General features: G+C 36.6%; 6 protein-coding genes across 22 annotated transcripts in view; 3 read left to right on the plus strand and 3 right to left on the minus strand.

Annotated features, from left to right (window-relative positions):
- The first annotated feature begins 21,363 nt into the window (after window positions 1–21,363).
- VPS13B (vacuolar protein sorting 13 homolog B) lies at window positions 21,364–443,669 on the plus strand. Of its 10 annotated transcripts, none has more exons than XM_015617450.2 (63): window positions 21,364–21,514; window positions 22,267–22,444; window positions 29,962–30,105; window positions 67,087–67,210; window positions 71,380–71,547; window positions 72,707–72,888; window positions 73,610–73,784; window positions 75,013–75,278; window positions 77,866–77,961; window positions 78,293–78,415; window positions 80,534–80,671; window positions 82,064–82,151; window positions 87,112–87,303; window positions 87,879–88,048; window positions 90,890–91,084; window positions 92,676–92,800; window positions 111,982–112,166; window positions 152,955–153,089; window positions 153,929–154,102; window positions 162,551–162,607; window positions 210,803–210,912; window positions 219,420–219,567; window positions 231,879–232,006; window positions 240,321–240,555; window positions 249,269–249,489; window positions 253,156–253,368; window positions 261,177–261,348; window positions 261,778–261,892; window positions 264,479–264,620; window positions 266,353–266,761; window positions 272,051–272,162; window positions 291,461–291,664; window positions 300,309–300,435; window positions 302,096–302,239; window positions 326,887–327,589; window positions 336,844–336,981; window positions 349,171–349,578; window positions 361,523–361,722; window positions 364,286–364,493; window positions 364,860–365,044; window positions 380,073–380,269; window positions 388,179–388,360; window positions 390,157–390,506; window positions 396,810–396,971; window positions 406,639–406,794; window positions 408,118–408,381; window positions 408,533–408,616; window positions 408,784–408,959; window positions 409,438–409,608; window positions 410,272–410,473; window positions 411,451–411,639; window positions 412,054–412,200; window positions 413,416–413,681; window positions 414,884–415,011; window positions 415,613–415,812; window positions 418,311–418,429; window positions 419,548–420,362; window positions 424,655–424,831; window positions 425,817–425,987; window positions 432,556–432,732; window positions 435,167–435,269; window positions 435,935–436,184; window positions 441,694–443,669. In XM_015617450.2, exons 2-63 carry the CDS (start codon window positions 22,298–22,300, stop codon window positions 441,937–441,939), a joined length of 12,138 nt encoding a protein of 4,045 aa, XP_015472936.1. In that variant the 5' UTR covers window positions 21,364–21,514; window positions 22,267–22,297; the 3' UTR covers window positions 441,940–443,669. The 10 variants fall into 10 exon arrangements, with proteins under 10 accessions (XP_015472936.1, XP_015472939.1, XP_015472940.1 ...); XM_015617453.2 differs by having other exon boundaries at window positions 219,423–219,567; XM_015617454.2 differs by having other exon boundaries at window positions 67,090–67,210.
- Window positions 443,670–446,545: 2,876 nt separating this feature from the next.
- LOC107199831 (cytochrome c oxidase subunit 6C) lies at window positions 446,546–451,941 on the minus strand. Of its 3 annotated transcripts, none has more exons than XR_001519321.3 (4): window positions 451,463–451,484; window positions 451,128–451,255; window positions 449,472–449,593; window positions 446,546–446,671 (listed from the first exon to the last, which is right to left on the minus strand). XR_001519321.3 is itself a non-coding variant. In XM_015617460.1 (4 exons), exons 2-3 carry the CDS (start codon window positions 451,239–451,241, stop codon window positions 449,474–449,476), a joined length of 234 nt encoding a protein of 77 aa, XP_015472946.1. In that variant the 5' UTR covers window positions 451,242–451,255; window positions 451,853–451,941; the 3' UTR covers window positions 446,546–446,671; window positions 449,472–449,473. The 3 variants fall into 3 exon arrangements, 2 of the variants coding, with proteins under 2 accessions (XP_015472946.1, XP_015472947.1); XM_015617460.1 differs by lacking the exon at window positions 451,463–451,484 and adding an exon at window positions 451,853–451,941; XM_015617461.2 differs by having other exon boundaries at window positions 451,472–451,494.
- Window positions 451,942–465,355: 13,414 nt separating this feature from the next.
- RGS22 (regulator of G protein signaling 22) lies at window positions 465,356–525,315 on the minus strand. 5 transcript variants are annotated; one of them, XM_033512359.1, is made up of 28 exons: window positions 525,203–525,315; window positions 524,581–524,609; window positions 521,956–522,018; window positions 513,622–513,843; window positions 509,771–509,856; window positions 507,786–507,960; window positions 507,174–507,345; window positions 505,900–506,163; window positions 505,535–505,784; window positions 504,842–505,003; window positions 503,706–503,877; window positions 501,988–502,064; window positions 501,360–501,465; window positions 499,351–499,476; window positions 497,705–497,806; window positions 491,796–491,990; window positions 487,143–487,211; window positions 486,477–486,625; window positions 483,244–483,406; window positions 482,467–482,625; window positions 480,552–480,614; window positions 478,418–478,579; window positions 475,324–475,503; window positions 473,688–473,828; window positions 470,009–470,233; window positions 468,150–468,249; window positions 467,492–467,585; window positions 465,356–465,542 (listed from the first exon to the last, which is right to left on the minus strand). In XM_033512359.1, exons 1-27 carry the CDS (start codon window positions 525,225–525,227, stop codon window positions 467,512–467,514), a joined length of 3,711 nt encoding a protein of 1,236 aa, XP_033368250.1. In that variant the 5' UTR covers window positions 525,228–525,315; the 3' UTR covers window positions 465,356–465,542; window positions 467,492–467,511. The 5 variants fall into 5 exon arrangements, 4 of the variants coding, with proteins under 4 accessions (XP_033368250.1, XP_015475357.1, XP_033368252.1 ...); XM_015619871.1 differs by having other exon boundaries at window positions 487,119–487,211; XR_004496187.1 differs by lacking the exon at window positions 468,150–468,249 and having other exon boundaries at window positions 487,119–487,211.
- Window positions 525,316–538,373: 13,058 nt separating this feature from the next.
- On the minus strand, window positions 538,374–548,512 carry FBXO43 (F-box protein 43). The gene is made up of 6 exons (XM_015650949.3): window positions 547,829–548,512; window positions 547,641–547,717; window positions 540,973–542,498; window positions 540,014–540,116; window positions 539,034–539,213; window positions 538,374–538,943 (listed from the first exon to the last, which is right to left on the minus strand). The coding sequence occupies exons 3-6, from the start codon at window positions 542,448–542,450 to the stop codon at window positions 538,695–538,697; spliced, it is 2,010 nt and encodes a 669-aa protein (XP_015506435.1). The 5' UTR covers window positions 542,451–542,498; window positions 547,641–547,717; window positions 547,829–548,512; the 3' UTR covers window positions 538,374–538,694.
- A 2,931-nt stretch (window positions 548,513–551,443) lies between these two features.
- On the plus strand, window positions 551,444–555,191 carry POLR2K (RNA polymerase II subunit K). The gene is made up of 4 exons (XM_015617600.2): window positions 551,444–551,629; window positions 553,763–553,826; window positions 554,520–554,612; window positions 555,035–555,191. The coding sequence occupies exons 2-4, from the start codon at window positions 553,766–553,768 to the stop codon at window positions 555,055–555,057; spliced, it is 177 nt and encodes a 58-aa protein (XP_015473086.1). The 5' UTR covers window positions 551,444–551,629; window positions 553,763–553,765; the 3' UTR covers window positions 555,058–555,191.
- Window positions 555,192–556,318: 1,127 nt separating this feature from the next.
- Window positions 556,319–576,716, plus strand: part of SPAG1 (sperm associated antigen 1) — a 38,373-nt gene continuing 17,975 nt past the window's right edge. The window contains exons 1-11 of one of the 2 annotated variants that reach the window (XM_015617595.3): window positions 556,319–557,191; window positions 558,423–558,564; window positions 559,121–559,280; window positions 559,596–559,721; window positions 564,345–564,409; window positions 566,308–566,426; window positions 566,897–567,002; window positions 569,234–569,364; window positions 569,984–570,090; window positions 572,513–572,675; window positions 576,571–576,716. The exon at window positions 576,571–576,716 is cut by the window's right edge and continues 277 nt beyond it. In XM_015617595.3, coding sequence (XP_015473081.1) covers window positions 558,425–558,564; window positions 559,121–559,280; window positions 559,596–559,721; window positions 564,345–564,409; window positions 566,308–566,426; window positions 566,897–567,002; window positions 569,234–569,364; window positions 569,984–570,090; window positions 572,513–572,675; window positions 576,571–576,716 — 1,263 coding nt within the window. In that variant the 5' untranslated portion in view covers window positions 556,319–557,191; window positions 558,423–558,424. The remainder of the gene's footprint in view (window positions 557,192–558,422; window positions 558,565–559,120; window positions 559,281–559,595; window positions 559,722–564,344; window positions 564,410–566,307; window positions 566,427–566,896; window positions 567,003–569,233; window positions 569,365–569,983; window positions 570,091–572,512; window positions 572,676–576,570) is intronic. The other variant, XM_015617593.2, reaches the window with a different exon arrangement.

Consider the following 576,716-nt stretch of genomic DNA (forward strand, 5'->3'; position numbering starts at 1 on the left):
TTTTTATTTTCTTCCATAAGTATTTTCAGAAGTGAAGCAAGGTTTCCCTTTCCTCTGTTGAAAGCAGAGAGGGATTCCTCTTTTCCAGCTTTTTTGATAAGTGCTTCACTACACCACTGTCTCTTCTTGCCTGTTACAACAAGAATGTAGAACTCCTGCTGCTTCAGCAGATATTTGAGGGCAATCTATGTGTCAGTCTCTCCAGGGATCCTCCTGCAGCCCGTAATGTCACTTCAGATGGCTCCATTGCACTGCAAGACAACACAGAATGAAATGGTATCCAGAATCCTACCAGAAAGGAGAAGATAAAGTCCACAGACCAGGCATTCCTCAAGGAAGGTTCACACCAGAAAAAAAAAATAAAACAGAGCTACTGTAGGTCAATGGCAGAACTACAACTGTTCACAACTCCACTGTATGTCTATCAGATTATCCCAAAGGATTTGGCAAATGCCCAAAAGGAATGATATGGTTGTCTACTTTTGTAGGAAGAAACAAATGGGATAAAGTTAATTTCTTTCAATGACAGACATCTGTGATTTTTTACTGGGTTTACAAATGAAATGTGTTCCAAAAGGCTAGGGGTAGCAATATATACTGAAGCCCTGTGTCTGAGTGTTAAATATTATTTTATTCTGAATGTATTTTCACTAAATCAGGTGTCTGATATTGTATGAGTTGAATTAGACATCTTAATAGAAAACTCTTTGTGGTACAAGAATTCTCTAAAATAACCTGAAAATAGATGCTCCATATTTCATAATGTCAAAATTTTGCAGGCTGCTACCTCTAGTGCTCTCCCACTCTCTCATTGTTCCCCCCACTCAATCTACCCCAGATACAACACTAAATACCACTTTATCCAAGACCTATGCTTCTTCTACCTCTGAAGAGGAAAGGAAACCCTTATGTGGATATATGCAATTTTGATTGTTTGGTTCTTAATGTGTTTCAAGCTGTTTCACATTAGTCTCAGAGGCCTAGATGGTATACAGAACAGAAGGCAGGTGAGACAGTTCATGATAAATGAAAATTATCTCATGAACATCAGCACCTCATCTGTGTACATGTGTGTTTTCCCCGTTGCCGAGTTAATTATTCTTGGTAATAGTATTGAGTCAGACACATGACTGACTATATTATTGCAGACAAACCCTTGTTATTAATGCATTTTCACTAAAGTAATCCCTGCCACAGGCAAGATTTTAACCTTCTGAGGGGTTATAAGCTGCTCATGCACGTAGTTGCTCTTCCCAAGGAACAGACTGTGAACAAACTTAAACTTGTAGTCCTGGTTTGTGCCTTGCTCTCCCTCATCTCTGGGGAGGAATAAGAGACAGAGACACAACCATTTTAATATCTCTGAAGATTCTTTGATACAAATGAAGTTTGATGTAAAGATCATATAAGAAAAAAAATCCTGGGTTAAAGAACATTTCTTTCTTAAAGTGACTGCAATTTCTTTGTTAGGTACAGGAAGAAAGAAAAACACCACCTCTTGTTCAAGAAGGAGATAATCCCAGCTGTCGCACAGCCGCTCAGGAGAGCTGAGTCCTGTTTGATCCAGTGGCTAATTCCAGCTGAACAGAGCACATCTTGTCTCTGCTGGCATTTCAGTTTGAAGGACCTTACCACCCAAAAGCTGATATCTCCGTTTTTCCTTTTCCCTGCCCTGGTGGCTGGCAGTGCAGCTGCCTGCCTCTGGAGCACAATGCAGCTGCCCCTGCACTGAACACTGGCAGCTTAAAGCAGAGTTATGGGCAGCAGCGTTAAAGAACACGCTCTTACTCAACAGAGCAGTTCCATGCATACCCTGGAATTAGAGCTGCTTAATTTTCTGACCAAAAGCTTGTTTTTACTATTGTTAGCACTGTAGCCAAGGAGCTCTGGGAGGGCAGGCTGGCTTCTATTCTGTTTTGTGCATCATCAACCAAATTGTCTGCTAATTTCCTATTGTGGAATCTTTATTACCAGCAGTGACCTATGAGGCAGAATGAATATTTTTGAATTTCAAATCTCGTGTGGAAGCTGCAGGTTGCCACCTAGAAAAAAAAAATCTGACCTGTAAATTTAGTAAATATGATAGAAAAGTAATTGGAAATGAAAAATAAGGATCTTCATTTTGTCTCTGTTAAAGGGACTAAATTAGAAACTGAACTAATTAAACTGAATTATAATCACATTTTTAAAATTGTCTTTTTCAGTTTTGTGTGTATGTGTGATGTTTCCTTTTTTTCCCTTTTGTGTCTTTTTTTGTCAGACGTTCTTTAAGGCTCTGTTAAGTCCTTTGGTTTCAAATAGTGTTGAAGCATATAGTTTTCTTAACCCTAAAACTGGCATCCTAGAGGTGTCAAAAATGAGATTGGCTTAAAAGTCTTAACTTCCAGAAAAAATAAGATGTAATTTTTAAACTTCTTATCTTTTATCAAATGTATATTTTCAGATGTTACAAATGTGAGGGGTAGAAATGCACACAAAGAAAAAGCAGCTTAAAACGGTCATGGGTTCATTCACGTCCAAGAATGGCAGTTATAAAGGAAGAAGCAAATATTGAAACTCAAGATAAAATCTTGAGACTTTTCAAAACTGAGCACCACCATCCCCCCAACCCAAAGCAGTTCTTGTTCTGGAATTTGGATTGTAAATCTCCATTAAGAAGGTAGAGCAAAAATACAGCACAATGGTGTAATTTCTGTAAAGAAAAACTAACTTGAAAAAAACCCTGAAAGAAAAGCCACTTAAAGCTCAGCAGCTGGTATGAAAAAACCCGAAGCACTGGAAGACTTGCTAGTGCAGATGAAGGTATACTTCTCCTAGCCAATTTTGTCTCCATGTCTCTTTGCTCAGTTCATGTCCTTTCTGAGGTGAAGACAGTTAAATCCAACTATCTCCTTATGCTTTGTTGAGGTCAACAGTAGTTTTAAATGTGAAAGGACTGAAGCACTTAGTCCCTGTCTAAGTAACCATTATAGCAAGCCCTGTTGACCCTATAGTTCTTTACCCTATGCTGATATTTTAGGAAGTCCATAGAACTGTTTAAATTATTCTGAGATTAATAAAATCATAAAGAAGAAAAGCATGTAACTGGAATGCACCAGTCCAAGTTGAGAGTGGACTAAATCAAACTTATGCAGGAAAATAATTCAACAATGCTGTAAATAAAAAAAAAAAAAAAAAAAAAAGAGACATTTTCACAGTTTGTAATCTACAGAACAAAACTCCATCCCAAGCAAGGAAAGGATCCCATGGCAGGAAATACAGTGCAAATAGAATTGAGCAGGAGGAGTAAACAGGGTAATGCTGTAAATAAAAAAAAAAAAAAAAAAAAAAAGAGACATTTTCACAGTTTGTAATCTACAGAACAAAACTCCATCCCAAGCAAGGAAAGGATCCCATGGCAGGAAATACAGTGCAAATAGAATTGAGCAGGAGGAGTAAACAGGGTAATTCAGTTTGTATCAGAAAGCTCATAGTAGCTTTTCAATTGTAGAGAAATGACAGCCGCTCAACACAGAAAACAGCCTACAGGTAGAGATCCCTGTGCTTCAAAAACAACAGGAAAAGGTGAGATAATCTGAATGACCTCTCTACTCTTGCAAAATGAAGCACTGAAAATACATCACAGTTGTACTGAGAAGCAAGAGCTCACTCAAAGAAAGCATGAAAAATGAATACATCTACAGGGTATAAGGTTTTCCTAACTAATGCTTCTTCAAGGTGTAAAGTACCTTTTCAAGAACTACTTATCCTGTTCAAAAATGAGCTACTTTTGCTGATACAGAAGCCCATTTTATCAAAGCTTTGGCTGAAATCCAAATAAATTATTCCATGTGAACTTTTGTATTTTTATCAGCTTTGCAGAACTCTAAGAAGATAAAGTCAAGATAGAAGACTAATCAAACAGAGGGAGCTTTTAACCATCCCTAGATGCAATGAACTAACACAGAGTTAGTAAAACTAATGTGTGGAAGCAGTTCGCATGAAATTATTGTCATCAACTTTGCTCGAAACACAGAGTAAAATTCTTGCAAGAGTTCAAATGCCTGTTACATTTCTGAGAATGATTTTATTCCTTTACTATCCCATTTGCTCCACTTACTTTTGGCTGGAATGCACAGAATGGCTAACTTGTGTGCTGAGTGCAATTGTAAGCCAAAACAGTAATAACCTTTTTTGACAGCTGCTCTGTTGAGCTTTCCTTCCCAGATCTTCATAATCATAAGAATCCAAGAAGCTGGAAAACTTAGGATTGCTGGGTGTTCTTTCAGGTTTAACTCCTGAAAATTATTTCAGGGAAAACAAAATTAACATACTGTGTTCACTTCAGAATATACAGCTTTTCTGTAAAAGGTGAACAGAAAAAAAGTGAACTAGCCCATGTTTGAACACCTTTAAATTTGTGATGCCTTTATGGTATACTCTACTTTTAACTTGATGAGAAATTATCTGATCCCTGAGATAGTGGCCATTTTGTTTGTTGTTGGTGTTAGGTGAGGAAGGTGCACTCTGTTTCCTCCAAGAACAGAATTACTTTTAGTTCTTGGGTTTTCTCTTGAAATTAAAAGAAAAACAACTTAAAGACCAAGAGAAAAGTGGAAAGGTTTTGTGTACATACATGACATGGTACAAAAAACCCAAACCAAAACGTATATATATATATATATATATAAAGTAAATAAACATAATCTATAACCATAGATGGTGTTATAATTTGGTACTTACCTGCATCATTTTCATATATAGTTTGTTGGAGAGAAAATAAAAAGTTTCACTAAGAGATGTTGCAGAGCTGCAGCACAGTGTCCACAACACCCTTCTCCAGAAGCAGTTGAATACACAGCAATTCCAGGCTTGATCCCTTGTCATCACTTTAGTTGTTAATATTAGTTTGCACATCATCAATATACAAAATTTTAGTTTTAATCAAACATCTAGCTATTGATTGTAATAACAAAATTTACTCAAATTTTGAGTAAATATTCCAGAATTTAACTGTCAGTGCAAACCTCCATTTTCTGTGGCAGCTGCCAGTCTCCACAAGGGCAATAAGGAGAACTCCAAAAGGCAGTGGAAGAGCCGTTGCTCAGTATCTCTATCGAGCAAGCCCATTTTGTCCTTTGGAATAATGCATTGTATGGTATTTTCTACCTTGTTTGGTATTTAGAGTTGGAATTTATTGCCAGGCTTCCTGGCAGCAAGCTGTGCAGGTTGCAGGCGGAGGCTGATGGAGGTGAGTGAATTAATGTGGTGGCTGTTTGGAATGTCGTCCAGCTGCCAGGGAGAATTATGTTTGTTTGCCTTTGGCACAAGTGTGAAAGGAACAGCCGTAGATTTCAGAAGTGTGAGTCTACATTTTTATATCTCACACTAATGAATACATTTTTTTGTATCCTATACATTTGGGGAAACAGAATTTATTTGTAGATTTTATTTACCACTTGTGTGGTAGAGAAGGAATGTTTCCTCAGAGACTGAGCTTGTACTTTAGAAAAGAAAAAGAAAAAAGAAAAAGCAAAAGTGGAAAAAAAAAAAGACCTGACTAAGCCAAAACAAGAGCCAAAACAATGTCAGTAAAAGTTATCCTAATTTCACTCTTTTTGCAACTATATCTAATGTCAGATCACAGAATGGGGAATTTCAGCAAGATTTGAAAATTTCTTCATGTAAGATTTTTTTGGTGGTGTAGAAATATCACTGAAAGACTTAACTTTGTATTTGTTTCCTGCTGGAAGTTTATTTCTTCCAGTCAAACCTTTCCTTTACCTATAACCTGTCAGTTATCCCTATTCCAACCTCCTGTGCTATCAACAGAGGGATGATAATGCTATTTGTAATGCGCTCTGATGTGAAAAGTGCTATGGAAGATTGAATTGTTGCTGCTGATAGGACCAGAAATTTCCCCAATTAGATCTGTCAATAGCTGACACTAAAACAACAAGGTACAAAGTGCATTTGAAGACTGTCAGACATCACTGCTTTTTTGTTTTCTCTAGCAAACTATTCCTTAGATAACTGACTTGACTTAGCACTGCTTAAAAAGATCAAGCGCTCAAAAGATCAAGTGTCTCAGAAAGAAAGAAAAGGCTGGAAAGAATAATATTAGTTACTCCATACTATGTAAAGCCTAATGATCTCGTACCATTACAGTAAGTAAATAAAACTGTGACTTATACCTCTTCTGTTGGTCTTAATAATACAGAAAGGAAAACAGCTTTCTACTTTTGGTACAGTAATGAACCAAAAATAATAATTTCCAAAAGTATCTATTTTTAATAATTTGCAAGAAGTCACAGTATAGGACAGATTTTTTAAAAGACAGTAATGAATACCTATACCTAGTACCTTTGTGTCTATGTACAGCTATGTAACAAATATACGGTCAGGAAAATTTTAATTGCAAATAAGCTTTGCAATTTGATTTCATTTATTCTAAATTTATTGTCTATATGTTAATTGCTTGTTGTTAAGAATTATTATGCTATAACATACTTCAATGATTATTTAAGGAAATGTAAATATATTTAAGAGAAAATAATTTGTTGAGTCAATATTCCTCAAATCCTTGTTTCATTCTAACCATTTAAAGACAAACATTTGCAACCTTAATCAGAGCCCTTCAAGGAAGCAAAGATGTTTTAAGTTGCATATCCAGCAGAAGAAAGAAAAATAGATGTAAGCTTGCAAACAAGACTATTTTCTGGTAGGATGAAGATGTGAGATGTCACTTTGGAGATGGGATTAGGAACGAAGAGGCAGAGACAAGAACAAGGAAGAAGGAAAAGGGGGAACAGCAAGAATAAAAAGAACAATAGAAAATAGGGAGTGGAGGGTAAAGAATGTGACAGAGAAGACTGAAAATGAGAGTCAGTGGGGACAGAGAAAGAGCATAAGAAGCCAGCGGGGGGGGAGAGAGACAACTACAAAAATGAGAGTAAGGTGGAAAATGTGTAAAGGGAGGAAAATAATTTCACATGAGTGCTAAACTTAAGGAAGAATGGCAAGTCCCTCTTTGATGAAGTGCTTCCTAATTACCCACATGCAACCCCTCTGAGCCCACCCTATGTTCATGGCTGTGCAGCCTTGATGCCAAGACAACTATTTAGAGTTGTGGTCCAGTGTCAGAGGGAGCAGAAATGAGGGCAGTAAAAGTCCTGTGTCAGGGAAGCCTTACTTCTCCCCAAGCCAAGCGTTCCTGCCAACAGACCCAGCTGCAGCTGGCTATGGCTGGAGTCACTTGGTGCTTGCTCTGCATGCAGGGTGAGCGACCCAAAAGCTGCAGGGGTGCTGCAGGCAGCCAGACCTCCACAGCTTCCCCTCTGCTTTGCAAGTCTGTGCCTGGGGAACTGAGAGTAGAACTATATCTGAAGGACAGAGCAGCAGGAGAAATAAGGAAAAGGAAAACCAAAAGAGGGCAAAAGGAGGAAGAGTGTAAAAGAGGAAAGCAATTATGGTCATGGGCTCTCTGCAGCAAGAAATGACTCGTACTACCTACATAAGTGATCCCTATGTGAACTGTAAGTGGGAGAGGCACAGCAAGGAGCCTGCTGTTGATCTCATGAGCTGAGTAATAAACATGAAAGCACAAGAGTGACACATTTCTGTCTCAAATCCAGCCACTCTTAAACGTGGAAATACTTCTGCTGGGGCAGTTCAATGACATATATACATATCAGTTCCTTTTTGATCAGCTTTGACCTTTTCCAGAAGGTAAGCCCGGATTTATCTTCTTTATTTATATTGCCAACATGGCTGTATTTGTCAGCATAGTAATTAGTTGAGTCGGTAGAGCTCTGGGAATAGACTTCCAGCTGACATGTGCTCCCTCTTCTGGTTGGCATTTGCCTCTACACACTGAGGTCAAAGTAAAGACAAATTGGGATCCTCTAGCTTCTTAGAAAGAAAGAGCCTTAGAACACTCAGTTTACTCTATTTTGATACAACTGTGAGATCTCTGCTGCTCACTGTTCTATTGGACCAAAAGGACATGAACGCTGATGCACTTGTGCCTTTCAGACAAATGTTTTTACTGTCCATGAAGCCCATTCATGGATTTGTTTGTTGAAATAGCATTTCTACTGTTTTAGTGATATGAACATGCATTAGTGCCATTCTTCCCCACAACGACAGGTCACTCATACTCCTTCACACAGCCATTCCCAGCTGAGCTCTTGAACACAAGGCAACCCAAGTTTCATCTGAGAGGGGACTGATACATGATTAGGGGGCTCTACTGCAAGAAGTCTTGCTAGTCCACTTGATTTGAATATACAGATAGTGGGAAAACACAACGCTAAAATATATCTTTGGTGAAAGAGCTCAATCTGAGAATTCCTGTGAAAACCATTTGCTCCTTTCACTGTGGCCTGTTGTGGGATAACCATGTGAGCAAGTACCTACATCTTGTAATGGAGAGGCTCAGTTCAGAAGGCCAAAAGCTGCTGCCTGCAGGAGTGGGATTGTCAGGGCTGGTTCAGCACTGGTTATTGAACTAAACTCGACAGCAATCAACTCTTGAATTTGAATCTTATCTCTAACACTGACTCCTGGTCAAAATCAGTTATGATCTTGCTTATGATTTGTTTCCACATCTACAGAGAGGGAATAACCCTTGCTTATAATATTTACCAGGCACACTGAAGCAGATCTTCAGCATTTACACCTCATATCATCTGTTAAACTGCCTCTGCTTGACTGGGGACTAGGTCATGCCTCTTTGGTGCTACCACATAAATGTAAAAACTTAACCATCATCTGGTCTTCAAAAAAGGCAGCTCCAATTCCCCGCTTTTTTTTTTTCCTTTTGTCAAAAGTAACTCTTTGAAATATTGCTTTAATAAAAAAGAACAGAATAAATGCCTGCTTGGCCAGTTCTTATGTCTAGATCTAGGACAGATTGCTGGATAGTATTTAACATTCAAAGTGGAAGTATTACTTTGGCCCTTAGGCAAAATGTACCAGAAACTTGTCTAGGGTCATGCCAACAACAAATTATGAAGAAAGCAAATTTTTTTTTTTCTTTTAAATAAAGTATTTGAGTTTTTTTCAAATAGTGAGATAAATTTGTACCATTGTCTTGGAAATGAGCGCAGAGAAAATTTAGATTTTTTTTCGTGTTCATCAATTTTCTAAATATTCAACTTTAAAAAAAATCTGTCAATTTTTATTTCCTCTCCTAGATTTTTTTCTGTACTGGTTTTTAACTGTTTCCTACTGTTTTCACAGTTCAGTGCTCGCAAACAGTAAAGCAGCTGAACAAAATAGGCACCCACTAATATTTCCAGATCTTTTTCGACCTAAAGGCAAAGCTATATTCCATTTGTCCATAAGTATTTCACTCAAGATTTTTGACATTTCTTTTAGGTTTCATATTAATGAAATTAATATTCAAATATGTATTTTGTCAAGTTAAGTTATTAGCTAATGCTTGCTAGGGCTTACATCAAATCTGGAAAAGTTAATTTTTATAGTATAATCCAAATGGAAATGTAATTTGTGTGAAATTTCCTTTACCATCATTGTCTACCACATTATTGCAGAACAAAGCACATTGCTAAGACAATATTTGTGTGACAAAAAAGCTCAAGGCACACCAAAACATTTGTTGATTATGTGATACAGACATATCTGAAATACATACGTATCTCAAAGTCTTTTTAGCAACATTGCCTTTTTTCAAAGGAACATTATTTTTTCAAATAATGCTTACTTTCATTTGAGACCAATTAAATAAAACTGAGCTGATGGGGTTCATACTCATTCAGCATTTCTTTTCTGACCAAAAAACATTCATCTAACTGAGTATTTACTCCGTTGGATACCAAATTCTTTGTAAACCAAAGAAAAGCTGATACTTACATCTTAGGCAAATATTTTATAGCTATAACACACAAACAACTCCAGTGACAGGAATTCTTGTGTCACATTATAAAAACCTGAGACATAAAACCACCAAACCCTGCCCTTTTGCTTATATCATTGGTCCCCAAACTCTGCTTGTGAGTGCTTGCTGAGTAGATTGTGGCCTCTCAGGGAACACCACTGGGCACAGGTCTGGAGAGTCCTGAGAGGCAGCAGAGTAGAGCACCATGGGCTGTCACCTGCCTTGTGACCAAGCACACCTCATGGATCCCCTGGCATACAGCGCAGCTCACAATTAGGTGATGGTTCCCCAGGTGAAATGCTTGGCCAGCAGTGCTGCCTGTCCTGCTGAGAAAGGACCAGGGCTGCCTACCTCAACTTTAGAGTGGAATTTCACTCAAAATGAGGAGGAAGGACTTCACTTGTTTATGGAAAACTAATAATGTGGTAACAAGGAAATTCATCTTGCCAAGGGCACACCCAAGTTTAAATCACTGCTCTCAGATTTGAAGCAGTGTCTGAAATGGGGATTCACCATGACAGGTATATACTTAGGCTCAGTTACATGTCTGTTGTCTGTCTCCTTTGCAGACCCTCTTGCTTTCAAAACATGCTGAAAAGTCTTGATTTCACCCTGCATCAGAATGAAACCAAATGCCAAAACCTCAGAATACTTCACGAAACAGAATCCTTGTTTCCTGGCCAGCCTTATTATTGAACCTTAATATGATACAACATGTGTCCATATTTGCACACATGGTCCACAGCCCTTACACATGTGTAAATCCTACTGAAGTCATGTATAAAGGATCAGGCTCTAAGGCTGTTATAGAAAAAGTTCATGTTTCACTGACTTTTTGGTATTCTTTGAAGATATTACATTTAGAGTAAATATAGAGAAGTACATGTTATATGCAAGATTTTCAGAGAACATTTAACTTCCACACCAGAAGGTCACATCTAAGGCAATATGGTCTTGGAACAAGTTCAAAGTTGTCACACTTGATAAAAATAGCTTAAAGGGCACATAACTGTGCTGGAATATGGGAAAACAGTGGAACATGAGAGGGGGAATGATTGAAGGCCCCATTACTAATTATGTACATACTTTGTTGCTATTGAAAGCTAGGTTTCCAAGCATGTACATGGTGCTTAAGTTAAATAAAAGTGCAAGCAATTAAAAAATATAAATGCTTCTGCATTGCTGAATCTAAGGAAAGAAACTTTTACAAATATAATTTTGTAGAATAAGGGAAAATCTTTTAAAAATAAATGAACAGAGGATAAATGTGTCTAGGGTTTTTCTTCTGTTTGTTCTTAGTTTCAAAATTATGTTTATATACTTATATTTTTGCATCATGTGTTAGTATTTTTGTAGTACTTCACTGAAAATCAAAACATATATTGTTAATATAAGAAGCTACATTCACTTTTTTAAAATTTCAGTTCAAACTGCTGCAATTTTGTTAGCTTCTTCTAAACTCCTGAAAGAGGGACAAACATACACAACAAACTGAATTTTAGGGAAAGCTGATTCATACTGGAGGATGGGCTGCTATATATGTATGTGATACATAATAAATACAAGTTTACATTAAACTGCCTCATGAGATACACATCATATTGGCAGTAATTAGCCCTTAGAACTGTGTTCCATGTATTGGATACTGTTTGAACTACAGTGAAATCTCCTGATGATGTTTAAGCCATACATTTAAGTGAGCCTAAAATAAGGCCCTACAGCCCTTCTGAAAATTGATTCACTTGAACCAAAGTTGCACTAAATGGGCAGTTTTCCATGACTGGGACACTCAGTCAGTTATGGGTCATATGTGTCCTTCACAAAAAGCCACACTGTACGTCTTCCAGTTCAATGTTCTGATTTAATGTGCTATCATGTTAATTTTGCCCTTGTAAAGAACATGTCATGCAAAGGAATCTTTTACTTTGTTTTCAGCTGAGAAATTTGCTATATTTTGCACATATTTTTTAATGATTGATGGCATGGTGCAATCTTTGTGACAAAACATGAAAAAAGCTAATGTTCAATGATTTTGTAATGCAAGACTCTTGACTTAGTTCTGTGCAGAATTACTACATACGGGACTCAGTCATGTCCTAATCCTATTTTTCCTAGTGAGCCTCTTGATGATGACAAAGTAAAATTGCTACCTCCCATGTTTGGAAGTAAATTTCTCATTCATCTGTATTCTTCCCTGTAGAAAAACACAGATACAGGTATTTTTTGACCAGATTTGGTCTCTTAGGAGACTTACATACATTACTGTGGAAGGTAACATATTTTATGACAACAGTAAGGTATGTTCTGTGACAGCAACACTTTTTTTTTGGCCATAGTAATGAAGTACTTAAGAACTGAAGATATCTCTTCACCCAGAAAAAGGCGTCTGAAAGCAAGGGTGTCTCAAGCCTCCCCTGATGCAGACAGCTAACAGGAAGATTTTATATCTTTGAAGATTAGGAAGTAAATGATTGGAAAAAGGGCCTGAAAGCTGATCTCCAGGAGGTGCACTGGATACACAGAACTATTTAAAATGCATAACCATGGGGAAAGGTTATATTATATTGCAGCAGAGAAGCAACAATGTAATTTATGCCACTCGGTTTAAAAGCATCACATTTTTATACAATAACAAAAAAGTAGAGAGTCTGAGTCATTAGAAAAATACTTGCACAGCTGGTAAATTGTATTTTTTATGGACCTTATACATGTGATTGTAAGCACTAAGTATACACATTATTAGGGTCAATCTAAATCCAGGCTGATGAAAAATCCAAAGTGTTGGTGGATTTAGAATCTTCCTGTGGATTTTGCTGTAGCCTCCACATCTATGCTTTCATTAAAATAATATCTGTTCTAACTTCCCAGATTTTAAAAGGAGCCTTTACAACATTAACCAGTGTACTGTCTCACAGAGTGTACAGCCAACAGATTGAAACAATACTACCAGGATATGTGGAATAACAACAATATTTATTCTGCATTTTTGTCTTCCTGGAATGGATTGACCACTGATTCAGAAGCAAAGAACTACTGTAATATGGCCCTAGCTTCTCACTCAGTTGGAGATGGCAATGGTTTAATGGTTTTAGTGCTAACCATCTATGAAACAGCACAAAAGGTGGCATGTCCCCCAAGAGCAAGAAGATGAGGGTCTGTGTGGCAGTTACAACCCTGCTAAGAGGATCGTACTGCTCTGCTCTTTCATCTTTGTAAAGTGAGAGTGAAACAGTCCATCACAAAGCTGGGGAAAAAAATGACTCATCTGCTGTCCAATTTTATTTTGTCTCGGTGTCTGGAAAGAAATGCTTAATTTCTTACTGCATCTGGACAAAGACAGACCTCTTGGAGGTCCTCCCAGCTCCCTAAAGATACTAGGATGTTTTGGGTTAAACTCATGATCTATTCAGGCTTGGGTTCACCTACTTTCCCAGTTATATTCACCCACCACATTTCTTTTGGCTGTATTTCTCTATGGTCACAAAATCTCCCTCTTTATGTAGTGTACAATTCTGAGAACTGCAGTGAACAGGAAGGTTTTTAGTCATCTTGCCAGTTCACATTACTTGCTTCTGGAAAGCCTTTGAGCTGGTAAAGATTGGAAGGCATGCAATTCTCCATGAGCTAATGTCCATTGCTTTTATCTCAAATGGTTTTAAAGGGCATCCAAGTAATGTAAACTGGATTTACATTACTCTAGTCCAATGAACTAGATCTCATTGAAAGGATTTTGCTACCAACATTTCTTGTAGTGCAGCAAAACTAAAAGCTGCAGTCAGGAATCGAAGTAATGTCTTACAAGACATTATACAAACCCAGAAGAGAAAGATGATCCTTGCCTGAAAAATACACAGCATAAAGCTGTCACTTGGCTTTATGCTTTCCCCAGATGTTGCAGTTGGCATGTGTTTGTACACCAGCATTGCTACATGAAAAATGATTGCACCTAATTACATCCTAAGGTAACAACATGGAGATAATGACTAATGAATGGGGAGCCCAAGGACATAATCATATGTCAGTGATCCATCAGAGAGGGAGGGTATCAGTTCCTTTGCTCCTAGCTGTTGTCATATTGATAGACATCCTGGTGACAGTGAATTTTATAGAAAGGAGATGACAAAGTGAAGGTTTTCAGAGGTGTTTAAAACATTTCTCCATGTATGAATGACTGCTTAGGTGATAATATGCACAGGGTAAAAACTTGGTGTTGGGATGGTTATTTGCATCTCTGCTAGCACAGAAGGGCCTAAGTATCTGCAAGAGTAAAGGAGAGAGAGTAAGACTAATGTGCTTGAAAGAAGTGCAAAGCATTGAAAATTAAGTCCTTCATCTCTGTTGTGATAAACTCAACTTAATGGACAAATGCAAAGGGGAGGTTGATACATTGTAGAGAAAAGCTATGGATTTGCAATTGTCAAGTGCTTGAAAAGGATGCTGTTGTACCTCAAGACATGAGCTGATAAGAACATGAACTTTGTCTTGCTAATTAATAGCAGCAGCCACACTTTCAGAAGTTTGCCATTTAGGAAAGTTTAGGTCACCTTGAGAATTTTTTTCCAGCTTCCCTAAAAGAAGTATTCATTTCTAAGTATCAAATTTGTTCTGAAAGAAGCAAATACACTCTCCTATGAAACACCACTATTTCTTCCTTTTCACACAGATTTGTTTCTTGAAAAAAAAACTGTGTGAAACATGAGACAAAGCAGAGGTATAAAGAGAAAATAGCCTAATATGACTTAGTTTTTCCACGTTATGACTGGATGATATAAAACACATAACAAGAAGTATAGCAAGAAGTTCTTTGCATCACCTCAATGCATGTGGGATACAGCACACCAGAAATCAATACTAATTGACCGCGTGTTTTATAAAAAATGGGCTGACAAAAAAAAAGTACATCCTCAGAATGAAATGCAAGAAATGCAATCCTGCCTACTCAGTGAATTTAAGATTGAAGGGAGACTTTCTGCAACTTCCAATTCATACTCAGGTTACTGTTGTTAGCAACACTGAATCTAAAATGTGGGTAGAAAATTACATGAACAAAGAGAAAAAATGATGGAAAACAAGCAATTGATAATGGCTGCTGAAACAGCAAGAAGAACTCGCTTAAAAGCAAAAATAAATCCAGAGAATCTCAAAATTTGCAACCAAATCACAAATGTGTCAAAACAGTTGTGTGATGAATGGACTCTACACCTTGTTTTTCAGGGGCAGAGGCAATTCTGAGCAGTCATTCTATCAGAAGTGGGATCCTTGCAGAGCTTTTATAGCTATTGGTTTTTGGGGAGGTGTGAAACAGCTACTTAATTTCCTGACAAAATACATCAGAAAATCACATAATGCTAACATTTATGAGATCTCAGAGGAAAAAATTAGCCTATCTAAGGCTTGCAAGTTATATGCTAGGACAAAGAGCTAAAAAATTACTAAAAAATTACTAAAATTTGTGGAAATGATAAAAGGCCTCCCTTTTATAAAAGATCCATGTATCTCAACTATCTGTTTTTCGTATTTTCTCTTTAGTTCTTTGTACCTTTCATAGTCTGATTTCAATTTATACAGATTGATTTCACTAGTAGGACCCATGTTTATTTATCTATAAAGTTCAAGAAACTCAGGAGATCAGTCCTGAAATATTAAAGATTTTATTCACATTGAGCTGTGTCTGCCATTCAGCTTCCAAGGGTGATTTTGAGGAGCTGACACATTTTCTTGGCTTTGCAGTTCTTGTTGCTGTCCAACATGCCTGATATTCATTAATATCAGCTCTACAATATGTAAATCAAATCATTTTTGTTCACATGATGAAAAAATTTTAGAACAGACTTCAGCTTTTGCAGGAATGTTCCTGGTACAGCTGCAGGACGAGCCAAAGAAAGGGCATCATGGAGTTTTACGGTTTCACTGAAAAACTCACTTTGCCGATAAAGGGAACTGGATTTTAGTGTAGTTCCAGCAAAAAGATTCCTGAGTTTTGCCATTTTATCTTCATCCCCTAAAGAACTAACAAATGACACAGAAAGAAGCTGTTGGTTACTTTCAAACTTTGGTAACATATAAAATTTTTTACTGAGGAAAAATTATAATAGCAGTATATGTAAAATATTTATTTGAAATATATTGATAACATATTTATGCATTTCATATTTACTGAAAATCATTTATAGATACAAGTACATATAAAATCATAGACTTGTAATTTTTTGTAAATGTAAATATGTAAATACTAGAGAAAAGTGATTATTTAACTCCTGAAAAGCAGGACTATTTTAAAAGGCTGTATGCTAGTTGTTGTAATTAGAAATACACATTTTGCATGAACAGTATAGCAATAGTGTAGCAAAACCTGTGTGAAACATTTAGTGCATAAATCTCCTCATACCCAGAGGCGGTAATAAGTTACATGTTTCTCTACATATACAGTTTAAAATTGTCAAACATATATTTCATGTACTGGAACCAGAAATAACATCTTCTTGGCTGACATTTTTGGATGTATTTCATAATTAGGCGCATAAATCAAAGATACCACTTTCTACCCAAAGGACACATAAACCCTTCAAACATATCAGAACAGGTCAAATATCACTACATACCCTAAAATTTCACTATTGCAAGGTGGGTAACTGTTTTCCTTTGTTACCAATTCAACAAAAACTTGAAAAACAGTTTCCAGTTTTAAATTTCCTGGTTAGACAGCCATGCTTGCCTCTCATGATGTATCTGAAAATTATACTCCTGGAAAACTAAACTGTAAATTTCCAGCCGGTTCCATTCAGGATTTTTATCTCGTCTTTCATTCATTCTGGTGTGTGAATAAAATTCAGGACAATGTGTTCTAGAGATGTAATATTACCTCTTTGTTTTAGGTTTAATAACTCGCAAAGCAATCAAATGTACATACAAAGAATTTATGCATGTAGGCTACAATTTAAAACACCAGTTACTGACATTTGAGTGCACCGTCACTGTCTGGACCAAACCAAGTTGGCTGTTAGTCCATTGCTCACCCTTGAGGAGATTGGATAGACATTCACCCGTTAACTCAGAGCGAACACTCACCCTCAGAGGAGACATCAGGTGAGACTTGTGAAGCTTGAGCTAGTTTAGCATCTGAATCTGCATAAATGTGTCCTGCTCCCCACTGCCCTGAGCATTCTGTCCCCAGACTGCTACAGGGATTAGCAACTGGGGAAAGCATTTTCCTAAAAAACCAGATGAGGCAGCAATGAGCTGGGATTATAAAGTTTCCAGAACTTCATGACCTTTGATCACTAAATTAATACTTTTCTGTTTTAATTAGAGTGAATGTAGCAGTTTCAACAGACTCTTTCTCTTAGTCATAATTACAAATAAAAAAAATATTTTGATCTTTCTTGAATACTAATTTTCCATTTTAAAGGTGCCACAATAGATCCATTTTCCTTGACACTTGAAAAAAAAAATTGCTTCAAGGCTACAGCTGAGAGCTCTTTCACTATGATTCTCAGGCACAATTTAGGGAATAGAAGAACATAGAAAACTTATGACAGAGAATTTTTTGTACCTTAAAGTTTAGAATATACCAAAAATTCAGATTACAATGAAAGCATATTAAAATGCACTTTTTAAAGTGCAAATAAAAAAAAAAATTGCTTTCATTGTTTCCAAATTTCAAATCTATGTGCATTGTGGTGAACTCGGAAATAAACCCATAGTAACATGAGGCTATTATACTAATAAAAGTGGCATGGCAATTTTAGTTTCCCTGTTTCTGATTGCTATATATGATTTAATAATTAGGTTACATGATGTCACTAATAATATATTTACTTCCAGTAGTAAAACAGATTGATTTACATTGTTTGTTTTTGTTGATGTAGTTTTTTAATGTTTGAAAAATATTAGAAGATACATATTTTAGTCAATTTCATTTGAGCTCAGGAAATTCCTAGTAAAACAGAGTATATATCTTACTATGTTTATAATAAATTATTACTATAATTTATAAGATATAATTATTATTATATATATAATAATTCTAATAATTTCTAGTAAAAACAGAAAAAGGAACCAACAGGAAATGTTACAAATCAACTAGTCCATGTTATAGCACCATGTTTTCTCCCTATCAGTACCTGAAGAAAGGGTATCAAGATGATGGAGCCAGATACTTCCCAGTGGTGCCAAGAAGTAGGATGAGGGCAACAGGCAGAAAATTATGCACAAAAAGTTCCAAAGGAGGAAGAATTTTAAGGCTGACAGAGAGTCCAGAGAACAGACTGCACAGGAGAGGTTGTGAAGTCCCTTCCTCTGGAGATATAAACCGTCCTTGATGCAATCCTGTGCAGCCTGCTCTAGGTGAGCCTGCTTTAGCAGGAGGGTTGGACTGGGTGATCTCCAGAGGTGCCTTCCAACTCCAACCATTCTGTGATCAAGTAATTCTGTAACAGCCACTTAATCATCTTCTACCTTTTCTAGATTTTCCTAGTTTCTTTAATGGACTCTATTTCTCCCCTTCATTTTGTACTTCATTGATCACAGTTCTTCTGCAGAAAACAGTAAATAGCCTACAGAACAAGACTGAAGCCAGAAACACATTGATAGACTCTTACCAAGAAAAAAAACCTCTGCAGGTAGATATGTTTCCTGAGGACCTCCTTTCATGGCCATGGCTGGTCGCAAGTGATACTGTTTTGTGTACACTTTTTCATTCTCTAGGTAAACTGTATCTACTTTTGTTAGCTTTTCAGGGATTCACAATTGCTCAAGTTATATGATTGAACAAGATTCACATACCACTTGATTTGCAATTTTAATTATATCTGTACTGCATGTTTCACTGAAGTGTCGAAATACAGAATAAATTGGACTAGCTCAAGGAGCTGACATTTCTGGCAGACATGTCCTTGTTGCTGTAGTATGCCCAACTTCATTACTGCACATCACCTGCCTACTACCTCCAAATTCTCCATGTACTCAGCTCACATCCCTCTGTAGATCAGGGACCTTTTTAACCCTCTCCAGCTACCCTTGTTTCATGCCACCCATTTATTTCCTTTCCTTCAAAGATTTACTCCTGTATGATCCCTTCCAATTTTTTTGTTTTTATTCCCTACTGTAGGAAATAAATTATTCAGAGTGTCAACATACTTGAACAAGAACTGAGATGGAGGTAGTTATAATGAAATGCTAATGACTGCCAGGAAAATTACAGAGTTGTTCTCAGCTGCTAGGGCTGCCAGGCAGCTGCCAGGAGCACTATGTTTTTCCCCTACTCTTCTTTTCATTTACTGATTTTTCACCAAAATAGGGCGTTGTCCTTCAATTCTGAACTTTCAGAAAACATTCCAGCACTGATTGGATATGTCATTCAAAAGTAATAACATAATGGACAAAGAAACAGAGGAATGTTTTTCTGTTGAAATAAGGGCTTTTGGTGCAGGCTTAGGATGTGCTTCAACATTATACTTATCAGTTGCCACATCCCTCTGTTGTGTCAATGCAACTCTATGGAGAGGCTATGTTATAAATGAGACTGTTTCCATTAGCATTGATTATTTCTCTGAGCTGGCCTGCAGTGCATACTCTTGGAAAGTGTAACCAGTAAAATTCACCGCTCCCACCACTCTAGCAGAGGGGCAGAAAGGCATAGCAGTTCTGCAAAGGAATTCTGCCTGCTACCACCTCTTAGCTAAGGTTAACATGCCACAGGTACTGACGGATGGTTGAACATACACTCAAGTATCAGCTGTGGGAGTAGTGACCACTGTAAGAAGAAAAACAGTCCAAGCTGCTTTGACTCTTTGTGAGGTGAAATATGGTCTTATGAGCTGTGATTCATGAGTGAAGATGGCACAGCAAGTGAGGCGATGGTGTATGCAAAATGAGGTTTGATTCATGGTTAACTCAGCATGTGTGTACCAGGGGCAGAACAGACAGGTAATCCAGCAGGAGTGAAGCCTCCAGACCTTGATTAGCTCAGTCAGATTTCAATACATGTACTGCTCTAGGGGTAGGCTCCTACCTGAGCACCTGCTGTTTGGGCTTCACATGCAGTCTCTCAGAAGCTGTATAGTGTTGTTTTTTCTGTTTTGAGCCACATAACTCCACTGGAGATTAAATTCACAAGAGTTCAAATATCCAGGAGGAATATGTAACTCAAGAGGCCTATCACAGGCTTTCCTTTAAAACTCAAATCAGAGGCCTTAGTAAAAGATTATTCATTATCTACATCAAAGCCATGCCCACAGGCACTGCTTACTGCACTTTTCCCTGACAAAAACGAGCTCAACTCCTTTGCAGATCACCCATATGCCAACATGTCAGCCTGCAAACATTCTATTAACTCACCTTAACAGGGCATTTTCCACATGCCACAAGCAACCCCAAAAGGACTCAGAGCTGCTGGAGATGGCTTTTCTCAATGATCTGGAGAAGGAAGAAGCACTCTGGGCATGCAGAACATCAACGGTGTTCCTGGATGCCAGGAACTACTCACATCTGAAATGGTGAAATTGAGAACTTAAGCAGAACCTTGCTCTAAACTAAGCCAGAAAATGTGGACCTTTATTAAACAGAGTGGGAACAAGTGTTTGCCAGCACTGGGGTTTGCCCCACACAACCATTGTCAGTTATAACAACACAAACCAAACCTTGGAGCTGGGGCTGGTTGAGGCAGTGGCACATCTCAGGGGTTCACAGTGCTCCGGGCCAGAGCCCGCAATGGCCAAGCTCCTCATGGCAGGGACTCACACACACACCCGGGGAATGGCCGGGCCACTCCGCCCTGGGAGCAGATTGTGTCGAGTGCTGCGTGCAGTTCTGGGCCCCTCAGTTCAGGAAGGACATTGAGGTACTGGAGAGAGTCCAGAGAAAGGCAATGGAGCTGGTGAAAGGTCTGGAGGACAAATCCTATGAGGAACAGCTGAGGGAGCCGGGGGTGTTTAGCCTGGAGAAAAGGAAGCTCAGGGATGACCTTATCGCTCCCTACAGCTGTCTGGAAGGATGCTGTAGCCAGATGGGAATTGGCGCCTCCTCCCAGATAAAAATGGAGAGAACATGAAGATATTGACTCAAGCTGTGACAAAGGATGGTCTGGACGTTAGAAGAAATTTCTTCACGTAAAGGGTGATTAGAAACTGGAATTGACTTCCCAGGGAGGGAGTGCAAGCGTCGTCCCTGGGGGTGTTTAGGTAACTACTGCACGAGGAATTCAGTGCCATGGTATAGTTGACATGCTGCTTGCTGTTCGGTCACAGGCTGGACTGGATGACCGCGGAGGCCTTCTCCAACCCCACCCATCGCGCATCTCTGGGACTCCGTCACACGGCCCCCGCTCCTCCTCCGCCTCACGGGGACACCGGGGAAACCCCGCCCCGCAGGGCACGTGACCTCCACCGCCCTCAGCGCCGCCGCCTGGCCCCGCCCCGCGCTCGCGCCAAACGCTCGCGCATGCGCCGGGGAACCCGGAAGCGCCCGGTGGAGCCGGGGCGGGAGGCGCTGCCGGAGGCGCTGCGTGCGCGGCGCTCCCGCGGCCCGGCCGGCCCGGGGTGGGCGCGGAGCCTCAGGGCGCTGTGCAGGGCCAGGTAAAGGGGCCCTGAGGGGGCGCGGGGCCGCGGGAGGGACGTACGAGGATGTGTCCCGAAGGTACGGGCGCGGGGTTCCCGGGTTTGTGGAGGGGTCCGGGTGAAGCCGCGGCGGTGACGGGACGGGGAAGGGTCTCATCAGGACGAGGGGGGGTCGGGAAAGGATGTGGGAAGGGATGGGAGTGATAGCAGACCTTAACGTAACCTCAGCTCGGTTCACGAAGGATGTTGGTTTCTTAGAGTTCAGGCTGGCACGAAACTGGCTGGGTTGTCTTGTACACGGTGCTGAGACCGATGAGGTGCATCTAAGGCGATATTTTAGTGTGGGCTCTTATCAGTCAGAAATTACCCTTTTCTCATGTTTTCAAAGTTTAGTCTTCTGATGAGGCCAGAAAGGAGTTTTCCTGTCACTTAAGTGCTGTGAAAAGCATGGTGGACTGCTCGATCACCTTTTCTGTCTGTTTCTTCGTTTGTTTGGTTGGCTTTTCTTTTGAAGGAGTCAGTTCAAAATATATGTGTATAACGAGTCAGTTATATATTGTATACATATATATGTATATGAATATGGATGTATATACAGATATGTATGTGAGTATACGTATATATATGTGTAAATATAAAAATTCAAAAATGAAAATAGATGTACTTGCATCTTTCTGTATGTTTTATCTTTATATGTAACTATATGAACCTTTGACTATAAATGATGTTTAGAATTACTTTCATACATTCAAACAACGGGAGTGTTGCATTATTGAAAATGAGACTGGAGATACATAACTAACATCTCAATTTTTTGTTCTCTTTTTCTAGTGCTTGACCTGTAATACAGAGATCTTCCAGAATGCTGGAGTCCTATGTAACTCCTATTTTGATGAGTTATGTGAATCGCTACATAAAGAACTTGAAGCCTTCAGATCTGCAGTTGTCACTCTGGGGAGGAGATGTTGTGCTTAGTAAACTTGAATTGAAGTTGGATGTACTTGAACAGGTATGTTAGGTTTATAGCAGTTACAGCCCATGTCTTTGATTTAAAAGAAGTTGGCTGAATTATTTTAGATTGGTCTGCCCAGCTAAGTAATAGCTTAGTGCTTGCTGGTTTTCCTCTTGTTCAAGTATTTTTTCCCCCTGCATTTAGTTCTTCTTGCTTTAATTTCATGTCATTTGTTTAGCAATGAATGGTAATTCTTTACACATTCTGTAAGTTATGGAGTGTGAAGAGAGGCTTTTTGTGGGCATGTTTCTTCTTTCAGTAACTATTGTTTTACAGTATGAACATTAATTGAATTGCTTTTCCAGTTATATTTACTAATTACATATAGTAACTAAGTTGAAAGGTCACAAAGTAAAGTGGGATCTCTATTTAATTATGCATACTAAACCCACTTGTGCTCTTGGTATTGTTTTCTGACTCCAGATTTCATCATTCCAGTTGTATCTAAACTTAAGAATAACTGAGGAATAGATTTGATCATCTGGTTTGTGTGGATTAAATCAGAGACTCAGTGAAACTTAGCCTTAAAACAAGGAGCTTGACCAATTAAAACACCAGATACAGAATTTGGAGCCTGCTGTCAATATGAACTGGTAAAGCTTTAGCACAGGGATGGTTTCCTTTTATACTTACCTGAGTTGATAAACTTGAGTGTGTGAGACTGATAATGCTGCTTTCTGTTGTGCATGGAGTAGCAGGGCTTAGCTGGAGTCCTGTGGCCAGATGTAGTCCAACCAAGTTAAAGAACTGAGAGAAATGCAGCAAAGAATGGGGAATTTAGACAATACATCCCTTGAAAGAAGAATAAAATATACAGGTTATGTGTTTTTAATATTGACTAAAATAAGGTGAGACAAGAGAGGGAAAGAATTATTTGGATCCGAGAAGAAGCATTGAATAAATTGCATTTTGGGAGACTTAGGTTAAACGTACAATGAAATCTCATTTATATGTTGGATTATGAGGTATTGGAATAGGCTGGAACAACTGCATGTCTCTAATGGAAGTGCCTTTTAAAATGCGAAAGAAATTAACATACAGTTAATTAGGACTCTTGATCCTGTTCTGGAAGAGGAGACAAGTCTTGCAACAGATCTTGTCCTGTTTTCTGTGCTTTTTAAAGAACATTACATGTCTTCTTCAAGTGTTTCACTGTCTCAGTATTTTCTCTCAAGTCTATTAACTGATACATCTTGTCTATACAGCTGATGTTCTGTAGCTGATGTGTTCTCTTGTCAGCCTTTTAAAATGTATATGTACAAAGAAGGGTTGATCAAAAAGGAGTTCTGGAGGTCATCTGGTCCAATCTCCTGTTCTGAGCAGGGCTATTGCCAGCATTATGTCAGACCAACTTGTGTTTTCCTTCATCTGAATCTTGAAATCTACTGTCTTGTGAGAAGCTCCTCTCTGGGTAAGCTCCTTCAGTGCTCTCCTGTGTGGAGAGGAAGTTTGCCCTAATAACAAATGATGATTTGGGATGAATATATCAAACTTGTTATGTTGCCTGACACTGTAAGAATTTTGCTGCTCTCATTGGTGGTGTTCCCTTTCTAGTAGTTGCAGTTTTGCTGATAGGTGACCCCTTGCTTCATCTTTGTCTGCCTATCAACTGTGCTCCTAAATATCCAGCCCAACCTGATAATGTCATCTCTCTTGTAGTGGCAAATATTGCCATATGTACCTGTGCTCATCACTTACCAGTTTGAATGGGAATGTGAATATGTGACGGATGCAAAATTTAGCTCAGATTCATTATTATAACATTATTTGGCTGGGTGTTTGTGAAATGTAGTTATCTTCATTTGGCTCTTATTCTTCCGAACTTGTCTGGACCTACAGACTGTATTTAGAGTGTTTTCCTTTTAGTTTTTTTTTTTTTTTTGTAGAGGAGATGCTGTTTATTTCTGCTCAGCAAAACTCTTTGAGTGAGGAGTATGTAGTAATGCGAAGTCCCAAAGCCCTTGCAGCTGGGAGGAGCTCCCTTGAAAAATTAGTCTCTAAAAATTACCCGTATATATCATTTTAGTTGTGTTCTCTTCCTGGGTGGATTCATGATACCCAAAGTTAGTCCTCTTAACTGCTCTGCTCTTGTAACTCTGTTCTATCCTGGGTTGTGATCCCCATCCTGGTTCCCTGCTCCTTATCTGACATGAACACAGCTTTAATTTCATGCTTCAGGTTCTTAGATACAAATCTACACCTCTCCTGGATCTATTTCTCTAGAGCTTTAAACATTTTCAGAGAATTAGATCTTCTGTGGAGTTATACCTGGCTTTTTGGGAATGTTAGCATTCTAACTACCTGGACAAAGCACTTTATAACAGATTTGGGAACAACTGTGTGCTTCCTGCTCCATGTGCTTTAGCTGATCTTGGTGCTCCCATGTCATGTTGTGCTGTTATGAGCCACCAAACAGAATCCCAAAGAGCAGATGAGAAAAAGCATCAACTGCTGTTTGTTTTATAGAAGATTTTAATTTATTTTTGTGACCAAGTTGGAACCAATACCTCTTGAAATCAGATGAAATACAGTTGTTAACATAGAAAATTTACTGTATGTAAAGGGAATGTTCCAACGAAACCTGAAAATACTTTGCATTTTTTTAAACATATATTTATGTAAGTTTTATGCTCTCATTAAACTAAGCTGTAATGTCACTGTAATAACTCTTAGGCTCTGTCCTTCTCTCTATCCCTTTTTTGTACAAACCAGTTCTGTAGTGGAAGTCAAGTATTAGTTTGTACTTGAATCTTCTAGGTACAGTGTAGTTTTTGCATATAATTGCATATAATTGTGTCACTCTCTGAATAGCCAGTTGATTTTATAATAATTATCTTTAGTTGAAGATTAAATCTAATAAAATTTTGATAATTTTTCCTATCCTGAATGATTCAATAACTAGAAGACTAAACATTCCAAGAAATTTTCCATCTGTAAATAATAAGCACATTGTACAAAAACTAGTTCAAGAAAGTAAATTGTAATAAAATGTTGAAACTAATACTTTGAATTTGTTAAATAATGTTTTTAGGAAAAGCGTTTCAAGCATTTTTGTCAAGGTTTGTGTGAAGTCCCCATAGTACCAGAGGTAACAGAACTACTGCTGAACTTGGTAACTAGCTTGTGTGTAGTTTATCTGTTTACATAGTGGTGCCAAAAAGATAATGTACATCGTGAGCTCTTCTTGCTGCTTGTGTATATTGCCATAATTAGATTTTAGCTGTTTTGCAAATGCAGAAGGGAAAGATTAAGTAGTCTTTGAAAGACAAAGGATACCTTGATCTAAAGATTATTGAATTTTGTTATAGCGTGGATCTTTCCTATCCAGTCTAGGCAAGGAAGTTGTATAGAAAGAAACATGAAAAATTCTAATTAACTTAAAATTATTTTAAGGAAATAGGAGCATTGAAATATCCTTATTTTAAATCTCTGTTACACGCCACTGGGTTACTTATGAAATACAGGCTTGACTGTGAAGAAGAGATATTTGAGTTAAAAATGATGTGGAGAACAACTACTTGCCTATCACCCCAACTTTTAGAGTAGTCTCGTGTTTTAGAGCAAAGAGAGATGTTAGGCAAAGGGGAATTACTATCATCTAGTCTGCAGTCTTACATGTTAGTCAGTTATTTAAGGGTCAAGCCCAGAATTTTGGTTTTAGTCATATATATTTTTGTGAAAGATTTATATGATTAAATGTAAAATCTAAAATGCGAAGTCTAATCAGTTATGGGTATAGAAGAAATATTAAGGATTTTAAGCAGTATTTAATGAAAGGAGAAAGATTGCATAGGAAACGGGGAGGAATAAAAATGTTATGTTGTGTTATGAACAAGTTACTTAATTTGGCACACATTTGTATTGTCTACTGAACAATACAACAGAGTTCTCTGCATTGCTTTATTCTAATTGCCCTAGCTGTAACTAGGACAATGGGTTTCCTTAATGTCAGATGACATTTGTATCTAAATTTTCTTTGAAAAATAACTATCTTCTAAATATGTTGTGCATTTGCTTTTATCACCTTTATTTTGAAATAGTTCCTACTTCTGTTTATTTCAGTATCTTGCAGTTAACTAGACAAAAGTGTCAAATCCATCCAGCAAATAGTAGAAAAACAGCTTTTCTAGAATGCCTTTTGAAGTAAATACAAGTCAGGATCTAAGTAGACATTGTGATATTGATGAGTGACAAAAACTTGCACATCTACAAGTCCAGAATTTATTTCTATTATTGTTAACAGTAGTAGTTTGCTGCCTTGATCTCTGAAGGCATTGTCTCTTACATTTTAATGTATTTTTAGATTGCATGTTTTTTTTATAATTTATTTCTGTGCAACACTTCATGTGTGTCTCAAATCCTCCCCCCCCAAAAAAAAGGCTCTGGGACAAAAGACACTATTTAATTTATTGTATGATTAGTCATGTAGAAAGATCTATAGCTAAACAGCCTGATATTTGCTTTTCAGTGTCTTAACTAAAACTGTCTGGATGAAAATGTTGTTTGTGTCGCTTGTGAGCCTAGGGCTGAATTTTTAGGAGAGGCTTTTGGCTAAAATCCTGAAGTGTAGTAGCAAATGAGATGAAGAAAATACACTTTGTAAAAACAAATTAACAATTTTCTTTAAACTTGTAATGAGAAAGTCTGAAACTGTCAACTCTTAGGATGAGGACTTGAAATTAGATGTGACTTTGTGTAAGCATCGCTGAAGAAGGAGTTGAGATTTTTTAGTATGAGATGGGCGTGGTTTTTTTTAAACTTGATTGATCAGTGCTCATTAAGGCCCAAAAACTAATTTACAAACTGAAAGCTGTACTTGGCAAAAAAAAAAATAGAGCTATAATTTTGTGTAGTTTCCTCTTCTGAAGATTTTTTTCAGAAAATATACAATTTTTTTCAGTGAACATAAAATACTCTTAGCTCCTGGATACAGGATAAACTTTTTATAGTACCAGTAGAAAGATTTAGGAGGTATCAGCTGCAGAATGGGGGAAAGTGTTCCTTAAAATCGCTCCTCTTAGCAGCTGCTGTTGCTGTGATGGTGTAGGTATTGGTAAGAATAGTTGACTTGCCTCTAGGCATCCCAAAGACTGTCAAGATGCAAACCTGTCATAGGTGTAAATGGTGGTTATTTCAACTCTGAACTTAAGATATGGTAACTACTTAAGGAAATAAAACTTTCTGAGGGGGCTTTCAAAACATCTCACTAAGATTTGATTATTTATTAATTATTCATGAATTTATCATGATAAGTATTTATGTATTTATTTCAGTATATGTAGGCAAAAAATTACATGAGCTAACTTCACAGAAATATTGTATAGGCATACTTTAAGACTTTATAATACATATCAAGTAGTAAATTCAAAATGCCTTTGTCCCCAGATTTTATTAATGTAGAAGTTCTGTACAGCAGGGATAGTTCTGGGGTCAAGCAGTGCAGAAAACAAGGCTTTGTGGATCCACTGATAGATGTTTGTCTGAAATTCCCTAGCAACTTGCCTGCTTGATTTCTGAGTTTCATGGACCTTCTCTGTGTAACATCTATTCATTCATGGGAATTCTGAGTTGAATGAAATGTATGTACCAAAGCTGAGCCAAGGGGCAAAGGTGCTTAAGCCCAGGCTTGCCGGGATAATTCTGGAGTCCTGAACAAAGGTTTGTGTTCCTGAGTTTACCGAAATACAGCCAAGAACCTGTGTGTGCTGGTCAGCAGCAGGCTCAGAAGGAGTCAGCAGTGCACCCTGGCAGCCCAGAGGACAAATCCCTTCCTGGGGTGCATCAAACTCAGCATCACCAGCTGGTCACAGAGGTGACTGTCCCACTGCACAGCCTTGGTGTGGCCTCACCTTGAGCTCTGTGTGCTGCTCTGGACCCCACAGCTGAAGAGTGAGGGTAAAGGATGAGAATGTGTCCAGAGGAAGGCAACAAAGGTGGTGAAAGGGCTGGAGGCAATGTCCTGCTTGAAGGGACTGAGAACTTTGGATTTGTTTCATTTGGAGAAAAGGGAGCTGACGGGTGCGTGACCTCACAGCTCTCTACAGCTTCTTGAGGAGGGGACATGGAGAGGGAGGTGCTGAGCTCTTCCTCCTGGTATTCAGGGATAGGATAGGTGGGAATGGTTCAGAACTGTACCAGGGGAGGCTTAGACTGGACATTAGGAAGCATTTCCTTACTGAGAGTGGTCAAACACTGGAACAGGCTTCCTGCAGGAGGTGCATGTCCCAAGCCTGTCAGTGTGTAAGAGACATTTGGAGAATGCCCTTGATAACATATTTTGCCTTCTAGTCAGCCCTGACTTGGTCAGGCAGTTGGACTATGTGGTCACTGTAGGTTGGCCAAAACTGCTTCCCTGCATCTAAGAGACTTAACTTCACTTACTTCTCATCTGAGAACGTACTACACCTGTAGTTCCCAGCATCTAAGATGATGATGAAAGCACCAGGCTATAAACAGCTTGAAGATGGGTTGTTTTTTCTCCATTAAAGCTTAAAAACTTGATAATAAAATATCAAGAATACGAGACTAGAAAGGTGAAAAGATGAAGCATCCCTGAAACCTGAGCATAAGAATACTTAGTATCGAGAATGCTTACTTAAAATTCTAACATGTCAAATATTGCTTCTTTATTTTACAGTAGGCAATTGTTTTCGTTATTCCAAATCTTGACTGCTGGTCCTGAGACTGCTTTCTAGCCTTCTGTTGGTTAAGTGACCCTTCTGTTGGTTAAGTGTTGAACTAATTTTTTGCAGAACACCTGTAGCTACTGGGAAATTGCAACACTTTGTATTGTATGTACACCAATTTACTTAATTGGGTCCTTTTAATCTAAACTTTGGCACCCTATTTCCTTCTGAATTGCTGCAAGCAGCAGCTGGTTCACTGAGGCTGTCCTGCAGAGTTGTAATCTGTGCTGGATGGAGTACTGAGGCATTTGTTAGAAGCTCTGGACTGATTTGTACAAATTTTGAAAACAGTGAGACATCTACATTAGACCTTGCTGTGCAGGAGTCTGGTTTTGCCAATGAAAAATGTAGTAACTTCATATTTACTAAGCAGTTAGATGTGAAAGGGGCAACAATGGGCCAGTCTTAAGAGAACTGATCTCTTAAGACTCTTAAGCACTAAAATATTTTGAAAGAAATTGCCTTGCTGTGGCATTGTCAATGTTTAATTCCAAATTTCTGCTCTTCACAGTAACACTGGTTGCATATCAGTGTAAGTATTTATCTTCACTTTGTTTCTTTCTACTTGTACCTTGAATAGCAAAACATTTTGAAGTACCTTCATGTGTGAGAGAGGTGGTTTTAAACTATGTTTTATTATCAAGGACATGGTAATCCAAATCCTGCAAGTGATTATAAAGGCAAATGCCAAGTCTTGAGGCACACTGCTGGTTAGGGGAGGGAGAATAACTTTTGACTTGTTTTGTGATACAACTTTACAATTTTGAGTAAATGTGTCTGGAATTTTAATGTTTCAGTAGTTAATTCTGTGCTCTTTGTTATTTTTAGGAGCTGAAACTGCCATTTACTTTTTTAAGTGGGCATATTCATGAGCTTCGGATTCATGTGCCATGGACGAAACTGGGATCAGAACCAGTTGTCATCACTATCAATACAATGGAATGCATCTTGAAGTTAAAGGATGGGGCTCAGGTAAGAAAGGTGATGAATGCTTTTCCAACATTGTGAGCTTGAGAATAAGAGCTTCTATAGGTCCCCTTCTTGAAAGTCTTCTGAGGAATCTGGCATGTGAAGTTGGGACTTATTATTCTTTGAGAGGTTAATATTTTTTTTCTTTTAATGGCTAATATCTTCCTTTATGCTTATTTTTAAACTCTTTATTCACTGTAGCTGTGTTCTTGCAGATGTGAAAGCAAGTTAATAGTGCTCTATCCAGTTTTTCCTATGACCAGGGAAGAAATGGATTTCAAGAACCATATAACATGCTTGAGTGTACTTGGAAGAGTTCTTGTATGTAAGGGTCTTCAGGTTTTTTTATTTTAGTTGCATACAAGAATTTGTGCATTAGGCATTTTCATGGGCTCAGGTAAGGTTTCCTTCTGACATAATGAAGCTGAAATATGCAGTGCCTCAATTTTTGTCATATGTCTGACTTAGTTAACCAAAAGTACTTGGTTATGTTAATGTTGAACTTGTGGGATTTTTTTAATCAGCATGGTATTTTAATTCTAGAGGGGCTTACAAGTTTGTTTTACTTGTTGGATTTTTTTAAAGCCTTGTTCATATTTCGATTTCAACAGCGCTTCACTTACAATAAGGATCATGCAAACAAAAATTAGTTTGTGAAAAACTGAAGTGTTTGGTAGGATGCTTGATGAGCTGTTAACTTTTCACATCAATAACTGGACAAGGCAGCAAGGACATGGGAAAACACTTTCCTCTCGTTTGATATTTCTTGCTACATTGATACATTGATACAAGAGCTAAGAGGTTTTTTTGCTGAAGTAGAAATCTTTAGTCCTAGCCACCCACAGAGGACATGCGTGCTTTCTGTAGTTAATCTGTGTGCGTATGTGGATGTGCATATATACACACCAGCAGCCAGATATTAAGTACTTTTCCAATGTTAAGGTAAGCTTTTGAGACCAGATGTTCCATGAGAAGTGTGTTTTTGGAAGCAGCAAATTGCAACTAATTATGAGTTGCAGAAAAAGATTTGCAGCCCATGACTTTGTGCAACCCAGAACTAATATTTGATATTGGACCTTGCAGATGGCTACTGCTGAAATGATCAGGTTTCCTGCTTTCGTGGTATTTGAAACTTAAATTTTGTGGTGCATACATCAAAAGGTCAAGTGTCATGAATGTAAAGCACTCTCAAAACTAGTATTTGTTACAGATGTTTAAGATTCAGAGGCAAGAAAAGAGTTTTGAAAATTGCAACTGACATTTGAACAAATTATTCATTGGTATGTGTGCTCAGGAGGGTAAAATTTGGGTCTGTGCCATAGAAAGATTATCTTTGACTCTCAAGAATGTGGATGAAAACACTTTTATGCTGTTTTCTGAGGATATGATTTAAAAAGTTGACAAGTTGAATTTTATTTTTTGAATTGCGATTTGAAAGTGTTTAAAGCATGGCAGTGTATTTGGCTAAAACCAATTGTCATAAATTTTTTTTTGTAATCAGTGAATAAAAAATATGAACAAAATGAAATATTTCTGAGAAAAATGGTAGTAAAATGAACTTTCAGCAACTTTAGCTCCAGTTGGAACAGTTCTGCCAAGAACTTCATGTCAGTGAAGAGCATAATTAGCAAGAAAGCTTAGTTTAGTACTCAAATTGATTGGCTTGACCCTGTATTTCCTTCCTCAGGTGAGACCTCTAATGAGCACAGGCATAATTTCACCTGAGCAAAAAATAAAGTTCTTGACCTCAACTTAGTGAGATGTGTTTTCTTTGGAAAGGTGCTATTTCAAACAGTGTTTCTATTGAAGGTGTATGAAGATTAAAATACATGGCATTGTTTGAAGCTATTGTCCAGTGAACCCTGCAGATTTTATAAAAAAAGGAAAGACAGGGGTTTGCTTGTTTTTGAAGAGTATTAGTTCCCTGAGGTGCTTTTATATATATGTGTTTTACTGTGATGCTGTGTCATTGTTAGTTCAGCGTCAGTGTTAGTTTAGTTAAGTTTTTTTGTTGCTTATGCTATTGCAGCATCTCCTCAGCTAAGTTTGGATTAGACAGTAATGGCCCAACTAATAGTTTTATGCAAAAATTCTTTTTCTAAGGCAAACTGTTGTATAAGTGGTAAGTTCACTTAATGATATACAAAATCCATAATTCTATAGTATTAGTATTTACATTTTGAAGGTCTTTGCTTTCCCCCTTTTTCTTCTGTGCTGTTTTTCTTTTTCTCCTTTTCTACATCTGATACTATTACTTCTAAAACCCAAATGTTAAATGTGGATACTTGACAAGAAAATTAAACTGAAGTGCATCAACTTTGCAGTGAATAAAGGGGTGTTCTACTGAACCTGCTTTATATGTGCACTTTTGGTTATGACTTTGGTTAGTGTCAATACTTGAAATAGAATTTGTCTGTGAGGTGTTTCACATTGCTTTTTCATGTCTGTCAGCCTAATGCAACTGTGCCTGGCTATTATTTTTTGTTCTTGAATTAATCTTCTGCAGCACTGAGTTTTAAGTAGGAGCATTTTTAATGTTCTCAAATATGTTGGTATGATTTTTAAATCTATTCTTTAACACTTTAATGTGATTCTGAAGTTTGCTTGACTTGTGTTTAAGTTACAGTAATTGACTGTCCTGACACTGTTCTCCATGAGTGCTATATTTTGTTTTAGAAAGTGGTTAAAGTTCCAGCATTTTATATTTTTCTCATTACCTATCTCTATATATTCAATCTCTGGGCTTCATGTGGAGTTGAAGCACTTTTTAAAATCTCTGTTGATTGCTGTTTTTCCTCCAAGAGGTTTCCTCCCTTTGTCCTGTTGGACTGTTGTTAACTCTTTTTTCTTCTACACAAATTTTGTTGTTTTTTTATTTTTTTTTTGTTAATATTTTTGAAATTCTTTGCTCTTTCTCCTCCTCTCTCAGTGTTAAGATATCTCCATGCCCAAACCAGAGGCTTAAAATTCAGGCAGTGCAAATTGGGAAGGACAAGCCTGTAAGCCTGTGTCTGTTTTTTTCACCTTCTGCAATTATAACTAAGGTCAAGACTATTCTTCATGCTCACCCTTTAATTCTGTGGAGTTTTTTTGTCTTGGAGCTGATGTAAATGAGGAGATCAAGGAGAAATGTGCTATTTGTATTACTGCTTCAGATTTGAGTCCTTGCCTTTAAGTGGAACACAGTACACTAGAAATATGCTGATGTATATGAAGGTTCTCTGTGCTCCAAGGGTAATTAATTGTGGAATTGGGGAAGACTGTTATGTTGAAGCACTTAGAGAAGGACGGGGAAACCAAGCAGTTTGGATCCGCATACAAACGACTGAGCATTGCTCCTTTCATGAGGCCTTACAAAGAAAGTTGTGAAGGAATATAACTTTGTGAAGGCAGTGGAGAGCAGCCTACAATCATGACTGTCAGAATACCAGATGTATTCTTACCTGACAGCTGGTAGAGACTGCCACCAAAGAATGCTGGAAGCAGAAATTGGTCTTGACCGAGAGATGACTGAGATGGGAGATAAGGTATGTTGACAGATTATGAACGACTTTGAAGGTGAAGACAGAAGGCTTGTGTTTAATGAGAGTATAGTTATATAAAGTCTTTGCTTAGGTGGTTAAGCTAGCTCCAGATCTGAAGCAGTGCTTCAGAGTGTTTTTTCCTTGCCTGGGTTGTAACAGCTCAGTTGAATGTGGCTATATGGACAAGCAGTGCTGTTTTTTCCATTTGAGTCTGTAAGTCTGTTGTTATGTGACAGCAGAAATATGGTAGAACTTGAAGTCAGAAGACTTAACTAACAGTCTTTAGTGGTTCACCTTTATACTTTTTATTTGCCCATGTGGAAACTCAAGGTCTTTATTTTTAAAATAAATTTCATTTGGTACTTACTTCCATACTAATATATTTAGTTCAGTAAATCTGATACTGAGTTTTAATTTAAGGTGATGATTAGATTGAGAATTGCGCTGTAGGAAGCAAACTATGTTATCAGCTAATGTTGAATCATATGAAGTTAAGGATGAATATGAAATTCCTCTTAAGCAGCCAGTTCATGATACTCTTATTTGTGTTTTAATAAAGTACTGTAACAAAAAAAGAGGATTTCATGTTTCTGTATGTGCATGCATGCAAATTAGTGTATATATGAGTAATGAGAACAATTTTCCATATTATTTTGAATTTAAACAAATTGCTTTGTGCAAATCAGACTGTAATTTAGTGTTTTCCAAAGGTTTAGGAAGGCTTGGCAGAGTCTTTTGTTGGGTTTTGTGCCATTTTCTGTCAAGAACTCCTGTCTGAAGAGTTCTTGGGTTTTCTATGAATTGCTTTATGTGAACAAAAGTGTTCTAGGTAGGAGGTTCTCTTTCAAGGATTTTATCCTTTTAAGGGATAAATGTCATGCCCCACAAATGTCTTGCAAAAACATTTAATAAACTTACTCTTTCAATAGAGGAAGTAGTAGACTGCAACAGGTGCTAAAAAAGGCTTTGCATCATTTGATTCAGGCACTTTGTTGTCTTTCTCCAGTGATTTCAAATGTGAGGCTGAGGAGGAGATGAGCAGCTTTGCTTAAAGCTGGATAAATACTCACATGTACTAGCTGGGCATGCAAGAGTGACTGTGTAATTTGCCTATTTTTGTTCCTACTAACCATTTTAATAGACTTTAAAAGCAAAGCATCCAATGCTTTAGATTGCAGTAATTCTGCAATTCTTAAGTAGTTCTTATGAAAGAAGAAATTGCCTTTGTGAATTTGTTTGATGACTCCTGCAGGTGCATTTCTTAATACTCTTGCTGTAGGAGTGCTGCCACTGCCCTTGTATTGCCTCAGTCATAATACCTTTCTTGTTTACCTGAATGCCTATTAATGTGTTCCTAATTTTGGACAGTTTTCATGTGAATTTGTCAGTATATTTCTATTTGAGTCTTCTTCAGGGCTAAATAATGGTGATTTCAAGTGTCTGAAACTGATTACTGTGAAAGGTATGAGTGATCCTGCTTGATTCTTTCTGTGCTTATTCCTGGCTCTCAGGACATCTTTCAGTGTTGCTGTGCAGCCTATAGGCAAAGACTTCTGACCTAATCCTATTGCTTACTCTAGGGGAATGAACTTTGCTTTTAAGTGTAAGCCTTGCTTTTAGATGTTCCTGGTAAAGAACTTGTAGAGTAAGCACTTCTGGCCTGTGCAGTCCTGGGTGACCTCTTCAACAACTGTGGTGTACCTAACTCCTGAGATCACCCACAGGGACAAGGCATAGAAAGCTGTCTCAGTATCTTGAGAACACATGTAACTTTATGTGAGAAGGAACTGACTGGGAAGATGTTTTTCTCAGCAGCCAGTCAGTGGATGACCAAGGAAGAGAGGGGATGTATGAATGCTCAGTGTCAGGCATATTTACTATGATATCAGGTTCAAGAACAGAAAAAGCAGTCATAAATATAGTTGTGACTGTATTCTTGCAAAGAGCTCAGATTTTGAATGCAGTTCTTGTCAAGAAAATGTTTTGATGTTGTCGAAACAGTTTACAGTCTTGATGATCTTAAAGGCCCTTTCCAACCTAAATGATTCTATAATTCTAAAATCCGGTTGGTCATTATTACGGTGGGTATTAAGACTGTATAACATACATGATTTTCAGATACTTTTTTTGTTCAAATGAATGCACTTTGCATGTTGTGAAGAAGGAGCCAAGGTGAGGATATGGCCTGTGTTGGTATAGGTGTTGCAAGGAAGCTGCCAGGAGCTGTGTGTAGTTACCGTTTTCCCTTCAGTTTCTGTAGCTGCTGAAGCAATAATATCTGGAGAGCAAATGCTGCCTTTTCTCACCTTGTTTTGTGAGCAAGATCTCTGTATACCTCTTTGTGGGGTGTTCAGATCAAGTTTGTGATTTTGAAGAAATCTCTCGGCTGTTCAGGCTTACTGTGCTTTGACCTCTGTTACAGGGTTGTCTCAGAATTAATGGGCTGGATTTCTTTTGGTCAAACTACCATTCGCTTTGAGCACATGAAAAGGAAAATGTGTTGCAGCTGTTAATTGAAATATGAAGAGGTGTCTTGTGTATGTTGGTAATAGAATCAATGGGAGCACAGTAAATCTTATAAGGTTTTTGTTTTGTTTTTTTTTTTCCCCAGAAGCTGTTCTGGCAGTCTAGGTTCAGAAAGTCTATATCTAACCTACGTTTAATGCTTGCTTGTTTGGTTTGCGTAGTTAGTGTGTCTGTGACAGCAGGCATCTCACAAAACCTCTAATTATGGATATGTGCAAGCAGCACTTTTCCCCCTCCACCTTTGTGAAAGCACATCCCTCTAGTGCCTTCTGAAGCTGTAGAAAATTGCATGTTTTTCTTATCGAAGGGTTCAGAAAAGGGATTATATGGTAAGAAACTGGAATCCGAGCTTCCAAAATAATGGATTTCTGTCAGTCTGTTAATTTTTATAATGATTTAAGTAGCAAACCTGCAAACCCTCTGGAATTACTTTCTTAGAATATAATCTCACTCAAACTAGAAGAAAAAGGAAAACTGGCTGTGGTAGTCAAGCAGGTCCCATATTACAGGCCAATACCATTGCTTTATATCTATGTGTTTTGCACTGATAGGAGACAGGAAATGAATACTCACTCATATTCTAGCAGTGTTTTGAACTCTGTATCAACAGTAGAACATTCTGGTATGAGATTATTTTTCAAGAAGACTTCAGTGTAAATTGGAAGAATTTTAGGCATATGAGGAGGCAGTGATACCTTAATAAGGACTGTAATGGACACTGGCACAACCAAGCAGTGCAGTTGTCAGTGAAATTTCTTTCTTAGGCGTTGTAGTAGGTTGACCCTGGATGGCAGTCAGGTGCCTATCAGAGAGCTCTATCACTCCCCTTCTCTAGACAGGAGAGAAAATATAATGAAAGGCTCATGGCTTGAGCTTAAGGTAGCAGCAGATCACTCACCAGTCAAGGGCAAAACAGCCTTGACTTGGGGAAATTAATGAAAATTTTTACCAATCATATCAGAGTAGGATAATGAAAAGTAAACCCAAATCTTAAAAATACCTTCACTTACCACTCCCATCTGCCCTGGCTTTACTTTATTCCTGATTCTCTACCTCCACTTGCCAGTAGACAGTGAATGGGGTTGTGGTTAGTTTAACACACTGCTTGCTCCTTAGTGGAAGGACTTCTCCCCCTGCTCCGTAGTATGTTCCCTCCCATGAGGAACAGTCCTCCACAAAGCTCTCCAATGTGAGTCCTTCCCATGGGTTGCAGTTCTTCATGAATTAATGTCTCAGTTCTTTATATGCAGTGTACATGAACTTTCTTTTAACTTCTAAATCAATGTCCCAGGTTTGGAGTCTGGCATCTTTTTTAAATGCTTTTGAAATGCTGGTACTGTACCTCAATTTTTGACCTTTCTGGCTGTTGAGAAGCCTTGCAGCTGCAGAGACTGCAGCTTCAATTTTCTTCCTTCAGCTGGTAATGTCTGAGGCAGCCAGATTGAAACATGCGTATCCTGTATTCAAGAGAGCTCTTCTGGAATCCACTCTGACTTGCTGTAGTATCCCAAGTATATTTATTTAAATAATTTGTGTCAGATTTATGGTGTTAGCTTAGAACAAGATGCTTCTTTAGAGCATGGCTTTTGAAGTTTGTTGATCTTACATGGAACATCAGTTGGAATTCTGTCTTTCTCAAGTAGCAAGAGGAAAGGATAATGGGGATGGGTGTAGTACGTGAAAGAATGCTGAGGGACCACAATACACAAATGGTTTAGGTGAAAAGAGATTAAAGAAAACTGATGGATATGGAGGGGATTGATGTGAAGTCACCCCGAGACAGGAAGGGTAGGTTTTTTTGGGGTAGTGCTGGTGTTCCTTTAAGCTTTCATGTATTCACAGGTAATTCTAAATAGATTGTTTAATCAGGTGAGGGTAGCACACTTACTTGAAGAATTCCACTTGTTTGCCTTGGAACACCTGTGTAGCTGAGAAATATCTCACTTATTTTGGTGGAAACTTCTTAGGATGCCATATTTTGGAAAAAAGTAATCGTAATTTTAGGTGTGTTGGAGTAGTTTTCCATGTATGTATATTTTTTTGGGAATCCTGCATAGGGTTGAATCTATTGAATCTGTCATAGTATTTCAGACCTAGTAGTTTAATATATTATTATTTTCTCCTATGCTTTGAAGAAAATATTTTCACAGCAGACTACCAAAACACAGTTACTGCATGGGTTTATTCTAAAATAGATGTGGGTATGGGGCTTGTTGTTTTCTGGATCAACTTGTATTCCAACAGAAATCAGTGCTTTATATGACATGTGTTTTGGATTTGTACTTTTTAGAAGCCTTGTTCTTTTGGGCAGACTCTTAAATTAATCTGTGGTTCTCAATACTTTATTTTAATTCCCTTATTTTTTTCTTATCCTATTATTTTATGTGTTTTGGGTTTTTTAAAAATCCTTAAACTGTGGGCACCAACTTTCTATCTGGATTCCTCCTTTCTACTTAGAATTCCCATTTAGCTATAACTGTGCTTTGACTCTTGGCTGTAGAAGTCAATTTCTCTTCTTTCTGGAATCTCTTCACTCATCTATGTGTTGTCAAAGCATAGCCTTGTCTGCTCAGTCTCATTCCACTAAATTATATATTGAGTACTTATCAGCTGATCTGCTGAACTGATCTTTCTGAACTATAGCCAGTGCTTTATTTTCTTCCAAGAATTGTGTTTTGGGATTAGAGAGTGTCCAAGACCTAGTGTCTATATTGCAATGCCATGTCAATGCACTTAGCAATTTTAACATTGGCAACTTGAGACAGAAAGTGAAGCAGCAGAATGGGTTAATTTTCAAAACTGTGTTGTTTGGGAAATAGCATGGTGAATATTCAGAATCTCAAAATTTAGTTTTGAATCAATAAATGTTTATAATCATGCTGGGGTTTTTTTGTTTGTTTGTTTTCTATTGCAGTACTGTCTTTGTTGATGGAAAATATTTATTTTCATTTACTGAAAGTTTGAGTGTTATGAGCTTGTTGCACATGGGCTACTGCTTCTGAAAACAAGAGCTAGATAGCAACCTATGCGACTTTTCCTGGAACTGGAGGTGGAGATTTGTTGGCATATAAGGTGCAAGCTGTGCTTGGGAGTGTGTTCTGACTGAAGCATTTCCTCATGTCTTAGTCGTGGAAACTTATATATTGTTGAAGATATTGTTATCAAATAGGGCAAAAGTAACAGTCAACCTGTGTATCTGTTTCTGTCTCTCTCTGACCCCCTCCTTTTTTTTGTTAAAAAAATTTTTTTCTTCCATAGCATTTGCTAAAACTAAGTCTAGAATTTGACTGTAACTTGTACATACTTAACTGTACATACCCCACTATGCTTGTGAAATAGTTTGAATGTCGACAGTTCCAGTATTGTTGCCCATGTGGAGAAGAACCATTTGTCCCAGCGGAAGCCCATGTTCTTCCTTTTACGTGTATGAAACAGTAATTCCTTATTTTCTACTTTGTAGTTCTCTATTCCTTTGCTTGGGGGATTGTGATGTTACTTAACAAGTGTGAAAGCAGCCACTCCACTTACCTGTTGTACTGCACTGCTATAGGAGCTTGTTCTTGAGACACATGTTTGTGTGGGTATATATATGTGTGTATGTATTTATGCCTATTACAGACAGCTTTCCATCTGACTACTTTATTTTGTTATTGCTTGATGGTAAGAAGGAACAGTTAGGACAGGAAATATGAATTGCACTTAGTACACAGGTAAACAGTTATTTTGCATTGTTTATAATTTCATGTTAATCCAGTTAATGAGGCAGTGAGAGAGGGCAAGAGCTGTTTTCTGGTTGCTTTGTGGGCAGTCACTGTCACGTGTACCCAGCTGAATGGTAGTCAATGTGTATTTAACTGGCTTCCCTCAAACAATTTTTATTTTTTTTAATTTTTTTTTCCTGGAGTTCTTTATTGGACCCATTTTCACATGTTCTGTGATCACTAGAGAACTGCACACCCCAGACTATTTTATACTACACAGGACACCTACATTCTGGAAAGTTCAAGAGTGTGGATATTATGGATGTTTATAAAGCTAATCACAGCAATATGTTGTATGGAGAGAGATTATATGTGAGAGCTTTCTAGGCTGCAAGATGACCTTGGAAGCTGAATGTCAGATTGAACTCCTGGCAAAGCACCAATTAGAAAGTGTATTGTTGAAATGTAAATAATAGGTTTGTTCCGTACCAGCTGTGACAGTACCAGTAATTTTTTGGTGGATTGGCTGTGCTGCTAGGGAATTAAAGGAATTGTGTATAGCAAACGAACATTATAGCAAAGAAGTGGATGGCATAATTAAAATATTAGAGCTACTGCAGCTTGTATTGACTTAATTAACTTGTATTTTAGAAATGTGGAGTATGTTGTAGGTCTCAAAATCATGGATTTGAATGTGAATGCAATAGAACTGCTTTTAGTGTGGCATAAAATGCTATATTTCTGGAAAAAAATCCCAGTCAACAGATTAGTAGGTAAAAAAACATAATACTGCTAACTAATGTAACTAATGCTGGTGATTTGCATATGCTTATATATTTCAGATGAGTTTACCTCTGTTAGAGTATATATTGCCTCTGGGATATGTATGAGTACAAAGAGGGTTTGTGTGTCTAGCTACATGAATTTTCTAAGCTCTACTTTGCTTGTGTTCAAGAGAACTTTATCAAACTCTCACCTTTTGGTACCTCCAAAAGGTGAGAGGGCTGTTGGCTGTTTAGGTCTTCTGGACATTGACTCCTGACATAGGTTCCCCTTGAAAATAATTCTCTGGTTTTGTATATCATGCTTTTATTGTCATCACATCAAAATTAGCAGGGAAAATAGTGTCTTCTTGCCAGAAACTTGTGTGTTAATACATAATTTTTTAAATAGATGAGTAACCTAAAATGCCAACACTTACAAAGCTAATTACAAGTGTAATTAAGTTATTAACAATTAACAATTAATTAATTGTAATTAAAAGTAATTAAGTAATTAACCAGTGTAAGTTTATGTGTTGGGAGACTGTACATGGAGACAGAAAGGAGGATGATACAAGAATTCATCTATTTGAGCAACCGTACTGCAGGATAGTCCTGGACAAGACACTAGCTGGATTGGCCTGTGTTGGATAGCCAGTAGATCTGTTCCTCCCTGTCACAGTCCATTTATTTCCCTTTGGTAAAAGCATTTGGAGAGCAGAAGCTGGTGTATATATCACTGATGAGACTGAATTTGCATTTGCTCTCAAGCAGCTCAGGGTTTAAACCTACATGAACTGCTTTTAGAACAAGGCTGCCAGAGGATGTCTTCATTGTTCATGCTGGTGCACCAGGTAGAAAGGGTTGTTTGGTTTCTTTTTTGTTGTGGTTAATTCGGTATTTGGGAGTGATCACATGCTATGTACTCGTGAATTTTGGAAAGGAACCCATTTACACAGGAATAGAGATTGACAGTGATTTCTGCAATGAGAGAGGGTTGAAACTCAGCTATCACAGAATTGCTGATGTATGTTCCAGAAAATAGGTTTACTAAGACAAATAAAAGTACTAACATGTGGATGGTGTATATGTCTTTATAAAGTACAGGGGACCTGTTCTGATATGTAGAGATGGTTGTATAAAGTAGAAAGATTAAGAGTAATCCCTGTCCATTTACTGATCTTAACTTTCTGTCTGACCTACTTACTGCAAGGAAATGTAATGCCAATAGTCAGTGTCTTTGTTCCCAGGTACAGGGAGAAAGGGTTTATATATCATCCTTGGCATAATTCATAGAAGTTCAGGGTCATAATCTGATTCAGATTTCCCAGTGTAAGTCTGGACTACTTCAGTTGATGTACTTTGGAGTAATTCCAGATTTGTCCCAATCCAGCTGACATCAAATCAGGACCCTACAATCCAGCCTTGTTTCATGTAGTTGGGTGAAGAGTTTGGATTTGTGTGGTTTAATGGGGAATGAGGTGAGGTAATGCTTTTAAAAGTATTTCCTTGGAGAGGAAGTAGTTTTTCCTCATTTGTTGATGATTAAAACATAGATAAATTTGTTGGAATGTATTTTAGCTCCTCATTACAGCAGAACTTACTATTTGAGAATGGGCATGATTACAGATTTTGTAGTGGAAAAATCCTGCAATTTATTCACCTTTGGTCAAAGGATCTTAAAATTCCAAAAGACAAAATACTATTAATTCTTTCAGTACAAGGCATACTTTGTAATTATAGCTTGTTCTTTTTGGAAGGAGTAGTATTTTCTCTAAAAGCATATAATTGAATTATAAATTCTTAGAACTTAAGCAAAAGAATTCCCTTTACTCACCTGTTGCTTGTGACTTACCTTGCAATACCTGCACTTGAAGAGTGTGCCCTGATAAATAATTTTGATGCACGACTGATGTACATTGTTTTATTTTGAACACTTATGGATAAAAGAAATTCAGTCCCAGTGAGCTTCACTTCTTCCAAAAGAGTGGGTAAATATTCAGGTTTAAATGTATGCTTTCTTTTCTAAGCACAATTTTTCTAAGGAGAAGTCATTGTCTTCCGTCTTTACAGGCCACAGAACCTGAGGGAAATTGTACTGTGTTACTGGTAATACTCTAAACCATACAACTGTTATAAAAGCGTGAACTTCAAATATAAATGTTTTTTTTATTTGCCTCTGGAGAAAATTGAACATACTTGATTCCTCTATTTAGGAATATTATTTTTTTTTTTATTTTCTTCCCTCTCCTCTGGCATGTTTCTTTAGTGGCTCTGCCACTGGCTTGCTAAGAAACAATGTTCTGAGGCCCTCACCTTGGCTTGAAAAGATCCACTTGGCTTCCTTTACACGTGCAAAGGTCTGCAGAGCTCAGAATGCTATGAGGTTATCCTTAATTTTCAATTAAAGTCCTTATGTATTGCACCTAATTGGAGGATGAACAATGCAAATCTGCTTTTCCTTTTTTGTTTTATATGTGTGAATCATTCTTCTGAAAGATTTTGTCATGTAAAGGGTCCTATAGATTTATTTAATTTACAAGTATTTTCATTTAAAGCTGAAAACATCTTTTAGTTTCATGAGGTATGGAAGCCTGTTAGGCCTGTTCACATTATTTAATGTTATAAATTAGTTTAGGGTTTCCGGAAATTAATTAACCGCTGCTGTAGGAGCAGTAATATGTGATTACTTAGAATTCAACCTGAAGATCATTGGTCCTGGTATTCTAGAAGTGTGTTGGTAATGTGGGACTACATTTCCAAGAACCACAGTTTCCTTTCCATGCAGTTTCAGGAGGTGAGAGGCCTCCTGATCAATGCAATCAGTGTTGCTCTGCTGTCGGCTATGGGGAGCACAGTCAACAGCGGTATTTCAGTCCTTGGCTGGGTGGGCTGCTCTCAGGTTTGTTTTTTATTCCCTGTGGCAGGAAAGTGTCATATTTCACAGCTTCTGGAACACTTTCTGTAGGTGAGTGTCATCTGGATTGTGTTGTATATGTGTGTAGTTCTGCTGCCTTCTGGAAGTCTCTGCCTTCCTGTATTTCTACTGGATTCCAGGTGTTTAAGCTTTCTACCCTGCAGTTTTTACCCAGCAGGGCCTGGTGAAGACCTGAGAAAGATGGCAGACAGGCTGCTGACGCCATACAAACCATTCAACCTGTTCTTGATAGTCTTCTTCCCATATGTTCCTCAGATGTGGACAGTGATGATGTTGTGGGATAAATGCATTGTTCTGGCAGTGGGAAGTGGACATTTTTCCTGGAAGCTCTTCAACCCGTTTTCCAGCATGCATTTAAAGATGGACTTATTATATGATGGGGGAGAGGCTACAAGCCCCCTAGATAGTATGGTTGTGGGGATTAGACTGCCTGCTTGACTGCAGTCATCTGGTATGCAGCTGAGGTTCTCAGGAGAGGCAGCCAAAGGGAACAAGCTAGATGAATTGTCCTGCCACACTGCATATGGCCTGTGGGTTATAAGTTGTTCATCGTAGATATTTGCTTATGATCCTTAAGAACATTAAGATTTTGCAGTAAAACTTTAGAAAAATACTTAACAGCATGAAAAAAATCTGCTTAAGCCACAATGAACTCTCTAATTCTTTTTACCAGCCTTTCACAAAGAGAGAGCATCTGGTGGACAGAATAGATCAGAGTCCTGAGTGCATATGCTTGTGGTTTCATTGTCATCAACAGACATTACATTTTTGTTGATTTATTTTGTGCAATGACTAAAACTTCATTTCCTGCTCTGTTAAGGATGTTCTACTTTGCTTGACTTGTACAAAAATGAGGTATGGTTGTTGTATCCATATAAAAGTTGAAAGCAATTGTGTGGCATATAGTTAGTGGTGGACATATCTTTTATCTACTTATGAGTATGCACCAGTTCTTTTCATCTGAAATCCTCTAGTTGTTGGTGATGCTAAATCTTCTGCAGTTAACTTTCCCCTCTCAGGACTGTAATCTAAAGGTCAAGATACTGTAATTTATTCCTCATTTATTGCATATCAAAGAGTATTCTTCTCATAAATGTAGCTTATAAAACTGTAGTTTATTACCCATATACCAATTGTTTAAGCACTTCTGTTCTCAGTCAAATAAAACCAAGTGAACTGTGCATATAGTTGCAGGAAAATCAGAGATTCTCTTCTACTGGTGTCTGTATAACCCATCAACTTGAAAAAAGAATAAGCTGCAGCTGCTCAGTCATTTTACTTCTGGCACTTTTGATGCAGACATAATTGCTGCAAAATGTTGTTTTTAGTGCTGCTTCTGTCTTGGGGGGAAAAAAAAACCCAAACAAGATAGTGCGTATAGAATGCCACAGGGCAGTATTTTTTGTGCTTATCAAAGCGGGGCCCTCCCATTTTTTGTCTTATTCAGTATTGAGCTGTCTCTAATTGAACTGCTCCTCTGCTGTGTGTTACGTGTAGATTGGATGCCTGGTTCTCTACTCTAGACTGTGTTTCTGGCTGTTTTTCCTCAGCAGCACTGCTCCTGTTTTCTCTGAGGAACCTAATAAGGTATAATGAATGCTCTTGTTAGAGGGCACTGCTGGGGAGATGTTCTTCTGGGGGAGAGAACTGGCTACACTCAGAGCTTGGGTGTCTTGCAGCCACATTTTTTTTCAGGTGGATGCTTTTTTGTGTGTGAAACAGCAGAGTACTTTCATCAGACAAAATAAAGTTGTGGTGCTTTCAAGAATGTTGGAAAACTTAATTTGAAACAGAAATAAAAAATTATAATTTTTGATAAATCTGAAAGTGAACTTTGATGTTTCCAACTAAATGTTTCTTTTTCTACCACTTTTCATGTTGATCTTGTACTGAAAGCCAGTGTCAAGGTTTTGAAACCTCAAGAGCCTGACTCAGTGAATTGGTCTGTATGTTAGTACCGGGCAAGGGACAGACTTGTCTCACAGTTGCCAGCTCATGAGCACTTATCTTCTCTCTGCCTGTGACAGACCTGGCTAGAGGTTGATGATTCTGGCCCACAGATTCTTAGTTTAGGATGCAGTAATAAAATTCTGACTCTGTTTAGAGGTAAACGGCAGCTAATTTGAAACTAATGCTAAATGTCTTCACACATTGTCAAACCAATCTGATGATTATATTAATACCAGGATCCTATCCTGTCCTTGGCACTTGTGGGACTACTATGAGTTCTGTGGCTATTGCTTGTAGATAGAAGATGGATCCTAGATCATGAAGTATTTTCTATGATCTCCTCACACTGGTATTTCATGATTTCAGATTTAATAGGCTTCTGAGTTCTCCTGAGCAGAGAACAATCTAGAGTGCTCCTTTCTCAGTGTTTGTGGTAAACAGCTGGTAGACAGTTTGATGGTTCCAATACATATGATGGCTTATGCCTCAAGGAGATAGAAAGTTAAGGGAATTGCAGCTAGCAGTTATGAAGAAATCCCTTGCTTGTGAGATTCCCCTCTTAACAGAAGCATTAAGGAAGCATGGTGTGGTAGGATTGAGCTTTTCAAATGGTGGTGTCATTCTTCCAAATTTGTTCTGTCCTACTCTGCTTCAAAACAGCATCACACCCATACCTGTTCCATTATTACCACTTTCTTTCCCCCTCATCTTAAAATGGTTTTAATGGTTAAGTTTGTTGGTTGTTTCCCCCCCCCCCCCCGTCCTAGTGTTTTTGATGCCTGAGCTGTGAGCTTTTCCCATCTAAAAGGTTTGGTGTATGACATTTTACATTTTATGACTGTAATATTCTTGGCTATCTTTACCCAATTAAAATTCCCAACAGTGATAGTTGTGTCTTTAACATGTCACACACTATTATTTTATAGTGTGTTTTTTTTTCTCTCTTTTTTTTTTGTTTGTTTGAAAACAAATTATTGGATTTATGCAAAAGGCTTATGTATAACAATCTTTTATAGGCAGAAAGGAAGGACATATTTGATTGTTCTTTTCAGTTTTTATTCCTGTCTCTAAGGAGACACGTAATGCTTTAAGTGATTTATAAAGTAGCCTTGTAAACACATTCAAGTCATAGTAGCTTTAAAGCTTCCTTTCTACATGATTTTTTTTCATCATTGAACACTCTTGTAATGAATTCAAGTGTGGTATGATCCTGTCATTTGTGCTGACTTGATGTAACTTCTTGCACTCGATATTTATTTCTGTTCTTGAATATGAATTCATGTCAGTTTTACTGCTATTACTGAGTAAGAAATGGTTTTGTTCATGCAAGGTTATCCTCTTTTTCCTGCAATTTAAGTAACACAAATATATTCCTAAACACATAATTTGCCTTTGCTCTGGTTTTGGTTCACTGCAATGTGAAGCCTGTTCAAAATAGCAGGAACTTAATCTGTTCTGGTACTGAAAGGCACTGTGTATGTAAAAGCAAATACTGAAGTGTGGTTCTGCTTGGTTTTGCTATATATTGAGTAATCAGTAAAAATTCTAGATGAGCAACAGGAAAGTCTTGCATGGTGGGGAGATTTTGTTTCTCTTAAATTTATTCTTACACTACTGTTTCAGATCCTGTTTTAGCAGTAGTAGGAGAGCAGGCAGGAAGATGTGAAAGGGAGGAGAACAGGAATGCTTATTGACATGCAGGTCAGCTCATGTATGTAGCAGTTTGGTAGGCTACATTATCAAAATTATTCTCAAGAGATCTCTCAGGCAGTTAAACCTATTTTCAGCTTTCTCTTCACCACGTACTTCAAATCACCACTTGCTATCACACTTGCTGCTTTGTAAGGTGCTTTTCTGCAGCCTGAACTTATTCTTTGCCTTTACAAACTCCCCTTCCTTGCTTCAACCACCTCTTTCATTTAACAAACCCACAGTGCTTCAATTGCTACTTCATTTTGAATATTTATATGAGCTATTGCATAATTTGTTGATTTTGTTTTAATTAAAGGAGTGTGAGACATGAGTAGTATAAGCACGTTCCTCATCAGAAGGTCAGCCCTTAGAAACTTCTGCAGTCCTGAACCAGTTTCTATAAGTATTTGCTCTGTTCAGAATCCTGATCTAAACTAGGCTGAAAATTAGCATAGTGACTGATTAGAAGACAAAGGTAACTTTTCTCAATTCTTACAGTAGTTGGAAATGTTTATTTCCAACTTAATTGTTAATATTATTAATTATTATTTAGATTAATGAGTTTCAAGGATTGAGAAGTATTTATCTGAAAAAATAAGTTATATAGTACTGTCTCTTTGAGCTTAGTTTTATGTGATAATTCAAATTTGGATTCTTTTTGGATGAATATCATAATTGAAACTACCACAAGTAAGTGTGCAAATGTTCAGTTGTTTTAAAAGTACTTTCATTTGGTTTGGTAGCAGAGATAATACGCATCGAGTTTTTTGATGTTGGTATTCTTTTCTGGCAGTAAAAATGCAAGTCTTTATCATACTTCTGTTTATAAATGAAATTGTTTATAAACTCTTACATTAAAAAGTTTTTAATGAATACCATCATATTTTAGGAAAAATATTTGATGTTTTATCCAAAGCTTCTCATATATATTTATAAAACCACTTTGTACCCTCACTAGAATATTAAATATTTAAGAGGTCAATACAGCACTGGAATGTCATGCCATTTATGATCCATTTTATTAAGCCATTGCTTTCCCAAGTCTGTTAATTAAAATCACCCCTTTCATGAGAACATGAGAAAGTTATATACTCCATTTAACATAGAGAATGTTCATTTGTAATATGAATTTAAATAGACATTAAAATGACCATAACAATGTAAAATGCAAACATTTTTCTTCACTACTACTTTTTTTTTTTGCTATAGTCTAAGACTTGGAGAAAAACCCCCCATCTTATTAGCAGTAATGTACCTTGAAATTCTATTGAAAAGAGGATTCACAGTGTGGTTTTGGGTGATTTTTTTGTTGATTTAATTTTGTGGTTGCAGATATTATGTCCCCACACAGTGAGTTACATTATTAGTAAATCGGTTCTTTTACCCCTGTGTAACAGCAGCTGAGAGAATCTTCTAGCTACATTAAGTTGCTGGAAAACATCCCTGATAAAATTGATGAGCTTATCAAATTTTGAAACTATTCTCTAGAGCATATAGAAATTCAGAGACAATGCTCTGGGGCTTAGTCTGTTCTATTGAAACTAGCTTTCTGTCAGTTTTTGCCATGTGGACACCTTATTTTCATGCTTGCTGGGGCAAGGCACTGCCTTTTGTAGCATATGCAGAAGGCTGCTTGTCACTGTAGGAGATGAGTTTGGGGACAGCAGTGTTGCTGCTTCACTGCCCTTACTGTAGCTGTTGAGAAGTCTGCCATGTCCTTGTCTCCCAAGGCTGGTCATCTCACCCCTACTGTCTGTGGCTCATCCCTCACCTTGTCTTTGGCCCCAGTTGTCAGAACTTGTGTAGGTCAGTAGCTTTACCCAGTGTGTTTCATTGCTGTGATATGTATTTCTCTTAATGAAATTCTGAAACCAATAGCTTGCTTGGCCAAAGATTAATTTGAAAGTCCTTAACCATTTAAATTCTGTACTTAGTGGCATTTACACAGAATACTATGTGGGTAGCAGGTAGTTTCATGATTCTCTGGGGGGTATGGTTTGCTGTAGCTGGTTTTGTTGTACTCTTATTCATAAAATGTTTTACTGAATATCTCATAACAAGCTCCTGCTACACACTCCTGGTGGTATTTTGTAATATTGCTACAATAATCCACCTGTATGGATTTCAGCAAAAGGCTTAGTGAATTTATTTTCCCCCCACTGTTTTCCCCCAGTCTGCCACCCTGAGTTGGAGAATGTCCCAAACTCTGCTTGAAAGGTAATACTGGGGCAGAGTAACTCAAACTTAGGCTCCTTTTGCCTTAGAAACAGAGCTCGTTCCTCCAGAAAGAAAGGGCGGGAGGGAGAAAAGGAAAGCCCAAACCTTGCTCTATAGGTAGAGGTAACAAAGATACCTTTCATTGCTTATCTCAAATGCTCTAGCATAGCTTCTTCATTCTACTTATATTGTCTCATGTAATTCTCTTACATCCAGTTATTCTGATGTATCTGAGGTGCACACTGGCACCCACACTGGGTTTCTGAATGTTGTGCTGTGGGATATAAAGATGGTTTAAAAGGCAATCATCTAAGTTACTGTACATTAATGTAGGGAAAAAACATGTTTCCAATAACTTTTATGGGTCTTGCAGTATTTAATACATATCTAGTAATAGCTGTGTATGTAATTGTCTTTATATGATCAAAATATATTATTGGACGTACTTTTACATTAAGATGCCAAATTAAAATTTACAGTCAAATGTGAATGAGGTTTCTTTTTCCATTTAATAATGCTGGAACTAAGATCTACCACTGTGTACAGTTCCACTTAGCATTTTGTAGTTGATTGAAGTATTTCTGCAAGACGTTAATGGGAATTTTCTCATGCTCCTTGGTTTGGCGGTTGTTCAGAGACCAGTTTTCATGACTTCTTCCAAACTATTTCAGCAAACTTACATATCATATGTATCATAAGTGACTTGGTAGATTCTGATCCCTTTAAATCCTTATGGAGAGACAACCACACACTGGAGTTTTACATAGCAAAAGAGATATATCAGAGATTATGGGCACTGTCTACTGCTTTTTCTTCATTCTTAGTTTAAGCCAAGGGATTGCCCTTGCTATGGCTTGTACTCTTTGGAGGCTGTGTATTTTTTATATTAAAGATGCTGATTTTAGAAAATAGTTTGCTTTTTGTTTATACCATTTTGCTTTAATTTTCTTTGTATTTTGTCATCCGTCTGGTATCTCGCTTCTATTTCTGATCATCTGCTAGTTTTGACACTATTTTTTTTTTTTGTCACTATTCAGTAGTCAGTATTGGAATAAATAATTATTGAAAAGATTTCCTACCATCCTGGATGAATAGGATTTTAACACCAACAGGAGCTTTTTGATAATCTCATCTGATTTTCTTACAAGAAGGTGTCTATAAATTGAACTAATTTTCACTAATCTTTAGGGTTATCTAAGTCATGTTTCTTCTGTGGGTTAAAATATAGCACCCATAAAGTTAGTCTGGTGCCTAAAAGCATTTCTTCGATAGACTTAGGAAGAATTTTTAGAAACTTTTTCAGGATATTTGTGGGTTAAGCAGCCTTAGGAAACGGAACATCTCCTTGTATATCTGAAGTATAAGAGAAAACTTCCTCATGTTGATTTCATAATTCTCTTTTATGTATATACTGCCACAGGGCTGGTGCCCCTGGCTAATGGCACTTGCAGCAGAACAGCATGAGATTATAATGTGGAAGGCAAAAATAGTGTACTTCCCACTTTTCCCTCCTGACATTAGGAAAGGGAGAAAGATTTTTGGGTTCTGAGCTTAGCACAGGTTGGAACACCTTAATTTGATAATTTTAACAGTAGTAAAGCTAGGAAAGGACTTAACTGGACTAATGGCATGTGGCTGGTATGTTCTTTGAGATATTAGGTTAAGATGAGTTATGTATCTTTTGGTTGTATGAATATGGGTGGCTGGGTGGACTTAGCATAATGGAGTATTAAATGAAGTGTAATATTTGCGTAGGAGCAGTGAGGGACATAATAAAGGGGGTGGAGACCAGAAAAGAACTGCTGAATATGCTGGTGCTGCTCAAGTCCTCTGGGATGTGATGTGTACCATCTATTGCTGCATATTTGTTTCCTCAGTGCTGTGTGGAACATGCCCAATTTTTAGACTCAAAAAGCAGCTCTTGGAGTTTTTGTTTAATTCAACTGAAACACCCCGCTACTTTTCAGTGCTTTATCTTTCTTTCCTGCAGTTGTGTCCTCTATGCTGCTGATGCAGCAGTCAGCAAGAAGTCCTTTTGGAGGCCCTCAATTTTTGGGACTTGGAAGTTTAGTTTAGAGGTGGTTAAAACATTTTTGTGAGGATTTATTCTTGTTCAAAAAACATAGAACATGCAGGTGTTTTGTGTAAGAGAAATGTTCCCTTCATCTTAGGTCACTTTTGCTTTAGGAGAGAATCCCGAGCTACTGCCAGGATTTACTCTGTGGTTGCTTTCTGGCTCTGTGCATCAGAATTGATAAGGAAAGAGTGATAAGGTGCAGTACCATGAAACTTGGTGATTCCCAGCCTTTTCTAGGTGCCTGCTTTAGCCTTCAAGATATTTTCTGATTTTAGGAATGTGTAAATAATGAAAATGGTTGCTGTCTGTAAATGTCCTGATGCCTTGAAAATTAGTGCTGTGCACCTTATTTCAACATATCAATTAGAGGTAACTAATGTGATGTTATCAGTGATTTATGTTGATCAAAACTCTCTGAAAAACTAGTGTCTATGTTTCTCTTTAGCACCTAATTGCAGTGCAAAGCTTTAATTCTCAAAAAAACCCCACTTTTAGGAGAAACTAAGAAATGTGTTTAGTATTCTTCTATGTCACATCATGCCTGTTAGGTTTGGAGAGATTTTGTGTTTGCAGCATAAGAAGTCTTCAGTCTGATACAAGCAGAATGTATTATTGAAAATCCAAATAAGTTTCTGTTCTGATTGACTTAAAATGATGTAGTCATGAAGATGGTTTGCATTTTAAAAGAAAAATCTAAGCTCTGGTTCGTTTTCTAAATCAAGCAATTCTTATTTAATAAATGTATTTTTAATGGTATATTTTCAGCACTTGTTTGCTAGATAAAAACCTCTCTCTATATATAGCTTCAAAATCTCATCAGGCAGGAAAATGTATCATGTTGAACTGTAAGTTTAAGTTGAGGGGGGAGAAAACCAACACAGGTAAAGATCTTTAATTTACACATTTAATTATGAAAAGTTGTGGATGTTGGTTGCAGAAGTAATAGACCCAATCTTCCTCCCTGACATAAAACATAAACAAGCAAAGTTTTTGATGAAATACAGAATTTTTTCTCTAGGCAAGTAGCAGCTCATCGGCCGGAGCTTATCTGGCTCTACCACTTCGGTCCGCGCCAGGAGTGGGTCACACCCCAGAGCAGGATGACCCGAGGTGCGACTAGAGCACTTGCACTGTGGCTTTTTGGCTGTTGGTCTGCTCTCTGAGGAGACAAGGATGAGAGGGGGGTCTTTTGCATGGGATAATAGAGGATTTATTGCTCTGGGGAGTCTTGCAAGTAAAAGACAGAAAATGCGAGCGTGCAACAGCTGAAATAGGGAGGTGGTTCAAAGGGAGGGTAGAAAGCATCAGCAGTCAGAGATATTGTGGGGAAGATGTAAAAGGAGGGGTTCACAAAATCCTCATCCAGGGAGAGAGGTAGTGGGGGAAACAGGGTCACATGGACTAATCAAACATCAAAATTTAGGGGATTTCCAGAGTGGAATTCCAAACATGTGGTGAGCATAAGATTGGGTTGACAGGAGACTCAGGGTAGATTGACAGTGTAGGGTTGTGAGAGTCTCATTTGGACCAAACCATCAACTTGGGCAATAACAGAACATACCATTAACAAGAAACACACTGCAACAAAGTAGAACACTGTGAACGCCATGGACAAATACCACTTATTTAATACTTCTCACCAAAAACATCCATACAGTATTTTGCAAAGTCGATTATGGGAACACAGATGACTTGTGAAAAATGTGCTGTATTTGGGATCTCTGTCTTTCTTCTCTTAAATCTATTTTGCATACTAGATCTAGGGGAAAAATTGTATGTATGAATTTTGTCCATGGAAATAGTTCTGGCATATTTTGTTCATGGAAGATGTTGTAAAACAATGTCTTAATAGAATGATATTAGATATCTGATACTTTAAGCAAAAGTTTATAAAGATGTAAGTATATATGTAGAAACTCATATGAGTTATATGTATACATGTATGTTAGTTTAGCTGTAAGCATATCTACATGTACTGTGTATAATAATCATATAATTATCAGTGTAGTATAATTTATATACTGCACTGATAAGCATTGCAAAAATACCTTAATGAAATAATCTTTTTTTTAAAGTAATTAAGGACTTTAATATAGAACATTGGCAAATAGGAGCAGAGGGTTTATGATAGGTAAGTGTGCACATAATGTGGTTATAATTCAGCCACAGAAGAAAAGTAGAAGTGGAAGTATCCTTGGGTTTTATGTGGCATATTAAATTTTAATTAGAAAAGACGCTTTGGTAAGCCTGCATCTGGGTAACTAGATGAAGTACTCATAACTTGAGTTATGCAGGTTTGCAGGTAAGTTTGGCTTTATGGCATAAAGGTTTATAAGGAGTTAAACTGATAGTACTGTGGCTAGGATTTTTTTGTCATCTAACTTTTTTATGAAAATTATAGAATTATATATACAACTGATAACTTTAAAATATCCTGTATCATGATTTGCCATGAACCTTGGGCTTCATAATATAATTACTCTTTTTTTTCTTAATCTACATTGTTAGTAATTTATTTTTCAAAGAGCTACTGGACTGCACAGGTTGTCTATCTCCAGTATTGAGTCTCTGATTTTTTAAGCCATCATATTAAAATTGCAACTCTTTAATTATATTTTAAATTAATTTTTATATATTTTTTCTACTTAAATGATATTTTATCATTCTAATGCTTGTTGGAGTGTGGGATAGCTCAAAAAAAGAATACCTGTGGACAAAAAACTGCTTTTCATCATTTGGTACAAGTATTTACCCACATGTAAGTGTGCCTATGTGCTTCCACAGAGGAAACAGGATTAGGATGACAGTCAAAGTGCCACATGATGTTTCCAGAAACACAGAAAGTCACAATGCAGGCAGCACAGTCAGTATATTTAAAAACATGGGTATTTAAAAATCCTTGTGTGACTATGTTAAGACTCATATCAGTTTGATGCACTGCCACAATCATGTCCTGTGGTGACTTCCTTTATATGCAGTATATTATTTCTTTCATCTTTTTATTGCTACTTACACCCTGATTTTGAGACTCACACACACAAAAAGGACTATTTAGGCACTCAATGCTTCAATATTTGTTCAGCGTGAAGTGGAGGTGTGTGGTTCTTTGCATCCTGCCTTCTTTGCCAGGAAATTTGGAAATAAAAATGTGTAGGCCTGTCAACTATGTGAAATCTAGATGCATTTTTTTTCTTATAAAACAAATACTTTGTTCAACGAATCATGAGCTTGTGTTCCTCTCACAACAGTAAGTCTTGAGAACTGACTGTGCTTATATAGCAAGATTTCAGAATAAAGCATGACTTAAAGTGATGCATTTTACAGCCTTACATTTCCAGAGCACTTTAGGAATCTGTATGTGTCAACACTTCTTGTTGAACAAACATAGTTTTTAAAGTGCTATTTGGATATTTATTTTAATGGTATGTAAGACACAGAAGGGATAGTTGCAGTTTCCAACTTTGTTCAGTTTGCTCTGTGAGATACAGGGTAAACATCTGGTGCAAAAGCTGTTTGAGGGAGAAGGAGAAAGAAGAGAGTAGTGAGAAGACCTGCTAGGATAGGATGAATGGAGGGTGTTTGTCTGTGTATGGTGGATTCAGGAGTGAAAGAACCATGGTCTGTGCCACAGGAGGGTGCTAAAGCATGAACATGGTCCCTGGGTGGTTGCCATGGGTGGACCATCCTTGATTGTCCTAGTCCTTACATTATTGGTATTATCTAAAGTTTACAGAAAGACTTATAAAGCAAGGGATTTGCCTTCTGACTAATGAAATCAGGACTGCAGATAAAAAGCATCAGTCAAGAAAAGCTCTCTTGTAGTTTGACATGAATGCAATTGCACTTACATGAATTTATAATATTTTGAATAGTACACCTAAGGTTAGTTTTAGAAGGTGCTACAACTATCCACCTTCAAGTATATCCTGCAATCAGTATATACCATGTAAAATAAGTGTTAGTGAAACTTGAATGAGTGGATTACTTAATGGCATGTTACTTTTGATTACTTTTGTCAAACTTAAATTTATAAAACATCTCACAATGTAAACTAATAGATAAAAATCATGAATAATTAATGATCTAAGAGAACATTTTTGTGAATTTAATTTATTTTTTAACTTTTTATTTCTTGGCTGAAGTTATGCAGTAGTTTTGTTACAGAACTTGTTCCATGTTTTGATTTGAAACAAGATACACTATTTTCTTCTTCTTCACTAAATGCTCCCTGAGCTTATTTTCTTGGCATTATATGAGATTAGAGGATATTTCCAAGCTTTTTTTACTTTCCCACATACATATTTTTTTCCCCAAGTTCTGTTCAATCTTTTTTCTCCATCCTGTTGTCCAGTTTTTAATTTTTTCCTGTTGCACGTGGCTGGAGTCACGGTTGAGCACAAACAGTAACAGTCCTGTCTCCCTAGCTCCTTTCAGAATATTTGTTTTGTTCCATTGGGCACTCAGTTTCATTTCTTCTGACACTCACTTTCCTACCTTGTTTAAAACCTGTCCTTACTCTTTCATTGCAACTTTGACCAAGGATAAAAAAATATTTTCCATCCAAATGATTTGAAAGATGTTTTTTGGTTTGGTTTTTTTTTGTTGTTTTTTTTTTTTTTTTAAATTTGATGTTAAAAGCTATCCCTTTAGTTAGTACCAAGAAAGGTGTATTTGAATTCTGAACATTCAGATTTGTGTAAGAAAGTGACATGAGTGTGGTGTTCACTGGAAAAAATAGCAAATGTTGAATCCTGGTATAGAGTCCATGCTGCCCGAGAGGAGGTACACTGTATTTTAAATTAACCACTGTGATAAAAAATTACATGTTATGTTATAATACAGACATCTTTTGTAAAACTTTGCAACATGTACAGTGTAGTGCTGACAGCTGCACTTGACTTAATATATAGCATTCTGGTGGTTTGGTGTGATAGACTGCTGGCTGTTTTAGAAGATAAATTACTGTTTATTTAGGTTGAAGTTAATGTTTCAAAAGCATTCTTACTTAAAAAGCAGAGCATTATAAATATCAATAACTTCTCTGAAATGGTCTACACATTACAAACTGACAATAGCAAAAGAAAAGACTGATTATCAGTAGAAAACCTGTAATTACGTGTCTTGAGTAAGTTTCTCTTATGTGTGTTTTTTAACATTGATTAACTAGGAAGATCTTGCAACCATTCAGCCAGCTTTGTCATTTAGTCAAATAGTTTTAAAAAATGTTATTTAAATAAAATGTAATTGATAAATTACATTTGGTGCAAATCTGTTCTTCTCCATCATGGTGTCTGAAGTTTAGCTTAAACAGAAAGAATCAAAATAAAGTATAAATTTGCAAAGTGATTTGTTAGAAATACAGGAGAGCTGTTAATGTGCACTTGAAAGTATAAAGATAAGCATTTTGGGAAATTATATGGAAGATTTGCTTGAGACAGCTAAATAATGGTGCTCTCAACTAGGCTTCTGTGTTTAGAATTTGATCAGCTGGAAAGTAAGAAAACTATGTAAGTTAAGAGAAATTGTGTTTCAGACAGATGTATGGAAGTATCTAACATTTGATGTACAGTTATACTCAGTAGATTTTAATTTCTTAAAGCTGTTTGAATATTCATACATAGCTTTAGCACAATTACGTAGTGTTACATGTGGGTTCATAGAACGCATGAAAAGCATACGTGAGAAGAACTACTGGAAATGTTAGAAAATGAAGTTTTGTCTTAACAAAGCACTAAAAAAGCCATTACTATTATTTTTGTAAAGGCTGTGCTTAGCTTTGGGAAAGAAGAATTTTTTATTACTGTTATGTTGGTGTTCCAGTTTCCTTCTGTAGATTGTGTTGCATGCTGAGATGTCACTACTTTTTCAGTGAAATGCCCTGACTTCTGAATTTGCAGAATGCAAGCTGCAGTGTTTCAGTCTTTCTGTGCCTGAGAAATCTTTCTACTTGAACCTTCCTGTAATGGCAAAAATGTCCTGAAGAGTACTACCTTGGGAAAAGGTCCCCATTGTGGGTTCTGTGAAAAATGGCCACAAGCACAAATTTGGCTTTGACCTATCTTGGACTGTAAAAGAGGAAGAAAGGACTTCTAGGCTAAAATCTCTGATCCAAGTGCTTTTCAATTGCATTGGGTTTTAATATTGAAATCTTAAGGAAAGCAGATGTGCATGGCTTTGTCATTCAGTCTTCTCTGCTTCTTCTTTTGCACTTCCCCAAGAAATTTTGAACCTACTGACTAGTTTCATACAATTTTAATGGAGAATTAGTCACTGTAAGCATAACCTAAACACTTGTGAAAATCGATAGCAGCTGGAGGGACCCTAGTGGGTACACTCTTCCATCTGACATTGGCATGTATAATTCATTGCCATTTCATTACATCTTTGCTCTCTTTCCATCCCCAGCACCCCCCAAAAGCCAAGCACTGTCCAAACGCTGCTCAGTACTGCAAGGAGCTTGCTTGGGTAGCAAGTTCTCCAGGCAAGGCTTTGTGCCTCAGGCCTTTCACTGTTATATGTCAGAGGTTTATTGTGATGATGGAAATTTGAGAGCTGAGGATTACTCAATTTGCTGGGACCCTGCTGTAGGTCTGCTACTCAGTAGTGTTTGGGATTAGGAGAAAATTTGGTCTGGACAGTATTCTACCTTTCTCTGGAGGAAGTGGGCGGCAAGGTTATGTTGTAATAAAAAGTATTGCTACATCCTTGGCAGGTGCTTGGTGGACAGAATTCTTGCACATGGGGTCTGGCTTTCTAATGAAATCCAGTAGGAAGTGTGTTAGGGGAAAGTGCCCTCTAAAGAAAGTGTGAAAATGGAGCTTAACTACAAATTTGTTTCCCTGCCCACCAGAGCTGTGCAGGGAAACAAATGCCATCAATCATCTACCACCACAAAGGAAAGTAATGTCTTGGTGAAGTGTGGGGCCAGTTGAAATAATGCTGGAGACCAGTGCTAACTCTGTGGCAGGTGGAAGAGAGTATGAGAGAGTGACTTGAATGGATCAAACTTTTGCTAATGGTTCCCAGGTGTTGTTTAATGAATCAGTGATGTGAGTGAGCCATGCTTACTATGGTATTTTGATGTTGTGGTGTACACTGCAGGAACAGACTCGATAAATGCTGGAAAAATACTTCTCAACCATTCCAAATATTTCAAGGTACCTGCTACAAGGATGAGATTATGTCCAGCCTTTGGTACAGTGTCTTCCAAAAAACACACACAAAAACGTAAGCAGGTGGTGTAAGAAAAGTCTGTGTTTGTTGTAGTGCTGACTAATTCAGTAGCTGGACCTGGAAGGAGGAGGGTGAGATGCTCCTCTAACAGGCCCCAAATTGTGTGTTAGGCTGGATGACAGTGGAACAGTCAGACTGGTCTGGAGTTTTCATGGAGATAAATTGTTTAAACTTGAAATACATGTCCTATTTTGTACAGACTTAATTTTCAAGAGATTTTTGAAATAGGTATCCATAGTTTTATCACTGCTAATTTTATTATGTTTGCTTGTTTCTGAACACAAGTTGGAAAAGAGAACAGAAATGTGGGCCACTTCAGTTTCTGTCTGTTCTCCATAGTGTATTTTCTGTCACTCTTTTCTCCCAGTCCTTCAGGGTTAAACTGTTTCAGTCACTTTTCTTTCTCATTTTCAGTCACAGAGAACATGCTGGCCAGAATGACCCATGTCAGCCCACTTTTCCTGTTTTGTTGAAGGAGCTCACCTTTCTACTGTCTTTCCTCTTGACTTTCAGTCAACCTGGTGTAAGATTACTGAGTTAGAGTTGTATGCACTGTGACTTTTGTGGAACAAACATTTCAGAATTGACTTTTTTTATTCCTTCCATCTTTGTTTCTACACTGATGCCAAATCTAGAGTATAACTGCCAGTTGCTACTGTAATATTTCTTATTTTGGGTTGGTTTTGGGTTTGTTTTTTTTTTTAGCTTTTAGAGCTCTAGTCATGGGTCAGACTTCACTTTGATATTAAACACAGAATAATGTTGCAGAATTAACACCACCCCACCCATATTCCCCCAAGCAAAGCACTGCACAAGCTTCCTGTAACACGAGAGAATGAAATCTTGAAAAAAAACTTATCCTAGGAGAAATTGCAGAAAAGTAATTTTGAAATGTTTATTTCCATTAAAAAGCACTTACATCATGGTAGGTGGCCTCATAATTTTTTAAAACTACAGTAAATATATCAGAAACTTTACTAGATGATCAGTTAACAGTTTATAATATAACTTTCTTTACACACACAAAAAAAAAGATATTTGTACAACTCCCCTCAAAAAGAGCTTGCAAAGTCATTTTATTTTGTACTCTGTCTTGAGTGCTGAGAAATTGGGGTATATTTCTGAGAACCACTTAGTGAGAACAGCCTGCTCTATTTATCTTTGGCTGTGTGACTGTATCACCATAGGCTTTCAGACACTTGACAGCTCCTTTTCTTGTAAGCAAAGGAATGTTCCTTTCAAATACCCTGCTGCAGCTAATAAGCAGCTAATCAAAACAGTAGCAACATCACAGGGGAGATATCGTTACCCAGAAATGGCGCACGTTTTGTGGTATCAGTGCAACAGATTTTTACAAAGCTTCGTGGCTTACCCTTGAGGCTGCTGTGGCAGCTTTTTAGCCTGTCCAGAGCATTTGTATGGATTTTTAACTTGTACCTCTGTTTTGGAGCACACTGTACTGTGCTAACATAGAATTAACACAGCAAGGCTTATGCTGACATTGGGAGGCAGACGTAACACCCTCACCTCATCTAATGCAGATATCTTAAATGTACCTTGTTGATCATTGCTGCTGGTTGTTTCTGTTAATTTAACACCAGCCAAGATCATCTGCAACAAGAGGCAAATAGAGGCTGACAACTTGTTTAAATTGTTTCTTGATTGCTCCAGTTTGTCTGCTCTGCTTAACCAGATTTAAACCTTGTTTATTTGCCCTACTCTCTGCATCTCTGCCTCAAATTCCTTGGTATTTCTCCGTTGTGGTCTGGGACATAATATTAAGAGTTTATTTTTGACATATTTCTACATTAAATAATACTGAAAAAAGCTGTGGTAGAAAAAAAAAGACTTTCCAACCTGTTCTTGTCTGCCATAGAGAAAGACAGAGCTCTGTCTCTGAGTGCTCACTCTGAGGTATGTGTTTTGAAAAGAGTTAAAAGTGAGTTTTGTTGCTGTGAAAAAAAAACAGGCAGTATCAAATGGTCTTTTGAAAGTGCTAGAAGTATATACATAGAACACATAATTTCTATGTGTAATACAGAATTCTTTAATTATTCTGCAATATTGGAACGCAGCCTGATTTGGCTAAATTGTCTTCAATATTTTGCACTGTCATGGTTTTGAAATATACCTATATTTACATAATTTTAAAGTAAATATGTGTTAGATTATTAGATCACACCTTGCAAAAGATGTACAGATGTTACATGTGAGTCACTGGATTTTCTCTGTTTCAGTGTTATGCTTCTAGTTTGTTTATTAAACACCAATAGAATATATTAAACAAATAATAAAATTATTTTCCTGTACTAATTTCTAACCTGTGTTAGCTAGTGGAAGTATTGTTGTGGGGTTGGAAGTGTAATATGAATCTGTTTATGTGTAGTGCATGTTAGCAGTTGTATAGCAGTGGAAAAGAACCAGATACCCTTTTGAAAACAAGATCTTCATGATGCTTACCATTTTAGTGAAACTTGTGTATTTTAAAGGTAATAATTAAAAAAAAAATTGTATTACTTTTTCTTTCATTTTTGCATGTAGAGTAATCTTTGTGCAATTTGGAATGGTTTCTGGTGATGATCTAGTCCAGCTTCATGCCCAAAGCAGGTCCAATTAGAATTGGTTGCTGGCAGGGCGTGGCCAGCAAAGTGCTGAGTAACTCCAAGGACTGAGACTCTACCACCTCTCTGGGCAGCCAGTTTGATACTTGATCTCCCTCCAAATGATGAAAAAGAGCTTGCCCTTGCTTGGAATTGCACATTTCAGATTTGTACCATGAAAAGATGAGTGGCAACAGACACAGTCTGGATCCCACTTCTCTGTAGTGGGGTGTTTGTGGCAGTAGGATTATCCTTCTCCAGGCTGGACAGCCCTAATTTATCTCAATCTCTTGTGAGAGCACAGGAGGTTCTCCTGAGATCACAGGGCTCCTGTGCCCTATGCACCATGGTGGTCCTCTATAGGTTTGCTTCTGGAGTGTCTTGGAGAGCCCTCGACTGGGTGCAGTATTCCATACAGTGCCTCACAGGGAGCTCAAGGAGGAGAATCATTGTGCCCCTGATTCCACCCTTGCTAATACAGCCCAGCACATAGTTGGCCTTTGCAGAAAAGACATGCTACTGACTCATGGGCAGCTTGCTGCCCCCTGGGACCCTTGGATTGGTTTCTGAAAAGCTGCTCTCGAGCACTTTGGTTTTCAGTCTGCAGTTCCAGAGTATTTTTATCCTGGGTACTCCAGCACTCAGCGTTTACGTCTGAATTTCACTAAGTTCCTGACAGCCTGTTGTTGCTCTATTGGGAACAGCAAGAAGAATGACACAGACTCTCTTGGAGGTCGAACAGGAGAATTTCTCTTGGTTTATTACCTCAGACCTTTTTTATAGACTGATACGTGAAAGTACAGAAAAGTAAAACTCTTATAGGTTAGTACACTAACACATCACCATCACTGGTCAGTGGTGTACACCACCCCTCGACCTTCTCTTGCAAGAAAACAAGGAACTGACAAACAGCACCTGCAAGGCTGTTTTCTATCTCTGAGGATTGTTTTAATTCCTCCTTATGATTTCCCAGGCCACTTTCTCAGGTAAGACTGAGAAAGTTATGTGGCCTGCTATTTCACAGGCGCTGTGCTCCCTGCTTCAGAGTTAGCATCTATAGCCCATTTCTTCATCCCCTCAAGGACCCTATCAATAGCAGTCCTGCCCACCAGTGCATCGGTTCCTCTCCCTAGGTTGGTACGATCCACAGTTTTGATGAGAGTGCACTCTATCCCATCTCCAGGTCTTTAGTATGCGTGTTTAAACACTACAGGCTTGGTACTGATCCCTGAGGGATCCCACAAGTAACCAGTCATCAGCTGGACTTGGTACCCTGGTCACAACCTTTTGAGCTCAGTTGTCCAGCCACTTTTTCACTGAACTCCCACTATGCAGCTGATGTCTCACCAGTCTGAATGAGGAGACCGCCCATGTGAGGAGATTGAGTCAAAGGCCTTGCTAAAATGAGCACATCCTGAATGTTGCTTCTAGTCTTGCCACAGGCAGCCAATTATTTGGCCATATGAGCACTGTCTGCTGGTGGGAAATAAGTCCCATTCTCCCAGGTCTTGCATCTTGCCATTTAAATAGATTTTACAGAAATATGAATAGATATATTTTAATGATTTGTAATGGACATTAAGCTTATTGTTTTAGAAATGATAAAGGATGAGAAAAAGCAAATTTTATAGATGAAAAGGAAAAAATGGGGATGGAGAACTATCTTTTGTGTAGTAGGTAATTTGAATCAGATTGGGTTTTAAAATTTTAATTAATAATATTCATTGGTTTTAAACAGTTTCTTAGTTTTGTTTTTTCCTATGGAACCAAATTTTCTTTGTCTAACTTGGTTTTAGGAAAGCAGAGGGACAGTATTTGCATAAATAGCCAAGTGATCTCCAAGGGACATGCTTTTCTCGTAAGGTGTGCTTTATGCAAGTTTTTGGAGATCTTGCATGTTGAATATGATTTGTGTGTTTTAAAAAGAGAGAGTTTGTCTTTTTTAAGGAGAAAATTATTTTGAATTTGGAAAGCATAATGAACAAAGGAAAGAATAATGAACAAAGATTATAAACTCCACTTATTAGGAAAGATCAAAATAAACCTATTATGTGTTCAGGTATTGTCAATTGTAATTTGCTTTAAACCTTGCAATAATGGTTTTAAATTGCAGTAGAAAATTGACTGAAGAACTTGAATATAACTTTATTAGCCTAGGTGCCTTTACCATGTTACTTACGACTTGCATAGTTATAGAACTAGCCATAGTGCTTCATAAAAACATTTCAGCCGACTACTGGACCTGACACCTCTGCAAAATGTGAAAAAGGAGCCTGGTTGTGCAAAATTGTATTTGTCATTTTTGCAGAACAACACTCCAAAACAGTACCTCTTGTTCAAATTTAAGTTTTCTAGACTTTGCTTACGATACAAGCTAGTGGGAAAAGATACTTTTGTAAGTGAGTTATCTTATTTCAAAATCATTTCTCTAGATATATCGTGAGTATTTTTAGTTTTCCACTGCTGTGGCTATTGTTTGGAATCACTGTCATTAATGATAAAATGAATGGAGGTTTATCAAATTTCATACCACAACTATGGTTATTAGCACTTTTAGAATGTAACTCCCTTCCCACCACCATTACAATTTTGAGTTCAACTTTTAAATGTTTTTCATCTGGTGTGAGGTGGATTTATGGGATTGCAGTAATTTTAGTGCTTTTTGGCTGGGTGTTTCTGATGACATCACTGTGATCTAGACACAGCGTGTGACTCTACTTGGTTCCAGTTTTAAATAGTTTCATAATTATGCTAGTTTTGGCAGTTTCCTTGGAACTTTCCCCATCCCTTTAATGAACATGTTTTACTTCTGGGCTTATGAGACAACCACATGTTTGAGAAATTAATAGTGTGCTCTTAAAGTTAACATTGAGCAGAAATGTGCAGATACAGAAACCTTCTGGATATATGTGTACTTAGGATTGTAACTTTTTTTAAGTTCATGGCCACTCTTATCATCAGTAATCAAAGAATATATTTGGCTTACAAAATATCAGTAACTGTTGTGAAAAAATGCTGTGTATTTTCATACTCAAAAAACCCAAAACCAACCCCTGAAGCCCCCAAAAGTATTTTTGATAATTGTGTGTTATAAGGAAATTAATAGATATTAACCCAGATTAAAAAAAAAAAAAACAACAAAACACCCTTTCTTCAAATGCTAGTCAGGTTGAATTCTTCTTGTACTCTGTTTCTTCATATGCATTAAGTCACACAGGTATATTTCTGAGATAAATTTGTTTTGTGTTTTGGCACTATTTTGGAACACGTACATTTTTTGCTTGTGTTTAGGTCCAGCTTGCTGTAAATGATTTACAGCCATTTTCCATTGAAACAGACTTGTAGCTCAGGGAAATATAAAAAGCTTATTTGTATATAATGTGTTTATAGGTTGAGATTTGAGACTTTGTTTCAAAATTAAGGATTCTCATCTCCTTTCCTTTAAAAAACCAAACCCCCGTCAAAAGCCAGTGCTGGTGTTTATTCCTAGATCTCTGAAAGTGGTAAAAGCTTAAACGACTCTTAATCTTTGCTCATAATACTCAAAAATATTGCATACATTTTGTGAAGTTTTGAGAACATGTATTTAACATAATTGTAGCATTATGTAGATAGAAAAGTTAGACTTTAATGTAATCAGGCTTGACAGAGTTAACACTTCAGAAAAAGAACTTCCCCATTCCCTTCTCCCCCTTCTCTTTATTTTGTAGCTGACATAAATATTATAAGTCAAGTGTAATGTGATCCTATTAGATCAAGTCATTAAATAGTTGCAGCACAGCATTCTATGCAATCCTTGAGTGAGCTTGGGGAAGAAGGAAATGTGGTAATTGAGCTTGGGTTTTTCTGCAAGTTCAAAACATAAATAGTTGTGTAGTGACTTACCTGAAAAAATATTTCTATGCTACATGTGATCTAGTTTCCAAGAAAGAGTATAGCTCAAAGTTATTTCAGAAATTTTAGATTAAGAGTGTGTGAACTAGGTTTTCTCAGTAAACAGGAGAGGTAGGAAAATACATCTTGATGAGGAGGCTTCCATCACGCTGGGCTCAGTGAAAGCTTGAAGCCCTTGTTTTATCTCTGTCAAGTATGCCATAAAGAGAGAGGTGGTTTTCTAATGAAATTGCTCCATAGTTTGAAGTTCAGAGAGAGTCTTGCAGGAAACATGCATTCCTTGATGGAAAGTATGAGAAGCTTGTCAGAGATAAGAAACAAATACCTTCTAAACAGAGCTGATTCTCAACACCCATTATGGGGGTTTTATGAATTTGAATGAGACTTTCCTGTATGACTAAAATGGCCAGATATCCATAAATTAAAAAACATCCAACAGCTTGCTTTCTAATGCTATATTAATAAATGGAAAATCTCAAATCCTTTATGATAACTCATCCTTCTTTTAAAAGCTATCATCTAGTCTTCTAATATATCAATATGGCTGTCTTATGCAATTGCTCTAAATGACTTAAAGCTTCTATCTTAATCTTATTTTTCCCTGACTAAAATTATATTGCTCTTCTTTCTTTGTCTTAGTGAAATGGTACTTTCATTTTATCAGAGAATTTCTCTGTTTTGTTGTTCTAAATACAGTGGAAGGAACAAAATGTCTTCAGTTACTTTTGAAGTTGTAGACTTGCATTTGAAATGTATCATTGCATGCGTTAATTTTCTTTATGGAAAAAAAAATCCACATCAAAAAGCAAGTAATATGAAGATTCCCTTTTGTAATTTCTCTGAGATTATTAGAAATACCAGGCAGCATGTGGAGAAACACGTGATCTGTCCCATACAAAAACCCAGCACAGTTTAAGCTGCTTGCTTTTGGTGTTAGGAAGACTTAAGAATATTATAACTCATACTGTATTACTTGACATTTGTTCCCCAAAGCTTCTTTCTTGTGAACAAATTGTGTGATATGATCAGTGGCATGACCCAGAAAGCACTTTTCACTTTTTCTGCAAGAGACTATGTCTATCAAAGTAATTTGGCTTAGGTCAAAAGCTGTGTTTGCATCCTTTTCAACCTGTTCTTTTAATACATTTACAAGAATATTTGCATTACTTCTCTTGGCTTTCTTACACTTGAGCCTTGTAGTTCAACTGTCATTCTGGAATGTAATAGGAATACTACTGGTATATTTAAAATCCTAGATTCAGCTAATTAAGGTTTTCTTGTCTCTGCAAATCTCATCTTGAAAGGCTTATATCATATTCTGGAATTACAAGCCACATTTGTACATCTGAATTCCTTAATGTTGAATGAGCTATGTTGAAGCTCAAGAGAAGCAGGTGCCCTCAGTTCATTTATCTTTTCTGGGGTCATGTTTTACTGTTATAGAAGTCTGCAAAAATATTTTGCTTTATGAATCAGTTTCAATTAGTGGTATTAGGAAGGATGTGAGTCTGACATCTTGGAACCATCTGAGGTGGTTTCATGAGTAGGCATATAAGCTCATACAGTTAGGTAGTTTCTCATACTTGTTTTGGTAATCTGCAGGGCTCTGTCTCTGAGGAATGTTTCAGCAGAAATGGAGCTAGAAGAAATATGTTCAGTTGAAATAAATATTTAAATGATAGGTTTCTTTTTTAAACTAAAGTTAGTGAAAGTATTAATTTTATGTTGTCCACCTAATTTTGTGAAAACTTCTGTAGTATGGGATTGAATTGATGGAAAAACAGTAACAGATTTTACAGAACCTTTACTAAGTTCTCCCCACATTTATTTTCTTTCTGTTTGGTTGACTTCATTGCTTTCTTTTCCTCTAGCAGGAAGACCACGAAAGTTGTGGTTCCAGTTCAACAAACCGCAGTACCACAGAGAGCATGAAATCAGCAGTAAAATCACGACGAGTTCAGCAGTCTGCTTCTCCTGACCCTGATTTACCTCCAGGTAATCCATAATTTCAGAAACTGATTAGATATTTTTCTGTAACTGAAATACAGACTTTTATTCAGATGACCACAGTGTCTAAGTTACATTATTATGTTTTTGTCTACCTACAAATCATAAAGGTTAGTAAAATACTCGTATGTTAGAAAATAGAACCAAATCACAATAAAATGTAGTTTAATGCTGATAACCTTTCTTTCCATTTCATCAAATTCTTAAATTCACATAACTCATTTATTGTTCAAGGTAGCATCATAGAATCATAGAATGACTTGGATTGGAAGGGACCTTAAAACTCATCTAGTATCAGCCCCCAGCTGTGGTGGTACACCATAACAGGTGTCTCAACTCAATGCGCCATCCAGCCTGGCCTTGAACAGAACTCTGGGCTACTCTGGTTCCAAAGCCTCGGAAGAAAGAATTTCTTTGTATTATCTAATCTAATCTAAACCTGCCCTCTTTCAGCTTTAAACCATTATCCCTTGTCCTGTCTGTACATGCTCTTGTGAAAAGCCCCTCTCCAGGACAACATTCTTGTAGACTCCCTTTAGGTACTGGAAGGCTGCTGTAAAGTTTTTCTGGAGACTTCTCTTTTCCAGGCTAAAAACCCAAACTGTCTCATGTTTTACTAATGTTTTTTATTGAGCCCTGTATCTACAGGAAGAGATTTTCACCCATTTTTTTTTCCCCCTGGATATGGAATTTGAATGTGAATGTGGAATTTGTATACTGAACTTAGAGATATTTCATGATATAAAAATGCCTAAGGATATATGTATCTGGTTACTCTTGCCTCTGAGTTTGGATATGAGGTGTTTCATGCAGAAAACTAAAATTGGAGAGTACTGGAATGAATTGCAAGTTTGCCTTCTTGGGTCATGTAATTTTGGATAGGTTAAAACTATTATAGTTTTGTGTAAAGCTTTCTTGCTGTCTTTTGTTGTCAGATACTTGACTTTATATTTGACTTGAATCAAAGGACATCATTGACATTTAGTGTGTGTAATACGATGTGGTACATGGTATCATCTTGCTTTGAAATGGTTACTTGAGGAGCCAGGGCTGGAGTGTCTCAGAGTTTAGCAATCTAATAAACTCCTGGGGCTTGGAATTGTGGGAAACCATTTCCTACCATGGACAGCGCTTCAGTTGTAGCAGCCCTGTAGAATTCTGTTCTTTGGGTTACATTTGCAAAAAAAAAAAAAGTCAAAGGCTACCCAAAAATTGTATGAATATATTTCCTTTGGTGACATCTGGTAGGATTTTTGTAAGTTACCTTCTTACAAAGTGGTGAAATTATATCAGTACAGTTGTATTAATTGTTGTAAATTACGAAGTTGTAGGTACAGGTGGCTTTGGTTTTGAGTGGATAAATAGTACTGTTTAGTATAGAGGTCCTGTGTGGTAAAATGTCTGAAGATTTAATTTGTGCATCCTGAATTTTAGTAAGACGTGGAGTCATCTGCTTAGAGGGTTTTTTTTGTGTTTTTTAAAAATTTTTGGATTTTTGTTGTTGTTTTCTTTTAAGTCCTTGGAGGATGTGTGTATAATATTTTTGCTGTATTTTTAAAAAATGTTCATTTGCCCTTTTGTTTTAGTGTCCTTGGAGATGAATCTCCGAACGCAAAATTCAGCTAAAAATGTTGCTTTGGCAACAACAGACTGCTGCTAAACTTAAGTTCTTTAGATGTGTCTAGTCAGATGATATTGATTCTGTGACTGTAGAGATACAGACTTTTTGGAGTGGTGAATTTGAAATTGCAGCACTTAATGCACAGGGCAGTGTCCTGGATTCTGGACAATTTAAAAAAAAAATTGTGGATTTTGTGTTGCACCTTAGGAAACCCTAACCCTACAAATTTTCTGGTTGTTTTATTCACTTACCATAGAAAACCTATATTTCAGTGGCAAAGATGCTCATAGTGTTTTTCTTAGAAATCACAGGAGTATAAATAACATTTTACTGCTTTTTCCCCACTTGTCTTTAAAACAAAACTCTTTCAAAAAAGCCTCAAAAAACAAAAAAAGAAACCTTTTATTATACATGAAGTTGCTGATGTTTTTATTATTTTGTTTTGAATAGTAGGAATTACAGTTCCTTAAGATTGTTCCTCACATGTGAAAATCTGCTTCTAGTATATTTGAAGCTAAACTTAATCAGGAAGCTGGTTTTTGTATACTTCCAACAATACCACTAGGTTGAAAATAGCTTCATAGATAGATAGTTTTTAGCAAATCTATGACCCCTATTTTATTTGGAAGATAGGACTCTTAATTTCTCTCTTCATGCACACAGCCAAAAAGACACAGAGATGAAAATAGTGTTGGTCTTTCCCTGAATACCTCTGGAAACTATCAGTACAGCTTGCCTTTTTTTCCTTCTATGATGTAATGTTTTTGTCATTCACAGCAGGAAAATGTATGTTAGATTGACTTTGAAAGACCCTTGAAAGCCAAATACTGGAAAAACTTTGGACCTGTGGAGAGACAGCTTCACTTTCTTCAATGAAATTAGTAGCTTGCTTTAAAATCATAATTAAATAACTGGTTATAATTTTATAGTTGCTAGTTAAATAGTCTGCATAAATATTTCTCTGCTGAAATTAGGAAAAGGAGCTAAATGCCTTGTGCTGCCTTCTATTTATGTACAGGTTGGTTTACATCTCTCCAGTGATGAATATGGGCCTCTTATGCCCCTTAATTATTGAAATAATACATCTGGTTTTCTGAGTTCATATAAACTACAAATGTTACTGTTTGAAGGAGTTAGTGAGAAAATCCTTAAAAGCAAGTTAGTCCACATATTTTTCAGTAGTTTTAGATTGATATGCAAGAAAAGCCAATTTATATTATGTTAGAAATCTGACATTGAATTAGACAGTATTTCTGGATTTCATCTTTCTGGTCATTGAGGTCATTGAGGACTTTGAATCCTGAAAAAAGGGAAAATGTTGCCTATTAGTTGGGCAAATTTTTGTTTGTGGAACTCCAGGAAATCACTTATGTAATGGTAAAACTTGCCATATACTCTAAAGTGAAAAGTTATATATGAGTGTGAAAAAGATGAATACCTAGAAAAAGCAGAGTAGAATGGAAGTAGCAACTTAATTTTCCTAGTTATCTGACAATATTTTGATGTTCATTTTAATTTTAAATTTGAATTTATTTTTTTGATATAAAGGAGTTTTATTTAATGCAAGTGTTAGAAAACTGCTCTTTCTTGAAGCCTATGGATTTAAGCCTGTATTATTAGCTGGCTTTTTTCAGCATAGTCACCAAATTAGAACTCAATGGTGTTTATGAAATGTATTTTTAGATGTGTGTGATGTCATAAATTTGAAAACAGAGAAATTTTAAGGCTTGATTTTTTTTTCCAGCACAAGTAAGTTGTGTCCATAGTTAGGTTCAGTATGTATGAAAGACATCAATATGGGTAATATTTCATTTTTTATGATATTGTTAAAAATATGACACTTTGCCACATACTGTGAATTCCCAGATGAGATGATTTTTCCAATAACATTACACCTACAAAACATGTAAATGGATTTGTTCCCAACAGGCTTCAGTGCAGGTGCTTACTGTTTGGGTTGTTGACAGAAATTGGTTTTGATACACCTCACAGGGGTCTTACTGAACAAGATGTGGATATATTAGGTTTTAGAATGAGAGAGTACTAGGTGTGTTAATGCTTAGTGAACTTATAAAAAAAAATGAGGGAGCACTTAGGCATAATATATGCACACTTGAAAAGTAACCTAGCAGCTGGCATTCACTTTTCCAAACCTGCTTCGAAATATCTTTCAAGTAAAAAAGTAATTGTTAAAATTCTTTGTCTGCAGTAATCCATAGTGTTCTGTTTTCTTAATTAATTTGAAAGTTAATTAGTTTTATATGATTCATTGTATTCATAGCTTATAACAACTTTTTATGGTATCTTGCATTTCTAGGATGTTGATTGACTTTATAACCACGCAGGTTCTTAAAGAGTTTTAAGACATGTTATTTTTTTGGGTAAAGAAAGTACAATAGTTTGTTTAAATTTTGATTTTTTAAAAAAGAGTGCAAGTTGAAAATAATGAATATATTGAAGTAATTTGTTTTTTTACTAAATAAATTAGTTTGTCATGTCTTCCTTATCATTCCCAAGAATTTGTTTTATTTTGTAGGTTACGTGCAGAGTTTGATTCGGCGTGTTGTAAACAATGTCAACATCGTGATCAACAATCTCATATTAAAGTATGTGGAAGATGATATTGTTCTCTCAGTCAATATCACTTCTGCAGAATGCTATACAGTGAATGAGTTTTGGGATCGAGCATTTATGGACATCTCTGGTGAGTAGGTATTTTTTGGTTTTACATATCACTGTGGAGGTGCTCTTAAATTCATACAGAAATTAGTAAGTCTCATAAAAATGACTTTTTTATCAGAAGTAAGACATCTGTCTTTTGACAGAAATTCGATTTCCAACCCTGTTTTCTCTTGTCCTTACCTTAGTTCTGATGAGCCAACTGTAATAATGTAGATTGATTCTTACTGCACCCTTGTATGATGGCAGATAATCATACAAGATATGTTGTCCTCTGCTCACCTTGCCATCATGTGATGGTATTTGAATTAGTGCTTGCTGTTGGCAGTGAGTGTTTAGGCAAGTTTTGTGAGTGAGCAGTAACACATTAAGACATTCCATTGCCCTTGTTTGTGATGGTCTTAAAACTCTGAACAGGCTGGCAGGAGAGGCAGTGTAATGTGATCACAGTAGCTCAGCATACCTGTTGTAAGACATGGTTCATTTCACTTCACATTTTCAGAGGAAAAAAGCCCCCAGCTTCAGACTCTATCTTGATCTTCATTATTTGAATGTTTCAGTCCTTGAATTGCCAATGTTCACCTTTCAGTCTAGGTGCTCTTGCTGACGTTGGCTAGAGGTGGAAATGGGGCACAGTAACTGTGCTAAGATCACATAGAAGATTTCAGGTAGAGTAGGGAATTCAATTAATGTTTTCCCAAACCTATTTTTTTGTTCTGGATAAAATAATTGCAAACTGTTATGACAAAATCACACAATACACTTCATGTTAAGATCACTATAATAGTAGTAAGTGAATAGCTCTTGTTTCTTTTGGAAGGTTCAGAAGAAAACTTTGGGGGATAATATGCAAAATTATTTCTGTGAGAATAATGAGAATGATAGCTATTGTATGCTTCCACATAAACCAGAACTCTTCTTTTATAAAAAGAGCTAAGGTACAGCAGACAGGATAAAAATTTTAATTGGGTGTAACTAATTTGTCCTCACTTCCTATGCCTTCAGCAGAAAAAGACTGGTGCAGGAAATAATTCTCTTCAGTCACATAAGAAAATACTTTGCTGCTGATTAAAATAATGACTGAAAAAATGTCTTGTATTGCTTTCTTCTAGTTAAGAACCTGTATGCACAACTTACTTTTTGTATGCAATATATTTTTTTAACCTATATACTTCTTTTAAAAGCCACAGATCTGGTACTGAGGAAGATGATCAACTTCTCTGACTGCACAGTATGTCTTGATAAGAGAAATGCTAGTGGTAAAATCGAATTTTACCAGGAACCTCTGCTGTACAAATGTTCCTTCAGGACTCGTCTGCATTTTACTTATGATAACCTCAACTCCAAAATGCCATCAATTATTAAAGTAGGTATCCAAAATAATTATTTTTGCTACTCAGTTGTGAAGTTTTGAGGCTTTTCAAAATATCCTTTAAAATTTTAAGTAAAACGAAAAGCTAGTACTGTTGTGTTTTACTAAAGGAATTTTTAAATTGTGTTTTGTTCATATGATGCAGTTAGTTTATGTACAGAAACAGCATATAAATAAGGAAGCTATGCTCTCTAATATTTTCATTTTTCCTTGAAGTTTTTACTCATTCTCTATGACTCATGCTAAGATTTCATTAATTTACACATATGAAAGTATAAGCATATATTTATACAAATACTGATTTTCCTACTATAATACTATTTACCCATGTGTGTGCTATACTGTTTACAGAGTAATTTCTCATGGTTTTTGAAACTCTATAATGAAAATGAAAGTTTAATTAGATGCTCTTATATCACTTATATTTGAGAAGGTTTTTCAGCAATAAGTTTAATAACGAAATACATAAATGTTTCTGTATGTGTAAAGCATTTTGCTTTTGACTTTTCAACTGAAAGTCTATTGTGTGATAACCCAAGTGAATGTTTTTGTTAGTCACTGTTTGCACCCCTTTGCCTTCTGTTGTGTTGCAAATCTTGTTTTCCGAAATAAAATGTCCATTCCAATTGAATATAGAGTGGTATGGCTTAAAAGTGGGTTATACTGATGACAGAGCTTTCTTATTGTCTGTTTTTGTTCTCTTTTCACATTGTAGATTCACACATTAGTTGAAAGTTTGAAACTTTCAATCTCTGATCAGCAGCTTCCTATGTTTATACGTATAATGCAGCTTGGGATTGCTCTGTATTATGGAGAAATAGGCAACTTCAAAGATGGGGAAAGTGAAGATTTGATTTGCCACACTAAAGATATGTTGGGAAATATCACAAGTGAGTACAGCTTTTAATTTGTAAGAAGAAAAATTAAAAACATTAATTTCTTTGCTTTTTGCAAATGTAAATATCCAAGTCTAGTTTTTGCCAAGTATCTTGTGAGTCTGCAGTTTGCTAGAGGCTGTTCATTGTGCTGGGTAAGGATGCAGTGCTTTAACATGTTTAATGTTATGTATGATAAGGAATTCTGATGGTCTTAACTGAACTGAGGTTAAATATGATCTAAGAAGATTATTTTGGGAGTTGTAACACTGTAGGGTTCTTTGGATTTATCTGTCAGTATATCATGCAGCAAGGCACCTTTCCATTAGCAAGTTTGAAACTGGCAGCAGCCACATTTGAACTAAATAAAAGAAAAGCCAAAGGCTGCTTATTAATTTATTTGAAAATGATCATTGAGAATAGATAAATCAGAGCTTGTTCTAAGCAAGGAAGTATTACTTTGCACTGTTTCCCATACTTCTGTCCTTTTACCTTGTCTGGTCTCAAACTACTTCTTATTTTCATATAACATATATTCCTTCTTCTATATGATCTTTTGTGGTAACTGGATACAACAGGATCTTTTCAGGAGCATTGCTCTGATGAGGGGTGAATTTTCTTTACCTTTGTGTGATTGGTTCCCATCTGCTGCTTCCCAGGCACATGGGGTGACTCTTGGGATGATTCTGTGCAGGGCCTGGAGTTGGACTTGATGATCCTTGTGGGTCCCTTCCAGCTCAGCTTATTCTGTGATTCTGTGAATTTAATATTTAGAGATTTGTATTTTAATTTTAATTAAAATTTTCGGAGAGGTTTTCGTTGTTTTTCCAAGATTGAATATGGATCTAGGGGAATAGGAAGAGAGATTTACCTCACTGCTCAAAAGTGTGATAATGTCTAGAAAATCCTTGGAATTTAATTTGAAGTTGCCATAGCTCTCTTAAGCTAGGCTTAAGTTTATAATATTACAGCAGTTTAAAGCTAAGGTAGGTGATACTAAGACTATGGCAAAGACTTTTAATATTTTTTTTTAGGAAAATGTTAATGAATCAAAGAAGTGTTTGAAGACTCATATTCAGTAATTTAAAATTTGTACTGACTTGCTATGATTATAAGCCAAGTATCAATGAATGCTGCATGGAATACTGTGCAAGATAAATTTCACATACCATAAATTTGAGTTTAATAAATAAATTTTTAAGTATGGTTTATCTGAAATTTAACTTTTCTTTTGTTTTAAAAGGCACAGAAGATGAAGCAAGCTCAGTAATGCAGTATCCTGCACAGTACATTAGTCAAGATCCTTATTTGCATCAAGATGATGACCAGCAACAAGGATGGGTTTCCTGGGCTTGGTCTTTTGTTCCTGCTATTGTGAGTTATGATGATGAAGAGAATGATTCGGGTGGAATCGATGATGGAACAGGAGAACAGCAGAAGTCTCAGTCCCTCAAAGATCCTATTATTTCAGTGGGTTTTTATTGTACAAAAGCAACAGTGACTTTTAAGGTAAATGTTTCTCTGTGTCATAAAGGATTCATTTGACTTGTTGAGGAAGTGCATAAAGATTTTCTAAGCATTCGTATACTGTTTGGTTCAAGGAAAATGTTACTGGTATTATGAGGGGAGTATTAAGTTAATGGATAACAAGAAATGTGAATGCTGAAAATTATTCTTCCATCATACTGGACATGAGATGGTTTGACATCGAGAGTTGGTTTTGTTATTTGACTTAGAATTTGAATGTAAACTTTATAATGTTCAAAGGAACCAACTTAGTTTATTGGATGAATATTTTTTGATGGGAAAAAAAGACTGAAGGCTTTCTGTGAATGTTCAATGCAGTATTCTAGCCATCTAATGTTTATGCAAATACATACTTCTTTATAGAAACCCCATTAGTTTAGAGCTAGGATTGGAGGAATTTTTAGAGACTACTCTTGTTTTGGACTGTTGAACGTGAAAATATGAATTTAACTTGATAATGTTGAATTAATTTTCCATAGGTTGAAATTATATTTAAGGAAAAAAAGTACATATAAGCTGAGCTATAAACTGTGAATGTAGAGAAAGATTGAAGTATTAGCTCTAAGCAAAGTTGAAAATTGTTAGTGGCCTTTTTTCTAATATTTTTTAAGCTTGCTGAAGGAAATATGGAGAGCCTGACTAAGATATTGAGATGTTCTAACAGGAATTGGAAACTAAGATATTGAATTAGCAGAATACTTGTAATATGTCAAACTATTTGCAAGCAATTCTATGTGCATAACTACACAAAGTGGCTCTTGGCTTTACAATTAAGCATGTATTAAATCAAGGTCAGGACTTTGCCACAGAGTAATTTTGGATGATTTTTATGACTGTGAGTCTTTCAGATGAACTGCAAGACTTTTGTAACTCTCAAACAAAAATTATGTGACTGATTATATCCAGTGCCATCAGGAGCTCCCTGGCCCTTTCTTGCCTGTTTGGCTTGACATCTGTGCACAAGAGTGTTTTATGGGGCTTTATCCTGAATTTAGCTATTTTTATTTGGTGGTGTAGAAGGGCATTTAGCTGCTCAGCAGCTGTCAGGCTGAGACAAGCGACTTGGAAAGCTGTAGATATTCTATGGGGATATTGATGTTTTAAGCCTTCAGCCTCCTGAAAAATTTTGTTGCAAAATTTGAGGATATCAGCAGCATTCAAGCATTCAGTCATGTTCTCTTGTGTCAGTCTGCTTCAGCCCTCATTAAAAGTGGCTAAAAATAAATAAAATTTCCCCCTCCATTAATTATATTCCTGGGACACCACTTGAAACATTAATGAGCCACTAAAGCTCAAATTTCTCATTTATCATGGCTCAGCATTTTCTTTTACACTGTCATACAGTAGTAATTTTGTGCTCTTGTTCCTCATGCAAGAAAACTCATTAAAAATAATATGAACTCCTTTTTTGAACATGTGTTTTGCTATAGAGGATTTTCCTAATCCTTCATTTGCAAGTTCACGCATTTTATATTAGGAAGTGATTAAAAACTACTCAAAATGTAACATTTTGCATTGTAGAAATTTCAAATGTGATGTGTGATGCTAATATGGTGACAGGAGGAAAACAGAATTCATTGTTCTGCTTGCATGCAAAGAGTGTATGGAATTAATTTGTGGTTCACATTTTGGTTAAAAAATAAGGTCAAGTTTCTGCATTAACATTTTGAACAGTTGATATCATTCCAGCTAAAAATCATGCCAAATTAAATGTACCATTTTCTAATAATGGTGAAAACTATTCTTGTAATTTCTGAGTTCTTTTAATCAATTAATTGCTTTTCCTCTGCAATAATTGCACACAGGTGAAGGGTGATCAGTGATTTTTTCTTCCAATTTTCTTGGACATTTGGATTACAAAATTTTAAATTGAAACAGCATCCATGTGTATCCAGTCTTGAAAACAAAGGGAATGTGTAGATATTTTTATAAAAATTAGGATTTGAAGTATTTAAGCTGTACACCATGAAATAACTTGCATTTTTTCATGCCAAATCTAATATATTCAATACAGTGTGCCTCTTTTCTTGTTTTTCTTAGCTGTAGGTTCTGTGCTTTTTAACCTATGCATGTTTTCCCATTTTGAATTTTTATATCAAAACATTGCAAGAAATATAAATGCATGTTGTTCTTGACTGCCATGACAGGAAACAAAAATATGTATGGTTGTAATCAAAATGTGTCTGTAATATTATCATGATGCTTAATTATTTTCTTGGAAGAATAAATAAAGTAGTAATGGATTTATACAGCAGTTTATAAGCTCATTCGATATTAATAATGCAGCTGTGTATCTGTTTCATCTTCTCACACAGTTTCTCTTTAGATAAGCAAACTAAAAATTAGGATTTTAAACATTCTGTTATAGCATATTTCAAACAGAAGCTGAATAGGAGACATTCTGATATGGATAATGTGCTACAGCTGTTTAATTGTACCTGTTTCTTGATGGTTAATGAATTTTTGCCCATAGTTTACTTCATCTTTATCAGTTGTGTGTATTAATGACCATACTGTTGTTTAATACTAATACTGACTTCTATAAGGTGTTTATCCTATTGTTCTTTAGCTCACTGAAATGCAAGCTGAAAGTAGTTATTACAGTCCTCAAAAAGTAAAATCCAAAGAAGTTATATGCTGGGAACAAGAAGGAACAACAGTTGAGGTAATTTGACATTGACAGGGATTTTTTGGATACATTTTAAGTAATGTACCGAATAGTCACCAGTAAAATATTTTTTCATTATTTAATTGCTGATCTTATTCTGTCATATTGGATGTTTTTCTTGTAATAATAATGTAGATATTAACTCTCTAAACTTCTGTGCTGTAGTGGTCAAACTCTTGCCTTTCAAGTGCCCTGTCTGATTGCTATTTATTAAAACTCTAAATATATAAAATAAGCATATTTTGCTTTGTTTTTGTCCATCTTCTGTTTTTCTTGTGGAGTAGAAGGCTTAAAAATTTAACACATATTTTTTCTTTTTCCTCCTTAGGTCCTTATGAAAGGTGAACTTTTTTTTGATTGCCAAATTGGTTTTGTTGGTTGCCAAGCTATGTGCCTTAAAGGAATTATGGGAATTAAAGATTTTGAAGAGAACATGAATAGGAGTGATGAAGTGAGTATATTGAAATATCAGTTGATTTGCTAAATAAGCAATTCTGTTATCCTTTATTAAAATATCTGCAAAAATTAAAGACTGCTGTTCCCAGTTGTGATTTTTGGATGTTACTGTGATACAGAACACAGTGTCCATTCCTTAGAGTTGAAAAGATGAATATCTCAGATTGAGAAGATGCAGAACATAAGACTTTCCTAAATCTTTTTGGACAATAACCCATTGTTGCCTTTGTTATCATACTTGGATTTTGCATAACAAATTAAAATATATTTGAAAATCTTTGAAAATACTTAAATCAACCAAAGATTGGAAAGGAAGAAATTGGAACACTGTATGCTGAAGATAATAAAAATGTGGTGCGAATACTGAATGAGTGTCTGACCTCACTTTTCAGTAAGACTCAGAGCAACATGAAGTGAAGGACTTAGCCAGTATTATTGTATGTATTTTAAATAGATGCAAATCTTCAACAGCTTAAGACAAAATCAGGTATCATTATGAACTGCTTTAACAATACTTAATGAAGTATTTCATGAAATTCTAAGTTCAATAATGATGATTTTTAACTGAAGTGTAGATAGAGTACCACCCTGAAGTATTGGAGAACAACAACTACTATCTATGTTTAAATAAAAAAATTCAAATAATACAGCCAAGAATAGACTGTTAACTTGATTTTAGTGCTTTGTGAAGTCTTGCAGAGTATTTTCAAGAGAAAAATTAAGAATATGAATGAAAATACCAAGTGTCTATATTTATGGGAAATATCTCCTAAACTGGGAAATCGTATACTGTATTATGATAGATGTGATGGGGCAGCTTCTTCTCTTTCCCCTGTGAAAGTATCATGGCTTGGCATCCATTTCAGGTGTTTGTGCAGAGCAGAAAACAAGAAAATATCCTTACACAGCTGCTTAGTATGACATTGTTGGGATTTTTGGGATGCAGTAGGACACCCTACATGACTGGTGTGCTGCAGTAGATACATAGAGGATTTTCCAAAAGGAGAGGCTGGGGAGGCAAGGATGAGAAACTGCAAAAATGCTATGCTGGCCTTGTTAGGGACAAGGGAGATGTGGCTGGGGATGTGAGGATGGATAGCCACCTTGTCTGTGGCATCTGAGATTGTCAGGTATAAAATCCAGAGAACTGATTTTTTTTTTTGACTGAGGTGGGTGGGTGGGCAGGAGAATTTCACAGATTGATAAAATAGTCTATGATGGAATGGACTCAGAAAGAACATCAAGTCCAACTCTTAAGTGAATAGCCTGTACAGGGATTGAACCCGCAACTGTGGCATTATTAGCACCATGCTCTGACCAACTGAGATAATTTCCTTTAGGTTAATTAATAAGGGACATTTTGGGTTTTACTCTTACTCATTTTTCTGCCACTCTCTAGTCTAGAAATGTAGAAAAGTATCTGCATGATGACAGTGGTGATGATATTGCTTACCTGTTATCTTTGTACTACTGTGGTTGTGGGATTGGTCCTTTCATAAAGGTTCTGGCTCTGCCTGTGATTGAGAATAGGTAGTTGGAAAAAATAAATCTCCTAAATAACTTTTTTGGATTAATAACTCTTGTTAGGAAAGTTGTATTGATTTCATAAGGATACAAATCAGAGAGAAGGCATGTTAAAATCTAGATTAATAAATAAAGGTACTGTAGCAATGAGGTCATATATGGAAATAACTGATTGCCTTGAAGAGGATGGATACAGCATCTGAAAGGAGTGGGAAGCCAGAAATGGAATATACAGTGACAAGTTTGGGTATACTGAAGAGGATTGGGGCAAGATTTGGAATGATGATGATCTGAGGGTATTTGTTGTTAAAATGCAACTAATACATTCTGTATCATGAGTTGTATCATATTCATTGGTTCAGGCGATTTTTATTGATTTGAAAATGCGGAAGCAGTTGACAGAAGCTTATGTTATACAAATGACATTAATTTCATTGTTTCATCTTCATTCGTAATGAAATATGCTCTTGCTCTTGCAGGTTACTATTCTGTGTTGTCATGTTTGTGTTACAACAGAATTGAAACTGCTCTGTTAACTTGACCATATGTTTTTTTCTTCCCCTGCCTCACTTTCTACTACCTCATGAAGGAGGCATACTTCTTTAATTGTGGAGAAAATTTGAGCGTGAAAGGAATGACATACCTTACCAATTCACTGTTTGATTACAGAAGTCCAGAAAATAATAGTATTCGTGCAGAATATATATTGGATGCAGCTCATCATAAGGTCAGAGAATTGCATTTTTCTTATAAAAAAATTTCCAGTGCTCTCTAATGGATTTCTTATAATTATTTAGATCTGTATACTATTAGAGGACTGAATTATTTTTACTTTTACACATATAACTGAATATTACTTTGCAGCCAGCCAAAAAAAAAAAAGTAAATCTGTTCATGTTAAAAAAAAGACACCCACAAAAGCCGAGCCAAAAACAGAGCCAAACTGAAAAAACATGTCCAAAAGAAACCTCAAACTCCTTTCCTGCCCCCAAAACTGAATTAATGTCATAGTTTCCAAAAGCAGTAACCACAGAAGATTTTAAGAGGCAAAAAGACATATGAGAGAGTACTAGTGAAAGTCAAGCGTTACCAGCATGTATTTTAAACCCAAACAATAAGTAGTCTATGGTCGTCAAACTAAGAAGTGCTGTCAGATTTGGACAGTATTAATTTTGTTGCTTTCGTTCTATATTTGTCTACTTAGAGAAGAATTTCGTAATTCTGTGTTTTATGGAGACAAATTTACAGGCACCTCTAGTATCTGTTGTTGGAAATTGTGTAGTTAAACTTTATTCCCTGGTTGTCTGCCATTATTAAAGATTGGCTGCAATGACCAAGGTGGTCCTTTCCAGGTGTTCTCATAGGTGGAGGTCTGTGCTGTTAATTGTATGGGTAAGCCATTTACATTTTTTTGTAATTTTTTTTTCAATTTATCTAATTTCCTTTTAATTCAAATTTTACTATTTCCCCCTTTTTAGTACTATTGATAATGTGTAACCATGAAGAATCACATGAAAAAATGAAATTAGTAAAATCACAAGTACTTATATTCAAATTTTCCCGTAGTGTTTTAAACTTTACTCCATCCCTGCTCTGTCTTCAATGCTTTTACAATTTTCACATTTTTTTGGCAAGAGAGGAATCAAATTTGCTGTGTAATGTATTATATTATGTATAAATCCCAATGTTGGCATAAAATCTTGATAAGTTTCCTACTGTTGAAGGATAGAACCACAATATTCCTTGAATAGCGAAACCAAATTGAAAGAGCTGAAGTTTTCAGCATATTTAATTAGGTTGATGTGTTGCATGCAAGAGGTCAAATGAAGAATATTTACTACATTAAAGGTACTAATTGACAAGATGTTATTGATTAATTGGTCAGCATGTCCACAGGAATTATGGATGTGCATTTGTGTGGCCTCAAATGGAAGTTGCATTACCTATCAGAAAGGTGAATTCCTTGTGATAACCTCTGTCCTTTGCTTTGATAAACCTTTCCCTGTGTTGATGCACAAATCCAAACAAGAATATATCTCTCTAATACCAGTCTATCAGTTAGTAATCTCAATTCTTTCCTTATACAACATTTTCTTTGTTTGCTTTGCTTTGTTGGTAGGAGACATACACAGAGATAGCCGGAATGCAGAGGTTTGGGGCTTTCTACATGGATTACTTGTACACAATGGAAAGCACCAGTGGCAAAGGTACCTTTTTTCCCTTTGTTTACCCTGATAAATAATAGAAACAAAGACTTTTCATGCCCAGATGGTCCTTGACCAACTGTCCTCTGACTTACCTTAGATTTACCATCAGGATCATCATTAAAATGCTTTCATCTTCATTGATGTCTTTCAGATGTTAGTTGTTTTGGTTAGCTGTTAATTGTTGGTATTCTTCCTTTTTTATTTTTCTTTTCCTGCATAAGTAATCATAATGATATTTTTTATAGCCAGTTGCTAAACTGAAAGTAATTATCTTGTAGCAGTGATGAAGTTCATAAGTATGATGTCTTTTTTTTTTAAAATTGTTATTATTTACTTTGCATATAAAAAAATACCTTGAGAAACCCTGGTTGAGGAATGAGATTGATCATATACTTGGCACAAAAGATGAAAAGGACTATTGTTTTTCTTCTAAGAAGAAAAATGCAAGGATGCAAGACAGTGTGAAGTGTTATCTTTAAATATATGCATCTAAAAAATTTGATGAGCAAATATTAGCCTAAACCATGTGCACATAAATATTGGCTAATTCTAAATAGCTTTTGTGATTCCTATAAATTCTTTTCTAAGTCTGAGAAGTGGATTTAATGAAGTATATTTGCTTTTGTAAATATACTTGTACTATATATACTTATACATATATAAATGTATAATTTTGAACTTTTGAGTGTCACAAAAACTGAGACAATGGAGTTCATCTATCAACAAGTCATATGTTTATATGTTTGCACAGATATCCTTATCACTAATTGTGATATAATTTCCCCTCACTGCTCAGAACACTGTCATCTACAGCTGCTGTTCTATAATTTTATTGTCAAGTTAATATTACTTTCTTCCCCATCTGTGTTATTTATTATTGTGAATACTATTTCTCTGGGTATCTGTTGGGAACTTATTGCTATTTTGTGACTGAACATTTACCCATCTTTGCTACATAGTCCAACTTATCTGGGTTTTTTTTTTTTGTTTTTTTGTATTTCTGTTTCTTTGTAAGAGAAATCACAACTCTTAATGTTTGGCTTTGTTTTCTGGATGTGGTGGACATTAAGTCTAAAAGGAGTAGGAAAGAACTCTAGTTCTCTAGAACTCTAGTTTCCTTAGAGATGTATCATGAAACATTTACAAAAATAAGTAAATAGTGCTATTGCCCTCCTCAGCAGAGACATACACCAGGAAATGTAGCAGTTCCTTCCTGACTCTGAGGCTTTCTTCTGTTCCATAAGTGTGGTGTGAAGCTCTGAAAATGCACAATTAAGTCAAACTTCTACTGCCAACTTCTGGTTTTAATAAAGATGTAAATGTTTAATTGCACATTGAACTTCTGTGTAGAGAAGTTGAAAACCTTGGGTAGGCCTTATCTCCTTTTTGAATCTTAGTATAGAAATTTAAATGTGCACAGACTATGTGTATTATAAAGAAAAATTGATTTTGTGTAGTATTTTGTCTTGTTTCTCTGAATGCATAAGGAATGTTATGATCATATCTCTTCCTGATTTTTAACTATATTACTGAACTCAGAAATACTTTTTTCTTACCCTCAGTGCCAGGCTATTGTACTTTCTGACCACATTTTCCTTCCTCAGCTTCTCTTTTTTTTTTCTTCCAGGATGCTTTCTCAAAGCCTTGGCTCCTATTTTCTCCATCAGTCATTAGGAAAACACCTCACAAAATGTAGCTTGATTTCCTATGAAGTCATACTGTGTGCTTTTATGTCAGTATTGCTCCTTTAACTTCAGCAACCTTGCTGCATAAAAGAGTGGAATAATTAATTTTTAAATTATTTAAATGGTTGCTGTTTCTCTAGAGCCAAGAAATTAAAATCTTAAAATTTCAAATGGTTTTGTTCCTCAGAAAAGCAAATGTGATGCTTTCTGCTAGTTATTTTCTAGCTAATTTTTCCATTTTATGGGATAAATGTGTAGTTGTTAAATAGAATGTAAACAAATGGGTGTAAAATATTTATTTAAGATGAAGGTATAAATACCTTAAGATTTTGAAAACAATATAAATCTGCTGCATTTTTAATGTGTTGCTTATATGAAAGTTTGCATTTTACTATTTCTTATTTTGGTATAACTGTTTCTAGTTACAATTACTGCACACCACATACCATTAAAAAATGAACCCAACTTAAGGGAGGGAGTAACTGTGATTGTAAGATTTTTATCTGTCAAGGCAATTTTGGTTTGACACATTCTTCGCACCTTTAACCTTTCCTGAAGCATAGGATTACTGATTAAACCACAAGTGCCTCCTGGATAACATTAACCCTCAGGAGTTTCGTCTGTCACTTACAGAAGTGCATTAATCAATTTCAGTATTTTGAATGAAAGGAAGGTCGTCATGCACAGTAGTCTTATTTTGACATTTTGTCTGTCTTCCCCTTCCTTTTTTTCTGGTTTTTTGCTTTGTATTTCAGTGCAGAACAATGTCTCTGAAACATTACACAGCCTGTCAGTTCCCTGATCACTGATTTGCATGACCTACAGACCTAGCAGGGTGTGCTGTTGAAGTTACTTTGTTTGTAATGTGTACACCTCTACTTTGCTGGCAAGTTTATTATGCAGCACTCATTTTGATATTTTTGGTTGGTTAGAAAGAGACACACAACATACAGAGAGCTTGAAAACTCAGTGATTGAAAATTGGTTTTCTTTATGCATCTGTGAAGTTTCAAGTCATCTGTGATCACCTACTTCTGTAGAACCAATAGATTTTTCTACCCTATTCCCTTTGCACTTAGTTGGAATTAACTGGAATTGTTCCAGAAAGTGGTTTGTATAAATTCTGTCACTGAGATGTATTATTCATATACATAAAATATATACAAGCAAGGCTGATTTTTCCTCTTTGAAAAGGTAGGCTGTTACTACTTCTGGCCTTATTATTTTTGGCCTTATTATTTTTTATGTGATGGTATGGTTTTTTACTCTTTTTGGTAGTGTTCATCTAAACGAAATACTGTGTAGAATTGGAAGGATAAAAGTATGTATGTTAACTGCCTATAAAATAAATGCAGAAGTCAGTATGCTGGGCTTTAAAAAAATTTCTTTCAGGATTCATTCAAAAGATTGTAACTCAGTTCCAGCTGAAGATTTGAGTAGATTTTATAAGGTAGTATCCTTCTGTCCTTTTATCTTTCTTTTATTGTTCTTTTTCTTCTTAGAAAAACAACAAACCAAGGGAAGCAGAGGCTATAAATGCTCTCACCGTCAACTTCTGTTAAGATTTTAAGGATAAAGTTAATTCTTCTGCTGAGTGTATAAGCCTGTAAAGGCCTGCAGAACATTAGGCCGGCTGTGCATCAAATTTGGCATAGTCTCACTTTGAGGACCTTTTTCCTTACCAGTGCTTAGAAGCAACAGTGTTTTATGGAGTATGATTGAAACATAAAGGAAAAAAAAATCCTGTCCTTGCTTCCTTTTCCACCAAGTTCAACTTCTCTCAATATAAAGACTGTTTTGAATGAGTGCAGTTAAAAGAGTACAGTTAAGGAGAGAGACAAAAAGGGTGAATGGGTTCCTCTTGGGCAAGGAGAAACCATGGAATTGTTAAGGTTAGAAGTGAACTCTTTTTAAGTCATTGAGTCTGACCATTAACCCAGCACTGCCATGTTTGCCACTAAACTGTGTCCCCAAGTGCCATATTCATACATTTGTGAACACTTCCAGGGATTGTGGTTACAATGCTTCCCTGGTCAAGTTGTGCCAGTGCCTGTAGCCAATTTCAGTGAAGAAATTTTTCCCAATATTCAATCTAAATCTCCCCTGGTACAACTTGAGGCCTCTCATCCTGTAGCTTCTTACCCAGGAGAAGAAACTGACTCCCTGCCCTTGCTATACCCTCCTTTCAGGTAGATCTAGTGAGCAATAAGGTCTTCCCTCAGACTAAACAACCCTAGCACCCTCAGTTGTTCCTCAGAAGTATTGTGCTCCAGGCCCTTCACCAGCTCCACTGACATCTCAGAATCCATTTAATCTCAATGCTTATTTTGTCAGATTGTTCATTTATGTAATGGTCAGCAAGATCTTTGATGTTTAGTGCTTGTGTCAAAGCAATGAAGACACTGTCAAAGTGATGATCTTATGAAAAGGAATCAGAGTGAAGTTCTGCAAGCTAAATATGTTAGAGGAGTAGGACTATATTTTGTCATATGTGACAGGAAAATGTGATTTTCTGAAATCTTCATGATTTAACTGAAGAATGTCCATGAAGTATGTTGAGCGAAATAGTCATGCTTATGACTAGCTGTATGAGTAGCTTATGAGTAGCCTGTGTACACTGATTGTGTGATTGAATAGTGTAATTTTGGTCTACCTTATTAGCCTACTTTACTGAACTACTCTTATCTCTGTTGGCTCTTAAAAGAAGCCAATCTGAGACATAATGATTAAAGAAAATTTCTTCCTTGCTGCCCATATGTCAATGAATGGCAGTAAATGTGAATGGAAGGAAGAGTTTATCTTAGCTGTCAGTCTGGTTCTTCCAGCCTTGTCAGGGCAGCTAACCTATCAATGGCCCAGATCTGCCATGTCTTTGCAGCACACTTTTTCCTTGGTTATTGGGCGTGGATATGTTTGTGACAAGCTGTAGAAAGTTTTGAACACCACAGCTGATGCATGGGGTTAAGCTGTCATGGAAGTTTAGACACCCTCGAAGAGTCCCAAATTTGAGAAATTCAAAGTTCATGGGAGGGTTCCTAAGTTTTACTCTTTTTGGAGGCAAGGCAGGAATTTTCCCTGCTTGCTATGCATTTACCAGGAATAATTTTGTTAAAACCTGTTATACCAGTCATTGTGTATTTGTGTGTTATATTTGCATTGTTATATTTTTCTGTATAATTATTAAGCCTTTGATCTCAGGATTTTAAACAGAAGTAGCTGATAAAATGTGTTATTATGTCCAATTGTTTTGTGTAACTTTTATAAAACTTATTGTAGTTTCTGGGAATCAGCAAGACCTTTCTTCAGTAAAGAGTGAAGATTTTGGAAATGTTCAGGAGATGTCTACAAAAAGCCTCATTGTGGGTCCGCTCAATCTTCGACTGGATAGCAGCGCAGTACACCGGATCATGAAAATGATAGTTTGTGCTCTGGAACATGAGTATGAACCATACAGCAGAACTAAACCAGGTTTGCTCCTATTGCATATATACAAATATACAGAATTAAACCAGACTACGTTTAGTGTTTTGGAGGGTGCTGCTTTCAAATAGTTTTTGAGTCTGAACAGCAAAATGTAAAATAAAAGTAAATTAGTCATAATATCCCCATCTGTGCTGGATGTACTTCTGAGATAGTTTCAGTCACTTTGAAAGCCATTTGTTTTAATCATAAGTCTCATGTTGAGTAAGAATAGCTGACTTCATTATCTATTCTAGCTTCATTTTGGAGTCTTAGAGAAGAAAGTATTCCTAGTGGTATTTATTATTTCAAAATAATAGTCATACTGGATGAAAATGCATGGAAATAAGTATGCTGACTATTAAGAAGAGTTTCTGAGAGCAATACAGATTTCAAGTAAGGAAAATCGAGTTAGCATTGCATTTAGCCTTAGGTAGAAGGAGTATGGAATAACATTATTAACTATGAAGGGGCAGGGGGGGAGCTTTACATTTTTTGCTAGTCCCTAGGCATTTTTGAAACATCAGATGTAGGACACATATTATATATTTTACTGAAACATATGTAATCTTCATTTATTGTAGATATTATGGATGGAAGTAGAACTATGCCAAGCTCAGAAGAAGTAGCATCACTGGAGGAATACATTCCCACTAGACTTACAACGTTCACTGTTCTTAAGTGTACAATTATAATCCCTGTGGCAGAATTCAATTTACTAGACCACTTGCTGCCCATAATCATGGGTGAGAAGGTATGTATGCACAGATGATTCGGTTCTTTACATCAGCATGTGCTATTCAATATAAATTTTCTTACTGGCCTCTTACTCCATGTGCTGGATGTGTCCCTGAGTTCTGGATTAGTTTGGTGCCCATGAGCACTTCAGATACCTAAAATGAGTGGCACCTGACTAGTTAGACTTGGAAACTGAAAATGTAATGTGTGGATAGGAAAAATACTTTTGAATAAAAAAGGTTTTAAAGCATCAAGAAAATGAAAAGCAGTAGCTCTGATGTTTTGATCAGAAGAGTACCTGTTCTGCAGGTCTTTATAATATAATTATAGTATAATATGGTAAAGTATCAAATCTTTTAATACACAGGCTCCATAGATATGACAGATTTTAATAGCCAGCTCTGTATGTGCTAGTTCAGACAGGATGTCAGCAGGACTTGGGCATTTAACTGCTGAATGACTAACTCAGAGAGACAGAAATTTCCTGATAGCCATTTGTTTTATCTTTTGAATATGTGTAGTATAATGCCAGCTAAAGAATCCTGTACTGGTTTTATTCTTATAGGACTCCTTCAATGTACAAAGTTGAGGTACTGTAGGGGTAAATCTGTGGCTTGTAGTGAAGACTTAAAATAGGTTTATCTCTTGTGCCACAGAAGCTGGAAGGTATTATATGGATAAGGGAAGACGTGCGAGGAAGAGCAAACCTCATCAGTCCTTGAGTTAAATTTCTAGGAATTTTTGTCCAATATTTCATCTGATAGGCTGAGAGAGCTGTGGTAGCTCATCCTGAAGAAAAAAATGCTTTAAGGAGACCTGATTGTGGCCTTTCAGTACTTGAAGGGGACTTGTAAAAAGGAAAGAGAGGGTTTTGTACAGGTAGGTAGTGACAGGACAAGGGACAATAGTTTTAAACTAAAAGAGATCAGATTTAGTTTAGATCTTAAGAAGAAATTCTTTATTCAGAAGGTGGTGGAGCATTGGAACAGGTTGCTCAGAGAGGTTTTTTCCCTTTTTAGAAGTTTTTAATACATTGCACTGAGTGGGATGCAGTGCTTTTTACCTTATGGGCATGAGCAGATGGTATTTTCATAATGAACAGTCCTGTGTTTGTTTAGGCTTGAGGTAAAGCAGTTGAATTCCAGTGAATTTTCTGGTTGAGGTACTGATTACTTGGAGTCTCAATTTACATTTCTTGAATGAAGCCAAGCATATTTAAAATAACAATTTTGAATTTTAGATTGAAAATCATATCTATGTCAACTTATTGTCCTATTTTGATACATATTTAATAATTTTTTTAGATTTGTAGCATAATTTAGATTGGAAGAGTTGTTTGGAGGTGTTCTTCAGGAGTTCAACATCCTGGTTAAAGCAAGAGCGAGTTGCTCCAGGGGTTGTTCTGTCAGGTGCTGAATCAGCACCTCTTCTGTCTCGTTCTTCTCTGTACCCTCCTAGCAGATTGCAGTAGACGGGGGTAGGATTCTTCTCTGGTCTTCTCCAGACTGAAAGACTTCAGTTGTCTCTGTTTCTCCTGAAACAGAGATCCAACACCATAACCACTTTGTTTCCAGCAAACTTATTCTGGTACATGTCCGGTGCAGTATTCCATTTTAATGGATACTATGAAAAATAGGCTTGGATGTCTAAAATTGTGGTATTTATTTTCTATGGAATGGCATTTTCTTTTGCTGAGATACCTGGCATGACTATGAATACATAAAAGATGACTGTGAAGGCTAGATTAGCATGAGATTATTATGGTGATAGTGCTTTGGAGTGATAAAAAGGTAAACAAAGATTTTATAGGATGAAATATTTCAACTTTGCATATTCTTGTACTGGGTTGACCTCAGCCAGCTGCCAGATGCTTACTCAGCTGTTCTCACTCCCCTTCCTCAACAGAGCAGTGGGGGAGAGAATGGGTCAGGGTAGAGGGAGAGATCACTTACCAATTACCAGTAAGAGCAAAACAAACTTGACTTGGGACAATTAATTTCACTTATTGCTAAGAATCCAAACAACATATATCCCCTGTCCCCTTTTTCCCTCAGACTCAATTCCACTCCTTCATTCCCAGACTCTTCTACCTCCCACCCCTTAACAGAGGGGGATGGAGAATGGAAGATGGGGGTCAGTCTGTAACAGGTGATCTCTGCCACTCCCTCATTCTCCCACTGTTCTGCCTCTCAGTGCAAGTCCTTCTGGCAGGCTGCAGTCCTTGAGGGAAAATCTGCTCCAGCATGGGCTCTCCTCAGGGCTGCAGTGCCCTTCAGGACATATTCACCTGCACCAGCATGGGGACCTCCTTGGGCTGCAGTGTGGATGTCTGCTTTTGTGTTGTCCCCTTCACGGGCTGCCAGAGAATCACTGCTCTGGTGCCTGGAGCACCACTGCTTCCCCCTCCTTCTCTGACCTTGCTTTTCATGTTGCTGTTTCTCACGTAATCTCTGAGTCTTTGCAGCCTGGGTGGTGTTTTTGCCCATTGTTAAATCTGTTTGCACAGAGGTGCCCCCAGCTTGGCTGAGGAGCTCAGCTGTGCCCTGTGGGGGCTGTTGCAGCACTAGCTGGAGCAGGCTGAACCTGGCCCAGGACAGCTCCTCACAGAGGCTGCCCCTGCACTGCCAGCACCTGGACACCTGCAACCGGACATCTGCAATTCCAGATAAAAAGCTGATTAATTAAAACTTCCAAGAAAATATTTTGAAATATTTGAGGATTTGTAGTATAATGCCATTATATCCATAATTAGTTTATTTCATGTAGCTTTTCTTGCGTGTTTAGGTAAGAACATACAGATAGAAGTAATACATCTGTGATATAATTATTAGATAATTTTTTTTCCTCCCTGCCCTAGAACTTCAGTGGACTATTAAATGCTGCAAATTTCCAGCCCCTGCGGCCTTTACCTTCCATCCGAATTTTGGTGGATAAGGTTAACCTGGAGCACTCAGTGCCCATGTATGCTGAGCAACTGGTGCATGTGGTCAGCAGCCTCGGCCAGCCGTCTGACAACCTGCTTCATTACTGTTACTCACACTGCTATCTGAAGGTAAATGAGGGCTTGAGATGGGTGCTGAGAAAAAGATCATATATGTTTAGTTAATCCTAAGTGTTAGCAGGTTTCCTGTAAGAATGTTTTCAGCTAATCTGAAAGGCCATAGAGTAAACACATTTCACAGAACGTTGTTGTTTGGGATTGCTGCTTCTGACTTGAGCCAAGTGTTTTGTAATATGCACTGAGGACTTCATATGAGGAAACTGCAGACTGAAGCCCCAAGGTCCTTGTGACAGGAATGAGTTAAAATTATTCAGAAAGAAACCCTTTTCCTCATCTGAGATAATGCTCCTATGATTTGTAGATTGCTGCAAAATTCACTTACATATTTGATGGGAAATTAGGAGGAAAAACCATCACTGCTAGTAGTATTGAAAAAGAGCAAAACCATCACAGTGAAGATATGCAATCACAAACTGTTAACAAAAAATTCAATTGATTTTCATTATAAGAGGACAGATCTCTGAACGTTCTCAGTTAAAGATGCATTATATGAGAGGAGCTCTTATTGTGAGGCTGGGGGAAGCTTTAAGATATGGAAAACTGTTTTGAGACAGTTCAGTTGCCATCTGCTCTGAGGAGTTCTGAAGCAGGCTTTTCCAACCTTCTAGGATGTGCTTAGGAAGTTTGAAACCTTTTGGATGTTACTAAAATATAAATATTTAATACTACTACTGTTAATTTTAGTCAATTTCTCAGTTAGCTAATCACCTCCATACTGATATTTTAGTAACAATTTAATTATTTAAGTCTTTATTATCTGCATAAAAAAAAACTGTGTTTCAGAATTGCATGACAAGCTTTCAGTTTTCTGGGGGCAGTGTTTACCCTCTGTCACATTTAAAGTGATTGGAATTGCAGTACTGCAAATCATCAGTATGTTTTTCAGTTTGAGAGGATTTCTTTTTCTTTTCAGAAAATGTTTTAGTAGCAAAATTTTGACATCAGCTTTGGGTTTTAAAGGGTTTATTTGCTAGTTTTAATAATGGCTGAATTGTTCTGTTCTTGTGAGTAGTGGTACAGCATGTTAAAAGACAACTCTACAACAGTTTCTTGCCATATTGAATGGGGAAAAATCATAAAGAATTCTTGTGATGAATCTTTCTTTTGCCAGGCTCTTATTAAGCAGAAAAGCTTTGAAGGGAAGCTTCTAATTTCCTTAAATACTACTCTTTTATACTACTACACTTTTATACCACATAATATATACCAGTGGTATATATTATAATTACTCAAAGTGATTTTACTTTGTATGAAAGGCAGTAGGTATTCTTCAAGTCTAAAGGATATAGACTAAAGTATTTGAATTGAAAAATTGTAATCTGGCATTCTTTTAAATTCAGCAGACCATTGTTAACGCTTTTTGAGTGAAGAAAATATTTTTACATGTATTTCTAGGGCATTATTTGAGGTAGATTTTTGTTGCTATATGTATGTTTGGGGGAAAGGAATGATCTAAAAATAATACACAATTTCATTAATATTTACTGAGTATATTTATAAATGCTTATGTTATAAAATGTCTTGAAAGTAAGATCACTAATCATGTGATAATATAGCATTTGACCAACTGAATTTGTTCCAGATATTTGGTTTTCAAGCAGCGCTGACTTCTTTGGACAGCAAAGGATTATACTGCATCCCTGTTCCAGTTATCCCCTCATTCAGTACTGCTGTTTATGGCAAGCTGATCAAGTTCCCCAAATATTGGTGAGCATTAAGCCTGTACAGTGTGTTTAAGTCATGTGCACAATTACTTTTGCATTTTTAATGAGGGATTTAAAAACACCAAGCATTGTGTATATCCCTAAACTTCCCTCTATCCCTCTATCATATTGTGCTATTATACCTGTTATTATTCCTGGTTTCTTTGTGAGGATAGCTGTCAATAAACATTTTAAAGCCTTGTTTGGCTGAGGGAACTGGAGCGTGGTGCTAATGACACCAGGGTCATGGGTTCAATCCCTGGATGGGCCAGTCACTTGAGATCAGTGATCCTGGTGGGTCCCTTGCATATCTCCATGTTCTGTGATACAGAGGCCCTGTGGTAAGTGGCTTTCTTCTAGACCTTGTAGGTTTCTGGAACCAGTTGCCATTCTTTCTTGAGCTGATATAAAAGCTGAAGTTACATACGGATGGCAAGCTTGATGTTTTAACTGAGTAGATCAGTTTGGTTTTTTTTAAACTCAACCAAATAAAAAGCAACGAATTGCAGGGTAAAACCCCAAAGCATCCCAAACCTACACTTTTATTTGTTTCTCATTACAGTTGGAAGTGTTTCAACATTGTGATGAAGACATTTAAACTATTTGTAGTAATTCAGATATTAAATACAAATATTTTTCTTCTGAAAACAGTTCTGTACTTTATTATGAAATGTGCTATATAATTTTTTTTTTGCCTTAATGCAATGGAAATTTAGTATTTAAATTTATCTCTACAGTTCAAATCTTGTGATCATAAATCTGTCTGTAATAGTGTATATTGATAGGTTGCATTTATAAAAACTGTTTTCAGAAAAATCCATTTTGACAATATTTTGGACAACGTATTAGCTTTCTTTATCCCTCATTTTGAGCAGGAGCTGTCTGTAATACTACTTTATGACTAAATCCATGCAAAAAAAAATTTACATAAAATGACAAGATAATGAAAAAACATGTTAGTGGTTAAATACTTTGGCTTCAAACATTGTATTGAATAGCTAAGTTGTAAGATACATTTGCTTGTGAAACCTTAATAGATTACACAAAAAAGTCTCCTATGATTGTTCTTAGCATCATATAAAGAATATACTAATTTTTCTTTCACAAGCTGTGATACCATGTTAAATGTAAATGGGTTTTAGCATTATCAGCACACCACCAGGTGGTAGCAGCCTAACTGATTTAGTCATATTTTCTGTCAATAATTTACAAGAGTATTAATGACTTAAAATTAGTTGCTGTTATGTTGTACCATTCTGCTTAAAAAAAAAAAGTTTTTAGGATACTGTATACTCAGCACTAACAGAGTACTTCAGGGCATTACAACTGACAGCCTTTCCTTATGTTATCTGACATTTAACACTAAGCTCTGGTTATTAATCCTGGTTAGCAAATTGCATGAATAAATCAGTGTTGAATGGCAAACTTTCATTTCTTACTATATTGTAAACCCCATGTTTAGTTGTGCAAACTAAAAAAAAATAAAAATTCAGTGATAAATTTTTAAATAAATGTCATGTGACAATTTCATGGTATTCAAGTGCTGCTGCTTTCCCATGAGTGTGCTTGTGCTCTTCTGTGTGTGCTTGTGCTTGCTGTGCTCCATCTCTTGCTCGCTCACTCTTGGTTTCTTGTGCTTTTCCTTGTGCACTGTTTCACACTTGCCCTCACTCTGTCTCGTGTTCCTGGTCTTGCCCTTACATTCTCTGTATCGTGCATTCTTGGATTCTCCTGTGTAATCTGCCTCTCTCACATTCTTTGTCTCTCTTGTTAAAATGCATTGAATTACCATGCATGCCTAGTTGGAAAGAGCTGTAGTTTTGGGGAGTGGAGGCAGAGGAATGGTCCTGTCTTAAAACAGCAAAACCATCTACTGGCATTTATTAGAAGATACTGTTAGACCAGCACTTACTGCAGTACTGTGGACTGGTGTGTTTTGCTGGTTTTCTCACTTTTTTCCTGTAGTTTAATTTCTTCTTTATATGGCTTATTTATTTATTAATGAAATTAAAAAAAACTTTAAAAAATGAACTTTGTCCAACAATTTATCTAAACTAAGCAACACCAATTTGTGAGTAATAAAGTAGAAAAACAAATGAGTACAGCAGCAGCCTGGTTAAATGAAGTGTAGTTTGAAGTGAATAAAACTCCAGATGAAATGCATCAAATAGCACTTCAACTAAATCGAAATCAGCATGAGGACTGAGAGCTTCATTGAAGTCATGCAGTGAGTGAGAATTAGTCTGGTAGGATAACCTGGTAATGTCATTAAACTTAAATTCAGTCCTCCCTCCCAAATTATACCACCTGCTTTATTTGGATTTGTGGATTTCACATTCCAGGGTTTCTTAAAGTACACACATCTGATGCTACACATGTTCTTCTATTTCTTCTTAGAAAATACATACCACAGACCATACCTTTTAAAAACAAAGACATTTTATGAACTGTTATGGAATCCCTTAGGTAGTATGTTTTGAGTTAGCAGTGAAAATCTCAACTTTATTTCTGACATAAATCAGTAGAATAGGTTTCTTTTCTAGTTTCAGTAAAATAATCTCAAACTTACTGTTTTATACAGTGTATAAAATACTGCAGTAATATTAATTTTTTAAAACTAGTTGATAAACATTGTCACGATGTCTTAAGAGATAAAATGTCATTGTCAGCCCAACAAATTCCAGTGAATAATCATAAATGATCATAAAGTGCTCTTTACCTATTAGATTGGTGTCTCTTTTAATTTCAGTTAGTACACTTTTGTTGTATAAAAGAAATGTACTCAAACTCAGTAGTTAACTAAGTCTTGGACATCTTTTAAATTGCATAGCTAATCTGTTTTTATTGGAAAGTACAAACCATCTGGTCTTTTGTTTTTGTCAAGCGTAACAAGATGCAAAATACAATGTTAATGTCAATATTTTACAACTGCTTTATGTAGTGTTGCATGCCAGATTGTAAAGCAGCTTTCAGAGCTTTCAGGAGGATGTCTAAAACCAACTGAGAATTAGCAGAATATGGTTAAAAGCCTTGAGTGAATGACAAGAATGTTTATTGCCAAACAGAAATCTTGAGAGGAATTAGCTGATACTCTTATTCTTTTGGCTTCAATGTCTGTGGTAACAGATGAAGTAATCTGGTGTATGACACTTCAGTGTTATAACCTTCTATCATTTCTAAGATACCACTTCATTGTACTTGTGAAGAATGCTAACTTAACAGTATAGAATATGGATTCATAATAGCCTTTCTTTTACTTTTCTGATATCTGATTGACAGTGAAGTGTCCTCTCTATATTTTGAGCTACATATCAGTCTAGTTATGGTTGTTATTTTATTGCTTTTCTTAACCTGTCTTCTCTAAAGAAGTCTTCCAGACTTGTGGTTTTGTTTTTCTTTATCATGTCTGTAGGAAGTTTTTCACTTACTGTCTCTACCTGTGACAGATTTTGAGACTCTGAGCTCTGGTAGAGTAAGGTTATAAATGAAGGTGATGTCATTATCCCCAACTCCTTTGTGGTCAGCTTCTTGGTCCTGAAAGTAGTCTACTTTCAATAGATCTGTTTCCTTGGTAGTGAGTCCCCTCTTTATTATTTGGATACCAGAGTAATAGCCGCGGGTTTGCTTCTTTCAAGGAAGCACTGAAATACAGAATTGACTAATAGCTAGTCATGTTAAGTTTGAGTGTGTGAATTAGCTTTTTATAAACAGGTTGAGGACTTGCTGGGTAAATTATTATCTAGGACTTCATGGTCTGCACTTGAGTTGTTAGAGAGTACAGAGCATTTAATTGATTGTTCTTGAGGTTTTACTCTGTCAGAACAAAAAATCTTGAATAGAAACTTGCAATTAGATCTCAATAATTATTAGTAAAGGAAGAACAGTCTTTGAGATGCTTAATAGATACAATTTCTTCAAAGATTCTTTCATTTGAGCTGTACTCTGCAGACTGTCTTGAGACATAAATTTCAGTTTAAATACAAGCAGTGTGCTAATCTCCATCAAGATTCATCTTTCTGATGAAGAGGGATTTTTGGTAACCGGAGATTTGATTTATGTTGGCACTGTAGTTTCATTTCTTCAGTGCTTTTATTGAAGTGCTAATCAATGTTGACAAAAGCTGAAACGGGTTTAACATTTGCTTTGCTGTTAAAGACAGTCACATGTATCATACGCTGGGCACTTCAACTGTTCAGAGATCTGTCATTTGTTTCACTTGTGAAAGCTGTGAATTACAGACCTGACATAGTTACTTTATTAATATGTGCCCTTCTGAAAGATCACTTAGGAAATTTAGATGCAGCGCTCTTCACATGGAATGAATATGTCTATTTTCTGTAGGCTCTTGGTGAACTCTCAAGGATATTTATATAGCATAGCTGTGCTTAATATTTCAACGCAGATTTAAATGTAAAAGTAAACATTTATCGTGTCCTTAGAATCTGCTACATGTGGATTGGCACATAAGTTTATAACTGCCTTTTGGCTAACTATTATGCAAAGATTTTGAAAAATATACTTTGCCACCAACCTGGACATCAGCATTTTGTTGTCTTACTTGACTTCCTTGCTTTTATTTTGATTTTGTCGTGGTGTAGTTGTGAAATGGTTGCTTCATACACAAAATTCAGTTTCTCTTTTATTTTCTAGTTTTAATATTAACATCACAAAACCTGAGGACTCTAACTCCTTCATTACCACTGTATAGATTTTTGCTCAAACTTTTGTTATTGTAAAGGTGTTTGTATTTTTATATAGCTTTACTTCCATTTTCTTCCATCATGTGCCCCCTTAGAAGGCAAACATCCCTCTCTTAATCAAAGTTATGTACCTGATGTGCCATACAGTTAAGTTATATTCTTATTTATAGAATTAATTCTTAGACTCATTACACAATTGAGTAAGGTCATTGTAGGTTCTAACCAGGATGTGAACCTGCTCATGTCTGCTTCAGGGGTTGTCTTGTAAATACTGTATACATTTAGTGGTATCCCTGTGAATTGACAGGGGTGAGAGCACTTCATATTGATCTGCAAGGAGAGTGGTAGATGAGAATCTGGCTTCTTACACATTAACAAGTTATTTAGCAAGGAAATTAGGTTCCACTAACATGGCCTTTACCAAGGTACTACTGTGATGACAGCAGGAGATTTTAGGATTTGCTGCTCACCAAAGAGAAGATTAAAAGTGTATAATGTGGGATCAGGTGAACTATCTGTTTTTGCTACTTTTTTGACAAAAGCATCTTTGCAGGGCATGTCCAGTGGAGTAATCTGCTTAGGACTAGAAATCGTAGTAGGTTTATGAGCTTCAAAGTCATGAGATTTAGCTGTCATGACATTTAGTGTAGTTGTGGTAGTAGGAGTCAAGCAGATCCTATTGGCAGGTAACACAGAGCCTACTATCCACAAACTATGAGCATTAGATCATAAATCTAGGAAGTTTTCCCATAAATTGACACTTAGGTCTTGATTTTGGCAGCCTGTTTTATTGGCTAGTCACAGTAGATCAAGAGCAATGTCAATTTAGATTGGGTGTGGATTGCATTTGAGGGGCGTGCTCATTTCTTGGGTCAGAAGCAAAAACAGGTTGAAAACACATGAAACCCATTTTGTAGCATTCAGTTGTGACTATTAGTTATGTCAGTAATTGAATTTAACTGCCAGAGGAAAATTTTGGGTATTCTTCAAAACAGAAAATATCTAGGGTTGAATGCATGAACAGATGCATTCAGTGTATGGGACAGGAGAGTTTCAGCCACCTCAGCATTGTTTCAGTTATATCTGGAAAGTGTTAAAACCTGTTTGAACTGTTGATGTATGCCAGTGATAGGGGGCTGTGCAAAAGCAGAATACAACAGTCATTCTCCTGGGTTCTGCAGAGGGGGTTGTGTAGTACTGCCTCATGTGAGCAGTGAGAGCAACACAGTAAGGAGCATGCTGGCTTGCTTCAGCATTGTCCACTTCTCTCCTATTGCTTAGAAAATGCATCAAAGTACATAGTACTAAATCACATTTTAAAAAAATTAATTTATTAGTAGCTGGTTTTGGTAGGACATTAGGTGAGCAGTGACTGACACTTTCAGAAGTTTGATTAACTGTGCATCTTAGTGTTTGAGGAGTAGGTATGTCAATGTAGTTTAGCACACATGATATGTATAGAGTATACTTGGGTATATATACACACAATATATAGTAATATATATATTGTGAACAGTAATGTAGGGATATAACAGCTTTAACAGAAGTACTTTTCATTGATTTAACATATCTTGCTTTATAAAAGTTCAAGGGGGTTGTGCTTGTGTATAAGGATGAAGATGCTTAAAGAACTTGTGTGGAACATTTCTAATCTGCAGTGATATAAACATTTTGAGTTTCAATAAGAATGTTTTGGGGCAATTTTCAACTGCCCTGTTCTGGAAGGAGATGTTGTTGGTTACCAAGAAAAGCACTTGGAACAGGAAGGGTTTTGCATGCTGTGTACATGACTTGCAGCTTGATTAGTGTAACAACAGATTAACTTCAGTTGCAAACCTCAAGTTTAATTTTTTTTTTTTTAAATCAAGTCCAGATCAAATGTTACTGTTTCTCAGCAGATGTGGCAGGCAGCATTCAGCAAATCTGTTCAAAGTGCACTTACAGTCAATGTAAATTGGAAGCAGTTGTACTGTTCAGTATTGTCCACGAGGAGGAAATTCAGCAGAGCTGACACTGAAGGGTAGCCATTGGGTTGTGTTTCCAGTGTAGTTATTTAGACTAATTAATTGTTAAGTCTCTTCAGTGAAAGTAAATTAAGTTTATTAACAAATGTCTGTCCAGGGAAAGTGATTGCACACAGTGAATACTTAATCCTGGTTTTTGTAAGTGTTACCATCAGGATTTTCTGGCCTTTGTACTAGAAACAAGCAAATGGTAATTTAAAATGTGAAGGATTTTCAGAGTTGAAGCTGCATTTTGATTAGAGACCAATGAAATGTATTAAAAACCCAGTCTTAAAGCTGAAATGCTGTTATGTAGCATAGATCCTAAAGAAAAACTGAATCCCTGATACATATTTCTTTTGCACTGGATGTATTTAGAAATTCTGTTTCTCTTAGCGGTAACACTATATAAAGGACCTGTTAGGATTTTCAGTACTGGATATTCTCAGCTATGAGGCTTTACCCAGTAGAATCTGGCTAGAAAGATGCAGTGGTGGCAGTTCTTTGCACAAAGTTTGTCCTTTGTTTCTCCAGAATTTTATCTGGAGTTTGGTGCCTTTTTTTTCTGCCTGTAAGTGAATCTGTGAATTATGAAGAGAAACACAGTCTCTGTGTTGGTATCTCTGCTGCTAAATAGCACTGCTAGAAACCCATCTGTGACCCTGAGGCTTGGTGTTTTCTCATGTCTCAGTTCATATACACATACCTCCCTGTAGCTTTCCTTTCCACTTCCAAAAGGCAGGGGAAAAAAAAAAATAGATCTAAGAAGGACATATATTGAGGCTTCAGAGTGAGGACAGCTTCTGATATGCTTGGTCCCTTCAGCATTGTGTTGAGCTGCCCTGGCCTGAGGTTGGCAGAGAGCAAGTGAACAGGTCAACAGTTCGCACAGCACAGACCATTACTGGAGCCAGCACTCAGCCTCCAGAGTGGAGAAAATGGCAAAAAGGGATGCTTGAAACTTGCACACTGAAACTGAATGTGGTGTCGTTCTGCCAGCCAGCCCCAATCAAATGTTAGTTATGACACAGAATTCTGAAGAGGTGTGTTGCAGTTTTTCTCTTACCTTTCCCCTTTTTCTTTGCATCTTCTTTTTAAGGTAATGCTGTGGGAGTTGATGGGATTCAAAGTACTGTTTTAAGAATTTGTAGTCATTAAATACAATAACTTGGGAAAAAAATGGCCTTTCATTCATTAGGACTTGGAATAATTCTACAGGGAGCTGTTAGATTATTCACCTTGTGCACCGAATAATCCACCTTCACCAAAGCTTTGTGTTTACTTCACAGATAAGCTATGTGCTTATCAATTAAGCTAAATAGAGTTGCTGATTTTGTTTATCTTTTTATTTTTACCATCCTTATGCTCATGGAGCATTGTCATGTTGCTGGCCAAACTGTAGCATATCTTTTCTTGACTCTACTAGAGCTTCACTCTCAAGTGGTAGGCACTACTTCCACCTGAAGTGAGGTACCAGAAACCAGAGTTAAATTACTCACCTACTTTGACAAGCCCATCAGTGTGACTCTCATTTGAAGCTGATACCCATGATAAATGGTGACTGAAAACATTTTATTTAAAAACAAACTGTATTTATCTTGACTCAACCCAAATATGGATGTCCAGCTGTCCATAGTATCTTAGCATCTTTACTGCATGTGTTCATCTCAAGGTGGAAGAAACATACTGTCCTGTGTCCAGTATCATTTGTTTGCTGTATTCTCCTCATGCTTGTTCCCTCTGTCACCCAGAGATGCTTTTTATTTTTTCCTAGAACAATCCTTCTCATAGATCAGGATCTCTTTAATTTTAAGCTGGGGGTTGTTTTCCTTACACATAAACAATATGCATTCTCAGCATTTTTCCTCAATCACTTCTATCCTACTTGGTTTATAGGTTTGTATTCTTTATTACTATTTCTTTAGCAATGTCACTTAAAGGAAGTTAAAGTAACCTGTCAGGTGTACATACTGAGGAACAGCATTGAATGAGTACTGAGGTGCAGTGCTAGATGCATGTAAACATTTGGATCTCCATTTGGGCCTGTATGTTTGTTAAACATTATCTGCTTTGGATTTTGTTTTAATCTTCTAAAAGGCGGAAGCTCCCGGTTTCTGGACTAGATTTTTAGCATGGTGTATTTTGGATGGGAATGTTAGAGGGCATTTGAACAAACAACAAAAAAGAGAACAAGAAAAGAGAACAGGCTCAGGTGGGATATGAAGCCTTTAAATATAAACTATGAAAATAAAACTTGTTTATCAGCTTTGGAAATCATTATACCTGTTGTAGATACTTCTGACATCAATGCAAGAAATAGAAAGGATTATGTTAGTTCAGGCACCAATACAGAAATTGGTTTTTTTTTCAATTGATCAGATTTTTTTTTTCCCTCATTATAATGTGTGGGATTTTTTAAAGAAAAGCCAATATGATTCTTTCTTTGGTGATGTTTAACTATTTTTTTCTTTGAATTTAGTGGCTGATTCCGAAATGAACAATTGAATAGAAGGAAATATTTGGTAAACACGATTAGAATATTTATTTGATAATGAAGAAATATCCAGGGAGAATGAGAGACTTAAGAACCTGATTTTTAAACCAGGTCATATTTTAAATAAGCAAATGGAATTGGGACTTCTATAATGTCACTTAGTCCGTTGCTCTGAAAGTACTTGTATATCTTTGATTTTGCATATGTTGGATTTGGCTGTGCATACATATAATACAATAAAATATCTTTTGGGTTTGTTTTACTGACAATATCTTCATTTTCTGTGTATGTGATAATTTTGATGGTCTTGAAGACTCACTAGGGCTTATGGAGTTTTCAATTAATTAAATAGATGCTATGAGACACAGAATAGATCAAAACTGAACATGGGAAAACTATATCCATAGAATCTGCTTCAAAGCTTGTATTCTGTTTGAGTTATGAATGTTGTAAATGTAGTGCTAGAGTCAGTGCTTAAAGATGGTAAATTTAGATTTAACAATAATTTTAGTCTTTGAAGGATAAAGTATTATGCATTTACTGAGATTTAATGTTTTGCTTTAAATAGCTTTTGACAGCCTTTAAAATTCTTTTGAGGTTGATACTTAATGAGGCCACAAAATAATAATTTTAAAGTCTTTGTACTCTTTCTGCAGTTATGCAATGTGTACATGTGAACCATTAGCACACCTTGTCCATTCATGTCCTTGCTGTTGAAGACACCCTTGATCCATCCTTTGCTTTATTAAAGGCTTTTCTGGTAATCAGAAAAACAAAACATGCTTCCCTGTTTCTAGCAACTTCTTTTTAATGCTGTAACTTCTCTCTTAAAGGATAGTGGAACTGGCTTTGGAGGTACTGCAAGGCACAGAGTTAAGTCATTTTATTTAGCAGTGAGGTTGGGTTGAAAGGATTGCTCTTCCAACCCCAGCCATTGTGATTTACCTTTCTGGATTTGACGGAATTCAGATGCAGAAGTACAGCTTTATTTTTTTAGTCCTGTGTATTTTGTTGGTGACATTTCCATTTAAGGCAATAATTTTGTTCAGATACTGATTTTGTTTTGCTAATGCACACATGCACCTTCTTACTACTCTGTCTAGCCATAAAAAAAATTGCCAGAATTTCAACTAACCTTTTTCCTCTGTGTAAATGTCTCTTCTTATCACCAAAATACAGCATGTGAAAGTTTTTAGTAGAAGAAATTCAGAAAAGCCCCCAAGTCACAGCCCACTTAGCTTTTTGGACAATTTTTTTTACTGAGATCAGTTGTTAGTGTTTACTTCAAGTTGGGGTTGTGTTCAGCTCTTAAATCTTTAGCAAGGAATTTGAAACTGTGTTACTTTCCAAGAAGACCTTTGAACTGGGTTTGTCAGTGCAGTTTTCTTCACTGAGCACCAGCATGTTTGAGCCCTTCTGGCTCCCTGTTTTACCTGCTAATGGCAACCAAATGGTTCTGTGTGGCAGATTTAGAGGATTGATTTAATGGCTGTTTCTGCTGCTTCTGGGATTGTGTGAAGGGGGAAAGAGGAGAGGGGAAGGGAGAGGATGGGGTTACTTCCCTAGACAATAAAGCAGGCTGCACTGTGGGAAGCCCATTCCCCAAACTCTGAAACAACCCTGGTGGCTCCTGAGATTGGATACGCTGTAGTATCCAAAGCAGTGGTACTGGATTTATAAAAGCTATAAAAAAAGAGTAATGTTTGCTCTGTTTTAATAAATATTTTTGTGGTTTGGAGGTTTATGGCCACTGACAACTTTTACCTGGTCACCTCTGTTAGTTTTGGTCATCTGCAGCTGTTTAGTTACAGCATCAGCAAGTTTCAGCTGATTCCTTCATGTCCCCCACCCACAGCTAACATTTACCTACAAGATAAGTGATAATGATGACTGGAATTTAGTTTAGCATTGCTGCTTTTTCATGTAGGATCTCTGTCTCAGGAAAAGATACAAGGCACAATTAAAATGTAGGTGTAGAAGTTCTCTGCTTTTCACATGATCGATTCTCTTTGTACTACTTTCATTAAGCAGTGATTCCCTATTGAATGTCCCTGCTCTTTCCAGACTTCCTTCTGGCTTTTTTTTTTTTTTTGTAATACATTATGATTTTTGGCTGCTGTAATGAATACTGATTTTTCTCATGGTCTTTATATTTGGATCTTTTGGAACATAATGCAGCTGTCATATCCCTTCCCTTGTTCTCACTAACACCCATTAGCTACAGGAGGATTCCTAGATCCAAGTAAAAAAGACCTTCTCACAGAAGTAAAGAAAGACTGGATGTTTAAAGTGTAAGTAATTAAAAAAGTCCAGAATGCACATTGAGGGCGTTCCATGAGGAAAGTTTCATACCCCTTTTTTCAGATCTCTACCCCATGCCTTGTGGAGTTCTGGAGATGCAGTTCTTTAAAGATATAACTTTATGCTTAATATATATGGTTTACGTACATCAAAACTGTAAATAAATAAAGAAGACTGAGGTCTGCTTGTTACCTCCATGGAGAAGGGAACTTGTAATTTTAGTCTTATGTATTAAAATATATATCATATCACTGATGATTATTTCTGGAAACAAGTATTAATTAGTGCTTAGAAAAAGAGTTTCTTGCAGAGAAGGAAGTAGGAGTTAGTCACTGACATCCACTTGCAGTTTGATGGCCATTCAGATCACTAGCATCTGTCCCATTGATGAGTCGCTAAGCTGAATTTGATCTACACATCCTAAATATGTTTCTCTAATGCAGCTGCAGGTTTAAGATGTTCCTGCATTGCAATTTCAGCAGCCACCTTAGTTTATCGTGTGTCCAAAAATAAGACTGAAAACCCCTTGTTTGAGTTCAGATCTGTTGCATTTTGAGCTCAGATCTGTTGCATTTTGAGGCACATAGCCAATGACCAAGCTACAAGTGATCATAGACTGCTTTCTTGCCTGCTTCATGAAACATTTCATCCACAGGTAAAAAGACTCATCTGATGCTTAGTAAGGCTCAAATCATTTGGGGGGAAATTAGAACTTTCCAGGTGTTTGGTTCTTTTTGTATACTTTCTTCTAATGGTGTCCTCTCATGGTGTCTCTGTCACCATTTCTCACTTCTTTTGCTGCTTCACAAACCAGTAGTATTATTTGCATGTAACAATCATAATTTTTAATCTAGTGGTCAAAACTTCAATGTTCAGCTGGGACAAAATGAATAAAATTATTTTAAAAACAACCCAGGTTTAGAGCTGCTAACATGTAAATTCTTTGCTTAAAAGGGATTTTTTCAAGGTTTCTTCCTTTTACGTATTTTTGATTTCATATAATGAAATTTTAATTTTTGTTCTTGTAATATGCATTTACTTTTGCTGTGCTGTATAAAGCTGGATTTTATTGCTTCACACACTGTACTGAGAATTGAGAATGGATAGTCTCTGTTCATTTTCTAAGCTATATTAAAATTTATACTCAGCCTGTATTGTTTTGTTTTTAAAATTTTTTGTAAATCTGGGGGGAATTTTTTTAAGTTTGCATCTGACTGAACACTTTGCAAAAGTGTTGTCATCACTGGCATCTTATATTTCAGAGTTGATGTTAAAAAAGCTGTACAGAAGTCCATTTTAAAATGATAGTATTTTTCTCTTCTAATGCTGTATCTAAAATTTTCAGATATGCCATGTTAATACATTAATTTACTGAAAAAAATTAAAAAATTGGTGAATCTCTAAGTTTGTTGTTTTCTCCCTTGTAATAAATTGTGTGATTAACAGTGTTTCCTACAAATAAGAGGCCAAGGCACTGCAGCTCCTGAAAATTCCCCTATGTCAGAGATGATGTAGGGTACCAGGCAGCCTTTAGTGAAGAGTATAGATGAATAAAAGTTGAAGACATTAGTCTTGGAGATGTTTTTGGAATGAAGTGTTCTAAAGCAAGTTTAATTGTTTGACTTTTTTTTAATAGTAACTAACTTCATCCTCTAGCATGAAAATTTGTATGTTGCTCTCTGAAGACTGAAAATTGTGTTAGTACATGTGAACATGTGATAAGTTTGAGTTTTTTTGTGAATAACAGTGACTTCAGTTTGGCATTTCAAACAATAATAGTTCCATTTCCCTTCCTGCATGTTCTCTTCAGAGGTTTGATATTTTTCATTATGAAACTAGACATGGTTTCCTTTAAAATAATAATAGTTACTTAAATATGAAGAAAAATGATCAAAATTTTAATTTTATAAAAATTAGACATGAGAGATCAGATTAAGTAGAAATACAGATTGGTTGTAGGTATGTAGATGAAGCCTTTGCTCATGTCTTATAAAACCAGTGTATACTTTCTGGTTGCCTAAGAGGAAAAGAGTGCAAATACTGACTGAAATAATTTGGGCATTTAAATTACATTCAGGTTGTTCTAAGGCACAATTGCTAGGTTCTAGTAGCAGGTTACTGGTTTTATTTTGGAAAAAATGAACTAATCGTATTTTACTGTACAGGATATGAGTAATAACAAAAATCAAATTTTTTCAAACATTTTGCAGGTTCCAGCTTTGCAGTTGGGGACTCTGTATAAACCTCTGGACCCAGCTGTTCACCACTATATTCTTTCAATCACTCTGAGGTGTTGATTTTACAAGAATGAGTTGCTGTTCCTAAAGTCTACAAACTGAAAACATTTCATAATGGGCCTGTGAACTTACATGGATTGGTTGTATTGGTGCCTGTGCATGCTGTATAATAAGGATCGACTCATATTTTTGTTCAAAAACAGCAAAGAAAACTATTTTCTTTAATGGTACACCAGATTTATTCAAATATTTCAGCAAGTCTGTATTACAGTTTGTCAGCAAACTGGGTACAACCAAACTGTATTTAAAAATCATTTAATTAGGACAGATTCATTTTCACTCCATGCCACTACACAGCAAGACTTGCTTGTTCATATTTCCTTAAATTTATTCTGGAACTTGTCCAAGTTCAGCTTTAATGAGTAGTCTATCCTGCTAGTTAGAATTTATTTTCCCCTAGAGAAGAGTGTTTGAATTGGTAGTTTTTTAACCTGTTCACTTAAATTAACATATGTTCGGAACTGCATCTTAACTCTTGAGTGTAAAGACTTGAGAATTAATTATTCTTATTGTTGTTGCAGCTCTAAATGCAGTTTAAGTAGTGGTTTTAGACCCAAACTATGTGCTGTGACTTTTTTAATAAGGTGAAGAGTTTTGATATGAAGTTGCTTAATGCAAATTTAATGATACAGTATAGAACCACAGATCTTATTTGGTTTACTGAAAAATTATTTGTACATGTATTTTCATTTAATACTTGAATATATCTCTTGGGTCATAAAATTTGGTTAAATATAGCTCAATACCTTATTAATGATGTATTTTCTGTATTAACAGGTGCAGGTTGGTGGCAGACTTACATTTTAAGATCTTTTAAATGCATTATTTGTGTTTCAAAACGATTATAATAAATCCTGAATTATAATTGCATTTTCATCACTAGCCGGGTCTAGTTAAAATTTCCTTTAAGCAACATTTGCTGCACACATGGTCCAATGCTTCCCCTGCCTTGATTTTTTTTTCTATAAAAAAGGATTTATTTTCAACTTCCCATTCCTCCAAAGTTATCTGAAAGGGACCAGAAGACTTTATTCCAATGGGATTGTTAAAGTAGAGCAAGTGTAGAATTTGCATATTGTTAAAAAAAAAATAATATGCTGTTAGTAGTCCTAAGGGACAATTTTATGTGAAACTTTTAAGTTTTGAATGTAGCAGAGGTCAGTACAGTAGCTGTAATATGTATTAGTTGAATAATCAGACTTCCTAAGCAAAATGTTTTGCTCTGCTATATTGTATGCTGTGATTGTCAGAGCTCTTTAGATTCCCTCTGAAATACATTAATTTGTTAATAAGAATGTGTTTAGATTGACTTATTGCAGAGTCCTGTTCATTCTGAAGTTTGCTGAAAAATATTTTTTACCTTCTTTATTTCTTCCCAATTTTACATTAGGAAACCCATAATTTGAAATATTTAAACACTTTGTTCTGAAATGCTTAGCTTTAATCCTGCAAAATAGTGTTCAGAAGTAAAGGGGAAAAATAAAGGAAATGTTCTGTGAAAGCATAACAAAAGGAGAAAATGTAACAGTGCAGTTTCATACTGAGATAAATAATAGTGGATTACAGTACATAGCTTAAAAAAAAAAAAAAGAATAAGAGGAAACAATCTGATGTCACTATGCATTACATTTCTTTCCAGATAATTCCTGCAAAAGCTTTTGTAAAATGCTACTTAACTAGTTTTCCAATGTCAGTTCTATTTAAAAGAAATGGGTTATGCTGTCTGTCTAACCTCAAGTTTTATAATAAATTAATTGTTATGTATACCATTTTTTTTTCCACAGGAATGGATTTTCCTGAGTACAGAATTGCCTTTACTTATGAACAACTATATTACTTAAATAGATTACTGAGCTTGGATTTAAACTCTAGGAAATTTTAGGAAAACAGTTCAAATTCTAACTTCAGATGAACATCAGAAAAAATCTCACAATTTTAGTCTCCACCTGTGCTTTTCACAGTACCCAGAACTTTTTTTGAGTGGCTATAGGCATATGTGTACATTTGCACAGAGCATTTCTTGTGTATTTGAGAAGCTGAAATGGGAAATATGTTTTATGTAATTGTATCCTCAAGACAGTGGTCATGTGTCCTCTTGTGCATTTGTGTGGTAGAAATGTTCAGAATATGTTCCAGGCTCTTTATTCCTTTTGGGTGTCTGAGTCAAAATGTGGTTTTTTTTGTCTTGTTTTGTTTGTTTTTTTTTTAACTACACAGCATCTGTGTCTATTTGCCTGACTTAATACTGGTATTATTTTCAGTTTTTGTTTCATCTCTCCTTAAAGTAATTCTAATTTTCAGACTAGGTAATTTAGAAAAATGCTTTTTTAAAGCTGATTTGTTACACCAGCTAAATTCAAATGTGTTTGGATACGTTCTTTTCTATGATTTGTACTTTTTGTCAGAAGAGCATTTTCAGGAAAGGTTTGCAGTGTGTTTAAACTTCACGAAAATAGGAAAACTAAAATATTAAACTAAAATAGGAAGAGCTCCAGGAGTTTAATACAGATATTTCCTACCCTTTTGTTGACCTGCTGTGCTGCAGTTGATAGAAGTGAGCCTGGAACGGGGTCTGGTCATGTCCTCCAGAAAAATGTGTACCTGACTGTCAGCGGATGAGTCAGGTGGGAGATGCACAGTTCCCCAAAGCAGGTCATACATAACTTCTTTGTTCTAGCTCACTGTTTGGTATTTGTTACTCCTATTAAAACAAAAAAAAAAAAATCCAAAAAACCAACCAAGCAAGGCTTAATACATAATCGCTTCTTCAAAGGCCTCTAATGAGTTTCAGTTTTTCTAGCAACAAAGGCTGTACCTATAGGTAGATTCAGACTTCAAAGATGGATAGATTTATTCAAACAGGAGACTGCTCTTTTTGCTGGGGTGTTGTGGAGCATGGTGTGCGTTCATATGAAAGAAATTCTTACTACCAGACACAAGACTGAGCTCTCCCACATAAACATGAAATGTTTTTCCTTCATCCATATTTCTTTCTGCAAATGGCATTTGAAACTGGCAGCATAATTGTGTCATTAGCTTCAAATGAGTTGCAAATCAGAGGCAGTCTTGTTGCTGCTTTCCTCCCCCTTCTCAGCATTTTTGAGACAGGTAATCCTGATTCCAAACTTTATGAGGTTGGAAAACCGCTTTCTAAAGAATACTGATTACTATTACAGAAGGTTACAACATCTGTTTTTGTTTTTGTTTGTTCTTTGTCCTTCATCTGTATTTACATCAGTTTCTGAGAATCTTTGATAAGTACCTTCTTTTGTAAGAATCAGTTTTCTTTTATTTTAATGTTTTTAGTGAGGAGCACTGGCTGTTGTGGATGGGCTTTGTTTGGCACTTAGTTCTGTGGTGTAGACATCCACAACTGAGAAGTATTGTAATATCCCTTTATAAGCAGTGGGCAGAAACAGTGACCTGCAGAGACATTAAATTTATAATAATCCTCAGATCTTGAATGAATGGATCTCTGTTATATCTACAAGTGCTATTTTCTTTCCATTTACCTTAAAAGGTTCTAAGCCACAGTTCTAGGTGTGGATATTTGTTTATACAGCAGGTATCTAACACTGAGCTTAATTTCTCTTGGTCCAGAGGAAATGGTTTTCACTTACCAGCTGTTTGCTGTATTGACAAGGAATTAAGAGAGGAGCTCTGTTTGGGACTTGAGCTGAATGCTTGTATGTCCAAGTCTAAATTCAAAGTGATGACATTTTCTTTAGCTGTATCACTGTGTCAACGTAGTGGTTGAGAAATGTGTTCAGATGTTCAGAATGCTTATTTAGAAACCATGCTTCATAAGTCACATCTGCAGCTTATGGATCAAAAGTGTTAGCAGCAGAATATTTTATTACTCTGCTGCTTCATCTAGGGCATGGTGATCCTGGGTCTGAGAAGTGATAAACTTTTTCTCTTCACAGTTGTCTTAGTAAAGGCCCACACTCCCAGTCAGATGCAGAATATTCAAAAAATTACTCCTTACTACCAGACTTTTTCAGTTCGTGCTGCTAAAGGTTTTAGAATTTGAGCATCACAAATGAACTGCTTCTGTTCTGCAGAGTCTCTGCGACCAGTACTATTTCACATGTTAGGTCATACAGCTGCTGGCATTTTGTTTTGGGCTTGGATAGGGGATGTGGTGTATTATGGCTGCTTCTGAGAGTTCCTTGGAAGGTTCTGATTGTGCTGATCTGAAGAGTCATTCAATGTCTCCATGTCTGTACATTTTCAGTCCCTGAGCATTTTGCTTTTTTTCAGAGCCAATAGATTTCGTGTGCACCTTTCCCTCATTTGAGGTTCTGATTCTCAGTGGAATGTTAACCTATTATTTATTTTTAGGGGGCTTTAAACCTGTCCCTAAAATTTTCTAATGGAGGAGATTCTCCAGAATGAAAACGAGCAAATAAGTGCATCAATAATTATATTTCATGGAGTCATAGAATCACAGAATGGTTAAGATTTGGTGCAGCCTTAGAGATCAGCTAGTTCCAACTCTCCTGCCATGTAGGACAAGAAAATAATGCTAAATAGCCAAAAAAGTATATTTCAATGATGGAGTGATGGTCATTAGGGCAAGAATGATAATGTTAAAAACAGGATACAGAAAAAGGCTCCAAACTGAGAGGGCTAAAGAACCTTTATTGTTTTTGTTGAATGTAGCAAATCAGTCTGTTGCTTTATTTCAGGTAATAGTGTGTAAACTAGGAAGAAAAAGTAAGTTACTGTGTTTGCTATGGTTTCTGTAAAGCATTCTTATTGGTGGTGGATTATATTGTCACAGAGGAATTGATTTTCCAAACAAATGTCCTTTAGTTTGCCCCATTGAATGCCTGTCTCCTCCCCAGTTAGAAGGTAAGGCATTGAAAAATAGCAGAATCACTTAATGAGCTCTGTCAGCAAAATATAGTATATGTGGGCTTGTTTGTATTTTGATGTATGAATATTGTTGATGTGTTTTTTGGGTCACTAGCCATACGTCATTTAGTGATGCACTGTAAGCTTTGTAAATAAGGAAATTTGGAACATTCAATTTCTGAACAGATGTTTTCTGTGTTAGTATCTGCACAATTTAGAGGAGCTCTTATTTTGGTAGGATCACATGGAATTGCTTTTATTGAATATTTTAATACCAAGAGATAATTAGATAAAAATATATAATTTTTTATTTACATCACGTTCTGGAGGGAGATGTAAAGCAAAGTCATGTAATGAGTTTCTGTAAGTTTCAGTTTCAGTGTAAGTAGAATCTCTTAGAAGAAGATATCTGATAGGCACATAGTTCCAACCTTACAAACTAACTGCTTGTACACTAATATTCTGTGACTAAGCTTTAAAATTGTTATTTTTACGTGCTAAAGTAATCATTTTCCTTTTATTTTAAACAGGACCAAGCGAGCTCATGTCCCTCTAACAGAATGCATTTTCGAGCTCCCTAATTTGACAATTCAAGCAACTAGAGCTCAAACCCTTCTGCTTCAAACTATTTATCAGAGCTGGTGTCATCCTGTTGGCAATGTCAGTTCAGTGATGGTAAATGAAGCTTTACTGAATGAGGTTTTCCGAACTTCAGGTAAATATGTGATGCTTTTGGTTAAGTATTGTACAGAGCACAGCTACTGAGTGTCCATACAACTGTATGCTGTAAATCCAGGTCTTTGCTTATGGTAGCTAACAGACAGAATGTTTTTTTTGTGTGTATATGGGTATTTATAGCTTATATTTCAAATCCAGGATGTAAGCTAAGCCACTCAGCTTCACTCCTTGGCACCAATTTCTGGATGTGTTTAATTTTCCCATACAGGATAATTTTTCCATGGTTCCCTCATCTGGAATATTCACTTTTGCTACCTTATATGGTACAATGTTATTACTTCAGGATCATTCAGGGGTGAAACTGGATTATTAAGGGCTTTATTAATCAATGGCATACATTGAATTCTTTAGAAGGGCTGCAGATGTTTCTCATTATTTGGTAAATAATGTTACTTAACTGTTGTGAAACTGCTGAAGATATGCAAGTGTTGGTGATGATTACATAAATAATGAAACTTGTTATCTGTCATGCTTTTGTGGAACACCCATAGATTTTGGGAATAAATTTTGAATCTGTAAACTGGATTTTGACCAGTTTACAGAGGAAACAAGAGTTTTCAAGTGCATAAAGGTCATCCAGAAAATGATTTTTTTTTTTTAAGATTTCTATGCAGCTAGAATAATTTAGAGCTGGTATGGTTTATTTGTTGTGAATAAACCCATAACATGAATAACAGATATTTTGGAATATTCAATATTGCCAGTCTTGGAGAATGTTTTAATAGAATGATTTAGGTGCAGAAAATCATGATTTAAAACAGAGTGGTGGATTAGACCACTGGAAGTCTTTCAGCCCTGCTTTTCTTGATCCTTTCCATTCTTATTTTTCACTCCTACTGTTTATTGAAGTTAAGTCTGTGTTGATACTATGTTGCAAAAGAACTGTTGTATTTTTGTGTAACCCTTGGAGTAACTGTTTAAAGTGCTTATGTTTTCCTTCTTTCATGAAAGTCACTTTTGTCTTCCTTCATCCTGTGTGGATCACCTAAGAATGGGATTGTGATATTTTATTTTCAAGTCCTGGTACTTGTGAATGTAACAGGCTTACAGTCCATACCACGGAGAAATCTGAAAATACAGTTGTTTGATCACTTCAAATGCTCTTTGGGTTAGCACAGTCTCAAACTAACCTATTCTATTATTCAACATGTTTCAGTTCATCAAGTCAATGAACTGTGAAAACATCTCCTTTAACAGTATCTTTGCAGAATAGAAATCTGGAGCACACATTTTAAGTACTTCAAATAAAGTAAATGAACAATATAATGCACTTATTTTGATCTTCTCTTGTTCATGGCTTAATGCTTCACCTGGTAAATTTTACACTTCTGTAATTGTGCTTGGTGTTAACTAGACTGAAAGCAGCTTTGCTTTCAAGCCTATGAAATGATTGCTGTCAATTCTTTTGTCTGAATTTTTGGCTTGGTTGATTCTGTAAGCCTACTTACTACCTTTTGTTTGGATACTGTTGTGTAAAATAGAATATCATGCCTCGTTAAAAGTCATCCTTGTAATTAGGATCAGCTTCCACATACTTTAACATGTTTTTGTGTAAGCCTGTAAAGTAGACTTGACTGTATTTGACATTATTCTGAAAACAAAGGAAGGGCTTATATGTTCTGTCTTCTGTTTGTAATGGTCTGCTGTTATCCCAAGGTTTCCAGCAAATCTGACTGCTATAGTCAGATTGCAGGATTTTATATGTTTTTGACACTCAGTGTAGCATCATGCTTGTTTTGTAATTTGTGAATAAAATCTGTGCTCCTATGGAAATGGTCTAGTTACTAGCTACCCATCTGGATCTTTCAATTGTGACTTGAAATTTTTCTTCTCTACGTAGCTCCTGATACACAGCTAGTCTCTAATGTGTTTGCCATTTGTTTACATGCCTACAGCTTTCTCAAACTGCTTATGTCTGTATTGCCACTTTTTTGTGTGATTGAGGAGTATTACTGGACTGAAACAGTTGTTGCTGAGCTCTTTGTCTTTGTTGGGGATTTGTTCAAGGTGCTGTTGAGAGTGTTGGGCTTCTTTAATGCATCAGTTCAGTATTACTTGAACTCAAAAGTGATACCACAAACCTTTGAAACCCCTCAGCCAAGATCTTTTTTAGCAGCCATTGTGCTAAAAGGCATAGTTATAAAAGGCATAGTTATATGCCTTTTCCAACACAGCCATCTCTTCCAGTTTCAGAACTTTATCACTGAAATTTATAATATGGACTTAAAATACAGCCTAAGATGTTCTGTAGGAGAGGAACAGATAAATTAGGGGAAAATAGAAATAAAAAATTGGAAGTAGGGAAAACAGGAGAAAGAGGAACACCTAATAAAAAGAGTATGTCAGAAGAATATAAAAAAAGAAGCAGGTAGAAAGAGTTTAAGTAGAAAAACAGAAGATAAGAATACCAAATATTAATAGGAAGACAAGTACAGATACATGTGTTGCAGGAGAGGGGGAAACCTCAGTGAGGAGCACATGACTGTTGGCTCTTTCACCTGCTGTAGAGAGGCTCACAAGGTACAAAGGGCCCTTTGGGAACCTGTTTGCTAGGTAATAGCTGAAAGACCTGCTATGGATATAGTTTAAAAAGGGAGCTCTGCACTGTGTGTTTCCATAAACATATGAACAGAGTTTATTGCTAGTATCTGGGGTTATTGCTGGTATCTGTCCTAAATTTTCACCTGGAGCAGAAATGCTACCCTGCTCCAAAACTTCTTTCAAAGGTAATTGAGGCTGAAGTTGGTCTAGGGATTCAAAACAGACTCTCTGAGCTGTATCCTCTACAAATTCTTTTTGGTAATAGATTAATGGAATACCAGGAAGGGAAGATTTCTTGAAGATTAACACTTCTGCCCCCATCTACCTTCTTCCCCTTGTTCTTCAGAAACCTTTTCCTACTAAGAGAAAGACACTTTACTCAAATATTCCCTAGTTTGTTATTAGACTGCTGTCTTCATTAGATCATAGGAGAGTTTATTTTATAATTAACTTGCCCAAAGGCAAGCTGTCTAAAAAAATATAAAATTTGAAGTCTCAAAAGCAAGTTTGGTTTCTGACAGAATTTAAAAATTAAGTTCCTGTACTACCTTAGATTTGTATTTGTCATACATATTAGGAAGGTCTCTTATCTTAAAACTTCCTGTAAAAGATATGCACAGTACTGTGATTGACTGAGCTCAGGACTTGTGGAGGACAGATAAAATGAGTATGTCAAGAAAGATGTATGATTTTTACTCTCGAAATTTTTTATAAACATGTTTAAATATCATGTCTGTCTTAGCTTGAGATGATTTAATTCTGCTAAAAGAAGGTTCTTAATTATAAATTATTTGGAATTTAATGAAACTTCTGAAAGCACTTAACTCCTTGCATTGCAATTACACTTTTTGTAATGCATGTACTTAAATGTCTAGTTGGGAAAAGTTCTTTTTAGGGTTCTTAGAAGTCAAGATAGATTAAAAAAAGAGAGATAATATAGACAGTTAAACTTACTACTTGAATGGGTAGGCATTATGATTTAAGTACAAGATTGATGCATACTGCCTGAAACAATTGTGCAAGAACATAAGGAATAGAAAACTTAAAATAATTGTAAATACAAGTGACAAAATGCAGCATTACAAACAGAAAGTAAAACAGCTACAAACAGCTTTTTGCTCTTTTTTCATGGGTAAGGAAAAGCATTACTAACTTTTTTATGCATTAAATCTAAAATAAAAAAATAGCACAAAAGCAGTCTTCAATCCACATGTAACTCTTTGGAAATTTATGTTTTGGTTTGCTTTTATAATTCTTTTGGTATACAAGCACAACAGCATGTTACTTGTCAGTTAAATCATGCGAGTTCTTATGCTTGTGAAACACCCCGATTCTGCATTTCAAACACTATAGATGTGGAAACAAATATGAATTTGAAATACATCATGCTTCCTACATTATTGCATGTATAAATGTTAATATTATTACAGTTATTATTATACAATTTAAAAAAAGAAAAGTATATGTACAAAATACCAAAATATTATGAAAACTACATTAGTTAAGATCTTTCAAAGGCTGAGCATGAATAATCCTATAGAGTAATTTTACTTTGTATTTTTTCCATTATTTGTTAGTAAGTACCTGGAGCACTCTGTTTCTAACCATTTCAGCCTGCCAAGAAAATACATACAGAGTCACACATGGCTTTAGTTTACTCTGGAAAACTGGAACTTGCTACCACTTTTTCCTTGTCCTGTTCAGGTAGTTCATTATTTTGTTGACAGTTCGGTTCCATTAATCTGGTATTTTTGGGAAAATTGCTTGCAGACCTTACATTTCTCTACTGAAGGTGATCAAATAGGCATTGAATCCCTCATGTAAATGATGTCTTAAAGTTAAAATAAAATCTATTTTCCAGAAAGTAACTGTAAAACTATTTTATGCAAGATTTCATGTGGGATACCTTAATGGTTGAATAATAAATTTTACCTCATAAAAATGAAATTCAATAATACAGTAGCTTTCTCAGCGCAGTAGCATCTGGTTGAATCTCATGAGAGCCAATATTTTCCAACTCATTAGGATCATGTCGTTCTGTATGTCGTCAACATTGACTTAGCCAAGCTACCTTTACTTACATAACCGCCAAACTATTAAATAGGTCTCTTGTGGAGTGAAGTCAAATATTCCTCTTATTTTGCTTTTGCCTTGGAAGAAGAGAAGAAAATGTACATACTGTAACATTTAAACATCTGGTCTAAACCACATCAGGGTAACAGTGAGGAAAGTAACAGGATTCAGTATTCTTCCCAGGTGTACATATAAAAAAGGGTTGTGGAGCTGCTGCATAGTTCTTTTAACCACTTAGGAAAAAGACTAAAATAAGTGATTTGCCTTTCTAATACCCCTGTTTTTAAAACTACTTTTTTCCTCTTGCCTACTCCCTTGCCACCAAACTCCAAAACACAAAAGCCCAACATTTCAAAGTTTAGAGGTAATGCAGGTTGTTCAGCTCTAATTTCCTTGCAACATACTGGCATTTAGTCTCTGTTCCTTTTAATGTGGACAATTTTGCATTCATTTAGAGTGGTATGAATTGAAATTTCTGTCTAAAATCGAAGTGCAAGTGTGTATTCTCTTAATTGTTTGGGAGTGGCACAACACAGCTTTATAAAACTTGCACAAAATAAACAATTTACTTTCTTGTGTGGTTGATTATCCACAGGTGTACTCATCCTTCATGTAGGCCCAGACTCAAGTGTGTAAATAGTATTATTTTTATATGTTGTGCATTTCTGTGAAATTCTGGTAGATTATCAACTCTGATTTCAGATGGAAAAACAGAATGATTTTCAGATGGAAAAGAATAATTTCTTCTTTAGCTTATTTTTTAAAGCTCAATACAGTCATGTATATAGTTTTATTTCCTCTTGTAAAAATGTTTTTATTGATATTCTTAAGTCATGAACTGACTTGCACTGAAAGGAGATAGGTGGGAGATTTTTATTATTTCAGTACATAATCAGCGAGAGTTATCTTGCAGAGTATCTGAATAAATCCTCTGCCAGAAGCGATGGCTCTGTTGTGGCCTGAAATGAGGAACTGTCAAAGTATGCACTGAAACCAGTAATTATGATTGCTTATTTATTTTTTTTCTGGTCTAATTAATATAGACTAATAAGCTTTGAAATTGAAACATATGGTACTCTGATGAAAGAACAGTGGTAGGCATATTAAGGTGCTCATATGAGCTTAACTTTGGGTTGTAATGTGCTAAAAAATTAAATGTACTTCAAAATCCACATGAGAGTTTTTGAATCTTTTATGTTGAAAGTGACTGTATACATACTATCAACAGAACAGTGAAGGAGAAAAAGAGAAGATAAAAAAATCAATGGGTTGTGAAAGGAATACATGCATGCATGAAATCCATAGCTGTGCATAAATGCATACAGGTTTCTTAAGCTGAATTGTTTCAGAATTACAGGAGAGTTCAGTTCAGTGTCTATGTTGAAATTAACGGCAAACTCTTGAGTATGTTGGTGGGCTTGCAAAAAACCAAGACACCTAAGCTTAGAGCTATAAATAGTGCCCTTACTCCAGAGTCTGTAGTTTATTTGCACAAACAGTGATGGAAGCTGTGACTGAGAGCACCTGTTTTGTTTGTTCAGCTGCTAGATTGATGTTATTGCTTGTTCATGTGCTTGGATAGCAGAGAGGTGGCTGCCTTTTTCCCTTGTTCTAGCTGCCAGGTACTGCATCAGGTGAAAAACTACAGGGAGGTTGAGATGGTAGCTTCTAAGAACATTAGAGCATGTTGAGCCTAAACTACTGAAATTCAGTGTTAAGAAGACTAGGAAGATCATTAGACTCGAATCTGCTGCATAATAGAAACTGGGAATTTTTTGTAAACTGTTGAGAGCACACACAAAAAAAAACTTGAGACATAACAGAAGGAAAGGTAATTTTTTTTGTGTGTGAAGGCCCAGAGAACTTGTCAAATTTAGAGTGAACCTGGAAACCATCAGTGATTGCTGATTTTAGACTAAATCATGAATGATGCAGCCATAGTGTTTTCTTGACATCTGTGTTTTTTAAGAAAAGGGTTTGTGCAGAGGTGTTGCAGTAGAAGTATTGATGCCAGTTACTGCCATTTCCTGAATACTCCTCTTCAGAAGAGCAGAAGAAAGCTATTTCTTTGCACCTGGCAAAAAATAATAGGGTTGTCAGAAAATTCAAGTTGGAAGGGTCTACAGGAAGTCTCTGCAGTTCAGTCTTCTCCTAAAATCAGTCAATTATGGTATCAGACCAAGTTCTTTAGGGCTGTTAGCAGTCAGACCTTGAAGATCTCCAGGAGTAAGAACACTCTATCTCTCTGTGCAGCTTGTGCCACTGCTTGACTGTTGTCATAGTGAGAAATCTTTTCTACCATTCCAGGCAGAACCTTTCATATTTCAGTATATGGCAACTCTCTTTCATCCTACTACTGTTCACCTCTGTTTAGAGCCTTCATCACAACTTTCTCATACATAGAGGAAGGCTGCCAGTATGTCAAGTGTGTTACTGCTGTGTTTGGCCTTATTAAACATTAAAACAAAACTACAACTGAGAAATCCTGACTAGTCTTAACACTCTGCGATGGTGATTCTGAAATCCTTTTCCGGTTCTAATTCTTATGCCAACTAGATTTAACCTGAGTGTCAGTGCATCAGTACATACAAAATAAATCATGCTGTTTTCTAATTAGTAAATATACCGATTTATGACATGAATTAATTCCAGCTTAGAATATCACTCTCTGCTGGTTTGACATTTGTGGAAATTCCCAAAGTCAGTATCTCTCCTTTTTGCCCTTCCAAAAAAGAATCCTATTTCGTGGGATACTAGTTTGTGTAGTGAAATATTCTGAGAGGAAATTAAAATGTGTGCAGGTGCTACAGCACAAAGAAATTATTGTAGTTTATGGTCATTGCGGTATAATGTTTTTTGTTTATGGTTTCATTGGATTTTTTTTATTATATTTACTTATTTCTTTTTATTTATTGCAATTGAATCACTTTAAAAGAATTTGGAATGCCTGAAAGTGCATATCTTCCTCCTTGTTATTCAGAACAAGACATTTCAATTTGGAAAGTAACAGACTAATTAGAGGTTTTGATCATGATGAAGGAAGAAATATCAAGGAATTTTTTTAATGGAGTAGATTATTAAGGAATGTAAATGAAATCAGAAAATAGTAAAGATAAAATTGAAATATTCCTGCAAGGAACTTGGCGTAGTGAAAATGTGTTTATTGTAATAGTAGTTTTTAGGAAAAACATCACCAAGGCATAATCAAAAGTAGATAGGTTTAAGAATAAGCAATTATTAAATGTTTTCTCTTTGCAAATGTGTAATATTGACCACTGACCTTGAGTAGTAAGTTTTTGTAATATGTATAGTCTTGTTCAAATAAAAGTTGTACTGAGTTGAAGTCGTGGGACAAATCCCAGGTATTGGACTGCTGCTTAAAACTTACTAGTGTCTACAGTACTAAGAATTAAAAAATACTGGTATTCTCTAAAGTTACTTTTATGGAATAAACTTTAGTGAATAGTATGGAAAACTACTTTCCATTTGTGAGAGTATTTTGGTTCTTGTGGCAAGGTAAGATGATAAATACCAATGGTGTTCTTGCCGTAGAGATACCAGATCAATATGTACTGAAATAACAATTCTTAGTCTGATGTTCCATGTGATTTCTTATTATATTAAATCAGGAAAAAAGATACATACCTTGTAATTTTTTTTAAACCTGGTGATTTTAGATCCAAATCTCATTTTTTAAGTGCATGGATATTCAAGAAAAATACGTTCTTTTCCAGGAATATATCATGTGGGAGAGTTATTAAGCTGTTAAAAATGCAGACTGTATGAGGAGTAATTATTGTATTCCTTGCAGTCAAGAATAACATTTTTCCTATATGTCTGGTCCGCCTCATAGTCATAGAATGTAATTAATACAAGGTATATGTAATATGGTAATGATAAAGACAGAAAGTGTATTTTTATTGAAAAATACTGAGCTTCAATTTTTGCAGCTCTTTTGCCCATTAATTTTTCACTTAATCTCTAAAGGCAGGCAGTTCTTTTGGAGGAATATTCTACTAAAAGTATAAATACACTGTAACATAAAAAAGTACTAATGATAAGGGAGACAAATTCAGTGAAACATTACATTTTCAGGAAACCCTCACAAGAAAACTCTTAAATTAACATTTTACGGTTTTGATCTTGCTATTGGAAGGTAATTATTAAGGAGCTAGTATAGAAAAGGATGTGTTCTGTCACAGTGTTATTTATTGGTCTCCAGTGAATATCCCTTCTCTTTGTGTGAAGCATATTAGGAAAATTTAAAATGGCACAAGCAGATGTACCTGCTTTGATTTTGCTTTGAAGTGTTGTACTGCTATAGGCAAGTATTCCTTACTGTATAATATTGTAAAGGGATGTATCACAATATCTGAACCACTACTCAAAATCCTGGATTCGAAGGAGAAGTCAGAGGTTTTTGTATAACCACAGGTCCTGAATTCTGAGATCTTTGTCTTCTGTGAAATAAGACCTCTTATACCTATTTAACATTCTTCAAAATATACTTTGTAACAGGGCTCCTGGCTACAAAGAAAGTAACCAGAACTATTTCCAGAAGTACCTTTGTTTTAGTTGGAGATCATCTAAATAAGCAAAGTCCCTAGTCTGAGCTCAGTTTCTTTTATATCAAGTTCAAACCAAATGTGTTTTGCCCTTTTTTTTTTTCTCTGAGTGTAGAATGCTGAATAAATCCAGATATTACACTGTCTTATGCTGATTTTTCCCAGTTTGATGCTGAGGCTTTGTTGCTGCATCTTGCTCATGCTATTTTCCTACGTTTACTGTATTATCTGTATTATGTGTACTGTCAAATCCTGTGATAGTCTTTTTATTTATTGAACTTCTTAGTTCCAGTCTTTATCCATTCTTTTGTTTTGCCTCTTTTTTCTTCTTTGATACACAACAGGGGACCTGAACAGTTAGGTATGGATAGATAGAATTGTCTCTTGCATGTCTCTTGCCACTGTTTTTCTCGTTAAAGATTCTTTCCCTGAAGTGGGGTTTATGATAACCATTTTCTCCTCCCCCCACCAGTTTTTTGCAGAGCAGGGGAGTGACTAGAAAATACAGAAATTAAGAAGAAATATAAGTTTCAGGTAGTGTTATAGAAATGTTTTAAATCTTGACTTCTGAAAAGGATGTTCTTATTACTATTTCAGTAATTATTAAAATTTTCCAATTTGAAGACACGGATTTATTTTTTTTCTCAGCCCGCTGTTGGAAGAAGAAATGCTTAATTGCTCTGAGGGGTGTGATCTTGTTGGGAGGCTACATTTAGTTCTTCAAATGAATTGTCCCCAAAGTGGACTTATATTGTAGACTGTTTCTGTTTTCTGAGCTAAATGAACAGTGGATGATTTAAAGCAAAATGCAAGAATTCCAGCATTATAGAAGCTAGCCACCTTTACACCTCTGATGAGACTTGGAGTTCCCTTCAAATGATTGCTTGGGTTTACCTGGCTTGTGTGACATACCACAGCTGGATATAGCACTTCTGTTATGTCAACTGCTTTATTCTTGCATTAATTATAATTTGTCATTCTCCTGTATGTAAATTCAGATTTTTGATATAGCCCTGTATCCATGTATGATAACCAGATATCTCAGTAGTTGGAATTACTAGAGAAAGTTTTCAAAGTAATGATGATTAAAAATATTAATAAATTAATCACTTGCTTTACTACAAGTCAAGACCAAGAAGAATTTTCAAACTGATAGCTTTCCTAACTATGTTAGAAAGTCAGGTAGTCCGTAAGATTTCCATTTCCTTCTATTTCCCAGAATATTTTCCTTATCTTTTTGCTGTCTTTTCAAAGAACATATTTTAGGAAAAATCCATTTTTTGCTGTCTCAGTATAAACCTATTTAGTATGAACTCAGTGGCTTGTACTCACAAGTTACATGGTGTCTCTTGATTTCAGTTTGGATAGCAAAAAACACACTCTCCAGATGTGGTTGTGCCTGTTGTTTTATAGATGGGTCTATTCGGCTTTTTTTTTAATATTTTGTGACATTTTGGCTTTCGATGGACTACACTCAATTCTGTTCCTCTCCTTGGATGATTGTGTCATTTCAGAAGCTCAGACCTCAATTAAATTTTGAGATGCAGAATTACTCTTTTTTCTATACCTTTGGATTTGTGAGTCATCCATCTACAGTGAGTTCAGCAAACTTATGTAAGAACTTTACTTGTTTGCTTGATAAAAGGGAAATTTTCAAACTTCTCCACTTCCAAAGGTTGATTAGAGCTAGAGAATAAAATAGGGGTTTTGTCAGAGGAACTTTGGATATCACAAGAGTCTGTTTTGATTTGTGGTCAGATGTGAGTTCATTTTCACCCTGCAGAATGGAGAGGAGTGGCAGCCCTGCCTTCCAGAAGGGCACTTTCCTTGCATCAAAAATGTACAGAAGAAAAACAGTTTCTTCTATTATGGCCTGTTACAGGCAAAGGAATTGGGAAGAGGTAGGATGATTTATTTTATCTATGTATTTATTTTCTAAACGAGTCATACTGTTGTTCATGCTTCCCAGGATCTCAATGCAGATTTAAAAGCAGATTTTTTTATGAGTGCTTGACAATGCTGTTTTAAGTAGTTACCACTGTGCTTGGTATGCTCTGTCAGTAAACATCTGACTGGCAGGTTTAGAACTGTAGTGTATACAGTGTAAAACACCTGTTAGATTCTGTTATACTTAATCTTTTTGCAGATTCTTTTAGAATCACTCTTGGTTTTTAAAGAATATAGTTTCTATGTGTATTCAAGAGCTTTTCAAATGCTGTGGAACTGTGTTATAACAGAGATAGCATACAGTTCAGAGGGGTGAACTGCACAATTCTGGGCACCATCTTAGGAAATTATATCTAAACATATACTGTTTGTGCCAACAAACCAGATCACTTCAGAGTCGTTAGGAATCCATAGATATTTATGTCTTCTCATTTTAGACTGAGCATAAGCTTTGAGGCACTGACATAACAGCATTTGCAGTTCTGTTGAAAGCTTGTGTCTTGCTGTAGCTCTCATAGCTCCTGGTTTCATCAGTTAACTTTATATTCCATTCACTGGGCTTAGATGAGGTGGTTGTGATCACCAAAGTGCTAAGCACTTGATCTTCTGTCTTTCAAGAGAGCTTTTTATAAAACTTGCTTTGATGTGTACTTCGTGTCCAGGCTACTTTCCCAGTGGGATCGCTTTTATGCTGCTGTCTATTCATATGTTGCAGTATCCCATATGTTATCAATGAAACACAGATTGCCAGCAGATTTTGAGCTTATCACCAAGGTAGTACCTCTACCATATTCAGCAATAAGATCAACTACTTCTTTAATTCATAAAATTTGACTTCTGTAAATTTTCACAAAGTCTTGAAAATTCTCTTGACAAAATATTTCCTAAATGCAAGGAAAAAACTATCTGGAAAAGGGAATAATACTGGACCAAACTATTGTCATGACCTCAGTCTTCGCATCTTGTGCCCTCCCACTTCCTTTGCTGCCTTCATTTGAATGATTTGCTGAGTTTGAATATAAGCCTTTAGGCAAGATTATTTCTAACAATGTTAGTAGAAAGCTGTTCTAACTTAAAAACTGAGTGGGAAAATGATCAGCAGAAAAGAGCTGGTGATTTTTACAGCATTGCAGTAAGTGCTAAAAAGTCCACATGCATGGTTATGAGATGAAATAAAGAAATATGGTCCAGAACATTCACTGAAAACACATTTATTTCAATATTTGTCAGTTAAGCATTCAGTGTATCAAGGATTCAGTCAGATACAGCACTTGCTATGGTAGCACTTGATGAGAAAATTGAGCTGCAGCAAAAGAAGCTGCAGACTTTTTAAAAGAATACCTTGAAGCAAGGTGTGCAAATAGAATGGATGATTTTCTAGAGCTCTGAATTTGTGTATTTCCCTCCATCTTACGTTCTGAAGCTGGTCTGAGTTATGAAGGTTGTCATTTAGGTTTTTCTAATACTGTCCAGTCCTTTCTGGAGCCCATCGAACTGTACATATACTTCCAGGGTGAACATGAGTCTGTTTTATTGTACCAGGTGGCTTTGTTCTTAGACTTTCAAAATGTCATGAGTATCTGTAGGTTAATTAGATTAATATTGTTGGATTTTCTTCACTTCTTCCTTTGAAATTCTTGCTGGAGTAATGCAATAAGATTTATCTGTTTGTAGAATAAAAACATTTCTATGTGTGTTACATTCCTTAATGTCCTTTGAAGTTTGAAAGACTTTTACTCTGCCATTTGTTTATAATTGCACATGTTGAATATAATTGAACATATTCTTATAATATGTTTATTTCCTATGCATTTGTAATACTTTAAAAGTTTTGCAAAGAACGGAGAACTGTGAAGCTTTACTGTGCCAGTCTATGTTGAAATGGCTGTGAACCACAGTGTAAATTTTGTAACCAACTCTGACTTTCCTTTATTGCTGTTTTGAAACTGTTTTCATTAATAAGAAGTTGTAGTTAGTTAAGACTTCTCATAATGGGAAAAGATAGCCCTCAAAAGGGAAAAGATACACCCTTAATTTCTGTAAAATCCACTTCAGTGTTCTTCTATACCTATAACAGTCATGCTCTATTTCATTGAGGTAGTACAGAGCTTTCTTGTTTTAGCAATTAGAGAGATACTTAGTGCAGTTGCACTTGAAATCACAGTTCAGAGCTGAAGGACCCTTATAGGTGCTTCTCTGTTTGGAAACTGCTTACCAGGTGGAGCTCAGAAACCTGCTGCCCATCATATCAGGATGCTTTCTTCGTTTTGTAAGCCATAATATCTGCCACTCACTTTTTCTTTCGCCTCTGTTAAATACTAATATAACCTCTGAGCCAACTTCATATTCAAATGTTGAATGTATTTTGTTTGCTGCCATTTTCTTAGCTTTCTTCAATTTTAAGCATATAAACAAAAAGAGCATCAAGTTGAGAAACAACTGCGTGGTGCTTCTACTTCAGATTAACACCCTATGTTGTCTTGTCCTCCCAGAAGTCTCAAGGATCAATTTGACTTTCAAATGCTGCTCTAGTCATTCTTTTGGAAGGCCACGGATGATCTTAAGGTTTATGTGGACTTTGGAGTGGGAGGTGAGACTCATTGCAGAAATTGTATGCAAACCTTAAAAAAATTCTTTGTAAGAGGCAAATCTACTTGTATTTCAGTCAACTGCATTATCTATTCAAAATGTAACTTTTCTGTCTAGCATAATGAGGTACAGAAAATTAAATTATCCAAAACAAAATCCAGTTAAAAAGGTGCTTTTTGTATTGACAATAGTTCATGACTGTAACAACTTTGTGAGGCTGCAGGGGTGTTTTGATAGATTCATGCTGGTGTTTAAGTATAGGAGGAAAATCCTGCAGCCTGCATTTTAGAAGAACCAAGTCTTGATGATCATAAGGCTTCTTTCTTTTCCTATGAATTTTGTGTTACTTGACAGTTCACAAATTTTCTGTTTGAAATGTTGGTTCCCCCAGTTTTCTAATTGAGGCCAGCTGATTTCTGAACTATCCTCTTGTTCAGGCTGTGTCTCTTTAGTGCACGTGACCCTTTCTAGGTGCTAGCTGAAATATATTTTGCTGTTATTATTTTTTTCCCCTTTAATAGCTCTTTTAAATGTAAGATATTAAATTTTGGTAGTCTAAACACTAGGAAACTGATTTGAAGTTAAAGAAGAATAATATAGTTTTCTGATGATCGTCATGGCATTCATCAGTGTAATCTTTAAAACAAAAAATACCACCAGAACCAGAAAACAAAGCATCAAACATTCCTTTGTAGTGGCTCACCTGTTTCATGGGCTAGTGGAAACATAACCTTCTCAGGAACTTACCAAGCAGCCGCTCTTGAATGATCCTCTTAATATATATTGCCAGTAATTCAGAGATACGTTGTGATTTTAGACATTGGCAAGAACAAGCCTCTCTTTTTAATTGAAGATCAGTGGCTTTCTTTGTAAAGCATTTATACTTTGCTGAGTACATCAGATATTTTTTGTTTTTCACAAATTCTCTCTGGCAAGGGAATCTTCTTTATAATAAGGGGAAAATCCCCTAAATATAGGAATGTTTCAGCAGCATTCTGCTTAGTCAAGGTGTTCTGTGAAAGAGATGGCTTGTGTTTTTATGATTTCATTATTTCTAACATAGCTATTCATACTGTTTTCTTGCTACAAAAGTTGATGGTTTTTGGGCTGCCATGTAATTTGGATAGAAGCCTTTTGATTAGTCAGCAATCCTTGCTGTAGGATTTGAAATGCAGTTTTCTGGCACTGAATACTTTGATGTCAGGAAGGTTAGATAACTTATTTGCTTCCTGTCCTTGATGTGGACCATGAGCTTTATTAGTCTTGGAATCTGTGTCAGATGAATTCCTTAAGCCTATTGTGAGTTCTGTATGTTTTATCCTGCTTATCCCAGTACCATGTAATGTGGTGCAGTGCTACTCTTCTTAAGTTTTTAGTTCCACACCTGTTTCTTTGTTATATTTAAAAAAAAGGCTTTCAGAATATATAGGTACAATAGAGTTCTCCTTCATATCATTCTCATCTGTGTTAAGAACTTTTTGATATTTCAGTTGTATGACTGTTTCCCAACAAAAGTCATGTGACATCAGCAGTGAGGTGCAATAAGAGCTCTCTTAGGATTACTTAAAATAGAATGGAAGACTTTGAGTATATAAGGTTGTGTGGCCTTGAATGTGATTTTTATTTGATATATGAGCTGTGACATAGCTTTTGCATGACTGAGATGTGCCTGTAAGCGATGTAGTGTACAGATGGGGTTTCTCTGAAACAAAGCCAGCGACTAAATCTGAATGTGCTCATTTAAAGGGTAAAGAATACTTCATAAAACATATGGAAACATTTCTATGTTTTTTCATTAAGAAGGGCTTCTTACTCCTTACGCATTTTTTATGATTGTTCATGCTAATGTGTCATTTACCTGAATCAAGAGTGCCTGTGCATCAGTTCATTTTAGTGACGTTTGTATAGTGGTATGAACATTTTATTTAAAAACCCTACTAAATATACTTCTCTATTGTTCTAAAGCTTTTCATAATTTCAAAGGTGAACTAATCCTTTTCTCAGAACTTTTGGAAGAAGCTTACCATTATGTATTGCAGAACACTTTATTTAGGAAGAATATAAAACAATAGTTATAGGGCTGTTGCACAGTAGGATTTGAATTAAAATAGTTATTGTCATCCAGTGGTGTAAAATCCAGAATTATTTAAATTTGAACAAGAAATGTACACCGAATTTATAAAGGAGGATCCCACCACTCAAAAGTATGGATGCTGAAAATGTGCAGGAGCCATAGCAGCCCACAGCTCAGCAAGGGTTTTCTGTGTCATGCTATGTCAATAGAATTGAGCATCCAAAGCATCTGAGCTTCTGTAGTCTGAATGTACTTACCAGAACCCTGTGGAAGAAATACATGGTATTGGTTTTTGTCATTTTGGGGGAAAAAATAAAATACAAAATTACTAAACACTTATTGGTAAATTTTTCTACTCAATTTATTTGCAAGGATGTAAGGTAAGAGTTGCAAACCCTGTTTTTAAGTTCTGCCCACATATTTGCCATTTGATTTCCCTGATTAGGCCGTGCTTATCTTTTAGCAATATCTATAGCATCTAAGATACTAAAAAATTATTTTTTTCCTACTATGATGTCAATTCCATAGTGGGTTTTAGCACTAAAATGTGTTAAGTTAATGTAGTGATTGCATTCATAGCTGCTCTTCAGAATTACTAATTTAGCAGAACAGGGGACCCTGATGCTTCAGGTTCCTAGGGAGTAGGTTAACACAAATAATATTTACCTTAGAGAAAAAGTGTGTCAAGTACATTACAAAGCCATGTTTGTGTTTACTTTGCAATCGTGATGTCTCATCTGTAATAGATCAAGAGTTTTGCTTTGTGCCCACTCAGACTCACGATTACAGTGGGTTTGAGCCAGATTTTTTTCTAAAAACCAGTTTAGTCTGACTGCACCCCTAATGGAAGGCACTAGGGTTCAAGAAACAAACACATAACACTTGGATCTAGGTCTTCCGAAGTCATAGATAGTCTTAGAAACTTCTGGCACCTTTTATTCTTGTACACCCTCTTGAAGTGTTTTGGTGCCAGATTTTGATATGTATGGTTAGGGAGAATGCCTCAAAGGTGAATAAATTTATAAGCTGGTATTGGTATCACTTTCTGCAGCAATCTCGAGTTCATATTTTATCAGGTTCTTTTACTTTCTGAAAGATGTACAGTATTGCAGGTTGAGATCATTTACATTCATTATGTGTTTAATGTAATTATTAAGACTAGCTTCTTATTGTTTGCACTGGACTTAGGTAAATGGATTATTTGTACTTCATCTATTAATGATGAAATCCATATTGTCTCAATGGAAAGGATGTCAAGGTTGATGAAATTTTACATTCTGCTGTACTGAAATGTAGCTTTGTGCCAGAAATACTTTGTGTGTTACTCTGAGAGGTGAAACAGCTGAATTTTTTCTTATTAACATACCTACATTGAAAATTCACAAAGCAGAGATCTGCAGTCAGCATGTAGGTGGGATTTAGTGTCTGGACTTTGAAAGAAGAAATTTTCATAATGCAGTTTTCTATACTGCTACTATTTGGTGGTCATTTCAAAATATGTCACTACTTAGCCACTCTTGTATTGTGAAATTTCTGCACATATACTGTTGTAAAAATTTCATCTGATTTTTTTTGACCTTAAAGAGAGGGGAAAATATCAACACTGAAAGGCTGATAGTGGAGGTTATCCACTTTAGAGATGTAAGAAGGGAAATTGGAAATGGGAGTGGAGAAAAAAAAAAATTGGTTGTTGGAAGGTACATATGGAGATGGTGTTTGCAAAGGGATCCTGCAGTTGTGAGGAGTTGTGAAGCTGCCCTGTACAGCTGCAGGGGTCTGCAATACAAAGAAAACTGCTATTCATATCCAAAACTATTCTAAGCATGAATATTATTCCCAGTATAAAACAAGTTTAAATATTTTTAGTAAGACCAGCCATGCCCAGCAATTTGGTTAACAAGATGATTTTTGGGTAACAAGAACAGTACTTCTTATATGGTATTACTGAACAAATATGAATCTATTGTATTTACTTACGGTGGTGGGGTTAGTTTGGTATCCTCTGTGTTTGTGCAAATAAGCAAGATGCATTTCCTTCAAATCTCTCAGTTATTTATTTCCTTCTAATTAATTGATTTAGGTATATAAAAATCTCCTGTACATCAGGCTGTATGGCTGCATTTTGTACAGTTTCTTATGAATATAAGTAAATACATTGCTTCATCTCTTAATTGCCCAGCTATGCCACTGATGACCCAATCCCTACAGTGTAAAGCTGCTGCCATTGAAGCTCAGCCAAACTCCAGGGCCCTGTCTATAACATGCTGCTGTAAGCAATTCTTAGTGTGTAGAGCCAAAAACCTTTTCCTTTGCTTTCATTTCTACTTCCATTTGCCCTGGGATTTTTATTTCCTAAGGAAGATTGACATTTCAGTTGCTTAAATATGTAAAAATCTATGTGTTTTGCCATCACTGGGTTTAATTAAAGGATCTTTGTTTTAATCTTTGTTTCTTTCTACTTGTCTTGAATATATAATATATTTGTGAGCGAAGTAACTGATTAGCAATGCTGCTGAGGTTGTTTAGATGGTGTTCTAAGATGTTTATCATTACTTACTTTTTGTTTGCTTTCTAATTTCTCAGTTATTGGAGCAAAAATGTTGTAGAATTCTGCAAATCTTTAGGAATTGTTACAAAAATGTTAGCTTATGTGCAACTGGAAAACGGTTTAATGAGTTGTAAAACTGTGGTGTTCATTTAAAAAAAAACCAAAATGAAACAAACCTCAAAAATTATCTGTACAAAAGTTGGAGTAATTCTGAACCAGTAGGTTTTTAAAACTGCCAGCAGCCTCCATTTTTAACTTTAACAACTGTCTTCTGAAGAAAAAAAAATTGATAAGCATCAAGATTATTCTTAAACTTTCTTTGGCTTTACCCTGCAATGATGATGTGCTTAGCAGAAGAAATAGTTTGTTGTGTAAGGAATTTATTTTTTAAAAAAATCCACATCTTGTCCCTTTTTTATGCGATGCATTTGCGTGTGTTCATACCAGTATGGACATATTGAGATTCAAATGCTTTTTAAAGAAGTTTTGGGGTAGTATTTGTGCTATAGAGAAGCTTTACTTTGTTAAAAACATTTACATTTCTTTTTATTTGAATCACTGCGTGGGGTAAATTGTCTTTCACAAATAGTGTTAACTTCTCTTTCCTTGATTTCCAGTTGTAAATATTTTATGTCTTTTGTGTATTTTCTCCTGTTGCAATGCATTATTTTGCATTGGCAAGACGATCCAGATCTTTCCACCTGTGAATGTAATGGCAGATGTTTAGTTTCCTGTGACAGAATGAAGCCTATTGAAAGTTAGTGTTCAACATCAGTTGCTATTTCATCTAGCTGATCTACACATTGCTTCTGTGTACTCTGTGAAGTTTATTAGTTACTGTTTCCTCTTGGAATTAATTTGAACCATATGTCTGATTATTAATTATGCACTCTGGTTTGTGTGTTGAAAAAAATATTTCCTGCATTTATTTATATTGTTTGAAGTCCTGGGATCTACACTATAAAATGTTATATATTCACTCCAAGTGGTAGCTAATGTAATGTGATATAAATGGAGAAGCTACACATTAGAATTTTTTTATTTATTCTATGATATAATTGAACTTAAAAAGGACTTTTCCCGTGCTTATATGCATGTCATGTAAAGTTTCATTGCTGTGGTTCATTATTCATTTGCAGAGTATGGGCTTGTTAGCACTGCAAAGGTGATTTCCATTCTTGTGTGCTGTAGTAGCATAATGGAAAGTCCTGAAAGAAGTTGTAAGTTAAAGCTTAATTTAATGTGTCTTGTTTAATTGTTGGGTGGAATGTCACTGAGCTCAACTCAGTGTTAATTCTTTGGTGACTTCTCATAAGATACTCTGTTTATGCAGAAGAAATAATCGAGTTCTTCACAGTGAGGGATTTATTAGTTGAGCTCAATTTGCCATCCTGAGAACCATAGGCTTGCCTCTAGACCTTTCACAGTGAGGGATTTATTAGTTGAGCTCAATTTGCCATCCTGAGAACCATAGGCTTGCCTCTAGACTTAATAACTACAAATGAGCAAGAATACTGCTGTTACAAATGCTTATTCCATAATCCTTAGAGCAGAATTAACTTGGATGTGGATAACCCAGTTACAGGTCAGAGAAGGATTTGATCCTCTCCAAAAGTCAATCCGTGCTCTTGCATGGACCCCCTAGCTCTAACTGCAGCAATGCTAGCATGTATGAATTTAAAATATGTATATACATTAAATGTAGGCTTACATTTTTGTTTGTAGGGAAAGAATCTCTTAAGGGGAAATATTGTGTGGTGTGTGTTTCTCTCTGGGAAGTGGCTGGAGACTGTTGAGCAGGAATAGTTAACTTGAGGTCTGTGAAAATGAGTGGTGAAGAAGATTCCATGTTAGAATACAGTGTTCTAGACATAAATGTAATCGTTCTGGAATTGTAGTATTGTATGCTTGTGCCTATAGGACAAAATTAAGGCATATAAAAAAACACATCCTTGTAGTATTTATTATGTTCCAGTTTTTCTGCACTGTAAAAAGAGATATTTTCTGTCTGTGATGTGCTGAATATTGAATTAATTTCCAAAGGAATGTCTGCTTTTCATTTTTAAGATGGTATTGTGTTTAATGCATTCTAGGCATGTGAAAATGATTATGGAAATGAGGGTATGTGATCTGAACTTCACTGCCACTTGGGTGTGCAGTGTAACTTGTGTTAAAGGCCAATGTTATTCAACACTTCTGCTAATAAGGGCAGTTCTTTGTTAAGCACAATAATCCCATTTGATTTGTCTTTAGGGTACTTCTTTAGAGGCAGAATAGATACAGAAATTATATTCTCAGTATTAAAAGTTGAATTGAGAGTTGACTTTTTAATGGTTTTATCTGGGAAAAGTGATTTGTCTGAAAAAAAGTTCCACTGATGGAAGGCCTCATAACTTGACTTCCTCATTCCACCACCCCACCTCTCAGTATCAGAGTTGTAATTTTTATAGAAGTATTTTTCCAAATATGTAGTAAAGTGTTTCTAAGTAGCAAACAGAAGACAGTAGCTTTTCTGATTTGGACTAGTAGAAGGGCTGTTGTCATTTGTCTTTTCTCTTGCAGATTGGCTTTGATGCTATTTCATTAGCAATCTCTCACATACAGATCTTCTCACTCTGCTGATGACTATAAATAGCAAAATTGTGCCATGATGATCCCTCTGGAAGAATAGCAGTGGCTCCTGATGGTGTGGCAGTGTAAAAATGGCCTGGACTATTGACCAGTTCCCTCAGTTTACTATTAGCTAATTATGCTAATTGGCAAAGTTTATTATTTAACATTGCTCAGTCATAAATTAACTTGCTAAAATGCAGTATGTGAAGAGCTGCATTTGGACAGTTTGAAGGGCTTAGGAGAATTGAGTTCTTGGTTTAAGACAACAGCTGGTTGGACTGCTGGAGAGAAATGAATTTTCTCCTGTGAGCTCTCTGTCTTAAAGTCCAAGGGAAGAATACTAGTTTTCACAGTTTTATTGATGCAAATAAGAGAATATGCCATGTGTTGCTATGTAATGGAGAAATGTAGTTGTTTTTAAGGATTTAATTTAGCTGGGCTTTAAGTGTAGATTTATAATTAACATGCAGATAGTTAGCAGTGCTAGAGAAGTAAATGGGTTTTTAAGATTAATTATCTATTTGGTTCTTCGAGACTTCAGGATAATAGAGGACAGTGCTTCATTTTGGTAAATAAACCTCTTCATTTGTTTGTTGAAAAAATTGTACTTGAGTGGAGTTAAAACTTTAGAGATGTATTTCACCAAAATATTTGCCAGGAGAGTACTTTTTGCTCTCAAGAAAGCATTAAATGTAATCTACATTTTATGTAAGGCATGTTATGTAAGGAAACTATTTATCAATGCACATCTGATACAAGCAGGTAGTAGGCAAATACTTCATCCTCTTTTCCTTACAGAAATCTTTTCCCTGGATTTTTGAGTAAGGAACATGAAGTTAGAACTTCATTTTAATGTGGAAAAAAAGAAGAATATGTAGTTAATTTATCAAGTTATTTTGCCTTAAATAGTATTATAAAATACAAAACAGTGGTTGTCGCTTACTGATTCAATTAACAGTAGATGTAAGAGATACAATTTACTACCAAAAAAAGAGTAAAATCTCAAAGATGAAGCATTGTGTAGTTTCCAAGCAAGTAATACAGGACACATTTAAAAAACATAAGAAATGGTTTAATTTCATTAACTGTGGTCTAATATGTTGTGCATCCCACTCTTGGTAAACCACAACGGCATTTACTGGCTATTGCTTCAAAGCACTACTGGTTTTCATCCCTTTCATTGGCCAAATGTGTCATAAGAGCATTAACTGAAGTCTGGAAAACAGTTCTCATGGATTTTGCTTTAATGATAAATCTAGCATATAGTACACTTGCTGATATAATCAAGTGAATGGAATTTCCAAAATCTTGACTTAATGTCTTTTAAGTATGAAGCAATAATGTTTTTATGAAGTAGCTTTTAAATGGCATTTGTTGAAGTGGAGAGCAGCTGGATTAGAAGGGTCTGTTTCTAACTGCAATCAGCAATGATCATAGTATCATATTACAGTCACCCTATAAAATAGCTTGTATTTTAAGAAAAATGGGGGGAAAAAAGGGAAGGTAGGAATAGAGAGAAAAGCAAGCATGGTCTGTGTGATGCCCAGAGGGGTCTGGAATTGGTTACAGTTGGGTAATGTTGCTTCAGCTGTTTTGGGCAACAGTAGTATAGTTCTAAATATACGAAGTTCTTTATCAGTTATTACTTTTTAAATGTTTTGAAGATGGTCAAATATGCATTTCTCAAGTGTCTTAATATGTAGGGTGGCTTTTCAATTCTAACGTTTACCTGGATAAAATTTAACTAAAATAATGGCCATAATTGTAGAACCTTTTGCACTCTTTTCCTGGGTTTCTCTGTAATACAAAGTCTCTTTTTACCATTTTTCCTTTTGTATCCATTTGTGTAAATGGAATGTATCTCTGCACAGTCAATCTTTTTCAGCTGATAGGCTTTGCAAGCAGGGAAAATACTTTCTTTTGTTTCTTACAGAATACTAAATATGTTAGTGATGGTGTGTTCTAAAATTTGTCACTGCTGAGTCTCAAACTTTAATTTAGGAAACCATTGTGTCCTTCCAGTAATTGTTTATCATTCTCTTCTTTAATGTGTAGCATCAAAGAATTTAACTGCAAGAATTTGCTGTTGTTGCTGTTTCAGTAATAGCTTGTCATTTTCCTGCACTAGGCAAGGTGTATCTACTTCACTAAATTATCAGGGTCTGCTGGCTTAACATCGTGCAGGAATATCTTGCGTAATAAAAGCATAAAAATTTTGGAGACATGAAATGCTTTTACGAGGTAGTGCTGTTGATCAATATTTATGAATACTTCCCAAGTGTGACTCTTCTATACTTTAATTTTTATTAATTTATTTTTTTTCAATTGAATGCTGTCTGCAGCAAAAAAAATGAATTCAAAAAATTACTTTATTTCCTTAGAGTTTTGGTATTTTGTTTGTTTCTGAAGGGTTTGATATAGTCTTAGGCAGGATCTGATTAAGATATGTATAATATAACTGTACCTAAAATGCCAGCAGCTAAGGCAGGCAAATTTTTGAATATGAGATTTAAGTGAAAAGAAAACAAAAGTATAGATGACTTGACTGTGAAGGTGTAAATATAGTTTGACATGTGCAAGCAAAAACAATATAATCATCCCTGCCATGTAGCTGCGTTGACACATCCTTCATCATAAGAGCTGTGTTTCCCTATCCATTAGTTCAAGTAAGTTCATTTTCTTCCTGGAAAAGAGCTCTTGTTGAAAGTGCTTTGCTTACCTGAACTCTATAGACAAAGAAAAGGTCTATGGCTTGATTTATTTGTATTGGAATGCAGCTTTTTGGGAATGTTCTAAGGGAAGGCTGCCTCATGATGTGCTGCTTAGATCTGCAAGTTTAATTTTTTTGGAACCGATTATCTTGGAGGGTTCAGGCCACATTTAAATCCATATATACAAGAAGGCTAAGCCAAGTTCCACATTAGATCTGCTCAGGGAAGTAGGTCCTGGTGTAGTTGGCTTTCTTGGACTTTATGGACTTTTGTAGAGCCCTACTACTATGAGAGTGTTCAGGACTTTCCTTCCTTGTCATCTGTCTCTTACTAGGACATTCCACCCCTCACAAGTCCCCCTTGTCCTTCTCCTTGCTCTCTTTCCCTCTTAAATTTCTATTCTCTTATAATTCACTGCATAATATTATTACTTAAAATATCTAATTCCTCTTTTGAATTTTTTTTGTAATATCCACAAAAACACTTTCTTAAAGATATCCTGAGAAGTCACATTTCTGGAAAGGCACAGTTTTGCTTTATGGACATCCCAATATTTTGCTCTATAATATTATGGTCATCTTTATCTCTTTTCAAGAAAGATACTTCAAGTTTTTATCTGAACTAGGGCTAATTGATTTCTTGTAAACACTTACTAAGGTTATAGGTCATTTTAATAAAGCAATCACTGTTCTTTTGAATGTAGTTTTTTCATCAGTGGTGTAGTATGCCATTAAATCTTGAAAACTTTGCCTTCAAACCATCAGTCAGTTTCTGCCACATTCCATTTGTTACTGTTTGTTTGACATGGACTCTGCCTTCATTTTACCAGATTAGCAATTCCATTGTTAAATTTTATACATGTATTTTGTAGGCTGTAGATCCAAGATGAGTGCAAAAGATGTATCCCTGAAGTTACAAATTTTGTGTTTGATTTGGAAAGATAGTTGTTTCAATTTAAAGAAATAATTAACTTTGCCTTTTACATTTACCCTATGTTAGAAGAAAAGGGTCAAAAGTGGAAGAATGGCGAGGAGGATAGTGAATTTGCTCAAGTGATCTTGCTGCTGGGAATGCTAAGAATACCAGGGTGGGAAAACTCCACTTCTTATGCCTACTACTGTTCATCCTCTGACTGTTTTGAGAATTAGAATTCCTGTGTAGAGATAGCACTCTCTAACAGACATGCCCGAGCCTCCTTCTGGGACGGAGTGAGAGAACAAAAGCTCAAAAGCTCAGAGATCGCGAAGGCTCAGCCTTGTGATAAACTACACGTGCATGAAGCCCTTTGGTATATTGGGGCAGGAAGTGGCCCCTGCTGCTGTCTGCTGGGATGAGCTGAGCCTAACAGAGCCCGTGTCCCCATGTGTCTCTGCCACCCAGCATCATTAGTGAGGGAATGAAATAAATCCCTTTGCATTTCAGCTGTGGTTTGGTAGTCACCCTGGTCACTTGTAAGTGTTCATTCATACCCCCTGTATTCTAAATAACCATTTTTTGTTTTGAAGTGTTTCTTTTTGGTTTTGTTTTGACATGCTTTAGTGGCTTTTATACTGAATATGGCTGAGTACTGTTCATCTGAGTCTGGTGCCTTTTCACCATTTACTACAACCTGTTTGGTTTGAAAAAAACAGCTACCTCTATACACAAGGAAATGACAGTGTTGTTATTAGTTACATATCAGTAATTATAATAATTAGATCTTACACTAGCATAATATTAACATAACCTCCATGTACATTTCTGAGCCCCCTGTATGATATTCCTGTTGGATGACACATACGTGGTCTTGAAATGTCATTAGGTCATGTTTAGGAAAGTGACCTTTAGGAAGCCCCTTCTCTTCTTTCTTGAAATGATGCAATTAACTTAATGAAGCAGGGGCAGTTGGGAATGGATTCCTGCCAATAGTGTTCCCAGGTGCTGCCAAAGTCCTGGTCTATGCAAAGAAAATGTGGTTATGTTCTAGTGCTGGTCAGTGTCTACTGTACCAAGGTGTCGAATTGACATCTTCCCCTCAGCACATGAAATTGGAAAGAGCTGTTATGAGTATGTAAACATGTTACAGTCAGAAAAGAGAGCAGCATGCTAGGTCTGGTAAATTTTTTTGTTTCCAAGCAAACACCAAAGAGAAGCAAGCATGGGTGCCTGCATATTTGAACTCAAAGTTTAATGGATGAAATTAATCTAGGATTAGTCCTGATAGCATTCATAGTTTCTCATCTTTTCTGAGGCAATTTTTAAATGCTGAAATACATACCATACAGTGATTATTCTGAATAAATAGGTGGCAACTGGCTTTAAATTTTTTTTTTCATTTTCTTACTGATTCTTTTTATTCTTGATTTTGACATATAAAGTTTCTTAAAGGAAACTTGCATAAAATTAAGTTTACTGCTTTTTCTGGTTGATTAAAATATTTTTAACATCTTTATGACCACCATGAAATTCTCTGGATGCTGATGTCTTCTAAACAGTACTGAGAGAAAGTAATTTTAGTTGAGTTTTAAAATTTCTTAAAATCAGTTTAAATAAGTAAGTTAATCACAATAGTGTTCATTCTTCACTTTATCAAATGTTTTTAGGAATTCACCTGTGATCTAAGCAATTACAGCAAAAAAATAGAAATAGAAAAATCCTATGTGGCTATAGTAAATGTGACAAAGCATAATATATAACTAGTAAGAAACTTTGATATACTGACTATAATTGATTCCAGCAATTTGTCTGTTAAAGCCAATGCAAATAATTGTAACATCTGTCAAAAACCAACCACTAGCATGAAAACCTTTTAACATTTTGCACTTAATAAACTATTTTATACATAAACTACCTTATTGTTTATATTAAAAACTAAAAAATATTCGATCTGTTCCAGCCATTCTAACAAAAACTTTAATAAGTAGACATTGCATAAAAATGACACAATCCAGCAGTTATTTGGTAAGGCCAGCATAATCATAAATTTACCATCCATGCTTTTCCAAAAATACTAACCCATATTGTTCTCTCTGGACCTGTTGCAGGGATGACTAATCCAGCTGCTGAGGTCTCCCTTTATGTGTTTGATGGAACACTTGGCTTGCTAGACTACAGCTGTGTGTTTATGTGCAGTGCACACCTGCAGGGGCCTGACAAATAGCTGTAGTATGCAGAGTATACAAAATTACCCTGGCAGTGCTGCAAATAAGGAAGTTTCTGTTTTGAAGTCCATATGTGTGTGAGCTTGAGATGCCAGCTGGGGTATTTATGTTGCATTGCACAGATGTAAAACTGCCAACTGATTTTATACCAAATAAAGGCTAATCTTTTTATACATACTTGGTGTCAGAGTTATGAAGTGGTACATAAGAATGTTCTCACGACTTAGCTCTTTTAAAATAAAAGCTGACATTAAAAATTCTCGAATGCACAATATGCATAGATGCTAAAGATAAAAACATGCTGTATTTACTTAGATATCTGCTGTAGCATGGTATTTTAAAGGTTTTATTGTTGCTGATGTATAGTTTTTAGCTGCACATAATCAGGACTTGATTTATTGTATGCATATACACTATGCTATATATTCTTTTTTCCAGGAAGTCACTTCAGCTCTGTGGTGAATCCACTTTATGGGTTCTGAAATGTGAAAGCCCAATTTATATAGCTACTTAACTTGAAAGCTTTGCTTTCCTATTTTCAAATGTTCTTGAGCACAGTGATAATTTTTCATCAAATGTAGTATGTATTTTGAAAATCGTTATTGTTGTTAGTAAACCTTGTTTGTGAAGATACTTTTAAAGATAATACTTGCTTCCAAATATTAAAGAAATTAAAATGGAAGCACTAATTTCAGTTGCTAAAGCTAACAAATAGCACAGATATGAGTTCTGATAGTTTGATGATTTCAGCTAGTAGCTTGGCTTCTGGTATGAAGTGGTTGCAAAGACAAGAAGGTGAAATTAATAGTTTGGTTTGGGTACTTAAGTACTGCATGCTTAATCTTTTTTAAATGCCTAAAATGAAGGCTTAGGGGGAGAGAGAGGGTTAATGTGCAGATGTGAAAGTGGACAACTTTTGTGCTTTTGACTACTCACTGGAAGTTCTCTAAGCATTTTGCTACTTTTTTAAGCTTAACACACTCTTCCTTCAATTAATTTTTTTGCATTACTGTGTGAAGGAATTTTAGTAATATTTTTAATTTGTTGTTTATTCTGGGCTACTAAAACTTTTGAAGATGTATAGAATCCTGCTTTGGCTTACTCTGTCACAATGGATACTCGAAATACATTTATGCTATGTATGTAAGAACAAAGGAATTGGGAGCAATGTTGAATTATATCACTGTAGAATGTGTCCCAAAGGACTTAAGAATTTATTTTGTTAAATGTAGTGAACAGCTTAGAACTGGCTAGCCATCATACACAGCTCACCAGGCTGGTGGAGTTTTTTTAAAGCAAAAGAATTTCATACATATGCACATATGCATGCACATGCTCACCCTGAGAGCACAGTCTTGGGCTTCTTGTGCTTAAAATGAACATCTGCAAGTATCTCCTAGAAGTTCAAACATTATCCAGGTTCACATGGTTTAGAAATAGAGTTTTTTGATGACTGAATTTTAGAGCAGAATCCTCAGGCATTGCTATTAGTTAGCTGAAGAGTTGAACTGTACCCCCATAATACTGCCAAGGCATGTCTCCTGGCTAACATAATAAGGGTGCCTGTGAGATGCTCAAACTAGAATTAACTGCTGAGAACTCGTCTGTGAGCAGAGAGGGCTGGGAAACAACACAGAATGCCAGATCTCGGTGAAAAACGGAAACACTTCAAAAGAAATTACTTCTGCTAGATGAGTATAGGAAGTCTTAATTGTTGTTATGTCCTCTATTTAGGAGGTATATTCAAGACCAAAAGAGCAGAATTCTGTTGTTGGCTGAAGAAATATGTTGCAAAGATGGTTCAGTTATTTTGTGGCAGGACCAGCTCTGTTACAGAAGGATATCACTTCAAACAGATTGCCGCCACTGCAGGTTGCAAACACACAACTGAAGGCTTCTAGTTCTCAGCCCATGCACAGATGTCTTTCAATAAGTTTAGCCAGTAATTTCTTCAAATTGCTCAGTTTATCAGCAGCACATGTCATCAATCCTGGAGTGGTTGCCCAAGTCAAACTACAGAATCCTTAGCTTACAGACACAGCTGCAAACAGGTGAACAGGCAGAAAGTAATTTGTGCAGCTTGGTGGCTGTCAGACAAAAGACAGACAATCTGTGTTTAAAACAGATTGCAGGCCTTGCATGAGCCAGACAAAAGGGATTTCTACAACTGAAAATAATTCCAAGGTTAACATATTTTCCTTTCTGCCATTAGGTGATTTGTTAAAATTGGAAACAATGAGCATTATAAATCTACACAGAAACTAGAGATAAGATGAAAGAGAAAGACAGATCACTAAATAAGTTTACATCCTTCTGTTGAAAAGCATACAACTGGTATTCATATAGCACTCTTTTTTATAAACTAAGCCAAGTTATAATACCTATAGGGACATTTAATACAGATTTTTAGTTATGCTAAGGAAGTCTAATTGGGAAAAGAAACAGCATTGTAAAAGCAGTAAGTACCTAGTATTGTTCCTCTGTCTTAAAAATTTGACTTTTTATTCTTTTCAAAATCTTCTTTGGTTATCATTCAGAGATAATATGAAGATTTAGCAGGATTTAATTTTAACTTTGAGGTCCTATCTTTCTCAGATATTTTAATATTGGGTAGATTTATCAAGATTTACTGTACCAAGTATATCAGAGTGAGGAATTTGTAGCAAACAAGCATACTGTAGTCTTAACCTTATTACAATAAATTAGAAAATATGCAATTGCCCAATCACAGATATTACCTCAGATGTGTGACTATAAAATATCTATTCCTTCTACTACTCATGGGCTTAGTAAACTTGCCTTGACCTCAAAACTTCTGCAGCCTTCCATGAGGTACTAATCAAGCTAATGTAATATAGCCCTTCTTCCTGTTTAGTTCAGCAAGTAAGTACTTATGTGCAATAACATTGATGGGTAATTCTATGCCTAGTTTAAGTTCTGGCAAATTTATTTTCCATGTTACTTAAAACTTACCAGCAGAGAGAGACTGTGGGTGGAAGAAGATGCAAAAAGTAACTGTCTACTCTAAAGTAGCATCTGCTTTTGTGATGATATGATTATGTACATAGGGGATAAATCATTCTGCTTTAAAATACATAAAAATCAATGTATGTTGTGTGTAATATAGTGGTACAAATTATGATGAATTCATGAATACCATGGACAATCATACAAAAGTGTTTAAAAAACTTATTTTTGTCCCATCAAAAGCCACTGTTGTTTTCTTAATGAAAAAATTAAAGTATGCTCTTTTTGTTACAACCATGCCTCTATTACCTACTTTAATCCAGCATAAGTATTGTCATAATTGATGACTACTTTTGTATGGCTATTTCAAATTCATAGTGTTACTGAGTTTGAGCACTAAATTCTGGAGGGAAACCTGATGCTGAGGCTGAATTGAAAAATTCTTTAAATTTCTCAGCTATGAAGATATCACAAGCATGTGCTTTAATAAACTATAGCATGGAAGCACCATTTTTCATGCATTCTGACAAAATGCAAATTCCAAGATAAATTTGTGTGTCTAATATGAGCTGCGTTACAGGATTCTTTACATTTGGAATTCCTTCTATTTTTTGTATCTTAATAGACATCAAGGTTTTTAACATTTGAAAAATTAATCACACTGATGGAGATTTTTCTATTCATTGGGCAGGAAACATTATTTATTAGGTTCTTTTCTCTGTAATGCTGTAATCAAATGCTTGTTGATTGTGCAGGGTGTATGCTGCAAATTGCTATGGTGTTCTGTGCATGAGCTTCATGTATTCACTGTAAAGGTGAGATCATCTTTAAAGGATGGTTTTAATTTGTGTTGGTGAATCAAGTGGACACTGTATTTAAGGAAGGGGGAAAAAAGTGTATTCATGCAGGTTGCTGTCTGCAGTCCAAATTGCTGATCAGAGAGCCTTTATACACATCCGTAATGTGCTGTGCAATATAAGCTGAAATATATTCCACAAGGGAGGAAAACGGAATAGGTTACATACGCTGTTCCTAAGTGCAATGAATATAAAACTCCATTACTCACTTTAAGCAGGTGCTTTTTATATGAGGCTTTAAAGAAATATAAAACTGCTGGTGAAATGATTGGTTTGTACAGACACGACTTAACTTCCAGTACTTTGACCAGATAAAGAGGCTAAAAATATTTCTACAAACATTTCTTTAATGATTCCAAGGATTAAAGGTTAATATCCTCCTGGTGTAAGAAACAGCCATTCCAGATACTAAATGTGTTGTTTTCTTTAAGTCCTCAGGAGCTGCATAGACCATTTAAAAGAAAATGCAAAAATTTTGTTAAAATTAGAGCATTGTGTTTTTAAGGTGACATCCTAAACAGTCTATATTAAATTGTTGGAAGGAATACAGTGATACAAAGAAATGCAGTGTAATATAGAAAATGGTGGATAAGAATGATACTCCAGTTATAAAAACCCCTCATCTTTAATGAAAATACAATTTTGTCATCTATGTGCATGTAAAGGGGTAAACACAGACCTTTTATTTAAAGCAGCATATACTCTCTGAGAAGGAGAATCATGGGAGGATTGCTCGTGAGAATACTGATATACTGTGGTTTAATCTTTCAGTTCAATTTCTGTCATATTTTACTTACCCACCCTATCTGAATTACTGTTTTCCTGCCATTTCCTACTCCTTTACAGGCAGTGATTGTAGCAGAAATCTCCGTTGACCATCTTTTAAGCATGTGACTCTGGGCCTTCTCCACTTCCCAACTGAGGGATGTTAACATTTTCTTTTGCTTCTCCCCCATGCCTAGAAACTCAGGAAATTAATTGTTAATGATTACACTTTAGATGTTTTATTTTTGATAATACCATTGCTGAATACATCTGACCTTCTTTTGAATTTTTATGAACCTTTGCAGTTTCTTTATTGCTTAAAGGATTACTATGTCCATCCTCTAGAATCCTCATGTTTACCTTTTTACTGGTCCGTAACTGTGCTGTCCTCATATTCAATAAGCTCCAACTGAGCCTGTGAGAGATTTCAGCCTTTGCATATTGTGTTTGACAGCAAGCAGGTGACCAGGTGTCGTGTGTGTTACAGGGAAGCTCAGTCATGCCTAGGTCCAGGTGATACCTGGCACCTCTTGCATTTGCATAGTAGTTATGTTACATAGCACTGTAAGGTTTGAATCTGTTCTGGTGAAGGAGGCTTTTTAAAGGCAATACAAACTCGTAGGAAATGTTTATTAGTTTTATAATTGCCAAATAGTTTATTTGAGTAGATGTGCCTTAGAGAAGGGAGCTCCACAGGTGCAACAGAAGGTGGTAAGGTCTGAGAGGAGCTCAGATTTGTCTGAGAATTTGTTCTTTCATCCTACAGTTTGCTGTTCTAGCAAGTTTCTCTTTAGCTGCTACCCAGCTTTTTACTAAAAGAAGAGCTGTAAAATGCAGACTTTAGTCCTGAGTCTAAGATAAGTTGTACTTTTTGCTTAATGTGTTTGAAGATAAGTCCTTTGAGCTAGTACTGGATTGAACTTGAACTAGACTAGAAAGAAAATGCATTTCAGATTTTTTGAGATCCTACTGGCATTAATTAATGAGTGAAAGTGTTTTCATGTATTTTACATGTTGACTTTTGGCATGAGCTATTATTATCCTCAGATACAACAAAATGACTGTATTTGAAATTGATAGAATGGTTGCATAACTAAGATGGAAGAAACCATTTGCAAATGCATGGTTTCCAACCAAAGGGTTTCTTACTGAGGACAGGAATTGAGAGCCCCTTCCTCCATCTCTTTGTCTGTCTTCATATTTTCAGGATATTGCCTCAAATACTTTACTGTGCAGGTTTTTCAAGTCCTTATTTACCTGTATCCTGGAAGCATTTGTATCCATTAGCATTTGTCTACTGACAACACATAGGTATGAGGATTGATAGGACATGGTTTTCTAGAGTTACTGTCTGGATTTTGATAGGTTTTTTTGCATTTTCTTGGAAGACAAAAGTTATTTTAATGAATCAACTTTGACTTCTACCATTTGTCTCAAATGATACAGAATATCTGAAATGCAGCTGTTGAATTGGGCGGAAGGGAAAATCAGTCCTTTTAATTTTGAACCTCTGTTTACAACAGCTGGAAGAGTAGCACTAAAGCTATTGTAATCCTGTGTCCTGACCAGTGCCACATTGCCAAATCCAAAATAATGGTTTCAATTAGGTGTGCTTATAACTGGCGATGCCTAAATAACTGGCATGTAATAATGACGTTAATAATAATAATAAATTGCCCAAAACTGCACTTTTCACAGCAAAGTTTTAGAGCTACTTAAAATACTATCTATGTTATAAGATGGAAAATGGTATTCCTTTTCTAAGTGTTGGCTGTTTAGATCAAAAAGATCCGCAGTCCAACAGGGAGCAGGGGTGGTCTGGTGGTGCGGGATGAGGTCAAGTTATTCATGGCAGAGGGGTCTGGGGCTGTCTGCATTGCCCAGGCCTGGCCTCCTCTGACATGTGGCATGTCAGGGGACTGCTGCCTGCCACTCCATACCCCACCTTGGCTTGCAGGTCTGCAACCCATTGTCTGAGCTGCCCTGGTTTTCCCTTGCTGAGGTAGAGCTGTTCCCATTTTGTTCCCCTGCTGTCACAGCACTCAGGCCCAGCTTTGTGCCTCTGCCAGCTCCAGGACACTATTTGTGGCAGATTTCTCTCACAGAGCAATTGCTGCTACTGAGATTCATATCCTCCCCACCTCTTTTTCTATCCTGAAAAAACTTAGCAAATACTACATAGTAGTTGTTTAAATAAATATTACTAATCACACGTGAAGCTTAGCACTCAGTGTGCAACACTTGCAAATTGTTGTCCAGCTGTGCTCCAGTCAGTGTTAGGTACCATCGCAGGTGGAAGCAGCACACCAAGAGTTATGGTAGGTCCATAAGGGGATGTTTCTATTACTAGAAGGCAGGCATAGTTAAAATTTTCATCCTTATCTTCACTTTCACCTCCAGCTGCACTGTAAAAAGCACCTGGAGGAAGGTGTTCGGTCATCTGATTACTTCTTTTGGTGAACTTGGCAGTGTTACGTTTACAGTTGGACTTGATGATATTAAAGGTCTTTTCCAGTGTGAATGGTTCAGAGATTCTGTGCATTTCAGTAGTAGCTGTTTAGTTCTCATATGAGCATTCCAAATTACAACCACATTTTACCTTACTGGATAATCACTTAAAACAGATAATCAATACGGAATATTTAAAGTTTCTTCTTACCCAGAATACCTTAAGCATATTATTCCCACTGTTCTGTTTTCTTCAGTATAGATTTTCAGTTTTTGAACCACAGATTTCTTACTTACCTCTCCATCTGAAGCAGGACTTTAGAAAAATCAAGAGGCTTTTGGGTTAGGGAAAATGGGGACCTGTATGAAGGCCATAGCATGGGGAATCTTGAAACAGGAATGTAGCAACAGGATTTTGTCTTTTTTAAGACTCTCCCTGTAGGTGATATGGTGCTGTTCTTTAGCAAGCTGGGAAATATTTTGCAATATGTAAATCTCAGCTTGTAATGATGATCCTGCATCTTGTTTTGTGTTTAGGCAACGGAGAAACCTAAGTTAGTTTACAGGCAGTATAAGGATTTAAGTTAGAGAGGTTTTAACATGTGCTTTTTGCAGCTTATGTTCTGATAAAGAGAATGATACATACTTATATTGATAAATATTTTATCATTGTTGCCCAAAAACAAAGGCAGCTTGACCTTCTTTAGGGAGTATTTCAGTCTGTCACTAAATTTCACCCTTTCAAGCATTTACTTTTTCTTTTAGTATCATGGTTGAAGAGAAGAGAAAATAAAATAAGAGCTATCTTTAAGGACAAAGTTCTTTTATGTGTGGAGCACAGAAGATCAAGTCACTATAAAATCTGTCCAGTTCATAATATGTTAAAGGCAAGACAAGTCTACCATAATCCAGTTGTTAGTGCCCTGTTAAGTCTTGAGAGCGGGTGGGGATGAAACAATAATTTCTCATAATAGTGATATGTAGACTAAAAACTGGTTGACAGTTACATGAAAATAAATAACTATGATAATCAGAACAGAAACTGTGATATTAAGTAAAGCTGAGTCAGAAAAAACACCAAATTTTACCTTGACAGTTCCATAAAATAAGCTGCCTGAATTACTGTTTTGAAGAAGAAAGAAAACAGTAGCCTGTGAGTATGTACATTAGGGTTGCAGAATATGGTCTGTAGACTATGTTGACAGATTGAAAGCATGCAATTGTGAACACAGTGAAGATGCTTGAGGTACTTCATTGCAAAGATTCAATTTTAATGTGGAAAAAACGCAGAAAATACTTACACCCCATCTTCTACATTCTAGGAAAACCTCTCTTTTTTCTGTTTTTCTGTTTTAAAAAAGGAAAAAGGAAGGGAGGGATGTGGGGAGTGGAGGAGGGAACCTCAAACACAACACCTCAGTGTTTTCAGGTGGTGTGTGTGAGGAAGCAGAATGACTGAAAGAGATGTTAAAGTTCCTATGTTGCTGCTGTTTTATTGCAAATAAGAGTGTGAAAGCTTTATGCTCTCCCAGTGCTTTGAACGTGAGAAGTGGGATTGGTATCAGTTAGAGCTGGTCTTTGTGGCTTCTATTATGTTCTTTCTGAAAGAAGGAAGGAATTAAGTTTGGTTTTAGCTTGGCGTTCCTCAGAAGTGCCATCTCTCAAACCAAGTCAAATACAGACTCCAGAAGTTCTCACTGAGCCCTGCATAAGCAGAGACTGAACACAGATGAGTATCTCTCAGGAAAGAAATGAGGTTTCTCTTACGCTTCAATTTGTTTACTAGCTTTTCTGTGTTAAGTCATGTAAAACCTAAGTATATGTTTCTGTGAAAATAATTTGACATTTTTTGTCATGATTCCAGTAAGACTTATGCTTCAATGTTATTTCATTTAGTTAATAGCTCCTTACTTTTATTCATGGATTGATCTTTTTACTCTTTGAAATAATTTTGACAAGTATGTGACAGTCTTTTACTGTATCATGTTGCCAAACCATAGTTTATTGGTACTTAATGCTTAAAATATTGAGATTTTTCCTTCTGAGACCACAGACTAAATGTGGGGACAATTCATGTGGAGTTGCTTCTAGAAGTTTGTCATGCCTTACTCATTTCCTATTTCATATTTTTGCAGGACTTTTATGATCTTTCTAAAGAGCTATTGTGTTTCAGGGATTTGGTAGCACACAGTACTGTTGTACTCAGAATCAGTAACATACCTCTTTTCTGGTTTTCTGTGCTTGTTACTGATCAGTTTAGATTTTTTTCTTGGTTTGCCAGTAATCATTGCAAATTCACCTTATCACAAATGGATTGGGAAAGATGTTCATTGGTAAAATCACTAATTAGGTAATGTTTTTAAACAGGCCTTAAATGAGTGCTTAGATTCCTAGGCTTGTTAGAAGAAATTCTGAGTTGATCTTTATGTTGATAAAGACATAGTTGTGACCTGCCTTTAGCTATTTGTTTCCCCCCTGCCTGCATATGGAATGACACTGAATGAACTTGGGGCAAGCTGTGTGGTTGGATTATGTACATGGAATGACCAAAGCTATACCTGAAAAGTTGGAGCTAGGATGTGAATACCTGTTTCAAAGTGTGGGAAAACCTTTCTTGTCAGCACAATATTTCTGTATGTGTACCTGGAGTACAGTGGCTCTTCAGGCTTGGAGTTATCATTGCAGTGAGTTAAATGTGTGCAAGGTGTAAATTGTCAAGATGTAGTAGATTTTAAGGTAGAAAAACTTTCTGCCTATTTTTGGGTTCTACCATATGGAGAGAACACATTTGAAGTCTTTGGTGATGTGATATATTCTATGTGTCTGAATCAAGTGAAACAGCTGTGCTTGATCACTGAGTGTACACATGGCTACATATTGGGAAGGAAACACTGGATTTTTACTGCAAAGCATTCTACAGTGGGCAAAGTGTTTCCAAGAAAAAAACCTAGACATCTAGAAAATTTGTCTGGAAGGAGCCATAAATTACATTTGATAGTGACTGGCATATGTATCTCTTTCTCCCTAAAGTCTTTGATTCCCCTGTTTCTGGTGAGAATAATGAATTTAGTGAAGAAACAGTGATTGCACTAAAAAAAAAAAAATCCAAAACATATTTCTGTCATTTGACTCCAGTGAGTAACAAAATTAAGTAAATATGAGTTGTGCTTTTGCAAGTAAGATTCCAGAAGAATGGGTACATCACAATTTCTACTCTCTTGTCTTCCACCTTGGAAATAAGCCTTTCTCATACTTCATTTACAGGATGTTGAATTTGCATAATGTTTGCTGTTGGCTGTGATAAATTTGGTTTTCTTAGTGTCTGTTCAAATTAATGCTCAATGTCTTAATTAAGATGTTGTGGTGTGTTTGTCTCCATGCATAATTTCAAATAGTACATGGAAGGATGGAGCATTTCTTATCTCAGAGTTTGAACATCTTCATGTTCAGTCCCTTAAAACACTACTTAAAAAAGTTCATAAACATTGAGGGGAGGGAAGGAAGCTCTAGTCTGCTTGTTTAAACATTTGTTTGCTGAAATATGTATTTAAGGTGTATTGTAGTTATGTGAACAACTGTTGAGACTTTGATTTTATAATGATATCACGATGCAAGAAATAAGAGAGACCATTTGGGAGGAACGCAAGTTACAGGGATGGAAACTACAGATAGAGGCATATGAAGGAAACAAGGCTTCTTTCTTCTCTGTAGAGCAGCTTGCCAATTTGACAAGTTTATGAGAGATGGTTAATAATAATTTCCAAAAATTTTCAGAGACTGAAGAAAATGGCCTCCTATTTTAAACCAGTTCATTAGAAATGGTTCACTAAAAGTCTCTAAACTTCCTGTGCCTTGAAAAAGATTTGGCTACAGCAGTCACCTTAAGTTAGGTGATTTTTGTCTTCGTGATGAAAGTCTAGTTAGACAGTCTAAATTTCTTACTTAAAAGTGTTCTCTGTATAGGATTTCAGTAATTAATAAATAGTTTTTTTGACTATCTATCAGTTCAGAGCTGTGAAACATGAGTGGAATTTTTTCCTGGGAACTTCTTGGTTACTGTGGTGTGCTGTAGTTATCAGGTGTTGAAGCTGAAAGCAGGGTGCCATTTGACATCAAAGCAACATAGAAAAGGAAGGGTGTGAGTACTCTATATTTTCCCAATATTTTCCTATTTTCTGTTCAAATAGTTGAATACAATGGATGAAGTGTCTACCCTAGCCCTGTTACAGAAAAAAAATAGCTTATTACTGCTACCAGTTACTTCTTCATATGCATTAAAATATGGTTGTTAATTACCAATGACCATGTATTAGTGGTTTGTGGGTTTCTCTAAAGTGCAGCCATTAAACTTTCCTGGCTTCCCATCATGGTCCTTAGCTGCTGGATGGGTGAAAAGCAATTCATTGGCTTGTTTAAGCAATACTTTGCTGACTGTCATGAATATGATGACTGGTCAGTTAAAGAAGGCAAATACACTCATGTTTTCATGAAGGTTGTAGAAAATAAATGTCTTGGATAGTGCTGTCATATCTTGCTGAAATTCAGTGAGTCCAGAATTTACTTGGGGAGGGACTAGGAGTAAACAGAAACAAATAGTGAGCATGATCACACTAAACTTGGTTCCTTTTTTTCAAATAGGATACTATACTAAAATGTAAGTTATGCATGTAAGTAACATGGACAGTTTTAGTCTGAATGCAAAGAAGTTGTCCAGGATAATGCATCTAAAAGTGAACTCTATTGTGGAAATTATTTAGTTTTAAAACTACTTAGTCTTCCATAGTGAAGTAAGAGTAATGTATTGGACATCACACCTTTTATTTTGATAATTAAAAGAATTGCTGAAAAACGAAAACAGCAAGAAACTGCCACTTTAAAGAGGGCTTAAAAGATGGGGAGTCAAATTGTGACATCAGTTTGATTTGCTTTAACTGTGATATTGGCTGCTACTAACAGTTTAATATTCTTTGTTTTGGAATTGGCAGAAGATGGATAAAACTATTTTTTCTTTTTTCCTTTTCTTTTTTCCCCTTTCTTTTTTTTTTTTTTTTTAATATTTATTTCTATTTCAATGTAGTGGCCTCTATTTTGCACAAATTTATAGGAACTATGAGGAGGCAGAAATGCCTACAGATATCCTAGTTTCTTTTGACAAATTAATGCATTGTGTCAGATACCATGCCTTAGAGCAACGGGGATTTTCAGATTTAAAAGAGGCTTACCCTGGACAAAAATGGGAATGAGGGTTTGTTCACAAGACAAACTGGTAGTTGGTCTTTCAGACCAAGAACTGATGGGGTGTTGTAATGGAAAGCACACAACTTAGTTTCAGTGAGTATTCTTTGAGCCTGAAGCCTTCCTGAGTCACAAATTAGGAAAAGTCTGGGCATACCTCAAAGACAGAAGACAGCTTAAATTTTGATAAGAAAGTAGGCCTGGAGTGTAGAACCTACTTTCATATGGCAGTCTGCTTTACCACATGCCGTGTGTCCCTTCATATGTTTCTTCTTTTGTTCTGTCTTGGAAAGTACTTTTTATTCAAAAATTATTTTAATATCTTACCAGAAAAAAAATTACATATATATCAAGAAGACTTGCTAAATGATTTTTTATGCACTATAAAATGCTCTTCAGTCTTTAGGAACTGGAATAGGCAGAGTGAACTAAGCATAATTACCAAGTTTAATCTGAAATCTTCTGTTCCCTATAATTTTTTTTTTTAGGATTTTTTTCCTTACTAGTCAATATATAGTAAAGGTTGTTCTTTGGGTTAAGTCTTAGAGAGATTTTGCAAAAAAACTAATTAATTATTTCTGTAGATAATTACATCTCATTAATGTGTTTAATGATCTTGAAATATGTGTAGAACTCCGTTTTTACCTGATATTCCACAATACTTTCCTTGCGTAATTATGGATCTTGGAACAAAATCTGTGTTACATACATGAGGAAATGGTTCCATAATTATACTAATGTTTGCATAATTAGCAAGCTGCTTGCCAGTTTTTACTGACAAATTCCAAGTTGCTTCTGCATGAGGGGAAAAAAAACCCATAAAAAAGGCAACTTGTGTTAGTTTTTCCTTTCATACTTCTTACAGGTGTTGAAGCTATTTATTTCTCATTTGCAAGTGAATTTATGTGTTTTTTTTCTGATAGGCAGTGCTGTACAGATTTGGAGGGCTGGCTTCCTCCACCTATGCTCTGGGGCTGTTCTGGGGGGCTGCCCTCCAGCTCTGCCAACATATCTCAGTCCTGGCTTGTACAATCCCCTGCTGCTTCTGCTGCAGCTCTAGGCAGCTCTTCAGAAGTGACTGCCAATAGCACTGACTTCTTCCAACCGGTGCAGTAGTTTGCTGCTGCTCACAAATGGGGGCTGAGGAAAGACCACCAAAACTTATTTCCACTTGTGACCCAAGGCAAGGTTTGAACTCCAGTTTCCGCTGAAAAATGGCAAGTGTGTCGTTGGCCTTCTGTACTGCACAGCTGCGCAGATGTAATGCTTTACATAGCTACTGAGTAAAATGTTGTTGTCTAAATAAAAGCTGAAAACACTTAGTCATTTTAAGATCCTGAAATTAAATGCTTGTAATAAAAACATGAAGGAGAATAGTTGACGTGGATCTTATGAAGTGAAAGCAAAAGTCTATCTATGTGTATATATGTATATTTGTTTTTTCAATTTCTAAGTGGTCTTGTGTGTTTTCCTCACGGTGTCTGGATGTATTTCATGCATAACTGTTTGTATTAAAAAACCCATATGCAGCATTCTTTTGCTTTCATTGAAAACCTGTGAATCACAACAAAAGTGCTGTTAGAACATCTAAGGTAGATAATTAAAATATAATTAAGTTTAAATGCCTTGGTGAAGGAATATAAAAATATTTAAATTCAACAGGCTAGTACATTTGCAGTTTTCTTTTATTAGGTGCGAAATCTAAGAATCCCCTGCCAACTCTTGAGGGCTCAATCCAGAATGTTGAATTGAAGTACTGCGGCACATCATTGGTCAAATGTGCCTCTGGGACCGTGGGATCAATAAAAATTTGTGCCAAAGCCCCAGGTATGTGCAGCTGGACCATGTAAAACTTTATTGCCTGTATAGGAGAATTGGCCTTGCTTTTTACAAGGGGAGTTACTGAAACAAGAATTTACTCATTGTTCCTATGAATCAGAGAGGGGTTTTGTATTCTGTTTTGGGGTTTTTTTGTTATTATTAATTATGTCATGATGATCCATTCTTGTCTCAGTATAGTCAAATTTTACTAATTTGACGAAAAAGACCAATATTTTTTTTCTGGTGAGAAAAATATTAATCTAGAAGCATTCAAGAAATAGGAAAAATACAGAATACTTTTACCTAGCTTTATCCTTAGCATAATTTTGATGTTTTCTCATGATTGCTTAATGCCTCATTTTCAAATAATGCTATAAGTATGTATTTTGCTTGTAAAGTTTTTGAGGACCGTGATTTTTTTTATTTTTTATTTTTTTTAACTTCTTTAATAAAACTTTTCCTGAAGAGGATGTAGGAACTTATCAATGTCTATGATACCTTTATGGATAAAAGCAGCTAAGGTCAAGAACATTTAAAATTGAGTGTTTTTAAATTGAGTTCATGGTGATGTTTAAATAGATTATTTTATAAAATTGGGAAGGAAATTACTGTTTTAAAGATAATAAATTATTTTATTTGAAATCCTCCTGAATGTCAAGGCATTTACAGGATAAACATTAAATAGGTTGTTCAATAGTTTATATGATGATGCTCTTTCCATTTGCTCTTTTAATTCTGTGTTCACAATGTTAATTAATAGATGTTCTCATTGGACTAGTGAATGTTTGTCTTAGAAAATGATCTTGTTGCACTAAAAGCAGTAAGGAATCTAATTTTTATCTTAGGTGATGGTGGAAAAGAGAAGCTGGTTCCTTTAATTCAAGGCCCTTCTGACACGAGAGACTTACACAGCAGTAAATGGCTCAATGAGAGTAGAAAGCCAGAATCTCTCTTAGCTCCAGATTTGGTAGCCTTTACAATCCAAATTCCACAGTATATGGACTACTGCCATAATTCTGGTAAGTACGAAACTCTTGTTAAGCTGGTATCACATTACATTTGTTCTATCCAATGTAATTTTCAAAAGAGGGGCTTGATATAAAATGTGCCACATGTCAGAGTATCTTCTACACACACTGCACGCATTATAACTATAGCCCACTGTGAGACAAAAGAACTAAAAGCTACATTTTGATGGATTTCTTCTTCAATAAGGAGTGCTTCATTAACTTTGGTTGCCTTTTAAAATAATTGTAGTAAACTTTTCTAAACTTCAGTCAGGGGAGGGAGGGGAACCAGGATCGATGTTGAAAGTGTTAGTTCTGTTCTCTCTTGCCTGGTACTGGGTTGGCCTTCTTATACAAAAGTTGACATACAGAATTCTAAATGGCTCATATAAATTTCCAGCATAACTTATTATTAAGAATTTGTTTATCATAAAGTTTGCTAGCAATAAAAAATAATTTAAAAAAATAATGCAGGGCACATATCTGACCTCATCAAATGTGGTGTTGTGGTGGCCTTAAATGAGTAGTTAATAATTTGTGAGAGTTGTCTGGCTAAATTTAAGGGTGTTGTTGACTTTGTGGGCATAAATGCTTTTACCTGGCATTCTTATGGTTTCTGTGATCTTTAAACAAAACATTGGTCTGTCTTAAGCAGCACTGACAACTTTGAAATGTATCTAATTTGAAATAACCCATGTAGTTTGTGAAATATACCTGGAACTAGGTTTTGCTGTCAGTGTGGTGCTTCTTAAAAACCATGCTTTCATGTTTTTCAAAGCATCTTCTATTGCCATGCTAGGCATGGAATGAAATGTGGGAAAATAACAATGCAGAAAATTATCTAGGTTAAGGAAAGCGAAAGAATTACCTGGCCCCGGTATCATGAAACACAGAAGTAACTTGAACACTTCAAATGTGTGTTTTTTCTCTATGTTTTTCCCATGTAATGATTCTTGAATGTCATTAGTCTGAAAAGTAACAGTGAATTTATTACTGTCATTGCAATTTTCATGTGCATATGTAAGCAACATTTGATTCTTATGCAGAGTAAATATTTGTAAGCACTGTGCACTCCAGCAGTTGTTAGGTTATTTTTTCAGTAATTGTACTTCTATGTTTCTTGGAGAGCGTCATGTTGAAAATGTTTACAGCAGTGTTTTTATAACAATTATCTTCAGTTCCTACTCCTAAAGCATTGCCAAAAAGCAGTTCATGATTCAATAATATCTGAATTACTCATATCCATTTTAAAACAGGAGCTGAAATCTCTTGCACCTGTTGACTCATTTAAATACCTTTTAAAAGCTCATAACAACAATATTTATTACTATGACTAATTGTAGCATTTCTTGCTGTTTTTGAGGATTTTTTTTGTTTAATTTTCACATTTTTTGTCTTAGTCTATTAATTATACTTTAAAGACTCCCTAGATACCTATGCTGTACACTTACTGTTTTTGTTACAGGTCATAAGGATCCCATACATTTTTGCTCATGAGTATTATAGATGTTCCAGTTAGATGGTTTGGAGTCCTTGATGAGTTGTGACAGGAGGTGCTTATGAGAATTAAGGCACTGACAAATGAAGGGGCCAGACTCACATTCATGGATTTTGAGATACAAAACATTCTTTTGTAATAGACAATTGTCTGTTTTGTAGATGAATGGACATACATTAAAAATGTTAAGATTTTAAAGTTCAGAATGTACTGGACACTTCATCTACCCCCTCAGTAAAGTAAAACAGGAAAGTTGTAGTGAATTCGTGTACACAATGGAAGTCACTAACCTGCATGTTCAGGCTCTAGCTCTGCTCCTCTACATCTGTAAGGCAGCACCTGTGAGGAGTGACAAATGAGAGGAAAAAGCTGACTGATTTGTTGAAGCTTTGGACTCAGTCAACAGGAACAATGTTGTACTGAAATAGTTTTAATTTTTTTAACATAAATCAAACCAGGAGTAATTAATGTTTCAGTTGTCTCAGGTTCTGTACAAAGGATCAGCAAAGCAAAAGCCTTTGCTTTCAAATACTTGCTGAAGAAACTGGGAAAATTTAATACAGGAGATATGGCTATCATTTTCATGACTGTGAAAATTACATATAAGGAAAACATGAAGTGCTTTGAGAGCATAAAAATGCATTTGCTGTCAGTTGCAGAGTTTAAAAAGTGGCTTCTGGGAGTTAAAAAAGCTATACTGGACAATTTCACAGAAAAAACCTCATCTCTTGGGAGTAAAAGGGTTTTTTAAAGCTGTACTACTGGAGGTGATTGTGCAGTACTGAAGTTGTGCTGTTTGTGAAATTTTTTGTATTAATGTTTCATATAATGTCCTGTAGTAGGAATTTGGACTGATTAATTCATTAAATTGAATGGAAAACAACTTAATCAAAAATCAGAGCAGCTGTTTGGATATAAAATGCTAAGGAGGAGGTTGTGGAAATGGCATGAGATTCTTGAATAAATTGCATATTTACCCAGAAAACAAGGAGGGGACTGTTCCTCCTCCTTGCATCAGCAACTGTCTACTGTCTTGTATCACTTGAATCATGATTCAGGGTGATCAAGATGGTTGTGCAGCTTCCTTTTACTGCTTGTCTGTATGTGGCCCTGCAAAGTTTAGGGATGTAGTTACAATCTGAGGGATAGAGCATTTGACACTAGTATTTCCTTTTTGCTATTTCACTTGTGCTGTTGAGAGAAAGAGGAAAAATAATATGGTTCTAGCAATACCATACTGTGTTGAGTACAACCATCAAAAAGCTCTAAACTGTACTTTCAAAAAAGGCAGCATTTAGAGCATATGATGTGTAGCATGTAAATGTATAACAAGTATAAAACAATTCCATATACTTATGATTACCCATCAGGAGTGTTTTACTGTTTGATGCATAAGTGTCATCACATGGAAAATTGATCCACCTATGGCAAAGGATCAGTTTTAGGGACAAAGAATGTAAATATGATTTTGTTTAGTCCTTAAATACAGCCTGAATGCTGTGATTTTAATTTTGGATACTTCAATTGTATGAAAAACTGCCCCAGATAATCTCTGTGCATAGTTGTAAAAATGTGAATATGCTCCTCAGTTTTTAAGCTGCACATATAAGTACAAGAGAGGAGATTATTCCATTACCCCAGGGCTTGGGAAGGTCTTCTTACTCTTTCTCTGAAATAACCCTGGCTTTATTAACCCTGGGAGCAAGCTGCAGACCTTGTTTGTTTCACCTGGCCTTTGAGAGAAGAGGGAGATTTCAAAATGAATGCTGGTGTTAGTGGTTAATTATGAACAGCTGTTGAATAGATGAGGTGAGCTGATTACGCTCTATTTGGTTTGCCATACTGAGTAATTGGGAGTGCATGCACAGCCAGGGTATGGACAGCTTTATTGCAAGTAAATCAAGAGGAACAAAAATAAAAAATACAATTAATAAAGTTTTCTCTGAGATGAGCTTAAATAGTCAATAATGCAGCAGTGAAATTAGGGAGTAAACAAAAGTACTTGTATTATTATCACGCTTGTATGTGTTAAATTTATACACTCTGTGGAGCAAAGCAAGAGTGGGAAGGCTTCTCTGATTTGTTGAAGCTGCATAAAGGCTGAAGAGCAAACATTCAACCTTATAAAAGTTGGTATTTCTTGTTTAAGTGATATGTTTCTCAAACTTCCAGAAAGTTAAGAATTTCTTTTCCTCTAGTATTTTGATGTAGATAAGATCATTTACCCCCTTCCCATGCCAAAAGGAAAAAAGTAATTGAAGAAATAATATCTTCAAGTATGAAGAAATTGCCATAGAAGTTGTACCAGCAGGAATATTTTTTTTTTTATTATTGTAAACTAGCTGATTTTTATCTGTTGGACTGTAATAGAAAGAAGGTGAGAGATTAGAGGTATGTTTGATTGTATGCATATTCACCTACGTATGCCCCTCGACTTCCCCTTTTTTGCAGTTAAAAAAGCATGTCATTGACATATTTTTGAATTTAATTTTGGCTGCTTGCACTAGGGATATTAGTCTGAATTTTGAAGCTGGAACAATTACAGTTTTTAAGTTCTCATCTAATTTAACTGATTCCTTGTGGTAGAAAGTAAATAAGTAAAAAACTTGTAGTAAAAGAGAATTCATAGGCTAATTTGTAGTATTTTGGAAAGATTTAACACAGTGAATGAATGAAAATGGTTACTATATTGGAATAATTAAAGACAATTCACATTTGTGGTTTGGACATAAATGTGTAAAAATTATACCCATCTATCTTATTACATTTCCTTTTCTCTCCCTGAGGATTTCACTATGTACTTTATCTGTAATTGTTGCCAGTTTTCTATCAAGTTCCCACTGGGCTTCTGGTGCAAAAAATCTTATCCTATCGATGACAGAGCTTGCCTGAATGATTTCATGCTCTTAGCATTTTTGTTCACGGGAATTAGAGGGAGAATGTAACTGCAGCTGAACATAGCATCTATTTTTGTAATTTTGAAGTTTAGACTCTGTTATTGGAACTAAATGAAGAGATGCAGGTGTTCTCCAGTTCAAGTCCTTTGGGATTTTTTGATGGTAGATGCTTGAAAAGAAAATGCATGTGTTTCCAGAGTCAAACAGCAGCTGTGGACAAGGATTTATGTTTTTCTCAGAACTTTGGGATTTCAAAATGTTACATTTAATCACATGCACAGAAAGGAGAGCAAATGTTAAAGATGTTACATATAAAACTAGGAGACTGATCTTTTTACCATACCAGCTAGTTGTGGGAATAGAGGAACAAAGTGATCTTTAATCTTAATATGCACAATTTCAAAAGGATTATGATAGTTGCCAGGACTCTGGTCTTTTGAGAACTGTGCTCAGGCAGTGCACAGCATTTATATCTTCTTAATTGCTTTTAAAATCTGGTTTATTCTTATATTTTTCCTTAGAAAAATATGAATGTTAATAGTTTGAGTTACTGAAAACACAATATTCATGTAGGCTTATTTTGGAGGGTGGATTTAAATTTGGTAAGTATGCATTTTTAGAAGAACTTTTCTGGCAAAGTCCTGTAGTTTTCAAAATTTGATTTAAAATAGCAGTTCAACTCCCTGAACTGCAAGCTATATTTGGAAGTTTTCTTTCTGACAGAATTTGTGGGCAAAAGTATTTAGTGGTAATGCAATTTCTCCCTCCCTTTCTCTCTGGTGATTTTGCAATTAGTTGATTGTAGCAAACAAAATGTCTGACATCTGAAGTTTAGCTGAAATTCAGGCAAGGGCAGCAGATGGTGGTACTGCTGAGCAATTCAGGAAGGGAGAATGGTGTGGGGAGGAGCAGGCTGGTAACAGTGATAAATGCCAAGTTAATTCATACCATGGAAGAGAAAGTAAAAGCCTCTTTTAACTTTTACCAGTTGGTTTGTGCTCCATCCTCTGCCATTACCCTCACAGCCTCAGCATGTTGTGCACTACAACCACCTTGAATATCAAATATTTTTCCAGGCTTGAATCACCACTGCATTTACTAAAAGATCCAGCAGTTGGTACTTTCTCTAAGAGAAGTAGACTTGTCCTCAAGTGCAGTCTGTTCCTCTGCTGGCTGCAATTGTAGATTTCATGTCCATAGGAGTAGCAGCAGGGAGGGAGGTACGCTAACTAGATTAAGACTACTTCCAGTGAGTTGCATGGATCTGGCAACTGCCAGTACGTTCTGGTTATAGAAAGGTAATTGCACAATGCAGGAATAAGACAGCTTGTTCAACTTTCCCTCAAGTAATTCTGCAAATCCTCTTGGGGAAGAGGTATTTTCATCTCTCTGTTTATGTTGCGGTCAGTTTCTCTCAGTGCGCCATAAATCCTTCAACAATACATGTCTCAGAATTCTGAGATTGTGACTAAATAGGATCCTGAGTTTTGTAAAATTTTACTTTAAAAACTGATACTTAAAAAAACAAAGAAAAAAAAGGAAAAAAAGTACACTGCCATGCAAGTTGTTAGGAATTTAGCCTCTGTAGTTGAGTTCCCTGAACTCATTGAATCCTGACTGACTTTGAGATGTACTGTTCAACTGCACTGTGGAAGTCAGGTAATATCTTTAGTCAAAGAAACATTTTTACCTTTTTCCCAATTTTTTTTTTCTTAGTAGAATCACTTAAGATTAAGAGTTTGGCAAAATAAAAACAAAGCACTTTGACAATGGGGACTCAACTCCAAATGGCAGGAGCCTGACTGGAAGGAGGGAACTGGAAAGCCTGCATCTCATCTGGATTTATAACTTTTTTGTAAATAAACCTCATTGCCTGACTCTTTCTTTCCTTTTAATTCAGGATAACAGTGCTCTCTGCCTGTAGATTGATAGTTGATCTTGTAGTTCTTGGGGTAGGACTTTGAGATTCAGTGTTGGCAATTAAAGATTTGAAGTCTTGAATGGTGGGTAATAAGAGGTATGGAGGCTTTAAAGTACATAGAGAAAATCTCTCCACATTCTGTTGAAACAGATCAGAAGATCTAGAAGATTCTGTAGAAGTAACTAAAAAAATGTTGTTGAAAAACATTTTTTTTTAAATTTTTAACTCATTAAATGTGTAGAAGATAGGGAATGGCAGATAGGAGATTATTTTTGCTACCTTTATTTCTGTGTGTGTGTGTCTGTGTGTGTTTGCATGTGTGTTCCATTGGATTTCTGTTCACTTTAAAATCTGGCAGTATCAAAGTGTTCCATATGGCCACCAAAGTAATATTTAACACTTCTGTTATTGAAAAAAAAAAATCTACATGTGGGTTCAAACGATAATTTCTATTTTCATAATGGTAGAGGCTGATGTATCTGTGCTTCCTTATTTATGAAAATGCATTTACCTTTCCCACTTTTGGCATCTGGAAAAGCATTATTCAGCAAGGTGACTAGATACTTACTGTTGGTTTGGGGTTTTTTGAAAATGTAACAGGTACAGGCTCTCAGCAATTGCTGACACATAGCTTTGGACATTGAAATCTGTTTTTAATTGAGAAAATATATGTTGGCCAGCATATTGGGATAGTTCCCTCCCATTTTGAAAAAAACGCCATGAGATCTTTAACTTCCATTTGGACACTTCCCAGACATGGGCATAAGGGACTGTAACTGTTTATTTTCAAACAGTGTTTAAACTATTTCCAGGTTTTATAATTGAATTATATTGCTCTCACTGCCTTTTTAGTGATGTATATGATTCATATAAGATGGCTACTTTTTTTGCAATGAAATGCGAAATAGATATGACTGAAAGTCAATAGACTCTTGGTGGTAAATTGTAAATACGTTTTGACTAGGCCAACTTCCGTTTTTTTTTAAATTTTAGTAACAAGTAATTAAATAACATCATAGCATATTTGATAAAAATATCCCTAAATGAAATATCTTATTTCTAATGCAGAAATTATTATATATATAAATATATTTGTTCCTAATCTAAATTTTCATGGTTCAGCTCTGTAGCAGTTTAAAAATAGCTGCAGGTCATTCCCAAGATTCCAATGTTCTGTTCAATAATACAAATGTACCAGTAGTCTCATTTTTCTGATTTAGGATGCAATCAGAATGAATATTCAACCACATTCCCTTTCTACCCAAACATTACTGTTCAGGAGTTCCCACTGAAATTCCTTCCTATGATGTTAAGAACAGCCAGTTGTGGTCAGCAATTAAAGCTGGGCCATGCTAAGTGACTGAAGAGCTGGTTTGATGTAGAAAACAACAGTTCACAGACAGGATTAGGCAAAGCAGATTAGAATTTTAATGGTATTTTATATTAAATCGAACTAGATAACCTCTGTGATGATTCCCAGTCTAGGACAGACTCCTATAGCTGACCAAACTGAAGTAATTTTGAACAAACGGATCATCTTCAAGGTGTACAACTTTGGAAACATTTAAATTAGTTCTGTTTTTTTCATGTGCTGTGAAGGTTCTCAAAGTCAGTATCTGTTGTTACCAGAAATGTGTAAACTGTATAAAAATTGGTACTTAAGGAACTGTTATTCACTTGTAACCTTTAGACCATTTAATCACTCCTTTGCTGTATGAGCTGATTTCATTTTACCTGTGCACTCAAATAGAACTAATATGTTCAAGATACATAATACGTACTTGTGTAAGATGGCAGAAGTACTTAAAATTGGTATCAGGAAAACAATGCACTGTGTTACTTTTCAGTTCTAGTTAACAGCTAAAATTAACTTACCTGTATTATGTGAGCCATTAATGTTGAGTATCTCTATATAAGGCGCTTTAAGTGCAGCAAATTCAAGCACAAATGTGCTATATTTGGGGTTATCCTGACATTCTCAGTATCACATGGAATGCTAAATCTATTTGAGAAATGCAGTGATAGGATTAGATTGGATATATAGTTTAATTAAATAGCTAAATATTTTTAATTCTTAATCTGATTTACACTCTTCAGTAGAGGAAGAGACGTTTTCAAAAGGAAAAAAAAAAATTGTTTTTCAGAAGTCACATCTGAAAGAGAAAATTCTAGGTGTTGCCCTGGTCTTGCAACCACTTCAGGTAAGACAAACATATGCTGGAGCGAAATAATTGGCTGAACTGACTTCTGAGTTTCCATCCAAACATATTTATGCTGTGAATTTTTGATACCACTTGCAGCACAGCATATTAGTGTGTGCTCTGGCTTTCCTAAGTGTTTTTCTAATTTCTGCTGTATGTTCAAGGTGAAGAAGACAGATCTGAAAAAAACATTTTTCCCCCAGGAGATTTAGAAAACTTTGTATTTGCAGAATAGCAAATAATTTTGGGGTTCTACTTTCTGAACTGATGAGAACATTTCATGGTTATGCAATGAATGGGTACTCTGACAATGAGAATGGAAGGGATGGGGAGTTCCAAACATTTCAGCTCTTACAGCAAGAGTTGGCTTTCATCTACCAACTCATGCACATTTAGCCTGGGTTCACCATCTGTCACTGTAGAGCTTCTGGGGCTGCTTGTCTGGGGTTTGTGTCAAGCTGAAAAAATATCTTTGGCTGTGCTGCCTCATGTCCAGAAATCTTGGAAAAGTAGACCACTGTGTTTGGGAAGGTGGATGTGAGAGGAGTCAGACTGACCAGAGTTTGAGCCATGTCTTTTTGAATTTTAGTGTTTATAATTGTCATGTCAGTGAAAAAAAGCCCATGTTCTAATAATATGATGCAAAAAATAAATGAAAATAAAATTTATTCAGTTATCTAACATTAATCTTCAAATTAATAATCTGAATAATAATCTGAATCACCTGCTGCCCTCAAAAGTACCTATACTTGTTTTACTTTTGGAATAAAAAAACCTAAATCCTAAACAAATATTGTGTACATACAATATAAAGTATAATAGAACTGGCTTGGCTATCATAGGAAATTTCCTCCTTAAAGTGGGGAAAATAATGGAAATTTTGTAAATAGAAACAATACTTTGAAAAATAAGAGAAGATATGATTGACTATAAGAATTATTAAATACAGTATCTGGCTCAACATTAGTGAGCAGAGTTATGGAACATATATGATGATGGATCATCACTTTAAGATAGTGTTCTTTTCTCTATGTTCATGGCGTAGATGTAATCAGTCAGATGTCCAGTTTATGTAAAAGTTGATAAAGCGCATATTTTATGCTTTGGGCTGTGCATTAATTATATGTACTGCATATTTCTTATTTTAGTGTAACTATGTTCATGTTTGGTCATGTATTCAACAGAAATAAATTAATGAAATGAGAATATGAATTCTCTTTTGTAATTTTGAACTCTCTTATGTCCCTGCTGTCATAAGAGAAAAAGAATTCAATGTTGAGCAAATCTTCTTTCTGGTTGTGACCTGAAGATTTATACAAGAAAATTAAATGTGTACAAATTATCTTTATAGTATTTGAAAGATGTATTGGCCCAAGCCCTGGATTAATATTTTTCAGACAGTAAATGATTGCAAAACACTTCTTTCATACATGTTTCATAATAAATTCATTTTTCAATTGTAAGCTTAAAATGAGCCTATTATGTTAAAAGTGTGGTTTTAAACCAACTTTTGGAAAATCTTACAGATAAAATGTAATTTTCTAAAAACAGATGTGTATTTTCAAGGGCACATATCAGTCCTTTAAGTAGTTGCATGTCTAAACTAATAAGATGAAACTTTAATGGAAGTCGCAGTCAGTTGATTAAATTCTTTTAATTACAAAATGAAATAATTAAAGAATATTTATATATTTCAAAACAGGAGTAATAAAATATAATAATCATAATACTAATTATGTTTAGTGTAAGCACTTTTATAATAATTGGAAGCAAATAATATTACTTTTTTTCTTCACTGGTAGCATAAGCAAATATAAGCCTGTGAAAAGGATGACTAAACACAACTGTTGATGCACTTTGACTGAAACATCTTTATCAAGTTAATACAAGAAGCAGTCATGCCCTACTTGAATTACTCATTTATAATGGCTGAGCAGCAGCCTGGATGTGGACTTTGAAATCCTGGGAAAATAAGATGCGTGCATGCATCCAAATGTCCAGAGTCTTTAAAGCAGCTGTAAAATATTGAAGTGAGATGTCAGCTACTAGCTGTTGTCTACATTTTGTCTGAAGGGAGGTGTGATCATTTAATTGCTAACTAAGTTTAATGTTATTAAAGTCAGTACATTCTCAGTGCAAAACTTTGTTTTATATTGCCACTGGAATTCAGGAGTCAGAATATTTGCTTTTTTGCACACTTTTATTGCACAGATTATTCCAACTTTTTTTTAAGATCTTATTTGCTTTGTTAAAATACATGCATTTTTCTCTAGCTTTGTGCTTGTAATGAGGAAATAATAATCCCAAAGATGTGTAAAATATCAAAGCGTGTGGGTAGGAATTCCAAAAATTCTACCTTTGTGCTTAAACGTAAGGATGCAAGGGTATGTAAGGACAAAAGAATATAATAGCTGGTAAAAGCCATCTATTGAAAGGATTTCTGTCTCTTTGCACTGTTGGGATGTTTCTGTCTGCACAGTCTTTTGCAGATGATGGCATTGCCAGGTTCCTTGTCTTCACAGCTTGATTTTATGTTTTCTTTGAAAAGATAGACATATAGGAAATTACCTGTTCAACTTTAATTTTTCTTCAAATTCTTGCGCAATTCCGAAGGGCGTGCATCCCATTATACTTGAAGCAGAGATTTTTCATTAGAAGTGCCATATGTTTCTCTAGAATTCTCACACTTCCCCAGTCACCAGTATTGAAGGAAGCACTCTTTACTGCAGGAATTGTACAAGTTCCTATGACAAGCAGTGAGTGAGAGCATGAATATCCAGTTTTGCATGTTGGAACATCTGTAAGGCAGTGTAAACTTTGTCTTGTACTTTGAAGACAAAGAATAAAGTCCATGTTATGAATATCCAGGGATATTCATAATCATCTCACAGCAGTTGGTGAAACTGCAAGGGTGCTTAATTAAGGATCAATTGATCAAGTAGGTTTTTTTCCCTTCTTTCTATTACAAGTAGAATTGAGATTACTTGCACTTCGTCTATTTCCTGGAAAAATCACTATTTCAATATCATGATGGAAAGAGAATCTGCTTTCTACACAGTGGCAGCAAATTATACCCCCCACCTCAGGGGTCATGCCTTCCTTCCTGGTACTGAGAAAACAGAGAGGTGAGAATAATCCACCTTAAAGATGGAAATGGGATGGTTAAAAGTCTTTACTTAGATTTTTTCCAAGGCAGCCCTAGTACTCTATTTGGTATAGCTCTTATGAAAGAGTTTAAAACTAGATTTGAAGGAGTAAAGGAATAAAACCAGGCTTTCTACAGATAAACCTGATAAAGGGATGCTATAGTAGCAAGGTCCTTTGGTCTGCCCCCCCAGTGGAGGTCGGGGATGGAAATCCATGTGGCAGCAAAGACACAAGGATTATTGAATTTTTAGAAACAGAGGAAACACCTGAGAATGGTTACCTAGGAGTTAGGGCTTGTCATCCCCAAAAGGCAGAAATGAATAATCCTACTGAAGTGAATTTACACCAATGCATTCAGCATGGGCATCAAGCAGGAGGAGGTAGAAGCCACTGTGCAGCAGGAAAACTGTGACATACTTGCCATTGTGGAAACATGGTTGCACAGCTGGAGTGCTGCAGTGGATTCCCCTAAACTCTTCACAAAGGGTAGGCGAGGAAGGAGAAATGTTGGAGTAGCTCTGGATGGTGGGGAGTGTTTTGATTGCCTAGAGTTTAATGATGGTGACGGTAGGGTGAATATTTATTTTAAGTCAGAGAGAAGGACAACAAAGCTTTGGTGGGAGTCTGCTATACAAGCAGAATGAAGAGGCAGATGAAATCTGTTAGCAGCTGGGAGAAATCTCACAATTGCTGGCCCTTGTTCTCATGGGGGACTTCAACTTACCAGATGTCTGCTGGAAATGCAATACATTGGAGAGGAAACAGCCTACGAGGTTCCCGGAGTGTGGAAGTTAACTTCTTGACACAGCTGGTGAGCAAGCCAGGCTGGACCTGTTGTTTGTGAGCAGGGATGGGCTGGTAGGTGATGTGGTGGTTGAAGGCCTCTTGGGCCCAGTAATCACAAAATTACAGAATTTTTGGTTCTTGAAGAAGTAAGGGGGTGGGGGAGGAGCAGATCTGCTACACTGGACTACCAACAGCATACTTTGGCATGCTTAGGAGACTAGTTGAAAGAGTTCCTCGGGAGGCAGTCCTGAGGTACAAAGGAGTTCAGGAAGGTTGATCATAATTTGAAAAGGAAATATTAAAGTTATAACAGGCTGTACCCACATGCTGAGAAAGATGAGCTGATGGACAAGTGTCTGACATGGCTGAACCAAAAGCTTTGACTGGAAATCAGCAAAAAAAGAGGAGCTCATGACCTTTGGAAGAGGAGGGTTGGAAAACTTACAAGGACTGCAAGGATGTTGTAAGGTAATGAAGGGAGAAAATTAGAAGAGCCAAAGCCCAATTAGAACTTAATCTGGCTACTGCCATGAAGGACAATGAAAAATGTTTCTATAAATGCATAAGCAAAAAAATCTATTATTGGATGCAGGGGTAAATGTGGTAAAAGATGAGGAAAAAGCTGAGGTACTTAACATCTAAATGCCTCAGTATTCAGTGACCAGACCAGCTTTGGGTACGCAGCCCCCTGACCTGGAAGACAGGGCTGGGAGCAAAGTGAAGGCCCCCTAATCCAAGGGGAAATGGTCAATGACTTGCCATACAATTTAAACATGCATGAGTTTGTGGAGCTGGGTGGGGTCCATTTAAAGGTGTTGAGAGGGCTGTCAGAAGAGCTCAATGAGCCATCTTCAGTCATTTACCAGTAGTTCTGGCTAACTGGGAGGTCCTAAGTGACTGGCAGTAGTGACCCCCATCTATAAGAAGAGCCAGAAGGAGGACTTGAGAAACTACAGGTCTTTCAGCCTGATGTTGGTGCTGGGCAATTTTACACAGCAGATCATCTTGAGTGTCATCATATGACACATGCAGGACATCCAGGGAGATCAGGTCAGTCACTGTGAGATTAGGAGAGATTAGGTCCTGCTTATCCAACATGATCTCCTTCAATGACAGGGTGACCTCCCTAATGGGTGAGAGAAAGGCTGTGAATGTTGTCTACCTCTGTGTTAGTACAGCCTTTGGTACCATTTCACACAACACACTTTTGGAGAAACTGGTTTTCCATGATGTGTATGGGTGTATTCTTTACCAGGTAGGAAACTGACTGGTTGGCCAGGCCCCGAGAGTGGTGGTGAATGAAACTAAACTTGGTAACCAGTCACTAATGGGGTTCCCCAGGGCTTAATGTTGGGGCCAGTCCTGCTTCATATCTTTGTCCATGGTCTGGACAAGGGGATTGAGTGCACCTTCAGTCAGTTTGCAGAGGACATCAAGTAAGGTGGAAGTGTTGATCTGCTGGACAGTGAGCAGGTCTGCAGAGGCATCTGGACAGGCAGGATTGATGGGCTGAGACCAAAAGTATGAGGTTAGACAAGGCAAAATGGCATGTCCTGCACTTGTCACACCACCACTATGCAGTGCTACAGACTTGATCAGAGTGGCTGGAAAGTGGCCCTGTGGAAAAGGACCTGGGGGTGCTGGTCCCAGCAGTGGCTGGGTGTGAGCCAGTGCATGCCCAGGGTACCAAGAAAGCCAAAGGCATCCTGACCTGTGTTAGGAATGGTGTGGCCACCAGGACCAGGGCAGGGATTGTCCCCCCATACAGGGCACTGATGAGGCCACAGCTCTAGTGCTGTGTCCAGTTCTGGGCCCCTTAATTCAGGAAGAACATTGAGATGCTGGAGCAAGTCCAGAGAATGGCAGTGGAGCTGGTGAAGGGTCTAGAGGGTGAGTCATAGTAGGAGTGGATAAAGCAGCTGGGGTTGTTAAGCCTGGAGAAGAGGAGGCTCAGGGGAGACCTTAGTTTTCTCAACAACTGCCTGAAAGGAGTTTGTAGTTGGGTGGAGGCTGATCTCTTCTCACAAGTAACAAGCAGTAGGACAAGGGGAAATGGCTTCAAGTTGTGCTAGAGGACATTTCAGTTGGTTATTAGGAAAAATTTATTCACTGGAAGGCTGGTCAGGTATTGGAATAAGCTGCCCAGGGAAGTGGTTGTGTCACTGTCCCTAACAGCATTTAAAAGACATCTAGATGTGGTATTTAGGGACAAGTTTTAGTGGTGGACTTGGCAGTGCCAGGTTAGTGATTGGACTCTGACCTTTAAAGCCTTTTCCAACCTAAACATATCTATGATTCTCTATAACCTGGGAAGACTGTGTTTTATCTTACACTGTTGTGCAAAGTGGAACATTTTGGATGGGTTTGCATTGCTGTTTTCCACTGTGGTTCTCTGAGCTGCTGCAAGAGTATGATGTTTGCAGTAAGAATGCACCAACCCTTGTAGCCTGTACTGTGGGTTGAGTCTGTTTGGGTTTAGCTGCCAGTTTTTCACCCCTTCTCAAATGGGAGCTGCTCAGCTAGCTCCAGTAAAAGGTTGCTCTGTTTTGAGATGTGAATTAAGTTCAGAACACTTGTTCTTAGAGCAAAGAAATTGGTAATTACGAAGCATACTTGTACAAAAGTAGCATGAGGTAATGCTAAGGGAACAAGATGTTTTTCATTCATTTTCTGTGAGGTCCCCACACAGTGAAACACTTGCAAATGAATTCTGCTATATTGGGAGCCAGTACAACTCAGACTCAGTTATAGCAGCATTTTGGACCTGGCTTTGAGGAAATGAAGCAACATCTGAGTTCTTGCCATGCTTGCCAATGTGGGGCAAGCAAAGTTCTTCCACTTCTGTGTAGTAGAGGTACCTCTGCATGTTCCTTTTCCTTAATTCTCTGCTGGGGGTGGTTGTTGGCTCATACACAGCAGCCAGCACGGAGGACTGCTTTTGTGTATTTCTGAGCCTTGAACCAAGTCTCTGTGGATGGTTGGTTGGGCTTCACACCTCACCCGGCTGTGACTCTCACCAGCATTTCAACATTAGAAGCCTTTCTAGGATTGCTGTTTCAGAGAAATATAAACAGGGTAGTAAATAATAATAATAATTAAAATATTAACTAGTAAAAACATGAAACTAACCCAGCTTGCAGTCCTACTTATTTCTATTTTTTCAGAGAATTTTATTTGTTTTCTTAAGCCCTCTTCTTACCCTTCATTTCCTAAATTGTAATGCCACAATAAGAATTTGGAAGAGCCAGGGTCACTTTGTTATTTAGGGCTGGGAAAAGTGGGAATATATACTTACCAGGCAGCTGGTATAATTTCCTAAACATTTTCATATTTAGCTATACATGTATGTAAGTATAAGGAGGCAGAAAATATCTATTCTCATTGGATCTGTGAATAAGATAAACTGAGTGTTGTTGAGATTTGGGAGGAAAGCTTAGAAAAATGATGGTGTAGTCCATGGTGCATTGTGTTACATGGCCCAATAAATGTATTGTAGAGCTACAACATAAGAGAAAATATAAATCTTTTTACCTCTAGATGTTCTTGTTTCCCAGAGGATTACTAGTGGAACAGGAGGGCAATTTAATTCCTTTATCTGTAAGTCAGTCCCTTTGGAAAATCTCCAGTTGGTTCTTCATACCCCAGGAAGAATACTAGCCAAACACTTGTTTTTTGGCAGGTTCTACCTATTTGCTCTATTTGGCAACGTGATCAACATTTTTTTTTTGGAAATGCAGACAAACTCTCCTTAACGTATGTGAGATAGAGAATATGGTGTGTGTGTGTGTGTGTGTGTATATATGTGTGTATGTATATATATATATATATATATGAATACTTTTTAAAAAATATATATTTTAGTATATATGTTTAGTAATTTTTTCCTGTTACTTTCCAGTAATTTCCCTACATAAGACAGGATAATAATAAAATATCTTACAATCTCATAGCTTCTTATTACTTCGTTTAGGGAACTCCACCTGGCCTTGTCCTGTCATGACTATTTGACATGTGCAGCACTTTTAAATGAACTTTGCATGCCAGATTATCTTTTACATAGTAGATCTTTAAGTTCGTATTAACCAGTGTCAATGCTATCAACACAACTTTAGAGAAAATCAGTATTTTTAGCGTTACATGGATTCTTTACTAAATTCTTCCTGTGCTTTTGTAGTTAAATTATCTTCCAAATAATAGGTTGTACCTAATAAAGTACATGTTATCCCACTAGAAATTCTAAACAAAAGCTATTGTATGGCAACTTGAAATATATCTGAGGCAGTTAGCATTGCTGCTTTTAGTAGTTTTAGAATAACATTGCACCTACTTAGAACAGCAGAATGTGCCTTTGCATGTCAGTGTGCCAATGCAAATAATATTGAGACTTTCTACTATGTTTCTTCTGTGACATGCAGTTTAATATTTAGTTGCTGATAGTGTCCGTTATTATTGTTATGCTTTGGATCAAGGAAAAGATAAAATAGTCTTAATTACAAAGCATCCAATAGCTTGAATTTTCTGCCTGAGGAATAACAAAAAGTAGCAGACTGAAGTTCAAATTTATATGGTGAATAAGTTTGAGTAGTTTTCTGTGCCATTAGTGGAACAAATTAAACTTTTGCTGCTTGAGTGCATATACCTAAACAGTGTAGTGTGGGAGGATTATCAGCCAGTTAGTCTTATTGGTTTATTGGCAGTAGAGCAGATTTAAACAAAATTTTCCCATGGCAGAGGTACTGTATCAGTGATCCCAGAAGTTTTCCTAAGAAATTTATGAAGTGGTATGAAAGTAAATTACTGAAGAGCCATCAAAGCAAGTATGTTATTAATTGACAATTTATTGACTTCATCCTTACTGCTAGTTAAAGAAAAAAAAAAGGATTAGGATTCCCAGTACACTTTGAAAGCTGCGTGAGGTCTTTTGTACAACATTTCAGTTAACCTGTAATTAATTAACTTAATTAAACAAATATTAGTAAAAGAGTAAAAGCACACTTATTCTGATGGATCTATAAAAATAGTCATAAGATCAATGTAAATAAGTAGTGGAAAGTGTGAATCTGGGTCTGGTTAGGGCAGAGTGTAACACGGATTATCTTTGATCTTCTGAGAAACTTAGTCCTTGCTCAAGGAAATCTCTCATAAACATCACTGACTAATTGCTAAAGTACTGCTGAGTCTTTAACTTTCAGCTTATGGTCAAAAATATATTACTGTTTATTATACTGGACTGTTTTTCTGTGCCCAGATTCAATACGCTTAATTCAAACAGAATACAACTTGATTTTGTTGTTTATTATTTTACCTATATTAAAAGAGTAGGATAACGATTACAATAGAAAGAAGTGATCTTCTGTTTATTCCAATTCCATCTATTAACTTGCTGCTTCTGGCTCATTATTTAACTTCTCTGTGTATCATTTAATCTGCAAAAATGTACGTTACCATCAATGTGAAATGCTATAGGAAATGCCATAAGAATATTTTCAGATTTTAGTTGGAAGATATTATGTGAAGACTAGAATTTTGTAGTGTAGTTAGGTATTAGTGACCATGCTGTAGGTCTTGTAAATATCTAATATTTGAAATAGGAATTTAGTTCCTAGTAATATTATGTAGAAGTGGAGGTCTCCTTAAACTTTTTTAAAAAAATAAATCTAAAGCTGATCATTCATGCACATTTTAAATTTATAGCTCTTTTAATGTCACTCTTAATTAAGATGTGTAGATTTAATGACAGGAATATTTTCCCTATTACTAATAATCCCTAAAGCCTACTGCATGTAAAACACATGAATTCTCTCCTTTTCTGCCTCTTTCTGACACCTGTGAACTTTTTCTGTTGCTTCCAATGGCTGATAAATTGTTTGCCAGGTAGGAGGGAGAATGCTTGACTTTGACTCACAGTTTAATTTCTTGAGAGAATACCATTCTGTGCAGTGTGTCTACAAAAGAAGTTTTTACAGAATATTTTTCTTTGCTGTCAGGTTTTTTGGCCAATTTACCCATGAAAGCAGTCTCCTGGAAATCTGCTTAATCAGTAATACTGTTTTGAAAACAAACATTTTGTAAAGATCTGTCCTTTTTAATTAACGGCTGCAAACATTATAAATAAATATAAGTAATTTTGTTTTTCAACCACTCATGATATGCTTCCCTTCTTTGATATTGTCAGTTTTACCTACTTTGTTCATGGTACTTCAACTTTGATCTGGGCTAATTGCCATTAAATTCACACCGCTCACTGACTTGGCAAGCCAGAGCAAGTTAATGCTATTCATCATCAGGAGACCAGTTACTTCTGTCCCCTCTAGGCATGTGCTTGTTTGTTTAACTGCAAAATGATTTGAGCACTTTTACATGTGCTGCTCATATATTTTCCATGTGAAGGTCAACAGCACAGCAGAATTCTGCAACTAAAGGTTTTTAAATATGTTTATTGCTTAAGATATAGGTATATTTAAAGTAGTTTTGTTTTGGTTTTTTTTTTTTTTCCTTGCTGCTTCAGATACTGTTTCTATCTGGCAGTGAGATTTCACAGGAGATGTTTGGAGCTTGTCCTTGGGTCAAGGAAGGATTTTTGTCTGTTTGATGCTTCATTGCTTTTCGGAATACAGATTGCTTTTGTCTACTAAAACTATTTAAATACATTTAAATGAGACAAATACAGGCTTTTTTCCCTAGGGCTAGTTTTCACCTCTTCAGATGTTACAGGCTGTCTGATCTTGGGAGGGGAAAAGACAGAATCTCCCAAGTCTGTCTTCGACTTGTTCATTGTCTTTGCTGGGCTGATGTGGAAACTTCTGGGTACTGCATAATTTACCAATTTAATGCTGATAGGAAGGAGTTAGTTTATTAAATAAGCATGTTTATTATTTTTAAGTATTTAAAATACTAAAATTGTATTTTAAATATTAAATAGTTCTGATGAAGCAAGTATGTTGTATAAATTTTGTATCTGTGAACTTGGGAACTTGGATTTTTTTCTCTAAAACACAGAGAATTGCATTCAACGGAACATGGGACAGTCGTTATTTTTAAACCCATAGTCCAATACTACCCTCAAGAATCATCTATGGGCAAATAATTGTTCCTTTTCCCAGACAAGGTAATTAATTGAGGCAAGGTTTAACATCTAACACAATAACAAGAATAAATAAAAAGCATGAAGTCAGTTTTTATAATATGTGGTGTTAAATTGACTCTCTTTGAAACTGATGAAAAACTTGTTCAGCAGCATTATTGCTAAATCCTCCTGAAGGCAGCTTGGGAGATAATAATAGCAGTTCAAGCCTTTGCTGGTGTGTTTCTTGAATCTTTCATAACTTTTTGACTTCCATTATTAATAAGTTTTCACTGTGTAAAGAATAATTTTGATATAATCACCTCTGTTTAAAAAGAAGAGGGGGAAGTACATTTGAAAATGAAGAATATATTTTGATAGTAGAAAAAAATGCAGTAATGCTGTTTACTGTTCCACTCCCATTCAAATTGAAATTTCTGATTTGATCAAAATTACTTGAGGTTGTTTTTTTTTAATGAGCATCTGTTCTGTGAATTATTTTCATATTTTTTGTTCACTTATTGTTCATTATTTCCAGTTACTGGTACCATCTGGTATTTTTAATATTTTTCAGTGTCTGCCTTAAGTCTGCAAAATTAATTTTACTGGAATATTCTTTGATTTTGAATCTGTTTAGACTGCAGTGAATGCTTACATCATTGTGTGAAAGAATTGAAATAGCTACTGAAAAGTTCTATGAATTTTGGTAATGAATATAATTAAATTATCCTTATTTGTTTATGTCAAATATAAATAATGAATAAAATGGAAAGGAAAAAAATGTAACCACTAGTTTAATAGGAAAAGTGAAGGATAAAACTGAATTTGCAATGGAGCCAAGCAAAAGCAACTGGACAACAGTTCTCAGTTGGGAAGTACTGAAAAGCAACAGCGTTGTTGGGAGCTGCATCCAGCTGCAGTGCCATCACACTGTGGGATAAATGTGAGGGTTTGGTACCTAGTTCACTTTTTTTTTATGGATAGCAACAATCTTAAGAATCAGTTTCAACAGAAATGCTTCATGGTGCCATCGTTGTTCAAACAAGTTCACACTAGAACAAATTGCCTGTCAAGTACGGGGTGACAACCAAAGCAAAGCAGAGCTCAGCCAGATGCCAGCAGCAATGTAGCCAACTATGGAATTATCAACCTCACCTGCACTGACTCACACTCTTCCTTCTTACATCCCACACATACAAGAAAAAATCGATGCTCACAACAGTTCTGTCAGGTGGATATGCTGGAAATTATGGTGTGAGAGCATGAATAGTAGCCTTAATGTTAAAAGATTCCAAACTACTGTGCAGATGTTGTGTTCGGGATTGTTTTGGGTCCTTAGGGTCCTTCATCTCATTTTGGAATGATGTAGTGTAAAAGCTTATTGTTTGTTTGGTTTGGTTTTTGTGATACAGTTTTCCCATAAGACTCGTATTAATGTTCAGGAAGCAAGATTTAAATAAGAGACTTGTTTCTTGTTTTAGTGAAGTTTCAATTCTTTCTCCAGAAGAATAAAATGTGATGTGAGACAGTTAAATACAGTAAAAACTGAAATAAGCTGTCCAAGCTGAACTCACTGGACCACCCAGGTCTTGGACCACCCCAGGGACCAACAGCAAGCAATTGCCTGAAAGAGGTGGCCTTTTACTGGAGGTCGAACAAGCTGTATTGCAGGCCTTGGATATATTTGGTAGTGATTTCTTAATGCAGTTGGCTGCCTACTGGAGATAGTTCTTATTCTAAGTTCCCACTGTACCAGTAATGTCCCTATAAAAGTGGCATTTCTTATTTACTTCTGACCTTAACAATTTTTTTGTGTCTTTTTAGGACAAAAGTAAAATTAGCACCTTAGCAATATGTTGCTACTAAGTAGAGATTTTGAGTTACTATAGAGTTGTGTAGTGTATTTATATGTATAAATAAGATTTTTGAATGGGGGGGATATTTGGTGTCTCTGGTAGGGTTTGCAGTGAGAATTAAATTGGAAGGAGTCATGTAAATTCCTACTTGAGCCACCTTCGCTATGCTTCTATTAATGAGAAATGGATCAATATGAAACCGGCTAATTCTGCATTAGAATTGTTGTGTTTCTAAGCTTCAATGACCTTTGGAAAATGTAGAAAAATCTTAGTCAAAAGTTATCTAAGTGGCAGGTTTTGTCCTTAAATCCACAGTAAAATGATATATATGAGTGTGTAAATATTTTCTGTTAATAAAAATAGACATTGGATTGAAATTCCCTGTAGCAGTCATAATTTCAAGATGGTTTTCCATTTTGTTCTTTTTAAGATTTGTTAGATAAAGTGTAAGTCATCTAACTTAACCACCCCAAATCAACATTTTTATGTACATGCTTTTGCAGCAAGTTTTATTCTCGTGATGGTAACTTAAAGACAGAAAGGATACAAGGAAGGTTTGCTGAGATGTAATTAACTGTTATGTGAGTTAAAAATCTCTCCATCGTGTATCAGTAGAATCTTATATTCCTATAATCTTGTTTTAGTGGATAGAGAAAATATTTAAAAGTAAACAGCTGTATCTTGTGCAAACCTTTTTTTAAGTATATGGCTTTATTTCTTTAGCATTCTTTTCCATTGTAAGTTTTATTTAACATCTAATTTTCTCATTTTTTTTTCATTGTTTCTTAAAACCAATAAAAAAGGTAGCATCTATTTTTTCACTTTTTGCAAGCTGCGTGAAGCACTGCCTAATTAATTTAACTCCTATTAGAGGAGTGAAATATATTTTATAGCCATAAATCCATGTATTTTTGTCACATTTTTTCAATCTAAAATAAATACAAACATTGTTATGGCCCTGTTGAAAGACACGCAGAACTCCTGTATCTTTGCAAGTTAGGAAGAAACTTTTGAATAAAGAGGACTTTAATTAAAGCCCTGCAGGCAGGGCTAAATGTTGTACTTGTGTGTTATTGTGGGTGTATATACACATTTATGCTAATTTTAATCTGTGCATTAATAATAGTTTAATTACCAAATTAATATTATTCATAAATAAATTTCACAGCTAGTACATTGTAGTTTCATAGAATGGTTTGGATTGGAAGGGACATTAGAGATCATCAAGTTCCACCTTGCACTAAGCCAGTTTGCTCAAAGCCCCATCCAGTCTGCCCCTTCATATATGTGGAGTATGGGAATATGGATAGACTTGAGCCATCAAATGAAATCAATTACAGGTGCCAATGTAATAATAATATTAAGTCAAAACAGTTGACAAAACATCAGTTCATGTGTCCTACAAACCATTAGGCCTTTTCCTTTTATCATGTTATAGCCAACTGAGTAAAGCAAACAAACAAGTTCTGAGATAAAATAGTACATTAATTGTTTTAAATTTCATTTAATAGGCAATATGAAGAAATAATGATGAAGAAAGTCGTCAGTGTTATTTATAGGTATAGAGATAAATCTTGTATTCTTATTATCAGCTTTTCTAATTTTTCTCCAGTTCCCTAATGCTAATAAGTCACTGCAAATCCATGTAAACAGACTCCCGATGAACAGTTTTACTGAGGGGAATGTTCTCGGCAGGGCTTTGTTAACCTGATGTTCTGTGGTTTTGCCTCGTAAAACTAGCAAAAGGGCTCTCTGCATGGAATGTTAATGGGGTGAAGTAATGAATGCAGGATGGGATGTAAGTTTCAAACATGCATAAAGTTGGGGGTTTGGAGGAGATCCTTGCAGACAGTAGCAAAGATAAAAGCATTGGAATTCTTTTGTTTTTGTTTGTTTTAAGCCAACAGTTGGATCTCTGCTGCAAATCGGCTTTGAAGTAAGAACGTAAGAAAGGAATTAGAAGTTAAGATACATAAATTTCTTTTAAATTGGTCTTGGTGAAAGAAACAAAGTTGACGGTCATCCCTGTGGTTTTAACAGAGTTTTAAAACTTATTCCTATTTCAAAACATTCTTATAAATTAGGTACTTCTTAGTTCTGCATCAAGAAATTTTGTCTTAAAAGGAAAGTTGCTTGTGCCATATCTTTGCTTTCTTTTCAAAAGTATACTTTGAGAAACATGCAGTTGAGCTAATTTCAGTTCCTGGAATTTGTAAATGCTTTTGTGGGGAAAATGTATTCAGTACTTTGTAGTTCCTGAGGAATCAAGCAGTTTAAATTTTTATACAAGTGCAGTGCTAATTAGTTACACTGTTCCAACATGACATAATCTTGAATTTGTTGTCCAGGGAATGGATACATCTCTGGATGAGCTGTTTCTTTCTCTGAGTGATGTTGGTTGGTTGAGGACCCAGATCAGGTCTGGTGAGGCAGGTGTATTAATTTTAGTTACTGTAAAGCCCACCCATAACTGTCAATCTGAGGATATTGATCAGATCACCTCTCCTTAATGACTTCATCACTTCATCATCTCACTACTGTGTGCCAGTTCTGCTGCATCAGAATGGCCAGCCTGAAGGACTTAAACCTTCCCCTGTAAATATATTAGAAATTTAACAGCAAGAAGAGATGTGTAACTGTGATTTGAAACAGATCATCCCTTTTTTTTAGGGAGGATGTGTGTACTTTTTTTTCCACGAGACAATTTTTTTATTTCTTATTTAAATACAAACAGGCCAGTTGTATAAGATTTCACAACATGGAATAACAAGTAGTGATGCTGCAGAGAATGGATGCCGCTTGTTTTGGGAAAAGCTACTGCTTCAGGTTTGAAGGAATTGAAATGTCTGCTAAACATTCACAGTAGAGGAGGTATGATAAACTAAAGCACTGTGAAAACTGCTTACTAGGTAATTTTAAAATCAGATAATCTTAACTGTTTGATAGCAGTCAAGACCTCCTCAAATCAAATTTGCCTATTTGCTGGCATTTCCATTCACACATTTGTATCTAAGCTAAATAAAAAAACGGGGGTAGATCAAGATGGATTATTACTCTCAATTTTTACCAAGTTTGAGAAAACAATTTTGTAGCACTGGAAAAAATACAGGTGTTGGGTTTTTCTGGTGGTAGGGGCGAAGGAAGGAGAAGGTTTGAAAGAGAAACTGTATGGTCTTTGTAATACTAGCATTGCTGACTTAGACCAGTTAAAGATAAATATGGAATATGTATATAGAACACAGTAAAAATGGTCATGATAGTAAGTGGAATGTGAGATGATTACCTCTATCAGTCAAGCATTGTTAGAATGAACAGTGGCACAAGAAATATCATATTGTAATGATTTATTACAATTTATTAATAATTATTAATGATCAATATATATTAATATTAATTAATATAATTAATGATACAATATAATTAATTAATAATACTAATCATTATTAATTAGTAATAAGTCATTAAGACTACTTATTAATTATTAATATCAATTAGTATAATTATTAATAATTGATATAATTATTAAGTAATTATTCATTACAATTAATTTACCTGTTTTAAATTATAAAGTGTCTTAGCTTATTCTTAAAAAGGTAGTTAAGAGAGAGCTTTATAAACTGTGTATATTGGTAAAGGAATAGGCTTTTGATGCTTTTCAGACTCAAATGAGATTGAATGGTAATTATAGCACAGTTCAAACGCAAGAGATGTATATTGCAATTGTCAGAACAATTTGTGAACGGTGGTCAATGTATTCTCCAATACTGGTAATGATAAAACCGAATGGGGGCTTTTTAAGAAGATCTATTCAAGTACAGCCATGCTTGAAGTCTAATTCAGGGAAGTTCTTCCAGCTGCTTTTCAGTAGAATTAATTAAGTGGATGGATCTTGACTCATTGCTGTCTCTCACTTAGTACATGATACTAAAAGGTTTCTATGGTAGAGATACTATCTGGTGAGTTAGCAAATATTGAGCCATTACTACTGTTCCTCAGAGGTTTTTTCCTTGATCTGTGGAATTCTGTAGTACTTGCTGTGAAGAAAAAACTTAAAAATAGTAATATGCAACTTAATGTTGATGATTGTCTTGGACATTGTTTGACATATTGAATACAAGCAAGATATGTAGTGAAGACTGAAATTGTAATTGACCCCACTCTTGTAGGCATCCAGTTGTGTTCTCAGTAGGATGCACAGTGCTTCTTTCTGGTCATTCAGGTTACTTAAAAAGGATGAGCCTTTTTTCTCCTGTTTGATAGCAAAAGTTTTAAAAAGTTTTTTTTTTTAAATGGAGGCTTGAAATATTTGAATTTCAATCATCTGTTGAATATGTTGTGTATTGGTTCATGGAACAGTGATTACATTGAAGTGATGGTATCCAGCTGCATGTGTCTCCTTTGATAAGTGCCTTTGTCAGTGCCTAATGGAAATACAGAATTTGGATGAGAAGTTGGCTGAAAGCCAGACAAGATGTGGCAGTGGTTTGAGAGAAACAGCCTGGAGGAGACCTCTGAGGTTGTATTCTTCTTTGATGGAATGCAACCAGTATTGCTTCTTGGTGAACAGAAAGTTTATTGACTAGGTGCTCATTAGGCCAAAATAGTTTAGTTCTTTTTATTTCTTCCCCCCAAAAAAGGGAAAGACAGTTTAATGGGACAATTTTTGATGACAATTAAGTAAGAGCATTATAGTTTTAGAAATTAGGAGTGTGTAGTGGCAACTCCAAGTATTGTTCAGTCAGGTCTTAGAATCACAAGTTAAAAATCAGACTATTCTTATGGTTTTTCAGTTTTTCTTTAGTTAATTTTCTTTTTCATATTTGTGTATTTTAAATATAAATGAATTTTCAGTTATTGAAATGTGGAATGAGTCTATAATCAAGTTCACTTTTACTTTGTGATTATAAAATGCGGGACAATGAAGCTTTTTTTTCACTTCCAGTGTAGTGATACATCAAGTTTCTGTTGAAAGTCTTAGTTTACAAGATTACTTCATTAGAATATTTTTACTACTAATGATAATTTATCTATATAATTGTCTTTTAATGTAACTTCAAGTAAAACCTTAGTTACTCGTAAATGACAATTAAGAATGGAATAAGCAGATATAGATCATGCTTTTTGCCATCTCTTTTGAAGAATTACTCCATGCACTGCTTGAAGAAAAGAAAAAAATAATGATTACAGGTGAAACTTTTGAGCAGTTCTGCTTCACATTTTTTTAGAAAAGTTTATTTATTGTTTGATTTATGCCAAAATATAAGAAAAATATAAATTGCATAGTGTAATTTTGTATCAGAGGGTCAATGATGTTTCAGTTTTTCAAAACAGAATCATAGAATGTAAGCTGCTGCATGAATAACACACAAGCAGACAATATTTACTTTATATATTTACTTTTACCTCCCTGGAATGAAAGAAGTTACTTTTGACTGGTAAAACACCTTCAGCTAGTATGAGTTTTTAACATCTGTCTGGGATTGAAAGTTGTGTAGTCTGGTTTAAAATTGCTTGATAAAGCTTCTTGTGAGAATGCTTCAAAGCCTGGAACCAGAAGTCAGCCAAAAGTTGATAAATTGTCCAGTAGTCACATTTAATTCAGTTCTAAGTGTGGCATTTACTAATAAATCCACTTTGGTCAATCTTCAGTGATTTGAGGTAAAAGTTTCACTCGTGAAATTTAATAGGTGATTTGCATCATTTGAAGAGAGCATCGGTTGTATCATTTGTGAAAAGAACAGTTTATAAGTCTGTTCCATTTGAAAGAAAAAATTTAAAAATGTATACATATAACTTGTTTCTTAAGGAGTGTTACAATGCCTCCACTCTGCCGAGTTTAGGGTTCCTGATTCACAATGTCTATTGGCACTAACACATGTGTTTGACCCTCAACAAAGTCGTGGGAAGCTTTCAGAAGGCTTAAAGCTCACACACTCTCCTGGGCATTAGGACTTGGAGAAGACCCAGAGAGCCCCTACATATGCACTCCAAGACTCAGGAATTAATTATTTTCCTAGAAACTAAACATTGGTTCTTCAGCTGTTCATAGCCAGAGCCTTTCTTTAATATTTTTAAGCTTTTCAACATGGTTATTTTATGCCAATACTAGTAAAACTTATATTTGTTTGCTGAAAAGGTCATGAACTGAGTAGGATTTGGGGTTAGAACAGAGCATAAGAAGTCTAATGATAGTAGGGGGTTGAATGGTTAGTCCAACAAAAGCCAGATTTTTCTACATGTGATGCCAGAAACCTCATAAAAGGAATGCTTTCAGTATTTTACCTTTTTCCACTGTGTTGTCCCCTCCTGCTCCTTTAAGCCCAGTGATCACAATATTTTTACCTGATAGATATCACATATACCTTTTAAAGAGAAAATAAATTCATTAGAAGGTCTTAGAAAGAGCTAACTTGGGCAAGCGAGAAACTTGCAGAAACTGTCAAATTATATTAGCTCTGAAATATAGGAAGCAAACACTGAAAACTAATAATCTGAAACTTCTTTATTCTAGCTTGGGGAGTTAGAATAAAGTTGTGACAAATATTTCATGTTGTGACTGACATTTGAGTGTATTTAGATTATTTATACAGATCTGCTCCAATGTTTTGTTTAAAAGAGCATGAGTGTCTGGAAGGCATTTGTTGTTTAATCACATGAACTATGACTGTGGTATCATAGGAGCAAAATTATCATTCTTCCATAAATATTTAATCTTAAAATATGGATTAAAAAAATGCTCAGCTGCTTTTCTTTATCCTTTTAGTGAAGCAGGGATTCCATGAAATGTCTTTCAAAATTTTGGGTTATTTTTACTTGTTTTATTTTTAGTTAACTGCAAAGGAAACGGTGCAGGAAACTAGAACTGCAACAAGTGTTTTTTAGATTGTTAGAAGTCAGGGAGTTGTCTCACATAGCTTATTTTTCACAGAAAATTTAAGTTAAAGCTTAGATCTAATGCACTGATTTGTAGGTTCATTTTCCCATTTATTTATTGGAAAAATTCTAAATGTTTCTTCAGATAGAGAGTACTTCTCTACCACAATACCATAATTCAAGTATTAAGGATTCTGTGAAGATGTTATTACTCTTAATACTAGGTGGTTGCTAGGTGGTTGCTGCTGCAAAGGTCAGCTAGCTGATGGTTGGTTTGCTCTTTATGGCTTCTTCATTTGATAACCCAAATCAGACTAATTCTACTTCCTTAAAATGTCAAAGACTTAGATCTGTCTTCATCTGATAAAGAACAGGCATTAGGGCTTTAGAACTGTCACTACAATCTCACTGGGTGTGCTGCTAATATATAGATTTGTCTATAAATCCTGACAGTTATATCCTTTGCTAACACCTTTTTTATCAAGCTTTGCTTTCTCTGCTGCTTTACTTGTTTCTTCTGTGAGGGCTGGTGAGGAGAAAGTACTTAGCTTTTTGTTGCTGTGCAGAGGAGTGCAATCAGTAGCTGCAGTGATAGCAATAGTAGCGTTGGGGCAGTGTTTTAAATTGGTGACAAGAGAGTGAGTTTTGCATAGAGTGAGAAGTTTGTCATACTTTGCCAAAATTAGAAAGTTATCACATCCTCCTGCGACCAACATTTGATATTGTTGTCTTGAGAGATCTCCTCAGGAGTTGTTTACTTGGTTAATTTGAACGGGTTGTTGCATGAGGCCACTTGTGTTCTTGTAGGACTGTGATGGAGAAAATCCTAAGTACATGTGGCAAAGAAGACAGAGTGAAAAGAGAATGATCTAAAAATAAATTAAGTTCTCCAGGAATAGTCTTTACTGTCATAAGAAATGTTTTATGTTATTGAAATACTCTTTTTTTGGAAAAGGGGGGAAAAAGGATGTTGTATTTAGCTGGTTGGGAATCCACAGATGAAATTATTGTGTGTATTAGAAATGCAGACTGTAGGGCTGTCTCCTTTCAATGTTTTTGCAGTACTGGAAAACGACAATCATAGAATGGTTTGAGTTGGAAGGGACCTTAGAGGTCATCTCATTCCAGCCCCCCTGCATTGGCAGAGAGACCTTTCACTAGATGATGTTGCTCAGAGCCCCATCCAGCTTGGCCTTGAATGCTTCCAGGGATGGGCCATCCACAGCTTCTCTGGGCAACCCATTCCAGTGCCTGACCACACTCTGAGCAAAGAATTCCCTTCTTACACCTAATCTGAACCTACTCTTGTTAAATTTCAGTCCATTCCCTCTTATTCTGTCGCTACATGCTCTTATTACAAGTGCTACTACATGTTTCTTGTAGGCTTCCTTCAAGAACCAGAAGGCTACAATTAGGTCACCACAAAGCCTTCTCTTCTCCAGGCTGAACAAACCCAATTCTCTCAGCATTTCCTAATATGAGAAGTGTTCCATCCCTCTAATCAACTTGGTGTCCCTTCTCTGGACTTGTTCCAACAGGTCCCTGTCCCTCCTGTGCTGGGCATCTCAGAGCTGGATGCAGGGTTCCAGGTGGGCTCTCAGCAGAGCAGAGGGGCAGAATCCCCTCCCTCACCCTGCTGCCCACGCTGCTCTGGATGCAGCCTTGGACATGTTTGGCTTTCTGGGGTGGGAGTGCTCATGGCTGGGTCATGCCCAGCCTCTCACCTAGCAGCACCCCCAAGTCCTTCTTGGCAGGGCTGCTCTGGATCTGTTCATCCCCAGCCTGTTGATATCGGGGGTTGCCCTGACCCAGGTGCAGGTCTTATTAAACCTCATGAGATTCCCATGGACCCACTTCCCAGGTCCCTCTGGATGGATCCCATTTTTCAGGTGTGTCAACAGCATCACTTAGCTTGGTGTCATTTGCAGATTTCCTGGGGGTGCACTCAATCCCTTCATCTACATTAATGAAGATAATGAATAACACTGGTCCCACCCAATGCCACTTATCACTGATATCCACTGGGACTCAGAGCCATTGACCACTACCGTCTCAATGCAACTGTCAATTCACCTCCTTACCCATCTAACAGTCACCCATCAAATCCTTCTCTCTCTAGTTTAGAGAGCAGAATGTCAAAGGCTTTACAGAAGTCCAGATAAAGGACACCTGTGACCCTTTTCATGTACATTGATGTAGTCACCCCATCATAGAAGACTAACTTGGCCAGGCAGGACCTTGATGCAGCCATGCTGGGTGTCCCAAATCACCTCCCTGTTCTCTGTGTGCCATAACACAGCTTGTAGGAGGATCTGTCCCATTATCTTCATAGGCACAGAGGTGAGGCACACAGGTCAGTTCCCAGGGGTCCTCCTTTATACCCCTCCTAAAGATGGGTACGTTTTCCTTTCTCTGGTCAACTGGGTCTTCACCTGACTGCCATGACTTCTTGAATATCATGAGAGTAGCTTGGCAGCTACATCAGCCAATTCCCTCAAGACTCTGGGAGGAGGATTATAATCACATATATATATATATGATTATAATAATATAATTACTTACATGATTTTGTTTATTAGATTTATAGTAAAATATGCAAAACCTCATTGCATTAATGCAGCAGGCTACTTTCCCTGACCACAGCTTTTATTGGAAAAGAATGGAGATGCTGAACATAACTTCCTGTAAAATTTTGATTGCTGGAAGTATAAGCCCTCACCCTGCTTTGTCTTAAGCAGTAATGAAAACAGATTCTTAATTACAATAGTATTATTGGAAAGCACTGTTACTCCCTGCAGAGGGATTTTAAACTTCCCACCTATTTTGCTGAATTGCTCTGAAAGTTACTTCATTGTGATAATTGAAAACTCAACAATTATTGACTCTCTCTATATATAAGCCTGTACATGTTTTTCAGTCAACAAGTATTTCACGAGATCGCAACTAGTGAATATTTCTTTGATAGTAATAGTATTTGAAAGATGTATTTTGGTTTATCTGCTGCCAACAAGATGTTCAAATGGCAAAAAGAGATAGTTTTCTTTGAAGTGGCAAAAACTGGTCAAACTCCTAAGTGTCTTTTGTTTTCAATAATTTCTTTATTCTTCTTATATTGTCACTGTGCATTGCATTTCCTCATCTCTATTGAAACTCCCCCTCAAAGACTCTTCTTTGTGAGCCTATCAGCTATCACAGAAGCAAGATTTGGAAAAGGGTTTGTTAGGTCACCCAGTCAGGCTTGCTGCTGGTGCAGTGAGAAGTCAGCAAACAGGGATGGTTTAGTCTCCTCTGATATGTTTTCAAGGAACTCCTGGCACATTCAGAGTAAAGCCCAGCAGTCACCTGTGTTTTCTGCTAAGTACTAATGGACTTGGTCCACATAACTGTGGTGTTTCAAACATCACATTGTGAAAAAGTTTTGTCTTTTATTACTAAATCTGAGATCTCTGAAAGAAATTAAATGTTGATAGTAGGAAGCCAGCATTTGTGTGTGAAGATGTAGGTGATGTATATGTAGAGTGTATGCATGTGTTCCTATTGCTAAGGCAGGAAAGCCTCTTGTCCATATGTGGTATTTGAAAAGGTGGGAGTAGTGTCTTACAGCTGTATGATACCCAAGATAATAGCTACCCTGACTGAAATAAAAATAAGAAAAATCAATCTGGGGTGCCCAGAAAGAAAATCAAGCCTAAATAAATAAATTATATGATACATAATTATCTGACGTGAGTAATGGATTTCATCTGTAAAACTGAAGCCTGTCAAGGCTCTGCTCTACAGATAAAAGGTAATGCAATCTGAACTGGTAGTTTGATGCAAGTGAAATCTTTTCATGTCTTTTGGGATATATGTAATTGTTTAACTATGTAATAAAAAACAGGTGGATACTAGACTGATTTAATGGTGGGTAATGAAGAAGTAGAGGAGACAAAAAGTTTGACCAAGTGCATATATGCCCATATGTATACATGTATATAAGTATGTATATACAGATGCTATTTTCTCTCTGTCATGAACTTTATATTGGATATTACATTTGAAGAGACTAGTCAGGTCAGTATCTAATACCATAGCTTTTTTGTTGGGCATAGCTGATCTAATAAGTTGTCAGTGAAAAGGTGATGCTCTCTTTACTCTGAATATAATCACAGGTACTGTGATTATGAGCACACTGGTCACTTATGTCCACTCTCAGTGTCAGACCAGTCTTAAACTGACTTAAATGCATATATGACCTGATTGGATAATTACCAAAATAAAAGATAGTTTGATCCTATCCCTTTGAGAGAGTGGAAACCCATTATGTCTTCTAAAATAAATAGGAATGTCTTACAAGGATCAGAAGCAAAAAAATCACGCTATGTTCCGCTCAGTTTAGGCTGTAAATTTTATAATAGCCTGATTTACAGCTTGTGGAGTTCAGGATTGATTTATTTCCTGCAGTGTGCTTACAATTGTTGTTAAACTCTGACTATGCTGTCATTTAGGTAACAGCAAGCTTTTCAATTCAGTAGGGGAAAAATGAATAATGTATTTTAGTTTCTTGTAGTCAGGGAACTAGATTAAATGATGTAAAAAGTAAATGTGCTAAAGTATTTTATTTTTACCTTTTTTTTTAATTTCTCCTTTTTTCCTTTTTCTTTTTCTTTCTTAGTCCTGGCAGCAGCTTCTAACAGAAACAAAAGAAGAGTACATGGAAACTGTTTTTACATCACTTTGTTACATAAGGAGAACACAGTATCTTCTCGATTTAGGTGGAGAATTTAGTGCCCCTGAAGTTTTACCACAAACCTCATACACATGCAAGGATTAATATATATTGAGATTCTTTCTTTCAGGATGAACTTGTACACCAGGGACGTTTCATGATTGCTTTTCAAAACCAAAACCTTTCAGCACGTCTTTTCATAAATAGAATTAGACTTGCTAGTCAAATCCAAAATGTTTATCTGAGAAATCCTAATTGAGTAGGACAAACAAATGTCTGGAGAAAGATTTTATCTGATACAGTAGCTCTGTAGTCAAGATCTCTGTGGGTATTCTGGTTAGAAGTGCAATTAAGACAATTGTTAGCATTCTCTCTCTTTGTAAAACTTCTTAGCATTAACAACCAAGATCTTTCTCAAATGGCCAGAAAAATCCATCTGCCTTAAGAGGAAACTCCCTGTTAGTTCCAAATTATGCAGAAAGCCGATATCTTTGCAGCCATAAAGTCAGCTTCATGTGTAATGCACCCCACAATTCCCCCAGCTGTTGGCTGGCACGATAGCTATCAACATAATCACCAGACATGCTCTGTGGCTCTGACCCTTTCCTGCCCTTTATATAGGAAAGTGTCTGTTCCATGAGCTAATGATCAGACACAGATAATAAGGCTTTCCATAACCCAGAAAACTACTTCAAGGCTGTCATGCTCTCCTAAGTAAGGGTCTCTTTAGTCCTAATACAGCCCCTTCTTCCCTCAAAACTAACAGAAGCTTCACTGCTGCTTTAAAAACCACAAGTCAAGTGTTGTTTGACCAGTTACTCCAGAAGTGACACCAGGCTACTAAGTCTTCAAAACTACTAGCTGGCTCCAGTATACTTTCATTAATGTTCACAGCCTTCTCTCAATCTGTTAGCCATTTTCATTTCTTCTAACTTTTGAAAGGGTTATGCATTACAGTTATTGGATAACATGGCCAGTTGTAGTTACCTCTGTAGTACAGTAAGAAACAATGTAACAAAAAAGCAAATAAACCATCACTATCATCAAATATGAATTCACTTTCTGTGGGGGTTGAATTACATCTAAGAAGTTGAAGTACTGTGTGTCATTTTGCAGACCTTGTTAAAATTTTTCAAATCTGGGTTTCAAACTTTGGCTTCTGAATTCTTTTATAGGGGAGTAAATTATTCTCATTTTCAAAGTTGCTGGGAGCTCAGCAGGCACATCTTGTTGATACCAAAATGTTTTCTGCAATTGCTTCAGATTTGTATCAACAACTGTATTGCTTTGTAGGATATGTCTGCATATTTCCTGGTGTAGTGGGACTTCAGTGGTGTTTGAGATTTTGAGTCCTGGTATGAAATTAATATTTACAAATAACGGTGATTTTCTTTCACAGAATCATCCTTTAACTCAGACTTTTATTTTTTACTTTCCAGTTCCAAGTACTCTTATTTCCAGTTACTTTCCTGTTTCCTTCTGCTGTATTGATTTTGTGAGAATAAAGAGAAGTAAAATCTGTGAATAAATGTTTGTGAGATGTTTATGAATAGTGGCTGGATGAGCTTCAGGAGAGGATGGAGTAGATTTTGCAGTGAAGAGTTGAGAATGTTGGCCTTAGGAAAATTGGAGTGAGGGAGAAATAGGTTTGCATTCATTGTAGGGTCATGGGAATGGCTGTTTTCATTCTGAAAGGTATATGCACAGTTGGAGGCAAGATTTCCAGTCAGTTTTGCAGAACTGGATGCAAATGCCATAGCCTTTTCACCTTAAATGATGGAGTTTAGGGTATTTTGGGATTTGTGGTAATCATATGATTCTTGTTGAATAGACTCAAAATGTTATACCGCCTTGGATGATGGCATTTAGAGCCAACTAAATATTACTGTTATTCTTTTCTAGGCTGGTTATGTAATCTCCATCTCCAAGTAGCTGTAAGAGTGGTTTAGAGTTTTGTTGATATGATTAACTTCTTTTCTAATGTTTTGGTGTTTTTTTTTTTTTTTTTTTTTTTTTTTTTTTTTTTTTTTTTTTTTTTTTTTTTTTTTTTTGTTTTGTTTTTTCTGTTACTAAGGAGTTGTTCTTGAATCTTCAACACAAAAGAAACTTTGTGTTCATTTCTTTTGATTGCTCTGTGACATTACAGTCCATTGCCACTTGTGTTAGTTTCTGGATTTTCAAACTTGTGAGTGGTATGAAGTCTGCTGCACTGCAGAGGGCCCGTTTTCACACAGGTGCATCCCCAACCCTTTCACCACAAAAGATCTAAAGCTGTTGAGTTGGGAAGGTCAGAAGGCTCTTTGGGGGACTGTAATGGGAAGTTCTTTGAGGGGAATAGGGTAATGATCACTGTAGGTTTGGCATATTTTCTGGGTTTTGATTTTTGCTGAGCTATTTTCCATGTAACATTGTAAACATGTATGCTTCTGTAGCTCATTCCTGCTCCCTCTTTTCTAGTAAATTATGGTCCTGTTTGCTGTGTTCCTGCAGTCTTTCACCTAACACCAAATTACTTCTTCCTTGTAAATTATTGGTACGTTCAGGAAGCCATTGAATAATTGGTAGTTTTGTGGAAAGGATGGGAAAGAACTGGCTTTTTGCAGAGGCACAGATGATGGTGGATTTTTGTAGGTAGTTTGCCTGGGGGGTACAGAATGAAGGTTGTAAGGATATTTATCTATCAGTCTGACATGGCTCCTGATTCAGGCCAACTTCAGTTCAAGGCAGGAGCTGCTGCTCTGAATGTCCAGGCAGAGGTTATCCCACCAAAATTCCAGCTGCTCCATGGAGGTGGATGGAAACTGTCCTGATACAATAATTTACATTGAGGTGAAAGTCTAATCCAGGAAGTGTTATTCTGGTGAGAATCCATAATAACTGTTTTAGCATTTTGCCTTCAAACATCATGGACAAATGAGTTCCCATCTGCTGTTTGTCTTGGGCCAATGCTGCACTGTAGGTATTGTTTAGATTGAGTAACTACAATGCAAAAATAGTAGCACATTATTAATAATATGGGTGATTAAGAGCACCAGCAAGTAGATTTAGTGTCTGGATGAGATTTTTAGTATCTTATTGAGAACCTAATGTTTAAGGAGTTGTCTGCGAACAAATTAATAAAGATGACTGCTTTAAGGTGTTTTATTTTCTTTAACATTACTGCCCCCATATGGATATAGTCAGAACACACAGTGGAGGTAGGGAAGGCATTTTGTATAATAAAGCAGTTTTAATCTTTCTTTGTGTCAACTCTGAGCTCTTAGAGTTCAACTTACTTTTACTTGCTTGGTATTCAACCAGAACAATTTATGGCAAGGTAGCTGCTGGTGCCCTTTAAAAGATCATTTGAAAAGAAATGTGTTTTAGAGTAATTATAACTCATAGTTTTGCAAATGCACCTGTAGTCAGCAGGTTTTTCTGGAACTTCATCTTACTGCCAAACAGAGATTCAACACAGCTTTATCTGTAAGTGAATTCTTATGTAAGTGTAGCTGAAAACTTTTAAAATCCATTTGAATATTTTAAAAATAAAGTTTGACATGTTACCTCCAACTTTTGAATAAAGTCACGTAACTGGTACCTGCAAGTGAATTAAAGGTCAGCATGGTAATCTGGAAGAAATACTTATTCTCATTTAGTTTGTTACTGTCATTTAAGTTAGCTTCTTTGTTAGAGTTCACTGGTTTCTGTGAGCAAGAATTTTAATTAAAAAAAAAAAAAAAAAAGAGACAACTAATCTTTTTTTCCATAATTTTGTGTGGTTTGCTGTAAAGTACTGAATTTTCAGTCCTGAACTGGTTGGATTGAAAGTTTATTTTTAACAAGCCCCACACAGTAAAATCCAAAAATAAGGAATTAATAAAGGTTTGCTATTGCCACAGCAGCGTTTTTATAAATGGCTATTTCCAGGCAACTAGGGGAACAGTTAAAAACTTTTTTAATCAGCTAAAGTGTTACAGTGTTGAGTGTTCTTTATTTATTCCAAGTAGCTCATTCAGTGAATTCTTTGAATGTCCCAACGGGCTCTGTGTGGAAAGGATGTTTACAGGACAAAGTCAGTGTTATAGTTACACTATATGCTTGTTTAACACCAGTTTGTTTTAAACAGGCTGATACAGGTTGGCATTTGCAGCATTAACTTTGTGAAGCACAGTGACAACACTTGGTAATCTTTAAAACATAGCTAGTAGTGGTTTGATTTATTTTGTTTTGATGAAGAATGTTTTCTGATTTCTTCTGCATTTTGAGACCATTAAAATGGTACTGAAGGACAATTTTTTGCTGCACACAGTATTATCTTTCACATTTGACATCAAGGAAATTTTTCATTCTGTCCAGCTGTATGTGTGTAATCTGATAAAACTCACTTTTTTGAATGAAAAAACATTATCTTGCCTCTGAAGTGTGAATTTATTTTGGGTAGTGTTTGTTAATGTAGGCATTTGCATACTTTTATATCTACAGTAGACATTTGTAAATACTACTGAACTATCATTTCAGTAACGTGTTAATTTTTACATCTGTTGTAAGATTGAGGCTTTCATTTGCAATATTGGAATTAAACTAACCTCAAAATAACATAAAGGACCAGATGAAAAAAGGAATTACAGATGTCCCCTTACTGTAAGAATAGCAAGCTCTGCATGATTATCTGTTAGAAACAGAAGTGTTCATTCTGTTACAATGTTTAGCAATTTGCCTTTCAAAGAGGCAGTGCTACAAAGCGGCACAAAGATCAACAAGTCCTGTGCCTGACAGCCTATGCTGCTGTTCACTGTGAAGAGCAGAAGAAGAATGGAAACATTTTAAGCTATGGGAAATGAAACAGAAGCTCAGCAACATATCATTCATGCCCTAATAACCTATTGATAGTTAGGATATAACATGGTTTAGCAGGAGCGATAGTATTTTAGGAAAGAAATTAGGTTAAAAGAATGTTTACTTCTGACCCCTCTTTGCAGCCAGATAAGAATTAAAGTCATGCTCAGTGGTAATGCATCTGCTGCTCTTCTGTGCCATTTTTGGGCAGATGTAAAAGCCAATTGCACAGAAGATAGTAGTAAAATGACTACAGAGAAAAATTAGCTGACATAGAATGGAGTGGAAGAACAGCTGTTGAAGTGGAGCTGAGTGACACACTCCTTGCCTTGTGCTTTATTTTCCGTAAGGGAAAAAGCAAGATCCACATGGTCTGAGTTAACTGATGTTTCTGCAACCCCATTCCAGTGAATTTCTGAAGTGTGAATAGAAAATATGTAGAAGATTCTTGTTCTATTACATTAACATTTATTGAAATTTAAAAAAACCCAACAAAACAACAAAATACTGTCCTAAAATTTTGTTCAATTTTCCCTTTGCTGCTGCTGAATTTATTTTCATTTATGCTTATTTAAATCTGTTCAACTGAAGAATGCATTTGAAATGCTATTTTCACATTTGGCGTGCAGCATCAAAATTTATGCAAGACATCAAATCTGCTTTATTGATAATTTTTGTATAAATTTGAAATAGAAATAATGCTGACAGAGTAGGAACTTTCTGGATTATAATTATTTGCTATATGAGACCCAAATTTAATGATTACCATAAACCTTCTGTTACCAAAATTGAGTTACAAATCAGATTACTCTAAAGTATTTGTCACACTGTAAAAGTAAATGGTACTTTCAAAAGATAAATTGTATTACAGGTTCAGAAAAATCAGCATAGTCAAGAAATAAAACCAAAAGGGTAAGTGTAGGACAACAGGTCTGTAAGAGTATGGGGTATGTTGATGGGTCAAAAGTGAAAATATTACATGTTCTTGAGGGGCTTGCTACACTTGAGGAAAAAAAAGATGACAATGAGAATAAAGATATTTGGTGTGTTGGGAATAATACGGACTTGCAAAAGAACATGAGACATGGAAGGAAGCTATTGGGCAACAGAGCGGATGGAAGGAAGATTAAAACTCACAACAAATTAGGTTAGAATTAAAAAGATGTGAAACACAAGTTATTATATCACTATATAAAGAACATAAATCATATTTTTAAGCTTTAATTTGGGGAATCCAACCTGTACATGTTGCCATACCGTTAAATATTCTGGGTGGGTGTTGAATACTTGATTTCCACTATGACCAGAAATGTTTCCAGAGTTTCCCAAGCTATAATTTTCCATTGATTCTCCTAAACTTATCAAATGACCAAAAGATAGAGCCAGACTGCTCCACTTAGTTCATGTCAGTCTTATTACTCTACCATGTTCTTGTGGGAAGTCTCTTAAAAGATTTTAAAAGAAAAAACAGCAAGCAAGAAAACTCATGCCTCTTCTGTTGTCTCATCCTCTAAAACTGCTGTATTTACCACTGCCTTCTTTAGTGTCACCGAAGGATGACAACTTGCAACAAGACACGATGTGTGTTGGTGCTTTTGGTCCCCAAATAAAGATAAAATTTTTATTCACTCCAACAGAGTAAATGTTGTAGCAGAAATTTTGCAGCACATTGCAAGTATATGGAGATTGTGTTCCTTTGTAATTCTCCAGCAGAGTCCTCCTCCTGCATTATCTGGAGCATCAGTAAGGCACCGTAGGGTCCATTTTTCTGCCCATGTAGTGTCGCTAAATTTGACCTGAATCACCAGAGGGCACTGCTGGGTCTCTTTAGGGGCCCATAGTGTCCATCTGTGCCTGGGAGAGAGTTGATGGTTATAGAGGAAGCTTTATTTTTTCATAATCTGTTCTCTGATAGTACCTTTTTTCCTTCTTGACCCAATAAAAGGTCTAGAAAGAAAATTATAGAAGATGCATCTACTGAGTTTTGGTATGAATTTGTTTCTTCCTCCTCTCCCTTCCATTTTACCATGGCAGCACATCTCATGCATTCCTTCCTTAGACACCTAAAGTAGAATTTATGGGCTGTCACTTAGGATCCACAGTATCCACACTAAACCTACATGGTTAAGGACTAATCATGGATTTCTGTGTGTCTACTTGGTGCTTCCATTGAGCAATATGAAAACTGTGATACTTTTAAAAAATAATAAATTCACAAAGAGAGACTGTGGCTTCTCTCAGTATTTAAAATCTAATTTATCAAGTTACACTATATGCTTACTCTGTAATGACAGAATAAAGACGGAAAGATTCTTCAAAAAACACCATCTGCTGGAGTCTTTAGCTTAAAGAATATTTACAAACATTTTGCAGAAATGGAAAATACTATAAAGACCTTCAGAACTGTAGGCTGTTTCTGAATGTGGCAGTAGTGACAGGAAAATAAACTTTGATGTAATACTGATGTACATTACATTTGAACTTAATTATTTGACTCTGTTATACTGAAGCTTTAGTACCATGAAGTTTTTTCCCTTCAAACAGCTCTCTGGAGGTAGGGCTGATTTGGGGTAATCTTCCACAGGCACTTTGCGGACACTGTATCAGTTATGTGTGTGTCAGCATGAGACAGCTGCTGGTACTCGAGAGGGAAAGATCCTGCACAATTAGTCTGTGCCAGCATTCCCTGCTGGAGCTGCGGGCTTGGGAGTTGAGGGCATAGCCAGACCGATCCAGGAGGATGGGCTAGTTCTGCTGGGGGATTGGAGTTGTGTGTTAGTTCTTCAAATGGCATCGATGGGGTATTGTCATCCCTTTTCTGAATCTGATGAGCTCTTGTGACAAGAGTCTTTGCTAAGGCTCTTTGCATATCCTGTCAGAATGGGGAGATATATATATATATATATAAAATTCTGGAGGAGTGTTTTAAATAGAGTTATCTCTTCAGTTATAAAAAACAAAGAATCAAAAAGAAGTCTCTATTTCAACATTTCTAGATATTGCAGCAATACTGTTATCTGTTACATTAAAAACCTGTCTGTAGACTATATTAGAGGAGCTAATGCTAAGTGGTTTTGTGATACTGGGAAGAAACTATTGTTCTTCTCTAGGGTAATACAAGACTGAATTAATGTGTGAATTTTTATGAGTGAATGATTATTTATTTGTAATTAGGGCATGGATTATCCCCATAGTGTTATTATAATAATCACAATGTTTTGTTGTACAAAATGCACATGAAATACCTGTTGTTCAGCTTTAAAATATTCTTTTTTCAGTGTCTGTAACCATTTCGCTAGCCTCTACAGCTAGAGAGTGTAAGATATGTGCACAGCTACAGAAAGTCAGATTAAATCTACAAATGATCTATTCATTAATTTGCTTTATTCTGCTTAAGTGAAAAAGTCATATTTAATAAAGAAGTGTAAAGTATATTCTTTGATGTTAAAAATGCTCATCTTTCATGTTTGAGAACCATTTTTTACCTTGATTTTTAAGCACAACTAATATTCATTACGTTGAATGAATGACAAAAAAACCCCATATTTAAAACAGATTATTTTTAAGTAGTGCATTATCTTTCTACCATACTTCTGGGGCAGGAGACTTGCAACTTTAATACGCTATCTGTTTTATGTTTAGAAGTATTTGACTTGATTGTAGCTTATGAATACACACCTTGGACAGATACAGAAAAGTCACAGTTTAAGTGAGTTTATAATATCTTGACATCCATGTTTACTTTGTCATCTTTTGAAATTGGACACATTTGTTTTCTCACAACTCAGTTTTATTCACATTTAAATACTGCTTTTTTGTTGTCTTTCATTTGCTTCTTTGATTGAATTACAACTATCATAGTAATTATCTTTTATAATTTTTAGAATTATTTCAGATACAGAGCATCTTTTTCTTAGTGTCTGGAAGTTTTAATAAAATTCAGGTTTATCCTGTTTTAATCATAAGCAGCCACTGAAATATGTTATCCTGCTCTTCTGTAGCTGAATAGATTGACACATGGAAAGAACTAGACTGTTCAAAAATACAAATCCTTTACACTGTGAAATAATCCTTCTTGTAAGTTTGTAAACACACTACAAGTTGTTATAACAGAGAATCGTAATTCAGGTTGTGATAAAGATTTTGTGCTGTGCAGGAAGATGTTCTGAATTGTGTGAAAAGGATTAATGCAGAATTTGGCACAAAATCATCTGCGATGGAATATGTAAGGGTGTTAGGAACAGGTGCTTTTAATGAAATAACCGAGGACGCTGTCGGGACTTCTGAGGTTTGACAGATGCAGACACTAATGTGAACATGCTCTTGTGACCACCAAGCAGCACGATAAGGTGCTTGCTTACTCAGTGTACTTTGCCTATTTTGTGGCAATCCAGGCAGCAGCATTCCAGCTGATGGTACAAGAACTGAGAGCAAATTCTGCTAAATAATGTGCTTCCAATATGTCCAGAACTGGAGCAGACTGCTGCTGTGAGTCTCCCTAAAGAGATAATACTGCAAATCCAACTGGACTGATATTAATAGGAGTTATTTTCCATAAATTAAGGAGTGTTAGTGTGTAAAAACAACTTGGATATTCCTAGCTATCGAGGACATGTAATTATTTTTTGACAAATTCTCTGGATCATAAGAAAAGACGAAAAATCTTTTCTTTACATATATATCTGTAAAATAAGAACACGAAATATAAAACTTCCAAGATTGTCATATTCTCTATTCATCTGCTTTTTTCTTGGATTGGAAGGAGCTAAGTAAACAGAGTTATTCTGAGCTATCTTGTCATGTTCTTCAGTCAGACACTGTTTAGCATTTAGCATTTCATTCTGGAGATAGCTGAGCATGAACTAATGTCCACTGAAAATTTGTGTGGTTTTAATAGCCTTTGGATTTGGTATAAATTTACATAAAAGGAGAAAGCAGCTATGCAGCAGCACTATCAAAGCAGATAAAGTTTATTCTGTGTGAAATTCGTGATGTGGTAAGGAGGAAGAAGCAACTGAAACACAGCAGGTACGGTATTGCTGTTTTTGTTAGCAGTATTTATCAACTGATGTTCTCTTAAACCCATGACTTAATGAAGCTTTCAAATTACTTAGTGCATGAACTAAGAGTTTTGTTTGAATGACAACTGCATACTTGAAATGCATATACTTCAGTCACTTTTTAAACAGCCTTTAAATGTTCTCACAATTCTCCCGTGCTCAAAATCCCAGTCCAAATACGAAGCATCCACTTAGTATCACAAAATATAAAGCTGTAAACAGGCACAGGACTTTATAAACATCTGTATTTTATTCCAGAATTCTGGTTTTTACATGCAGTGTTATAATCAAAATAAAGGACTGTGAGGTTAATGAGCTGGGGAAGAAGCAGCTGGTCAGAATTATTTCCCTTAATAACTAGAAAAGATGAGGTAAAATCCTCTAGCTTTCTTTTCTCTTCCAGGTACAGAAACACTATAGTATGCTTGCTGTTATGTTCACCTCTTGGTTTTAGAACTGGCACCTCTCCAGCCCCAGCATAGAGATACAGCTCTGACATATCTGGATTAGCAAATGATTTGTTTAGATAGTGCTATGGTTACATGGTAGGGACCCCATAGGGCCCCAACATGTGGTGTCAGGCAGAAAATTTAAAATTGCAGGGCGTATCTAAAGCATGGCTATAAGTAAGTGTTCCTTTTAATGTGTCATTACTTAGAACTCTCTTCACTTATTTTCTTACCGTTTTTACCTGACTGAATTTCTTTTTTATTAGTTTTAATAGTCTGACTTGTGCACTAAAAAATGCAGGAAAACTTGATCTAAATAGTTTTTACAGGTATGTTTTTTGCTGATCTATAAAATATGATGCAAGCACACATACCAGTCTTTTGGAGCACATCCCCAAAAGATCTGCTTAGAAAATTAGTATTCTGAAGACAACATGATATATTGTCAGCCATCTGCAGTAATATTTGCTTTGTAAATAAACTCAGTGTTCTTATAGTGCCCTTGCAGATGTTTTATACAGTTTACTTAACACTTCTTTCGCTAAAAATCTTAAGTGAGGTTTGCAAAATCATAAAGCTACAGTGTTCAGCTTACTGCCAAAATTATCCAAAAGGTTACGTGTTTCTGTTTATTTGTAACATCTCCTGCAGAAGACACTGTAAAAATGGGAAAGCTGGTTTCACTTAAAAATCAGTTTTTCAAGACAACATATTTAAAAACTCCCACTGTGACCTAAATGTATGACAGCAGCTTTCTACACTTCTGCTAGTTAAGAGATGGAGTTTTGTAATTTTCCTTACCTGTGAGTTTCCAGTGCCCATATTGAGAAGTTTATGTACTTTTTAAACACTATAATATTTTTTTTTTTAATAATAACCATCTAGACAGTGTTGTTGGTATTTTGAGTGAAGAGAAGCATTCACACAAGCCCCAAAGTGAAAGTAAAATTCCTACTCTCCATCTAGTTAAGCCGAGTTTTAAAACACTGACTTAATTAAACAATATTTTGGATTTATTAATCAAAATGCACATCATCAATTAAATTTTAACTTCAATTTCTTAAAAAAGCTTAGCGGTGGTGGAAGAGGTTAAAAATGGATTTGAAGATAGGTGTGTTTACATAATACAGTGAATGCTGTATATATTAAGTGCAGTTAATGCAGATTTTCTATAATTAAAAAATATTAGCCTCTCTTAGATCCAGGAGTGGGAAGATATCATTCATAAGTCTCAGCACCATGTAAAAATTTGTATTTCAGCTTAAAGGAAAATGAGGTTGTTATACTAGGTGTTTCAGTTTTCTGGATGCATCATGTTTAGCATGAATCTTTATAAACACGTACCTTAAGAGGTGACTTTAATTGTATGTTGCAAATTCACAAACATAATGGTATTGAGTAGAGTAGCTTCTAGGTCAACTAAATGATGATTTTGTAAAAATAATAAATATTAAATAACTATCTCCCTGTTCACTGCTGGTAGAAATGAACTGTGCATACTTTGGCTTTGTTTGCAGTTTTGTGCATTAATTTCTGATGTGAAAAAACCAAGTTACTTTTTCTGCTGGCTGAGTTGGAGGCTCACAACATTATTTGAAAAGAAAAAAAGCAATTTTTATAATAAACTAGTTTGGCAATATGGATAGCTCTTAGGATATTCTGAACGTTGTCTTTCTTTTTTTTTTTTATGATACTTTATGAAATTCGTATTGTAAAACCTTAATGAATTGAAAGATTATTTGAATTTATAAAGATACTTTTAAATACTCAAAAAAGCCCTCAGTCATAAAGGCAGGATGATCAACAGCCTCCCCCAATATTGCTTGTGCTGGTGCTTTGTGTTGGTTCCATGCTAAAATGTCAGCATTTTTAACATCAATTGCTTAATCTCTGTAAAAGAGCTGTGGTGAGCTTTCCTCTGCCCAGGCTGAAATTCTTCTTTAATCTGTATCTTCAGCATTCTTTGTGACCATCACCATTGTCTATAATGTCTGAATTACTGCACATTTCTAGTAATATAAATATGAGTTTAGGAAATTACCAAATAATTAGAGAATATCTCATAAAAATTCTTTATTTTAGTCAGTAAAAAAGATGGTATTCTAGAAGGGGATAAAACTGATACCAGTAAAGGCACGATTTTGTATTTAATGCAGACATGACTGAATCTGGGATTAAAAATTTATGTTTTTAGATTTTGGTTATGTTTATTTTACATAATTATACAAAGAAAAAAGATTTGCAGGATTATACAAAGAAAAGCAATTTATTCTGATGAGTTTACTAGCATCCTATATGAATGTTAGAGAATTACCAGAAAAAACTGCAAATGAGGAATCCAGATTGTGCTCTGTGCATTGAATATGTTCATAAGTAAATTCAATCAGAATTTAGAGAATTTCACAATATGCAGTAACAGGGCATTTTTTATTGGTATTTGTGCTGTCTGGGCATTAGTAGTATAATAGTTAATAGTAGCCTGTATATCTTGAAAAGAACCTCCAATCAGTTAGGTAGTTACCCTAACTGATAACCCTAATCAGTAAGGTAGTTACCTTGAAATCTTTCTGAAATCTTTTGAAACTACAACTCATTCCCAAGCCTTTGAGAAGATGGCTCCCCTGTGGTAGGTGTGAATAGAATTATTTACGCATTTGAGATGTTAGTTCTTGCCTGTTTGTGTCTTGGTAGAACCATTTCAGTGTATGTTGAGATGCTCATCTGTCCTCTCTCTTTTCTTACGAATAGGTTTCAGAAGCTGATTAAGGCTTTTTGGATTTAGGTAACAGGTGTAAGTCAATTAAAGTGGTACTGTGAATCTCAGATTACTTTTAATGAACTTGTGGCATTTCATTCAAATTTGGAATTAATATGATATTAATAAATGTACCTCTAAAATGCAAATGGTCTTATTTATGTAAAGTGGGTACACATTTGATGAAATAGCTTTGTGATATATGTCTAGGAGAATTCACAAATACTTTTGAATGCATTGCCTACACAGATAGCAACTGCACAAAGGACCAGGATTGACTGTCCTTTAGAAAATTTGCACATTTTATGTTCATAGTACCCAAGAATGCATATCTTTCCCACCAAGTAACCCAGCAACAAAAAATTAGTATTTTTCAAAGTTGTTGCTTGTTTTAAAGAAGACATTTGCTTTTAACTTCAACCCTGTGTATTAAGTTTCTGTTGAAGTGCGCATATTAAAAAAAGGCAAAGAAAGTTAATGGCTGAACTGCCTGTGTAACTTTACCTGCCTTGCAGTGTCATGACTTCAGCAATATAACACACTGTAGCTATTTTTATTCGGGCTCATTGTTTGGCATTTATATGCTATTTATTTCAGTCTTGAATCACTGGTATAGAACATGAAGTTTTAAACAACAGAAAGGAATATATGAATTAATTAGGACTTCCTATTTAGAAGATAAACATACATATATATATATATTTATATATATATAATTTTTTTATTATTTTTGTTTGTTCTTCCTTTACTTACATTAGTGGTACAGAAAAGCATAACCTTATGTGGAATTTCTACTGTAAATCTTGCATACCTTTCTAAGTTACTTTCATTTTCCTCAGTCTCTCTGCCTGTGGGTACATTGTTTTAATTGAGCACCTCAGAAATTATGAGAAATCATCTATGTGCTTCCTGTTGCCTCTGAGAAGCTGTAATGTTTAAGAAAAAAGAAAACAGATATCACAGCTGTATATTATTCAAATTACTTTTAAAAGGAGGTACATGAGGCATCTACTGCTGAAAAGATTTCTGCTTTATAACTTAAAAGGCAAGACCAGTTGGTATCCATAGTCAGAACTCTACAGATGTTCAACAACTGAAGAAGGAATGAAAATAGCTCCCTTGGTGTCCTGTTGCCATAGGGGAAAAATCCTGTTGCAGTTCTCAAAAGCGTACTGCAATAACAAATTGCAAAATACAGCTTAGGAAGGTGATAGTAAGGTGTTTATAAATGCAGAAGCTGAACTGTATTAAGAAACTTCTTGGCAGTTTTCAGAGAATTTGCTAGTTTTAGTTTAAAATCCATATTTTAAAAATATATAATGGAATGTCCTATTGAAAATCACTTAGAAGGAGATGTATTTAGGCATCTTAGATCATTAGCTCCTAATCCTCTTAAAATGTTGTGTCACAGTTGAAGAAAAGGTGTGATAGCAGTCTACCAATCCAGTCATAGAGAGAGAGAGGATACAATTCTGTTATTGGTGTGGTAGCATATGTTGTAGTGCACAGTTAACTACCTAAAGGTCATAGAAATATTAATTTGTAAATTTAGTAAGTTCTTCTCTGCTGTTTTTTATAGTAGAAAACTTGAGAGAGATTATTAGGCATTCTCACAGCTCAGTTAGGAGTAATGCATTCGGATCATGACTAATATTATTCTCTGCATTAATAGAGGTGATGGTATGTGGTCCCCTCTTCCCTGCTGGCTCATGGGTGATGTCAAGTATTTCAGCAATATCTGAAATATTGATATCTGTTTCCCATGATTTCAGAGCCTTGGAGCATACCTCAACTATTTTCTGCCTATTATATCATATATATATATAAAACACATATATAGAATGGTGTTGTATGACTAATTCTTTCAAACCCAGCCTAAGATAGCTTTGAGACTTCTGCTCTGTCAAAATATTATTCCCCTCACTGACTTGTAAAAAGGTCTATTTCCATTGACATGTGTTTTCTCAATGGCTTGCCTCTCCACGGCGTTTTGGCCTTCAGCTGAAGCTCTCTGTGCAGAAGTTTGTGTGGACTTGGGAGGGTTTTTTAATCAAATGTTCTGAAGAATTGTCTATAGTGATTAGAACTTGTTTGTGGCAAATGTGGAGACTCTGGTATCTTCATCAGTAATGTCTGTGTAAACTGCCTGTAAAGGGCAGCTTGTGATACTTCCAGAATTACATTCACATTTACCTAGAATAATGCAGTGATAAAAACCTACAAACAACATTACCTTTAGAAGGGGTTCTGGCATTGCAGCTTTTCTCTGAGGTGCACATCCAGGTGGTTTGGACCTGGAAGTTTTCAAAACCCATTTGCTTTGGAGTTGACTGTAGTAAATAGAGAATGATTTAAAAATTATGAAAAGAAAATCATTTAACCGGTATGTGTGTATACTTTTTTATTTCTGTGCTTTTTTATTTGTGCTCTGGGATTTGGAGAATGTATAATGCATTTGGCATGGAGCATAGAGTGAATCAGGGAGGATAAATACTGAATAAATGGTATTGTGAAACAGAAGTTTTCAGGTTTGAATGCTTAAAACATCATTTTGGCTGACAGGAGCTGGATGCAGTGGTCTGAATATATGTGTACACAATGCATTTATACAGTGGCATAGTTGATTTTTTCTGTTTTATTGCTTGTTCCTTCCTTCCTGCTGAACATTGGTTTAACGCTTTTTTAGAATAAACAGAAATGTTGTTTTCTTAGGCAAAGTAGTCAGTTCAGTTATCATTTACATGTGAAGTTAAAATATGAGGCAACAATAGCAGTAGAAGAATTGTTTTTATCAGGTGGGATATTTGGGAGTTCCTGGGTCAGCACTGTTCATGGTTACTCTGGATAACTCAGGAGAGCTGGTCACCACATTGATGTCCTGTAATGGCTTGGGCAGCTCAAGTCCCTGCAGGGCTCTGCCTTTTTCTATGGTGAAAATGACCATATTTGCCTATGACTATTTCTTTTCTCCTAAATAATTTGCCCTATCTCAGACCAGTGACAGGACTTGAGGAAACGGCATGAAGCTGAGGCAGGGGAGGTTTAGGTTGGATATCAGGAAAATGTGGGCATGGAACAGGCTCCCCAAGGAAATGGTCACAGCACTAAGCCTGACAGAGTTCAAGAAATGTCTGGACAACATTTTCTTGCACATGATGTGATTCTTGGGGTGTCCTGTGCCAAGCCAGGAGTTGGATTTGAGGATGCTTGAGGGTCCCTTCCAGCTGAGCATATTCTGTGATTTATCTATTTAATTTTCTCTCTTATCCCTTCTGGGTAACCTAGTTTCTTTACAAACCTGTGATTAAACAACTTGTGGAATTTGTGTAGGGAATTCCAGTAGACTGCATTAAATCTGCTTTGTACTTGTTGATTCTCTAGGAGAACACCAGGTTTGAGCCATAGTATTTCTTTCTTAACACTAAATTTTCCACCATTTTTTTTTTCAGACTAGAATATAAGTAATACTAAAGATTAAATAGAAGAAAAGATTTGTTGCCTGACTCCTCTAATTTCCAGTTTCAGTCCATTACATAAAGCAAAAGGAATTAGCAAAATTCTTGATAAATAAAAAGTGTCCATATGAAGATTTTGTTTCTAATCTTCTTGACAATGTCTGTTTTCAGTAATTCCATTCTTTAGGATTACTGTATTTTACATGTGACACTAAAAATCTTTGTAACATGAAAAAATAGCCACAACAGCCTTTAAAATGGGACCGAGGAGGTCTCAGGTAGAGTAAACAAAAAATTAGGAAATTGACTCATAGTTTCTTCATTTATTCTTTCAAATTCATTCCTCATCTATTCTTCCAAATACTTCTTAATTTAATGAAATGTAGTCTTCTTGGTAAGTGGTACTGGCTCTATACAGAAAATGGACAGAAGCAGCTTTGACATTGCAATATGTATCTGAATTAATTTTTCAGAGAGCTAAACAAGCTAAAATTCTCAAGCCTTTGTTGGCACTTTGAAAACCTGGTCTGGAATGATCAAGTTTAAAGACTGAGACTCAGATTGATGATCAGATTTATAATAGTGACATTAGATAGTTTTTTGAAGTCCCCTAAGTGAGACTTCAGGAGGAAAAGACAAACCAGATTTAGGTAGAAACCTTGGAGACTTCAGGAGGAAAAGACAAACCAGATTTAGGTAGAAACCTTGGAGACTTCAGGAGGAAAAGACAAACCAGATTTAGGTAGAAACCTTGTAAACTGCTAGTTGGTGTTACTGAGTTTGTGAATACCTGCTTTCGTAGCAATGTGTACATTAACAGCCTCTGCTTCCAGTCTGTTTGGGCCACTCTGCAGTGTCTGACTGGAAACACAGCTCTCTGGGTGACTCAAATGTTGTATTTCCCCATATTCTTTTTAGAACAAAGTGTTCTAAACACTTCATATTTTTTAAAGCATTCAAATTTTCTTTACTCACTGACAATATGGTTTTGAAGCCCTTATAGTATATCCTCCCTTTCTGTCTGTTTGGTCCTTTCTGTCAGTTGAATTTAGAGTTCCTCATTTTCCTTTTATTTACAGAATAGTAAGTATAATGGTTAAATATATAAACAACCTAAAAGTGAACAGGAGGAAATGATACTTGAGTGAGATACTCTTGCAATAAAAACATAGAATTCAGGAAGAGGTGCAATGCAGCTCAGCATAGGAATATTGCCATTATCTTTTCACAGAAGTGATTCAGTAATCACTTAAATAAAGCTGGCATTACTGTGTACTACAGCTGCCTACACATTTTCTTTTTTTCTTGGTCTTTACTGCTTATTAAACTGTTTCCCTGAACCCACATCATCATAGTCTCTAAGGGGAATTAAAGTTTTGACCAAATGATTTTGGAAAAAAAGCAGCCTTTCAAGATAACGTCTTTTTTGTTTCAAAAACATTTAACTCACAAGTTAAATACGAATATTTTAGCATTTTTGTGAAAACTTCCAACTCAGCATATCACAAAATATTTTCCTCAGTAAAAAAAGGACAAAATGCTACATGGGCGAAGTTCCATTCTTAACATGATGTGAAATAACTGAAGGTTGTTGTCCATACCTTGATTTAATATGGCTTACTGCAGATTGAATTGCAAAAATGTAACTTCTTGTACATTGAAAATACATACAGCACTTTGTGTTAAACAGTGTGTCCAACAGTTTTGTTTTGCCTCCTTGTTACTTCTTTAGAATACTTCTATGTCATAATTCTGTAATTCAGCATTTGTGAGGTCTTTATATTGATAAAGACAGGATATTTTTTCTTTAAAAAGATAATGATGATAGCTTATCAGAACATTCAATTGTAATTAGGCCTGTCTGATTTTTTCATGATTAACACAGGATTACATTATTTTTTTTCTATTTGCTACACTAGACTAATATATATGCCACTTAGCTGTGGCATATAACTTTAACATCTGAATTCTATCTATGGGTCCTGCTGTGTGATTTAATAACTGCAGTTCACTACCTCACTTTGTCTCTATTTTAAAGAAAAATAATGATGTTGACCTCACTCCTTTATTTTTAATGGTTTTCTGCTATAAACATCAATAGGAATTAGAAGGTCATGATAGCAGTAGAAGTATGTTCTTAGTGAATGTTTCTGAATATCAAAAGAATTTTTAATTTTAAAAAAATGAAAAATAATGGTGATAAAAATCTTCTGGGGTATATATTCTTGGGCAAAGAATAACTAGTATGAGGGAACTGTGTTTGATATTACAGACCAAAGTGCCTTAGTTAATGGGAAAGTGTTACCCCACTAATTCTGTTTTAGTGAAATATTCTGTTACTGGTCTAAGCAACTAAACTAATTGATATCAGAGTTATTTTAAACAGTTGGTGAATGTAAAACTCTGTGCAAATACTTGGAGGTTTTTTTCTGTGATAAAATTGGGATAATATTTGCATCTGCAGGCATTCAAGTCAGCCTTGAATAGAGAGACATACAGACATATACTTCACTAGTTAGACAAAATTTATTGACTTACTGTAGCAGATATAATGTAAAAATAATTTTTCACAGTCCTATAAACTTTGATGTGGCTTGAAGTATCTGTTTCCCTTGTCTGACTCAGCAGTTCAGGATGAAATGCAGGACGGTGTCTCTTAGATAAGCTGATTATTTTGCAAGACATTTGTATTGGCTTTGTCCCTGATATTCTAAAGTAGACCAAAGTTGCATGATTAATTTTTATGCAGTGTAACTGCAATTTCTAGCTCTTCAGCTCTCATTCTTCATTTTGGGATGTTACTGAAAGTGGCTGTGGTGCCACAGGATAAATAATTGCTAAAGCCTGCTTGGAATTGGGTAAGTGAGCCATACTGGCAGCAAGCGGAGCAGTAAAGAGGAGTGTTTTTCCCTTACTTTTCTCCCAGGCTAAAATTAAACAGATATTTCCACACTTAGGGATTTACAATGCATCTGCTTTGAGTCAGCCAGCAGAAATTTACTTTTATATACTTTTATAAAATAGAACTCTTCACTTTGGTATAATATGCAGTTCTGCATTTTTATAGTGTGCCTTAGTGAAAATGCCCTTCAAAACAGTAAAAAAAAATTAATTAAAAAAAATTCTTCTCTCAGGTGTAATTTAAAATAATTGGATACTAAATGAATGATACTAACTCAACCTGTTAACATTTATATATCATTCGTGTGTCCTGAGACATCTAGGAGTCATGTGTGCTCAACGCTAAAATAATTCATGGTCCAATTTATATAGCAAGATGGTGTAATATTTTTAAGTTAGTTACTGAAAATATACAAAACTTGTCAGTATTAGATTTTATTATAAGTCATTCCATTTGTTCAAATTTGTGATCCCTCCCTTACAGAAAATGTACATTAACTGAAACTTCAGTTTACTGTAGATATTTTCAAGTTCATTTTACTGGAAATAACAATAAGGTGTATTCAGATACTACATACATGGCAGAATTTGGTAAAAGTTCTTCTAGGCTGGTCGTTTGCTGTTGCAAAAACTCATTTTCAGGTGCATAAATCACAAGGTTATTTATTGCCTGTTCTTCCTAGTAATTTTTTTCTCCATATTGTTGGGAGAAACAGTAATGCAGTTTACTCATTCACAAAGTTTGTGCATCTCCAAAAAGCGTTTTTTGCCAAGGGTTGCCACCTCCCTTCTCCTTCACAAAGTGCTCATTCCCTGTTCCCTGTACATTCCTCTTTCATTGTCCTGCTTCCTTCATCCTTTTCTTGTGTCTCCTTGATAGTTGAGGTCCTTTCCTATTTTTTTCTTGACTGAACATTCCCCAGCTCCACAGCTCTACTGCTGGACTCTGCCGTATTTCACCCATCCTGCCTTTCCCTCTGGTTCTGTTCTTTGCAGCTATGTCCCTAGGGTGGGTGTCCTTTTCCACCTCACCAGAAGTGTACCATGTTCCCTTTTTCCCCCCACTTTTTTCTCCAGGTTTCTATGGAGAGAGCCCCAGGCTAGTGACCCCTGTCCTCCCTGCCCCTCCAGCAGCCTGTGCTCAGCACTCCAAGTGGGAGGAGGTGGCAGCAGGACCAACCCCCAAGCAGGAGGCCCCAGTTATCTTCAGCAGGCCCCCGTCCCTTGGGAAGAAAAGTGCTGTTGTTGCAGCTGTCATCATCCAAGGGGACTTGTCAGGAAGCTCATCCACAGGACAAGAGTGCCAAGCATTGCTGTGCTCTGCTGCCTTCCCTTCGTCATCCTCCTCTGCCTGACTGCAGCCTCCAAATCTTGTATTCCTTCAGGAGAGAGTGGGAATTTGTGAAGGAAGGAAATTATTTGCCCAAGCTGAGCCTGGCAAATGACACTATGACTCAGGAAATTCTCAAACATTAAAGATTACACGGTGTTGGGTCCAATACTTATTTTTCAAATCTGTTACTAGATAGATGTAATAGATAACTCTGGCCAGAACTGAGATCTGGAAAGAAACCCTAGTATGCTATGGGACTAAGGTCTGCTTTTTTTCTGAAATGTAAATTTAATTAAAAGGAGAAAAGGGGAGGGGAAGAAAAGAAAGTTCTCCACAGTCTTAATGAAATCCAGGGAACTCGAGCATTGCATTTTGATGGAGACAGAATAGCAATTAATTTTTTTTAGGCGTGTGAGGAATTCGCTGCCAGCTTCAAGCTTGAGCCTCAAATCAGTGAGCTTCCTTAAAAACTAGGGAGGATTCTTATTCCTTGACATGAAAACAGCAAATTGAGAAACTTTTTTCTCTAGATATTGATTTTGAAGAAAGCTGTTACGCAGATAACAACTTTACATAGGTGATTAAACTGCCCTTAAATACAGTGGCTGAGTAGCAAACACGACAGTAAATTTCAGTAATTTAGTGTGACAGAAGTGGCTTAGTAGGAAGCCAAGGTTACCTGACAGTCACATTGAAAGGCAAATAATACAACTCTTTATCTGAGTACTTCTACTGGAGGTTTTTTGTTTGCTTGCTTTATTTTTTTTATATAGTAGGCACAAACTATCAAAAGACAAGTGGAAAAGTGTTGTTATTTGTGCTGGTTTAGTGTAGAATTTTATGGGATTGTGCTAGTGTTGACTTAATTGAAGGGAAAGGAGAGCTTCAGTTCAAAGATCGACTTAATTGTATTGAACTTCTCAGTTGTAGCTATTTTTTTTCAGTAATCAAGAAACTGTGTTCAGTTAGTAGAATGATGTGCTACAGTAACACTGTATTTTTCTTTTCAGGAGTCTGCTAGAAATGTGGGATTTTCTGTTGTCTTTGCCTGTAGGCTGCCTTTATGCTGCACTCATTGGGAGGTCTGTCTCCCACTTTTCATATCACATGTATATTAAACCTTTCATTAAGTATTGCTGACAACAGGCAGTGTTTCTTAAAGATGCAGGATTCTTTTATGTTGGCACATAAGTATCTGATAAAAGATAATGATTGGAGCATATATTTTATCAATCCTCTGTTACCTTTTGTTTCCTTTTTCTAGTTTCCTGCACATCCTGCCACAAGGCATATTCACTGCTCTTATTTGCGTGTTACCCCTTAGTGTTTGACATTGGCTTTTCCTTTGACTGCAGATTTATTCTAAGGTTTATTACCGACATTTAAAACCTTCAGCTCACATGGACTAGTCTGTGTAGAGGAGTTCCTCGCAGTGTGTGTTCCAACTCCAAGCCTGGGCTGGCAGATGATTTATGTTTGTGTATTTCTTGACTGCCATTTTCCCATTGTGCTCATCAGGCTTTGCTTGTGTCACCCCAGGTTGGTGGGTCTTCTGCCATTTGGAATTCAGCTGGTTTTAAAATTTTGTTATATACAATAAACTCATAACTTATATTTTTTTAATTAATTTCCCATTTACAGTTTTGCTGATGTGTCTTTTGAGGCACATGTTTTTACTGTTTTTTGGAAAGTACATTGAATTGTGTCAAGCTTTCTGAATGTATTTGAATTTATTATTAAATTCAGATTGCTGCATAATTACATTGTATACCACAGAGTAAATGTAGTATATATTGCTTTAGAAACTATGATTCTTGGTATTATAGGACTACTGTAATTCTGTGGAATTTGTTGCTGGGATCTTCCAGTAACCAGGATTTATATTTTATATTTATTTTGTTATTTATTTCATTATTTATTTTATTATTTTGTAGTAAAATTGCAAAACTTATGTAAAAAGATAACTGCCTACTACTACTTGCTGCACTTTTTCAGTATAGTTGATGCCTTTGTATTCCATTAACCCATTTGCTTCTGAATTGTACAGCTCCATAATTATGTTCTGCTGCAAAAGATACATTATCTGTACTATTAGAAAAAAAAGCCTCACCAATATATAATCAGATTTTTAATGCAGGTTTAATGGAGATAATGCTCAATAAATGGGGTTTTAGTGTGCATGGTTTGATGTATATGCTAACATTTCTGGGAACTGAGCCTTAACATTTTCCATATTAGGCTTTCTTCAGGAAATTTTCTTCAAGAAAATTAGAGGTTTACTTCTAAGAAATAAAGTAGTCCTGTCTTGTAATCCTAGGTCCTAGACTGTGAGATATAAAGAAAATAAGATATAATGTAAAGATTAAGAAAATATTAAGAGCTCACAGTACGGAGGCCAGTGTTGTCAGTTAAAAAATTTGCCTTATTTTGCCTAACTCATCCTCTAAAGAATATTCATGACCATATTTACATGAAAAATGTTTATCCTCAGCTTTGGGCAGAGCTAACTTATTTAGTGTAAAGTAGGCCTGTCTTTATTAAAAGAACTCACTGTCCTAGACCATGGGGATTTTTTAATTGAGGTTATGGGGAGTGCATTATATTCTTCTGTATTTGTGTCAAGGGTCTTATTGACTCATTTTTGCAGAGTGTTAATGTTGGCTGAGAATTTGAGGGGAGGTGTTGTGTGTATTCAGTTACACAAGCACTTTTGTGAAAACACGCATTTTTCTTGACAAAAGCTTGTAATTGACAAAATCAAAATGTAAGTTGCTGCATTATGAATGCATATCCCTAACACTGGTATTGCTCTCTTTGTGAATTTCTTAGTTTGAATATGTTATTGAAGTTCATGCTTTAAGTATTATTATTTATTATATATGTAGTCCAAGCCAAACAAAAGTCTGCATTAAAGATGTGCAAGAAAACTGAATACATATGAGATTTCTGAGCAGGTAGTTTACATTTTTTTCTCTTTTTTATGTTGTGCAGGTGCTGTTCTCTTGTCCAGTGTAGAAGGATTAGCAATTAATGTTGATCCAGTCCTGTATACATGGCTTATCTACCAACCTCAGAAACGAGTTAGTAGACACATTCAGCAGGTATGTATTTTTGGAGAAAAAGGGATGGGAAGAGGGGAAGCTTTCACTTCTATATAAGCCAGTAGTGTATTTTTGAAGTGTTTGCTGTTTGTTACCTCTTCCTTGTAATTTGTTGCATGTACTGTTGATCTTATTTTGAATTATTTAAAATGTGAAGTTAGCATATTAAAATTTTAATTTCACAACTTTTTCATTTTTAATTATAAAAACAAAGAAGGTGGGTTTGTGATCACCTTCTAGGATCATTATTTTGCAACTAATTTTAACTACTGAGACTTCACAAGCCTTGAGTCTGTATATTGGGATGGGCTGTCAAATAATTGCATAACTGGTTATAGTCAGCACTCTTATTAAACCCCATTTTAATAGGAGATGAACCATACAGTTCATAACTTGACAGAAGTGAATGCTGTAGCAGATTCTGTATATCATGTCAGAATACCTATTTGCATATGATGTGCTTGAAAAAGATAGAAGAAGCTAAGGCTGTGGGTCTGTGTTGTGCAATGGTTTCCTTGACATATTCTTAACCCTAATTTTCATGCCATATATTCCTGACTGGAAAAGAACACTGGTTTTGCCTTATACTAAACTTACTTATAACTGCTACTTGGCAGAATTTCCTAAAACTTAAATTTATTATAACTGATCAAACTGGTGGTTTATGTCACCAGTGATGTTCTGTCTCACTTATAAGTGGTCAGTTATGAAGTGACAAATGTTAAAATTTTTCAATATTAGTCTCATAACCATAGAACACTGTGCACATCACAGAAGTTTCATTCTGGGCCCCTGAATTGAGAGGATAAACATGACTTGTAAACATTTGTTTCTTGTATCCAATTTACCTTGTTAGGTAGTAATTGCCAAACATTAATTTGAGTCCCATGGAGCTCATTCTGCACCAGCATCTGAAAAGTTTCACTGTGACAATGAAGCTTTATTATTGTTTTAATGAATTTATTCTATTTTTAAATGTATTGAGTTGTTCTTCATTCCTGCATCATAACTGGAGCAGCACAACATTTCCTGGTGCATGTCTTTTGCAAAACAAACCGTTTGTCTACTTTTTACTGTTATGTAGCCTTCCAAAATGTAATCAATCCTACTTATCCTGCTTATTTCAAATCTTGTATAAAAATCTGTCTCTAACATCAGTGTATTTAATCAGCTGTTAGTCAGTGCTTTCCCTTTTGATACTGGGTGACTAGATGAGTTAAGTGGCTGCATTAGGAAACTCATTTGTCCCTGGTTTTGATCATCAGTGGCAAATTTTTTAGCCAAATTTTGTTTATTTTCTAACTCGTGTCATTACCTCATACAGCCTTTTAAATTTTTTCATCATCTATTTCAGATTAAAATTACAGTATCACAATTCTAATGCTATTAGCATTTAAAATGTCTTAGCAGTTTGAAATTATTTTAAATACAAGTTTATAAACTCAACTGTCAATGTCATACCATTTTCATCCTTAACATGACTGTGGTAATGGACTGCATGTAATAATACAAATTAAAGTGTCTGTAGCAGTCATGAGGAAACTTTATTTGAAAAGAAAACTACCTGTAATAAATTAGGCTGAAGCACAGACTTTTTTCTTTGTGTAATGCTGTAATTATCCTAGAATAAGGATTCTAGTCAAAGTTAGGCCCCGTGCCTTATTTTTTGGAAAAATTCAGCTTGTTACCATAGTCTAACTAGTGTAATAAACAAAAATGCTCTATAAAACCTTCCTAGCTTTTGAACACTTAACAGCTGTAAGATGCAATGCTTTCAAGCAAGAGTTATGGGCAAAATGTATTCATTGGTGAGGTTCTTATCTTCCTCTGTTCTGTCAGTCTTACACGATTGTGACAGAAAAAAGAGGAAAATACTTCCTTTAGAAATTCCTTGTATGATTCAGAGATCTTAAATATTAAGATATTTTAAATTTTAATGTCTACTTAATACAATGCTTTTGCTCTGTCATTTTGAGTAAGTCAAAGTTGTGACTTCTATCTGAAAACAGAGTTAGAAAACCTTTCAGTACATTTGGCCCTGTGTACACAATAATGTTAGTACTTGATAAAATAAGTTAAATGAAAGTATTAATTTACTTCAGTGCAACTATAGTCATGTAAACTGCTGGCATACAGGATGGGGCTGGCATTGTCTGGCTCCCCACAGGGACGGGACACCTTTACATATGAACTTCCTCATTTTTGTTTGCTTTTTAACTCTTTTTCTGGGATTTTAGGTTTAGGTTTATAATGCCAATTTGGTAGAACATGTATTTTATATCTGCTGAAATATTCACCATGTCTGTTGCAACTGCTTTTAACTGAAAGTTAGAAATACGAAACACAATAAGCTGCATTTTTACAAAACTCATAACATTTCAATGTCTTTTTGGCCTCACTGACATTTTATTTAGCTGGAACAGAATGATGGCTGACTGCCTTGCTGGGGTGTGGGGGTACATGCAGCCCAGTGAGGATCACCCCTCTTCATTTATTACTGTTGGACTATTGCTAGACAAAGCTCTCTTTGCATCTTGCTGCTCAGCAGCTAATAATTGTAGAACTGGTGTGATAAGCAAGGCCATTATGTTGGTATTAATTTTTAAGAATATTTTAGTCTGTATGGATTGTTTGTGTAAAATGAGCTGTAAATGTAGTGACATGCAAAGTGAGAGTAGTTTGTGCACCAGTTGCTTATCTGCCTAAACCTCTTGTGTTTCTTTAGTCTGAATGTCCTGTTGAGAGGGTAAATTCTTTATAGATGCTATATGAAAGATTAATTTGGCCAGAATTTGGTCAAAAATTTGGAAATTAATAATTTGGAAATTAATACAGCTATGAAGTGAGTTCTTCTATTCATGCTGTTGATAGCTTGTTAACAATGACTCCCAAATGAGAAGCAAAACAAAGCCAAGTTTAGAGGCCTTATTTCCAGTAATTTAATATTTTATTTTGACATTTTTTGGAAGATTTTTTGAGGTGAGTCTTTTGGCAGCAAGGCCTTGTTTCTAGTAATTTTTAGGTGTTCTTTTATATTTCATTATGACTATTTTTAGAGACTTTTTCAGCTGTGGCTTGTTTTATTTCTGTAAAACAGTGCTTTTTTGCATATATTTGCTCTCTTTTAAAAGCCCATTTTAAAACCCATTTTTATTGCAAGATAAAAATTTGAATAGTTTCTTTTCCTTGGTAAGAAACCTTAGCTGTGCTTTGATATGGGACAGTCAGTATATGTGATACTTTTTGCAATAAATTTATAAATGAGTACATGTCATCTTTCTCAAACTCATGTTAATGTAAAGGCTTTGTAACTTGTCAATACTTTTCTTACATCATTGATTTCTGTGAACTAAGATGAGGAATTTTAGGGAAAAACTGAACTACCAAAAGTATGTACACATAGATACGTAACACTGATTTGTATTGCTCATATTTCTGTCTGTTTTTTTGGTTGCTCCATACATGTTCATGTGTTACTACCTAATTTAAGGAACATTTCAGTAACAGAGTAGATCTAAACCCAAGAGGTCAGGGTGAACATTCTTAGTCATATATAGAAACAACCAAGAGAAAGACATTGCACTTCTTCCAGATTCATCATGCTTTAAAACACTGGAATGTAATACACCTGATTTCAGAATCCAGATTTCTCCTTCTTTTCCTGAACATCTGCACCATGGAAACTGTGTATCCCAATTCAAACCCAAGAATTTTTCCTCAGCTGTGTAGGCAGATGAAAAAATCAGTCATTAACATCTTTTTTTTTCTTCAACTCTGCTTTTTCTCTGCTCATTTTCTCTTTACTATTATCTTAGGAATTTTACTGTTATAAAATCCTTTTACTGCTTTATGGAAAGGTCATCATGAACTGAGGGTGATATCAATCTTGATGGTGTACTTCAGGTGGTACTTTGTTCAGAAGTCTGCATCAGAGATCTCCCTGGAATTTTTTACTAAGATGAAATAATTTTATCATTATGACTTGATCAATAGACTCTTATAGAACAAGTAGATCCTTTAAATTGTTCTGTCTTAGAATGACTTTTGGAATATTGCACATACTTGATGCTTTAAGAGCCAAATAATGATAATTATTTGATTCTGATGATGAGTGGCAGTGAATGAATGACACAATGTAAGAGGAAGTTTCAGTACCCAAATTTAGGATTATTCCATGTTGCAGCAAAGTTGGACGTTGGAGGCAGTGCTGTGTTGCCTTGTTTTTCTCTTTTACTGTGAAAAAATAGCCAGAAATGCTTTGATAAAACAAGCGTGTTTCTGTAGTAAACACAGTTATATTCTTGGTGTGCAGACTTCTCAAATTGTAATAGATATTGATCCCTGATATTGCTTGCAGGTCAGAAGCACTGTATTTATCCTTATTGGGATCTGTCCTCTCTTACATTATGGAAGGCATTTAAGTTTCTGAAGGATACAGAAATCAAGTTGCTTCTTGCTTAAGGAGTTAGAGCTACATAGAACTCAAACCTTCTATCTTCTTCTTTTAGAGGCCCCTTGAAAGTGCTGATGGAATGCTTTCATCAGTTGGTGAAAATGAGGGGTTTGTTGGCTGACACCAGTCCATCACATAGGTTTGGAAATATTTGGAATCAATCATCAGTCTTTCATGTCAGCAGAACACTTTTACAATACTTGAAGTGCCTACTTGAGGCAGTCATAGAATTTCATCTGAATTAACCTGCCAGGAAAGAAGGTGGTTTTGTGTGCCAAAAGCAAGTCTTTTTACTTAGCAATTAATTTTAATTAAAGCAATTTTATTAATTTGTTTAATTTTAATTGGGAACTATGCCTAATGCCTTGCTTTTTTGAACTCTCTGAAACAATCTGGGTGTAGTAGTAATCTTAGAAATCAAAACAATTAATATGACTGGATAGACAAGCAGCAATTGCATTTTCATGTCATTAGAACTTGTTGCAGGGTAGACAGGGTGGATCCTCCTTGCTGTCACAGCTCATTCTGGTACAGTTTGGACAGTCATGTAAGCAAATGTAAATATTCTTTTCTGAGCTAGTGATTGCTTGACAGTGATCTTAGATGTTCAATAAACACCATGTCTTGAGCAGAGCTGCCATCTGTCTCCACTCCAAAGACTTCATTGATTTTTCTTCCTGCTTGCTGGTTGCAAGCTGCTGCACATGTAAACATCGGTCCATGCGCATGCAGCACCCACTGTGTGGGATATCTGGGTGTAGTACCATGTCAAGGACAGCAACTCAGCTCTGGGCTCAAGCTTTTGAACTTGACATTTCACAACCCAGTGATAATATCTTGGTTCCTATCATGGAATGTTCTTTTGCCTTTGGTTTGTTATCAAACAAATGTACAAAGGGATATGTATATCCCTTGAGTGAAAGTTATTAGTCTGCTCACTTGTTCAAGTTTTCATAAAACTCATTTCTCATGCTCCCAGATCTGCCTACAGTCCCTTCAGCCTCACATTTATGTGTGAAATTAGAATTCAGAAATAAAATATTTAATTACAAAAAATCCCAAGGAAAATAAAATACTAATTCACCTAAGGCAAATTAATCCTCTTCATAGATATTTTACCTTTAGTTAGTTGGCATGTCTCCACATAAATCAGGAAATACTTGGCCTATTGTATTTTTGGGAAACTGTGTTTCAGCTATTATTCTTCCGAGCCTTTCTCTGGTTTTAGATCTTTATAATTTCCAAAGTTATGTTGACCCTATACTATAGTATGTAGTCAAACTATAGTCTGAAGTAAAAAAATTAAAAATTGGTATCTGTTGATCTATTTGCATGTTTAAACAATATATATGTGTGTGTGTTTTGTGTACACATACTTAACACGGTATGTAATGTGTCAGATTATTTGTGCCAATAAAAATTAAATTTAGAAAAAGGTTGCTTTTCTGTAGTTTTTCAGTCACTGCTTACAAACCTAATTGTAATAATTGCATTTGAAAAGTAGCAACCTTTCTTATTTTGAATTCTGTGAATTATTATTTTAGTATTCTGTATATAATTGCCACAAACTTTATTGCATTGATAAAACTGTCAGTATTCTAGAACAGAATCTGATTTGACTTTGTGTCAACAAAACAGTCTCATAAATTTCATATAATAAACTGACTTTCCCATACTGCTGTAGTTCCAGAAATTTGTTACATGTTCTTTATCTTCTGTAACACTACCAATTAGTGACCCAATCTTAATCCCAAGTAGGTGTATTTAAGCTTTACTACATCATCCTTTATAGCTGGCTTTTTGGATTCTTGTGATGAAATGCTTATGATACCACTAGCCTGCAATGTCTCCTTTCCCACCAGATTCATCTTCTCCTACAGCTGTGGGGCTCTTGTCATCTGCTATTTCCCAAGCCACAGTTCCCTCATCAGTTTGTGGCTAAACCCCAAATCTTGATGATCCTTTTCCATCTAGTTCAACACTGATCTTTCATCTTCTGGATTCTTTTAACCGGAAATCTTTTGCCAAAAACCTGACAAGATTGCACTGGGCGTCATCAGCAGCAACATCAGGCTTGATTTCAGTGAGCAAAGATAAAACAGCTGTTTCATTGTCCAGATCAGCACTCAATATTTGGTCATAATTTTTTCCAGCTTTATCTGGCTCTGATAGCCTTGATGTTTTTCACTCTTTGTCTAGTAGTGTAACTTACTAAATTTTGCTGATCCATTTCTTAAGTGGATCAGAAATTGATACAGCTTCTTCATGGAGTATTTCCATCCTATTGTCTTTTGGACTGTCCTGTACTGTCAGCATTAATTCTTCAGAAATTCTTGCTTCACTTTGGCAATTCAATGTTCTTGCAGGTTACATCCAGAATTGCCAAATCATGATTCAACAGTTGCTGTCACGAAAGAGCTGCAGATGGCTATACCTTATGAAAGTTGTATCAGATAAATTGTAAGATTTTGAAAATAAGTGATGTAAAATGTCTGAAGAAAGTTCACAAAATTTCAGATCCTCTCCCTGTATGCAAGTAGGAAGTATTTCTGTGGTGTCAAGGTTGTCTTTTGAAAGCTGAAGGGGATTTTTGTTGTTGTTATAACTGGAGGGTATGCCAAGGTAGCATGTTACTGTATTCTAGAAAAACTTTTTAGTGCTTCTGGAGTCAAAGCTAATGACTGTACATTAAGAGGGAGGAGGACAAATGAGAGTTCTGTTTGTCATTGAAATTAGTATTTTTCTATTAACTTTGCATACCACCGTATATATAAATTGCTTTCAATGGAGTAGGATTAAATAGTTGATTGTCTTATTTTAATTTACTTTTATAGTGGAAAATGGTGAAGGCGTTTGGAAGCCATTCTCCTTCAATTAAATGATTCTTCTGTTTGTTTTGGGGTTTTGTATGTGTGCACATATTGCACACTGCTTGATTCAGTGATCTGTTTTCTATTGGAGAAAATTTACAAGCACATTGCCCGCCTCACACGAATTTGTTTCCCACAGAGATTCCTAATGCAATGTGTGAGGTTTCTCATTACGCAGTTATATGGATTACATTTTCACTCCAATACGAACAAAATTAAATTACACAAAAATTAAGATGCGTGTAATCCTAATGTCTGATCTTCAGAAAAAATACTTTGTCATCTTTAAATGATAACCGTCTGCAAAATCAGTGGTAGAGATATTCTGCTTTTGTCAACTGGGATGCATCTGCAATTTACATAGCAGCTGATGTTACAGCAAAATGTTAACTTAAAATGTTAATAGCCAACTGTATAACAACAATGAGGATCAAATTGTTTTTAGTATTTTTGTCTTTTCTTGCTTGCATTAATAAAAAAAGTAACAACAAAGCAGATAGACTATTCATTTGTTCCAGAATCCATGTGGATTAATACACATCACTCTTTTCTAATCTGAAAACAAGGATGCAGTCTTTCAAACTTTGTTTTAATGCCTACAGTTTTGTATTTTTGTATATGTCAGCAGTTTTACATTTTGAGCCTCATCTCATTTATTGATATGCTTGAAAGTCACAACAGTTCAAAATCAGTAGCAGTTACTTAAATATTATATTTAAAATTTGGAAGAAGCACGATTGTGTAGAAATACTAATACATCCTTTATTTTGAAGTTTAATTATGGTTAATAAGTGTCATTGGGTCTTCATATCTGGTTAAAATTTTCCAGTTTCCATTAAACATTTAGATAATTATTTTACTTTGGTCATCAGCCAGGTTTATGCCTATGTTTTTTGGTTGGCTAACAACCATGGTACTCTAAGTTAGTTTTATTTTATTTTTTTGTTTTCATAGAGCTTTTCCTCAGACTAACAGGACTGAAATAAAGAATTGCAATTGCAAATCTGAACGTAGCATCTAATTTCAATTTGTTTTCAAAATATTTGTGCTCCAACCAGTGTTTCAGGTTGTCTTCTATACATTTCCAAATACGTAGTTTAAAACACGTTTCTCAAGACAATGCCATAATTCTATGTTAATATGTTTTGAGTTTTAGTGGTTCACAAGGTACTTCTTTTTTCTAGCAGTCTGTAGGAGCTGTTCCACTTGGTGTGTCAGTAACTCGAAAGAAAGAGGATGAAGCATCAGTTGGAAGTGCACCTTTGGCAAGGCAGCAGTCAAATCAAGCCTCTGAGTATGCCAGCAGTCCTGTCAAAACAAAAACAGTAACAGGTACATCACTGAATTGAAACTATCCATTCTGCATTTGCAACCTCCCTCACTAACATGTCCCCACAACAGAACGGCATCAGCTGTGTGCAAGTACTATGGAACAGCTTTCAGCTTTAGAGAAATTAAAACGTTTAATTAAAAATAATCAAATATATAATTTTCAAATATATGTTTATTTTTATTCTCATTTTTGTTCAGTGCTGTCTTTGCAGCCCTGATAGTTTAATGTGACATATTTTGTAAAATGAGATAAAGGAGATCTGCTTTCAATAGAATATCTGCTATGCACCTTGATATGTAGTCCATAATTTTGTCAGACTTCACACTGTGATTAATCCCTAATTTCTAGTCAATCTGTTTACATTGCTTAAAGTCTGATATCTATGAAAGTCAAGATTTGTGCATAAATGGTTAAAATTTACTGTTTTCAAAATCACTCACCCATAGAAAGTGCATTTGTTGGCACTTCTGCTTATGGAGTTCAAGAAATTATTTGTTTTAGGAGTATTTTCTGGCCACTTAAGAGTCTAAAGTGAAACATCATTACCACTAATCAAGATAACATGGTTTTCTTGGAATTTCCATTGTATTTATTCATATGGCACTCTCTGCAAGTAGTAAAGTAGGTGGTCATCCAAAAAAAATTACTATCCAGCTGAGACCTTTAGTGATCCTTGTGAAATACAGCAAGCAAATTCTCTTTTCCTTTGCATTGATGTTTATTTCCAGATTATCACGAAGCACTTCAAGATGTTGTCTGCTGAAACTAAGATTACAGTCTTGTTCATTAATGGTAGTTAAATGCTGTTTTGTGATTAATAGGGGCTAAAAACCAGAAAATCTTTTTGCTGAATATTAGTGGGTTGTTTTACTGGTAGTAAGACAGCAGATTAATTTTGAGAACTTACATTTCATTCATGAATATCCTTAATTTTTACCATTTATCTATTTATTTTTACAATTCATTTATGCATTTCCTTTTTTTTTACCTGTGATGAAAAGATGGTACCAAGCATATACTTCTTTTAACTGTATTTGTCATTTGTTCTACTTTTATCAACATCATAAATGGTATTATTTGTTTCTTCTTGATGTTAATTCTGCCTGCAAAGCACAAAGGTGTTTCACTAGAAAAACTTTGGTTATTTTGAATATTTGAGATTCAAATCCAGCTATTTGCATGAATAAATTCAAGATTAGTTTTTCTTAATTTATTTAACCAGTTTATAAAAAAGTAAGCAAGTAGTTTGAAAAAATAGCTTTGTACTTGGATTTTGAAAACTGGTGTCCCAGTCCGATACCTGCTTAGCATAGTAGCCCTTTTAGTTCTTCAGTATTTGTTATTCTTCACTTTGAGTATTATCTTTTCTGATCACATCAGAATATTCTACTAAAAGAAAACATTATTGTTCAAAATCTAGAAATGCCATGGATGACAGTTTTACTTTTTTGGGGGGTTTTGTGTGTGTTAGAAATAATAAACTGAAATTATGAAGTATAAAAAATGTCATAGAAGTGGGGTTTCTGTACATCTCAACTTCCTCCTTTTTAGTCTGAAGTCAATATCAAGATCTGTTTTCAGTTGCACATTGCTGCAAAAATGAAAAGTTTACTTGTAGATTTCATTTTTTATCTGCCACTTACTTTACTCCTTCAGTTTGTCCAGTAAGTTTAGCCTAGATGCTGAGGATTTTTTGATTTTAAGTAGATATTTGGTTTCTCTATAAACAAGTTTGCAGTATAGAGTTTGATACTATGAAATGAGAAATGATGGTGTTAATTCTCTCAAGAGATAACATTGACTAAGAATTTTATTTTTTTTTTTAATTGGAAGCAGTCTAAGAAGAGACTATTGAATTTGGCTTCATTAATTTTCAAGTGTTAAAATTGTAGAAAAATACTATTTTTTTCAAGTGAAGCTACATACACATATCAGAGGGTCTACTAGGTTAATTTTTGAGAGGCAGTGTGCATGACACTAGTGCTACTGGGCTGAAGAACAGCCTGCTCTTATGGTTTAACCCCAGCCAGCAAAGCAGCCACTCACTTACTTCCCCAGTAAAAAAACAATGCAGAGACTTGGAAAGATGAAAGCTGGAAAACTGTGGGATGAGATAAAGACAGTTTAATAGAGAAAGCAAAAGTCCTGCACACAGGCAAAGCAAAACAAGGAATTAAATCAGTTTCCCATGGGCAGGGAGGTGCTCAGCCATCTCCAGGAGAGCAGAGCCCCATCAGGTGTAACATTACTTGGGAAGATGAACTCCATCGCTCCTAACATCCCTCTCTTCCTGCTTCTCCCAGCTTTACTTACTGAGCATGATGCCACATGGTCTGGAATATCCCTTTGGTCAGTTTAGGTCACCTGTCCTGGCTGTCTCTCTTGCCCCCCAGCTTCATCAGGGTGGCAGTGCTTGAAGCAGAAAAGGCCTTGGCTTTGTGAAAGCCTTGCTCATCAATAGCAAAAACATATCTGTGTGATTGACCCTGTCTGTGTTCAGGACAAATTCAAAACACATCCCTCTACGAGAAACAGTGAAGAAAATTACCCCAGCCTAAACCGCCACACTTGTGTTTTAAAATGTTTATCTATTTGTTACAGTCTGCACATAAAATGGTGGGTATAATATAGCTGAAATATGTGATATTTATGTGCAAAAAGTGTGACTAAAAATGTAAAATGAATGTCAAAGAGCAAATGCCTTGTAGAGTAATGAAATTAATTAAAGATATGCTGTCTACTTCAGTAGACTGCACAGATTTCTCTTAATGAAAAAGAGTCATGCCCTGCTTCAGTGCCATGCAAGCTTGCTCTGTGTAGAGTCTCCTGGAACTTCATGTGATGCTGGAGTCTTTTTCTCTAGTTTTCTTATGCCAGGTTTGTCAAAATTGGCTTTGTAGTGGAAAATTCAGGGGACAATAGAAGCTAACACATATTTTGTGTCACCAAAGTAAAAGGTCTTTGATTACAAATCCACCAGTTAGAGGTTAGAAAAGGTTGAATGGATGCAAATTTGAAACGTGAAATCTCATTCTCAGAGAAGTTCCAGTGTTCAGACAGTTCCAGAATTCAAACTTTCTTTGAAAATTTGTTTCTTTACAGCTGTATAATATGTTGGAACATGAAAGAGTGACCATAGTTTATTAAACTAAAAATAGAGTGCCAATGATTCTTCTTTTTAGTTTTTCTGGGTCCCTCTATCCCACCGTCTTTCACTTTTATTTCCTCTCTTTTAATTTCACCTACTTTCTGCCTGAGTTTTCTTTCATTATTTCTGTCACGTTTTTATAGCAGGAATACCACACTGATTATAGATCTAGGACATCTAATATTACCAATTCCACAAAAGTATTCTTTTGTAAGAGAGGCACTGTGCCTTGCATACCTCATTTTTATTAATCATAAAGGCTATAGCTACACATGTTCCAAGTTGTCAGAAAACTGAGATCTTACACTGATAATATGTACATATGCATGGTCTTTGCACATTGAAAGAGATTTTATCTTAAAATCATGCTGTTCAGGTGGTGATTTTGAATTAATTCTTTCCAAGTTTAGCAAGTATTCAGCAGTCACTCCCTTGAGAACTGCTAGGAACCAACCCTATGTACTAAATCAATGCAGTTTGTAACCACAGCTGTAAATTACTTCAAACATTGATGTTGATTTCAGTTTATTAGCTAATAGCTGCTGACACCTTGCCAAAAATGAAGCATGGGAAAAGAGCAAAACTACTATCTATGTGGTATCTGTCTCTGAAAATCCAGGGTTTCTGTTCTGAAGTCTCAAATTATAGTTATTTATAAATCTTCTTGACCACAGAGGCTTCACAACCAGAATAAGATAATAGAATATATGATTTAAATCCGACATGATGTGGCTGTGTACAAGGAAGGGGATAAAGAATATTAAAAAAAATAAAAAGGTTAGGTCTGTTTTTCTGTCCACTTCTTCCATTCTCAGCAATTCAGCAGTTCCATGTTTGTTCAGTGATTCACAGACCTATAGCTGTGCATAGACCCAGAGCTCTCATGTCTGGATAGAGGCAAAATGATTGCTGTATTTGTGTGTAATTCTGTAATATATCTGACATACTTATGCAAGAAGATAGTATGGACTCTAATAGATGAATAGGACAATCATTGAAAGCTGTCTTGGGCACACTATTGAATAATGATTTAAGCCCATGTGTCTGTTCTCACACATTTAAGATGTGTGCTTGTTCATTACTAAAATAATCTGGAATTTTCTTTCATATTTACAAAATGATTCTAATTATATTCACTGTGTTTGAAAAATATAACGTTCTCCATGACCAAAGATGAAACTGGGTGTGGGGTTTTGTGGTTTGGATTTTTTTACTGCTTCCTGGTGAGGTCTTTTTTTTAGCCACGACAATGAAATATAATTTCCCTAGCATCTGCCACGATCTGATATTTATCAGTTTGGAAGTAACCATGATATCACAGACGAAAATTGAACACTATTTTATGAGGTGTAATCCAGTGACTATGGCATAGAATTTTTCAGTAACAGTGGGAAAGATGTGCTCTTAGTATGAAGAAGGCCTTTAATGAAAGAAGCTACTTTAGAGAGGTTGAAAAAGTTATTAATTTTTTGTCACTCAGCATCCTGAAAGCTGACACTTTTTATAGCCAGAAAACAGGTAAGTAAATGGAGTTTAATGTGTCTTCTAAGAAGACATGAACTTTCTGGTTGGAGTAAGCTCCATAACCTGTTATGAAAGCAGCTGAAAACTGAATGCCATGTCCCATGGCTGAACATACACTTGTAAAACAAAATTTCGCTGATCCCTGTTATGCAATAGCGAGGTGTTTGCTCATGGTACAGGTGGTGACTGCATTTCAGCTTTGTCATGGGTGTATATCAGGCCTGCAAAAGCAGGCAGATGTTTTTTATTGCTATGTCTAGCACCTGAGTTCTCCATTTTATAGTGTGATGGACAGATTGGAAGAGCATTTGCAAAAGAGAATTAAACAGTGTTGGGTTTGGAGCAACATTTTTCATAGACCAGGTCTGCACTTCACACAGCAAACTCGTCTTTTAATTCCACTACAAATTCAGAATTCATTTCAAGTTCAAAGCTGAGACTAGAATCCAGCCTTGTTTCATTCTGCAGGAAGTGTAGGTGTGTTGTGTATGAGGATGTGGATATGGAGAGAAAAAAAGGATATAAAAGCATGGATTTTGGAAAAATCCTTGGTGTTTTGAAACAATAATATGTTGTTCTTTGGAATTATGTTCTTAAAGAGAAATAATTAAAGACTTTGAAAGCTTTATGAATGCTGTTATACTTAGTTTACTATTTGTATTTCAAGTAAATGTAGGATGGTGTCATAACAAGAAAACTGAGAACATTTGTCTTAGATAGACTTTCATGTTTTCTGTTCTGTATAAATCACCTGAATTCTAATAACAACAGAGCTCACTTTGCCAATTTCTTGCTGGTTTACCCTGCTTACTTATTTCCCCAAAACTTGTAGAAACATAGGATCTTTGAAATATTTACCCATTTGAATTTAACCAGCAAATACCTTAGGAGTTATGAGACAAGCAAACGAATTGCATGCATATGGAAGGAATATAGGATTGCATAAGCCTTTCCATAGGAAACCAGGCAAAGAAAGATCCTCATCTTTCCTTTCAATCATTTCTTAACATTTGATAGTGTAGATATAATAGAACTTGAATTGCTTGTTAGGTATTTACTGTTACTGGAATTTCTTGGGGTTTATAGGAAGTGTTAGTAATTCAATTTTGAAAGCTTTACTGAAGGAATTCTTAAAATTCCTTCTAAGTATACATGAGGTATTTCTGAACCACTATTAAATACCTTCTACATAAAACTGAACAAAGGACAAGGCTTTAAATTTAGACACATCCCTATTTTATTTGGACCAGCTGATGCCAGACAAACAGATATCTTTATTTGAAGTTTTATTTTAAGTTAATAAAGTTTCTACTGAAAAGTTCCAGTGTAGCAGAATACGACCTGTACTTAGCAGAACTGAATACAGTCACTGATTTTTGTTTTTCTTAAAGTCCAACTAGAATGCATAGTTAGATTCCTGCTAAAATGAGCTGTTGGAATGCAAAAACCTGGCAAATGTGAGAGAAGTCTGGCTGGTGAGAAATCAGTGGATTATCTGAAGTATTTGAATTAGTAGGTCACTATTTCTGCTCAGTGAACTGAATGATTATCGTTTATTCATGCCTACTATGAAATATATGACTGATGATTAATTTGGGAAGATGAATGAAATTAAATAGATGCTAAATAGTTTAAGTAAAATACTTGAAGGAATAAAAAAAAATCAGGAATTTAAATCTGGTGGACATTTACCTAGGGTTCCTGAAAATACTAAGATTTTTATAAATGGGCTTTAGTTCTTGAATTATTTAAAAGGAGAGTGTCTAGGCACAGGTGATTTATAGAAAGTTTTAAATATCTGGACAGTTACATATCTGTATAAAAAAAATATTTTTTATGAGTTTTGTCAGCCAGTAAAATGTTGAACATTTTTGTTATGGTGGCATGATTTCTTCAGTTCACTCTGTGGATTTCAGAAACATGAGTAACTCAAAGCCGATATAGTATATCAAACATTCTTTCTGTATGAAGAAATTCCATGTTGAGAGAGAACAAATGGTTGTTTATTTTTAGATTATATTTATAAGACTAAGGAACTTTCTGTGTATTTTTAAAAAGGCAGAGTACTAGGCAGAATTCCACATTTATCAGAACTTAATGCAGATCCAAAAGCTGAAATTCTTACTTCATGGTATAAATTGTATTTGGAATGGTAAGTGATACTAAGATAAATTCAGGCGTGGATTTTTAGATATGAACACACAAACATCACATTTTTGTAATTACTAATCTAGTAGCTCAGTTTGGCCTCTGAATGGCTGGTTTTGATTTGTACAAAAGCGTCAGTCCTCTTTTATTTATGTTCCCAGAACTAAATAGGTATTTTTTGCCAGAAGTAGTGCAGCAATCATTAGGAATTTGGTGGGAGAAAATGCTGACCATAGACATTCCCTAGCCAACATACACTTTCACACAGAAAGATCCTTTCTTGTTGCACAACATTAATATCACATTTGTCTTTGTTTATTGACATATGTTAAAAGCCTCTGTGTTTTAACTCTTATTCTGCTGTTAACTCATTGGGTGAGCACACAAATGTAGTCCCTGCACCTCTCTGCTGCCATTTCACTGCATGTAAGGGACTTGCTCTTATGAGTTGTCAGAGACTGTGTCACTCAGTTATTATCTTGATAAAATAATGTATTGTCTGCACTGTTAATAAAGTAGAATGCAAAAATGCTCCAAGGACAGTAAAGAAATTATTTGTGCAAAGACTATTCAGTATGCTGGCAAATATGTCACATATTTTCATAAGCTTAAAAGGACTTCCTGGTCATTTAAGTACTGCTTTTATTCTCAATCATTCTGATGGAGAGTGTAAACTTCAAAAAGTAATTAGCATAGTCTCTTTTTAGAAAATGAATAATTCAAGTATAATTCATCCAAGAATGGGCCTGTGGGGAATAATTTTTCTTATGACACCTCAAAAATAAAACGTGAATATTAGTGAAAGACTTCTGAAGGGTGCTGATAGTTCAGAAAATATTGATAAATTCAGGTTTGAGCTTCTCAAAACAGAGAAGCTTTAATTAACTTTGAAATGGAATGGTGGGAAAAGTAGTGCATTAGGATTGGAAGTATTTTAAAAATAATTCCTTTGGGCTTTTGAAATTTCTTGTATTTGAAAAATACTTTCATATTGAATCACTGAACATAATTGTTTAATGGATGTGTATTACATTGGGAAAATGATTTCTTTGGCTGTCATACATATTTACACAAAAATGTGGGTGATTTGTAATGCCTTCAAATATCTTTATAATTACATATGCTTAGTTCTGTTTTGTTGCAAGTATAAAAATACAGAGACTTGTGAGAAAAATTGGAAGACAAACCTGTGGACAAACAAGCTTTTATGCAATAAGTTTCACCTATTTTTTTGCTTCTATATAGTATTTTACACAAAAGCAAAAACATTTACAAAAAAATGCAGGTTTTTAGAAGGTGATGGCTGTTTGGGGTTTAATTAGGGGGTAGTTTTGGGAATTTTTACATACAAAGAAAACAATTCATCTTCTGTTAAATATATATATATATGTAGGCCATTTTGATTTTTTAGAGGTTGTTTAAAGTTTGAATTTTCTCCTCCATGGAATTTTGATCTCATTTCTAATCCTTTTGACCCCTTGATTAGTTCCTCAGGGTGTTGGGAATTTCCTGCAAACACCTTAGTGTTTTTGGGGTTATTTTTTCATGGAAAGACATACCTAAATGTTAAGGAAATCCCAGTGAGTACTTTGATTCCATCCAGACTGGTTCCAAATTTAGTAGAGGAAAAATCTTCCTAGAAAAAGAGTGATGTAGTAAGACAACACTTTCCTCTAATTTCTTTTTTTCTTCAATGTGTTTTGCTGTCATGGCCTCTTGGTAACTGTGGGCAGTCTGTAAAAGCATTTTCCTCAGTGTGGCTCCCTTCCGGTGTGTGAGAAGCTGTATGACAGATGATGTGATGTTGGAAGGAAAGCTTACCCAGCCTGTTGAGGTCATGGGACAGAAACATTCTGAGTAGGGTCATGAGATGTGATGGAGGAGAGAGTCCTGCCGCCTGCCTGCCTGGCTGTGGACCTGTCCTGAAGGAGGAGTGTGCTGGGCTTTTGGGCATCATTGAAAGTGGATTTGGTGGCAGCAGGATAACCTTTTCCAGCCAGAAAGAAGCTGCTGCCTTCTTAATGCATGAGGGATTTGAGACACACAGTGGAACAGGAAAAATGAGTCTCTCTCGTTCCAGAGAGGCTGAGACCTGTGTGCCACACAGAAATCCGGAATGAGGTACCTCCCTTCAGTTTAATTGCTACCTCTAAGGCGAGAGGAAAGCATGAGGCCATCAGTGCCTTCAGATTATCAATATTCTTCAACTCAGTAGTGGAAGTCTCTGATGTGTGGGCTTTTCTGCACTGATTTAATTAAGGAAATATCCATTTGTCCCAAATCACACCTCAGAAGTTTCCTTTGCCCTTTTCTAATTTCTTAAGTCACTGAATATTAATAGCACATTTTCACAAAACTTCTTTTTATTTTCAAAATTTATTTTCTGGGTCAAAGTCCTACAAAAAAAGTCATTCCCACTAGGCTAAAAATCACAAAGAAGGAGATATTTGTCTATATAAGAAATACACTTTTAACTGGAATTTATACCTGTAGGTCTTGCTTGGTGGCATCTCCTACAAAGTGAGTAATTTAATGATTAATTTTGCAGAACTTGGAACTCCCTCTGTACTTTAACAAGAAATTGGGAAAGGAGTTACTCAATGAGTCCTTTTTTTACACTTTTTTAAAGTCTGTTCATTACCAATGTGTTCTGAAATTGGCAAGTGTGGCAGCTTATGTGTGATTGATGTGGTGCATATGTTTGCAAAAGCACCAATTAAACAATAAGGAACAAAAGATAAGAGTAGGAGCATTTTATCTCCCTGTAGACTGTTTTTTTTTCTTAAAATTCAACTGGTATAACCTGAAGCAGTCCCCATTCTGGTGGGCATTTTTTTTTCCCCTCATCAGTTTGAAAGTGTTTCATACAAACCATATTTTCTATCTAGCTATTGCTGACTGGCACCTGGGTTGAACACAAGACTGATGACATTGCCAGGAAATGTTTTGAGGTTTTCAGTTCAGTAGTAGCTAAGTAGCATAATTATTTTAGGGAATTACCTTCTTACTGAGCCAGATGAGATTGATCCAGTCTGCATGTTTACTGTAGAGGACTAGCCAAACACACATGGTAGCCACACCTGACAGTGTCTTAGCAGTGTCTTGTCATCTCCTGATCTCCTTGCCTGATAGGGAATTAAGACACCTCTTTCCCAGCATCATTTCAGGCAAAATTCTGGGATTTACAGTACTGGGGGGGGGAAAAAAAGTACTACTTTCTTCTTTTCAGGAGTTACTTTGCTTGTTTCTTCTTTCTATTCTGATAGACTTTTTATTAATTTTCTGTTTCCCATGGTTTATGGTTGGATGGTTCCTTATCTGTCTGTTGGATTTTGAGACTTTTTTTTTGTTCTCTTGGTTGAACTTGAAGGGTTATAGCAAAGCTGCTTTTTATTGTGGGTATTCCTGGAATTTTGCAAATTCTAACTACATGTAAATGAAGAAAAAGAGGAGGTGCTTCAGTCAGCTAATTTTATTTTTAGTTCACAGATTGTTGTTTTTGGCTATTCCACTAATTGAGAGAGAATTAGCACTGTTTTTTTTCCTACAAATAAAATATGGGAGATTAGAACAAAACCTAGCTTTAAATACCACTCACGAGGGACGCACTTGTTAAGTGATGTAGGATGTTGATGGTCCCTGCTGAATGCATTGTAGAATATGTAGGTTTTATACTGTATTTATCTACTCATCCTGAACAGAAGCATCCTACCTGTGGAATGCCCAGAGTCTCACTGTGACTTTTTATGCCATTCTCACCCTTACCCACACTTGTGTTCTAGAGTTCTGTGCTTCACTGACTCTTACTTTAATATTTCTTGGTATTCAAGCTGTTCCTGAGTCTTACCTCGTAGTGTATGTGTAGTGTAGGGCCTGACTACACAGAAGACTGCACAGAAGATGGTCTGAATTGAGATGGGGTAATAAATTAAAGGAGAACAGCTATTTCTTGGTTAATCTCTTTGTTTTAACTTAATCCATTCATAACCTGGATGGAAGACATACTTCATGGCATAAAGCTGTCCATGTGAGATGTTAAAAAACAGCTATTGCACACTGCTTCTCCAGATGGACAATTTACATGTTTGTCTCTCCAGAACAGCTGACAACAAACAATCCTGAAATGTCACACTTTTTACACTCTCATGATCGAGTTTTCATTTCATATCCTTCTAACATATCCATAATTAGAGCCAGGAATCTCTGAGAGAACTAATTACACTGCAGCCATAAAAATCCTCTTTTACTCTTCGACCACCTCTCTTTCTAAATCTTTAGATTCTCCATCAGTTTAATGAAGCGAACTTTTTTTTTTAAGATGATTAGAAATACTATTTGTTGAGGGATTTCTCCAGATAACATTATTGATCATTGATGGGGAAAATGCCTCAAATTAATTCATCCTGTGACATTAACATTGCATTCTCTCGACAGAAGTTCACTACTTAGATATTTCACTTTTAATATGCATGTTTCATTGCATACTGAAGAACCAGTGATGCATATCAAGGACCGTGTATTTTTGCTTTCCTTAGTTCAGTTGAAAGCATAATTTTGTCTTAAGAATTTGTCTGTAATTTTTATGCTATAGATTCCTCCTAGCTGTAAAATTGGTAGATATAATTTGTCACACACTGATTTCAAGTTAGTTTAAATTTAAGTCATGAAGTCTTCATAATTTATTCCTGCAGTTTTGTCAGCTCAACAACATACAGGCCAAACCTAGAAATGTAAATAAGCTGACAATAGTTCTGTGGGTATCCCAAAACACAAGGAGGAGGATATTCTGTAAAACATGTCAGAGGGAACTATGCACCACTCACAGTCCTCATTTGAAGTTCTAATGTGCTTGTATTTAATTTAACATTTCTAAAACCTTTTCATGTTCATGTTATTAAATAACTAACAGTTTAAGGAAATGTCTCTTTTTATTAGAAAACATTGAATTTTGCTGAAATATTTCATACTTTATTACCTTAAAATTTGACAAAGTAAGAAAACAGTTTAATTTTTATGCCTTTTTTTGGAAGCATACGCAAATTTTTAAAGGGAATTTTTCAAAGAAAACAAATTAAAGGCTGTTATTTAATGTGGTCTGTCATTACTTACAATTTTAGAAAGGTGAAACCTTTAGATAACACTGGCAGCAATGTATATGAAAACCTCTTGGATTTCAATTGCATCATCAAATAGGTTATCACTTTGAAAACTGTCTTAATTTGTTAAAGTTAAACATTCTTCATAATATTTTCCTAGCAGTTCATGTTGAAAAAGTTGGAAAATTTAATTTTATTGTGTTGTATTTCTCACAAAGCTTAACTGGTGTAGTTGTATTGAGAAGTTTGATACAGATACATTGTTATTATGTGCATAGTGAGATCTACACAGTGAGAGACTCTTTCAGAATGTAAAGTAATTTTTTTTCTTTGCTATCAGTAAGTATATTATTTACTTAGATACTCTTTTCTTGACATTTTTTGTTTGCATTAGAATCTCGTCCTTTGTCACTCCCTGTGAAAACTGTGCTGAACTCATCTGAAAGCTGCAGAAGTCCTGAGGAAAGAATGAAAGAATTTATTGGAATAGTGTGGAATGCAGTTAAGTGCCTTACACTTCAGGTAAGATGAAAAGGAAGTGAAAAAACCCCTATGTGTTTCCAAACTTTATGATACTTTTTATGCATCCTAGTGCTTTTTATTAGAGGGGTTCTAAAGGAGCTCCCAAGTTTTATTGCTTTATTTCAGTAGTTTCTGAGAGAATAAAAAATAAAATAAGATTTTGGGTAAATTAAGCAAAGAATACTTTGGTTTTAAAATGTTAGGTTTTGCAATACTGTTTTGTATTTAAAGGGAAAGATCCTTCAAAAATCATATTAATAAAAATAGCTTGTCACGTTTTTCTGTATTATAAACACTGCAGTTAGATTTGAAGAATGTTTCTTTTCTAAAACTATTTGAGGAAATTGTGTACGATAAATACTTTCTTGAGGTGTATGATACAATTGCTGTTGTTACACAGTGAAGGCTCAGCAGCTTGCTCACCTACTTTTTCATGAAGGACAACTAGATGGCTGCTGGGATTAAAGCATGCTCTAGATTGTAGCTGCTGATCAGTAAAGGCAGAGTTCTGTGTAGCAGTATATATGCCATGTTAGGAGTCCAATTTAGAATTATTATAACCTGTGCCTTTTAAAGGCATTCATTTGATCAGTATTTTATGGTACAGCAGGATATTGTATCAATTTTTCTTTTTTAATTTAAAAAAAAATCATCAAAAACTGCCCAAAAAAGTCTTAATTAGAACTTTCGGCAAGTTTTTTTTGTCATTACTACATAAAGTAGTTACTGAATGCTTATTCTTTCTTCCTGTCAAGAAATATATTTACCTATATACAGGCTTATCCCAAAATATGTGTCTTGTCATTCATGTGTGACTCCTCTTTCATGTAAAAATTACTTAAAATTCACACTTTTATAAAGTTTAGAAGTTCAGGTTTTGCCTGAGCAAGAACTTGAGAATTGTCACCTGATTGTAGAACATAGTGAAGTTGAGGAGATGCTTTCCATTAAATCTGTTTAGTTTTCAGCCTTCTCTTTCATCATTGTTTCACGAGTATTTTGCTTGTTTTCCTTTCTTTCTTAATGTTCTCTCCACTGCAAATTAAAATGTCTAGATAAGATAGAGAATTTGTAATCTATTTGAAGGAAGCAGTGTATTTTTGTTATGCGTCTGGGTGGTACTTAGCACAGTGAGACTCCCTGTATAAATGCAGCTTACAGTTTGAGTAATAATAAAAGTGATAATATAATAATGACAGCGAAGAAGAGCTGGGTCCTTTATAAAGGGGGAAAACTAAATCAGGGCCATAATACTCTGCTCATACATTTTTCATGGTATGCTTTTTTGTGAGCAACCAGCAAATTGAGTTTCTTTTGAGGAATGAATAAGATACCAACCATGAAGTTTGTATGTTAGTAGATAAGAAAAAAAGATAGTGTTTCTTGCTGTGGAGATGAAAACTGATGACAGTGATAGGCAGGGGTTGACTCAAAGTGTAATTCCTAAATACCTCGCTGCTCTCACTTAACATACAGAATAGGGATCGTACTGGCAGGGGATTTTTTGAATTGGGTACTTTTGCTGGTGATTGAGGTTCTAGATTTATTTACTTTTTACAGGGTTATTTCTTTTGTAGAGTACTCATGCTTTCTATTTTCATCACTATGACTATTAAATTATATTTTTATAATTTTGTAGTTTTATGTTGACATTAATCACCCCTATGAATTCATACAGTAGTTTACACGCTTTGTTTCATCCTTATGCTTTAACTATGCTTTGTAAGGTATTTGCCAGTACCTTCTCAGAAGTTTATTACATGTTACCAGAGAAACATTTCAGCAGACTCTAAGGAAGCGCTGCAGGAAAGTTTGACAATGTGCTGCCATACAAATGTGCAAGTTATTCCTTGTGAAATATGAAGGATTTATAGATCTGTTTGCTCTTCTTTTTACTTCTATTAGTAGTCCCTATGTCTAATTTATTTAAATATGGTTTCAAGACACAAATGCCAAATATATAGCTTGATTCTTTTAGTACCAGCCCAAACGGGAAATTTGTGCAAGGCAATGTATAGAGGGTAAGAAAATGAGTATCATGACTCTGTATTTCAAATCAAGTGCATACTATTTATTTCATTAAACATAATGTGCATTTTATTAAACATATATAATTATATTTAAATTACAAGTTCATACAGATTTTCTATATTATTATTTGGCATGAAAAAGGAAAATTTCTGGAATAATTTGTCTGGTTAAATGCTGGAGCATTTTGACCCTGTGGCTTTTTTCCTAAAGCTAATTTTCATGTTCCTGGATCTTTTAGTTACATGATCGTAGAACAGGAAAGTCTGTAGTTGTCATCAGATAAAACTGAACTTCATAACTTAAAATCATCAAAGGATTATTCTTTTAGTGGAAGTTAGAGTAAGTAAATGTGTTTGGAACCAAAGTAACTGGAAAGTTTATTTTGGATCCAAAGCTGGTACTTGCTTAGCCCTAGCTCTGGCTTGCTTCTGATAGAATATTACATGAAGGTTTTATGCTTTGGAATTGTGGTAACCTATTAGTATTTAAGTGAAAAGACTTTCATATTTAATTATAAAACGTTGGTTTATTATTTAGTTGTTTTAGGATTTTATATGCAGCCTTGAAGTCTTTTTGGCAGTTACACTGTGTATGAGAGTAATACTCATTTTTCACATGTTCTTCATACTAATAGTTGCTAAAATTGTGAAGCAGTATAAACACAATTATTTTTAATTGGCTGTTAATGCTGAATTCCATTGAGAACAATGAAGGATCTGTATTAAATGTGAATTAATTAATGAGTAATGTTGTAACAAGTGCCAAGTACATAAGAATGTAATTGTTACATATAAAACTTAGGTATGTCACATGCCTTTAAATATCCCCAAATTCGTTTGAAAAAAATAAATCCTTTTCCTGAAACCACTGAAAAATTTATTTTCTTTAACACACATAACTTGTAAAACTTTTTGACAAAGTGAAACATAGAAAGGCAAGAAAAGATTTGATAAGATTTTTGTTCTTTGAACTGTGTCATTATCCAGGTGTCAGGAAGAGATTCTGTGATTTGTAATTTAGCAGTTACAGCAATCGGCAGTTATTTGGCAACTATGAGATAGGATTATTTCTTAAGTTGGTTAGTTACCACAAACCAATAAAAATTTGTGGTTTTGATAACTAAATAAAACCTTTTTAAAAGATTTAAAAGCTTTCTTAGGAAATAATAGGTATACTGTGAAGCACAATACACTGTGGTCAAAGAAAATGTATCTGGTCCTTATTATGATCATTTCTATGTGCAGGTAGCCTGCTCTCTTAGTTATTTTACTTATGTGTCCTGCTTTCCATTTATAACATTTTTACTTTTGTCTACCTTCAGAACAAGCATTTCTGTTCTGCCTTTTAAAATTGTAACAAACACTACATGTCTGGCTCAGTCGCAGATGGTCTAAATGGTAGAATGAATCTGGATGTTGGAGGCTGGGCTATGGTCTTACAATATTGATCACACCAGAACCTGCACATGAGATGTGTAAGCAGTGGTTTTTGCAGCTTGGGGGTCATTGCAAGATGATATTCTGTACCCAGAAAAACACGTTACCTTTCTGCTGAGAGCGTATGAGAGTTGATGACTAATTCAGAGAGAGGCATCTTCCCTGGACAGACACCTTATGCAAGCATCACCTTATATAAAATCTTCTGTGCCTCTGATTTATGTAGCTGTAAAATGTGAGCTACGAAAGGGAATCTTCTTATGTTATCACTACCATGAAAAGCAGTAAAGACTTGAACAACTTGTTCCTCTTCATTGCACTTTTGGGGAGTCGCTTTGTTTTCTTCCCTCCAACCCACACTCCTCAGTTAGCAAGACCTAATTTTTTGGCAGTATTTATTTCACTCTTCTCTCTAGTGAACAACATTACTTTTTATAAAATAAGAATTAAAAATACTCCAGTAACTTAATACTTTCCTTTTTATACAAGAGTCATTGGACATTTTGAGGCTTATATGTTTGTAAAAGTGTAGAACACAGAGTTAGGCTTTGCTTAATGTTTTAGAAGGGGCAATACTGCTTGCTTCACTGGCTTATCGTTAGTGCATGTTATTTAGCATGTACAGGCCTTGACATGATAGAAATGGAAATAGGGGGTGATCCTGTTTCAAGAATGTAATAATTCGTTCTCTTTAACACATGAATGTGTTCAGTATTGGCAAACGAACATGTTGCTACCAAAACTGAAATCAGATCCTTGAAACAGAAAGGATGTTGCCATGGAAAAATGAAGTAACACGCAGTGCAGCTGCGAAGCATTAATGAATAGGATATTTTTTTAAAAGATCATTTGTGTTTGGTGTGGCTTGGAGGGTCCCAACCAGATGGTTTCCATGAACAGGATCTGACCCCCAGCTTGAGGACTTCTTACTGGCAGATTACTTCATTTTCTTTCCCTTGGATTGTCAGATCCTTACATTAATGCAAGATTTACTGCTGCAGATTTATATTCAGTTACATAAATCAGTCACATCTTACATTAAATTCACAATTTTAGGCACACAGTTTAACAGTTATTTAAAAAGTGTAAAAAGATTTATATGATAGCTTTAATATATGCTATATATTAAATGTATTGATGTAGTTTAATTTTAAGAATTTGGATTACATATATTTTGAAACACTTTCCGATTGGTGAAGCAATCTGTAGTAAACATTCTCACTTTTATCCAGCATATAATTCCATCATCTTAGGTGCACTCTTCCATTCCTTCACTGGAATTTGTGAATAGGCAAATTTCCGGATTCTGTGAGTTAAACATACACAAATTCCATTGAAGTTGATAGCTGTGAATCTGCCTCCAAGAAGTTCAACAGGTGCAACTCAGTTTTGCACTTACTATGCCCTTGTGCATTCAAGTTGGTAATTTCTTGTGTGATTATGATTGCATAATTCTCTCTAAAATATGGCCTTTGGCTATTGATTAATTGTGTTGGCCTTTGAAATCCTGCAGTAATGTTTTGCAAAATTTGTTAATCATATAAAACTTTAAATGAAGCACAGGTAAGCCAACCATATCTGTAAGCAATTCTGTAGTATTACATACTGTCAATATTTAGCGAATCCAGATTTAGGATCCTGCTGACTGCACCAATTTGTCATGAATGAGTGATTCAGAGTAACTTAAATAATCATTAGAAAAGGCATTAGCAAAGGTGATTTTAATATGAATTCATAAAGGTGTAACTTGGTGAAGTTCAATAGCAAGGTTCACCCTATCATGTACTACATGGTTGAAACATACAAGGGAAAAAATAATTGGAATTAATCTGGCATTATTTACATGGAGGCCAAAGATGGAAATGGATAAGGTAAACCAAAGGCTGAGTCATGCAGACCAGACCTCCTTGCTTGCCAAATCTCTGATGTGGCTTAGGTGCAGCTGGATCTGATCTGGACAACAGTTTTTATCTAAGAGAAGAAATACAAAGAGTAAGGAAATCCTTCCATTGAGTTATGAGGTTCAGAGTAGATCCCCTTGCTTTCTAAACTCCTGATGGAGCTTAGGTTCAATCTTAGTCTCAAATTTTGACAACATTCTGTCTAAAGGAATTACCTACATGGATTTCATTAATCTTAATTTAGCATGCTGTCAGCAGCTTACTGAGGATCTATTGCAGTTAGGGGATCTCTCTGCCTTGGGCTTCAGAAGGAACACTCAGTCTCAGATGAGGAATCCCAAACACTGTGAGGCATACCAGCTCAAGGGGAGAGTCACTGGTGTGCAGTCCAGTTGCAGTTTAGGGAATGCTTGAATTGAACTCATCCAGAGATCTGTTGTTAGTATAAGGGCCTCTCTGCCTCTCGGAACAACCTTGAAAGGTGTCCCTCCAGCTCAAGGAAAGATCACTGCTGTGCAGCCACCCTGCCTGGCAGGGAGAGCTCAATGGCAGTTCACTTAGGCTGTCATTGGCTTTAGTCAAATTGCATGCAATGGAAAGGGTGTGCAAGAGACTCCTTGTATCCACAGCTTGCTTTGTTCCTTGATAACTAAGTCTTGGAAAAAAACACATTCAAGTGTTACTCGCATGATCAGGCATGATGCCCGTTGAGTCACACTGCTCTTCGTGGGTTTCCTGGAGTTCTTGACCAGGCCACAGCTCAGCCTTTACCTCATTTGGAGTTACTGAGCTACTGCTTGTCTGGTTAAGGGGTCGAGTGTATCCATCACACATATGGAGACCTGATGCTACTGTTTAAAGCCCACCAAAATTCATGGTCCAACTCCCATTCAGTTGTTTGAAAATGAATAACAAAGAGCTGCTTGTGTAGAAAAGGAATTTCCATCAGGAATTTAAAGAGGTGAAACTGTTGTGATTCTACTTCAGTATTCTTGGTATGGCAAAGTAAAATAAACCAAATGTGATCGGAAGAACTTTTTTTCAGTACAAAGCTGTACTAAACTGTAAATGAAGTGCAAAAACTCTACTGAGTTTGGAGATCTCTTCTTGAGAGTGCTTTGTAAAATGTCATATAGATCCTGCTGCTGGTAATGCGATGAAGTATAGTATCTCTTCAAATTGGTGGAATTTTTAGATTATTATTACCACATGGTTTGTATATCCAGGCAGCATTTGATGTTAATTGTCATAGATGTGTATTTATATGCATATATATGTGTGTGTGAAGAATGGGTGATTTTTTATAAACTGTTTACTCAGCAAATGCATGGATAAAGCAATAGTTATACTGATCATAAGTTCTTTTGTCATCTATTTATCATTATCCCACAATGCCTTGACCTGCAACCTGTTACTAATAGACCAGAAAATGATCTAATGTGTCACTGTAAAAATCTTTGCAAATTGACACAAAGACTAATTTGCCATTAAAAAATCCAAATCTGTTACATCTGTAACAATACACCCTAGCTTTTCATTCAGTATAAATAAAGTATACTCGGCAACCTTGGATCAATAAACTACTTATCAAAGATGTAATTAGCTTCATTTTACAACTCAAACAGTTCTCAATCCAGAAACAAACACAGACTTCATGAACCAATGTATTTATTTTTGCAAAATTCTACTTATAGTTTTCTGCAGTGAATTCTTGTCAGTTTTTCTAAGCAAAAGGGTACAAAAATGCTGAAGCAAAGATTAATATCTGTGTACCCACTAGGCTGGCAAAGTATTTAGAGTGCTATGGAATTCCAGCTCTATTAAAAATCACTATTGTGGTCTTGAAGGTCTAATACACTTTGGGGGAGAGTATGAAGTACTAATCTTGGTTATTGCTTTTAAACTCTGCTGTCTTTAACTAGAGTGTTATGTAAGTTTGCAGCAAACAAATGTTTTTATCACAGCTACAAATAATATCTTGTCCAACAATTTGTATGCTAGGCTTTCCAAGCAATGTGAAGAAATGAACTGAATCATAGCTTGTATTTGCTTAAAAAAGTGTTCAAGTGTGCAGGCTGTTGGAACCTTTTGATATCCAGGTGCCAGAATGTTATTTGTAAGAGCCAAGGAAGACTAACAGTCCACATCTTACATCACCTCTGAGTTAACAAGTTGTGATGAGTTGAGTTCATGGTTTGGGCTGGCTCAGCCTCTCCAGAAGCTCCTAAGAAGATGGCAAAAATGGTCAGACATGTTCCAGGGTAACAACATTGAAAATAAAGAACAAAAAAATGTTATTTCTTATGAAATTATATGTGCTGCTTTTGATTTGCACTGAAAAGTGGATAAAAGCTGTATAAACTTTGTCAACTATACTGTCTCTCTTTATTTATGTATACACCTCTCCATTTGTTTAAAAATCAGTTTTTCTCTAAAGATTGTGTTTTTCATAGTTTTTCTAGATATCACCTTTTTTGTACATGCTCATTGTGTTGCTTATTAAGTAAAGGCAGAATTTTCCCTGTATAATTCTTTATAGAAAGTAACAGCATATAAAATGTTGGCTAGTCCTAGAGACTTAGTTATTGCTAACAAAAGCTAATGAATGGCAAAAAGTGGAGGGCTTTCTCATTCAGAACATTTTCTGACTCAGTTGCACTTGTAAAAAGCTGTTGAAATGTAGATCTATGTACGTGCACTTTACATGGCAATACCTTTCTGATGAATTTACACAGAATTTCTCCCCTCCCATAATCATAATTTATGAGCATATATTATTTTCCAGCATTTTGCGTCATCTTTTCTCTTAATTCAACTAGAAGTTATTTCTATTTTCAGTCAACTGTGATGGCTGAATAACTTCAGATTTTGTACCAATATGAATACTCCACAGTGAGGGGGAAAATAATCTATTTCTGAGAATCTTTCTTTGCTTTGTTTTTTCAGCTTGAAGTGCAGTCTTGTTGTGTATTCCTTCCGAACGACAGCCTGCCTTCTCCAAGTACTATTGTGTCAGGTGACATTCCCGGGACTGTGCGAAACTGGTACCATGGGCAGGCCAGTATGCCTGGCACACTGGTTGTCTGCTTGCCCCAGATAAAGGTTATGAGTGCTGGACACAAACACATGGAACCATTGCAAGAAATCCCATTTGTTGTGCTGAGACCCATCCTAGAAGAAGGTAATGTGATAAACTCAAAAAACCTTACTCTTTAGTTTCCATTTCTGACTGTCATGAAAATTATCTTCATTTTATCTTGGAAGCTTCTGATTTGGTATTGCTTTTTTTAGCAGAATGTTGTTATGTATTATTGATGTCTAGAAATACTACCTACGAGGTTGGCCTCATGGAAATCAATATGGAACTCATCATCAAAGAGCTAGTTCTATGATGCTTTGTATATTTGAAAGTAAAATAATTTTTTACTTTAATTGGTTTTGTTACTGAAGTTATTTTGTAGCCAATGATCTCGACACAACAGGAAGTGACAGTAAATTGAAAATTCCAAGGCATGTTAGGAAAAACTTCTCATCCCACCAAGGTCATGGATGTGCCATTCAGACTGGACATTCGATAAACATTCTTTACTTAGAGGGTGGTTGGACACTGGAACAAGCTTCCCAGGAAAGTGATCATGACTCTAAGTCTGTCAGAGTTCTGGACACATCTGTACAATGCTTTTAATCATATGATTTAATCTTAGGTAGTCACTGCAAGGAGCAGGGAGTTGCACTCAGTGATCCTTATGGGTCCCTCTCAGCTTAAGATATTCTATGATTCAGTGTAAAATGAGAAAAGAAATAAGTATAGAAAACTGTCAAAATGAGACTTTAATGGTCATCCTGATAGGCAACAGTTGTGTTCTGTGTTGTGACTTAGGAATTGTAGCAGGGGTTTTGTAGAGATTTGAAGAAAAAAATTGTAAAGGTTGAGGAAAAGTACCGTAGTTCTTATTCGAAAAGCTAATATTTGGTAGAGGTTTCAGTTTTAGACCAGCTTGAGGGAAAAATCAGCTTTTAGCGTTCTGCAACTGATCCAGAAATGAATGGAGGAGATTAGCTGAAAAAGGACCTAGTAAGTGAAAACAAGTTGCTTATGTTCAGCATTTTCATTGTGTTTTGGTTTTTTTAATAAAACTTTTGGAAATTATCAGAGTAAATAGTAAATAGACTTGAAGAATTGTTCTGAAAAAATACTGATGTAAAGATCTTGTTCCATATATATATATATAGATAAGAAAAATGTGTACTGGAAATAGGTGAGGCAAATATTCTGAGTTATCTTGAACTTTGGGTTCCAGGTTTATTTTAATGACTTCCATGAGAGCTAGGCTCACAACCAAGTTTTGTATTCCATGGAAATGCCATGTCAATTTGTGGTTTAACCCCATCCAGCAGCTCTGGCTGCACACAGTCCCTCACTCCTCCACCCTGGTGGAATGGAGAAGTGAGTCAGGAGGTCAAAAGTGAGAAAGCTTAGGGTTTGAGATAAAGAGAGCTTAAAAAATAAAGTAAAAGGAAAACAAAAAGTTGATTTTCTACTTCCTTTCAGTAGGCAGGTGTTCCAGCCATTCTGTTTGGCTAGTTTCTTTGGTTATTTGGGGTCAGCTGATCAGGCTGTCTCCCTTTCCAACTCCTTGTGCACCCCCAGTTTACTTGCTGGTGGAGCAGTGTGAGAAGCAGGAAAGCACTGTTCAGCAATAATTAGAATTATTGCTAATTGCCCATATTATCCACGGTGTTAAGCACAAATCTAGAACAGCACCATACCAACTACTATAAAGAAAATTAAGTCTATCACAAACAAAACCAGGGTATTGGTGTACAGTTAGTTCATTATTATATTCTCAAACTATATTATTGAGAAAGAATTTATCACTATTTTGTGTATTCATTCTAAGATGAAGAGAGGGAGATGCAGCAATTGTTTAATTGCTTTTGTGACAGCATTTTCTGAGAAAATTTTTCTGTTTTCTGTATACTTACTGCTGAAGTACAAGCAGTTTAAAGGGTATGAAAAATTAAGTCAAAATCACATTCAAGAGCTAGTCTTGCTCCAGCCATCAAAAATTTGTTTGGATTTATAACATTGTTTTTCTGCTCCCTTTGGTCTTATGTTGGACTCTTCTCTTTTCTGTATTTTTCCTTAACTAATGGCAACAGAAATAAAATTGTAGTTTTTAGTATTGAAAGTCAAACTAGAGACGTTGCCAAATTAAAAGAAAAAAAAACTTTAAAAGAATGAGAGAAAGGTATATGTGTTTTCCCTAATAATTTTCAGTAAGAATGTTTGTTTGCTAATCATAGTAACAGAGAAGATAAATTTAATGTCTTTTTTTTGTTTTAAACTGATGATGTAATTTAAACCATTTATGAAAGTTAGAAGTCGTTTGAGTTTTGTCAGACCCAGATTTGAAGGAAAGAGCCTAGTGAGAGAAGAGAATCCCCCTGGTTGGGATAAATAGCCTATAGTAAAGAATTTATTTGTGTGTGGCTTTCCGCTCTGGGAATAATGCCAAACAGAAGTTCTCACAATCTTGATATTTTTGATTCTCTAATGGATCCATTGCCTTCTCCCATGCCAAGACTTCCTCTTAAACAGATTATTTCAAAGCTTTTTCACAGCTTTAAAGTCACCTTCATTGTTTCTTTTCCTGTAAAGGTGAATAATTTTTATGGACTTGTATTGTGAAGTCTCTTAATTTGATTCTTTCTTTGAACAAGACTTCAGGGACAGTCTGTCATTCTTCAGACATGTTACCATCTCAGAAATTGTATTTGTATATACGTATTAAAACCATGCTTTCCTGATAACCATTTTTTTTGATCATTCCTTCTTTTATGAAGAAGATCTAAATAAAAGGCTTTTCCACAAGGATGTGTTGTTACTTTTAAGAAAGCTGTGTATACACTGATAAACTTTTCTTATTACATGAAAGACTAAAAGAGGACAAAAAGGAAACATATTCTTACTGTCGTTTGGGAATATTTCAGCCTACTCAGATACTTACTGACCTCAAGATATCAACATACTGTAAAAATAGCTTATACACTATCCCACAATCAGGTTTTTCCATTTGTTTACAGTTTTGCTGCATCTCTGAGGTAAGTCTAGTTTGTATGAATGCTTTAAAGAACATTTTAAGTACTTTTACAGTACTTTTATTCACAAACATAATGTTGCTCAGTCATAGGAAATAACTAATCCATAAATGGATTTATCTATGTAAAGAATGAAATATTCCTTTGAACTTTTGTTGAATAAGAAATACAATTAAGTGAGGTACTCAATTGCATTAAGTATTATCTTAAGACTACAGATTAATCAGACAGATCCGTGAGGTAGTATTTAGTTAAGATGTTAAAGTGAAATCACAGAATCATAGAGCCTGGAAGATCAGGTTGGAAATGACCTTGAATGATCACCTGGTCCAAACTTGCATGGCAAAGGGACTCAGGATGACATTAGCCAGCACCCTGCTTGTTTGTTCCTGAAAGCCTGCACATCTCTAAGGAGTCTGTTCTGGTTAATGATTGTTCTTACTATAAAAACTTCCTTATATCAATATTAAATCTCTCCCAGTGCAACTTGTACCTGTTGCCCCTTCTCTGTTTTGGCACCTTTTGAAGAGGGAGACCTCTGTCCTATTTGTAGCTGCCCTTTCTGTAAAATAGTTACTAAGAAGAGCAGAACTGAAATGTTTAGAGAAGTGCTTACAGCGAGTTGTGACTTTCTGTGCACATCTACCTTCAAATATTTGACAATTCATCTGTATAATCTCCAAGTTCAAAACCTGTAGTGATAGGCTAAAATGTGGTAAATATAGTTGGACAACAAATGTTGTTATGGTCAGAACTTCTGGACTGCTAAGTGGTCTTCCAAAAATCTGAACTCTTATAACAGGAAAACAAGTTGAAGACATGAAGGGAACTTTTACATAGGTAAAGCACTGTTTTAGAGTAATAATGAAAACTTTTAGTATTGATTAAATCCTCCTGTTTTTAGAAGTCTACATTTTAAGTTACTTTAGTTACTGATTTTTTAGTAATATTAATTAATTATTAATGTAATAATGTTCCTCTTCAGGTCGTAGTAGTAAATTTTATTAATTCATCTTTGTAACAATGTTTGCTTATGTCAGGCACAGTAAGGTACTGTAGTGGTTAGATACAGATCTTTAGGTAAGACACGGTAAAATACTTTTAGAAAGTATTAAATTAAAATTGTAGTTAATATTGCTGCTAATCATATTCACATTTTCAGGTGGATAGCTATATACTGACAGTCATGTGAATCACAATATTCCAAATATTTAAATGTGAAATATGGCTTTTGTTTGTGAAATAACACAGATTCACTTCACAGAATTTTTTAACATATGTTGAAACTCAATAATCTGTTGATAAGTGACTTGCAGGGAAATAGGAGATAAGCGCCATATAGGTTTCAACTTGAAAACAGCAGTTAAATGTTTAAAGTAGCAGGATTTTGGCCTTTTTACAAGTTTTCATCCTGTGTTAGATTTTTTAAAATGTTTCCATTTAAATTTACAGAAATTATTTTCTCAGTTATTATATTTGAGATAAATATTTGACATTAAAATAGTGTGCTGTTTGATAGTGGTGTTTGTGTGCAGCCTTAACAATCACCTATTTTTAGCCGCCCTGCCAAGGGCAGGGACACTTTTCACCAGTTCCTTTTAGACCAGGTTACTCAGAGCCCGTTCCAGCCTGGCTGTGAGCAGTTTCAGGAGTGGGGCATGCCCAACTTTTCTTTGCAGCCTCTTCCAGCATCTTGCTCTCATAGTGAATAATTTCTTCTTTATATCTAATCTAAATCTACTTTATTTTGGTTTATTTTGAGCTTATATTCAGTGTCATCATCTGTACTTGTCATATCATGTACTTAATTTACCTGTTATGAGAATGGCTTGTAAAATTAGTTCTCATGATTGGGAAGCTGGGATTATGCAGACATAGAACTACTTTCCTCTTGCATGACTGGGAAGAAGTGCAATTGACCTTACATGAAGTGACTGCAGTATCTTTTTTCTTAAACATTGCACGTCCCATGAGAATGAGGGATTTAGAAATACATGTAAAGACCCTGCAGTGTGTGTACAGAAAGGGAAATGGAAACAGACTAGTCACGTTGCTTTTTAAGTACTGCAAGGGATAGTACTAGTAAGCCTGGGAATAGATATCAGAGCCCCTGCATGATAAAGTTTTCAGGATCTCTCTCTCCTACCATTACTAATTTTAAACAAAGAAAATTTCTCTTTTGTAGAACTGTACGCACATCATTGTGTACAAATACCACAGCTGCAATCTGGTTTTTAAAATAAAGATAAGTACTTCATAAAAATGAGAGCAAACATAACAATTATTAGTAGTTAAGTACATTTATCAGTATTGTATGTCATGCATATGGGAAGTCTTATTATAAGCATTGGTGATTAACTCCAGCAAAGAAGCAAAGTGCATCAATAAGTACCAGAGAAAAGGGCTTCCACATATCATTTCTTTTTTATTTATACATTGGAAAAATAATTTTAAAATTCTGTAAGAAATTAGACTTTTTTGCAAGTAGCAGATAAATGATAAATGCCAGTTCTTTGAAAATTGTGTGATGGTTGGGTCGGTCAACTGCCAAATACCTGAAAGTGGTATTTATAAATTTAGGAAGTTATCAAAGCAGTTGAAATAGTTTTATTAATAAATTTTCAAATACGAATCAGTGATGGTACTCTACAAAATCAAAAATTAGGATTTAGGATAGTAGTAGATCAGGAATTAACCAGAATCTTCAACCATAGCTGGTGTCTTTCGTGTGTATATTTTATAATCTTGGCATAATAGATGTTGGGTGTGGTATAGTTCCACTGAAGGCATTTACAGTTTTCCCAATTTACTTAAAATATTTCAGAATTTCATCATTTAGGTGACAAAATAATAGTATACATAGATAGGAAAGTTATATGTAGAGAAAACTCTGCTAAATGTGGCACTGACTTTTCCTTTCTACCAAGAAATCATTATTTAAATTGTGGGAAAAATCCTATAAGCAGTGTTGCTTTTGATGTTTAGATTGTTTGGATTAATTTTTTTAATAGTTTCATAAAACGAATTTGCAAATGAATGAAGGCACTGTTCTTTTGGAAAACAAGTAAGACATAGGTGCAAAACAAAACAAGGATTTATCAGGTGACTGTTTCAGTAAAGTGCTAGAACAGGCACATAGTGTACATGGAGCTGAAGAACAGGTAATTAGAGGGAATTTTATAGCTGTAAATTCACTGTATTTTTACTACAGTGTTTTTTCAATGTACTGTGGTTTCTGTAAATTGATAACATTTTGTCATTGTTTTCCTTTTGAGGTACATATTGTGTGCAATCCAATACAGCTACCATCGATTTTTTCCTTGAATATTCTTTCTTTTTAATCCATGAAATATTAACAATGTTAATTTACTATGGTGGTCACAGGGAAAACCAAAGTTCATATATAATAATTAGAAACATGTCATTGGAGTTGACTTTGCATTTGAATTTTTTCCATGTATCACAATTATTTTATGTATTACTTGGCTGACTGAACTTGGAAAAAAGCACAAATTAACTGCTTCAAAACTTTTAATCTGAAAACTTTTTCAAAATATTTTCAAGTTACTTTGAACTGAATTCTTTAGTATGTAATAGCTTCAAAATAAACTATTGAGATTTTCAGTTTGTTCTTAGGATGAGACACAGAATTTTCTGATACATACTTTTGACTAAATGTAAAATAATATGGACTATGGAATGTTGGAATGAAGCTTTCTTTTCATTTCAAAACCCTTCTAATTTCTTTAAATGATCACAGTTAATAGTTGGTGCTGCTTCTTAGTGTTGTGATTTCTCAGCAGGACAGTACTGACTGTAGGTCACACTAGGCAGCAAACACACTCTTCATATATTTATAAACACTGAATTTTTTGTTGTCCCATGAGACCCCAAGGAGCCCAGCCCAGTGTACCTTTGTCTACCATTTTCTCTTCCTATTCTCAAGACTGGCTCCAATGCATCTGAGGCGTTACATTAATTTGGACTCTTTTTATCCATGACTTAAGCCAAAATTTTGAAAAATAAAACCTCATACTAAACAAATTTCTGAATTTTCCAATGGGAAGGAGAACTTTTCTCCTCTTTCTCCTTCTCTGTTCTCTCTGCAAAGATGAAGACTGCTTCAGGCATGCCTGAAGGTTGGTGGATGCTCACCAGGCTGCTATGTCTGGATCTGGCACTGCATCCAGCTGCTTTTATGTTACTTCATATTGGGGCAGGCAGTTTATCTTGGTGGATTGAAAATTCACATGCTGGGCACAGACTCTCTGTTGCTCAAGTTGTGACAAAAGGGCATAACTTCCTCAGTAGGAAATCTGACAAGACTATTTAAAGAAAACAAAACTAAACAAAAGAACCCCAATGGCCCCCTGAAATATTGTTATGTTCTTATACCTCTGAAGAGCAAAAACATGTATCTGTTTCAGGTAAAATTAGAATTACCCACGTATCTTTCAGTGCCTTATTTCCCTCACTTCTATTGAGCATTATTTGAGTTTTGATTCAGTGTTTCTCTCAGAGCCTGATTTTTTTTCTCTGGGACCTGGCTATCATACGTGAGATTGTATTTGGTTTACATGGCAAGATTTTGGTAGTGAGGTGGACTGCAGGGCTGATTTCTGTGAGAGCATTCCAGAAGCTTTCTTGTCCCACAGAGCCAATTCCAACCAGTGCCAGATGGATTTTTCCAAGCTGAGTCTGTTCTGACCATGAAGAGTAACAGGTGAATTATTTCTCCCAGTCTTCCAGCCTTTTGCTGTATTTTCTCCCCTAGTCCAGCTGACTAAGGGGAGTGATAGCAGCTGCAGTGCGCTCCTGACACTCAGCCAGGGTCAACCCACCACAGGGATTCTGTTTCAAGCCCTGTAATCTGTGCACTCAGTTCCTCTCAGCTCTAGCTGGTAGAGCTGTTGAAAATTTTCCTTCACCAAAAGGAGTTCCTGTTGGCCCCTTAAAGAACTATCTGGATAGTTCTGTGATCCTGCTTTGGAAACTTTTATGTTTCATCTGTTGACAACCTAAAGAAAACCAATTTTATGGAAGCTGTAGGCATTTTGTTGTTCAGCTGTGCACTGCCAATTCCCTCACTGATTATTCCTGATATTCTGGTAGGATTCCAGAAACTTCTCTGGGTAGGCTTCCTTCTAAATATAAGAAATGAAGTGCTAAGTGTATGTTCATAATAATTTGTTTTTAGAAAATCCTTCACCATTCTGTTCCTAGGAAGTTTAAGTGAGGCAGTGGAAAGAGCTGCGCTGTGAGCATTGGAACAGGCTTCGCTCTGCATCACCACTGTGTTGACATGCAACCTGTAGACTTTTAAAGGGAAGAATTCACTTTTTCAGTATTACAACCTGTAAATAGATACAAGTATATAATAGAAAGAGCTGTTTTCCTCCTTCTATTATAAAGAAATCTGAACTGCACCCATACGCTATAAAAAGTGGGGAATGTTTTCTGAATATGCCTCAGTTTCAGGAAAATTATATGAAGCAGAAAGATTTCTTTAAAGACTCTTTTGTACATGTTTGTTCACAGTTTGGAGTTAAAATTTCCAATGGATTTCAGTTTTTAGAAGCTATAAAAATATATTGCTATTGTTTAGATTTTGAATTATAGCATGGCAATGGTGGTTCTATTTATGAGAGTTTGGGATCAGTTTAACAGTTGTTGATTTCACTTGCTAACTTCTAAGGTGGCTTAGAATAAGGCCTTTGCTAATTTTGTGAAATTAATATCCTACTTTTTACTAAGCAATTGTTTAACTGTTTCCCCTTCTTTTTAAACACTAGGTGATGCTTTTCCATGGACAATTAGTCTGCATCATTTCAGTATATATACTCTTCTTGGACAACAAATGACACTTAATTTGGTAGAACCAATGGGCTGTACTTCTACTTTAGCTGTGACTTCACAGAAACTGCTTGCTTCAGGACCAGAATCCAGACACTCATTTGTTGTCTGCCTCCATGTCGACCTAGAATCACTTGAAATAAAATGCTCCAACCCCCAGGTTGGTACATTTAATTGATTTATGAAAGGAAATTTAAAATAATTTAAGTGTGATTGATCTGCATTTTCATGAAGAGTGTCTCTATCTTTTTTTTTTTAACTGGGCCATCAAGATCAAGGTGCTTAGATTAAGATTTTCTTTGAAGCTCTCAACTTCTGTAATTTAAACTCTTTTCCAAATGTAGTAGCTGTAGTATAAATGCATCTTTTGGCTGATGGAGTGAAATGAATTGCAGATGTACCATTAAATGCTATGATACTGTTCTGCTGTCACTGTGGATTCTTATATTGAAGTGGTTTAATGTAATTTTTTTGCTACATTTTCATGGAACTAACATCTTTGAACATAAAGTGGTTTTTAGGCAAGCAATGGTATCCTACAGTAGAGGGAAGAAAAAACAGATGAATACACGTAAACAAAAGTTGCCACTACATTTTGTTTATTAAAAGGAAAAGGTGTTCTTAGATTTTTTCAGAAAGTACACCTTGTGTTTTAATGACTTGGACCTAGTTTGGTGTAGTTTCAAATACAGTAGGTGTTTAATAATATTAAAAGTGGAATATCATTGTTATAAGTACAAGTCTTACCTAAATGTGAGTTGAGAACTAAATAGAAAATAGAAATATAGAAAATAGAAAAATACGATATTTTTCAAACATTCCTATTAAAGTGTAATTGAGTCATTTGTTTTGCAAACTGTAAGAAAATATTTCCACTAAAATTGAAACTCTAGGCTCCATATAAAACATATTATGAGCATAATGAAATGTTAAAATGAAGCTGTAGTATGGAATATTAGATCAAATGTTGTTGTCTTAAAGGGTGTCCTTGTACTCTGTGATGTTATTAATTTACTGAAGTATTCTGTTGACTGAAAGCACCCAGACAAATTATTTGAGTTCATTAAAGGTTCTTGGACTGTCTTTTCTCCTTCACATGAGCCTTACTCGTCCTTTCAGCTTTACTTATGCAAAAGGGAAGAAAGAAAGGCAATCAGTCTTCTTTAACCAGATGTGGAAGGATAGAAGATGTAAAATACAGTTCCATAAACAGCATTTCATAGTTATAAATTCACAGTATGAAATTTGATTCCTTACAATGACAGGCTGTAATTTTTCTGTAGATGACAGCCTTAAACTAGGTGAAATTTGGTGAATTTGTTAAATGGTAGCAAAGGTGAAGTATTATATTTATATGACTATTATGATTTCATATAAAGCCGTGTTCTGATGATTGTAAATAAAGTAGATACTTCCAGTGTGCAAAATTGCCAGGATGTTGTCTTTGGTTGTAGTTTTCAGTTTTGTAGTAATGTGTTATTTTTAAAGTCTAAAATGCTGTAACATATTGAGCTTTACAGATTTTGCCAAGTAGTTAGTGGGTTCTTATTGAGCTATGTGTGGTTTTGCTGAGGAGGGAGTAGAAGCAGTAAGAGGGGGAAGCCTTTTTTAACAAATACTGGCAGCTATCCTTTTTGTCCTACTATTTTCTTCTCTTAAATAGTGTGTTCTAAAAATAATTAATATATATGCTTAAAAATACTTAGAAAGGAGGGAGGCCTTACACTTACTCTAGCCCTTCTCATATAATCAGAAATATATTTATAAAATATTGAGCCTATACATTTGAAAACATGCAACCAACAAGAGAAAAAGGAATCCTTCCATTTTATTCAGTAACAACCAATGGAATGAAATAAGGTGTGTTAAAAATAACCAAAGGTGTGACTTTATCTGAAGTTTTGAAATTTTATTTACATGTAGACACATGCCATCATTTTGTTTTAATGAGGCTTTGTTGTGAGGCATTTTGGCATTTTTTACCTTTTAACATAACTCTGTGAAAATCATCTCCTTCTAATGAAAGTGTGCCTTTTTGTTTGCTGAACTTACTTTGTCCCTAGTTTCAGAGTGGGATAGAGTATTTTGATCACACTGCTTGGTTGGCTGGTTGCTTGTGATGTTTGAGACATGCCTGTTGCTGACTGAAATAGCCACTGTTTCAGAGTGGCTGGAAATATTCTAGCCTGAGCAATTTTAAAATGTCTCCCTGACAAGATAAGTAATTGTTAGCTTTAATGATTATGACTACTGCAACCCCAGTAAGATTTCAACCTTTCAGGGTTGGATTAACTGATGAAAAACCTCTTCACCTTGTATATGAGCATATATGTAAAGTTCCTTCTTTTGCATTACTTTGTGCCTTTAGGAACAGTAGCATAAATAATTTTCTGAAAGCCCTGCTTCATTAAAACAAATATAGCTTAAGTTGTCCTTTGGTTTCTTTTAAAAAAATTGGGACATGGGGAAATTGCAAGCATGTATGATTTGGATATCTGCCTGTGTCCTATTAAATTTCTAGAGATACTTTTGCCAGCAAAGTGTCAACACCAGTTTATGTTATATTAGTCAATCAATTGGGTGGACATTACATTAGTTAGTTACATTAGGACATTAGTTGGGCTTCCTGCACTACATGGAAAAGACTTGGGAAAACATAGAAATTTGAATTTAGTAATTTAAAGATTGCCAGTGCCTATCAGAGTGCTACAGACGCAAAATACTTTTAGAGCATAACTGAAAGAGCTTTTCATCACAGCCAGAGTTGTTTGGCTGTAGATTGCTCTGTGTATGAAGGAAGAAAATGTACTGTGAAGTTTATCTCCTCTAAGGAAAATTCTGTCAAAAGATTATATGACCTGCTCTGTGTAAACCTTGAAACTTCAAAAGCAAATCCAAGATGAATTAAGAAGGTTTTTATAAAATTTCAGCATTTCACCTCTTGAGAAAGGACTGCACCATTTACTTGGAGACTTCATCACACATTCTCACGCACAAAATCAAGCACTGTTTTATATCAAATATAGATTGACAGCAGTGTTTTTCTGCATCTGTTCTGCCCACATAAGAAGCCAGCTTTGTAGAGCAGAAGTGTCCTGAGGCTTAAAGTTCTTATAAATATGAGAATTCCAATTTTTTATAATGGCAAGTTGGGTATGGTATCCAGCTGTGAATCTGCTTATATATTATTTTCAGTTTTCACTGACCTTTTTTTATACAGTATGTTCCAATATGTTGTCATACAAATTCCATGATTAATGCCTATTTACAAAAACTTGTGTAAATATCTTAGAACTGAGTCAAACAATGTGCAAGTTAAACAGTGTGTTTCTGAATATTGGAATGACATATGCCAGGAGACTTTTGAGTTTGGTCGTGAGTGTTCTTCCAAAGCTAGATGAGTTTCACATGCTGCATGGGATCAATATTTTAATACAATCTGAATGATTAATTTTGCATTGTTAATATTTTGTGAAGTTTGCATTTGCCTTTTCCTAGAGACCATATCTATACAGAGGAAATATATGATAAATTACTTTTGCTTGTTGAAATTTATGTTAGTAAAAGTTTCACAAGACCATGTTATTGCTTATGTTTTTGAGCTATGTATCACATGTTTACACAAAGCACAGGTAATTTTTATCAAAGTCACCATTCTGTAACTGATACTAATTACTTTATTTGCAATGTAGCTGCTTCTTAGAGCATTATAAATGGTGAGGAGTTCAGTTCTGCTATATTATAAGTCTCAGTGGAGGACTTTGCTGATTTTTTCTTCACCTCATTAAGAAAAGCTTCATGCTAAAATTTTTATTTTTTCCTTTAGGTGCAGCTTCTGTACGAACTGGCTGAGATCACAAGTAAAGTTTGGAATAAAATTCAGAGGAAAGGAGTTCTATATCAGTCTGTATCTTCTGTCTATACTGAAACTATGACAGGGCCTGCTCCTCCTAGTTCTCCAGTTAAAAGTAGCATTGGTACCATTCCACCAGATACCAGCACATACAGTCCATCTGCTGACATTGGAACTACTACAGAGGTATTTTCATTTCATAAAAAAATGTGTTGTGTGAGTTCTTACCTACAAAAAGTAGTGGTGTGCAGTCAAGGAAGAATCAGAAAAATCAAAAAGAGTAGTAGAGTCCAGGTGGAAAGTAGCTTTGCCCCAGTAAATTAATGAAGAATACTTTATTACTTGGGTGGAACAAAAGAGACCCATTGATGTATTGCACCTATATTTATTGTTTTTTGTACTGTTTCTCTTTGAAGTGAATGCATATTATCTCATGTCATAAAGCTGTGGTTAGTGTGTTCCAGTCAAGAAGCTGTTTTTTAAGTCCAGAATTAGTAGAATAGTAAGTGTTGTTTTGAAAATACCTGGGATACCTGTGCTGCTCGTGAGCCGTTCCAAGTAGTCAGCCAGTCACTCTGATGCCTGGCTCAGTAGAGAGCTGCTGTGTGTAGATTGCATTGGCAACTAGGAGAGGTACTGGGCTGTGAAGGCTTCCAAGGTTGGCATTGTACCCAGCTGTGTGCTCACCCCACCTCCTTCCAGCCACTGTTGAACCACTGCCATCTATGAACTGAACTCCTGGAGCTCAGTCCATTCCCCTGTCTCAGCTGTCCATGTCTCAGAGTACTTTTGTAGCTCTTTCACATAAGCATTTGGGTATGCATCTTCAGATCTGAGATTTATGTATTTCTGCTTCCTTAATTTACAACACCGTGTAACTGCCTGGAGCAATCTGGTACCTGATCATAATGTCTGTATTTACCTGAGACTGTAAAATGTTGGAGGCAGGGGGAGGAGTCCTGTGCCATCCTGAGGAAAGCAGGCTAATTCTTTTATCAGCATGAATGCCATGTTAAACTTCACCAATGAGTATCATTAGCCATAAGTCACAGGTAACTGGTATAGAGTAGAATGGGTGGTCCCAGGAAGCTGTGCAACTGTGCAGGCATAGTATTTGTGGTTTTCTTAGTGCCCTTGTCAGGTTCACAAGTTAAAATAGTGAGTTGACCTTGTTTGTGCTGAGTGCCAGAAATGCATCAGATGAATTGAAGGTATACCAAGGTGTCACATGTATGCAGTGCTTTGTTTTTAACATAACTCTATTAGAATGTGGAGAGACTAGAATGAGAGAGAGAGAATGTGGATGACTGGCTTTTAGTCTCAGGATAACCTCATCAACTTTAGGGACATCTCCTAGAACAGTTCTGGAACATAGGCAGTGATAAAATAATTGGGATTCTGAGTGCAATACATATTCAACATTTGGCCAGGATTGGTTTAGCCCTGTGTATCATTTATATTAATTCCCAAGTTTGGAGAAAATGAGATGATGATTGCTAGTGCCTAATTTTTATATGCATCATATACACACCCCCCCACACCCACCAAAGAGGCAGCTGACATTAAAAAGTGTTTGAGCTAGAGTTTCAGTTCTTAAGTTGTTTCACTAAAATGTTTCTAGATTATTTGAATAGCCTTGGTTTTGGTGTATATCTATGTGTGCATGATTTCAATTGTGAAAAATACTGCTTTGGATACAGAACTGAAGGTAAGCAATAATATTAAGAAAACAATATGGTCACAAAAATAGTGGTTTATCCCTCACATCAAATTAATTTCTTATTACTGTCAGGAGACCACCAGCTTTATAAATAACAATTTGGTTTTGATCATCTATAGAGACAGCAGTGTTTGGAATACATGTTGTACTTAGGGCATTAATTGAAACTATTTGGTAATTGTTTTAATCCATATGTTGCCAAGATTGTTTTGGTAAGACGGGTCAAAGTTCAGTGTTCATATCCTATGCTTTTATAAAGTGTTCTTCATCATTTATTTAATCTTCTTTGAATTCTCAACAGATGTTATACACTAGCTAGAAAGTTGCTTCTCCTAAAAATTCTAAATTTTCTAAATGAAATGTAGTGAATTAGTGAACAAGAAACAATATTAGAATTGAGTGATTAAATAATAATATATATTTCTGTAGGTTTGACTTGGGAAATTTTACAGAAGTTTGTTTTTTATCAGACTCTGTATTTTGTTTATATATTTCTGTAGTTCTGAACCTTGAAATCTTGAAATCTGACAAACAAAAACAGCTTTTCTGCTATATCTATGGGATTTTTTAAGTTTAGAGATTTAATAGTTACTGTGTTTTGCTGTGTTGAAGACACATGATTATTTTTAAAGCTTCTTTCAGCTGCAACAGGCTAGCTATAAAAGAAGAAAGTAAACTTGCACAACTATTTGTATCAAATAGCAAAAAAAAAAAAAAAAAGGTAATTTGTTTATGTGATTTGTGAATGATTTATATTTTAAGCTGTGTCTAATTCTTTTCTTGCTGACAACTTGATGTGAGCAGCACGGTCTGATGTGGATAAAGCTACCTAGTCATGCTGACTTTTAGCCTGAGTGGTGGTAGGACAGGGAAGCATGAATGAGAGGCTTAAATACTGGAGGCTGGAAACAGTTAATCATTTTTACCATCCCTGCCTTGGAAAAGGTAAGGTAGTACAGACTACAACAGGCCACTTGTTACTGTTTACCTAAGTACAAACAGTGGTAGAAGTGTTTAGTCCTTGGGGAAACTTAGTGATTGAGCAAGAACGTAGAAGTTATTTTGATAAGGCATAGCATTAGTGTGGCCAAACTGTGATCATCCCTGAGCTTTACGCAGGCCAAGGATGAAGGCCTCGTATGTTTGGATCTTCCTGATGAACAAAGATAAATTCTGGTAAGAAAATAAACTCAGTATATTGGTCAATTTGCAACAATTGGTAAAAGAATTAAATTGTGTATTTTAGGACTTGGCATGAGAAGTTGTGGGAAAATAGTTCAGGGTTTCTGACTCTGGCTTGATTTTTCAGTAGATCTGGAAACGGAGCAGAGAAGTAATGCATAAACATATTTAACAATAACATGCTGGGTGCTGAAAATCCAAAATTAAAATTGCAACTTCATGAGAAACAAGAGCACAGTCTTTCTTCTCACTTCAGTTTATTAGTTTTTTACTGCAAAGAATTACTGTGAATTTGAGCTTATTTGCGGGTTAAAAATAAAAAATGTCAGCTACTGCAGACCATCAGTTTTTCAGGCCCTTTGACTCTGCCTAATGGTTGCGGTTACAGTACCATGAACAGAAGGCTAAGAAGAAATGCAATCACTTCCATTTTTTTGCCTCCCAAAGGACAGTCATACAACATGTTATTAACATGCCTTCAGAGGAGCATCTGCCACTGACAAAGGGAATGAGCCAATTCAACTGTTTACACGGTTTCATTGCAAAAAGAAATGTAGGTAGTATGTTGAAGTTAAAGCACTGAAGTAGGCAGAGGCAGCATCGTGTCACCTCTGACAGGGCCAGGGTGTTGAGCAGCTGGGGATGTCTTTGACAAGCCCTGCAGCTGCCATGACTGCCATCAAGAGATCATTGCTGACCGCCACAGCCAAACCCAGTTTTAGCTACACTGAGCTGCTGCCAGTCCAAGGGGGAGTATGGGCAAGTGACCCGGAATACTGGTGGGAATGCAGTAGCCCAAGTACAGAATTGTAGGGTGAGATGAAGCCCAAGTGAGTTAAGGCCCTTGGTAGGATTTTCAGGCTCTGTGGTAGAAGGAATTCCAAACCCTGGAAATTATGGGTCCAGTTTCTAATGATACGTCTGGGTCGGTATCTGTAACTTTAGGGTAAATGCAATTCTTCAGTAATCTCACAAATACTGTTTAAGTAACCTTGTGCCAAAATTATCAACTGCATGATTCTCTGATAGGCATTGTACATAATTTAATATCTTCAGAAAAATAATCCTGAAGAAGTGTGGGAAAATTACAGCGTGACTTTTCTTCAGAGTAAAGTTATCTTTGTACTCAAACCACTAAATAAAAATAGCTCTGTGGAAAAAAAAGCCCTAAAAAATGCATGAAACAGCTGAAAACATTAAATTACAGAAAGAAAAGAACCCAGTTATAAAATTCAGAAATTACCATGGTGGCAATACATATTTGCTGTCAAGTGTACCCCTTTAAGTTTAATCAGCTATTGTTTTCTTCTTTTTCAACTATCAGAAATGCAGAGACCTGCCAAAATTTTAGAACAAAGTTGATTTTCATTCAAAATCCATTTTGGAACATGTTGTAGACAGGGGGTGGGGTCCTTGAATATGAGAAGGAGACCGTCTCTCATTCCCATCCATTCCATCACAGTTTGTAAGTTACAGTTTGGCAAAATGAAGAGTGTTTATAGTACAAACAGAAGTTGAAAAATTCTTCAGATTAAAAAAGAAAATAAAAAAATTTACTTTTTATAGAATGCAAGGGATAGAGAGCCACAAATGGGTCCACAGAGCATCAGCATTGTCAAGAACATTGGCTTGAACTGTAAATAAACATGTACTGGCTTTTATTTCTTGGTACTTTGCAAAATCCATCTGAAGATCTCAGCACAAGGAAATTCTCTTTGGCTGGCTCCTTCCTTCAGATCTGCCCGGCTGAAGGGATCTGCCCAAAGTACTGTTGACTCTCTCATCCTTTTGGAGCATGTGAGGTTTGATGAGAAGGGTCATCTCAGACACAGTGAAACTCCAACACTGAAGCATCATCTTTTAGGGCAATCATTCAAAAGCAAATTACAAAGGTGTGGGAAGTTATTGAAAAAGACAGAGTGTCAAAGGGGCTGTATGGATGCTATACAAAAGAAACAAATAGAAAGGAATTTATTGTCAGAAATTGAAAGGATCAGAGCTAATGCCATTCTCATGGCATGAAATCTCAAGTCATGAAATAGGTTGAGACTTCTCTGATGTCCTCAGAGAATGAGGACTATGCAAATACAGACTCTTTAAAATGGGAGATAGGATTCTCAAAGCATTGTGGTTTTGGAAGGATCCATTTTTCACTCCTACCTTTCATTGCTTTTCAGGTGAGCAGGGTAGTTGAAAGGAGGCAGGCTAGTGTTTGCAGAGGGTTGACAGGAATAGTTGAGGACAGCAAAATGGCTGGGTTATGTCACTGTCTTTTTACTGGAGCCTGCCATTTCAGGAGAAGCAATAAGGTCTAACACTGGTTAGCACTGGAGAAGTGACTGCTCTGCTTACATCCTTTCTGATGCTGGGGACCTTGCAGGCCTGACACTCTCCAAGGTTGCTTTCCCCATACCTTTTCATTCCAAGGACAGGCGCTGGCATCCTTGAAGAAAACTGAATTTTGTTTACAGTGTTGAAAAGATATTTACTCTCATGTCACTGTCAGTGCTGCCTCATAGGATAATTAAGTGACACTGGAGAGAGTAGAGTTCTTTGTGGAGACAGTAGGAAATATCTTGGAAGGACGTGGTTAGCAAATAATGTTAAGAGATGGGAATCTGGACAAAAAAAGCAAGAGGCAGGAAGGATTTTGCTCAAGAAGCAAATAGGAAATACAAGTCACAGTTTGTGAGAAAGGAGTTAACCTCTGCCCTGAGCATGTTATTTAGCAGGTTCTACCACACTTGTTTTGAACTCTGATTTGGGAGTTAGATACATCATAGTGAAATGAGCTATTTGAGGTTTCTCCAATGAGATGTCCTGCTGTGGTAGGCATTAAATATTATTAGATACATAGCAGGAGACAGGCCCTGCTGTGTTTAATAATTAAATTTGCAGATAGAGTAAGAATAAAACAGAAGAGGACAAGTAAACAAAACACTAAAAGCAAGAGGGTCATGCTAAATCTGTGACTTGGAGAGAGATTTCAGGTGGGATTGTGTAAGGAAGTTAGCTCACTTAGAACGTGATACGGAGCAAATGCTTTTTGGACCTCCGGAATCTAACAGTTTTTCAAAAGATGGTCACCTATGGCTCTCCAGTTAATCTGTTCAGAGCTGTGAGCAATAATGCCTTAGATAAGAAATATAAAAAGAAATAGAAATATACGTGTTTTCTTTCATGCATTTTGATTAACACAAAGCCATTGTCACTACAGATGATTGAAGGTGAACTGATCATAACTTTCATTGCAACACTTCATATTAGATCTGTTGAGCTGGTCCAGGAATTGTAGCCTCATGTTTAGGTGTTATTTTCTAGAAACACATATTGGTTAGTTGCACAAGCTTTCCCTTCCTCATACAAATGAGTATCTGGAATGCTAAGTTCTCTGTGTCAGCTATTGACAACGTAGATGGTTTCTTCTCAATTGTGGTGTCACTGAGCTTTTCAGGGGTAAAGGTTATTACATGCAGATAAAGTACCTTTGCTGTTTCTCTCTGTGTTCTCTTATAGTTTAGAAAACCTATAATTAAATTGCAGGCCTGAGTTGAATGAAAATGTGATTTGTCAACATAAATGCTTCCATATGAGCTATGTCATTAGGTTTGGGCTAGGTCCTACCCATCCAGAAAATAGATTGGTAACAGAACTTCCATACTTGCATATTCCAGCCTTGGACTGCAGAATGAGGCAAGTACTGTCAGATTTTAATTTTGCTTCTGAAAACAATCTTTCCTGGACATCTGAAGTTGAAATGAGTGCATTCTGAATCTTGTCTGACAAGTTAAACTGGTTTCAATAGTTGTACAGCTTACTGTGTAGATCTGCCTTCTGGGGTGTCTTGCATAGAAATAATCTTGGCTTTTAATTAGATAAATCTCAAATATGTTGTTCATCATAATTTACAATGCCTGATCCCACAAACCTTCAATGAAAGATAAGACTTCGGGTGTTTATTGGTTTGTTAATCTTAGAAACAACTTGGTTTTAGTGGATCAAAGTGACTAAACCTTTTTCCTTTCTTTGTGCTTGAATAAAGAAAACTTGCAACACATGGTTGAGTTACAAGCAGAGATGCTCCTGAATATTCAGTAGCTTCTGGATGACATTAGTGACTTATGTGTCCCTTGCATTCAATTTAATAGGCTGTAAACACTGGGGGCTGATGAGCAGTTATATGTTTGCATCTTTCTTTCCCTATCTGGAAGATCCAGAAAAAGAGCAGGATGAGGTCCTTTGGCTGGTAAATACTCAGAACTGCATTGCTGTAATAAGCCCACATAACAGAATTTCCAGTATAACTTTCATTTGTCATCATCTTCTCCTAAAAACATTAATCTTTGTGTCGTTTTTGTTGTGGCCTTAAAATTTTAGGGAAGGAACAGAGATTGTTGATGGCACACAAGCTTCTACAAGCTCATTGGTCAGCCTTTCATTTAAGAATATTACAAGTGACAATCTTTTTTTTAAACAACAGAGGTATTTAGGAAGTGGCAAATAAAATATTTCCAATTCTTACAAAAAGCTAATATTTTCTGAAATCTTTTTTCCAATAAATCACAGGGAAGCACATACAAGTGGGAAAGAAATAACCCAAATGCAGAGTGTACATAGTGTAGGTATTATAGCCTTATTGGGTGGCTCTCCATTTGGTACTTCCAGGGTCCCTTCCTTTGCCTTTCAGATATGGGCAAACCTTCATATCCCTTTTTCTATTTCATCTCCAGATATTCCTATTAGCCTTTATTTTAAATGCATGATAGTGTTTCCATAGTGTAGAGTTAATAAGGAATAAGGCAAGTGTGCTATGCCAAGGAAACCTGTCATAAACCCCTACAGTTTTACCATTTAGTCCTAGCCAAAGTCTGTTATCTCTATCAAAGAAAATGGAAAAATATTTTGTTTATCTTTTCCTGGTGTTTTGAATGGCTTAATTCAAATATAATATTTGGGAATCTGTATTTCTGTATTGTAGTTTGTGCATCCATATCAGTTGAGAGAGGAAAAAAACCCAGAAGTGGTGAATAATTTTTATTTTTTTTTTTGGTGAATACTTATTTTTTCCACAGCTATTGGTTTTGTTTCATAGGGTGATTCTCTTCAGGGTGGTGATGATTCTCCATTCTCAGACTCCATTACATTGGAACAAACAACAAGTAATATTGGAGTCTCAAGTGGACGTGTCAGCCTATGGATGCAGTGGATGTTGCCAAAAATTACTGTAAAATTGTTTGCTCCTGATCCTAGAAATAATGGCACAGGTATTCTGCATTTTTTCTGCCTAACATACTGGTCTAAATTGCAATCAGCACAGCCTATTTTACAGGACACTATTAGCTATTCAGAGCTTGTATCAACATTACTGAACACTATAACACAGAAGTAATGGGTTGGAGCTGTATTTTAAATAACAGCATTGGTGATTTTTTTATTTTTTTTTTCATTTTTTCCCCTAGGAATTATGCTATAAATACCTAAACTGGAAACCCCATATATGTGTTTCACAATATGTTTGTATAAAGAGGTTTGGATTCTCGCGTGACACTTGAAAAGTGCTTTATGAGAAAATTCTGAGTAGAAGTAGCATCATCCTATTTATGAAGTGTGGTGTCTCAGATATATTTCTTGCTTAAAATCCTTCAAGTTTCAGATTAATAACTAATAATTTTTATTTTCTTTGACTATTGCAGAAGTCTGTATTGTCAGTGAATTAGAGGATCTCAGTGCCTCAGTGGATATGCAGGACGTCTATACCAAAATCAAATGTAAAATAGAAAGCTTCAATATTGACCATTACAGAAACAGGTAATTCCTGTGAGTTGAGATGCTTTAATTTCAGGCTGAAAGATAAAGGCAGGTGATGTTTTGGGGTTTTTTCTTCTTAATTCTTAATTTAAGGTAGATATTCAATTTGATTTAAATGATTTTAACCTTTTAAGTAATAAAAAACATGATTCTGTTTCCTCAGAATTAGATCTAATTCCAAAGAAACATAGAAATCATTGCAAATTTTAGACAGTGTTTTTTTCACACTTACTGCTTTCTTGATCCATTAGACCAAAATAATTCAATTTAGCTTAACTTTAGAATGGGAAATTCCTGAAATATTGGTTCACGATGTGTCATGATGTACCATTATTTAATGATTTATGCTATGTTACTCTTACATGTTAAAGAGAAACAACACAGGTTTTCAGAAACATCTGTTGCTGTGGTAAAGCAGGAGTTAAATTTGTGATGAAGAGAGCTAAGCTGGTGATCTCTGTTGTGTCACATGGCACAGTGTTGTGCAAACACCTGAGTAAAACCTCAGTAATTAATCCCAAGCAGTACATCACCAATACCATGTGTATTCAGGGCTGGTAGCTAGGCTTAGTCTGCCTTTCCACTTCACAAGTCCTGCTGTCTGTGTATGCTACACCAACATGACTGTGTCACTTCACACCCAGGCACACGGCTCTGTAGACAGACTGCATGTGCCATCTTCTAGTTTGTGTTGGCCATTAACTCACCAGCCTTGACAGAGAGAGAACCTTCTAGTCTTTGATCAGAGAGGGTGACATTTGCCATAACAGATCAACAAATTCCATTATGAATTAAGGGATTAAGAGAAAATAGAACAGTTTGTTACTCCTTGAGAGGAAAAACGTAGTTAAAAGCTTATTATTGAAAATAACTAAAATATTTAGGAGCAAAAATCATTTTGACTTGGGAACCAATGTCTGCAAGGTCTTATTGAATGCTTATTGTTCCTTATGTACAATAGGAAGGAGATTTTGTATCAATTTAGCAAGGTTACCATCATTTCTTTATGATTTTATTCCTGATGAGCTGTCTTAAAATTCTTTCCATGTCTTTTTGCCCAAGTTACAAATGTAGTTATTGTTTGTATATATAATATTTGCTAATTAAAATTTATAGGTTTTTTTTTTTTAAAAAAAAATGTTTTAAAATCCTGTCACAATGCAGGAGTGTGGAGTATGTCCTGGGATGCATCAGGCACAACATCACCAGCTGGGCAAGAGAGGGGATTGTCCTGCTCTGCTCTGCACTGGGGCAGCCTCACCTTGAATGTTGTGTGCAGTTTTGGGCACTACAGTATAAGAAAGTTAAAGTACTAGAGAGCATCCAAAGGAGGGCAACAAAGAAGGTGAAGGGCCTTGAAGGGAAGCCATGTGAGCAGGGTCTGAGGTTACTTGGTCTGAGTAGAGGACCCTGAGAGGAGAGACCTCATTACTGTCTACAGCTTCCTCATGAGGGGAAGAGGAGTGGTCCCTCTCACTGGTGACCAGTGTCAAGACCCAAGGGAATGGCCTGAAGTTGTATCAGGGAAGGTTTAGGTTGGATATCAGAAAAATCTTCTTCACCCTGAGGCTGGTTGGGCACTGGAACAGCTCTCCAGGGAAGTGATCACAGCATCAGCCTGATGGGGTTGAAGAAGCATTTGGACAATCCTCTTGGGCACATGGTGTGACTCTTGGGGATGATGTTGAGCAGGGCTGGGAGTTGGACTTGATCCTTGTGGGTCCCTTCCAACCCAAGATATTCTATGATTCTGTGAAATCCCAGTAGCCAGCTCCTCTTAACAAACTTTGCGGAAAACAAAGTTTAAAAACCCCAACAAATTCAAAACTTACTCCACTTGCCAAATTGTCACTGTTCTCATTTACAGTTTCTAATCTATTTGGAGTACCTTTCCTGTGTGTACTCTGTGGACTAAAACCAAAAGCAGAGAATAGACAAGGTGAACTTTCTGTCTTCCAGGCCAGGGGGAGACTGGCAGTCAGGACATTTTGAAGGAATTTTTCTACAATGCAGAGAAAAACTTTTGGTGAGATTTGTGTAGTAAACTAAGGTGCTTTCTTGAATAACTCTTCTTAAGCAAATTACTTTACTTTGTTCTCCTGTATGTTAAAAAGAATGATTACAAGAACTGTAATACAAGGCACATTTTAACACTTAAAAGATATTTCTTTCTAAATAGTACTGATTTTGTAACATATGAGTACAGCTTTACATTCACGGTATCTTTGTTCTTGTAATCTTTCTCCTCCTTGTTCTGTTAAGGCTGTCTGCTGAAAATCCAGGGTAAGTCTCTTTTCTACATGCAGGATTTTACTTTTATTCTCATTTGTCTTGACTGCTTGCTGTAGGTTGTCCTTTCACATAAAATTTTGCAGTTACCTTTTTTAATCTCCTTTTTCATTTGATCTGATTGAATTTCAGCCTTTTTAGGAAAAGGTTTATCTTGAAGTTAGGGCATAGGTTTATCTTGAAGTTACAGCGAAACATGCAAGCTAAATGTAAACAATTTTTCTTTTTGCTTATAGCAACTATTTTTGTTTCTTTTTTGTTTCTTCCTATCTTCCATGCCTCATTCATTACCTCAAGCCTTGGGGAAGATTCTTGGTCTCTGGGGGAATATGGAGGTGTGTTCCTTTCCTGTACTGACAAGCTGAACAGACGTACCTTGTTGGTTCGACCTATCAGCAAGCAGGATCCTTTCAGCAACTTCTCTGGCTTCTTTCCCTCTGTAAGAATCTTTTTTTAAAATTTTGAATGCAGAACTTTCACTAATAAATGCCAGCAAAAAAAGAAGAAAAACCCTTAAATTAATATGTCATCTAATTTATATATTTTTTTTTGTACAGAATATATTTCTTGCTTATATTAATTATATAACTTGTGTTATTTCTGTTTTATCCTTTAGTAATAGTTGCCATTTTTTAGTAGATAAGGGAACAAGGGGTGATGGTTCACAGCCTTGTACATAACAACACACCACTGAAGTCAGTGGGATTCATTTTTATTAGAAGTGAGCACACCAGTACGTTTGAAAGCCAAATATATAAAAGCCAGTGGAAAATGCTGCATTTTTTAGTGTAATTCTGATATCTACTTAGGGATTTAAGTACTTGGTATTACTGCAGTATATCATTATGCAGCCTTATAAAATTGTTTCTCTAATTATGATAATGCAACAATTAATAATTCCATATTTGAGTCTTTCTTTTAAAAGCTTGGAAGATTCCTTGCTGATTCAGAATATCTCAGTGTGAGATATTTTAGCCATTTTCTTCTTCTCTCTTTATCCTTGAAGAACTGTGTTATGACATTGGCCTCTTTATCTGTGGGTCTATGGAATTATTTTATGTTAGTGAAAGTTCTGGATGATCTGATTTATTTTCATCATGAAAACTGATTTGGAATACTTTCTCTTATTCTGTTTGTTTCAGTTTTTATAGTAAATTAATTTACCAGTTTGTTTTAATTAATTTAATTTTTAAAGCTTTCAGTTCTCTACCATTTTAACTACATATCGTGTTTATTTAAGAAAGAGATTTTGTTCTTCTGCTAACAATGTTTAAATTATATTAAATTGATTTCTATCAAATTTAACATGCTGAAAGACATAACTACTTGCAAAATATAGTTGCTTTCATTTGTGCTTACATGATGAAAGCTAATATTTAAATAATCTTGCAAGAATTCTGTCAACATATTTATTACATTGTTAAAATAATGTTGTTTACAATTTTGCATTTTTAGCAATGACTAGAAAACTTTCAAAGGTAATATGGAAACTGTCCTATACATCTTGTGGGAGCTAAGCATTAAATTGTCACCTTTCGCAAGACAAATCTGTCTTAAGTAAAGGGATCTGCTATTTTAAAAGTACAATGCAATGTATAATGAAATGATGTGCTTTAGCATGTGGCACAGCTATTTTCATTAAATACTATGAGATGATGAGGCAAGACCAGTTCAATACTTATTTAGGTGTCTTTGGGTGGTTTATACACCCTGTTGGGATGTGGTGAAGCTATCTTAGCACCCGAGTGGTATTTTAACAGCTGTGGTGTCTGCACCTACAGAAGAAACAATGCAAGGGGAGTGGGATCTACAAATGTTTTAAATGAAGGAGGAATCAAACTATATAACTGTATTAAAAGATATCAGAAAGATTTGGTAAATTTAGTTGCTTAAATAAATGTTTTGGTTTTTTTACTGATTAGATGTGAGTTTCATGAAACATAAGTAATTAGAAATGAAAAACATATTCAGAAATTCATAGTTTTAGATGACCCAATGCAGAGAAGTATGGAAAAGCTGTGCATACAAAAAATGAAAGGTGTTTTGGGTTTTTTTTGCTGTAGAAAGCTACTAAAAATATAGAATCCTAAATAACAAGAAATATGGTAAAAAAATGAATGTTACGTGTAGATTTTTGCAGCAGTTGATTTATTTATTTTTCCTTGAAACAGACAACTGCAAAACTTTTAGATGGTTCACACCAGCAACATGGATTTCTTTCTCTCACTTATACCAAAGCTGTGACAAAAAATGTCCGGCACAAACTGATATCAAGAAACGAACGAAGAACATTCCATAAGCTGTCAGAAGGTCACACTGATGGTTCTCCTCATTTTCTCCATGAGATCCTTCTCTCGGCTCAGGCCTTTGATGTGGTTCTCTCTTTTCCTTTGCTAAATGCAATTGCAAGCATTTTTCAAGCCAGGTTGCCAAGGAGTCAAAAGGAGAAAAGGAAGTCACCAGGCCAGCCAATGAGGACTCATGCTCTGACTTCCCGCAACTTGCCTCTGATTTATATCAACACAGGAGTAATAAGAGTCTTCTTTCCTAAAAACGAGGAAGATCATCATATTGCAGAAGGTACAGTGTTTTATATTAGAGATTTTTTTGCTATTCAGTATTGTAGACAAATACTTCTAGTTAAATCACTGACAATTGCTTCAGTTTTAACAGTCAGAGTTAGAACTATCGTCTAATATTCATGCTACTTCTCTGCACATTTGCTCAAAATTTCCTTTAGCTATTTATTTGATCCATACTTTGGTACCTATGGAGTCTGCATTTAAAATGTGATTATAAAGACTGGTCAAAAATTATGGAAAGAGAACTTAACCCAGTTCTGCAGTGGTGATGCTGTGTCAGTTTTCATTACACTGGTATCAGTGCAGTGTTCCATAGACACTGTTCCAGCAGTGGAGTGTAATCAGGGAACCTTAGCTCTTGTGGACATTGACACCTGGAAAAAAGCAAAGTAAGTATATAGTTTAGTTTGGAAAATATTATTAAAATGTACCTTGTGGATGATGCCCAACAGATGATGCAGTTTAGCATTCTAGTTGAAGCTATTCCAGCTCTCTTGCGCAAGGGGTTTTCAGGTATTTACAGGGTTTGGGTAAGGTGTTCATAAATAGCTATTTGATCGTTGGATAATACTTCTTCTCTAAGATCTTGTTTTCCCCTTGTAGGTAAAAATATATTTCCATCCCTTTTACAATCTTTATATATGAATAGAGATGCTGATGTTAAAATTAGACCATGTAACAGCTAATAGTACATTCAATTCTCACAATTCTTCTAGAGACTATAAGAAAGTAGTGTTTTACTAGTATCATGATACATTTACACAAGTTCTGTAGGTATGGAGCACTTTTTTTACCATTAAGTACAACACATAGTATAATCCTAAGAGTATAGTCTTTAGATTTTTCTCATAACCTAATAACAAGAAATGCACACAGTGAGAATTTACATAGATCATTTTTTTGCCAGCATCCTCTACAATTTTCCAACTGGGATTGCTGAAAACACAGGAAGATAAAATTAGACTAGCTGTCTTGGCAAGAAAGAATTATGATTCTAGTTGGAAGGGAGTTCTAGGGCATGCTGTCAAGGAAATCTTTTGTAAAACTATGTTTTTGTAGCTCTGTAGCTGTATAGTTCATTAAAAAGAAATTATAAAACCAGATCTTTTTACTGTTTCTTGCTTAAGAACGCCTGCAAGGAACAGAATTGCCATGGTTAAGCAGTCAATGTAGGAAGAAAAACTGTGTACTTTTAAAGCAAAATGCTAAAGATTATCCTAATTAATAAGAAAACCAGCTACACTCTTCCATTGGAAAATTCTGAAATAGCATCACTATGAAAATTGGTACTGTTCTTTCATTTTTTTCTTTCACCCCATATTTTCCCAAAGTCTCATTTGTTTATGAACATGAAATAAATTGCTTCTCTTCTCCTGCTTATTGTCTTCAAGAACAGAAGGAATTAGAAACAATAAGGAGCAAGAGTTGAATAAGACCCACATCTCTGTTCTGTTAGGTCAGGAGAGTGTTGTGTCTTCTGGAGCTATGCATCCATAAGATACTCATTTATCATTTATTGACTAGGAGAGATTTTCAGTCCAGTAAATTGCGTGTTTCAATTTGTGATCACTGCAGTAAAAGCAGAAAAATTATTTTAGTTTCTCTTCTAGTCAGTTGTCTGCTGTTCATACCCTGTGCATTCTGATAGCTACAAAAACTATCCTTCTCCCCAACTCTATGAGTAATTGTGACTTTACATGTATAGTTAAAAAAAACAAAACAGAAAACAAATCTGTTGTTAACTTCCAACTTCCACAATGAACTGTGGTAGACAAACACTGAAATAATCAAAATCATATTTCTTCTATTGAGGAATTTGCATACATGCATGCATGACTACACCCACACAATTTTATAGTATTTTAGTTGCATGGCTTTTGCAGCAGCACCAATTAACATTTATTTTTGTGGTACATTTATGGGCAGCATTCTATCCTTGGCAATAAGCAATGCTGCTTTCTCTGAGTTTCACTTGTTAATACATCAGATGGTGTTTCAAGCTCTGGCTAACAGTCCACACTTACTCAGGGATGAAATGAAGGTAACTAAATATATGAAAACAATAGATAACAAGTAGGAACAAGAACTACTGCATAGCAGAAGACTGTAAGTAAAAATTGTAAATAGCAAAAAACTGGTAAGAAGTTGTAAAGACAGAAAAAAAATCACATCTGTCTGTTTGAGGACAACAGCAACTCTTTTGTACATACTAGGAGCAAAATATCAGGAATCACTGTAAAAGACATGATAAATTTGTTGATAGTGAAAAAGAAAAGGCAGCACATTGAATAAATGTATATCTTGCATTTGTAGAAGTGATATATTCTTGTCACATGAGCATGACTCTACTTTGAAGTCTGTCATGACATATGGTCTGTAACATCCTCCTCACTTAAGATTAAAGTTTCAAATCAGTCAGGCTAAGCAAGTTGTGCTCAGGGATCTCGGTCTTCTGAGGCTAATTTTTAACACACCTTGCAAGAACAGATTTTAGACAGCTGAAGGTTTATCTAGTAAAATGAAAAGTGTAATGTTCAAATAAAATTAAGACAGGTAGTTTTATTGTTCTCCCTTGGAGAACATAAGGGAAAAATATTACAGGATTCAGTTAATAAAAAATTGCATATTTGTTACATGATAATAAATACGGTTTTATGGAAAATTAGACTTCTAAAAACCATCTGATTTCCGTTCTTCATTGTGGTTCCAATTCTTAGTTGATAAAATGTTTGCAAAGATACGATAAGCTTAGACTTTTCTATGGAGTTTGACATTTTGTCTCATGGTTTTTAATTTAAATACATCCCCGTACTGTCTCTGTGGAAATGTTAAATAAATTAAAAATGGCTAACCACGAATCTAAAAAAAACCCCACAAAAAGTCATCAATTGGGAATAGTAAATGAAATTGGTGTTTAATACCTGAAAATAAATCTAAAAGCATTGCTGCTATCATCAGCAAATGTTGCAAAAAATTTCCTGAGGCCATCCATCTGTGTTACCATGCTTACGTCTACTGCTTGTAGAAAATACAGTAAATCTTCTAAAGCTAAAGTTATAAATCAAGGAAACAGTTTACACAAACTGGGTCTTCAAGACTGGAGATATTGTCCTGGGAAACAGCTTCAGGATCACAGAGGACTGAGGGAAAAGAAATAAGGAAGGTAGCTGTACTTCAGCATATGTCAATGCTGGAATATCATGTCCAATTTGCTTTCTGTTGTAAAACTGGGTATTGATAAAAGTAGAGAGGGTGCTGAAAAGTATCAAAAATGTTAAGTACTAGACAAGGGGGCTTAAAAGGAAGGATTAAAAGAGCATAATGTATTTATCTCAGCAAAAAGATGACTGAGATGAGTGGATAAAACCAAATGAGATTGTGAACAGCATCTTTATGCTTAATTCATGTCATGAATTTATATGACTTTTTAGAAACTAGATGATTATATTAATGTCTGTGATTCTTTCTGATTTAAAATTGACTTACTTATTGACCTACAGTAAACTGTACACAAAAGGTCCATGCCCAGCCTTGGAAAAAACTCTTAAAGTACTTAACCCAATAGAGATTGTTATATGTAGTCCTGTGTTTATTTTGCTTTGCTAAGTGTCAGAGACAAAATTCTTAGCCTAAGGTATATTTTACTAAGAACCACTTAATAATTCCCAAGAATAAGGCATCTGCCACCTATTAAGTTGCAGTTATAATCAGATGTATATTTAATACCATCATTCCATTTTCTTATGTGAGTATTGGAAAGGAAATACCCAACACCTAAGTGTATAGTGGCAGTATTCTAGTACTTAGTACACTGCCTAACTTATTCTTGAAAATATGAGTTCAGATTTAGTCAAAAAATGGAGCTTTTCATCAGCTTAATTCTTGTATTTTATTTCTAGCAACCAAACCATTTGTAAATAGTTTTGTTCATTGCTTTGGGGGCCTAAAGGCTTTGTCTTTACTTTGTAAGTGATGAGGTTCTTCTAAATAGAACATTGTGTGTGATCTGATTTTTAAATTTATACACTTGGGTATCAGAGCCTGTGTTCCCACTTTGCCACGTATTTACTGGGGTATTTCCTACAATAGTTTGAAAATATCATATTAGAATTTCTGTGATTTCTTTGATCTATTTAGAAATATACATGTCTTTATATGTATTTAGCTGTGAAGCATGGTGTATTTTTCACCAAGACATTATTGGGTCTGAAGAAACCATTTTTTTAAACTTAGAGATTTTGCTGATTCTTACCAGACCAAGCATTTCACACTTCAGTAAAATATTTAAACTATCTTCTACTGCAATCTTGTTTTCAAAACTCACATACGAGAGCCTTACAGAACTTCCTTAGATGTGGGAGCAGGTGTGGTATCGTTGCATCCTTGTTACCTCTCACACAGGTGTTGCTGTGAACCGTTTCCCTTCAGATGATGAACTCTTTGAACTTGCATCACACGTGCTTCAGAGTTTCCTAGTTAATATGGAGTCTTCTGAGCACAACTTTATCCAAGTGCTTTGTCTATGTCTGCTGACAGAGTTAGCTTTCTACAAAAAATATGGTGCTGTTTTATTTCTGGGCAGAACTTTGGTTTTCTGTCTAATATGACCACTGCTTTTAAAACTAAGAAACTTTACATGTGGCTGAAATTTGAAAATTATGAAGATAAGTGGAAAGCAGAGATTTTTCTTCTTGGAATAATTTTGTTACTGATGTGAAATTTACTGTCCAGTATTACATCTTGTTCTTTGTATATGTGTCAGATTTCAGATTCTCTTGTTTCAGTCCTTGTGTTTGAACTTCTCATGTGTGTTGCAGGCGATTCCAAATGCTACCAGGATGGTTATGCTGTGATATCCTGTAAGGTTTTACATCTAAAGATACAGGCCCATAATAAAAAGGGTGCACAATTCAGAGTGGTATACATGCTTGTATTTCAGCAAATAGTTTTTGGAGAAACAAACAGATCACAAAGAATCTGTGATAAAATGTCTAAGGTAATTTTGGAATAAACCTCCCCCTCCCAAAAAAAACCAAAAAGTGTCAGAGAGAATGAGAAGTCGCAGACCAGGATTCAGGGGTGTGATAGAACTCTGGGGAAATGAAATTACAATAGTTTTGTTTTTATGTATCACAGCAGGGCTATTGATCTTGTGCTGCTCCTGTGCAAAATTGAATCCTTAGCAAACATTCTTATGTACATTTTTTAAAGAAATTGCTTTTCAGTGTTCCTGCTATGTGCATTTGACTTCTAATCAAACACATATTTTCTCTTCTCCTAACTACAGCTAATCCATCAATTAAAGAAGACACTTTGGTTCTCAAGATTGGATCTGTCTCTATGGCTCCTCAGGCTGACAACCCTCTTAGTAGAGCTGTGCTCAGAAAAGACATTTATCAGTAAGTGTCAGGGGAGGGGTTTGGCTTTTCATATATGGTCTCAGAAAAATTCATTCTGGGAGAATTTAATTGATCAATAAAACGGGTACGTGCAGCCTGTAAAAATACTTTTCACATACAATCTTTTGATATTCAAAACCAGGTTTTTCTGATTTTCTTCACTTGTGGGCTTTCAAATCCATTTAGACAAATCAAGTTCTGCTGTGAAGTGCTGATGAATAACAGAATTTAAATGTCAAATCACTGTGAAGTTTAAACTCACAGATGAGAACATTTTAAGAGGCTTTTTTTATTTGGCTACTACTAAGTTCACCTTAGAGAAAAGGAAATTTTTTGTGACTTCCAAAGAGTTCAGTAGCCATATAGTGAGAAGGAGATAGATCTTAATAATATAAATGGTAGATGAATACTCAAACTGTAGGATTCTTGATGTCATGTAGATCAAAGCTTAAAGGAATGCAAACTTCTAAGGAGCTCTTTCCCAGTAAACACATTTTCTGTGAAAATGTCATGCTCTGGATTATGTCACTAAGTATGTGCAAACCACACTAATCATATATAGGCAGCAAAACTGGTGAACATATGTAATCAACATGATAAAAGTAATATATGATCCTTAGTAGAGTTGGCACTGTTGCCAGACATGAAAGTAGGGTTGCAAATAATACCAAGTGAGAAAAGTCACAGAAATACAGATGAACAAGTGTCTTATACTTCCCCTTGGTCTGGTTTTCAGATGTGGCAATATTTTTAACTACTTCATAGTGCTCTTCAATAGAAATTACAAACATCAAAATCTTTTCCCAGCAGTTAAACATTTACTGCCTAGGAAAATGACAGCAAGTTTTACTTTTGTCAAGACTAGGATTTTTAGGAGACCATGAAATATCTCCAATTTCACTTCTGATCACTTAGAAGTTGTAAGAGAGGCTTTTTCTTCATATTTCCATGTGGAAACATTTAAATTAATGGCTTTTCTTGTATGTTGGGTTATAATAGTTTATCTTTTTTTTTTTTTCCCTTTTGTTTTTTAATGAGCATTATATCTTTTGTATGCTGGAGCTTTCATGGAAGAAGTCTTACAGCCTAGCACTAGCAGTGGCTTTGGGTGGCAGGACCTGATCCAGCTCTCCATGTGCTCATAGATAAAAGAGATCTTCCAGATAATTGTACAGGCTCTTCCTGCTTCTACCCTTTCTGTCTGAGACTCCCATCTGATACCTGCTTCGAGAGTCAGAGACCCAAATGTAGGTTCCACTCTCCTCACAGCAAAAAAACCTTTGTCAGAAAAATGCCTGATGGTAAAACAAGTGCCAGCTTCTGTAAGGTCGTTTCAGTCTCTACAGGGGAACTGTGTGATGTTCCTTGTATGCACATTACAAACCAGTGAGTAAGCAACTCATTTGCATCTAAAATCAATGAAGCCATGCTAGTTAACATTTTTGAGTCTGTATCTTTGCCCATGTGGCTTTACCTGAAATGCTGAAATTCAGTGCTTTTCAAATCGCTCCTTTACTTAAAGACTCTGATGCTATTTTGCATTATGGTCCTGTGGGTCTTATATACATAAATGTTCCAGACAAGATTTATGCAGTGCATATTTGATTTTCATAGTTTTAATGCAATTACAATATGCTCCAGTCCTCCTTTATAAATCATGACACCCGGTGAATAAGGTAGAAATAAGCACTGGGTCAGAGACGTCCCTCATCTGACTGCTGTTGGCATTTTGTGACCAATCTCACAAAGGACATGCTTCCTATGTTTTTTTCTGAGTTTTCTGACATTTTAAGTGATTTCCTCAGCTTCAATGACCACTCCCCTAATTTCTTATCATCTGTCAAATTATTTGGGCTTCCCTTTCCTTCTTTAATCATCCAGTTATACTGGCTTTACTGTTTCTAAGACGTATCAGAGCAGAGCATCGAGTTACTCTGTAGTGTTTTATAGGACAGTATTGAAGTTGGTAGTTGGTTATATTTTGGTTTTGGGAAGGTGACTATCTTAATCTGTTTAAGCAAGTTTCAAGGTTTTCAAAGAATAAAAATTAATACTTTCTAAATTAAAAATATTAAGATTCCTTTTTGGGGTTGAATTAGATCCGTTTTCTTACTACAAATTCTTTGATCTAGAGCAAAGTGTACTTACAGAAGCATGGTTGGAGATATCTCCATTGTCTTACATGGCAGTCTCTGCTGTTAGACTGGAGTTCTAAGTGAAGTTAATTTCACCATTTTTCAATTGTTTTTTAAATAAAATAATACAAAGGGTTTTGTAATGTTGAGCAGGACATACAGTCTGTATACAAGATAAAAACACAAAACAGTGGGATATATTAATATATGATATTTGGTCTAATGTTAGTATTTGTTTCTCCAAATATGAGAGTTCTTACAAAGTATTTGCCTTTTTTAACATGCCCATGGTACATGGTACTAGATGAAAAACCTGGAGCTAGTACAGAATGCTTAAAAATTGAGTAGTAAAATGAGCAAACCCACACAATGTGTAGCTCATGTACCTAGGTGAAAGATTTCTTAGTAAATATTAACAGAGATACAAGTAGTACTATATCCAGTGTAAGAGACTTTAAAAATATAAATTACAGAAGCCTGTAGGTTACTGAAGAATTAGCATCTGCAGTATTCTAATACCACCATGTCATCTACTGTCTTTTTCCAACCTCTCTTCTCTAATTTGATGCTGCTGCTTTTAATAGAATAAAAGAAATAATTTGTTGTCTGAACCACTGTCTTTACAGTGTTTCTGGAGTGGGGATACAAACTTAATTTGTGGTGTCACTTTGCTTTAAACAGTCTTCTGTTTAGGCCTGAGCTACAACCACATGCAATTAGTGTCACTTTTGTAGTGCTTCATGAGAAAGAAGAATTTTTGCTTCTCATTTAGAAACTGTTCTTTTAGGAAAGGCTGAGAAACATTTTCAAAGCTAGGGGCTGAATAGTATTTCCAAACATCTTTTGAATTTGTCGCATAAATTTATACATGAAAAGCTGAATGTACTCATATGTCATTAGTAGCATGCCAGTGCATGAAAGGTAGGTTTGCTACAGCTGCAGGTCATACTGAATAAACAAGATCACTTTTGGCCTGTAGGCTGAAGTGACTCCATCTATTATGTCTTAGGAAAAAGAGCTTACTTGCTAACTTGTGGAGAGAACCAAACTGAAAAGGGAATGTTGGAAAAACAATGTGCCTCAAGTATTTGGGCACAAATACAGTTTCAGGTGATTATTGGAAGTTAGAAGGAAATGTATTGACATTGTAACTTAATTTTCCTATACCGTGGAAAAATTAGAGTATTCCCTCCAGTTAAAAATGGACTAATGATATTAATATGTCTTTATAATTATTATTTATGATTGATATTAATATGTAGTAAAGAAAGATACATGCATCATAACCACAAATTTAGGGCTCCTAAAAGAAGTATGGTGACACATATCTCACTGGTAACAGTAAGAGACAATGTCTCTTTTTTTGATTGTTTTTTTCTGCTAAATTGTAGGAGTCGGTTTGTTGGTTTTAATGATTTTTCATGATTCTTTGATTCTTAAACTTCAGCTCCAGCTGTATTTGTGTTCCACAAATATTACCAGAACTGTACATTGTCATCAAGAAACTACCAGTTCTGTTGATTGGAAAATTATCAGAAGGCCTTGGGATGGGGTCAGAGAGCAGAATAAAGGAGGTTTTGGATAAGACTGCAAGGCAGTTGCCTAACCTGGCTAAAGGGAGGGAGGAGCAGTTAATTGAGGCTGTGAAGGAGTCAGAGTAAATGAAGTTTCTGCTAAACAGCAAAGGAGAGAACTATATTTTTGTGGGCTTTAACTACTGATGAATTTTTAATGAATTTTTAAGAAGTGTGTATGTTGGGGGTATGAACAGTGAATAGCACTAGTTATGCTAAGCTACCAGCAGAACTGCACATTATCAATAGGAAAATGATTGAGAAAACTTCATCACAAGACCCAGAATTCTGGTTCACTGACTGAAAAAATAACAGGAAGTAGATGCATGGATATGCTTAAAAATGAAGCTAAAATTGAGATGACGTTTAATTCTACTTCTGTATTGGGCCATATAACACCAAATACTGTGTAAATGCTCTGATTGATTAAATAGGTAATTGCTGATCATCCCCAACAAGGTTCTGTTTAGCAAACTGTCATGAAACAATGGAGTTTAAGGGAGTATCCATGAACAGATAGAGTAAAATAATGTTAAAATACTGTTAATGCAGAAATGAAATTTCTGACAAAGAGCTCAGAGAATAGAAGCTGTTTGGAGGCTGTTGTGTAAAGATCTTACGTATAAAGTCAGGAACAATGCTGCCATACTATCACGGAGTTTAGGTAAGCAGAATCCCAAGCTTTCCTCAGCTTGGCCAATAAAGAACCTAATTGTTGTCCATGCTCTGGATTCATCATTTTTGAGATCCAAGGATTTCATTCATGTCATATATCAAAACTTAATAGTCCAGGTCTGAGTGTTCTATGGTCATTTTCATGTGTAGATGTTTCACAGATCAAAGCCTAAAGCTGTCCCTAGACTGTTTCCAATTTGTGAATGTAAATGGAAATTCTTTAGACATGCCCCTCCCGGCAAAAATATTACATGCAAAGAGCTTACTCATGAAAAGGTAGCTGCAGATTTTATTATTTTTTTTCATTGAACTTTTTATTAATACAAGTCTTTTCTTATTATAATTTTTTTCATTTTTGTTGCTTACTGTTTTTCACTGTTTAGCTCTCAAACATTTGCAAATAGAAACACAAAGCTATTTTCCTTACAGAATAGCTGCTATTTATCTTGATTTCAAGGAGCTCCTTATAGAACATCCTTGTAATAATCATGTAAAGCCCATAATTGGTTAACAAAAATCTGTCAGTGAAATAGGGAGTAATAAACAATTTTTTGTGTCCGTACTGATAGTGCTGGAGTGAAAGGAAGGAAAAAATGATTCAAGGAATTTATGAAAGAAGCACATACATAGCCAGCAGTCTGTGTGGAAATCTGTTTTTTCTTTCAAATGTGGTTTGGAAAATCAAATGCTTTTCAAAAGTTTTCAACAGCACCCACATCTGTAAGCATATTCTTTTCAGAAATATTTTGACATGTTTATATTTGAAAAACTATACCTTGAAATTACTGTTCAAAAAGGCTGGATTTTCTATAACTTTATTATGTGTAAAAAGCTTAATCTTTGGTATTTTCCTTTTCAAACCAAATAGTTTAAAAACTCTTCTGTTTTTTTATAGAATTTAGCATTAAAGTAACTAAATGTTTCCCAGAATATGGACCTAATATGCATAATTTCCTTTTAAGAGTTGATTATTTTACAAAGGTTCTATTAAGACTTTTCTATTTTACCTATTTTAGTTTTTAATGCTTCATTAAGGTTTATCTGGGAGACAAACAAGGAATTAGCTAATGCTGACCAGAGTTTCTTGTTCTTTGAGTAAAGACAACAAAGATAATCAGTGAAAAAAACAGTATGCACATAGTTTTTGAGGGAAATGTGATCTGCTTATTAAATTGTCCGTATGTACTGTAGGGAATTAAGAAAAGTATCACCTTTAGTATATTGTAAAATCTCTACTGCGGTTTTTGCAAATTTCAAAATTATTAAGGCTACAGAGTGATGTTATATAGGAAAAAAAAATTAAAATAAATTCTTAGTGTTTTAAAAAGTACGTTTTTTTTCCTTGTAAGTTGTGAAATGGGATTGCACTAGCATCCTTTTAAGTTCTTATCTATCTGTGTTGAGGAAAAAAAATTGTAAGAGCAAATATTTTGAAATCTCTCCCATAATTTATTTACTAATTTTTTTCAGATTTCAAACCAATATGATTTTACTTCTGATTTTTTTTAACAGGATTCTCTTTGCATATAATTTGAATATATATGAATATCTTGTTTCTTTTTGCTTTTAATAATCTTTAGAATTGATAATTGTTGAATTGAGGTGTAAATCAAAATATTCATACTAAATAGCAAGTTCTAAATATTGTTCTTTGCTATGGTACTTGAACATATGTTTTTTAGCATAAAGTTGTCTGAAAACTTGGTAAAATCATCTTTATCTTCTGTAAGAATCCTATACTACTTTCTGGAGTATGGCTTGGAAGTCTTCTCCTGCTTTACATTTCTCTCTTCTTCCCTGTTTAGCAGAGAGGCAAAAAAAAAGTCTGCTTAGACCTTTTGCCTAGTAAAATATTCATATATATGGATAGCATTACATGCAAACACCACTCTTAATTAGCATTGGCATGTTCGAGGCTATTGCAGCAGTTATTAATTTAAAACTCTCAGTGGAAACTAATTGTAAAATAACAGCTGGAACTGCCCATTTAGTTTCAGAAATGTAGCTTGCTAATTATTTAATACCAAAAGCTATTCAAAGCTAAATTTATATTTGGAATTCAGCTTTAAAAATGGTTCAGCTGTAACTGTGAAACTTGTTTTTACTTGAAATTTCTTTATGAGTTCTATAGGAATCTTCAACATAACTAATTTTCCTAAATACATATATTTGAAATACATTTCTTTATAATGGAAGGGTAAAAATAAAGTAAATTTCATAAAAAAGTATTTTTTACAATTTCCCTTTTCTCTTTAATTCATAAGCTTAATCACTGTGTTTTCAATACACATACCTACTTTATATTTTTTCTTTCACTTAGTAGCACAGAACCTGGTTTATACAATAAGTTTCAATTTCTTTGTGCAGTTCCTCACAGAAATGAAATTGAAATATACTTCATAGAAGCATTCCTATCAAAGAGCAGTGGCATTATGTCATTAAAGCATCCATTTGTTGTTAATTAGGGCTGCATTTTTGGAAACCTTATCAAATATGTTAGGAGAAAAGGAAAACAAGTATGTATCAATAAGGAACAAATTCAAAAGAATAACCAATTAATTTAAACAGATCAAAGTTGAAACACACAGAGTTGATAAAGATATTTTTGGACTCTAGTCAGTCTTAAACAGTGCATATATTAAAAATATTTAAATATAAAAACCAGTGACCTTCCTCAATGATTTATTGTTACTTTCAACTTTGTTTTGAGCACTTAATATGCATTTTATCTGCAAAGCTCTTCCTTTCTGTTTCTGGCTTGGCTGAGGTGTTTGCAGGGTAGGCTGGACTCTTGTCACTAACTGCATCCCAGTCCTTCTTGCGGAGGGGTGGGAAGGAGGAAGGAACTTCCTTGCGTGGAGATTTGCAGAGATGTGTTTATGTGTGGCCAAAAGCCATGGAGATCTCAAAGAGCAGCTTCCTTAATCTCTCAGAACTGTTCAAATCTGATCTGGAATCATGGGCTCACATGTTTGGGAGGGGCTCCAGTGCTGAGGCACGGTGAGGAGCACCTCGTGGAGATACCCATTCCTCAGCAGTGCAGGACACTGAAGTGGTCTCCCCTGGCACTGTGGACCAGTTCAGTGGTAAATATCAGTGTGCAAGCCAGTCATGGTTAGTGCTTAACTGTCCTAATTAATGCACAAAGCACTTAAATTTAGCGTGGTTAAGATTGTTTTGTCATTCAGGTATCATTCGTTCTATCGCCTCTGTGTGATTTAGAACTAAATTGGGAATGGGTTTCCAGACTCCCTTTAAAATAGATTGTGTGTTCAGATAAAGAACTTTTCAGATTGGACAGTTTAGCTATGAACTTAAGAGCCAGGCATCAAGGATGCATCTCTTCAAAATGGAGTTTACAAAGTCTACGTACTTAATATGATTTATTGTAGCATGGGCTCCATTGCTTTGACTTATTATGATGCCAACATTAAACAGTTTAAGGTCAGAATTAAATAGCAGTTTTAAAATAAAACTTCCACAAGGGCATTGCTGTCTCTGTTTTTCTTGTGTGCTGTACTTTGTTCTATAAAAAGATTTCTCAGCTGTGTGTGATCTTAACTACTGCATTTTCTGCAAAGTCAAGGGTAAGTTGGAGAAATACAGCAGCCTGAACTCAGTTTCCTTGGGCTTGTGATACTTCTTGCTGTCTCAAATAATGTTTTAACACAGTTAATTAGTATTTTCTGTGTGTATATGCAGAATTTGCCATGTAAAATTTATATAACCTCAGTTTTGAAATCTGTAATATGTTTAGGGTGACTGAATGGAGAAGAGATTAGGATTTCTTTCATTTGTGCTGGTTTGAGATGCTGTTCAACATGGTTTTTTTCATTTCCTTTTTTTTTCAAAAATCTGAAGTTCTGCTGTGATGAAGCCAATCAAAATAAAATCAAACAAATTGTTTGGGTTTTTTTTTATTAGTTCTAATCCTTTTAAACTTTTCATTGTATTCTATATACACAAATGCTCCATTCTTGAACTTCTTGCCTTGGTATTTCCTAGTCCTAAGGTTCTAAATGCTTGTTATGGATAGGGGTGTCCTTTTCTTGAGACCTAAGGTTATTGCAGTTGTTCTCATCTTCTCCCTAGGAAGTGTAATTTCTTTTTCTTTTTCCACCTTTATATTTGCACATTTTGAATGAACCCTTTAGAAATCTCATACCTTTTCAACCAGCACTGAAATCTGCCTTCTTCAAATCTGTAACTATTTGCTTCCCTTAATAATAATAATGGCTCTTTCTCCCATTTGAAAATATTTTCCAAACTGTTAATTCCTCCCTAAAGCAATTCTTGTTTTACCACAGGGGAGACAAAACATGTCAGATATTTAAAGAGCTCTTTTGAGTAGTCTCTTACTCTCTCATCCAAGCAAGTGATGTGCAGACCAGCCATGCCCAGTGAAGGGACTGAAGGAGTAAAGTGTGGACCTAGGTTTCCTTGGGACAGCCCAGAATGGAGTGAATGTAATGTCAATTTTTTACCATTACTTTATCAACAGACATTGGGCAACAAGTTTTGTGCCCATTTAAATTGTACATCTAAATTCAAACTCTTTTATGATCTACTTCTTCATGGTGTTGCTGTTTGTACTTGTGTATAAGGAAGAGGCTGAGGGATCTGAAAGAAATTAAAAAATGTTAGGGCCATCAGGCAATTGTTTTTAGTAAAGTTATTATCTTGAGCCTATTTATAGTATGGGGACACAAGGATTAGCCCTGGCAAAAAGGTGTATTTTATCAGCCTGGGCTTGGAGCAGTTCAATCTGCCATCATGGTCTGGGCTTTTGAAACAACACAGAATTTGATGCTGTGTACTAAGAATTTTTAAATAGTTCTCAGATTCAGCATTGACATTATTAAATCGACTGTAACAGTTTAAAAAGGACAACAAGAAATGGCACAGAGACAAAGAAAAAACACATTAAATACCACTTGAAAATCCCAAAGTATCTTTCACAGTTTATGTACTCAGCAACTTCAATGCAATAAAAAATTTTTCAGATAAAACTATGAAATAAAAAATGAACAATCTGAAAGATGGAGTTATTTTTATATGAGATGTGTTTTGAGTTTCATGTTTTACATTATAAAGCAACGTTATTGAAGGTTTTACATTTCTGCAAGTTACATCCCTTTAATCTTTCTTTTTCCTGAACAAGTAGCTTTATACTGCACCTGTTATTGTAAAATGTGGGGGGAATGAGGGAAGATGTTTGGGTTTCTATTAACATGGGAGAAAATAATTAGCTGGTTCTTGGAAATTAATGCCACGTTAAGAACTGGAGTGGTTCCTCTGTATGAATTACTTAATTCATACATAATTTGCTTTACACAAACTCCTTACAGTCTCTTCCCAGACTTTACTTTGCTAATTCTTAAAATATATGATTGAATTCATATATGAAGTTTGCTTTTCTGTCTTATATACTGAAAATTAACATCTAAAATCTTGGCTGCAGTAAAGAATTTATTCTAAAAGAACTAAGGAAAGCTTTTAAAACTCATTATTCCATACAATTTTCTTCTTACTGTTTGTGAGTAAATATAATTTTCATCAGATCTGGTTTCAACAAATGCTTTTTGGTGAAAAGTATTCTCCAATATTATATAAAGCAGATTTCTTTGTAGCATTTTTAATTCTGTCTGGATCTCAAGGTAACTGTATTGCAAGTTGTGTGCTTCTGTTACTGAGAAAAGCATATCCCGTTTGTATTGAAACATTTGTTAACTCCTGTATACAGATTGCGGTTCATTCCATAAATATTTGTGGGTTCTCTGATGTCCCTCACAGGGTTTTATCTATGACAAATTCATACCACAGTTCTTAAACTACACTTTGGATGGAAGTTTTCTTTCTTTTGCAAAACTATTTGCCAGTGTCTTTCATTTAATGCTTGTAAGTATTTCAACTTTGGTTTTCAATTATTTAACAAAAAGGATTATCAGAAATATACAGAATGGTAACATGTTATTTTAGCATATTTCTCTATGGGATACTCTTCCAAGCTCCCATGGTAAAATTAAATCCATGTTACTGTTTTCCTGAGCAACTCAGATTTTACTGTTTAAAGTGAGCATGGTTCCTAGCTCTTAACTGACTTTTCCAATGTAGTTTCACTTAGGTCAACCACCTTAAGTACAGTCAAAAGTTGTGCTTAATATTTGTTATGTTTAAGGTCTTACTGTGCTATTAAAACTGATTAGGCTGCAATAAAGAAAATTTTAAAAAAATTAAAAGCCACGTACAGTGGGTTTGTGTTCCATTTCAGAAGCTATTCTTCCTTTTTTTTTCTTAAGAAAAAAAAATCCATCACTCTTTTAAAGGGTTGGTTTGTAATCTTATGGGCTTTGTTAGTTGTTGGACACAAAGATAAATGCACCATTCTTCAGCCTCTCAAAACATTTTTCATGCCCACTGATATTTTTGTTGTTAGGGTTTTGGGGATTTTTTGTGAGAAGGCAATGGCCAGCACTGGTATGTTAATGGCTAACACAAGTGCATGTTGAGAGTAATAAAATACAGAGATGGTATCAGGCATCTCTGTTAACTTCAGTGTACATGATTGGCATAAATCACAGCTACTCCAGTTTTTCTGGCTTGGTAATGTGTGTTCTTGAGCACTAAAAAATAAATGGATGTGGAGGTGGTACAGATAGAGGAATATCTACAAATAGATGTTCCCTGTACTTGCAGGATAGGAACAGAAGAGGCTTGAACTCCATCTGATAACCAAAATAGTGTAACTATTGAATAGTATTATTTAATCTCTGTATTTGACAGTTTTTCAAGAAACAGGAAGAAACTTGAAGATTAGCATATCCAGCTGTGAAGCAAATTCAAAACTTTGTAAGGTTGGAAGTGTATAAAGAAAGAACTGCAATTCTCTGGCATTTCTTTTGTGATCCACTGTATTCAGTCAACTTCATTGGTTGATGTTTTCATGTTTTTGGCATAGGAAAAAAAAAAAGCCTGATATATTATGTAATTGCAAATGTTATTGAAATTGTTTTCTAAAAATAATTTTTAAATCTTCGTGTTGTATTTTTCACACATTGCAGCTCATAAGAGTGCATCCAATTATATTTACTAAACAGGACTCAAACTACAGATGATGGAATTTGTTGCTTCCCCAATGGTTGTTTGTTTGTATCTATGCAGTGTCCTTGCAATTATTTTTTTTTAGCTCCAGGCAGAAAAATAAACTCATAAGTTTTCTTTATAACCACCACCATTTAAATACTTGGGCTGCATCATGGAGTCACTGAACTACCTGACACTTGAATCTGTAGTCTTTATTGTCAATAGTGTGAGTACACAGGGATATTTTGAGTAGACCTGCATATTTTTTGTTTCTCTCTTTGCCCTCCTTCAAATGTATATTTAGAAGTAAAATTGCCCTTCAGTATATTTTGTTAGGCATAGATTCACATTGATGTAGGAAGTTAACAATTAATAATAGTCCAATGGGGTTTTAAGGAAGAAAAAATACTGGCTTTAACATGACAGGTATTATATTCCATAATTAACTAAGGTTTTATATCAAGTGAATTTTCAAGGGGTATTGAAAAATACAAAGTAGTGCCAGGACTTCAGGAAAGAAGAATTAAAAGAAGGTTATTTTTAATACTGTGTTACTGACTATTTTACAATACCATATAGAGTGTTTCAAAAATAGTTCCAGCTTGCTGTTATGAATATGATGATTCTATAAGAAGAACAAGAAAATACAAATGGCATCTTGAGAAACTAATGTAATCAGTGCCAAAGATAAATGTGAATTGACTTGGAAAGTTAATATTCATGTTTTAGAGTACTTTCTTATATTACCCATGCTATAGGCATTGTCTATTGCATTAATTATATATTAATGCATTGACTATGCATTAATACACATTAATACATTTAAGTAAAGGAAAAGCTGGTATGTATTTATTTATTTGTAATGCTCTTTTTTGCTTCAGATACAATTTGTTTAATGTCCAGGTGTGAATCTGATACACTGACACAGCAGCAAAAAGAAATCCTGTCCCATGTCAGCTTCTGAAACACACTGAACACAGTTTGCCTTCCAGCCTGTTCCTTGTATCAGGTTATACTGCACCCTTTAGAGAAATTCCATGCATCAAATAAGAAGGCTGTGTTCAGTGAAACTTCACCTAGGTATTTCCAGGTGAATTTATAGAACATCTGGAAAAACTGAGATATTGTATTTCAGATATCATTTCACTTAACTAGATTAATCAGTTAAACCAAAGTGAAATGCAGGCTGAAAACAATTGGGAAATCACAAGATTAATTGTCTTAGTCATACTGTAAATCAGGTAGACACAAAATATTTAAAAAATTGAAATTAAAGATCATGTAACTGCCAGACAGCATTATGTTTTGAGATAAAATTATTTCTACCACAAAACAAAAGCATAAAAGTCTTTGGGTTGTATTGTATTTTCCCTTTTTTGCTAGTCCCCTTCCCAGACATACACTCTTTAGAGAAAGTATATTCCATTTGGGTTTTTACAAGGAACATTTGGCATCCAAAAATATCGTAGACTTTCCATTGGAATTGTGCATACTTATCATTTATACAGTTTGTCAAGTGTATATTTATACAGTGCTCCCTGAATTTGGGTGAATGTTTCGAAAGTATGAAGAGATTCCTCAAACTGTCTAGACATTAAACAGTATAAAAATTAAAAACTGATTTTTAAAAGTTCAGGCTTGCTCATGCTGTTATTTTTGCTGAGGAATTTAAACAATAAAATTATAGAAGTAATTAAACAGATGACATCTAAATACACAGCTGAAAACTTCAGCTTTGTTTCATTTTACAACTTTTTTTGAGAGAGACCAAAATTACTTCATAGTTTACTGATACTGTACCTTATGTTCATAGTCATGGATATTGTGTTCCAGAGACAGCTCTAGAAGACAAGTGTGCTGCAGTTCTTCAGCTTCTTTGTAGGCAATTACTGTACCACAGCCCCTGTAGCAAGGGACTGCTTTTAAATGTCTGGTCACCTCACAGAAGTTCCTCAATACCTTCTTTTAATGTCTTTCTCTGTCAGGAGCCACAATTGTCATAGTAGTAGATTCTGTACTGTGCTTGAAATATTTAGAAGCTTGGAGTGAATTCAAATAGCAGAATTCAAACACATTTTTCAAGGTTGAATTTTCTAAACATGTATCTAACACATCCTTATTCCAGACTCTGACACAGAGGAGACTAAAAGCATTAAAATGTTAATAGCAATCAACTAAAATCTTGGTGTTCTTTTATATGATTAACTCTTCTAGAGGTTGAGTGTAGATGATCTGTTCTATATATCCAGTTGGTTTTTTTCACCAGGTACTTTGGCATTCATGTACTGAATCCTGTTTTAGGGCACGCTTATCTACAATTTCTTTTTATTATTATTTTTTAATTATTTTTTATTATTTTTATTTTTTTGCTGATTTGAAAGTACTGAGTTCCCTAATGGAATTCATTGTGTTACCTAATGATCTTTATAGCTATTTGTTGTCTTATCCTCTGCTTTAGCCTTTTTAACACTTACACCAGTTCCTCTCTTCTCAGTGATACTTACCTCTAGGTATACAGAGCTAAAAAGAAACCAGTGCCCAAGAGATAGAAATCAGACATTTATCCAACATGCATTTGAAAAAGAGGAAAGTTACTTGTTGTGTTACACTTGTATTTTTGGACCCCTATAGCAATTGTTTGAAGTAGTCTAGTGCAATCAGAAGAAAATTTTGCATGTTTCTGTTACTGGACTTTTTTTTTCAACATACTAAATGTACAATTAATCTACCTCCCAGCTGATTTATGCCTATGTACAAAAATGATAAACACTACAAATCATTATAAAGTTAGAAATTAGGAGCACTGTTGACTCCAAAACATATTCAGTTAGAATGCAATTAATAACTTCTTTCTTTGCACTGGGATGTGATATATTTGTCTACTATGTTAATGTTAAGAAGTGGTCAGTCATTTTTATTTTGCTCACGGAGCTATCACTGTTGTTTTCTTTTTACAAGAGTCCTACACATATGAAGATGAATCCAGGTACCTTAACCACTCTGACTTATAGGACATCTGCCATGTATTATCTTCTGTAGATAATGTTGCTATATCTGTCTGTGTAGATCACAACACTAGGGCTAATCAGACAGAATGCAGTTTGCATTGTTAAATAGATTCCTGTAATCAATGATATCACTTGCTAATCAGAAAATCATTAAGCAAAGTAGCCTTACTGTACTCAGTTTATGTTTTCATTTAATAAAACATTGCTGGTACCCAATCCAGAGTATGCTGCCAACAGTTATGGAGATGGGACAGTAGTTCTGTTATTCTGAGGCTGAGCTGGAGAGAAGGAGTAGCTGCCAATAAAGCCAGTCATGTGTGGCATAGTTCATGGGGAAAAGAGGCAGAAACAGTGAGAATTGGAGTTCACTGCTGATGGCATTTGAAAATCTGCTCTACTGATCTAGACTAAAACAAATCATTTCCAACATCCTGGCAGTCATAAAACATGTTTGTTGTGCCACAAGTAAGTCTCTCTAAGGACACATTGCAGGCTGGGAAAGCAAAGGTGAGGTTACCCTTGTCCTGAAGGACGCGTGTATCACTCAGTATGGCAGAGTATGTACCCAGCATCATGTGAGGACCTTCCCTTCTCACTTAGGGACGTCTCCTCTCTTCTTGCAACATTAGAACATTCTTACCTGCTTGTTTTCTTTAATTTCAGCCTTAGTGCCCTGATTCCGTAATTCTTCCTCTTGCCCAGTGTTGTGCTCTCTTTTTCTTTCTGCTTAACTTCTCGTTCTTCTTTCCCTGTTTCTCACAAATAAGTGTTTTTAATATCTCCACATTTAGGCACATCCAGGACTTCTGTCATGAGAAGTCATGCTATAGGATTTTTTTTTATTCTAGTACTAAGATCATGTCTCTATATGTTGTGTGATGGGGCAGTTCTGTTTCTCTCCCAAGGGCTCAAGTGTTAACTTGTCTGTGAGAAAAAGACATCTTATTATACCATATTATACCATCTATTTGGTATAACTAAAAAAAAAATAAAAAGTAGCTGCCTTTGTTTGAAAAGCTGATTCCTGTCTGAGTTTTTACTTATAGAAGCTTAGCATTCTCAAAGGCCAGTGTTGTTGTCATAGATTCTCTTGGTTTACCACATTTTTGTTCTGTGCCCTTAACATCTATAGCATCTCATTCCAGATGGAGTCCACTGTGTCCCTAAGAAACACTTTCTTCAATTTCCCTGTTTGGTACAGTACATTCAATGGCTTTGTCAAGGAGGAATTTTATTAAATTGCATTGGGGAAAAGGCAGTGAAAGTGCATTAGTTCAGTGATAAATACTGCTGTGATTTCTACAGTATTCAGTCACATCTCATGCGTAGGTGAGGGGCTTTCAGACTACAGCTAGCCTGGGACTTCATAAGCTTAAGCAGAAGAGGAAAGGGTCCTTTTACATATGTGCCCCTGTGAAATAGAGATACATACCCAAGCTTACTGTCTGTTTCCTTTTTAAATTAGGATAGGAAGGATGTTTTACCACCAGGCAAAACCTTTAATAATTGAAATTTGGGTTGTTAGGTTTGCTATCTCTGTACCTGAAAGCAGAAATCAGTGCACACAGAGATCCAGTAAGTACTAATAAAAATTAGCCATTATGTGTAAAGTCCACAAATATTTCTTAGTTATTACATAATGTACAGTCTTTAACTGCCATTTTCCTGGCTTGTTTACCTTTTTGTAGGTCTCAGATGAGCTGTAAGTGAATAAATTTAGCAACTTTACTGTGGGTCTCAGAATTATGCTTATTCAGCAGCATGTAGTAACTGGTTCAACATGAACTGCATCTTAAATAAACATACAAAATACCTGATCCAGACTAGATCAATTTAAAACAAGAAAAACTTTTAACCTGTGTTTCCTGTTACATGCTTATGGTTGTCTTTGGTTGCTTATGATCTTACTGTATTTCTGGCCAACTGCTGTATTCTGCACCACCTGCCAAAAGATTCAGGTGAGATAGCGAAGTTGTTTTCAGAAGAGGGAAGCAATTAAAATCGTAACCCCTACACTACATTTCAGCTGATAAAACATCATTTATGCTTGAGATAGAGAAGTCATGAATTTGGCTTACTCTGTTTTCCTGAATTTATTTTCTGCAAGGATTTTAAAGGGCTCAGAGTTCATGCAAAGCATGTGTACTTAGGATTAGGCCAGGTTTGCTGTGGTTTAACATATCTTCATCCTTCTAGAAAGTATACAGCTAATAAATTGGAGGCATACTTAGGAAAATTGTTGCTATGAAAGCCAGAAATGAGTGCTTATGTAAATCCCTGTATGTAAATTTTTGATATGGGAAACTAGAAATGAGGGCTGATATAAATGCCTTTATATTTATTACCTGGGAAAAGACTGTATTTTGATCCTTGTATAAAAGTGGCATGGTGCACTTTGTGAAAGTCCTAATGAGCTTCATCAGAACATTAAGGCATTAAATATCTTGTATTTTTGGATTAAAATCCTTGTATTTTACATGTATAAAATACGTGTTTCTTGAAACGCGTTATCAATGGAAATACAGTTCGCTTGGATTTCAAAAACGTATCTGAAGGATCAGAAGAAGAGTTTTGTATTATATATAGGAGATTGTTAATAGTAGGAACAAAATGCAAATGTGAACTTTTATATCAGCATGAAAATATTGAAGAATTAGGCTGTAATATCCCAAAGTACATTTAAAAAAAGATGCAGTTGACAAATGTTATACCAGCAATGCAATACACGAGTACCTTGTGTTAAAATAATACCTTTGTATATTCTACTGCACTTAAAGATTTTTGCCAAAGAGTGATTTTGTTGTGGTTTATATTTAAATAAATAAACTTGTGAGTGTAAGAAAGCCATTGTCACAGTGGGGAGTTTCAGATTAGTACATACAGACACATTGTGCTTGAGGAATTTGGTTCACAAGGTCATGGTTATGCTGAATGAGTCTAAAGAATATCTAGGTGAGCCTATTGCAAGTTATGAAGCTGCTCATAAAAGAAGAAATGAAAAATTCTCACTGTGAAGTACAGGGGAAAAGATCCATTATGCACATGAAATTAGTATCATACTCTGTTTTATATATATAAGCAGATTTCCAAAAATATGTAATTTAGTGCTTTATTTAAAGTAATATTTCACAAAACAAATATTCTAGTATTTACTTGTATTAGACAAAGTATGAAAATAGACATTGGATCATACAATAATCTACTGTGGTGGTTTTTTTTAAAAAAAACCTCCATTCATATTGATGAAATAATGCCTTAGAAAGAGTAATAAAAGGCACAGTGGTTGTGGTTAGGGCTCTCTGTGTGGAAAGTTGACAAACACATTCTTAAGTTTTAAGAAACCACATTTAATTTTGAAATACCGCTACTGACATAACAGATTTTTAGTGTGTTTCTGCTAAGCACTTAAGAAAGTTACAGGGACTACTGAACAGTGCCATCACAGTGCCTCACCAGGAATGACTTGATCAAAATGGCTTTCCTGTCATCCACATGCCTCTGGGGGTACATATGATTAATTACTTAATTTTCTTAATTGCTAAAATACTCCACTAGTGACAATGGCAGTGTATTAGCAGTTGTATCTGTTATTTGGATTTGGGCAGCACTGGGATTACACTTTGAAACAGATTGCATAGCTACAGTTTGCATACCTGTACTCTGAGTTTGCAGTTTGGGATGTGCTACATTAATAGTTATTTGTGTTTAGATTATTAGCATCAAATTCACACAGATTGCAGAATTATTAATTCTCTGTGAAGATAACAGCTGTATACTGAATCATTTTGGCCCAAGACAAAAACCTTGAATAGAACAGTAGATTGAATGTCATATGCAAATAAGGAGCTTAAGCTTCAACACAGAGGTATGAAATCAGTAAAAACAGACTACAATTTGTGATCATAGATTGAATAAAAAAAGTTAATATCTCCTTGCTCCCTTATTTTGAAAAATAGCAATAATATAATGGTGAATTTTTATTATAATATCAAATGAGCAGTGCACAGAAGGCTGTGTTGTTCCTAGTATAGAAAGGGCAAGATAATTTTTTTAGCATTTCCCAGTGCCTATTACCAGAACATGAATGGCAGTAGGAAGCTCCTCTGTTACTGGTCACAGATAAAATTAAATGGTCTCAGCATCCTCTGTTCACTTAATAGCTCATGAATGTTTTGAAGTTGAGTCTGACTGTTTCCAAAACTCAGTTCAAGACTGAAACACTTTGTAAAATCTAATGTAGTAGACTTTAAAGGAATCCACAAGGAATGTGGTTCACTCAAAAATGCTTTTTTCTCACTTGTTAGAAGGATTTTATTTGAAAAACTCTGTGCTGAAATACAGTGGTAAAATGATTGAATTGTTTTTCCATCATCTTGGAATATTCTTTTTAATTTTTATTCTTTGATGAATTTGAACAGTGGGAAAATTGGTTATATTTCTTGGTTATACTGATGTGTAGCTATTCCTTTTGAGGACTTGGATGTGACATCCTTTATCCATTCAGAAGATATGAATCAGTCCTATTTCCACACAAGGCTGCTGATATGGATCTGTTTGGAAGTGCAATGAAGTTGATGCATTGATCTCATATCAACTTTGGTACATCTGGCTAAATTTAAGAATACATTCATTTGCAAATCTCCCATTGAATTCCATAGCAAAGGCAGATGGGTATTTTTTAAGATTTGAAATTAAAATAATGATTACTGTAGACAAAAATTGCAAAATTGATACCTTCATTTTGTTAATTTGGGTCTTAACGATTATCTGATTGGTTTGATTTTGACCTTTGGTGATTTCTTTTCCTTTTTTTGACATTACAGGAGGGCACTAAATCTAGGAATTCTTCGAGACCCTGGATCAGAGGTTGAAGACAGACAATATCAAATAGATCTTCAATCTATCAACATTGGTACTGCTTATTGGAATCAGTTGAAACCAGAGAAGGAAAATGGAAAAGGAGGGGTTTTGACAGAGACTGAGAGAAATTCTCAAAATCCAGCACTTGAATGGAACATGGCCAGTAGGTAGGGATTTTTTTTAAAATTTACTCTTTTCTGAAATTGCGTAGCACAAACACTGCAGAGAGCATGCACAGTATACCTGAATTAAATAATTCAATTCTGATTTTGCTTTTCACTGCAAGCACATTTCCCTGGAGTTTTGGGTTACACATTTGAAATGCATATTACTGTTGCTGTTACACTGTAGTTACAGTCTAGTTTCTGTGTATCTTTGCCTCCATTATAAGCTCTTCTCCAAGTGTCTTACTGTCTGTCCATAAACATAACTCCAGGGCTGAGACTTCAGCTTGTCAGTCTCTATAAGCAATGTGAGGTTCTGGTTTGGGATTTTTTTTTGTGTAGGGTGTGTTTTTTTGGATGGCAGTGGTGTATTTTTTCTTTTTTTCTAAACTTCTTTTGTTTGTATTTTTACAAAGCTTGAGTAAAACCAGCTTAGACATTTCTAAATTAGAGAGCGATAAAGTAGAACATTTCCTATTGATTCTGAACTAGATTTTGCACTTCTATAACTTAAACCAGATGAATTTTGAGAATGAGATATTTCAGCTAAGTCTCCTTTATTGAGTACTGTATATGGGCACACAAAGCCCCACCCTCTGGTTAAACAGTGTTGAAAGAAAAAGCATGCATACACTTGCCTGCTATTTTAAATTTTGATGTTCTCAAATATAAAATTGGGGGGATTGGTTGGTAATTTGTGAAGATTTTAATTTTTATTTTGGTTTTAATATACTTTTTTTTTACTTAAAAATTCTTACAAATAGTTTAAAACTAAATTTAAAGACTGTAGCAAATTTCAGTTTTCAAACTGGCAGGAATAAAGTCTGATGGCCAAAAGCAATCTTTCAAAAGTAATTTTGTGGATTTAGAAGCATTTCTGCTAGTAGATACCTCTTTGCCTATACATTTAGCTATTTGTTTTCATATAAACATCCTTTCTATCTAATTTATTCACAAACAATCTGATTTTTATGAGATGTATGCATAATTTTATGGTTCCTGAAATATGATTCCTATCTGAATTTAGGGATGAGTTCCTAAAAATGGTATAGAAAAACAGGCAGAATCATCTGGAAATAACTACTTTTGGTTTAATTTTCAGAAAAATGGGAGATGAGAGGTGTCAGATTTTTCTGAAAGTAAGGCAAGTTGTAGCAAAAGGCTACATGAGGATGGCACACAGACTGAGCTTTGTAAGTGATGTATTGATCCCAGGCCAAGAGGGCAGATAAGCTCACTCTGGAGGAGAGCATGCAAGAAAAAGATGTGATCAAAAATGAATTCCAATTTATTGAAAAATAGAGGGCAGGAAAAACAGTTCTACCCAAAGAAATGATAAAATGCCAAGGAGTCACAGGAGTGCAGATAAAAAATTTAACATAGAAATAGATTCTGGTCTTTATTTATAAGATCACATGGTTCTTTCCTGTCTTATAACAATTTGGGTTTTTTCAACTCATATAATTCCATAGAGGCTTTTAATTTTAAATTTCTAGCCTTAAAAAATGTGTGTGACTTTCTAGTTGGGCATTGATGTTGGACAAGTTCCCTGTTAGGTTCTTTGTCATAGAATTCCACATCCACAGGAATATCTTGAAAAATAAGATTACGTTAATCTCCAAAGGACTTGCAGCCAATTTGCAACTTAAGCTAATATAGCAAAACCAGCCACTGAGAGGTTGGCTTTCCTTTGCCCTTGCCATTGGTGACTGAAATCCTACTGCCAGCATACTCTGGGTCTGAGCTTTATGGTTATGCATTCAGATAGGAAATCTGGTGGGATTCCTGAAAAGCTAATAGGACAAGGGAAGCAGCTGTTACGGACAATCTTGAGTTCTCTTTTTCTTTTTTTTTTCTCCTATAACTGCTTGGACATGCTTCCTCAGCAGACTTCCAAAATGAAGTTTTATTAGAATACAGATAAGTATTTTTGGTTCAAAATAGCTTTTGAATGAATCTTCTACTTGAATTTTAATTTAGAACAGTTGTAAATAAATATATTAGGTTTTCCTTTCTGGTGTGCAGTTACAGAATTTTAATTCTGACTTGTTTTCAAGAAAAATTATGAATGCTTTCTTACCCTTTTGGTTTTAAATTTTATATATTTAACATAGTTTTTTCAGGATCTTTGCATTTTTGCTTTTTAGTTAGCAGTCAGTTTTGCTGTATCTGGGTTTATTTTATGACCTGTGGAAAGGATGTGCTGAGAACTGGAAGAACCTACACTGAACTCTGCCATCCATGGCACTGTTTCCAGCATGCACCAAGAGGGCAGCTGCAGGGTGTTTTACCTGGTGCTTACTGTTTTTAGGGTTAAGTTTATCGTAATATTTACTGCAAATGCCACAAAAGCTTTATGCTTTAGTCTAATTCCCATACCAGTTTTTAGAATCCTCTAAGTTTTTTAGACATGTTTAACCTGGGACATAATGAATGATTTTTGCTGAGTTATTTTAGGGTTAATTTCTTTGTTTGGTTTTAATATACTTCTGTTTGTTCTTACCCAGTGTTATGGTATATTAGGATCACTGGGTTTAAAGATTATTCTTTGAAATCTGTTTCCCTCATTTTTGCAATACTTTAATGCTATGAGGGTCAGTATAGAATCCAGTCTATATCCAGGATTTTCACAGTTACTTTGTGGAAAACTTCAGCATAGATAACATCCATTCCTTTTCCATTCCCATTTGTAAAAGCATTACTGCATTATTTCAAAATAAAATTGCAAAAAGTTTGAAGTAAATTATATTGTAATTTAATCTACAATTGAAATTTGTCCTCATTTTAAAAATTTGCATGAAAACCAAAACATTGTAAGTAGGAGATCTATGGCTATCACACAAACAAGTATCTGGAAGCTCTTGACATAATTCATCATTTAAATATATCATTTAAATGCTTTAGAAATCTTTAGTCTGAAAGTAAAGCATTTGCATTTTCACACCACTTTTTCTGGAGTTCAGTTCTTCTAGTACTTAACGTGTTGAGGGGTTGATTTTTTTTACCCTCCCAACTTTTACATTGCAGTTTGGAAAGCAAGCTGTCATTCTCTAAGTTGTTGAATACTTGCAGGTGTTGAGTGTAAAATTCTTCAAGAGAGGTTATAGTGAAATGCTGGTGTGATGCCTCCTGTGTCTCTGCAGGTCACCCCAAGGAGAATGGGGCAATTGGAACACTCTGCTAGGGTGGATGCAGTCTTGCAGAAGAAACTTTCTAGATGCTATGCTGTACTGAGGATCAGAGATCATAACTCTTTCCATTATGAAATGTTTATACTTCACCATAGATGTTATAAAAAGCTCCCTAATGGTGTCATATATAAAAAGAATACTGGAAACAGTCAGACAGTTCTAATAAGGTTATGTACAAATGAAACCTGTCCACATTTATTCCCTTTACCAAACAGCATGTGGGGAACTGGGACTACTTAACCAAAAGAAGTTTTCTTGATTGAAAACTGCTTTTTCAGCTTGCAGATCTCCTCCTCCCTCTCCCTCCACTCAATGGAAAAAACAACAGCCCTGAAGGAAATAAAGAAATATATCCTCTCTTGAGGCCTCGCCCCCATCCCTGTGCAATCCTTCTACAGCTCCCAGCAGCAACTTCTGCTTCCTGCAGTCTGAATAAACTTTGTTTAAAAAAAATAATAATTGAGCTTAAAAACATTACTTCTCTGTGTGGTAACGAATTGAGTGTGGCAATATACTGCGTTACGGTTCTGTCCTTGGCATACCACCATCTGGAACAGCTCTCATGGAGTACATCAGGGAGCCAATGATCTGTTGTACAAAACTGAACAAAATACCACTGCAAGGATCCTCAGAAAGATTTCCTGCAAATTTTTTCTTTGAATAGCTTTCATTTTCATGCTTCTTTGGAAAGTTCTTGGCAGCTTGCCAAGTTCTAATGAGAAAGACTAGAAAAAAAATTGATCTGTAGATCTTTGTGTAAGAAAGTAGGGACATTCCCCTTGAATCTTACAGAATAAAATGCAATGCATTTTTTCTCAGTGATTTATTTTAATTGGTGTCTTTTATGGTACCTGAAGTGGTGCTTGTATTCATCCTGTACAAAGCCTTTCTCAATAAGATGGGGTGTTTTTTATATTAATCCACAACAAAGAAATGCTGCACAGCATTCTTCATAAGAGCTAGTTTTACTGAGGTCTTATAACGCAAAAATTGGAATTCTATTACTAGCCAGATATTGTACACCTGTTCATTTTCTAATTTTGGTTATTAGATTGTCCTCAAAATGTTGCTGTGCTATTTTACTGCCATGTAACATGGCTTTGCAACACCTCAGGGAGCTCAAAGGATGTGAGTTAGTCATTAGTAGTTAACTATCCTAATACATTCCTAACACATTTGTATATCAGGGATTAGCTGATTTAAACAGCTACATGGGAAGCCAGCGAGAGAAAATTCTTTCATAAGTCTCAAGTTAATGTGCTATCTTAAATAACATCTTCTGACATTTTGCATGCCTCAAGACTATTAGAGAACACTTTGACTATGTGGCCTATTTCATGCTAATGTTTTTTTTCTTTTTCACATCACAAAATTCTCCATGAGGACTCATCTTTCTGTAGCTAGTAAAATTACATGGTGTAAATGTGCTTTTGATTGTTCTTCATGTATTGAATGTATGCAAGTTTTTCCCTGCCTTACGAATTTTTAGGTATATAAGGGCTCAAAGTCTGGATTCAACAAGGTATTATTAAGAAAAAAATACAATTAGTAATAAATTAAAAAATTCCAGATTTCACATCTAGGTTATGTTTAGCTATTGCTGGCCATATTTTCTGTTTGTTTTGATTCGTGTTTTCTACGTGAGAGTCATAGTAGTAGGACTTAATCCTGCTTGTGCATTTTCTCAGCTTATCCAGTCTCACATCATCACATCTCTCTAATTAGAGCAACATCATCTCGTTGGCAGTCCATCCTCTTTGTATAAATTCAACGTGCTTCTGACTGGATATAATCAAATACTGATGATTTGATTTGATGTTATCAAATAATGTTGTTGCTTCCATTGCAAAATTCTGTTCTTCACATTTTTTTCTCTCTTCTTCCCACAACATTTTTTGTTTTATTAATCATTAGATGTCTTTGTTTTTGCGCTGCTTCAAGACCCTGTCTTTCCATTTCCCTTTTCGTGTCTTCTTTCATTGCAGTCCCTGTTCAGCAGCCTTTACTTATCATGCCAGTTACTGACCCATTCAGTGTTTTGAAGAGGCACTTTCTTGCCCACTCCTGTGTGTTGTAAAGGTGTTTGCTGTGAGCATTCACATTGTTATTGCAATGTTTTATTTGAAAACCTTCAAAAAAGTTAATTTCTATTATACTGTAATATAAAAACCGTAAGACAGGTTGCCACTGTATGGATATCATTACCTATGCTGCTGTTAGTGGTTTACTTTTACTTCCCTGTCTGTGGGTGTGTTTTTTCTTACACTTAAATTGTAAGCCTTTGAGGACAGAGACCATTTTTGTCCTATGCTTTTGCAATGTGGATCTTGTGGTCCATAACCAGAGTTTGTTATTGTGCAGATAAAGCCCAAATTCTGCACTAAGGCACCTCCAAACCTTATCACTGTTCCTTAACTGCCTCGTTTCTTTGTGTTAGCATATGGTCTTTCAAATGCACTTACTTTTAAGTGTAGATGATCAACTGCTTTAACATCTCTAAAAATACTAGCTTTTCCTTTTTTTTTCCAAGACAAATATATAACAGATGCATAAATGAACCACGGAATGAATGTGCTGCAGACATAGAGCCATCATTACGCTCTTCACAATCAAGTTTTTTCATAAGCTCATGTGGCGTACACCTGTGTTAAGTTAACGTTGCACTTAGGTGCAGTGTGGAAGACTCAATAATTCAAAGTGGAATTTGTTTCTTTGTTCCTTTTGTGCTCTTTCTCATATCCTCTCCCTTCATTATTTACTGTGCTCTGTTTGCCTTCTGTTTGTACTTACAATTACTTTCCTAATACTTGATTTGGCTGAGGTTCAAATTCACCCACAAGGAATTTAGAAAGTAGTAAGTAGAGCCGGACAGGGACAGGACATAAGGATGATTTTAAAAATATAATATAATAAAGCAGTGATCAATATATATTACCAAAAATGTCCTTCAAGATGCAGTGGACTGGGTAGCTACTAGTATAAAGTATGAAAATTAAGAAATGGGAATATGCATAGGCTAAAAAATAATATAATCAGTGATTGAAGAGAGCCAGTTGAGGGTTTGAGATTCAACAAATAACTTGCTTTTACGGCTCTGTTTCATATATGAAAATCATACTACTAGCATTTCAAGAAACTTCAAGCAGAAGTTTTCTGGTATAGCTAGAAAGTACAGCTGCATGTTCTTTTATGGAATTGTTCTGCTATTTAGGCCTTTCATTGTCCTGAAAAAAAAAAAAAAGGCTTTTTTTTTTCTCATCCCATTGAGAAGGGGAAATAGGAACTGGATAGAAAATAATTTGGTTTAAATATAAAATAAAGGTGGTGGCAGAGAGAGAAACAATTGTAGAACTCCAAAATCTAAGACTGTTTTCTCAATCTGAAGATGTTCACTAGCCATTAACAAGTCTGATTTCTAATTTGGGGATCTAATGAGACTAACCTTGCTCTAAAAGACATCATTATAGATAACAAAGCTGTAGCTGAACAAAATGTTAAAGCTTTTAAGGTAAGATGGTAGTTCTGTCCACTCACCAATTGGCTGACTCTTAAGCAAATTGCACACTTCTTATGTTAGTGTGCAGCTTCCTCAGCAGTGAGGGTCATTTGAGGCAAAAGTTTATTAGAGTTGTGCTCTGCCAATATTAGCTCTGTGGCATCTGCTTTTAACTTCTGTATACTGTTGTCCTAAATAAATTTACAAGCCTTAAGTCCTACCCCCACTGTATAATTTATATTCTCTTATAGGTCGCCATCCTTTCTACATATTTTGAAGACATATTTATTATTAGTAGAATTTGAAGCATCAAAACTAAATTAGCCTAAGCAGTAAAATGAATTCTGTATCTTCTGCAGTATGAATTTTTTATCTTTTGCAGTAGACTGAATTCCACCTCAGGTTATGATATCTATTTAATTTATTTCCAGCCTAACTCTTGGCTAATAAACCATCAGCATTGGAGATTGTTTGGTTTTCTACAGATGGTTCTTACAGAACCACTGCCAGACTATGAATCACAATACACCTTTTAATCAAGAGATTTCAATACCTAGTCAGCATGCAGTCAAGTAATCACTGCATAGACAGGCATATAATAAGCATATTGGTTAATAACATTAATATGGATAACTCTAGCTGATGGTAGAGACTAATTCTTTATTGCATAGTTCATGTCTGGCTCACTGGTGTGATTTACACTGATGCCTGAACAGCCATTAGAGATGGCAAAATTAAAGGTAATGCAGGGAAATGTAGCTGACATGCTGATGGAGAGTTCCACATGGATCCATTAACTTCTTCTCTAAGGTCAGGTACTTTGTTCTTTAAATTTGTATCATTTCATAGCTGACAATTGTCTATTTTGTAAGCATCGGAAAACTTACCTCTGACCTATAACTTTATGATGATTTTTAGAATTATCCTTGGTGAAATGTGGGTATTTGATGTTGCTACAAACAATAATAGATAAAAAGAATTATCAAAAACTAGCTTGATGGAAGGAGTCTCCCTGGAATTTGAAGTGTATCCTCTTTTAGAGGCTGAACACCATCTTGATCTCATTACATTTTTTTCCCCTCATCAGAGGCTCTCAGATGGCATTTTGCAGCAATAGTTTATTTGACCTGACCCTCAGAAGATTCTGGCCATTTGGAACGTGTTGTCATAAGCTATTAGTGATCTATCTATAACAGTTGTGCTTCTAGGCTTACTATTTGGTTAAAGGTGGGGGGGAAAAACCCAACAAAAAAACCCCAAAACTAAACACCTGGCTGGAAAATAAATTAAATTATCAAGTTTAATGACACAAATATTCTTGGTAAGTAAACATTGATATTTAGCTGAAAAAACACCAAGAACAAGCAGTGACAGAAGGAATGGAGGAAGACTGACATCCATCTCTGTTTTCAAATGGTTCTGAACATCTTGCATAATAGTTACTAATTTCATGTGGGAGTCCTAGTGTTGTGTGGGATTCACTAGTTCAATTTTTCATGTATTTCATTTTGTCTCAGCTTTGTGCGTATTTCTTCAACACAGACTTTTAATGCACAAATTCAAATATTATGTAGGCTTCAGAACAGCCATTTATAAAGTGAAGGGCATCCACAGGCAAGTTTTAAAATTACTGATAATAAAGTTCACATCTTTTTTTAATTATTGTGTATAGTGCATTAAACAGGAGAAGAAGCAATGTCAAGTGTCAAATTTGTCTACCTGGAGATAGATTGAAGAGTCAAATATTTAGACATGTTTTCCTGTGAAATGAAAATTGAAGTCTGCCTTCAGGATTGGAATTAATATGATTTACAATAATGGTATTTGATGATTATAAGGTAGCAATCAAATGCCAAACTGGTATTGAAGATGTTTTTTGCTATGTGCTGGGTGTAATTCTTGCCTCTCTACAATTTATAATGTAATTTAATCTTTACTTTTCTTTCCCTTTGTTTCCTAGCATAAGACGGCATCAGGAAAGGAGAGCTATTTTAACTCCAATTTTAACAGATTTCACCGTTCGAATCACTGCAGCTCCTGCGATTATTTTCACAAAAATTGATGCTGCAGAGAATTTACACCCAGAGGTTAGTACAAAGTGTCAAAAGAAGTAGAGCAACTTTTAATATGTGGATAATCTCACCATTCCACCATTTGAAGAGTTCAGGTGTGTTTTCAGATTGCCAGCTGGAGAGAGGTCACGAGCTGAAATGTTCTTTCTATGCTGGAAAAAGAATAGCATTCGATATTAAAGGCAAATTAGACAGAGGCAGATAAACCTGTTTTCAGTTTTGGAAATAGGAATCCTTTAATGACTTCCAGCAATATTTTTTAAAAGTTTGTGATGGAAGGGTGTTAAGAAGAGGTGCAACATTAAAAAAACATTGTATTCACAAGCTTAAAGAAAATTCTTTTCATAAAGAAACCTGAAAATTCAATCTGTGTACTATCTATAATAAGAAAGTTAAGCTGAGTTCTCTTAGCCTGATTTCCAAGATGCCAAGTTGCCACTAAGCATCCACTTCCCTACCTTTGCTATGGGTACTTCTAGGTACTCAGATTTAACAATCACTTTTGCTGGTGTGTTGTTCAGCTAGTTAATGGTAAGTCTGTGAAGCAAGTTGCACACAAAAGTTATTGGCTGACTTTTTGGCATTAGTTTGTATCTCAAGAACATTTCATGTAGGGAAAATATCAGGAAAATTTGTCATCTCATAAAGATAATTTCTCTTTAATGCTACCTCCTGGGGAGAGCAAAATTGGTACAGGAGTGTAAAGAATACTAGATGTGTATTGCAACATGCAGTGGGTGTACATTGTTGGAAAATAATAGCTAGGGTACACAAAGAGAAGAAATCAACAGTTTCACATTTTGTGTAAAGGGTCATCAGAAGGGCAGATGAAAACTTGTTTATTGTAAAAAAGAAATAGGAAGCCCCAGTATGGCTAGGATGCATAGAAGTTATTTGAGTTTAAAAAAAAAAAAAAATTAAAAATCTGAGCTTTGCTATTGCTTATGTTCAGGAATTTCAGTGTTTTCTCTACATACATTCTTCTTGTTATCTGTTCCCTGGATGACATTCCATCATGAAGGGAGAGGTCTACTTTAGATTAGAGCTTGAGCGCTGTGCAAACTTCTCATGAGACAGAGCAGTTCTTCTCCCCTTCTGCACTGGTTCTGTTTTTCATCTCTTTATTGCTTGCCAACAGTGGTGAAGATCTTTATTTGTGCAAGACAACACCAATAAAACAGTGGCTATTCAGCTAGTGTTGCCAAGGTATTAAGAATGGCTTACAAGCAAAGAGAAATCAATTAGATTGGCTATCAGTGAGTTCCAAGACATGATTTCATTATAAATCAAGCAGAGTTTGTGTTTAAATTAAAAAAAAACCCAACAAAGTACATCTTTTTCTTGGAAGGAAAGGAGAATTGGAATCATTGCCAAGGACACTCTGACAGCCCACTGATACAAGCAAGAGATGGAAACAAGGCCTTGTGCATGAGATGCTTTTCTTGCAAAGTGTGCTTTAACAGTTCTGCTGTTAAAAGCCATGCAAAGAATAAGTCACATCCTTTAGAAGCATGACACACCAGTTTCTCCTAAGAAGGCAACATTTTTACTATATATATAATGTTATATATAATGTTAAGTATTGACTACAGCAGGGACCCACAATACAGTTATATAAAAGATGAAAATTATTTTCCCAATAGCTGTTATCTAGTATTTTCCCTTAATTTCACAGGAAATTTTGGTCTGTGGTCATTCTTTGGAAGTGAACATGACAACAAATTTGGACTTCTTCCTCAATGTGGCACAAGTGCAACTTCTTCAGCATCTGGTACAAGCTAATATGGTTGGACTGGAACCTTCCAGTAGCACCACTGAGGTAGGTTTTTCCCTGGTTTGCAGCTGGATTTTTAAAAAGTCCATCTGCAAAGTACTGTAGCTCTGAGCAGGTGTTTGTACCATCTAGAAAAAATATAGGTAAAGGAAATAAATGTTTTTCGTTGTTTGTATGGTCTGTTTCAAAATGCATCCTGACATTGATTTAAGAATAGAATGAGTGTTTGCAAGAATATTATTCAGTAAATGCTATTATTCATTATAGTGGTTCTGCAACATCTTATGTACAAGGAGAATTATCTTATGTAATGTAAAAGGAGAATTATGTAAATTATGAAGGAACCAAATTTTTGAGAAATAGGTTTTTGAGATTATTTGGTGTTGAGCTTTTATCAAATCTTTCCTATTTTCTTGTGAGCTCACATGTTACACTTTACTTCACTAAAGCTCGTAAACTATAACATTTTCTCTGTGCCTAGTAACAACTACTCACATTGTCTTAGGAACTCATAATACTTGTATTTTCAATACAAACCTCAGTTTGTATTGAAAGCCAATCACCGTGACAGACTAGTAAGTTTAATATTCACATTTCTGGACTGATTTAAAAAAAAAACCCCAAAAATATAAACAAAACAAAAACAAAAACAACAACAACAACAAAAAACCTCCCAGGAAAATATAGGGGAAAAATTTTACCCTATGAAAAAATATGTATTTCTTATCTTCAAATCCTGGAATCTAGCCAGGCTGACAGCATCTTAAAGATAGTAGGAGTTAATACATGACAAAGCACTAATTCCACTGGAATGGCTGTTGGACCTGTTGAGATACCTTCACAAATAAGAATAAAACTTAGGGAACGAGTTATTGAGTAAAACACAGTCAGCTATTCCAAGAATCTGGCTAATGGGAAACCTGGAGAAGATTTTCTCTTTCCTTTCCTGAATCTCACAGTTTCAGCACTGCACGTGAGTCTGGGTGGAAGCGAGGAATGCTCTAGAGCAGCCAAACTATTTACATTCCTCTCTCTTCACCCTGTCAAAACCCCAGAAGTTGTTTGTTTGTGCTAATCTAGGCACCACATCACCCCCCATTCTTTTATCACTTCCCAAGGATAGAGAAGAATAAAGAACGTTGTTTTATTAACATTTGGAAACATGAAAGATGTAGAAAAGAAATGTGGTATATTTTTCTTTTCCTTGGATACTTTACAGACACAGGGCCTCTTTTGGAGATGAATACTGTAAATTATATATAGAAATATCTTCAATAAATTATTTGTAGAGCACTGTTTTCCCATTGTCAGTGGAATGGACAGAATCAGAAGATGTGAATAGATGCCAAGAATTTAAATTTTGAGTTGGCTTTGTGCATAAGTGCTGCATGACTTACTTGGACTGTAAAACTTAAAAGGAATTTGCTACAAAATTTCAGAAAGCCTTTTGTTGACTACATCCTGAGATACTTACGTGCTCTTCATTCCCTTGCATCACTGCTGCCTTGCATCACTGAGGTCTCCTGGAATGAATAATGGGGATATTTCTGGCTCAAGGTGTTTGCCTTGTCTTTAGTAAGTCATAGAACTACATCTGGATTTACTATACTGGAAATATAAATCCATTGGTTGGTTATGTTTTGTCCAGCTCTTCTTCATTATTATGTAGCTCTATTTGCCTAAGTGAAGCCACCCCACCTCTAATATATGCACATTTATTATTATTATTATGGTTCTTCTTTAGTCAGCAGAAAGAAACACAATACACTGATTGTATGCTGCTGTTTTTGTCTTAGTGAATGAAATCAGGAGTCTGCAAATAGCTTTACATACTTCACACCTGCATATTATTTCATTGCAAGAATCAAAGCATAATTTAGGTTGAAGACACTTCTGGAAAGCATTCCTTTGCTCCAAAGACGACTAATGTCCAAGCTAGATTAGGCTTTTCAGAATGTTGTTCAGTCAAATCTTTCTTTACCTCAGAGGAATGACCATCTGGATGATTGTTCATCACTTAATTACCCTTGCTTTGGCATATTTTTGTCTTTATATCCATTCAAAATTTTGCTTGATAAAGCTTTCAATCATTTCCTCTCATCATTTCACAATACATTCCCAAGAAGAGTCTGACTTAATCTTCTTCATAGCCCTGCTTTAAATAAATGGAAACAATAATTAGATGCCCCACCATCATCCTTACCCTTCTCTTGTTTTGTCTGAACCTATCTCCCTCACCCTCTCCTTATAAATTATGTGCTTTAACCTTTTAATCCTCTTGATGATCCCCTGCCCATTCAGGTTTGTCAATCTTTTTCTTCTGCTGTTGTGCTCAAAGCCAGTACTCCAGATGTTGACCCGCAAGTATCCCACCATTTCACCTCTGATCCAGTGGCTGTGCTGCTGCTAATGCTTCCCAGGAAATGCTCAGGCTCCCACACTATAGAGACAGTCTCCTATCACATGTTCACATTGTTGGCAACCAGGACTCTTGGGTTCAAAGCTGTTCACTAGCACTGGCCTCCAGCCAGTTTTTGATTTGGGATTTTACCATCTCACAGATTCACAGAATCATTTAGGTTGGAGAAGACCTCTAAGATCAAGTACAAACTTTGACTGATCATCACCTTGTCAGCTAAACCGTGGCAAGTGCCATGTCCAGATCCAGGACTCTGTGTTTACCTTTGTCCTTCATGAGGTTTCTGTTAAACCATTTTGGCAATGTCCCTCTGGATGGCAGCCCCTACCCCTCAGTGTATCAACAGCTCCCCCCAGTTTGGTGTCACCTTTCTTTGGATATGTTTTCTGTCATTGCCAAGGTCTTTTAATAAAGACATTAAACATGTCCATGAGTAACTGGAGTTTAGCTATACTTTGGAACATTGACCATTACTTTCTCCTTTTAGTGGCCCAGAGTGATTTTTACCCACCTCATAGTGCATCCATTCAGTTCACACTTGAGTGTTTGAATAAAAGTCAGCTGTGGAAAACTGCCTAAACTTGGTCAACTTTGCTAGTGGCAAAGCATATGTTGTCTAGTACTCTGTCCTCAGAATCAATCATCTCATCACAGGAGGCAATCAGATTGGGGTAAGGCAGGACAGTCATCAAAGTAGCACCACCTTGTTTAAACTTTAAAGGTGTGATTTCCAAACGGACTGGATTTGGTGGTTTACAGGGCAGTGCTGTAAAGATTAGCGTAGACAAAAACCCAAAAAGAAAAGATGATTTATGGGTAAATCTCTTTTTTCTCCAAGTAGTTTAATATTCTCTAAAAAGTTTCATGCCAGGTCCCAGTGCTGTGTTTTTACTTATTATAAGCCCTTGCTTTATACTTTTTTATAAATCTTTGATGTACAGTGGGCCTATTGTATTGACTTCTTCATAAGGTATAGTCTATTAATGCAAAGAATATTGCTTTGATCTACTTGACAGCTTTAGAGTGAGGACACATATGTGGTGTTTGATAGATTAACCGAGGGGCAAAGAATGTTGCTGACTTTTTGTAATTATTCACTTTTTCAAAATTAATATATGCCAAATTCTTAGAAGAAGAACATATAATACTTACACATGGAGAACAGAAACAGAAGTGCTAGGAAATGAAATACAAATAAAAGAGTGAAGTACCACTGATGTCCTGATTTTGTTCAGTGATGCATCTAATATTATAGGTGAAATATCAATCAAAGGGCCACATTTCCTCCTTCCTAGAAGAATTTTTAGTAGTCGGGTAAAGGTATTTCCAGTATAAATGATGACTAGTTTTACTGCTGATCAGTGGTAAAACAGGTGAATTTTCAAGGAGTTCATTTCTTCATCTGGTGAATCTGTTTCCTGGTGTCCATCACTTACCACCTGGAGATTTTTGGCAAGACGTATTTGTCATACTATCATTTAGAAGCAGAAAACACAAGAACTCCTCTTTGAAAAAGAAATTAAATACAAACCAACACACATCTTGTTCTGCTGCTGACCATGTAGGAATGCATGGGTAACATATCTCATTGCAAGTCAGTGAATGTCACACCCCTCAAATATAGCTATGGAGGTCATTACCAACTTTTATTTTCCTATAAGTTAGAGATTAAGGCTAGACTTTTGAAAAAAAATTGATGTATACAAAAATAATTTCTTTAAATTTGTCCTAAAGATTGTTCCTGTGTAATAACTATCTATACTGGAGGCATTGAATGCAAAGAACAGCTACTTTGTATCTTCCTTGAAAAACAAAAAAGGTACTTAGAAATGCTTACTTTTTCTTCACACTATTTCTGTGACAATTATGGCTCTAGATGGAGGGAAGATGATTGATTTTAGCATTCAAGGCCACTTGAAACATCTGAAATACTTTCCAGATGGTGTCCATTGAAAGCATTAATTCACTTTCTGTTCCCTAGGGTATATTTCTCCTTATCCCATCCATCACAGAATGGGTAAGATTGGAAGGAACCACAGTGGATTCTCTGCTCCAACCTTCTGCTCAAGCAGGGTCTTCCAGAGCACATGGCACAGGGCTGTGTCCAGATGGTTCTTGACTATCCCCAGTGAGGGAGACCCCACACCCTCTCTGGGCAGCCTGTTCTCAGTCACCTACACAGTAAAGAAGTTCTTCCTCATGTTCAGGTGGAATTTCCTGTGATTTTCTCTCTGCTCATTTCCATTTGTTCTACTGCTGAGCAGCACCAGGAAAAGCCTGGTTCCATCCTCTTGAAACCCTCCCTTTAGATACTGGTAGACATTGATAAACTCCCATCTCAGTCATCTCCTCTCAAGTCATTCTTAAATAGGCCCAGCTCCTCAGCCTTTCCTAATAATTGAGGTCCCCCTCATCATCTTCATAGCATTCCATTGGACTCACTCCAGGAGGTCTACATGTCTCATGTACTGAGCAGCCCAGAACTGGACAGAGCACTCCAAGTGAGGCCTCACCAGAGCTGAGTAGAGGGACAGAATCGCCATCCTCAACCTACTGGCAATGCTCTTTGTAATGCACCACAGGATAGCTTTGGCATTTTTGGCCACAAGGTCCATTTTGTTGTCCACCAGGACTCCAAGATCCTTCTCCACAGAGCCACTTCCCACCAGATCACCCCCCAGCATGTTCTGGTGCCTGGGGTTATTCCTCCCCACATGCAAGACCATGCATTTGCCTTGTTGAGTTTCATATGGGTTTTTCTCTGTCCATCTCTCCAGCCTGTCCAGGTCTTTCTGAAGGGCTGCACAGCCCTCTGGGGTATTGGCTGCTCTTCCCAGCCTTGTGCCACCAGTGAACTTGCTGAAGAGGCATCTGACCCTTCATACGAGTCACTGATGAAAAGTTAAACTAGACTGGGTTCAGTACCAACCCTTTGGAGACACCAGTAGTTAAAGACCTCCAACTAGACCCTGTGCCACTGATCACGACCCTCTGGGACCTGCCATTTGTCTCATCCCCATTTCTCAGGTTATGTAGTCTCTGCTAGCCCAAATGTATGTTTCCACAGGCTACAAGTCCATAGCTATCCTATACAGTGTGAAATTCAGATAGGCATCTAATATACTAATAAAAATAGCATAAGCTCTTTCTTGAAAGAATAGCCAAACTCATCATCTTTTCCTTCAATTATGCTTATTCACAATTTTTTAATTGCAGTGAGGAATGCAGCACTCAACAATCAGTTTCTGAAAATACAGAAATATTTTTTCAATAGTTTAAATAGAAATGAAAAAAATTGTCCCTGTTTTGGATCCCTCTCAGACCTCCCTTGCCCCTGGCTGGCATTCTTTTATTTTTGCCTAGGCAATGAAGAAACCTTCTGAAGTTCTTCAACATACTTCCTATTATGTGTTGCTAGCCATTAGAATACAGTAGGTCCTGCACAAATTTGATGCTTAGAGAACTTACATTTGCCTACAAAATACATGAAAAAAAAAAAAATCTTCTGGTTACAGTGCAGGAGCAACTGCATTTAACAACTGAGCTGATGAGGTATAGACTCAGATGTGCTGGCAAAACAGTCCCACAAAGAATGATCTCTGATTTAACATCTCTGAGCAGTCTGAGCCAATAGCAATGGGCACAAGCTGTCATTCACCTGGGGAGAGTGCTGAGCAGAACAGGGGAAACCCTGGTGTGGGCACGTCTTTGTTTTCTTTCAGAAATTCCAGGCATGACCTGCTGGCTAATGTTTTATGCTTTGTTAAAGCCTGCTTTTATGTATTTGACCTTTGAGCACTCATCCTAGGCTGCATAAGTACCAGCTGCAGCAGTGTTTGTCACCTTGGCAGACGATATTCTGCTTCTAGACCTGGCTCACGGCCAGTCACGGAATAAACCCCACCAGCAGGTGTGACATGTTCCATAGGGCAAACCCCTGTGTTCTGATAAATTGCAGCTACAACCCACCAGCTTCCTGAATAAATAATATTAATACAGAAGAAAAAGTTGTTTCAACTTTGGCATTTTGTTATTTTACCAAAAAAATTATATTTGGAGTCTAGCAACTATAAATACTGGATATTTCAAAGTAAGCAGCATGTTCCTTGTATTCATCCCAATAATGGGCAAGGCTGGGGGAAGTACAGCTCCTATCTGCTCAGATAACCCAAACAAGTTAAGCAAATGCTTGAGTGAGTAATAAACAATACACCATTAAAGTGAGCTAATTAACAGCTAAAAAGCATCGAAAAAGGAGAAGGCATGGGAAGCTCATCCATGGCAGATGATTACTTCCTGGAAAGGAAGTCTGTCTAAATCTGACTGTGTTTTTGTCACATTAGACATACTGCAGTATTATTTGAAGAAGGTGTAAGTCATTCTCTATATTGCAGCAGATGAGGCTTAGAAAAGCTTTTCTGCTAAGATTTAAAGCCCTGTAATGCATTGGCTTAGGAAGTCTGGAAAAGTATGCTGAAGAAGTATTTCTCTGTGCCTAAATATTTCTCTGTGTCTAAATATGTGTATTTCTTGTATTTAACTATGTTTGTTTTTTTTCTCAAAGCATCCAATTATATCTGCTTTTAGAGAACAGGAGTCTAAAAAGGTCTTTGTTCTGACTCAGTAGGAATGTTATGTTCTTTATTTCTGTTTATGGCAATCTCATCAAACTGTTGTTGCTGTAACTTTACTGTAAGATAAAGAACATGGTCAGTAAGATTCATGTACAAAAGTGCTGTTACAATTGCATCACACATAGAATTTGAAGGAATGATAGCTAATGGAGTTTTTAGCATTTTTTCTTGCTAATGATACTTTAGCAGGGCAAACTTCTGAATGATGAGCAACTTAATTACACTTTAGTCAAGGCTATTAATTACTTGTGTGAAACATGAAAAAAATTGTTGAAAACAAGCATAAATTTGTTTTCCATTTGTATTTTGCTTAGAAAAAAATAAGTCAGAAAACTGGTAAAACAAGTTCCAGATAATACTACTTAAGAAGCCAGACAGTCAAAGTGTGAAATGGCAGATCCACATGTTGCACAGATGTTGTATTGACTGTATAGTATTCTTATGGAAAGCTTGTGTAAATGAAAGTATTTTTAGTAGGTTGAAACTTTGAGAAGTTGGCATTCCCATTTGCCAGTTTCTTTTGAATAAGCTTTTTATCTTTTGTCTTTTAATTACTGAAATCTGAGGTAATCGGTGTCAAAGCACCCAAAGTGTCTTGGTTTTTGTATTCTCTATAAATTGGTTGAATTTAGGTGTGTCTTGATATCCTAAAATGTGTTGGCACATTAAAAAAGCTAAAGCTGTGTAAAGATAACTTCCTGAGGGTTTCAAAACTTTTTTAATTATGCATTTGATATTTGTTGTAGAGAGTGGAAACAGGAATCTTAGTCTATGGTATTAGTAATACCCCAGAAACAGAAGGTATTGAAATGTGAACCGATAAAATATTTCTCAGATAATTTTGTTTTTCTTGTAGCTTGCATAATTAGTGATCAGGTCTTGTGTACCTGCTCAGTTCTGCCCATGTTCTAGAGCTTTTTCATTCCAGGGAATAGCAGGTCACACAGCACGCAGTACTTTAACTTTGATGTCATGGGCTATGAGGTGCTTTCTAGTGGATTTTCAGCACCATAATTGAAGAATCACAGATTTATTGCAGCTGGAATTAATATGTTCAGTTTATTGATGAAATTGTTAGCAACAATCTCATGACTTTGGATTTGTGGACTGTATTTTTGCATGAATAGTTAGTAACTGTAGCTTCCTTTTTTAATGATTGTACATTTCAAAGAGTAGGGTATTATAAAACTTATAATTAGGTTACAAAATGTAAAGTTTCAGATATCAGAAATGAAGTAACAAAGTAAAGAGAAAGTAACAAAATTTGGATTATTTAAATTCTCAAGCAATTTGACATGGGTTAGTTTAAAATTAGGCTTGGGTATTCTCACTGTGTTGGTTTTATGGATTTGGAAACAATGGAATATATCCAGGGAAGAGTTTTCAAGTTGAGAAGGATTACAGAAAGCTGTAGTTTCTTAGCGCATATCACAGCTAGATCCCCAAAGGTGATCTAAATTGTGCCACTGGAGTTAGGAAATGTCTTATGCTTTTATTCCTGCACAGTGAGGCCACTTCTGTGTGCTTCAAATTGATTGTGCCTTGTACATCCCAGCCAGATTTGTAGAAGACAGCAACTTCTATTACCTAAAAGCTCACAAAGTTTTGATAAGGAAGAATTGCATTTCATGTCAATCTGTGAAATGTCCATAGAATGTTAAAAGAGAAAATTAAGTAGGAGACAGAGGAAAAATCTGTTTTGCTGTAAAGCATGTGACCTTTCTCTCATCAAATTACAAAGAAAAAAAAGACTGTTTCAAAGTGATTGTTGCAATGAAAATGGCTCTTTGAAGAGATCTTCATGCTTAGATTCTGAAAATACAAAATTAAAGGGGAAAAAAGTGTTTATAGTCTCTCTTTGACATACATAGTTAGGAAAACTTTTTTCTTACAATGAGGGGTCTCTCCAATCAGCGTTTGGGCTTATCTAGTTGAGAAAGATCAAAAAACATGTTAAATAAGATGGATATTAAACTGTTAAGGTAAAGAATTCTTATTGTAGTAAGTATTATAGTAACTTGTTACAGTATTATAGTAAAACCATACTTAAAATTATAGATTCAAAGTGTATTCCTTTTTGCTAGGAATAAACTATTTTTTTCCTGCTGATTTTTGATGTGCACAAGCACACAAACTGTGAAAGTTGTACCTGATAGCTGTTTAAGCACTTCATGATTCAGTGGCATTTTCCTTAATGTTTTCTGTGACCACTTAAATTAAGGTGAAAAGATGTTCTTGCCTATCAAGATTTCACATAAAGTATATCTGTGGAGGAATTCACCCAATACAATAATCTACAAATAAGTTAGTATATAGCACAATATATATATAACGCAAAAGGATATTTTGTATTGTTAATGAAAGAAAAAAATACAAGTATTTCACTAGAATACTGTGAAGCTTCATATCAGTAGTGTTTAAAAACTCCCATGCTGGAACAAATCTAATGGGAAAACATCTCACAGGGTTGTTGTTATTTTCTGGAAAAAAAATAATTATAACAGCAAAATAAAAAAGTTACAGTGAGACAGGAAAAAAACAAATGAAAATGTTGAGGTGGTGGTTCTCCTCTATGTTGTCAACAATACTAGTTAAAAACTCAAGGTTTAGGGATTTTTTTCTCTTCTCTTTTGCTATTTTCCCAAATCTTTTAAAAGCATAATGGGACAGAATGATTTTTATATGAGTTTTAAGTGCAAGTGGGTGTTCAGTCCACTTTTGTTTTAATTTTTAGCCTACAGTTCTTGTTTAACTGAACCAGATCTTCTCATGTCTGCTCAATGACTTGCTTTTATTGTCTCATGCTACTGTTAGTGAAATAGTCTAAAAGACATAAACTTGCTGTCCAATCTCTATATTCCATACCTTGCCTTGCAATATTTTGAAGATAACTTTTGAATTATTTTTGTAAACATCATCTTCAATATCATTGTGCTTTCTTATCCAAGGAAAATAATAACTAAGTGGTATGTAAAGTTAATTTAAAACTTTGCCATTTCTGATCATTTAATGTATTGACCAAAATAATCTTAAGTATTCATTACAGAGATAATAAAAGTATTGCTATTAAAATGTTCAAACTTTTCTTTAGATTAGAACACATGCAAGAAATCATATTGGTTCACTTTCAGGGAAAAAAAATACTAGAAAACCATGAACTGTGTAAGAATTGCTACAGGTTTGCCATAAACAGCAAGTATAGTTGGTTGCTGGCATATATGCAGGACAAAATAACTGAAAGCAAGACGGTGGCTCAAACTCACCCTGAAGAGAAGTGTGAGAGAACACGTGCCTGGACTTTCTCACAGTGTGGACATTGGATGTGTCACAGTGATGATTTGCTAAAGCGCCTGACGAGGAGAGGAAAGTTGCAGTGTTGGGTCACACGATGTGAGACTGAGGGTTCTGCATTCTTTGATCTCCACTAATCTTCTCCTTTGAGTCATCTAATGCTTGTATACAGAAGAGTTTGATGCTGTTAATTTTTTGTTAAAGGTAATGTTAAATGTTACCTTTAGACAGCACCAGTTATGGTGCTGCATGGAATCTTCTCTGCATGGAGCATCACCTGCTAGGTAGTGTGGAAAACTTGATCCCTGACAGGAATTATAAACACGTGGGTTCTGAAATTTCCTTCATTTTAAAGCAAAATTTTATTTTTTTTTTCCTTAAAGAGAAAGACAAGAAACATAAAGGAAAAGGATAGAAGCCAGTAAAGAATTAATTGAAGGTATAGTCAGTGGGCAGTGAGGAATTTAAATTTGAAATTCCCAGTTTGCTTTATGAGAAGAATCCTCACTTAGTTTCCCTGGAATTCTCTCACAAGAAACATTTTTTTTCATGCATTTTTTCATGCATTTTTAGAAGTAAATAAAGCTAATATAGCCACCCTGTATGTCAGTCTTCCTCAAACAGTATGTAATATTTCATTTTCTCAGCCAAATGAGAAAGCAGAATAGAAGTCGCAATATTAATTAGTTGTTTCATCTGTTTTGTAGAAAAACAGGAAACATATGGTGACAAACCAAAACAGGTATTTCCACTGAGGGAAAGCCATTATTCAGTAGTAGGCAATATTCACTGTTCAGTCACTTGTATGGCTTGTGATGGACTGGCTGATCACCTAGGGATAAAGATGCTGCTTAGTTTCATACTGATTTTCTTTAAGTCAGAATTCCACTTTAGTATATTAAGCAAGGAGGCATAATTTTCTGAGTGTACTGCTGGTGATTATATTGGATGCCATCCTAATTTTTCAATTTTTCCAGCCATCTATAATCTGTTTTCAGATTTGGGTACTGTTGTATCATCTGAGACTGTCTAGTAGAATAATACATTCCATTATTCATACCTGAGATTTTGTCAGGAAACAAATATGGTTATTTTTCACAAATTCATCTGTCTGTTCTGTCAGAAATTCATGACTTTTTCATACTGATTGAAAAGTGACAAAAATACCTGCATGAATAAATTTTCTTTTAATTAGTAGTGAATTGAAACATAAAAGAGCATAGTCTTTTATATATATAACATCAAATGGATCAAAGTTGTCCAGGGGGTCCAGGTTGTGTAATTGACAAAGTTAAGTGGTTTGTTTTTCCTGTGACATTAATTTGCATGAGTTGGAGCTGCAACAGTACCCTTATACCATTTACAAGCAATTGTATGCTGAGGAGAATTAGCTATATTTTATACTTTAGCAATCTTATAGATTTTTATAACTATAATTTTAAAACTAAAAAAAAAAAAACAATCTATAATCAGAAGTTTTTATTCATTATACCTTAGTGAAAGAATGGCATCTGAATCAGCTTCATCTAAATCTATAAATCAATGTCCTGTAGCAACAGCTTTGTAGGATGGTGAATGTTTAATTGTGGCATACATTTTCTATTTCTGCTAATGTTAAAGGCCTGAAACCTTGACATACCAAATGAGGCTGTACAAATTAATTTGTGTGGTTTTTTCCAAATATATAGTAACATGAAGACATGTAAGAAAAGTTAGCAAATTTAAGACATACATGTGTGTAGAGTTGATGGTGAAAATTTGCACCATGCATAACTTCATTTTCTTAGTAAAGATTGTTTCACAGATTAATCTAATCCACTTAGTAAACAGGCTTACTAGATTTAATTGCTTTATCAAATTGTTATAATTTGTACAATGGCTACATCTTTTCAAATACATATGACATTAAAGTCTTCTGATAATATTTACCATTGAGCTGTTCATATGTTTTAAACATAATCTTGTGGCTCAGTAGTGTCAGAGAGAGTGCCAAATGCGTAACTTTTTGAGAATGCCAATAAAAACCATTAGCTGGAATAGCTGAATAATACTTGCATCATTTTCCTGGTAGCTTTACCAGTACTTGGGTTCCCACATAGCCACTCCTTGGATGTTTTCCTGAAAATAACAGATATTTTGGTTAGTTCAAGGACACTATCAAAATAAAGTCCTTGCCAGTATGTTGAGTCATTGCCATACCCTGTTTCCGTTCTTAGGAAGCTTTGTCTCATCATTTGATTTTGTTGCCAAAACCAGTGGGGAGGTATCTTTTTGAAGGACTGTGCAATACCTCTAGATACTTCATATGAGCAAACATTCTCATTCCATGGAAATCCAGATGCTGTTCTTATGTTGGGAAAATGAATGTGGTTTTCCTTAGAATCTTCAAAGCAGAATTCTTAGTTTTCAATTAAAAAAGAAATATTTAGGAATGAAGTAAATTTATACTAAAGTAGGAAGCCTTATGAGGAAGAGTCCATTTTGCAGACATGAAGGCAAAACACGTGAGGATTACTCAAAAGGACATAAGCATGTATGTGTATGCACAGAGGCTTCACACAGCAAAAACCTCTCATGACAGAAGATCTGAGTTCTGTGTTAGCCTGGAATTTTTACAAATGCACAATTTAGTTTTACACTTCAAACTTAAGCAAGTGGTATGTTTTAACATTTTGAATTGCTTTGCAGTTTCATTCATCCCCTTGCAATTCTGCACAAGTTACATCCATAGTCATGCTATGAGAATTTTGAGATACCTGAATTAAAACTAGATATTTTGGATGGAAAAGTATCATTTGAACTTTACACTTCAGTTGAGGGTTCCATAGGTGGACAACAGTTTCTTAATGTTAACATCCTTCCCCTGGTCATCAGCATTAACTTCTGGGATTGTGTGGCTTCTGAGATCCTCTGAATCCAAACAATTCATTTTGTTCTGTGTCTTGCTTGCAGGGAAGTTCACTTGTGTCAGTAATAGTAATTTTCCACTTGTCTTGAACATTTGAATATTGCACTGAATTTTGATTGAGTGGGGCAGAGGAAGTAGTAGTGTTTCTTTGTGGAAACACAGTGTTCAGAGTGGAAGGATAATAAAGAGCCTAGCTATATTTAATTTCTTTCTAATATGTTCAATGTGTTCCACCACCTATCACAAAAGCCAATCTAGTAAAATTACAATTAATTAATTTTTAGTGCAGTATCATGGTTTTCTGGCAGGGCTGCAAAGTACATGCCTAGGGTCTGTGGTGTTGATAAGTGTGATACAACCAGGTACTGTTGGTATTCCCATCTAGATAAAAGAGGTAGTTATCACACTGACTTACATTGTGGAGTATTTCTCATGAGTATGATGTGGAGATGAAAGAGCAGGACAATACTTCCATTTTTGCAGCTACTTTCCCTCTGATTGAGTTACTGGTTGTTATATCAAATGGTGAAATCATAGATTATGATTTTGATAAAAGATTGGTATGAGTCATGCGTGTGATGCTAAATAACATCTACTGAATCAAATTCAGATTTGCAGCTATTTCTAATTTCTCTGAACTTATCTCCACAGATAATTAACTGCCAGTACCTTTTTAGAGAGAAGACATTTTAAAGTTCTCATTTGTTTATACACAGTATGCAGCTTTGGTATTTCTGCTCTGCTTAATGGGTTTGCTTAATAATCTTGCATATTAGCACTTTTTTCCCTCAGTGCGTGCTCCTAGGCACACATATTTCCAGCTCTTCATTTCACTGTACCTTCCCCCCAGATTACCTGTGACTCATTGTATGAATCAAGACTGGAAGCTTCATTCTTGACTCATCCTAAGTAAAGGTTTCCACTAATTTTAACTTTCTTCATCAAAACACTGGAAGGATAATGACTTAGTAAAGTAAAGTATTCTCAGAAATTAGCAGTAACAGTTATTTCAGACTATTGGAGAGCTGTTTGAATTAGAGAATCCCTAAAACTGAAAATCCGTTAGCTTTACTGAGTAGGGATCCTGTCTAGAAGTTTCATAAAACTGATATTTGTCTGAGGACCTGTGATTTAAAACATTGGTTTTAGAAAGTTGGGCATTTTTTTCTTCACAGAGCTACGGGGATAATTAGGTTTGTGTGTTTGCATTAGTTCACGTGCTCTCTTTCAGTAGTTTGTATGTCTTTTTTGCTTTTCTGCTAGGATAGACTGTCTTGTCTCTACAGATCATCCTTTCTGGCTGATTCTTTGCCTTTCAAAACAGGAACAAATGAGGAGAGATTCAGATTTACAAATACATTATTGCCAAACTATTATTTTTTCAGTGGGAGATGGGTACATAACTATTCTACATTTTCTTGAAAATGCTCCTTATAAAGGTAATAATGCCTTCTCCACACAAGATAAATGTTTATAACATATTGAATATTTGGAAGTTTTACCCATTGTATTTCTATTAAATCATTGTTGTACAATGCAATTTCTGAGTAGACTGGTCTTGGTTGAGTGGTTCACTGAGTCATTTCCCAGGTATGTCTGTAAGCAAGCCCATCAGAGCAAATGAATTTATGGCCAGTTAAAAAATTATACTTAGAATAATGCTTAGGAAAATATTTCAATAAAACTCAACAACAAAGAAAAAAACAAAAATTAGTGAGCCAAAAGGAACTTCATGGCCCAGAACTGGAAAAACTTTTTTATGGAAAAACAATATATGTAAACAATATTCAGTAATATGTGCTGTCTTTTTGCATCTTTATTATAGTACATCATAGTAATGCCATATAGAAGCATGTAAAGGTCAGGTTTTTCTTTAAGAAGTAAACTTTGTAAACTGTTTGTATCTCGACCCACTAATGGTATTCAATGTTGCTACCATCCCACAATTTGAATGGCTCCAATGGAATCGTAGCACTGCAGATAAAAACTTTGAAGATGTCAGACTGCTGCAGGATGTGTTTCACAATAGTTCTCCATTGATTTTCCAGTGAGGTATAAAGTCCAATCTCAGCATGATTTGAGTGCTGGGTACTTTGGAGCAGTTGCTCAGCACGAGAGACTGAGGGGGCTGCCAGGCCTGATCAGTCGGAGGAACCTGAAGATGCAGCTCCGCGTGTCACCCACCCCAAGGAGGCTTGCAGAGGTCCTCTTCTGGACCTTTCATTCCTGCTCCAATGCCATGATTCTTTTCTTTCTTTTAGTTGTTTTAAACAAATTCAGCAGGCATGATTTAGGATGCAATTTTGAGGCTTAAGTTAATCCGAGATGAGCTGCCATGGTCTGTCCTTTTCCTTCACTGCTTTGTATTGTACAATGAACCAGTGAAGGAAACAGAACAGGCCAAAAAAACAACTACATTTTTTCTCAGGTTTTTTGGTTGGCTGGCTTGTTTTTAATTCCTGGGATTATTTTTTTTGGATACTTCAAGACCCTGAGCTGGCTGGTTTACTGTCATAGAAGGCACAAATGAGAAGACACAAATTCAGTTTGGCATGGAATTGTACACCAAGGCTGAGACAAACAACTTGCTAAAAATGGGGATATTTTGTCATGGCCATGTTACCAAAAAACGTATTCGGATATTCCTAATTTTGTACATTTTAGTACATGTGCCATTTCATGTGCTTTACTTCCTCAGGTAGTCTTTAAAATATTTAAATATTCTCAACAAATTGGAACATGGTTTAGTCAAAGATCGGTTTAGGTACAAGTTGATACAGGTGAGATGTAGTAACCTAGAAAAAGGAAAAAAAGAAGGCAGTAAGGTACAGATAGATAATTTTCCAGACATCTAGCAGCTTTAAAACCTGAGGCACTCAAGATCCCAGCACATGTTTCAGTGAGCAGTAGTGTGCCAGCAGTTGAATATTTCTCATTGGAGATTCCTGCACTGTGGATTTTTTTCTGTTTGTGGCATGTAGTCTGACTCAGTCTGACTTATATTACTGGAAATAATGTAGAATGGAGTTTGTTTAGTTAGGCAGCATCTGTACATGAAATCTTTTAATCTGCTGTGGATTTAGTTATTTTAATTGCCTTTAAAATGCTCAAAATGGATAAAGTATCTAATATGTATTAAGAAAAAGATTGTATTGTTTGATTCTGGGAATAGTTCATTTAACTGCACAGTTACTCATTTAAGAGGCTGAAGATAGAGTCTGTATTATGAAAGTCAAGTGCCAAGCTACTTTATCACATTATAATAATGACTTTTTATTGTTCATACATTCATTCATCCTCTCTTAGAAAATGATGCTTAAATTTGTCTTCTGAGGCTTTGTTGAATTCCACTTTGAATTATTGCCAGGTATTTGGTATTTTCCTTCTGCAATTTTTAACTTATTTTACAGAATGCTGAATACTAGTCAGTGGGAGAATATTCAAGTTTACTCCAGCAGGAGTAAATAACTTTGTTAAATTTCTCATGTTCAGAAGTCACAACAATGAATGATATTTATTATATTTCCATATTTAAGATAATTAAATTATTTAAACTGCATGGACATGTGACCAAAAACTGAGACTGGTAAAATTAGTCTGATACTGAAATCTTGATACTGAAATGTTAGAGAATGTCATAGAATAGTAGAATGAATAAGGTGGGAAAAGACATCCAAAGTCAAGGTTATTGAGTCCAACCTTTGACCAAGCACTACCATGGCAACTAAACCGTAGCACTAAGTGCCACATCCAGTAGTTTCTTGAACACCTCCAGGGATGGTGACTCCACCATTTCCCTAGGCAGCCCATTCCAATACTTAAGCACAGTTTCAGTGGAGAAATTCTTCCTGATGTCCAAAATTAACTTCCTCTGGCATAGCTTGAGACTGTGTTTTCTTGCACCTTCAGTGTTTGGTTGGGAGAAGAGGCTGACCCCAACCTTGGTACAATCCCTTTAGGTATTCATAGAGAGCAGTAAGGTATCTCCTGAGCCCCTCTTCTCCAGACTAAACAAACTCACCTCCTTCAGTCACTCTCTGTAGGATTTACTCTCTAGACCCTTCACCAGCTCTGTTGCCCTTCTCTGGATGCACTCCAGCACCTCAATGTCTTGCAGAAGTCCAGCTAGACTACATCCACAGTCATCACCAGGCAGGTCAGCTGGTCATAAAAGGAGATCAGCTTGCTCAGGCAGGATCTGCCTTCACTAAACCTCTGCTGGCTGGGCCTGATCCCACAGTTGTCCTGTACGTGCCATACGTGCGTGCATAAAATCAAGGTGAAGTTTCAACTGTTGCTTTTGAAAATGACCAAACTAAATATGCAAGAAGATTCTCGTTGGAAAATGCTGTTTCTTGGCTTTAAACAGGAAAAAAACCCAAAACAATGTTGCCCTTCTAAACAAAAACAAAAACCAAACAAAACAAAACAAAAAGAAACCAAAAATAAAGGTAAAAATCAGAAAAAAAGTATGTGAAATTAAGCAAACCCTAACCATGTCTTAAATAAATGTGTGTTTTAAGCCAATATTTTTTGTATAAAAGCAAAGAAATGAACTTAAAATTTGGATTTAAATTTGAAGAATAACACCAAAAAAGCCAATGCTTTTAGTAATAATATTAATGAAAAAATGCTGTGGAAAAAATAACTCTGCCAAATTTCAGCCTGTTCTTTTTAAATGGAAAGCCTTTATTTGGAAAGGGAGAAAAAAAAATGAACACAAGTTTCTTACTGGCCTTCATAGGGTAGCAAAATAAACATATTGTTTGTATTAAAATGAAAAAAAATAATTTTGTTGGCATTAGAAAGGATTTAGCACTTGGATATCCATGTTACAATTGGAACATGTAACACAGCTTTGATTTATGAATATTTGCATCAGTGTTTAACAGAATGTAGCCTCTTTCTTTACTCTTGAAGAGCTGGGAAAACATTGTACAAAGAAGCTGAGTTTGTATTGCTCCCTGCCATCACAACTTGTGTGTAATTCCTGCAGTACTGTGAAAACTACAATTCCCATCTGAAGTAATTCTGTAGGTCCAGAAGCTCCTATACACAATTACACTTCAAATTGGCATCATTTGTTTTGCAACAAATTCTGCTTAAAAAGAAAACTCCTTAGAGGGAAAAAAACCCATTTGACTTTCATGAAATAAACTACTTCAGACATCTCTGCTATTTTAGTTGCCTCATTTTGGCTTGATTTAATAGTTTCCTTTTGGAGGACAGCTTTAGGTTCATGTTATAAAGGACTCTTTCTGCAGTTGAATTGATACAAGTAGAAGCAATCTGTCTAGATTTAATAGACTGAAGTTTTAATTTGGAATTTTATTAGACTGGAGGACAAAATTTAGTAGTCAAATACATTTGTATGTGTGTCTTTAATATATTTTACATGTGAAATTAGTATGTCAATTTGCAAAATAATTTTGATAATGGTCAGAATTAAATTCAATCATATAACTCATATGCAAAACATAACAAAATTGTTTTAGTTGGCGTGTTCAGTAGAGCAATGTGGCAAACAAAGATCCATTAGATAACAATAATACATTAACTAAATTTCTAAGCTGTTGGAAACTTCTCAGTGCATTTTCTGAAGTACTTAGGAGAAAAGAAGAAATTATCCAGTGTCATCTTGGTCATTCCAGTTCAAGCACAACAGAAAACAAAAATGGAGCATATTCCTTTTCTGTAAATTACTTTGTCCAGTAGGCAAGATTTTTATTTCCATGTAAATATTAATACTTTTTAGCAAAAGGAATAAAACTAGGTCACATACAACAGTGATGGAGCAGATGTGATTGGCACTTTGATTTTGTGGTTTCACACTTGTGAGTCTTTCCATGACTTATGTAATGTGAAGCATGAGCTCATGATTGGCTGAAGGGTTTTGATCAGAGTTAAGAAATGAACTTAAAATGGAAATTTTACTTCAATAGTGAATGACCATAATTAATATGAGAAGCTGGAAAAAATATGCAGATGTAGATGCTTTTCTTCTAGAATGGCTGCACTTCCAAAGAGTATATTGCTTACAGTTATTCTATTAATTAAGGAATTATTCTGTGAATACCAGAAAATGAACATAAAAATGTTTATAGTGAAATTTGCACATGCTTACATTGTTATTGTTGAAATTTCTTGAATTATCAAGAAATATAATGTGGCAGTTCCGACAATTGTTGTAAAACACTTCTCTTTGATTTGGAAAATGTGTTAATTACTGGTCTAAAGTGTTAGGCAGTGTGTTTACCTTGATGATTTTATTCCTGCTCTTTATGGAGTGAAAACTTTGAAGATATCATGACCATGTAAGTACTGTGATCAGAAATGGAAAATAAATAAGACTTACCTGGTTAAAATTGCAGTCACCTTAGATTACTTGCCAATGTTGAAAAGCAAATCTATTTATTGATCCTTGATTTTATGATGTACTTACCTGTGTGTGTTCTACAGGACATGCCATTTCCATGCCCTTTCTCTTGATAGATATATGTGCCATATGCCCTAGTGAACTCTAGAGGTTAAGCTAATCAAGTTACCTATCTCAACACATGAAAAGGAAAAATTAACCACAGTTCCCCAGCTACCAGTGTAGCTTTCAACACCTTTTCTATGGTGTGTAGTATTGATAGGGTATATAACTGTGAAAGGACAAGAAAATGCACTGAAGTGATCTAAGAAGTAAACTATCATCTTGATGTGTTTTTTCTAGCTATTGAAAACCTTTCCATATTGCAACTTATTCTGACAATGAAACTGTAGAATATCTCTGATTTAAGTACCATCTGGTTATGCTCAAAGCTTTAAAGCTATTATCTCAGCTTAAAATTTCAGCGTCCTATACTTTTTTCTTCACCAAACTATCCATTTTTAAACCACAAATATTTTTCCAGTCCTTTCAGATTTTATCTAAAAGTATATTTTAACAGTATTTAAATAGTTCTTGAACAATAACAATTTATCTTGATAGATGACATGCTGTGTTTTTTCATTTTATTTTAATTAGCTATTGTGGAACCAAATTCCCTTTTGTTTTATTCCTTTGAATACTGTTTAATTATAGTTATCATGCCAAATATCTTAAAGGTTATTTTACCAATACAGTTTCATTTAACATAAGCCATGTGGAATCAATAGTCCTGTTTCCTAAAGTGAATGCTTGGAAAATCTTACATTCATATGTTAAGAGTACACATCCTTTCCTCATTAGCTGGAAAGTACAGGGATTTTGGCACAGGTTCTGTGTGGAAGCATTGTGCAGCTTTTATATGGATTTTGTTTTTAGCCTTTGATGACACTGTTTAGAATAGGAAGTATCTAATAAGTAAAGCATTTTGTCTAATGTGCTGCCAGTGTGTTTAATATATGCCTGGAGGTCTGAAACATTATCTTCTCCACTATAGTAATATGCATTTAATTCTCTGAAAGCAGAAGGTCGAACTTTTAAAAGGGACTCAAAGTACATTTTCAACTAAAATAATTTAAAACACGTGGGATAGGGGACCAGAGTAATGTACGGTTGGTTTTTATGGTTTAATCATGATCATGTTAATGCACACCAGTAGCTAATTAAAGAAAACTTTTATTGTTCATTTTAAATGGGTTATGTAAAGAGTAAGAGAATTGATATTATACAGCCCAATGATAAATGTTACCATTACATTTGCTAACAGCAAGATGATATTGCTGTTCTTGACATCCTTAAAGAATTGGCCCATTTATTCCATAATACAGCAAAGAATCTTTTTTAGAGCTGTTGTACTGAGACTCACTCCCTCTCATCTTCTTATCCCATTAGAGGAATACCTAAATGCTTCCCAAATTTATTACTAGGCATATCTTCAAGTTAACTTTGAAACATTGTTGGAAGGCTTGATGCTCTACTGAGTTGAAATCGATGCAAGAAGTACCAGTGATACTTCTGCACTTTTATTTTTTACCCAGTTGTGTTACGTACAGCTGTCTTGCAAATCATTATTCATGTGTTCCAACCTTTATAATATATGTGGTAAGGCCATACATAAGTCAAAGTTTCATTGTGGAGCCGGGTGGCATGGAAAACTGTAATAGGATATGGTATCTTTCACCTCTTGGGCACTGGTTTATATTCCATACTGCTTAATACTGAGCAGAAATTGCCTTCTGAGTGCTGTTCAGTGACCTGCATGAATTGATTTGGGGTCTCAGTAAAGTTTCTGTAGTTGAATGTCCTCATAACAGGAAACTCAGCAGTTGGGACCAATTAGCACCCTTGCAGCAGTCTGCACAGAGAATCTATAGTCTGACTGGGGATGGAGGCAGAGCTCCTTTCTTACCTTCCTAGAGGTGCTCTGCATAGACCAGAGCATTTAATAAATACTTAATGATAAAAGGAGGCAGAGGAAAAGAACTAGTCTTCAACTCGAATCTGTTTAGGTGTGAGAAGAGAGGATCCATTCAGAAACCAGAAGTACTGTGATTTCTTCCTCCATTTTGTCATATACATGTGATGCTTTTCTTCCTGGAAGTTTGTCACTTAGTGGATGACACCGTATTTTCATTTCCTCTGGCCAAGTCATGGATAACCTAAATGTCAGGTAGCTGCAGAAATTTCTGCTGCATAGAGGACAACAAGAGAATATCATGTAGGATTCACCACTGAATCATGCTTTCTGAAAACATTTTTCATCAGACTCACCTGATGTCTGTGTAGCAATTAATACTTGCTGGGTTTAGCAGCATATGCCCTCAACTTAATTACAGGCAGCATTTCCATGAAATGATATGGCAAGATTTTTTCACAGCTCCATTCTTTCTTTCTGCTCGCCCTCAATACATGAGCAATGAACCCATCTGCCCCAGTTTTGAAAGTGCCATCAATACAGGATGTGGGTGAAGCGCTTTATAGTTTACCAGGCAGAGAGGCTGAGGTGTAAATAGCCTAACTTTGCTAGGATATCAGGAGGAATGAGGATTTCTTGGCTCACAAAGTAGTGATTCATTAAAATGGTCTCTAGTTATTTTTACAGAGGCAGCATAAAAAGTGATATCACATTTACAAGTCAGTGATATGAGTCTGCCATAGAAAACAGCCGCAAAGAATTTTATTGGTTATTTGAAAAATATGTACATGAGTGAATCTGAAAAGATTGTAACCAGAGCTGGCAAAAAACCTTTTCAAAGAAAATCTCAGCTAGTTAATGGCTCTGTTTTAGGATTTCCTCTGTAATACTTTTTCTAGTATATTCATTCCTTTAAAGAAAAGGAGAGGGATTGCTCCCTTTGTTCCATAAAGCACAATATAAAGGAAGGTTTAAAAAGCCTGCTTTTCTTTACCTCCCTCATAACCCAATTTCTGCAATACATGTAAAATCTAATATATTGCTGCATAAAGACCATAGAAATCTGGAGAAACTGAGTCATTCACTGCCCTGCATTCCCATAGTTAAGTTGCTGGTAAATAATTTATTTTTAATTCATTATTCTCTTTTGAAGAGGAAGTTAAGGTAGAAGTTCATATTTCACTTTTTGAGGATTCCTTTGGATGGAGAAGATAAGAAGAAATTATTGAAATAGATCCTGCAATGAAGAAATTAAATCATTGTGTCAATGTGCAGTGTCAGCCAAAAAAACCCCTGTAAAATACTGGACATCTGGATGGGGATGGAGAACAAGACAGAAGGCAGCATTTCACTTTTACAGAGAACTGTAGGGTTCCACTTCTTGGGTGCTTTGTAGAGTACTCAAGAAGGCCATAGTGGAGTTACAGAAGTAGACAAAGGAGGCTAGAGAGATTGGAAGTGCTGGAGTGCCTTCTTTGTGAGGAGAGACTAAAAAGGCCAGGATTTCCATGTCTGAATTGGAGAAGGCTGAGGGGGGCTGTGATCATATTTTACAAAGTCTTAACAACACTAATAAAGCTGAATGATGACCTGAACAATTTCTATGCTACAAAAGATGGGGAGAAAGCAATGTCACTAGGAGGAGATGGTTTCAAGTGACTTTTTTTTTTTAAAAAATTGGATCTTGTTGCCACTGAAGGTTGAGAACAGACGCTGTCAATGTGTTCAGAAAGGAAGGATGAATTCATGGACAAGAAGCCCAGAAATGGTTTCCAAAATGACCACACCAACATGTACCCATGGCATCCTACATGCAGCAGCTGTGGATGCCTGGGGAGGAGGAGATTGCAGGAAGTGGACAGAGTTTCTGGTATTTCTTAACAGAGTTTCCTCCTGGTGCTATCAAAAACAGTGTACTGGGATAGATGGGTTATGAATCCGATCAAGTTGAGCATTTCTTATGTTAGCTCCTGTACTGAGCAGAGCAGAAACTCCACTGCAGCAGCACAGATGGAAGTGTTAGTTATGCTGTGGAAGCTGTGCAGGGAGAATGTATGACTAACCTTCATATGAATCTGAGGAATTAGTCATACATCAATTATTATTGAATTTTTGTAGATTGATTGTTTTGCCACATATCTTAGTATATGCTCCCTACCTTGTCCTCAAACTTTTGATAGGATTTCTACTTGTTTCATGAGCAGTGTTAAAAGTGTTTTTTCCTGAAGTAGTTCTTTGTCTTGGGATATCTCTGTCTCTTGAGCTGAGACTATAAGGTTTCTGGACACAGCCTTGCAACTTTTCATTTCATTCTTGCACTCTTTGTCAGTGGTGTATGTTTTCTTTTTGAAATATTTCTATATGCAATGATTTCTCATGTGGAACCCTGTGAATGTCACAGCCAATACCCTATGTGGCCTTGATAAGCTAAGAACTCATACCCATCACTTTTCATACCCATCAGTCTTTAGATAGTTCTGATGTCTCCTTTAACATCAGTGTTTAACATTGGTTTTTTATATAAGGTAGCTGCCTTCCATAAATCTTAAAAAAATCTTTTTTTCTATAACATATTTTTTATACATTTCATTTTATAATTTCCATTTAGTCTTTTTATGGTTGCATAGTGGATTTATATTATGTTCTATTTTATCTAATCACAGTAAAAAATTTTAGTGACAAAGGTGACTTTCTGAGCATCAGTGCTCAAAATTGGAAAACAATCCTAATTAGGCTTTAATTTGCAATATATTATTTCACAGATATATGGGTTTATATTAAAGCATAAATTTCTTATAAATTCTTCAGAGTTTTTTTAAATGAAGGGTTTAATTTTTTTAAATGCTTTCTAAGCCTAGAAATCCTTACTGCTTGCTTTTTTTTTCCTCTTTCACATCTTTTTTTGGCTCTTCAGCTATTGTGAGTCATCATTTCATTGGAACAGACACCTGCTGTGTTTTTATGAATTATTACTGTGTTAAAGTTAACTTGGCATATTTTTTTTAGAATTCTCTTTTTTGACATCATGTTTATGTAGTGATTTTTTGCTGTGACTGAAATGGAAATAGTTGGGGTATGGATATCAGAAGTTAATATAACATTTTCCTTTGCAGGTTTCCAAGCAAGAACAGAAGAAGATGGATGTGGCTGATGGAGGAACAGTTGAGACTTCTTCCCGTTATAGCGGGGCACAGGACAGTGGAATTGGCAGCGACAGCGTTAAGATCAGAATCATTCAGATCGAGCAGCACAGTGGCACCAGCCAGCACCGCATTGCCCGTCCTTCCCGCCAGTCTTCCATCGTGAAGAATCTCAACTTCATCCCCTTTGACATTTTTGTTACATCAAGTCGAATCTCATTGATGACGTACTCGTGCACTGCCTCACCTAAGGCAAAATCAGTGCAAGATCAGAAAGATGGTGAGAAGATAAGTAAAAGCTCCTTGAACCTTCCAGAAACAGTCTCAGGCAGCAGCCATGATATCAAGAAGCCCAGTCAGCCATGCATCTCTTCTGTCACAGCAGACGATCTTTTGAACAGCAACCCTCCCCTGTCTGCTGGGAGAAAAACAGGTCTTTTGTCCCTGGAAAGTCTGCACGCTTCCACAAGATCATCTGCTCGACAAGCCCTGGGCATAACTATTGTACGGCAGCCTGGGCGCAGGGGAACTGGGGACATCGAGCTACAGCCGTTTCTCTATCTGGTTGTGTCACAGCCCTCTGTGCTGCTCAGCTGCCACCACAGAAAGCAAAAGGTAGAAATATCAGTGTTCGATGCTGGCCTTAAAGGAGTTGCCTCAGACTACAAGTGTACAGGTAAGAGCATTTAACATCCAGTCCTGGTTATAACTGTGAAAATGATTGCACAGCTCAGAGTTACAGAGGGTGGTGGAAAGTTCTCCTGAGAGAACTTCAGGACATCTTTAAATATCAGTCACTAAATATACATATTTTTAGGATTATACCTCACAGCTGAATCAAGTTAAGTGTGTAAAATGTTTGAAATTAATTAAGATCTAACCTTTTAGCAACCAGTTCTTCCTGTTTCTTAGTATTGCTTTCTCATTACCAAATTGTGACAGGGATTGTTGCATTGCTGTAACCTCAAAGTTTTCTAAGGAAGTAAAAATTGTAAGCCAAGGTAATTTCATAAAGAGCATCTTTTATGACTGAATGTCACAATATTTTCATATACTAGCCTACCAGTAAAATGTAAAGATAAACACTGTAGAAGCACCTGGTGTTTTGGACATAAGCTGTAAAAAAATAATTTGATCTTTCAAACAGCATCAAGTGATGTCATGTATTTTTAGTTTTTATTCAATTGAGCAATAGGGTTTTGCAGCAAATTCTATCTCTTAAAAATGCTTTTTTTTTTAAATTCCATATGCAAAGTTTATAGCTGTTCAGCAGAAAATACTCTCTTTCTGCCTTATCTGTACTGCTGAAGACAGAAATCAAATGATTGCAATTCATTTGTCTAGCAGTTAGTACAGGGTATAATGATTTCATGAGATGAATCTTTATGGAGTGTTACCCCAAAAAGTGTAAATGACTATGCAGGGCTCCAGGTGAACATACAGCCAGAATGATACGGGACATCAGATTGTTTTTTGAATGAGAGCTGTAGGTATTGCTGGTTTTCCCTTGCCACTATTTCCTGCACAGCAGTTGTGAAAAGTAGTATACTTTTCTGTGCAACTTCACTAAATCTTTGCTGAATGAGATTGTATCTTTTGAAAAGTAGCACTAAAATAATGTGCTTATGAAAAAGACAAAAAATGCAATTAAAACTGTTCTTAGAAATCTGAATTGTAGTGGAACTTTTAAGAGGGATTAAACAGTGAGAAAGATTAGGCAGTGGAAGAGAAGATACTTAAAACATGGAGATTTGTTCTCTGCTACATTTTATTAATCCTTCTTCTGTTTTCATCTTCCTTTGCTGTTCTTGTTCTGTTCTGCCTTGAACAAAACACATCTGTGTCATGAATTTGATTTACTCCAGATTCTCGTGTGTATTTTTTAAACACTACATAAAATGTGGTCATTGCAGCAATTAATGTGAAGAGAATTCACAAAGCAAAGCTTGAAGAAAGCTTGGAGAAGGTCTGAGATCACATCTTCAGTAAGTTACTGCTTTGGAAAGATGCAGCAGGACTTCTTCATTTCTCATGTCTGAGGCATTCGAGCGTGTCCTTAGTACAAGCTGCCACCACCAATGAACTGGGCAAGGTTCTGCCCATTCTACTTCTACAAATGATTCCTGAAGTATTTCACCATCTTCATGTTTGTGACAGCAAATCTACAAAACACAAGCTGTAATAAAGTCTTCTTACAAATTGGAAGTGCATCAGAGGGCACAGAGGCATGGCGAGAAGTCTAAATAATGTGGTAGGAACATACAGCCCGAGAGCTCCTCAATCACCATAGGTTGCTCAACTGGAAGACCAAAGATTAGCCAGACACAGCTCTTACCCTTTTCTTTTTGTCTCCATGTTGGGCAAATGTAAAAGAGTACTACCTCCAGGTAGGACTCAGACATTATATGAGGGTAGAAGTCCTGGTCTCATCCTGCAGCCTTTGTGGGCAGTAGATCAGTACCTTCCTCGTGTATCACACAGAATCCTGTGCTTGCTGCCAAAGCAGTGGCGCTCTTTTCAAAAGAGTTTGGGAGGTGGATGCCAAAGTGCTAGTACCTAAAAATACCATCCTACATGTGTCAATAAAATTAGGACACACTTCAAGTTACACACTAATTCATTCAGCAAAAGAGCTAGTATAAAGTTTTTATTGCCTCTTGTTCAGGAACACCTGCTGTGCTGCTAATAGCATCATTTGGGATTAATGTTGTCATACCACTATAGTAACATGTTAGTTTGGAAATTTCTATTTTTTTCATTTCTAACATGTATTAGATGGAAAATAGCCATGAACTATATGTGTTTCATATATGTGTGTGTGTGTGTATGTGTGTACCTATTACACACACTCTATATATTGCATATCATATAATACAGAACAAGAAGCTCTTTGTGGCATTTTTTGTGCTGCTGTGGTTGATTTCATCAATCAACCAACACCAACTTTTCTTGGTATTGTGACTATTTGCTGACAGTTTTGTCTGAAAGAGATGTATCATCAATATGAAGAACAATACAAAGTTTATTTAAAAGACCCAAGTTAGTTTCCTTCTGAGAGTACATACACATGCACTATATTCCTTTATTTCTCTGTGTATCAAGGACCGGAGAGTGGGAAAAAGACATAAATGAAGTTTAAATTCCAGTGAATGTTGCTAAACCATATTTCCAGGTAGCCTCTCTAGAGGACTGCTCTTCTGTGTATACATACACATGCAACTAACTCTATATCTAACACAGAATGGGGAAGAGAACATAATCTAAATTTAAAAGATATATTTTAACTGGATTATAAGAACTGAGGGAGTATCCCCTTGGGAAAAAAAAGAAAAGACTAATAACCAAATCACAAACCTAATGAAAATACTGTGATGAAGACTGGCAACAGCACAGCAGCAGCAAAAAAATTCAGGCCTATAACATTGCAAATTTTGATCACAGCCTAAAAATTGAGACTTGTCTGTGCAAAAGTAAAATTACATTGTTATAAAGTTTTGTTGGTAATCCTATGGGGGTGTTTCCTCATTTCTTAAACTAATATGGTTAAATTTTGTAGTTAAGCTGTATATGAAATATTTACATTACATTAAAAATATGCTAATAAAATCTCCCCCATTTAAAATCATTCTGTGCATTCTACAGCATGTACACTGCATAAGAGTATTTTAGGAATATTTTAAAACATTTGGAAAAATTGTTTCTATCAATTTTGGTGTGAAATTTTGAAGACTTGAATACTGTTCGTTCAACAATTATAGATTTGGGTCTTGTGAAATACTGTGCTATTTCTTACAGCTTTTATAAAAGAAAAAAAACCTACAGTTCTGAAACAACCCTCAAATTTCTGCAGAGCAGAAGCAAACACAGAATTGTGTGAAAAATTAGGAAGGTCTTATTTTTTGGTTGATATAAATTTCTCAAAAATCTTTAGAGTAAAGAAAACCTGGTGATAGTCTGGATCTAGTTGTGCTTTTCATCCCTCACCTCCCAGTAGTGTACTTCTAAAAAATATGTTGTTTAGCTGTAAGTCAACAAAGATTTTCTAGACTTTAGAAATGCTTCTAATAGGTAATTTGATGACAGTCTATTTTATGAACCTTTGTATAAAACAGGGAAATTATCCTTTAAATTGTACCAACATGAATTTTAAAGAGAATAATAGTTAGTCCCGGGCTGGTGACAGAATTAAGGGTTACTGCTTCATGATGGTTTACTGCTTTGAACATTGTGTAGAAATGAAGATTTTTACTGTTATGAAGCCATATGTATTTTATTTGGGACAAGGGCTTTGCTATTAGTTTTGAATAGAGCATAAAATTCACAATCTTGCACATTAAACTATCACTCCCTTTGTGAGACAGTATTGTACAGTGGCTGAAACACCAAATTTCATCCAAAGAACTTGGCTTCTCTGACACTAGCTGTGTTATTCATTTTTAGCTTAATTTCTGAAACGAAAGAAATAAGAACTTAAGAATTATATAGGAGGAAATAGGCTATTTAAAAGTTCTGTAATCTTAGTTTATTAATTATCAGTCAGTAGCAGCACATTTCCGTCAGACCAGTCTCTGTACGTGGGAGCATTTGCCTGCCTGGCAGCTAAAGACCCAATGGTTGTGCTTGCTTCCTCAATCTCCTCTACAACCAAATCCACTGGCAAGTCAGTTTGTAGAAGCAGGAGACTTACTAGGTTGTTGAAATGTAAGCTCAGTTTTCTTATGCTTGTGCTAAACTTCTTCATTTGTGTTTTGTAGTTGCGCAGCTTGATTATAATTATTGCTAGTGCGAGGTACAGGAATTTGAAATCAAAGTAAATAAATTAATGGAATAAATTTTAACTCCTTAATAAGTGGCACTAAAAAGACTAGTTGGTCCTTGTGTTTACTTGTGAGATTCTGTATAAATAGACTGAAAGATACTGTAAAATGACCCTTTTGTATTAAATGCTCATCCTATATTTAACAAAAAGGCATCTGCTAACTGTTAGTTTTTACTAACAGAGTTTTGGCCATTTTTACTTAAATAAAAGTGGGTGCAATTGTTTCTAATGTAATCTCATAAGCTGCTTTTATAAATATTTTTTTTAAATCTTTATTTGCTTTGTTTCAGGTAATGTAATCCAGATACAAAATTGCCTCATTTCCTGACCACTGTGCTCTGGGCATTCTTGAAAAATCTTTTTTCTATTTGTTTGTTTGTTTACTTTCAAAGAGGAGGTTGTGGTGCTTGGTTGTTTCAAGGGAGAGAAATTTCTCAGTAAATATCTGTTATGCATGGAATCTCTTCAACTTCCGCCAACGACTCATTTGCAAAGAAACAGTCATTGTGAGGCCGTCCAGAATTATTCTTGATTTTTATTTTATTTTATTTTATTTGACACCCACGCCTTTGATGGCAGGGGGTCCATGAAGAGCAGATGCAGTAGCTAAGACCACATGTAACCTCTGATCTAATGGAAAGCCTTTTCCAGGTTTTTGCATGAAAAGCAGCACAGACTGGCTCTGGCGGGAAGCCTGATTCACTGCCTCTCTCAGCCTGTGCTTCCTCCATGGCAGAGAGAGGTTAAATTTAAAGCTGTTTCCTCACATAGCATTGAGGGAGTTCTGCTGGAGTGTCACCTGTTCCCCTCTGGGTATATTTATTGTCCAATACATCTGCAGTCATGGATGAGGGGGGAGCAGTGCAGCCCCCACCCATAAAGCCAAATTGGCCTGGGAATGTGCATTCCTCAGGTTACTTTAGTGCTCATTTTTGAGCTTCCTGACACAGCACTTGTGAGTACGCTAGCAGAAATGTTTTTCTACTTGTTTTCAAAACGGTTTCCACTGGACTTTAAAGAACACAAGACCAAACATTCCACTTCAGAATTTCAAATGCGGAGATGATTGCAGCATCATACTGGCTTTCAAAATTGACTTCAGACCAAAATATGATTCATCCATTGAAATAAAAGCAGATTGCAGTGCTGGTTTGGGCTGGGTAGCGTTCCAGCGGAGCAGGCCAAGCTGCCGTCCCGCACACGCGCTCGGTAGCCCTGTCCCCTGCCTGGGGCTGACGGGCTCTGCGTCCCTGAGCTCCCCCCTTAAAGCCTCCCACAGGCTATGCCCCCTTAGCTGGCCTGGCTGTCAGCTACAAATAGGAACAAAGACACATTTTGGAGAATTAAAATCTTCAAGATACAAAATTGCCCCTGCCTTCCTCATTTATTTTCCCCTTACTCCCTGTTCTTCTCAGAAGTGTGGAATATGCTGTCTGCTGTTAACAGAAGACCAAGGGGATAGCAGTGAAATCAAAAGCTTGCAAATTCAAACCAAGTTTAGGAAGATATTTTATAAAGTGAAGCTTGGAGCTGAGGTCTGGATCTCAGCAAGGCTAAAAGTGGCTTTGGATGTTTGGGTGAATTAAAAAATAGCCAGATTTAATTTTTTTAATTAAAATTTTTATTTTAGAGGGGAGGGAAGAAGGTAAATGTGGATCTGTTGAAGGCTTTCCCTTCTGAGGCTGACAGATTTTAAATTACAGACTTGAAATTTAAAGTCTTTTCAATCTGTGATAGTTGTCTCACGATTTTCCTTTTGCTACCACAGACAAATTTTTCACATTGTGTAGAGGATAAAATTTCTGGCCATCTTCACTGTTCCTTGCCTCTCAATCCTTTCTTTTCTCTCTCTTGGCTTGCTGTGGAGTAATTCTAGCCTCTCCTCTTACTTATATATGCATCCCCTGGGTTTTCTCCAGCATTTTCTTTACACAAATAACTGTGAATTTAAGTGTTGATTTTTGGGAGAATCATAGAAAATGGAAATGGAAATGACCTATTATAATACATTATTCAGAACCAGTTCCCTGCTGATGCATAATTGTTCCCAATTGTATATTTTATAGTGTTCTGTCAAGTGTATTTTTAAACATTCTGAATGCCTCCATCATTTCCTTGAGAGACAAGAGTCCTTTTTCTAATAGCTCTTTTCATCATGAATTCCTCACTTTTCAGTCTAAAGTTCTTTTTTTTCATTCAATTGCTTTTCTGTTTCCTGTACTTTTGGCATAAGGATTGGTTGACTGATAATTAATTTATTCCTTTCCTGATTCATTATCCTATGAAAATGCATGTGCTGTTTTCTACCTTAGAAGATATTTTAATAGGGACACATCTTTAGGTTGTTTGACCATTGAGATATATATTTGTCTTACCCTCATACATTCTATTTGCAGCTCCCTCCAAGTTTTTGATATACACAAGCATAGTCAATTTCAAAACCTCTGGATTTTAGCTTTTTTATCATTACATAAAAAAAACCTGGCATTTTTGGCTGGACAGCCAAGACTGTTACCCAGGTTCCAAATTAACTCTATGCCACAGGCTTGCAAGTACTCAGGCTGGCTCTTTGCATGTGCTTTGATATTATCACCTCTGATGCAAAATTGTCAATGCAATACTCCTGCTTCCAAAATTACCTCCATGTCACTTGAACTTAAAGAACACTTGAACTCAGTAAAACCAGTGCTGGGTTAAAAGTAATATATTTTGTTGGACTTGCACTAATTTTGTGCATTGAGGTTTCTTCATGCTGTGTTCCTAATATGTAAATTTTGGAGACCTTATTATTTACATATCCCAGTCCTGCAATGCCCCATGTGATGAAGACATGACAGAGCAAAACAACCTCCCGAAAGTCCCATGGTTGCTTTATTTTGTGGTTCTGTGCTTAAGTGCTGAAGTTCTCAGTGGCCTGAGGGCAGTTTGTGTAGTTAATGAAATATGTCATGCAGGGATTTTCTGCTATGTAAGCTCTTTTCATCAGAGATACTTTCAGCTTGAAAGAGCTACAACTTTGAAATAATTATTAGGTATTTAATAACATAAGCACATCTTAGGATAATAAGACTGCTTGTAATTGTATTTTACAAAACAAGCATTCAGCTAAATGTAGTGGATTTTCTGAAAAGCTGGTGCAAGATATAGGTTGCTATATACAGTATGTGATATCTTCCAGAAATGAGACAAAATTTTGGCATATTGCAATGTTTTGTGCCATACTGGTACACCTAAATGTTTATATTAATACTTACAGAGGAACAGTAATTTAGGCATGAATTTAATAAATTCACTGATGTTCATTGAGCAATATTCAGTCATTTTTACAATGCTTTACACTATATGTACTGAAAAACATTAGAATGTTAGCTGCTTACAATGATCTACCAGCACAAAATAAGGTATTATTTTATAGATCCAAGTCAGAGATAACACCCTTGTTCAAAACAGCTACCAATCTGTGTTTTGGAAAAAATGTGTACCTTGGTGCTAAAAAGGATGATGATGATGAGTAATAGTAGTAGCAGTAGTAGCAGTAGTAGCAGTAGTAGCAGTAGTAGCAGCAGTAGCAGCAGTAGCAGAAGCAGCAGCAGCAGCAGTAGTAGTAGTAGTAGTAGTAGTAGTAGTAGTAGTAGTAGTAGTAGTAGTAGTTGTTTCAGTATACTAGAAAAATGCTGGGCACAAGATATTCCCTAAAACAGATTTACCCTATAGAAAGGGGAATATGTCACAACACTCTGGTTATTGTAATTAAAAGAAAAGAGTTAAGAATCATAAAAACGTAGGAATTCTCATGGAAAATATACATATCTGTTGTATGCAGTGACAGCTCTTAAATAACTGTTGAGAGCTGACTTTATAAATGTGCAGCAGGAATAGAGGGAAGAAAAGGCTGTAATGTATATGCCATACAGTACAAATACTGCTGTAAAGTCATTGCCTGAAAATTGATCAAATAAAAACAAAAGAATGTGCTAACTTTTGATCTTTTCCATATAGATCTAAAGTCATGATCAATTGGTTTCAGTAGGTTCTTTGAAATCACATAAGGGTTCATATGTGCCAAGTTTTATATGAATCACATGATAAGGTCAAGAAACACAAATTCCAAAGCTGACTTTATATACCCAGTCCACATATGACTGTGATACCACAATACCATATGTTCACTATAACAGTGAGTATGTAAATCCTGTTCCTGAAAGGAATTAATTCAGTAAAACTCAAAGCAATTATAGAAGTTTTTAATTGACTGAAAAGGAGAGAATAGCTTCAAGAAAATCTCCTTAAGTTGAGGATGAGACAGACATTCAATGATCAACATAGGAGACTCAATAATAAACAATGAGTGATTATTTTTTAATTTAAGACCATAATGCCAGAATTGAGAATGTTTATAATGAAGGTCATGAGTCCCTAAAGATTAAAAAGCCTTTTTTACGCAACTGTTTTTGCTATGTGGGATACGTGGAAAATGAAGACAAGAACAGCCCTTGGATGGATTTAATGTACTTCCATTGTATTACAGACTGATCAAAGGAACACCATTCAAGGTGGTACCCAAGAATAGCTACTGATTAGCTATTGAATGAAGCACTAAAGGGAATGATACAACTGCACTGTTGTCATGCTCTGTTCCTGAGCTCTCATACCATTCTGAGTTTTTGCCTTTGTAATTTACCTTTCCATTGTTATTTTCTCTACCAAACAATGACAGTAAAATCTAGTAGCAGGTTTTGAGCACAAACTTTCTTGTAAGGAATCCTTAAGTGTCATTACATAATCATTAATTAAAGCTGAAATTATGTGCTATTTCCTGTCATCTTGTTTTATTGATGTATTTTACTCATATTTTACATGGTATTTTTGTGTGTTTTCTATATTTTTTGTAATTAGAGCTTTGTCCTCTTGCCCTTGAGTGCATGCATTATTCTACACATGCATCTGTCTATAGGTGCAAATGCTATGTAAACCAGTTATATTAGGTATAATATTTACCATTATTACATTTAAAACTTTTTAATTTTGTCCAGTCAATTTTGTATGTAGCATTTTGTAATATATCATATTCCTGGAATACAATTAATGACTGTGATGATTATCATCTGTAGATCCTGGGAAGACATTACCAGAAGCTCTGGATTATTGCAAGATTTGGTTGCAGACAGTAGCAGGAGAGGTAGATGCTAAAAGTGGGATTCCACCTCCTCTTATCACTGTGCAAATTAAAGACTTCCTTAATGGACCAGGTAAGTGCTGCAGTTTAATCTTTCTTTCCTAAAGTAATCTGTTTTTAAATATTCACACATAGACACAGGATGGAGCCCTGAGCAACCTGATCTAGTGGAAGGTGTCTCTTCCCATGGCAGGGGAGTTTGAAGGAGATTAAGGTCCCTTTCAACCCTAATTATTCTGTGACTCAGTGATATCAGATAATCAGAAATGTATTGTATTCCTTGTTCATGAATGTGAAATTTTCCTCCAGCAATTATCCTGAATGAAAGTGAAAACTGGGGAATGGGCAGTCCTGGACCAGTCATTGGTTTAAGGTCTAATTATTAATTTTCTTCCCACAGTATGTTTAGAAGGGATAAATTTGTCAAATTTCCAGCAGAATGAAGCCTACCTGCCTCTAGTTCTAGAAAACCTAAATGTTATTGCAGTTGTGTTTAGAAAATATGACTTTTATAGTGTTTCTGAAGACTTTTCTAAGCCATCTTCTCTTCGGTTCTTTGAAATCTGGATACCTGGCACTGGAAATTCCAATCACCCAAAGTGCTGACACTATAAAATTTAAAAATTAGTGATACTGTGTTTCTTTAATTAATGTAAGTGGTGTAGTGTAGAGGTTTGTTAGTATTTATGTAACATAATGTGACTTGAAGTTCCTCTCCTAGAGCATCAGAAATTTCTGCAAATTGCATTCTCTATTTTGTGATGTATTTATAGCTACATTACAATGTAGAATAATTGAGGTTATAGTGAAACTTAGAAAATACCTAGCAACTATTTTCTCATATGCATATTTGTTATAGTTTTTTTAATTATTTGACTTATTTTTTATCCTGAATATCCTTACTTCACACAGCAGAGTGAGCTGTTATCAGTCATTCAGTGAGATGCTCTTCAGTACTGGATTTTCCTGTTCATTCAGTTACCTGTGCATACAGTTTTACAGCACAGTATCTAATCCTGGATTTGCAGCAGAATTACCTTTGCATGCCTTACAGCTGTAACATCTGAGCACTACAGAAATACTAATTTACCTGCACAACCCTCACATGGATGATGCCCTTGCCATTTCACAGAAGACAGCTGAGGCACAGAGACATTTAATGTTTTCTCATTTTATTAAGGTTATCAATTTAAAGCACACAATTTAGTTTTCCAAAGTACTTGAAAATATAGAATTCGGTGTTGGAAACACAGCTCATATTGTCTTTTGGTAAAGCAGTGATCAGTTCTGAATATCAGAGCCCAAGACATCAAACTGAGTAACTGGTGAATGAGACACATATATTTGACCCCTGATTATAAATACTGTGGTTAAGTAGCTTGAAATTTTTTTTTTTTGTGCACAGGCAGAAGTTTCAGGGAAACAGTAAAGTGTGTGAACAACCTCATCATTGCCCCTTTTCTCTCGTTTTCCATGCTATCTAAAGACATCATTTTGGGGAAGACTTCTAAAACCACTTGACAATGCAGAGCTTTTGTTACATGGATCCATATTCGGGTACCTTAATAGGCCTTTGCATCTTCAGGCCTACTGCATGTTCTGCTGCCATTTAAGAATTGAGAATTGATAGTAATGATGGCTTTTCATTCTAATCAGGGACAGCACAAGAGGGGTTAAGATACCTGCTGTCAGGGGTCACTGCTGCCAGAATGGTTTTATCTTTTTGTCTCCAGTTCTTATGTCCTTTCTCCCCACATTTGTCAGATTTCCGTATTTCCAGACTCTTCATTTGTGTATTCCACCTTTCTCAAGGTATTTGTGTATTCCACTTTTCTCAAGGTTCTCACTGTAGTTTCCTGGCACAGCCTTTATTTTTAATTTATTATACACCTGAGAATGTTTCTCTGATGCTGTCCTGTCAGCAGGACAGATTCCTAGCAAAACTAGCAAACATGGAAGTTGGCACCAGCTTGCAAGGTGCATATTCACAAATAGTGTGTCTACCCCAATCTCACCAGTTCAATTGTAACTTGCATTAGTGTTGTATCTCTCCCCTCCCTAGTGTTTTGCTGAATAGGGAACTGGAAAACCATAAATTAATGCATCTTAATCTTCAATCTATTTATTCTTGCAAAATATTTAAAACTTAAGCGATTTCTTCCAGGATCTATTCTTAGACAAATAATTTTTTTATTTTTTTCATCTTTCTGCTGCTAATTGGAAGTATCATTACACATGACTCAATGGTAATTTCTCTGAACTTTAATGAAGTGTTTGCCAGTGTAGTATAACAAAACAGCTCCACCGTCCCTTGTAGATTTCTCTAACCTCAGCTGTTACCACTATGAAATCCTCTTCAAATAAACTAACCTTTACCAAGAAGCCTTCCTTGGGGGATGGAAGGTTCATTGGATGAGTAATGGAAGGCTCATTCTGCTTGTGATTGCGTCAGAACAGCACATGCAAAGAGTTACAAGAGCCTGACAGCTCCTCAGCAGGCTACTGGAAAATGAGTTACTAACTCCCCTGCGGGACAAGCAGTCCCCTAACCACAGCTTCTTGCAGGGTGAGGTAGCTTGGCCGTCAGCAGGCCTGGAGAAAGTGTTACACCACCAGATCCTAGCTCAGCTGGCAGTTGTTCTTTGAGGACAAGAACCTCAGCAAAACTCCCAAGAGCTCTTGCAAGGTCACCAAACAGTATGTTTGATGGGAGACAGCTTAGCTAATAAATTGAATAAATAAAGGCACTGCTGATCTAGAGTTATGTTGCAAGCCTTGAAGGCTATTCTTTTTTGGTGAATATCTGGCAAAGAATGCTGTTACTAAGTGACCTATTTTCTAATGATATAGTGTGTGTTTCATAGTCATTTATGTATATATGGTTTATAACCGTGGTAAGTAAACTGCTGAAATGTATTGAATGTACTGGTAGGTGCTGCCTGTTGGTTACAGATGATCAACTGTTCTGAAAAGTCAGCTCATTTCTGAAAGCTCTGCCTATGCAGACAAAAATATGTAGCAGTTGGGACAATGATACAGTTTTCTGTGTCAATTTGAAGTGTTTGGAGTTCAGTGGTTTAATTGTAATGCCATTTTTCTTTCAAAAAACATTGTTGGTGTGCTAAGGTTAAATTTCAGGTATAAGAATCAAACATGCCTGTATTTTATAATGCAAAATACTATTGAGCAGTTAACAGAAAAAAATCTGCAAGTGGTTCCCAATGTTTGCTGTGTTAGATAAAACCAGTACTCTTTACAAATAGACAAATCTTTTGTCAGCTGAAGTAGATAAGTAGATGGTGTTCCACAGAAAAATCGTATGGTTTCACCACACAGGAAACCAGGTTGTCAGTCTATATTAGCTTGGAGATCAAAAAACTACAGCAAGTAGCTAAACTTGGAAACCACTAATTAAATGAGAATAACAGGATACATTAATGCACTTCTTGCCACATGCGTTGATTATTTTGTACATTTTTGGCAACTAAAGAAAAACTATATTTCTTCCAGATTTAAGGTAATAGGATCCTAGGAGAAATAAGCATTCATCATCAGGCCTGTGGGAACAGACCTCAACTTTAACCCCACAATGTATTAAAGGACTATTATTTCTCTTTTTACAGAAACTAATTATTTAAAATTTTTTTAATTCCATTTACTTCACTTTACATGACCCTCTATCTTTTATATTCAGTCTGCTACTGGATTGTACATCTAATTTTAGTCTAATACATAGAAGTGCTATTTATTGCTTCAGCATTAGATATAATTCATTGTGTGAGGAACAAATGTGACCATCTTGTTTTAATAGATTTTGAAAAATTACCGTCTTTACCTTCTAGTCCTTCTGGAATTTTTTTAATCATCTTTCTTACATATAAAAGCTGTCTTTGATGTAGTCTTTCTGGATGCAAATGATACAAGAATGAGTTTATGAAGTCCAGCTTCATACATATAGCCTTAAAGTGCTTATACATGCAAATTATGGATGCTTTATACTGAAGTCCTCTTTCCACAGTAGCTACTTGGGAAGGCAGTGGGTTAGATGTGAAGTAATGAAGGTCCTTGATAATTCACCTTTATAAATAATTTCTGCAGAAGGCAATATCCAAATAAACTAAGAAATGTTGTGTCCCAGTGAAAGATAAAGTGAGAACTGGGGACCTGGTGGGTTTCTCTTTCATGCCAGTCTCTCCACACATGGTTTGGGGACCATGAGGGGCACAGCAGAGGATCTAAGCTTAGGTATAAAAAACAATAATCAGAACTGTACCCTGGCACTCTCTCCAGCCGGTTTTCCCCATTGTTTGCAGAGGCAACAATTGTATCCATTACCAAGGTCAGTGGTTTGGAGAAACCTGGAAAATAGCAGCTACCAGAAACCCACTAGAATAATATCTCCAGCAGGTGATAGATTAGTTGGAACAAATTGGAACCATTGCACTTCAGCAATCCTGGTTTCTTTCAAGCTGTTTTAAAAATGTCGTCATTTTAATACACAATATCAGCCCTGCGGAACAGTCCCCACAGCAGGTTAATTTGAATCATATGATGTATCACTGCCCTCAGCTGACATGAGCTCCGTTCCATGTGTGAAGCCATAATAAATCCATTCCCAACCGAGGCAAATTCCCTGTGAGAAGGTGAACTAATCCAGGCCTCACACTGGCATGTTAGCCCTCCGTAATTGAAAGCAGGGCCACCTGTTCCCAGCACAGTTAGCCTATAGAGAGAAAATTAGCATTAGATCAGATACTTAATATATTGAAAAATCATTCATACTACTTGCAAGTTCAGCTGTGGGCTGCTTAGCATGACATCATATATAAACCTAGGAATGTGCCCACTTGATCCCAGTTTAACAGTTTTGTTAACCATGGTGTTTGTTAACTTTGAAAGGAGAATTTTTTGATTTAATGAGAGCTGACACGTGAGAAGGGGAACTAGCCAGGGTGCAGACTTTTCTAATTAACTCTGGGTCATTTGCAAAACTTCTGAGCTTTCTAGTAGGCTTTTTTTTCCCTTTGCTCTTTTACAAACAAGTTTTTAAAGCACTGACACTGTAGCCATGAAATTATATTTATTTGATTAAGAGGGCAAAGAGAAATATTCCAAACAGGTGTACCAGCCTGTAGGTATTGCTTTGGATTTGACACATATACTGTCTGTAATATCAGTGTAATAATGAGTAAAATCATCAAAGTACCTCTCTAAAACCAGTGTCTACAACACTTACTTTAAATTTAGTTTCTTATATGTTTAAGTAGAGAAAATGAAAACTGCACACTGAAGCCACATGGATACATTGGACAATATTTTTTAATAATCTTTCTCAGCATATTGGCATGATTTTAACACATAATTTGAAATATTTGCTCCATTTTCTGAAAACTTTCTTCTTTTTTTTTTCCCCACCCACATGTCTTAATATAGATGTACTATTCAGCAACAAAGCAGAAAATAGAGAGTTAGTATTTATGGATTCTTTTCTTTTCCATAAACATGCTCCATGACCTGGAACAATTTATTTCGTCTCACTGTATTGTGCTTCATCTTCCTTGACTCTCTGTTGAGAGAGTTAATGTTTCCCTTAGCCAGGGTTTTCCTTTCATGATAGTGCCTCCTGATGCCCCCATTATAGTTTTTGGCCTCACCACCCAGCCCTTGACACATTTCTGAGCTGTATTTGGGAGCTGCACAGTTACTCAATTTCAGTCAGCATCTACTGAATAGCAGTAACTCTCCATTGTTTATTAATGGAATCTTCGGGCTTCTTGACCTACAACAATTTATCTTGCTTTACTTGTGACGGTTTTAAAAAATTAATAGAATTGCATCACTCTGAGCCTTGTCTGCGATCTCAAAGCTGGGCACTGACTAGCTGGAGCTGTTAATGTCTAAGTGTCGCCTTCAAGTAATGTCAGTGACACTCCAGGTCACAGAAGTAGGTGTTGTTCCTGCTGGGGAGTGCCCAGCAGGGCTCAGGGTGATTAAGCTCCCTGAAGGCTCTAGTTTGCCATACTGGCCTTGCAGAGCTGCTTCTGTGGGGCTGCAGCACACAGACAGCAGTAGGTAGAAATACTGAGCAGTGACTACCAGTCTCTTCTAGACTAACTGGCATCTGTCTCACAGAAGCAGAATGCAAGATGGACTGCAGATGGCCTCTGAAGCCTTGTCTCAAGTTTCTTCCTCATTTTGCCTTGATCCAAATTGGGAATGATGAATTAGAGGATAAAAACAATTCATTTGGATTCTTCTTGCTTTTCAATTTCTCTTAATTTGTGTCTCTTTTGATGCTTGACCAGACAATTAAGAACAGTACAACCAGTCTTTTCTTTACATGTCTCTTTCCTATTTTTATAAATTTAATTTTTGCAAATCAGCCATTACCCTTTTTCTGAAGGGCCACCCTGACTCCAAATCAGAATCAGAGCTCAAGATTACCTTTACCTTCCTCATATTTCCTCTGTTTAAACTCCCCACATCAGGATGGGTGGCTGAGGGAGAAAGAATATCACTGTTGGTAAAATGTTTCATGCCATCATCTGCTCCTCTTCTGTTTAGGACAAGGAAATTAAATCATCTTAAGGGTTCAGGATAAATAGTTTTTTTATAGAAGTACTGTATATTAAGAAGTTTAATGTTTTACAGCCTTCTTGGGGAAGGGGAGAGCGAGATCCATGCCCAACCTCAAGAAAGGCCTGGCTTTCTCTGTATTAACTGAGAAGTAAAATATCCACTGCTGAATGAGGAAAATGAATCAATTCTTAGAAAATGGCATCTTTTTCTCTCCCACATTTCAACATTTCTCAGTCTTTGAAAATATCCCAGTCTTATAAATGACAGAATCATTAAGATTGGTGAAGACCTCCAAGCATCAAGTCCAACCTTGGACCTAGCACTACCATGGCAACTAAACCACAGCACTAAGTGCCATGTCCAGTCATTCCTTGAATACTTCAAGGGATGGTGACTCTAACACCTCTCTGGACAGCCCATTCCAATGCCTGACCACCCCTTCAGTGAAAAAATTCTTCCTGCACTGGACTTCCCCTGGCACAGTTTGAGGCCATTTCCTCTTGTCCTCTCACTGGTTGGAAGAGGCCACTCCCCACCTGGCGTCAGTCTCCTTTCAGGAAGTTGTAGAGAGCTGTAAGGTCTCCCCTGAACCTTCTTTTCTCCAGGCTAAACAGCCCCAGCTCCCTCAGCTGCTGTTCATAAGTTTTACTCTCCAGACCCCTCACCAGCTCCATTTCCCTCCTCTGGACACGCTCCAGCCCCTCAATGTCCTTCTTGTTCTGAGGGGCCCAGAACTGGACACAGCACTCGAGCTGTGGCCTCAGCAGTGCCAGGACAGGGGGACAATCCCTGCCCTGCTCCTGCTGGCCACACTATTGCTGAGCCAGGCCAGGATGCCACTGCCCTTCTTGGCCACCTGGGATCACTGCTGGCTCATGTTCAGCTCTTGTCAGTCAACACCCATGGGTCCTTTTCCAAGAAGCAGTTTTCCAGACATCTTTCCCATAGTGCTGTGGGATTATTGTGACACATGTGCAGGACTCACATTTTACCTTACTGAACCTCATGGACTTGGCTTATTGATCCAGCCTGTCCCTATTCAGTTTATGACTAATCTTCATGGCATTTACTTTCTGGTACTTAACATTAAGGAAATGCTATTGTAGTTTTTAAGTCATAGAAGTAGTAACATTGTGTACATTAACTTATGGCATATATTAGAATAAGCCCACCAAAGCTCCCAGCTCCAGTAAGAGCTGGAATTTATCTGGAGCAACATGCTAGGAGCTTTTAATATTTTTGTGTTGTTTATTCATCCTTGGGCCTCTGAATAAAAAGTCCTTTTGAGTAATATCTTTATCCCAAGTTCACAGATGAAAATTATATCTTCCCAGTACAAATTTGAATGTTATTGAGAACAAGGGTAAAATACTTACAACCCTGAAATTTTTTATCTGAAGCTCTAAGTAATAAAATGACAAAGAAAGAAATTGTTTCAGACAGAAATTTCAGAATGCTGCTCATAGGTTTTCTTTTATAGTTGTTATGATTTAGTTCAAACAGGCCATATTGAATCCATTGGGTTTTTTGTAATAGATTTCAAAATACATAATAAATGTAAGTAATATGATGACTAATGGGTCAAGTGAAGTTGGAACTTTTAAAATGAGAAAATAGCTGGAAACGGTTTTCAGGAAACTATTCCAGTTGATTTTTGGTCCCCCACAAGGTGTACATTAACATAAAACTCCGTAGAATTGCCTCTGGGACCTGAATTCCCTCTCTGATTTCATTATTCCAAAGTGTTTCTTTTTCCTCCACTGTTAAGTCATCTCCTGGTGTGGTGGGAGCAAATAATAAGTGTAATTTATTTATATTTATCTAATCTCCTTTTAACTCACTGGTTATTTCATCATTCTGTTTTCTAGTTGCTGTTCAGAAAGATGTAAAGGCTAATTAGAAACTAATAATTGAAATACACAGATTTACTGGGTAATCTATATAAAAGTACTGAAGAAAGTGAGGAAGATGCAATTCAAATTCAAATGCTATACTGTAATCAAAAATTGCTTTGATACTATCTAGTTCAGTTTGCTTTAAGTGTAACAGAAATAACTCACTTGATGCAATCTATATGCAAGCACAGTAATTTTTTCATTTTTTTCTTCTGGAAATAGATAACACCTGGCAAAATAAGTTACTGCTAATATGTCTTAAATCTAAAGAATGCATTGGGTTATAATTTTGGTAGCCAGTCACTAGCAGGATGAGAAGCTGATGTAATTGAGGAGTTAAAGGTGACTTTGAGCTACCTTTTTCTCTGTCTTGATTCAGATGTAATTTGGGCAATCCAAAGAGTTAGTTGAGTTACAAGAAGACTGTTTTCCTACAGATATAGAATCTGCGCAGTGTTATGTGATGTTCTTCCCAAAGTGTTTAAAATAATCTAAAAAAACTGGGGGTTTTGGATTTTTCACTCCAAAAATTTTATTCCACTTGATTCTATGTGACTCATAGATTTTAAAATTCTTTTTAGCCCATTTTGACTGTCTGGTAAAGCTGCTGAATATCTGTCTTAATTAACTCCTATAAATAGCTTTTCATATTTCATCAGTTTTCATTGTTCTGTCCATCACTTAAATATATTTTCCTTAGAGGGAAAGGTAAAGTTTCTTTTACATTACTAAGGATAAAGTATAAAAGAGGTCAAAGACTAAAGATTGCTCAATTGTGGGTTTTTTTCTCTCTTTGAATGTTTTACTTTAAATACCAAAGAATCTCTTTATATAATCTTTAACCAGTTGTAAAAATAACCTATGTCATTATGAGGTAGTTAAAAATACTTGCAGTGGAAGTTCCAAAGTTACATTTTCAGCAATTATGCTTCTGGCAGCCACCACATTCTATAAAGGATTATTTACTGGATGATAATAATAACTTCATACAAAACTTTGTCAAGTTATCAGTCATGACGAGATTTTTCTGTGTGACATGCACAGTTTCCAAACAGAAAAGAGGGAAGTCATTTGCATTTTTCTGGTGTCCTGGTGACCCTTTTTTTATTGCCTTCTTGGATAAGGGTCCAAGAGCAGTGATAAAAGCACAGGCCCAGGTGCCAAGCATGTTCCACCACTGAGCTGCTCCAGCGCCCTGTGTCTTCTCTGCTCTGGCCAAAGGAAGCTCCAAAAAGAGCTTCTGCCTTTGTGTTCATCTCATTTTCAATCTTTCACACTCAGTTTGGGTGTGTTAAGCTTTGGGTTAAGCCCCTGACACCTGTTGGGTCAACTTAGGTCTAAGAAGTTTTTAGGTGTCAGGGAGGTTTCTTGGTTTTTTTTTTTTCTCTTCTGGGCTATATTACCATAGGCAAGTGCTGGCAATTAGATGTGTATTAGATAAACCAATTGGATGTGAAATTTGCTGTACCAAGGAGTAAGGGTCCTCCTTTACTAACTTAGAACCTTAATTATTTAGCAGAAAGCAATAAATAACATCTCTTCTATTTTACTCCTTTATTACTCCATTACTAAGGGAGAAATTTAAATTGATAAGGCAGTTAGGTTGTTTTTTTTTAACATTGCATTTTAAAAACACTCCTTTTCATCTGAATATTGTAAATAAATTAATGTCATAATGTCACATGGGTCTCTGCTTTCTTCCTAACTCCTTTTTTCTATTCAAAGGAAGGAGAGGCCTAGTGATGTCTGCTTAAAAGGCAAGCAAATCTTGGGGTGTTCCAAGTGCCAAGAGTGTGGGAAGTTTTTCCAAAGTGTTATGACATTTTTCTTCCCATGGTTTTAATTAAAATGTCAGTACATAAAGATCTTGAAAAATCTAACAAGTTGTTCTTGTGTGGTTTTGGATCCCTGAAAATCTTCACAGAATCACTGAGTTTGGAAAAGACCTCTGAGATCATTGAGTCTAACCTTTGATCAGCACCGTGCATACTAGCCCCTGGCACTAAGTGCACGTCCAGTTGCTTCTTGAACACATCCAGGGAGGGTGACTCCATCACCTTCCTGGGCAGCTAATTCTAGTGTTTAACAACCCTTTCCAATCCTTTTTTCCTCTAATGCCCAGCTTCCTAGCTTTGGGACTTACCTTTCTACTAGGACCACATATTAGCTACTTGTTTTGCCATTCCTAGATTAGTGTGGAAGGCTTTCAGTGCAAGAGAAAAGATTTTCAGAAAACCAGTAATTGAAGTTCTAAGTTAAAAATAGCTTTTTAGTCTTAAACTTCAGTTAGCAGTAGCTTGTGGAATAGTGCAGACTTTTTTCTAAGATCGTTTTGGTTTTTTTAGTTCAGCTATGACCGATCTTAAACAGCCATTAATAAATTTCTCTTATCTTTTTAGAAAATGTGCCAGATATTTTTTGGGGGGAGGGGATAAAAAAAGTACTTTTTGATGTGTCTGTGAGTCTCTGAAGTCAGTATAAACCAGTGCTTAAAAGCAGCTCTGAAACTCTGCCCCTACAGCCCTTCACCATTGGTGTAAAAATTTACCTAAAGAACAGGAGAATCGAGCTCATTAGTTTGCATCAATGTTAAAAGTAAGATGTGAGCCTGGAAAATTTGAAATTAGTTTTGATAAATATTCATTAATCTGTGTAAAACCTTCAACTGACAGTGTTTCCTGTATATTTATAATGAAACTTGAAGCTAAGTAGTGCTGTTTGAACGCTTAATCTAGTTTAGATATATGCACAGAATTTTAATCACTTTTGGTTCATGGGGTTGGGGTGGTGGCAGTCAGATAGCAAAGGGAAAAGTACTTTTCCCCCTAACCAGAATAGCTGTCTCATTACTGGTCAAAAACTGAATTTGAAATAAAAAATCCTAAAAACTAAGTTAAAAGCTGGATTTCTCTAAGGAGTTGTTACGTACCGATACTGCAGCACAAAAATAAGTTTCAGCCTTCATAAAATCAGTGCTTCCTATCTGTGAAATAATTTTCGGCAATTCCTACATCTCAGCTACCAAGATATCACTATTAACAGTGTTGTTCATATTAACTGTGATTCCTAAAAATTCTGTGAGTCTTTTAGTAGTCTGAGAAACACCAAAATCCTTTTTGGTGAGGAGACAAAAATAATTTTTAAAATAATAATGATTTTTTTTTTCTTAATTTAAAAACAATACATTATTCCAATCTCCCTGGAAAATGAAAAAATCTATACATATCTCCATTTTTTTATTTGTTTTTTATTTCACATTTCATCTTGAAAATGCATAGAAGACTGCTGCATATGAGCTGTGTAGGAAACAACACAATACACTTGTTATTCACTCATTTAAATGTGTTGAAAATGTTCGCTGTTGGCTTTGGAGTTAAGTCAAATAGTTTTTCTGGATATAAAACTCAAGAGAATGTGAAGTATATTTTTATTCTGACACAAGAGAACTAATGTATCTACCCTCCTACACACTCAAATAAAATGTGTGTCTTTCTGATAGCTGTGGTGATCCCTGGGAAGAAATGAGATAAAATCTACATTGTGCCATTTTTCTCCCTTTAAAACTGTATATAGTGATGGTTGCTTATAGTATTTTTCATTATATTTTAATTCAGATTTATTGCAAAAAATATTGTTTTGTTATGTTTTAACATTGATTCAGTCCTTGTAATGAAACATGGTGGGAGTATGATGGAAAAGCTATTTCCACTCAGTGCCTAATATTTGCAAACAGCTTGAATAATTGCACTATAGCTTATCACATTTTTTTCTCCAATTCTCCCCTACAGCTGACATAAATGTAGACATATCAAAACCTTTGAAAGCAAATCTCAGTTTTGCCAGGCTTGACCAAATAAACCAATTCTTGAAGAAAATCATAACCACAAATGAAGATGTGCCGAGGAAGGAGGCTGCTTCATCTGCTGGCATTATTCCAGATGAGGATGTCACTTTGATATCCAGACACCCCAGTACAAAGGACTTTCTACCTGCAGTGCACACCAACACTGTGCAAAAGGCTTCAACGCAAGAAAATTTGTGGCAAGCCCTTTCCTGCTTCCAGAAAATTTCCATTCACACCGTTCAGATGGTTGTTTTGATGGAAACCATCCCACACCCCAGTAAACCTTGTTTGTTGGTCTCTTTCTCAAATCTCAGTGGGAGCCTGAATATTAAAAGTGGACATAAAACTGCAGGTAAGAATTTTTTTTTAAAAGTTGGAAGAGCTACTGGTTTGTGTAAGTGGTGGTCTAGTGACTGTTTCAAAGTGTGGGGCATTGCAGGGAACTGCTCCAGCCAACATCATAAATCCACAACAGAAAATAGCAAACCCCTGATAGAGTCTCTTACCTGAGTTTTCCTTTCTGTAAGAGAGCACCCAAGAATGATTAATTCTGTAGTTAATATTCCCTAGCTTGTAATTATTATTTTATAGATGGAATTCTGGCTGAATTAGTGGTTATGAGAACCACTCCTTTGGTATTCTGATAATTTAGCACATAATTCAAAGAGCAAAATTTTGACAGTTTTCACTCTGTAACTAGATTTTCTTCTTAGAACCTTTGTTTCTGTCTCAAAAAAATGTAAAAATAATTGTTCAGAGCCCTGACAGGTGCTACTATGTAAATATTGGGTCATGCTGTTATTCTTCTCGAGATTTATGAAGTTTTCAATTTTTACATGTTTCCTCTGCACACCTGAGAGTCACACAGGGAAAACAGGCACTCTGGCCTCATTACTGGAGCACTGCAAGGAAACTTTATGCTTCGGGTACAATTAACCAGATACTAGAGACTTGTTTAAAATGGAGATATTTTGAGTGTCATTGAATATTGTTTTATTAGTATTTCAATAAACTTAATAAGATGGTATATTTCTATGGTGTGGAGATGAGCCAGATGGAGGTAGCTGCAAGAGTAGCTTGTGAGGTGAAACGGTCTCTAGCTGAGAGGAACAAGTTGTTGGCCAGTTGAGGTGGTGATTTATTTCTTTTTCATCAGAAATATTTTTCCTCAGGCCAGCAAGTTTCAGTTCTTCTTTATTGTTTTAAAAGTTAAAAATGAAAAATTTAAGGTTCACAGGACGTGAAAACCCATGAAAGTGCCAGGGACTGAAACTTTTGATTTATCCTTTAATAAACAGCAGTGCAGGCAGGAACAGTGCTTGTGTTCCCACGCTTTTCCATTCGGATCACATCTCTAGCATAGAAGGCACTGCAACTGAGCAAACGCCTTTATAATGTGCTTTAAATAGTTTTAGTTTTGTTTCTGTGTAATAATCCTCTTCCCTTCCATCAGTTTCCCTCTATCATTTATGCATTATCTGTCCCATGGTACGTTATGGTGTCCACATCATGCTTCGATACATCAAAGCCGGGCTGCTCCGTCACTGTTCTGTAAAGCAATTTGGCAAACTCACACTGTATTTCACTTACCCTGGAGGTTTTCATCCTCCCAGAAGGAGGAGTACCTTGCCTTGCATGTTAAGCCTCAGAAACATTTTCAGCTATGAAGTTATGTTTCTTAATTCTTCTGGCAGTCTGAGGAAATCAATCTTTATTTTACGTGTTATAAGCCATACATGAATCTTCAGTATGGTCATAGTCTGGCAGGCGTTGTGAAGTGGAGCAATACTGATGTCAAATCTAATGAAAATGGACATAAGTTATTCTATATAAAGAACTTCCATAACCAGACAATTAATAGACGACAACAGCTTTTCACATTTTGGTTTTTTTTCCCAGTTAAAAATGCTTTATCTCTACTTTATAAAAAGAAAAATACATCTGCATGAGGTTTTTCATACTGTTGTGATTGGTGCAATAAATTCAATTTTAACTAAAGCAAAATACATACTTCCACAAAACTCACTGAAATTGTAAAAAAATCTTTTAAGAAATTGCTTGGATTTTTTAATTTTTTTTTTACAATCGTTAATCTGAATTTAAAGTGCTGATTGAAACCAAAGTAGAAATTACAACTTCAGGAGAGAAGATAAAAAACTCAGTGTGGGGAAAATGGTATTATAATGTTATGTTAAAAATCCTTTAGAAGAGTACCACAGTTAATAACTAGATTTGTTTTATTATTACAAAGAAATTATGCAAACTAACTCAATTTTTAGAAGTTTGTATCTGTGTCTTGGGAGGAAAGAGCATTTAAATATCTCAGTTCTTCACTACTGTTCTTTTTATATAAGGTTTTATAGATACACCTTTTGAGCTGAACAGGGTTAATGTCAAGAGTTTTTTTTAATAGAATGAAACTAATACGTGAATACTTCACTGTGTCTTTGATTTTACAGTGAAATAACTATTGTGACCATCTGCAGCAGCTGCATTTTACGAATTATTTGCTGAACCAAGCTAAGCGCAATGACAAAAGTAGTCATCTCAGATGTACTGTTAAAACAGAGGAAGAAAAAGGAGCATTGCTTGCCTTTTGTACAGTATGGCCATCTGCTGTACAGATGTTATTATATAGAATGACTTCAGATACAATAATTGTAGAAAATTTTCATTAAAACCTCAACAATTTGCACTTGTTTACTTGAATCTGCATAACTCCCCAGTGAGACAACACAATACGCTTGGGGTTTCTTTGGTTCTCACTAGCTTACTCTTTGATCCTTTTTGATGTGCTGACTTTAATAAACATAGTTAAAAACACTGTTCAAAAACATCATGGAAAAAACTACAAAGGAACAATTATAGCAGTAGAAACTACTCTAATCCCTTACTTACGCAAGCTATTTTTAGTGAAATATGGTTTTTTACACGTTTTATGTGGCAGTGTTTTATAAACAGTGTGAACGACCCCTTTTCCAGATGAGTTTTAACGCAGGAGATGAAGTTGTTTTGTAAGGAATCCTATTTGCTAGGAATTATTGAGAAAAAAAAACCTCACTAGAATATATATTGTAGGCATTTTTCCTCCCTTATAGGGGGAAAATAAAAGTGCATGACCTTATGTATTGCTTTCATTTCTTTTCAGCTGGAATTAAGAAGAAAGCTTTCTATCCGACTTTTTTTTTAATTATCAGTTTTCCCTCTAGACTTTACTGGTTTAATCATGGAAACTAAAGGCATTCTGATTTCATTTTTCTTAATTTCTTATGAAACTAAAAAGTTTTAACTTCTGAAAAATAGAGGGGCTAATTAGTTGAATGATTTCACTTCTAAAAAAAATAAATTGTAAGTGTTTAACACCCACATTGAAATCGGATCAAACTAAAACACCTCTATTTCTATATATCCTGCTGTGCTTTTGTACAACCCCAAACCTTCAGTGTGTCAAGGGACTTCATTTTTTGGACATTTTTCAGGTTTTAGTACAACAGTTACTTTTAACTGTTGCTATTAACATGAAGTAATGTAGTTACTAGTTCTGTTAGAATACTTATGTCCCCTCTGTACTTATGGTTAAATGTTCAGTATTTTGTTTTTAGTAAAGTAATACTGTTGTAGACTGTGTTGCAGTGTAGTGGCACAAAAAGAAAAAATAATAAACCAAAATCCCTTTAAAAAAAAAACATTTTTTAGTTTAAAAGAGGTCATCATATCCTGATGCTCTTAAGAGTAGGGCTTTGTCATACTGATGTTCAATTAAACAATTATCTCTAGTCATTATATATTTTGTGGCTTGGAGTTACAAGGTAAAACTTGTACCTATTTTTTAAATACCAAAGACTTAGCTTGGCAGATTATTTGTACTGTTAATGAAAACCCCAACTCCAAGAGTTGTTTTTAGACCTGGTTCAGTGATTTTTGTCCTCTAAAGTACATGGCATCTTCTACAAATGCTTAGAGCTCGATTCCCATGTACCCAGTGAGACCTGAGATCACTTGGCACCATGCTTGAGGTGTGTGACTCACTCCTTAACTGTCACAGGGCATTAGAAATGAAATAAGATTTAGCAAGAAATACTAGAAAATAGAATGCAGTTCTAAACATACGGCTTTCAGTTAGTTTAGGTTTCTAGTTGAAATTAGCACTACCTACCTGCCAAAAGAGTGGATAAATTAAGAGAAGTTGAGGATCACTCTTTCCCCAAAGTGAAAGACAGCAAGAAGCCTGTAGCCTCTCAGTGGAGCCTTATTTTACTCCAGCTGGGCACGGGAGGGAAGTCGTGCTGCTCAGTGTCTGAACTGAGAGAGTTACGGACATAAAATATTCCAAAGATCATACACAGAATTCCCCAGCCCTTTGTCCCATATGTAGAGATGATTACTTTAGCATATAAATAAGGGGGAAAAAATAAACACTAGTTGAGCCTATGATAATTGCAAGTATTTTTACTAAACCTGAAAATAATTACATACTTGAGATACTTTACAGAACTTTTAGAAATTAAATGCAGATATGAATTGGTATAGCACAAAGACCAAACTTCAATTTGGAGTTAACTAACTCCCTCGAGAAAACTCTGCTAAGGCGTTGTCATAGACTTTGGATGCTGCAGATATGCAAGTTAGCCCATGGGGAAATAAAACTTTAAATTAGATATAACTACCTAAAATAATATGCAGCAGTAACAAGCCATTTACAACACCCAGAAGGCGTTTGTTACTTTTAGAAAGAAATATAAACTCTTTCCAACACTTGAACAATAGGAAATTAATTCTCTGTCAGTAAAAGCCAGAGGACAAACTAAATATTTAAATGGCCACTGAGGACTGAGGTGGAAGTGCAGCTTGTAGACAGCTATACAAATCACTAACAAACCTTAATGAATATTGGGTGTGGGCATCAGGGTCCTGTCAGATTTGACACCGTGTCCCAAGTAGCTTAAACCCAACACTCAGGGAAAGGTGGAGACCTCATCAGGTCTCTAACATCTGGGATTTTATTTGTCATTTTGGCATATCCTGCAAGCGCAAAAGAAAGAGTAAAAGGGGATTATCCTGACAATGAAATGAGTTACTGAATCTTGTGATAATGAAAAGCAGAAGAATTCTAATTCCTTTCTATAGTCCCTGAGGTGGAGGTGCGTTTATAGTTCTGCAGGAGTATAATGTAGGAGGGAAGAACAGATGGCCTAAAATCCATGAAACAAGACACCGTCTAATCCCAGGACTGAGTACCACTATTAATCCTGGTCAGATTCCCTACTGATACTTTGTAATAGGGTTCAGAATTGCTACTGATGAACTAGCACATCGACTTCAGAGAGTAAAAAAAAGAATAAAAAGTTCCTTGTAGGTTGTTTATTCAAAAGACAGTGTGCACTAATTTTGTAGAACTGCATTTTCTGTCTGAGTAATTCAGCCTTAAAAGTATTTCAGATGAAACGTGATTCAGAACAAATACGGTTGGGTATTTAATCACTTTAGCTTTTATTGTGAAATTAATTACATATTTTTTGAGACTGGAATTTCTTTTGATAGTGGGATCCCAGTTCTGTATGTGGCACTAGTAGGTGATACAGTATTTACATGGAAGTCAATTTAGTAGTCTGTTTAAATTCATGAGAAAATAGATATAACAGTGAAAGCGGGATGTTTTCTTTATACATTTTATTCTTTCTGTGATGTTCTTCCAGTTTAATCTTCATTTTTCAGTGTGAGGTATAGAAAACAGAGGTTAGACATTATTTCCAGTCTTAGGGACCTGTTCCTTAAGCTGTTTAAATTGTTGATACACTGCCATGTTTCTTCTTTTTCCATGTCAAGAATATTTTTATGGGATGGAGTCACCAGCTTGCAACCCAGACAAAAGGTGCAATTTCGTAGGAAATTCAGGTTATTGTAGCCACACATTTCCACACGCTGCCTTGTGCTAGCTCAGTTACTCAGGCAGGTGATCATTAGGTTGTCAGGATGCTCATTTCTCTGAAAACTAGCCCAATAATAAAAGAAGCGTTTGCAACAAGATTGAGTCCTTCAGCTGGTTCACTGGACAGGTACACTTTGATGACCATGCTGATACAAATGAGAATACAGAGAAGTATACAAAGGAGGAAGGACTGAAGAGAGAAGACTGGAATAAACCAGGACCTGGACCCTCCTTGATCCTCAGGAGCCACATCCCAAGAGTGCAGGGCAACCTGTTTGGTTTGTGTGTCCTGGGTGTATCTGGCAAGCCTTGGATTCCACAAGCAGAAGTGACTGGGCTATAGAGGCCCAAATAGAGCTCAGCTGCTGCCAGGCACTATCTTCAGGATGGTTTATTTACAAAGAAAAGTTACTCTCTAGTTCATGGATTATTTAGTTTACTTAAGCAGGTAAAATTCACAGAATCAAGTGTAGAGCCAGAGGACCAAGATGTCAAAGCTGTAACTCTAAATCAACTTTGTGGTGATTGTATTGGTATACATTCTGAGTAACATCCAGTATTTTGTAATGCTTCATTTGCTGGGCAACCATTCAGAGTCTGATTTTTCAGTTGTGCTAGGTATCTACAACTTTAAAGATCAGTGACATTTGTAGATATCAGCTATCTCCTGAAAATAAACTAATGTTTTCAACCAGCCACCTAAAATTAAGATGTGAAAATGCATAGATTTTTTTTTTTTTTATTGAAGAACATTCCCATGTCCATATGTACAGCTGGGGTAATAATGTTTAGTTGCTTTTCTGAAACCTGGTGGTATCTAAAAATAAAATATTTATGATAAAAGAACCAAGTACTACTCACATCAATATACTCACCACTTCTGAAAGCCAGACTCACAGATGCAAAATGAACACTATTTTTGTTGGTTTATATTATGCATTTTTCCCCACCTAACTGGAATAACATAAGGCAATATGGATCTTTAAAATAATTTACAAACAATTCTAAGTTGCTGTACTCCAAGGACAGCCTTGACCAATGATTAAAATCCCTTTGGATCTAAACTTTAATATGCCCTCTGTGATCAGGCATCACAAAATCCAATTACCAAATCACCAAGTGAATTGAGATTTTTCATTTGTTTAGTATGCAGTAGTGTAATGAGCATGATGTACCTGCCCAGTTATTCTTTAAGGGAGATGAGCTCATTTCAAATAGATAACCATCTTTGACTTCTCTTCTGATTCATCACTGACCTGAACTCCATTTGAACCTTGTTAGACACAAAACAAGCAGGATTCCTGGCCTGAGCTATAAAATATAATTAAGCCCTTTTGAAATGATGTGTAAAAGAACATAGCTTTACCCCTACTATAACTACTACCACCACCACAACCAATAAAGTTAAATCAACCACTGCCTGTAATGGATTAAAATAATAAATGTTCCTGGATTTTAGTGTTTGAAGTACTTGAAGAAAACAGGCTCCCAGCAGCCAGTACCGCTGAATGCATGGGGACATTTATTAGTGATGAATTCAAGGGTTTGGCCTGTTTAAGATCATTACTTTCTGTTTACCCTGTGTTACACATCTCATGTTTTTACAGAGCCCATATGTGTCCCAATGTAATGCTGAAAAACTCTCTTTCACTAAAGAATAGCTAATTGGTAACATGTAGGTATTGTTCTCATGGGGAGAATGAACCATCATAAGATTCAGCTCGATGCTAATGAGAAATCCAGTGCGGTCACTGGATTGTTAACTAAATCTCTCCTGGAAAATTGTTCTTAAAATTGTTCTTTACTGTGCCTCACCACTTGGTTGCTACTGCTGTTTCCAGACTTGAGTAAATTGGCTGGCTCTTAAATTAACTGCAGTATTTTCCCTGTAATTATTTTCACAGCTTTGTTACCCTTTCTTCTCAGAAGATGGTTTGTCAAAGATACTTGTCAACAGAGCATTGTAACTGTGGTATCACTACTCAGTAGGTGATGTATCTACAGTTCTCTTAAGAGGAAAGGATTAGATAGTTGTGCCAGTATATTAGATATAATACATATATATTTACATTTTAATAGCTGTCTTAATGTCATTGACAGTCTGTCTGAACATAGCTACTGAAATTACAAGTGTGAAGAGTGAATGTTCAGAACCAAATATCACAGATTATCACTTTAGTAGAAGGTAGTAAGGAAAACCACTTGCTAATTGATCTTCAGCACCAAGATTGTATCTCTGCCACCCAGACATGGAGGACCCATGGGAGAGCCTGGATTTCTTCCCTCAGAGGAAGATCCCACCATGGTCCCTTGGGTGGGAATACATTCAACAGGCTGCTGCTGGTGGTGACACCACATCACTCACATGCCTTTGATCCAGCACGCCTGGATCTGTGTGCTCTGGGACACACTCTTGCCTCTGAGCTGCCCCAAACTCAGAAAAGCTGTTTGCTTCATAGTGCTATTGTTTGTAGCAAAGCTACTGGCTTTTCAAGAGAGCTAAGTGCCAGTTCAGTGCCATTTGCTACCTTTGTTAAAATAAATGTGCTTTCATTTTCTTAATTCTCTTATCCCCTATTGAAGTTTGCCAATTAAAATCATGCTCTGCATTGCATTAAGTGACAGTGCAGTGAACCAAACAGCATTTGCAGCTAAGGAAGAGCAAATGCACAGGGAATAATAGAAGGAAAAAAGCTCCCTCTATATTTCTACTCATTTCATTTGGACTTGATTCAAATATCAGCACTGAAATGTTTTTGAAAACAGAAAGTCCATAGTTTATGTCAGAACATTGTCTTTCCCTTTGTTAACCAGGAAAAACAAACTGAGCTCTTTCTTAATACATGTATTGCTTAAACCCTAAGTGATCATTACTGTAAGGCAAGGATTGTTTTTACATATTTGCTGTATCTATTAAAATGGGCGATATCTTTCTTCTTCTACTCACACAAACAGATTTATGCACACATGGCAGTTTAACAAGGATGAAGCCTCCTATTATTGACAATTTCTAATGCAACTCTACTGTAATTATATAAAAACCCTAGTCTAGCTATGTGTAAAACTGTATTAGGATACTCAGATTCTGTGACATGTCTTTGTAAATCTTAGCATAAATCAAGTATGTACTGACTAAAAAAAGATGTTAGAAAATCAAAGTAAATTTTTTTTTCACTGTTCTGTTATGAACTCCACATTTAATTTTGGAGCAAGGTATTTCTTGAATGTGATAAGCTAGCTATTTTTAACCCTTCTATGTTATTTCCAGCCATATAAAAATACCTGGATGTTCCTTTTGTGCATATGTCATTATAAAGATAATCCTTCCAATAGCACACAGAAGCTTGGTCTAAGTTCTCTTTTGTTCTGTTAGGGTAGATGTGTTTTGTGGTGCTATTGTATTTCTGGCTAGAGTCTGACAGGGGAGGGCTGGCAGCATTTTTTAAACACTGTCCAAAGCAAGTGCTTCATATTTATTAGTCTCTTGGAGGAGTATTTTAAAAGTCATGAAACTATTTGTTCCTAAAAGTAAATTATTGCACGTACTGAAAAGTGCATTGGTGTTCATGAGCCATAATCCAAACAGCACAAGTTAACTTCTACATGTCACAGCAATCATTTATGAAGACTTATTGCTTCTTTGTGCTGCTATCTCAAGTTCACTTCAAATGGAAACTTAGATTTAATCTATTTAAACTGAGACCTCTACAAAAGAGGTTTGTGAGAGATGCATTGAAGGACTAACTGAAAATAGTGTGTGGGAAGGCAAAACCAAGGGAAAATTATTTTGCATCATTACTTTGCTGAAGTGATCGCTTTAGTCATGGGAAAGCACTTCACTGACTGAACATATACTTTTAGGATTTCCATAGAAATAGTATCCTATTGAAATTCCTCTCAGACACAGAGATCTCTTTACTTACTATTGCTTTTTAAGGTTTATGCATACTTGTTTTCATTTGTTTTCCTTAAGCTTCCTCAAAACATCCCTTCATGCTAGTTTGTCTAAATGCTCTCTGCATTGCATTTTTTTAAGAGTGAACAGTGTTTTTTATACTGAGTCATTTCATCCCTGGAAGGACATGGAGATACAGCTGCTAGAAGGGACGAGGGTGTGATTCTTGTCTACACAAGAGCAATCTAGGTCACAGCAAGAAAAATTAAAATCTCTCACTGAGTTCCTGAGCATTTCCTGGTATTTGTAGGACACAATCCATGGATGTGTCTTGTAATATTTCATTTATTGAAAACTAACCAACACTTCCTTATTCTTAATTGTTTCTTCATTTCTCATTGTTTGCTAAGCATTTGAGAAAGGCACTGCTGATTTTGAACCAGTAGTATTATGTGCTGAATGCTCAGTTCTGCTTCTAAGCTGTTGGATATTGTGTTTTCTTTGTCCTTTGCGGAGCTGAGATGACAACTCAAAGAGACTGCAAAGCATAATCCTTCCAAGTGTAATCCCAGTGAAAGAAAACATAAATAAAACCACTTGTATTCTGGCATTGCTTTTCCCCTTTTGTTATTTCTGCAACTTGGCACATATTCCAATAAAACTGTAGGAAGAACATTTCTTTATATTGAAGAATTTAGCAATAGTTACCAAGAATTTATTCTCTTTAAAATCAAAATTCTATATATAATATGAAAAAAAATTAATTTCCAAATACTGTAGTGCCTCTTAAAATAACTAACCATAGCAGGGTGTTGGTGTGTATTGACATTAGTTTTCTTGATTATCACTGAAATTCTGTGTCAAAAACCACCTTGAGCATACCTGTCCCATAAGCCCATTACCCCTGAGATCAGATGCAGGATTTCAGAAGCCAGCCTAAATAAAAAGCCCCGAAGCTAGAACTCCTTTCCCAGTCAGTGACAGCAGTCCTGTTGATGGGACAATGGTTTGTTTGAGCCCTTGATCATTCTTGCCAAACTCCAGCAGCTCAAGGGAGAGGTGATTTAGGTTTGTGGTTCCTACTCAGGTTGGACACAATTCAGTGCCATTATTACTATGGGCACTGTTGGGCCACCTACCTAGTGTTTGGTGGTTAAAAAAAAAAAAAAATGCAATGTATTTCCTTCCATTACCAAAAAAAATAGTGCTTAGTGTTGTGAAACTGTAAGCCCCAGGATGCAGACAGATTTTTTCCTTTGATATTAGGAGAGATTCATAGGAGAAGTTTTACGGCATAGACTCAAAACAGTGAGTTGTGTTTTGGGGGATTTTTCTACCAGCAAAGTTATAAAAATATAAAATGAAACTGTACCTTGAAACACCTGTGTGTAAGCCTTAGGTGTTTGGTTTTTTGGGTTTTTTTTAATCTTTTTTGTAAAATTTTTATAAATGTCTAGTTTCATTAGAAAAATAAGCTGTGTGTGTTATAAAGTAGGGAGACATCCAGCATTCAGGGTGTGGAGTCCAGTTACTAGCACCAAAAGAGATAAAAGTTAAGCCAACCTCAGATGTAGTACTTTCCATGTAAATATACAAAAGAAATAGAGATATTAGGTATAGTTTATTTTATTAAAGAGTGATTTGCAGTAAGTTAAATTCACAAGAGCTGGGATATTTCTAGATGATGTTTCTATCCTCAAAATGTTTGTGTCTTTAATGAGAGTATGTAAGTTCTGTCATAAATGTAATCTGCCACTATCATTTTTAGGTTTTATGAAGCTATGTAAAGTTCAAAAGGTTATGATATGAAAACTTTAAACTCTTTTCTCAGGAAATGTGCATTATATATTTTGAGATAAGCATTTGTTTTCAATTATTTGAATTCAAACAGTACCCTTCTTCTCCTGCTAAGTAGCAGGAGTAAGTCTAGCAAGGTGTTATGTTATAGTAATTAATCTGGACAAAACAGAGAACTGCTCAAAATCGCTATTTCCTATCAGTTTGAAATATAATCAAGTGAAGCAGCTGTTTTTAATTCTTAATAGACTTTTTTGAAAAAAAAATTGTGGTTTAATGAAAAATGTCTCTTTTAACAAACCTTAAACTACTCAGAATCCAAAAAGTAATGTTTTAGCAAATGGTTCTTTATAAGGAATGCAGATGAGACATACCTGCTCTGTAACAACAACATGGTATCCAGCTTGGTTGATAGTGTAGGAAGAGCAAGCTAAGGAAGAAAGAAGAAATTTAAAAAAAATTACGGATCTTGTTGCCCAGCTGTGATGCCTTTGCTTGGAGAGGAGTGTGATTGTCCATACAAGTATTTCCATGAAAATTAGTGGGACTACTTGTGTGAGTAATGGCTTGTGGGCAGGGGTCCCCAGGCTCATGGTAAAGTGACTTCAGGAAATAAGCACAAAAATGTTGGGAGAGTAACTGCCACTGGGATAAAATTTCTCTCTCTTCTTTTAGGAATCCATGGATCATCTTTAGTCCTTGACATAAAAGATTTCTTACTTAAAACAAGTCTCAAAGAAAGAGCAAAATCTCTGATAGGCCCTTTTAGCTGCTCTGTTAATGTGGAAGCCAAGTGGTGTAAGCACAGTGGTGATCCTGGCCCAGAGCAATCTGTTCCAAAAATCTACATTGACTTGAGAGGAGGACTGCTGCAGGTCTGTATAAGATGTTTATAGTTGTGCTGTTGAGCTGGACTGGCTTTGGATTGATTGAGTTTTCATAAATAAATTGCATGAAAGCCTTTGCATCCTACAACCAGTCACTAGGTTGGGGATTTTTGCATGTTGGATTTGGGTGGTTTTTATTTTACCTTATAAAATAAGTATCTACTCTTTCAAGTAAACTTTTGATTGAAAAATTGTGTGCAGTGTTTTTGTTTTTGATTTATTTATTTTTTCTAAATACTGCTTAACCCCTGTATTTTAGCTGTATGTGTGTGTTCCTTAAAACTGCTGGATCAAATTACTAACACTTAATATCTAAGGTCCTGTTCTGATGGATGTGTGTTTGTCTGCCCATGATCTATGTGTCTGTAATGCCTGGGGGTAGCCTTAAGAAGTACATATCCTTTCTTTCTAAACTTACAAGAATTTCTCAGGGGAGTAATTGCAAACTGTTGTTTGTAGCAATTAATACTCAGTTTTCCATGCTATCCTCTCGTTTTTGGAAGTGCCCACAACTTGAAATCAGTCCAGGAAGCATGGGAGTTCTTGAAATGAAAAAATAGATTCTGTGGGGCTTAAACAAGTGGGCTATAAGATATGTCTTGTTTTAATTATTTTTATTGTAGTATCTATATACACACCAAATGTTTTAAAATAAATACATAAATCAAGTTTATAAAATAAAAAAAAAAAAAGAAATTTTGACATTTAATCATGTCATTAAGTTTTTTCCCAGAATTAGCATTAGAAGATCTTAGAACCACAGTGCTGGAAATAGGGTTAATCAGATAATACCAATTTAGAAGAAAATTTAATGAATTTAGAAACATTTTAATGAATAAATAAGTCAATTTGTTTCTTTGCTCCTTTTTTTATTTGTTTTTCACAGGTACTTGGCTGACTACCTCTGTGTTGAAAATAGAATGCACTTTTTTTTTCCCAAAATTTTGGGATTTGACAAGTATCAAAAAAAAAATATCTGTAAATCTCAGAAAGCCATTTATTATTAGAGTATAATTAGGGACAATTAGCTTTTGCAGAAGAGAATTGTTTGGTCTGACAGAATAGATTGAAGAATGCTGACAAAATCATTAGCAGTTCTGTTTCAAATTAATTTATTTATGGCTAATGATTTTACCAGCTCTGCACATGACCTCATCTATCATTGTTAATTTGTATTGCAGCAGAACCTTGAGAGTTTATGTAAAATCAGTGCCTCGTCTCAGAATATTGTAGTAGGAGTTCCATGCCCTGGAGTTCCCAGCTGCCTACAAATGAAATAATAAAACTGTGAGGGAGAAAAAGCCTCTCAGATTGGCTTAAGGTGACAGAGAGCTCCTTTGAGGTGATGCTAGAGGAGGTGTGGGGCCCTGAGACCAGAGGTACTCTAGAAACCATAGTGGAGATGCACTAAATTCAGGGAATGGCCTGCCTAGCCTGGGAATGTTTAGCTCAGGACTGGCTGTGGCTGTGTTTCAAAAGGGTCCTGGTTTATTCTGTGGGCTTGTAGATACAGAGCAGTAAAAAACCTGCCTTCTTGGCAGCTATACTACACTCCCTTTAAGTATCTTTTGATTTTTTTTTTCACATTTGAAAATTGGTGTTCCCCCATTGTAAAATTTGCACAATGTGCACACCTGACTTGTTTACTTTACTCACACCCTTACCATGGACTTTTAAGTTACTGTCTGGGGATTTTGGTTTCATCCCACACTGGTTCCAAGTCTAATTTCTGTATTAATTGCTTTCTTGTCTTCCATGTTGCTTCAAGGCCTTCTTGTACATAAAGTCTAAAGGACTTGTCCCCATTAATACAATTCTCTCAAACAGGAGCTTGATTTAAGGAAGCAGAAATGCTTGTCAAAGCTGGGAGAAATGCCTTCATGCCTTTAATGTTGCTACAAAATGTGTGGATCTTCTTGACTTTTGCATGCCAAATTTTATTAGATATTTTTCTGTATTTCTGTTTTAAACTTCAGAAAACTTTTAACTTTTTAACCTAACTTAGGGGACTTGCAGAGCACCCAATTCATATGCTTCAATTTTGTGCTTAAGATGATCTTTCATGTCCTCTGCATCACATTCTTTGCTCTGTCACTTAGTTTTAAATGTATTCCAGAATTCCAGTTTTGGAGCAACAAGTTCTTTGAAGAGTTTAAACTTTGTACTTTAAGGGGTTTTTGTCATGTCTCAAACTGAGAAACCTGTGACCAGTCCTAGCATTATGTACAGTTCTTGAATATAACTTTTAAGATCTGTGGTCTTCCAGGCAGCATCACTATGAATTGTTAAATGGTAGGAATTAAAGTTTTCCTTCAGGTAATGAACATATTTTACAAATGGTTTGTAAAGATATTTTGCTGTTTCTCTTCTTTATTTTAGTATTAGTAATGCTTGCAAGTAACTAAGGTGTAAGTAGAGCAGACTCAAAGCTGTCTGAAGTTCCTGTTGTTTTGGGGAGGTGTTTTTCCCTTCAAAAATGGCTGAATATTTGTGTGTAATTTTCTCTTTTTTTTTCTCTCTCCCTTTTTTTTTTTTTTTTTTCTTTTTAAAGGTTTTCTGGGGTCAAGAGCATTTGAACTGTTTAGTTCTTCTCCAGGAGCTTCTGTGGCAATACCTGACTAAAAAGGGCAGTGTAGAGACATTGATACCTGAACATAAATACCCCACTTGTTTTTCTGCGGAAAGGAATCAGGCCTCAAAAACTGAACATACCTCAGATGATCTGAGAACAGGCCTGTTCCAGTATATACAGGATGCAGGTAAGAAGGATATAATTTTGGCTCTCTTTTTTTCTTTCTTTTTTTTTCTTTCTTTTTTCTCAATTATAAAGTAAAAACAGTAGTAACCTATTAGACATTACTTGCCTCTTACAATGAATAACTTTATATTTTTTGGAAAAGCAGTTGAAAAGACATCTGCTAGAATTTAAAAAAAAAATACTTTAAAATAGTTTTTTGATTTTTTTCCATTAAGCTATAATGTTTTAGAAGTCAGGGAAATTGCTTTTTTTATTTTTCTCTCCTTTTGATCCCAAGGGATTTCTTTTTAATCACTTTGGTTTCATAAACCAGCATGTTTCTTTCTTGAAATTGTCTAACAGATTATAGCTTTCTTTCATTTGACAGAAGCACAAAAGCTGCCCAGTGCCTATGAAGTTGTGTTTTACAATGAAACTGAGGATAGTCCAGGAATGATGCTATGGAGATATCCAGAACCCAGAGTGCTCACACTTGTAAGAATTAACCCTGTTCCTTTTAACACCACTGAAGACCCAGATATTAGCACTGCTGACCTTGGAGATGTTCTTCAGGTGGGTAATGAGTTTTCTACTTTCAGTAACAAATGAAAATGTTACTGCTGTAAAGTGAAATTTTTCAAACACAGATTTATTAAAAGCAAGCACAAAGCAAGTGTCAGGAGCTCTATAAAACCAATATGAGGTACATTGCACAGCTTGAGCATATCTTTAGTTTCAAAACTACGTGTGTAAACCTTCTACCCAATTACCTCTGAAGTTTTTATGTTGCATAATAAGCTATAGCCAAGTTTATCAGTTTTAGTTTGTGAGCATACAGATCCATCAGTCTTTACTTAAAGACTTCATTTGGTTTGAAACTGAAATATGTGAGGAAAGACTTGGTCTGAAATTTCCAAGATCCAGTGGAATCATTGAAGTAAAATCTCCAATCTGCCTATCCTGTTTCTGTGATGGCAGAAGGCTGTGCTGCTCCTTCTTCCACAGGGCAGAGGGAAAGCATCTGTTTTCTCTCATTTTACCTTGAGAGGGTTGAAGTGGACGGTGCAGTTTGACTGTGTGAGATCATGGAACGTCTCTTTGAAGGAAGGCTGAGTGCTGCAGTCTCTGTGCCCCCAAAATAGACCATACCTCAAAATTACACTGATCCTTAATGTGCTGGAATTTTTTGCTTTCTCATGTATGCAATTGGGTCATTACATTTTCTCCTGTCTAGTGTAATTCTTTTTACCTTCACTTATTCCTTACATACATATTTTGATTTTAGCTCAATTTTAATTCTGGTAATCTCCATTTCCCTTTTGTATTACAAATTGGACCTGTCATTATTTTTTTTTTTAATTTCAATCTGTTTGTCAATCAGAATAGTGTTGTGTGTCAAGAGAAATAAATATTTCTCAGTTCTTCCTATTTGTTCAAAATGGTTGAATTATATTTCATTATTGCTGTGATGGTAAAAATTGCTTTTAAAATTGAATTATTCACCAATATGCTTTGAGTTACAAATAAGTAGGATAATCTTCCTCAGATAAATGGTATAATGTTATTACCATGCACATACTGTTGGTGAGATCATGTAAGTGTCCTGCCAATTTCTTTGCCCTCTAGACAGCCACATGTCAGCTCCTTTCAGTTACATGAAAATTAAAATTAAATGGAAAAAAATCAGCTCCACTTGGCATGAGGTTTGAATCAAAGATCAAGATTGTGTTATTGTAGGCTGTCTTGATGACCCTATTAGGTTGCTATGAAAGCCAGCATTTTGCCTTCTTTCAGGCTGGTATTTTTGGAGCACAGCACACCAAGGTTTTGGTTTAATTAGATTACACTCCCATTATAAATAACAGACATCATGAACATTATGTATGTGCTTGTGGAATAGTATGACCCTGTCCAAGGGGAATATCAGTTCTTCTTCAAGTGGGCAAACACAGCTGGACTTTCAGTAGCACACAGGTTCTGCTTTGTGTTTCCATGCGACAGGCTAGAGAAGAGGTCCAGTTCACTATGATTGCCTCAGAGAGTCAGAAGCACTCAGCTACCAGTGATCAGGTTCTGTCAGCTTCTACTGGTGTTTATGTAACTCTTCAGATTTCTGCCACAAAAGAAAATACAAAGATATCAGCCAAATTAGAGGACATCTAATCAAAAATTCTGCTTTGGACACATGATGTGCAGAAATGCCTACAGCAAGATCCACGCTTTGGTTGTAGGCCATTAATTATGGCAGTAATTGTTGCCTGGCTCAAGGTGGTGATTTATCACATTTTCCAGAAATGGCCATACATCTGATGAACAGCCATTTAAAACATGGACCGTGTGCATTTTTTTATTGCTCTAACAGAGGTATGTGGGTGGAATAAATAATACAGAGTCGATTTTTAATTTCTTTAGGTAAGTTGCACTTACCAAATACTCATATCAAACTTCAAATACTAATTTAAGTTAATCGTGAGGTCTTTCATCAGCTGCACTTTTTCCCTGTATGGATAGATGCTAATTAATATAGTGCAGATTTAGTGCATAGGAAAATTCATTAAATACAAAGAGAAAAAAGATAAAACAACGTTTATATTATTCAGTTCTTGAAATGAAACATTAGAAAAACATCTGCAAGCCAAAGACTTAAGCTTTTTTGAAAAAAAAGGATCTAAATTTAAAGACAATAATGATACCAAGCTATGTATTAAAATATACTTATTAAACTTTCCCAGGATTGTGTATATGTTCAAATGCAAGGAGGACCCATAATGTCCCCAGCTGTGTTACCAGTCTCCCTTAATTCTCTACTTCACAAAGATTCAGTCAAAGGTGCCCTTCTGTACTTTGTCTTGAATTCAAAGTTTTCCAGTTGCAAGTTCTTTCTTTCTGAGTAAGTTGCTATGACATTTAATCTAGCTTTCTTTGTTAAACTTTCAGCATAACATTTTAATCATGGGTGGCTTTTAGAACTCTGTTTTTATAGTTATTATTCAAATTCCTGGAACTTGCAAAAGCTTCACCATAAAGAGAATTTTTCTAAATATTGAAGGTACATGTTATCTGGTGCAGCCAAAGGATAGAGACCAGTTTCACATGATAAGAGCTGATATGAACTTTATTGTTTCTGTTGAACCTTACTTTGCTGCTATTTCTAAATTGCCCCAAGAGCTGTTTTCTCATGCTTTACCTTGTGTTGTTGCAAAGGTAAGCAGTTTCACTGGTCAGGTTTCTAATACTTTGTTTTTACAGTCCAAACATTGTTGCTTTTATTTGTGGAGGGAACAGGAATAACTGATATATCTCTGCCATGGCATACCATGTGGCATTTCTTTAGCAATTTGATATAGAATTTGGATCTAATTGTTTGAAGGAAGTGAGAATCCTAGATCAAATTACAAGAAATTGCATCAGGATTGTATTTCTTTGTGGAAGTTGAAAGTATCTGAGGTAAGTCCAAACTTGGAAAATTTTCACAAAAGTTATTCAAAAGTTAAAAAGCAAGTTGAAGTAGCAATTCCATTATTTTTAAATACTGAAGATTTATATATTGATAAGTCATAAAAAAGGATGCTCTCTGGGACTTTGTCCATTTAGCAGATGATCATTCAAGTAGACTGCTGGTAAGAGGAAATGTTACAGTTAAAGATAGGCGGATGAGCAACTTCAAAAGCCTATTTTATTCTGTGCTTGAAGAAAGACGTGTATCTTTGTTTATGTACACAAAACCAGAAAGAAAAAAACTACTGATCTTGCTCCAGAAATTTAGTTACTGCTACATTTAGGTCACTCTCATGTGCAGATAATTTCTCTAATAAAAACTGTGCAGGTGTTTATAAATTTGTCTCAGTTAGTATTCACATGTGAAGAATTAAGGCATGCCACAGTTTCCCAGTTTAACATTAAACTAGATTCTGTAAGGCAACCAGCTCATCATTACGGGGTGAAGGTCTTCTGTCTGCTCTGTGATGGTCTTGTGGTGTAGCAGCTAAAGTTGGAATATGTTGGCAGTGATGTTTCTCATTCCTATAAAATCTGACTATGAAATGTCTTTCACCAAGAACTTTAAAACAGAGTAATCGCCTTCAAGCAGATTTTGGTTCAGAATGTATGTCAAAATGTCTCCTGCAGAAATACCAGAATTGTAGAAGACACGTGGGCATCTTTAGGAACGAGAATGGGCTGGACAGTCTTAATTTCAGAGTAAGGGCTTCATAGTGTCTCCCTTCATCTCCTAAACAATGAGGACATTGGCTTGATCTGGCTACTAGGACAGTTGAAAGAGAATTTGTGGAAATTTCCTCCATCCTGATTGTTTTGGTTGCCTTGAAAGAGCAATTTCTGATTCCAGACAATAGTTGCAGATAATTCCACTGTCCCAGAAATAAAGAGTAATTGAAGAATATATTCTAATTCATAACAAAGGGCTGTATTTCTGAATTGTTGTGTGATTCCAAATTCAATTGTACTTGTACAGTTCCTTGAATCTGTCAGATTATCTGAGAAAGGACAAGTCATCTTTGTTTCTGTGATATTTTTAAAATTCAGAAACAGGAAAGCAGGAAAAAAAAGTGAGGGAAAAATCCGTTACTGATTCAGTTGTGACTTTCACAGTGTGCAGATACAATATGAAGCTACATTTAGATATTTAACCTCAGAGAAAGTTCTATTGAATATTTGTGCTGTGGGGCTTAGAACTGTACTTGAACTGTGTGTCAAATTTCCCCAGTCTTCCTGTGTCTTTCTGCAGTCTTAAGAATCCCAGATTTATGTTTATCTTTGCCTATGATGTTGTTATACTTTTCTGATGTAATCTGGGTTATATTTTTATATCATTTATCTTTACCAAGAACAAGGTTGACAGGTTTAGGTTGGCAGGGGAGAGAGCAAAGACTGGGAGGGGCTCACCAAGGTAGGAAAACAGTTCATATGTCATCAGGGAAATATTCTGCTTTTCTGTGCAGGCAGGTGAACAGGACACACAAATTATCTCCTGTACAGCTGGAGACCTGTTTTATCTAGTAAACCTTTTACAGAGATTCTCATTTATTGTCATTCCATTGCAGAGTTATCTTTCCAATGAGGGATGTTGCTGGCACTGCCCCATATCTCAGACAAAAGCTATGTATTGTCACGAGTATTTACTCAAGTGGCATGGATTTAAAAGCAGAAGAAAAACAGATTTATCTAATCAAAGTAATCATACAATATTTAGTGTTCCAAATTCTGAGTTTTCTGATTTAAGATGCATCACTAACACAGACTTAAAATTATTTCTCCTGGATTGTCATCCAGTGGGAGATGCAAGCTGTTAAACAAAAGAAAGATAAACTATAGCATTTGCTCATTTCTCCATATGAAGTTAAAATAAAATATCTGCTGAACTATAACCCTGACAGGTTTTTTTATTTGAGGATGTTTCCCTTGTGTACCTGCCAGGATTCCTATTGCATGCAAGTGTAGTCAGCATTGTAACAGCTGATGAAAAGATGAATGTGTGCTGAGGTCTCCTTTTTTGGCCTTTATTCTTTATAAAGTGTCCTAAGATACAGAGCACAGTTTAGGAAAGTGGTGATTAAATTAACGAAATATCAAGGTCTACTGAAGAATATTTTAGGGCAGAGTATAGTTCTGAGGTTGCAAGGGCTTAACTGGGATTTAATAAGGAAAGACTACATAAATAAAACCACTGTGGTAAAATTCACACAGAGCATTTCCAAAGGTGGTGAAATCTCTTTTAGGAGAACATAAAATATTTCCAACTTCAAAAGGCAAGGATTCAAAAAATTGTCTGTTGCATTGCATGTGCTATGTAAAGAAAAGCATTTGCAAACTTGCTAGTCTGGAATCTGATTTTTTCAACGCTGTCAGCCAATAAATAGTAATTTTCTAACACCTTGTGGCTCTTTAAACAGTGGCTTAAGGAAGCATGGGCTTAAGAATGACTGACATTAGACCTACTGTAAGTCATTATTCCAGGAAGGATTTGACATGACAGTCAACAGGAAAAGAATTATGATCAATGTCAAAGACATTCATTTTTCCTTTTAACAGAGAATACCTCATTTTTTGGCTGACTCTGCTTCCTCTTTACTTTTCATTCCCTGTTGGGGCTACAATATTCAGCTGGGCATTTGAGAGTCTGGGAAAAGTTCTTTCTGGGAAACCACAAATTTTTGATTTATTTCTTATATTCCCAAAGCAACAACTATTTTGGAAATCCAGATGATTTGTGTGTGACAGGTAGTGATTTAAATTCATGGTGTTACTAGATAATAAGCCATAAAGTTCAATCATGCTTCTTGATAAACCTGTTGGTTTGCAGGTTATTGAATCTACTGCCACGCAGTTCAGTACTGTCTTCAAATAATGAGACTTTTTAGATGGATGGAGAAATAATTTATCTGGCTGTTGTGAACTGCTCAGAAGGCAAATTTGGTGTTTTGTCTGCTTTTTAAAGCAGACAAATTTCTTGTTAATTCTACCTTTGGATGTTATTCGAAATTACTGTCATAGTCATACTACTACTATATAAAGATTTTATAGTGTTTCTTTTATTTCTCCACTTTGTGAAGAGTTGCAACAAGCTTGGGAAGAAACAATTATTATTGAACATACCTGATCATAAACTAGAAGCATAACAAATGCCACTTACTCTAATGTAGGAAACCTCTTTCTCCACAGTAGACCCAGTGTTTCTGTTTGTGCATGAGTACAAAAATGGGTGCAGGTCATAATGTAAACAGCTGGTCTGTGTAACAGCCTGTAGGTTTGCTTGTAGCTTGAGCCACTTACACTTCAGATGATCTGCAGGCAAGCAAATTATCCAATCTGAGTTTTGCACATGTTTTCCAAAGCTAAGACTCTGGCTATTAATTATAAGTATTGTCTTCATTTTCTTGCAAGGAAGGAAATAGGAACTAGAGAAGTTGGATTCTTAAACAGATGTTGAAACACAGCCTGCGCTCTTAGGGAATTCCAGCTTTAAATGTTATTTGTGAACTTCCTTGCCTGAGAGTAGGATTATCTCAGACTTTACTATTTTGTTACTGGTTTGTGTGTGTATAATCTTAATTATTTTGCTGTGTGATCTTAGTGTTCCCTGCATCAAGATGAGGCTGTATCGTTTGTCCTGGAGTTTCTGTGCAGTCTGCAGGGAGTTAAGCGTAACTTGTTGGGAATGTTAATGGAAGTTGTGCATAATTTGCCTCTGCATCACAGTGAAATTTACCCTTAGGGGTTACTGAGCCAGCAAAAATTCTACCGGGTGCCAGAGGACTGACGAAACCATCAGATTATCTTAATGACAGATTTACACTCTCCTCGTGTTCTGTACTCTTCAGATTTTGTGACTCTGATTTATGAAACTTTGCAAACCCAAGTCCTTCCGGCTGTACGTTGACTTTGTGGTACTTCTTATAGGAGTCAGGCTTTACTGTGGTGAGAGTATGAAGTCAAAATAGCTCATATACTGAAAATTACAAGGTACTTTATGTATTAATAGGCTGCTAATCTCAATGGTCAGAGGCGACTACATCATAGTGCTCTTATTATTAATAAATACTGAAGCCTAGAAAACTAGAAAACTTAAATGAAATGTGGAAGAAAGAGACAATAAAGTGTTGCAAGTAGGTGAGTCACTAATATAAGATCTTCAATCTGTATACTTACATTTCTTAAAACTTGAAACAATACACTAAGATCTAATAAATTTAAGAAATACTGTTACTTTTGCTATGCAAAAGGCACGAAATCTCAGATACAGCCCAGTGCTATTCTGTGCTTTCTTTAAAAAAGCTGTTAGTGTGTTTAGAGTAATTTTTCCATAATGAAAAAAGCCAGTATCTGTGACAGATTACATTACTCCACACACCTGCATTTGCTCTGAACCTGCTAGCCTGATAAATTGATAAGTTGGTCATATGTTGTTTTTAAAAGGCAAAGAACATAGTTCCTAATAAAAGAATGCTACATATTTCTTCTAAAAGGTTAAAAAGCATTTCTCAGGGCTCTTAAATTACCATATTCTGATACCAGGGGAAAATAAAACCTGGGCTTAGAGTCGTGTTTGTACTTAGAGGGCTTTCCGGACAGGAAGGCAATCTTGATGCAATTCAGTAAGCCACAATACCAGTGGGGCATTACAGGTGAAAAAATTGCAGCTGTACCCCTCACCACAATGTATTACAACTGTACAGTGGAATATTTCCTGTAGAGAAATAGGGCTTGGTTAACTTTGTTTCCCAAGAGTAGATCACATTAAAATGTTATAAAATCATGATTTCCTGCATTTGAATACTTGTGGTTTCTCAACTGGTTCCAATATTACAAAAGGTTTTTTATAGCTTCTATTAGTTGAAGATGTATAGAAGCTTTTTTCCAAAGTCAGCTAAAAGGAAGTTGTCTACTTTTAAAGAACAACTTTTCTCAGAAGACAAGAGTTTTCTTTCACATATCTTTATTACAACTCTATTTGATATTTATTTTATAAACTGCAGGAGAGATGTAAATTTAAATAAAATGAAATAAACATACTAATAGGACTATTAGTATATATGTTAAATGGAGTTGAAAGAGCCATGGTATATGTTATTACTCAGATAGCCTTATTTTCATTAGTCAGCCAAAGACCTCACTATAGATAAAGGAAAAAATTAATTAAGCAGATACTGCATATTAAATTTTAGAGTGAGTATTTGTAATTTAAATGTCCTACCTTTAGAACAAAATTTATTTTAAAAAAATTCAAAGAGAAGGAGAACAATTCTGTGAAGAAATTATGAGACAATTTTTGAAAACAGCTCCAGTTAGGGTGTCTGATCATTCCAGTGTTGAAAATTGAGAGTGTACCATAGTGATAAAAATTTTTCTACCTGAAATATACAGGTATGTAACACTTCAAACTGCTGTCAAAGTACAGAAAACTGTAATGAAAATACAGAGGGGACTGAGGTGGGTGGGACAACAAATACTTTGTACAACTTAATGATTTTAATCCTAATACTACTGCCGATCCTGAAATTACTTACACGAGTCTGTATTTTTACCTCATTGTAAGACATCTTTTTTTTTTTTTTTTTTTTTGGTGGTTTGGTTGTTTGGTTTTTTTCTTCATGAAATGGGGATATTGGTGGTCTGAAGCTGGGCCAGGAGAGTCTGTTTTCTACATAGATGTGATATTATCTTAGCTCTGAGGAAGGTTAAAAAATATTACCTAACAGGCAAATGGTTTGTAGCATGATTTCACACTGTCAATCACACAAGATGCACAGGAATGTGGATTTTGAAGAATCCTACATTTGCCCAAAATGTAGGTGTTCCACTGGTCAGATTGAATTGTGTATGTTGTGTGAACAGGCATATTACAAAGTTCTCTTCTATTTAATATTCTTTTTATTTTGGGCATGTTTTCTACATTTTATATTTTTCTGCAGAGTTCTTTTGCTAGTTTTATATAAATAATACTTCAAAATCAAATTTAAAAGTAATGTTCCTGGTAGTTATTGCCAAGACTTTTTTCCTTATAAAAATCTGGATAAAACTTTTTATTTCCTGCTACTGCAACTTCTGTTCACCTAATGAGAGAATTGTATTTTTAAGACAGTTGGCCCTAAACCAGTAAAATATCATAATAAAAGAATAGCTTTATTACAGAGCAATCAGTTTATTCATGCAGTCAAAATCTCAGTATGGGTTGGTGTCTGACTCAGAGTGCTAGTTTATGTTGTGTTCTGCCTCATTCACTGAGGTGGCCCCGCTTGGAGAAGATAAAACACACACGCGCTTCCTGTCTTCTGTGTGTGCTTTTTTGTACAGTAGTTGTTTCTGGACCAAGAATAGCTTCATTTCCAAGAGGAAGCGCCCACGATCTGAGGGACTGAGGTTCTAGAAATGAATATATCTTCTGTAAAAGCTTCTTTACTAGCAAATACATCAATCAAAAGGAAGCATCACTGAAATAAACATTAGGCACATCCTGTAACCCAGCTGTTAATATCTATCTTTCTTTCTCAACTGGACAAGATGTATTTTGCAGCCTTAGAAATCTGCATGTATATAGTTTTAAAGTTCATTTTTTATACTGAGTTTTAAAATCATATGCTTCAGTATTTAAGTATTAAGGCATAATACTTTTATACAGTCTTCATTCAACAACCTCAAAGAAGTAGGCTGATGCCTGTAGCTTTTCCCTACAGAAAAAATAGATGTTAATGAAAAATATGAGATTAGTTAAGAAATGGAGATATTTTAATTATTTCTCTCCTAGTTGGAAATTATGGCCATGTCTGTTAGCATTCTGACAAAATGTATATTGAATAATAGGTATGATCATTTATGGTAACACGGCAGATTGTGGAAGTCTACTGATTTTGCCTCTCTGCTCAGCTGTAGAAGTGTACCTGTAGCCAGATGAGTGGTGTGCACCCAGCACTTTTCAAGTCCAAATTAGCCAAGTAGTCTGAAGCTAGGAGGATAACATCAGTTCACAGGGAAATATAGAAGCATGTTGTGATCTTGAAATTCTTTAAAAAGCACTTATGGGTCAACACTCATCTCTCTATCAAGTCTTTATTCTTTTTATATTACACATAATCACAGGTGGGAATAAGGAGTATCTGTAAAACACAAAATGATGAAATTAATAACAAAGCATTAACAGACTGTGTAGAATTTCTTGACCCCCTAGTTTCCAAGTAGGAATTAAATTATTCTGGTCCTGATAATGTGTGACACAATATATGAAAAATAAGAAAAAACACAATCACATGTGCTTTAGTGGGAGTACTTCATGTTGATTACTGACATTATACTGTCTTGCTGATAGGTTAACAAGTGTGAAGGAAATTACTAGAAGGATGCAGGGCTTTAAGAGGATTTTCTGGTTTCTCATTGTTTGGCACTTTTTTTTTTTTTCAGAGACAGATATGTATGTTGGAAGTTTCAGCTCTGCTCAAATCAGAGATGTTTTTCATGTGTTTGTGTAATATCCATGAAAATTTTCATTTTAAAATAGAGTGAAACAAGATTCAAAGAAAACAGGAATGTGCTCTCTTCTAATTAAAAATATTTTTGCTCCAAGCAAGCTATTTCTGAACAGTTGTTTGTTTGTGTCATGTAGTTTGCCAATACACCATTTTCCTTCTTCCAAACACTGCCATGCCATTTTCAGATCCCCATTGTCTATAGTTCACAGCAGTAAAGAGAAAAAGGAGCAGCCTTCAATTTCTCTGCTTAGAGTTTAGGCTATTTCATGCAGCTTTTCATTTCTGCTTCTAATCTCTGTTGTTAAACAAAGATGCTGCTGAAAAATAAAGTATTTGACTGTGGTTTTGCTCCCTATTGCCATAATCATCCTTCTAAATAAGTGTGTTTGCCACAGTGTGTGGTTTTCTTGCAAAACAGAGCTTGGAGATTCTTGGTTAAATCTGAGTTCATGCTTAAATAATGTTTCTATGCACACTTAAGTGACAGGTGAATACAATCATTGGAATTAAAACTGTCTTGGAGAGCTATGGAAGAAGACAAAAAGCTGCAGGGAAATGTCTGCTGGAGAACCAAGCTTGCTGTTTAGCAAAAAAATTAAATATGCTTTGTTTGTGTTTTGTGATCACATTGTCTTAAGAAGTAACAATTACATTAATTGTAACTTAGGTCTTATTCAAATATTTTAAGGTAAAAGCACCATACTTAATTTGACATGTGGGGAATTTTTTTTGTTGCAGCTAGTTCACTTATTCCCACTGCTAATGACTCAGTTCTGGCATTATAACCCCTTTTCAGGCTTTCACAACTATTATTTTTGGCAGCTGATATTGCCCTGAGCTACCATCTTTCCTTAAACTTATCCAGATCAGGCATTAGTAATAAACCCCCTAGAAAAAATAAAGCTAGATATGTAGAAATCAAAGATTCTAAGTCAACTAAGTCTTTTGCAAGTTTCAAACTAGAAAGCTTACAGTTTATATAGTTCTAAAGCATGAGCCGTATTTTATATAGGCAATTGCAGAATGTGTGTCCCTGATTTCTTATCTCTAATGTGCAGATGACACTTTGAAGCATACCGTCTCTTGGTCTGGTAGATTTCTTGGCATACCACAACATAGTTAGAAAAAAATCTAAACAAAATAAAGAATAATCTCTTCTACTTGCTGACCAGTGTGTATTAACTGTTCAGTGATGTTTTTTCTGGCTACTCATACTGCTGAGTTCAGCGCTCGTTTCTGTGCCTTTCCAAATTTTTCATAATTCGCTTTAGATGTTGTGGATGCAGAATAACAGAATGGGTATGGCTGGAAGAGTCCACAGGGGATCCTCTGGTCCAACCTCCCTATTCAAGAAGGGTGACCCAGAGGACCTGGCACAGGATTGCATCCAGGTGCTTCTTGAACATCTCCAGGGGAACTCTACAATCTCTCTGAGTCACCCACACAATAAAGTTGTTCCTCACGCTCAGATGAAACTTCCACTTTGTTAGTTTATACCACAGACCACAGCCTGAAGACAAGTTATGAATTATTACTTCTTTGTAGCATAATTGTTTTCATCATTTTACTTTGCCATCTTTTCCTTGAGAGGAGTTTTGATAGATCTACCACCTACTGATGGGTGGAAATAATGAAGCACCTTTTTGTTTGTTTTTTTTTTAAACAGGATGTGTGAAATCCACTTTAGGCTTTTCAGGTTTTGCTCTGCCTTTATTTTGAATCTTTATTTTCAATCTCTCTATATTATTTTCCTCTATCCTTACTGATAATTTGGGAGTTTTTTATACTGTAGTGCCACTAAAAAAATTATCTTAACTGTACTCATGAACCTCATTAATCTTAGTAGGAATAGAATTCATCACCTTGCTTCTTTTAAAACACCCATTACTTTCTATTCTAATCGAATTTTGTGAGATTCTCATTAAGGAAAGAGTTTTGTTTTGAGATGCAATCTAAGAGAAATAAATATGCTACGTATGATAGCTTTGTGAGACTTTCATTGCAGACATATCACTCAACGTTGATAAGAAAAAGTAATTCAGATTTTGATAAACATTTGGAAGCACAAGACCAAACCAAGTATTCAAATATATTTATTCAGGTTCCTAAAAGAATGTCAAGGTATTTTAGGGACTGAGTTTTAAAAGTATGCAGAAATAAATTCTGCTGTATGTAAAGTATCTATGCAACCCTGAAAGGCTGCAGCCTTTTGTCAGAAATGAAGCAGATCCTTTTATAATTATGTAATTCCAAGACTTCATGCTATAGGAAATATGCCAAGTATTACAGTATTTAACTTAACTCCAGTGTTTTATCACCAGTGGAGATTGTGAAGGTTTAAAAACAGAAGTATGTGAGTGTGAATGGCTCTACAATGTAGTGTAAAAGACAGCAGATGATGGAAGATTCTCTTTATGTGTTCCTGGTTAACCTAGAGGAGTTCTTTGGGTGTATCCAATGTATGCATAATTGGAGGCTAGGAGCATTGCTGTGGTAGTGTATCAGTCTTGAGTGTTTGTCCACAGGCATTAAATATTCAAATAATTTAACACTGAGAAGTTCTGAAAAAAATCTGAAGCTATAGTGACACTGAGAGCAAAAAGAATCACTTTAGTGTGACTTTGAAATATGGCCACAAATTTAACATGTTACTTCTTATTGCTGCTGTTGTTGTGCACAGCATTGTTGTACAGTTAGCAACAGAGAACCAAGAAAGATGTTTTCTGGGTCATCAAGCCCAGTCTTCTCCCATTGAGGCAATGCTTGTTATTTTCTCCATCTAATTAACAAATCAAGCTTTTAAAAGCAGCTCTCATGAGCACCAAGGCTGTCCTTGCACATCCCCATCTTTTTCTGCAGTTTCTAGCCTTATACTTTATTCATAGGGCAACTCAATTTTGACACAAAATTTTTATAAACCTTTTTTCTATTAAATGTTTCTTTCCTGAGGTGTCTGGATGGAGCAATTATGTTCCTGTTGTTTAATTTCATTTAGTCTTCAACTCTCCACAACAAGAGTTAATACAGTTTTAAGGTGAAGAGTCGGAAAGGTGACGTGCTCCAGATGAGTCTCCATTGATATCTTATAAAAATCAATTAATATTTGTCCCTCACTTTTGGAAATATCTCACCTGATGTCTCTCAAGCTTTTTCCAGGCTTTATCATACTGCCTCACATTTTTCCAGCTGACATTTCAGGTCTTCACCCTTTCCAATTGAATATACAGGTTATAAACAAATGTGTTGCTATCTTTACACACATGACATGTGTGTTTTGATGTTAAATCAGTCCCTTTTTCTCACACTCCAGTCTTCAGAATTAAATCAGCTCTCCTGACTGACACTGCTGTGGTACTCTGTGTCACACATATTACTGGCATCAGAGGTTTACTGACAGTTATCAGGTTAATTTTTTTTTGTCCTACATCTTGAACTAAAAAAAATTTTAGTGGCTGTGGTTGCTTTTTTCGGTCTTCACATATCATTGTGGCTTGACAGATGTAGTTAAAATCCACCTTCCAGGCTCTGTGGTTCCACATGTTAATTCCTCCAGAATTCTTTGGTGATTATTTACGTTCCTTTGCCCTCCCCAGCTTGAACCACTGAGCTCCCTGAATTTTCCTTCTTAACCTTCATTCCTGTTAATTAATCAGCTTACTGTCATCTCCATCTGTGTTATAATCTTTACTGAATAACAAGGAAGAATGCTTACAAAAACTTTTCTGAATTTACTTGCATCTCTGCCACATTCTTGCTTTTTTTCCTGGTTATTGATGTATGTCTGTCTATACACAGGGATAAAACAGGTAATAACAGAAACATTTGCAATTTTTTCTTTCTATTTGCTTTATGTCAGTTTGACTTTTAGTAATTCTTCAGCCTGTACAACTGCCATACCTGTGAATTTCTGTATCTTAATTCTAAAATCTTCATAGCTGACTGAGTTGGCATAATAATCCAAGTGAATTATTTACAGTCTTATATTTAGGGATGTTTATTTATATATATATATATATATTATTTATTTATATATATTTATTTATTCACTTTCATTTGCCTTTATTTGTCTAAATAGCCCTTGAAAGAAAAGATCATGTGCATACAAGTGCTTCATTATTTCACCCAGGATTTTTAGCAATGTGTTGATCCACCACAGTGTGTTGTGTCGTCTATTATAATTTTCTTCTCTGCATCATTGATTATTTTAATAAACTTAAATTTTGTTAAGTAATAAAACAAAAATGAGTTTAAAAAGAATTAATGTTGACTAGAATGTCTGATACCATGATGTGTAGACATCTGATGGATTTTTTGGCTGCATAATACAAATAATGTTTAGATTAATTGTCTTTGTTATTCATGGTTTCCTGTGGAACAAGCAGCTATTTTTATACAGAGGAAGAGAAAGTTGGAAGTGTTAGTCTGCAATGATGTTCTGAAAACATTTTCATTTAAGTCAAGACAGCACAAGATCTGAGCAATGGTTACAGTTAAGATTTTCTGTATGACCATTTACTTTTATTTAGTTTAATTAGTTTTACGCTTCAAGCATATGGATTAAAATGCATTATATTTGCAATCAAGCATAATGTAATTATGGCTTCTCCCTTTTATCACAGGTTCCTTGCAGCTTGGAGTACTGGGATGAGCTTCAGAAATCATTTGTTGCATTCCGGGAATTCAGTCTATCAGAAAGCAAAGTCTGTGATCTGCAGCTGCCCAGTATCAGCCTTGTGAATGATCAGAAGGAGCTCATAGCCTCTGACCTGTGGAGAATTGTCCTCAACAGCAGCCAGAACGTGGCTGATGACCAAAGGTAATTTTAAAGAAGGAGGGAAAAAGATATCTAATGCTACACTCCTAAGAAATCTGTTTCAAGAGACTTAGAAATTAAGATATTTGTTTTATATGCTATAAGAGTGGTTAGTCTTGCGTAAGCTTCAGACTGTAGCTCACCTTCACACAAGGGCATGGAGTGTGCACAAAAAGAGCTTTCCTTTAGGTTCATAGGCAGCCTGGCAACATCATAACCATCCATTTTCTGAATGCAAGGTTTACTGAAAAGTGCAAACTGGTCCTGAGACTTCTTAGCTGCTTGAGGCAGTAAAATCAGCTAATTAACAAAAGAAGGCTTAGGTGCAATCCATTCTATAAAGTAGTAGTAAACATTCTTCTTCTACACAATCCTTACACACACCTTGATTCCAAATTCAGTGCAAGTCAATGACTATTTTAAAGATACTGATCAAAATGTTACTATTTCAATAGTATTGCGTTATTATTCACCCAGATTGCTTACAGGAAAAAAAAACTTAGTGTTTTTAAACACTGAGGATCTATTTTTCATTATGTTTAGTGCTAGAAAAGCTGCAATGACAGATACTCACTCTGTTTGCATTCATCCCATTTTGGTTATATGTAAAGTAAAAAGATAGGAGTACAAGTTCTGTCCAGAAACAGCAGTGAAATTGCTTCCAAAGACCTGCTTATCATTTTATATTTAGAGCACAAAACCCAAAATTACTTTCTTGAATCCTTGGTATTTGTTGATTCTTGCTGCTTGTTTATGAACCCAAGCTTCAATGAGTGTGTAGCATCCACATATGTGTTGAACGAAGCTACGGAATTCATAGAAATCAGAGAATATGAGCATGGCTAACAAAATCAATGAAGAAAATTAAACATCTGGTTTCCATTAATAGTATCAGGTTGGAAATGATTTCTTGATGTTAATTGTGAAAGAATGCATTTTCATCATTGAGAAGTTAAGTGTTTTAGACAAGGTTAATTCCTCTGAATGTGGGACCCTGGCAGAATTGCCTTCCTGGTCAGCTTAACACCACAGAAATGTGAACTCGGTGGGAACTGGAAATGATGTAGTGAAATTTAGTAGATTTTTTTTTTCATCAAGGCATTTAGCACTGTAGTCATGTTTATTGTTTTCTGCTCGAATAGGATTTATCACTCTATGCAATGTTTCATTCAAGGAGCTCTGATAAGCTAATGAGCTGTAATTGTTCAGAAACAACAGGAATTAAACTGAAGCATTTGCAGTTCAGTGCACAAGAATAGCAGGAGAGGAATGAAGGCAGCAAAAAACATTTACCTCACTCTTGAAGCATTTGAAGGTAAATAAACAAAAGAGAAAGAGGAAAGTCAAAGGAAAGTTCCTTGAACTGACACCCACCTGTCCAGAGGCTGCAGAGTCACTAGTCCTGATACTTTTGTGGGCCTGGGGAATTCATAATATCTTTAAGAAGTGTATTTTATACCTACATGAACTAACAATAGACTGGAAATTTAAAGATTTGTATAGGTCAGGGTGAACTCCAGAAGCCAGAAACCTGTGGCCTATACAAGGAAATCCTCTGATTTCAATCAGAGGAGAGAAACACTGCCTCAGCAGTTTTTTTAATTTGGAGGTATGGGTTTGCTCTCATGAGACCACACCTGGAATACTGAGTCCAGTTCTTGGGGCTCCTAACTTAAGAAGGATGTGGACCTGCTGGAGTGATTCCAGAGAAGAGCCACAAAGATGATTAGACGGCTGGAGTATCTCTCCGGTGAAGACAGACTGAGAGACTTGGAATTCTTCAGTCTGAGGAAAAGGTGGGTCCAAGGAGACCTTAGGGCAGCATTCAGAACCTAAAGAAAGCTGGAGAGAGACTTTTTACAAGGACATGTAAATGGGGGATGGGGATATGGAGGGATGGATTTAAACTTAAAGAGGGCAGGTTTAGATTAGATATTAAGAAGAAATTCTTCACTGTGAGGGTGGTGAAGCACTGGAATAGGTTGTCCAGAGAAGCTGTTGATGCCCCATCCCTGGAAGTGTCCAAGGCCAGGCTGTGTGGGACTTTGAACATCCTGGTCTGGCATAAGTTGTCACTGCCCTTGGCTGGGGTGTTGGAGCTAGGATCTTAAAGGTTCCTCCCAACCCAACCCAATCTGTGGTTCTATGATAAAAATTCAAACTGATCTCTCTAACTTCAAACAAAGCTGCACTGCAAGCTTTCTTAAGGATGGCTGCAGGAAGGACTGGTGTGGAAGTAGTCGTGACCAGTCTGGAGTGATCCTTCTCAGAAAAGCTTAATGGGTCAAAACAAGAGGTGCTGTTTCTCAGATAGGAGGCTTTGCCCTATGGTGTTTGAGCACAGTGGCTTTTTCTTGGAGACAGAGCAAACATGTCACTGGCCTGGAAGCTTTGAGACAGTCCCCAAGAACTGAATGTGTATGGTTACAGCTACAGAACAAATTGAAAGACATTATTAAGCCTTAAGGGATCATGTTCTGTTAAAGGGAAGCCTTGTGTAGGAGGTGGTGACAAAAACTGTGGACCTGCAGAGAAGATGAACTTTTCTAGACATCTGTGGATTATACAAAGTCCAAGTTGGCAGTAACTTTGCTAAAAGTGTGGCTTCATCAAACATACTGCTGCTGGTATGTCTCACCAAGCACTCTGAAATATGTTCTAGATTCTACTTAACCAAAAAATGCCAGACTTTCTTGCTTTTGATAGAGAGACAGAGCCCCTGTTGTGGTAAATGTCAAAGTCTTGTTCCTAAAGCAAGCATTTAACATGGGATTTTGCAGACTTGTGGGAAGAGCCTGAAGGCTTAATGCCAGTGCTGAGTGTTAAACCAGGAAATTCTAACGCTGGGGGATCTGTGAGAGTTAAGAAACAAAGCTGTATAAAAGTTGAACCTTAGTTTTCCTTTACACTCACGATGATTTGACATTAATTACATGCTGCAACTGTATGAATGATTAGCAATTACAATACACTATTAATTGCAAAGTGTAAAAAAGCTTAGTCTAGTTCAAATTTATCTTCTTAGTTTGATGTTGCATTTTGGGTCAGACTCTAACCACTGCCATATGCATGCAGCTGCTGGTCAATGATAATATTTTTTTCCTTAAAATTCTGCAGGTTTTTTTGTGATAACCTCTGTGATATGCTAATTATTAATGGCAGAGAGCTGATCCGTTGTGGTTTAGTACTCCATTACTGATTCCTAACATTGGTTATAAGGTATGAAATTTAGGTGTCTCATGTGACAGGAAAACAACAAGGTTTGTGAGAAGATGTGGATTCAGCTGACGTGATGAGCAGTAGCTGGCAGGGTGAAATAGCCAAGCAATAATGAATATTGGAATGTGCAAAGATGTCGTGATTCTAATCCTGTGGTATGCAAGTTCTTCTGAGATTGATCAGGAACTAACTGGAAGTATAAAAATCAAGTAGCTATGTGGTGAAGGGCATAATAGATATATGTATGTTGTTTATACTTGAGAATTTTGTATCCCATTCATTATTTCTATGTATGTGTACGGTTTGCATGAACATTTATGAAAGTTTATTCAATGAATGAACAAATTTGAAGTACTGAGTGAAATAATTTAGCATCTCTTTGGGGATGTAGTACAGTGTTTATGAAAGGAATCATATATGGCATAAATGACTGTTTATGGAAGACCTTAAAACGGGATTACAAGGAAATTATCATAGAATAAATTATTTTTATGGGTTGCATTTGCCTGTTGCAGGACTAACAAATCATAATTGAAATTACTTTTTAGGCTCTGGTTGGTTGGTGAGACACTAAAGCCCCTTCTTGGTTTGGTTGGGAATGATTTATAATTTTTTTGTTTAAATGGGTTACATTACAAGATGTTTTATATATTTGTGCATCTTCTGTGTAATTTAAACAGTATTTTTATAATTAATGACATACTAATGTAAAATAGTAATTGAAAGTGCCTTAAGATACAAACCATGAAACAAGTACAAAAACTTTTAAATAAGCCTTAAATTGCTACTTTTTAAAAATTCAAGTGAGGAATCATGATCATGTTTCTTGCTAATTGTTTCAGCTTTTATTCAAAGTAAATGATGTACTGTATTTTGACCTCTAACAATTTGAGTTCAGACCAGCCTTTGAGTCACAAATTTAATGAGTTAAGTGGTCTCTTTCTTCTTCCCAGTGGATACTTTCCCATGTTGTAGTTTCATCACAAATGGCAGTTTTGGTTTAAATATTCCTCTCTTAAAATAACAAGAATAATGCAGGTCACTGCTAAGTCATTGTTCTCAGTTGCCACATGTTTAACTTGAGCGGCTTTGCATGATGTGAAATACATAATTTATATTACTTCAAATGTAGATATTTTCCATTTTAAGTATTCTGATATTTCCCAGTAGTTGGGAAAAAAAAAAAAAGAAAATAAGAAAAAAAATTCTGGTAAAGTCAGGTCAGTTTTATTTTTAATTTCCTCTGATTTTGCCACATGCCTCCTTTAGCATGATGTGCCAAACACAAAGCAGTAGAATCTGGTTCTTCCTCTTCTTTCACAGCTGTAAAATTGTGGACAGTCCACACTTCCTTTTGTAGCTCCAAGGCAGCCAAGAAATGTGGGGATGTTTTTATATTGTATTCACTTGATGAACAAATTTAGATTTCACAATCACATCCTCTTCTGATATTTAATGCTCCTACTGTCATTCACCAAGACTGAATAGAAACTTTCCTGTATTTTCAATTAACACTGCTTTATTTGCTGTTTGTGCACAGCATGTAATAAAGGGCTGTGTTTCTTTATTTTTGTGCTCTCTGCAAAGTTAAAGAAGAGTGGCAGTGTCGCAGGTCTAATGGAAGTCTACCTAGATAAAAAGTTTAAATGGGATTCACTTTAAAATCACAGGGTCATGGTAATGACTACAGTTCCTCTTTAAAAACTGTTCATTTATATTATGACTTTTTATTACAGTTGCATTTTTTAAAGAAAATGCTACAATAATTTGCTGCTTTTAATATATTTTGTACTGTAGCTGGTTTATACTGTTACTGTATTCTTATTTTAATAATTACATAGGGGCTACAAGTCTGAAAATGGTTTCTGGTTGAGTAAAAATCAAATGGACCCCTCAGAGATAAAACAATTACACTTCAGAAAAATCTGGGCAGATGGGAAAACAGTGATGAAGGATCCTTGTTGTATTTCTTTCCAAATGGTTCCTCAAAGGCTGTTTTCTCTCTGTAGAGACTTTACCTTCTAAACCGTTTAGGATGTATTGTCCTGCTCCTCTCAGTCCTCCACTTCCAGCACCTTTCCCTCCCTAGCAGGAGAGAGGATGCAAGACCTCTGTCCCATGGGGCAGCACTGTCCCACCCTCATCTGCTGGTACTCTCTGGTTAAGTTTTTAAGCATCTGGTTGGACTCCAAATTTTGCGGAGTTTCAGTGTTGGGCTTTTTGGTTTCTAAGGTCACTCCATCAGGAAACAAAAAGCAGCTTTAAATCTTTTTGTTCCCAACGTTTTAAATTGCTGAGTATTACCTCTGTGTGGTCTGTTGCTTGTGGGGCATTAAAAAATGGAGAAAAATATGGCTAAATGCTTTATATTATCTCCCTGGTGTGAAGCTCCTACCACATTTCCTTCTGCATCAAGCATGTCCTGTTGCTCTGTCATCATGTTGTTTATGAGTGAGAAATTGCAAAAGTTCCACCACAATTAAATTCTCAATGAATAAAAAGCAGATATATAAAATAAAGAAATTGGAAGATTTTGTTTGTTTTTTATTCCATGAAAATATGCATCTTCAAAATATATCAAAGGAAATAAAAATGTTTAGTCACTGATAGGTGAGTCAAGAAACACATTTCTGAGGAAAAACAATATATTAATATAATATTTGATATTATTATAAATAAAATTATTTCTTATAAATTAAATATATTGTTATTTTATATTTTTATAGTAGTATAATATTTTCAGAATAAACCTCGAATATCAGAAATAAGTATCAGAATTAAATGCCCTTCCTCTTTACTTCAGTGTTACAGCTGTTCATGAAATTAAGTCTTGATTCAGAATATCAAGGTACAATTAGGTTTTTTTTTAGTTCTTCGTAGTTTGGTTAACATTTGCTTGCACTCATTTACCCCAACAGAAAACTGTTTCCATTTCATATGTTCCTGAATTTCTGTTTCTAATCAAAATGCAATGAGCAAAAAATCTTAAAATATTAATAGTTACTTTGAGAGAACTAACCCATTTTGCAGATTCAAAAGTACTTAGTTGTCTAAATCAGCATATGAATTTTTGTCCTTTGGATTTGCTCCCTTGCTTTGTTCCAGCAATCTAAGAAATATCTGTGGCAGAGCAAAGTGAAGCATCCTGTTTCTCTGTTAACCAGTCCCATAGATATTTTATCATGTGAACACAAACAATAATTTTATTTCTAAAGGTGCCAGTTCTCAAAAGGCCTACAAAACTGCTTTTGGAATATAAAATTTACATTTTTAACATTAACATTTTAAATTTAAATTTATAATTTAAACAGGTAAAGAAGCACAGGAAAGATGCTAAAATTATGATTAAGTCATTTATCTTTCATACTTTACTGATATAATTCATTCTTAATATCCTATCATGATTCTTTGATAATTAATTAATCTTAGTTGGGTTTTACTGCTGCGTAAGTATTTTATGTCCACAAGTCTTAAGTTGGATTTAAGCTCTATAAATAAATATTATACTAGATAGTTACTGCAACACTAAATAATACTGATAAATTTACCTATCCATGGAATTCCATTCATTTGCAGCTGAACATTTTGAGTATCTACTATATTTGTGCATAATTTAGGAGTAAAATACATTACATGATGAAAAATCTGGTCCTAAAAGCTTAAGGTATGTTGCTTGGAAAGCCATTGTTCAAATTTAAACTTATGTTTTAATTAAAAATATCTTTAAAATAATAATCCACTTTAAAATGGAAGTGGATTTATGGTGCTTTCTAAAAACTAATGACTTCTGACAAAAATATTAAGTTGACCATAGTCCATCTTTCATTAAATTTTATTTTGAAAATAAAGTATATGACTGAGGACATGGTTGTAATTCTCTTGAACCAAGTCTAAACTTTTAAACTAAAACTCTTGAGAGCCAGACTTCAAAGGGAGTGAGAATAAGGAACATTAAGGATAGTTTTGGCTAAATTAGAAAGTTTATTTGTACTTCTGCGGTGTCTTAGCAGCTTACAGAATTGTGATGTAGTGGTAGTTTCTCTCAAGAGACTGAAAAATAATGCTTGGAAATTCGTGGTGTTAGGAGCACAGCTATGAAAAAAAAATCAAGGGGTGACACTTTAAATGCAGAGTTAATATGTTGTAATAGACACTAGTAAAGGGCTCCAGACTGAGCTTATAATACTTGGAGATTATTTCTGAATTATGATTTCAGAGTGCAAAGGAAATAAAGCTTACAAAGACTAGGGGTTCATACATAGAAGTGGTTTGATGGTTGCTAGTTGTTTTCCTTAAAAATCAAGTGGAAAAAAACAAATCATTCTCTTGACGAGATGAACTTTCATCTCATTCTTACAGCTTTAATAATGACAATGTACTCCATTTAGCTATTTCAACAATTAAAGATACCTGGTACATTTTGCTTTTATTTTCTGCAAGTAGGCTTTGGGTTTGTGGTTCAAATATTTGTAAATTGGAAGTGTAGTTTGGTAACTACATATCCATGGATGGATTGCAATCTTGTCTGTTACAGTCTGCTTCAGAAAAAGTACAGGCGCTGGCATTAGCAGTTAAAATAAAACCACGATGTTGTCTGTGTCAGAAAATGAGTGTGGAACATTGTCAATTCCTGCTGTAGAGCTGCAAAATCCTGGAAGTGCTGAAGTACTACTTTGTTACCTTCCTTCTGCAGCTCAGAAAGTGAATCTGGCTCCCAAAGCGCGTGCGATCAGCTTGTGACCCCCACGGCATTAGCAGCTTGTACCAGGGTTGACTCCTGTTTTACTCCTTGGTTTGTGCCATCACTAAGTGTGTTGATCCAGTTTACCTGTTTGGAAGTCCACCTATGCCACCATCTCGATCAACTCGGCACAGGTATGTACTGCTTCATGCAGAATAATAAAACCTTGTAGTTCACAGATGCTGCTTAACCCCTCTGCTGCTCTGTGTAGTCCCCATCTCTTTGTTCAAACAGCCATTCTTGACAGGCCATCACAAGCAGCCACCAGTGGCACGGGTTTCAGGGTGAAACTGAGCACTTGTGTGCACTGAGCCTGTGCACAGGGCTGGCAGTGAGGCTGCAAGAGCAGCCCCTTCCTGCCCCCGGAACGGGTAACTGTAGAAGCTGTCTGTTTTCCATAGTCTGATTAGGGACAGCAGGTGCCACTTCACTTCTGAGCCATCTTAGTGAATGAATTTGATCTTTTGCATTTTCCAGTGTATTAACAGTATATTAAAATACTTGAAGATTTTGCAACCCGCTTAGTAAAAATTCCTTGGAAGCGCTCTGAGAACTGCAGATTTAAGTTATTTCAGTTATGATCACTTTTGGAGCTACATCTGGTTTTGTTCAGTGCTCTCTGTCATTGCATTAATGGCAAATACATTCCAAGAGATCTTTAGATTATTGCCTGATTTTCAAATGCCAGGAATGCTTTCTATGGAAGATGGGCAAACTTCTTGGATAATTTTGACAGGGACAGTTTTCATTGTGTGTAGTTCTTGTGTTTCTGCGAGTATTATAATATATTCATTATCAAATCATACCAAGACTGACGTTCGATGGCTAGAAAATAATTTCTTCTCTATCAGCTACCTCTATCAGTACGTAATCTTCCTCGCTATTACAGTCCGATTCCAGATGCTCAGTCTTTAAAATTGCATATACTGGAAAAGGCAAAAATCAGATTAAAATCAAACACAGCTGTTTTATTTCTCAACAATGACTGAGTTTATGCTGTTGTTACTGTTGTTATAGCATCTAAAGGCCTTAAGTTTTGGGGCTCCTTTGTGCTATGTTATACACAAAGGGAGCACAAAACTTGTTGTATCCATTACAGTTTATAGATTAACCGGGCTTGATCCTGGATAGGGATGAGTGTTTTGGTTCCAAATCTGTAGAGCACTAGAGCATATGCTAATTTTAAGCATGTGAGTAGTTCCAGCAACATAAATAATAACATCAATGGAAATATTCTCATGCTTAATGTTACACAAGGGGTGTACGTGCCTCACAGTGTCTGCTGCCTCAGTGCTCAGCGCTTTGCACGACTGAGCAAAGCGAACGCGATAAAATCTTTTTTGTGATACATTTCTCAAGCTTTAGTCTCAGGATACTGCTTTGTTTCATTTCTTGTATTATGGGGTAGTATGTCGCATTTCAGTGGGTTTGTGGTCTTGAACTGTCCATAATTGCAGCAAAGACAACTTCCAATGTGGAGCCTGTTGGCCTGCACAGTCACATGTCAGCAAATACTGTGTTGCTAATTTTTATTGTGTTTGTAATGTGCTATGTGTGGAATATGATATACACCTACTGTAGCAAAAATTCTCACAGAAATATGGTTCCAAATAGGTGGCAATCTGAAACATTGAGCAGTGTGTAGATAAAGCAGTTTCTCTGGCTGGTTTATTTACTATGAAAAGATTTTGGTTTGCAGATACTTTTTGTTTGCAGCTGCTGTTAATTATGATACTGTTTTACATCTAACAAACAGTATGAACAGGATTCATTTCAGATTTCAGAAATGTCAACTCTTTGATAAATTTACTTGTTTTCATCTTATGTACAAGCAGTAAAAATACAATTTGCAGTAAAAACACAATTTACAAAAACATAAAGAATGCAGCAATAGTGATGTTCTAGTTTTGTTTGTTCCTTTACTTTTCAGCACCACCAAAGTTTCTTCAGCCATTTTTATCTGATAAGAACATGCCATCTGAACTAGAATACATGATAATTTCCTTTGATGAGCCTCATGTATATCTTCGTCAGTGGAACGATGAGTCAGTGTTCCAGGAGATCCAGTTTTCGACTCAAGCTGACTGTAAACTTCTGGAGTGTCGAAATGTGACCATGCAGAGTGTTGTGAAACCTTTCAAAATCTGGGGGCAGATTGCTGTTTCCAGCAGCACAGCAGGAAGGCTGCTCGACTGCACGATAATGGTTGACCCTGTTTTCATCAGCTTTGGCCAATATGCACTTCATTCTCTAAATACAGCAATTCAAGCTTGGCAACAGGTATGCAAATACAACAGTGAGAAATAAAATGTAGCTATTGTGTTTAATTTAATAGCAAATTAGAATATCAACTACTTTCATTAAAAGTATTTCAAGAGGTAAAAGCCCTAACTGATACTGAAAATTTGTTTGCCTAATAAACATGAATTCTGAGATAGCAATGAAAATTAGGAAAAAAATATGTAAAAGTAAATGTAGCCAGAACGGCCTGAGTTTCAGTGAAACTACATGGATTTATATCAGAATAATCAAAACCCTGGTCTTGAAATGCAAAATATTCCATTAATTTATGAAAAGGTGAGTGCTGCATGGTACATCAGCTCAGCTCAGTCTGAGCAACAGCACATATTGTTTCCAGCTACTACTTCCATCCTTATTGAAGTTCAACACTAGTTTCACATTACATTCTGTGCAAGCAGCATTAATGGCTGAATCCAGTCCCAGGATAAGAAACTTGCTTCTGCAATGACCCCTCAAAGGCCTGTAATTCCCTTACTCCACTATAGCCTTGAAATCAAATCATTCTCTTCATCTGCCTGAAGACCTATGTGGAGCCTGGGAATTAATTACCTATCATGGCACTAGAATAACAAAGCCCCCAAAAAAGGATAAAACATCTGTTTTATATCAAAAAATTCTTTTTTAAGGGCATTCCATGGTTTTCTTGTTGCAAAAGGACATTCATAAAACAAGATCTAGTGTGATTTAAATCTTCACAGCTGGCTCAAATATCAATGTGAACAAAAATCTTTGTAGCTCCAATTTCTGTTTTTTGTCATATTTTGAACAATGCTTTTAATAAAAAACAAACATAGAAAGTATAAGAGAGTCCTTGGTAGGCTGTTTAAACCCAAAATATTTCTGACTTAGTACTAGTCCCTCATCTAAGACATGTGTGGCAACTACTGCAAAATGGCCTTCAGAAAGGTCAGTTTCCTCTTAGGATGGGGGGAAAAAAAGATCTCTCAGACATAACTATACATATAAATAAAATATGGTGCATAAATATTTAAATGTTTTAAACCACATCACAGTGTGAATGACTGACTGACTACTCTGTGCCTTGAAGGAATATTCTGAGTTGAAAAAAATGGAATTGTATATTTGATTAAGTAAAGCCATATGTCGCATGGTATATTGCTGACAGGTACATTCTATGAATAGTTGGTACTGATTTATACATGGATTTGGCAATGTTAACATGAGCCACAGGAGGATATACTTCTGTAATTGTTGCTGTAATTTTCTCGTTTCCTCCCATGTCAGGGGTACTTGCCACCATGTTCTGATGTGGTGGGTACCTAGCCCAGAGTGTTTGAGATTAAAAACTTGCATCACTTTGAAATTAGGGAATAGTTAACATGCAAGTGGGTTCAAAATGGCTTATTAAATTAATTGTTGCCAAGATGTTTTTTATGTGACTTTATCTCCAGTTTGAGGGGGTTGGCATGCCCTGAATGGGGAGGGAATGCATTTCCCAATAATAAGCATTGTTTGATGTTTGCCGTTCACACAAAATGCAATATAAATGCTACAACTAGAAGCATAAATTTAATAACTGGGAAGAGTTATTTGAATTCTCCGCATATTTTTTACTGGGTTAAAATCTGCAACAAGTGATGTTGGAGTCAGTTGACAGACAGATGAAGCATGAAACAATTTGGCCATGCACCTTTAGGTCAGGAGTTCAAAATTAACAGAAGCCTCTGTCAGTGTCTTTGTTTCCTAGATATGGACTGATTGTTGTTGGAGGGATTTTTGTTGTTAATGTTATTTTTGGTTGTTTTGTTGTTGTTGTTGTTGTTTTTTGGGGTTTTTTTTAATTAAGTTATGGTGAACATTTTGAAAGTTCATTAAGCCTAAAAAATACCAGGCTTTATATTTCTAAGTCACATGCTGAAAATCTGAGAGGATTAGCACTTTTTAAAAACAGTTTCCCCTCTTGACATATTTCACTGTCTAATCTGAAATCCCTGTTTAACTACAAGCAGTAACTGGCTAATGCATATCTAAATACAAAGCTAGAGTAATGGGTCTAATAATTAAACCTGGACAAGGAACTTCAATATTTTTATTAATTTAGTTTTATTATTTAATAATAACACAGAGACTATCAAGTGGGATAGAAAATGCATGTCTTCTGTGAATATACTTTGGTGGAGTGTGTGGTATTTTTTTCCCTTTATTTGGGCATTTAAGCCTTCATGAATTTACAGCCTTAGTGCTTTGAGGTATCTAGAGACAGAGAGTCAGCTGAGGAAACAGCTCCCCAGGTATGGTACAAAGTGTTATTTCTGGGAAAAACCTTTTCCTTTGTGGTCTCACATTGCAACTGTTTTCCCAAACTCTTCAGAAGTTAGAAAAGCTCCTGTTTAAACCTGTTGTAGACCACTAGAACCTCTTTTCCTCAATGTCTGCATGGTGCTTAACCTTTCTATTGGCAGCTCTGTAAGTTTTCTTAATGAGCTGGGATCAGTCAAAATGACATCCTTGATCACAGTAGTTTTCCCATCTTTCTATAATAAGGACAAAGAACAAAGGGAAAGGACACAGGTTTCTAGCTGATAATGCTGACATTACTATGAGAGTGGAGTTTAAAGAATCCTGAGGAAACTGTTCTTTTCTCTTAGAGGGGCTTCAAGGGAGATAAATTACAAAAGACTTTCTGTGAAAAAAAAATAAAATTAGTAGGTGATAGAGTGTGTGTGTGTGTCTGTGTGTGTACTTGAGACTGAGAGAAAATTGTTGCACAAGTCTTCAGTAGCTTGTGAAGCACAATGAAAATAACTTTGTACATATAAAGAGGCCTAGGCTTTTATGGTGTGGGTTTTTTCCAGATCCAGAAACGCTTTGAAATAGCTGTGAGCTGAGACACAAGCAAAAAGTCCTGAGACAGGGAAAGCCTGGTGACAAGTATTATGTGGGATGTTTTCCCCTCTTTCTGAATAGAATTCACAAAATACTTGAAAGACCAATAAAAGGAGAGACACTTTCCAGGCCTCTCTGAGAGAAAAGAACAGCTGAAAAATGATCTAAAGAGGGGCAGGAAATTGTCCCCCAGAAACTGACCCTAATCTGTGTCTGATTCAGGCTGTTAATCTTTTGCTGATGCATTTGATTTGCTGTTTTAATTCAGAGAGGGATTTTTTTTCCTAGTCCACGCTTAGGTGTTTTCAGCTCCTGGAGTCATCAGTCAGCCCTTCAACATCATTGCCACACAAATAGCCTGGTTCTATTTGGTGTTATTATGCCTGGTTTCTCTAGACATTCTTTTATCAATCAAAATTTCCTCACTCCATCCTTTTGCTGACTTTTTTTTTTTTCCCCACTCCTTTTCTACTTACTCTAGAAGCTTCTACTGTCAGACTTCAGCAGCAATGTAGGATCCAGTTCCCTCTGATGGGTACAGGATGCTGCTGCAGATCCCCAAGGACAAAGAAGCATGGGTGTCCAGTGCATAGTTGCCACACTAAGCTAAAGCACCCTCAAAACTTCCTTGATGTTCCTTTAGTCATGTGTTGTTATCAAGACTGGAGGCATCAATAGCTTTCTCTTAAGACTGGCAGCACAGAGCAATGCCCTGTTATGCAAATCTCGGTGTTCTCTTGGTTAAAACTTTGGAACTCTTATAAAATTGAGCCTAATATACCTCCTTCACTTAACTTTGAAAACTATTGTTGTTAAAAGCATTGGATTCTAGTAGCAAATCTAGCTTTCAAGACTAATGATTAATGGCAGTCATTCATCAGCACCAAAATGTGTGCAAATAATTCCTGATAGGATAACATTCCCCAAGCAAAATTTAGAAGTTCTATGCATGCCAAAAACTCACTGGATTCTCTTTCCCCTCTGGGAAATACAAAAACCTACAGTTTTTCTTTACTTTGTTGAAACTAAGTTAGCTAGTAAGGTAAAAAGAAGGAAGTTCAACATCTTATTGTTCTTTCAATATCTGTGTAATCAGCTAGAAAATATATTGGAGTGAAAAGAAAAAGCTTTTCTTAAATTCCCCTGGGACTGTGTATAGGTTTGACTCTAACAACATGCTGAGTTCTGTAAGTACAGAAAAGTACTTACAGAAAAAGTAAGTATTCTTACTTTTTAAAAGTAAATTTTAAAAGTAAATCCTCCCTTTTAAAAAGAACATTTTGCAAAGCTGTAACAGGAAAATATATATATTTGCGGTAGACTTATGGGTATGTGGGTATGGCAGCTTGACAGTAAAAAGTCATAGATCCTGCACTAGAAAATGCCAAAATAAACTCTGCACTCTGAAGGGACACTGTAAACGTCAGCCTTTAGCACACTCAGATCTGCTACTGAACATGATACAGATATAGTGCTCTGTAATGAGCTTTGCTGCTTGGAAGAAGTGCAGTTTTGGTTATGCTCACCTGACTCCTGTTTCACAAAAGATACCTGATCTTATGCAGAAGAAGTAATGAGATTTGGGAAGAAGTTTTAATCTAAATATTCTCATGCTGAAATATTCCTAGGGTGAATAATATTTGCACAAACACTCCCAGGCAATCATTCTGACACTCAGTTACCAAAGGAATTACAATCTGCCTTGATTGAGGACAAAGAGGCAACAGACACAAACTAAAACACAGGAAGCATCATGAAACATATGAGCATCATGAAAAACATCTTTACTGTGAGGGTGATCAGTTGCTGGAACTTACCCAGGAGTCTCCTTCTTTGGAGATATTTAAAAGCTCCTGTAGGGGATCCTGTGCAGCTTGCTCTAGGTGAAGCTGCTGTAGCAGGGGCATTGGACTGGGTGACCTGCAGAGGTCCCTTCTAGCCCCAGACATCCTGTGATTCTGCCTGTAGATTCACCTTAGGTTCTTCTGGAGTAAACAGTAGTGAATGTACATTCAAGGATGCTAAGCTAGACATACCTTGCACACTTCACTTCTCAGAAAAACTTCCATGTGCATCACCCAGCAATGTGCTACAAGCAGTGTACCAAACTGGTTTTCAAGGATAACTAAGGCTGCATAGGAATCTATGAGGAAATATTTCTTGCTTGGTCTCTGAATTTTTGCAGGCACATTGTTATCAAAGAGCTAAGGGATCCGTATGATTAGACACAGGGAAGGTGTTAGCTTTGTAATGTCGATTTAAAAGGTCCACTGAGAGAACAAGAGGGGAAGCAGAATCAGCTCTCAAAACCCATGGAGGTTCCATGAGTTAGAGAAAGCATCATGGGAAGAAAGGATGAGAAATGAGTAGCTGAGCTATGATATGAAGAGGGAAACCAATCAATAGAAAAATATTGTCATAGAAGCATGCGAGAGAAGATAGGTCAATAAGACGTAGCAAAAACCACAAGAAATTGCATATTTTGTGTTAGAACCATTAAATTGTATAAAGGCTGTCCAAATGTTGGTTTCTTTGAGTAACTGTTGCAGTTGCTAGATAGCTGCTTGTCAGTGGAAGGTGCCCACCCACTAGTGACTAGGGCAGAGATATATGAGAGATGATCTCCAAATCAAATTGTCAGTCACATTTTGACCTCTCCCATACAGGGGATTATAATTTGTGCCTTCAGGGATAGAAGACCTGTAGCTATGGCAATTTTTATGACTATCATATAGTCTCATTGTGTCAACAGAGTGACAAGCAGCCAGACAAAAAGCAGAAAGAGAGGGATGGAAAGATGTTGGAGAAAAGATATTGCAAAATCTAAAATACTTTTAAACCTGTGATTTTTTTTTTTTTCCTATTAAATGGCATGATGCATTTTCAAACTAGCCTCATGGAACTGTGAAAATACTCTACTCACATCTCTTTTTTTTTCTTTAGTTGTCTTTTCAAGTGATGTGGTATCAGGAAGAAGGGAATCTTCTGCTGATCCACAGCAATATTTCAAAGTAGAAGCAGAAGCTGGGGAAGAGGAACTGTAAACTTGTTGGCCTGAGAGCTCAGTTGTCAAGCAATAAGAAACCTCTTCATGCGTCTCTGCTCAGCCTGTTGTACCCTGTCTGCCCTATGTAATGTCATTTCCCATAGAATTTAATGTTATTGAAGTTTTTTACCCAAATTAGAAAATTTAGTTTCATTGTAGTTTTAAATCTTTAAGATTTGCATTAGAGAAACATAAAGTAAAATATTTTAAGTCTCAGGATGTACTTTGTCAGCCCAGAAACTAGATTTTGCAGAGATTACTATGAGGCCAAAGCTAAGGGAAGAGATCTTGCATTTCTGTGTTGTAACAGTCGCCACTGGGCAGGCAGCTGCCAAATGTCCTGCAACTGACATTGATTCTTACTGGCTTTCATATCCCTTTCCTTTCAGAACCGATGCCCTGAGGCAGAGGAGTTTGTCTTCAGCCATTTTGTGATCTGTAATGACACCCAGGAGACGCTGAGGTTTGGCCAGGTGGATACTGATGAGAATATTTTGCTGGCTACTCTCCACAGCCACCAGTACAGCTGGCGCTCGCACAAGTCCCCACAGGTATGTCAGAAACAGCCCTTCCAGGGCAGCATTTGCTAAAGCTGATGGTGGCTTTATGCAATGATTGTTTCGTTTTCTCTGTGGTCTCAACTATCTCTAAAGCTCCAGTTCCTTCAGGAGTCACACACTGGAGCTGCAACACAGAGAAAAGGTAAACAAAGTGTGAGAAAAGCCAGAAGTCTTTAAAAGTTACTCAAGGGTAGAATTGGATGTGCACTTTTTGTAAAACAAAGCAGTTGTGTGAAGCTTCTGAAAAGAGGAAAGACAGCTTGCCAGGTTTCTATAACTAAGTGATCCGTGTTTTCTGAGATGTACATTAGAGGTTTGGGGAATTTTTTTAACCAATTGTTTTTACCAGAAGCATCTGTTCACTGAAAAGGTTTGCAGAACAGGGTCAAACTGGACAAAGATCTCAACTTAGTGTTTGCCTTAAAAAGATTTGAAATTGTCAGAAACACCCCACTTACATAGTTTAAATAATGCAGTTGTTAGGTTATTGGATTTTTTGTTTAAAGGATAAACACTGAAACTGAAATTAAATACTTTTAAACTATCATTGGGAAGTGTTTCAATATAACTGTAGAATCATTTAAGTTGGAAAGACCTTTAAAATCATTGAGTGATTTTAAACCAGTACTGCCAAGTCTGCCACTAGACCATGTCCCTAAGTGCCACATCCACACATCTTTTAAAGACTTTCAGGGATGGTGACTCAGCCATTCCCTGGGCAGCCTGTTCCGATGCTTGACAACCCTTACCATGAGGCAACTTTTCCTAATATCCAATGTAAACCTTCCTGGCACAATTTGAGGCCATTTCCTCTTGTCCTATTACTTGTTACTTGGGAGAGGAGACCAACACTTGGGTGGTGGTGAAAAACAGACTTCTCATCTTAATTCAAGACAGGACAAGAACTTAAATCTAATTTTAAAAGTGTTTATGAAACAGCAAACCCATTCCTTCTCTTTTCTTAGTATATCCCCAGCTCCTGCTGAGTAGGAAACTACAAACCTGTGCCACCCCATTTGCTGAGCAGTAGTCCTGCCCTGAAAATTACTAAAATTTCTACAGATCTGAGGAGGAATGTAGTGAATGGGAGTTCCTAACTCCTCTGGAGCCCTAGGAAATACCAGTCTTAGCATGTGAGAAAGAAGGCAAATTTTGAATGGTAATTCTAAACAGGAGTTGTGCCCACTTTCACTGCTGACAAGTTTCAAGTTACACTGGAAGGCAGAGATGGCAAATTTACTGTTGTTTTCATTCACATGTCAGCTGATGGATATGCAAAACTACTGAATTTTACATGAATGTGGTAATCTGTGCAGAGCAAAATCTGCCAGAGTAAACAATTGCAGTTGACACTGAAGTCAGGGCATAAGTTAAGAGGAAGCCAAGCTAATAAAGGACCATCTTAGCCCAGCAACAGAGGAGCTGTTGTAAAAAGTGTGTGCTGGTGTAATAGTGACAGAGAGTGGCTTTTGGAGACTTTGAGACTCTGGAATACTGTATGTCCCTTTCCATGTTTTAAAAAAAGATATGTTTTCTCACAAAATGCCTGTGATACCCCATCCCATGGGCGAGCAAACCAAGTGGTGACTGCGCTCTGTGCAGCTGGGCATGTGTCAGGGTGTGAGACAGGATCCCCACTCATCACAGGATTACAGGTGTTGTAATTCCCTTTGGTTGTGTGAGGAAGAAAGAAAGCTAACTAAGTGTAACCTATATTTCATAACCAATTATCACTTGCATTTGTAGAAACCATCCAAAATTACATTTAAACCTTTTCATAAATACATGGAAGAAGAAAGAAATATTTAAAGCAATGTAAATAATACCAGAACTAAGTAAGGCTTTCCTCATAAAAATTTGTTACTTCCATTTTCTGGTTACTTACATAAAATTACTCAGTTGTGAGAATCTTCATTTTAGATAGATCTACTGAAGGTGTAGTTCTAAGTATGGTGTTGTAATGAATAGTAGTGTAGAAATAATTATTCAGTAATGGTGCAAAAAGGAAAGAGTTTTAAAATTTAAGATTATCTCAAGCAAGGGAAAAGTCAAAGAGTTAAAATGACATCTTATTACTGATACTTTCTCTTAGTTGCAAATGAACTGCTAAAAACCACCATCAGAATATATGGCAATAGACATCCAGCACCTGGAAAACTTCCACTGTGCTTTCAGTCACAGGCTTGAGCACTGCAAAACGTTTTCATGACTGCTATGTAAGTTTCTTACTAAATGAAAAGCAAAAGTGCAGGATGAGAGGCGGAAAAGTCCATCAGAAAACCAAATCACACATAAGGGAGTGGGTGAGGTGACAGTAGGAGCTTCAGATTAATTTTTCAGATATTCATTCTTCAGCTAACAGTTGGTGATGTCAAAGGGTTTCCCCATTCTGTTTTGCTCTGATCAGATTTAGATTCACTGAAAAATTGGGCTGATAAAAAGTCAGCAGTGTCGTGATGGATTCCCACATCCCAGGAGATGGCAAAGCTAACAGCTGACTCCTGACTCAGCCACACTGCTGGCCAGCAGGCTCTTCTAGTAGGGAGGTTATACTTCCCTTGTCCCAACCTTTGGAATAATTTCAAGATGATTTTTGCTCTCTTAACATTTTTGAACAGCCATGTCTTGCCGGGAAATTTAGAGACAAAAAAACAGCACTGAGGTAATTTCACGGAAACTATATGGGAACACAGGCTTTCTATGCACAGTTGAGATAGAAACAAATTTCCTTTACAAAAGTCTTGTAAAGAGAGAACCTTGGCATTCCCCTGTAAGCCTATTCATTTGGTTATTGCCAATACAAGTCATTGTAAATACAGCATTCAGAATGGCAGTTCATCTAACCAGTACAAGCCTTAGTCATTTTAAATCATGCAAAACAAATTTGTTTAAATATTATTACAAATGTTGTCATGTACATCTTTTTAATGATTAATACAAATCCTTGAAATGAAAACAACAACTCAGTCAAGGCATCAGGTTGTCCCTGTTATACTATGGCACTTTTCTAATTGTTTCCATGCAAAACTATCTAGCAGCTTGTTATCCAAAGGTCAGAATAATGCCCAAGCAAGGACAAACCCTCTGAGTGTCATATTCATGGAATGCTAGATGACTTCATAGTTATGAAATTATTTCATTTCTCATGATAATTCCTGACTTGCCAAGTTAGTGAATTTTAAGAACTCTGAGAGCAGATTGTAAGATAAATGTGAAATAATCCATACTTCTGGAGTCAGGGACTTCCCTCCAGGCATTAGTTCATACTTGACTTACTTGACTTACTCTTGGGGATAAAATGAGTTAGGACAAGGTCTTAGATACCACATTCTCTTACTGGGAAAGAAAACCAACTTGCACAACTTTGGCTGGCTCATGTTTCTTGTTACACAGGCACTAAGAAGCAGCGGTTGCCATGAAATACTTTATTTAACCTCTGCAAAATGTTTTTTTAGTATGGCAAGGCAGTTCAGTTAAATGAAAATAAATAGTTTTAAAAGGATTGTATTTCTTTTACATTCACATCAATAAAATACTCCATTTTTCTTTTGCTAATTAAGCATAGAGATGCAGTAATTGTCCTTCTAAATTATCTAACACAATTAAATATATATACACCTAAAATACTTTTTTTAGCTGATAGTTTTATAATGTTTTATTTACATTTAGAATTACTTTTATTGTTAATGAAACTATAGGCTAAAATTAAAATAATTTCAACTATTTTATGTTGCGAAAACAGCTATCCACACCAAGGATTTGGATTTATCAGCTCTTGATGGTGTCCCTCCAACTGTTTGGCTTAACTTAAAGCTCCTTGCTTCCTTCATTTTTTCTCTGCCCAGATCCTTTACATTTCAGGGAACCTAACCTTTCCCTTTTAACTTTCACTCTGATTCCTGCAAGTCTCGCTAGTTTGGCTAATATTTCAGTAATAAGCCTGAGGTCCGATGCTCACTCTTCTTCGTGACTCCATCCCTCTCATTTTCCGCAGATTTCATGAGGTTTTGGCCCCCCCCTTAAGGATAAGACACCCCCAACTATATAGTCCCTTTCCCAGTTGGGGTAGGTCCAAAACTGATGGTATTTGAGGCTTTATGCAATTCTATGTAAAGCTGCCAGATTTTGTGAGTTCCTTTTGCAGATTTTAATGAAAGTTAGAGGTCTGTTAGATATCATTAAAAGGGAAGAGAAGATACATCATTCCTGTGCTCTACAGACAACACTGGCTCCTACGTTATTATTGGATCCAGTCTGCACTCCTTATCTTGATCTTCACATTGTTTTGTGGGATGGGCCCCAGTTACATCAAAAGTCATGTTTGTCTCCAAGACAGCTGTGTTTTTTAGATGAACTGGAGCATATGATACATAGGGTGAAACTCTGAAGTTAGAAGAGATCAGATCTTCCTAGTAGTTTACTCAGAGTTAAGGAATTCTGTCTTGCAAGACAGTAGGCAATTGTAGGGTCTCACTGGGGATCACAGCAAATGTAAAAACCAGATATCCATGTGAGAGTCCCCTGAATGTATTCTGCAGAGTTTGTTTGCTTATGAACAGACAACAGAAATTGTCTATAACGTGCTAGTTATTACTAGTTGTTTTCCCCACACTCAAACTTGAGCAGAGTCCTCTGAGGAAGCACAGACTGAGGGATTTAAATTTATTTGTGTGCTTTCGAGCAAAACATAATGTTGCATAGTAGAAGTTTTTAGAAGTAGCAGCTCTCAAACCTTTCTGCAGTCTCTTTCCAGGGTTACAGTAACAGTTACCCATTTTTATCATCTTTAACTTGAAACAGCAGATATACTGGATAAAAATCAGTTCCTGTGTTGAACTGCGCAATGACTTCAATGAGAATGTAGTTATAAATAAAAGGTATTTCTTTCTTATCAAAGTAAGTAAATATGCCTGAAACTCTGTCATTTTATTGCTACTTAAATAGAATTTGAGGGAATATATATCTATCACTTTTCTGATCATACACTTACAAAGTCTTGAGTAGATATTCGTACTGGTTAGTATGTTATTAATACTTTCACTGGAACACACTTAGAATTTTTCTGATTTCAAATAGTGTGTCTGTGAACACAAATTCTAAATTTTATGAACTTGCTTTTTAAAGGTTACTGTAGTTTTACAAGTAGTAAATTTGCTATTTAAGAATCTCCTTCGCATTCTCCTACCAAGAAAAAGACTGAAGCCAAATTTTGATTCATGTTGCAGCAGGATCACAGTTCGTTGTTATTTACTTCCAAATTGCAGTTCTTTCAGATACTGGGCTATATAATGTGTAACATTGTATGCACTGCTCTATGGGTTCAAACTTAGAAACTGTAACTTATATATTAGTTGTTATTTTGAGTATTTTCCCATTTTACTTTTCAAGAATATTACAGGTTCTCTGAACAATCTCTTGTACTTTACATATTCCTCCCCAGGTCATTAGAGAAAACATCAGGCAAAAAAAAGTTACATGTTATTTTCTGCTGTTCAAATTATGAGAAGAGTGCTATTGCTTTTTGGGGAGTCCTGCATTCTAAATCAATGGTTATACTATGTAGTTGAATTTCTAGATAATATCTGGGGCAGATAAGGATTAATATTATCCATGAACACTCATAATTTGGTTACTGTTCCTTAGCCAAAAGACTTTTCTGCAGGGTGAGTTTGTATCTATGAGGTTCAGGTCTGCTTTGCAGGTAATGCTGAGGTTCACAACGTCTCCAGGAGCCCTCAGGGTCAGAGTTTATCTGCCAAGTGTGACCTTTTGTCTACTAGCCAGCTTGGGGATGATGAAAATTCCCTTTTTCCATGCTCTGTACTGGATTTCTGTCCTACAAGGGCCGATGGCATAGAACTGGCCAGATCTCCCAGGTCACATGAGAAAATGAAGCCAAAGTGACGTTCAAGCTGTTTTGGTGGCCACTGCCACCAAATAAGTATTTAATTCACTATTTTTCCAAATTTTGGGTGGTTTTATTGTTGTAAATCCTAATCCTAGTCAAGAGCTACCTTGTATTGTGAAAACACAGTAAAAAATACAAATCAAGCTTCTCCTTTAATTTTTCAATTAAAATTTCTTTAGCTTCAAGTCTTAGAATTCAGCTCCCATCTCCAGAGCTACATTTCCTCCATGCCGCTGCATTGTCACAGCTTTTATTTTACTATCATCTATATTTTAAAATAACAACTGCTTCCACACCATTAACTAGGTCTTTACTTGATTCTTCGCAAACTCTCAGATTTCATAGCAATTACCCTCGTTCCCTTCGAAAGAACATTTTCTAGTTTCACTTAGAAGACAAATACAATCTAAAGAACTGTGGTGAAACCAAGTTAAATCTGGTGAATCTGCAAGCAGAGTAAAAATCAAATTTGCATCACTGAGCATTTTGAGGGCTCAAGCTTTAAATTACTTGTACAGTTGGAAATTGATGCCTTTTCTGAACAGGCTAAATTCTCAGTCTCACTTTTAATCCCCCATTTTAGTCCTCATTCTTTGTCATATGACACACAAGTTTATTTACTCAGATCATATCCTTCACTCACACATCTAGCTGAAAACCTAAGTAAATTTTGAGAAGCACATAGAAACATTCTGTGAAGAGGCATGATAAAGGTATTCTTTATTTTAAAGATAAAGCTTTTCTAGCTATTTGCTCCAGTAAGAGCTGCTTCATCTTAATCTGCTTCCCTTGAAGTAATTTCTATTCCTCTCAAAGCAGAAACCTATAATGGCTAAGAATTGCAAATCCAAGCCCCAGCCAAGTCTAGTCAAAATAAAACTTTCTGGGTTATCTGCTGGTATATTTCCCTGACAGAAAATGCAGAAATCAAATATTTACATGAATGACTGCCTATCTTCATGTATACAATAGATAGTCTGTTTCAATTCTCTCTAAGCAGCAAATTTTTGCTTATCACTGGATTGTATTTCTTAGAATGCTTTGAAGTCCATTTTTTTGTACCTTAATGCAGTGACTTCTCTTTTCTCCTAATATATGTCCCATACCTAGCTATATTTGTTGAACTTTTTTTGAACAGACTGCCTAATAAATTCTTAGAATTAGCATAAAATTTGATAAATGGAAGAGTTAGCAGCAGTTATTGCAAATCTCTAGTATCAAGTCACTTTGATAACTGTTTGGTCAGAGCAGGGTGCAAATAACACCAAGGTTTTGGGTTAAATCCCTGTAGGGGCCATTCATTTAAGAGCTTGACTTGATGATCCTTGTGAATTTCCTTCCTGTTGGAAAATTCTGTGAATCTGTAAATCTGTTTGCTGCTAAAGTCATGCTAATATCTGATTACTAGTTCCCTAAAATTACTGCCATTTTTATTTCCTGCCATATATCTCTGCATCACTTAGTGTCATTTGCTGATTATTTCTAGCCATCTTTTCCAGAAATCTCACATTTAAATAACCTAATCACCCATCTTTTTTGTTTTCATGGAATACAGTTTCTTGGCTCAAAAGTAGACTTATACAGCACCTAATTCTTATAATGTTAGGTCATTAATACAAATATATTAGATATCTTTAAAGTAAATTATGAAGGCTGTATCTTTCACATTTACCAGTATGCAAATTGTATGTTTGTAAAATAAGAAAACGTCAATATATGGTAATAGCTCTTCTTTATTTTTGTTTCTGAGCCTTGAAGTTAAGTGCAGACTAATCTGTACACAGAAAATTAGTAAGGCAGCATTTGGGAGCTGATGACTGCTCAGGGAAAGCTGACAGCATGTTCCTTGAGAACATTCAGCTCGTGAGCAAAGCTGTTTATACAGGGTGGGAGACATCCTAATGTTGTAGCTACATGTAATTACTAATCGTCAATTATGGCATTAACGTGACATCTATCTTCGGAGCACACAGTATTTTGTGGGCCTGCTAGCTGAGACTGACCGCTTAAGTACCTTCTCTCATTATTTGGCTGTCATTTCCAGCTACCATTCTCTCCAAAGTAAACAGTGTTCTTGTTTCTACTAATTTTCATATGTGATGAGATTTATTCCCAGCTGCCTCTGTAAGAAACTGAACAGATTCCAGCCACTGCAGTTGGATTTTTTGTTGCTTTCTTTTTCCTTTTCTTTAACCAATACTTCAGAATCAAAGTGACATGTTTGTTTATGAGTTTGACTATCCTAGTGTACAGCCTCCCTCAACATAACCTTGAATATAAATCCAGATGCCTGTCCTTGCACACACGGGCACGTATCAGCTTTTGTGCTTCCAGCATAAAACTCATTTGAATCTGAATGCAACAGTCATCACTCTTGCAAATTCAAAAGCCACCCACTGAATGGATGTTATTGTTCTGTGTCTAACTTGTGCTGAGGATACCACAAATTGCAAACAGGCTACTGAATTGTAGTATCTTTGAAAGTTATTGCTGTGGTTGTTTCTTAAAACAACGAAGGAAACCCCAACATCCAGCCCTTCACTAAATCCAACTGACCAGACCCATGGTGAATGTTATCTCTTTCTGGAAACAAATCGTGGAAGAACACAGTATTTACAAGTTTCAGTTTTTGCTAGTGTAAATAATCAATCTTTGGGCCTGATCCTGTTCTCAATTACTTAAATTAATTAATGACAGATGTCCAAAATCAGAGTGAAATTCAACCCTCAAGAGAGAATTCCCACAAGGCCTTCATATGACTGTTTTAAAGAACTTAAGTGATGCTTAGGCTCTGTGCTGGCCCTCTGCAAAGAATAAATTTTACCCAGAATGCTTATTGCTTTGATCCCTTATATATAACTCACATCCTTAAGTTTGCACAGCCACAAAAGATCTATACAGAGCTAAATAGCCAGATCTTCAGCTGGTGTAAATTTATGTAACTTCATTGACCTACATGGAACAGTACCAATTTTCACTACTCTGGCTTAAAGAATCTCCATGGGACAGAGGTAAGTGCGTATGGTGGGTAAATGGATGAAAGGCTCTTCAAATGATGAAAGACTATATTGCTCTGGAAGTGATTTAAGTTAAACGGGAAAAAAGCCACTCCTTTTCCGGAATAAATCACATAGGGAGTATAATTACGCAGTTAAATTTCTTCTCATGCAGTCAAGCTTGAACTTACCACCACATTTGTGTAAGAAATGAAATGTTTCCCATCTCTCAGCAATATACCACATTCTGCTTTTAACAGACACATATATGCAAGCTATACAAGTCCTTCTTTATTTTCAAAGGGAAGGGTATTTATTATTTTCTGTCTTATTCTGAAGGCAAAAAATCTGGCATGGACCTGTGTTCCACATCACCTTGCTGGACTTCTAGAACAACTTCAAAGGCAGTGGAGAAAATCTCTTATTTCCTGTTTTATGCTCTCTAGTCTACTTGCCCTTTTTTTTTTTTTTTCTTTTGGTGAACAGTTGTGTGTCTAGATGTTAAATATACTGTTAAAGGATGTAATTTATAGAAATGCATGATCCAGAGCCATTTTATGGTATTGTTGCTTCTTCTGATTGTGTCTGAAATCACAGAATTACAGACTGAATGGCTCATTCGGACAACTGGTGTGCTTAGCATTGCTGAGATTTCAGACCAAGAGTATTTCTCTGTCATGGGAATTTATATCCTACTGCAAGGCACTTTTTTTCCCCTGGTTATGTATTGAAGCAGTAATTTCTTTCTTTCCAGCTGTTACACATCTGTATTGAAGGCTGGGGAAACTGGCGGTGGTCTGAGCCATTCAGTGTGGACAATACAGGAACCTTTATTCGCACCATTCAGTACAAGGGCCGGACAGCATCGCTTATTATCAAGGTTCAGCAGCTCAGTGGAGTGCAGAAGCAAGTAAGGATTTGATCCAGTTAGGAAAAAATAACATCAGTAATTTAAACTGTCACCTTTTCATTAATTAGTCACTTTGTTATTTATTCTCTCCTACTGGGATCTGCAAAAAACAAGTATAGCAGTCTTTTGGGGCTATTTTGAGGAATTCTTACAACTTTTTTCTTCACTTTGGTGTTGATCTTAGCATTTAAAAGCTCAGTTACCAGCATGTATTTTATATGCTCCAGTAAACATCCCTTCGCCTGGTTCATAAGTTCTGACAGTGCTAAGTTGCACAATCTCTTACATGTTTTAAGCTCTCAAGAAACAGATATTTCTCTTAATTTTTTTTTAAGAAACTGTTCATAATATATTCTGGGTCGTAATTCAGACCTATACATTTTTTAAAGTGAAAGAATTACCAAATTAACATTTGAAAATGAGCTGCTGTTCAATAACTTTCCTTTTACTATTTTTGTAAAGAGATGTTTAATAACACTGCAGCCGTTCTGCCTGCATTGGCAGAAGCCAGAGCATGTGGTGGACAGAACATGGTCAGCTCATGGATGTGGCAGAGCTGTACTGCTCAGCAACAGCACAGCTGAGCAGACAGAAGCAGTGCCTGGTGTCACTGAAAGCCCTGCTGAGATTTCACATGGTGGGCTGTAGCTGTGATGTGTGCCCTCATGCATAAAGAAATTCTGATGGTTGTACAGGGGTACACATGGAATCGTGTTCCCTGCTATGGCTTGGAAAAAGTCAGATGCATCTCTACAATAAACAATTCATGCATGATGGACAGCAACAAAGTCAAGTCTAATTTGGTCATTTTCTAGGTGTGTGCACTTAAATACAGAAACACATTACAGTCATTAATTGAAATTATAAGCTTTAAAACAGCAGACATACTGTGAAAGGTCTGGATCATTGGCTTGGGATGGGAATGTGAGGTATCAGTAGAAGCCTTTTTGAAGTGCATCCCTGTGACTGCTCAGAAATGTCTCAACATTCAGAGACAATCACAGACCAAACCAGAACTGTCAGTCATGGGCAGTACTGCTGAGTTCAGTGGTAAGGAAAGTGTATATGTTCCATGTTTCTTTCAAGTGTGGATACTGCCTTAGCCATATTTCAAGCATTTTAATGCCTAGATTTCTATGAAATTGGACATACATTTGGCCAATAAAAATAATGTTTTACCAGTCACTGCCTTCAGCGTACTTGAGAAAACCTAAAGCAGGAAGATTATTCTTCTACAGGTTTTCACTCTCTAATTCAATTTTGACCTTTTTTTTTCTGTTTCACAGTTGTTTATGTAAGAGCTGTATTTTTTGTGTGTTTTAGATCCTAATCTGTGGAAGACAGACAGTCTGTAGTTACCTTTCTGAAAGTATTGAACTGAAAGTGGTTCAGCATTACATTAGTCAAGATGGACAGGCTGTTGTTAAAGAACACATCAACTGCCTTGCAGCCAAGCAGAAATTGCCTTCGTATATCCTAGAAAACAATGAGCTCACTGAGCTGAGCGTGAAATCTACAGGAGATGAAGACTGGTCCCAAGACGTATGTCTAAGTTCTAAACACACAGAACACAGCACTGTCATTCAGGTATGACTAGAAATGAGTATGTGGAATAAAGCATTAAAAACGTCTGAGAGAGCTGAGTACTTCGAATTTAGACTTCTGTCTGATATAACGTAATAGTGGATGTTATCATCCTGGAATAATGCTAGTGTAATGCTGATCTTTCTACAAACAGGTACCATCTTCAAAGAGTTCAATTACATATGTGTGGTGCACAATTTTGACTTTGGAGCCAAATTCACATGTGCAACAGCGATTAGTAAGTGCATTTAATGTCTCTGAAATCTAAATGTTTATGCCTTATATATCATATAATGAATTAAGGTCAGAATGACCTACTGTAAAGATCTATCAATAGTTTGTTTCAACAGTTGTAATACTGAAATAAGATTGGCTTTAAATTGGTGTGTTTTTTACTTTTTGTAGATTGTTTTCAGCCCTCTTTTCATTGTAAGGAGCCATCTTCCAGACCCTATTATCATACATATAGAGAAAAGAAGCCTGGGACTGAATGAAACACAAATGATCCCAGGGAAAGGACAAGAGAAAGCACTGCAAAATATAGAACCTGATCTTACACACCACCTGACTTTTCAAGCCAGGTAAAATACTCATTTTCCTTGAAAATAGTTCATTTATATGGAAAAGAAAGAATAATTTACACTTCAACTACTTCTACATTTTTCCAAAAGTATGCCATGCCCAGAGGGGATATGGCAGAACAAGCATATTTAGCTGAAATTATATCAGAGGTGACACTAAATTTGGTACAACTATCCCAAGCGCACTTGCATTTGTTTAATTAAGCAGTCCATGTTCTTGTGTTTTAAAAAATAAATTCCTGAATGATCTTGAAATTGTTTTTTGAGAATACAGAAGAGCTTTTCGAGTCATTACAGTGTCATAATAAGCCTATGCATGTCAGTAAATTCTCAGGAACTTGTTGGACTTTGTAACTTGATTCATCAATTACCATGAAAGTGTTCCTGCTGCAGAGTACACTTGGGAAGCCTCATTAGAGATAATGCTAATGCTAATGCTTGATCTTGTGTAAGTGACTGAGTTTGTTTTCAATGGCAGGGAAGAAGATGATCCATCAGAATGTGCAGTCCCTATCTCAACCACTCTGATTAAACAGATAGCGACTAAATCCCATCCGGGTGGCAACGTCAGCCAAGTGCTCTCCGAGTTCTATGGCATTGCTAGTCCTCCCCAGCCTGCATGGCCTTATAATAGGAAGGATTCAGACAGGTAACTCCTTGCTAAACCTTCTTCATGACTGATGCATTGCCCTTCCAAATAAACTGAAATCACATTCTGGAAGACTATATGTGATGAACACTGAATGTATTTTCAGCAATTACATAATTCCTGCATGTAAACTACAGAATCTGTATCAGATAGGGAAAAAAATTAGGTCAGCCTCAGGGCTGCCCTTGTTTACACTAAGAATGCATCAAGTATGGATTTTTTAAAAATAAAGCCTTTTTTTGTGAATGCACTTTCTTTACTGCAGCTCTAGAGGCTGTTGTTTATTCAGCTGCTGTTTGTTTCAGCAGAGAAACAAGGAGTTGCTGTAGAAGTAGTTGTTGGGGAAAGAAAAAGGGAATGTGATTTGATGACTACAAAAGTCACAGGTTTAGCTCTGATGGACAGTGGTAACTCTGTTAAGGTATGTATTAATTGACTAAATTTAGGTTGAGCTTGTGGAGTTAAAAATATGCCTTTATAGCCAACACATATCTAGATCTTACAGCACCTCAGTGTGTTCCAGAATGATAAGGTAAGAAGAGAAGTTTTTCTATTTCACCACCAGAAAAGCCTTGCAAATTTCTGAAAAAGACATCTTAGCATTTGCAATCTTGAATTTGTTATTCCTTTGACTTTATGCTTTTGCTTGTTTGTTTTTGCCAGCAATGAACAGCTCTCCCAATGGGATAGTCCAATGCGGGTAAAGCTGTCAGTGTGGAAACCGTGTGTTAAAACTCTGCTGATTGAACTCCTGCCCTGGGCATTGCTTATCAATCAGTCCAAGTGGGACCTCTGGCTGTTTGAAGGAGAGAAGATTCTTCTTCAAGTACCTAGCGGGAAAGTAATTATACCTCCCAACTTCGAGGTAACTTTGCCTTTCACATTAGCAGGCACAGTTCTGCTAAGCACACTGATTCTGAAGAATGCTTATTACTCCAGATGATTCCCACTTTCCAGTCACTGTGTCTGTCTGTTAGTCATATTTGAGGACTAGCAGTAACAATAGGAATTCACCACACTGACTGAGTCACCGAGTGAATAGCACAACATACTTGGTAGCAATGTTTGAAAAACAACATCCTAAAGATGGATAGTTGAAAATTATCTGCAAGACACTGTAGGCAGAAGGTTTTCATTCCATCAGCAGCATTCTCCCCTTCCTCTTAGTTCTGCCAAAGAATCTGCAACATGGGTGTAAGGTAGCAGCCTTTGAAAACTGCTATAAAGGCCAAGTAAAGATTTTGGCCCCTGCTGTGCCAACCTGTCACTTGGGAAATTGTTGACCACAGTAGCAAAATTGACAGCCTGAAAGGAGTGTTTTGTTTGAGAGTGCTTTATGTTATGTTATTTCATAGCTTTTAGTGTTACCAGGAAAAGCTGATAATGACACAGAATGATTACAATAGAGGAAGATTTTTTTAAAACGCCTGCCTTCAGTGTAATAGATGTTCCCACATATCTTGGCCATGCACATTCTTTTTTTTATTATAACTCAAATATTCTTTAGTTTCAAAATAATTGAGGTGATTTGACACATCAGCTTCTTAATTCCAGTTGAACAATCTGATACTTCCTGTTTATTCTGTCATCCCCCCCCATGTCTGTTAATAAACAAAAGGTCTGCCTAGTAGCACATCTCATTGTAGACTACAGCCTTGATCCCTTGTGAGGATCAGTTCCTTACCCACCTTGCAGTTTCATCTAACCTTGTACCACATAGCAAGAATCAGAGGGAGAAAGGCAGGAAATTAAATTCACTGCCTAATGGAAAATGCCTTTAGAACTGTAATAGAAATGTATCAAGTTGTGAACAACTATAATCAATAATTTTTTCACTTACAGGAAGCTTTCCAGGTTGGAATATACTGGGCAAACACTAATACTGTGCACAAATCGGTGGCAATTAAACTGGTTCATAATGTGACTTCCCCAAAATGGAAGGATGCCGATAATGGGGAAGTAGTAACATTGGATGAAGAAGGTTTTGTTGAAGCTGAAATTAAACTTGGTGCTTTTCCAGGTCATCAAAAGGTTAGAAGAAAATTATAATGATTTGTAACTTTATCATGTAAAAACAAAGTCATATAGCAGATAAAACAATCAAATGTATGCAGTGTGAAAGCTTCTCCCTAATTATGTTAATATATGTCCAACATAAAGAGAGTGTAAACAATGTATGAAATACAGTTTAAAGAATTAGATTGCCAAAAACATACTGTGCAACCCATAAAGATAATACAGTATCTCCTGGAAAAAGAAATACTGAATTCTCAGTGTTGTTTGGATAACATTGACAGACGCAACTTCAAAAGCACGTGATGTGGCTCCAGTTACAAAGTGCATGAGAGTAGAGAGGATTTCTTTGATTAGAAAGAAAACAGCAATTCTGTTGGTACATTTCACTACCTTTTGTGTGACTTCATCACAATTTTCATTATCTTACAGTTGTGTGAATTCTGCATTTCTTCCATGGTTCGACAAGGTATACAAATTCTACAGATAGAAGATAAGACAACAATAATCAATGATACATCATATCAAATTTATTATAGGCCACAGCTTTTTATTTCCAAACTTCACTCAGGAGAAGAGGTAAAGCACTGTAGATACTGTTTTTGTTTGTCATCTGTGGAAAATGGTTGTTTACATCTGTATCTGTATTTAGATGAGCTGCATATAGCAGAGCTTGGAACAGAAATCTTTAGACATAATAATCATAAAGTAATTTATAACATTTAGAATACGGAATACTGGGTAAATTCAACTCCAGTAATTAACTGTGTTCAGAAAACTGTGCAAGCAGCAAATTCTTGCACATTGCAGAATTAGTTCTGCCTGTTCTCCATCTGTTCAGGCACTAATGGCCATTTCTGTAAAATAGGCAGCGTAATCCGTAGTAGCTGTTGAAAATGTTCTCAGAATTTTTACTGAGTTTGCGTGTAAAAGAGGTATATTGGCCTGGCAGGCTGAAAATATTTTGTTATCCTTTTGGGAAGATTCCAGTTATCTGAGCAAAGCTGCAGAACTAGATACATGCCCAAAGTTTATGTATTTCATAAACTCCATCAAATTGTGAATATCAGTTTTCCAATAATATCACAGAACATTTAAGGACTAGGTTGCAGGAACCAAAATTTATGCATGGTAAATATATTTTAATCAACCATTTATACATATTTATTGAGGATTACATTTATAGTAAAATATGTGGAAAGAATTCTCAGGGTCAAACTTACTAGAAGAGCTGGCAGATCAACAAATTTTTAAAGTTCCTGTTTCTGTATTGTTTTCCTTCTGCTTTAGTTTTCTTCATGTCATTATCTACAGTGGTGCATCACACATTTTGTGGCAGTCTTATGGGATGGGGAATTGGGAGAATGTTGAGGTTAAAATCTATTCTTAATTTTGTAACTCTAAATGGATTTTGTTCACACAGTTGCGTTACAGGAATGTAACTTGATTTTGGTAGAGCTGTTGTGGTGCTGAGAGACGGCTGTAGATCACAGAGTTACAGAATCTCTAAACCCCCTACAGAAGGGGTTGGGTTGAAAGTGACCTGAAAGACCATCTAGTTCCAAACCCCTCAGCATGGTCAGAGACATATTTCACGAGACCCAGTTGCTCAGGAACCCCAGATAGCTGTGCTGCAAACCTATACATGAAGACACAATTTGGCCTGTAATGCAATGCAGCCTTCAGTTAGTTGTGGTCATTGGCCACTTCAGAACTTTTTGCACAAAATCAACATGAAAAAACCTCCTTTTAGGAGCCAGGATGCCGTGCTACCACCACTTTTTTTGTTTGCAGGACTTGCACTCACCCGACAGTACGGTGTTCAGCGTCGGTCCGGCCGGCTCCGGTGAGGCGCTGAGCGCCGTGCCCTGCTGGGACCTGCTGGCAGAGCCGGGTCCCTCGGCGGCTGGGGCGTCTCTCGGGGACAGGCGCCTGGTGCTGAGCTTCAGCGCCGGGAGCCGCGAGCTGTGGAGCCTCCCGGCCGTGCTCAGCGCCGAGCTGGCGAGGCAGAGCGTGGCGGTGCCCACGGGCGCGTGTACTGAAAGTGGATTCTGCACCAGGTACTGTGCGCTGGGCACTCAATACAAAAATTTAGGTTTTGTTTATAAAAGGTAGACATATATTTTTGTAAGCATAATAAGAGGATAAAGAAGAAAAGACAGAAGAGATGAAACTATTTTGAGATTACATCAATGAAAGATTTCAAGTTCTAAAGCTTGAACTGTGCAGTTGTGCGTTCTGCTTACAAACTTATGGAACCAGCTAGTTAAAAATAGCAGTCCAGTGACTTGTCAGATGAGCAGTTTCATTTCTTTAACCTGATATCTGAATCTATTCATGCTGCTATGAACAAAAAACAATCTGCTGAAATTAGAGAAGCTTCATCAGTATATATTACCAGAGATGTGATCTGCCTCTTGCCTGAAGGGCTTGATATTATTCAAACTCTCATACAGTTCCTCTGCAGCACCCAAGAGGTGTCATTCTGGATACTAAAGATTCTCATACAGACTTCAGATTTAAAAAAAAATGAATGGAAACAATAAGGGAAGGATTCCTTATCATTCCACCACAGGCATAGGGAATCTCATGTTCCTAATCAGATTTTCAGACTTCGGATTTTTTTTTTAAATCACCGTGAGGTTAAGGGTTTTTAGCAGCAGCCAATAAATTTGCACAAGAGAAAGAAAAAGAATTTATGTTTATGCATGAAGATATTTTATGTAGTTAATAAGTAGAACTAAATTCATTTAATCTCGTTTTGGAAACTGATGTAGTGATGATCCATAACATTAACATTTAAAAGAGCAATAGCATTGTGGATCCTTCCAGGGGAGCAGTCAGATAGATTTATATATTTGTTCAAATATCTTTCATGTGTTCCAGAGAAGTATCCATGCAAATTCTTCTGGAAAATTTTAAAGATTTAAGTTGAAAATTTGGGCCTACAATCCCATGTTTTTAATTTAATATAAATCTCTGCTGGCTAGGGCTCTCATCTTGTAGGCACACATGTTCAATTTAACTCATGAGTACTCTCCATGAAGCAATTTCTTCTCTCATGTTTTTTAGGCTATTTTCACATGCTCTTCTGTTGAAGATGTGTATTTGCCTAAATGTAGATAAATATCTATGGACTTGGAATTTGTTCATAAAGAATCTTACAGATCCTAGTTTTAAATGTTTTTAGTTGTTCAGGATAATAATATGTAAAGGTTGCATCCAAAACAGACACAATCCAATATATCTGCTTCTGTTTTAGAGCTATAGCACTGACTTATCAAGAGCATCTTGGCGTGACGTACCTAACACTTTCAGAAGATCCTAGTCCTCGTATAATTATCCACAATAGGTGCTCCATTCCATTGCTTGTAAAAGAGAATTTCAAAGGTAGGTACTATGCAATAATTAGAAACAATGCACTGTTGTAGTGTAACTTACAAGACTCTATCTCCAGTCCAAAATTGAGTTCAGTGTGTGTTTTGGTTATAGCAAGAACTTGATGCTCTCATGAAGGTCTGTCTCAAAGTGAGAGACTCTGGAAGCTGTTGGAGCTAATTGTGAGGTCAGGAGTATGAACTTAAATATTTGTCTCTGGACTTTTGAGTCTCCCTGGTTCCAGCTGTCAAGGTGACTCAGCTGTAGGAAGTCCATAGGCAGTGAAGTTTTGTTGACATCAATTCAATCCCATGGAACATTTTTATTTCCTCAGATTTGAAAATGCAACAGAAAACATATTGTCAAAAGTCTGGTTACAATAAGTTAATGTAATGACCAGCAGAACATTATTTGTGTAAAACTTTATCAAATAGAAAAAGGAAAAAACCCAAACATACAATATTTTAATCAATAGAAATTCTAACTAAAGCAATGTTTTTCTTCATTAGGAATATTTCAGACAGAAACTTTCTCATTTGTACAAGCATAGATGAGTTTTGATTTCATACAGGTTTTAGAAAGCACTGATCTTGTATATTTTATAAAATTTCAGATACACCAAAGTTTGAAGTTTACTGTAGAAAGATTCCAGCTGAATGTTCGGTTCATCATGAGCTTTACCATCAAATCTCCAGCTATCCAGATTGCAAAACAAGAGATGTATTGCCCAGTATTCTCCTGAAAGTGGTGTCATCTGATGAATTAGTAAATGAATGGAGTGATGTTGTGGACATCAACAACCAAGGCACACAAGTAAATCATTATAAACTGCTTCCTAGTTCACACCATAAATGGTTGTCTTTCTGACCTGCACAGTGCATTGTTCCTCTGCAATGAGTGTATCCTTTCTGTCGGTTTAAGGGGTTTTATTTAACTCCTGGGAACTCTCCGGCCTAAGTAAGCCCCTTCCTGTGAAAGTTTTAGAACACAGGATATCTTCTTTACTGTCTCTTTTTAAAAAACACTAGATTGAAAATAGAGGCTTTATAACACTGATTTTTTTTCCCACTTTTTAATCAATCTGGTGTTGTCTGGAAAAAGCAGTCTTGAAAATTTCTGGGCTCTGTAAGCAAAGAATGCCGCAGGATGCAAGAAAATGTGGTGACTTCATTATCATGGGATTTTTGTCTTTATATCTTGTAGGAATCCTCACAGTCATTCTCCCTCTGTGTCTTTACAGAAGCTGCTCATATCTTTCTGAAACAAAACAACCCCTCCCTTTTCTTTCCTTCTGTTATTTTTCTCTGGGTCTTGAGGTAAATGAAAGCTTCCTTGACTGGAGTAATTCTTTTTCATGGGAATTTTTTCCATCTTTGAAGTCATTAGTTTACATGGAATCAACATAAACTGCTTGGCTCTTTGAAAGAAATACTAGTTTCAGATGTTTTCCCTGGGCACCAATCACAAAATGCTCTTGATTATTGAGTGTTATGTTATATAGCAAGTAGTTCAGTTCCATTCAGCAAGCCAGTCAAGCAATGCAAGGTTTCAAATTTCAGTCATTAATGTTATGCCAGACCAGGGTTCTTTATAAGTATCTGGCTCCTAGAAGGAATTAGATGCTAAGACAACATTTGGGGATCATTGTCTACTTGAACAGCTCTCCAAAAAAAAGTATAGCTTTCTGTTATTGAAGTTTTAGGATGTACATGTTGAAAATTTTCCCAGGATTTCTAAGTCTGTCTTTCTCTTAGAAAACTATGAATATAAGTGAATAAGGAATATACTAATAGTGTCACATACAATTCAGTTCAGGTTGTGAAATAACTGGGATTTGAAGGATTTGTATTTCTTCTATGTAGTCACAGATAGGTATTTCTTTTTCTATTAGTAAGTAAATTTTAAACTACTTAAAACTAATATCTTAATAAATATTGAAGTATTTAACATCAGAATCATCTGAAATTGGAATTAAAAATGACCAATCTTCAAGATCAATGGAGCTTCATTTAGAATAATTAGAGTTTCGAAAATTCTGTAAATGTCCTTTTTTCTCCAGTTTCATGTAGGATTGTGAATCTCTTCCAGACATGCAAAGGATTAAAACAGACACGTCAGAAGTAGAAATTCTCTTACATGTAATGATCAGAAGAATAAGAAATTTGATTAATGAAATTTAATTATCTGTACAAAGTTATTATGAATAGCCTAATAAGAATCAGTGCTAATCCTACTAAACTTCCAATTGTTTTTGCTTCTGGTGACTTCTTAACAGCAGTAAAGATTCATCAGGACAATTAGCTGTTTATTTTACCTGTGCTAGCCCAATATCTTTGTGTTATTTCTCAAGTTTGCATTCCTTTATATTATAGCTTCTGTCATTGCAATCTAGTAAATAATTGTTTTGATAGTAACCTTCCAAGAAAAGAGAAGCCAGCTTGCTCTAACAAGGACTGCTCTGAATTTTTCCAAACCTTTAAAAGATCTTGATTTTTTATGATCTGGAGAAACACAAAACTTTGAAATATTGCAGAATTAACTTCCAAAAGCAGTACATCATTTATTTAAGTGGGATATTTCTAAAGATAACTTGTCCAGAATGAAAGTTTGTACACCTGTAAGCAAGACACAAATCTGTTGTCAAATTCCCATTTTTCTTGCCTTTTTAGATGTTTTATGCTTTCTAATAGATTTTTGCCCTTTCCTCGTGGCAGCACCTTGCCTGTGAAGCTGTTCTCACAAACCAGTTTAAATGGCTTAATAATGTGTTCAGTCTTGAGCTGATATTGTGAGTTTTCATGGATCCAAAATGTTACTTACTTTCCAGTCTTCATGTGTTTTACAGCATGCTATCACCAATTCATCTACCCAGCTCTAAGCTAGGGTATAGCAACATAACGTTAGTTTAGGGTTTGTTTTCTAGAGGAGAAAGTGGGATTTTTTAGAGCTCCAGGAAAATGCCTTTCTTCTTAATTCAGAATCACAAACTAAAATTTCCTATTTATTTTTCTCATATAAACTCCACCCTCCTCAGCACATTTTGCTTTTTTTCTGGCGAAGTTTCTTATTAAAATGTATTCAGTTATGCAGTTGAATGATAGGATGCAAATTTCATTTCCCTGTATAATTGAAATACTTAAAGTATCAGAGCAGTTATTTTCTGAATTATTGAAATCTGACTTTTTTCCTGAATAGTATCCTGATTTGAATAAAAGTTCTCAGCCAAAAGGCATTGATTGCATTAATTTAATTTATTACAATAGAATAGTGATTTCAGTTACATTCCATGTGTTTTTAACCCTCTCCTCTAGATTGTGTTCTTAACTGGGTTTGGCTGTGTTTATGTGGACATCACCCATCACTGTGGAACATTAGTCATAACCTTGGCCCCAGAAGGAAAAGCAGGACCCATTGGTATCAACCTCAACAGGTACATAAAGCACATAAAAGATGATTAAAAGCATTGCCGAGAGCTCAGTCAGCTTTCTAAGTGTTAACTGACTTAGAAACTTTGGCTTAACTGTTTGTTTTGGTTAATACTGCTGCATGCTCTGTAGCATATGTTTAGACCATATGGCTTTGTATATCATAGTTAAAAAGGACAATCTAACATCAAAAGTCATGTCACTATAGGGTAAACATTAGGATACTGGTACAAAAAGAGGACCTGAGTTGTTAATTTTAAAAAAAGACATTTTCCATAATAATTAATTTTGAGTGTGTTCATTTTAAAATGTATTTAGCAAGGTCCTGCCATCTGTAATCTTACAAGCTCCTGAAGATTTAATATGCAAGAGCTGTAGAAGTAGCTTTACAGTTAGTGATTAATCATACTTGATTATAACACACTTCTTTAGACTATTTCTCCACTTCCATAATACACCACAATCTGGTCCTCAGCTTCATTCAAGTGCAATTAAAATACTACTTATTTCTAAGCTGCAGAATACTTGGCTTCCAGAAATCCTGTTACAATTAGAGTGGAATTTGTTGTACTGTTTTTATTTGCATTGTAATTAAGCAACTGGTCATCAGCAGTACCTACTAGTCCATTTGCTAGTTAAACTTGGCAATGGGCAGTTTCCATTGCAGGGAGGGGCCCTCAATGCCATCAGTATCAAAATACTGCAGTGGAGGGCACTCATTGCATGCAATGTGAAATGATTATCCATAATAGTAACCTTCAGTGAAACATCTGAGGCTGTACATGAATCGTCAGAAAACTGTGTTTTAATATCTCTCTGTAGCAAATGTAATGGGAATTACTGTGTAGATAGAGATGTTCCTGTCCAAACTATCCTGTTGATTGCTAAAAAAGACAGACCACCCTGGTATAGATATATACTGTCCCAGTTCTTAGAAGATATCCTGGGTGGTACTCACTGTGGTGATTAAGGTTGCCAAATCCCAGTAATGTTAGCAGGACTTATACAATGAGTTTCCCACGTATTACAGAGAATGTCTCTCTTGACAGTTCTTTGAGCAAGCAAGATGCCAGGTGAATTCAAATGACAGGAAGTAATAAAACTTCTTTTCCCGCCTGTCTAGAAGTCAAGAGCAGATCCTGTCACTGAAAATGTTCATCAGTCAGTTAAGTCTTGCTGCATTTGATGATATTACAAACCACAAAGTGTCATCTGAGCTCCTGCGTCTCACAGCAGACAATGTTTTCCTCTACATGGCCCCGGCCACCAGCTCCCTGTCACAGGAGTTCCAGCAGGACTCTGTGGAAGGCCTCCCACAGTTTCATAGTCTCCAAGTGTATTGTGAAGATTTGCAACTGGACAATCAGTTGTACAGCAAATCCAATTTCCATTTTGCAGTCCTGCTGTGCCAAGAAGAGAAAAACGAAACCACACAGTGGTCAAGAATGAACAATCTCATTGTTTGTAACAAGGATTTGGAAATCTATAAGGAAAACTGCTTTATAAAACTCTGTATTGCTTTTTCTGAGGAAGAGAATTTCATGTTTCACGTGAATGACCTCAGCTTTGAGCTCAAACCAGCTAGGCTGTATGTGGAAGACACCTTTGTTTACTACATTAAGACTTTGTTTGATACATATCTTCCAGAAAACAAAACTGCTTGTAAATCCATGAGTGCTTCAGATGCTACCCTGATAGTGCCTGAACAAGTGAGAGAGCATGCAAGAGCTTTAGTCAAGCCAGTGAAGCTAAGAAAATTAAAAATACAACCTGTTAATGTCCTTGTCAGTATTCATGCTTCATTGAAACTGTATATAGCCTCAGATCACACCCCTCTCTCCTTCTCTGTGTTCGAGCGAGGACCCATCTTCACCACGGCCAGGCAGCTTGTCCACGCCTTGGCCATGCATTACGCTGCTGGAGCACTTTTCAGAGCAGGTCAGTACTTTTCCTTAACAAGCAACCTTTTCATTGTGTACCAGGATTCTGTGGCTGTAGCTCAAGATGAGTACCCTAGCTGTTAGCCAGATGCGGAATTTTTGTTCTCCTTAGACACTGATAATGATACTTTCAGACACCTCTCAGGTCCTGTCACACAACAGAAGGGAAATAAACCAGCTGAGCAGACACCAGTGAAGATTTGCAATGTTGTGCTAAACACTAGCCAGCCACCTGAAGGCTGTAGCCACCTGAAACCCTGAACATAGCAAAAATAGGTGTTCTAGCTGGCTTAGGTTTTGTCATTTTGTATTATAGCACAAGTTCAGAATCAACCCACATTCCTTACATAAACTCCCCAAAACACTGTTTAATCAAATTATTCAGCATGTTGCTCTGCGTTCAGAAGTAAATTATAGACCTGAACGTTGTTTTGTTGTTAAAACTCCTTTTGGCTGCAGTTTATGATTAGGAATCTGTCTTTCTTCATATAGAATTCAATCTAAACTGGCACACAGATGTTTGTTTTCCTTTGATCCAAGAACTATGAAGTTTGCTGCTAGTAACTTTTTCCCATATAGGATCAATAGCAAGCAATTAGTCTTTTTAAGTTATTGGGTACATTTTGTTTTCCATAAATACTAATGTAGAAATAATGAAATCTGGTCTCTGATGTGTCTTGGTGCAGCACAGAATTTGTGCCTGGGACAGAAGGAAGCTCTTCCATGATCAAACAAAAGTAACATTTTCCACACTGAAATGTGGGATTTATTTTCCTGCAATATTAATAGTCAGATTTTCTGAAATCCTAATGCTTCAATTTGGACTGGAAGCATAGCTGCAAGCTGACTTCTGTGCACACTTTCCAAAACTGTACACGTGTATTTCATGTGTTTATAGATGCTGACCTTGTCTTTCACTGTGTGCATACCTGGCTTGCACAGCTGACTGTGACAACACTGTGCACAGTTGTGCACCAGAACAGTGTACCAGGTCATTATTTTGCAATATTTTTTATTATTATAAAATATATTTTTATTATATTTTTATAATTTATATCAATTATCATTTGCAAGCAATATTACGTTTGCAAAATTTCTGTTTTTCTTTTTGCTACTTGTTTGGATTTGTTTTGTAGTTAAATCTCATAGTACAGAAGGGCAGATCTAGTTGCTTGGTAATTAAGAGTGAAACTCTAGCCAAATATGGTCCACAGTGAAAATGCTTCTGCCCCATCACTTGGTCTGGGATCAGTGCTGTATCTGAAATCAAGCTGATGTAAGTATTAAAAACTGAGGTTTGCTTTGGTGGAACTTCTCTTCAGGAAAATACATATGCATGTATACTTAACTCCCATTAAAAGAACTAAAACTAAAATGTATTGTTTGAAAGGTGTCACCATGATTAAGATGGTGAATTGTGCTGATTAATGTTTGCTTTAGCAAAGAAAATGGTTTATGTTGAAGACTTTGTGACACTTGTCAAAAAAGCCAACTGTGTCAACAAAGTAAAAAAGGAAGGAAAAATCAAGCACAAAGCTTTATATGATCTGCAAACCCTGAGTTTTTTTCTCACCATTAGCACAATTGGTCTCTTATGGAAGAGGACCTCGTGCTTCTGTGTTTTAATTACATTAATGTGGAATATGGGTTGTTTGAACCCCTTCTGCTCACCACTGTCTCATGCATAGACCATTGGTAGCACAGACAGTCTTCCCATACAGCCATACCTTATACTCAGATATACACTCTTTTGCTCTTAGCTGTGTGCAGGACTGCTGCTGACCTGTGGAAGGGGGCAGGATTTTCCTCAAAGCTTGCTGAAGGGGGTGCATCAGGCTGCCCTATGTGTTACAAAGGAGTGGCCAGAATCCATTCAAGCCATGCATGGGGCTGGAGAGCTCTGTTCAAATATGCTGGTTAGCATTGCTTATCTCAAATCAGCCAAACTTGCAATGGAAATCTCCTTTTCTAGTTCATTTGTCCCCTATATAAAAGTTAATAAAATTTTATTCAGAAATATCACATCTGACCCTATAGTTGCCTATAAAGAAAATTCACTGGCTCTCTGCTAATTACCATCATATTTATTTCATGTCAGTGGATATAATTACTGGGCACAAGTGGGAAATGGCAGCCTGACATAATACTGTATTTCTGCAGAGTAAAATGCCACACAGAGCTTGTGAATTGAGGGGTTATTCCTGGTTCCTCATTCTCCTATTCCTGACTTACTCCCACACCTTCCTCCTTGGGTTGGGTGCTCCAAGCTGGCAGTGAGGAGCCATTGGGTTTGCCCTGAGCATTGGCTGAGGAGGGTCACCCATGCTGCAGGTTGCACATTATTCCCATACACTCTCCAAGGGTGAGCACAATCCATCCAGAGAGCTTCCCAAACCTGACAGGCAGGGACAGATTACAGCAAACCATTCCTGGCATACCAGGCAACCCCTCAGTTTTGTGTTAGACTGTTTTCTTTCCTGGTTTTTATCTGTTTTACATTTCCTGAAATGCTGGCTGGCCCGGCAGGAGAGTGGAGTCTCCCATGTCCCAGGCTGGTGGTGCCTGCTGGGGATGTTGCAGGGCACCAAGGCACTAAGCTGAAGTGTCCTGTAGCCACTTTACATCACACCACCACATAGGACAAGGAATGTCAAGAATATTTAGGGGGGAAAAATCTCTAAGGAATTATTGCAATATTATTGATCAGAAAAAGCAGAGAGAACATCTCTCCCATCTGTACACGCCTCCCCCACCCCTCCAGCTTTTCAGCACTTCACACAGTGGCAAAGATTATTTATTAAAAATCCTACAGTGAGGGAATTGCAGACCCAGCCTGGAGCTCTGGCTTCCCCTGGTCCTGGCAGGAAAGGTCTGCCAGGGGATGCTCCTTTCCAGGCCAGCAGGGCCACAATGTGTGTTGCTGCTCTGTTCATTGCGTTGCCAGTAGCACTTGGGTTTTGTTTTTGTAGTCCATCCCACCCTGTCTCTTATGTCCACTCTGGTTCCCGCTTTTTATATTACAAGTACTGGAGTTCTCAACCTGCCAGAACTGAAATGTGGGACAGATTCAACAAGAATAATAGATTTTCCGGGAGCTTAGAATGATAGTATGAGATTAATTCATTTCATATGAGTAACATTTTCTCCTCCGTTCAGTTTTATGATTCAGCCTTCCACAGGAATGACTGGGAGGGGTTAAAAGAAAACAAGAAAAGCATCTGGATAGCAGGAGTTCTCAATGATGAGATGGGAAGGAGGAGGGCAGAGCGCAGATGAAGGGCCCTCCTGGGAGAGCAGGAGGCCAGTCTGTCCATCCTTCTTTCTTCTGGCCCTGTCACACCTTGTGCTGCTCTGACAGTGCCAGCTGAAATTCGTGGTACCAGGGCTCAAAGACCAAACAGTTCCTGTTTCACATTTATTGCCATTTCTGAATTGCTCTCTCTGGGCTGCCAAAAAAAGAGTTATGCAGCACTGTTTCCCTAATAAATCTGCTGCCTACCAGCCTGAGAAAGACAAGACCTGCACATAGCTTTCCAGCAACAGATTGCTGCGTGCTCAGCCATCCAGCAAGCTGCTGGCAACCCTGAGTTTATATAGGAAATCAGATCTGCAGATACTTCTCCTGGGATATGCATAAGGAATACTCCCCTATGAGTAACCTAATCAGCATGTAGATGTCATTGCTGTTTACACAACTGTACTGAGCAGAAGACATTTGTCTGGCTTTCACTGCACTCTGAAAGAAAATGATCAGCTTAGAAGGGTTGGGATGGATTTAAAATAACTTCTTAAGCACTTGTCAAAAATCTGCATCCCTTTTCCTAACACTCCATCAAGCAATTGACCTGCACACTCCCGTAAAGCAGTACATTGTATCAGTGTAAACTCCCTGTCACAATTCTATCGCATAAGGACGTGAAATCACAACACTGCCTTATAGTGTCTAAAAACAACCCAACCATCTGAGCTTGCAGTCCCATTCCTCTGTAGTTGTGAGGCTCTCGCATCCGCCTCCCTCACACACTTTTAGCAGAAATACGGGAAGCTCCTGGAAGGAAGTAATTCTAAAGCTATTTGTGAGTTTGCCAAAAGGATTTCTTTGATTTACGAAGTATGAAAGATTGCCATTTCTGAATTCATAGTGGATGAGTTATTTCCTGTGTTTTGCTCAAAGGAAGTTCATAATGCAATGAATTCTAGTGTGAAAAAGATAATTAAGGAATAACCTTTTCACAACTGCTGCTTCTGCAGTTTTTGCAGCTGTAACATGTGTCTTGTTTCTCCACACAGGCTGGGTTGTTGGATCATTGGAAATTCTTGGAAGCCCAGCTAGTCTGGTGAGAAGCATAGGGAATGGCATAGCTGATTTCTTTAGGCTCCCCTATGAAGGGCTGACCAGAGGCCCGGGAGCATTTGTCAGTGGAGTTTCCAGAGGAACAACATCATTTGTAAAGCACATTTCCAAAGGTAATGAGCTTTTACTTTATTACTCCAACTACTGCTTTGTTGTCATGCATTGTTAAAAGTTTTAAGCACTAAAGTCTGTCCATCCTTCAGTCTCCTGGCCCTGCCATGTCTTGTGGTGCTCTGACAGCACCAGCTGAAATTCCTGGTTCCAGGGCTCAAAAACCAAACAAGTCCTGTTTAACTAAGCTAAGAGGGTAACAAGCTCACGTGCAATGTTTCATGTATTAAACAGATCACCACTTTACTGCAGTGCATGAGAATGTTTCAGAAACTTCAGAATTTTAAACCTCCCAGTGGGAAATAGATATTCAGTCAGCAAATATTTCATGTGATAACTGCAGAAGTATTAAAGGTGTTCTGCACTTCTGCTAGCCATCAGAAATTCTACACTCGGTCGCCTCATTGTATTTGTTATTTAAAAAAAAAAAAAAAAGAAGTAGATACAGTTGTCATAACTGTGTGAGTACGTGGATAGGATTTGACAGTGGGGCTGGCGTGCCATGGGAGCAGGAGGAGCTCCTCCTTTGCAAAGCCTGTACAAACAGTGCCATCGCGTGGCTCCAGCCGCTGCACAGACACAGGGGCTGCCCCGGCGCTGGCTGCTGCTCCAAACCTCCGCTCCAGCCTCCCGCAGGACGCGGCCTCACGGCTCCTTCTGTAAATATTTGTTTACCTTTCCGTCACCCCTCTCTCCATTTAAATTAGCCTTACACAAGTCAGGGAACTGGAGAAGGATGTTCAGATGAGTTTCTGTTCCCCCCGACCGGGCAAACCTGGAGCGGGCTAATGTAAAAGGCGTGACGTGGACCATAGCAGCAGCGTGGTGATGCTTAACAAATAGTAAAGCGTGTTACACATGGGTGACTGTTCACTTGACTTGCTGTTCTGCTCATAAGCTCAGTATTGCAGTGAGGCATACATCGTCTCCGTGGTTTAAATTAAAGCATTCTGATTCAGACCCAAATGTATATCTCCATGCATTTAGGTACACTGACGTCAATTACCAATCTGGCAACAAGTCTTGCTCGGAATATGGATAGGCTGTCACTGGATGAGGAGCACTACAACAGACAAGAAGAATGGAGAAGGCAGCTTCCAGAAAGCCTGGGAGAAGGACTGAGACAGGGACTCTCTCGTTTAGGCATTAGCCTTCTAGGTAATGTACTATTAAATATCAAGTTAAGTGATAATACTGTTTCCTAATCTGCTCACTAGCCTTTTCTAACTGTGAGTTATAATTTCAAATTTGGGGTAGGGGGGCTGGTGTCTTCTTGTGAAAAAGCCTCTCACAGTATGTATATTAGATACTGTTTCTCAAGATCTAGTGATTTTTGTGTATGCTTTTTGCTGATAAAATAATTGTAGATATAGAATGGGTTTGCACTTTCTTTGTGAAATAATGTTTTTGCTCATACATGATGTAGATCCGAGTGGGAAAAAAAGAATAATTCTGCATCAGGCAGCGTGACTTGTAACTAATTCAACATGAAGACGTCATCATGCTGATGTTTACTTTCCGATGAATTATAAGAATGCCTTCTGAACCTGCTTGTTTTTGCAGCGCTGTAGATATCAGAGATTCTTGGGTTTGTTTGAAAACCACTTCAACTTAGTGCAGATGTTAAGTAAGCTTTGATGAGAAATTCTGCTTTTACAAAGGGACCCAGATCATCCTGATTCAATGCAATTTTATTCATCAAGCAGCCAAGTGGTTTGGTTAGAAGTGAAGATTACTCTATCCATTTCAAAATAGTACCTAAAAATTTGAAAACTAACCCACAGTGGAAAAAGTCTCTGTGAGGAGTTTTGCAGTAAGGGGCTGGATTTTCTAGGTTACTTCAACTTGTCACACAGCAAAGGAATGCAGAACTGTATTGTTTGGCAGAGTTCCTCAGTATGGATTAAACAGTATGAATCTCTTAGAGATCAAAGTGACCAAAAGCAGTCCAGTGCAAAGGGTTAGAAGAGCTGAAGCTTGAAAGGATTTGTCCTGTTTCCTAATCTTCAGTAGAGTACACAACTCCTAAATTTGCAACCGCAACCCTGAAAGCCCCAAAGAGGAAGTGGTAAAAATGTTACAAGTTTGGGTTAAGTTGCTGGGAATTATTTTAAGCAATAACATTAGGTGATGCGAAGCACTGTCATTTGATAATGCCTGTAAACAGGCAAGCAAGTGTCCTGGGAGAAATGTACATAAAGGAGAAATTCCATATATTAGTAGCCACTGTCCCAATAGTAAGCTGTTACGGGTGTTGCGAATCAAAGGCAGTTTGGAGGAGGTTTTATTTCTCCCTCTTGTTTTATTGGGCTAAGGGCAGTCAGGTTGAGTTGCTGGCTGAAAGATTATACTTTTAGAAGCACTGTGTCAGCCTGGTGTGTATGTGCTGGTGAAATGGTTTGGTGATCTTGGCTCAGTTATTAATAAAACATCGAGGTATCATGGTGTTTGTATCCCCTTCACTGAAACACCAGAGCCCTTCAGAGCTAAAAACATCAGCTGTACGGCCTGAAGGAAAGAGAAAAACGTTGTAGCTTTGGCTGTAACAAGACAAAGTTTCTGCTGTTCAGGGAAGCTGGGAACTCCTCACACACATGCACAAATGTACCGTTCCTGCACGTCCCCGTGCACAAAGATGCCGTGGTTCACGGCGGTGCACCCGAGCTAAAAACAAAACAAAAAAATAGAGCTAGAATTCCAGCGTCCCCGATTTCCTCAGAAATCAGACTTCATGTTAGAAGCTTAGAGCTTCATATGAGCATTTAAATAGTGCTCCTCCACAAGCTAGGGTCTTGTTTTTATTCCTGCTGTTATTATTTAGAGATTTCTCCCTGCTAAATACATCTTTTCTTAGCAGTGGAGCCAGTGAAGCACCCAGATAAATAGCTACAGTTACTGTATAGCTGGATGTGACAAGTACGGAACTCTCACTAAGGGAGAAATAAAAATATTCCACTTACTTTGTATCAGTTTTTTTATTAAGCATGTTTTTTAAAAAGCATATTTCCTTTGTATAGGCAGCAGCATTCATATAAATTTTGTCAAGACCTAAATTAGGAATAGACCTATGTTTCAATTTATACAAATGTGTCAGAAAGCTGCTGCTGTCCTGAGCATTTATTTTAAAAAATATTGTGGCTTCCCAAAAAGAAAAAAACGGAGTTGTAGTTGAAGGGATGCTATCACTGTGCTGTTTTATTTCCCCAATGCATTCAGAATAAACATGAACATGCTTACTCTAAAAACACTTAAAGTTCTTCATACGTAACAAAGTGAAGTGAAGCTGCAGTTATTTTCCCTCACAAGGATGAAAAGTTTGATGAGCACAGAAATGCAGAGAGCACGACTATTTGAAGCCATAATTTCTATGACTTTCTAATTGTAAAATTGAAAAGTGTGAAGAAGATTTCTACGATGGTCACAGTACTCTCATGTTTGTAAAAGCCATCTGACCTGTGCAGGCAGCTAAGACAATGGCAGATGTAGATTTTGTGCCTTGGTGAAGTCATGTAGGAGCCCTCAGTTCACTGATACATTGTGGTATCTACCCAGAAAGTAGAGTTGCCTTTCTGATTTTTCTGAAAATCTGGCTCACGATGGCCCTGATTCAGCAGAGCACTTAAGCATGTGCTTAAGAGCTTTGCTGAATCAGGGCCAAAATCATGTACTCTCATCTCCTCCTCAGTGCAAGTTGTTCCCTGTGGTACATTCTTAAGTGCTTTGTCCTGTCTCATTTTAAATGACTCAAGCCCTGTCAGGGTGTTGTTTGATTTGATTGTTATCTTTGGCCAGCTGTTGTCTTCTTTTCTAGTTTGGGGGAGATTCCTGGGTAACATTTGCACGTGAAAAGAAGTAACAGCTTATGATAGGTGTGGTTTTTTTTCTTTCATATGTTTAGGCAAAAATTCAGTGAAATTGTTTGTAAAATATTTAGATGTTTGACTCCCCACAGAGGAACTATCCTTTGCATTTTTTGTGACAAGGTCAAACTTAAAATAATAACTTAGAAGCATATAAAAGAGACTATTGAAACTATATTTTCAACTGCTGGTCCTAGTGAAAAATATTATATTGAAGTTGCTGCTTTTAAGAAGTTGATCATATCTGAATAACTAAAACCTGACAATTATTCAAAAAGCTATTTTTAACAGTGGCAGAAGTGCTCAGCATTTCAGTTACTCCTTCCTGCTTTTGGGGAAGTGAATTGAGACATATTGCCTGAGAGTGTAACTGTCCTGGTAGAGAAGGCAAAGCCTGGGTTTCAGATCAGATTTTTGTTATTACAGGTGCTAGTGGCTTTTCTTGCTGTACACTATCACTGAGTCAGGGCCACTCTATGTTTGCCTGTCTACAACACAAGATACCACAAGCCAGTGCTAATCCTGAAATTGTGTGCTATTCCACATGCTAATTGTTCACCGACATTAATGCATGGCAACAGGTGCTCTTTTCTTTGAGCTGAATTTTTATTTGATGTTTGCTGTGATGAGATTATGCTTCAGCCCCGTTTTTGGTGTGAAATACTTGAGGCAGTCCAGGAAAACAACAGAGAAAAGGAAGCAAAATGGCTTCAGCTTGGCCAGCTTCCAGCCTCATGGTAAAGCATGGCCAGTTTCTCTTAGTGGGGGATTTTTTCCGATTATGTCTTGGTCTGAAAGAGTTTGTCACAAGCAATCCGAGCTTTGCCAAGGTTTGCAAGCTGTGCTACGTTCACCAAACTTTGTCAGACTGTGCACGGACCAGTTGCTGCCTGTAATCAAATTCTTCTTGAAGTAATCCAGTGATATAGTCTGAACTATCTGAATTTTGTAGTTATCAAAGAAACTTTTTTATTGTTAGTGAGCAACATGTATTAACCAGAGTGTACCCCATCTGATGTTTAGCAGATGTTATGTTGTTGCTGGAACCTCTTTGGTCCAGTAATGGAAGAATATGTTTTTGTTTTGTTGCTTTGGTTTTTAATTTTATTGAGGTTTTCTTTTTACATGCATAATCTCTGTGTACATATGTGGACATGCATATAAAATCAAATGCCTAGGGTAAGAAAAAAAAAAGAACAATGGAGAATGGTTTCATTTAATAAAAAAAATACTGGTCAGGGGACATTACAGGGAAAGGACAGGGACATCAGTAGGACACTGTGTGTGAGAGAGAATGAGACTGGGAAGGGAGGAACCACTACATGTGGTTCCATGCTCTGCTTTCCTGATACCCTGCTGAAATCTGTTGGGGAGAGACTTTCTGTGGTAAGTCCATCCCTCATGGTGCTTCTGCCAAGAACTCAGAACGCAAGAAGCCACAGGGACATAGGGAAGATGTGCTTTGCACAGTTTCTGGTGTGAGGAGTGCCCTGAACCTCATGTGTGTGTCACCACCCACTCTCACACTGTTGCTGGGTTTTGAGGTTGCTCAGGCGTTGTCCTGTGTTTTTTTTCCTTTGCTCACACATGCTGCAGACAGGAAAGGAGCTGTACAGATCTGGATTCCCCACGCAAGGGTGGTAGGGCCAGCCAATCCTCAATGAAAGGAGCAAGGTTATCATTTATTTTGTGATTTCTGGGCATGGCCATGACACATAAATGAGTTATGGCAGTGAGTTGCATCTCAAGATAAGGAATTACAGAGGAAAAGATCATTGGTTATATTTTTTGCAGGTAGAAACAACAAGGCTTGCAAAAAGATTTGAGGTACAAAAGGGCAGTGTCTTCACAGGGAAGTTCAGAGCATGCCTAAAATGCCAGAGTAACAGAAAGTGTGGGATTACTAAAAACTGGCTAATTAAGCTACAGATTATTTGGGGCACTACATAAATATTTTTATATAACACAGTCACAGCAGTTTCCATTCTGTTTCCTCATCCTCGGAGCCTAATTCCTGCTGAGCAGTGCCCGGAGCATACCACAGGTCCTTTGGAGTAGGCTCTTATTTATTGTTACCTTATAACTCTGCTCAAGTGTATTGCAGTAAATAATTTACTAGTGCTAGGACTTAGGTGGATTACATTTTATAAGGCAATAACTTCTGTTCTGAAAGTGCAGCTGTTGTGGATGACCTCAATAGATAGGGTGAAGAAGGTCACAGGATAGTATAATATTGTAGCTTAGCAGAATACTGAGTATTGTTTTATGCCTTCAAATGCATCCCAATTGCACAAAAGACTGGACAAACAATCCCAATTGTGTAATGTGGTGTTGGGATATTATTTTAGTTGAGCAGCTGGTAAGTACTAATGAATTAAAAATTGTATCATTTCAATGGCATGGCATTAAGGAAAAAGCTTCATGGCCTTTATGGTACAAAAGGTGAATGTTCAGCAGCACGCTCAGCTTCAGTGAGTGACCTCAATTAAAACCAGGCATCACTTCAAAGATAGACCAGCATTTTCTGTGGAAATACTATACTTTTGTCAAAAGGCTAGTCCTACAGAATTTGAAGAATTCTCTCTAAGAGGAGAGGAAGGCATTTATGGGGGATGCAAGTTTCCTGAATTTCTGTGAGATAGTATCCCAGGGACAAGGATCTGGGGAAATGTGTGCTGCTTCTCATCCTAGTCTTTCCTTTGGACAGTGACTGTGCACAAATACAATATTTGTTCTTGTTGTTCAAAGTCAGCAATTTCTTTATTTATCCAGGGACAGTAACTAAAACCATCTGAAAACCAGTTAGCAGCTCACTGCCTAGTTTACACTGGTAAACACATGGGGCCAAATACCTCAGTCCAAATCTGTGGAATTATACCTGGATTTCCTTCCACATACAAAGCAGAACTTTCAAAGTGTCTAGGTTGAGGTGAAAATGCCTAGTAACCAGGGTGACACTCAGTCCTACTCCTTAAATAATTGTTTTATCTTGATATTTGCAGCTGCAGGTGCAAACTGAGACCTGCCCAAGAAGCCTGCAGGTTTTCACTGAGCAAAGCACCTTGGGTCAGGCAGACTGGTGTCACTTTGTCCAATCCTTGTACCCTCAGCAATCTCCAAATACCTTATCTATCAAAATTACAACAACTAGAGACATGTCTGTGGTTAAGTGGCTAGCATAAACTCAAGATCAAAGAAATGCACCACCTCACATACCTGTTTACATTTAGGAAGATTTAAGTTGAGGCTCTCTGTTGATACTAAAACTGGGAAGGTCACTATGTCACTTGTAAAAGTTTGACCCATGCGCATTAAAGTAAAATATGATGGTTTTCACAAAAAAAGTAACAAAAAGTCTCAAAGTCTAATTCTGCTAATCTTAGTAATATATCAAAAGTTGCATGACCTTATGAACATTTCTGGCAGTGGAAGAGGATATAAAAATGATCTATTGAACACAAGCAGTTTTTATTCTCATGAAGTCAATCTCACACTTACATGTAAATCTCATTTCCATAGCAGCCAAGCCATCCAAAACTGGAGGATTTTATTCCTAGCCCAACATTTTCAGAATTGTGACACAGAATGAGCCAAATTAAATTAACTCAGCAAAAGCATTTAGCGTAAGTAGCTGAAAGAGGAAAACATATTGTAAAGTTAGGTGATCTAAACGTTAAAAAAAAAAAGGTTAAGATCTAACTTTACTGAAGCTAAGACAGTCTTTAGCTAATTGGTCACATGCTAAATAGCTGTATAAGAATTGGGTACAGACTCTAATCCAAACAATATTCAGGTCCAGTAGTAAGATTTCCTCTTATTCCGGAATATTTTTCTTGACTACTTACTGGAGACTCTTGTTTTTTCAGGTGCAATTGCTGGGATTGTGGATCAGCCGATGCAGAATTTTCAGCGAGTATCTGAGGCCCAAGCTTCTGCTGGGCATAAAGCCAGAGGGGTCATCTCGGGTGTGGGGAAGGGAATCATGGGCGTCTTCACAAAGCCCATTGGAGGGGCAGCTGAGCTCGTCTCCCAGACAGGTTACGGTGAGTTTCATATTTCTAACACCTCCATTTAAATTTTAAAATGCTATTCAGATACAACCTGCTAAGTCTTCTTTATCCAACTCAGTATTGGGTGACTTAGAGAAAGGTTTAGAAATGCCACTGCTAAATACTTACAAATGCTCTGCTGCTTTTCTGAAACGCCATCATGTTATGCTTCTCTCTTGTGTTACTGATCAGCGATGTACAGCCACAGAAACACAGAATGCAGAAAGCATGAAGTAATTCTTGGAATACAGTAGAATTAGTTACAGAAACATATGTGCTTGCAAAATAGTTTTTGACATAAAAGGATTAGAGCAACACTATGTCCAATTACAGCGTTATTTTGAGATTGCTTTGTTATGGCAGGGAAAGATTTGGGATATCTCTACACAAAGAGAGAGTTACGTTCCTGGGAGAAAGAAGTGAGTCATGTAGTTGGAGCATCCCCTTTAAACTGGAGCTTCACGAGAAGACAGTCCTGTTTTCAGATACATAGGTAACCTTAGAGCAACCAGAGGTGGGGTTTCCAGCTAGACTTAGCACTTAGTGGCACTGGTGCTAAATCCTTTCAAATTGATGGGGACAATTCTGGACAAACAGAAAATGTAAAAGATAAAAATAAAATACCAAATACACTAATTTATTTGTTTCCAGTATCAATAAATCACTTTCAGTTTGAATATTTAAGAAGAAATGGTGTTTGGAGGGAGTCAGGGAAGAGAAGGACAAAGTATCAATAATTCTACCTCATTAATTATACCAGACAAACCTTGAATATTTAGGCCTTTAGTCACTAGCAATATTTATGCTTGTGCTGTGTTGATTAGAATATGAGTCATTCTCATAGAGCTTAAGTTTAGGATGCTTCCCACAACATTCACAGCTCATTCCATCTACTAAAAGAAATAATGAAACAATTATTAGAATTCTTTGAAATCTACTTTATCTTCTTTGTATGAGCATACATAATAGCTGCTCTCCTGAATTACATACCCCATAGGTGCAAAACCCGTATGTGCAAAATCAGGATTTTTCTGTTGTCAGCCGTCTCTGTGCTGGCTTTGCTGCCCAGGACATTGTTATTACGAGATTTAATTCTGCTGCTGTCTTTATCAAGAAACTCACAGCAGTAGAGGGACACTTTTCATTGCAGATATGGTACATAAGACATCATGTTTTCCATGACCATGTGACAAAAAGAGTTAGCCAGGAAAAAACATAAAACTATATCAATAATAGCTGACAGTGCGTGAGAGGAAAATACACAAGAGTTCAAGTAACTCTTACCCACAACTGGATTGGAAGTGGGACTGTGCCTCTTGGGGGGGACCAAGGGGTGGAGGACCACACAGAAATAAACACATGTTCTCTCTGTCTCCATCTGTAAATAACATTTTCACTCACATAATGCTGAGAACCTCGGTAAGCCAACTGTTACAACTGGGATGCTGCTTTTAAGTATTACCATCAACATGTGTGCTAAAAATTAAAGGGTTTTTTTCATTGCTGATGTTTTGTTTAAATTACTATCCATTGTGTAGGAGGGAATCTAAGTTATTGACACCCTTATGCAAAAATGCCTTTGGAATTCGTAGACAAAAGAAAATCTCTTCATTTATTTGTAAAGAAGTATATTTGTAAAAGAGTAACTTTGCACCAAACCATTATAACACTAGTGCTTGCTGCATAACCTACTCCATGTCTGTTGTGTAAAAATTTTTAAAACTACATAACTTGTGACTTTTTTTTTGCAACCCACTCATTCTTTCTGGTGACCATACTTAATCACTGAATGTTTACAGGCCATCTGAAATCATACATACTGTATCATCTTCAGCTTTGGAGAGTCTCTTTAGAAACCTGCTTAACTGCTGCTTGTAGTCTCCATTCTGTGCTGGCACTAAGAAGAATTCACAATAAACCAGATGCCCCAGGAGATCTCATAAATGTACATGGATCTGTGTTTAACAGCTGGATTAAGTAACTGAACATTTAAATGCAGTATCTAGGCAAAGTTGCCTTCTAATTTGTACCAATTGTGACACGTATATGAAAGTATTTTAATATTAAGCAAGAAAGTTAACAATGGTCTTGATTTTTTCTACATAAATCCTAAGTGATGTGTCCAATCCTGCTCTGAAGTGATGGCTCTCAGGAGTGTTATGTTTCTCTTGATTGCAAGTGTAGAGCTGATTCACAGAACACGCAGTGGGGGTTTTTTTGTTTCTTGCTAAAGCAAGATCATGGGGATTAAGTGCACAACTCTTTCATTGTAATATTCAGTGAATTATCTTGACTACAGCTTCCAGAGATGTGACATCATTTTGGATCTGCACTATTTTATGAACCGCTTTAAACAGATGACATCACTACAACACGTAACTGCGTTGTAGAAAACAACTACTAAAAAACCTGAATTCTCTTACCACAGGTATTTTGCATGGAGCTGGACTTTCTCAGCTTCCCAAGCAGCGCTCTCATCCAAATGATCAACACGTCGAGCAGGCTCCAAACAGCCACGTCAAATACGTCTGGTAACATTATTTAGATAATTGCTCATTTTTACATCCACACTGTTTATTAATAGGTTCTGGCCTCTGGTCAAGTTAAGAGGAAAGGCTTCCCTAGGAAAGGCTGAGTTATGGCAGTTTGTTTAGGAACATTAAACACAAAGGTAGTGCATAGAAACCCAATCTGCTAATGATGGGCTGCTGATCTGCATCCAGCTTTGAAACTACAGAGCTGATCTTTATTTAACAGTATTCAGCAAGTTCTTACTTATTTATCATTGCATGGAGCCGAAGAAAAATACTCCACATCTCCAGAAACAGCTGTCAGTGAAGATAGCTTTATTTTCTGCACTGAATTTCTAAGCCACTTCTCAGGGTAATTTTTCTATTATCAAGGAAGTAGGATGGGAAATAGGTTAACCTAGCACAGATATTAGGCCAATTTTATGGTCTGTGATTAAGGGGTTTTGACAAGTAACAATTTCACATTCATTCTTTAAACCTGAAATCTTACATCTTTCAGTAATGGAGTTTTGGAGTACACTCCCTGGCTTATTTTACATCTGTAGGTGATAGCTACAGGCTTAAGTAAAAGCATAATGATCAAAATAAGCCCTGGAGGATACAATGCACTACACTGACCAGTCCTTTCTTGTCTTTTTTTGGCTTTTTTTAACCTGATAATGCAGGAAAATGCTGCAGTCTCTGGGAAGGCCAGAGGTTCATATGGCCTTAGATGTCATGATTGTGAGTGGATCTGGCCAGCAGCACGATGGCTGCTTGCTGCTCACCTCAGAGGTGCTCTTTGTCGTGAGCATCAGTGAAGACACACAGCAGCAGGCATTCCCCGTGACTGAAATCGATTGTCTGGAAGATGATCAGCAAAAAGATCTGCTGAAAGTGCAGCTAAAACAACAGAGAGTGCCTTCTGACTTGGAGGTAAAGACTTGAGTATGTTTTCCGTTCAGAGATGAAGTTACCCTGATGCTGGTGCTTTTGGCAGTGGGAATACTCACCTTTGGGCTGGCAGGCCAGAGGCTCAAGTGCCAAACCAGGAGATCTGCGCCTCATAGTTGGCTGTGTTGCCCTTTGGACGAAAGGAATGTGTCTCCTCCCTTCTATCCTCTTATTGATTGTGATATATCAGATCTATGACAGAAATTTTCTGAGGGAAAAAGCAGAGGAAGTCTGAGTTCTTGGTAAGCACCACCTCTTTTCTGAAAAGGTTCTCATGGCTAAATATGCACAAGGTGTTCATTGTTTGGCAAGTCAGTATTGCACCCTGTGCCTACAAAATCCCAGCAAAAGCAGTTCCTTTTATTTTTCTGGGAATTCCATTAACTGTTCAGTGGTGCTGATGCTGCTTTCAGCGTGCCTTTATCTTGTCTTTTCTAGCACACTGGTATTGTTTGGCTGTATTTACTTCCTTCTGCAAATGCTAGCTTTAAACTGGATTAGTAAGAACATAAACTCTTCATCTTCATGTTGAAAGATGTCTAGGCCATTTGAATACTGAGGAGTTTTGAATTAATTATCTTCTTTTAATGGCAGAAGAATGTTATATTTTTATACTTTTGGGAAACAATGTTTATTGTATTAAATTCTCAAGCAGAATCATATGAGAGAGCATTTCAAAAATGAACATGCATGTCCTAGTTTTTATAAAAGTGTGCCAGGTAGTTTATAGACTGCTATACCAGAAATTTCTGTTTCAAATATGAGAAAAGAACATATAAAAGCCCTGAAGTATGAGGTGTGACAAAAAGTAGGAGCGCCTTCAGTCAAATCCCTACTTTGCTGAAATCTCTGAAGAGTTTTGCTGGTGGTTTCAGCAAGGACTTCATCTGTGTCGTGACAGCACTTGAATATTTTTGTGAAAGCTTTCTTTCGTGCTGAATTCTTTATTTATATTTATTGTCTTTCCACTAACCTCAGTCTCATAGAGGACTGTTGACTGAAGTTGCCTTCTCTCACCACAAAGCTACATGAGGGATTACTTAAACTGTGAAGCAAGTGGGAAAAGCTCAGCTTTTTTTGTCCCTGAGTGCTGAGGGGTTGGTGGAGGCACACATCAGACTATCAGAGCCCAGACTCTCCTGCTCAGTCCAGAGCTACTGTCCTGGAGGGAAGAAGAAGAAATGTTGCTCTCACTAAGGCACTGGATGCACTCAACCTATCCTAACCCTAACTTTAGCACCAACCCAGATCATTTTTTTATTGGGTTGGAGTGTTGTATTTGCATCTGGTTTTCCAAGGGGTAGGAGTAGGCTGCTGCTCTGGGGGAAGGGCAGCTTGCCCAAAGGTTGCTGCAAGTGGGTGATGAGGGGCTGGTGCCTGTTTGGGAGAAGGGAAGGCGAGTGACAGGGAGCCTAATCCTAGTCCCTACAGCTGGGAATGTGTAGGATTTAAGGGCAAGTGGGGCCCCTGAATGCACAGAGCAACCCTGCATGGCATGTGCAGAGTCCAGTGTTCCCACACACACACACTCATAACACCCTCCTGTGGAGGTACTGGACCAAATACATCATTTTTTCCTGAAGTTCTGGATGGAACTGTGGGAGTCCTGCTCAAGTGGTGAAGCAATGCAGCTCTAGGAGCTGTAAACCTTGAGCCCTCAGCCTGAGTACAGCATCTCTTTTGCTGATACAGGCTCTTAAGAATACAGTGAAAATGTAGGGCTTGGGAAAAACTAGGAAAAGTGCCTGTGTTCCAGGTGGAGCCAAGTCAGTGATGGCAAGACAGCAAAAGTTGAGTAATGCTGTACAAAACAGACCTGGCAAAATATTCCTTTAGAATTCAGACACTGATACTGAAATTCTTGTAAAAATTTAAAGAAATGTGCTGTGAAGAGAAGCAGTTGAAAGAAACAGAGAATAAAAAAAAAAAAATCATGTTAAGGCAGATAAGGCAGCTACACAATAAAAGATTCCAAAAAGCTTCATATACAGTTTTAGTAATTACTTAAAGTGTTTTGCAGTTAATATTTACTATCTTTTTTTAGTGGACTGGGAGATCTCATACTTGGTGATTTGCTTTCTGCAGCTGGATCTGTGGTCTGGGTGTCACATGCAGCACTGGTGCTGATGGGAGCCAGAGCTTCCCTTCAGTTTCCTGACAAGAGTTTCTACAAAGTCTTCAAATGTGATTAGGAAAAGGAACCTTAGGAGGAGCAAGTTGTGACTTGTGGATGAGCAGCCTCTAAGCTGCAGAGGATGCCTGAGCAGGCACAGCTCCTCAGTATTAATAGTAGGCCATTGTGTTGAACTGAAGGTGTCCTCAGCTGAAGTACAGACATGTCTGTGCACAATGGCATTTGCAAAGATGGCCTCAGTTTTTAGCTGGAAAATTTCCAGTCAGGTCAACCAGAATTTATTTTAAATTTAGCAAAACAGCTAATGTTACCAAGTGTAAGTTATCTCTACTATTCTGATTAATTTAGTCAAAGATGCTAGAAATAATACAACAATTTGAAACATTTCATTTCAAGGCTATAAAAGTCCACTTTTTTGCATTACTGCTCACAAAAACAATTGCCAAAAGTTTTGTTTCAGCTCTGCCCAAAACAGTTTCTCTCATTCCCTCTCCTCAACTTCTTGGAACATTTAAGAAACAAAACATGAGTTATTCTACAGCTGTAATCACCAGAGATGTTATAGAGCATATTTTGACTCCTTCAGCAATAGGTTTGCCTGATGCCTTGTTCGCCTCCATAATATATAACTTAATCCATCTGGATAGGACTAGCCTGGATGGATTCTTAAAAACTCTGGCACAGACAAGTTTGTTATTGAAAGGGAAGCATTAATTGTATTTGGATTATCTTCCAAAGTAATTGAGACACTGCTGGTTTCCAGACAGATGTCAAACTCAAAAGGCCTGCTCTTCCAGCTGCTCTTGGTATAGCTCATAATATCAAGAAGACAACAAAAAAATTGAAAGGCCCTGGAATTTCAGATATTCCAGGGGTTTTTTATGTTTGTTTTTTGTTTTTTGTGATAGTCCTACATGTTACCATCTTTGGAGCTGAAAACCAATCTTTGGATTTCTCAAAGCAATGGAAAAAAAATCCTCAAGAGCTGGATCTCCTTAGTCAGTGTTCACAGAGGAGTAGATCAGTGCTACACCCATCTGGACTGCACAGCACAGGTGTTATAGCTGTTGTGGAGTTAGAATTGCTGAAGGTTTATTCATTATAAACTGAATTTTAGAAAATACTGGAGTTCTTAACCCAAAAGTATGGCCTTATAGTACGAATGGACATGATATCTGTGATATTCCTCTAGGAGGTGCATTAAGCAAGCCTTGATCAAGTTTTGAATCCTTGAGTGATCTGGATATTAACATGATAAATGTTCAAAGCAGCAAGTGAGGGCACTTAGTGACAATCCTAGGTCCCATTTAGGAAAAAAAGTAGAACCACATCAATTCCAAATTTTTCTTGTCTTGGAAATATAAGCCAAACTGAAACTGGCTGCAGAAGCAGACAGTTACAGATGAAGTCATCTAAAAGCAAGCAGGGTCCCAGTAACTTTGGAAGACCATCCAACCATATTTAATATTTCCTCCTGAATAATTATGCTGTATCTGTGGAAAATAGCCTGGGGCTGAATGAATAATGGGTTCACAAAAGTAGGTGAGTGGGATGTCAGCACCATTTCTATCTCCTTTGGTAAGCAGGATCTTCTGGTCAATGTGGAGGCAAAACCCAGCTGTCCCTGGGCTTACCTCCCTAGGAAAAATCAGGAAAAAGTGTGAAGCCACCTACATGCAAGCTTTACCCTGTAACTTAAAATCCAGTTTACATAGGTGGTACTCCAGCATATTTCTCTCCTTTCAACTGCTGAAACAGACTGACTGCTGAGATACTTTTATTGAGCCACCAGACCGAAGACGTGGTTCAGACACCGTTCTCTGGTGCTAGATGTGAGGCTGCTGCAGCAGTCTGCCTTCTGATTTTTCCCTCCCTTAAGGTGGTTCATGGAAACAGCCCTTTCCTCTGCCCATTTCATCATTTCCGCTGTTTCTAGGCTTGGGCTTCAACCTTAAACTACTGAGCTTGTTCATGAGCCTGCTTCCTTTAGCAATTTTGTGATGATGATTGAAAACAGGAGTGTTTCTACTCACTGAGCAGCAAATCCATCTCCAAAGGCATTGTAAAAAAAAAACAGAGGGGACTTTTTTCATGTGAATGTGACACCTGTCACTATCTATCAATCATATTAATTCTTTCTTCAAATAAGCAACAGTATTTCAATGAGTCTTGCCGTCCAGAGACATGACAAGATACGGATTGTGGATGTTAAATTAAATCTAACGGCACTGTTTGAAAATATCATTTGATCTACTAAGACCTGTAAAACTCCCTGAAAGAAAGGCAGAAGATAGCATAAATCTTTATCATGATGTCCAGAAAGTAAATCTTAAATCCTACAAAAATTAAACTTGTCAGCAATTCTCTAAGGGTAAAATAAGGAAGCATCAAATCCTAACCCTATTACAGCTGCTGCCTTTTTCTTCATTGTCATATTTTAGAAATAACTTCTATTCTGAATTACTTAGCTTGTTATACTACTGTAGTATCCATGATTTCTGAAATACAGTTTTTTTGAAACCATGCAGCCAGCTTGATGCCAGCTTCTTTGCCTTCTCTTCTCAAGCTGGTCATAGTCATCTTCAACTTCTTCAAAAATAAGGGCACAGCAGATTGATCTTCCAAAGCCAGGTTTGCCCATAGCTTTTCTGGATAATAGTTCATCTGGTTAGAACCACATGATAGATGACAGTATTTGGTTTACTGTATTTTTTCCCACTAGGATAGGTCGCTTGCATTCCTCTTGCTAGGACCTTGAACAACCTCTACCTGTTTCAGCCTGCAGAACACAGATCCCTTAATGTCTCCTCCTAAAACAAAGTGCCCAAATATCTTCAGTCAAACCCTTTTATTTAGAAAAATATCTTTGTGTGAATGGGGGTTTTGTTTCCAGAAGCAGAAGGATATATCCTGCCATAGAACATTCACCTGTAAGGTATCTTCTAGTCTTCATTTTAAATGAAGTAAGACTAAAATATTCTAGCTAAATAGATTTTCTGTATGATAAGCCTTGCCAAGAGCTACTGACGTTTTTCTAAAAGGGGTTTCAATGCCTTTGCTGTATACAAGGAGTTGATCTGTGTTAAAGTTCTACTCTTGACCAGGTCTCAAAAGATACTGCTTAAATTTTCTGTTACAAAGTTTGAGCTTCTCAGAAGTCCAAAATAGCAGAGGAGAGGACTAATTCACCAAGGACTCAACTATGGGAGAACATTCATGACTACAAAAAGCCTTTAAACTATTGTAAGATTTCAGGCAGGAAGATTTTTATCAGAGAAACATGGAAGTTGTTGTTCTTGCTACTCAGATCAGTTACTGTCAAATATTCAGTAACTATTGTATCTTATCTGATTTCAGGCGGAGGGAGCCAGAGAGAGACTGTCAGAACAGCAGTACAACCGCCTCGTGGAGTACATCACAAAGACATCTTATCACCTCGCTCCCAGCACCACCACAGCGCCAGCCCCGCAAACCGTGGCTACTGAACAGCCCCTGACTATAACAAAAACCTATCAGTATGTAGTTGATCCAAATTTTGCCCAAGTATTCATTAGTAAATTCACCATGGTGAAAAATAAAGCCTTGAGGAAAGGGTTTAATTAATAGTTATTTCTGGTGCATGTAGTAATACCAAACCAGTTTGAAACCTACATCAAGTAGAGATGCATATAATTTTTGAGGAGGTAGAAATTGATAACAAAGCCCAATAGCTTTTCTAATCTTGACAACATTCCTGCTCCCTAGCCAAAATACTAGTGCTGGAAGGAAAGTGTTCTGGCAAATGAATAAAGTGAGAAGGAACAGCCTTGGACTACAGCTTAATCAAAATCCTTTTTCTTTTCGATAACCAAAAATTAAATAGGGAAAAATTACGTGCATATGGACACTTTTACCACACACAGAAATGTGTATCAATACCTCTATATCATACTTTAGGGTCTGCCAGTTTCTGTTATAAACCAGGTTTATAACTCAGCTGTAAAAACTTGCTTGAGGCTGAGCCTTTCCCTCCACACCCACACTCCCCCAACATGTGCATCCTGAGGCAAAACATTTTCCCCCACTAAATCTGAAAAACCCAATGTGGCTGTTTTAAGTTACTAGTGACAGCTGGGTTTTAGCACCACTTTAACCTTAAAATAGCTTCCTTTATTTGACTGAAGTTTTGCAGGACATTAGTCCATAATGTAAACTAGTGCCTTTGTGTGGTTTGGAGAACAAAACATGAACTACAACATGACTTTATTTTTAAAACTGTCTGTATACAGAAACTTTATTTTATCCACCGTCGAATTTTCAGAAGTACTTTCAGTGTATGTATGACTGTGCATTGTCTGTTCATTAGCTGGAAGCCAATAACATGCAGCTCAAGAATTTAAGAAACAGAGCTGTCTCCTTAAAATCTCCAAGCTCAGTGTAACCCATATGTGCAGGTGCTAAGTACACCTTGTGGGGTCTTGCTTATTTCTGATCTGCCACAGCTACATTGTATGTGCTCCCTTCAGCCTTAATTCATTTTAAGCTTATCATCTTCAAACTGATAAAACCAGGAATATTTAGAAACGTGACCTTTCAAATATGTACTAAGCAAAGTGAGATCTTTTTTAAGTTGATTGAAAACTATGGACCCAGAGGCACCAATTGCATTCATAGTTAATAATGCCATCACAATACACTTACAAATATATGTTAAACACCTGTATTTCTTGTAGTAGACAAGAAATCTGGGCACAGTTAGATGACTTTATAAACCAAATCTGGCTATGGCAGTTTCATTTTAAAACCAAAAGCTTACTTGGTTTGCATAGTTAACTATGCATGTTAACTTTCCTCTCCTTTTCTATATGCTTACCAAAATGAATTTTGTCTGGAGATTCCTGAACATGGCTAGAACTGGAGTCAAAAACTGGAATAAAATTTGATCACCATTTGGAGCATATGCTTTATAGTTAATAATTTCTATGCATACTTGATATGACCAAATGCATAGTAAATGAGAATGTAGTAACTACAATGTTTTTCTCTTGAGATCTGTTAAAAGGTATTTCTAAAAGCTGTGTCTCTCATCTACTGAGAATAAAGGAGGCTGGGGTCTGCATTGTCCTTTTCTGACTGTGAAATAAGCCCATCCATTACCAACATTTCATTCAATGATTTGATAACTTAGTCATTGTTTAAATAACACTGTTTAAAAATGTCTATGTATATACACGCGTGCTTCATTCCTGAGTATTTTATGGAAGTTGTTTAATACTTCTAATTTTGCATATTGATGGATAAATTGTAATATAATTAAATTGTTTAAAGATAATAAAGCTATTCCTGTAATATTTGTTCTTGTGAGCTGTTTATTCATTCAGTTACAAGGTGCAGGACAATGACAAGACTGATGTACGAGTTTCATGAGGGCCCCATTAGATCCCAGTTGGTCACTGGACTTTGTAGTGTACCAGAAAATGCAATAGATCATGACAATACTTTGGAAGTAAAAACTGGTGACTAGCTTGCCAAAAACTTGTGCTGAAAAGTTTTATGCTTTTGTGACTAACTGAATCAAAACAGCACTGTAGTCACCGTTTCAATTAGACTAATCTGTTCCTTATTTATGGAGTACACACACAAGCCAAGGGGATGCAAACACACCTGTAAAAAATGAGGAACAGCAGTTTAATTTCTAAAAGTTTGTAGATTTCAGACATTGTTTTAAGATACATTTGTGGTTTTTCCTGAATTACATTCTCCTGGAATAAACACTTGCTTGAATTACACTTTTCTTCAGTGAATTGAGCTGCATCTTTACTGCATTATGCAGGTTCTTTCTCCCCCTTCTGACCACATGTATGGAAACGAGTGGGGACAGCACATAAATCAACCTCTCCTACATAAGAGCTGTGTGAACTATGAAAACAAAGTTGTCCAAAGAGCAGCTGCCTGTACTTAGCTGCTAAAGCAGTGCAATGTGTACTCTTAAAACATGCCTACTCTCATAATGCTCCTTAGACCTGGAGAGCTCACAACTTCAAATCTATCTTTTTAGCTTGCTTCCAGAACAATCAATCACTCCTCAAACACTCGAGAATAAAGGAAGCTAGCCAAAAAATTTGAAGGCATAGTCAGGCAAGACCTTTCCCAAAGCAGTTCAGGTCAAATAATTCCTTTTTATATATCATTTCATACATAAATATAGCAAAAATCTTCAGACACTTGGGATAGTCTCCAAGAGCAGCCAAGCATGTTTTTCAGCTCTGCATCTCCTAGAAACAGAATGCCAGACCCTGTAACAAGCAGCTGATTAGGGTCTAACTCACAGGTCTTGTACTATGTAATGTCCCACTCCAATTCTTTGTATGATAGAACCAGCTGAACTCTTGCTGGCAAAGGAAAAAAAATAAGGAAGAAGAAAAAAAAAGAAGGAAAACTGGTAGGTTGGTGCTGATTTCAGCAAAGCAGGTTAGGTACCCAACTTTGCAGTCCCTTCCTTCTCCAGAGGAAAGCAAGCTGTGGGTTGGCTGGCATTGCCTGCTTAAGGGATGTATTTGCCTTGCATCCAGTGTAAAACTAGACTGCATCCAGAAAGCAACAATTGCAGCCTGCAGATGCTCAAAGCACAGCCACAGAAGTTAGAACTCACCTTTCTTTGTTAAATACATTTAGCCAGAGACATTCCTGAGCCGCTGCATCTGTCAAAAACTGCCTTCAGTCACAAAACTCATATTTCTTTAAATCACATAAGCTGGTAGCTGAAGGAACACAGACTACAGTAACTGCTGCTGACTACAACAGTTTAGAAGATACTAAGAATTTAACAGTAAATTAATTCATAGCAACTGTGAAGAATTCAGGGCCCAGACAGAAAAGGGAAGTCATGTCTATTAGCCTGCACACCTGGCAGTAGCAAGTTTCTTTGCCTCTGAAGCTGTAAGACTGAAGACCCCTGGCTATTTAAACCTGCAGACAGGCCTGAGAAAGCTAGTCAGTACTTCATGGCATACACTGTTTATACTGTACATTGGGAAGATAAATGGGTATCATTTGCTATTGTTAAGCTCTGGTTTACATTTATAGGAGCTGGGGTATTTTGATTACGAGACCATTTGCCCTGCATCACTAATGTCAAATGCTTTCTTTGCTTAAAGGAAGCACTGTCTACACGGGAAGTCTAAAGAAAATCCCATGTTGCTCTATAAAATGTTCTGGATCACATACATTACTTATGTGCTTTCATTAGTCCAAATGTTGTTCAAGGATACCTATTAAGTGTTAAGTAGTTAATGATCCATGTAAAGTAATAAGAGTTACTCCAAACAGGATTTGAACTGAAGACCTTCAAATACAACACAGATGGCCTAATTTGTCATGCTGCTTCATACAAAGACTTCCTTCCTTTCATGCAGCCAGCTTTTCCCTGCTCTCCTAAGTATCCACATTCAGCAAACAAAAGCTGCAGTCCTAGTACCTTCTTCATCCTGAGCAACAGGCAATGACAATGCCTCTTCTCACTAACAGGTTATCATGGCCCAAGAAGACAGAGCATCATCTCTCAGACTGCACAGAATGTAGCAGAGATCCAAACTATGCTTAGCTGACTACTTCCAGATATTAAAAAGACGATACATGTCTAAAAGCAGCATGCCAAGATTTTTATTACCATAATACAATATTCACTTTGTCTGCCTGTACACCCTTTCCTCTTGTACATCTATTACATGGGAACATGCCTGCAGTTTGCAGTAATTTTCCAATTAGAGTAACTAATATACCATGTGTAAGAATGGGCATTTGCAGAGTCTCTAAGTCTTGCTGTAACAGTTTGCTGATGTAAGGAAGACAGTCCAGTGAAGACAGCAGCAAAAGACAAAACGGTTGGCTGGTGTATTTCCAGAATTTCTAGCCAAGTTCTTTCCTCTCAAGGTCAGCTCACCTTGTGAAGCCAGAGGTAACACAGACCTCTCCAGAAATCCATCCTCTCCCTTCCTGCAACATCTGTCCTCTTGCACATCCCCATAAGCAGCTGGGACAAACTAGCTGTCCCTGCTTAGGGATAGACTGTGCTATCAACTGCGGAATTTGGCCAAAACAGAGATGCAAATAATTCCTGGAGGAAAGACAGACTTAGTCATCTTGAGCAAGTTCTGAAGACTTTCTACCACTCCTTCCACCCACCACCTGAGCCTTTAAGCATTTCTACATTAATGAAGACAACTGAAAGTCACTGACATACGTATTTTATTTATTGAGTTGCATTAGAGTGCGCCATGCACTGAAGTGTGTTGCACTTTACACTTCACTGAACAAATAACGTTCGGTCATCAAGTCTCCTTGATCTGAAGGGAATCTGCAAGATAAAAAAAGCTCAGTAAGTTATGATGGACAAACTTCATGCTGAAAGTAAACATATTAGTATGTCTGAATGCAAAGCAGCAGAGAGAAATGTTTATGCGGTAGTTTAGTCTAGAGGAATTCCCCGTTATTTCCTGATGCTTGAAGCTTCACACACCCTTCATGTGGCAAACAGAAGTGAAACATGGAACAAATCAAGAGCTGGAACAACTCTGCACAGCACACCAGATTCACTATATATGCTGCACTGTAACTGAATCAGTCTTGCTGAGGGCCTGCAGGAGAAAGGAAAGCAGCTTTCAGATAGGAGCCAGAGAGGAAACAAGTGGTGTAGGCAGCCTACCAAGGAAGGAAGAAAACCAAATTCAAATTGCTTCTCCCCGTTATACTGAACACAATCCAAGACCAGCTGTGCTCCATGACAAGAGTCATGAAAGTGGTTAGCACCAAACTCTGAGCCTCCCCCTTTATTCCATGGCTGAGCACACAGCAGATGCCAGATCTGCTCACATTTATACCTGCACTTAATTTCCATTGTCAGTATCACCAGCAGAGTCCACACCAAGCAGATCAAAGAGTGAATTCACAGGGAGGTGCCAAGGAGCCTCCAAGACCAGCAGGAACAGACTTGGTGTAGAGTGCCATGCTACCACCATAACTAATTAACTCCTTCCTGCCCACTCAACCCCCTCCTCAATTCTGGGGCTAAGTACTGGTTCCACAGAGAGTATTCAGTGAGATTAAGTTGTTACTTATTGCCACACACTCCAGTGAACTGGGAGATGTAGAGTGCGCATGATCACTGTAGGTAGCTACACAAAAAAAAGGCTTAAAATTCGAAATAGCTAAGATTTAAACTTCTGAGGCAAATGAAAATGTCTTCCATCTGTTCTGGGTACTTGTCCTTTTTTTACAGCCTTTACAAAACATTTGAAACACTTGCATTTTTTATCCCTTCTACTTTTGTATTCACATGCAGGCACAAGAAAAAACAACCTCGTTCTACTACGAAGTAGTGAAAAAATATCTCTTCTTATATGAACAGGCTAGGGAATAAGAAGCATCAGCAACTCAAACAAAATCACAAAAGATAATTTGTCTTCCACATTTTCTTTTGAGCCAGTACAATTAAGAAATGGAAAAATTGTTTAGGAAACATTTAATTTTAACAGGTGCACAAAATGTGCAATTTTTTTTTAAGCTGCCAGTGGGAACACAGGCTGAGAGTGGAGCTCTGTTTGTACTGAAATAAATCCTGCTCATGATTTGAATTAAATATTCAACATGCATCCTTGTTGACAGTGTTTGTTTCAAATGATTTTACCACCAGATGGCTCTTCAGAATACACTGATGAAGGCCACCTGACTAAAGAATGCAATTCCAGTGTCTAAAGAAGTTTAGAAGTGACTATGTATTAGCCAGAGGACTGGACCAGAGGCAGCATTACCAAGATTTAAACCAGGTAAATTTAAAATTTCATTGTTTATCTTTGTTGCAGTCATAGCTAAAGAACAGCAGTATCCCGCTCTCACAAAATAAAATAAAAAAAACACTACCAAAAGCTGGGATTGACACAAGCATCTTTTACCCTTTTTCTAATTTTTTAGAAGACATGGAGCTCTGAGATTTTTTACATAATCGTGTTTAGCAGAAATCAGATAGTCGGAGATTGTCATAGAACAGAATTCAGTATTCATAGTGTTAAGTTCAAATCTTTTATTCAATCCTGCTTTTTCATGCAAACAAGCTGAGAAAATCCAGCTGGCCAGGATAATTAAAGCCACAGATTATCACGTAATGATCACAATATGAAAACATTCCAAAAGAATGAAAAACTATCATTCTAGATTAGTCTGAAGTCATTTTAGGAGAAGCAGAGAACTCAATGTAAAAATTTTGCACCAAGAAAGGGAGAGGAACTTATTTACTGAGTTGTCACATCAGCTTGTGCAGCTCAGGGAGTGTAGTTATTAATAACTACAACACTGTTGAAATCAAGAATTTTTTCCTGGTGTTACTAGCAAGGGAGAACAAAGCTGCGTAGTTTTCCTGGAAAAGGCAGTGTCAAGTGCTAAAAAAAAAAACAGTATTGTAAACAAAGTTGTGTTCAAGTTCATACAATATGGCAAAAATGTGATTATTAGTACACAAAGCTGTATGCCACTGTGATTGTTTAATATATATATATGTGTGTGTGTGTGCGTGTGTGTCTAGATGTATTTCCCCTCATGACTAGTTATCTTCCCCCTCTCACCAACTTATATATACAAAATGATATGCAGAAGCTGTCTCTGTTTCTTACATTCAGATGCATGCTATGAGAGAATCAGCCTCTCCATTTTCTCACTCACTGTACCACCACAAGTATGTAAGCAGAAGATAGAGACAGCCCCAAGTTAAGCAGTTCAAGATGTGACAGCATCAACATAACTGTGGAATTGGGCAAGTCTTGTAGTTTAACATTAGAGCTTTGTCTCCTCTCTGTGGTTATGTGAAGAGGGCAAAGGCCTGGCATCATCACTGTCCCCTGTACCACTCAAGTTAAACAAATTACCCAAAAGGTATTTGGGAGCTTCTATCCCACCTTTACTCCCCAGTTCTCCTGTTTCTTCACATTTTTATTTCCCTGAGGTCTCTTGAGTGCAGTTTGTATTCTTTCTCTTTGAAAAGCCCTTTCCATTTGAAAGAAAAGGAAGATCCCACCCCTTCCCTAAGCAGAAGCACAACATCTCATTGAAATCATCTCACTCCTGTTCTAATGCAGTAGAGTTCACTACCTGCAGATGCAGCTTACCATCACTTGGGTGGTGCACACTCAAACACACCAGCTGCCTTCATGGTTTCAAAGTCCTTCATGGGATCATACGTTTTATAGAACTCTGCATAAGCTCGTTTTCTGGGTTCAGCAACTCCAAACTGGAAAGAAACACACAGAAAATTAAAGTTTGCAAAGCTTAATGAACAGATTTTTTTCTGTTAGTTCCATAATTTTTATCAGTGGATATTGATCTAAAATTTTTAGCTCAAATTATTAAACATTCCTTTGTTCCTGTTAAAACCCACAGGTCAAGCTACCTGATCATTGGTCAGAAGAACAAATGTCTGCAGTAAAACCTTAAAAAGAAAGTCTGTCACAAGGTAGCACATCACACTTCCAAAGAACCAAAACCACTCCATCTGTATTGATACTCGTGTGTCCAACATCCCCCCTGCTAATAGTTTTATACATAAAATATGTCATTACAGCAACTCTTGTGCCTGTGGGCAGCTGCAAAACTCTGACTCCAGATAAAAGGACTACATTAGAGCTACACCGTAAGTCAACTACATCCAGTAAAATTTTACAAGACTGCCAAGCCACTCTTACAGGTCACCAACACAGAAAGACACAATCCTCATTCCTTGGACATCCACTTACCTGAAGCACAGAGATATTCTCATAAACTCCCAAAAACATGAAAAAAATTTTGAGGTGGGTTTGTATAATAGCATCTAACATGGAACAAAGTAAATTGCTGCTGAGATCCTTGTTACCTGCTCTAAATGTGGTCTGCCAGTGTATTAACACTGGGGTGCCAAATAAGGTACTAACCCAGAGATTATTAAAAAATTATATTCGAAGTCTGACCACAAACAAGCTTGTCTACCTCTCAACAGATATGTTAAGTACATGTGTGAGCTTACTGTTTCTGATAAACATTTGTGGCTCTGAGAAGCTGTGAAAAACCTGAAATTAACTTCATTTCTCATCACTTTTATCAACAGCTTCCTGAGCACTCAAATGCTGCCAACAGTATATGCATGAGTTCAGTGGGAAAACCAAGATCCAGTTCTTCCACAGGAATTCACACTGTGTTGTTTGAGAGCCAAGAATTATCTAATAAGAGCACTCAAAAGCAAGTACTGCTCTTATCTTTATCAGAAGTCAAACCTGTAAGGGTGTTTTTCTGGAAACATAATGCTTCATTTCCACACAATACCTCAAAAGCAAGGACAGAAAGACCACATCAGGTTTTCCCACACTGATATCTACAGCGTGAATGATGAGTTTTCCAAATTGCTTAAGAGCAAGTTTCCTGAAATCAGCCAAGAGATAAAGTAAGATCTGGACAACTCTCCCAAGTCACAGAAACCGTGGCAGACCTAAACACAAACTGTCTAGAGTTAATGTGCATCAATTGTGAATGGTCAAGAGCATTTTGGGACTAGGAGACTCAAGGTCAAGTTGTCATGAATTGCATGATCTTGAACACATAGAATAAAACATCAGATTATTCATATCCCTTCTTCAAATGAAGATTAGGAAGATTTCTTTGTGCTTTGGAAACGTGCTTACAAAAATACATTACTAAACCTTTCTGATGAACAGCTCAACCCAATCTCAACAGAAAAATATTATGAATTCTTTAAATATTCCCAGTTTATAACTGAATGACACTACAGAGCCCACCTTGTACAAAGCTGCAGATGTCACAGATACCAAAAATGCCCCAAGGAGGTGAAACTTCATCCGCCTGGCCAAAAGGCGCCGCATTTGTGGCTTTGGCAACAGTGCAGCCGACATTATGACTGGATTTCCTGAAAGAACAAAGAAATAAGAGAATTGTGGGATACTTAAAATTATTTTCTGTACTACAGAAAGTTCATTCTTTTTGTTTTGTGCAATAATCGTCTTCACGGTACAAGCAACAGTGGTCCTGTGCATTTGACCTTCCAATGGCAATATTTAAGAGACAAAATTCAAGGACAACTTATTTATGACACAATTCTAGTTAAAGTTCTTACACTTCTTACACACAGTATTTGTGGAATCAAGGCTGGCCTTCGTTGTTCACACTAAATCCTGCGCCCCCCGCAGAGTCTTCCCTCCCAGGCCTGCTGTTCTGGTGTTCACATCAGAAGACATTCTAAGCACTACCGGGGACAGGCTGGGACCAGCCCCTCGCCGCTCCCCGCACCCAGGGCGCCCCAGCCCCGCGCTGCAGCCGCCGCCGCTGGGCCCGGCTCCGCCACCCTCAGGGACGCGCAGAGGTCAGGGGACCGTCGCGGGGCCGCGGCCGAGCAATGAGCAGTGGCTGGCGGCCCTAGGGATGGGGATGATAAGGGAAGTTAGAGGGAACGAAGGGAGGTAGAGGGAACAGCGGGAGCCGCAGCGGGAGCGGGGAGCGGCCTCACCTCAGCTCCCACCAAGGTCTTTCTGCGCCGCCGGCCGCGCTCCCGCTGCGGCGCCGCTACTCCGCATGCGTGGGGGGCAGGCGGCGTACGGCGAGCGGCACGGGCCAAACCTGGCCGGGCGCAGCGCCCGGCGCGTGCGGGCCCGAACCATAGAATCGATTCGGTTGGAAAAGGCCTCTGAGATCATCGAGTCCAGCCTGGGACCGAACAGAGCCGCGTCAAACAGACCCTGGCACTGACAGCCAGGAAAAAGACTGCAGTCTTTCCTTAAACAGCCCTAGGGACGACGAGAACACCACCTCCTTAGGCAGCACATTCCAATGTTTGTTTAATCATCTTTGGTGTCGAGAAATTCCTCCTAATGTCCAACCCCAACAACCCCTGGCACAGCTTGAGGCGTTATCTTGTGGTTCTGGGTGTAAGAAATGTAAGAACTTTAACTAGAATTGTGTCATAAATAGGCTGTCCTTGAATCTTGTCCCTTAAATATTCTCATTGGAAGGTCAAACGATATCTTGTAGCGGTATCAGCACACTTGTGCTGTCACTTGTTACCTGTGAGAAGAGCCCGACCCCCCGGCTGCAGCCTCCTCTCAGGGAGCTGTAGAGAGCGATGAGGGCACACCCGAGCCTCCTTCGCTCCCTCAGCTGCGCCTCACGGCACTTGTGCTCCGGACCCTTCCCCAGCTCCGTTGTCCTTCTCTGGATTCGCTCCAGCTCCTGAGTTGAGGGGCTCAGAACTGGACACAGCACTCAAGGTGTGGCCTCACCAGTGCCGAGAGGGACAATCACTGCCCTGGTCCTGCTGGCCACACCATTTCTGATGCAGGCCAGGATGCCACTTGTCTTCTTGGCCACCTGGGCACACGCTGGCTTATGTTGAGGTCCCTTCTTTTGTCTTTAAGGTCCCTTCCAACCCAAACCATTTTGTGATTCTCTTAAGAGTCATGGGAGAAAACCAAGTCACCCACTTGAAGGACGCCCAGGGTGACACTGCTGGGCCTTTATATAGAAAGCTTGCCAGGAATTATTGGCGAGGCCTAGAAAGAAATGAAGCCATTTGAAATCCTTTCTAGATGTCCCTTAGACAGTTTTTGTACCTTTCTTGGAAATGAGGGACATGTGCTTTGCCCATGATTTCCACTTAATCACCACCTGCACATGGAATTGTCGTTTGTATTCCTGGGGAGTCTCTGTGGGATTTACACTGAATGCTATAAATTCTTGGCTTGAAAAAACAAGCCCCTCCTGTGCAGTGAGGTATTCATTCAAACCATTTGGTCCCTTGCCAAAGCCAGCAGATCCTGACATCAAATGAGAGAGATGGAAACTGAAGAGGAGTTGCTTTTCTTATGATGGAATTAAGAAGAAATAAGTGTGAGTAGAAAATTTCAGAGGGAAATCATGCAGCTGTGGCTACAAGCTGGAAGAATGCTCTTTGCAATAGCAGTTTGAATGGATACAATTTGGACAACATTCTCTCAAACTGAAGAAAAGTTTCTTACAATAGTTGAGACCAAAATGAAGAATATCTAAGAGATTTTCCCATGTGGATTAACAGGAAAGCCCCAAATGTTAATGATGTCATGCAGAAAGAATGGCAAGATATATCACCAAGGGCAAATCGTGCCTGACAAACTTGGTGGCCTCCTATAACAGGGTCACAGCATTGTTGGATGAGGGATGAGCGACTGACAGCATCTCCTTGGATTTGTGCAAAGCATTTGACAAGGTCCTGCATGACATCCACGTCTCTAAACTAGAGACATATTTGATGGGTGAACCACTCGGTGAATCAGGAACTAAGGAATTGGCTGGATGATTGCACTCAAAGAGTTCTGGTCAGGAGCTCAATGTGAGCTCCATAGAACAGTGACAAGTGGTGTTCCTCAGGGGTGAGTCTTGGGACCAGCATTGTTTAATGTCTTTGTTGGTGGCATGGACAGTGGGATCAAGTGCACCCTCAGCACTGTCCACTCCAAGCTCTGTGGTGTGGTCAGCACAGTGGAAGAAAGGGATGCCATCCAGAGGGACCTGGACCTGGACAGTCTTGAGAGGTTGGGCTGTGCAAACCTCATGAAGTTCAGCAAGGCCAAGTGCCAGATCCTGCACCTGGGCTCGGGCAATCCCAAACACAAACACAGTCTGGGCAGGGAACAAGAAGGGACACTTGGAGCTGCTGATGGACAAGAAGCTCCACATGAGGCAGCAATGTGTGTTCACAGCCCAGAAAACCAACCACATCCCAGCCTGCATCAAAAGCAGAATAGCCAGCAGGTGGAGGGAGACAATTTTGCTCTTCTACTCCGCTCTGGTGAGACCTCACCTAGAGTGCTGTGTCCAGCTCTGGAGCCTCAGCAGAAAATAGACATGGACCTGTTGGAGTGAGCCCAGAGGCCCACAAAGATTATTAGAGGGCTGGAACATCTCCTTGTCTCCTTTGGAGAGAAGTTGGGGTTGCTCAACCTAGAGAAGAGTCCAAGAAGGCCTTACAGTGCTTAAAGGGGCTTACAATAAATCCGGAAAGGGACTTTTTACATATAGTGACAGGATGGGGTAATGGCTTTAAACTGAAAAATGGAAGGTTTAGATTAGATATGAGAAAGAAATTCTTTGCTGAACTTGCCCTCATGAAAAGGACAATACAAAAGTAATTGAAATAAAAGCATGGCAGGTTTCAGGGCTACTGTCATCACAGATATGATATGAATAATTTTCCTTTAATAATCAGTCTTGTGGAAACAGAATATTTTGGTGGATGGAACTAGGTCTGTAAATAGAAAAATCATGATTGCTGTTTTCAATAGCTTCCTTCATGGCTGGCCAGGTCATTAAATTCTTTCCTTTGTGGCCAGTTTCACCATGTGCCTGAGATACTGCTGGCTACGCATCTTTGTGTTATAGTTAAGATGCTAAATGAAGTGCTAATTGTTATCATCCTTTGATGTCATTACTGTGGAATATACAGCCAATTCCTTATTGTTCTGTGTAAAGGGCAGTTCAGGACTGTGCAAATAAGAGATAAAAAAAGGATGGAGAATACATTAGAGCAAGAGGCCTGGAAGGAGAGCAGAGACAAACTGCTCCGTTAGGTCAGTGCACAGAGTGGCTTCCTGTCATACCAGTTTCTGAATGGATTATGGGGCTAAGTGTGGTTTGGACTGGAGTGGACCCTGTGCATCCAAATGCAGGAAAGTAAATAAACCTTCCAAAAACAAGAAGGCATATACAGAGATATAGAGACAACAGCAGTCCACCCCCTCCCTGGGGGTTCTGACACCTACTCCAGTTATCTTTGAGAAACAAATATTAGGATTGTTTACTCAAAAGGTGTCACATCTATTGAACTAGAATCTTCAGTCCTTTTGTTTTTCTCTCTCCAAAATACTGTAGAGCCAGCAACAGTTCACACTTCTCTGTTGTGTCAATGAAACAGATCACTTTTTGAAGAGTGAAGGAAGACATTATTGCTAAATCATTTCTTGCTTGTGCTCTACCAGAATTGAAAGTAAAATTTACTTCCGACCTTAGTGAGAGAAAATTTAGTCAGTGAATCCTTGGCTTTTCCACAAAGAGTACCAGCTGTATTACTCAGGACTGTAGTTTCTGTGGTGTGGACTGACGCCAACTAAGAACATGACTGTGACAATCAAGTGATTTTGCATACGCCGCGAAAAACCTTTAGATAATCATCATTTGGATCAAATTAGAATCAAAAATCTACTGGAAAAAGATCACATGGGATATCAGCAATCCCCTGAGGCAGATGTAGTCCCAAATAGTTTAATATAAAATCTACCTGTCACAGAAGAAACAAAGTAAACAATGCTATGTGCCACATATGAAAATGCATACATTTGGGCTCATCCGCCCCTTTCTGTGCCAGAAATTAACTGATCAAATACTCTCTTGTGACAGCTGTGTCTACATTAACCAACAGTCTTGTGGAACAAAGATATGGTGGCACAACAAGATTTTTTGACAGAATTGGAATGGCAGCTGTACAAAAAAATGAGGATGAATCAATGATTCCTAAATGGAAAAAGTCAAAATTAGTAGGGAGAAGAAAAATATCTTTGTACTTCCAAAAGAGCAGTATAAACAAAGGAGAAAAAAGAAAATTTCAAATTACAATAAATGGAATAGACAGGGGTTTCACAAGCATTTGTTGATTTTATGCAAGTTTCTGAAATAGAAGGATTTTTTAAAAAAGTGATTTCTTAAGTTTTATTTGACTTGTAAAGAGACAGATTTGGGTGTATTAAATACACATGAAATTCAAGTGAAAGAATTGTGCAAATGATCTAGTGTTTGGTTCTATCATTAATTATACTGTTAAAAAAAGCTATTTCCCAAGTTCCCAACTTTCAGTCAAGACATGGCTAATGTATTCAAGCCCAAGAAGCAAAAAACAAACCAGGTTTCAGAGCTGTGACATTAAAATTCATGTGACACTTTGTTTTCTGGATTTTGGTTCTGCATTAATTGTTCTCCCTCTGAAGTCCTCTGAGTTTGGGGGATCTGTCTGAAACAAATACACTGTTAATTTTAGCAACAGGAGACCCTTGGTTAGATAAATTGGGCTTTTAAACAAGTAGAACTCTCGTGTCATTCTTCCCTAGAAGTTTAACTTAGGCAAGTGTAACTTCATTACTTATTGCCATTATGTTCTACATTATCATCTGATTTTTTAGAAAAAAAAACCAAAACCACACCCACAAGAAGCACCTCCTTCCAACCCTGTTCCTTGCTCAAAGCCCTTTAAACGATGCCAAGATTCTTCTGTCTTTTGTGGTTTTAAATGTTATGTAGCTTGTCTGCAATGGAAATAAAGTCATCAAAGAAACATTTTTATACTGTTCCTTTACTCCTCTGTATTTGAGTAGAGGTGCCTTACTCTGAAAAAGTTTTCTCATTCCTCATTATTGTTTTTCCAGGAACATGTGAACCACCAACATGAACCACCTTTACAGACAAGTACTCCAATCTAAAATTTAACCACCAGTCAACACACATAAAAATTGTTACATGTAATTCAGGCCCATCTCAGCAAGTGACAGCCCTCCCAATGTAGGGCCCAATCATTCCTAGTCTGTGTTCAGTCCCTACATGCACCGGGTACATTTGCCAGTGCTCCCCTCCTTGATTATGGATGCGTTAATCTTAAGTCTGAGCAGAAGATTCACATGGGTACCCTTCAGTAGTCCAAAGCCATTGAAATAAGGTGTGTTCTTCATACATTAACAGAATTTAGGCCAGACCATTTGTTAGTTTCTATTTTTTCCCAGATGTGACCAGTGAACATCAGACCTCCAGGAAAGTGGGAGGTGGCCAACTCTTGCTGTTGACACAGCTATAATTTTGCTCAATTAATTAATTCTCTCAGAAAATGACAGACCAACTTCCGTGTGGGTGTAAAACAGTGGCTGTGAAGTGGGAAAGCCTCCTTCAAATAGAAAATCAGACTCACTCTCCACAAGGCATTACGTTTGCCCCTTCCTTGGTTAGGGTCAAGGTACTTACTTGAGCTGCTCTTGGCTCAGTGTGTTCCTCTTGGAGGAGCAAGCTGCACAGAGAGGAGAAGGGGCCTTGCTCAGGTTGGGGCCAGCACCCTGCAAGGGTGACATCTAAAAATCTGCAGCAGTAGGATTTAACCTAGGGATATCTTTGCTGTTTATTCAATTTGCCTAGTGCAATACAGAGCTCATTCTGACAGAAAAAGATTGGCCCAGGGTATATGTAAAGATCACTTTGCAATTGGTTCCTGTGGCAATTTATAGACTTTTTACTGATAGATTTCTGAACATCTCATTTTAGTCTGTTTTAATTCAAACTGAGGTGATGACATGGTAAGTGTTATGAGATGTTGGCAAGTTTTCATTTCTCTGCCTGAAATTAGAGTCTAGAAAGAGTGAAGGGTGTCTCAGATTTGTTGTGACTTGTATCATCACAGTGTAGTCACATCAATCAAATCATGTCCATTTATGAGAGTTCATTAACACAATTAAAAACAAAAAGTAAAATAAAAGGTACCCCAGAGATTATGTATTTCTTGACCTCTTTATGATCTGTTGAATTAATTGTGAGCCTGAAAATTTATTCATTGTTTCAAATTACATTACCTGGTCTAGTCAAATATTTTTCCTAAAGAAATGCCATTGTTTTCATTTATTTTGTTATTGGAAGAATCTAACAATTTAGGATTGCTATGTTTTACAAAGGCTTCATCGTTTCTATTTGATATTTGATGGTATTGCAAATATAATAGATTTTCTTTATAACCATAAACTTGGGGACATTTTAAATCCCAAGAGTTAGGGAGTTTCTGACTACAAAATCCCCAGACAAACTAAAATATATCTCAGATTTCGTTCCTAGGTTTGAGGCACAGTCAGACATGTAAGGCTTCTAGAAAGTAGTCAAATCATCTGTTCATGTTTTTTTAAGCTTGTTATTGGCAAAAGCTTTTAAAAATATCTATACTTATACCAGCCTGTTTTAACTTTACTGTTTTGTTTGAATAATCTAATTAGGAAATTATGGGTCTCAGTTTTCTACTGCATTGAGACTTTTAAGCTTCATGATTAACAAAACTGGCAATAGATAACAGTATAAGCAATCTTAAATATATTTTGGTTAAATGAGTTCAGGATACATTTTCCTGAAACAAATTTGGCCATGTTCAATACGGCATTACATGTAAACGTCTGGAAAAATTGCAGTGTTTTTCCAAGCAGGAGGCATGAGATTACTATAATCCATAGCCCCCACCACAGTATTAATTAGCGTGGCTCACTAACCAGGGACATAATATTTGTAAATGAAACTCTAGAAGGGCATCAATAAGGAACAGGATGTTGAAGCCAAATGGAAAACATGAACCAATAAAAAGGCTGAACTAGCTAGAAGTGCAAGCTCAGCCTTTGAAGTTAGTTCAAGTACTGCATGCTTTAATTTTGGTGTAATCTCATGATGAAGGTACAAACAAGAACTCAGAAACAGATTTTGTAACATTTGGCCCAATTGTAGATGAATCAGTTTGTTGATGGTTACCAACAATTGCACAGCCAGAGAAGCTGTGGTCTTTGTTAAATTAGATTGAATAATTGGCTTCAGTGGGAGTTTCGGGTGCAGAGCAAATGAAGTGTCACGGCCCTTGACTCTCGTAAGATTCCTCAGCAGAGGCTAAGCTTTTGCCTTCAGAGCGACCTGAACATGGATTCAGAGAACAAGTCTCTCAAGGGTTCATCTACTGACTCCCCTGCTCCAGCATGGGTCTGAACATACTTAATCATTCCTGGCAGATGTGCATACCTTATCTGTTTTTAGAGCCCCTCTGATGACAATAAGGATTCCAAAAGCTCTCTGGGCAGCTTGTTTCCAATGCTTAACTGTTGTTTCAGAATACAGGCTTTGATTAGTACTACGTTACCTTGGCAAGCCCAACTAAACCTATGTATTTCTGTGTTTTGATTTTGTTTTGGTTTGTTAATTTTTAATATACTTTCATGTGGAACTCCAGTGACAAAGCTGTGCTTTTATGGTATTTCACTCAAAAAAAATTCACTGTTTTTGTCCTTTGGACAGCTTTCCAAAAGCCTACTATTGCCAGGTGCTGAGGATCTCTGGAGACATGAATTAAGAGAACGAGTTTCAATACATTCAGCAAATTACAGGATCAGGCAGCCAGGAGTTAAGGTGATCTTTGAACTGGAAAGTCATAACTGGAAAATGAATATAATCATACACGCTCTTTTTTTTTTTTTTTTAGATCAAGCATTCACTTCATTAGATTGAAAATAGTAAATAATATATTGTAGTCTTTAGTGAGTAGCCCAACACATGCTGTTAATTACTTTCCCATTTGGGAGAATAAAAACACAGCAAAAGTTAATTTTTTTCCTGCATATGCTTTCTAGAAGAAGAAGAACTCCCCAAAAATGCATTTATTTCTCTTTTCAGCAGCCATGCAGACCTCTGGAAGGAGCCATATTCCTCAACAAAGTGTAATGGCTCTGTTTCTCAAAAGCAAGTGAGTACAGACACAAACATTGTAATGAAATAAAGGCTTTAATTTTAAAAAAAATAACACAGAGGAAAATGGTTGAAATATTGTATTAGAAAAAAATTATATACACCTTAAGCCCTATGTGAAAAGAGTTTACCAAATGCATTTGCTGGATTGTATGTGTGTGTGTGTGTGTGTGTGTGTGTATTAAGGGTGTAAATTATTCTAGAGATGTGATAGATTCAATTCCAGAAGTACCATTTTCAGGAATGAGTGGTATCCAAGACAATCAGAGTCTGGGGTTTACAAACCCCGTGCTGCACTGGATCTTGCAGCTGACATGAAATCCATTGAGTTGCCTGTGGCTGAAAACTACTAAGAATGCTATAAGCTTGTTGACTGTATTTACTGAGCTATAGTCACCATGGCCTATTGCAAGAGACTTCCAAGGAAATCTCCGCATTTACTGACTTAGGTGGTGAATATTGCATAAGCTATTGTGTGCCTGTGCATTCCTTGGGTGTGATGCCGTGGTCTTTCTCTTGCTTTCCATGTCATTTGTTTCATTTAACTGTCTTATTAATGGCAAAATTACTTTGCTTTTTTCAAAAATCCTATTCTGAGAAGCAAGTATTACTTTCTTTAACTTCTTGCCAACAAAAGATTTTCAAATGCATGTGGTGTACAGAGGAATCATACAAGATTGTTTGAGAGTAAAAAGAAATATCTAAAATTAAAAGCACAAATCCACTTACTACATTCCCATTTTTCCTTTGACATGAAATGGAATCTTAACGTGAGAAATGCACACAGTTCATCAACATACTCTGAGCAATACATAATTAACATGTGGAATAGGCAAAGCTGTTGTCAACGCTTTCACATATGTTACCACAAAACTAAAATATTTTAATTAGCAGAGAAATAGAGGAAAATCCAAGTAAATACAGCCTGACATAGAAATCAGATTGACTCTATGAGTATTAAAAATAAGTGAATTTCAGCTCTACCTTAACTACCCTTTCTATACTGGAACAGCTTAATGGATCCTGCATAATTCAAATCTGCTCCAGTGCTCTAATAAATAATTCCTTGGCAGAGAAGCCTCCACTGTGGCCATTGTGAAAATGCTTTACTAAATCACTGGTAGAAATAAAAATGTGAGTTCAATAGCAGGTAGGTAGAAAGTGTGGACTTTGGTGTTTTGTAATAATCCAGTTTGCTGGACTGACAGAACCTTTTTTGAAGGCTATGTTATAAGAGGAGAAAAGAAAACTATATAGCAGTTACCATGTGGCTTCTGATTTGGGAACTACAATTTAGCCTATTAGACATGGACCTGTTCCAAAGTGCACATTCAGACAATTATGCATGAAGGAGTTCGAAACACAGATGTGAATTATAACTCTCTGAAATCCTGGAAGTGCTCAAAAATAGGTGGGTTTGAACTGTAAATACAGATTCAGATCTAAAATTTTTGTTCAAACCTGTCTTCTCCTAATATTTTTACAGCAACTACTGAATATATGAAAACCAATGATGTTCCATAAGCTTAAAAAAAAATCAATTAACCCCATCTTAGCTGTATTCAGACATGATGCACAATGGCTGGATAAAAACATTTCTATAAAGTTAGTAAAGAAAATCACCAGTTGAATGTAATGGGACAGTTTAAATAGGTCAAATTTAAGTCAAATTACTGCAGCTCCACTGGGCACATACAGCTTCACAGTCATCAGTTTGACCTAGCATTTAACTTTAGAAACATAAATAAGGGTTTTCTTTTCCAAGTTTGGGACAGAACTTTGAAACATCCGTTCTCTCTTCAGTCCTTTTTACACACACATGCTAAAGACAACATTTTTGACTAGAGCGATGGTGTTGGTTGGGACTGGGGCTGGCTATTTCACAAGCATACAAGAGGTAGAGGATGGAAAATGTACCTGTAACACTGTATTGGGCTAAAGGCATAGAAGGAGCAATGAAGGAGCAATGAAGGAGCACCTGCCATTTTTCAGGGCTCTCAACAGCAGCAAACTGAGGGTGATGCAAATATCCAGTTAACTGATGCTTTTATCTGTAGATTTCATTACTGCAGGTTTCTCTTTTTTTAAGTCAAACATATTTGCAAAGTGAATCACAATGATTCTTCTCATGCAAATGATGTGGAAGGTGTGGCACAAATCAGTCTGGCCTAGGCCACCCCATACTGTATAGCAAGAGAAACTGGGTCTGCCCCACCACGTCTACTACTGTATCTGCAAAACACCTCTCCCCATTGCTGATTGCAATGTCTGATGACTAAAAACTAGATTTTCTTGAAGAAATCAAATGAACCCACAGTTTGTGGTCTAAGACAGTTCCCCATTAACAGGAGTTTAAGAATCAGTAATTAAAAAGGGATCATGAGGAGTACAAAGGCAATGGCAGAGCAGCATTTCACAGACCCAAAGGCCTCTTTTAAATGGCCTGATCATGGCTACTTCCACTCTTGTAAAGTGACAGAAGCATGCACCTTAGTAACATAATGCAGCCCTGTGTAGTTTCAGGAATTCATCTCATGGTCTGATACTTTGTGTCATGCAGCAGCAGAAGAGAAGTCAAAGCAAAATGTATAAAGCCCCTTCTGAAGCACATAATCACAGCTTGTGTTGATATCAAAAGTATTTGAATGAGCAATTTCAGGACTGCACTCTCAAAAATTATAAATTGCTTTAATAAATATGTCAGGTCTGATAAGAAAAAAGTGAAATACACAGTAATAGCATCTTAATGTAAATATTTATTAATTTAAATTACATCTTGAAAAAATCCAAAATAATCCTTCTACTATTATAGTCCGTTAATTGGGACTAAACATCAAAAGTAAGCCTCAATGAGTATGATTTTATGAATGAGTATATTTTAACTCCAGTAGCGCATAAATCTATCCAGAAGTTTTCTAAGTTTGCAAGTTTCTGAAAAAGAGAATTGGTTTTATTGCCTGTAACAGCAAACTTCTCAGACAATTGTTGATCTGCTATAGAGACTTCTGAAGTCACAAAGTATAAGTACTTAAAATAAACAAGGAATACATTTCAATTGTCTGAAGGGAGAGGTGTTAGGGTTGTTGAGAAAAACTCTTCTGGCTCTTTAAAACTGCTGAGCTCACACAGGCGGTAAATCAACAACCTGAGAGAGAACAGATCTCAAGAGCAAGACAAAAAAGACAATAGCAGTACAAGTGTTCTGGAGTTATATAGCATCACCATTCAGAGTAATAATATTTAGTCAGTTTGCAGACTCTGCTGGAACTGGTCTCATGAGATGAGACTTAAACCACTATTCAATTTCTGGTGTATCACCAAATAACAATTCTAGGGTATCTGCCATTGCATTAGATTAGATCCAGCAACCCAGAAATTTAAGGGTCCCTATCTCTTAATGTATTCTCTGTTCAATTGCCCAATATTTCTTTAAAATTGACAGATGAAAATAATGATATGAAATGTAGTTCTAGAATTACTAATACATGTGATCCCTCTCTGTTGCATACTGAAGACATGGTCTTGGCACTAAACCAGTGCATGTGTGTGTACATACACCCATATGTTTGAGCTACCACAGAGACAGCAAACTAGATTGAGAGTAAAATTCATTTTACAGCACTTTGAGTGAATAGGGCCATTTTGAAAAATTGTATTCACTAATTGAGTACTTGAAGTACTTCTTTTTAAGTTTCATTAAAATGTGTGTTATTAATGATCGTAACTATCTGGGACAGTAGTTTTTTGCATGATGTATATTTGCTGGTAAATTTTTGTCAACTATTTGGCAAGGCTGGAGTATTCACAAGGAGTTTTATCATTTGTGACAAATAGCTGAATAACATTTTTAATTTTTTAAGTAATCCAAGTGTTAATCATGTCAGAACTACAAGCATAAGATAAGCAATGTCTACAATTTAACTGCCTCAAAATTCCATGAAGGCAAGAATACAGCAACACATAAACAGCCTGCTATGCTCCAGCATTTGGTTGCGTGCACTGTACTGACCACAGCCATAGAAGGTGGCCTTCCATGTGCTTTTTAGGGTGACATACATCACGGCATTTATGGCACTTTATGATTCTTCTCTGCCTTTCACATTAATGAGCGGTAGGCCACACAGTACCACATGTTCTTTGCTCACTACAAGACGCTGCATTCCAACCTCCTAAGATGTATTGAACAATAAAGTTTACTGCATTTGTGAAATTTGGGAAAACATAAAAACCAGGGAAAGTATTTTGTGTTTTACTCCCTTGTAGTTTCCACCAAAACCAGGTATTTTTTGGGTAACTCAAACACAGAACAAGTGCAGACAAGCATGACACAAACTCTGAAACATGGGCAAAGCAGGAACTGAACCAATGATCTCCCTTGCTCCTTCTATGAGAATAAATGAGTAGGGCAACTACATCCATAAAATAAAGTGTATTTCTTCTCTGCTAGCCTGTCTGAAGCAACTCCCAATGGAAATCTCTTACAATTCTTGGTCACTCTTGTGTCAAGACTGAGGACTATTATTTGTCCTTAGCTGCCAAACTCCACACTGAGGAGGCAACCACTATTGGATGGTCCTCAGAAGCACGATCTGGGAGCTTCAACTGAAGAACCTGTACTTCTGACAAAGGAGACAGGGCTACATGGCTCATGCTCCTTGTCCAAGGGGTCAGGACAAGTAGCAGAAGACAGTCCCATCCCTAACTCAGGGCTAATCTGTGGGAACTGAGTTTGCTAGAGCTTGCTGATCAGCCTTTCTTTTACATGCGTTACACACATGTGGGGAAGAATGGAGCCAACAGCTTTGTGGCTGGGGACTGGTTTTTAAAGTGGTCTGAAGAATGTGGAGAGGTCTAGTATCATCATGTCTCATGCCTAGTAGTTAATTCTCCCCCCACCCCCTCTTAATTTCTCAATTAATCCTTGGTCCTTAGTCCCCACATCAACTGTGTCCCAAGTCTTTTTAAAACTTTTTAGAAGTAGGGAGAGCTACACAAGAGCTATAAACTCCTGCAACCTTCTGTTGAGTAATGCCTTGGGACTAATGGTATTGTATAGAAGGTCCCAATCCCATCTGTGTCGTGACAGATTTTAAGCCTTTCTTGTGGATCAAGAAATGAGACAGAAGGTGAACTTTGGAACAGGAATCAGACTGAACTGGGAGGAAACAACAAGAGCATTTGGCTTTATAGTAACTCAGAGACCTCATGCATTACCCTCGATGAACAGAAGTTGTGTGAATTGCATAGTGAGAGCACAGTATGCCAAAACACCCTGCTTCAGGGCTGTCAAGGCAGTGTTTTACTTATTCATTAGATCAGGCACTGAAAAACTAGGTTTCATTCTAAGATGTTTAAGATGGAGACTACCTAGTAGTTTGTGCCATGCATACTTCAGTGGAATCTTACTGTGATTTGAGCCCCAGCGTGTATTATTAAATTATGAACACAAGAGCCAGTGTCACAATCAGGCTGATATGGAACACATTGGAACATGTTTATTTTCTACCCTTGATCCCATGGTTCTTGCTAATATTCCAAGTCATCATCTTTGCTCTAGAATTGTAAGAACAAACCTTGCATGCACATTACATTTGTGTCTCCTAGCCACCTCCATTGAATGTCTCTGCATTCCCTTCCTCAGAGAGATTTTAATGTGCCTGAAAAGGTAAAAAAATGTCATTGCTGTGTTCAGACAGTTGAAATAATCAGAACAGTTCTTAAAAAAATGCATCAACTCAAATTGGGGAAATCAATACATTGCAAATTAGAATAAGTCAGTACTGATTCAGGTAATGCATGAGAAAGGGAAAGAAAATAAGAACATTTAGACACCTAGAGAAAACACTTTTTCTCCATGTTTCCCAGGTTCAAGCTCACTCCAAGCACTTCTCCTCCCCCTCCTTTGTTACCACCAATGGTTGCACTCTGTCCCTTTGGTGAGGCACTGGGAAGCCCCTTCTTCCTTCTCACTCGTTCCCTCTGCTGCAGCATTGATCCTCCACAGGCTGCAGGGAATATCTGCTCCACCATAGAGCACCTCCTCCTCCTCAACTTCCTCCTTAACCTCTTCCTCTTACACCTCCTCCTCTGCCCTTGGTGTTCCCTCTCTTGTTTATCACTCCTTTTATTTCTTCCTCTACTCTCTGGCTTTCTTTGCTCTTTCTGAAATGTGTTTCCCCAAGGTGCCACTGTCTTGGCTGAGGGATCAGCCATGTCCTGTATTGGGTCCATTGGAGGCAGCTGGGACTGGCTGTGCCCAGCACATGGCAGCCCTGGTCTCTCCCACAGGCCTCCTGCTGCTAGCCTTGCTATTTATACCCCACGGAGAAGGTGTGACCTGCTCTGTTACAAAGTGGAAGGAAGATGCCCCATCAAGAGCATTCATGGTCTTGTGTAGCAATTTCACCCTACCAGCAGAGTGGTCAGATAGAATAGTGGCAGGCAAATTTCCACTGGCATTAGAGAGTGGGTTGCAACTGAAACTGGTGGGAGAGACCTCTCAAATCAAGTGGGACCTCAACTTTCTTTTAATTGTGTTAGCCTGTACCGCAGCCTGGTGCCTGGCAGGAATGCAGTCCTCCAGTCTGGAATATCCAGGGTGGGCCAGAGATGGCTGAGCTGCAGCAAGGGGTGCAGGTGCCTTGTGGGCCCTGCAGTCACTGGGCCCAGCTGGAGGTTTCTCAGTCACAAAGCAGGAGCAGAGACCCTGCCAGGACTCCCCACAGTGATCCAGCTCCATGGGGAGCAGAACAGTGGTGTGGAAGGCAAAGATGTGCAGAATACAGTCACACCTGCGAGGTGCATGAGGCCCCAGCTGGTTAGATTACATTAACTGCAACTGTAGAACATGGTAAGAGGGCAGAAGGAGAATGGGAGGGAAGACCAAGGAATGCTTAAGTTTCTCTGAAGTCATTTTCAGAAAATGCTGCCACAGGAAGATTATGTTCAGACACTTGGAATTTTAGAAGGACTAGTGAGGGCAGGACACCAAGTTCCCTAAAATAGCAGTGCTAGCTACCGAATTAGAAGAGGAAGGAGGAGCAGAGAAGGAAGGCAGTAATATTCCAAGACCTATTCATTTTTCTAAGTCCACCTGATTCCAACGTAGGCTTAAAAATACCAAAAAAAAATACCTCTAGAGGATTCTTCCTTCTAGGAATTCAAGCTTTGACGCAAAATCTGATTTTCTGCCTTTATCAGGTTTTTTGCTGTCTCACTTCTTTCTCTCAGTCTAATATTTAATTTGCTTTGGCAGAGGTGATCTATTGCTAGTTCTATGTCAGGTTCTTGACAGTAATTTTGTAAGGTCTGATATTTCTGCAGTCGTCTCATGTTCCTATTTAAAATATCTTAAATGGAAAGCTTAGATAACCTAATTTCAGAGACTGCCATTTTGCAACAAAATTCCATCTGGTCAACATTAGATTCGCTAACCATGGCTGGCATGAAAAATAAGCTTGTTTTCATATGGAGTCTGTATAGCTTCAGTTAAACATGATTTCAAGTGGGATAACTTGCTACTAATGAGCATTAGCACTGGCAGAAGGAAAACCAGCTTTTAAGAATTCACATTTCAAAGCACACTTGTTGGCAGTCTGGTACTCACTTCCTGCTTCTTGTGAGGATTCAGAGTTTATGCTTCATAGGAATAGTGGCTTTCACAGAACTTTCAGGCTTCAGGGTGGACATAGACAAGGAACCTGCATATGGAAAAAAAATTAAAATTATATCAAACTGAAGGAACTGAATATTACATAGTACTATTGCTAGCCCTACTACTAAATTGATATTTTTAATAAATAAACAAACAGGTCATAATATCCTTGGCAAAGACCAACAAGGTCACAGCTGAAAAAAGGATGTAGCAATGCCTCTCACATCCTCTGAAAACGTACTGACAGACTGTGAGAAAGAGGTTTCAGTATCTGCTTGAATGGAAGTTGATGAAACACAAGAAGCTAGGGAGGTGGAATGTGTATGTGATTGCCATGTCACTGCAGAATGAAGATATGGCTTTATTCCTCTCTGCAGCAGGACCTGTGCACTAAATGCAGTGCCCAGATACCCTGCAAATTTTGCTTTTCCTTTCTTAGAAAATATACCACTCATGAGTACAGTGCAGAGAGCAACTCCTCTACAGACAGCAAAAGAGAGGCAGAGGTTTCTGCACACAATTCAGAAGAAGAGCAAGCAAAGTCATTGTACTGAGAATTTCACCTAAGCTATAAGCTTGTTCTGCTAAACTACCAAGCTTGGTTAATAACCTGGAGGGAATGATGAGGTTTTCTCCAGATCTTCTTGCTTTTTAATGAGTATTTTTTCTTGCTCCAAGGCTTCTATGTACATGGAATAGGACCAGGAAGCCTGCAAGAATCATCAAAAACCTTCAGCCTTCAGGTCATATCACTTGTAGTTTCTGATCCATTTCAACAGCAAGATAAAAAACTTGTTTATGTTATATTCCTACTATTGGATACTTACAAATATTAAGATTTTTTTTCATTACAATATTGGAATAATGGGAAAAAGAGTATTGCTGTAAATAAGTAAATCTCAAAACGCCATGACTTAAGCAAGTTTGACAGATACAATGTTTATATTTATTCTTATATAATGTATATATTCTATAATATATAATGTATATGTTCCTATATAATGTATATATTAATCCTAGTCTGAGTTTATTTTCTTTCCTTTCTTCTTCAAAAACAAAGCAGCAGATCTTTACCCTCACAAAATATCATTTGTGCTATCAAGGACTTAATTGTAGTTCTGTGCTACACCCTTAGTCCTCCCCTAGGACTGCTCTGTTTGACATAAACCAAAAATAGCAACTGATTTGTGGGGTGGAAAGGAAATATATATAAGAAAAGCTGTTTCTAGCATATGTCTTTCATTGAACATCTCATTAGCCTCACAGCTCCTTCTGCCTGCCCTCTCCAGCAGAATGCTGCTACCACTAGAGGCGGATCCACTGGAGATGTCATCCTTTACTTTTCTAAGGATAAAGTACTGCTTTTGAAGAAAACAGCCACAGTTCAGATTGCATGTACATAATAGGTTGCTCTTCCAAAAGAGGATGAGAACTTCACTTTTATTTGGCATGGTTTTTATCTTATGGCATGAGAAGTTTGGAGCCAATTTGTCATAACATGGTTCAGTAAGAACTTCTAGCACCTTCCTATAGTAGAAAGGGGCTTGCAGAAGGAAGAAGAAACCACCCTTTAAAAGATTATTGTTTATTCTACTTCTTCTCAGGGGCTTAAGTGTATGCCAGGGATACACCAGCTCACTCAACTCACTTTTTTTAAAAGTATGAGCAATTGTAAAAAGGCCCACTTAAGGGTAATAGTGTAAGCTTATCTATGCAATTCACACTGTGGTTTCAGATTTTGGGGGTATTTCACAGTATCTTTTTCTATATTCTGCTCTTCACTACCATAATGCCATGTGAAGAGCTCTATGGAATACAAGCAGTGGCCAAAATGTGATTTCATTCTGATTCATATGACGTATCTAGGCTTATGTGGCTGCACAGGTTCACCATTATGTTCTGGCAGTGCCAACTCAGCCATGGTGCCTTGAAATGCCCAATATAGCATGTCTGTTTTCCCCATTTCCCAGTAAAATAACTGTTACCTTTTCACTACAGATTTGATGCACAGTCAGAGTTGTAATGGAGGAAGTCTAGATTTCCTAAAGGAGTTCAGCTTCAGTTTTTCACATATGACCAGAACAGGACTCTAGCCTAAACCAAATTCTTTCAATATTTGAATTTCACAAATAATGAAAAGCTTCTTATTTCAGAACTGAACTACCTTTTATTCAATTTATCTTTAAATACAGATTATTTTTTTAATTCATACATCATAAGACCTTAACATTCTGTTAGCTGTTAATACTACTCAGAACCTACATCTTAAAAAAAAATTAATAAAGAACAACAACAAAAAAATCACCTGTAAGGTAGGTAAACTTAAACCAGCAAAGCTAATTGTAGAAGAATGATCAGTTACTGAAGAACCATCTGCCAGCAGTATTCAAAACCAAACTCCCCCTTCCCCTTTTCCCAAGATCACTTTTTCGCTCTTGAAGGACATCTGTAGAAACATGTATTATTTACCTTCCTCTCAGATCCATCTACAGGTGCTAAAGATGTTGATGATCTCCTCTTTGTATTAAGCTCATCTAGCAAAGCACTCTTTGGCACTTGAGTCAAGGGCTTGAGCTGAGTCAAGGGATCAGGCTGAGTCAAAGACTTAGGTTGAGTCAAGGACTTAGGTTGAGCCAAGGACTTAAGCTGAGTCAAGTTCATGAGTTTTCTCCCCATTTCTTTACCCTGCAAATTCTAAAAACTCATAATTAGATGTGAAAAATAGTTACAGAGCTGAAGTAAAAAGCAAAGTCTGAGGAAACAAAAATTGTTATTGGACATGAGATAGTGTAATTTGCAGTAAGGTTTTGTAATGCTTGGTTTCATAATTCATCATGTTGAGCATATTTTAAAATAGTACTGCTTTTTTAAAGCATTTCTTTGTTCTAGTTCATGTTTCTTGTCCCCTACAAGGACATATGTCATGCAGACCATCTTTCCTTCAGATTCAATACCTGCTCCAAAATATAGCTAGATGACAGGGCAGATCTGCAACAAATGTATTTTAAGGACACAAGAGGACATTGTGAGCCTCTAATTTGGCCTCAGGTATAAATGTAGGATGCAGGATTTGTTGTGATTAATTCCAGCTTGGTCCAGTAGCTGTGCATGAACTACAGTACAAGCTAGGAAAACAGGCCATGTACAATCTACAGTGAAGAACAAGGCATTGTAACCCTTGGCAAACTGCTGTGGAGATTAACTATTTGTCATTTTCGTGTTGGTTTGTTTCACCTTTGCAAATTCTGTCTGATGATCCCAAAACTCTTTATAAACATTAATCGATGTTTTATATTTGACCTCACAAAGAGCTCTCTCCAAGAGCTGAGTAATACAATCCTCCCATGTTCCAAGTGAGAAAATGAGAAAAAAAAAAAAAAAAGGGAGGATCAAATGGTTCCCAAAGTCACTTTAAGTGACCTGAAAGATCCCTGAAAGATCTGGAAAAGGATCACACTATCTCATTTCCTTGCTCCCCAAAGTGCCTTTTCCTTCCTCATCATTCCCACTGTAAACCCATCAGCTGTACAGGTGACTTTTGGGTAGAGAACTGCCCAGGCAGTGTGATGCTGATCTTCTCTCCAGAAACAGGCTCAGTAACTTCTGTGGCACACTCAATTGGTGAATAGGGATGCCAGTGCAAACAGAGGCAGCATGAAGACTACTGCACTGCAGTTTATGTTTGCTGTCTCTCTCAGTGAGAATGGTGAATTAAGCAAGGTCTTTAAAAATGACTTCTCATAATAAATTAAGCACTGTTATAGCAAATTTAGATCCCATGCCATTACTAACAAATATGCTTATTGCTAAGAGACATGGCAGAAACATGGAAAAGGAAAATCATGCTGATGGATTTCTTTATTAAGGACATGGAAAGAGTTAAGTACAAATCTACAACATAAGTTAAAGCTAAAAATTTAAAGCTATTTTGTGCACCTGAAAGCAAAAATTTCCAAAATCTACTTTGGAGATAAAATGCAAAGATGTATACATCAAATTACTAGTACTGGCATCAAGGCAGACTGCAAAAATTGACTTACATATTTGAAAGTATGTGGCATGAGCATCTAGCAGCTAACAAAGGAACAAATCCATTTCCAGGATGCCTTTGATAGAATTTGCCCCTTAAATAACAAATAGGCACATGAAAAATATTGAGATAGTCAAACAATACCAAGTTATGCCTCATTTCTCTGTGAAAAGCTCCTTGTCTGCCTATTTTTTCCACTATACTTCATGGAAGTCTAAGTCTTATCTGTTTGGTTCTAAAACTGAGGTGAGCACAGGTAGATTCAGTGCCCTGAGGACACATGTACAGGAAGAAGAAAGCAAATTCCTCCCCTAGGGCTATGATTTCTCTTTTTAACATAAACCCAAAATAGCAACTGATTTGTAGGGTGGAGAGGAGATATATGTAAGAAAAGCTGTTTCTAACCCTTGCCAGAGCTTTGCTCTCGTTCAGTGAGCCTGGTGGGGCAGAGGAACATAGTCCTTATTTTTATTGCCAAGAAATCATCACCTTCCACAAGTGAACCTGCTATTGCTCATGTTAGATGAACTTTTTCAGTATCCTTCAGGGATACTGAATCATTTGAATTATGCTGTCACTGAGAGGACAAAAATCTGAGGCAAGAGAAGAGGAAATGGTAAATTTTGAAACAGTAACAGAAAGGGAAAAGGATTTTTAAAATACTGGAAAAAAATATCTGTTGCACCCATTATTTTAAGAGATTTTAAAAGGTAACTAATTTACTGATTTTTTTGTTTTGGTTTGGTTTTTTTGTGTTTTTTTTGTGAAAAGAATAGTCTACAAACTGTTTACTGAGCTGCATTCTCTGCCTGTCACTTTCTAAAATTTCTTACTGTATTTCTCTGCTTAGAAGTGTAATTCACCATTCCTATTTGTTCTCCATAAAAGCTAGGCTTCTGCCCTCCTAAAATTTGCTCTTTATTCCTTGGTCATGATCAGAAATCTCACAGACAGGCAAGAAACACATGGAAAATAAGTCTGTGAAAACACAAAAGTGACTTATTTTGAAATCTGGCATTCTTGCACAAGTATTGCCAGTGGCCTTGGCAGATGTATGTATATGGAGACAACATGCTTTGGAGAAAGGAAGATGAGTTCTTTGATTTTAGACTTCCCTTGACATTGTGTGGCCTTGAGTAATGCTTCACTGGTCCTCAGCTTTCGTGTGCCTAAAAGAGGATAACAGTGTGTACATGTTCTTGTGGGCCTATGTCTTTATCTGTCTTTACCTGTGTGGTTCATATCACATGTAACATCTCAATGCATGTACATGGTATTTAGAATATGTAAAGGTCTCTGTAATGCTACTAATTATAGTTTGCAAGTCCAGTAATTTCTCTGCCCTTTAAAGAATGTTCTCTCCTCAAAGCTTGCCAAACAATTGTATTTAATAAAAAATAAACTTTTTCAAAGCCTATGATCAATAGAAAAAGAAGTCCATTATATTTTCATTTTAAAAATCCAAGAAAAACAATTTTAGAAACAAGCATTCCATTGTAGAGGTCACAGTTCTGTTAATGCACTGGAATTGTCTGGAACCTCACTGTGAACAGTGTAACAATTTCACTTTCAAAGCTGAGAAATGTTCAAGGAAGGGCAAAGATTATGCAAAGCAATTACCGCTTAATTATTTTTTTTTAAATAGTGTGCAGGATTTTCAAATGGTTCTTCTGGAAAATAGATATGAAAGCAATTTTATTTTGGGTTTGGTTTGATTTCAGTTGTGATCCAGAATGTAAATTCTAATATAAGACAATACGTCATGAAAGTGCAAACAGATCTGCAGTAGCCCACAGTATACATGTACTGTACACAGATTTATTGTTCTTGATTCAACCTTCTTTTTTTGCTCTTCTCTTGGCACAAAAGGTGACTAAAATACATTTTTTCCTCTGGTTAATGAAAGGAGTACTCCACTGACTCATCTGCTTCAAGTCAAACACATGTATATGTATTGGCAGAATTGGGAACTAATCACCTTAGGACTGGGTTGCGTGTAAAGCTTGAAATGTAACAAGATTTGGTAGCTTTGCATCAGGCTGAGAAAGAGATATTTTATTTATCTTTGCTCATATTATTCAGTTCATCAGTGGTCACCTGAAACTATACAAGCCTTACCTTTGCTGTTATCCCTTCCTTCTTTCGCATCTCTTTTTCCTTTTTTTCCTCCAAGGCAACTAGAATTTTGTCACTATCCAGATTGCTTTGGAACTTACAAAATTCTGGCCAAAATTTAAACAGAAGAGCAAAAATACTCATCTGTGCAGGAAGAAAATAAAGTCAATCTTGATCATATTAAGGAAACAGTTGACTGTAAAATAAAATGCAGAATGAGATAACTATTTTTTTTGAACACACAGCCTTGTTCCTCCCACGTACTCTGTCTTGACATTTCAGCCCAGCTTTGCTCGGCACATGCTTTTCATCAGTGTGTTTATTACTGGTGAGAAATCTTCCTAAAACACAGTTAAAAGGCACTTTCTTTTTTTATATTTCCCTAAACAATTGTTTGCATTAATGAAAACATCCATCACTTTTTACAAGTATTCTTGATAAAATATACACCAGTAGAATTGCTTTTGCACTGCTGTTCTGCTCAAGTATTTCAACTATTCAGTTCATTAGGGAGAGGGCCTTTTTCCCCCTCCTTAAGAGAAAGGAAATACTTTTTTGCCTCTGGAAAGGCTCTTAAACCACATTACAGATCTATGAGCAAATCTTGGATAATTTTTAAATGATATAATCTCTCACAGGGTCGTTTTTGAACTAGAATAAGAAAAACAATTTTAGAAAAGCAAACAGAGGGGCTCAGTGAATTCTGTTGCTGCACGTACTAAGGCTCACATTTTTCAATTTATTTAGATGTTTAATTTGCATTGAGAAACTTGGCTTCAAAGGAGCCAAGCATGCTCACTGCTTCTGGCTCAAGAGGCTTGAAAGTGACATGTGAGCCACTGTCGGGTTCCAGTCACAGCTTTTTGGCCTTGTTCTTCCTTGGTTTTGTGCCATATTTCTGGAGTTCACTGGGTTTTACACAGGCTGAAACAATTCTCTTTTCTTAGGACCTATATGAACTCTTTTCTCTGACAAATCATTCACCTATTGTCATCTGAACACTTTATGCACTCACAGTTGATGTCTAAAGGTGTTGGTGGCAATTTTATAGGAAAAGAAGTACAACTACTTTTCTTAGACTCAGTAGATAAGACCAAGGCAACATCAAGGGATAAGAAAATACTAAGTCTGTAGTAGAAGTTCCAAAATTGCTATTCAAACTGATTAATAAAAAGATCAAAGAGAAAATGGTCTACAGCCGTTTAATACACACTTTCTGTAATATAGAAGGAAAAGACATTCAGCAAGTTAAACTGTCTTTGTGCTTTGCTCACATCTGCATTTTTCATAAAACATGAAAACCACAAACTTTCTAACTCCAAATTACTTCTGTGACATTAACCAAGAGTTAAAGAAGATAGACAGAATTCATTTCTACTGCCAGAATTTCTAACACAGACCTGGATAACACCTTTCCAGGATCAGCTAGCTGTTAGAGATTTTCTTTATTGAGCAGTATATAGCTGAAGACTATCTTCCATCTCCACCTTACAGACACTGAAATGTATGACTATAGCTTTCTCCTTCAAGCTCAGGTTTATGTGTGGAGTCCTAACTGTCACATAAGAATGAAGACTGTGCATAAAATCAGGCACTCAGTCTCTAGCTAGACCTATTACAGATTCACCTGGCTTCTTACCTGTGCCTCTCTAAAAATGTAGGGTCCAAGTTCTTTCCTGTGCTCCACAATCTTCTTTGCTTGTTCAGGTGGGATGTCAATCTGCAAAGCTGGGGGTATGGCAGAATTAATAAAGCAGTCAATAATAGCTGTGATCTTTTTCTGGACTATGGCATCAGCACAATGTGAATGGCACAGGTCCTGAAAGATGAAAAATAGTATTTTCAGTCAATGGAGAGAGATGCACACAAGGATCTTCACAGGGACCAGTGAGTGATCAAAGACCAATAGTCATATAAAAATAATTATACAATAAATTCCTTCAGTATGCAGAGAAAAATTCTTTTGGTGAATGTGCATGGTCAAAATCATACTTAAGACATGCATGAGGTTTCTGGTTTGCAAATGTAGATACATAGCAATCATTGCTTTTAGGTGATAATCTCTGCCTGCATGTTCAGATGGAACAACATAGATTTTAAGTGCATTACTGGCAAATAAGAGACATTTCTGAAAAGAGAAAAACATCTACAAGTGTGAAACATACTGATTTTTACAATGAGCCTGCTATGACTTGCATAGCCTTGGTAACTAAAAGATAAAGGAATGCTTTAAGTGCTCCAACAAAAGAGGGGAAATATTCAAAGGGTACAAGCTGTTCTAACCAGGAATGTTGTCACAAGAGGGGATAATGTCAGCTACCAGTATGATCTTCCATTTATTGAAATCTTCTACTTTCACCATTCATTAAGATTTTCTAGTTTCCCAAGACCTCAGTGTTTGAAAGAACTGTACACTATAGAATACAAAACGGACCTGAACTTACAGGAGTGCGATGTCAAAGGAACACTGGGGTTTTCTACTTTTTGAATGTGATCTTATTGTTCTTGTAAAACCTGTTATTACTGTGTTTTGACACCCTGATGATGCCACCATTGGACTTTAACATGAAGGAAAAATAATTCAAAGAGTGTCATTCCAACACTTTGAAACATGAACTTCCCCTCTATCCATATATTTCAAGAAATTTATATGACACTAGAAGACTATCACGTATATCTTAGAGACACAATGAGCACTCCAGAGTTTTCAGCAAGAGAGCTCTTTACGTGAAGAATCTGAATTTAGTTTTGGTATAGAAGGCTATATATTTTCTTTGCAAAGAAATGAAAACCATGGCTTTTAACCAGAAATGTGGCATGTGAAAGGATTGGCTTGCTTTGTTATGAATACGTTTAGTTTTGGGAAGGGAAAAAAAAAGAATGATAACAACTATAATAAAGAAAGTAAGGGCAATGTAAAAACCTATTCAATATATCCTAAGAATATGTATTATGGCTTTCTTTGCTCATCTAGCATAGAAGGCAGAGAGCTGTAGCTAGAGGGAAGACAAACAAGCCATATGATAAAAAGAGAAATGAGACCGAGCATAGATGAACAGATGGAAATGATCCACAGAGTTACGTTTCTTCATATTTGTTTTAAAAAAAATCTTGGTTTTGGATTGTCCCAAGATGTGCCGCCAGCCAGATGGGTTATGGGGAGCGACGCAGTCATTGACTCCTAAAGGGAGTTCTGTCTAAACTGATGGCATGATAGGGCTCAGACAATACAAGTATGCACTGTGCAAAGTGCTGCCCACGCCTTTGGCAATATTCCTGCAGTTCAGCCTGACCCACAGCACTCCTACTACTCCAGCCCTTTGCTTCTACAAAGAGCATCAACTGCCAACCATGACAAATTGCATGCATGGAGAAATATGGTCAGATTGTACTTTTTCTTGATAACAAGACAAATAAAATTAACATAAATGCAGGAAAGGGGGCGGGACAAAAAACAATGAAGGCTTTCTTCAGAGAACAGTTCTACAGAGTTAAGACTACACTCCACATTAATTTGCAGAAAGTTTCCATGTCCTCCATGACGTAGAAATGAAGAGTTACGAGTCTCAAAAAAAGCCAAATATCTAGAAAAGGATTTATGTCATGAAACACCAGGTGTCTTCATACTAGAGTTTTAATCTAAGCTAATCTAATCACTCTTTCACCACAAGAGACCTCCAGCATCCCAGAGAGCATTTCAGCCAGTGATTCCTTGCCTGAGGAGAGGAGCTTCACCTCCAAAAGCAGACACCAAATTCAAATTCATAAAATTAAACAGTAAAAATACACCCACACGCCTGCAGAGGATCTCCAAGTGCTACTGCAACATCAAGTGTATTTACAGCCCAGTTTCTGAGCACATTAGCTAATCTCATGCCCCCTGCCTGCCATGTGCACATAGGCTATGCTCAGGAACTCAGGAGAGGTTCTGTGCTCTGGTAGCACTTTTGCATCAGGGAATATCCCAGAGACAAAAGGAATGAGGAACACATGAAAGCTCTGTGGTGTCTTTGCATTCAGTCCAGGGTATTCCTAGGAGGCTGCAATGTGATTTAAACTTTCACTCCAGAGGTATTCCATTGTGTTTCAACCACACAGAAGCAATTTCACAAAACTACATGTATTTGGGAGAGATATAATCCCTGCTGACCTTTCCCATCACATTTCACTTTGGTCCCAAGCTCAGCTCAAGTCAAATTTGATTCTACAAAGTGCAAGGGAGTTGCAGTCTACGTTGTAGATATAGGATTTTTGGTAGATACCATCTTTACATCTGTAGATTTGATTGAATTTTAAAGTTATCTCTCAATTTTGAGAAATTACCAAATTCAGATAGCAGCTATGAAGACAAAATGAATATTTTAATGATTGCATTTGTCAAATGCTCAACAGATGTATACCAAACATATATTCAAACATATACTCAAATATATATATATATGTATACTCAAACTCTGGGCATTAGCAAGATAGCATAGATACCTTTACAGACCCAGAAGAATGCTACAGTTTGAAGAATAAAGAAATACAGGAATATTGCATTTGAGTCAAGAATAGCTACCATTAAGAAGCTACCATTCATTTTTTCCCTGGAAGAAAAAAACAGTTTAAACAGTAAAAGAGGCTTTATGATGAACAACAGAATGTCTACAGATATTTTTGTTAAAATTCTCCTAATATGCTTTTGATTACAAACTGAATGCTATTCCCTTTTCTCCGTTTTACCACCATACCTTATACTTTTGCACCTCTTGCCAAAAGAGCACTCCATTCCCCAGTAGGTCTCCCTTCAGTGCCACAAATCGTTGAAACAGATTTGCTGTCACTGGATCCAACAGTGCTTTACGGAAAGCAATTATTTCACTAGATGAAGAAACACTCTCATTGTCCACATGCTGTCAAAAGAAGAAATAAATGCACCAAATAAACTTTGTTTCAAAAAGCAATAACAAAGGCATTAGTTAGTGTAAACTGTCTGATTCTTATCTTTCCACTGACCCTAAGTTTCAGTAGTTTATGAGTTTATGACATGGATACAATAAAATGTGGCAAGGTTTCATTTCTTCCTTTCCTTTTTTTTTTCCCAGTTTGGTTTGGGGAACATTTTTTGGAAGATGTGATGGGAGAGGAAATGACTGACAATGATTTAGACCATATGACTTCATACTACAAAGTATAGAAACAGCTATTGTTATTGATTATGGAAACAGGCTACTTTTCTAGAGAACATTTTGAGTTTTATGCAAACAAACAACAAAGAAAAAGGAACACACAAAGCACATAGCTTAAAGCTGTAAAATTCTTCTGACAAGGATCTCATCAACAAAATGAAGTTTGATATGTGTTGCTATGATCACCAACAGAAGCCAGAGGGTTTTCTCTCCGTGAAATAAAGCTACCAATAGTAAAATAGAATGTAAAATCATTGAGACATTTTGGAAATCCTCATGCTGCCAAGCACAGAACAGTAGGCAGCCAGGAAAGGGTGGAGAAAGAAAGATGGCTTATGAGGGACAGTTTGTTTGAACTGAAGTTCACGCTGGCCTGCCTTCCTGAACAAACAGTTCTCATGCTGTTGCTGAGGAGCAAGCCAAACAACCCCCTTTTGTTATCAGATGGATGAATGAAAACCATCTTCTGAAAGTGGTTCAAAACTCTTGAAGTCCTGGAGGGGTAGAGTGCTGTTCAATGACGAGCATTGGTCAGAAACATTTTTGTTGTTGCCAACTGTCCTGGGAATCTAACCTGATCCTAAGCTGAAAGGGTTTCTACAGCTTATCTTAAAAACAGGGGTTATGCTCAGAGTCCTGTCACAGAGCCTACCCTGGCAAGGAGAGTGGTGGTTGTCCAGGGCGTCCTTTGCTAAAAATCAAGTCAGCTCAATTTTAGCAGTACAGTTGAATCTTGTCAGCCCTTCTCCAATTCTCCAAACATATTCTATTCCCTGTGACCAGAATTTAGGGAACTTTTGAGGAAATGTATTTCTAGAGCATATTTATGAAGGGAAGAACAAAACATTGCTTCCATCCCTATACCACTATATAAAGACTGCTTATTTTATGAGTCAACAACCTTGAATCAGAACATGGAGAATAACCATCTTCCTGACAAACAGACAAAGGGAAAACTCAGTTAACAGAACCCACATGCACTTTGAATCCCTTTTGTGCTGATGGTTTGCATGGATAATTGGTGACCGGGTCTCTAGTTTGATTTCAACAGACAATAAAAGTTCAACTGAACAAATGTACACAACTTGTATGCTGGCAATCACAAAAAGTTCACTGCTCTTTAAGACGGAAAAAACTGGCAAACATCTGATGAAATGTATTATTACAAAGGTTTAAAAAGTTTAAATTTGATATTATCTCAGTGCTGTGAGATTAAAATACAATTCTAAATGAAACAGATACTGTGAGATATGATTAAACCTGCCCACTCTGCTGCATACTTCACATTCCCTTTTGTGTCTGCACGTAATCCACTTGCAATAATAAATAAACTACCAGATGCTGGAATGAACAGCTTATCCAAATAAGTCCACTGCATGCAAAATACAGATAAATGTGAATTAAAGGTACAATATTCATCTGAGGAGTGTTAATAGTGCTCCAAAGCCCGGGACAAGAGAACTTTATTTTCACATATGACCTCTCCAGAAGAGAGAGAAATTTGCCGTGAACATCCAGCAGGGAGCTAAATTTAGGAGTAATGTGAGTAATCAGTCCACTGTAACCAGTACAGTCATGACTGCTTTTAACAGCATTACGTTGGGGCCTCATACTGTCAACAAGGAAATTGTGAAGAGTGTGCAAGGTCCAAATGTGTGAAACTGCAGACACAAGAGACATAGTAAAGTTCACTTGCCTTCCGCATCATGGTTTTCTTTTGCTGGTCTTTGTGTGAAAGATCTTCAGCTATGTCCCTTACCTATAGCATAACAAAAGATTATTATTTTATTTTTTTAATATTCTTGTTTTCTGGACAGCCTTTTAATGATTAAGACCACAGTGGTAGAAGAGTTCATATGTCTTCTTATGGATTTTATGTCTGAAACTTATTGTGGACCCACACAGAATGCCATCCCTTCTTCAGCTGTAAATGAGCACCTGCTCATTAAGACTGGGGAATTAGAGAAGACTAGAGGCAATAGCAGTCAAACTGTGCACTCCACTGGTGGTGGAGTTTACCCATAAAATTCTGAAGGACCACTTATGTGAGGAAAAAATTTTAGGTTTGATTTTTTTTTAGTATGAAATGTTTGTAGTTACTTTGTACAGCTGTATCAGAAATACAGACTTGATCTTTGTAGCTAAATTACACCTCAAACAAAGGGCAGGTTTTCTGAATAAGGACTACATAGCATGCCCACACTGTTTGTCCCTGTGAAACATTAAGCCAGTGGAGAATATCATCTGGTTTCACTTCTTCTGAAATACTTTCTTCAAAGAATCTTTTCATCCTCTGAATTTTCAATAAGAAAGAGAAAAGAGTGATTGGACATAAATGGAGCTGGGAAAAGACTTAAAGCTCATTAGAAGTATGTATTTCCTGTAAACTGTTTATTTGAGTTGAATACAGCATTTTCTAAACTCCTTGGGCTAATCTCCCTGCCAACACAGTGCAGCAGGTGCAAAAAGAGGCATGAGTTAGCTTCCAGACCTGGAAGCAGCTTAGCCTTATTGCTTGGTCTTCTGCCAGGGCTAAAGAAGGATAAAGGAGGCAGAGTTCAGCTAAAAAAGGCAGAGGGTTAGTATTTTTTAAAATTTAATTTACATAATCATTATTAAAATTACAGTTTCTCTTATTAAAACCTATACTTTTCAGATTGCTTAGTGCTCTGAATCCATGGAAAATATTCTGTGTATATGCACTCCTGACAACACTTCTGACAACCTTCATGATGTTATAAAGATGATAGAAAACAATTTTTATGAATTAATGCAGTTGCATATGCGTCTGCTTGGTGGAACTATGAAGTTTTCTTCTGCTATGACATTCACATGTGAGAGCTGTTGTGGAAGTGCAAAACACCAAGTCTTTGCATCTGTCATTAGCAGGATGATCCCCTTACATGGATCACGGCCACAGGGGCACTCATGAAAGGCAGATGTTAACTCTGCCCATTCCTCAGTCTTTCTAATGAACCAGCAGGAGTGAAAGGCTCCTCACTCCCAGCATTTGGAAACTTTTTGAAGTAACCAACTGGAGCGAGGCTTGTAGGACTTAACCTCCCCACTCAGAAGAATTTCACAAGTCCTGAAGTCTATTCTACAGGCACTGCAGTTCCAGGTGGGAGAATGTGAACAGCGTAAGAGAAAGAATTACAGCATGGGAAGCTCACTTATTTGCTTGTATTCTGGTCCCCTTGGGAAAATTCTTTACACAAAGCAGTGTGCAACTGTATTTTGCAAGTATTTTTGCAACTTTATTTTGCCTTTACTAAGGTAAAATGGCATAGGGAGAGTGTAGCACTAGAGCACAAATTAGGTCACACTCCTGGAAGCCTGGCTGGCAGCAGAGCTGACAACAGCTCCTTCAGATTTAGGATCTAACAATAATACTGTCAACTAAACTAAGCCTTCAGATGAACTGCCTTCATACCTATCAAGATAAATGTTTCAACCTGTATATGCTACAGCATCTCTTTCAGTGTAAACTGGAAGTAAGTTGTGGGTTGCTTTTCCTCTGAACTCTTTTCCTCTGAACTCTCATCCCAGTGGTAAATTATGAGCCAAACAAAAAACAATGCCTGTATGTGTTGCCGTTGTTAAAAAATTACCTCTGCTTGTCCCTCCACCCCATGGTGTTCATCTGCCAGGAACAATGGCAGCCATTGTTTTTCTAATCTCTTCTGGGTGCATTGCTGAACTTCTAGCAGAACCGCTGTCGAAAGCTGATCACGAAGGCTTTGTCTCCTTCCTCCACCTGAATGCATTAGCTAAGCAATCCAAATACAATAACACATGACATAAACTTTTGTGTATACCAAAAGTCCTTTATCTCTCTACATCCTTGATTTAGCAAAGCATGAGCTTAACTGTAAGCAAGGCACTTAATGCATGCTTACCCAAGGCTCATATGTACTTTTCATAAAAGGGAACAGATTACGTTTGTCCCTACCTATAATAGGATACAGACTCTGGCAAATAATACCCCAGCTTGACCAAGTAAATTGCCTAAGTATCAAGATATATCAGAGTACCACAGCTCAGACTTGCTGTCTGTGGCTTTAGTGACATACTAAAATAGAAAGCTGGAACAAGTCACTGTGCCTGAAAGTAATTTTTTACACTTTTTCTGAGCTGTCTTGTGCATGCTCTGGCTGTGGTCTCAGGTCATAGTTTAAGAGAGATGTTCTGTAAGAGGTAGGGAGGAAAAAGCCTGAACAGAAAAGAAGGGACCTATACAATCAGAATAGAACCAGATTTCTGGCTAAAAATATAGTTAAGATTTGAGGAGGTAGCTTGGGGAAAAGCTGGAGCAAACCCACTTGTGGATTTTTATCTCAGTTACAGTCACAGTGATTGTTCTTTATGTATGGTTCTGTAACTGCTACCTTTTCTTGTTGTTCTCTGGTAGCTGGGCTGTTGGGTCCAAAGAAGTACTTGTTGTTTAAGTACTTGGTTTTAATGTCTTTGGATTTTTCATCACTTTTTTCTTTATCTGTGTGGAGCATCTTTCTGAACTCTTCAATATCTAGCCAGCACATGAGATCCATGCTACAAACAAATTTAAACAGAATATTATTTCAATATTGAGTTAATTTCATCAGCATTCTAGGGCATTATTAGTTTAACCACAAGCCACCAAAGTATTCAAGCCCAAAATACCGGGTCAGATTGGGCTGAAATTTTATGTCATTTTTTCTCACTTGCTGAACAGGCAGAACAAACTTACATCTTAGAGATCTCGCTTAGGGTGCCCTCTGGGGGTACCCTGAAAGGAGAAACCTCCTCAATACACCGCTGCTAAACCCAGCAGGGTCTGTGAACCAAAACCATAGTGCAGAGCTCACAGAGAGAATAAATGATGTAACAGATGAGATTTTGAATCAGTACTGAGGTTGCGAGCCACTGAGAAATGCGCTGACACTTCCTGCTCTGCCTCCTTGTTATATCGCCTGAGAAAGGAGCAGGGATGACAGCTGGGAACATCAGCCCAAGAAATCACCCCCTTCCTGCCACATGTGAAGTGCTAGAGTTTAAATCAGTCTGCAGCTAAGCAGATAAAAACAATTAATGGCAAAATTTGTTTCCAGGGCTTTTTGTGGGCTGCCTTCTCATAAATTACCAATTCTACTACTTATTTCATTAGTCATAGTCAGTGACAAATCATTTCAATGATGCAATTCTCAATCTATATATTGTTCATAATATTTCAGTGTACACTATAAATTTAAGTTTGTTTTCATAGAATCATAGAATGGTTTTAGACCACTCATTGACAACAGAATAAATTACATCTACAATTTCGGTTTATTTGACTGTTTTCTGACAGTATGTTATTAGCTGAAGTTCCATGAGCATTTTAGTGAATATATTCACTGTATTTGCAGCAGGAAATATGAAGCATTGAAATCAGACAAATCTGTTTCAGTTTTCCATTTGGTTAATAACTGGCTTTTTCAAAACATTAATCTATGAGTAAAATGTTCAAAAGCACCTGACTGATTTAAGAACAGATGTTCTCCTTTCAAAAGTCTTTTGAGACCCTTACAGAACCCTAAGCTCTACAGAGACTGAAATTCTTTCATTTGCTAGTTCATCACAACATGACTAAGTTCACCCAAATCCAAGTGATCCAAATTAGTGTGGTTAATGGAGTAACTCCTTGGCATCTACCTATGACAACTGACCAAATATGTGCATCTTTTTAAAAAGTAAAATATATAAACTTCAAGCGTGTTAGATAAACCACTTAGTGGTAGCTTATCCTGTCACACTGCATCAGGAGCATATCCATAGTCAATTAGCCTGGCGAGAGTAATGAGTGGTAATTCACTAACCCAAACTAACACAAATTGTCCTGCAGTTGTGTGAATATATCTTATATATTTAACGAAGTATTAATTAATGGAGTTTTGTTTAGTTTCTTACCAGCTATTGTGTGCAGGTACTCAGCAGCCTGTCCTTCCCTGAAACTTGGATCACTTACAAGGGGACATTATCGGAACCATAAGTTTTGATGAAAAGGCAAATGACGTGTTTGTTGTTTTTTTCTGAAATTTTCCAGACTGCATTAGTTCTAAGATTCCTTCAGCTTATACTACCATTAAGCACCTTTATTGTAGTGTGCCAGCTGGACTCCAGAGTAACTAGTCTGGACCCATTGCTAAAACACTTTGGTTAGACTTTTTCAAATGTTTTTCTTCATTGTAAAGGTTTACAAAAAAGATTTTAAAAAAAAATACTCCATAAATTAAACATTTCTCTGCCTGGCTCTACCATGTAAGATAGGACTTGTGTGTGATTAACAAAGAAGCAAGAAATACCAGGGGCAATTCGGCATACCTGTCCATGACCTGTTACCTGCTGATTCCTACCAAGTTAGAGAGGAACTCAAGACTATTGGTCTCTTAACTGCAATGTGTGAAGGGGGTGTGCAAGACCATTTGTTGAGAGGCATGAAGAAAATTTTAAAATTTTAGTAACACATGTATATAGCGTATTACATTTTTAAAATCTTTATTGTGTTATATATATAATATTTAATGTTTATTATATATTATTCTATATAATGTTTTGATATATTCTATTTAATATATTAAAATAATAGATAGTATTAATAAATATTATATTTTATTTTTTTCTTTTGTATAGATACATATATACACTAGGGTTCCATGCTCAAAAAGTTTTTACTTTTTGCAAAAAGTTTGGAGATCACTTCTCTAGACAACTAACTCAGAAATAGGCAGCTATACCATAAGAATTTCCATCTGAACTCATTATCTGCCATCCTTTTGTAGTCAATAATCTTAGGAATGATCCATCCAAATTAGTTTTAGATGTCACCTTCAGAATTAGGAATATTGTGTCCAGAAGTGTATATTTCTCTCTCTGACTACAGAGGGAGCCTATGTGATGATAAGCAGAAGTGATGACACTGAGTCTTGGCCAGAGGAGTTTTGTGCCAGGTGCCCCTTTCTGGGCACTTCTGAAAAGGATGACCAATATCCAATGTAAAACTATAGCAGTGCTTGACTAGAAGCAACAGCCAATATGCAAAGCATCAACTCATGGGAAGCCAAATTAAAGGAAGGAAGTGACAATTTTAAGACAAAAGAAAAAGTGTCACCTTCTGTTTAGATCTTTTAAAACAAACAGGCTCACTTTTTCAAAGACCCTGCCTAAGATTGTATCTGCCACAAGCTAGTACTTAAATCTGTTCAGCAAACACAAAACCGTGGTTGCTGTCACACTGTGAGAATAATATGACTGTTTCCTATTTGTACGTTTTTATAATAACCAGCTTTAATTTTTAAAATGTACTGAATTGAATCTGTACTAAAAAAGAGAAAATTTTACTCATTATAGGCTAATTGTTCTACTCGGGTTTGCCACAAATCAAAGCAGAACTGTAATACAAATATGTTTTGACAGGAGAATTTTTACCCCAAACATGTTAAGATAATTCAGTTATCTGAACAATATTTCTGCGTGTTTCATAAATATGCACAAACATATTTTAAAAAACTAAAATCTGTCAACATTTAGATTGCCAAGATCATTAGCAAATATTTCTTTTGAACTTAGAAACAGGTAAAATAATAATAATGAAGAAACCTACCTAGCAGAATGCTTATTAAGAAAAGCCCGGAACTGTTCTAACTTCTTTTTGTCATGGATCAGGTCAGATAGATTAGGACCTGCCAATTCTTTGGGAGCTTGATGGAAATTCTGATCTTCTACAAGTGCCCCTGTGTCAGCAACCGGACCCTGAGGGGAGAAATTGTTTTGCTTGCATAACTGTTTTTTTACCTCTGTATTTTTCTCACTCTAATAATCCTTGCATTAGATAATCTATCTGTAAAACAGCTTTCTAATCACTGAGAAAATAAATTCATTTAAGGCTCCAGCTCCTAGTAAGCTTTACTTTTCTGTTTGTTTTAAACATATCATTGTCTTCAGGTTCCATAATCAAATAATCCAATAAATACCTGTAATTCACTTGAAATGGAGGTGTTTACTCAAGAGTAAGGGCCCAAAATACATTCCACAGACTTTAGGTCTGATGTTGATGGAACTAACAGAAGACCTGTGTATCTAATTAACACAATGGCTGTCAATCAGTCCCCAAAATGAATGGTAGAAATCAGACTATTTGCTTCTCCAAAATAGCATCTGCTCAGCCTTTCATTGCTGATACTCAAAGTGTGAACCCTCTCTGACAAAGAAAGTGTTTGTTTTTGTTAGTAGGTACTTGTCTTACCTCATCCTTCTTGGAACTACTCACTTGATGCAAAGCCTGGAGCTCTCTAAAGTACACGGAGTCCAGCTGTTGAGTTTCTTCCACCAACTCCACCTAATAAAAATAATATCTTGTATCACCCCTACAGTACACATTATAGAAAGATGTAGAACTACATGGGCACTTTGCCAGTGACAGTGGACATAAAAGAATACATTTGCCAGTAATGAAACTGATGTTTAGAAGAGACAAGAAGTCACATTCTCATGACAAACAATTCTATCAATAGCTCTGGTAAAGCAAGATTTTCCCATCTTTGCAGGATCAGATGCAGATTTCTGCAGAATACTACTAAATAACCTAACTATAAATTTAAGCCAATAACTTTGATTCAAAAAATTGCTAAATTCTAATGTGTACATAATATATCATGTATATTATCATGTATATATTGTGCGTATATTATATTGTGTATATTGGGTCAGGTATACCTGATTGCCTGTGACAGCAAATTGTATGTCAAACTGCCACAGAGAAGCAGAAAAACAGTTCTTAGAACTAGGACTCTCAATGGGAAATATCAAGAAGACAGAGTGCCACAGATTTGGAGAAACAGAAATTTAAGGTGAGAAAGATGTTAAAATATCTAAACAATAAAGATGAAAGATTTCTGACTTTCAGTCTTGTCCTCTTTCTTAAATTATTAACTGTGTGTGATTTGAATTCATGAAGTTGGTATTTTTAAACTTAATTAGAAGTTGTATGCAGCTACGGCAGTTATTCATGCTATGTACAATCTGTAACTGTGAAAGAGATATTTGGTGATCCTCCTGGGTGACTAAACCATTTGAATGCAGATTTTAGGATATTTAGCAAAATCGAGCTAATGCCTTACACTGATCTGCATACCCATTACAAAGATTAGAAAGCTGTGATTATCTTATACAAGTGTTTATGTTAAGAGAGAGAAAAGAATGTTTAGATTGATATTTTTGATATTTTCATCTAAATGTGAATACCACACTAATCACTGTGTTATCTGAATGTCTTCAAGCTCAATTTAACTTTATTCCATTGTTATAAAGTGCTTTGGGCTATCCCTTCTCTTAAAAGAAAATACAGTTTAAAATTAAATAGTAAAATAATAGAACATTTTTCATAAAGTTTAAAGAGAAAGTAGATAGAGGCAGAACAAGAGTCAAAGGTAAAAAGAAACTCTCCTGATTTCATCTTTCATTTAAAGAAAAACACAGATATAGATATATTGAACATGTCCCAAATAAACAATTTTGGACTCACCTAATTCTTGATAAAATACCTTGTTTCATTATGGGCCAAATATGTTCTGCTATAGAGTAGAACAAAGGGGAAGACTAGAGCCAGGGACTGAACGAAATACAAAGCAGACGTTGTCTTTGTGCTTGGGAAGGAGTGTGCCTAACTATCAGCCTGCACCTAGTACAAAGAGACTCTAGTGCCTCCTAGAACAGGTCATTTTATGTCTGTGTATTGTAACTTTTCACAAACACTTGTATTCTGCCGTCAAAAGGATTTAGTTGGTTTTTTCATGCTCAGATTAATATCTTTGTGTTATTAGAGCACTGGGAAGTCTGCACATAACTTCTCTTGCAAAGTAACGCATCCTCCAAACTGAAAGGGCAATAGATTATCCTGTGCTTAATTCAAGGAGATATAAACTGACATACATATTAACTGCAAAGTATATTTCTTCAATTCTTACTTTTTACTAGAAGCAGTGAAAACAGAGAGCTCAAAAGCAGGCTCCTTTTAATGCAAAAACGGTGTATAAGAGCTGTGCTGAGCACTCAGTGAGGACCAGCAATAGACACTAGACAGCTCTTATAGAGCACAGAAAATACACAGTTGCAAAAGACTAAAACTAGTCTGATAGAAAGGACATAAAATTTCAGATTCATGAAAAGTATCAGTCAATTCTAAGGTGCACTGCAGGTTATAAAGAATTATAGCTGAAATAGTTTAGAAAAAATAATTTATCTGAAAGGTTAGAAAAGACGTGGAAAAGCAAAGAAAATATTTTACAGATGTGTTTGGATTACTATATTTCATTTCACTAAGACTCTCAAAGTTTCAAAGTTTCTAAAGGATATTATGTTATCACAGGATGAGAGGGAAAGTCCCCTCGTGAATTAATTACAAGGTAGAAAATCAAAACCAAAGAAATAAATAACTTTCATTATGGGGTGGGGTTCCTGTTGGAGTCTCACAGGGACCTGCACTGAGGTTGTTTCTTAAACATTCCGAAACTATCTGAAAAAGGAGGTGAGTGAAGAGGCAACAAAGTTTGCAAAATTATTCCACAGAGCAAAAAATTAAATTGACTGTGAAAAGCTGCAGGATAGCAGGACACTTTAGCATCTGCGTGATAAAAGGCCAGCTGAATTCAACGATAATAAACATTAAGTCATTCCAGTGAGCTCCAAATTAGGGCTTTCCATTAGTAGTTATTACTTGGGAAGAAAATCTTGGAACCATTGCAGATGTCTATTAGCTCACATTTTGCACATCCACTCAAAGTTCACCAGGAGTCAAAAGGCAATTAGAACGATAAGGACCAATTAGGAACGGAGAAAAGTACAACAGAAAACATGGTTCTGCCACTAGATGATCCTTAGTGCATGCAGACCTTGAGTATTGCTTGCATCTCATCAAAAGAATATAAAGTAATACAGATGGGGCAGTAAGTGCAACAAAGGTATGGAACACCTTCTGTAGGAGGAGAGGTCAAAGTGTCTAGGATTCTTAAGTTTCAAAGAGATCTAACTGAAGTGGAATATAACAGAAACTTGTAAAAGCATAACAATATTGAGAATAGGACAAGATAGCAATTGTTTACTTGTTCCTTATGACATACAGAACTAGGGCACCAGGTGAAATTATCAGGAAGGGGTTTGCAAACAAATCAAGATATGCATTTTCTTCTCATATGGCTTGACTAAACCATGAAACCCACTTCTGTAGTGAAGCTGAAGATACATCACTCAAGATACATTTTACAGAAACCCATGGGGGAAAAATAACCTCATCAAAGACTATTAAAATAAAAAATGTGGATAAGAATCTCTGTTCTATGGAATTCTTTGTTTGCAAAGTGCTAAATATGGTTCTATGTTTCTTTCCTGTTCTTATACTCCATTCTCTAATACTGATCACCACCTAACAGGCTTAGAAGACCATTCTCAACTTTGATTTTAGGATCTATTCATCTAGTTGTTCTTACATGCATGCATGATATAGAACCAAAAATACACTGTACTACAAAACGTCTGCAAAGGATTTCAAAATATTTTGCGGAGGGGCAATGTGGGCATGTTATTACAAGCTGACAAGTGATGATATTTCCTATAAATTGGACATGCTTCATCTAAGGTCATAGTGAAGAATAACAGGAGAAAGAACTTCCTGCCAAAGAACTAACTTCCTGCCCTCTAACTTCTGATTCCCCTCTGTAAGTTTCTCCTTCCATATCCAAGAGAGATGCTAAAAACTGAAATCAGGATCATGGAATCTAGAGTATCCTCAGTTAGAAAGGACATACAAGGATAATTGAGTCCAAGTCCTGATACTGCACAGGATATAGCCCCCCAGAGGCACACCATGTGCCCCAGATCATTGTCCAAGCACTTCTTGAACTCTGTCAGGCTTGGTGCTTGGCCTGGGGAGCCTGCTCCAGTGCCCAGCCACCCTCTGGGTGAAAGAATTTTTCCTAATATCCTACCTAAACCTCCTCTGACACAACTTCAGGCCATTCCCTTGGGGCCTGTCACTGGGCACCACAGAGAAGAGATTGGTGCCTCTAGACCACCTCAATCTCTTCTTCTCCAGGCTGACTAAGTGACCTCAGGACTCGTAGTCTTCCCCTCAAGGCCCTTCACCATCTTCATAGTCCTCCTCTGGACACCTTCCAATAGCTTTATATCTTTCTTGTATTGTGGCACCCAGAAGGAGTTTGACATACAGCTAGCAACTTGTAGGTAAGTTTACAAAGAACAGAGAGCCATAGCACCTGCCATTGTCATCACCATTTCTTGTTATTTGTCAAAGGCACAGCCAAGATTGCAGCCATCTCCTCTGACCTCCACAAGAATGCTCAATTCAAGCTTTCAGAACATTTTGGGATTAGAACTGACTACACCTCTGAGTCACTTTTTTAGAGCAGCAATCTAAAAAGTGTTTGGGGCAAATACAGCTGAATCACCACATCACATTTCCTCTATGCTAGCAGTAGCCGCACTTAAATTCTGAACACTGGAAATACCTACTGTCACTGCACTGACATTCTAAAAAATCACCTTACTATGTGCTCATCATTAAAAACAGAGAGTGCTTGTGGGAAATCCATCATAAAAAAATTACTTCTGATCAATGGTACAATTGCAGAAACTTGAAACTTCCTGAGATCAGAGTTTTACCACAGCAAGATGTGCTCCTCCCCAGTTCACAGGCCAAGGAGTCTATGAAGCCCACACTTTCCTTTCAGATGAGAAGTCTACTCTCTACAAGAAGCTCAGCGGATTTCCACATATCAGGATGGAAAGAAGTAAATCATCTTTAATACTTCTCCCTTCCTGAGTATAAATACAACAGGTTTGCATATGAATCCTCTTTTGATTTTCTTCCCTGAAATAAGAATTTTTCATGGTGCCATCCAGATATTACCTTTCTATAAGTGTATTCATCTGCTTCCACCATCTTCATCCATGGTTCCAGTAGAATAGCGAGGATATGTTCTTCTGCTGTGTCAAAAAGATCCTCAAAAGCTGGGTGAATTTTGTGATAAATCATGTTTTTCTTATTCTGATTAAGTCCAATGTCCATACTGGCAGATGGAGCAATGTAATTTGCATAAAGGAACTACAATAAAACAGAAGAAAACAGTATCTTAGCCATCATCCATTTCAATGGCCACAGACCTTTGAAGGAGAGAATTAATGCCTATTTGTTCCTCACTGCCCAGCTGTATGTTCAGAATTAGTATTAGTCCAAAATTCAGTTATTGGCATAATGGATCTCCCTGCCATTTTTACTCTTACTCATTAAAATGGTTAATGCAATTTTCACTTGGATAGATTTGGCTGACACTTAGATTCAGATAATCACTGTAATAATTATTACAGCAACTGCACTCTTCATGAAGTCCCACTGTTGTTTTGAAGAATATGTGCTGGGCCAATTAGTGAAGGCATCTTACTTCTTCAAAGAGATGTAATTTGTAAATTTGAGGTTAAAACTAATGAAAAATTATACTATTTCATTTTGTGTGGAGGTTCACTTATTTAGTTTTTTGACAATGGTGAGACTCTTATCATAGTATGGGATCCATGCAGAAGACATCACTGCACAGCTAAGGTCTAAGCCCTTACCAAAACAAGAATCACAACATGCTTCATATCTGAAGCACAGAGTTTGCCATTCAACATGCACAAGAAGCAGAAAACTGAACCTGCAGGATATTTCCTTCTCCCATACAGCTCATCCTTAAAGCACAGAGTAATGTTATGTATTTCAATTTTATTTTTTCATACAGTCCCCTATGTAAAACTCTTGTTTTCTAAATGTTCTGTAAATTATGCTATGAAAATGATTATTGAAAACTTAGAGTAAAACATTTGTTTTCCAGGAATATCTCAGAAGAAGATATTCCAAAATAGTTTTCTAAAACTTCAAGATTCTGACTTCAGCTAGGAACTCAAGTAAAAAAAGATGCTGCCAAAATATATTTCATATCCTTATAAATATTTTCTCTTCTTCATATTGTGGAAGTCTAACTATATTTTAAACATACAGTCAGGGATCAGATTAGTAGCACAAATCAGAATTTCTCTCTAGGATAGCATTCACAAGTCCATTTTCACTATTTATTATCACAGGTTTGACAATGAAGAATTCAGGATTCTGATAATTCTTATTTTCCCTAAGTTGCTAAAATCCATCTGTAACTAGTAGATGTACAAAGCAATAGAAGAGAAGAAAATAATACATTTACTCTGTGTTCAGGCAGCAGTAAAACACTGGTGTTCTTAGATTTCAAGCACAAAGGAATAATGTTTGAGTACATTAATTAACTATGTTTCTGTTTGTTTTAAATTAAATGCTTATTTATTAGACTCTCTCTTTCAAACAGCAATAGATATACCCCCATTATTTTGGACCTTTACAATTTGAAACAAACCCTTTAGATTCTCCTGGTATTAGGTCACTGAGGAATATAGGGCTGTGATGGCTGACATCCATCCCCCAGTTAGCTCTTGTTATGATTACTGTATTTATTGTGCAGGCAGGATTCTACACTCTTTCCACGTGTCTATATTTTCCCTGCAAACAAAGATGGTCTGTGCCTACTGTGCCTACTATTATCAGTGCAATAATGATATGCAGGTGCAAGGTGTAAGAGAAATAGAAGATCCACGGGGAGAGTCTTACCTGAAAACAAGACTGTATTTATCCTAAATTAAACCCTTCTCGGTAAATCCCTAAGTACATTTAAATTTAACAGCTTTAAATAGATTTCAAAAGTTGAATGATACTTCGAAGAGCCCTAACACTAGGAAAGTTTCAGCTAAATCATGTTTACTCTGATCCAAAACATTTAATATATAAAATCAGCCAAATTAGAAGGGACAAGTCCAATGATATCAAGATGTGGTATTTTTCAAAATAGCCTTTTTAAAAAGGTGCTAACCATTTCAGTTGTCATTAGGACTACGTTACTCCACCTGTTATGACTTACCACACAAGGGATCTGTAAAATAATAAGAAGCTTCAAAAAGAGGTCCTCAATATTTCAGCACAAATTGATCTGGTTCCTTAAAAGAGTGATCATTTGAGCATAGTTTTAAGAATAAAATAAAAACAAACACACCACTAGTTTCTTGGCTGGAATTCCCTTTCCCAATGATCTTGTATGAAATAGGTTAACCTGAGTATATTTGCTACTCTTCTTTAGAGTTGGCAAAAAATATCAGCCTACCAAGTTAAAAATTGTCCAGACCAAGAAATGTTGACCAAAAGCTATTGACAATCTGCTCACATGAATGCTGTTGTAGTATATTGCCACATTAGGGACTGCTTTTGTAGGCTGCTCTACCTGCAGAGCTGTCCCCAGTTCTTTTTCATTTCACATGCAAAACCAGAACATAGTAAAGACAGACATTTTTCTCCAGAACCAATAGTTAGGGCAGGCAATACACATGAAGGAAAAATTTAGAAGTGGTTAAGCTAGCTAGAGGAATGTACTTACCCAAACTCAAAGAACCAGACCCTCAGTGGTGTAATCATTATGGCCTCTTCATTTGAAGGATGCATATTTACAGTGTCAGGGTTTGGCATCTTTTTATTTGAATTCTCATAAGAATCCATTGCAATGGGATTTGACCCATTTAACCAAGTAAGTGAATACGTCTGCATTTACAGGTAGGAGAGAAATGAGAAGTAGCTTTTATCCCTGTGTCCCTTGCACAGAGTTGAGGTGCCTCTCTAAATCTGCACAGATTTGATTGCGAGGACTGCAGGAAAAAAAAACTGAGAAGAGTTCTAGACATGTCAAAAAGAGGAAAAGTGTCTGTTCATAGCCTTCAACACAGGGCAACGCTGTTTGCAAGACACATTTTATAAAAAGTAATGATCATAGCCTCGTTTTATCCCCATGTCATGGAATTCCTGAGGTTTTCTCATTCTCATGGAATATTGAAACTGTTATATTGGTCAATATCCTATGGGATCAACAGGAAAAATTACATTAAATGAACTTATAGGTAAAAATATTCATACAAAAATCTGAAGCATATGACATCAAGTGCATATCAAGCTTTGTTGATCCATTGTTTTGTTCCTATTGAAAAACACAATAATTTTTCTAGCTGCCAGCTATAAATTCTCCTATAAATGTAAATATGTGATGAATCCAAACCTTATCTGGAAATTTGGTCAGTTTGCATAATGGAATTACTTAAAATCGCACAAACCTGATTATACAAAATGGTTACAAAATTCAGATTAAGACTTTGGCCTCATTTATGACTTTCCAAATCAGGGATTGTATAGGCCTTGGGGTCTGGTGTGAATTCATCCCCAGATGAGAAGGCTTTGATAAGCAATTTCAGAATGACTGGAGTGAAGCAAGAAATGCGAGAAAGATTTAAGTCCAAGTGCTTTGTACTGCTGCCCAAAGGAATGAATATTGCTCTGATCTAAACGAGGGGCTTGTGCAGCTGCTTGGCAGAATCATATGATGGAAGAATGCAATGCACTGGCTGGTGTTAAACAGAGAGGCTAAACTGCCTTAACCTCCATCATCGCTTCCCACTATTATAAATCTTGTATCTGACCCTAAAAGTCCACAGTAATGAGGGCTCCCTTTATCTGAATTGATTCTAGAATTAAAATATTGTGTTTTTTACAACTGTATTAAATTTTCTAGTTCTAAATAACTTTTTTTTAAAATTAAAACCTGACATTGTATGTTTCTTTATTGGTTTAATTTTCAAATTTTTTTACACTCCTGTGCATATATTTACAGTGAATAATCATGTATGTTCCTGGATGATTACTGGTACTTGTCATTGTTCTTATCCATCAGATTTCATTCTCAGTGTGGTTTCTTTCCCCAGGTGAATGCATATATACCTTGGAAAGCATCTTATTACTCTATTTTATTTTATTGCTGAAATAGCAGTGCCCAACAAATGAAACAAGGTTTGTTCTTGTTTCTAACAGGAAGCAGGCAGCACACATATGGAACACTCTATTTGTCTATACATGTCCCTTTCTGTAATAAACAGTAAAATATATATGACAATGTGTCATGTGAATCTGATTCACATTCTCTTAGGAGTATTTGGAGCAACTGTCTTCTTGTGCCAAAGGTGAGTGCAGAATTTGGGAAGGCATCCTTTCCGTAAGCAGACTCTGTAGATTGGGTGCAGCTTGACTCTTTACGGTGTTCCAATGAAAACAAGTATAATTTTTCTGCAGCCTTAAAAGGCAAGCTTGAGAATGATACCAAATGTTGCAGCACATGTGTTGATTTGTTATGTTACATTTCAGCTGTTAGTTATGCTAATGGAACAGTTTCACATATTTCGTTTTGATGTATTTACTTTCACGGCTGTGTGGATGTACTGTCTGCAATTGCCTGGTAACAATGATTGTATGATGTTCTGCTGTCACCACCAGGCCAGCACTGGAAATAAGATTAGTAAAAAAGACCTGGGCCTTAAATTTTCAGCCATGCAACCACTGCAAAAAGAATGTAAACCGGTGTGAAATGAAACCAAAATGAAAACCATCAGGGACTATAAGCTAAGTTTTGGCCTGCAATAAAATACGTAGGAAAACGGTGACACAGACTGGATATGGTCAACTTGCATATCTGCTGTGAGGAGGTCCCCAGCCACACACATGGATGGATACAAGAGACAGTCAGACTTAAGGGGACATTCAGTTGCCCACAGCCTCAGGCCATAACTGGAGGGGCAAACAACTAAATAGGGTAGCAGTATAGAGACAGAAGAGAGGGAGGAATCCATGCCTTGGCCTCTACTTGGAATTTCTGTTACAAACAACACCGATTCAGATGAGAATTCTGGACAAATATGCAAAATTCTGCCATTTTCCCAAACCTCCAAGAAGGAAAAGAAGACTTCAAGACTTCAAATTCAGGGATGTCCAGATGCTCAGGAACATGTCATATAAAGAGATTACTCTCACCTGCTCTCTACAGATATTTGTTACAATGATAGGTGAAGAAGCTTTTCTCTATTACAGTACAAATTGAAACATGCAGATAGGGTATACTCCTACACAAGTTTTATAGAGGAAAATCAGACCAAAATTCCACAAAGCGATTTTAAAAGTTCTTCGTAGTTCTAATTATATTACACTGTTGCAGTTTCTTTCTCTGATGGAACCAATCTACTCTGCCTTCAGCACCACTGTCAGCTAAGTGCATGTTCAATTAAAATACTCTTTTATAGGAAATAACACTTAACATCACTTAAAATCACCACTTAACATCAAATGAGGGTCTAAAAATCTATTTAGGGGATGACAACCATGGGAAAGATAAGAATGATGCCCTGACAATCATAACAATCAAAAAGGGCCAACAAAGATCAATTTTCATTATAGAGGTTGTTCTCTGAGGTCTGTACTATGAGATCTGCAATTCTAACCCACACAGGAGATGGAAGGAAAGGTACAGCACAATTAGATGTTTCAGGAAAAGTACTATCTCTGATGTTAACACTAAACAGACAGTTTCCAAATATGATGCAATGTAGCAAAGGGGAGTTTAGGTAAACTGAGTATAATAGATTAAACTGGGAACAGGCTGCAGAGCCTGGAAATCAAACTATGCATGTTTAACATTTGAATCAAGAAATTCCATGGAAACAATCCAAAGAGCTTCTTTTATTGTCCACAACACAGATTTACTTTGCTGTGGGTTGTCAAGATTTGGAAACTTTTCTATTTTCTATCTTCTTTTCAGTCTTTATACTGAACAAATGCATTTGTGAAGGAATGAATAAATGTATTTTTGAAAGAAAAACACATTATTTACAACTTACTTGAGCTTGATTGCGTATTTGAAAATGTTGAAGTGTTTCTTGGTAAAAAAGCTGATTATAAGTCTGTAGATCGAACCAAAAGTACACGCAGTTCTTCCACAACTAGAGATGAAAAATATTTTAAGTTATTGCTACCCAAATACCACAATTTTATAAAAAAACTGGCTTCCCAATGCAAGTAATTATTTAGCTCCTTGGGGTCATCATAAATCAAGCTCCATTTAAGATGGATTTAATCTTCTGTTGCATACTGGCAGAAGGACAACATATTTAATAGCATCATCACATTGATACTCTATCTTTTATTGTATCCTTTATGCATAATTGGCTATTAAAATCATTAACATTGTAGTTAACTTTTGAAGAGTAACCACATTTCAGTGACATAAAGCCAGTACAAAAGAAGAGAGGCTGAACATGCAGAGCTTGTGCCATGGTAAAATAGCATTTTGAAGCAATACCCCAAACAATTAAATACTGTGTACTTGACATATCATACAGGGATTATCATTATATTTTTATTACATGCATTTCTGAAACCCAGAGTCTTCACCTTATGTCATAAATTCAATCAAACAAACAGCAAAAGATCTTTCCCCATGTCCTTTTTGTTTTAATCATATGTTCATGGTGATTAGACCTTAAAAATACCCTGAAACCCCCATCACTAACCAATAAGGAATTAGTTCCAAAAATATAGGGGTAGGGAACTTAGTTCCACAAACTGTAGCCTTGCAGACCTGAACCATGAGTGAAATAGGTTTCACAGCTGAAGAGAAAACTTTAAGCAAATAATTTTGAAAGGACTCTGGCACCTGGAAAGGCTAGAGACATGTGGGTGGTTGCCTATCTCTAATGAAAAAATAAGTTTATTTAGATTTCTATCTATACCAATTTAATATTTTTAGCTGAAGGTATTCAGCTTTGGAAACATTGGATCTTGACTTGTAGAAGCCGGAGGCATTTTTAGCTACTGATGCTGGATTCTGGGTTTTGCTAGTGGTGAAACAGATGTCCATCTTGATTGCATTCAAACCTCCCTAAAGACTTTTTTTGCAAAGCCACTAAACACTAACTCAATATTCATAACTTGTTCTAATTCAATCCTCAATTTACACCCAGCAATGAATGATAGATCTGCTGACTACATAGAAGAAATTGTGGTATGTCTCAGAAACCCAAGGAGATTCATGGAAATATAAGAACATTTTAAAAATATTGGAGATTTTGGACATCACTAACCCAAAAAGTAAGAAGAAATCAGATTATCATGAGTAATAGCACAGCTGATTTCCCATTTTTTAAAATAATTGTTTGTGTGGGTTAAGACCTCATTTTTTTCTGCCAAGTTAAAGGTTAATTTTTAAAATTATTCTTTTTTTTTTTTATCCCTGATGGTATAATAAGAATTCCAATAGGTTTGAGACAGTAAGAATCTGACAGCTTGGTTAAGACCTGTCATTAGTTTGCATATATACACGAACAGTTTATTGTTGTTGAGGGATTGAAGTCTCACAAGTAATAATTCATCCAGTCATCAATCTTTCTTTCTCCATTTCTTTTTTTTTTCAGTCTTGCTGCCCTCTATAACTTGGCATTCAGTCAACTGTGGACTAAATTATCACAGAGTAGGAAAATATTCATACCTTATTCCCTGACTTCTCACAGAATTGTGTGAAATAGTAGCCTGCTCTGTTCTCCAAATAAAGAGACTGCAGCATGCTTTCAATTCCTGATCCCCTGAAGACAACACTGCCAGCAGCACTTTTCTCCTGGACAAATAAAACATAGTTAAACAGCAAGGAATAACAGACTTTCATTATTTTCAAATGTCACTACATTACAGTGGAGGGCCATGAAGCGTGTTCAATTAGTATCTTCATCTCAAGGAAGTACACTCCATTTTCTACAACATACACAGCTGATCATTGCCCTCCACACCATTTTCCCACATATATTCACATCCAATGGAATAAATCTGATGACTGAAGACATGCAGAGTAGCTAAGTGATCATAGGATCCCTTAGGTGATTCCTCAATACTTAAAACAGAAAAACAAACCTGGCCTTAATTCTGTCATTAAGTCTTTAGCTCTGGGGAATTCCAGTGATACTCAATGACACCAGTTAACTGTCAAGGGTTGTCTCAGCTCAGGCTACTGTGTTTTGAATTAAGAGAAGTTAAGAGGTGGTCAAGATTCAAAACATTTAACTATCATGGAACAAAAGATACATCTTCTGGAGTTACACCACTGACAGGAGCAACAAAATCATGAGCAGTTTAGGGAGCAAGAAATCCATGCTCATTATCATGGCTATCTCATAGAGCATTTTAGGAAGAATACATCCATTTTGTCAATGCTCACAGAGAAGCCAGAAGAGGCTTCTGTAAGTAAATTAGGTTCTGATGATCACAAAAGAGAAATTAAGGCTAATTTGCTGTCTCTGGTAGTGGAAGTGGAAACAGATGAGTGTGGTGGCTGGCAATCAGCTTCCTTCTAAATAACTAGTATTAGTTATTTAATAAGAGTATCCTCTAGTAACAAGGATGGAGAAAGGCAGGAGGAAACCAGACTTTTGAAGCAGAGTAGGAAGATCTCTCTCCCCAGTATGAAGTTATACTATGAATCCCTGCATTCCTCTTTGCACCATATTTGTGATGGCAAATTGTAAGGTCTTGACTGTATGTTCCAGTCTAACCAGTGTAAAAGTATGATATTTTCTTTTGTCAGTAGGAGGGAAACTGCATATGATGGATAAAAACTAATAGTTTGTGGTATGAACTTTTGCTGAATATACATTCCTAATTGCAAATATCCCCTAACTGCAAAGACTAACCTTTTTTTTCTGTCAAAAACAACAAAGTAAAATGATCACAGTGAAGTAATAAATAAAGTGTGATTTTGAAGTGCAAAACAAACAAACTCATGCTGAAGTGCTCAGCAAACCCCATGGACATATGAATGAGATTTCTAAATTATTTTTTTTCTTTTAGTTGTAAGGCTATGGGTATCAGTGCCTCCATGAAAGAGCAGGCTGTTTTGAAACCATTCCACAAACAAAAAGAAAGGTTTTGGATATATTTTAGATTGCCAGATGTTGACATCTCATAGGTTTGATTTGTCAGCATTTTAACAGTTATTGAGAAAAGGCTTATCTGTGCAGCCTGTCTCTCCTGAGGTTTGCTTGTCTGAAGACCTGTTTAGCAGGCAATAATACAACAAAGAAAAGAAGTACACAAGCAATAAAGAGGGATTGTACAAATGAACCATTTTCCTGTTATGAGTGCTATAATTTTAATGACTTTCTAAGGCAGATTCAGTTTTCACTGTAAGTCTGATATACTTTCCTAGGTAATAATTGCACTGAAGCATTTATCCAGAGAGTTTTCCATAATAGCCTACTGAACACATGGTCACTACGGAGAAGATCAACACTTTCTAGTGAAAATAAATCTCTGTGTGTGCCATGATTTCCTACAAAATGGTGACAGATACAACAGAGAAAATGCTGAAATTCTAGTGATACCTCTGCATAAAGTATTGACATGGTTAACATTAAACCAATTTCTCCCCATTATTAACTACTTCATATTGCAGAATAAAGTATTTTAACCCATGATTCAAGAGAGCTAATATTTTCACGACATACTTACATGGAGCAGCTCAGCATAGGTGTACTTTCTATGACCCTGGTATTTTGAGACTTTGGTCCCATCCAGAGCTACGCTATGAAACATGTCTGTGCTCACAAACATTGGCCTGTATCACAAACAAAAACAAAAAATTCAATACATATTTAGGAAAAATCTAAGGCTGCTTATAGAATAAATAAATAAGAAGGGGCAGAAAAGTGGTGTAATTACATAGTGAATAGTAGAGGAAAAAGTGGTGCATGGAGTTCAAATTTATAATGAAAAATAAATGTAGAAGAATACATTTTTCATATTGCCCTGTGGAAATCATTGGCATAGCACCACTCTGAGGGTTAACATTTGGGATGGGTTATAGGAATGTGAATGTATAGAATATCAACTATTATATAAGAGAAGACACTTGTGTTTGGGGAAATAAACCTTTTTGGTTGTGGCATAAACAAGCAAGAAACTAATCAGCCAGGGAGGAATTCTCCATGCCCACAATCTGTACCATAACTGTGCTTCACTAAGCAGATAATTGTATTAAAGAAAAGCAATAATGAGAACTATAGAATCTAAAATACTTTCATAAATACTTGAGGTATATTGCTGTGTAGAAAGATACACAAGGGACTTTAGTACTTACCACATTCTACTGCTAGAAATGTCATTCCTTTGGAGAAACTGACTCCCTGTGAGAGTAGGTGGTAATCCTGATGATCTCTTTAAAGAGAAATTTGGTTTAGCTACTTTTAATAGAGTTTTTGGTGAGTTTGTTCTACTTTTGTAAAAGACATTACAGAAAAATAAGGCAATTCTGATTATTTTTTCCACCTCTGTGTTTTCTTAACATGTTCCATTAAGTGGTCAAAAACAGCCAGGGGTTTTCAAGAGTATTCTTCCTTGTCAATAACAACATGTAAAACAGCAAGTTGCCAAACTTTCTGAATATTTTTCAATATTTTTCAGCATACCTTAATAACCACTAGAGCTTAGAAAATGCATTTTTAACATGTGCTAAAAGCACATTGTGCAGAACTACAGAGGATGTCAGGTGAAGAGCAGGTGAACATGTTTTGTGAAACTTTAGGAAAATTAACTTCAATTAGCTCACTGGAAGAGAGATACAGTCACTCAGCCTGGGAGAGAAAGGGGTCATTCTGCCACACCATCACTTATTATTTTTAACAAAATCACGCTCTGACTTTTTGGAGATGCCAATTGCATACAGAGTGCCCTCAGAAATTCACCCAGAGCTGCTGCTCTATCTAAGCTCTCGCAAGCACAGTGTAGCTAGAAGATTCAAAAGTCAAAATTTCTCATGGGAAAAAAATAAAAATAAGAGCAAGAAATGGGCCATCAGCTGACTCTGTGATGTTCATGGTACCAGGCCCTAATTTTTGTTAAATTCAACAGGGACTGGAAAACCTGCAGGTTTCCGTCTGCTTGACCTACAGCTAGTCCTGGCTCATTAGCACAGTTGTGAACTGGTCACTGTAAGATATAGATGCTTCTTGCTTCCATTTCTGCCATGATCAACAGGAACCTGGCTTCTGAACCTTGTTTCTTCTAAATCTCTCCCACTGTTTTCCTCCATTATCTCTATGAATCAGATTTCAAAGGAAGTAATTGCAGCCCCAAACTATCCAACCTGAAGTAACAGAGGCATGTGCTGACAAATCTGTAGCATAGCCTGTACAGTTCTTGATACTGGAACCACAGTTTCAATCCACATTCTCCAAGTACCACATATCCTGAAGCTTAACACTGTCTAGCTGAAAACCTGTAGTTTTTATTGCAGTTACCTCTCACACTCAGGCTTTCAAGAAAGAAAAGAGGAAAAAACTGAACTGGCCACCTGAAAGCTACAAACTGTGAAAAGGTCTGTTGAATGGCTGACGGCCCTCTGTACAAAACAAAAACCATGTGTAGCTAACTGAAGTGCTGTAGTGACAGAAAATGAGCAGAATTCTGCCTTTTTTACAGACATGAGGAATAGATTCAGGTTAAATGCAGTGAAGTTGTAAGAATTACTCTGGATTAAGACAAGGCTGAGTGGCAAAGCTGCATTGCTAGAGACTTAATTTTGCAGTTCCGAGAACTTCCAGCTAAAATATCTATCCAAAGGACTTAGGAAAGAGCCAGGGTAACTGAGAAGATAATTTGACTCAACTTATAGCAACTTTTTGCATGAAGTATAATGAATTTTATTGCATATTTATGTTTAACCATCTTCAATATACCAGCTTGCTGAATCTTTCCTAATAACCAAGTACCTTGTTATTGTTCCATTGAATTCAAGGAGTTTTGTTATTATTTTTGATGAGGAAAAGCTTTGTTTTCCAATGTTGTGATCCTGCTTACCTGAAGAAGGGAAGGTGGTATGTCAGACTTTTGGGTCAATGGTAACAATGATACTATTTGTGGGAAAGGATCAATATCCACTCTTGGTCTCTCTTGACATGTGTGCCAGAACTTCAGTTTTGCACTGGCAGCATCTATTGCTGTTGAATGAGTGACACAAAATCTGGGACCCCTAGGGAGAAAAAAGCTAATAACTTTCCAAACTTTCCAAAATAATGAAACACTGGGCTATTTGGCTTTTTTTCTTTTTTGTTTTTTTTTTTTTTCTTTTTTTTTCTTTTTTCATTTTTTCCAGTGATGTTGTTTATTGTACCAAGATATGGTGCTATATGCACCTAGGATTAAAAATCAGCTACTGTCAAAGGTATGTTTAGATATTTCATGCTTCCAAATCTAAAACCAAACTTCACATAAGCAAACTTATATTGCAAATTCTGTACCATTGCACACAGTTGCCTTTCTATCAGTCTGCAGGAAGGTATGCCCCATCCATCCTACAGCAAAGCATAGGAAAGGATAGTAGACCAGGACAGAGACCACAAGTCATGTGAGGATCCACAATTGCAGGATCTACAATTCTAGGCATTGTTTATGCCTAGAATTTGTTGAACCCTGTTGGAGAGGAAAGAACACCTTCAAAAATTTAGCCCACATTTTGGAAATAGGTTAGATTTTATATCCTTAAGCTGATAATATGTAAAAGGCATTTTGTATGACAGGCTTTGAACATTAAAGTCTCAGGGTTAAATCCCATGAAGACGTATCCACAGAGCATCCTCAGAACTTGGGAAGGGTAGTATGGGGAACAGGTTAGGACAGAATTAACCTCCTGTGCCTGGAGGGGTGTCCCTGTCCTGCAGACTAAATTTTAATTGAACATTATCCAAGGCAGAGATACACAGAGTAGCTCAGATGATCTGGTAGAAAAATAACAAGGGTTCATTAAGGCAGCTCTACCTGGTTCTCAGCAGATTGTAATGTAGCTTAGGCTCAGCCAAAAATTCATGTGCTAGCACTTACAATGACATTGCTTCTAATAATTGCAGTGGGATAAGAGACATGAAATAATAGGCTTATCAAAGAAAATGGACATTTATTAAACAATATAATTTTATTTCACGTCCATGTTTTCATACCAGTAAAGAAGTAGTGGTTTCACTACTTCAGGCTGAATCTGTCTTAAATGCATTATATTCCACTGATCTCCATGCAGTAGTTCAAGTCTGAGCAACACTTCTGAACTGAGGAAATAGTCTCCACTGCTCAGCAGGTACAGTTTTTTCATCTTACTGAGTTGCCTGCAGTCAACAGAAATAGTCACATAAACATTTATCAAGTGCTGTACAGAACTGACTACAGTTCCTCCTACTGCTTAAACTACTGCCATGCAACATGTTTTTAATTGCAAGTGGCAGAAGCCAAAATATTTTTTCCACAAATTAGAGACAGTTATGTATAAGTCAAAATGTATAGCACTGTAGTATAGACTATCTGAATCCAGCAGGATCTTCCATTAAACATGTTTTTCATTCTGATGTTCTACTTGTGAATTTAATTTCTGTTATTCTTTAGTTTCTTTCTGTTGTGGTCAGTTTTCCAAATCTCTTTCTAACACAGCCTTAATAATATGATGATTCTGACTTCATGTAAGCTTTGCAAACATGACTGCAAAAAGAGTTTTATCAGCTTCAGCAGAGTCATTCCAAACATTTAATTGTGTCTGCTTATTCAGACATTACAATTCACTCTGAAATCTCAAAACCTGCATTGATCTATCCAGGCTACAAGTATTAAAGCCATGGGAGTAACTATTAAATAATGGGAAGTACCTTTGTTGCCTTGTAGTGTTCTTAAGAGCCTTTAGTCTTTCAATATCCATCCAGAGCCACCAGTATCTCTCCCCAAGTGTTCCTTTAATGAACTTCTTGAACCTTTCAAACTCATGTCTGTTGCCAGTGTCGTAAGTCCCGTGGCTAATACACCAGGCAGCCCTGCTGTCTGGCCCAACACTTTCTGAACTTGAACTCAAGCTTACTTGTTCAGGACCTTGTTTCTCTACATCTTCCTTGCAGTCCAAGGCTGTAAGTGGAGAAGAACTTTGGTTAAAGAGTGACTCTGCAGTACCATGAGCAAATTCATTATTCACTAACTTGTGTGTAAACACTTCAGGCTGTTTTGTGGAACTTCACATTACTTTCAGTGTCAGCAGCTGGCTGGTGGGTCAGCTCTGAAGTGGGTTCCTCCATTGCAATTTGAGAGGATGCTGGTATGAATTCTTCTGCTGTCTGAAAAGTTGTGCTTCCCTGTTCATTTTCTTCTTTTGCTGCACTGTGCCATTTTGGGTTTAGATAAACTCTTGACTGCGTGTGGGAAGAAGACTCAACAATGGCCACAGAGCAGCCCTCCTCAGCCTCTTCAGATCTCTCACTGGTAACATAGGCTTTTGAAGATGCTGTCCCTGAAGGGGAAAGGAAACTCTGTTTGTGGCATTCCTTAGACAGCTAACCTGGTTCTTTGTCTAACTACTTAGAAATTCTTTTCAACATTCTCCGAAAATAAGCCACATCTAACCAGTGCTGACCACTGTCACAGACAGATACTTGGATTAGGAACGTGACAGAGAGATTCCCTGCTCTGCAATTACACAATTTCCTAACTATATATGGCAAAATGTGTTGATATTAACAAAAGAATCACTGTGATTTAAAATAACTTTTCTTAATTTTAAACTATTTCACTTGACAAATCAAAATTATAGCCTCTTGAAGCAGGTACATGAAGTGAAACATGGAAAATCATTTCTCGGGACCTGAGGCAATTAGGGAAAGAGATATATCTCAGAATGGAGAGAGAGCAAGCTCCTAACATATGAGCTAAGGCTTCTCTTCCTCTTGCTACTGTGTAAAAAGCAGAAGCAAGGCTCTGCAATGAGGTATATGTCCGTATGTACATTTGTATTTTCTCTCCCAGAACCTCTGGAACTTGCTGAACAATTTCAAATAAATTGAAGAAAGACAGAATTCCAAATGGTTACATCTTATAAGGTTCATAAAAATTGGCAGCCAAAACACCTTTAAGTGCCCAACATAAATACTCTAAGAAGATGGCTGAAACAATCATATGCTATCAAATACCCAAAGAATCCAGACAAGAAAGTCTTTCAAAATACATGAATGCCTCTCCCCCCTCAAAACCCAGAACAACTCAACTGAGACTTACAGATTTCTGTGAGATAGAAATGTGTAAGAAAAAAAAGCTACTAGTATCATAAAATTACTTGGCTTCTAGCTCAAACTTTCACTTCATGTTATAGTTATGGAAAGAAACAAATGCCTGGCTGAAGCCTCAGATACCATGAGATACTCAGAAGGTAACAAGTGGAGTTAGCAACAATTCCTTCGAAGGCCTTTTCTTTCCACATAGTCTGAGCTGTGTTAAAAACCACAGGGTTGAGCCCTTGTTACTTACCCAGAAGGGAACCTTTTTCAGGTGATGATTTATCTCTTTCATGCTGCCCAGACAAATACTGAGTATCTTGAATTTTACTAGAAGCTACAGCATGTGTAGATGAATCTGTAGTTTTCACAGAATCACCTTGTTTTGCCAATGTAAACCAATCCTTTACCTGAGAAACTGTAGCCTAGGAAAAGAAATTTCACAGAATAATTAACATTTCTCTGTTTATTGCAATATTTCTGAGATTCACAGCTTACTGTCCATAGGAATTTTATGCAGCCTGTGTAGATTTCTGTAAGGATAGTTCCCAATGCAGAAAGCTGTTTGACAGTAGCTGAGCATACTTGCATAAGCTGAGCTTCCCTTTAAGTTGCATTATAACTTATAAACCTTCTTCTATAGTACAAATAACTTTGAATATAAAAGCTATTTAGAGAATCAGAGAATCAGAAAATGGTTTAGGTTGAAAGTGACCTTGAGGATCATCTATTTCCACTCTCCCTGAACAAGACTAGGTTATTCAAGAGTCAGTTGTCCCATGAGGTTGTGACCTCAGACACAATAATTCTACTCAAGTCATTCAATCTATCTTGATGTTACACCCACTAAACATGTTTATTTTACCTCGCCAAGTGTTACATAGAACTTCTTCATCATCAATGAAGTCAATGAAGAGTCATCCTCCTCAGAAGGGGGAGAACGAGGACTTTGCTTCCTTATCCAGGGAGAGTAGTCACTATCTATAATGAAATTAATGCCAGTCTTGCTCCATTCTACCTGTGATATCAATTTAGCTAGTCTGAAATTAAATGTTGAGACAAAAAAAAAGATTAATTTTAGCTTTTAATCAGAGAAACAGCTCATTTTTCCCACAGAATTGGCAAATTTTAAAAATTCTCTATCAAAAAAAATGGCTACAGAGAACTTCATCATCTGCTTTTTTCATAGAATAATGGAATTATAGAATATCCTGATTTGGAAGGGACCCACAAGGATCCCTGAGTCCAGCTAGGTATTATTTCAGCCTCCATCTGCTGTCATGTCTGTAAATGCCAGTACTGCCACTGCACAGCTCACTAGCACACAGATAGTGCCCTGCTGGCATTATCAAGCTTTGCCAAGAATCCTTGAACATTTTGTTCACTAAAATTGAACTATTCTTCCAGATTGCAAAAGCCCTGTATCACTACCAGACCCTACACCTCTGGCTCCTGACAGAAGCAATCTTCCAGCAGGAATGCCACGGCACCGATCACACTGATCTAACTTGCAGATGATAACACAGATGGCACTCTCATGTTCAGCTGCCTGCTCTGTGAGGATTTCATAGAACTGTTCTCCAGAGTTACGTGCTTTGTATTAGTGGGAATCTCACAATGTTCAGGAAAGGCAATCTTAGAACCACTTGACAACACTGAGGATGCTCTGGCCTCAAGAACTGGGCAGAACTTAGAAAGAAGTACAAAGCCAACTAAGTCACATGTGAAGGGAAGATGAAGCCTATGCTTGAGCCTACAACCAAATAAATGCTCAGTTTTATTTGTGCCCACTATTGGAGATCAAATAGGATTTAATTTTAGGGCTAGGGTGTCTTCATCTTTAAACACAAGTTTCTCTTTTGGCATCTGAATTTATCTTGATTCTGATTCAGGAAAGCAGCTTAAACTACTATGTCAATTGAAATTTGGTACATGCTTCAAGTTGGTTTTATGCAATTCTCTTGGTAACTCTGTTTGATCAAACAGTTTGCTATAGCAGAAGATCAAAGTTATTGTTTCATGAGGCCCAGATAATGTGCAAAGCAAGCTGTTAATTATATAATTCACTCTCACAGTTTGCTTATTCTTTGCTCTTTTCTCCCTTGAACTTAAGTGCAGTCTCCAGGTTATTGAAAATAAAAAACATTTTAATTTTTTTTTAACGTAGAAGTCTATACCCCACTAACTACTCTGCCATTACAATCAGCAGGTATGAGTTTTGAGAACCATGCTTCCAGGCTGCCTCTCCTTTTGGACCCATAAAACATGATATAATCATCTGCATCTAGACACAGGCTAAAGGGATATAGAGGTAGATCCTTCCAAAAAAGCACACTAGATCTCCTGAACATCTGCTGAATGGTCATCTGGAAAAACACTGCAAGTTTGTAACATTAAATCATCCAGCTATGCCATGGCATCCCACAGAGAACTTTGCTAAAGTCTGACAGAAGGCCCAAAGACACAAAACTAATAATTGAAACAAAAAAGACTTGCCATTGTTTTTCCAAATCCATTTAATAGACTTGTGACTTCTACTTATATGGCTTACATATTGATTAGCAAAAGATGTATTGCTACCATGATATCTCTAAGGAACAGAGATTTGGAAATCAGAAAATCCTGTTCTTTCTTTGTAATGGTGTAGTATAGGATGTAATTCATGGTCAAGGAAAATAACATCAAGATGAGTGAAAAAAGTCACTTTATCCAGATCACTAAAATGCTACAATAAAGAAAATGGGACAAGAGGAAGGCAAAACCACTTTAAGAATACTACCAGGATGAATTAACCAAAACAGGAAAATATACAGATTTAAAACTGAAGGACAGCATAAAAGACTACATTACCTGTATTCAAAATAACAGTCACTTTCTAGAAATGCTGGAAGCCTTTCTTTCTTAATCCACTCAATTGCTTGCTCTTGATCAAGTTGCTATTAAAAAAAAAATGCCAAAGATTTGCAGTATTCTTGACTTTTTTGACATACCTGCCACGTAACTGATTCTCTACATCCCCCTTCTACAGAAGCATTGTCTTAAGAAAAGAAATACAGAATGAACATCACCTTTATGCTGGAACAATTACTTTCCTATTAAAAGCTAGAAAGATCTAAATCTGATTTCACCTATTAGAGTTCAACTTTTGTGACAAATCATGAGTGTTTTTTCTTCAGAAATAATGTATGAATCATTATTTTACTGTACAATTTCAAATGCAAATTAGATGCACAAAAAATTCTGCAATAGGAAACTGCTACTTTCTGATTTTAACACATTTTATAAAGAATAGCTATTATTTTTCTCAAGAATTTGAGGAGTAAGGAACCCTTAAATTAAGTTATACTTTCAGAATGAGAAAGCTGTGGATATTAAAACCAAAATCAAACAAAGAGAAATCCAATTAGTTCTAACTCTCATGCTTTTATGTTGGATCACTGCATAACTGCATTGTACACGTAATTCTCATAGTGGAAACCTACGTGTGTTATGACCTGAGGCCACAAGAAATTTCTGCTCAGGCAGTCTAAGCTTCAGTGCCTTGCTGAAGCAGAAAGAGAAGAAAACTGCCTCCAAGGAGTGGTTTGAGGGGTGAAAGGGAAGTGTTGAGCAGCAAGCTACACAGAGACAGCTAGTTCCAATGAAATAAGAGTAAGATCTCTGACTATGGGCCACAATGATCCATAGCTGCTTCCCTTAGAAATTACATAGAGCCCTTCCTAGTATTTTTTTTCTTTTTTAATAGTGTACTTTCTCCACTCTTTGGGGATTGATCTATTTTATTCATCAGAGGTGTATTTTTCCTTTTAGTAAAGACTAATTATTGTGAAGAATGCAGTAACCACCCTTGTCCATAAAAACAGGTGAAGTGTGGGCAAGGATGGATACTACTTGTTATATCAGGTAATCAGTTTATGTAGATCACAGCTTGAATTTTCTTTCCATGAGCTAATATTCCATTCAGGGCAAGGTTTATTTCTGCCTCATACGTATCTGTAGGGGATTAAAAAAATCTGAATTACTCAGAAAGTGGGTGGTTTCATTTAGAGAGAAGAAAATATTTCAAAATATGGAAAGCTTATGTTGGCAGTGGCTCATACAGTGTAATTTGCAGAGATGGAGACTAATTACTCCCAACCACATAGTGTATGCTTCTTCTTGGCAATTGACAATTTTTTTTTGAAATACAGAAGATAGTTTCTTTATTTTGGCATTTAATATTTATGCATTTACTGACTTACAGCCCAGTTTTTTATCTGAATGATTCATAACATGCTCACATCTGTACATGGCTGGTACACAAAATTATATGTCATATCAGAAGGAAAAAATGTCTATTCTTTCCCCATCCCCAGAGAAAAATGCTACATTTAATCTGATGGGGTTTGTTACCTTGGTTAGTTTCTTTACCCAACGAGCCTTGGTCTTTGCTAGGACCCAGTCCAGCAAACCTTTTAGCACGTGTTTAAGTTTAAGCATGTGTTTAACTTCCCTTGATTAAAGTTAGAAACATACTTAAGTATGCTTTGCTGAACTGGGGTTTCTCTGAAGTAAGGTTTGTGGGATTCCAGCCAGTTTCTTTCCATAGTTGTGATCGATTCTACACAAGTTCACAGATTTTTTTTTTCTCAATGTATTTCAGACCACTAATATTGACTATCAATGAGAAGATACTTACTTCCATATCAATGATTTGCAAACATGCAAACACACATGAAGAGAACTTTTGCTTATCTGTAAATTTGTAATATGAGTGGGAAGTAAAATACAAAGAAAAATACCACTGCATGCATTTCTTAGTCAAGATGTGTTTAAATTCAGACCATAGCCTGAAAAGCTTACTAAGATTTTTCATAAGTAAACTTCCAGTGATGACCAATCAAGGTGACCTTTTGTAAGCAATATAACATTCAAAACAACTGTCAATCTCTTTAGTTTGTGTGAAGGCAGCCAAAGCAAAGCAGACAGCATCAACCGAATGACAAGTGAAAGATCAAATCCTATTTGATTTGAACAGAACTATTTGATAGAGCTGATCTGGGGTGGCTTCTCCTGGTTCAGTCCTTGTAGTGCAATGAAAGGAGATGAGTCCTTTCACCTTGTGCAGTTGCAGTAACCATTTGGGGCAAGCTGTTTCATAAGTTTTTTTGTTCCTGCTCTTGAGACTTGAGATGCCGAGCTGAACTGGGTGAGGCATCTATGTAACCCATCAAGTAGAGGAATTGAAAATAAGAAGAAATATCACCCTTTCGCCCCAAAAGGAGAAGAAAGGGTACTGAGGCATATTGTTCCTCAAAATGCTATAATGCTTCCCATTTATGAAAAATATCCCAGGGAAAGAAATAGAATCTTAAATAATACTGAAGCCCTGTTTCTCCAGACCACACGAAAGAAGAAAGTAATAGTGAAATGGCTTTGAATTGCTCAAGAAAGGCCATCCACAGTGGTAATGATGGGAGGTTAGCCCAGAGAGCCATGTTAGCCACACTTGCACAAACACACAGCATTTCCTCAGTTTAATACTGAGACCAAATAAGAAACCAAAAATAGCTCTTCTGCTTTCATGCTCTCAAGCAAAGTATTTGTGAAAATTATTCTTTAATATGGTAAGGATGTCTGTGAGCTTTGTCCTTTTGTATCATTTGCCCAGTTTAAATGTAGATAATTGCAATATCATAATTAGTATAATTTTGTTAAACATCCTTGCCTTTTGACCTCTCTCAACACTGTTCTTTTCTGAAAAACATTCATCTTATAATGGGAAAAGCAGCAGTCTGTTACAACTCCCTGCTTTGCTCTCAGCTTTCCAGCTATGACATAGTTTTGAGCAGCCACTGCAAAAAACAGACCAAGACCTTAGACTGGCCTTGAATAAAATGAAGTCACATCAGCCACAACCATGCAAAATAAGCAAGAAAAGAATAAACCAATCATCCCAGTGAAATACTTTTTGTCCTTGATACCTGTTTTTTAAAGGTAAAATCCCACATCCAATTATACTGACTTGTATTCTCTCAGATATATAAGATGCTTTCTCTCAGATATATAAGATGCTTCAACTCCTGATTTTAACCTGTCTAACCTGGTGCTGAAGATGACCTTGGAAATAGGCAGGTAAGAATACCAAAACTGATACTGTCTAAGCAAACCTGAAGCCAGATTTTTTTTTTCCCCCTAAATTCCAACCCATCTTTCCATTAATTTAGCTTTCTTCTTGCCAAAGATTATTTTTTCTGGCCATTTCAATTGATGCTAACTGTGTAAATCCTTTAGGAATTAATGGAAGAGAGACTTATGTGTTGCCAGACCACAGATGAGCTCATAGCCACACAAGGAAATTAATTAATAAGGAAAGACTGAGCTGCATTAGTTTCAGTCAATTTGCACATTCCAGGGATCACTAGTAAAGTAACTGTTGTCATAATATTTTTTCTTTTAATATTAAAAAGTATTCAGACCACACAGCTGAACCCTGCCCTACAGAATCTTCAAAATTCTGTGCTACAGGATGTGCATCTGTAATTCCATTCACTTGTCTGCTAGACACATGTGCATTACAGGGCATAATTTGGCCCATCATTATGTTTTCCTTACATAAATTAACATTTTTCCCAAGCTACCAAGCCAAACACAACAATAACTATTGGCAGTATCTCTACAGTAAGATCTAAATATAAACTCAGGGTCTATAAGATGCTTACCATAGTGTTGTAATTTTGATCAATACTGAAGGGTGAAGAAGCACCGTGCCTTTTGGAGAGCTGCCCATCATTCTTTTCTTTGCTTAGAACATCATAAATGGGGCTTAGAGGTTTTTGATCATGTAGATTTTTTTTCAGCTGGCTTTCCAGGCATTGTGGGGCATAATTAACTACTTCAAAAGCACCAACATCAGAGTTAAACTTCACGGGCTGGGGAAATGTCTACAAAAGAAGTTAAGAAAGTTTATGGTACTGTAATAAGGCAATTGTCATTTAACAAGTTACTTTTTATCATAATATAGAGGCATCCTACAGAATAAAAAATTGCATTAAGAGGCTTCTTTCTCTTGAGGCCTGAAATAGTAATTTTTCTGCATTCTTGTTTTTGCTGTATAGCTTTCCAAAGCATTCCTACTTCTTTTATCTCAACAATGCTTAACTGTCATGAATTGAATTCATTCTAGTTAACAGACCATTCTTTTTCACATGTAAATAATTGATTCAGTACATTAATGTCTAGAATATATAATTAACTGTGACTTTAGTAACTGTCTTACAGAGAAGTACTCACCTACAACAGGATCAGATCTCCAGTATTGTTCTTCCATTTGTTATTATCAAAAATGAAGGCATGAAAATATTAGCAATGAAACTGACCTATTAAATGTGAGATGCATTTGAGGAGGATGAAACGGAAGATTTTCATGTGTAGGAAAGGTTTTTCACCATACTGTTACTTGTAGGTCAAACAACTACCAAAACCCATGTCCTGTAGTAAATTTTATTATACATCACTAGTTCAGTCAAATACGGTATAATAGCTGAGATAGATTAAACTTCAATTTTAGCCATGCAATTGTGACTTTTGAAAACTCACAAAACCCCACTGCATGTGTGCACACTAAAACAGAGCCATCTTTCATCTTTTAAGCTCTGGTATTGGGTATTTCCTTAAAAGACTACCTTTCAAATTCTCTTACTTGAAATGAAGAGGAAAAATATGGATGAATTTTACAGAAGTCATAGAGGATACCCATGACAGTTATGAACAGGAGATTATGTAGAATTTATGTGCATTATAGACTTCATATTATGTAGAATATATAAGCATCTCTGTACTCAGCTGGACAACAAAGCATGCTGTATTTAAGTACTCAGGAAACTATGGCCACACCTAGACCTAGTGCCAAAACTCATATTGGTTTTGTTCCAGACAGGATCCCACCTGGTGTTTGTACAGTTGTCGTTCCCCTGCATTTAACAAGAATATTTTATTTGTTCAAGTACTGTATTTTTAATTTCCTTGAACTTTTTCATATATCACATATATGCACACATAGACATAACTCATATACATTCTAAATACTTTAAATACATGCTAAATATAACATAGAAATATATTACAGAACAATTTGATTCTTCACACCTGTATAAGTCCAAAGTAATGATGTTAGTGTCATCTATTTTGTAACTTCTGTTTGAAGCCCCCTTGTTGATCAGTGTCTTGTAGAGCAATGCCCAGAACTGAACCATGTGGCTGCAACATGTTTTTTCAACATTCCCTACTTATCCCATAATGTCTCACTGTGGAGGCTCAGCCTGGCAAAGCACACAGCATGTGAGAGCTTTAAGTGTATGATTAGTGCCTATGACATCAGACAGTCACTGCTCAGGGCCCTGCATTGAATTGCATGAGTCTGTCCAGTTACCTAACTTCAGCTGAAATCATGGATTGGTTTTTGTTCTCTGACACCTTCTGCCTCTTTTGGCATTAATTTTCTCCAGGGCACTCTGCAGGTTTTAGTGCTTTTTCTTTTCCAGATGTACTGAACAGCATCTAAAAACCTTTTATGTGTAGTAGATTCCCCTACATTCACAACTCCTCCTCGTTTGCAATGTGCACGTTTCATTTACTTTCAAACCTAATTTGGGCTGCTACCAGCTTTTAAGTGACTGACTGTGCAATCTTAATAGCCTTCAAATATTTTCTTCCTTATATATTCCTTCATGTTTTAAATAAAGAAACAGGAGAAAGTACACTAAGAAAAAAAGTACTTGAACCTCTTGGGATTTGAAGTACTCTCACTTGTGAAAAAAAAGCAAACAAAATGCAAATTTCATAATAAAGGGCTTTGTGACTAGATATGATGAGATTTTGTTCCATGTTTTTCAAATTGAAAACTAAGCAAATACAGTATTAGTTTAGCACATATATCTACCTTTATTTAATCATTTGTAACTTACTCTAGATCTATGGTTTTGTAATAAATATTCTATTTAGCTGAACAGAAAACTATGGCAAATTTAATGTAGTGAAATGGATGCTAGTGACAATTTTTAAAATGTAAAGTGTATTGCTGTTTTGGGAGCCTGACCACCAATCATTTATGAGACAAATATACTAATGTTGCAAAAGAACATGCACTGATGGGATAGGAAGACTTAGACTTCATACACTACATACTTGACTGATAAAGGGGGTTCTAGTCCAGACTTTTGGGGTTTGGATGTAGTTACTCATCCCCAGGGAGATGAAAAGGCATGCACACTTCTTCAATCAATCAGAGAGTAGCCAGCAGATTTGACACTAGTAAGGATGCATCTGGAATACTGCATCCAGTTTTGGGTCCCCTGTACAAGAAGGATATTCACATATTTGGTCAAGTCCATCAGAACATCACCGAGATGGTCAGCGGCTGGAGGACTCACCCTTAAGGGATAATCTCTAGGAGGACTAGCAGCAGCCTTAGCATATTTACAAGGAGATTGCTGAACAGATAAAGCCAGGCTTTTTACAAAAAAAACACCCCCAGAACCTGATTTCTTGTAGGAAACATTTTCCCAGTTACCATACAGGAGAGCGGATCAGTCAATCCATTTCCCTTTCAGTATCTGAAGAACTTTGAGGCAAAACACACAATCAAACCATTCTCACACATTACAAGCCACAAAAAAAATGCACCAATAAACTGTTCAGTACTTTTTAGCAAAATTAAAACCTTTCCAGTGGAAGTCAAATACTGTAAAATCCTATAACACTTCACAGGACAGTAATGAGAGAGGTTTATGGCACCACCAATATTTCATCATTGCAATAATGAGGAATCTCTTCAGTGAAGATGCCTGTGTTAAGGAGTGGATGACAGTCTGCACTATAAAGGGAAAAAATTATCCATGCCAATCTAATATACTAAGAAATGTCTTTCTTACCCCACATTTGGCAAGTGGTTTTGGCTTTTTACAGACAAGTAAAATATACTAACCAAAGACTAAGTGTATCATTCTCTTTAGTTTGAGCCAATTTTTGATGCTTTGAAGATAGAAAGGGAACTTTCCAGAAAAATTATACCTCAAGATGTTAAGAAAAAATAAATCAGGTTTGGCAGGAGCCTTGAAGCTTGGGCTTCATACATTGTCAATGTAGGACAATAAATAAGATCAAAGACTTGAGAATACCAACAAATAAGAAGTATACAGACTTTGCAAACCGTTTAACTCACAGACAATTCTCCCCCCAAAGCCAGTATGACCAATGTCAACTCAGTGTAGTAATCTCAGCTTCAGAAAAAAATCTCTGAGCAAATAACAAAAAGCTGTTTTCAGACTGTGATACAGCAATACTATTAAATAAATAAACAAATGCATGTACTTTTTTGACAGCAAAGAAATTTCTTAGCTGTCAAATGCATGTTAAATATGGTTTTCAGCTGAAAAACAAACAGAATACATAATTCTGAAACCTGAAGTTATACACTTAACTGAAGGGAAGACAAATTTCTCTCAGTCCTCCCATAACAGAAACCAAAACAGCATCCATCACCATGTTGCCAGGATATCAGACATATAAATCTCACTGTTCTCTGTCTTAACAGTTTTCAGATACACTCAACTTTGGATACAATTAACAAATGTGTAAATATGCTCACATGCCAGACCCAAATAAAGTAGTTTGATCCCAAGAAAAATAGAATGACCACAGCTTGGCTGCTTCTTAGGTTAAGAGTGGGAGTGAATAGAGATCTCATCCATGAGCATTGCCAAAACTTCCTTTAGGAGGGTATATGTATACCACAAGTAAATGTCAGTGAGAGTCCACACCAGAAAAGAATTTGAGCTGCTCTATCAAGTATCTGGAAAAATTTGCACTACAGATGGTCAGTGCAAAATCTCCAACTGACTTCCCAGGATTTCCCTTCTGTTGATGAGTAAGACAAAAGTAATAATCACATATCACAATCTAATTAAGAGAGAAGAACATTTAGACTAAACACACTATTAATAAGGAATGTAGTCAGGAATGCTTTGCTTGTTTCCTTCAATGTCAAAGACATGATGCAAGTTTTAGTCCTGGTTAAGTCTCAATGTAACATGCATGTAGGACCTTACTTCTGTCAAAGCCTTTTTAAGGGAGGTTATATTGGCAACTGCAGCCTCCCTCCTCACACCTGGAAAAAACAAGAGGAAACTAATGAGCATGCACTGATGCCTTGAACTGATGATTTGATGTATTGAATTATTCACTCATCTTCAAAGCAGCGAAGGACCTGAAATGTGCAGCAGAATGGATTGCTTTTTTGCTTTCTGCCCTTTCTGTAATCTGCTATTCAGATCAAGCAAGATTTTTATTTGTGACAGCAGAAGGTTTTCAGGACCTTTCTGTCTTCAGAGAGGCAGACTGGCCTGAGCTTTGTTACTTGGGCTTTAACTGTTTTCAGAATCATCACCTGCATCAAATGCTGGACCCCAGGCTACTTGGAGAAGAGCTTTTACAGTGAGAACAATGTTTAAAAGAAATATTCTTCAAATCTAAAATGTATAAAGTTATGGTCACTTAGTAGATTTCTGCTTCAAGGGAAACCAAGAATCAGGGATTTACCACCAAATTATCATTTCCTGAATGTGCTTCAATTGAGGCACAAGGTAGAGCTTTTGTCTCTAGTGTAACTCCTTGAGGTTGCAAAGAGGGGTGTGCCTTCCTCAGCATCACTGGTAACTGGAAAATGACAGGTAAGACCCAGCACAGGCTTGGGATGGAACGAGTAGCAAGCAGCCTGCAGAGTGCAGGAGAAACAAGTTGGCATTACTGTGCTTGCCTTCAACACTGAGCTAGATAGCAATTTCTGACTTCTGAATTTTCATTCCTGACTAAACATATCCTTGGATGCTTTTAATATATGGATCAGAGATTCAAATTCTAGTCTGAACTCCTAGAAATGGAAATGTATCCAGGCCAATGTTTCTCTTAAATCTTTCATTTTACATTAGTTACTAAGGAAGGTGTAACTCGTTTGTGTGTCATGTAATTGGTTTCTGCTACTGTGAAATCACTGTACTACTGGCAACAAGTTCCCTCCAGAGGTTTTTTGTATTATGTATTTCAGAAATACTTCCTGTAAATTACACTTTATTACAGTATATAGCTCTTTGGAGTACCTAGACATTTGTCAGATTACACTGAATGTCATTATAACACAAGAATCACTTAGGGGATATGCTGTAAATCAAAATAAACCAAAAAAAAACCCACATGAAAAACCTACTGCTGCTATAGCAAGTCCCCAGTGATACAATTTTCCATCTGCTAATGGTGCATTATAAATCAATGCAGAGGCAGCCCCTTAAAATAAGCATTTGCTCCCCCTGATTTCTTGTATCAAGTCTCACAATATTTTCAGTTTAACTTGTTGCCTAACTACTAGCACACCTGGGTAATACTGTTCCCAGGCAACAGTGTATAAGCACAACAAGAATAAAGAAATGGAAACTTCAATGCACTGTTTTAGTAGAGCCTTCTGAGAAGAAGAGGGAAATCAGGAATGTAAGGTATTCAAACCACAGAACTCAAGGCATTAATAGAAATTAATCCTGAAGAGAGTAAATCCTTAGGAAAAGATCAAAGAGAAAGTAAAACCAATTATGAGAACATTACAGTTACAAATAGCTAATAGAGCATCTGTTTTCATGAAGATATGTAAATATGTAGAAGAGAGACCACGCGTCATCTTAGAAACCTACCAAGATTACCAACATAAAAGAGTGTTTACTCAGGAGTAACTGTGAACTCTTTTCTGTGAGCTTCCAGACCAATCAGGAGTGTCTGGACAATTGCTGCAGTTCAGAGCTGCTGAGCTGTGCCAGGTCTGTGGGGATGAGGAGCCCTCTGAGGCTAAGGAGAATTTTGGCCTCTAACAGATGTCCTGAAATTTGTGTATGTCCAAGAAGATTAAGAGACTAAAAAGGCTGAACTTCTTAGCCACTCCATCCTCTGAAATTTGGGGAAAACTTGAAGCATAGTTTCCAAATCAGCAACAAAGGCACGGAGGACGGTATTCCTGTGCTAGAACAATCTGTGGAAGAAGGCCTGGGTTTAAAACCTAAGTAGTTAGGCTTGGATTTAAACAGATATCCTAAGGCAGCTGGGGGGTGGGTTGGGGACGTGGACGTATTGGAGAAAGTAAAAAATCAGTCTTCTCACCACAGGTTTTGTTCCATCTGTCTCTCTCTAACTTTGTATACTCCTCTCGCAGTGTGGTGAAAGCATGCAAAGACTGAATTCCTAAAAGAAGTCAGTATTGATGCTGTGCACAAAACTCACACTGACATAGAGTTAATACCCGCAGATTTTATTTTATGATTAAAAATTGGCATGAGGAGCCCATCCTACCATCCTTAGTAGTGCAATTTCCATGCTGTGTACATTTACACAAATCTGTGATGTGGCTTAGAGAGACAGCTATGTCTGGTTCAATTTAGTAAGCCAAATCATTCAGTTATGAAACACAACTGAACCTACTTCATTAGTGCCTTCACCAAAGTCTGAGGTCCAAGGAGCATGAAGAAATATTCTGCCCTCTCCTAATGCTGGCACTGGTTCCTACCAATCAAGCTGTAGAATGGATCTATATTCTTGTAGTGTAGCCTGTTGGACTGAAGTGCCTTAGGAAGGGAACAGGCTGTGGGGCAGCTCTGTGGCACATCGAGTGGGAGCCACAAGTGACACTGTGGGAAGGCCTGTGCCACCTGGCAAGGAACTTTGAATGTAAAGTGTCAGAGCCAAAACTACTGAGATGAAGTTGGATGAGGTTGCCACACTAAGGAAGCAGGACTGTACATGTGACTCTCAACAGAGTGTGGGGAGGTAGGCTAGTAAATAGGGAAAAGGAGCAAAATATAGGAGAACTGGTTAAATACAAGATACTGGGTATGATGGTCTAACTGTAACTGGATACTGTAACAGAATACAGAATAAGGCTGCATCCTTCTAGCTGCAAATGGGAGAGGAAGAGGAGGGAAGTGACAACTTTAAAACCTTCCAAGCCATGAAGAGAAAGAGTTGTTTCTTGAGCTTAAATGTTAATTAATCACTGAATGCATTGCCAGAAAACTGCAAAAGGAAAAACATTTCTTATGTCATCATGTTGTGACACTGTAATAGAAGTGGACAACTTTTAAATAATTATTTATGTCTTTTTCATTTCCCATTCATATCATTTTAGTGCACTGTGATTTAAATACATAAATGATTAATTATATAAGTTTAAATACATAAATAACCTATGGATCTTGGTGGACAACAAGCTGTCCACAAGCCAGCAGTGTATCCCTGTGGCCAGGAAAGCCTGGTGTACATTAGGAAGAGGACTGCCAGCAGGTTGAGGGCTCTTCAGTACATGAGAGATGTGGAGCTACTTGAGGGGTCCAGCAGAGGGCTAGCAAAATATTAAGGAATATGGAGCAGCTCTCTTATGAGGAAAGGCTGAGGGAGCTGGGCATGTTCACCCTCAAGAAGAGAGAAATAAGAGGGCCCTTATCAATGTCTATCAATATCTGAAGGGAGGATGATGCCAGGCTCTGCTCAGTGGTGCAGAGCAATAGGGCAAGAGGCAATGAGCAGATTCTGATGCACAGGAAGGTCCATCTGAACACAAAGAAGAACTTCTTTACTCTGTGGGTGACTGAGCACTGGAACAGGCTGCCCAGAGAGGTGGTGGAGTCCCCCTCACTGGAGATATTCAAGAACCATCTGGACACAGTCCTGTGCTACATGCTCTGGGATGACCCTGCTTGAACAGGGAGGTTGGACCAGAGGACCCACTGTGCTCCCTTCCAACCTGACCCTTTCTGTGATTCTGTAAATTAGCAAGAGAACATCTGTCCTCAGAAGTCCAGATACTGGGCTATTCTTACTGATAATAACACTGAGCAGTAAGAGTTGCTACCATTAAAATACAGCTATATGGCAAAACACAAAATTTTCCAAGATGGATTAAGTTCCTCTTAATCTTAGAAAGGCATTTTTTTGTATTTTGCAAGGGATTTCTTTAAGGTACTTACCGGAAGACTCAAAAATTCATTAAAGTAATCCACAAGCATATCATCTGTGGCTAAGCATTCTTCCTATAGAGAGATAAAACCACAAAGTATGGCTTGTAATAATCTGCACTAATATTTGAAGGCACTATTGCCTTAAACAGTATTTTTTTTCCATGAGATATGACATGGAAGCTTTTGCAAAGCATTATTTCCCATTTTTGAGGATACAGTCATTGCATCACTGTTATATTCTAGCCATTGCACGCTACCAAGGTCCTTAGCAATTTAAAACACACACATGAAGGTAAATCCTTTGCCAATGAATTTACAGATAAAGCCTTCATAAACCAAACAGCTTCTAGATGCTGAAAGCCTGCATGTTAACTTTTGAAAAGATGTGCGTAAGTTAATCTAGAAATTCCCCACATTGTACCTTTCTCTCTTGCACTTGGGAAGAAGGAGTGTATAATATTTCACCATGGCCACCTTCTGCTCTCACACTGCTGCTTGGGGATGTTGGGGACTAAAAAGGAATACACTAACCTATAATTTGACTCAGTAAGCAAGCAGTGTATGCCATACTTTGAATCTGACAGAACTTAGAGGCTTCCTGTTGATCCCATCAGAAGTGAAGACTGTATCTGCAGGTATTTTTGCATCCCTTCTGACCCTTGCATTTCAAATCCTGCTAACATGACTCAAAAACTGTAGACTAGAAGTTGATTTTTTCTGCTGTTGATAAATCTGAAAGTATGGCTCCAAGTTTACTTTTACTGTACTCAATATCTCCACCATCCCCATTTCAATTCAACAGAGGGTAAAACTGGATCATTATTCCACTGGTCTTCGGATATGTGTCTTCAGTTTAATGAAGACATTTAAATATTTTTTGAAAGTAAAATTTATCTAAATATTCTATAATTTCAGCCTTGCAAGGAGAATGCACTTTAATGTATTTGCCAAGAGTAGCAAAGGTGTTGCAACACAAATCTTTTTTCTCTTTCTTAAGTTGATAGCACTGAACTGTACAAGTGAGGAATAGCACTAAAGAGAGGTTATGAACTGTGTACAGGCAGGCAGTATCTTGATCCAGACTCCAGTGGTCTAACCTAAATAGAGATAGCATGTTCCCAGATAAGGAAGAAATCTGAGATAGCATGCATGACAAGTCAGGACTAGACCTGATGGGGTTTGTCTGGCCCTAGTCTGCCAGCATTTATTCCTTAGCGCTTGTGTTTGCTGTGGTGACTGATGCAAAACAGGCAAGGTAGCCCGAGCTCATTCCTAGAAAATACTGCCAGTGCTGAAAGCAAGGCTTTCATGCCTTATTGGATCACAGGCCTGTGGCCCAATGCAATTGCAGTGCCATGGACATATTCAGGCACTGATTAAACAGGGGAATTTACCAAAGTGTCTAACCCATTTTGAAATCAACAGAGAATCCTCTTAGTAATGTCAATAGGCAACCAGATCCAGAAGTTTCAATTCTCCAAATGTTAACACAATTAGGAAAAGAAATTAATTAGAACAAGCTATAGTCAGCCTCATGTTTGGCTTGACACTGACAAGAATGAATCTTGAGATAGAACTAGAAATGATAACATATGATGAAAATATTTTATTGTTTCAAAGGACTTATTAAAAACAATTCATTTATTATTGGCTGAAGTATAAGCTCTTTAGGACCATGCAGGTAACATGTTTTTAATTTCCCATGGATATTACTCTCTGTAGTCTCATATAAAAGCAAGAAATGTAGACACACTGGCTGATTAATAGATAAAAGGTTTATGATCTTATTAATGTGAGCTTTATTACTTACTGCATCTACACATGATATACTTTCCTCTGGGTTTTGGAGAGTTTTGTAGACAGTCTTAGTTTCATTCAAAATCAGTTGCACTTTCTTATGTGCACATTATAGGTTAGGGAGTTGCATGTACTACAGTTTAGACTTTTGGTTCAGAAAGCATTTGGTTTCATTTTCCTTCCATGCCATTTCTCCTGCAGCACATTCTAAATTATGACTAGAAAAAGCTGCCTTAGAATTGCAATGGGAGGTTAAGGTGTGCTAAATTTGGTCCAAAACTTGTGCTTATGTTGGTTCTATTTATGGTAATAAACATTATAAATAAAACAGTATCTAGAAATTCCCAAAAGCAGTAGCAATACATTTCTATTTTAAAATATACACTTACAAAGGCATCCAAAACAGGGAATAGACAAACATTACCTGAGCTGCTACAGTAAACATGTCATTTCTTATGCGGTAACAGACAAACATATATACCTTTCAAACAAGGAGACAAACATCAGGGAAAACCTACAATGTGTTATGAGCAAAGGGCAAAAAAGGCAAAGTAAGGAGATTGCTAAACCTGTCATGTTGAATCTTCCAGTTTGTTTCCTTCTTTCATCCTAATTCACTTTCATTTCCATCTTTATTCTCCATAGTCTCGTTACTTTTTTGTCTAATTATTTTCAAACTAAGTATTTTGTCTGCCAAAATTTTAAGAAGTTTCTCAGTAATCCATACTTACAAAAAAGAAATAAAAAACAGACTATGTTTTTCAAAATGTTTTTTTGCTTTTTTTGCTCCATTGCTGCATGATGAAAATCATGACCAAGCCTTATAAGCATACTTACTAACATTTCTTCTGTTATAGATGGAGGTTCTGAAAAGAAGATATTAAATATCATACGTTATCCAAGCAATGCAGTTAATCTATTTCAACTACAATACAACAAAAAGTAGTGAGGCATGACAACCGTCCTGGGTATTCTGAAATAAAATAACTTAGTCTGAAGAAATAAAATAAACTAAGAATAAGCTGTAATGTTGACCTATGCATGAAAATATTAACTATCACAAGAATTCTTTAAATATAAGTCAAGTATTATTTAAATATATTATTTCTTATACATATCATTTAATTCATGTCAGCTTTCCCCTGCAAAATTAATAACTAGAAACTTGGTCGTTTAATGAGAATATGGATTTATATGAAACTCTCAAAGATTTGAACAGCAAATATGACAAATCACGTGATAAAATTAAAAAGATACAACTGTGTTTCCGAATAATCAATTCTCATTCATCCTGCCTTTAGTGACGCCATTTGAAGGGAGTAAAGTTCTCTCTTCGGAGTGATGAGTTCTGCCGGGCAGCTTTACACCCGTCAGTTCAAAATGCCCGTTTGCTGCCACCGACTCTGTACCTGAGGCCGCCACGGAGCCAGCCCAGCCCTGCCGGGAGAGCGCCACGTACCCGTGGTGAGCCTCTTGGAGCGCATCCCGGCTCCGGCACCCGCCGGCCGCGCCCGCACGGGTGAGATCCCGGGGGGCAGCGGCAGCAGCGGCCTCACGGGTCAGATCCCGGGGGACAGCGGCGGCAGCGGCCTCACGGGTGAGATCCCGGGGGACAGCGGCGGCAGCGGCCTCACGGGTGAGATCCCGGGGGGCAGCGGCAGCAGCGGCCTCACGGGTGAGATCCCGGGGGACAGCGGCGGCAGCGGCCTCACGGGTGAGATCCCGGGGGACAGCGGCGGCAGCGGCCTCACGGGTGAGATCCCGGGGAGCAGCGCCGGGGCCGCCGGGCCCGGCCGGGGCCTGTGGCCGCCGCGCCGTTACCATGGCGCTGTAAACACGGCCCGGGCAGTGCCCGGCCCGGCCCCGCGCTCCCTCAGGGAGGACAGTCCCAGAGGAGGTGCCTGAGAAGCAGAAATCTGAGGACACTTGGAGCCAGAAATGAAACGAAACACTCTCAGAATGTTAGTTTCTGCCCTTGGCTCCAGCATGTAAGAAAAAGTCACGTTTCTGGTGGGATCAGCGAAAGCTGTGTGCAGAGAAGGAATTTGGGGTCCTATATGAGGATTTCAGAGGGATTTAGGTGTTTCACAACTGGGATCTGAAAACCATCCTACCTTGCAAGTAACTTATCCTAGAACTGCATAAATCCTTCAGGATTTTTTTGGCATGAAAGTTCACTCAAAGGTTCTCTGCCTCTGCTTGTTTCCAGACCAGCACTTCTTTTAGTAGCTTGGCAAAAATCCCACTGGGATGAGTTGTACAAGATGTCATGGATGCAAGGTACACGAAGGGCTCCTTTGAGAAGCCACATCCATCAGCTGGACTTGGGAAGTGCCCAAAAGGGACTAAGACCTTGCCATTCCCAGAAAACTATAATTTGTATCCCCCTTCACAGAGCAGAGTAGTATATCCAGTTGTAACACTCAACTGTGAAAAAAAGTTTTATTTTAACTCATATATGACTTTGGTAGAATCCATGGTTAAGTAAAAACAGAACAAATGCACATGCCCAGGGACTGCAGCTTAAAGTCCAGAAGCCGATGAGTGTTAATAATGAACAAGCAGCAAATCTGTTACCATAGAGGCAGGGAAAATGGCTTCATCTCCTAGAAACATTATATTTAGCACCCTCTAGTCCAGATGTGCATTCCCACTCCAGGGGATGCCTGCTCAAATAGAATCATTGGTCTAGTTACTAAATGGCAGAATAATACTTCTTCTATTTGTCTTAATGGAGTATTGTTAGCTGTGTAATTAGATTTTAAGGGTGGTTTGGGTCAAGGGGTGAGAGGGTGGGGGGTGTCCCTTAAGGGGACAATAGTATTTCCAAAGACCAGAAAGAGAAGCTGAATAATGTGTTATTCAAGATATGCATTTCAGGCAAATGTTTCATATATATATATGTATGTGTGTGTGTGTGTGTGTGTGTGTGTGTATCTGGAGAGAATATTCAACAGAAGTAAAGAATATAATATGAAGATTCAGACAAGTTAGCTATGGACAATTTAAATATCAGTCTTCTGATGAAGTATTAACTGTTCTTATATTTTCTTATATTAATCTATATAGAATACTGATTCTATTCAATAAGACATGACAAACTAAGTCAACATTGAATTTCCTAGTGCTGTGTATCAGGACATATTTTGTTGTCACTATGAAATACTTCAAATAGGTATACTTAATGTATATGTAAGAGAAATATGCATAAAAGCCCATAAAATGAAAAGTTAAACCTTTCCAGCAGGTAGAATTGTACTCCATTGTATTATGAACCTGGATTGTCTCATAACCAAATGTCTTAATATGATTTTAAATGTTTAAGCTAATGTTCATTCCACTCATTTTCCCCCTGCCCCTCTTTCTTTCTAATGTAGGTATAAACACAGTCTGCAGTGTGTAACTTTCTCCTAAACTTCCCTAATTGCTTGCAATTTTTGAAGAAAAAACAACAGAAACATGATGAATGAACCTTTTTTTTTTAATTAGAAGTGGAAGTTGCAAGACAGCTCAGAAACAACTGAAGTCTGGAAACGAGTTGATTAAGAAAAATAAAATTGGAAAGGTCCCTTTCCTATCCTTCTGTCATCAGGTATATAAAACTCTTAGGTCTTTGTGCTGTTTCAATGTGCTTCAAAAATTACATTTAGGATTAAGCTCATCAGAAAATACACATTGTACTCACTCATGGAGAATCTATTAGCAGTCATCATCACTTTTTCATTATCTTAGTTAACAACACAAATTTAGGTCAAATACCTCATGTGTGTTCATTTTGCTCCTGATTTTATATTGCCAGTTAAAAGTTCACCAGCTAGTGAAGCTGAGATATAAAGATCAAGCTACTTTTTCTCCATTTTCACCTTTTTCTTTCCATGCTCTTATTTTATTTTAATTTTTATTATTATTTAGCTTAACAGACCTCCAGGCCTACAGGATGTTTCATAAACATAGTTAATATTTATCCCAAAAAACATCTTACTCTGTAGTAAAGAGGAATGGTTAGACAGGATGGGGAATAAGTTCTAAAAAAGGAGATACCTATAAAATACTGAACAAAAGAAAGAAAAACCACTAAAAGTAGATTTAACGTTGTTAGAAATTTTAGAAAATAGTAATCTATAAGAAGGCCATCACATCACTGCTGAAGAGGCTGCACTGGAAAACAAATGGAAGGAAAATGTCAGCTGGTCCACTTCATACCTGCTGGCATTTCCATCCTCCACTTATTTATGAAGAACCATTTGGAGAGGTGAACTTTCAGCCAAGACTTTAATCTGTCCTCCACAAATCTCTGGGATTTATGCTTTCAGCCATTTATCAGGGTAAGGATTTCAATGTATTACCCAGGCAAAGCAGATCAAAACTGCTGAGACAACTTTGCCCTCAAAGAACCACATGTATAAGCTATGCCAGCTTGCTGGATGAACAAGCTTCCTTGGAACTCAGGTACAGACAAAACATAAACTGTGTTTCTTTACTAAATCCAAGTGCACACTTGTACTTGATTCCTGGCAGTGGTCATATTGAAGTAATGAATTTCCACATAATTAATTATGCATTCAAAAGGTAGCAAATACTCATAACAAAAATGCTGATACAGCTCTAGAGAGATACTCAGGGACAGCTATTGATTTTCCATTTTCCAACACCCCATCTCACACATAAGTGGGCATTTCTTGCTGTGGTACCTTTAATACCTAAATATTTTTACAGAAATCTGACTTCAGTTGAACATTACTAGAGTTTCTTTTTCAGATGATTACCACAGAGATTTTAGTTTTGCATCTGGTAGCTGCAATCACATACACTGAAAACAGGTGCTAGGAAACCTATTTAAATATTGACTGCAGAAGTGCCAAATTTGGAATCAGATCGCAAGAGGAAGCAAAAGTCCAGTGTCAGACGGCTGGCCCTTAAATGCCTTAAATTATTCTGCTGGCAAAAACACAGAGGCTGCCTGTGGTGATGATATGGCCTCTGTGTTGAATCTGATAGTCCCAGTTTACAGGCACAGTTTAATGCAATTCTGTTGCTGTCAGAAAAAATTAGTGCAAACACCTGAGGAAACTGTTATTGGGAATATGAGCAGTCAAAAGAATTTGAAAAGGAGAGAAATAATATTCCTGAAGATAGTCTAGGTTAAAAGCAAAAAAGCAAGTGCTTAAAAATAAAATAAGAGAGGTCAATAGCATCCTGGCCTATATCAGGAATAGTGTGGACAGTAGGTCCAGCACAGTACTGTCCCTCTGTACTTGGCACTGGTGAGGACACACCTCAAATGCTGTGTCCAGTTCTGAGCCCCTCACTTACAAGGATATTGACGTGCTGGAGAGTGTCCAGAGAAGGGCAGTGGAGGTGGGGAATTGTTTACAGCACAGGTCCCATGAGCTTTTCAACCTAAACAATTCTATGATTCCAGAAACAGTAAAGGAAGAAAGACAGCTTTGGGCTATCAACATCAGAAACCTTTAATTGGAGGAGACTTTCAGAGGGAAATCCAAAGAGCTTTACCTGTACAGAAGTCTTTATTCAGATAGTCACTGGAGAATACTTCTTGACTTGTCCATGTTGCCAATGGCCCAAGGATTCCTGTAATAATCCTGTTCTGTCAGGACAATGTAGAGGTGTCTTATCAAATTTAAAGGCTTTAAGTAAGGTTTGACTTCCATTTGCTTAATATGAGACTTGAATAACATTAGGGGAATACAGAGACAAACCTGGAAGACTAATTTGGAATTTGGAAGGACTGCTTAGCAATTTGTGATATACATTTGTACTCTTACTACCTCCTACATGCCAAGTAGTGTGTATGCCTCCTGCATGCACACCTGAAGTCATCTGAGTCCTTCATCAATTTCTATTTGTGTGTTAAGAATAACTCCTAGAGCTTTAGGAGAATGTCACACTACCTTTCCTAATTTTGGAAAGGAGCATTAACATTTAATTGAAAACCAATTTAGCAAGATTATGAAATAAAATTATTTGAAATAATAATATAAATAGAGAAATTTAGAAATTATTATTATAAATAAAATATTAGAATTAAAGTAATTCTGCAAAGACAGAATGAAAGTCAGGGAAGAATTACTAGAGCCACAGCTATCAAACCACATACAAGATAAAAACATTGGCATGGTGCATTAAGTCTACAGCAAGGCAGAGAATTTTTTGCTACCAGCCCTACAACAGTTAATGCAGCGTATCTTTCAGCTGAAACGTAGATACAGATCAGAAGAAACTATGACAGTCATTTCTCACAGAGATTTCACTGTCACAGGATGTATCCAAAGTTTTGGCACTATATACAAAAGATTGCATTGTTATTGTCAATTATCTATTTTCCATGTAGATTAACTGAAGTCATGATTTGTAATACATTTTGGCTGCACTAATTTAAGCCTTTTGAATGTACTACCACTTCCTACTTCTAGCTGCACAAATAGATTTCATGACTTTTTTTTTTTTTTTTTTCCTGGGGTTACTCACAGTTTGGTTTATGTCAGGTCAGTTTCTTGATCATGGTTTAATAGATGTTCTAGTCCACCAAAGGTCCAGTGTAAGAGACATAAATACAAAGCTCCAGCAAATAGCAATAGCATATGCCAATAATCTCAAATGTCCTTCAGCAGATCATCTCCTGGCAGTAGGTGTCAAATACCAATGAGAAACACTAAATGCTTGTCTTCCCTTTCTTGCTATCAAGCAGGTGTCAACAGCAGCCCCCAAACCCAGGATTCCACAGCTGAGTTATCCAAGTGAAATATTACTGATGCATCAAATCTGGATAGCAGCAGTGCTGTTTGACACAAAACATCTCACTGATGACCAGTTCCCACATTTTTGTTACACTGCTGTGGCTGGTGTAGAGGTCTATAATGAAATAGACTGGGAGACTGATCAAATAGAAAAAAAAGAATCAGGAGGAAAAAAAGAAAAATATTTCATTTCCTCCAAGAAAACAGCAGTATCTACTCAATAGGTGCTGAGAATTGTATGAGAATCCATAACTGAAAGGTGCTCCTTAAGATTTCAGTAATGCTTCAAAAAAGCACCCAAAAGTTATAGCCATCTTATTTCGTAGGTATTTTACTTTCCTAACTATCTGTTGTTCTCATAGATTCCAGAAGTACCTAGTTAAAAAATAAGAACACTTGAAGTTACCAAATTCCCACCCAGTCTTCATTAAACAGACAAAAAAAAAAACAAAACAAACCCCCCCCCCCAAAAAAAAAACAAACCAAAAAAACACCACCTAAATGCCATCATTCTGACATTGTTTCAAATATGTTACATGGGAATACTTAGACTTATCCAATCTGAGTACAAAAAAAAGTTAATATTTTCCCTTTCTTGTTTCATAAAGCCTTCAGAACATCAATTAAGTATGAATAAAATGCATACAATGTTTTTCCTGTGGTTATTTAAAAATCATGATAGGGGAGGAACTCGTACAGTATTCATACATCATAAAACCATATTGGATTTTATTATCAAACATTTTCTGTACTTGGGGAATAAAGCCCAGAGCTTGGAGCTCCTGAAACTACAAATTCTCAAATGCTTTAAGTGCAACACTTGCGTGAAAGAGTTGTTTTGTACTCTGGCATGGAGACTGCTGGATAATCCAAGTCTGTGGCTGCAAGAGGAATGGAGCCAGGAGGCACAGTTCAGGCCAGTCTATAATTCCACAATCTTGCTTGGTCGCTGTATGACCTGGCTGTGGCCCAGCACAGCTTCACCTTGTAAAGGAGGCCCCAGAGAAGTAATACCAGTGGAATTGCTTCCCAGGACGCCCACTCCTCCTGTAGATTTTGGTATACAGCTTCCGGGGGCAGGAATTATGGGCACCACTGCTTTAAGCCACTTAAAATATTTTGCATTTGTAACGTCGAGTTAATGTGCATGGGTTAAAGAGGGAAGGAAAACTAGAATTCTGTTCTGTAAGAAAAACCTTTGGTGCCCCCTTGTGATATTTTATTATCAGCATTTGAAATTAAGGGCTATTTTCACAGAGGAAAGCAGTTCAACATTAAGATAATTTCACATTTAAGTAAGTTAATTGAGCAAAGCATTTGAAGAATTAGTTTGTTTTATTGGTATCTATTCTGTTTTATATGACATTCTCCCTGGACCACTTTATGATAATTATTTAAGGCAGGAAAAAAGTCCAGAACAGGAACTTAAAACAATGTCCCAGTGAGCATTGCTGTTTGGAGCAGAAAAATCCCACTGTACTTTCTCACATACCTATTTGGGATACAGAGTCTTGAACATTTTCATAACAGAAGCACTTCCAGCAGAAATGCTGAAAGGTAAGTGCATCCCCATAATTGGTTTTGTACATCACAACAGAGTACACAAGGGCAAAAGGATAAAGGAAAATGAAGACTAACATTTCAATATTCATGGGAGTGCTACTTTTGTACAAATCTTTCAAAAAGAGGAGAGAATGTTTGCAACACAAGCAGAACAAATTTTTAAAAGCAAAAAATGTTGTTATGGCTACCATCTCCAAGCATCTAATCTATGAAAATGGGAACCAGGAAAATGTGATATATCCTAACCAGAGGAAAATTTTATTTCATAGTCCAGTGGTCTAAATATAAGCTGGGTACTGTGGTACTGAGTCCTGGCAGAACAAAGCATTTATAGAAGATGTGTTCCTCATGGCTCTAATAATGTATTACACTGCTATTATTACTAGGTCCCCTGCCCCTCTGCTACCACTGTCCACCCCGCAGCGGCCAGGGAGGCAGGGAAGGTAGATTAGCTTCCAAAGGAGACCCTAAAAACGAGGCTCTTTCCCTTTGCTGAGATGGCAGTCGTAGCTTTATTTCCTGGGATCTTTCAGGGTGAATTTGCAGAAGGGAAAGAGGAAGAGGTATCGATAAGCAGTCCTTTTTCTAGACAGGGAAAAGGGGTGTGGGGGATTTACACAACCAATAAGGGGAACTGGGGAGAACAAGATAAGGAAAAGAACTTGAAAGTCTACATTTTCGGGGGTACATTTTTTTGGGGTCATACCATTTCCTAACTGCATTACAACATTATACCAGCTCAGGACCTGAGGAATTTTAGTGTCTGCTCAGTGAACATGAGATAGAAGTCCTGCATTTAGGCACCAGAAGCACTTCAGGATGATAATTAACTTTTTTGCTGAAGTGGAAGACCACTTTACAACTGCTGAGTAACTCAGCAATAATCTTGCAACTCCGACAACTTTTACCAAGTATTGCTATGTCTATCAAGGGTACTACTGTTTCCCAACTAACTGTCCCTTTTTTCCCAGCTACTATCCTTCTAGCACTTCAGCCGATTCTAGTTAGGACACAGTATCTATGTTTAAGTAGTTTACTGAAATAGATTTTTCACAATGAGTCCAGAGTGAAAAGCAGCAGCTGAAATACACACATGATTTTCACATCCCATTTGCCTACAGAGAGATTAAATGTGCCTACAGAATTAAGATACAAGCACTGTTTATTTCAGAATGAGTGTTTCAGAACAAGCACAGAGGGGGAAAATTAGAGGGGCTTTCAACTCCAGTCTTCAAGTCAGAAGTCTACTTTTATATGAAACCTTGAGTGTTTGACAGTACTTATAAGTTCATTAAAAATGTCATGCCATCAATATTTTCAGCCTAAGAGTTGGTTTCATTACTACTCATCCATTAGCACCCAGCTCAATAAGGTCTTACTAGCATTTAGGCTTCTGACAAGTTTGGGTAAATTCTAACAGCCTTCAGAAGCTTGTAAAAGAGAAAAAATGTGTTAAGTCTTTTTATAATGGGTATTTCAACTAATCAGAGCTCAGAAAGTAAAAACAAGCTTTGTTTTTGTTTAACTAAAAATAAACACATCATTCCCAAAAAGCAGTCAGGTTCTGCTGTGGCATCTGACAAGTGATAACAGAACCTGCTACGTATTTTGTATCAAAAACTCCCATAAGATTCAGTACAGACAAAAAATTTGCACCTGTAAAAATATATAATATAATCACATCAAATACTAAATCATCACAAGACTGAAGCAGAGAAAGAAAAAGGTCTGAAGCTTAGAAGAACAAAGTATGAGATTACAAACTTAAGTTTCAGTAAAAATTAATGGAAAAAATATTTGGATCTTTTCAAAATTTGTGAGAAGAATGTGGGAGTACTACACCAAATGACTGAACTGTGACTGTGCAGAAGACTGATATGAGAAATGCTTATCTTAGTATGCATTGGTCAAACAATTCCTTGTAGAGAAAAGAAAGCCACATTATAATCCTTGTTCTTGAGGGGGCTTCACTTGAAATACTGGTTGAATTGAATCAAAGAATACATTCCAGCAGAAACTGTGAGGAGCTGTTAGACACATCTGTTGTTAGATTATCTTAAGAGATGAGACTAAATTCAGAGGATTTCTGTGCTCTGAAAGATTGTGAAAGAACAATCATAATATTGGGGAAGAGAAGTCTAAGGGGAGGATCAAATATACAGAATAGCTATTTTAATAGCAATGCTAAAAATAAGGCAGCAGGTAAAGCGACTAGTAATGTGGAGTAGGTCACCAACATGGTAATGGGACAGTATTCTACCCAGCTTTAAGACAGAACTTGATGAGTTGACACAAGAGCTTGACACTAGACTCCAGGAGTCCCTTTCTAATCTGACACTGCTGTATTTCTTGTGCCTATGAAAACAGAAATAAATTACTTCTTGTATTAATCAGCATGGCCTTAATTGCCTAAGGTGTTTCAAAGAGTAACCAATATATGGAATAGAAAAAAATTACCTGACCTATAATAGGTGTTGAGCTACTTAATTTAATGATCAAATTTTTTTATCATATTTGGCTAGTTAGTGATAAAACATACTAACATTCCCTAGGCTATAAACAATTCCAAAGATTTATAACCACTTTTTTGCCTAAGCTCTTCCATACTTGTCACCAAGGAAAGAATGATCAGAGACTTAAGTAATTTCAATTTCCTTCTCACAAACCACTTGAGGTTTATGGTTCCTGCTCCAAGAAAAAAAGATTTATGAAGTAAAATTCTTGCAGCAACATCTGTCAGCAGCAAGAGGTTACTTTCAATAATTCTATTTTAGAATTTAAACCCACAGCTCTGGCTCAAACAATCATGGTCAGAAAACAAAATTCATTCCCTGGGCATTTGTAGGCAATGTCACTCCTCCCACTATAGATCATGTCTGTCTGTCTGAAGGGAAATGGGGATTGCAAAAATAAAATTTTCAGCAGCCCAATACTAACCCAAATATTATCTTGAACATTATTCCCCATGTTCCAGAGGGAAAGACAATTCACTCCTCCCTTTCCAACAATCTGTTTCAAGTTGTAAGAAGAAATCTTGAGCTGGCGAATAATTGTGGGCAGGACATTTTAGAATACTCCTGATCATTGTCATTTCTACTCCAGGAGTACTTTTGCATCCTTATCTGTGTTAGCACCTGGCCTCAGGTTTCCAAGAATTAATTCATCCCAGTACAAAAAGAAACATGCCTTAGATTCCCTCATACTTGCAAGCTCTTTTCTGTTTTAGTTTTGTTGGAAGAGAGGTGGGGTGGGGCATCAGTTTGGGGGTTTAGTGGTGGTGTTTCTGTTCTGGGGTGGGCTGTTTGGTTTTGTGTTGGGTGCTTGTCTTTTTATGAAGAACCTAGGTTCTCCTTTGCTATTTCATCAGAGTCCAGACTCATATAGCTTTGTCATATGTGATAGACACAGCATAGAGGAAAAAAAACATACTACCAGGGACTCTTTACTGCCACTCTCCTACCCCAAATACTGAATTTCTGTCAATAAAGCAATCATATAATGAAAGTGCTTTGATTCCTTTCACCCAAATTATTAGACACTATTAGATAGCTATCATAGACCTTGTATTCTATTAATATGTAGGTAAAGAATAACATACCACTACTTTATTTCTCCCTTGTGCCAAGGAATAAAGCTAATTTTATTTTAAAACACATTTTAAAAAAAAAAATCATCAGTGTCATAGAGAATACATTTACCTAGAGATGAGAATTCTGGCTTTGCACTTCTCCCACCTCTGGTATAGCAGTGATGATTACAGAAATTTCACTCAGACTGCAGAGCATAGATTACTTCTGTAGTCACCAGATTACATTTGTGACAGACCCAACTGAGCAAGAGATGTGATTCAAGAAGACATTTTGTGAGATGGATTTAGAAGGGGAAAAAAACCCAATAAATATCTAAATATGTCAAAAGATAAAAATGTTTAAAATTGTGAAATAGGACTTAAGTAATTTTTTTTCCTTTCAAGCTTCTCCTTGTTGAATGGCTACTGTAGGCATCAAAGATACCACCTTTAAAAATAAGAAATGCCTGTACCAGAACCAATTTACTCTATCCTCTATACTCTTTCAAAAAGCTAACACAACTCTTTAATAAATATTCTCAAATGGGAAAGATACTTAATAACTGATTCTTAAATTGAATCTGAGTTCCTATATGGTTTTGCATTCAAAAGTATCTATTTCAGTAATACTTTCAGAACTATTGAACCCCATGTATTTCTGGATTGTGCTGCAACACTCCACAGCAGAGGACGAGCCAGATACTATCACTGCCTATCATAACTTTCCCATAAATTTCAATAATTAATTTAAAGGTGTTTTTTTTTTAATTGAGACATTTTAGAGGTATTGGTATTTAGCAAAGATAACATGCAGTGATGACAATAGCAGTCTGAAGTGTTATGACATGCAGTACTTACTCTGCATTGTGTTTACTATCATCCCCTATTTTATTTGGTAATTCAACAGCAAGAAGCAGAACTAATCCAAATTTTTATAAAGATAAATGACATATATTCAGATTCCTATGTAATATAACTTCTCATCTAGAAAGCCATTCATTTTAACCTTTAACAAAAAGTATTAAGCATTTCTAAAAAAGTATAGTTACTTATTGTATACCAAAGGAATAAAGAACTAATCCAATGGTTCTTTGAAACTAATTAACTTTTAAGCAGACCTTGAACACCTAAAGCTCAAAACAATTAGAGAAATACAAATATTAAACAAATCAAGTAACTTAACCATTGTCCTGTTTGCAGTCTCTTCATCTGTAATGAATGCCATTCTTCCTAAATCAAACCTATATGCACATACATCTATATTCCCTGCCTAGCCCCCAAATTCTTTGCCTCAATTGTTCCCTTAGAATAGACTGAGCAGTCTTCAAGTTGCTACCAGTCTAATCCAAGAACAAGGCAAAGACTCAAACACATAAAAGTATGGAATTGGAGTACTGGGACTTCTATTCATGCAATAAACATGATCTTCTGGCAGATATATTGGGTTGATTTCTTCTTTAATGTTAATGTTTCAATAATAGTTAATGCTAAAATTTCCACACCATTTTATTAACCATGTTGTCTCTCCTCCTTCCAAAATGATATGTAAAACTACTATCCAAAAAAAAAAAATCAAGAATGGTAAAAGTGCTAACCAAATTACAGATCACAATAGAGATGAGAAATGAGATGATGTTTCTAGAACACCCTGAAGTGAATTATCCTGGTCCATTTGGCTTAAACATACACAGATAGCATAAAAAGAAATAAAGAAAAAAGAATAAGAAAAATATCTTAGAGAATATTTGCATTTTTTAGACACTAAAAATAAAGGGATGTGTGAATAAATATTAAAAGGGGTAAAGCTTATGGTTTACTTGAAAGCTTTTGTTTTGTTTTTTTTAAATCAGACTTTTTCAAATAGCACAGTGTTAAGACTTACCTACAAATAAACACAGTAAAATAACATCAATAAAAATATAACACCAAAGACAACATCAGAGGGAGAGTCTAGAATAAGCACTCGCTGACAAGTGTTCTGCAAGATGCTTGTGACAAATGAACTCTTTGAAAGGACAAGTAGAACAGTGTAGAAGTCAATTGATGTTATAACCTTGATAGAAGCACTGCATCCATTTCTGTCACCTGCATTTCAAGCTGTTCATAATTGCTAGGATACAAACCAAAACCACACCAAAATTGTTTGAGGTCCAAGAGACAGATCAAATTAGTTTTCTAGAAGGGATTAGCATATCTAGTTCAAGAGCAAAATATATTAATTTACTTTATTAAATCTAGAGGTAGAGTGATTTCTGGATATAGATAATCCTCCTTTAGCTCAAGTAGAAGTGTGAAGGTGACCTGGTATCTGGGAGCTAAATCAAGTCAGATTGAGCATAAGGGTAAGATCACAACAGCAAAGATGATGCCACAGCATTTTTAGATACATGAATATATATAGTATCACCTAGTTTTCAACACAAAACTTTGTGAAACTCAGTACAACAGAATATCCACACAGCGTCAGTTTAGTTTATAAATTACTATTCTATTGACTTCTATTACAGAGGCTAAGAGAACAACAGATTAATTATTCCAATAAAAAATTAAGACAGGTAATATATTGGTTTTGACATATCACCATTCATATTAAAAATAGTATTTTTTGCAAATGTACATAGTGCCCCACTTTGAGACATTTTTAAAACAGTTACGGTAATTTAAAATAAATAAATATGATTTCAAAGACTTTTTTAGAAATAATTTTCTTTAATTTGTCTTTAAGACAAGAATAACATTTTTAAACTTTTATAAGATACTGTAAGCTAAATATTGAAGACTACATTTAAGACACTTTATTTAAAATCAAGATGTTAGTAAGTTCCTACCTACTACACAACAGGTAAAACAAGACAAAATATTTTTTAATGTTCATTTTTTAAAAAACATAAATATACTATGTTAATTAAGCTATATACATGAGAGATTATCTTGGTAAGTCAGCAGGAACAAATGGGATGATACTTTCAAAATGCATACCTTCAGGAAGAACAGGAACAAGATTAGGAATTTAGGGGAAGGGGAAAAGGAATTAAATGTAAGGAGCTGCATGCCTTACAAATTCAGAGTCTTTTTAAATTTCTTTTGCTTTGGGCACTTCCTGGTGGAGCATCTTTTTTATTCTTCCGTTTTGCAGATAAACTATTACATTCTTTTGACCCATGGAATGCATGCAGACATAAAATACAGAACTCAAATGCACATGCTTCTCTGCTACATAGTCCTCGTTTCTTTACCAATTGATATTTAGCAGGATATTGACATCTTGGACAGGGTTTTAGTGCTTCATCAGTGAACAGAGTTTTAGCAACCTGTAGCAAGATATGAAAAGAAAGACCCATTTAGTCTTCTAAATAAAAACGTTATAAAAACTGAAAATTAAGCATTTCTTGGATACCTACTTTCATGTATTCTTCCTGCCTACTAGCTGAGTGGGGAACAGAACTGCATCTCCTAGGTGTAAGTTCAGTGTGTGGTGTCTGCAAAATAGGAGTTCTGGCTTGAGCTTGAACAGGCCTTAGAGCAGATCTATTGAGAATATTAAGTCTTGTAGCAGCATCTTCAGCCTTCAATAAGTATTCCTGTTAGTTTATAATTATTAAAAAAAAAAAAAAGAGAAAATGGGGATTTTATTTAATTTGGGATTTGCAGCTGAATTTTACTCATTTGGGTTTTTTCTCTCTGCAACAACACAAAAGAAAATAAAATTATAGCAAGTATTTACCATTAAATGTTTACATTTAGCAAGGGATCAAGAGAGACATCATCAAAAATCAAGTCCCATGAGCAGGGTAAAAAGTAAACTGACTTTTAGCACACTCTACTGGTGCTCATGTTTGTGAATTAGGCCATCTCAATTGCAAGTGTGCATGTATCATGTGGAAGATCTGAAAAATACACTGCTGTTAATATGCTTACTTCTCTGGATGCCCCTTAAAAAACCTTCTACATATCCTTCTGATGTTCACAACTACACCATGACACAAGCAGTACTGAAAATAATCAGGAAGTAATCTAGAGCAGGTCCTACAGCACTGCAAATTACAGTGAAATGGACAGTGAGGAACAGCATGGCACAATGATATGAGCAGAGTTTAAAATCTAAAGCTAGAATTAGTCAAGGAAGAGATACTACAAGATTCTCAAGAAAGGGCAGGAGGGGTAAATAAGAGTCTTCCATGGTTGAAAGACAAGTACTTAATCTGCAGATAAGTGAAAAGCCGTAAGAGCCATTACGTTCTCCTGTCAGAATCCATCACCTACTCATTTTGGAACTGTCTCTGTCAGTTACCATTCTGTAGCTTTACAAGATGTTTCCTCTTTCCTTCTATCTTCTTTCACACTTGAAGAAAAAAAAAATCACCTTTGAGAACTATCTTACCCGAGCTGCTTCTTTCAGCTGTTTTGTGTACAACTTTCTCCTCTTATCTGCACTTCTGTCTTGTACAATTATTTCTTGCCAGCTTTTGCTTACTTTCCAAATACTAGAACAAATAAAAAATTTATCTACTTTCAATTTTTTTCAAGTGGTGCAGAAGTCATGATAGCAAGACTACCTGATAAAGATTTTTACATGGTTTCATATGCTCTTGCTCATTTTACAGACTTCTGCTATAGATTAGTTCATTATTTTGTTATGAAACACAGATCTCCTACCTTACATATCACTGTATAACAGAAGAGTCTAGAGAACAACAGCAACATAAATAGCACAGCATATATTTGACTTAAAAATTAAATTAATTTTTTCCACCATATAAGCCACTCACTAAGATTGTTTCTAGTCCCATTTGTGTTAAGAGTACTAAAAACATCTGTGCCCTTATACTTTCATCTATTTGCCCATTCCTGTTGCTAACAACAAAGAAATCAGAGTGTTATGTGAAATATAAAAGTTCCTACTGATTAGAAATTAATCTAGATTACTCATGAATCAAAATTCTTTGAGCATCTTTGTGGTTAGAAATAACTGAAGAAATAAAATACACAAGAAAAGTTATAGAAAATGTATTTTGAGTCCTATGCACTACTGAGAACTTGTAATGAGAATAAAATACTTTCTAGGCTTAAAGGATTTCATCAGTATCTTTTAAAATTCACAAGTATTGTGATTTAGTTTTGAGTTTACTGATTTTCCATGTTTGTTTAGCTTTTTAATGCCCCTGTTTATTATTAGGTCTACACAGAAAGACCTACTTAATTAATGGTGAGAAAATTTTTCATTTTTTTCAGGAATGGACAAATTTTATTGACAACAGCCAGTATTCCAGAAGTTATTCTAATTCATTTGCAGAAGCACTTCTTTTTCCCTTTTTTAGTGTGTGAAACAATAGTACTTACCTGCATAGATTTTCCACTGTCAAAGCATCTAAAACTATAGCAAGAACATGTTTTAAATTTCTATCTTTTAATTCTGTTAAAATATCTAATTTTTCAAGGCCCATTTTCTTGCCAATAAGTCCAGGAAGAACATGATCTAATGCAAATATTTCTGTTCCATCAACATTCTCTGAGATTTGCTTTTGGTGTGATCTTTGTCTTTGCAAGCAAATTTCATGAACTATTTTCAGAGCTGGAGTTCTTGAGAGATCTCCATGACCTACAACCAGGTCTCCACTAGGCTGTTCTTTTAGAACTAACTCATGATCTTCACTGACAAAGTTTCTTTCTTTTGTTAATATATGCACTGAAGTAGGACTGCCATGATTATCTTCTGTCTCTGACTGGGAGCCTAGTTCCCGAAGAGTAGATAACCTTCTGACTCGCTCAAGTTTTCTTGTCTTTCTTTTACTGTCTAAAGTTTTGGAATCTTCTTTGTGCTTTTGGAAGAGCTCTTGGAAAGATCCCTCATGATCAGACAATGAGTCTCCTGATTTGTCCAAAGGAAGTGAATTATATCCACTATCTTCAGGTGTTGAAAGATCGGGGTCATTTGCTACCTTAACAGGGGAAGAGTTGATATCACATAGTCCAAAGTTTGAGTTCTCTACAGGACTGGTGATAGAAGTCAGGAATTTACCCTCACTGGCCTCAGGTAATACACTGTAAGTAGGAGTCCTAAGCACCCCATCTCTAACACTCATAAGAACATTTTCATTAAATTCATTAGTGTTACTAGCAGTGACATCCTTCCACTGAATTGGAGATAAACTTTCTGATTCTAACAATAAGGGGTCCTTACACTGGGACTCATCTAGCGTAGAAGTCCTTTGTTGTGAAAAGGAAAGCCTCTGTTTCGGAGAGTCAGGGTTAGAGTCCTCAGCTTCTGAAGTGCTAGTTGTCAGAGGTTTGTAACCTTTATCTTTTGGAGAATCTGCAACAGTTTGTGAAAGCTTTTCTTCAGAGCTCAAAACACAAGAGAATATTTTTTTCCTGATGACTCCTGAAGAACTAGGTTGTCTTTCACAGCATCCTACAGTTGTGTCAGCTTCAACAGTCTTGGGTAAAAGCAGCCTCCTACGTAGTGAGGAGCCTTTTCTACTCGATTTAGGAGTTTCAAAAAAATCCACACTTCTATTTGCTTCTCTTTCTTCTGATAAGGAGATAGAATTCAACTCTTTTTCAATAGATGGTGACCTGAGAAAGAAGGCACTTGGATGCATGTGCTCAGAATGCTCCTGTAGCAAGGATACACTTGTTAAACTCGGTGCTTCTTCAAGTTCTGCATCGGGATCTTTTACTGACTCGTTGCATCTGCTGTCCAGAAATGCTGGAATGTAACATGTGTCTTTAAAATTTGAGTATTTAAAGTTGCTCCTGGGAGATGTTAATTTATTTCTTTTAAGAATGTTGAATCTCACTGGATGACTGTCTGACATCTTCTGCTTGACACTTCAACTTTGAAAAGGAAAATACCAATGTTGTTTCTGAAACAAACAAAAACGGTCACCAAAACCCCTCAGATTAGACAGAAAGCCTTGTGTAAATCTGCCAAGATCATCAATCAGTCATAACAAAAGTATTGTCATTTGTCTCGGTAGAAACAGCGCTTATACACAAACACAAAAGTAGATAGTTAGAATGAGTGATTAAAAATGCATATTATGCTGTGAGGCAAATCAAACATATATCCAAGTTAGCTAATTGACCTGGGAGTCCTCATCTGTGGAAATGCACTTCAAATAAGCAACACAGCAATGAGAGGCTCAGTGGTGCTGAAACTGGCAACAAAACTCGCCAACATTCCAGTAGAGCCAAGATTTTCATTAGCACTCTTACTGGTTCATCCAGCAACTAACAGCTCAGTACTCAAAAATGAGCAGAAGCTTTGGTAATAGGCAAATCTAGACAAAAGGCATTTTCTCCTTGAGTAAAATAAGATTCATCGTGAAGTTACAAGTCTCCCTATTATTTAGATCACTAGAGTCCCCAGAGGGAATGAATTTGACCTATAGTCACAAAGTGAAAAGTGCTTTATATGCCTTAATATTTAAATGTTATTTTGTAAAGAAGCTCTCTACTTTTGGTCATCTCTAAGGGTAAACAGTGTTCTGAAGGCTTACATTTTCAGGAAAATGACTGACTATACACACACCAAGTACATAGAATTTAAGAGCTACTGTAGATTTTCCTAGAAAGGTTAGAAGGGGCTGATGCACACACTTAAATAAAAGATGTGGAAACAGGCTTACTTTTGCCACTCATACACTGCACAGTTTCTCTGCCCTAACCATAGTGGCATTAGGTCACTGCTTTCTACATGCAATAACAGTACAAAAGATGTTATGGCTAATGCTGTGAGAGGGCTGTTCTCACAGACACCCAACAGCTCACATCAGCACTGCAAGGCTCAAGAGTTTGAATCTGTGCCTTATACTGTGGTGTGTTGCTGGCCTCCAGAGCTGATATTCTGCACATAAAGCCTAGAATTAGCAACTGAACTTTCAAAATTGAAGTAGGAATATTTAAAGGTGGCTGCAGCACCAACTACTAAGCTATTGCTAATATCTCAACTGTGCCGTCTTAGTCTAGCCCTAAGCTACCAAATTCAAGCAATGGGAACACAAACTGACAGAGAGGTGAGGCAGAACTACTCTTTGATAATCTTGGGTCATTAATTAGCATTTTTTTACCTATATGGAAGGCACTTTTTAAGATGATTGAAATATTTTAGAAAATTCTTTGGTTTATTTTCTTCTGTAAGAAGACAGCAACAAGAGAAGCTCAAAAGGAAAAGGATGTTAAACAGCAGACTGACACCTTGGCATAAAGGCACACAATCTTGCTAATATCAGTATGAAATCAAACAGATTGAAACAAAATCCACATACATAACTGAGAAAAAAGCTTCCATCAAAGACAGGTATGTGGAAATAATTCCAAGACAACAACAAACTGAAGTCTGGCATGCTTCTTTCCCTTCTTCATTTACCTCTACAAGTACCTTACTTTCCTGTTTGTTTTCTGTCTCTGCTTTCACCTTGTTTTACACAATGAAAGCACACATAGGAAACACAAGGGCATAGCTTTAAGCTAGTGTTTAATGAATAAGATTACTTCTTTGCTACTGCAGTTCCAAGTCCAAATAGCATTTAATGTTTCATCTGTATCACTTCTCCATGTTTTAGTAGACCTTAAAGTACTGATATCCCCAACAGTGGATCCTGAGCCCACTATAGTTCAACTTATCCATCAGTGATTCGTATGAAGGGTCAGATGCCTCTTCAGCAAGTTCACTGGTGGCACAAGGCTGGGAAGAGCAGCCAATACCCCAGAGGGCTGTGCAGCCCTTCAGAAGGACCTGGACAGGCTGGAGAGATGGACAGAGAAAAACCCATATGAAACTCAAAGGCAATTGTGGCTCCCGCACCTGGTGAGGAACACCAGGAACCTGTGCAGGATTGGGGCTGATCTGCTGGGAAGCAGTTATGTGGAGAAGGTCCTGGTAGACAACAAAATGTCCATGAGCCAGCTGTGTGCCCAAGAAAGCCAAGAGTACCCTGTGGTGCATTAAGAAAAGCGTTGCCAGCTGGTCAAGGGAGGTGATCCTGACCCTCTGATCAGCCCTGTTGAGGCCTCACCTGAAGTACTGTGTCCAGTTCAGAGCTTTCCAGTTCAAGAAGGACAAAGAAATACTGGAGAGAGTCCAGTAGAACTGTGGAGATGATTAGGGGATTGGAACACCCCAGTTATGAGGAAAGGCTGAGGAAGCTGGGCCTGTGTAGCCTGGAAAAGAGACCTTATCAATGTCTATCGGTATCTGGAGGGAGGTTATCAAAAAGGATGCAGCCAGGTTCTTCCTGGTGATTCCACGTGGTAGCACAAGAGGTAATGGGCATTAAATAGTGCATAGAAAGTTCCACCTGAACATGAGAAAAAGTTCTTTACTGTGAGGATGACATAACACTGGAAGAGGCTGCCCAAAGAGCTCATGGGGTCTCCTTCTCTGGAGATATTCAAAAGCCATTTGGACACAATCCTGAGCAATGTTCTTTGAAGGCCCTACTCAAGCAGGAAAGTTGGACTAGATGATGTCCAGTTGTCTCTTCCAGTCTTACACATTCTGTGATTCCATGGTTTTAGGCAATAGGCTTAAAAGGCTTTGTCATGAACCAAAAAATGATTTTTTTCCTGTACTTTTAAAGGTATGAAATCTCTGTGAAGCACACTGCTACACTTCAGTCAATTATTCATGCTATAAGTGAAGGATCACATGAGCGTAGCTCTTCTTTTTCTAAGAAGACAAAGACCTATAAGAAATCTGGTCATAACAAAGGGGTCATTATCTTCACCAGTCTACAAGAAGAATAGAGGCTTCATTTTTATGCTGAATTTTGGAAAACTGCAGTTAGCTAGCAAATGTTGCCAATAGATATTATTTCCAAAAACGCTGATAGACAGATTTACACTGAATTATAGAGACAGCTGTTTAAAATCTCAATATCACCAAAAAACCCCTCAAACAAATGAAAAAAAACCCAAAAAACCAAAAACAACCAATCACATACCCACAATTACCTTTAAAAATATTAGTATTTCCCTTAAATACAGTCCAACTAACCACACATTTAACAAAATCCCAAAGGCTTCCAGGCTTAGAAAATTAATTTTCAGGCACATGCCGAAGAAACAACAGAAGGAAAACCTCATGCTTGCAGTTTCATTCCCAGGCATTCTATGGGACAACTGAGAAAAGAAAAAAATTTAAATATTACAGTATAAAAGAAGTTAAGAAAACTTGTGTTTCAAGTGACATAAAAATCACGCCAAAACAAGATTTTGCAGCTATAAGGGAGTTCAGAATAGCAGAGTTAATGAAATGTTGGTAACTCTAGAAGCAGCTGAATATAATGCTGTACAGAGGCCAGCGTCCGGCAGAGGGAGTTTGTGAGCTCACTGCATTGATTAGGAGGTTAGAAAATACCGCAGGATACTATAAATAAAATTGCCAATTGACACTGAGTGAATAATGATCGCCCATTAAGCTTCATTTCACCTCTTTTCTATACTTCATTCTATACCTTTCTATTAATTCATACATTTTTACATTTATTTTTACTTTACCCCCTACCCCACAATTTTGAGATCTCACATGGAGCCTTCAGCCCTGAGGCCTCCAAAATAAGGGCAGGGACATGTTGGACCTAGTCCAGAAGAGTAACATGAAAATAATCAGAGAGTGGAGCACCTCTGCTTTGAAGACAGTCTGAGACAGTGGGGGTTGCTCAGCCTGGAGAAGAAAAGCCTTCAGGGAAAAATAATTGTAGCCTTTCAGTACCAAATGGGTACTGAAGAAAACCAGAGAGGGACTTTCAAAAAGCACATTTGGTGATAAAACAAGGCAGTAAGGACTTTAAACTGAAAGAAGGAAAGTTAGGTTAGAAATTAGGAAGAAATTTTTCACTATGAGGGCAACAAGACACTGGAACAGGTTGCCCAGAGAAGTCAGGGAAGCTCCATCAATAACTGTTCAAGGTCACGTTGGATGTGGCTCAGACAACCTGATCTACTAGAAGGTGTCCCTGCCCACGGAAGGAGCTCAGAACTGGATGATCTGAAACATCCCTGACAACTCAAACCATTCTATGATTTACAGAAAACCCCAGTATACACCTCAAACTTGTATATAATTTTTTTTTCCAAAATGTATTGCTTGTACAAATTAAGCTTTAATTCAACACAAGGTCTCATTTTACAAATACAGAAGGAAAAGCCTTTCAGAGGTGCTGAACATTTCTCAGAACAAGATTCTATTCATAAGCGATGCCTAACAAGGCCTCTTATAACAACTACTTCTTATAAGCACTTCTTTTTTATCATGAGAATTTCCTCTACTAAATTTGAGCCATAACACCACACCTTTTTCATTTGGGGAACTGAAACTAGCTCTTGAAAATTCTCTTAACCTTGTCTTAGATGTCATCAAACAGATGTGCAGGGAAGAAAAGTCTAGTCACACCACTAATCTGTTTCAGAGAAAGTAACAAAATCCCTATCTACTAAGAATAGATTTATGTGCTCTGTGCATGTCTCATATTTGCTATTAATTTTGTGCTTCTCAAATAAATTTACAAATGAACTGCAAACTTTCCTGGAGTTTACTGAATAAAATAACTCATATTCAGAGACCCAAACTAAATTTAGGACAGGATTCACAGATTTAGACAAGGAATAATTTCTAGCAAGTTTAATCTTACCAAGCACCCTGAAGAGGCAAGAATGTTGGTTACTAGAAGGCAATGTAAATGGTATCTCCATCTTAGACATAAAGTCTAAGATGGAGTCACACCTGCTCCTAATAATTTATATTCCTCAGTAATAAATACAGAACACTTATGCATTAAACAGGATATTTTCTGCCTTTTTTAAAATCACTGATCACCACTGCTAACAAAGCAGATAAAGACAAAGTCTTGGTGATACAGAAGTATTTTCTCTGTTATTTAAACAGATATGGTTTCTGTAGTAAGACAGACTGCTCTTTGACCCCATAGTCATTGATGCCCTCAAAGGTAACAATACTGAGGACGACATAGACAAGTCCTATCTGCATGATGTGGGCCACTTACCCTAATTTGTGAAGCAAATTAAGATCTTCCAATGCAAAGACGCTGTATTCAAAGTATTGCTTACCCCTAGTGGAAACCTGAAGTGAGAAAGGATGTGGAGAGATGAGAGGTGTAAGAGAAACATTACCCAGCTGAGACAGCTTTCAGTCCACGTATATATATATGTGTTACCAGCAACGCCTAATTACCCAGCGATGGTGATAATTGAGATGTAGCTGAGGACCAGCACCCAAGCGTCTCTCAGTCACCTGGGATGCCGGACACGAGCAAAGCAACCGCTTCGCCCTCTCCTCTGGCAAATCAGTAGGCACAGGAGCAGAGCCTGGAGGCCGCCCTACCACCGGTGCAGCTGATGCGGCGGCGGGGCACCCCTAGCAGGGCTGGAGGGGAGGGGCAGGAGCAAAGGCGGGCTGGAGGAACTTCAGCAGCTCCCGCCGCCCGGCCCCGGGCCCGTTGCCCTTGGCGAGGAGCCGCTTGGCCTCTCCCCACCCACACCGGCCCCTCGCGTGCGGCCGCCGCCGCTTTCCCTCGCTCGGGTTTGAACTACCCGCCCTCACCAACCGCTGCCTCCCCGCCCCCTCCGCGCTCAGCTCCGGCCGGGAGCCTGAGGAGACCGGGAGTGCCCAGCCCGCTCCCCGGGGACGTGAGGGAACACCGGCGAGGTTTGCTCCGCTCCTCACGCTTTATACTTCAGCCCCGCGGCTCCCACCGCACCCAGTGCCCTGTTAAAGCTCCACTGAGTCGTTTCTGCCCCTGCCCTGCCCCTCCTGAGGCGCCCAGCTAGGGTGAGGTTTTCCCGCCTCTGCCAGAGCCCGCTCCGCTCCCTACGGCGGAGGGGAATGGGGGGCGGAGGCGCAGGGGCGCCGGCGCTAAGGGGTGGCTCAGGGGTGCCTGGGGCATTCACAGTTAATAGTCCTTATCTGTAACACAGCCTTTAAGCTTAGGTTATAAGGGTGCTAGTTAATTTGAGTTAATTAGCACCTTTTTACCTGTTAGCCTAGGACTAAAGCAGCCACAGAGCGTTTGTCAAGTATATTGTCTTCAAAGCAGTCGGGTGGCGGATCCCCGACTCCAGCATCGCGCAGGTTGTCCTCGAGTCTCCCCAGGCACTTTTTTCCGCAGAGAATCCAAGAAGGACCATTCTCCACGGCTACAGTGTACAGCACATTTTTTCACATCTTGTCCTGTCGTGAATGGCCTAAGGGCTATTCTGTTTAATTTGTTAAAAAGCTTGTAGTTATTCAGAGCCTGGCGCCTGGGTCTAATAAGAACCTATTGCTTTTGGTTTAATAAGCAAACTCCTGGCTTAAGTAACGTAACCCCTGTTCGTGGGGTTTGGCAACTTCTCAGCGTTCCCCTTTGGCAGCTCCGCTCCTCCAGCCTCTCGCAACCCTCCTGGAGTGGGCAGCCTGAGAGGGGCCCGAGGAAACAAAGGCTTAAAAATTCCCGACCCAGAGCCGGCGGAAACGGAGATTTTTAGGGAAAGAATATCGGTTTACTTGACTACAAGGTAACAGTTACGGCTAAAAAGGGAAAAGCTCTTGAAGTACCTTCCTCTTCGTTTTTAAAAAGAAAAAACATTAGAAACTTTTTTTTTAAGGTAATAGAACTTTTCTAAAAGTGCTTTCTGTAGTCTGTTCCGCAGAAAAACAGAAACCGTGTTTTTCGCAGGAACTGAATAAAATTGTTTTTCAAATATTTGCATTTATTTATAAAATACCTTCTCAGTAAAACTGGAAGCTTACTAGTGAGACATAGCAACCGCAAGTTCTGTCTCCGTTACTCAAACCTTGATGGATGCGGTCTGGATCAAAAATATCCAAGAAATTTAACAAATCGTAATTGCGACATTTTATCCAATACACCGCAGTATCATACTAGAAAGTGTTTTTTAACAAAAAAAGTTCCCCACCCAAAAACCCACCCCAACGAAAATCAAGCAAGCAAACGAAATATCAAACCAAAACAAAAAACTCCAACCAAAACCTGAGAACGCTGCTTCTAACAAGTGAAAGGAGGTAAGACATTCTGCAACACTCGCACGGCACTGGGTTACGGCTGCATTTCCTTCCGCTGTCAAAAGTACCTGTACCCCTGTGCCTTCCCCATACCGACACACAAGCCTTTCCTCCCATTTGCCTACCAGTTCCCCAAGAACTGTTTCGATTTACGGGACAGTGGGAGTCTCCCACACTCTCTGCTACGCTAAATCCAAAGGAGCATCTTGAGGGCTAGAATTTACCTGCACATGGGAGTGGGACTTACCAAAGTGCTTCTCTCGTGGATTTTATCGGAAACGGCTGAAGTAACCGAAGCTTTAAGATCTGGTAAAGCATCCTATTTTTCCAAGGGAATGTTTAAAGGATGCCAATAATCAAATAATTACGTTACTCTTTTATTAATAATGGAGACATTATTTTCACAGGACTAACTGAATTTTTCATGGAGATATTTTCAGTAAGTAATTTTAAATTTGTCGGTTTGACAAACGCGTTTTTAAATACTAATGAGCCTAGAGAAATAATACAAGGGGGGGGGGCGTGTGTGTGTGTGCGTTTATTTGCTTTTTAAAGAGTCGGTAATTTCTTACCATGCGTTTACCAAGAAAGATAGTGCTCAGACTTTCTCGTCTATTTCAACCTCTCGGTACCCACCCATACCCGCAGCTCCGTAGCGGAGGAAAGGATGTAAGTAGTAACTATAACAATACCTCTGCTTTTTACAAACAATTTTTCTTGCCGTGGTTTATTCTGGCACTCCCTAAGTTATGTTTAGCTTTTCTTCTTACAGAGCAGTGTGAAGAAGCAAGTCTAAAGTCGTTACTGTGATTTCATTACGTTTAATTTAAACACAGAATTAGGAAAACCAAAACTATTATTACCCGAGATCATTTTATGTAAGTTACAAGTCATATATGAAGGTGATTTGCTGGTAGGAGATCAATGAATTACAAGTCATTAAACCTCATCCGTATTAATTTGGATGCTTAGGAAACAATTTTTATTCAGTATTCAGACACAGGAGACCTTTCCTTAAACTAAGGAACCTTTGAATGATCTAGTAATATAAATTGGCATATTCACAAAACATAGGAGAGGAGGAGGGGAGAAATTAAACAAAGATACCTAGTTCTACAAACTCTCAGTCGAAGGTTCAAAATTCCTACCGCCAAAGAGCATGGCAAAGAGCAACCGGTGTCCTTTCAAATCTTGCCTGAACTATTTTAGTTCAGTACATCGGAAAGCGCCGACATATGAACTTCTTTTATAATGGAACCATACACTTAAAATGTGCGAAATGCATGTTTGTAGTATGTAAGTTTAGCTTCATGTGGGTACATATGATACCGACCACGGCATCAAAATATCCAGATGCCGGATTTATCCACGAATTATAGTAAAATGCTTCTGAAAACAAAGAGGAGCTTGAGGTAAAACACCTCGGTGGTTTAAAACTCCGCCGCTGTATGACCAGACCTGACGCGGGGCATTCTCTTTCCCGAGTTTGTTGAGTACAGATAAATAAAAGAATGAAAACACCGGGTACTTGGGGCTGATTTTACCCAGCCACGCAGCTGCCTACTTTCTTCATTGACAACTGACACTGCTATTCATATGGAAGCTCGCGTCTTAAAACAATCTATGTGCCTTTTCCTTTTTTTTTTTTTTTTTTTTTTTTTCTCCAGGTGGTTTACACCCATACCTGAATATTTATTACTTTCTCAGCCTCATTACTATTGTTGGCGCGGAGGCCGGAGCTGCCGGCGGGGGGAAGCAGGGCCCGCCCGCCCGCGCCGGCGCCGGGAGCTCGTCATCAGCGTGCGCCGGGGAGGCGGCGAGGCCGGCGGAGCTGCGGGAACCTGCTCTGGGCCTTTGGGTGTTCCCTTCCCTGCTGGGCGGTGGTGGTGTGGCCGTGGTGGGCAGGGGAAGGCCGGGACCAGCCTCGTGGGATTCGCTTCTGCGTGCCAGACCCGCGGGACGGTGGGAGAGGTCGGAACTGGGGCCGGGTGGGGAGCCTGGGGCCCGTGGGCTGTGAGAAGGGCTGTCTGCCCTTCTTCGTGAGCTCTGCGGGACGTGAAGGAACGGGTTGACCTCTCTTACGGGTGCATGAGAGATTCTCGGAGAGGGGACCTCATTAATATGTAAAAATCTGAAGCAGGGGGTGCCAAGGAGATGAAGCCAGGCTCCTCTTGGTGATGCCAAGCACTAGGACAATAGGCAGCAGGCAGAAACTGAGGTACAGGAAATTCCACCTGAATAGGAGGAACTTCTTTACTCTCCAGTTACTGCACACTGGAACATTGTTCAAAGAGATTGCGGAGTCTCACTCACTGGAGATACACAAGAGCCATCTGGGTGCACTCCTGTGCCATGTGCTCTGGAGTGATCCACCTTAAGCAAGGAGGTTGGATGAGATGACCCACTGTGGTTCCTTCCAGCCTTTCCCATTCTGTGATTCAGTGAGGTGCTCTTGGCACACAGTACCTTCACATCTCTGCAAGGGAGTCTGGCTGCACCCCAGCACATATCGATGCATCACTGGGCCTGTTTGCTCTCTCTGCTTGGTGGCACTTAGGGCTGCAGGGTGTGGGAAGGCCCACTAAACTATGGCACCTCCCTGCAAAACACCCTTACTGCCCTTAGCAGCAGTATAATTTTGCTGCAGAAGCAGCACTAATCCAAGTTATTTAGCTACAACTGTGATCCTCCTTAGTTCAGCTCTGTGTTTTAGAAGAGTCTGCTGTTTTCCAGTGCTAATCGGTGACTGCTCACATCTTACTGCAATGTGCTGACACAAAAAAACCTGTAGCATGTGTGAGTTAAGATGCCACTATGATTATGGTGTAGCATATGTGTAAACTAGAGTTTAATGGATTATTTCCAGTTCTCTTAAATGGGGTGACATAGTGAGAGTTTTAACAAGATGGTTTGCCAAGCGTTCATCAAACTCTTAAAGTATGAAATATCCCTGTCCTGTTTTCAGTATCATAGTTTTTCCAGCTGAATTTATGCTGAAACAAACTCTGAAGATGAGGGAAATAATCTGTGCTGTAATATTAAACAAAAGCATCTGAGAGTCATTCTCATAAAGAAGCATCAAGAAGGCTTTTTACTAGCATAAGGGTTAGGAGATTCTTGTATTCTGTGTCAGAACAGCAATACAGAAAACAGCAGCCTCAAAAAACCTAATAGGAAATATTCATGTTCTTGTCTAGACTTGCATTGGGTGGAAAAAAAAGTGTTTATCTGTGTTCAGTAACCATCCTAAAACTCATGGCTTCAAGTACATTTACATGTTAGGATAGGATTACTTAAAACTTGGTAGGGTGTTTGTGGATTATATGTAACTATTTAGTCTGATGTCATGAAGAAATACTTGTCTTCAAATAAGTGAACCATTATAGGGCATTAAGAGGTGTTTGAAGAATAGCATTGAGTTATCACTCTTGGTTTGGTAGGATTTGAAGAGTCAAATCTCATCTCTATGGCTCCACATTGTTTGGGGTCTTTTTTTGCTTTTTAATTCCTGCTACTCTTGTACCCACAGTCTGTTCCCAGTATTTCTAATACCTTAGAACAACAAAAGGTATATTAGGTGAGGTAGTGTGTCAGAGGGGAAGGAAAGATGACAAGGCTTACCATCTTTGTTAGCACCATTGTTACATGAGTGATATATAAGAAATTATCGTATTTTATATTTCCAGCAAGGATATTCTTAACATTGGCAGGAAGGAGGAGAGAAAATACTATTCATTGGTCTTTAATGTTTAAAATACTGTTTAATAGAAAATGTTGTGCTGTCCTCATCATTGGAGGATTTCTCTACCAGAATGGTAAAGCTCTGTGAAACCTGATATTACTTTGCTTTTAAGAAGTTGAACTAAATGACTTTCTGAAGTCTCTTTCAACCTGAATTAACCCATGTCCTGTGTATCAAATATGAATGGGATTTGTTTGAATTTACTTTTAAGGAAGCGATTTTCTCTTCTGTTACCTTTAGCTTGAGATATTACAATGATTGTGTATGCCTTTAAAAAAAACAAACAAAAAACCCCCCCAAAAACCAAAAAAACACCCCACCAAACCCAAGCTAATGTGAATGTTGTGTATTTTTTGTTTTAGAACATGGATACACAAAAGGATGTTCAGCCTCCAAAGCAGCAGCCAATGATTTACATTTGTGGAGGTAAAGAAAAAGTTGTATTACTTATTACTGGAGATTCAGTGTTTTAATAATGAATAGTGTTTAGTCATTATAGTGAAGGGTACATAGATACAAATAGTTGCAGTGTATATGCTGATGATGTTTAAAGCTTTATGCATTGATGGTAGCACATATATGGGGTACATATGCAGTGTTGTGGAGGTAATTCCCTAGAGCTTGTATTGCTGTGTGGAGATCCTCAATCTTTGTGTGTTTTATAGAGTGTGCTGCAAGGGCATTCAGCTTTCACTGAAGTACACAAGTCAAATTCTCTCTTACTTATAGATAAATCAACAAAAATTTGTGATTTTTAAGAATCACTGTAATATTTTGTCTTTTAAGAAAACAGACTCTGGGTTTTCTAGGGATGAGCTGAAATTTTCATTACTAGACAGTTTAGTATCAAGTGTGGAATGTGCTCTGTGCAGTAATACTAGGGTGATTTTTAGCAAGATTCTCTTTTATCTTAAAGTAAGTGAAGTGTGCTTTTTATTTTCTCTTTTTCTTTTTTTCACAGTATCTTCTTGTCATTGCTCTTGATACAGATTCATTACACTTGCTATGTTTTTTTTGCCACAAATAGGAATTTGACTATTACAACTTTTCAAAGTTATCTGTGCATTAACAATGCTGTTTTTCTTTTCCCACTTGATTTTTCTTCCTCCTTAACATCAGAATGTCATACAGAAAATGAAATAAAGGCAAGAGATCCTATCAGGTGCAGAGAATGTGGCTACAGAATAATGTACAAGAAAAGGACAAAAAGATGTATCCTTTTACAAGTGCACTTGAATGCATTTGGGAAGCTGTGGGTGGAGACAAGGGGAAACCAAATAGAAGACTCAAATAATTACATAACAATTCTTCAAGGTCAAGAATCAGAACAGTAGAACAAACTAGTATAGCACAATCTGTAGTGTGCTTTGGCACCTTGATTTCTTTTCTGGCACTTTCTCTTTTTTTTCATATTCTATGCACTATGCATATTCTGTATGCAGTATGACACATTAAATTATGATAGACTGCTCGGTAATGTACTGTGAATTGTTGATATTATTTAACATGTTATTAAAGATGGCTTTTTAAATACTTAATGTAGATAGTTGTGACTAGATTTACACAGTCTCTTTTCCTCTGCCCATCTTTTTTTCAACCACAACATATTTTTTTCTTTAACTTTATTATTCCAGTGGTAGTTTTTGATGCTCGATGATGTCTGCTGACATCATGTGACTTAATGATGTAATCTTTCTGATAACTTTGTTCTGTAAAACTCCTTGTGTGTTAATGCACACTCTTATTTGTGTTTTAAGAGATTGAAATATTAAAGTTTACTGTAATACTAAATTTTGTCTATATTGTCTTACAGCAATATATTTCTAAAGCTGTTGTTTAAATTGCAAAGTACGCAGTAGTTTTTAAATTCAGTGATAATTGTATTCTTTTTGAGTTATCTTTGTTTTCATTACTGTTATCTAAACTTTATTTGCATTTTAACTTTGCTAAATGTTTTTTTGGACTCGTGTGAACTGCATAAAATAACTGTGGTTTGAATAAATTCCACTGAAAAAGAATAGAAGGTATCGCACTATATTAGGAACAGCGAAAGTACGACACAGACTCTCTAGCCTTGGTTGCAAAAGAGGGCAAGTTTTATTCTTCCAGATCTTCTTTTATAGACAGTTCAAAGAAGGTCCAAAAAATAAAACTCTAATTGGTTGTTAAACCAACACATCACCATCTTTGGACAGTTAGGAACAACACCCCTTGACTGTTTCTTGCAAGTAAACAAGGCGACAACACCTGCAAAGGTTGTTTTCCTTCTCTGAGGATTGTTTGGAATCCTCCTTATGATTTCTTAAACCAGAGTGAGAAAGTTATGTGACTTAATTTCACACAGGCTCAAGCTAATGCCTGAAGCCTAAAAACCTCTTATTTGACCATTGTCAGTTCCCACAAGAAGGCTAGGTTTGAAACAGATCTGGATTACAAACAAGAAAATCTTAAAGGACTTCAGAGCACCCAGTTCTGGCACCCAGTTGTGGACAAGTCAAAAGTACGGATGTCTTGAATTGTGAAATAAATAATTTCTCCTGAAAGAAGAGGGAGAGGGAGGCAAGTTAAACATTAAGAAACAATGTGGAAACAGAAATTGCTGTTTGACTTCTTTGTTTCCAAGGAAAGAATTAGATCTGTTAAAAAGATTATTTCGGTAGCACCCTAAAGCTAAAGTGGGATCTTATTTTACTTTTCAGATGACTTTTCAGGGGTCTGTAATAAGTGTAATAATAATGATGAGCCAAAGCTTTTTGCATCTGTCCGTTTGGAATGTGTGTTACATAATACCACTAAAGGATACTACAACATACTGCTGGAGTGTGTGTGCCTGATCTCCATTTTGATGCTGCTAATGGTGCTGTTGAGATAACTTGCTTAATTCATCTTTGTAATAATATCTTTTTTAAGATCTGCATGACTGTGTTGGCTTATAATGAAGTGGCTAAGATGCTGTTTTGGAGCTGTTTGGTTAAGATTTTCTTAGGTACCTGATCTATACTATTAAGCCTAGATTTTTTCCTGGAAACCAGATACACTCGGCTATAAATGATAACTTTTTTTTACTACGCGCTTGCTATCGGTTCACCAGCCTGGCCTGCAGAGCGTGCACTTTGTGCCTGCATAGCAGAACGAAGGGGTCGGCTACTAACACGGCTGCTCAGAAGGACGAGGAGGGAGGAGCAGCGTTGCCGAAGGTCGCCGGCAAACGGAGGCGGGTCTGGCCCCTTTGCGGGCACGCCGGGTGCCTCTGGCTGCCAGACAAAGGCGGCGAAGAGCCTCCGCTGCCCTCGGGAAGAGTCACGGATCTGCTTCGGAGAGCAGTGCTGGGGGAGCGCAGGGCTCACGGGCACCACTGGTGTGCTCGCCTGGGGACACCGGCGAAGGGAGGCGGACCGCTTGCTCTCAGCTGAGTGAAATTTTGCGCTGAAACCACAAGGCTGTGATTCTCGCTAGAGCTGCAGCCCCGGGTGCTGTATTTCTGCCCGCCCTCGGCAGGCGCCCCCCTCAGCCCTGAGCGGGGCTCGGGCGGGCCCCGGCTGCGGTGAGGGCCGGGCCGCGTCCCGGAGACAGCGCGACGCCGGGCAGGTGGGTGCCGAAGAACGATGGGCGAGGCCCGTGTCGCTGCGGGAGCCGGCGGGGTCTGCCGGAGCCTCGGCAGGCAATCCCGGGGGCGGGCAGCACCGTGTCCAGGGCGCCATGTTGTACATAGCAACAGTTGCTACACACGGGCCGGCCGCGCTGCGCCGGGCCCGGCGGGGCGTGAGGGGAGCCCCAGTGCCGGCTTGGAGGTAAATCCCTGATCCGGGCCGGGGCATGTGCCGGGAAGCTGTAGTGGAGAGGGGCGCGCCGGGCTGTGCCGGGGCGGTGCCCCCGGACAGCCGCGGAGTCCTGGTCGCCTGGTCCAGCTCCCTCACGTCCATGGGAATAAACGGGAAAAACCGCCGGTGGTGATGAGCTTTTAATTCTTCTGTTCTTCTTTAATTACTTCCTGCATTCGTCCCTCTTCCCACATGTGTTCTTCCTTTTCCAGTACTGAAACCGTAAAGTCTTGGGGCAGAATCTCTATGCAACACCTAATTATGATCAGTTTTTATTAAAGTGATATACCGTATTGTAAACATTTTTGTGTAACTGCAAATTAACGTATGTAGTTATGCAAGGCATTGGAACACAATTATTTTAATTTGGTTTATAACTACAGATAGTTGTTTTCACATACTAGCTAGTTGCCCTTATTATATTTCTTTAAAATTAACTGCTCTCTTCATGTACTATATAAAAGGGGGGAAAAAGAGTTTAATCTCCATAGAACTTGTGATCAAAACAGAAAAAGATGCAGATGACCAGATCAAAGGTACAGGGAGACAGAAATGTCCCATTTGAATCCCTCATTTCATCAGTTACCGACTTACTGGAAAAGATTCAGATTAGTCCTGTAATATAATCAGAGACCCAGAAAATGCAGTTAGTGAGGAACAAAAATTGAATTTATTTTGTCTATACAGAAGCCAAAGATTCTCATTCCTTTAGATATGTTGCATTGGTTAATGTCTTCCCTCTGAAAAAAGGCACTATCTTTTCCTTCATGCTTATCCAATTTGGTGTAAACAGGTATGTGTTAAATAAACCAGAGAATGTGGCAGGCAAAAATTGGCAATTTTTCTTCAAGTGGTCTTTCTGAATTGTTGTGACTTGCAGAAGCGGTAGAGTTACATACTCTTGTGAAAAACAAGGTTCACTTGCCTGATAAAAGGTTTAATATAAAAAAAAAAGGCAATAGGAGACAAAGATAATAAAGCAAATAACACTCTTAAAAAGCACAGCTCACACTTCTGTCAGTAACCCTCTTGTCAAGGACAGTTTATGTGATCAGGCTTTCAAATCTGATATTTCTTTTGTAGGTCTGCTTGCATGAGAGAGTGGAGTGTGAGCAAGTTTATTCCTTAAATTTGCATTACTTCAAAATGTAACTAGAAGCTTACAGAATCACTTTTTTTTTTTTTTTCTTTAAACATTTAGTTATGGGTGATGAGTCAGTACCGTATTTGCTGGGTGAAGGAACAACTAAAACATATCAAATACCTATTAGTCATCTGGACTACAAATTCATTGAAAAATGCACTGATGTTAAGCACCTGGAGAAGATTCTCAGGGTATTAAGGTAAACTTATTTTTTTACCTTCATTAATAATTATTTTCCTGTTCTGTAAAATTTGAGGGAGCTCTTTTCTATTTGTCTGAACCTGTCTGTAAGTTTCTAATTTAAAACTAACATACAAAGTTAAAGTAAGCATGCTAAAAGTGTGCCAGTGATAACACTAGAAATCCAAGTCCTTCTTTAACCATCCAAAAGGTTTGAGTAACTCAATGGTAGTTGTTTTTTTTTAATGCTACCATTCTATTTTGGTTCTCTTATGATCCATGTTGCCTGACTAGCAATTTCAGATGTCAGACCTATTTAACTTTTGCTGTAAATGACATGAGTTTCTTATGAGCACTGTGGTGATAATTTTGAACTGTGTATGTGGGCATTGGAAAATGGTTGAAGGTTAGCTGAAATTTTTAAATAAAAATGTTATTAGATAATAGTAATATTGGGATGTAACAAGAAAATAGTCTTCTGCAGTCACTGTACTGACTACACATGGAGGGAAACATGGAAGATGTGGTGCAGTTTAGTTCTTTTTTGATAACATTTATATCTTTGCATTTTAAAGGTCTGGTGAGGAGGGGTGTTACCCTGAACTTACATTGGCTTGTGAAAAGCGTATTGAGCATTTGGATCCAAGGAGCAGAGCTCTGAGAAAAGATAAGCCTGCAGCCACAGCTTCTGATTTCACAGCTGAAGAATGGGAAGCAATTAATAGTGAACTGATGGTACAGGATCAATTTATAATGGACCATAATACAATCACTGTGATGTGTCAATCTTCTTCTTGTGCCTAAGTAGAATGTAGTTATTTGATTAAAAGAGGAAATGATCAAAAGATTAAGTTCTTAAATTTATTTTCTTGCTTAATGTCACTGAACCTTAACAGCTTATTTTAAATCTACATTTTTTTTTTTGTAGATCACTTTTTATTCAAAAGAACACTATTTGTCTTAATTGCTTTTCCCCATTAAGAGTGGTGCTTTTTAAGGATAATTGCTCTACTGCCTTAAGGTAAAAATATATTATTTATTTATTTTCAGAGCTGGCTGACAGAAATGAATGAAGATGATAAAAAATCACAGCTCCTGAGAACAGACACACTGAATGAAAGACAAGATAACTTGCCTCCCATTCGTTGTTCCAGCAGCTGCCTTTCCACTAATCAGGTATCTCAAGTTTTTTTGTGTTAATTACAAGTGCTATTTGTAGGTTTTTCTAAAACTGGGAGATTTTATATGTATGAACTTCTAATCACTGTGCCTTTCTTACTAGATTTATTTTGTTAACCAGAAAATGAAAACTTTTAAGCTTCCTTGCAAGAGACCAATGCTTAAACAAAAATGCTTTCTTAGTACTGGCATGTGTATTGTAATAATATTTTAATTCTGATCAAGAATTCACTGCCTGAGCAGATCTCCTTAAACACCCTTTTGTTGTTCTTCGATTCCTATTTCAAAGTACTGTTTAAGCATGTGAACTAGGCTCCTTCTGGATGAAATTATGCCAGGAGATTTTCTCCAGCTGCCAGAAGGCTTTTGTTCTGTGGGGCCAGTCAGAAGCCAGTCCAAAATAAACACCCTGGAACTTGTACAGTGTGGATGTTGGAGCCTCTGCAGCAATTGTTTTACTCTACAGCCACTCCTGTATTGGATAGTGCTGGTGTATATGTAGCCTTTGATTTGGCTTATTTTATACCTTGTGTATACTTTCCCACTGCAGTCATACAGCATTCTAATTTAGCTCTTAAGCAGACTTAACAAATCTTCATGACTACAGAACAAATATTTATGCTTTTTTCCCAGGTAGTAGTTTCCTTACATTTTGGTGGGGTTTTCTTTCTTTTGTTTATTTATCTGCCTGAAATCAGTTTTTTTTTCTGACCAGCTTTTCTTGCTAATACTAAATATGGTGCTACTGAAGGGATTGACAGACAAGTAGGTGTGTATGGGATTTTTCTGAATTGTCAGGTGTTGTCATGGATTCAGTTCAGTCTGGTTTTCAAAATTTTCTTTGAAATTCTGGGACCCTGCTATAGGAACTTCATTAAGCATTGTTCTTTTCTGGAGGTTTGTGAGTCAGAAATGTTATGAAGGGATCCTTACAGGTCATGTGATCTTTCTTACTAATTCCTATTTTTCTTGAATAATTATATATCAGTAAATGCCTGATTTGTGTTCTTGTATTGTCAGAAACTACTTCTTACTGTCAGCTGGTACATATCTATTTATCCTGTTGGACCAGGACATTTGGGATAGCTAGGCAGTCTCTGTTACATAGTATACAAAGAAGCTGTGGATTCCAGCAAGTGTTTTATAGGTCTTTAGTACTGAGACTAAGGTGTGCTTTGGTTTGGTATTTGGTAAACATATTTTGCAATGTATGTTCCTCTTGACTGTCCTATTTTGCTAAGATGGATTGTGCCACTATAGTTTTTTCCTTGATTCATGTCCTGTATAATTCCTAGGACAGAAAATGGTTTAATACCATGTGAACTCAGTAAATCGAGTTTAGAATAGAAGCATAAAATGTCTTGAATATAGAATAGAATAGAAGCATAAAGTATCTTGAAATCTAGGATGCACCATGTTACTAAATAGGATGTGTTCTCCATTCAAAGACAAAATGTTCATTAATAAATAAAATAAAAATACTTTTTTTTTTTTCTTCTTCTTTAAACCATACAGCAGTCTTCAGATCAAATTTTGTTCTTTTGTTCTTCAGGTTTAATTCTCCCTACCAGATTTTGGTGTTAGCATTATTACCCAGGAAACCTAGATATAGCTGTATACTTTACCTGTGGTGTGTGATTTCCATTCCTTTTGTCTAAGCAGATGGCCTCTGAAGGAATTGTAACCTGTCCTGGAATAGAGAAGGGAAGCCTGAAACATTTTAAGCAGCAGTACAGTTATATCACTACCAGATCCCTACTGAATAAAAGGAAGCTGTTTGTATAGCATATACTAGATTTATACCTGTAACATGAAATCTCAAAAAAATTGAACAATACACATAATCAACTTCTTTTTCTTTCTTTCTTTCTGATAAAGATATGTGTCATCTTACAGTTTTTAAACGTTTGGCTAATCAGTTGGGACTATAATTATTTTTCAGACTGGCATCATATAATTTTGTAAGTGGGATCAAGTTTAGAATCACTGTGATGAATCACCCTCTTTGCTAGAAAGAAATGCACAAAGCCTTCCATAATTTTATGTTATTACTTGGTTGGAGACTGTTCATCTGATCTGATGCATAAAAAAATCAGCATTTTCAATGAATCCATTTCTGGAAATTATTATTGATCCTAAACCAGTGGATTGCACTAATGGATACAAGTTTGGTAAATGAATGCATCTTTCTTGTTTTGTCTGTAATCAGATTTTCTTGCTGATACTATATATAGGTGTAATTTCTAGTCACTACTGATAGTTTATAACTCTATACAGTGTGTTTTCTTTTTATTGGTGTGAATCCATGGTGGGGATTTTCCAAAAATGGACTGGAAAAGAGTGACGTTTATGCAATATCTGCCTCTATAACACAATGTGGAAGTTTTTGTCTTCCACCCCTGTTTTCCTGTCACGCTGCCCAGAAACTGTCTTAACTGTTTAACACATTGCATAATTATTATTTTTGCTGCCTCATTTTATCTAGGAGAGAACTAAAGCATGTGTTTAAAGATACTGATATTCAGAAGACTGTATTGATGGGATTTCAGCTGAGTCTCCTTTGCCAAACATGGTTTTCTAATATTACTCCAGAAAGATTTGCGTCCTCAAATACCTCCTCATGCTACAGCCCAGGGCATGTAAAATGCATACAAGTTTTATGTTATAAATATCCACTGTGATAGTATCTAATAGCCTTTGTGTTGTTTTTGATATTCTGAATTCAAAACTAACCACTGAATAGTAATGTTTAGGCCAGCACACAGGGCCCACAGGAGAACCAAGGCCAAATTGTGTTACCTGTACTGAAGCCAATTTGTGTGTTCATCTTTGATCCAGAAAATGTTCAGTGGGCTTCAAACCCAGTGGGATTCGTGCATTATGAATTATGGCAGGAAACATGACAAGCACAGAGGTTTTTTCTTTTAATTCCATGGCATGTAAGTGTACATTTTTCATCAAAGCTTCTTGGATGAGATCCTCTGAAATATTACTGATCAAGAAATTCCTAACTGTTGGAAACACAACTTGATTACAATAATTTCAAAGACACGAGACTTAGAATTTTTTTAATTGTGGACTTTTGAGTCAATGTTTCTTCCTCATTCATTAAATGTACATGCTTATACATACTCCTAAGCTGGAGTTGCATTAGAGTAAGTGCCTTACGAGAATTTCTTCTGAGAGTTGCAGTAGTTTTGTTCATTTAAATTAAGGACTTTTGTTGAAAAGAAATACTTGATATTCATTAAATTAGTACATTTGTAATATATACCAGGATGGATATATAATGATAACTCATGTTTCAGGAAGGCATATTTAGGAGTTTCCTTTTCTAAACATGTGCTGATTGCTAAACATATTTATCATTTTCTCTGCTTCCTGAAAGACATAACATTAACAGTAATTCTGGAGTTATATACTACAAAATTTTGTGTAACCTAACATTACATATAGTCAGAAGTGTTTACAGGAAGGGTTACATTTGCATTATGTAAATTGAGGTGTTTACATCCAGCTGCTGAAGTATGTCCTTGTTACAGTGTCACCACTGGTAAAGCAAGTTTAGAGAGCTTCTGGTCATTTTTTTTGGTCCAGTTTATCACATGCTGAATTGAACTGGTACAGATATTTGGGGATTGTACTGTGAGCTCTATCAGACTGTTTGTTTAAACACAGAAAATTGTAAATATGCAACTCTACAAAGAATTACACTTGTCTAACTCAGTGAATGCTGGATTGCAAGGTAAGAGGAGGAATGAATGACTGGGATAGGATAGATGGGAATATTTTGAACTGGCTGTTCCACTGTGAAATACCTGTTTGGAACCACACCTTGCTATTAAGTATTTTGAAGTCAATAAGCAGGGAGGGGCATAGAAGAAGTATAGTCTCATCACAGAGGTAGAAGAGATGCCAAAGGTGACAGCTAGGGAAGTAGAGTCCATTAGTGTAGGAGATGGGTTGAGATACAAGGCAGCCAAATCTGATTGTCAGAACTGATTGTTGCAGGAAGGTCCTCAAGATACATTTTAGGTAAGGCAAGCTTCAATGGTGAAGCTTGTCTAAAATCTAAAATGAATATAAATAATCTTGGAATTTGCTTTAGTGAAGGGACAAATGGTGAAAATAAGTCCAGACATTAATTTGAAGTAATTTATTTGCAGATTTGTTGGGAGTGTTCCAGCGACTACCAAAATCTGTGCATTGGGTTCTCTTGGGAAAGGGAAGCATAAAACCAGTTTACTGATTTAATCTCATTGTCAAACACCTCATCACAAGGATGGGTTTTCCAAAGACTGAGTTCTCCCTTGCTATGTTGAAAGGATATTTGGGAAGATGGCATCACAAGATGCTAATTAGAAAGTTTCACTCAGTGCCTCTGTGATGTGACAAGACAGTGGACAAAAAGTGTGAGACATGGGAGCTCCTCAAATTGCAATGATGTATGAAATGCATCAAGATTTTCTTTAGGATGAATTACATTTTCAAGACTGAGCTGAGAATAGTCATGAGTAGTGTGGTTGCTAGGAAAACATGTACTGCAGAAACAAACCAAAAGAACCAGTGTAAATTCCTCTGCAACAAATTGTTTTACAAGACTGTTTGTTTCTCTTTTAGAACAAAAAATTGCAAAACAAACGAAGCAAGAAAAACATACCACGGGATTATAGTGAATGGGACAAGTATGTTAAATCTCTTATATTTCAATTTTTAATAAATCTCACTTATATGTTTAAATACACTGTTGATGTATACATCATGATGTATATGATGACATAGTAATAAGGTCAGCATTTTAGGGAACTGTAACACTGATGAAACTTTAGTTTTTCTTAATAAATATTCTGCTAAAATGCAAATGGCACATTGTGTTACTAACAGCTGAGAACGAGTTAGTCTGTACTTTTGTACAAGCTATGTGAAACAGTAAATCAGCAGAAAAATAAATAAAAATTGCTTAATTGATGAGATTTTTAAAAGCTGCTCTAGGGTTATTTAACATGGACTTATAAACATGGACTTCTCTATAGCTAAAGTCACAGTTCTACATTGAAAACAAAACTGATGAATACTCCTGCACTGAACCCCACTAACCTCAAAGAATGAGCTTCAGGCAGATGCATCTGTTTACTCAAATGCAATTACACTTAATAGAGGTTTAGACAGTAACTATTTTAGAATGGCTGGACCTCTGATACAAAGACACTCCACATCCTATAATGGTGGCACATCAACCTCCCAAGTTACGTGACAAGTTGATGCCCAAATTGTTGAACACAGAAAGCAAAAAGCACATACTTGTGTTGTACATAGTAGAAGTTTTCTGTAGTTCCTGAAATCTGGAATATAATGCTGTAGAATCAGAGTGAAAGGCACAAATTTCCTGTGCAGTAGATGGGGATATTTTGGGGTTTGGGTAATGAAACTATACCCCAAAGCCCCATCAAAAACCCTGTTCTACGTAAGTTTTATGCAGTATTAGTTATTTTCATGCATTTATCTTTCAGAACTTGGTGCCTTCCTGCTCAAATGTGGACAAAGAAAACAGATTATAAAAATAATATTATCAGAATATAAAAATAATTTCTGCAACAATTTATTCTTTAATTAATTTATTCTTTACTCTTGCTACTGTATCTTTCCAAAGTAATGGTAGAGATTTTGTTTACACATCTATTTACACAATCTTTAAGTATTTTAGCATGCTGATAATAGTACAGGTTGTGAATTTTCCCATGAAACACTTCATTTATTTTGGATTATGAGTACGCTGCAACAGAGTTGTTTGAAAGACATTTTGCAATTTAAAGCCTATCATGGTTTTAAAATGTTTTGAGGATAATTTCAAAACTTTCAAATAATTGTTTAGGCAGTTTCTAAACAAAATGTTTAGAAAAAATGTTTCACTTCTTATTTTAAAAACATTTATTTGAAATGTGGTTAATTTATTATAAATAGGTAAAAGTAAGCTAGAAAAAGATCAGATTCAAAATGGAGAACAATTAGCCTTACGTGAAAAGGTTTTGAGTTGAATAATTTTTCAAAATAGTATCTTGATTTCAGAAATAAATTATTCATATTGTCAAGATTATTCTGAAAAGGCTATTTTTCATTGTACCTTACACAGAAAAGCAGCAAGTATAATATTTCTTTATAGCATAGCAATTGATTATTGCTATATTTATTTTACAGTACTACAGCAGCAGTATTTCTTGATACACATTTCTAAACACTGTTTTCGAAAGCTGCTTCAGAGTAGCTTTTGAAGTGTTTGAGACTACTTTTTTCAAGTTTACTATATAAATTGCTCTGAAGCTGTTTCTTGGTTATTTTGGCCGAGGTTAATAGGGATGTTTGGTAGGGCTGGGATGAAGCCTGATGATACTGTTTCTTAAATTGTACCTGTCTTTTTTTGGGGAAGATAGTGAGGAGATAGGCAGAGATTTTTCTTGGTCACTAATAACTGAACACAGCTTTATCTCTTTTCCTTCGGTTTATAATGAGAATACAGTATGCCTTTCTATCAGCTGAGGAGTCTTGCTATGCAGCATTATTGAATTTGTCATTCTATTAATTAAAGGTTTGATGTGGAAAAGGAATGTTCTAAAATTGATGAAGACCGTGAAGAAAGTAACTCAAAAGCAAGATTCTTCAGCAGGCCAAGTCTAGCTGCAATTGAAAAGAAAATTGACACAACTGGTAATGTCTTAGAAACATAATTTTTCTTTAGTTGTAATACTGTGTTGTGGAGTATGAATACTAATTAAGGAAGTGTATCATAGAGTTAAAGTGCCTTTATTTTTCAGCCCCTAGAGATGCTAAAAGTTCTTAGATCATCAAGTGAGCTTGAAGCCATGTTTGAAAAAAATTTAGTCTTGCTTAATAAACAGTAAGAATGTTAATTTTTAGTTGGGAGCACTAGGTAAAGTAGTAAAGCATAATCTGGTATTATAAATAAATGGTAGAGGTTAGCCAACTGCTTTTTTCTTGCATGCTGAATTGTATGCCTATGAGAAGATTATTTATTACAGAAGATAAAATACAAATTTGTCTTTTAGTAAGCCATGTGCTTTAAAAACAATGCAGACTATGAGATTCAAAGTCTTTTATCTGACTGTTGTGGTTACATCTGTGCAAGTTGCTAGTTGTGTAGAAATATTTTTTGCTAGGAATGACAAAGAGAGAGAAAATTTTTATTGCTACTCGTGAAAAAGAAAAGGGCAATGAAGCCTTTGCCACTGGCGATTATGTGGAAGCAGTGACATATTACACTCGGTGAGTAAATACTATTGTGTTCTTTTATTTTAATGACTCTTATTTGTGAATGCTGGTTTTAATTTAATTAATTGAATTTAATAATTGACACAACTTCTTATTGAAGCAACTATTGACAATTTAGATTATTTTCAAAAGGGCAGAAAGATTTGACAGAAGAATATTTAAAGCACTGATCCATCCTGATATTAATTTTTATTTATCAGACGAGAAGGGGCTAGATAGTGATGGAATGCAATCTGCAGGTGTCACAAACTTCCTCAGATTTTTTTAAACCATTGAGATTCAAGGACATGTTTCCAAAAACAAAAGGATCGTCAGAGTGTTGAGAAATTAAATAATTACAAATATAGTCTAACTCTGTGGTTTGAAATAGTAAGGACTTAAAAAAATCCCAGAAATCAGAAGTGTCAAAGTTGTCATTTAGAAATTTAGGGTACATGGGAATCTTGGGGTATTAATTACCAGTGATAAGGGAGTGTAGTGATATGACACTAGTGTGGGATGAAATGTGAAGATAATTAATGAGCTATGATATTATATGGGATAACCTTGAATAAAAGTATGAGAAGGTTAATGCATCTGTACTCAGTGCAGATAAGTATGGAGAAAATAATGAGAAATAGTGTGAAACAGCAATAAAATAAATATTTAACATATTTATGTTTAGGAAGTATCATTCATATTGTCACTGAAAGAGGCAGAGTTTTGTAGAGCAGCTTATGAAATTTTGTATGGAGGTTGCTGATATAGACAGATGTATATATATGTGTGTGTGTGTGCACACTTGTAATGATATTTATAGAGCACAGTCTGCTTAACTGAGGCATTTGATGCGTGATGGGTTTTTCTTGTTGTTTTTCATGACCTGCAGCCTTAAAACCTTAAAACCTTTCTTGTTTTATTTGGGTTTTTTACACAGACATAAACAAAGTTTATAGCTGTATTTCATATACCATAAAATACAAATACTAATATAAAATAAGTAAAAACATCTGCTTTTGGAACATAAATGAGGTACTAATTACTAAGGATAGGCAGAATCCTTTTTAATTGAGAGTTTTTCCATTTTTGATGTCCATGGGACATTGTATGCCTTTTGAAACGTATGATAGCGACACCATGCTGTTCTAACTGGTCACTTTTCGAATTCTATCTGATATCTATTTTCTTAGAGTTACAAATATTAAAGTAAAATATTTTGGAGTGAATTGTTAATAACCTGAAGGGGTCATCTATGACAAAAATGGAAAATGTAGAATCTGACCTCTTATTCTTACCCATTGGCTTTCTTGACTGGCTTGTCAGTCTCTTGCCTGTTCCTCTTGTGTGAAGACAAACCTTCACACATTGAATCACTGTTTAGACTAGAATGGATCTCCTCTTTTTCCTCACCCTCCTACCGTTTCTAAAGAGTATGCACAGATTATCCTGCCATTTCTGTTATCCCACTGGGATCATAGCTGCATAGAGCTTTTATTATTTTTTTTTTTTTTCCCATGCGTTGTGCATTTGTAGACAAGCATTTGAAATTGTTCTCCAACCAAGTTTTCTTTTTTTTCCACAAGGAAAGTGTGAGTCTATTGCAATGTGCTGCCACCCTGGTACTTCTATTGCTACTTTTCCCAGTGAACACAGTTTAGTTTTCCTTGCATTATTAGCAAGGTTGTTGGCAAAGATTCCTTTACACCATTTTGTTATGTGCATCCCAGCTGTCCTTATTCCTCAGAGATGATTCTGTTGTTACAGAAGCTAAAGCCCTACCTACAATACCACCCTGCAGCCAGACATTGACCTGGACAATTCATCCACTGCTACCTGAGTCTTTCCATTTTACAAGCAAGATCAAGAAGAATCCCATGTGTTCTCCCCCACCACCATACTTTTCATCATAATCCCCAGAGCTGCGTAGTTACTCTTCATCTTTCAAAGGTTTCAGTTGGCAGTTTTGTTGGAGTCTACATGGATGGCAGGAGGAGGTAGCAGTCTAAGTTACAGATGAGCCTCTGCAACATATCAGGTCTAAGTCCTGGCAAGCAAGAGGCCTCTGAAGACAGTAAATCTTCTTGGTGGATGGTTGACTGTGGTCTCACAGGAGGGAGTCCCTAAGCACTACTGTGTAGAATACCAGTATTAATATTTCTGTAGTACTGTTTTCAGCTTACAGTAGTGAAGTGTTTCTAAATTCAGGTTTTCTAGCTCTGACATGATCAATCTTCCCTTTCTTTTAGGAGTATATCAGTAATACCGACTGCAGCTGCATATAATAACAAAGCTCAAGCAGAAATCAAACTTCAGGACTGGGACAGTGCTTTGCAGGATTGTGAGAAGGTTCTAGATATGGAACCTGGCAACATAAAAGGTAAAGTAGAAAATAAAGTGTCAGTGTATTATTTTACCTCTAGCAAATAAAATGGTACATGTTGTTAGTTGATTTAATTGAGCTTTAGATAAGGTCTAAGTACAAATAAGGAGACAGCATGGCTTCCCAAAGCAGTTTTAATGGTTCTTTGGGGGTTAGTGAAGTTTTGTGCAATTCATCCTGTTGATTTGTAATGGGAATTCATACATGGCAGCATGCTTTTCATATGATAACTTTAAGTCTTCTTGTATTTGTGCAGTGTTTCCATAATACCCACACTGAATTATAAATTAATTTAAAAGTGACATGAAGACAATCAAAATTGTTGGTTTATTATTTTCTGAAGTCAAGGACTTGAATGTAGCTAACTGTATTTGCATGGGTGGAGGGAGAAAATTTGGAAACTATTACAAGGTGCTTCACAATTCATGATTGCTGCCTCAAAAGACATCAGATGAAATTGCATCATTAAAAATCATCAAGAAAAGAGTTGTTACTAATATAGAAGTGCAGAATTTTTAAAACTGTTTAACTCCACTTAATCTATCTAGAAAAAATAGTGTATTTTTATTCACTTTATCCTTTAAATACATAAATAATGTACTTCGTTCTTTTGTAGCTTTGATGCGTCGTGCCACTGTACACAATCATCTGCAGAATTACCAGACAGCTATAGAGGATCTGAATAAAGTGCTGACTGTTGAACCAGAAAACTCTGTGGCTAAGGTAAAGATCAGTGAGTTGAATATGGCTAGAGAGAGGTTGTATGCAGTTGTAGCATAAACTGAGTACAGTTCAGGTTGTTTAATGTAACTGTGAGTTTTGAGGACACACTTGATCTGCTGTGCCATTGATCAGCTTCCCAAGACCACATGTTGTGGAGATTAGGTACTTGAATGGGTCCAGATCTTCTGTTCAGGACTTGATTGTGAGTAAAAGTCTTCTCTATTAATGTAATTTAGGTGCCCAAAACATTTTCTGCTGAACATGCTTTGCAGTATTAGTGTCTTGCTGATCAAAGATATTTGGGAATTTTTATTGAAAAGATCCACTGAGATAGGTGCATTTAAGTTTGAGTACATAATGAGAAGAAAAATTCAACAGAGATGCCAAGCGTTTCTTGTTATAATGGTAAAATTAACCCAAAAGAGAATAGCTGGATTCTGTCCTTGCTTCATTGTGCTTATAAATCCTCATTTCTCATCTCCAGGGTAGAATGAAAAAGCTTTCATACCTTCCAATAAATCTGGACCCTTCATAACCAATTTTGGATCAAAGAAAGCCAGGTGCTTTCTTTGAAAATCAAGGAGAGGATGTGGTCCTTGCACTACTATTACTTTGGCTGTTTAGGAGAGGACTGGTTTGTGTCCCTTCATTGGTATCTTAGGGATGTTTTGCAGATTAGAACAGTCCTTGCATTTGGACTCTATGTGTCCTTAGAATCTTAAGTAATGGACAGTTTTGATAATAAACTGCTTGTTGTATGTTAATTATGAGACCATCATGCTACTACCCTCACAGTGTTTTTACATATGACTTCTGGATGCTGTGCAATTGTCCCAGCTTCTGACTTCTGTCCAGCTCTTGTTGGTGGCATATTGTAAGCTGCTAGCAGGTTGCTCATTGCTGCTTCTTTCCATGGAGTTACTACTATTGCTTGAACCAGAGAAAGTGGTGTAAGCTTCTTGTGTCAAATTCACCACATACAGCATTTATCCCTTTTAGGGTATTCCTGGAGCTAAGTTCCTGTCCAGAATAGTTCTTGAGTTTTGTATCAACCAAGGAATCATATGTTTCCAGATTTGAATTGTTAAAGAGATTTTAGTCTTTTTCTTTTCTGTTTCCAAGACTGAATAACTAAATAACTTGTGAGTCTGTGATGACAACTCTTCAACAGTCTTTGTAAAAAGATCAAATGGGCTGTGCTAAGACTTCTTATAATACTAGACATAGATAATCACTCATTTTGATTACACTCTTCCATTACTTGCTTTGATGAGCAGTGCATTTGTAACTGAAAGCAGATGTCTTTACTTTGTCCTTATCCATGCCAACTATTATGCCTTGGCTGGCACATTGAGAAATGACAAGTGCTTGGCAGGGCATTTTTTCAAGTTTCTCATTGCTTGGAGGGTCCTCAAAACCCTCTTGAGCTAAATATGAATGCATGGAACATATACAGAGTGCACATCTGTATCTAGAATCACTAATACAAAAGTGAATTAGTTCTCAGTAACTGGAATTCTTCAAGACAGTTTGTCCATGTGAATCTTTGCTTGATCCTGTTCTTGTCTTTTAATTGAGGCAGGAAGTACCGAGATAGCACTTTCTTGTGTAGCATTGAGTTACATTCAAAGTACCACATAGTGCTGGGTGTGTCTTACTCTGACTATGTAAAGTGATTTAGTGTTTTATGGGTTACAGCGATAGTGCTGGGTTAACAGTTGGACTTGATCTTAAAGGTCTCTTCCAACCTTGATGATTCTAAGCACAGTTAAAGGGGTTTTTTTAAGTAATGGAAAAGTGTTATGGAATGAGAAGCTGTTTGATGATCTAATTGCAGTTCTTATATTAGGAGAAAACCTTATCATTATTCAACAGTGTCTTTCTGCTACACTGTTAAGAGACTGTTGTCTCTTGGTTCTAGTCCTCTCAGTTGCATTTCTCCATCAGATGTCCATCTGACATCAGATTCTCCATAGCATAAATTTTGATTTTGATTTTAGGCTTTTTTGGAGCTTCTCTAGAGAACCTAGTGTTTTACACATCTTTTCTTAGTAGACCATGCCAGATCTCACAATCATAAATCTATTTTTTTTCCTTTGAATTTAGTTTGGTTTTTTTTGATAAGCAGTGCATTCAAGAAAAGTATTTATTTATTGATGTGATATTTTCACATAAGGATGTAAAGATATCTTGTGTCTTTATCTTGTGAGAGTGACAGAAATTGACTATTAATTGTGGTTTGATGTTGACTCTTGGAAAATTCACATTTATTTGCAATCTTTTTATATTAGCAATATTTATCTTGGTAATTCTTCAGGATTTTACATGGATTATTTAACAGAATGTATTTGCTGTACATAATTTGTCATTTATATACATTATAAAAAAGACATGCTATTGCTGGCTTTTTTCTCTATTGTAGAAAAGTCTGCTAGAGATTGAAGAGAAACTGAAAGGTTTAAACCCTGTATCTGGGCCTCGAGGCAAAGGAAAAAAAATACTTATTCAAGAGATAGAAGATTCTGAAAATGGTGAAGGAAGAGGGAAAAATACAGAAGAATGTGAAAGACATGATGGAGATAAAAGTAATGTCTTATCATTTCCTGTTTTATTTTAACCTAAGGAACAAATCACTGTTTTTAAGATTGTAATGTTTATTCACACAATTCATCAATGTTTTCTTGCAAAGAATTTTGCCTGTTCAAGGACTAAACTTACATTGAATACTTAAAGTAGATCTGGGTGTGAAATCTAGAATCCAGTTTTATTACACATCTTTGTAATTCTTTCTAGAATGAGCATAACGGAGACAAATGGAAAATATTGCTATAAATTACCTACTTCCCTGTGCCCTGTGCAATTTTACACCTGTCCTTTGATGTGGACACAGTTAAAAATTTGTTCTGGTGAGAGAACATTTTGTGTTTCTGAGATCTTTCTGCCACACAGCTTTCCTGCCTTCCCATCAGCACACTTTTATTCTGCATTTTTCTTCCAGTGCTTGCATCAAAGGGTGTAAAAATGATCAAGTATAATTTGTCAACATCAGTAATTTTTGTTGTTTGTTTTGGAAATTTTTTGGGTTTTTTTTAATTGTAAGAGCCCATCTCAGTGCTGTGGATGTTTATATTAGAGATAAACAACATGTAATTCTTGTACTGGGTGTAGTTTACAAGCAGCTGAAGTGTGTCTCCCATTCCTGGATTAGTATGTGATTAACTGCTAGGCTCTTGGGATGAAGCCACTGGCATAATCAGAATCCATGGCTTGCAGGAGGAGGTGAGGCAGCAGGGGCTGGGAAGGCTCCTGTTAGCTGGTTGCTTTTAGATTCAGCTGCATTGCTGGCCTCCAGCCTGCAACAGAATAACATCCCTAGGCCGGTTTCACCCTTCTCCTTTGTGTTAGTTATGTTGGTTCTTTAAGGTATTGTGGCATGACAGCTGTGACTTTTATGTTTTCTGTGTTTTATCTTGAAACTAAATCAGTCCGTGGGTTTTGCAGCTTAGTCATGAATGTTGGACTGTACGTGTGTGATATAATAATGCATTACTGGCACACAAGATTAGGGAAAATACGTTTCTCCACATCAGTTGGTGTCTACCAAATCTCCTGAGCTAAAACCCTGGAAGAGAGGCTGCATCATGTCCCTAGCCTTAAATGTCTGTTCATTTGAGGTTGTTTTCTACTGTGAGCATTCAGATGACTGTGTGCCTTCTAGCTCCATAGGAAGACTTCCATTCTGTTGATGAAAGGTTAGGCCTTTAAACACAGGGAAGATCGTCATCTGACGCCAATGGCATATGTGTTCCTGTGATATGCATAAGTATTTCTGAGATTTAAGTGGCAAGCATTTTCATAGATTACTCTGTATTTTCTTGTACAACTGGAAACAAATATGAATTCAGTTCAGTTAATGAATAAAAATGTTCTGTGAATCTAACAGCAATAAGTAGATTAAACATCTAGTCCTGTAATCACAGGCAGTCCTGTAGTCCATGTACTCCAGCCATGTAGTCACATTTATTTCACATTCTAGTTGGTAAGCCTGATGCATTCCTACTAAACTTAAAATTTAGAGATTGGGAAAAAGAAAATCAAAATATTTTTTATTTTCTTTAGGGCTGAAGAGTTGATTTCTGAACTTTGAACAAAACAAAGTCTAAATAAAGTGTAGTCTCTCTTCATCTTCTGTCTAACCAATAGCAAAAGTAAAAAGAGCCCTTTCTGTACAATACAAATGGAAAATTGCTTGCATCATACAGACTATAAAACCCAGTATTCAAGCACTGCAAAACCTAAAAATCATGTGTGTGCTCGACAAAACACCTGGTATTTTGACATGTTATACCCTCAAGTTTAAAGATAAATTTATACATTTTAAATAGCCCCTTTTAACTGAGACAAATTTGTTGAGCTGTGTGGTATTTGCTTGATGCATTACAATATTAAAGAATATTTTATATATATATATATTATATTATTATATAATATTTGACACTCCTCGAACTTAGAATATTCCTGTTAGAGTATTCAGTGGTTTGGGTTTTTTTTTAGTTTTATGATGGTTCTTCCATTCTAAGTTTGTTATTTTAGTAATAACATAAATTAGAATTCTTTCTAGTGTGTGTTTGTTGTTGTTCTGGTCAAAATTCTGTCCAGAATTTTCAGTACTTTTCTTCAAATTCTCCTTGGAATTTATAATGTGTCTTGAATTTTTTTCCTTAAGAAAAGTTCAGAAGTATTGGTATTTTTTTTTTTAGCACAGAATACTGCTTTTGAGAATACATTTCTCTGTAGAGACCAGTACAGAAACGTTGTTTTTAAAGACTGAAACTAAAAGACAGTGAGAATTATATTTGAGAAGTATAGCTGTACATTTTTTGCATGCTGTTTACTCAGACCTGAAATATTTAACCAATTAGTATTACCCAGCAGCTAAACAAGGTAGCTATCAGCATTCCTATTGTCAGGGGGACTCCAGACTCCAGATGCTGTAAATGCTTCCTGTTTAATCCAGGACTGGTTCTGTGTACTTCATCTTTAGGAAGTTTCCTCCTGTATTCAGGAATTACACATTATTCACATTAGTACCATTTACATCACATATTATGTATCTGCCTTGCTTGCTTTTTTTTTTTTTTTTGTCTCTAGAAGCTGGGATGCTCTTTGACAGTGTTTTGCTATGTTTTGTAAAAGTTCATCCTATCACCTCTTTGTCTGTGACATTTAAATTTTTTTTCAGTTTTAATGTCCATAAAATGAAAGTATTTTAACATGTGTGTTAAGGAAGTTGTTAATATACTGGTGTTTCATTCATCTGCCCAGCAAACCTTTTACCACCATTCTCCCTGGCAAATAGACTTTAAACTTTTTTGGTATATTTGGCACCACCAATTACATGGATGGATGTATGTGTCAAATATAAATAATTTAATTTTTACAAAAAGGTCTGTGTGGGTAGATTTAGCCTATCATTGTTCCCACTGTGGAGTATGAACTTATTGTTAAACTTGGTATTTCAAAACAGGGACCTCAGCTAGGTAGAAGGCACTAAAGGATCTATTGTTTCTACCAATTTTATGCTTTTCCATCCTGGTCAGTTTAATTTCAGTAACATTTTGTATGTTTAAAAAAAAATTATTCCTTTCATTTTGGAGTTCTTCTGTATTGAGTCAGTGTCAGATGTTTTGTTAAAGTCAATTGAAAGTATCATTCCGGTATGTTGGAGGGATAAATACATCAGGTTAAGGGAAGGGGAAGATAGCATCTTAATAGTACCAAAAGGCAGAGTTGTTCTGTGAGAAGTGGTATCGAGAGTCAGGCTCTACAGAAATCTGTCTTTGAATACTGCGGTGGTAATTTGGTAGGAAATCAGCTGAATATAGAAGAGAGAGATTTTATTATCTAACACCCTTTTTCTTATTCTATGATTTTCTTCTGAATAAATTTGTAATAAATAACAGTGAAAGTTGAATAAGCACATGCATAAGCATAAAAGGGTTTTTGGCATGTTTAAATGAAATCTTCTTGAGAAGGATTTATAAGCTTTTATCCTGCATATTCTATATTATATTTGAGGAGAGTTTTGTATAACATTACTGGTTTGATAGTTTGTGATCTAATTTTAACATGCAAGCATTTGATTTGGTCGTGGAAGATCAAAGCGTCCGTGTTGTAATAGGCGGTATTGAAAGCGTTAATTTCAAGGTGAGCCCTGTACCATTCTGACACCTCAGGACAGGGGTTCCCATGTGCCCAGCAAGGGGAAATGAGGCTTCCTAGTGATCCCTTCTCAATAACAGCTGCAGGTTCCTTGTAAGTAGGAATTTTTCCGTGTCGTTAGCAGTGCTTTCTGAGGCAGATAAGCCCCCCTAGCGCTGGGATGCTGCAGGCGTCCCTGTGTAGCACCCCCGTGTCGCGGCGGGCCGATAGTTCGCGCTGATGATGCGGCTCTAACACCGCTCATTAACGCCTTTGCAGCCTCCGCCGCGCCAGCGGCAGCGCGGGCGGCAGCGGGGGAGCCCGCCATGGGCAACGCGCACAGAAAGTCCCACGGCAAAGGCGGCGGCAAGGCGCACGACAGAGACACGCACAAACAGAAGGAGCCCGCCGAGAGCGGAGGAAAA

This window comes from Parus major, chromosome 2 (assembly GCF_001522545.3).
Source record: "Parus major isolate Abel chromosome 2, Parus_major1.1, whole genome shotgun sequence".
NCBI lineage: Eukaryota > Metazoa > Chordata > Aves > Passeriformes > Paridae > Parus > Parus major.

Excerpts from the sequence above, each read along its gene's own strand:
- VPS13B (XM_015617450.2), top strand. The coding sequence starts at position 22,298 with ATGCTGGAGTCCTATGTAACTCCTATTTTGATGAGTTATGTGAATCGC. Across the intron at positions 266,762-272,050 it reads AGATCATCATATTGCAGAAG|CTAATCCATCAATTAAAGAA; the intron begins GTACAGTGTTTT and ends TCCTAACTACAG. Across the intron at positions 406,795-408,117 it reads TCAGTGGAGTGCAGAAGCAA|ATCCTAATCTGTGGAAGACA; the intron begins GTAAGGATTTGA and ends TGTGTGTTTTAG.
- LOC107199831 (XM_015617460.1), bottom strand. The coding sequence starts at position 451,241 with ATGTCGGCTGCACTGTTGCCAAAGCCACAAATGCGGCGCCTTTTGGCC. Across the intron at positions 449,594-451,127 it reads CATCTGCAGCTTTGTACAAG|TTTGGAGTTGCTGAACCCAG; the intron begins GTGGGCTCTGTA and ends GTTTCTTTCCAG.
- RGS22 (XM_015619871.1), bottom strand. The coding sequence starts at position 525,227 with ATGCGCTCCAAGAGGCTCACCACGG. Across the intron at positions 506,164-507,173 it reads TGAAAAAGGTTCCCTTCTGG|GGACAGCATCTTCAAAAGCC; the intron begins GTAAGTAACAAG and ends TTTCCCCTTCAG. Across the intron at positions 503,878-504,841 it reads AAACCACTACTTCTTTACTG|GGGTCCCAGATTTTGTGTCA; the intron begins GTATGAAAACAT and ends TTTTCTCCCTAG.
- FBXO43 (XM_015650949.3), bottom strand. The coding sequence starts at position 542,450 with ATGTCAGACAGTCATCCAGTGAGATTCAACATTCTTAAAAGAAATAAA. Across the intron at positions 540,117-540,972 it reads ACAGTGGAAAATCTATGCAG|TATTTGGAAAGTAAGCAAAA; the intron begins GTAAGTACTATT and ends TATTTGTTCTAG. Across the intron at positions 539,214-540,013 it reads AGCTGAAAGAAGCAGCTCGG|GAATACTTATTGAAGGCTGA; the intron begins GTAAGATAGTTC and ends ATAAACTAACAG.
- POLR2K (XM_015617600.2), top strand. The coding sequence starts at position 553,766 with ATGGATACACAAAAGGATGTTCAGCCTCCAAAGCAGCAGCCAATGATT. Across the intron at positions 553,827-554,519 it reads AATGATTTACATTTGTGGAG|AATGTCATACAGAAAATGAA; the intron begins GTAAAGAAAAAG and ends CCTTAACATCAG. Across the intron at positions 554,613-555,034 it reads CAAGAAAAGGACAAAAAGAT|TGGTAGTTTTTGATGCTCGA; the intron begins GTATCCTTTTAC and ends TTATTATTCCAG.